This window comes from Solenopsis invicta, chromosome 6 (genome assembly GCF_016802725.1).
Source record: "Solenopsis invicta isolate M01_SB chromosome 6, UNIL_Sinv_3.0, whole genome shotgun sequence".
NCBI lineage: Eukaryota > Metazoa > Arthropoda > Insecta > Hymenoptera > Formicidae > Solenopsis > Solenopsis invicta.
Window position 1 is genome coordinate 4,146,078 of NC_052669.1, and position 532,071 is coordinate 4,678,148.

Genomic DNA, 532,071 nt, shown 5'->3' on the forward strand with positions numbered 1-532,071 from the left:
TGCGGATATCCTATTTGCAATAATCAAAATGTATAAAAATGTATATGTACACATATTATTGCATAAATAAAAAAAGTTTGTAAGTGTACAATAACAATCTGATAATCTAATTTTCTTTTTCTAATCTCTTTAGACATAAAATATACTTTAAATATAAAATTGCTTTTTTTCAGAAATTTAATGAAAACAACAATGGTTGTATATCAATAATTAGTAAATAAACATGAGAAAAAATTCTTTCTAATATAGTAAAACGAAAGAAGTTGTATATACATATATATTTAAATTTAAATTAAAAAATTCCCGGTTTTCCAAAAAATAGGCACTCAATTTTTTTTATAATCAATTATTCATATGTTCCGTATTATTTTAAAGCTAAATATTATTTATAATTAAATTAAAAATAATGGTAATAATAAGACATGTGCAATACGAATAAACAAATAAATTGATATATACATAATATATAATATTTAAATATTGTGGAAACAGTAAGAAATCAGAGTAAAAAATTTATGTAAAAATATTATACTCTCTTTACACATCGCAGATTTGTCAAAATGCAAAACTTTATGAAGAATGGTTCTCCGGAGTATAATGGCCGGCGAAATCTTGATTAAGCATGAAGCGGAGTATATTTCACATAGTATAGAGGCAACCAACCGAGAGGAGCCATCGCTGTACATTTGCATGTCTCTGCAGAGAAGCCACGGCTAAATATGCACCGCTCGTTACTTAACCAACCAACGTCGGTGAAGCTCTGCTTCTGCTATAGATCCACCGCGAAATTCTACCATTCTTACACGCTCTATGTCATTTCGCGCGATTTCGTGTGGAAGCGACTTAATTTAGAATAGTTTGATTAATTACTGCTTGACATTTATCATGCGCATAAAACACGCGACATTCTTATTGGATTTTATTTTATTTTATCTTTTGTTTTATTAAATTGCAAGAAAACTGATGTATATACAAAGATTCAACAATTTTGTGAAATTAACGTGAAAATCGTTAATGCAAAATCAATATTATATATATATACACACATACACATATGACAGTCTCATAATCTTGGCGTTGATGTTGCATTGTGTAACTAAAATTCTATCTAAAAAAATCTCTATATGCTTTTTCCGGTTAAATCTACAATGCAAATCGAATGGCGGATAAAAATGCTCGCGAACTGAGCTTGAAGAGACGACATATGCTATATACGTACATTTTTTTACCCCAGAGATCTCCAACTAAAATACATGAAATATAAGAGGAACGGCAAATTTCCATATAAATCTCAGCATTGTTCTTTTGCACCGGAAGAACTGACAGACTGTGGAATAAGCGTTAGCAATGATATATCGCCCTAAAACAGATTAAACTAGTTGGTCTGATACCGGTTATGATGCCATCTAAAGGATATGCGACGTGAGATTTTTCTTCATTAAAGTTGCAATGTCAGATTAAACAAACGTTTAAACAAAATTTATTCTGCCAAAACAAAAAGCTTCTTTCGTCAATGTATTAAAACGTTCCTTCTCAAAGTTGTTTCCCACATAAGATTTACAAAAATTTGCAGACTTTGCTTTATAGAAATATAGTCGTTTGTAGTAAGTTTATATTTAAAAAATTACGATATATAATTTTTATGCAATAAATTCTAAGAATAATAATAAATTTTTTAACGACAAACACTTAATGTCACTTATAGCTTTCATATTTTTATAACAACTTATACGATACAGAGACACATAAAATATCATTTTTACGTTAGCCATTTTTGTTTATTTCAAATAGTTTTAAATGTATCAATCACATGTGTTATAAATTAATATTTTTAAGATTCTAAAATATTTTATATAAAAGTTAAAATTTCGTGAATAATAGTTAATAAAAATGACGTATCATTGCAAGAGATATATTAAATTTTTGCATGAAAGACTAGTAATCTTAATCAATCAAGCATTGAATGAGATTACCAATGTAATTAAATTATGTTTATGATCTGTAATGAACGTACAGTACAAACCAGACAGCCTCTGTCTCATTGGTTGACTGATTACGGAATAATTGGGTTGGCAGACAGTAGCAATTCTGATCAATGCCAACGCGGTGTCATTGTACTAGTATATACCGATGAGTTCCATAGGTGCATGGCATTAATGCTGAAAAATGAAATCGTTAAAATTTTTACAAAATTAAGTAAAGTTTTTGTCAAGTCTGCTGAATGAATCACATCTCATCGATACTCCGTGTCGATGATCTAATACAACAAAGTAACGCATGAATACAAGTAATTCTTACAAAAGTACTCTCAGGGGGAAAAGAGCAGGCTGGGGAGAGATGTAAATTGCGTGGCTGGAAAGTATCTTGCACGCAGTTCCGCAAATATGCCGCGCTAGGTGGATCTAATTGCATGCCGCATTTCATCCCCGGCTGGAAAAATCTCCAGAGACACGCGACAAAGATATGTACACTAGCGATATACGCAAGTATTCACCGCGGCATTTCATAGCAAGACGGCTTGAGAAATGATGTAAGAGATTATCAACTTTGAATTAATGGCCGCGAAGGACGCACTAGTGCATGAGAAAATCTCTTGTTTATGAAAAAGTGAATCATTAATTCACAGCGTGCTGGAAACCATAAGAAACTGTATAAACAGGAAAAAAAGGGAACAACACATTGAATCACGTAAGAATAGTAATTCGTTCTCTTCGCCACATGGTACTTATAATACTACCCGAAATAATTTAATTATTTATCAAAGAGAAAAGAGTCGTCATATTTAAGTGCTTAGATAATATCGTTTGAAAATGCAGCATTATTCAATAAATATCGTAAAATATATAATAATATAATAATAAATTGTGCACTCTAAAATTATCAAAATTGAAATTTATAATATATTGCAATAAATAAAATTTTTGTTTTAATCTTATCTAATTTAATTAAATACTCTTTTTATATCCAATTCAGCCGTCATCAGTTTGTGCTTTCGAATTTCTATTGACAATAGAACGGCCGACTGCACTGGACTAAGCAGAATAGAGTCGTACGAACCTAGGTCAGCGATTTCGAATGCGCCAGATTGCTTAAATTCTTGAGAAAACAAACTATCGACCCTATTCCCATCCTTCACGTTCTGAATCTGAGAAATGAGAAATTTTCAATCATTCTGATTACACATCAATGCTCACTTGTACATTGCAATTTAATAAACAAATAACTTTTATCATTCATCGCTTCTATCAAGTACAGAATACAAATGGGTAAATCAAATAAGATAAATAATAAGAAACTATTTGCTGAAATGTGACAAAATGTATACACGTATCTTCAAAAACTTCTGCTTTAAAATATATGTTATATATAATATTATACAGCTACGCACGATACGAATTTACGATAAATATTAGTGTACAAAATTGCTTCTATAAAAATGTAATCGGTCACGTGGAAAATGGAAAAGATATTAAAACGTAGTGCATAAAAATGCTATTAAAGGTCTTTCACACGTTTTAGATACGCGTGAAACTCGTTTCATTATACAATGTAAAATCACCATGCAATTATTATATCATCAAACGGATAATTAAAAAATACTTCATATTAAAGATACGAGCATATTAACACCTTCATCGAAATAAATTGTTAAAGCTCGTATTAAAAATAATGAAGATGTGAGGCTGTATAATTAACAACACGTAACTCTTCATGAAATTTTGGATAATGGCATGCAGAGAATGCATACACTGCATACATTATCTTGTTTATTATTAGAATAAATGTTTATATTACATAATTATGTAATGATTTAATAACTGATGTTGGGGCTACGCAATGTCTCTCTATATAGATCTTACAAGGAACGTTTGATAACCCGCATATTCAAAAAATTCTAAAACTTTGACAAGTACAAAGTAGAAGTTTTTTAGTAACACAAAAATATTTTTTGTTTGTGTCCATTTTCAGTTTTAAGAGGTAAAACACCCTTTTGAAAAAAATTAGTCTTTTTCTTTCCAAACGAATATCGTTGAAACTATAAGAGATTGAAACAAATGTTTTGAATGAAAATTAAATAGCTCGAAAAATATAACAGTAATTAAAAAATTTTTTTTTTAATTAATAATATTTAATAATAATTAATAATTTAAAAATTTTTTTTAATTAATAATTATTATTAATTATTACTACACAAACAAAAAATATTTTTATGTTACAAAAAGACTTCTATTTGTATAATATTTCAGAATTTTTTGAATATGCAGATTGCCAAAAACGTTCCTTGTTAGTATACGAATTAAAATTTGTTTTAAAAGAGTATATAAAATGTATCTTCTTTATATCTTAATAACATTAAATCTTAATAACATTTAATTAATTTAATAAATATTTATTTATTTATTTAATATATTATTCATAAAAGTTATGTACAATGTACAATCGTCTCCTTCACTTTCCACATGTATCATAATTTTTTAACGTAATTTTTAATAAGAAACAAATTTTTGTGATTTATACAAAATACATGAGTCAACTCCATTCTCTACAGTTTCTTATATCTATATTCCATTTTATTTTTCGTACGTGAATTCAACATCGTGTTTCTCATTCTATTTTTCTTTTTCTCTCTCTTTCTCTCTTATTCTTTATCTTTTTATTGAATTATTCACCGAATTCCGACCTATGTTGACACACCTTCGTTATAATATCTTGTTGTGTCTCTGGTGGCGCTTGATTTCCTCAGGGCCGAAAATTTAGGAATTTCTCAAGAATCCTGTTATACGTCTTCGATTCACATATCATAGTTTGAATTCGCTTAACAAACATCAGTAAAATGATTTAATAACGTTGTATTTGTACACATAATGGCAAATGGATTTATTTGAATATTAAAATGTAATTCAATGTAGCCTCCGAGATAGAAGCACAGCTAGAAATACAAAAGACATTTGTCAATAAATATAAAATCATTCAATTCAAACTAACATGTTTCAGAATCGAGAGCGGAACTTTTTTATATTTGCTTTAGTATAGAGCTTCAAATTTTATGTTTAATAATCGAACAATCTATCAGTTTCATACGACATGCGCTCACGTTTTGAGGCTTACACGTAGGCAACGCCATAGTAAATATCCCGATCGTCTATCGCCGCGCGCTATTCAATATTGACATACCGTAGTAAAACAATGGAAATATGTTGGCCGGCCACAGTGTCGAGGAGAAGCGTAAATATCGAGTAAATTAGCATTAATCTGTTGGCGTTCGCATCGGCGCTATTCGACGGCCGGCTGTTAACGGTTTGAAAATCACAGCGCAGCCGAGTGTCGCGTGTAGCCACGTGTTTGTCGTCCGCTCGAAAGCCCTTTAACAGGCACGCGAGTCATTTTTGAAGCTGGCTTCTGAACCTGAAACAGCCGATCTGATCGCATGCCACTTTTATCCGCTTGCATGGGTGAGACGGGATGGTATCTCTCTGCTCGGCGAACCGGTAACGCGAATGTTTCAAAAAATACACGAATTTGGTAAAAGAAACTCGGAGAAATACGGTTAGGCCAATACTTATCTGACATTACTCTGTCAGATAAGGCATTTGATGATTGGTGTCTAACGGTGGCTGTAATCCTCACTGACTGTTCTGCCACGCTAAATTTTTTTCTTAATATTTTATTGAAATATCAAATATTTCTTAACACATATAGACACTTTACTATTTTATACAAAATAAAACAAAATATCAAATCTCTTAATCATTAAAAATATACAATAGTAGCAGGCAAATTCTTGTGCGTTTAATTTTGACAATCTTAACTTAAATACGAAAGATAAATATAAATGTTTGAATTTATTTTCAAACCATCTTCAATGTACTAATTTGTAATGCAATACGCAGGAAAAAATCGAAATTGTTCCGTACTCCTACTAGAAATCTGACTGCAAGTAGTAGTTTAGTTATTATTTAGCTGTCATAACGGAAACTAAATTTTATAATTTTATAAATCTGTAATTCTAATATATTTGCATGTTATTGCAACGAATTTATACATATTATCTAATTAAGATTGTCAAAATGAAACCGTTGCGCTTCAATAACTGCGCTCAACTGTCATTTATTTGTTTCGATCTATTGTGCACTTTATTGCATTTGGCTACTATAACGATTAAAGGAATATCATTGAAATAAATAAAAATAAATTTCTTAAATTAGAAATAACAATAAACGTTATTTTCAATTGAACAAGTCATCTTTCAGTCACAAATGGTAAAGATACCTCAATTGTTACAGGATATAACACTTCGATTATAAGACACTGATTTGTCAATAACTTCGCCGAACTAAGTTTCAATAATATGAATAAATTACACAATATTAGCTATCGCTTTAAATAAATAAAGTACTTTTAATACTAAAATATACAAAATAGATTGTACAATGTTTCATTTACTGAACTTCTTAAAGTGCGGAGCCAGTAACGAAAGCACAAGACATAAAAACATTTATCGGCAACAAAAAGCTCATAAAATAAAGTAAAGTCTCAACAATTTCGTTCGACCTAAATAGCAGTAATAGAGTCGTCTTAGGTTAGGAACCTCATAATTCGCCGAATTGCCGTGATTTTGCGATGGCGGATACAACCATAAAACGTCCAAAAATTCAAATTCTGGTAACGAAACCTGCGAGCTGAAACATGATTGACGTCTTACCCAAGTTGAAAAGGTAGATCGCGCATAGACGAGGCGCAACGCGAATGACATAAACTGTCAAACGTGACGGCAGGGGAGAACAGATTGGCATCGGCGCGTGGTACGTGATCAGCGTGGATAGCGTCTTTTGATTTCTCCGTGACCGCGGAACGCGAAAGAGACATTCTGGAAAGGAGAATAACGTTTAATGCGCCGGGCGGGCGAGGATAGAACGCGAAGAGAAAGATGGAAAGATCGCGAGAGATCGGACGTGACGCCATTTCCATTTCCCGAAATTTACGAGCCAAGTTTTGCTCGCACGTGGTCCCGCTAATTACGCGAGAAACGCGGCAGGCAGGTTCGGGAATAACGATCGCCCAACGACCGCTGAAATAGGAAGACGTGGAAAGGATGCAGTAAGCGTGTTCCAATGCACGTTCAAATAGGATCGTTTATTAACGAAGTTCGGATACTGATAGATTTTGTATCGTGGCTTAAGGAACAAATAATGACGCAGATTTATTTCAGTATACGGCAAAATAAAGGAGATTAACACGATTCTGATTAGCGAGTAAATGATCGATAATCTACATTTCGAAAAATATCCACCTTCTTTCTCTTATTTTTCCTTCTTTTTGTTTCTATTTAATACAATATTTTATGTATAAATTTAATTAAATTGATCAATGCTCAAAACATATTTACGCAAAAACGTATTTTTGTAATTAATTTTCATTTAGTACAAAATAAAAATTAATTAAGGATAAAATAATTCGGAATAAATTAAAAAGATTGATGATAAAACAATCATTTTTTAATTTAATTATTTTAGCTATAATTTGATGGAACTAAAAATCAACTGTCACGAGAAATTTTATTGTTAAAAATTATTTTTCTAACAAAAATGATTAATTCTGCTTTTACTCATTAGAAACTGTTACATATTCTAAGAGGTCCTGTGTTAGCGGTGTACACTTTTGTCCATTTCATTGTATATTCCAGATTGAACTGGGCTCGCTGCACCGATTTCTAATAGCCTCACTCGGGCGTACCATCGAGAGTTTTTATTTGTTCGCAAAAACTTTAGCCGAGTTTCTGTTAATTACAGTCTTGTTAATTAAGCGAGATCAAGAAGCAAGTTCGTTACATTCGCATAGAGAAAAATAAAATAAGTGTGCAGTAAATATTCCTATGCATTTTGCTCCCTCAATTTTACCCACTGTCCAAAGTGCACAACAAAAAGACACAGTTCAATTAAAATCTTATGCCGTAGTATCGGAGTTTTGGATTTTGTGCACGTTCCGTAATGCAGTTTCTCCAATCTCGAATAATCTACCGTTCTCTTGTGCACAATGCGTCACCTAACACCTGCGATCCGCGAGCAATCTGCGCAAAATTCGTAGCCGTAAGTTAATCACACGTAATTTCATTAAAGGATCTCTTGAATACCTCGCAATTAACGCCGCTTTAGCAGCAGCGCCCACCGGTGTCACAATTAATTAATCGCTAAATTAAAATGTTTTCATTTTCGATCCTGCGTGAATTTAATTTTGTGCCCCTCTATAAAAATATTTATCTTTTAACAATAAAATGCGCGGAAGGCCTCCCCTTTACAGTTCAAAATAAACAATATTTAATTATGCTGTTTCTTCTGTTTGTAAAACAATCATCTCATGTAATATGTATATTGAGAATAAAGTAGCATGTTATTTTCACATTACTTATTATTTATATGTTTGTTATTCGCACGATTATTATTTAGGATTAAACTTGTGATAAATTTTGAATGAATCCGAGTCAATAAGTTTCAATCATTACAATTCAGCAGAAAAAAAGTTATTACGTCTCAACCGATCGATTTGTACCAATCAATTCTTATTTCGGTCACTGTAAAAATTTCGATGTTCAAACAATATTTTTTTGCGACACTATCAATTACTGATGGTACATTCTTAAGATCTTCCAAAGTGCCACTGTACAAACGGGAATTTGCATGCATATATATTCTTCTAGAAACACAGAGCCGGTCCGGAATTTCGAGTGCTACCTCGTGTTATTCTGACGCTCGTCGTTTGAGAAGCAATCACGATTATAACTGCCGGCGGGAATTGCAGAACTTTATCATACGGTCTAAACAATGCCGGATTTCGCCGTGATGCCAGTACATATGATGTCACGTACAGAGCCAGTTTATCAATGGCAACTAATGCAATGGATGGTCATTCTAACATATCCCCGTTATCACGTTGAGCTATGCCATCGTCATCCTCGCCTGTACCGATTTCGCGTAAAATGAAACAGAAAAACACGCGTTTCAAAGTTTTCGCAAAACATGAAACTTCTCCTATTTGTAGTACCGTTATATAACTCGATGCACCAAGTCATTAATACAATAGCGAAATAATGTGATCCAATAATAATCTACAATTATTCGGCTCAATATTATAAGGGTTTTGTTAAACAAATAAAATGTACGGTAGCTTAAAATATCTTATAATCTACTTTCAAGTAAAACAAAAAAATTAATTAAGAATTAAACGCATTAATTTCCATTTATAGCAATGAGAAATAGGTATGATAATTTGGAGCTTTATAACTTCTCGTTTATTGAAAATAATCAGATCACGGAACATTAGCACAAAAATATGCATTGCTTAATACTTGAGCGATATCCGTAATCTATCTCGATCAATCATCTACGTTTTTATCTGTCACCGACATTCATAAACTAATTGTCAACGCCGGACAGTTTTAACGTGATGGTCCACGTCCAACGAAGCTGTACCCGCGCACAAAATCGAATTTCAGAAGATTCGTGGAGGAGTCGCCGATGCGAATGGTCCTTATCTATCGATCAATCTGATTGACAATCGTTTTGGCCGAAGGGTACACGAACATTTTCGATTACCGCGACTCAATACCAACCAGCCGAATTCCCTGCATGTCTGATTGACGCATCTGCGTGCCAGTGGAGCGTAAACGCAGTACCCCGCCGCGTACCATCTTGTAATGGAATCTCGCGGAGCGCTCGGGGAAATTCATAGGTACCTCCTAGATCGGTGCCTCCTTTGAGATCTCGTTTAACGAGCTGATATTGAAACGGGCGTTTGCACGATAAAGAGAGGGCCGTACGTCGGGTTGCGTACGGAGATTACTGCCATTTTGTTTATTCGCGCACACGTTAACATATTCCCAGAACGTACGAGCGGAAAGAGACGAGGTAGATGGAAGCTGCAAAAGGAATGAAAACGGAAAGTGAAAAGAATAAGGAGGGTGTAGCGAGATGGGAAAATGGGCTCGCCGTCGAGGGACAATATCTCTTCCCGTCTCAATTTGTATAAGTATCACGACAGTTATCCCAGAATCCTGGTACCGAACACGTGCCACCCGTACACGTGAGTGGTCTGGCGCAACTATTATACGATGGTACGATACAACTCATACAACGGTGTTTCGTTGCTTCCCGACGGGAGGCAGTATCTGCTGTATGACTTGTACGTACTTGGCGCGCACATCTCGCCTCCACACCACGATTGTACGCTAATAAGTTTCTGTGGGAATACCGCGGCAGTGCGACGGATACTTTATTCCGTTTCACGTCGACCGCACAGGGTTACAGCCGAGACTGTAAAGGCGAAGCAGAAATAATTCCCCGGGAGGTCGTGCAACGCGATCGAGCGAGAGGATAGGTCCCGATTGTCCTCCGGGTAACTGGCAAGTTGGTGAATATTTGATGCTGCCGTGTTTACCAGCGTGTACATATAGGCGTACAAAAAAAAACAAAAACTACACATGCGCATTCAACGAAGACATAAGACATTTCATATCTTTCGTTGAGGAGCACGACTTTTTTATTGCACAAAATAATAAAGATGCATAAAAAAAGGCATAAAAGTTATCAAATATACGCTATAAATCTTATCCATCTTCTTCGTTGCTACTGATTCGTTAATGATCAAGAATTATTCTACAAATAATGTAGAAGATAAATAACATTTGTAGCATACATCAAACATTATACGTATATGATTATTGAATGTCAAGTCTTGAATCTTTTTATCGAGAGGGTACTTATTTCTATTTTAATATTTTAAATAACCCACCTGCGTTTTTATAACTTTCGTTTTATTATATATAAATTGTAAAAGAAGTGAGGTTTAATGGAGTAATGCTAGAAGAATGTTTTTTTTTTCCGGATAAGGTATGTACATATGATCGGAAGAGCTCATGGAGTAGCGGTGGAAAAACATGATTGAAACTTTCGCTCGTGCGGTCACGATCAAAATTCTCCAAACTCGTAATACTGCCGCGAGTTTGCCGGATCATTGACGACCTTATAGCGACGGACATTCTTGGTTTTTCAAGCGAACGAACGGGGCCATCTAGACGCGGAGCCATCCTCACTCACTACGCTAACAGCTTGCAGTCTGAATAGGAAACTTTTACCGTAGGAAATCCCACGATCGACTTTCGGCGAGCGCCTATTTTTTTGAAACGACACGGTGACGGTGGGTAGATGGAATTGACGTGCTTCATAAAGTTTTTATGGACTATCCGAGGGAAGTTGCTTCCTCGCATGCTGTTTACGTGTACGTGGCTTTTTACGAAAATTGTTTTGGCAAGAGACCTTCGTGTTTGAAATGTAAACGTTGTAAATTTATTTTCTAGCGTTTTCTCGTTTGTCGATCATACAACAGTTCAAGGCTACTTTTTAACAAGGTATTATAAAATTGCGTTATTAATCAAAAATTTTCAAAAAAATTATGTATTAAAAAGAAAACACTATTAATTTTATCATTTGTTACCAAAATAAAGTTTTAATTAAAAAAGGGGTACTCTCACTGAATCAATGTATTAACGAAGAAAGACAGTGCACGTATCATTGATTGATGTAGTTATAAGTATAACACAGAAAGTATAACACATATTCATTTTCAACGATGATTATTACACTGATTCTGATTTAGAGAGCAGGTAGTCTTATTATAAGCAAAAACAGAATAGTCTACAAAGGATTAAAATATAACTAATTATTACTACTACAAATAACATTTAATAAAAACTTATTTAACAGAAATTCCTTTCTTGAAGAAAATTAAACACGTATTCATGGCGTTTATAAAAGAAAAATGCACTCAATTTTAATTATGTATGTACATTATTATTACATTATTTATTTGCTATTTATAATTAAATTGTAAAGTCACTACCTAAATTTCTGTAAAAATAGTACTATAATTTTAATAAACTTTACATGATTATTACATACATGTAATGAGAAATTTCTTTTTCATTTATGAGTTACACTGAAAAAAGTTATTTTATGACAAATTACAATATAATTAAATTTTCCTCTGTGTAATAAATTCTGTAATAATATTAATTTAATTAAAGGTATTACAATTAAAAGATAAAAACTGAATAACGTGACTTTATAAATTAATGTAAACGTAATAAGTATTTATTATTATTATTAGTATTTTTAGACTATTTTCTCTACAGTTGTAATATGATTTAAGAGTAATGATTGGTACATGTTTGTCTAATTATTGGACCAAAATGCCACCGCATTTATTATTATTAAATCAATCGCGCGAAATGTTATTGTCACGCGCATTGAAATAAATGTGCGAAATATTTCATTGTTCGTAATTTGTTCAACAATTCATCTGAAATTTCATTAATACAAATATAATCATAAATACAATTCTGTGAAAAGTGGATGTGACAAGTATTTTTAAAACAAATGATTGAAATCGTAAAATGATAACAGATACGTCAATGGTAACAATTTTAACTAATGCATTCATTTTAGTAGTAATAATAAGAGCAAACTCGAATTATAACATTTCTAAGAGATAACAAAATAGGTTTGTAAATACGGAGTCGATATATAACATGTTTACGTTTCTCGTGTTCACTATACGAGTACATATGTAGATTGGCTGATATATTTAACGTATATATTTACATAAATTTTTATTATTTCTTTTACAAATCTCTTAGAAATCTTTCTTTTATTATATATTCAAATTCCAAAATTTTAACAACAATTATGTTGTTAACTGAAAATTATATTTTAACGATTTTACTCGATTTTATTCAATTTTATTCAGCGTCAAAAAACTTTTTATTCACACATTTCTATTTGTTATCTAATATTTTCAGAAAGGTCAAAGTTGACAACGATAGGATTATTATATATATTAAGAGCTCTCGTAACCCAATGCTGTGCTCGTCTCATTCAATGTAATCCAGCAAGATGAAACACTTCGCATCATTGTGCATACTTCTCGTTTTAATTAATTTTAGTACACAAGTTCCAAAATATGGTACGTATTAATTACATTATATATTCCCCATATTTATCTTCATTACTTAAAAGGATGCTATAGTAACCGAAGAACTTCCTCGACGTCGATACTGCAGATTATTTGTCGAACGAAACTGCAGACTATCGCTCTTTGTCCAACGCATAAATCTGTCTTTGTTTTTCAATTATTTCGCCATCTGCAAAAAGACCTATCAACTATTGTTGGGCATGGTCACTGCTTTGCTTGCCATTGTTTACGTGCGCTAAGCGAAATTTATACACGTTCAGCTGTTTAAGTATTAAACTTTTTTGTTAGATTTTTGACTGGAATGACACATAGTCAGTCTTGTTTGTTAAAGTTTTTTGAAGTCTGAGCTGGTCTTATTTTATATATACGAGCTACAGAACATCAGTAAATAACAAAAGTTAACCTCGGTTGATAGATCCACGACCCAAAAATAAATAAATTTTTAACATTTTGTTCGATTTTCTCGGAAAATTTACCAGCCAGGACTTTGTTTTGGTACGTACTTTTATTCTGTAAAAGGATTTTGTGATCTGTAGAGCCAATTCGAAAATTAATAAACACTAATGTGTCGGTAATTCACGTCAGTATACCATCCTCTTAAGATATAATGACAACTGAATAAAACGAAGTAATTTAAAAAATAAATTGTTTAATTTTAATATAAAATTATTCATTATAACATGATCTATAATCCAATTAACTAGTCGAAAATTTATATGTTTACCTTTGTAAGACCGCATATTTCTGACAATTAAATATATTACATATGTATTACGGTATAAAAAAAAATTTATGAAAAAGAACAAAGTATTTTATATTCAGTTGTTTTCAATTTAAAGAAAATAATATCGCGATATTTTTTTAGTTGACGTAATTATCACATTTTACATTATAAGTAATTTAATATAATTGTGTTTTTTATAACTATATAGTACTTTGTCCCGAAAAGATGAAGATTTATAATACTTGTGACTGTTGCGAAATAACATGTGTGTCAGCAACAGAAATGATGGGGAGAGCGTGAGTAAAGCAATTTATCAAATTCAATGTTTTAGAGAATTTAGATACAGGATTCAAAAATGTTAATTTTCTGTAAATTTTAGATGTCCCGTTGTCTCACTACCAACCTGTCCTAGCTGGGCACGGCCAAATTTGTTTCAAGATAGGGCAAAAGAATATCCAGACTGTTGCACACGTCCTTATTGCGGATTTAATATATTTATAAAACAATGAATAAAAATGCCTGTATAAAGACATTCTTGCAAATAAAAAAAATTACGTCTTACATAAATGTACAATAAAAACTAATAATCTGATTTTTTTTTAATCTCTTAGACTAAAATTATACTTAATGGTTAATATTAAAATGTTTCAGATTAGAAGTTTAATAAAAATAATAATGGTTACATATCAATAATTTAATGATTAATAAATATAAAATAATTCTTTTTAATATAATGTAGTAATTTTAATATAGTAATTTCTTCAACAATTCATCTAAATTTTATTAATTCAGATATAATCAAAAATACAGTTCTGTAAATTGTAGATATAATAAGTGTTTCTAAAACAAATGATGAAAATCATAAAATGATAATGTATAGATACATCAATGGTTGCAAATTTAAGAAATGCATTCATTCTAGTGATAATAATAAGAGCAAATTCGAATCATAACAAGCACATTTTGTCATTTCCAAGAAAAATGTAAATTAGCTGTTTTTACCACTAAATACGTGAATATTTAAAATAACTTTATATTAATCTATATTATTTTTTTTATTTAAAAATCATTCTTTTACTATATAGTAAAATTTCATCTAATAATAACTATATTGTTAACGAAAAAATTTATATTGCAATAATTTTCAATTCGATTTAGCGCCAAAAAAACTTTTTATTTACACATTTCTATTCGTTTCCAGTTTTTTCAGGAGGACCAAAGTTGAAAACGATAGGAATACACAAATATTGAGAGCGCTCATAATTTTATGATATGCTCGTCTCATTTAACGTGTTCCAGCAAGATGAAACACTCTGCATACTTCTCATTTTGATTCATTTTAGTACACAAATTCCAAAATATGGTACGTATTAATTACATTATATATTCTATATTTATTTCCATCACTTAAGATAGTGACAACTAAATAAAAAAAATATTATTTACTAATAATAAATTAACTAATCAACAATTTATGTGTTTACCTCTGTAAGATCAAATATTTCTAACAGTTTATTAAATGTGTTACATTAGTATAATTAAAAAAAATTTTATAAGGAACAAAATATTTTATTCTCTGTGAATGTCTTTCGATTTAAAAAAAAAAAAAAAACAAAATCGTGATATTTTTTAGTTGACGCAACTAATACGTTCTACATTTAATTTAATGTATTATACTTATGTCTTTATAATTACACAGTGAATTGTCCCAAAAATATGAAGATTCGTCACACTTGTGAATGTTGCGAAATAACATGTTTGTCAGCAACAGAAATAACAAGAAAAGGTGAGTTAAGCAATTTGTGAAATTCGGTTTAGAAAGTCTAAATATTAAATGTTAATTTTAGATGACCCATTGCTGCAACTCCATTCTGTGTTTCAGGATATCAGATAAAATATTTTGAAGATAAAACAAAAGAGTATCCAGACTGTTGCCCATACAAGGATTGCGTATAATATGAATAGGGGAGACCGGGGATAAAAATTCCGATTTTAAGAAAATATCAAAAATGACTAGTAAAATAATTTGTTGTTCCTTTAATTATTGACTGATTTATCATCAAATTTATTGTATTTTAGGATTATAAGGTTAATTGTAGTATATTATCATTGATTTTTGTACAAAGTTATTTATAATTGTCAGAGTCAGAGAGGAACATTTTACCCCTTCATGGGGTTAGTTGTTACTGCATTGGGGTAATTTGTTACCAAAAGATATAAAGTCATTTAAAGAAAAAAAAAAACATTTTTTAATAAATCAAAATACGTGAATTATATTTATAATTAATATTTAATAAGGTAACGAGACAATCAAGCACATTAAAGCTAAACAATTGATATTTATATTTAATTACAATTATGTTAACAATCATAGAGTTTATAATAATTATAAACCACATTTAAAACTATATTTTATCTCATTTTTTTGTGACAAACATTTGTATTTATGAGATCAGTACTTTAAAATGATCTTTACGATCTTTCTAAATAATAAATTTAAAAATTTAATCTAAATAACAATAAAATAAAAAAAATGATCAGCTTTTTAGGAAAACAATATTAAGATAATCTTTGTGATCTTTTTACGTCCCTAATTTAAATAATAATAAAATAAACAAGTAATCAACCTTTTAGAAAAACAAAAAAGTTAAATATTAAAAACTTAAAAAAAAAGCAGAAAGAACATTTTATTAAAATAAAAAATTTTTTAACTATGAAAACATTGCCCTACTGGATAAGAAAAGCAAGGAAAAGAATTGACAGAACGAATGCAATAAATGTAACACTTGTAAAATATGCATTATAAAAACAATTAGAAGTTACAGATTAAGTTTCTTTAACATTTAAGTGACATTGTAAGTTATTATAATTTTCTAAGTTACTATTATACTTTACAACATTTGATTATTAAATAGATATTTAAATATCTAACAGCGTCAAGTTTTTGTAGTTTAAAAATTTTGTATTTTAATAAAATTTTCTCATTTCTGCTTCCACTTTAATTCTTTAAGATTAAATGTTGTATATTCCATTAAAACTTTTTCTGTCTTTTATTATATGTCCGCATCCTATAACAAAATCAAAATCGATATAGATAACTGCACATATGCGACAGGGCAAATTTTTCCAGGGTAACAACGTACCCCAAATTACGGTAACAACTAACCCCATTCGACACATGTAACATCTTGATACAATTTTTTGCCTACATATTAAAATGGACGAATAAACACTAGTATATCATATTTCTGAATGTATATCCATCTACATAAACACAATAAATAATAGGAACTACCTTAAATAAGCGAAATAGATCAAAAAATTACGATGGACAAATATTTACTTACTTGATTTACGAGCATGTCTTTACACAGACCGCGGCGTAAATTAAGTTAAACGCTATTTGCGATATTAAGATAGTTGCCGCACTTGGGTGATCGGTTGTTGTTTCGTGACGTTCTTAGAACATATCGCTATCTTTTTTTTATTTTGAAATTATAACCACCGTAACAACGTACCCCAGGAACATTTTACCCCGGCCTCCTCTATAAGATAAAGACTAAAAATCCATATATGTCAATATTATTGCAATAAAAAAATTTATATATCTCATAAATGTATAATAAAAAGTAATAATCTGATTCTTTAATCTTTTAGACTAAAATTATACTTAATAATAATTAATATGTAATAATATTAATATATATAGTTTACAAATTTGATACAATAATGGTTACATATCAATAATTTAATGATAAATAAATATAAAAAACTCTTTTTAATATAATAATTTTAATAGAGTAATTTCTTCAACAATTTATTTAAAATTTTAATAATACAGATATAATCATAAGTATATTCTGCGAATTGTGGATGTAACAAATTTTTAAAAGAAATGATTGAAATCATAAAATGATAATGAGATACGTCAATGGCAGCAAATTTAACAAATGTATTCATTTCAATAATAATAATAAGACCAAGTACGAATCATAACATTTCCAAGAGATAGCCAAATGCGTTTGTAGATATTGAATCGATATACACCGTGTCTATGTTACTACTACATATATATTAGCTGTTAAATACGTACATATTAAAAACGGTTTTATATTATCTACATTATTTTTTTTATTAAGAAATTTTTCTTTTATTATATATTAAAATATTATAAATTCGAAAATTCTAACAATAACTATGTTGTTAACTGAAAGTTATATTTTAACGATTTTATTCGATTCGACTCAGAATCAAAAAACTGTTGACTCACACATTGCTATTCGTTATTTAGTCCTATTCAGAAAGGTCAAAGGTGATAACGATAGGAATACATATATTGAGAGCTCTCGTAACCCAATGCTGTGCTGGTCTCATTCAACGTAATACAGCAAGATGAAACACTTCGCATCATTGTGCATACTTCTCGTTTTGATTCATTTCAGTACACAAGTTTCGAAGTATGGTACGTATTAATTACATTTTACATTCTCCATATTTGTCTCCATTATTTAAAATAATATATTGTAACTAAATAAAAAAAAATATTTTGAAAAAAATTGTTTGATATCAATATAAAATTATATATTATAAGGTGATCTATAATCCAACTAACTAGCCGTTGAATTTATATGTTTACCTCTGTAGAGAGTGCATAATTTTAACAATTAATTAAATATGTTACATGTTTGTTATAATTAAAAAAGAAATTTTTTATAAGAAAAAACAAAAATATTTTATATTCTGTAGATGTTTTTTTTTTAATTTAAAGAAAACAATATCGCGATATTTTTTAGTTGACGTAACTAGCGCATTCTACATTATATGTAATTTAATATATTTATGTTCTTTATAATTAAACAGTGAATTGTCCCGAAAATATGACTGACAGTTGTGCGTGTTGTGAAGTAACATGTTTATCATCATCAGAAAGAATAGCAAAAGCGTGAGTTAAGCAATTTGTGAAATTTAGTGTTTTAGAGAGTTTAGATATTAAATGTTAATATTTTATAAATTTTAGATGTGCCCTTTCTCTATGTGCCCCAGGAACACAGATAGGATATCATGAAGCAGACATGACAAAAGAGTACCCTGACTGTTGCGGACATCCTATTTGCAATGAATAAAAATGCACATATATAGATATTATTGCAAATCAAAAAGTTTATGTATCGCATAAGTGTACAAAAGTAATAAAGTAATAATCTGATATTTTTTTCTTAAATCTCTTAGACTTAAATTATATTTAGTAGTTAATATTAAAATGCCTTTGTCAAGAAATTTGATAAAAATAATATTATCAATAATCTATTGATAAATAAATATAAAAAATTCCTTTTAATATAATGATTTAATATTTTAATTTTTTTAACAATTCATTTCCAATTTCATTAACACAAATAATCTTAAATATAATTCTGTGAAAAGTAGATGTGACAAGTATTTTTAAAACAAATGATTGAAATCGTAAAATAATAATAAATACGTCAATGGAGCCATTTTAACTAATGCATTCATTTCTGTAGTTATAATAAAAGCAACCTCGAATTATAACATTTCTAAGAGATAACAAAATAGGTTTGTAGATGCTGAGTCGATAATATGTTTACGTTCCACTTGTTCACTATACATGTATAGATTGGTTGAGATATTTAACATATATATTTAAAATAACTTTATATAAATTTTTATTATTTTTTTTTAATTAGAAATCTTTCTTTTATTATATATTAAAATTCCAAAATTCTAACAATAATTATGTTGTTAATTAAAAGTTATATTTTAACGATTTTATTCAATTTTATTCGATTTGATTCGATTTGATTCAGCATCAAAAAATTTTTTATTTACGCATTTCTATTTGTTATCTAGTATTTTCAGAAAGGTCAAAGTTGAAAACAATAGGAATACATATATTGAGAGCTCTCGTAACCTATGCTGCGCTCGTTTCATTCAATGTAATTCAGCAAGATGAAACACTTCGCATCATTGTGCATACTTCTCCTTTTGATTCATTTCAGTACACAAGTTCCAACATATGGTAAGTATTAATTACATTATGTATCCCATATTTATCTCTATTACTTAAGATATAATGACAACTGAATAAAAAGAGCTTATTTAGAAAATAAATTGTTTGATTTTAATATAAAATTGTACATTGTAACATGATCTATAATCCAATTAACTAGTCAAAAATTTATATGTTTACCTTCGTAAAATCGCATATTTCTGACAATTAAATATATTACATATGTATTACAATATAAAAAAAAAAATTTATAAAAAAGAACAAGTATTTTATATTCTGTAAATGGTTTTAATTTAAAAAAAAACAATATCGCGATATTCTTTTAGTTAACGTCATTACCACATTTTACATTATAAGTAATTTAATATAATTATGTTTTTTATAATTATATAGTGAATTGTCCTGAAAATATGAAGGCTCATAATACTTGTAACTGTTGCGAAATAACATGTTTGTCAGAGACAGAAATGACAGGAAAAGCGTGAGTAAAGCAATTTGTGAAATTCAATGTTTTAGAGAATTTAGATGAAGAATTCAGAAATGTTAATTTTTTGTAAATTTTAGGTGTCCCATTGTCTCACTTCCAATCTGTCCTCGTTGGGGACAGCCAGATTATTTTCAAGATAAGACAAAAGAATATCCAGATTGTTGCGCACGTCCTTTTTGCGGATTTAATATAACTATATAAAAATGAATAAAAATGCATATATGGAAACGTTATTGCAAATAAAAAAAATTACGTCTCACATAAATGTACAATGACAACTAATAATCAGATTTTAATCTCTTAAACTTACATTATACTTAATTGTTAATATTAAAATGTCTTAGTTTAGAAATTTAACAAAAATAATAATAGGTACATATCAATAATTTAATGATAATTAAATATAAAATAATGTTTTTTAATACAATATAGTAATTTTAATATAATACTTTCTTCAACAATTCATCTAAATTTTATTTTAATTCAAATATAATCATAATTAGATTTCTGTAAATTGTAGATATAATAAGTGTTTTTAAAACAAATAACGAAAATCATAAAATGGTAATGTATACATCAATGGTTGCAAATTTAACAAATGCATTCATTCCAGTAATAATAATAAGAGAAAAGTCGAATCATAACAAGCCCATTTTGTCATTTCCAAGAAATATGTAAATTAGCTGCTTTTGCCACTAAATACGTGGATATTTAAAATGACTTTATATTAATCTATATTATTTTTCTTATTTAGAAATCTTTCTTTTATTATATATTAAAATTTTATCTAATAATAACTATATTGTTAACTAAAATTTATATTTTAACGATTTTCGATTCAATTCAGCGCTAAAAAAACTTTTTATTTACACATTTCTATTTGTTTCTAATCTTTTCATAAAGGTCAAAGTTGAAAACGATAAGAATACATATATATTGAGAACTCTTGTAATTTTATGATGTGCTCGTCTCATTTAACGTAATCCAGCAAGATGAAACACTTTGGATCACTGTGCATACTTCTCACTTTGATTCATTTCAGTACACAAATTCCAAAATATGGTACGTATTAATTACATTATATATTCTATATTTATTTCTCCATCACTTAAGATAGTGACAACTAAATAAAAAAAGATTATTTACTAGTACCAAATTAACTAGTCAAAAATTTATATGTGTACGTTTGTATCATCGCATATTTCTAACAATTAATTAAATATGTTAAATTTCTATGATTGAAAAAAAATTTATAAAAACCAAAATATTTTATTCTCTGTGGATGTCTTTTAATTGAAAGAAAAAAAAAACAAAATTGTGATACTTTTTAGTTAACGTAACTAGTACATTATACATTATACATAATTTAATATAATTATGTCTTTTATAATTACACAGTGAATTGTCCCGAAAATATGAAGATTCGTCACACTTGTGAATGTTGTGAAATAACATGTTTGTCAGCAACAGAAATGACAGGGAAAGCGTGAGTTAAACAATTTGTAAAATTCAGTGTTCTAGAAAGATTAGATATTAAATGTTAATTTTCTGTAAATTTTAGATGTCCTGTTGCCCCAGCTCCATTCTGTGCTCCAGGATACCAGATAAAATATTTTGAAGATAAAACAAAAGTGTATCCAGACTGTTGCCCATACGAGGATTGCGTATAATGTGAATATAAAATAAAGAATAAAAATCCATATATATCGATATTATTGCAAATAAAAAAGTTTATGTATCACATAAATGTACAATAAAAAGTAATAATCTGATTTTTGTTTAGATTTAAATTATACTTAATAACGATTAATATGTAATAATTTTAAAATATACAGAAATTTAATACAAAAATGGTTACATATCAAAAACTTAATAATAAATAAATATAAAAAATTTTTTTTAATATAATAATTTTAATAGAGTAATTTCTTAAACAATTTATCTGAAATTTTATTAATACCGATATAATCATAAGTACTTTCTGTGAATTGTGGATGTGACAAGTTTTTAAAATAAATGAAATCATAGCATGATAATGATTTACGTCAATGGTAGAAAATTTAACAAACGTATTCATTTTACTAATAATAATAAGAGCAAATACGAATCATAACATTTCCAAGAGATAGCCAAATGCGTTTGTAGATATTGAATCGATATACGGCATATCTATGTTATCACTGCATATATATTAGCTAGTAAATACGTATATAATAAAAACAATTTTATATTCTATATTATTTTTCATTATTTAGAATTCTTTTTTTTTATTATCTATTACAATTCCAAAATTCTAATTATGTTGTTAATAAAAAGTTATATTTTTAATGATTTTATTCAACTTTATTCGATTCGACTCAGCATAAAAAAACTGTTAACTCATAAATTTCTTTTCGATATCTAGTTTTTTAAGGAAGATCAAAGTTGAAAACGATAAGAATACATATATTAAGAGCTCTCGTAAGCCAATGCTGTGCTCGTCTCATTCAATGTAATCCAGCAAGATGAAACACTTCGCATCATTGTGCATACTTCTCGTTTTAATTAATTTTAGTACACAAGTTCCAAAACGTGGTATGTATTAATTACATTGTATATTCTCCATATTTATCTCTATTACTTAAGATAATATATGGTACTTAAATAAAAAAAAATATTTTTAAAAAAATTTGATTTTAATATAAAATTATACATTATAACATGATCTATAATCCAATTAACTAGCCATTGACTTTATATGTTTACCTCTGTAAGATCGCATATTTTTAATAATTAATTAAATATATTTTATTTGTTATAATGTTAAATAAACTTTTTATAAAAAGAAACAAGATATGTTTTACTCTGTAAACGTTTCTTTCATTTTAAAGTAAACAATATCGCAATATTTTTTAGTTAACGTAACTAGCATATTCTATATTATATATAATTTAATATAATTATGTTCCTTATCATTACACAGTGAATTGTCCCGAAAATATGGAGGCTCCTTGTGAATGTTGTCAAGTAATATGTTTGTCAGAAACAGAAATGACAATGACAGCGTAAGTTAAGCAATTTGTAAAATTCAGTGTTTTAGAAAATTAGGATATTAAATGTTAATTTTCTGTAAATTTTAGATGTCCCCTTGTCTCACCTCCACTCTGTACTGAAGGGTCACAGTTAACATATCTTAGAGAAAACACAAAAATGTATCCAGACTGTTGTCCATATATTACTTGCAGTAAATAAAAAATAAAAATGAATATACATATATGTATAAATATTATTGCAAATAAAAGAGTTTATGTATCGCATAAGTGTACAATAAAAAGTAATAATCTAATATTTTCCTTTATCTCTTAGACTTAAATTATATTTAGTAGTTAATATTAAAATGTCTTCGTTAAAAAATTTGATAAAAATGATATTATCAATAATTTATTGATAAATAAATATAAAAAATTTCTTTTAATATAATGATTTTAATATAGTAATCTCTTTAACAATTCATTTGAAATTTTATTAATACAGAATCATAAATACATTCTGTGATCTGTAAATGTGACAAGTTTTTAAAACAAATAATTGAAATTATAAAATGATAATGAACAGATACGACAATGGTAGCAAATTTAATAAATGCGTTTATTTCAGTAATAATAATAAGAGCAAATTCGAATCATAACATTTCCAAGAGATAGCCAAATGTGTTTGTAGATGCTGAATTGATATACAGCACTATGTTATCACTGCATATATTAGCTGTTAAATACGTACATGTTAAAAACAACTTTATATTATCTATATTATTTTTCTTTTTAAGAAATCTTTTTTTTATTATTTATTAAAATGCCAAAATTCTAACAATAATTATATTGTTAATTAAAAGTTATATTTTTAACGATATTATTCGATTCAATTCAGCATCAAAAAACTGTGGACTCATAAATTTTTATTCGTTATCTAGTCTCTTTTCAGGAAGGTCAAAGTTGAAAACGATAGGAATACATATATTGAGAGCTCTCGTAAGCCAATGCTGTGCTTGTCTCATTTAACGTAATCCAGCAAAATGAAACACTTCGCATCATTGTGCATATTTTTCGTTCTGATTCATTTCAGTACACAAGTTCCAAAACATGGTACGTATTAATTACATTGTATATTCTCCATATTTATCTCTATTACTTAAAATAATTATGGTAACTAAATAAAAAATAAATATTTTGAAAGAAATTGTTTGATTTCGATATAAAATTATATATTATAAGATAATCTATAATCCAATTAACTAGCCACTGAATTTATATGTTTACCTCTGTAAGGTCGCATATTTTTAACAATTAATTAAATATATTAGTTTGTTATAATTTAAAAAAAATTTTTTATAAGAAGAAACAAAATATGTTATACTCTGTAGACGTTTTTTTCAATTTAATGTAAACAATATCGCGATATTTTTTAGTTAACGTAACTAGCATATTCTACATTATATATAATTTAATATAATAATGTTCTTTATCATTACATAGTAAATTGTCCCGAAAATATGGAGGCTCCTTGTGAATGTTGTGAACTAACATGTTTGTCAGGAACAGAAATGACAGTGAAAGCGTGAGTTAAGCAATTTGTGAAATTTACTGTTTTAAAAAGTTTAAATATTAAATGTTAATTTATTGTCAATTTTAGATGTCCCCTTGCCGCAACTCCACTCTGTGCTGCAGGGTCACAGTTAAAGTATATTGAAGAACAAACAAAAATGTATCCAAACTGTTGTCCATATTCTACTTGCGTATAATATGAATATAAAATAAAAAATAAAAATGCATATACATATATAAATATTATTGCAAATAAAAAAGTTTATGTATTGCATAAGTGTACAATAAAAAGTTATAATCTATTTTTCCTTAAACTTCTTAAACTTAAATTATATTTAGTAGTTAACATTAAAATGCTTTCGTTAAGAAATTTGATAAAAATAATATTATCAATAATATATTAATAAATAAATATAAAAAATTTCTTTTAATGTAATGATTTTTATATAGTAATTTCTTCAACAATTCATTTAAAATTTGATTAATACAGATATAATCATAAATACATTTTGTGATCTGTAAATGTGACAAGTTTTTAAAATAAATGATTAAAATCATAAAATGGTAATGAATAGATGTTAACAAATTTAATGAATGCATTCATTTCAGTGATAATAATAAGAGCAAATTCGAATTATAACATTTTCAAGATATAACCAAATGCGTTTGTAGATGCAAAGTCCATATACAGTATGCATCTACATTCCTCATTGTCTGTATATATATTGGCTGCAGACTTCTTTACAGAAAGGAGGACAGGAACCAGGCCAATAGGGTTGCCACAGAGTCGCCTTATCAGCGGTTTATGTGGTACGACGTGGCATAGACTACCTCGAGGCGATTTCTATGTGAACAGTCCTTGTATGAGCATATACGTGGTATCTACTATCGTATCGTATCGTATACATAGATAGGTATGTAATCTCCAACCATTTAATTCCCAATATACCCAATATAAGTACTGATATCGTCGAATAAATCAATGGTTCGATAAAGTGTAAATAGACCAACATACTTTTTCAAGTTCAACGGTGAAATACAATGCTGCATTATAAATTTGAAATGCACATTTAACTTCTGTATCTGTTATATACGTCAAAGTGGATAATTTTAATTGACACAACTATTATCATTCTATAATCTGCTTTTAAGAAAAACATCCTATTTGTATATAGAGTTTACTTTTTCCACTTTCAAGTTTTATTTGAATTAAATAAAATATACGTAAAAATTGTAAAAGCTATAATATTCCCTTTAAATCTTAAACAAAAAGAATTAGTTAATAAATTTGAATTAAGAAATTTTTTGCCATATATTTCTAAACAACTTTATATAATTGTATAATTAAAGAACATATATATATTTGTATATATGTATATGCATAAAATATTTTGGGTAGTACTTTCTTCGAATTTTATTTAAACTTATCTTACATATTATTTTTATTTTACCAGGGAGTAAACAATTTAATATTTGTACAAATTGCTTGAAATGGTGTAAATTGTTTCAAATTTCATTTAAACATATTTTGTATCTAGCTCAAATCTGATTGTGAGTTAAAATAAACGTGAGAGAGCTTCTAATACTTTCCGCAACGCGTCAGTTATTTTTACTTTATCTTTTTATAAATAATTTAAATTCAGTATGATATTAAAACGTCTATATTTACTACTTTAATTAAATGCAATCAATTATTTAAGTAAATAAGTAGTAATATTTTATTAAGTACATATGCTTATATATAAATACACAATTATATAATAATAATTTTTTCCTTTTATAAACATTAAACATAAATAATAATATAATAATTATGTTATTAATAAATAATATGTTTATTTATATTATTCTTGATGTAATACAGCATATTTATTTTTTTCCAAAAATAATCACATCATAAAAAACGTATTTTGCACTGTTAGTTGTTAATATCACTTATAATCGCTAACTGAACATTAACGATTACTGGATCTTTGATTTTTCAATGACAAATTACGCTTAGAGATAATTTATCAATGAACAGTTTACCTTCTTGTCCATCGGATCGACGATACAAACGGATCTCCGTAATTTCCGAGGCATCACGGTGTCACAACGTCACCACAACTGTGCGTTCAATTTGTCTACCGATGGTGAAACGTATGTGGGATACAATATCGCCGTTTCTCTGTGCTACCGATTTCATCGTACGTCCATTTCATAGTATTACCATTTCCAATGTTCCGTGCTGCTGCTCTGGCGAGCGTTATTATCTTTGCTTAACCGGGTGCCAACGTTATTTCAGACCCTTCCAATACCAACGACTTGTCGATCGAATTGAGTCGCGTGTCCCTCCTACCTCCGCATTTGCGCACAAAAGGCTAAACGTCAATGAATACGTTTTCGCTCGTCGTTGGATTATTAGGAATCACCGATCGAGACCGATATGCCTCGCTGATGCACCGGACGGGCAGTATATTATTATACGGTTCGAATGGTTCCGCAACGATGATCTCGGCGAGGATTGGCGTTCGGATGAGAAAGCAATCGAATAGCTGGCAGTGTCCACCGGCGTCGCGATACTCTGCTACGTCAGGGGAAGTAGGCCGTAAATTTCGCGACCTTATTCAGGACGAAAAGGTGGAACGCGACCGGTAGGACGTGGAATGGTAGGACGATGCGCGATTCTTTCACGAGACACTGACTTCCTTAGCTCCTCCGTACCGTGAGACATCGGCAACCGCTGATGTGAAAGGAAACACGGGGATGGTGGGCCGATCGGTTCCCGGAATAACGATTTATTTTCAACGCTATTGCAACGCGATACGTTGAAGACCGAGCTTCTTAATACAACGTAAAGATTACTATTCTTTTCCTTATTAAGATTTAATGTAAAAAAAGCGATATATTAATATTGTATTATATCGTGTGTATCATGTACAGATCAATAATACCATGATTAAAAAGAGATAAAAAAAGTCAACACATATTTTTTCTTATTTATTACAATTATTTTAGTGCGCCAAAAAAACATATATATATCGGATTTTTCTTTATGAAATCATATATAATGTAACAATAATTTATACTGCTGTTGAATATCGTCGAACATTTTGATGTTTCAAAACTACAGAATCTAGTTTAACCTCCATGGAATACCACTGCTTCGCGTAAAACGGCTCAAACGAGTAGTTGCACAGTCGCGATTCAATCTAATCGAAATTATTTTCAACGACACGCGTTACCGGAATCGAAGTGTGGAGTAGAATTTAATCGCACGAGTATCTTAATCGGCGCAGTCGGCAAGCAGACAAATAGTGGCCACAGGCTATTGGCCGGCGGGCTTGCGGCAAAGCTCCGATATAACTCAGGCCACCTGATAGTTTCATTACTACAGTAAATTTGCCAGACGTGGTGAACCCCTTGTACGTTCTGCATCGTGTATGTGTGAGTATGTGTTAAACGGTCAGAAGGCGAAAGACGCAGAGAGGGGGGGGGGAAAGAGAGAGGGATAGGAACAGGTGGAAAGAAAAGTGGTAAGGGATAGTTTGCGCCGTTCGACGAGTCACGGTGGTGGTGGGCTGAGATGTATCAGGATCGACTACGATCAGTAGAAAGTTTGCTCGGGAGAACCGTTCCATTTGTTCTGGTGGAAAAGAACGCGCGAGCATTCCGCGACCAATGGCGCGTTTCGAAAGATGCTCACATTAGATGAAAATCTTATAACTTGTAAACTTGTGACATTTGACGTTATGGAGAATACTCATGGATGTTTGCAAAGTTCCTTTTTATAACACAAACTCAAATGTCAAGTTATTTTCTGGTCGTATATACAAGTAAATTATCTGATGATTTCTTAGAAACCACGGGATAAAAAGTATTGTCAAACATTTATTAATTTTAGTTCACAATAAAAGACATTATTTTCTAAAGTTGAGAAAAGAAATACGCCCTAGAATAGTAGAATAAAAATCTTAACTTTATCTCATATTCCGCGCTTGCGAGCATTTTTGAAAGGTAGTAAAAACGCACGACCGCGTCGCAAATTATGGCAATGAACCTCTCAAAAACATAGAGTCATAAGTGTTAATTCACAGAAGAGCCGGCGCACGTTTGACGTGCCCTTTTGAAAGGCTTTTGGCGTAAGGCCACTCATTCTCCAATTTATACCCCGAGATCTCCGATGCGCGCCTCTCTCACGCACTTCTCGTCCTGTGATATAACCGCGATATATAGATATAATGCTCATTAGACAGTTCGTTTGATGTGGCTCGGCCCGCAGCCAGTTTCTCCGCCGACACTCCGCGTCGCTGAAAAATGCTGAAAAACTTTACCCCCTCGAGATAGCGTCCGTTAGGGACGGACACGCGAGAAAACGCAGACGCTTTTAGCGCGCCTATCCGTCCAGACGTGGATAGGTCGTGTGCGGAAAGTTTATGAAAATACGAATGCCCCGGGTTTATTTTTATTAGGGAGTCCCCTCTTTTATGCGGGAACCGCGCGTACGGGTTCCCCCTTGCAGATCTCTTTTGCGAGCGGGGGCGGACGCGCTTTTCCATCAGGAAATATTCCACCTTTTGATGTTCGAAGCCACTTCACCCTAGCGAATGACATTATAGAAATGGGAGAGTAATACGCCGCATACCAACCGGCATTTCAACATCCTCGTTCACCACCTTCGAGTTCATGCACCGAAGTAGGATACGCGGTACTCTTCGTGCGGCTGGTACATCCTCTCCTTGAAAACTTGCTCGAATGATTCTCAACACTCGTAAGCGAACGCGTCACAACACTTTCAATTTTACGTTTTCCCACCGACCTATATAGCCGATTAAGTAACGATATTTTTTACAACGAGTTTTCACGAGTATATCCCAAATATTAGACCGAAATAGTTACTTTTATATCTCGTGCTACAAAATACTATATGACACTTTCTTCTCTCACAAACTATCAAAATTTATTTTGTCCTTACAATCTAAAGTGTTTAACCTTCCTCGAATTAGATGGAAAAAATCAACACGGCGAACCACGTGGGATATTTCGTATTTACTCCATACTGCTCATATATACTTCACCATAAATATATTAATTAAATTAATTTTGCACAATTATGACAGTAATACTACTGTCATAATTGTCAATTCTTCTCCTTATAAAAATAAAACAAAAGAATAAAAAGAGAATAAACTTAGTAATCTATTAAATCAAGTATATATTGCAAATATTACTTACCCAGTTACAGCAAGGTTGTCTCGCAGGCTTCTTCTTTTCTTCTCAGATCACCAAAATGCACTCACTTACTCGCAAAAATACTGTTACGATCGCGCAATGATGCTTTGCATGGCACTCCCGGACCGATCGGGTACTCGGTTTCTCCTTCAAAAAATTGTTCGAGTCCACTGAAGAAAAGATTTTGTAAAAACTACCAAATGTTTAGTGAAATAATGCCAAATAAATATTTGATTAATATTACCAAAATAATTTTACTTTTTTGAACATTTAACAAGTATTATCCAATTTAGTAATGTTAAAATGTTTAAAAAAATAAAATTATTTTTTATTATATTAATCAAATATATGATTATTTAAATTTATTTCACCCAACATTTGGTAGCTGTTACCAAACTCTTTCTTTCAGTGTCCTTTCCTTTAATCCTGCAAACGATACATGTGCAAATATCATAAGAAACTAACTCACCGACCCGATGCGCAACAAGCGGAGTTACTCAGCCATGAAGCTGCGGTGATACTGTAACACACAAACACAAAATTAAAAAATTAAAATAACGCTCAAAATAATCAACACTTCAAAAGTCAATTCTGATAAGCATATTCAACTTTTAGAATTTAACTTTTAATTAGATATATATATACAGTAATTTAATCATATCGGAAAAATGCCTTCAAAAAATTCAATTTTTATACAATTGTATATAATTCTTCTTTCTTTAAGTATTATTTAATTATTTTATTGAGACAAAATCAAATAAAAAAGACTATTAATTTTATATAAATAAAAAATATTTATCCCAAAGTTGCTTTGTTGAGGCTCGATGCTTTTTATAGGCCGGTGTAAAGTTAGCATCTAACTTTATAAAAAAAACAAATGCTTAATACGTATCGATTGTATTTTGTTTGTACCACTTTTCTATTCGTTCGTACCACAAGGGGTAAAGAAATATTAGGAGATGAAAAAATAGCCAGCGCCTAACTTTACTCTATAACATAAAAATAAAAAAAAAATTATAGCAGCGTTCAAAATAATTACTATTTTTAAAAATAGTTATTTGGCTCATAGAATTTCATTCGTACATTAAATAGATGTTAAAAAAGTAAAATTTAATTTTTAAAAATCTCTATTAAGCATAAATTCATATAATTTTACAAGCAAAAATCTCTTTAATCTAATGTTCGTTTAAATGGAAAAGGATGATTAAAATAAAGAATAAAAATGCAATTAGTGCCAAATGTATATATTTATAATTTTAACAATGGAGATCTACAAAATTAGATCAAAGGTTGAGTATTATGTTATTATTATAATGAGAAATTAGTTTCACTTTTGTAGAAAAATTATAAAAAACAAAATTTTTTTATATTCGTAATTTTTAATTATTACATTTCTTTTATTGAAAATATCGTTTTTTCAATAACTTTATAAACGGTACAAGCAACATGTGTTCTTGGATTTATTGATTGCTTCATGAGAGGAGTTGGTCGTACTGCGTAATGCTCTCCATTAAAATCGTGCTGCTGTATTTCATAAAGATTTTAATGAAAGCATGTAATAAACGCCTATGAAATGTTTCAGCAACGCGCGGCACCAGCAAGATTTATTTTATGGCCCTACTTTTCGACAACGACGCTAAATTCATTATCACGAACACATTTGATACCAGCGCACGGCCACGCGATCAATCGCCAAGATTATTAGCAAAATTTTGCATAATGCGCGAGATCGATTTTACAATTAATTGATCCGCCATGCGCGCACATGATTGACGTATTGTTCATAGAAATATTTTTAGGTATTGTCGTATTAATGTGTGACATTAATCTATTAATATTGCTTTACTTGATATGTGTAATATGGTTTAAAATAAGGCAATATTGCGGATTGAATATTACCTTATTTGATTGAATGATTGATTATTCATTGCGTTATCATACATTATTAAAATGCAATTCGACAATCTTACAACATTCTTAACATCACTTTAATAACTAACGATTCAAAATCTCGTGTAAGTAAATGTGGACAAGCTGTAATGTAAATTTGGCCTATCGAGAATCTTGATACTAATCGAAACTAACTATGTAGCTTAATCAAAGTTCAGATAAACTTATATGGCAACTGCGATGTTGTGCGTAGGTAATCCTGTCCAAAGTTACACAACCTCGACACGAGATGTACAAGTTAGAATCATCTTTGCGGACGTGTAAGACAAGATAGAATGAAGTAGGATGCAAGACGATCACAGAACACAAATTCAAAAGAAAGGATAAAAATTGCAATGTATTTAAAGATACTCACGGTTCGTTAATTCTTCTAAGCGTATAATTACGAAATAGTGTATATAACAATTTAATATTAAATAATTAAATTTTACACACACCCATGAAGTTATATAAAGCGTCATGCGTTTTTGTATTGGTTCTCTATAATTGTATCAAAAAAACAATAAAGTATCAAAACACATTCGCTATCACGATAAATCTTTTATATTGCTATTATATCGATTAACTGTGCTCACGGAATTTGCAATTTTTTTCCCAATCATCTTTGTTGGAAAATTAACGAATAAATTTTGAAGCCTCGATATACCGCGTGAAAAGAGCAATTGGCAAAAGAACTTCTAATATATTGCATCACTCATGCTTTACTAGTTCGCAAACTTTTTACTTAGACTTTCACGAAGACGACGTAAAAGCGAGTCGTAAAAAGTCGTGCAATCATGTTTATACGATGTGAATACAAATTTAAGTTTGTCTAAAAAAATATTTTACGCAAGTATGTGACAAAATGGTAAAATTCAGACCTTAACTTAGAACAATTCCGATAATTTGAATAAACACAACATGAAAAATTATAATATGGTAAATGTTATTATTTGTATTTTTTTCGTAATTTACAAGTAGATAAATTAAAGTAAATACTAAAAGTAAAGGACAATAAATTTAATAATAATCGTATGACTATATATTTACATATCGCGCTTAAGAGAAAATTCACACATTACGTATTTTAAATATCAAAAAGAAATAATTTATTTCTAGAATTGTTATGTTTCAATTAAAATATTGTAATAATCACATAAATCTTTTGAAAAAGATAAAAATAATACACTATAGATAGCATAATGTAAAAAAATTTACAATTAAAATATTATCAATTATCACATAATTATAAAAAGTTCCTTAATTTTATATATTTCAGCTATTTTCTTCTCAAGATTTCTTTACGTTTTGAAAAATTAATTGCGGAGAACAAATGACTAACCATACTTCGCATCTATTTCACTATTTTTCGAATCGACATTGTCTCACAAGTGTGCGGTGAGACTGACTGATGGCAACAAGCTAATTAGTTTTTATAGACGCTGAAGCTATTCCACAGCTGTGATACAAAATAGTCGAAATGAAAGGAATCCGTATCGTCTACGAGAAAACATTCAGTCCTTCCTAATGACGTCCGCGCAAAGGATACTCTTTTAGTCGAGCAATGTACACTGTGTAACGTCAAAGGAAATTTTACAACTTTGCGATATATTCGTCTTTCATCATAAATATACATGAAATCCTGTAGTGTTTGCCATCGCACGCTGATCCACTGCAAAACAAAAACGTTTTTACGTTTTTTTTTTCTTTCTTTTTTACAATAAAATCCACGTTATTTATTCTCCGAACCGAATTTCGATGAAACGCCAACCTTCGAGAAGTGATAAAGCACCGCCGATTCGATGATAAGGCTTGTTAATGAACTAAGCAATTTTGATTTAAGCAAATATTGTTTCAAATTATGCCACATTTGTCGCGACTGTTATCGAATAACATACCACTTCCACGAACTCCATAGAGGTAACTGTTAAAATATTCATATATACGAGAACATTGCGCATATATTATTTATAATATCATGTTCTGTTTCTGTTTCTATTAGACGTGTGTCATATTGTGTAATATGTAGAACGTCATTTTACACATGACATACATATAAAATATAACAGTCACTACTAAACATTATATATACAACTAACATGTTATTACACTGAAACGAGAAGAGCAACGTAAGAATACTTTACTTGCAAATTAATAGCGTGTAATAAAATTAAATATTCATATATTAAATTATTCATAAAAAAACAGAAAGTAACATTTACTACTACACGGGCTGAAAAGTCCCGGGATTTTTCAGTAGGTGGCGCCACTAGGAAACAAACATAATTTATTAGAGTTTCATCTGTCACTAGTTTATGTGTGAAATTTCATGACATTTTGTTCATTCATTTACAAGATACAGTCGTTTAAGTCGTTTAAGTGTCACTACCTTCGCCTTCGTAAAAAAATGAAAAAAACAGGAATATCGCATATTAATCAAATATTGTTTTTTGATGGGAAAAACTCCTGAACAATCAATGAAATGGTTGAAGAAATGTTATTCCACATCTACTCCTTCGAGAGCAACAGTTTATTAATGGTTTAATGAATTTAAAATGGGTCGTACAAGCACCAAAGATGCACCTCGCTCTGGAAGACCAAAAGAGGCTACGAATCCGGAAATCGTAAAGAAAATGGATCAAATCGTTTTGAGTGATCGTAAAGTGAAGTTGCGCGAGTTAGCTGAGGCCGTTGGTATCTCAAAAGAACAGGTGGGATACATTTTGCACGATGTTTTGAATATGAAAAAGCTATCTGCGCAATAGGTGCCGCGTTTGCTGACTGTCGACCAAAAACAGCAGCGCGTAGATGATTCAATGACCGGTTTGTCGTTGTTACAGCCTAATGGAGCGGACTTTTTTCGACGTTTTGTGACAATGGATGAAACGTAGATCCATTACCATACGCCTGAGTCCAACGGCAGTCTGCAGAGTGGCTGAAAAGCCAACCAAAGATGCGCATGGCATAATCTTCATCGATTACCTGCAGAAGGGAAGAACAGTTACGAGAGAGTATTATACAGCGTTATTGGACAAACTGAACGACGGAATAAAGAAAAAACGGCCCCATATGGCAAAGAAAAAAGTTCTGTACCATCACAATAACGCACCGTCACACACGTCCTTGAAAGCGATGCCCAAATTGGACTAATTACGATTCGAATTGGTTGCTCACCCACCGTATTCTCCAGACTTGGCCCCCAGCGACTATTATCTGTTCTCAAACCTCAAGCGGTGGCTCCAGGCAAAGAGATTCACATCGAATGAGGAAGTCATTGCGGAAACCGAGGCGTATTTCGAAGGCTTGGACGTTTTGTACTACAGAAAGAGCATTGAAATGTTGGAAAATCGCTATACCATAAAATGGATGAAACGTCACATATAAAGACTGTTGTCCTCTTCTGATTTACAAGTAACTTAATTAAGATTAAATCATGTCTTTGTACAATTCAAATCGATTTTTGCCTTGCGGTCTCATAATATTTTGATTGCATTCCACTAGACATTATAATTTATACACTGACGTGTTTGTACCATGGATCCGACAACTAAATAAATTATAATTTTTTAATCACATTCACACACATCAAATTTTCTTATTTTTTTTTAATACTACTATTGCAGGGAATTAAAGAACTGATAGATCCTAACAGATAAAAGTTACTCTTTGACAAAACTTGAACTCAAAAATTAGACATAACACATTACATTATTGTGTTATTTTTACATTGCAACAAAAGGTGCTCAGGGAAAATGTTTTTATTGCAAACTTCGCTGCTTGATCGAGGAATTCGGACTTTGCAAAGGTGCAAGGATCTTTTCCTGTCGCCGTGACCTTGCATACACAACAATGGGGCCTTTTCCACACCGCTTCGCATCCTTCGTCCCTTACACGCGGCACTACGCCTCCTTACCTACATACAAGTTTACTCACGTACTTCGGTAGTCCTATTACCCCGATTTCTTTGTTTTCTGACGCGATACATCATCGAAGTGGCTTTTCACCCCGTCCACCCCATCCAACGTATCTTGGCACGTAGGTACTTCTTCTATGCCGCCACTCATTTCATCCTTAGCCATTATGAGCGTTCCACCTTTATTCTCTTTCTTCAGATGCAACCTCACTTTTGACCACACACAAATGTACAACGTGCATATGCAACATGAACATATTTTTAAATTTTTATTTAATATCAATCGCAAAATTAATATCTATATAGTTGAAGATATATAAAATGATATTGCATAACAATAATAAATTTTCCATTAAGAAATATGTAAAATACATCATTGTTATTGTCAATCTCATTTATTTATCATATAACATTTCATCATTTAAATTTATTTTATGATTGAAAGCCCATAAACATAATTACTACATAACGGACGTAAAATTATTATACTTGCGTATGTAGAGTTTGCTGAGAATATGTCCACATAAACTTTGTAACTTTTATTATTAAAACAATTTGTACTAATTGTACGTCTGACATAATTTATGTTCCATTTATAATACCTTCATTATACCCTCTCATTTGTTCACGTACGTACACGCAGAATGCGTGTATCCTGCTAATATGTTGAGCAAAATATGACGACAATGATAGACAATACATTTTTTTCTGTACAAGATGTTTCTTAGTCGCTATATTTTAATTCTACATTAAATTTTCATCACATAGTACCTTGTAATAAATTCCCCAGAGATCGTGATTCAGTTCACAGATGGAGCAGGGAATTGTGGCTATCTCTCCCCGCGGAGTTGAACTACCATTACAGGAGCATCGTAGTTCAACGTTATTAGTATGCATATTGAGTTTTTCTATCGGTCCGCCAATGGTCTCGTGACTTTTTGATGCAACGGATTACAACCGCACCCCTTGATGCAGGCACTGCATCGTTAATTTAATAACGTTCAACCTTTATAGTTTCAAAGCAAAACCGATTATAGATCCATCGCGTCAAAACTTCTAAATTGCTATACCTGTCTATAGTGTAAGATTGCCCAGAATTTCGGTAATATGGAATAGATGCACTGTATATGTGTATGTGCGTATAACACATGCACGAATAAATATTACTAAACTTTTATTGAAAATATAAATAGAAAAAATGTTATCAAAAACGATTTCTTTTGCATATTTATTTACAGCAAATCAATTAACCTATTTTTTACACGTGAAATATTGATGGACAATAAATAAAATAATAATTAGTTTACTCATGTTTTATGCAATATATTATATACAATATATTGGTCTCCGTGTAACAATATATTGGTTTTTCCGTGTTTTGTACTCATATGTTCAGCACATAGTAATATTTAGTAAAAGTAATAATAATAATATAAAATATCACATTGAATAATAATATAATTTATAAATAATAATTATTTTTTAAGCAATACAAAATTGTAATTCGTCTAATACAAAATTATTAATTACTTGTAATGCACAAATTCTAACAGAAGAAAATCCGATGCAGTGTCTATACCAGGCAATGGATAAAACGTCCATTAAATTTAAACACGTTGTGTAATGAAATCCGTTACCACATGAAGTTATCATTGCCAATTATCTCTGAAGATTACAGTCGATCGAATATTAACAACATAAGCTGCGACGAAAACCAAAATTAACGATTATCCTGATGGCTGGAAAATTGGCTCGTCTAACGAAAAGTTACCGCGTGGCACATGAAAGGCTGGGAATGTTCGGCAGTAACCTTTGATCCGTGAACTATGCGGCTATGTCATACCGCTTCAGCGGTTACGCGGAAAGTAATTTAGTTAAACCATCCCATATGCGCAATAAAACGACTCTCTTGTGTATGTACAGTATGCGTCATATCACAGGGGTGTAAGGTCTAAAATTCTATAAGCATGCAACGATGCGTAGACAACAATTTCTACTGAACTACATAAACTCGCATAGAATTTTATCATATTTTAGCCTATTTACATATTATTCAAAACAATCTAAATATAATAACCTAAATTATATAATACGTACAGCAATGTAGAATATATATATATTTAAATAAAAAAAAAATAAGATAAACCTCAACACGAAAAGAATATTTTATTGTACATACAAATTTAGCTAGATACAGAGCAGAAAAAGATTTTATGTTGGATTATCAAAATAATTATATGAGATGTTCAAGCATGATAATACTGTTGCAGAAAGTTTTGACATTCTGACATTCAATCAGCTTAAACGTCTATTATAAATTTTTTACTGATTTAACATAATTATTTTGGAATCTATATTTCAACAAAATTGTCCTTTTGCTGCAACTTTGCGAAAGTACATTTTGCAAATCAAGGCAAAAATATTATTAAATGCAAAATATTGAAATTAATTAGTGTTAATTTAATTTCATGAAAATGGCATTTGCATTTAAATGATTTATTGTCAATGTAATAAATTTTTATTTAAAAAAATAAATAATTATTAGAATATCATTAAAGTTCAATTTACATTAAACCTCATATGATTAATTATATATTAATTTAAAGAAAAATTTGGTTGCTAATTTGCCAAAGCATCCCACCATGTGTGTACAATACTTTTAATAAAACTAATTATATACTGAACTACACAGAATTGCGTTAAATCTGAAGAAAAAATTAAACATGACACTATCCTTCGATGCATTTGACATGCTGTGAATGTTAAAGTTTCGTAAGTGCATAATTCATTGTATATAACATTGACAGGTCTCAAGTTTCCGATACACACAAAATTTATGCGCGCATTTGTTGGACACTTTGAAAACACGCGTCGGAATCGAAGGATATACTAAAGCGAAGGGTGCTGTTATATGACACGCTGCGGTAAAATTGGTCGTAGTCTCTTCCGCGCCCTTTCTTCCCCCGGTATAAAAGTTTCTTTATGCAAATATCGCAGGTCGCCTCAAGATTGACGACAACTTATACCGCTTCAACGAAACTTTGCGCTGTTCTTGTCGAAGGGACAAAGGCCCACGATATCATGAAGGCAGGCATTTCACCGCTACGTGGAACTTGAGCTATTTAAGTTATTTATCCTAAAGATTGCAAAGTATGTATAAGTACGCAACGCATCACGCTAATCAATAGTACAAAATAAAATTTAAAAGATAGCATGATGACAAACTTTTTTATTAGAAAGAAATAATATTGGTCATATTGCATAATTTTTTTTACACACGCTTAGTGAATTCAATTATTAATTATAATTATTTGCAATTCGTTTTTCTTAAGAATTTTCAGACAAAAATATAAAACTAATTTTTCTGGTATAGAATTTTTAATTAAGAATTCATTAAGAATAAATTTCCAATTCATTAAAATTATTGAAATTAAATAAATGCTAATATTCAATGAGACAAAACACAGATTATATTTTAATTATTAAAGTCTATAAAATAAAAGAAAGAGAAAAAAAGAACGAAAAAAAGAGAGAAAATAAGTTTATTATATTTAAAAATATAATAAAATGTAATAAAATTAATATAATAGTTAGCTTTCAAATTATTTATATATACACATATATAATATAATTCTTTTTATCATTCTCCCGTAATAAATTATTTTTATAAAATAAAGCAACTGTACTTATTTAAAAAATGTATAATCTCTAAAAACATATTTGAATTACAATATATAAATTCAAAAAGAAATGATTTGATATCACATTATATAATTGTATCTCAACTTTATACTTGCTTCGAATATTCGTTCCTTGTAGCAGAGAATTTCAATATAGCATGAAATATTGTTGTCGTTTTACGAGCTCGCCCGTGTATTTTCTCAAATTTTCTTCCGGCTGGACTGATATTACACATAAGCGAAATGCGACTATCGCCCGCACTTAAGTGCGCAATTGTAGTTTTTCGATTTCATTTATGAAGAAATGTCTTAGTGGATAAGGCGGACGATGGCAACAGTAGGTATGGCAATTTTAACCCCTCCACTTCCGCCCTGTGCGAACGTAAAGAAGTGTTAGCCCCACAACCAATGTTGTTCACGGTCCAATACATCTTATCGACTTTACTTCGTATCCTATCTACGTGGGAAAACTCTCATTCTTTCCCTTTGCCGTACCTTCCTTCTTTCGTCCGTCTTTCTGCCCACAGTTCTCTCACCTCACCCTGAGCCTCCATGCCGCCACTTTGCCGTCCGCTTTCCTTCTTCCTCCTTCTCGAGATTATTTTTGTCTACGGCTTTAAATCTTCTCTCCCGGTACTTTCAAATAAAGTTTACGGTAGCGCCGGAGTTGATTTATATCGAGAAAAAGGAAGAAACGCGCGGGAGAGAAGTAGCTGTGTCCGTGCAGCGTTTACGCAGCTATGTGTGGTCGCGAGTGCAATAGTCGCGGCATTCCGCGCCTCTGAATTGCAGCTGCACTCCGTAACCTAACTCCCCGATGTCCGCGTGTTCTACAGATACCGCTTTACGATATTAGCCCGCTACGACACCATGCACATTTACACTCGTTTCCCGGTTGCGAATCTTCGTAAAGCCGCATTACCACCGGTAAGCACGACGCTCACTGCTCTCTTCGCTAGAGCCGCGCATTTATTCCACTTAGATCGCGAGCACGTCGGAAAAACGATCGACAATTCACATTTGTCCCGCATTTCGTCGTTTTTTCTTTCTTTCTTTTTTTTTATTATACGACGTGCGATAAGATATATAGACGTTTAGCGATCAAAACGTAAACTAGATTTTCCTAAATTTTATTCTGCGTTTGAGAAATATACAACAGAAGATAAATGTTGTGTTTACACAAGTGTATTATGTGTAACATACGGTCTTTTCCTAAGAAAGCATTAGAATATCAGTGCATACCACGCGTGCAAAAATTATGTAAGAATTCAATTTTTTATTATAAATAATTTTTTTTGACACATTCAATAACCCATTTCGTTCAATCTATAATTTACAATTTTTTTTACAAAATGGCAATTAAAAAAAATTTGCACAATTGTAATTCTGTACATTAAATCGAAAGAGAAAAGCTGGAAAAAATATTTTGCTCTTTCTAAATGATTCGTCTTAAGATAAACTGCGCACCGATGCACCTGGCTGCTCTCACCAGTTAAATTGGCTTACGTTAGGGATGCGCATCTCCTGGCCAGCAATTCTAAAGTAAATCGTGAATCTGGCTTTGCGCGTTGCAGAGACCTGGCTACAAAGTAAGTCTTATCGTAAGCTATACACTTCATGGAGCAAGAGGGAAATACAACAACTAGTCTATCTACAAACTATTATGCGGCAACTGTACACTCATTACTGCCTCTGCGGTTACAGGTAGAGGAAGAACTTGATTTATCGATAATTCGTTTAATATCCGTTTCTTTCTCATTGCGCGCAAGATTAATTTTGTTTTATGCGTAAAAAAAATGAATAGCTCATGATGCTTACGCGTAGGAAATAAAATTTTATAGTCAATTGCGTTTAAAAAATAGTAATAGTGCTTAAAAAAATTAGTATTAAACCAATAATTCATTGTATAAGCAAAAATATAAAATCTTCTTGGAAAAATTTATTATCTTAAACAGACATAATTTGCTTACATGAAGAGAACAATTTTTTTTATGTAAGCAAATTATGTCTGTTTAAGATAATAAATTCTTCCAAGAAGATTTTATATTTTCGCTTATATAAAACAATGAATTGTTAATTTGATACTAATTTCTGTGTGCACGGGCACTATAGCTACAGTACTCGTATTATTATAATCAACGTATCAATTGCTATTTACGAGCACGATTAAAAATTATAAATTGATAAAGCTTCAAACAATGCTATGATTTTTTAATGAAAAATTATTAAATATTATCAAGATGTGAAAAATAAATTCATAAATTTATGTGTGAAATTGTAACTTTAATTACTACGATATGTTTAAACAGAAATAAATGTAACAAGTCAATAATGTATTCATGAATGCAATATTGCACTCGAATTGATATCATAAATTGTTACCGTAACATTAGTAACAATGTTTTATTTAAAGCTTCTGTTTTTTGGGTGTAAGCATTATCTTTTATGATTTATTCGCTGCGGTTAAAAATATATCAGCACGATTGATGTCGCGGCTCAAACAGCCGCGAGTTTGACAACATTATTGGATAACCACAATGTTACACTAGTCATATATACGTCTCACTAATACCACTAAATCTCTGTAATGTGGGATTTTACAGCCTGTATCCAGGTGTGAAGCAACGAGGTGCACATCTGGCGGCAAACCACGTGTTCACCTACACACGCTTAATGCCCAAATGGCGTGTCTGCCAAATTGGAAGAAAACAGCGAAATCTGACACGAGTAAGAACGTAGATGTCAGTTACACCATACATGGATCATACATGATTTCGATGAGCACCATGCAGGGCCGCAATTTACGTAATTGGAAGGGGGGCGGGCGCCTCAGTCTTCCCCAAGAGACAAGAGAATTAATCTTCCTGTATGACATGCGTGCAACACAAATCTAATTTAGAACGTACTTATGCCGTATATGCTTAAATCTATTCGGAGTATAAACCGCACTGTCTATTACGAACGGTAAAAGAGAAGGAATCAGATTTGGTCGAGATTTAAAACTCGTCCAGTTCCTGGGAATCTATGGAGATTTATAGATTAAGATATTATCTTTCTAACGTGTTTCACAAGATTTCCGCAAATGAGTATCATGAGACTGCTATTGGGTACGCATTGGACGTGCGAAATCATACGAAAAAATGTAAAAAAGATATTCCGTGATTATCAGCGCGCGCGCGAACAAAATCCGTTGGCGGAATGCTAAGAGGTCCCGCCCTTTACAGAAACTGTGTAACGCGACTGGATTCCGAAATCTTCAACGTGAAGGATCGTTTCGTATTCCGAGTTGCGAAGATGTAAATTTCCTCGCGGCGCTGTGCCTTCGCGCGTCGAGACCGGCGCGGCGGAAAGACAAGCGATGTCTGCCCGTAACGTTCCTTATTCCCTTGCCCCTTTCGCAACTTCCTTAAGGTATTTCACTCGTGTTTTCAATACGTAGGCACTGCAGTATTTTCGTAGGTTACGGACAAACTTTTCACTTAAGTTCCTTCATTTAGTCGGCCGCAGCAGTATATTGGTTCGGCAAGTTGTACAAGTCGAACTTCCGGGCTTCGTCGCGCCTGTGTCCGTGCGCGCAGAGCAGTTTGTATTTACTTACGCGCGAGCGGAGAATGTTTTACCTCCCGGTGGCATGAACACTTAGAAAATTTACGTCTCTTGCGTTTCTTGCCGCGTTGCGTGCAATCGAAGAAATTATCCCATGGCTCAAACTGCACGCGGATTCACCTGAAGCTCCGCGGCACTTCAAGCTGTGCAATTCTTTGCGCCATCGCAGCAGTTATCCCAGGAGCGTGCTCCTTTCAAATTAATTGCAAAACTTTCATAATTATAAGTTATAATTTATATTATCTGTGCAAAGGGTTTCGACTTGAAACACGCGGTTACATGATTGCATTATACGTACATCTCATTTTAGAAATCGTAAGAAACTTCCGTCTCTTCACGGAAAGGACAATTTTAAAGAAATACAGATCTGAAAATAATTATGTTGTGCCATTAAAAAATTTGCATTAGACGCTTAAACTGATTGCCATACTTTTTGCATCGGTATCATCATGCTTGAACCTCTCACATAATTATTTTAATAGATGTAGTTAAATATTTAGATATTACAGTAAAATTGTTCTTTCCGTATTGTAATATACGAATATAAAATCTTTCAATCGTCAATAATCTACTTATTCTATTTTGATTATACCCATTAACAATCTTAAATTTCTTAAATAATTGTTAATATACGTTATTTATATCACGGAGAAAGAATTACTGATGTTTTTAAAGCGATACAATTATATTTCCTGAACCATCCCTTTGTAACAAAATTTAATGTATCCATTGTAGTCATTAACAAGAAGAAGCTCACAGGTGTCCTCTAATTTTAATGAAATTTAGTGGGTTTGTAGAGGGAATAAAAATGTTTAATACATTCTCTCTTATCGTCAACAATGTTTAAAAAATGAAATCAGTCTTCGAAAATCGACTAAATTTTCATCATTCGGCCGTAACTTCTAAATAAAATGTAATTTCGTAAATATACAAAATGTACAGAATTTTAAAAGCTATTCTCTAGTATAAAAATTAATTTTTTATAGTTAAAAAACAAAAATTTAGTTGATTTTCCAGAGCTAATTTTTTACTTATTAAACTTGCAAAATTTGATTGGCGATAAAAAATACAATAAAAAAAAATCGAATATTTTAATCCCCTTTACAAACCCACTAAAGATTTTATTAAAACTAGAGATGGACAGAATGAGAACCTTTCTTTGTAAGAATAATATAAAATTTATAGAAAAATAATGATAAATGAAACGTGAAAATCTCTTACAAATTAATTACGCGTATACCACAAACAAAAAAAAGGTCTTTAATACAAATTTCAAATAGTTTGCGTGTATCTGACGGCGAGGCATTTTTCCACGCACTCTTTGACTTAGCCATGTAATATACGCTTCTCGTAATGCGCGCGCATTGGCATTTACATGAATATGACCTGCATATGAATATGCAGGTATTCCAATGTATTTTAGTCTATGTTACCCATCCATGATACCCGACATCAACAAGCCAGACGCGGGCGTTGCTGCACCCGCCACATATGCTCGAACATAGAATCAAGAAACGTTTATAACAGATATTACCACGAATAGTGATGTACAGATGTTAGGACTATTTTTCTTTCGCTACGTTAGAAACAGCGACAACATTTCTTATATTATGCGTACTTTAACATTTGTCGAAGGCACATTCCCACAATCGTACTCGTTTGGAGAGCAAAAGAAGACAATATTTACGCTTGCACAATTCTATATTAAACCACCGTAAATTCCATTTTGTTCATTTTCCATAAGTTAAGCTGTACCGCGGTTGGTTAACTGAAGGTAACATTACATTTCGCAAACATCTCATACAACATTTACTCGCTTTTGTAGCCGGCCAATTCTCCTTTACAGATTTTTAACGTTTCCATAGTGAGTATAAATAGCCCAAAATGGTCTTACAGAGAACAATAAGATAACTTGTAGAAATATGAAACAAGCTATAAAATCCATTATAAAAGCTACTTATATAAAAAGATAATAGAAAAACAAAGTTAATGAACATTTCACCGCGTGTCTCTGTTTTCTTCACTGCCCAAATTATCGTCAATTTTTCTCCAATCCGCTTCTGGATGTGCCAAGTTGCATCCCACGTACGAGCGCGAGAGACACCCAGCGGAAACAACCACCATTGATGTACCAGCAACATCGCGGAATCACGACGAGGGGCGAATAAAAGTAAATATCGCGGCGCGATTCACGAAAACGATTCACCGCGCCGCGCGGTCGAACAAGCACGGCGCGTGCACCCGCTGGTGCATGAAGGCCCGCGTTATTCCGCACAAGCATGCGCCCGTAAACGGCGCAACTTTCGTTATTTATGGCCGGGCGAGCAGCATAACTTAGCTACAGCTACTTTTCGCCGATGTATTTATTTGTTATTCCCGCAACGCGGCTAAAACTGGGACAGTCGCGCATGTACATATACGCCGCGGCTCCGAAGACCGTTATTTACCGTGGCCCACGGGCCACGACACGGGCCCGGTGGCGGCTGTTTCGCAAGCTGGCAATAAATACGCTTAATGATATGAAACGGGACGTTTCCCTACTGGTCATGCGAGGAAAGAGCACAGTGTCTTAACCCCCTGCCCGGCAGTGTCGCAGCGTAACGATGCGCGACGCTCTTTTTTTCTTCTTTGCGTCGACATTACGTGCAACCGCCATTGTGGTTGCGACATGAATGCAGAATGCAAAATTCGAATCTACCTTGGTCTTAATACGCAGCACGAGTTCATCGAGCGGTAAGAAAAAGGAAGATTCGGAGCTCAACAACGTTAACTATAAAGAAAACGAACAAAGGCATCGTAATGCTATCCCGCTTTATGCGGTTAAATTTGATATGGAAAAAATAAAGAATTTTTTAGATTTTGCAGACATATAATTAGAGATATGTGTACTATAAAGATATTTTGAAAAATTTCTTTTTCAAAAGTACTGTATACAAAAAAAAGCGTATTAAATTAATTAATCAGTGAAGGAGAGAACGGCTATGCGTTTTCCCTATTTATGAGGAACATTCAATATTTTAGTGATTCAAGTTGTATCTCTGTTAAGAAGTAACCTTAATGATTTTTGCTGGCCTTAATTGTGCCGTAAATTTGCGATATGGGACATAAACGCAGGTAATGGAGTCTCGTCCGCCATTAAATAAGCATTTGAGAATATTGCATGCGATATTCCGTTTTATAGCAGAAAAAAGATTGCCCGCTACAGTATCGATACATTAGGACTAAAATTACATTTGAAATAAATATTTTTAGAACAGAAATTTAAACCACACGAATCTATTACAAGTTTGTTAGGACATTAGTACAATATGCAAAGTAAATAGCGTGGTAACTAATTTACCAAAACTTATAATATTTATACAAACGCAATCATAATGTATCATTTTCACAAATCAGTTACATTATCAAATATTTACCTATTCAAATTAATTATGAGATTGCAATCAAATTGGTTATGATTGATTATAATTATCTTTCTGCCTTTCTGTAAACACGCAGAATCGTTTAAAACAGAAAAATTCCAAATAGATGAAATAAAGAAGAATAACAATTAGTTTATCCTAAGTAATAAAAAATTTCTATTCCTTAAAAAATACATGCTTAATAAATAGATGCAATAGGAAAACACGCTATATTCATTGTTTAAAGTTTTTTAAAAAAATTTTTCAGAAATCACTGATACTCACTCGATTTAAGGGGTATTTTAATATCATAGGACAATCCATTTTCTTAAAATATTTTTATATCCTATCTCTTTCTGTTTCAAGACATTTAAAATGCAAATTTTGTGCTTCTTTTTAATACATGTATTATTTGCATATCAAATGTTAATTAACAATGTCTGATATTGATATAAATCATTATTCAATTGTTATCTTTCATACAAAGGTTGTTTGCGGAGAGAAAGAATAGGTTCTATAAATTTTCATAGAGAATTTTCTTAAGAAAGCAATGAATATTCTATTATCTCCCTACGGAAATCTTGGAGTATAATCCCGCGCTTCCGCGTAGATACTTGATTCCAATTTGATGAATTATTCGTATGAGCGACTAAGACTCACCGTGGAAATCCTATTCGATGAATAATATCGGTAATACGGATGGTCGGCGCGGAAAGTGGATCGTCGGGCGCGTAAGCGGCGCCGCTTATCGCCATTAAACTTCGCGGCGCGAATTCTTGAGTACGAGAAAGGCGAGAAGTTAAGGGTGTAATCGCTGTTTAGTCAGCTCACTGTGGAAGATTATCCGCTCGTTATCGCGTTATCCGCAACGCCGTCACAGCGTCACGTTTCTATGGCGATTTTCGCGGACGAGATCAACCGAAAGGAAAACCGGCGCTTACCGCGACGAACCTCTTCACCAGATAACATTGTGCTTGTTTCATGCTACAACGGACAAGAAAAAAGCCACTCTTGTCATTTATTATCCTAGCCATGCCGAAAATGTTCTCATTATATCGATATAATAATCTGGGCTGTTACATTTTTCTTAATTCTTGTTTAACTTGTTTATTAAAGTTGAGCACATATTCTTTCAGTATCTTAAATAATCACAAACTAAGAAAAGAAAAAGAATATAAATATTCTGTAAAATGCGTTAGTTTAAACAAAGATATTCTGTGCTAAAAAATTATATTACAACTTTGCTTTAATTAAATAAACGTTAATTAAATGTTACTTGATAGTATCAAACAGATAGGAATTTGATAAACTTTCTTATGCAAAAGTAGATACGTATTTTTATAAGAAAAGATACTTTTCTCAAACAAGGAATAAGATGTTATTTCATTTCATTTGAACACATTTGCATTAAAGCAACAAATTGAAATATTAAAAGTGCGATATATATGCATCTTGTAAATATAAAATTATCTTGTGTCTGAGATGAAGAAAATTGTACAAAAATGAACAATTGTGTTCTGAAAAAAATGCATCGCAACAAAATAAAAAAAAAGAAAGAGAGAGAGAGACAAGTTATTGCAGGTGTGTTTTAATAAAAAGTATCGATCGATTCGTCGGTGGTCTCAGATCAACCATGGCAACCATGGCAGTCACATTAGCATATAACAGCTTCACGGTAGCGGGACTGAAACGACATACAGACGGTGGTTGACGCCGTCAATATATTTGCGCGAGTATGTAAACACATAGTCTCTCGCGCTTCTCCGAGCGCGCGGCATATCCGCTCTTCCAATAATAACATGTTTATCGAATGATGATGCGACTATTAAGCTAAATGTAGGGTTTGGGTAATTATGCGGCGGCCTATCAGGATGGAAACATGGCTCAGTTAACGTCATTGATATCGATGAAGCGTGCCTCGTCTATGTATATTCCCTATCCCTTGCACTTGCTCCCTTCCTCTTCCTGACTGTAGTATAACGCGGATCTGGGCCACCCAATTACACGCTCATCTATGATCCGGGATCTAGGAGACGTACAAATTGATCTGTCTAGGAAGTATCGTGGTACCCTAGTCAACAGAGAAGGTATGGTTATGGGCATCGACGGATTGGACGAAGCCGTCTACTCCTGTGCGGCGCACCGACCTCCTGAAGGCGGAAATTACGGATACTGCGGACATCCCGCAATTTAACAGCCATCGTATAATGCGATATGTCTTCCCAGCGGTTACCGAGATATACTGCGAAACAGCAGGTAATCGATCGTTGCTTTCAGACCTCTCCTGAAGCTTCGATCGTGACGCGCTCCTATTTTCTCCACTAATCAAGAACGAGAAAACGATATCGTTCAATTCGGAAAAGCATATTTTCTACACCACACAATCACTTTGCATAAAAAATATTTTATACAAATAAATCGGCTTGTATAATTGTATAATTTGATTATAAAAATATGTAAGCATAAAAAGTTAAGCATTAAACTTCTTTCAACAACAAAATTGTTGTTTTCTGAAAGTTTACTATTTTCTTTCTTTTTATCATCGTATCTCTTTCTCTTTCACTCCCTTTCCATAATTCCTCGTTCTCCCTTTAGCTTCGATTACACGGTGTTTGTTTGACGTTCGTCATGACACGTCCTCAGACATGAACGAGTTAAGACAATCGCGATTTCGACGCTTATTTACGATCACGATCGACGCATGCTCGTCGTTCGATACTAATGGAAATTGTCATTTGTTTATGGCCGCAGTATCGACATCGTGCAAATCATGGCTAACTATGGTACCGCATGTGCTTAGTACTTTGGCAGAGACGTATTGCTTGCCATGTTTGTACAGTGATTGACTTGTATAGTTTTATGTTCCGTTTGTGATTTTGAATCACCATTAACAACATCGACTTCTACTCTCATCAGATTCAGAAAGATTAGTCAGAAATAACTTTTCTCTTGTGACTTTACATTTCCGATTCTTTCATTTTATATTTTAGATTGTGCGAGACATCGTACGATTTCTTCGCAGTTGCTAATTTATTTACACTCAGCCAAGAGATTTTTTTCTTCATTATAAATATCTTGTACGTATTTTGTAAACAACAAAAAAGTTTTTCGTACCGAAAACTTCTGTTATGCTCATCATCGTTTTTAATTCGCTTTTTAAAAATTAGCAAACCGTAAATAAAGTTAAATTAATAAGAATTACAAATAGATCTAATTGTTTACATTTATTTAGCAATTAAAATAATTTAAAAAATGTATTAGAAAAGTAGTAAATATTAAAGTTGTAATTTCCTCTGATTAACGCGTAAAATAGAACTCGAGTGAAACTCGGAGGACCTTCTCGAAATAGCGCCTGATTTGCATATCAAGCAAGCCGATAATGAAATTATTTTTAAGTGCTTAATGGAAGTTTGAAATGCGACATTATCGAATTGAAAAGAGGGCTTGCCAACATTTTGCATATCAAAGGAACACTTTGCTCGCGGTATAAAAATTCTATTGTATTTGTTATTAAAAAAAAACTTGTGAGAAATTTTATCAATTTTCCGTATCATATAAGAAATTATACATATTATACATATACGAAAAGAATCAATCAATTAATTAGTAAACAGCAAATTTTTATATGCCCGTAAAAACTGTAATGTAAAGATAAATTTCTCTCTATTGCCCTTTAAAATATATCTGATGTAAATATAATAATGCAAAATCATTTGAATAATTTAATAATAATTTTTAATAATAAAATTATGAAAATCAAATATTTGTATTTTGCTAGAGGAGAAGAAAGAGATAGCATTATGACTTATTTACTCCTTTTATCTCCGTTATTAGATTCTAACGATTGTTTATGGAATCATTTGTTTAATAGCCGTCATCACGTTGTGACGCTTTATATGCCAATACACAATATCCGACAATTATTATAACGTATTTTTACTTTTCAAAACTTTTTTTATATATTTTAACATTTAATGACAGATACTTCCTCATCAGGTTTTTAAATTTATTCATATTATCATACAAATGTATTTAATTGTTAATTGTTTTTTTTCTGCTTTCTCTTTTCGGCTACACATTTTGAGTTATGCAAAATTATTCAAGAGCTATAACAGTTTATTATTATGGCTACTTAAGAGAGCTACTTTATATCAAAATTTCTTTGATAAATCGATTGTCACTCTAGATGGCTACGTTCAAAACATTAGAGATATCATTTTAATCTCGTTATTTAATATTAAACAGTTTAATATTAAACACAACAAAATGATATCTCTAATGTTTCTGAACGCAGACAAATTCTAAATTAGAAAAATTCTACACAATAAAAATTTAAAAATATATAATTTTGTAAATACTGTGTAAAATACTGTGTGTATTTCAAATAAAACCAATTCTTTAAATTTATTTTCCAGGTAGTTATATTATTCCATTTCCTTTTTTACCCATTATGCAGTGTGTCACATTTTTACAAATCGCGTCTTACTATTTCATAACTTGAAATCTAGAATTTATTAAACCATACTTTAACGAAAATCGTTCAAGTTTCAATAAAAAATATTATTTAATTATTAACAGTTACTAAAGTTATTGAATAAATGTAAATAAGTGCCATATTACCTTTCTTCTAATATAACTAATAATCCCTAAATAATTAAAGATAATTGTATCTAATAATTTTAATTATTACACTAAAGTTTAATTCATAAAAAAAATTAATAAAAATTTACATAAGTTATAAAATACAATTTTCTCTAGAGAAAAGAAGAGAGAGACAGAGAGATTTGTGTATTTCATTTTTTCTAGATCAAAGATAATTATAAAAGATATTTATTTGTGATATTTATATTGTTAAATCAACATCAGTTGTACAAGTTTGCAGTTGAATTCTATCGACAAAGTTTCAGCACCAACCAGCAAATTCTGTATTTTGACACTGTCAAGAAAATATTTAAAACAAAGTATTTAAAAAATATAGTATTGCTCGCACGCTTCCTTAACTCAGTATTAATAAGAAAAGAGGAACTAATGAATTAATAAAGTCTCAAGTTTGCCGGAAGCGAAGTCAAGTCTCTTTCCCGTACCTACTGTGCGACGCACACGTACGCTCCGAACAGCTTAGTGTATCCAGCATATACATATACCTCCGGAAACACGACCGCAGTATGACATGCAGCTCCGTGCTTGCGCGAGGAGTCTGGTGCAAGGTGGAAAGCGCACCTACCGCGTGCGAAACGACGAGAGACTTGGCTGCTGCTGCTGCTGTAGCAGAGGAAGTTTCCCATTATAGTCTCCCTTAACTGGTACTAGCTCTCCTCTCTCTCTCTCCACCGACATCCCACCTCTCCTCGTTCTCCTCTCCACAGCTCCACGCTTGGCGCCTCGTCTCCTCATCTTCCCAACCTCTTGCCTAAAGTACCGCACACCTTCGGTGGTAAGCTATGGGCTCGAACTATTCCATCGTTACCGCTATAGTTTAGTTAAACGTGCCCTTTCGCCCAGGTCCCTGGCTTGCTTCTTGCTCCCCTCTCCAACCCTCATCGCAATCTTCCTTCTCACTCTCACTCTATTTATCTATCTTACTCTCTTTCTCTTGTTCTCTGTCTCTTTACACGTCTCTCGGACCTAAGTCCACAACATGCAAATTTGACTCCCGCCAAATTTGCTCGAACCAGCCAATCTTCGTTGTTCGGCAAACTGCGGCAACGGGCCGAGCGACACGAAGAGACTCTGCTGTCTTCGTTGCAGCCAGCTTCGTCAGAATCGACTTGGAATTTCGAGGACGCGCTGCCGAATTAGGCGAATTCGATTAAATCGGATTCGTGTAAACAGCCACACCGCACAGTGGAAAGTTTGGCGCGGGTTTGCTGTAGCTGCACGCGACGCGCGTAGAGCTATCGGGGATAGTTTCTCACGAGGAAGTTCGAGGGTACATGTGACTTCAGCGACGTTTCCGGTTAGACCTCGTCTTAACGTGAGCTTAATTAAGGTTTTGACGCCCAAGTAAATATTGTCCAAATGTAACTGTCAATTAACAATCTTTGTGTACTCTTTGCGATAGATAGTTAGTCTAATTAGAGTTTATTAAAACAAAAAAAAATTATTAAATCATTAAAACTTTTTTACAAATAATTTGCAAAATAGAGATTGACAGTTTAATTTACATCCACATTGTGGAAACAATTTATTTCGTAGTTTTTAATGCTATAATAATTTTACACTATGTTAAAAATAATAAAAGAAATAAAACTTTTTGTACGTTAACTTGATAAAAGATATTGTCAAATTTTTATTATTTATAATATACTGTAAAATTATTACTGTATCGAAAGCGATAAAAATTTTTTCTACAATGTGGATGTAAATTAAATTATCAAACTCTATTTTGCAGATTATTTGTGAGAAAGTTTTAATGATTTAATAATTTAATTGGATTTAATGATAAATGAAGCTTGTCTCGAGAAAGAATTATTAGATCAAGATGTTATATTAAGACGGAAATTAATACCTCAATTTCTCGAAAAAAGAATCAAGTAATTTATGCTCAACTATATAACTACCTAAGAACTGTGTGAAGATGAGATAACAGTAGACTAAAAAATAGATTTGAAATAGGTAGATAAGACAGGATTAAATATTACTCCGTGCAGCCTTCTGAAAAAATGGCACGGTGTAACGAATGCACACAGCCGTTTCGAAGAAAGACGTAATTCATCAGCACGATGTGTAATGGGGAGCGCGAGATACAATCTTCCCGTTATCTTCTTAATTAGTTTCATTTGGTAATCTCCGCGAACTCCTACAACGTTTGACAAATGACATAAGGGGTTCTTACTGGAGGGATCTTACATCTTACCTATCCGATCATAATAGATAACATTTTTAATTAAGCAACATTTCTCGACGAACATGGTTAGCAGAAGAATATTTATCTTAGCATATGATAGAAGGTAAGAGAAAAAAGTTTATTAACGATAAGATTTTACCGAAAATCTTTTGTTAGGTGGAACAAGTAAACTAATTCTTTTTAAGCGCGATAAAAATCTTATAGGAACTAATAAAAACAAATATTTTTACATAGTTAAATTGACAAAGTCTTAAAATGTTAAAACAAAAACGTGTGTAAATAAAAATTATTTATCAAGATTTGTAATATTTGTGTAATATAAAATAGTCATAACTAGTTTTAATTAATTAATAAAATATTTAACATTAATAAAGCATATCATAATTACATTAAATGCATTACTATAAATCACTAAATTATTAAATATTATATTATGACACAAGAGAGAGAGAGAAAGAAAGAGAGAGAGAGAGAGAGAGATAAAATAAAACTATAAAATATTTTTAAAACATTGTACATTGTACAATAATTTAAGAATTTTTTGTCATTGTAATTTTGATTTCTTTTGCCTTCTCTTTAAGTTTTATCCGATATTCTTCATATACAAATTTAATAGTTTGCGGTAAATTTTCAAACTGTTAGAAGTTTAAGAAAGTCTTAAATTAGAAGTATTCTGGCACAATGTTGACAATGACTGATGTATAAAACACATTACATGAAAATATATTAAAATTTAGAATTTGGAACATTTCGAATAAAAAGTTCCCAAAATCTTGCTCTAATTCGAACAAGTCATGTCGTTATACATATCATAGCTGCATTCTTTAAGACATACATCAACTGAAACTTTATCGAGATAAATGCACACACTTAAAGTATATAAATTAACGTGTAGACTGTGCGTCTTGTGCGTCCACAAAATTTATACTTGTCATGTCACAGACCCATTAAAAATCTTGGGCAGACTGACGAAACGGGCAAGTCAAACAGCAGTAAATATATCGGGAGAGTTCTGTCCGCTTGCGAGTAACACGCTCTGCCAAGCGCCGAGTAACGCCGCAGGTTCTCAAATATACATGGATAGACTTCGTATCGGATTTCCCTAGCGGGCAGGAAAAGCGGCTCCGTCGACGGTACTTCTCCTCGCCCGAATAAGAAGTTCCTTTGGCGATGCGTCCCGTACACATCCCGTTTGTCCCCGAAGCTGCGACGTGAGCTTGGCAAAAGGCAGACACCAAGGCTTCGCGCTATCCAATACGAGTCTCCGGCGAATCCGCGCGCGGATATAGAAATCTTCTGAATTGTAAATTATACAGAAATCGCCGTGAGAAAAGCGCAACTCTCATATGAGAGATACTTTTACGTGAAAGTGGCGAGTATCGCGATTGAATGATTTAATCCTTTAGATTGATTCAATTCTGCATACAGAAAATACGAGTAATCTGGATCATGAGGCACTGGCCTCTCCAAAGTCGTATTTTTATCTTCCTGCAGAAAAATCCGATAAATAAATCGTTGGAAGAATTTTTTGCGTTTAATAAAATTTCATAACTTTCCTTATTATCAACTGTTAAGCGAAGAAAATTACTAAAATATTTTAAATTTATTTATAGAAAAGTCACCAATACTAGCATAGGTTTCTTAAAGCAACATCTCATTATTTCTCGGAAACTAATTTTTGCACTTCATCAATACTGATAAACATGATTTGCATGATTAATTAAAAAAAGTAAAAATATAATTCATACCAAAGTTTTATTTTCAGCTTTTGTTTTAGAAATCCAATCCAAAAACAAAATTATATATCAGTATTGATGACCTTTCTCTAGATATTTTTAAAAAATGTGTGTCAAAAGTATGATCATAAAAAGAAAATATACATTAATATTTTAGGCACCATGTTAATAAAAAATTTAATTTTATAAAGCAGATTTTAACCTTATAATGTAAATTAGTACTGTATACATATAATTATCATCAAATTAATATTATGTTAATATTAAGTACAATATTAAACAATATAAAATAAAATTTTAAAAATTATTTAATTAGGAACAATAATACTTTCGGCTTGGAAAATTCAAAATCAAGTTACAAGATAATACGAGCATAAAAAGCCACGCTAAATTACACTGCTATTTGTTTTATATAATTCGAAAATACGATTGCAAACGTTTTGATCTTCCACGAAGTCATTCTCAGTGCGTAGAACAATGTACGAAATTGAGAAAGGGAAGAAACGACTGTAAGCACGGAACATTCAATTTTGTACATTGTTTTACGCACTGTATGACTTTCATGAAATTCGAAATGTCTGCAGTAGTATTTTCAAATTATATAAAAAAATCGCACTGTAATCTAGCGTGGCATGTTATGCTGATATTATCTTGTAACACAATAATTTATTTGTTTTATAAATATCGCGTGAAGTAGTAATAAGATAGTCTACTTTTCTTTACTAATTATATTAATAAATTAATAAAAATTAGTGTAATTTGGTCTCATTATATTAGTAATTATTTTTTACTAACGTCAAAAAATTGTCTTCAATATAAATAATATAGAGAAATGCTATTACATATTTAATGAAACAAATATAAAATTTAAGACTAATGATCAGCAATAATAAAGAATTGCATTTGATTACTTACAATATAACTAAATTTTTATTTAATAAAACGTTATTTCATCAAAATAATGTTATAATATACAAGCATTTACATTCAACTATTTCTAACAATTTCTTATGCAGATAATGTAAAAGTTCATATATTATCTCTGTCTTCACGTAAATGCGCTTCTCATCACAGATATTTTTCAACTGCTGAAAAACTCATCGTTTATGTAGTTATCGCTTCTTTCTAATCCCAGAAAAATGAATTCTGTCAACACCGGAGACAGTCTTAAATCATTAACTTTACAGGGATAAAGCGGGGCATTTAGCGGTCATCGATAATACCATCGTATATCCCTTAACACTATAGAAGCGGTTTGCCATCTCGTAGCCAGTCTTTTCCCTGCCCAACCCCGTGACGCTATTCCTCCTTCCTGATTTCTTTCCCTTCCTTGCCTTCGTCCCGTCTCTGTCTGGTTGCCAAGTTCCTATGGGACGCCGGAAATTTTGCCGTTCGCAAATCCCTTTCCTTGCCCCCGACGGAGCAAGAAATGCAACTCTCCTTGGGGAATTAATTGCACCGTAAAACGTAGATTCAAATCCGCGCTTCAAAAGAGAGAAGAGGCGAGGTACGAGAGAGAAAGATAGCCATTTTCCTTCTCTTCCGGCGTCCGAAAGATTTTCCCAAGATGGTTCTCTCATCTCGGCTGCAATCAGTGTCGTAAATTGCTTGCAATCGGTCCTGCAATTAATTCCGGCTCATCCTCGAAGATTTATTATTCTCAATAAAATCATAATATTCCTAGATGACCAGACAGTCTACCGCTTTCGCAGCCGCGTTTCTTTTTTTTATTCTAAAGTCTCATTGTTTTCCATACAATTATACGAATAGCGTATCATGCGTTTTTTATTTCATAGAGGTTAAAAATAAAAACTCAAGTTCAACTGTACATTGTGTATCAATTAATCTTAAGGCGAGATTAAATTTATGTATATTTATATATCTATACTTTACTACTATGTGATATATCATAGTTAAGCGCGCAAATTTCGGACAATTTAACTCGCCAACTTCAGTAACTCTTCTCATTTAAAAATTATTACAGTCTCTATCATTTAATATCGGAATTTTTATCTCACAATAATGGTAGGATTTTTACACGTTATTATGGTCATTAAGGGACATTCTATACATAAAAAGTCCATTATTAGTATATTGCTAAAATTAATTTGTCTTTTCTCTCATCTAAAAAATAATGTTCTTATTGTTTATGATACAATTTAAAGATCAATTTAAAAACGTTCTAATAATTCTAAAAAAACAAGAGTTCTATCTAATAACTTCAAAACACTTATCGCTATCATTGATTTCTTTCATTATTAATAGTCAATATCAAATGTATTTTGTAACAAGATCTTGCATAAATCTAAAGTTTAATAACGTATCGTTTGCATGAATACATTATATATTGTGTAAAAAAAAACATAACGATTAGTTTTATTAATTTCTTTTCTATTCCTGTTATGCATTTTATTAGCATTTTTATTGGCATCGTTTAAGTGATCTAAAATAATTTTTTATAATTGCACTCTATTACAAATAGTAACAAATTTTCGTTATTGAATCTTATCTGATTTTACTGTTATATAATATTTATGTAATAAACAGGATGTTACAAATAAGAAACAATTATTTTGTTTATATTAATTAAAATATAACTAATTATTTATATTAATTAAAATATAACTAAAATGTAAAAAATAATATCTGAACTCAATTTAATTTATTACTTTTAAGCACATAGTACAAATTTGTAGCTTCTTTCTATAAAAATAACAATTTATAAAAAATTATAACTACATGAATTTAGCTATGTTTTTTTAATTAGATGGTAAATATTTAATAAATTTTATTTTTTTATAAGCATTACAAAGAATATGAAACAAATCAAGACAACAAAGTTAATAAAACAAGAAATAATTATGTACAATGAAAAATTACTAAATTGCTTGTTTACAATAACAAAGTAATTACAGCATTATTACAGTATAATTAAAGTGTTATATTATAATAACTCAAAACATATTAATGTGTTATTGTATGAAATTCTTGATATCATGTTAAATAATTCCAAACAAGTTGCATTTAAAATTTTTTTTATTTAATTAATAAATATATACACGTAGTGGTTGTTAAGTACTCAACAAAATTTTAAGGAGTGATTCCTCACATCAATTTAAAACGAAAACTCCATATATTCGAAATGGCTTACAAGTTTCAATTATACAAGATATCAAACAAGAAAAACTTTTTAAAAAAATTTCGTTTTTTCTTCTAAAAAAATTTCACAAGCCACTCAAATTATTTTCATGTTCTTCAAACATATATAAAGTTTTATCAAAATAACATGAGTAATTTTCAAAATTTCTGGAAAAAACGAAATTTATCTTTTAACTTTGATACCCTATATTTTGGAAATTAAGCCGTTTTGGATGGTCATATAAAGTTTTTGTCTTATATTAGTGTAAGGAATAACCTTTTAAAATCTTTTAGAATACTTAACAACTACCTTGTATAAAATAATATATACATTGTAATAATATGTACATTGTAATCATTTTATAAAGAAATATAAAAATAAAATGAGATTAATGACGTCATTATAACAATGAGTAACTATCTACTGAGATAATGACTTTTTTGCATTTTACGTATCAGCATAACTCAACAATTTTTCTTTGATGTATCATTCTCATTAGTGGAAATTATATAAGACTGGTGTTTACAATCTCTTGAAGTACTTGTTAGACTGCTACATTAAGACTGCTACAAGATGATATACGTCCTCTTAGTGTCGCGAAATGTACACTGATATGTAAAACGGAAAAATATATGATTCAAGAATCAGTTTGTGTCTAAATGATTTATATACCTTAACAATATTGTGTTCTGTGTAACAAATCTCATATCTTGATAGTTTTATCCTTATAAAAAGTGCATAAAAATTAAATTAAATAAAACTTGTAAGGTAAAATGATTAAATAATAGGCGAAATAAAATACCATGATATTTAGAACGTGCGGGTAACGCAATCAATTTCTTTGAAATATGTCAAAATGATTTAATAGCTATTATTTGTCAGTATTATACAAAAAATTTCCTAATAAAATGATTACTTTGTGTTTTCCTAAATGAGTTCATACTCACGTGAGCTAATAAATATTGTGCGTAAACTGCGAGTATTGCAATTATGACATACATATAACAATATTTAAACATCAAATAAAAAAAGGCGATTTATCATTTACAGATAATCTTGCTGTAATATTTATAAATATTATAAATATTAGCCGCCAATATCAAGTAATGTTGCCACCCAATTAAAATGTAGCCAATTAACTGATTTGTATAATGGATTGTTATCGAAAGTTTTATTTTTATAAATGTGTGTTCGCTTAAAATGCATATATTTATTATCAAATTAGGAAAGAAGATAAAGGAAAATTGCTAATACTAGCCTCCTCTTTCTAAAGCGGCACTACCTTATTTTTCAAATATTAAACATTACACTGTATTAATATTAGTAAAAACATAATTTGATGAGATAATTTAAAAAATAATTCAAAAATCTATAGTTCGTATATTCATGGCTTTTTTCTACATAAAAACTGCTAAACGCAAATTTTTGAATAACAAAAATAAAAGTACAATTTTCTCACAACTTTCTCTAAAAAAATTTTATCTGTATTAATCTTCAAATACATATTTGTTCTTATAAATTGTCGGTCAAAGATTATTACACGTGTAGCAAGAATGTAATAAAGTTAATCGTCAATCATAATTAAATTTGCATATAATTGATAAATAATACGTTTTCCTATTACGCATCAGTTAAACTTAAATAAATAATTAGGTTTTTACATTAAAGAGTAGTACAGGATTAGATTCTTTATACTATTTTTTAGTTTCTCTATTCATTATTAAATCTTAATATTTCAATTTTACCAAGTTATAAAATTTTAAACATAAATAGTTTTAAATTTTAGTAGCTAAAAAATTTCTGCTATTAACTTTTATTTTAATTATTTGAGTAAAATAATCGCAAAAAGCAAAAGTTTTGACATCATAAACTATTAAAAAATTATTTTTTTTATTTTATTATTAATATAATATTAATTAATAATTTTATATAAATCCTAACAAGAAAACTATATAAATTTAACAAATTTAATTACATTTACATGTTGCTACGTGGCTTTTGAAACTTGTTTTCTTTATAAAATAATAATATTGTAATTTGCAAACAATTTTGTAAAGAATTATATACTTAATTGCAATATTTTTTTCAAAACTCTTAGTTTAGCAATTATTTAAAACAGCACTTATCTAGCGATACATTGTATATTATTTAATTATGGAAATAATAAAATTATTTTAATTCTTTGACTTTAACTTGTTTATTATTCATTCCAGTGCATGTTAACATCGTTTGAGTTCGTCACACGGCCTTGAGAGTTAATATTATATAAAGATTCCGCACGCACATATTGCTCCATAATCAATCTAGCTACTCACTGGAAAACTATTCTAAGAACATGTTACTCTACACTTCTATCATAGTCATCGTTGCAACATTTGGATTATTTTCAGATGGAAAAACTATAAATCGTAAGTGTCTTTAAGAATTTTTGTTAATGACTCCCTTTGTTATACATATCTATGTCAACTTATCAATTGTTTTAATTATATAAATTATATGAAATAATATAATTATTTACTACACAAAATGAATATAAATATAAGAATGTAAATGTAATAAAGATGATATAAAATATAATATATAAGATAATACACGACATCTTTCCAATCCCATTATATACACAACATAATCTTTTCCTTTTCCGAATAAAGCTCAGATTTTGGAGCGGTCAATTGTCAATTTCTAAATGCTTTTCTCAAGACCGCTTGCGTACTGCACAGTACAACCCCGTTTTCATCGTTTATCACGAATCGTTTCAAAATGGATGGTCTCCGTTGCGTTTAACGAATCACAGACGGAAATCACGATTAAAATTTTTGTCAAACAAATCATAAGGCACAGTATCAAAATGACTCACATCCAATTTATACAAATAACGGTTGTATTCGATAAATATATCTCGGCAATATATTCTGCGTTTTGCTCCACTAATTATTAAAGTCTTGATTTAATCGTCATCGACAAGCGCTTCTCATCTTCAAGTATCATATCACTGGCGTGAAATTTTGTAAACAATCTTTGACACATGCGTTCAGTTATGACAACCCGTTTATACACGCCACATATTTTTTTATTTGTCAGTGTCGCATTTTTTTTCTTTCGGAAATAAAATAACATCAACAGTAAAAATACAATTGTTTTATTTCATTTTATTCTCGATCTTAAATGAATACAGACATTTCTGCGTTTAATTTCTAAACACTCAATGATACTTGGAAGTTATACCTGTTACAAAAACAAGTATTTACGCCACATATTTGAATTAAAATTTCTTTTAAATAGAAAACATAATAGAAGACATAAAGTCATAGTGAGAAAATACAATTACTTTTCTTTTAACTCAATAATTGTTTTCTGTACTTGTTAATTAGTTTATTTAAAAAAATTATCTTATATAAATTTTTCTAAACGTTTTTCTAAGAAAGTAATATTATTATTTCTACTCGCGAGTAATAGACTTTATTTTTGCAAATTGCAAGCACTGCAAATAAATTATGTATAACATTATTTAGAAAAAAAAGTAAACTCTTTTAATATTTACCACATAAATATAAAACACACACACATACGAGGCAAAAAAGTAATTATCTTCTAAATAATATGTTAAATAATATTTATAGTTTTATTAAAACAATTACTGAATTCTTACATTTTTGCTATTATTCCATTTTAATTTGTTTCTATTTCTATTCAGCTTTCCCAACATGCAAACGGAATTCACCTGATATTTCCGATTGTTTATTAAAAGCTATACAGGAATCATGGCCTTCAATTTGTAAAGGTATACTTTTTAAAAGTTTATAAATCACTATTATTTCAAAAAAGTTATAATTTCTTTAATCAATTATTTTACAAGAATATTAATACGTAAACTTATTTGTAGGAATTCCAGAATTAGACTTTCCACCTATGGATCCAATATTCATCAGAAATGGTTCAGCTAAACTTAATCTAGCTGATCTACATGGAAGACTAAATTTTAAAAATATGACAGTCGTCGGTTTGTCAAAGATGCGTTTTTATAACGTGACAACGCATTTAGATGGGGACAACCCTCGTTTGCTGATATACGGAATAGTGCCATCGATTTACGTAGAAAGTATCGTGAAAGTAAATGGTGCTGTAAATGTATTCAGAATTTTTGGTGAAGGTACGAAATTTATGGATTCTAAAATAAGGCTCATTTAATTGCTCAGCACTGGATTAAAACCGAATCAAAAGTTCCCAGACGAGTAAATTAAAAAGTGTTAGATAAACAAAAATAAATAACTTTAATTCAATTAAATTGAATCAGCTTCTACTCACTAAGTTTTTTTTTCAACCAGTAGTAAACATAAATCACGTAAATTATTCCATTACCGAAACACAATTTAACATGAAGAAGACTCAGTGGGTCGAAACTGTTCCAATTTAATTGAATTAAAGTTATTTATTATTCGCTAACACATTTTCATTTATATATGATAATAAATTTTACATAACTCGCGCAGAAAAAAAATAAAATGCTATTTATTTTATCCGTTATAATCTCATTTAATCAAAGATCATATTTGTATATCAATATATGTAAATTACCTCTATTTAATACCTGATTTGTTACAATTCTTATTATCAATCGATTGAGAGAATATTTCTGTAAAAGTATTAAAGTTCTATAAAAGTTACCAGTACACTTGTGTAAACACGCATGTATGTGTATGTGTGCGTGTGTTTGTAAGCGCGCTCGAATTACATAACAGATATAACTTTAAAACAAATTATTAATTAGTATTTTATAACTTATTCGTTTTTTTAATAGTAATAATTTTTCTAAATTGTAATTATTTTATTAAAAAATATTCTATCAACCTTTGATTTATCAAACTCATTATTAGTAAATATATTTAACTGTAAGTATAATTTATGTAACAGGTTATTTTAATGAAACCTTGACTAATGTCAAAGGACCATGGGATTTATCAGGACCTGTGATAAACGATACATGGGTTATAAAACATTTCAGTGTCATTCCATCAATTGAGAAACTCGATATATATTTCAACAATTTAGTAGAAACGCAAGGAAAAGAGTTTAGTAAGTATTAAATTAATTCAAATATAACTTAGTCTGTAACTATTTTTCTAACCCACAACAAATTTACTAAAAGAAGAAGTAGTAAAACTAATTTACAATTTAAATATATGAAAAACACATCATTTTTAATAAAAGTGTGTTCAGAACATTAAATTAAAAAATAATAATTTGTACATAATTAAGGATTCATGAACTATCGGAAACAATTGTATAACTGTAATCACATATAAATTGTATATGTGTAATTAATAAGTTAAAATGTTTAAATCTCGCACTTTGAAAGAAATTTCTAGATGCCTTTGATATATTACATTATGGTTAATAATTAAATAAATACATTGATTTCAAAAAAAGGATTGTTAATTATATAACAAATTAAAATCATATTACTATTATTTTTTATAGTAATATTTTTATTGATTTCGACTATTTTTGCAAATATAGAACACACAATAAAAGTAATGATCTGTGTAACTATTGTAAAATTACATTTATGATGCTTTCCTATACTTATTAATTTGTTTTTTCTTTTTAGACCATATTCTTATATGTCAATTTTTCTTTTCAGATGATTTTGCTGTAAATCTTGTAAACCAATTTTGGCCAGCTTTTTATCGATCGTTATTACCATTTCTAGCTAGCATATATGAACCTTGGCTGATTGAGTTTCCTAATAAAATAATTTCGAAAATTCCATTCTCAGAATTATTTCCATAAATTTTACACATGTATTACACGCTTTTTAATGAAATATAAAGTATTTTATAAAAATATAAACATAATCATTTTTGTAAAGATATATGAAACTTTTAACTAGAGAAAAATATGTTACTATAAGTAGCTACTAATATTATCTCCATTATAAATAACAAATTCTGATAATTACTTATAGAATCATTTGTTTAGTAATTTATCGTTATATAGTGGCGCTAATATAAAATATCTAATTTTTAATGATTGCAATATTATTAAAATTAGATTAACAGAATTTAAATAATTTCTACTGCTCATATTTATAAATTAAATGAATAAAGTTTTACAGAACGTTTTAGTCTCCTATGTCGCGCCATATATTATTTCCTGAATAGTATCTTTACTTTGATCGTGATTACATATACAATAAAATCAAATATAATAATTATACAAAGCATACACTGTAACAATATTGCCGTAATGTACCAATATTATTGCAATATTATTGAAAAGTTATCGAAATAATGATACTGACGGAAATTAAATTTAGTTTACGATATTTATCTTCAATATAAATAAACTTATGTTTATCTTACGCGTGTGTTTACTCAAAAAGAAAGAATCTAGCAGAAAAAGTGTCGCTTTGCTCCAGAAAGAATAATACCTGTAGTACGAATTAGGAGACCAGTTTCCTAAATCACACTATTTCAAGGTTTATTAAAAATCGTCATTTAAAAATTTATGACAATACATAAAATTCTGAAAAAAAAAATGAAAAGAGAAATATTGTACTTTATTATGATGTAAGAAAATTAAAAATATTTCTTATGATTTCTTAATTATAACCCTTTACGTCAAAAGTAGTGCGATTTCGATAACTTTACTTTATATCTGTTTACTATTTAATAATAGTCACACAAATAATTCAACGCTTTAATCCCTCTTATCAAAAGGCGTTCACCCTGGCATGCGTGATCGCAGATCAATGAACACGATTGATGGTCGAACACATCATCCTGACCAGAACAACGAACGCGTGCGTTTGCGTTTTATAGTTAGGCTCACGCAACTATTAAATTTGATTGTTCGAATAACGTGCGTGTAATATGTTTTTTCCTTTGTATAAACAAAAGAAATTGAATTGCAGTTTTTTGCCATTCCACTGTAATTTCTGAAAACACGCGTGTTAGACTACGGATACAAAAAAAGCAGATTTTGGGCCTTTCGGTAACCAATGCTAATTAGCGCTTTAAAAAAAAAACAATAAACGCGTGTTAAAGCGGGAAATCTATCACTTTCTGAGTTTACGCCTTGCAATAAAAGAGTCTAGATCATCTAATATTTTTTACTGCATCAAAAATAAAAAGAATTTCTTACACAACATCTACTTTTACTTCTTTATTTATTTTTTTCCAATGTTTTTCTACTACGTCTCTATTAAAATAGTTTTTATTTCTTTTGTTCCAAATTGAAGATCTTGTAAAAATTAAGAACATTAACTGATTATGATTTTTACATTTTAACGTTTCAGGATACAATCAATAGTGTATCAAAGAAAAAAAAATAAAAATTTGTTCCGGTAAATTTATCCGATGACATGCGTAGACACTCACAAATCTGCTTTTATTATAAATGATCTCATTGGATAACATAGATATGTGTATTATGCATGATCGGCGCCGATTGTCGCTGACTAGAGGAAAATTGACTTTTTTGTGCTGATATCTTTATACGTGTAAAATTATTGCGATGTGAGTTGTAAGAAACGGCGATTTTTGCTTTGTCACGAGTGAATTTTTATGTTTAATTATTAATAAATTATTCAATTTTTATTACTCTTTATTGGACATTTATTTTATTGCTGAAAAATCCTTGAGAACAGAAATAATATAAGAATCAGCACATATACTTGATAGAACTTTATGCTAAGAATCACTAAACAAAAAACATGTTATTCTACACGCTTACAATTAGTGCATTCAGCTTTGTAGCATTTGGACTATCTGCAAATGGAGAATTTACACTTCGTAAGTATTTTTTAAGAATTTCTTGTTATAATTTTCTACTTACAAATATTTGCACCGCATCTCGATGTACTGCTCGTTGAATACAGTCATTTTTGCATTCGATTTCTAAACAATCATTGATACTTAGAGAATACATCTGTTACGAAAGCATAAATATACGCTATACATTTGAATTAAAATTTTTTTTAAATAAAAACCATAATAAGAAAATACGATCACTTTCCTTTCAACGCAATAATTGTTTCTCTGTAATTGTTACTTATTTTGTTAAAAAAATTACATCATCTTATTAAAAGTTTATTCCGTTTTTTTCAACGTTTTTCTAAGGAAGTAATATTTTTATACTCAGCTTTCCCAACATGCAAACGGAATTCACCTGATATTTCCAATTGTTTAGTGCAAGCTATACAGGAAGCATGGCCTTTAATTTGTAAAGGTATACTTTTTAAATGTTTATAAATTATTATTATTTTAATTTATATATTTTTTTTAATAAACTCTATATTTACTATACAAAATTACAGTCATGTTAAAAATAATCATATAATTATTCAATCTTAACAATAAACAATAAATTTATTAATTGTTATAATTTTTTATTAAATCAAACAAAATGTTATAATTTCTTTAATCAATTATTTTACAAGGATATTAATACGTAAACTTATTTGTAGGAATTCCAGAATTAGACTTTCCACCTATGGATCCAATATTCATCAAAAATGGTTCAGCTAAACTTAATTTAGCTGATCTACATGGAAAACTAATTTTTAAAAATATGACAATTATCGGTTTGTCAAAAATGCGTTTTTATAACGTAACAGCGCATTTAAATGGAGACGACCCTCGTTTACAGATTTACGGAATGGTGCCGTCGGTTTACATAGAAACTATCGCAAAAGTAAATGGTGGCATAAATGTATTCAGAATTTTTGGTGAAGGTACGAAAATTATGAATTCTAAAATAAGGCTCATTTAATTGCTCAGCACTGGATTAAAACCGAATCCAAAGTTCCCAGAGGAGCAAATTAAAAGGTGTTAGATAAACAAAAATAATTAACTTTAATTCAGTTAAATTAAATCAGCTTCTGCTCACTAAGTTTTTTTTCAATCAGTAGTAAGCATAAATCACGTAAATTATTCCATTACCGAAACACGATTTAACATGAAGAAGACTCAATGGATCGAAACTATTCCAATCTAATTGAATTAAAGTTATTTATTATACACTAACATATTTTAATTTGCTTGTCTGATCTTTTTCATTTATATATGATAATAAATTTTACATAACTCGCGCAGAAAAAAAAATGCTATTTATATTATCCGTTATATCCTCATTTTATTAAAGATCATATTTGTGTATCAATATATGTGAATTATCTCTATTAAAATCTGTTTTGTTACAATTCTTATTATCAGTCAATTAAGATAATTAGAATATTTCCGTAAATTTAACAGTACTTTGGTGGACGTGCGCGCAAATCACATAATAGATCTAATTTTAAGGAAAAATTAATAATTAGTATTTGATAATTTATTTGTTATTTAAAAAATGATTAAAACTTTTTCCAGTTGCAGCTACTTTATCAAAAAACATTCCTTCAATCTTTGATTTTCTCAGTGAATATACATAATTATGAGTATAATTTATATAACAGATTATTTTAATGAAACCTTGACTGATGTCAGAGGTCCATGGGATTTATCAGGACCTGTAATAAACGATACATGGATTATAAAACATTTCCGTGTCCTCCCGTCAATTGGAAATCTCAATGTATATTTCGACACTTTAATAAAAACTCAAGGAAAAGAGTTTAGTAAGTATTAAATTAATTCAAATATAATTGATTGTGAATCTGTTAATATTTTTCCAAACCATATCGAATTTATTGAAAGAAGATGTAATAACAAAACTAATTTACAATTTAAATATATGAAAAATCCATCATTTTTAATAAAAATGTGTTAAGAATATTTAACTAATATTTAAAAAATATTTAAAAAATAATAATTAAAGAAAGAATTCATGAACAATCAGAAACAATTGTGTAAGCGTAATACAAATGTTAATTATATATGTTTAATTGATAAGTTAAAATGTTGAAATCTCGCACTTTGAAAGAAATTTCTAGATGTCTTGATATATTTATTATGGTTAATTATTGCTAATTATATAACAAAATAAAATCATATATTATCATTTTTATAGTAATATTATTACTGGTTTTGGCTATTTTTGCAAATATAAAATTACAAAATAAAAATAATGATGTATGTAACTAAAATTACATTTATGATACTTTCCTACACTTATTAACTTGTTTTTTCTTTGTAGACTGTATTCTTATGTGTCAATTTTTCTTTTCAGATGATTTTATTGTAAATTTAGTAAACCAATTTTGGCCCACTTTTTATCGGCATTATCAATCAATATTACCAATAGTAGCTGACTTATATGAACATTGGCTGATTGAATTTCCTAATAAGATATTTTCCAAAATTCCATTTTCAGAGATATTTCCATAAATTTTTTACGTTGTTACACGTTTTTTAATGTGTCAAACTTTTTATAAAAATAAAAACACAATCATCTTTATAAAAATATACGAAATATGATTCTGAGATTAGATTTAGTTTAAATTTTACTTCTAAGAAAATTTTACTTTTAAAGAAATTTTACCTCTAGAAAAAAATATGATATTATGGATCGTACCGGTATTGTAAGTAGCCATTAATATTATCCCCGTTATTAAGTGACAATTTTTAATAATTACTTATAGAATCATTTATTTAGTAGTTTGCTGTTACGTGGTGGTGCTAATATAAAATAGTTGACCTTTGTTACAAAGCATTATTATTTTTGAGTATTTCAAAACTTTTTCAAGGTACATTTTAAAAATTAATTGCGCATGTCACCTCTTTCTTTTTAAACATAATGAATTTATGAATATATACCTACTTTTGAGTGCTTTTTCATTATTTAACTTCTTTCTTTAGCTGTGCATATTTCATATTATACAAAATTAAACATGGAATTTTGCTAATGTGGGCATTTGTTCATACAAATATCTCAACAACCCAAATACGGTCTATTTTGCATATAAAATTACATAGTTATTCGATAAGTTGATTGTAGTTTTAAATTATATTTTACATTACCTCTTACAATCTTATTTTACATTAACTATTACAGAATTGTTAGTACTGTAGTTTATATGCAAAAGAAGTTCATATGTACTTACATACATTTGCACATATTCTGCAATTTTTGACTTTTATATATGTACATATTTTGAATAAATATATAATATATAAATAATACATAATTTTATAACAAAACACGGTCTATCTTTTAATTGAATCCAAATTTTTTTATTTATTCTTATGGTAGGTCATATTAACACCTCTGTTTCTCTTCCACACATTATGCAGTGATACTAAATTATTATAAATAATATTTTATATAATAAATATGTCAACTTTGAGTCTAGAATCTATTAAAGAAAAGATAAATATAATCGTTAAATTCTCAACTAAAAATAATTAATTATTCATAAATTGATTATTCATAAATGTGTTATATAAAATGTAAATAGGTGACCATAGTGTCACCTTCTTCACTATCTCATTCTTAAAATTAATATATAAAAAAATACAAAAAAATAATTTTACCTTGAAATTAACACTTTATCCTTCCTATCTGAAAATGTGCATGTTAAATCGATAATCATATCTCTCGAAAATCTAGAAGATATTGTTGACGCTTTTCCATAATGCTGATTGGGTCTCCCACTGTGCTCACTTCGTGAGCTACTGTCTTTGCGGAGATCATGTTTTGACGGTTATATGTATCACAGATTAATAATGTAATGTTAAATTTATGTAATTTGTAGGAAATTATGTAATATCAAAAGTTTTGTAGCGCGGCCTGTTTTGTCTAATATTAATATACAATAATTAATATATTATAATTTAACATATAGTATGTATTAATTTCAAGACAAAATTATATCTTTCCTGTTTTTTTTATATATTCTTCTAGACACTGTCCACATTTCATGACAAGAATAATTAATATTTTATCTTCATAAAATTTTTTATACATATAATTAGAAGAAAAAAAAACATTAGAAAAATTTCAATCATGCTTTACTTCTCATAAATCATTAAGCAACAATTACTGCACGTGCAATAAGAATATAATTAATGATTATATTGCACTTCACATATTTACGTCATATATGAATAATAAATGAATGGTTTTATTATAAAAGTTAGATGAAAATAAAAGAAGAATTTATAACTATTCACTATTTAATAATAGTCACACATACAATTTAATGATTTAATCTGTTTCTTTGTTTCTCTTATATATTATTGATTTTTAATGATGTTTTAATTTTAATTTTTATAAAATTGACAATTTATGCCAATAATGATTTTTATTATTAATTATTTTAATTTATTGTCCAATATATCTTGATAAAAAGAGATAAATTAATAAAAAAAATCGTAAATTATAAAAAAATTACTTCAACATTGATTGCAAATTTGAATTAAAACCTAACTAAGAAATTAGTTCCAAACTATGCAATTTGATTACATTTACGTGTTATTTCTCAGTTTTCAAGATTTATGGCTTTCCTACAGAAAAGTAATAATAATTTTTACAAATAATTATACTCTAAAGAATATTCTATATATAGAAAATTATTTTTTTTATATTAACATAAATTAATTAAGACAATTTAAATAAATATGTATTTACAAAGGGGCGGTTTTACGATGAACAATCACACGACGACAATTAGCAAAGAGAGAGGATAACAGTTGTAACCAACAATGAGGCTAGAAAAATCTCTTCATCAATTGTCACTAAAATTGTGACAACTAACAAGATTTTAATGTTGCCCCAAAGACAATTAATAACTAAACGTTTTTCTTGCAAAAAGACGTTCACCTTGGCGTGCGTGATCACTGATCAATAAGTACGATTGATGGTCGGGCACATCATTCCGAATAGCTATCGCATACATTCGCTGCTTATCATTAGTCTTAGGCAGCTAATAGATTAGATTCCTTCGAATAACGCGTGTTTCATGGGTTTTTCCTATTGTATAAACAGAAGAAATTGGAACGTTGTAGTTTATCGCAAATCCGCCATAATTTTTGAAAACACCCTGCGCCCATTAGAATACAGTTATAAAAAAGCAGATTTTCCGTAACCAATGCCGATTAGCGCTTTAAAAAAAAAACAGTAAACGCATATTAAAGCAGAAAATCTATCAGTTTTTGAGTTTATGCCTTGCAATAAAAGTGTCTAATTTATCTGATAAGAATATTTTTTATTGTATCAAAAATAAAAAGAATTTCTTACGTGCTATCCGCTTTTACTTCTTTATTTTTTTCCAATGTTTTTCTACTACGTCTCTATTAAAATAATTTTTATTTTTTTTGCTCTATGAGAGATCTTGTCAAAATTGTAAACATTAAGTTATCGATGACCATAATTTTTACAATGTAACGTTTTAGAATACAATCAATGTTGTATCGATGAGAACTAATAATTCGTTCTAGCAAATTCGTCCTTACCGTTGACATGCGCGGACATGCATAAATCTACTTTTATTATACGTGATCTCATTGGATAATATGTATATGAGTATTATACATGACACCGATCGGCACCGATTGACGCTGACTATCAGAAAATTTGCTTTTTTGTGCTCGTCCTTACACGCATAAAATGATTGCAATGCGAATTGCGACAAACGGTGATGTTTGCTTTTTCAAATGACAAAAAATTAACTTTTATGTCTTACTGTCAACACATTATTCAATTTTTATTACTTTTCACTGGATATTTATTTCATTGCTCAAAAATCCTTGAAAACAGAAATTATATAAGAATCAGTACTTATAGTCAACCGAAGTTTAAGCAGGAACACTAAACAAAGAACGTGTTATTCTACGCGCTTAGTGCATTCATTGTCAGTGTTGCAGCATTTGGATTACCTACAAATGGAAAATCTATACTTCGTAAATATTTTTTAAGAATTCCGTGTTATAATTTTTTCAATAATATTACAAATATCTACACTTCATCTCGATGAAATAATCGTTTTATCCATATAAGATATTTATTGTCAATGTAGTGTTAACATAAAAATGATTCCAAGAAATTTATTTTCAAAATAAAAAGTGTATAAACGTAGAAATACTTTAATACAAAATCAAATAAATGTCGTGATCAGTTTCAAAGTAAAGAAATATCTATGTATATTTTTATAAAATAATTATTCTCCTGTAATCAATAATCGTTCGTTTTAGAAAGCTTTCTTTTATTAAACGCTTATTTTGTGCTCCTAAACAAATTTTGTTCTCTCTTACACTTACGAGTAATGAATTTTACGTGCACATAAGTTAAAAAGACCGCAAATTACAGAAACAATATTATTTAATGTGTTAAAAAAAAGAGTGAAGAATTTTCTTCTTGTACACAGAAAAAAAATTAGTATAAAATCAAGTATCTCTGTTTCATACATAAGCAAGAATATAAAATCTTCTTGGGAAAATTTATAGCTTTAAACTGACATAATTTGCTTATATAAGGGAAATATTTTTCTCTTAATGTAAGCAAATTATACCTATTTAAGATAATAAATTCTTCCAAGAAGATTTTATATTCTTGCTTAGACAGTCATTCAAGTTACCTCATGTCCAACAATTATTTTAAAAAAAAGATATTTACTTCCAATTGCTTTACATAAATCACAAGATCTTGATTCATACTTTGATGCTTTTATTTCAATAGCTCATAAAATACCCTTCATCGATTATTGCCTGGCACCTCCGAGGCATACTTTGGACGAGATTTTCGGCGTATTCTTTCGTCAGAGATCTCCAGATTACACAAATTTGTCGCAAAAATTGCTTCAAATTACGAATCTTTGTCCTACAAAGCTTCATCTTGATAAAGGCATCAGATGATGCCAATCCTATTGAAATCTAAAAAACAATTAAACTATTTTTTTCTAACTTTAAGAATTTATCCCCTAAGAAATTGCGTTATACGTGCCAAAATTTTACAAATTTTGAAAAACAGCTGAATATTATAATAAAGCATCAACGACAACAGTGCCATTTACAATCCCTGAAAAAAGTAAGAAGCAATTCTTTCCCCAATCAGTAAATATCGCAGATACCAGGTAACTCGAACGACTGTATATGAAACAAAGATTGTTGATTAAAAGTATTGGACATGAGCACCAATCTACTCAAAATCATTCATATGCATACTTGCGTAACTCATCACGTTCTTTCGTAATAAACTACGTACTTGAGAATGCAAGAAACGGACATGAAGGTGTTAGAACGGGCTAAAAACGGTCCATGTAAGTTGTAAAAGTGTAAACTGTTTTTGTAAAGGCTTGGAATATTATTATAAGATTCCTTTCAAAACAAAATAAGTTTTATCAAAATAATAATTTTTTTACACAGAGAAATACTATGAATGAATTAATACTTTTGAGTATTAATCCATACTTCACCCAAACTAAAAATGAATAAGTTGTTTAAGTGTACTTTCTTTATACAAAGATAAGCAGATAAAATAGCAATCATACTCATCAGGTAATTGAATATAATTGATTGACTCCAAAGATAAAAACTCCAATCACATTTAAAACTCGGCGAGCAAGCTAGTTCAACGGCATTCTAGACTAAACTTTCTGTCTACAAAGTAAAGCTGAAATCTTTTATAACCAATATCTTGTCGAAGAAGAAAATGAAGTAGAGAGTCAAAACTATCTTACTCTGTTTAAACTACTAACTTCCAGAATCGCTTCGTATATAGAATGTTTGACCTACATATATATATATCATTAATTTACCTACTTAATCTACTTGAATTTGTTTAATTTAATCCAGTTTTAATCCACTGCGTTTTAAAATGGACTTTAGATTTTTGAAAAATCTAAAACAGTAACACTAGACATTTTTGAAAAGTTTTTAAGATACTCAACGCTCTATTCTCGATGTTTTTAATATGACAAAATAATATGCCCAAAATGTACATTTTAAATCTGTTTTTAAAACTGTTTTTAACTCTCTCTCTCTCTCTCTCTCTCTCTCTCTCTCTCTCTCTCTCTGTTCGCGCTTGAAAGGATTTTATCCCAGAGCATTCAATAGCAATTTTTTTCTCTCTTTTTTTTCTCAATATTATGCATACCATTATTTCCATTAATTACTGTTTATCACGCAACTGCAATCCAGTTAAATTTCATAACCAAGCTATACATAGAATAACAACTATGCGTCAGCTACTTAAATAATTAACTTTTATTTCTTAATATCTCCATCTGTCAGCATCATTCAATTTAATTTGCATATTGCATAAATTGCCTTGAGAATAAAAATTATAAAAGGTTCAGCTATAAGATTCCACTAACCAATCGAACTTCAAGCAGGGATATTAAACATGTTATTGTACGCGCTTAGTGTATTCAGCGTTGCAACGTTTGGATTATCCGTAACTGGAGAATCTACACTTCGTAAGGCTTTAAAGAAATCTTTGTTGTTGTATTTTCAATTTTTTACTATCTACGTTCCATCTCAATATCGATCACTATCATTTTAGTCGCATAAAAAATTTAAGTTACTAAATCAATATGATGTTGACAACTTTATTTAAAAACAATTTTAAGAGATATGTAATGTATTCTTAAGATAACAAGATAAAATAATTAATCATTTGTATTCATTAATCACTCCATTGTAAAAAAATTAAATATTTCATTTTGTTAGACATTTATTTCACGCTTTTCCTAAGCACTATTCTGACTTACACCTGTGAGTAATAATTTTTACATTGCACATGAATTAAAAGCATATAAATATGTTATCGTGAATTAGAGAAGCAACATTATTTAATGTATTAATAATATAATATTATTTAATATATTAAAAGAAAATAAAGAAAAATTTTCTTTCATACTCGCAATATGTGATCTAATAAGGTACAATTAACAAAAAAATAATTATCTTCTAAACTTATACCTATATTTTAAATTATATAAAATTGCTAAAAAAATTGTTGTATTTTTATATTGTTAAAATTATTCTATTTTATTTTATTTTTAATTCTATTTAGCTGTAACAACATGCAAACGTGATTCAGCTGATTATTCCGCCTGTTTAAAAAGTGCTGTAGAAGAAGCATTGCCACGGTTTATTCCAGGTATTTCATTTTATTAAAAATTAAAAATTTTAATTTTTTAAATTTACATATTATATAAGTTATATGTTAATTACAATATTATAACTATATTGCATTCTCAAACATGTTTTTAAAATTAATCTATATTAAGTATGATTTTGATGTCTTCAATATTAAGAATAAAACTTGCATGAATTTATAAAACTTGAAGTTTAAATTTTACTTTATGCAAATAGGAAGAATATAAATTTCTTTAATATAAATATTAATATAATTTATTTATCTATAAGTCCGGAAAGACGCATTTAAATCAAGAAATGCTTATGCTGGTCCAAGCCAAATCTTAGTGCTCAAATAATAATTTTTTAGATGATCTTATATATTTAAAATCAATGTAAAGTACCAATAATGTGCCAAACATTAGATATTTACGTATGCAAAAATATATTCTTCATAGAAATATTACATAAATATTTCACTCATCCGCTTTCAAGCATATTCAGTAAGATATAGAATTTGCAAATATGTCGTATTATATGTAATCAGACTACTGTCAAGTACTATTACGTCATTAAGTATCGAGTTGATTGTGAAGTTGCATCTAATTTATCAAAATTCATTAGTTAGATAAATTAAATGCAACTTCACAATCAATTCGACACTTAACGACGTAATAGCACGTGACAATTTCTATAAAGAATGCATTTTTGTATACGTAAACATCCAATGGTTTATTATTAGCAGCTTGCATTAATTTTGCTTCATTGCAATTAACTGTATTTTAGAATTTAGAATTTATATATTCATATTCGAGTTCAAATCCTGGTTGAGGTAATATTTTTCGCAACAAATTCTTTATAGTTTTCGAGATGGGGGCATCGTATAGCTGCTTGTTAGTATCAAAGTTATTAAATTAATCATTTAAAATCGTAATATTATATATCTGGTTCTACCTAAGAATTGTGTTACGATTAACGAATACACGACGCCGTAGTTCAGAGATTTAGAAAATATATATAAAACCATATAATATATTTCCACCTAGAAAATTATTATTTAAAAGTACTAGAATGCACTTTAATCAGCATAGGCATTTCTTGATTTACATAAATATTAGCTTATTTAATTAATAATATTAGTTTATTTACTTTAATAGGACTACCAGAATTTGACTTACCACCCTTAGATCCATTATTTTATAAGTCTGGTAAAGCTACATTTACATCAGGCGACTTACGTGGAAAACTAATTATGTCAAATGTTACTGCTACTGGTATAGCAAACGCTCAGATTCTTGATGTAAGAGCGAATCTTGTTGATGACGTTTTCCGTTTGGAAATTGACACGCTACTACCAAAATTATTTTTTGATGGTGATATAAAACTAGATGGTAGTGTAAGTGTATTCAAAGTTAATGGTAAAGGTATGATATTAAGTTCCATGTAGTCTGCAGAGAAATGTTATTTAATTTCTTAAATGTATCTCCATTTATACACACACACACACACACTATGTCGGATTAATAATATATAAACAGTTGACTAATAACAGCATGATCGGCATACTTGTTTAGAAAATGTTAGACGAAAAGCTCTGGTGACAGCACAAATAGCAAGATTCACCCTAAAACAAGTTGTAAATAAAAGATCATTTATTGCCTCACTTTTATAAGAAAAAAAAACACATTTAAGTGCCGCGCATGCAAAACGATTCAATAAAAGTATTTTTTTGCACTTTCAAAAGAACCACGAAATAAATTCTATTGAAAACGATGACGCAAAAAAACTAAGCTTTTTGAAAATAAAATGTGGAAATTGAAGCAGTTCGTCTGAAAACTTTGTTTTAATTATATAGAGATCTTTATCTTAACAAGATATTTCACTTTTAATTTTATCTCAATATACACATACTATTAATTTAGTGGAAAATATGTCTAGATGCCAGGCAATGGTGGAAAAGTGGACGACTAATTAATTAAAAAATATAGTTGTAGCATATATACATTTCCATTGTAAATCTGATTCGATGGTTATTCGAAAAGTAAGGTCCTAAAACAAATATGGAAACTATATAAAAAAATAGAGAAACATGTAAGAAATTAAATAAAAAAAGTTTTTTGAAAAAATCTGTGACGGTTTACGCTTTATAAGAAATCAGACCTTACTTTCCAAATAACCATCGTATATGTATATTTTTCTTATATTTTTTGTTAAAAATAAATGAATTTTTGATGCTGATCACTCTCTTAAACATACTATGTATATCAGCTATATCTTTCCATAAACAAAATTTTGTTACAACCTTGTTATTAAGTTTTTATGATAGGTGTAATATTTCGTAAAAAGAAAATATGTATGTGTATTCACATTCACACCCATGTGTAAGCATATACACAAACATAAAACTTGATCTATAATATAAAATTTATAATTACTGTTTCATAACAAAATCATTATAATAAAATAAACAATTTATAAAAAATTAAAATTTTTATAAATTATAATTATATAACTGTAAATTTTATCAAAAAATACTCCACACTTTTACATTATAATAATTTATGTAACAGGTTATATGAATGTAACTGGGGGTGATGTTAAAACAACGTGGGATATCGAAGGACCTGTAGTAAATGATATATGGATTATAAAACATTTTCGTGCCCTTCCGTTATTTGGAACGTTTAAAGTACATAGTGATTTCTTAACAGAACAAAGCAAAGAATTCAGTAAGTATTAAATTTATTTATTTATAACTCCATTCTTTTGTTATTTTTTCAAATATGTACCAAATTATTTGAATAAAGATATATTTTTCTAACTTACATTTTAAATATATCCAAATTCCAATTATTCAAATAAAAATTGGTTTAAAATAATCAAGTAAATATTAATAAACCGTATTTTACATATAAATTATTTAAAATAATATCAAAAATTATCGTAATATATAATAAATTGTAAAATATTTGCATAATTGAAAAATTGAATGTTAAAATTTTATTTTTTTTTTTGCAAATATTGCTCTAAAAGTTTTCTAAATGTAGAATATAAATTTAAACAACTTTTTGCATTGCCTTTATAAATTTATATTACGTTACAAATCATAATGACTAAATAAAATCAATTAAAAAAGTAAAGTAATAAATTCCCAATTTTTCAACAAATGAGATAAGCAAAGAGATTAATAAGAAGTAGCACAATACTCATAATCCAGTATTTTTTCTTAATAATTTCCATTCAATTACCATTGCAAATTTTTAACCATCTTCAGTATGGTATGGAGGACAATGCAGCGATCAATAGATGGTTATTTAACGTTTATACTGAACACTCTCCTCCGTTATTTGATCAACATCTAAACAAAAACTTCTTTTATTTAATAAATTAGCAATTTATTCAAACCGTGATTAAACATTCGATAACATAAACAAGAAAACCAAATTTGTTTTTTAAAAAAATCTCACCCATAAAACGCAACAAGCACACCGTAAATAATTTTCTGTATAATTATCATTGTTCTGGTCAAACCATAAATCAGTTGTTTTCTAATAAACATATAAATAATTGTCAAATTTAAAACAGAAAACGATGGTCCGTACTTCGAAACATCAAGAATTATTTAACGATATGCTGTCCCCTCGGACCGTTGCTCCGTTATTTGATCACTATGTTAAACAGGAACTCATTATTTAATAACTTAGCAATTTATTCAAACGTTAATTATACATTCGATAACATAAGAGAAAACCAAATTTATTTTTTAAAAGAATTTCCTCTTTATTTCAATAATTTTAGAGTTGTCACTTTATATGAAAGTTTTGTGATGCCATTTGAATCATTGATTGATCGCCGTACCGTACCTCGTACTGCACTGAAGAGAATCGAAAAGAAAATTTGATAAAAAAGAAGACCATATTCCGTCTCGCGATGGAACTTAAACTAATCTTTAAAACTCCTTCCTTAAGTCTAAGAAATACAGAAATTATCATTATTTATCCAAGAAATGGTGAAAAAGCCTAATAGCTTACTGCGCTATTTTCACAACTTTCTCACCATTTTTCGGATAAATGACGATTATTTTCATATTTTTTAAGACCAAAAAGATTTTTAAAAATTAATATAGGTTCCAATGCAAAGCAGAATTTAACTTCTTTTACCGGATCTTCTTTGTAGCCGAAACATCTAAATTATACGATTGCAACAGTATCTAGAAATTATAAGAAGCACTACGGTTCAAATATCGCCTAACTCTCTAATAACTCTTTTGCTTATCTCATTTGTTTAAATCAGTTAATAATTTAAAAAAATAATTATAACGTTTCGTAATAATGAGACGAGATCTACCACGGACTTAAAAAAAAGTTAGAAACATTTTATTTTATAAATCAAAATCGTATTTCATTATATTTCACAATAATCTTATTTATTGCCTATCTTCTGTCTCATTACACTCTTCTATTTTTATAAATATAGCATTTCACTCGTGTATTTAAATAAATATAAGTACATTTATATAATATGAGTAATCTTATTTTTTCCAAGAACAATTTGCTAAATATCAATTTTTATTTTCAGATGACATTATCATGTCATTCATAAACGAATTCTGGCCGGCGATACATCGAGCAGTGCTACCAATAGCATCCGCAAGATGGGATCCATGGTTGACTAACTTAACCAATAAGTTGTTCTCAAAAGTTTCTTTTTCAAAAACATTTCCATAAAACTAATGTACTTATTATATGTCAGAGGAATGCAAACTTCTCATAAAATTTAAAACATATTCAAATTTGTAAACGCAAATGGTATGGGCAGATCTCTTCTGAGATTCTATAACTTCATTTTTATTTCTTAATTACTATTTATAAGCAAAAGTAATAAATCATCTATACTTCACTGCAAAATTACTTTTTTTTATTGTTTATGTTTTTAAACACTGTAAGCAACCGTTAAGAACAATTAATTGTGTCATCAAAATGCACATTCTTCAAAAATTAGCAAAAAGACTACTTAAAAAATTTTTATTATTTTACTTTTTATAAGTCATTAATTAAGGCTTACTGTATGTATAGTAAACATTGAATAAAGCCAATGATCATGTTCTTTTTGTATAAACTTTATATTTTTACGTTATAAATAAATAACATTGTTCTCCGATTATGCAAAAATTAGATATGAATAAAGATTTAAACTCTATAAAAAGTTAAGTATTATAGAATAAAGAATTATAGTTTTTATTATTTAACAACAAGCACATAGAGAGTTAGATTTTTTAATGTATCTATTGTTTCTCTCACAAATTATTAATTTTTACTGGTTTCGCAATTTTTAACAGATATTTATAATTTGCAGCCACTAGAAAATTTCTGTTGTTAATATTTATTTTAACTTTTAAAGACAATAGTAAAAATATAAAAGAATAATGTCATGAACTACAAGAAGATTATTTTTAATTCACTAAAAATTTAAACTAAACTTAAACTAAAAAATTATATGTAAACTTGTGAACTGATTACATTTATTAGATGTATAAATTAATTCAATGCCTTTTTTCATAAAAATCAAAGTTTATTAAAAAAAAATCAAAACAAAGTTTAGTATTTAAAATAATTTCCATTATTTTCTATAACACTGTCCTATTTATAGAACAGCTAACAAATGCTCGTGTAAAAAACTTGACAATTGTGAATTGTTTTCAAGACTTTTTAGAACCTCTTCCACTATCTTAAAAAATATATCAGCTAGGTGATATTGAAACAACCAGAACAGGTGGAAATTCGATGGAGTTAAGTCTGGAAAAAATCCGTATAAATAAGATTTTTTCAAAATTTAACAACTTTCATCTTCTCCGCAGCATGTGGTCCAATGTTGTCGTGCTACTAAATAAAATCTCTACTTTTAGTACCACCGAAGCCGGTGATACCACTTTTTGCATGTTTTATGAGTCATCAGCATCTTTATTTAGAGTAAAACAAATCATTTCTGTGATTTCAACAGCATTACTTTTTCATGAAATGCGAGAAAAGTGCCTCAAATCCTTTTCGGACGATATCATGTTCGCTACATTTTTTTCTTTTTTGTAATGTCAGCAGAGCCGCTAACTATTACAGTGGTTTTTAAAGTTGGCACTTTCAAATCACAACAAAGCAGGAAATTATTTTAATTTGGATCAGAGTTACAAAATGTCAAAAGTAAAGCATTAATTTATACTCCTAATGTATGTTATGTTACTTCCTTCATAAAGATAATATTAATTTATAGATACGCAATTGCATAAAGAATTAATGGAAAATTTATTCTACCTGTTCCAATTAACGTTTTTGCAGTCTGTTACGCAAAAGCTTCGGCTAGACTACTTTAAAAAAAACTACTAGATGGCCTTACTATAGTAGTATTTGTTGAAGAATAGAAGAAACTATTATGCTCTGCGCTAGAGACGTCAGTATTACTTTCAAGTCAGACAAGAATACGTGACTTTATAACATCATTACCAATAATTTCTTTTTATTACACTTCGATAACACATCACTACTGACTCATTATTCAATTACATTGCATATCCGAGGTGTACGTACAATAACAACTGAGTGTGAACTACTTAAAGAATTAAGTAGTTTTTTATTTCTTACAAGTAAAGCTTTCCATTGGACATGGGAATAAATTTTTGAGATTTTTTGGTATGTAGACCTTATTTTCCCCATATTTTAGGTCGTAGCTCATGAATGGATCGATTTTCAATTGGAGATAAGCATTTGAAAGCTAAAAATTATACAAAAACCGTTTACTCTCAGGCAGAAATTTTTCTAGGTTGTTGGTTTCCTTCAAAATAAATTCGGAAAAACCGCGATTGAAATCTGAGGAGGTCCAATAGAAAGCTTTACTCGTTAGTATCTCCGCCTGTCAACACCATATGATTTAATAATATTGCAGAAGAAGCCTTGAGAATAAAAATAAAGATTCAGCTAACAAATCAAACTTTAAGCAGGAATACTAAATATGTTATTGTACGCACTTGTTAGTGCATTCAGTGTTGCAGCATTTGGATTATCCGTAACTGGAGAATCTATACTTCGTAAGGCTTTAAAGAAATGTTTATTGTAATATTTTCAAAGACTATTTTGCACATTTACGCTTTATCTCAATGTCGTTTTATTTGCATAAAAAATTAATATTACAAAATTAATACAGAATTAACAACGTGATTTAAAATTAATTTTAAGAGATACATGACGTATTTTCAAGATAACAAGTGCACAAATAAAGGGAGATTTTAATACAAAATCCTAAGATTATTATAATCACTTTCACTAAAATACTTGAATACTCCTAAAATATTTACTGTTCTGTATTCGTTAATTACTCCGTTATAAAAAAATTATTTCCTTTAATTAAACATTTATTTCACACTTTTCCTAAGCACTGTTTTGAATTATACTTGTGAGTAATAGTTTTTACGTGCACATAAATTAAAAGTGCATAAATATCGTACCAAATTATAGAAACAACATTATTTATTGTATTAAATATAACTATTTAATAAATTAGAAAAAAATAAAAAAACATTTTATATTTCAAATATGTGATATAGTAAGGTACACTCAATAAAAAAGTTATTATTTTCTAAACAATATCTTAAATCATATAGCACTGTTAAAACTAGTATTGTATTTTTACATTGTTCCCATATTGTGCAATATTATTCTAATTTATTTTATTTTTAATTCCATTTAGCTGTAACAACATGTAAACGTGATTCAGCCGATTATTCCGCCTGTTTAAAAAGTGCTATAGAAGAAGCATTACCACGATTTATTCCAGGTATTTCATGTTAACTTTTATAATTTATATATTTTATAAATTACATGTTAATTACAGTATTATAACGATATTACTGCTATATTATAAGGGTAAATAAAGGTCAGCGCGGTTATAACTCCGCAAATCCAAATTAACAAAAATATTCTTCTACTAGAAATTCATTCTTCAAGTATATACGAATGTTTCGACTCTTTTTGGAATCATCCTCAGAGTTACAGTCTTATTACATAGAGCATTCCTAGTCCAAGTAAGGCAAATCACTATTCAGTTGCCAGATCTGTAAAGCTTTCAACTGACAAGATCACGGATGCAACAAACATCAACAAAGAATATCGTTATTGACATTAAAATGTTTCAATAAATTCAATTATTTTAGAACGTAACATGCTTATTGTCTAAAGATTTTCGAGCGTATATTACTGTGTTGTTGAAAATGTGTCTAAAATTAATTGATATTAAGAATTCTTGTTTATTTTCAGTATTGAGAATAAAGCTTACATGAATTTATAAAATTTAAAGCTCAAATTTTACTTTATGCAAGTAGAAAGAATAAGAATTTCTTTAAAATATAAATATTAATATAATTCATATATCTGTATGAAAAAAAAAGATAACATATTTAAATCAAGAAATGCTTGTGACGGTCTAAGCAAATCTTAGTGCTCAAATAATAATTTCTTAGATAATTATATCCATACACAAATTCAAATCGTGGTGTGTGTGAAGCTGGCGTATCATTTCGTGGAAACTCACGAATTGTTGAGAGTTCTGGCTTTATTTACAATAGTTCTATAGTTCCTGATAGATAAAGCAAATAGTTCTGGCCTTTAAAGCGAAAAAAACGTATAGGACAAAGTGAGCGCCAGGTTCACGCAGCGTCTCAGTTTGTCCTGCGTCATTTTCCAGACCCAATTCTTGGATTTTAAAAGATCTATAGTCCTAGATGAGTTCTAGAAAGAGTTCTAGCGTTTCACACAGTTTATTTAATAAAAAAAAAAAATTATTTATTTTATAATATTACATAATAGAGTTGTGTACAAAAAAATATTTTTCCAATAGTTCTTAACGTAACAAAGCGCCTTCCAAAGAGTTTCGGTCGATTGCATAATTTATTAGTTAATAATAAATTGTTAACTCCCGCCAAACACGTATTTTGTCATATATGAGTGAGACGCTGGTCTTTATTCGAGAGTTCTGTGTATCAAAAAATATTTTTCTGTACACGGAACTCTCGAATAAAGACCAGCGTCTCACCCATATATGACAAAATACATGTTTGGCGGGAGTTAACAATTTATTATTAACTAATAAATTATGCAATCGACCGAAACTCTTTGGAAGGCGCTTTGTTACGTTAAGAACGATTGGAAAAATATTTTTTGGTACACAGAACTCTCGAATAAAGACCAGCGTCTCACCCATATATGACAAAATACGTGTTTCGCGGGAGTTAACAATTTATTATTAACTAATAAATTATGCAATCGACCAGAACTCTTCGGAAGGCGTTTATATACATTCAGAACTAGAGAAAAAATAGTTTTCTGTACACGGAACTCTGAATACTTTTGCAACAAATTTTTTATAGTTTTCGGGATAAGGGCATTGTATAGATGTTTGTTAACATCAAAATTATTAAATTGATTAACAATTTAATATCGTAATATTATTTTCATGATTCTACCTAAGAATTACGTTAGAAAATCGACAAATATGCGAGTCCGCATAATTCAAGGATTTAAAAAATGTATGTAAAATTATGTACATATTTCCATTAGAAAATTAAATAATAATTATTTGAGTACTTGAATCCGCTTTAACCAACATAAGCATTTTTTTGATTTACATAAATATCATCTAATTTAATTAATAATATTAGTTTATTTACTTTGATAGGACTTCCAGAATTTAACTTCCCTTCTTTAGATCCATTATTTTATGAATACGGTAAAGCTGTATTTAAGTCAGGCGATATACGTGGAGAAATAATTGTGTCAAATGTCACTACTATCGGTTTAGAAAACACTCAGATTCTTGATGTAAGAGCAAATCTTATCGATGACATTTTTCGTTTAGAAATCGACACACAAATACCAAGATTATTTTTGAAAGGTCATATAAGTCTTGATGGTAGTATAAGTGTATTCAGAGTTAATAGTAAAGGTAAGATCTCAACACACATTCATGCATATGTGTATACATATATGAGTACATATACTAAACACAAAGCTTAATCTAAAATATAAAATTGTTGTTTTATAATAAAGCCATTCTAATAAAATAATCAATTCATAAAAAAGTATCATTTTTTTTAGAAATTATCGAAAAATTCTTTATACTTTTACATTATAATAATTTATAAAATAGGTTATTTCAATATAACTGGAAATGATGTTAGGACAACGTGGGATATAACAGGACATGTGGTAAATGATACATGGATTATAAAACATTTTCGTGCCTTTCCATCATTTAGAACGTTTAAAGTACATAGTGATTTCTTAGCAGAACAAAGCAAAGAGATCAGTAAGTATCAAATTAATTAATTTATAACTCAATTTTTTTATTATTTTTTCAAACATGTATCAAATTATTTGAATAAAGATATGTCTCTCGAATTTACATCTTAAATATATCTAAATCTCAATATTTTAATAATAGTTTATGTAAAATTATTAATTAAAAACAAATTAAAATAACGATTTTTCCATAAGTTTTGGCTTTGCTCATAGAGTTAATAAACCTAACTGTTCCGTTTCATAAGTAAGAACTAATCGCTCGATGATTAGACTGCATTGCAAAACTCATCGAAAAAATGTGTTGCAACTTTTTTGCCCACTGTACTTATATAAATATTAGTACATTATATTTATATTATAATCTTGTTTTTTCAAGTGAATATTACTAAATATCGATTTTTATTTTCAGGTGACATTGTCGTGTCATTTGTAAACGAATTCTGGCCAGCGCTACAACGAGCAATGGTACCACTAGCGTCCAAGGAATGGGACTCATGGTTGACTAACTTAACCAATAAGTTATTCTCAAAAGTTTCTTTTTCAAAAATATTTCCATAAAACTAATATACTTGTTATATGTCAAAGAAGTGTAAATTTCTTATAAAATTAAAAACGTATTTGGCTTTGTAAACGCAAATGGTATGGGTAGATCTCTTCTGACATTCTATAACTTAATTTTTACTTCTTATTTACCGTTTGTAAGCAAAAGTAATAAATAATCTAAACTTTACTGCAAAATTATTTTTCTCTTATATTTTCTCCTATATTTTCTTCTATATTTTTTATATGCTTAGACAATATAAGTAACCTTAAAAATAGTTAATTGTATCTTCAAAATATACATTCTGAAAAAATTAGAAAAAAAACTAAAAAATTTTCACCGTCATTTATTATTACTTTTTATAAGCCAATCATTTGCGAAATCATTAATTAAGGCTTATTTCACGTATAGCAAAAATTGAATAAAGTCAAGTAAATTGTAACAGCAATGCTCATATTGTTCTCTCATTATGCAAAAGTTATACATGAATAAAATGAAAAATAAACTAATGAATAAGGAAAACTGAATCAAAAAATCCTGTATCATTTTGCAATTTTCGCAATGTGATAGTAATTGATAAAGCATGCATTCGTATACTTCGAATGAAGAGCTCAGCTGTGTACACGTTTACAGTTACTGTACAGAAAGTTGCGGCAAAATAATACAAAACTTCGATCTTTTCAATAGTATCATCTTTTCATACATATCTATTCACATCAATTTAATCATCTTATTCATATAAGGAATTTATTGTATTCAATTGATATGAAATTGACATATAAATGATTTTAAAAGACATAATAAACATATATACTGTTAAGATAACAAATACATAAATAAAGAGAAATATTTTAATATGTAATACTGACCGTCGCGGTTAGTTTTATTAAAATACCTGAAGACTCCAAAAATTTTTATTCTTCTGTAACCATTTAAACCGTTAAAGTTATTTCCTTTTATTAAAAATTTAGTTTTTTCTAACAAATATTGCAAGTACATTTCTCATTTATATTTGTAAACAACAAATTTGTGTGCAAATCGATTAAAAATATCGTGAATTACAAAAGAAAAAAAATTAAAGAAGAATTCGCTACTCGCAATATAAATATCTGATAACGTGTATGCGCACTTAATAAAAAAACAATTATGTTGTAAATTATATTTTAAATTATAATTTTAATGTTAAAACAATTGCTGTATTTTTATATTTTTAATTTTATTCCATTATTTTATTTTTAATTTTATTTTCAGCTGTAACTACATGCAATCGTAATTCAGTTGATTACTCAGCCTGCTTGAAGCATGCTATAGAGGAAGCATGGCTACGATTTGTTGCGGGTATGTACATTCTTATTAAGTTAGAAATCTTTATCTTTTCAATTTATATGATTTGTAAATAAAATATATGTGTTAAAACATACAATTACATTGCAATGTTAAAAAAATTTAACTAATGATCAATAACATTAAATTAATTTACATTAATTTATAAAATGTTTAAAGTTTTTTAAAGAAAATAAAGAGATTAAAAATTTGTCTAACCAAATTGTTTTAAAATATTAATATAAAGTTATTTCTTTTGACAAGCCTTCCAGAAATTAATTTTCCACCTTTGGATCCACTATCTTATAATTATGGTAAAACTGTATTTAATTCCGGCGAAATACGTGCAGTATTAATGCATCAAATGTCACTAATGTCGGGTTTTCAAAGTTTCATTTACTTGATATAAGAACATATTTTTATGATAAAGTTTTCCGTTTAGAAATTAATACACAAATATCAAAAATGTTTATACATGATAACGTGCAATTTAATGGCACTATAAATATATTCAAACTTCAGTCTAAAGGTACAATAACTTCTACATTTCTTTATGTCTTCTCTATTTCTTTGCATAAGCAAAATAACATTATTTGTTTTGTTAAGTGTATTTTTATTCATATAACAATCATCAAAGATTAATTATATAAAATTGTGTTTCTCTCCACAAAATCAACAAAGTTTTTCAATCTCATTACTACTCATCCTACTTATTATAATTTTGAAACGTTCATAGATTTAATAAAACACAAAGTAATCCAGATCACTTGTACATTACTTTATAGTGAAAAGGACAAGATAGTTTTTGTTACAGAGTCGGACCATACGTAGAAAAATAAAAAACTTTTATTTCAAACGTCTTTTGTAAAAATAATTCCCATTAATTTTTATTTAAGTTCATTTTTTCATCACATTTACTTTTAGGATTATTTTAAGATAAATTAATGTATTTTTACAAAAAATATACGCAACAAGAATTTTTTATTTTTTTGCGTGTAATTCAAATTTAGAAGAAAACACGTTATTATAATTCAATTTCGATAGTTTATTTCTGATTAAAACCAAAAATTGAAAACATCACTAATTCAATAGCTTGTACCCAATTTACATACCAAAATTTTGAGATTTTTTTATAAAAATCACTACTTTAAAATAAGTGTATAAGTGGTCTAGATCATCCTGTATACAAACGTGTATTTACTACACATTTTAATGTCTCTTTAATATAAAATTAAAAATTATTATTTTACATAATAATATACATATGTCGTTTTTTGAAGAAATAATCATAAATTTTTTAAAATTTTTGTTTTATTGAAAAGTACATTATAATATTTTTGTAACAGGTCACTTCAATTTAACTGTAGGTGACGTCAAAGGAATGTGGAATTTAACTGGACATGTAATAAACGATACATGGGTTGTAGAACATTTCTATTACTCTCCGTCGTTTGGATCGTTTTTAATGTCCTACGAGAGTGAGATAGGAGAAGATAAAGCATTACGTAAGTGTTAAATTAATTTATTTATCACTACTTTTTCCATATTCCATCGAATTATAATTCCTACACTTCAGTGATGACTTACAATTAATTTACCGTTTAAAAATTTAAATGTATGCAAATCACAACATTTTAATAAAAGTTTGTACAGAATGTAGAATTACAAACCATTTTACTTAATTTCCCCAGAACCTTTTTGTTGTAGTATTTTAATTCGCATTTCGAAACATTCTGTATCATTAAAAAGTATCATAAATTACTGTAATATCTCATAAATTAAAATATCTGTGTAATTTTAGAATGTTAATATCTTAACTCTTTTCAACAGAATTTCTTTATAAGTCTTTTAACACCAAAAATATATTTAAAAAATTTTTTACGTGCGTTTATATTATTTTATAAATCAAAATAATAGGACAACAACACAGATAAAAAGATTGGAAGTTTATTTTACAAAACTTACCTTACGACTACTTTGCATACTAAAGTAAAAACACATATTTTATTTTATCTTTTATTTCATTATTTTACTATTTATTGTGCTTATTTTTATAAATATAAGTCGCAAAACAAGAATAATTATTTTTGCAGCTATAATTACGCTTATAATCATTCATTGGTGTGTCTTTTACATATTGTATTAAATATGTAAAATTTTTATTTTTAGTTGATCTTGTCATGACTTTCCTAAATGAATTCTGGCCGTCAATATATCGAATAGCAGCACCATACATGATCAACACGTGGGATTCATGGTTGACTAATTTTGCCAATAAATTTTTCTCAAAATTTCTTTTCTCAACAATATTTCCATAAAATTTATACAAATAGTGTTAATAATTCTTGTAATAACATTCATGCGCAAATAAAATAATATAAACTGCATCGAAAAAAGTTCTCTAGGTTAAAGTTGCCTGTTAGGTTCCTAATATAAAGTAGCGACGTTTCTGTTACATTAAGAAGCACATGTATTGTAGTTGGTACCATCATAAACTTATTAGTCTTGGAATAAAATCGACTTATTATTAGTAGAAAATTTATTATTAGATGATGCGTGCAGTTGTTAAAAAAAAACATTTTTTTGCATGTTGTCAAGTTTTATTCAGGTGAAACTTTAAACCTTGTTTGTTATATAATAAACAAGTTAATAATAAATTCTTTATGTAATGATAGAGTAAACTTGTATTAACAGAAAAATACGGAATGTGATGATTTGTTTAATTATAAAGATTAGATTTGTTAATTGCAAAACCGCAAGACGTGAAGCTCATAATATAAGACACTCAAAAATCACCATTTGTTATATTTGTTATCTATTCTGACTGTGAGAACTTTTCAAAACTCTAGAATAAAATTTTTCATTGAGGACTTTTCGACTACAAGAATTAAAAATTACGACCTTCAGCATTAACAGACTTGAAACTTTAAAATAATCTCAAAGAAAATAGGTTTTTTGATAAAAATATTACGTACAAAAATTTTTGAGTATTGAAAGAGATATTTGATTGATCAACTAGATTTTGAGCCTAGAGCCTAATTTGAAACTAATAATATCCAAGTCGATATAAAACCCATCTCATAAAAAAACTGTTGTGTCTCATATTAGAAACTCTTTTTTTTTAAATTAGCTAAATCGACAATTTTGATAAAAAATTCATATACAATAAAGTTTAACTACTATCAATTACTAACTTTTGAAAATTCAAGCATGCGGCGTGATACAATTGTTAAGTGGAAAGTATTATATTTACAAATGTGTTGTATGTTAATAATTATAATTATGCAACACTCCTGCGTATCAAACTTAAACATTATACTGCGTATAAACCATTCCTCGTAAGAACTAAATTTTAAAAAATATATAAATATATATTTTTTTTTTAATTTTAGAGCTCAAACTATACTTTTTAACTTTTGTCTATGAACAAAATAAATAAATAAAGTTAAAGAATTAACACAATTAAATGTGATTAAAATTCTTAACAGTTATAGCTAGACCTTAATGCTGATATTCCTTATGTAATTTTATACATTTTTTAATTCACCAAACTGCGCACTAACAACTATTTTGGTCATTATATATAAGAATTACATGAAATTTTTTATTCTTTTATATAAAAAAAAACATTCACATTCTTCTCAACAATGGTTATCCTTTGGACATTATTTTTTCAATTTTCAAAAAAAGTATGTATTTTATGTTTGAACAATTGTTCAATAACACTTGTAGCAATAACACAAATGGAACGGAATAAGAGGCCTGGACTGAGAAAAAAGAAAACGATATTTTTTTGTACCATCCCTTATGTCTCGACATTATCAAATTTAAAAACCTTATTAAAATGAGTTCCACGTTATGTATGGCTTATACAGAATTTAACAAAATATGAAAATATATTTAAGTTAATAACACTTTTCCGTCTCTCCTTCATTCGAATGTAGTGTAAGTACAAGATTAATTCTAAAAATTGTGATGCACCTTGGGTTGACCAGACAAAAAAGATTATTAAAAACAAAAATTAATGAGCATAAAAATCACATAAAGTAGAGCACTGATCAACATTCAGTTATAACTGAACACTAAATTGAATTTGCATATAAATTTGTTTGGAGCAACATAAAAATTTCAAACAAAGAAAAATTATTAAGAAAAAGACTAATATCACAAATAATTTGTAAATAACAAGACATAAATCATAAATGACAATGAACTACTTGACCCGGTATACTTGGAATTGTTCAGAAAAACTTGATACTTCCCCCCTCCTTTTTAGAGTATGAACTGTTCAACATGTAATTACTTCTCGCGCATTCACAAGGCCGACACATTGCGTTAAGGATACATGACAATATTGACACATCTAACTGTAAGTTTTAAAACTTTCAATTTTATCTTTTTAGTCGCACTGTATTTCTTTTATTTGTTTTATTTAGTTATTTGATGCCCAATTTTACATAATGTTTTATCAATTAACAAAACAATTTTTATTTATCACAGTGTATTTTTTCAATCTTTGTAATACGTAGTTTAACTCTTCGACACTGAAGACAACTCAAAAACTAGAATTGAAACATTTGTCTTTCTAGATTTGTTAAATTTATATATACATCCGACCATTTTGTGTTGGCACTTATTAGCATTTTTTTACTTTGTATAAATATATTGTTTCAATATCCTAAATTATTTTTCTCAAACAGCGATATTATCTCGAAAACATCTACATAAAATAATATATAATTTTACTTTGTATCTAAATAAATAAAAAATTATTATAAATCATTTTTATCGTACTAAGATACAATTATATATAAATTATTTTTACTTACATAACTAATAAGTTATCTGAGCACAACACTGCCAATTTGTATAAAAAATGTGTAGTGTTATTTATTATAAGTCAACTATACAAAGTCAATTGTAAATTATTCTGTTATATCGTTCCAAAGTCTTTAAAAAACATTATATAAGACAAAGAGTATAATTCATTATTTGTAAAATTGCAGAATCATTAACCAAAGAGACCATGTTATTTTACGCACTTAGTGCATTTAGCGTTGCAGCATTTGGATTATTTGTAACTGGAGAATACATACTTCGTAAGATTTTTTAAATTCTTTATTTTTTCATTCTTTATTTAATCATTTTATTCACATAAAAAAATCGTTGTATTAAATTGATTTAGAGTTGACATAAAATTGACTTTAAAAAATATATGATACATTGTCAAAATAACAAGAGATATATAAAAATAAAAACAAATTTCTAATATAAAATACTGACTGTCGCAATTCACTAAAATATCTAAAGATTCCTAAAATTCTTATCCTTTGTTTAAACATTTTGTTAAATAAATAGTTACTTTCTTTTATTAGACGTTTAATTTGAGCTTTTCCTAAATAAATACTCTTCTCAATAATATTTCTGAATAATAGATATTTTTATGCAAAGATTAAGAATATCGTGAATTACACAAATAACATTATTAATTAAGTTAAAAAAAAATGATTAAAGAAGTATTTTCGGCTCACAATATAAATATCTAATAATATGCGTACATGCACTTAACATAAAAATATTTATGATCTAAATTGTATTTTAAGTTATAATTTTAATGTTAAAATAATTGCTGCATTTTTATATTTTTAATATTATTCCATTTTATTTCGTTTTTAATTATATTCTCAGCTGTAACTACATGCAATCATGATTCAGTTGATTATTCCGCCTGTTTAAAACATGCTATGGAAGAAGCATGGCCGCGTTTTACTGCAGGTACAATATTTTTAAGTTATAAATCTTTACCTTTTTAATTTATATATTTTGTAAATAAAATACGTGTTAAAACATACAATTATATTGCTGCAATGTTAAAAAAGTTTGGCAATAACACTTAAATTAATTTACATTAATTTATAAAATGTTTAAAATTTTTTAAAGCAGGTTTTTTAAAGAGATTAAAAATTTATCTAATCAAATTGCTTTAAAATATTAATATTAACTTATTTCTCTTGACAGGCCTTCCAGAAATTGGATTTCCACCTATGGATCCAATGACTTATAAATATGGTGAAACTACATTTACTACCGGTGAATTACATGGAGTATTAATTGTATCAAATGTCACTGTTATCGGAATGTCACAATTACATGTATCTGATGTAAGAACGTATTTTCATGATGAAGTTTTTCATTTAGAAATTGATACATTAATACCACATATCTTTCTACATGGTGACGTGATGTTTAATGGTTTGCTAAATGTATTCAAACTTTATTCTAAAGGTATATAATAAAAGTATGATAATAAATTCTATAAATTTTATAAATTTTATCTTTTTTCTAAATTTCTTTACATAAACAAAAAAAGTTATTTGTTTTATTGGGTGGATTTCCATTCATGACGATCCAAGATGAATCATATGTATACAAAATATGTTTTTTCTCATATGAAATCAACAAGTTTTGTTACAATCTTATTATATCAGTTACTTGGTATAATTTGAAATATGTTGGTAGATTTAACGGTACACAGAGTCATTCAGATCACTTGTGTATTCCTTTATAATAGAAGAAAACAAAATACTTTTTATTATAGAGTTGAATCACACGTAAAAAAATCAGAAATTTTTGTTTCAAAGATTTTTTGTAAAAATAATTTTCGTTAAGTTTTATTTAAGTTAATTTTTTTATCACATTTATTTTTAAAATTATTTTATAGTTAATAAAGGCATTTCTAGAAAAAAAATATTTCAAACAAGACTTTTTTACTTTTTTGCATGTAATTCGAATCTGCTATAAATATTATATGTCATATTAAAAAAATTTAACATTCAATCTGAATAGATCATTTTTTATCAGAATCACAAGGTAAAAATATCACCATTCAATAAACGTACTTGATTTAATTATCAAAATTTTTAAGATTTTCAATAAAAATCACTTCTCTGCACTTTAAAAAAAGTGTACAAGTAGTCTGGGACCCCTGTATATAAATGTATCAAGTGTATAATTATATTCTTACTGCTGACTTATGATGATAGTGACTGTAGTGTATAGAAACTTTTAAGGATACTTATTGTTTTGTTAGTAAAGTGTGCTAACATATATATCAACAACAATGTGACAATTAACTATAATTTCAGTTAATGAACGTCGAAAAGATGCATATTTGTCATTATATGCTTCACTGTTTTCATCGCGGCAAAATTTTTGCTGAAGCAACTATAATTATTTGTAAAACGTATGACGACAATATTGTGGTAGAAAAATCGTGCAGATATTAGTTTGCAAAATTTAAAAGTGACTTCGACGTGAACGATCGACTGCGCTTTAGACGTATTGTCAAATAAACGCTATGGTCTCAACTGGGAAATCCTCCCTCACCACCTAGCATATTCTCTAGACATTGCACCATCCAATTATCACTTTTCCGGTCAATGCAGCACAGCATCTGTAATTTACAATTTCAAAATAAAGCATATGCTAGAAAATAAACTAATGATTTTATCATATCAAAAGACGAGACATTCTTTCGCCGCGGCATTAAAATGTCTGAAAGATGGCAAAAAGTGGAAGACGCAAACGACAAATATTTTGATTAAAACGGTTATATCAAGATTGTAGCAAGAACTTAGTTATACATCTAATATAGTTACTGAACATTTTAATGTCTCTTTAATATAAAATTTAGAATTATTATTTTATATCTATAAGTGGTCGTCCTCTAAAGAAATAATCATGAATTTTTAAACATAATGGTAATTTTATAAAAAAATACATTATAATATTTTATAATATTTATGTTAGGTCACTTCAATCTAACTATAGGTAATATCAAAGGAGTGTGGAATTTAACAGGACATGTAATTAACGATACATGGACTGCAGAACATTTCCTTTTTACGCCATCGTTTGCACAATTTAAAGCGGGTTACAAGAGTGTAATAGGAGAAAACCAAGAATTAAGTAAGTATTAAATTATTTCATTTATAATTATTTTTTCAATCTGCATCAAATTATATATCTATCTGAACTTCATGGATGACTTACAATTATTTTACTGTTTAAACGTACGTAAATCACAAAATTTTGATAAAAGTTTATACTATAAAAGAATAGTAATTATATATAGTAAATATTAATAATCTACAATTTATATATGCATATAGCGTGTCTCGAAATTTGCGAATCAAAAATATAGCAAAAAATTCTGTAAAAGTTAAGTTATACATAAATTTTTATTTCGAGTAAAATGTTTTTTTTATAAGAACTTAAGGTTAAAGCTGTTTAATCAAAGATTACGTTTACACAATCACCTGTCATACAACCACCAAAATTATATGCGTAACTCATGGACTGTCTAAACATAGTTTAAAATAGGCCAGATTTAAATAAATCCTAAAAATTACTCTTTGAAAGAAAAATTCACAAAAGTTACAAAACTTATTTAACTTATTTAATAAATTATTTCTTAAGAATTTCTTTACTATAACATTTTGATTCGCGAATTTCAGGACTCTGTACAACTAAAAATAATATTATAAATTATTGTACAATAGTATCTCGTGAAATATCTATGTAATTTTCGAATGTTAAAATCTTAATTCTTTTCAAGAAAAAGAATTCTTTATAAATTTTCTAATACCAAAAATGTATTTTAAAAAATTTTTTGCGTGCATTTATATTATGTTACAATGCAATAAAAAGACAAGAACAATCACTGATTTAAAAAAAAGAAGAAAAAAATGGAAACTTACTTTCATACAAAAATTATATTTTATTAACTTTTATCTCATTATTTTACTATTCATAGTGCTTATTTTTATAACTATAAGTCACAAAACAAGAATAATTATTTTTGTAGCTGTAATTATGCTTATAATCATTCATTGATGCGTTTTTTACACATTGTATTATATATGTAAATTTTTACTTTTAGTGAATCTTGTCATAACTTTCCTAAATGAATTCTGGCCGTCAATATATCGACTAGCAGCACCATACCTGATCAACACGTGGGATTCATGGTTGGCTAATAATTTTGCCAATAAATTTTTCTCAAAATTTCCCTTCTCAGAAATATTTCCATAAAATTCAAATATAGTGTTAATAACTGTCGTAATAGCATTCATGTGCAGAAAAACGAACTAAACTAAATCGAAATGTGCTGTATGTTAATGACACAATTATAGTTACGCCCTACTCCTATGTATCCAATACCCTTGTAAACAACTCGTGAAAACTGTAATACTTTTTAACTTTTGTTTATGAGCAAAATAAATAAATAAACTTAAAGAATTAACACAAATTAAAAATTCTTAATAATCATATCTAGATCTTAGTACTTATATTGTATAATTTTATATACATTTTTAAGTTTACCAAACTGCACACCAATAATTTTTTTTGGGTCGTTATATATGTAAACGTATAATATTTAAATAAAGACTTTTTGTTCATTTGTGTAAATACAATGGATCATAATAGACATAAATTTAGTAATAAAGTTACGTTATACAATACTTATCATACAACGTAGACATAAGCAAATTAATCGTTAACAAATTCAGTTAATATTATTTATACAAATAATATATAAATTGCGTAAATAGTATAGAAATATATGTAACATTCTTATGAGAAACATAAGATTAGCTAGCTTATGTCAGTCACAGCGGTTCGTAGTGATGAATAATAATTTTTCATTTTTTTACAACCTCTAGCCTATTTGCACTGTGTTATTCGTTGTACTTTAAACACAGTCATAAAGTTGGAATACATAATATTAATGCTTCAGAAGCATTTATAAGATCAAAACAACAAGCAATTGAGAATAAGGCTACTGAGAGTCAGCGCGGATATAGACGCGCAAATAAAATTAATAATGTTCTTATAATGATTTATTCATCTTAAGAAGTAACAAAATCAAACAAACGTTTTGAGTCATTCGCTTTGGAGTCATCTTCAGCGTATCAATATAAAGAATCAAAAATTCTAGCCGTCATCAGTCAGCAAAAACGGGAAGCAGTCGAGTCACCAACGGTTTGCCAAATCCGTAATGACATCTTTACCCGTGGCAATGTCGCAGAAAATGATATTTCTCCATTTGAACTGATGAAGACTAATAAAACCTTGGATAAATTTTTTGTCCATAGGAAATGAATTTCTCTTGTCAAAACTGAAACGTTTATCGTTCCGCAACAACGCGTGTTCACTGTCTCAAGTAAGAATGTATACTATGATTTATAAAATCCTCCCCCTCCCCCCGGAAAAATCTATAAATAATTTTATTGCAAAAAAATAACATCTCAATCAGAATTCTTAAACCTGAGTATTATAAGAATTCTTATAAGACTCTCCATAATAACACCATTTCCATAATAACAAATTTGACTTTTGATGTCTCTTCAGTTAATGATACGTTTATTTGAATTTATTTTCTTTCGCCCCTTTCTCTCCACCTTTTCCCCCTCACTCTCTAAAAAGATACTTGTACACATAAATACATGTATTGTATATAGAAATAATATACTCTCTTTAAAAGATAAAATGTTTAATCATTCTTTCTTCATAAAAACATCAATCAGAAACATAACAATTATAATTTTAAATGTGACGTTAACTATTTTACATCTACGCAATCTAATTATCATTCAATTGCAATCACTTGAAAAACTCCTTGAAATCTAGTTATATAAGGCTTACGCTTATAATTCCGTTAAAGTATTTGTGAAAATACTAAACGATCAACATGTTATTCTACTTCGTTTCACTTAATGTACTGAGTGTCGCAATACTTGGATCCTTAGCCAGTGAACTTAAACTCCGTAAGACTTCTTTAATAGTTATTTATTTTCCTTTTAATAACATTATCGCATATTTGCATTTAATCACGATATATCGATCGTTTTATACGCAGAAACAGTTATAAAATTGATGTGAAGTTAAAGATGTTATCATATAAGACACATAGAAGAGAGTTAATAAATGCGTAATCATATCTCCACCAGTTGTTTAAATCATATCTCATCAATATTTTATATTTTTACTTAATACAGCAACATTTAGTGCCAAAAAAATAAAATATAAGAAATAATAATATACACAAAAAATTAACAGGTTACTTATTATTTTGTGCTAACAAAGCTAAAAAAATCAGATACAACTAATGTTAATTTTTTATCAATTTATATAGCTGTTAATAATGTAATTATAATTAAATAAATAAACATGTTAAATTGCAAACTAAATTTAAGCCAGTTTTAAACTAAAATATCAAAAAGCAAATATGCAAAATAAGATTGTTGCATCAATTTATTCTGATTATTTTTCTCGATAAACATTGCAGATACATATTATTTTTTAGTCAGTTATAACGTAATTTAAATTTTAAGTAGTAAGAAATTTAGCCATTTCCACGTAGTCACTGTCACTTATTATTGTCAACAAAAAATGTGAAAAAGACTTTTTTTCCTGTTCACAAAATAAACAATTTATATAAATTTATATTTGTAATAAAAAAATTATTGTTTCTTAATTATACTTTGAATTATATTTTTTTATCAAAATTATTTATTTTTTTTATTTTTAGCACTAATTCAGTTTATTTTATTTTTACTTATACTCAGCTATAACCACCTGCAAACAAGATTCAACAAATTATTCCGCTTGTTTAAAATATTCTTTGGAAGAAGCATGGCCACAATTTGTTGCAGGTATCCTTAGTTTACAAACACACACACACACACACACACACATAAACTTATAATTTTTTATTATTTATACTGGGTATCTGACAATTGTTGATCTAACCGTTGTGGATCTAAGCAAGGATGAGAAGTTACAAGTTACAATAAGTAATACATTACAATTACATTATTACATGATCAGAAATATTAATCAACGTTAATAGTAAATTAATTTGCATAAATGTATAAATTATTTGAATTTGATTTAATGCACAAGAAAAGATTAAAGTTTCTTTAACCAAAACCGCTTAAAAATGTCAATATTAATATTGTCTTATCTATCTTCGTAGGGATCCCAGAATTTGACTTTCCATCTTTGGAGCCATTATTTTACAAATATGGTAAAACTGTATTTAATGCAGGCGAGATACATGCACAAGTTATTTTTTCAAATATCAGCGTTTTCGGTATGTCGATGGCTCGTTTCTTTGATATCAAAACACATTTTCTTGATGACGTTTTCCGTTTGGAAATTGAAGTATTATTACCGAAAGTGTTGGTAGAAGGTGTCATAAAAATGAATGGTACTCTAAATGTATTTAGAATTGCTGGTGAAGGTATGACAATATATTTTACATAGATTATGCATGAACAAAAGTACTATTTATTTTGTTAAATATATCCTGTATATTAAAAAATTAATCATATATGTATTTCAAGCTATAAGTTCGTCCTACAAAGAATTATTCGGTTCTAATTTCATAAATTGAATGATATACATATGCATACAAAATAAGTAAAAAGTATTGGACTGATAAACTATCTCAATAACGAAACATATGCGAAAAAGATGTTTCATACAAAAGTTGTAGGGTTTGGATGGAGACAAATAGTAGTAAAATTAATTTTCAAAAAAACTCAATTTTTTAAGATTATAAGTTTATGAAGTTTATTACTATTTTTCTTTAATAGATAATCTTTTTACATAATATGTTTTCTCTAATTATTCTGCATATAAAAAGATTAAAGTTGTGCTCCGATCAAAAAATTATTCATCAAAAAATCAATAATTTAAAAAATATTTTATTCTAATATATTTGATATAAAGTATAAAATATTTCGTAAACGTTATTTATTTTTTGATAACTCTGCTTTAAGCCTTATCTACAATGTGCTCTTTGCGTTTTGTCTTATCCTTTTTGCTTTTTGTTTTGTGCTTTCTGCATTTTGTTTCCTTGCTTTGTGTATTTTTGTCACACGAAGCCGAGAGACATCGTCATGCACAAAAGGCAAGGATCTTTCTGCACAAAATTGGCAAACAATTCGCCAAAAGCTTCGTTTACTTGTATCTCAGCTTTATTTTCTTTATCAGACATATTTTTTATCAGACTATGTTCGATTCACCACGATACCGTGGTCGTATTTAACCTAACCAACATGTTTCTTTGTCTTTGTTGTCCGAGATAAAATTTGACGAACTTCAGAAAAGACAAGAAACACGTGACAAAAAACACGATTGTCGGTAAAACAGTGCGCGAAGAGACAAGAAAGCAAGAGGCAAAAAGCAAGAAATAGGAAGCAAAAAGCATATTGTAGATCAGGCTTTAATGTGAGAAGAGTAAAACAAAACATTCTAATTAAGCTTTTGTATATATTGTTTTTTGAACTCGAAACAATTTTGCTGAAGATGGCTCAAAATTGAACCAATATTCTTATAACCGATATTTTTATAAATTCATAAAATATAATTGCACACCGTCGCAGCATCGTTCACGCTAGAGTCTTATTTGTGGTGTTTTATTTCTTTTACATATCTTTTCTTTTTCATTCCAATTTTTTTGTTTTTAAGATATTTTATCAATCCAATACTTTTCGTTTACTTTATATGAAAATGTTTGTATATTACATATATAAACTCTCTCCGCATAATCAAAAATTTATATCTATAAATTTAGTAGTTATTGTTCTATAATTTGGTCGTAAAAAAAATAAATTATTAAAACTATCATTATTTTATTGAGAAAAATATTTTATATTTATGTCATTATATAACAGGTCCTTTTAATATAACTAGTGATGATGTCAGATCAACGTGGAATGCAACAGGACACGTAGTAAATGATACATGGATTGTAGAAAATTTCCGTTTATATCCATCAGTTAAAAAACTTGAAGTGTATTTTGATCTTCTTCATGACAATAAACAACTTAGTAAGTATTAAAGTAATTTATATATAAATTCATTCTTTTACTGTTTTACCTAACAAATGTCAAATTATTAAAAAAAATTCGCATAATTAATCATATAAATGTATGTTTATCCATAAATGTCTGGTATTTTGAAAAAACTTAAACTTTTTTTTTATTTATTTTTTTTCTTACTTAATTATTTTAATTCAACTTTTTTTAAAATGCCAGACATTTATAAACATTTTGATATTCTGTCAAAAGATAGTAAAATATATAATTTTAATTTATAAAATAATATACTTTTACTTCACTTACAGAAGTAAGTAAAATTATATATTTTATTATCCTTTGACAGAATATCACAAAACAAAAATACTTATTTATACATATAAATATAATTAAATTTATACTGTAATTTTATATTAATTTATTTTTTTAAATCACATTATATGCTATTTTCAGATGATCTTGCAATATTGTTTACAAACGAATTCTGGCCATCGTTATATCGAGTAATGTTGCCAGTAGCAGCCGATTTATGGGATCCATGGATGACTAATTATAGTAATATTTTTTTTTCAAAAGTTTCTTTCTCAAAAGTATTTCCATAAAATTAATACATTGATTATTTAAAATAATCAATTTAAAAAAATATCAACCAACATAGTTAACAAATCTTTTTTTAAATCTTTATGTCCCAAATTTTATGAAGGTAGAGGAAAAAGTGAAATAAAAATAGAAAAATATTCCAATAATTAACATTATTGCCTAGTTAATCTTTCGGTTTTTTTTTATTTTAATTACATAAATTTCTTTCACTGGTAATAAGTCCTTTTTTTAATTTCGCAAAATACTTCTTAAAAATAATTTTTCCGGAAAATAAAAATTAAAAATATTAAATTTAACAGTTTAGAATATTGAATTTCATTTTTTACAAAGAGTTTCTACAAAGAATGCTGCATTTAATGTCGTGATAATTACATCTATAGTCGCGTTATTTCTTTCTTTTAGATTAATCGATTATATATAGAAATCGCACAAAAACTTGATCGTTTAATTTACGTTCAGACTCAAACATAAATAAGGACACAAAGAATCGTACAATTTTCAACTATGTCAGAGAATCAAGATCTTTGTTGGATATAGATCTTCATTTCATATATGTTAGTATTTATGTCACTGTATCTCCAGAGAAAATTCACAATACTAAAACATATATATGTATGTGAGAATAGTACAATACGACAAATCTCAAGGAAAGATAGAGAGGCACGAAATTTGTTGCGAACGAAAGTCAGGAAGAGAAAGTTAAAACACGCGCGAGAAGTTGTCAAACTTTCGCCTCAGAAAATTCTTTCGTGGCCTCCCGGAATAACTGTAATAAAGTTATAAACTTTTAGGAAGGGTCCATGCCACACCTTCGTTGTATAACTGCTTACTCTGAGTTTCTCGTAGTGCACAACGATCGAACTAAATTTCGCTTTTCTCGAGCATCAATAACTAAATCCATAATCCAATGAAAAAGTTTCGGTAATTCTTTTCACGAGTTAGACTAGTCAATTTAATCATGTAATGAATTTATCAATACTATGAAAAATAATCAATTTGCGAAATATTTTATGCATGCGAGATTGGAAAGAAATGATTTAACATCACCATTTAATAAAAACAATAATTTTAAACTATTATTAACCTGATTTCAATAATACTCATCAATAATATTCATTAATTCAATATAAAGTAATTGAATTCTATCTATTAGACTGAACTAACTGCACTGGTTACAAACGATATTCGTAATTTTGTAATGTTTTCTAAAATTTTATTATAAATTTTCTCAACAGTTTTTATTTAATTTTATATTTTATTTAAAATTATTTCACATCAAATTATTAAAATCTTGATTTTTATTTATTTAACATTTATAATAGATAAATGTTAAAAGAAGATACTATAAGATATTTTATACTGTGTAGATGCAAAGCAGTTATGTGATACAAACGTATTTAGTGTAAAAGAATTCTAATAATATATGTACGAACACACACGCGCATAATATTACATTACGTACAATTTCCCATTTGTAAAAAATGATTGCCGTATTAAAGCGCTGATCGATTCTGTCATAAATACTGAGATTTTTCATTTAATGAAGACATTTAGTGGATAGTTAAAATAAACGTCCGATTGCGTGCGGATAGCAATCTTCTTTTTGAGCGCGATTTAAGCGTATGATAATTATTCAATTTTACAGTACTTGTACTCAAAATGACTTCATTACGCTCTCGAAAATGTACTTTGCGATTTTATCCTTCGTATTTTATGAAATTGTTACATCAATATGATTGTGTGTATGTGATGTTTATATATTTATACTTGATATTATGTTATAACTTGGAACTTTAATTTAAATGTTAAAATTATACAGCAACTTTTAGAAACATTTAAAACGATAATAACTAAATTAAATTTGCTTATTATAAAATTCTTATATTAACAATTAGTATGACATGGATGTAAAGATAGAAATGCTAATTGTATGTAGCAGTCTTTTCACGTCTGATATAATAACATAATATTATAATGTACTCAATACTCATTTTCGTAATATTTAAATCACATTCAAGATAATTATAATGATCAGATAAAAGAATTTGTTCAATAATGAATCGATTATTACTACAGTATTCAAAACAATTTACAATTAACGCATGTTGCAAATTAAAACTTACATTAATTAAGACTTTAATTTCTACATGGAATAATAATATTATAAAATCTAATATGTGTGTGAGTAACATATAAAAATAAATATTTGTAAAGAAACTTAACGTAGATAAATGTACAGATATAAAACTAAAAGTTATCAAGTTTTTTTAGAACCTTACGCATGCACACACGCATGTTCGTCAAACGTTATAAATTTTTGGTTGAAAGTTTGCGCGTTACCATAAATTTTTACATGCAATCTCGCGACTTCGAACTTTATAGATTTGAAATGCTTGAAGAAACCGCCGGCTTTAGTAGAAATCATATAACGTTCTCCGGTTCGAGTACAGAAACCGGTATATACACGCACAAAGTTACAAATTTCTGTGTGAATGGCAACTCGCGGCCATCAATCTTCTCGAGCAACGTCTGAGCAACTTCAAATTTTAAGGTTCTCAAAGCGACTTACCGTCAACAAAAACTCGTGCAATTCGATTCGTCGGCCCGGAAGCATAGCTCTGCGAAATTACGAATCCCGCGCTACAGATGCTACCGCAGTGCTACTAACAAATTATCGTCATACATCGCGACATTTTTAAGCTTTTCTCGTTTAAAACTAATTTAATAAAACTACAGATCTAGCCTATAAATTCATCTAATTCCTATTAAAAGAAGTATATAAATGAAGCGCATTTGTATCAAAATAGTCATATTATTTATTTTTAAGAAGATAGAATAAAAATTAAAAAAAATCAAGTACTTGTATAAATGTTGTGCAAACATCATTATGCACATTCGACGGCACGACAACTTTGGCTCGTATTACATCACTTTCGACAAGCGGAGCTCAGATTGACAAAACCGATATTCCGCCGTGATGGAAACCGTCAAGTTCCGCCACGCAACTGAATAAATCACAAATACACAGCTACCTGTGGAGACCCACGTTAATGCTCGCTACGCGTGACGAGGTGCAATTAATCCGCAATAAGTGCAATTAATTTAGAGTGATTTTCTCCGCACGGTAACCGTACCGAATTAAATCTGGCGTGATTCATCACGCTGACAGGAGAAAAATAAGAAAGATAAAAATATGAAGAGGTCGAGCGAAAGACGGGAGAGGAGACCGTACTTCCCTTCATCAGGCTAGGTAAACCAGAATGCAGAGGTGCGCACGTGGACGGAAACATCGATCGTGTGTCGGCCGGCGAAGTCGGTAGACGCGTGAATCTCAATTTGCCGGCTGGTCCCCGTGGACACGTGCCTCCACGTGTATTCGCCGAACATTTACATAAGGTAGGCGGTAACACGCCAATACGCTCCCCCCCCCCCCTTGTAAAGAGAGAAACGCAGTATCCTATCCACTTTTCGAGAGATTACCTCTATAGTTCGAAACGAGAAGTGATTTATGCCTAGATTTATGCTTAACGCCCGATCTTCACTAGCGGTAGAATTTTAACAATAATAAATTCTAATTAAACACATTTGAGACAAAAAATATCTATTACTATTATTTTATAAAATGTGAGAAGAAAATATATAATTTATATAAATACATTACATGTCTCTTTCTTTCTCAATTCACTAAATAAATTGATGCATATCCTTCTAGGATATGCAACTCAACTGAGCACATTCTTTCGACGGAGTGTCGTCTTTAATAACCCAGGCTCTTTTTTTCCTTCGTTTTTGTTTACGCAAAATAGTAGTTAAAGAATTATGGGAAGAGATGCCGACAGTGCAGCAACATTCGATTGGGCGGGGTAACGTCACGAAAGCTTCGTCGGCACGGCATGGCTAATTAATCAAGCTTTTATGGTCGTCGTTCAGTCGAGCCTTCGACTGCCGTCCAGTTTACAGGTAATCTCTCATCTCCCCCTCTCTCTCTTTCTCTCTTTCTCTTTTCCTTCATCTCTCTCTGGTTTTTTTGTTCATTTTGCTCCCGGATTCATGCTTGACCTTTCACGGACCATCGACGAAACAGAGAGAGCAAGAGAGAGAGAAAGAGAGAACACGCAATTTGCCTTTGTACCATTTGCCGAGTTGCTCGTGCGATCTTGCAACCGCATAAATTATTCATGTCGCGATTAATGCGGTTAAATATTTAGGTAGTCCGTTATTCTTTCACTTTAGCACGTCGCGCCTTCGTGGGTGCGAAGCACTGGGATTACCACGGACTGCCGCGCCTCGCGCAAACAAATTTGCGCGAGAAGTCGTCCCGACTCGCAGCCGGCGACGTCCTTAATTGGTGCTAATTAGACGGTTATACGTTAAATGCACGGGCATCGCGAGCGTGCTTTCTCCCGCGCAGAGTACGCCGATGGCATTGCTACATTTTCAATGAATACTGTATAAAAATTTCTTTTAATTCTTCAAACGCATTATTTATTCCTTCAAATAATTACTTTCTTCACAAAAAACAACAAATGGCATTTTTCCTTCGCGCGTAATTTTAATTGCGACATAAATTCTTTCGATAACCGGATACGTACGTAACTTTAAATATAATATGCAACATTGTTATATGACTTACGTTCTATTACAGTTGCTCGTTTCCTGAAATTGAGTACCATCTATCTGAGCACGTTCCTGTTAGTTAATAAAGAATGGCCTGTTTCACATCGCGCGTACACATATCAATCCTTCGCTATTACAAATCATCGTATAGCCTCGATGTTTCGCAGGTATCTTGGAAGACGTGGATGATATACATAAGCGCAAACAGCTACGTGAACACGGGATAGATGGGCTGCACGTTGTGGCAGGGATATTCTCAGGAAATTCACCATTTTTAAGCTTATCCATGGTACTTATTTCTCGGGAGATACGGGAGGCCCAGAGCTTCACTCTGGCAGCGGGCGGAAGGATACAAAACGAGCGCAAGCTCGCCGGGCGTAAAGGATGAACGTGTTTTCCAGCCGTAGGAACGAGATACGTTCTCGGAAAATCGGTGATCACTCTAGTACGGGGCAAACACGATTATCGACATTATCCTTTCGCTTTGCTGTAATAGCTTTATGTAACTTGGTAATTAGATGCCACTATTTAATGTCTTTTATACATATATTTGCCTTATATGTGTCATTGATTAAAAGATATCACTTATAGTAGTCTTTTTCATTCGTAGCTCAAACAACGTCCCAGATATTTACATAGAAGATATGCAAAATTAAAAAAATGCATGTGATAAACGCAAACTTTCATCTTTAGATTCTTTCTGATATAAGAATTTATGAAAATGATTATCGTATCGAATAGATAATATGCATATAGTAACAGGAAGGTACCTCATATAACTCTCTTTTGTGTTTTACTACAATCCGTCCATAAATTAGTCAAGGGTGAAGGAGTGCCACTTAACCAGCGACAATAATTCTTCGCGGCGAGAGCTCGATTGAACAAACGATATACTCCCCCGTAAAGGATGACAACGCAATTTTCTGACAAAAAAGATTTTGATGATTTGTTCCAAGATAATCTTCCTTGGACACTTTAACAAAATCTAAACATACATATATGCATATGTGTATAACGACAAAAATATATATATTAAATTACTTAATTTTATTTACACACGTAATTAATATTTGTATATTAGTACGATTTTACCGCGAAATATCTTAAATATGTGTACAAAACTTGCTGGTAGATTTACTTGAGAGTAAAAGAAAAAAGAAAATAACATTATAAAATTAAAATTAAAATTATTTTTATAATTCCTGTAAATTAGAATTAAATGATATTTATTTGTTTCATCTGCAGTTTATCTTATTGTCAGTATGCAATAATATTTAATATAGCACATAAATCAACTTGACCTCAACTTGAACCATTTTTATCTGGTCTCAACCTTTCATAATAGCCACACTCACGTATATATATTTCCCCAAAAAAATAAAACTTTGTTCAGCAGTTTGTCTTTGCTTTTTTTATTCTCATTCTTCACACCCTGACCTCCCTGTGCGGATAACCTTTACGGTACTTTTCCAACTTGCAGTGCACGTGTTCGATACTGTGGTACTCTGACAAACTTATATGGAGCCAATTCATTTTCACGTATAAATTCGCTATGTCGTACCATTTTCCATCTCCACTTTCCTACAAGAAGGCTGTAACGACATTATCCGTCTATAGTAAACAAAAAATTTTGAAATGATTGAGAATGTTTTCAATTTTTTGATTAAATAAAACGCAATTTTAATCTAGAATTGTGAGTTACTTATTTCCGAGACTTCACGTGAATATTATGTGTGTTGAAGCAATTCAATGCTTATGCTGATCGACTTGAACTGTGCGAAATACCATCGAAATTCGTGTATGTGAAAAACTGCGATCTTGGGTAACCCGTAGGTCGTAAAAATCTGACGTAAAAATTAGGATTGCCCTGGGGCGTAATGCGAAGGGGTTGGTAAGTTTATATGAGTTTCGGAATCCCAAGGTTGTAAAAGACTCACGATTTCAAAAGTAGATGTTAAATCCTTTGGGAATGGAACATGTTTGATATAACTTGAACGGCAAGGATTCGCGACGAGACTCCCTCCCAATTATTAATTTACCAAAATTCAAAGTTACTGCTATTGTCTGGCAAATGATTGTAACAATTAATTTGCAAGTATTAATTTGCAAAGTACAAGAAAAAAATTATGTAATTAATTATGTAATTAATATACACCATTCGCAAAACAAAGCTGTAAGTACACGCTATGTTATTAAAATTGTAAAGAAGAATATACGAGGACAACAACGGCAATTAGTATAATGAATAAGAAATTCCAAGAAAAAACGATATCTTTCACGTTTGATATGTTTGTTTACGGGCGACGCCTAGATTAAATTTCTCGCGCATCGACGTTGTAACAAAGCGAGTGTACCGTTGTACAACATATAGTATTACTGGCGAGAGTCGCAAAGAACATCTCGCATGAGACATCTGAATATTCACATATCATTCTCTCCCTGCTATTCTAGCTTTTATTTGCACACTCTACATTTTCTTTTATCCCGTTACGAGCAGTTCCGGGAAGAACACAGCACTAAATCATAGAACAGCGAAACTGATGAAACGCATTTCGAAATGTGGCCCTGGGGAAAAGCGAGACGACATTACTCCAGAGTCCCGAATCGATATCCCTAATATAATACAGCTCTCGCTCGATATTTATATTAAAAAAATCTTCTGTTTGCAGACATTATTACAATGTTAATTTCTTTCCTATGCTTATTATACTTATCAAATTGTACTATTGTAATATAAGTAGCTATTCGTGAAAGATACATTGTATATAATAAATCTTTACTTTACCCTCACGATAATGGTATCACGATAATGGTTGCTCTATTTAATTATATCTATAATTATATTTAACGACTGAATTTTAAGCGTACTCAATGCGAACAGAAAAAAAACATAAACGGATCGTATTGTTTTATTAATTTAATAAAATATTATTGAGATAAAGAAAGAGATAAAATGTTATTGAGATTGAGATCATGTACCAAATTGCAGTACAATAAATTTATTCAATGATTAAATATAATTAAAGTGAATATTTAGCGAAAATCCATAACTGAATAAATAAAATTTTATTAAAAAAGGAGATATGAAAATAAGATTAAAAGAACAAAGAAGCTACAAGATAGTTCGTAAGAAAAACTACTTTTTAATAACCAGTTAGTAATGTAAGCTTAAGCAAATGCAAATAAGATAAAAAACGAGTTTTTAATTCAGACTCCAATTAATCACTCGATCTCATTAATCCATCATTACTGTTTGCCTTGAAAGAAGAAACTTCAAGTTATGTCGTAGGAATCGCGGATAAAATAGGAATAAAATTAGATGGGACAATGCTTCCATAAGCGTCACACAGGTGAGCAAGGTGTCTTTTTCGAATTATCTCCAGTGCAATTAGAACTATGTCAGTAACATCAACCGCTAATCAATTAAGCCTCTAATCTCATTTAACTCGCCCCTAAATGATTTGATCTTCACAGGCTATAAGTGCGCAGACGAAGCTCGGTTGAGACAACCGTACCACGCAGAATGAAGAATTTTGCAAGTACCACCATCATCGCGAATGTAATAAGGGTTCCAAACATCCGCGCGTCCTGCAACCGTCGGTTTTACGTTCTCTATCGATTCGCCGGAACAAACGCATTAACCGCGAACCGCGAACCGCCTAGTCTCAAAGGAGCAATGCGGCTACCGCACTCTACTAATGCAAAGCCCTCCACTGTCCCGACCTCTCCCCGTCCATCCCACGTACGCGTACTTCCCATTCCCCCTTTCCGGGCCCTTTCTCCTCGCCACACGGTCCCTTGCACTTCATCGAGGGCTCGCGGCTCCTAAATTTCCTACCCTTTAGTAATAATATATCTGTCCCTTGGGCGTCGCTGAGGAGTCCACCTCATCCTACCCAAGACCCCACGTGCGACTATTATCTTATATATATATAACCAAGCTCGAACCCCAGAGTTTCCTACCGAACAATCCACGAGGTCCGTGGCGTATCTTTGAACACTGCGAATCTTTAAGATTGTACATTGCCGGAAACGAGCTCGTGCTGGCGCGCTTTTATACCCGCCGTGCGACTACAATGGTTCCCTTTGAAGGATTAACCGAACCATGCGTAAAAAGAGACGAGACACGTCGCAAGAATAAAGAAACGGTAAAAAAAGAGATAGACAATTAATGAAAAGTACAAGGAATGAGTCAACGATGAAGAAGCGACAAGTTTTTAAATTGATCGATTGTCTTTTACGGTAGAACGTTAAGATTGCTCAGCATTTGATCTTACGCAGAGTATTCTAGCTTACTGATATATATCTTATCATTTATTAAACAGAGTATGAATAGTTTTCAAGCTATTAATTCTGTTAAATCTTATAATAATCTAAAAGGCTGTAAATAATCAGAAATTCCTAATATAATTATAGTTTTTTTAATTATTACCACAAAACATCTGTAAGAATATTCGATCTTTCTCTCTTTAAATCAATTTTACTGTAATAAAACAGACATTAAAGAGATTTTTATTTCTAGATTTTGATAAATATTTCCTTATACTCGGGAAATATTATTCCATTATGAAAATAGCATTGTTGTACCAATTTAATATTCTATTCGCAAATGTACGAAAGAAATTGTTACGCGCGTGTTTAAAAATAGCGCATTTCTATTTTCTCTGAAATTACCGCAGGGCATTTGCATGTTAAATATGTTGACAAAAGAAATAACTATGACAATTCATACACTGAGTAAGAACATTCGCGAGACTCTTGTGTTTTGTTATATTTAGTGTAAAAATCTCCTGGGAACCAGAGTTAAAAGATATTTTGAAATTCATCTCTAACATATCAAGTAAAAAATATAAAAGTTAAGTGAGAAATGTAACAAATTTACGATCGAATAAAATTCTTTTGCAGTTTCTAGAAATGTGTCAAAATATAATAAAATCTTGATATATGATCTCTCTCTCTCTCTCTTTCTCTCTCTTGTCAAATCGTCCCTTCTAAAAATTTTTGCCGTTAATATTACAACGTTAGATAGTAAATTTACTAAAAATTCCTCAAAAATTGAAGGAATAAGAAATGAATTCATGAAATAGGCAATCTTATTTTGGCAATTTAATAATTTATTAATTTAAATAAATATTAATTTAAAGAATATTAAAGTTTAAAAAAGAGCAGAAAACATTTTTCATTGACTACACGCAATTACATAATTTCAAAGCAAGATCCATTATATTCATTGCTTTTTGTTCCAATAACTTTTAATTACACAAAAAATTTCACCTCCAACTAATTTTCTTTAAACGAAAGAACTTACTAACATACATTTCTAGAAAAAGCTAAGCACCTTCGCCGAGCTTCAAGTATTTTCAGACTTTTTCTCAATAAAGTATATTCATACTTTTCTTTGAAAGACAAACCTTCGTAGTAATATTAGCAGCAAAGACTTTGTTTAACGCATTCGCGGTTTTATCTCCCACTAATTAAATTAAAATAATGTCCGAGTTGGTATCTCTTTTTTTTTAGAAGACCGAAATTTTCCATAAACATTTCTGCTTGTAATCACAAAATTAAATAACTCTCTGTACCACTGTTACGATAAAACATAAAACCAAGAAAGTGCCTCTACGCGTTTTTATCACAGAAAAAACTCAGTGAATACCACATAAATAGTCGCCGGTTGCTTTAGAATAAATTTTTCCAAATTATTTTTGTATGTTGAGTGCAACATTTACAAATATTGTGTGTGTGTGTGTGTGCACTGAATTAAATATTAATTAAAACAAATAAAATTATTATCCGGATTAATAATTATATATGGATATGAATTAATAATTATATCCACGGATGCAAATAAGTGATAACAATTTTAATATAAAATAAAACTCAATCGTAAATCAATAATTTTTTAAGCTTACTAAACTATCTAAAAAACAAATACATCATTTGTGCGGATCAATGTTGAAACAAAAATATGTATACTTAAATCGTGTCTGTCAAAATTCACATTAACAAAAGTGGCGAATAAATCGATTAGTGATATTTGTAATATCAAATTTCAATACGCGTAATTTCTCTGACGTCTAGTGCAACAAGCATGATTATCCATTGTATTACATGCGATAATAAATATAATCCGATAAACAGTGAGTGCTCTTCCGCACAATTGCGTAATTTTGATAATATGTACGTAATTTTAATAATATGTCGAACAATTGACAGAGTGTATGTAATCTAATATCTATTTAATTCTCCTGTACATACTATTTTATAGAATATTGAATCCTGGAAAAATATTTGGGAAACGAAAAAAACAGAAAATAAAATATTCCTAATTATTTCAACAACTTTCTTTCCACTCGAGAAAATCGAGTCAAGAGAGAAAAGAATTATTTATTTTTATTTTACGTAACACATAAATTTAAATATTTTATTTTAATTTTCATTGATCAAGAAAAGAATAGATGTCAATAAAAATTTTGTATTTTAAAATTATTCATGTTCTATTTGTTCTATTTTCATTTTTTCTTGCTTTTCAATATTTACATATATAATAAAACTAAGCAAACTCAAAGATTTAATTAATTTAATTAAATTGATGTATTAAAGATATTATTAGTACAGCTCGTAATGTAAAGTTAATGTTATTATTCAATATGTAATTTATTGTAAAAAATTTTTATTTTTAAATTATTAATTTTTTTATTCTTTATGCTATTATTTATATTACTTTTTACTGAAGCATCAATGTAACAAGTAACAAGTTGTCCTATTTGTTTCCTAAATATTTTTCTTAGATTAAATATTCCATAAAATATGTACAAGAAAATTAAACAAATATTAGATTGCATTTTACAAATTCTGTACACTTCCTTATACGATAAATCCATAAATAATGATGCTTTAGCATTAAATATTAAGATTGTCTGTTTATAACCTGCAATAATATCAAATCTATAAGATTAATCTAATTTTATCAATTTTATTGCGATTTAATATATACGTGTACGTATCATAAATCTGTTATCTCAATAAAAAAATTTATTTATTACTCACCGACTGATGCGCAACAGCGGAGTTATCTGCTACGTTGACTACGTAGATCTGTAACAACATAATTAGTTTCTGAAAATATTTTCATATATTCTTGAAATAAACTTTCACAAAATTTTAGAAATCTTTTCTTTATGATTATTGTCACATCATCGAAATAAATCCGAATAAATGAATAAGGATCGATGTTACGCAATAAGATTTAGTAAATAAGAAATTATAATTACCGCAAGGTTGCTCCGCTGGCGCCTGATGTCTTTCCTAGACCTCCTCCTCCTCTCAGGATGATTGTCAAAGCATCTTGTCCTCCTTAGGCACTTACACGACACTCGCAAAAAAAAAACACTCACGAACTAATGATTAACACACAATAAGCGCGTAATACGTTGTACGGTATTTTTTTCTGTATAATACGCGTCCCATTATATTGCGATAGAAAGACTGAAGTTAGGTTAGATATCTACTCCACTTGCAACGTCTCGTAAAGTGCAATTTCTCGTAAAGAGTAACGAATCACCTGCGAACAGAGAATATTAATAAACTACTGATATCGAATTTATATAGATTTACAAGCATTAAAGTATAAATTTTATTATGATTAGACTTACGCGAAACGCGTAAGCAGTGTCAACTTCACACCGGCTGGCGGTGCGTACTTAAATACAAAGCTTGGTCAACAGTTTAATCGTAAAACGTAATTGATCGCACTAACGAATTACTTGCTAGGAATCGTGTTTGATGCCCGCCAATATTTGTCGCAATTGCGTCTCGTAGAGCTAATCGCGCAATGATACACAGAGCCGTTCGCAAAATCACCTACACGCGTGAGCGCGCGCCACCTCACCGCTCTCACCGCCCTCACCGCTCGCGGTCGCCGCGCGAATGATAACAAACACACTTGTAAACAACACCGCTGTACATTTCGAAAAATGTTACGCGGTACGTTGTCGCCGCGAACTATTTAAGATACCGTTAAATAAAGATATGCGGGATGTTCTATTTCTTGAAAATCAAATTAATAATTATTGATGAACGTGTTTAAGTAAACATTCAGGAATTCTCCGTTATTCAATCTGTCGTTTTACGTATTATTCCACACTCTAAAATGCAAAACTGAACCACTACGTATACATCGACGATAGATTTAAAACACGATATCAGAGATTAAAATTCCGTGCATCGCACGGTTCTGTAGCGGAAAAAATTATTTTTCAAAATTTTACCTTTTAAGTTAATGCCGGTATCAAATTAACGTTGTAGAATCTATCAATATGTCAATATTAAATAATTTTTTTTTCTTTGATTTTATTTTTGTAATATTTTCAACGATAAAAGTCTAAAGGTTCGTTTGAATAAAAATGTTGTTGTTGCATTTAAACACGTATTGTTTTACAAAAATAAGACTATTATTGATTCATTGTTTTAACCATTTCGAGTAAATTTATTACATCCAAAGAAACCGTTTTCCCTGTGTATATCCTGAAACCATTGTACATCATGAAAGAATTATCGTAAATATAATATATATTGCAATGTAATAGAGAAATAATTTATAATTCAGTCCGGGAATTAAGTCTACGCTTCATTCAAAATTGAGATGATCGATCACGTGAAATACGAGTATCTGCTTCGATGAATAACCCCATCGCCTGAATATCAAATTCATTTGCTGCTTATGTGTTATTAAACACAGAAATTAATTATTATCGAGATCTGAGAAATTTTTAATTGTTTGTAAAGAAACGCATTTGGTATCTCACGGTACTAATTACATCTCGAGATCGCAATACACAGAATGACTACGTGTTCGATTGTTCGAACACGAATGATACTGCCGCGACCCTGTGTATACCACGTTGTAACAGCGTGCCATAAAAACACCGGAAAAAAACAAGAAACGAAATAACGCGCCAGTCGAGTTGCTGTCGCGCCGAAACATTTTCAATTTAATTTTATAAGATACATTGACACTCTCGCCAAATCTTCGACGCGCCAAATATATTGTACGTTGCGCAAAAAAAAATCCGAACGCCGAGCTCCATCGTGCGCCATCCAATTCGTCAACTACGACATATTTATTATATTGCAAAATCGATACCAAACACACTGCTTCTTGCATTTCAAATTAATCTCAGCGAATAAATATTTTCTTACACTAAAAGTCAACATTTAATTATATAAAGGATAAAATTCGTCGTAATTTGATCGAAAAAATATCAAAGCTATTGTAATCTTTCTATGGAAATTTCTATTTCTGGTTATAAAACATATATTTAAAATACGTTACAAATATACAGTAAACGATTGTCGTAGAATTTATCTACGCTTATAATTTTTATTTGATTAATGACGCATGAAAAGTTAATTGGACGTGCCAATTATCCTGTCACATCCAGATTGTTGAACATTAATATGCATGCTTGAATTTTATTATTATATATATTATTATACATGAGGCATATATCAATAATTATATAGGACAAAGATGATTTATCTAATCCTATTAATTATACGTTCGAGACTGGTTTCTATAAAAGGTTCTATTATTATGTGACCAAATATGCGGTGTAATGCGGTCGGTCCTGCTGTAGAGTACGAAACTATGTGGCTGTTGGTAGATACTGAAATTGTGGAGAGTACTTTCACAAATTATGTGGAATTCGTAAACTTCCGTATTTCAGAGGTCGATCACACATAGATATCTTGTACTTTCGACCACTTGCTGTTTCAAAACGAGTATTGAGCTTCTCTATCTTTTTATTTCTCTTTTAATATTGTCGCACTAGAACATTCTGATACGAGACAAAAATTGATAAATATCTTTCAATCATTAAGAATATCTTGTTTGACGATACTTTTGAAAAAGAGTCTACTTGTTTTTCAAGTCTCATAAAATTAATCGAACTTTTAGTAGCACAAGAGATTGATAATTAACAAGCGATATTCTTTTTTAAATTGCATTTTCTTGTCCACACAAAATTTCAGTATCCATGAATTAGCATTTATTAATCTAATGTGTGCACTCACGCAATGTTGCCTGTATCTTCACTGCGACACGAAGTAAAAGTTGTTTCGATTTACCAAGACCCATTACTATGGATCATTTAGTATTCCGGTAGAATATTTATTGGCCCCTCATCTTTCGTGCATGAGCCTACTAGGAAAGCTCGCAAAAGAAAATTAATAAATTAGCTACAAGACCTAATATAAAACGCTCGTTCGTAACAATCTCAATCTTCCCAATGAATATAGACATCGTGCTGTGTCTTGTATTTAATTAAAACTTTTTAATAAAATTTGCATAATTACAATATCTTGTGTGTTGCCATCGTATTTAAATAAATGCGAATATTTGAAATTCGTATTTTGTACTGTAAACAGGTGCTTGATAAATGTTGAAACGTGCTTCCGGCGTATTAATGATTGAGAGTTAGCTCTGAGCACCTTAACGATCGACAAATGGTGGAAGCAATTCTCGTGATTTAGTTGTTATAGTGCGAACGGCATTATTCTCGACAGTTAATGCAAGAGTAAATTCATGCACGTAGTAAGGCAAACCAGTCTGTTCCTGCCTGGTAATTGTACGCCATAGAACGCGTAATAGATCGATGAGAAAAGGAAGCGAGGCAGAATGGAATCATCTGGAGTGTTAAATGGAATTCAAGTTAGTGTTGTCTGTGCGAGACTCCGCGGAAGCACGGTATATAACATTCCATGTAATCTTATGTATTTCGTCTCTTGATGCTTCGTTCAAAGAGAAAAAGAGGGAAAGAGAAAGGGAGATCAACGCTGTTGGAAACAAAACATTTGAATCGTTTAATTGTAATTTTCGTTAGGTGCTATGAATGTACATACCAGAGTGATGCGCGCACGCGCGATTACAATTTTCAATTAAGTCTGTACCCATAAATTTAATTGTTTGAGAGGAACTTACTTTTTTTTTTAGAAAATCTACGTCTTTTGCACGAATTGAAAGCTTATAAAAAAATCAGGACTGAGCAAGAGTTTGTGCATTTTCATTGACTAATTGCAAAAACACGCGCTGCTACGAGATCGCGCGAGAATACTTACGAGCTATTTGACACCACTAGACGGTAGAGGAAAAAAAGAGACGTCGACGAAAAGTTTGGCAAGATCCCAATTTTCTTTTGACCGAGCGGTATAACGTTCCTAAGGGCATCGCGCGGCAATTAGCGGGAAACGTAATTACAGGCATTTAATTAAAACGAGTCGTCGTCGCGTGACGCACTTCCTCTATTTCTTCAGACTCCATCGCAAACCCGTGGAGTCAACCGCCTAAATTTCTATATTTTTTTCCTCTCTTTATTGCAGTTTTTCATTTTATGGTAAGAGATATTTTCAAGTCTTACGTCGAATCTTTAATTACGTTTTTGCAGAAAAGGTTTTTAAAAACATTTTTTAGCTCTTATTTAAACAACTTAGGGTGAAGGATTACACTAAAAAGTAAAAAGCATCGTGCCAACGTCATCACAATTTGAATTTATTTTGCGTACTATGCGTATACGAGAAATGCATTATTTTAGTTTCATCAAAATTAATTCTGTTCAATTTGAAGAAAAACGAGAAATAAAAAGTGAGCTTGTTTGTTCTTTGTAGTACTTTAACATAATCGATAAAATTTTTTATCTGAAAGCAATTAATACATGTTAAAAATTATATTCCTTCTTATTAAATATTTTATATCCATTTATATTTGATAATTATAGCTCACCTCTCTCGGTCAATTTAATATAAAATAAATTAATAATTAAATTTTCGAGATATTTTTTGGATATTTTTATTTAAAATTATATTAAGTGATTTAAAATATATATAACATTTTTAATTTGTCTTTTATATAAGATGAAGATTACGTTACTACATATTTAAAATATGAAATTTTACCTAATTTTTTTTAAATATACGATTTTAACTTTTTCTTCTTATACATAAAATAATTACATACTACTTATAAGTTCTTTTAACAATATAATTAAAACATATTTCTATGTAATAGCTTTTATTGAATAATGAATTATTATTTAATAAGTAACATCGTAAACAGTTACAAATACAAATGCTTTTAAATGAGAAAATAGTACAAGAATCATTTTGAATAATAAATCTTATTTATTATACTGAATGTTGAGAGTTCTCTTTGTTCTAAAAATAACAGAGATAAGATTAATCGTTTGGGCTATTGTAAACTTTTAATGAATTATTTATTAATAAATACGTTAATATTCATAATAATTACAATAATAATTAAAATAAGTTCAGAATATGTAACAAATTATATTTTGCAATAAACTGAAAAGCAAGTAACTGTTTACCCATTTGATAAATTCGATAATCAAGTGGCATTATTAATGTATTTATTGTTAGCACCAGTCTCTTAACATCAACAATATTAAGACAACATTCACTGAATGCATTGTATTGCAAACATTATGTCATCGTCATTTAAGATTGCGACTCTCGGTACGTACGTGTTCTAGAGTTGAGTGGCGAAAGGTAGAAGTTAAACGTTTATACAATTAATTCCTCCCACCTATCTCTCCCAAATTCAGTAGATAGTAACACCTCGTCGAATTTGTGACAAGTTCGGAGACGGGCGCTTGCTCGTAACAACGAGAGAGAAGCGAGAAACGGCTGAGGGAAAACGGAGTGTGTAACATTCCAATTAAGCTGAGGCATCAGTCCACGATGTCTAGGGTGCAGGGCTTGACAATGAAGCTCTCATGATGCTGGATACCGTAACGAGTTGTAACGGTATAATGCCGGAGAGAGCGAATGCGGGCTTGCCAAAAGTTTCTCGAATTTTCCCACGAGCTTCTCCTTGCTCATCGTAGCAAAGAGCAAGTTAACATATATTAATGCAAAATGTACACATAACCAATTATAAAATAGTAATAAAGATGTCGTGACGATCTTGCAATGTATCATTTATAAGCATAAGTTAATATTTTGTCCTTCTTAACACTAGTTCGCTACTTATGAGTACGACGTACGACGTACCCTGTGTGACCCTGTACCCTTTTTACGTTGCCATAATTTTATGATATCATTTGAAGACTCGGATTGAGATTTAAAAAATTTTTTTTACTATTCGTAAATACGATAAACCTGCAGGAGCATTTTTTTGCATTATTTTAAACGTGAAAATGCATGAAAATTTAAAAAAAGTACCTGGATTCTATGGCTGACTCATAAATTTTGATCGTCCTAAACACCTATTTATTTTTTATTAAATATATGTTTGCTGGGTTCCGAAAAGTATAAAAATAAATGCATAAAATTATAGCATTACGAATAATTATTTTACTATAATACATACGCATTATTACGTGCCGTGTAATTTTTTTCGCCTTTTGCATACTAATGTGCGCAAACATTGTAAAACTTCTGGGACTCTGTTCCATGTTCCTTAATTACATATATTGTACAATAATAATATTTATTCATTACAACCCTTTATCCACTATATATTTATATTGTTCCAATAATAAAATTTTACTCATTACTAAAATCATGCTTTGTTTATTTTTTCAAAATATTGCTTTTCGATACTTTATATAATTAAACTTTTTGGAACAATACATAATATATTTTTTTTGTTAGTCCAAACCAATTAAATATTTTACCAATTTTTCGTTTTATATTAAAATTTAAAATTTTAATACGTTTTATTCAAAGAATGTATTTTTTGCAAATTTTTGCAATATATTTGTTTTCTATAAATAATTATAATTACTTGAAAATAAAATATTCTTAATTCGAATCTTGTTTATTGTCTTTATCTGGCTAATAAAATCAAAAGTAAGGGTGACAAGCTAGAGTTAAAATTAACAAAACCACATCTTCAAATGTGCCCTTTGTATAATATATTTATATTAAATTTAATCGAGCAAATTGAACGTATTGGGGATCAATTCTTTTATCTTATTAAACGCACGTATATTGCTAAAAGCGATATTACAGATATATTATTTCAGAAGAAATGCTTCCCTTCGGCCCGAGTTTAGACGATTAAGGAATCAATATCCGTCTTTATGATCTTCTTTTTATCGGATCTCGACGAGTCTCGTTTGTAAAAGAATATGAGGGCTCTGTGCTACGTAAAATAAACTGTTTTTTAGCGATTCGTTTCGAGGATTAACGCTCCGTTAGTCACGACGGATAAAACGATGGGCGGCTCCACCACGACGAAATTTCTGAAAGAAGTCCTCAGGGCGGACTCAAAGCGACTCTGTCGCTCCTCGTCCAGGCTCTCTCCTCCATTATTTTCTCCCCTCTATCTTCCCTGCCATTCCTCTTTTACCGCCTGTGAGTCTCTCACCCCCAACCTCTTTACGCGTTACCTCGCTCGCGAAAGTTTCGATCTTGGGTGCTTCACCCCTTTTAATACGATTACCAGCCGATGCGAATTCGCGTCGCGCTCTACATCGCGTTGTTGCAAAGCCTGCAGCATCCTCCCCAATGGCAACGGCGCCCTAGAATTCATTTTGGTTATGGGGCAATTCCACGAGTCGTTGGTAATTTACGAAAACTTCCTACGACAGAGCTGATCTGCGATGTAGACCTGATAAAAAACGAAACGAAAACATTTCCGAGCACTTCCTACAAATTGCTCGCCGTATTTATATGTGCACTGATGTACATACATGTATCCTCGCCTAAGGTAATTCTTGTAGATTTTAAATTGCTCTGAGATAATCGTTCAGATCAATACCCTCGAACTCTTAATCTGCCTACTGAAAGAAAGCACATTTTATATATTTAGTGCTAATGCAGGAAAAAAAATATTATAATTTTAAACCTATGTAAATTTTAATCTAAATCTTAAAATAATCAATAGCAAAAAAAATTTCAAACTTAATTTTAAATTTAAATATTACTCCCAAATAAATTTGTAATAATTAAGAAAGAAAATAAAATATAGTAATAACAGATAATAAAGCAAAAAAAGAAATGCAAACATAAATATAAATTAACGTCGTATTCACAATATAAAGATCAATAATTTTTGTTTACACTTTCACGAAACATTATTTTATTATAATTCAACAGTATGGTTTGAACACATTTTCATATTACGACTTGCAATTGTCACAACCACAGAAGACCGCGATCAATTCGAGAATTAAATTTGTACACTGATATTTTGGAAACAAGTAATCGTGATACAATCATTTTTGGATGATTTTGTTGATCTAAAAGCGAGTTTTCTCTTCTTCGTCTTTAAAAATTTGTCGCAAAAATCGTTTCTCCGAGATCGATCGAATCCTCAATATGAAAACAGGAGGACGTCGAAATAGTACAAGAATACGAATCTCTTGTCGTTCACGGTATCTCGTAGCGATAGTAAGTTTGATTGTCGACGGTTGCAATTTGTGCGGAATGTCGAGATCGCGAGGACCGCCGCGCGAAAATACGCTCGATATTTGCGAGCGACGTTGAAAGCTGGGTGAGAGAAGTTTTTATTTCGGCGTTTGCGAAATCGAGTTCTTACCGTCGACTTTCTCTCCTCATGCTCTCGCGCCATCAATCCAACGACGTAACGTCGCTCTGCGTCCCGTAGTCTTCGCTATTCTGAATGCCGTAAAACAATGTCGACGTATATGAATTCGCGAAAAAGGTTTACGAGCTTCTGAGTGTGCACGAAAGCGCACTGTTCATCACGAATAAAAACGTGTCGAGGCACGCCCAGATTATGTAACATTTTGCCGCCCCCCTGATTTATTGGACGCATCATTCAGAGTTTACAAGTATCTTGATTTATCGGCGGATCAAATCAATCACACGTTTTAGGTGATTAAATTTCTACAAGTCAGTATTAATTATTATTGCCTTGAAATCTCAATATTTCATTGTCGCTATTTATAATTTGGACGCTGTACAATAATCGAAAGTGGAGAGAGTATTTTCGTGATTCATTACAATTTAAAGAAAATTAAATATTATTTCCAAAAATTCTTTTCCATAATTTATTATGTATTATACTAAATTCTAAATATTACCCAAATTGATATAAAACGTTATATAACTCATCTTACTTCTCTATATATAAGCATATTTTATGACATGTATTTAAAGATGAAGGTAACAGATAGTTTTACAAGCGAAATCGCGCTAAGTTACGACTGCATCAAATTTCACGAATGACAACTCAACGCAATTTGTTCACCGTTTTAATTAGCGAGATCTATTAATTATTCATATATTACGGTAAAGTCGGCCTTATTTGGGAGAAAAGAAGAGTTCGCAGATGCATATTTTCGATTTCCTCGGGGACTGGTTTAGTGAAAGTAGACAAATACGAAAGTTCGCCATGTGTTCGTCGAATTTCAGTCTAAATAGGAAGGATCCAATTTAACGTTCAATGACCAGAAAATAGAGCACACAAATTAAATTTATTTTCAGTTGAAGTAAATTGCAATTTAAATGACACACACAGTTTTATCACATGTTTACACCTCTAATTTGCATAAAAGATTCTTTTAATTTCAAGTACTTAATAACTACAATTATGCTTCGGACAATTTTGGCATAGAAAGAGTTGTCTGAATATTCTGTAAAAACAAGTTCGCGCAGTGCGCATGAAAAAGGACAAAATTTTTTCCACGTTGCACCGTTGCCAGTGCATATACTAACTTCCAGATAGTAACGGTAAATGCAAAAGGGAACTTGTTCACGATGGAAACAAGGACCGCAGAACCGCAAAATTTTCCATAAAGCTGTCGGCACGCATTCCTTCCGCGGTCGCTTCCAAAGCTCACATTCGTGGGAAAAAGAGAAGGCAACAAAGATGCAGTATTTATAAAGAATCTTAACGACTCCGTAATTAGTGTAATTACGGAGCCGTGTCTTGCGCGGTCTTAATGCTCGCGTCACTCGAAACGCGTTCTCTCCGTAATTCCTTCTAATGTATCTGCCGGCGAAAAAGGGCGGCCGGGACCCGGCCCCTGCCGGGGAGGAAGGAGAGAACCACCGACGCGCTGCGACAGTGCGACTGCAGTATCTAGATCGAAGCTGCGCTCCGGTTGCGAACGAGGAGGATCCTCCTCGACGATTGCCAGCCGAGAACGGATTACCTCTAATCTCTGACATTAGCTCCCGCTCTGCATCGACCGTGCTTCGCGCGCTTCTACAGGAATATGTCTCCATTTACTTTCTGTTCTTTTTCTCGGCACCTCGCTCGTGAATACCCGAATAAAAAGGATGACGAGGATAAATCTTGGCGGCGCCTGCTAGCGGACTCTCAGTGGAAATCCTTTGGAAACTGCTAATTATGAGAAGGCGCCTGGCCAGCAGCTAAATACGCGCTTTATCCATCCAAACGCGACAGCCCGTTTGAATCGTGTAGCTTTAAGGGAAAACTAGTTTCTCTGTATTTATGCTGAGCATCATTAACATTTGTAGTAATGACATCACTATTCTTCAAGTATACCATCAACGCATTTCGATAATCTTGCTTTTACGAATGCAATTGAATCAATCTCTCTAATTTAATTTTCTTATTAATTCAATTGGTTGGTCATGCATATTTATTTAAACCACCCTTTATTACTCATTACGTATTTAAAGTACGTACTTACTTTCTGTCACATTTAATTAATTCAATTGGAAGATATTAATAGAAATTACCCCATTATCTATTTAAAATTATATTATAAGCTTGAATATTAAGATTTTTTTTTTCTATGACACAATTGTAAATATTTCAAAGAATTAAATATTTTAACAATTTTAGTAAACTTATTTGTATTACTAATTAAATTACTGTTGCCAGTTTTATTATGAACGGTATATGGAAATGGATTATGAAACGAGCAATGCATCATCAAAGTTACAATTATACTCATTTAAGCTCGAATCACGCATCATGCTTCGCAAGAATATTGGATCATTGTGCGGTGAGTTTAATTAATTCTCAAGTAAGGAAATTAGGACTACGACTGTGAAACGGCGCGCGGTTCTCACAACGCGCTCAACGAGACGTTGCTAATTGTCGCCGTATGGTTACCGATTTATTGCCTCAGACTAGCGCACTGCTCCGACGTCGTCTAAACTGTAAGTAAGAGGGCAATTAACGGTTGACCGCGACAAATAAAGCAACTAGAGAAAGGTATTAAGGCACGCAAGTGTCTATTATAGTATTAGGTAACGCGTCTTCTGTGCCCGTCACTAGCAGGTTTATTCATCGTTAAAGAAGTTTGCAACTTCTTTGTTACTTTCTTTTTGTGAAATAATAAGACACGATTGAAAACATTACTTTTTAACATTTAGTAAAGAACGTTATGTCTTATATAACAATATACGCACCGTTCTTTAATGACATTGCAACATGCGTTTAATAATTCAAGACCAATGTATAAATATAAATAGAATATAAATTTGGCCCTATTAATATTCTATTATTTATCTAAAAATATGTGTACATTTTGTTAATTTCTAAATAAAACTTTAAATGAAAACTATCCTAAACTATTTGTATTAGTTCTTTTCTACTAAAATTATAGCAGATAAGATTGCATAATCTGGGGCATGAGTAAAGCATATTTACGTTCTACAGAGATGCGCATAGACTGTTATATGTCGGATGTTAAAAACAATTGCGTGACATGGAAATGACATTTCCAGATACTAGAAAAAGTATCGTTGATGAAAGCGATTCTACAAGTGCAGTTCAATTAAAAATAAAAAAAAAAAACTTCGACGATTCACAATGGAAACAATAAATCTTTTCACTTGCATCATGTTAACAATCGTACAGACAAGAGCGTTTTAACTTTAACTTATGCATAAAATTTTGATTTTATTTTTTAAATTTTGTTTTTCATTTCTATACGTATTATAGAAAAGTATATCATATTTTATTCAATAGTTTTTTTTATAAATACATTAAAAATTCCAAAAACAGTGTATTAATTAAATAACTAGATTGTATAAGATTATGAGTGAATAACACATATGTGTCAAGGATTTAATTCATGAATACATATTCTTCTCGTCGACTCTCATCTTCTCTCAACATCTTCTCCGTATAATCAATTACATCACTGCGGAAGTTTGGGAGTTTTAGAACGTGATGGGACCAGATCAGAGGGCGTGTTGCAGAGGATATCTAGTGAAAGTAGTTGTGTCGTCCGGCGTCGCCGTATAAAAACCCACGATTTGATGATATGAAGCACATTCAGACTCATCTTCTCTTAGCATGTTCACCATGAAGGCTTTTCTAGTAAGTAGCAAAGTTTTTTGCCAAATTTATTCTTTACGGATATCTCAATAGTCGCAAGTAAACCGTAAAAAAATAAAGTTCTTACTATTTGTCATAAATATATTAAATAAATAGGTGCAGTTTTATAACTAGCTTTTTTATTATTAACAAATATAAATTTTTTTATGTTGTAACATAATTGTCTATTTTTATTAATAAATTAAAAACAATAATATTTTATATTGTTTAATATTGCATATTACGTCTTGTTTATACATATATACATATTTTTTATTAATCAATATATATATATATATATATATATTATTAATCAACATATATGTTCAAATAATCTCTACTTTTTATAGTGCCATTTGTATTAATAAAATGGAAAAAAACGTAGATTTCAGTAATAATATAGATACTGCGTTAACAAAAAAAATTCCTTTTCTTGATAATAGACGTCAATAACAAACTGCTTACAGATTGCATTGTTATTCGTCGCTGCCTTCGCCAGTGATGCGCCGGAGAAGAAACATGAAAAACGTGCTTATTTACACGGAGGACCATCACATGGACATCATGACGTTATTCACCATGACGTTGTGCTACATGGGAACGGGCATGAATATGGACATGGATATGGACATGGATATGGACATGGATATGGACATGGATATAAACACGGATATAGATACGGACACGGATACGGACATGGGCCTGCATACGGACATGGGCCTGCATACGGACATGGGCCTGCATACGGACATGGGCCTGCATACGGACATGGGCCTGCATACGGACATGGGCCTGGATACGGATATGGGCCTGGAATTATCCATGGTAATAATGGAATCGAAATCCTAGAAGTGCCAAACGGTCACGGAATACACGGACCAGGTTTTGGAAACGGACATGTTCACGGAATATACGCACCAGGTCTTGGAAACGGATACGGATACGGATACGGACCCGTACACCACGTTCACAAAACCGTCGTGAATCGCGTGGTCCCAGTTGCAGTGCCCGTACCTCAACCTGTTCCCGTCACTCGTAAAGTCCCCGTACCGGTGCCGCATCCCGTACCTGTTGAAGTAAAGCGTCCCGTTCCCGTTCCAGTGCCTCAACCAGTTCCATTTGTCATCACCAAACATTACCCCGTTAACGTACCCCGCCCAGTTCCAGTGCCAGTACCTCATGCCGTGCACGTACCGCATCCGGTGCCACACCCAGTCCCAGTTCCACATCCGGTTCCGGTACCAGTTGCCCCAGCTCCAATTCCACAACCCTTACCCGATCCATATCCTTTTCCGTTGCCCGCGCAACCAATCGCGCCTTTCCCATCTTTTCAACCTACTGATCCTCAATCAGTCAGTATCACCTCTCCCATCGGAATTGGGCCGGCGGGTACAGGAGCCGGCGCAATATTGGAAAATGAACACGGTTCTGGACTCACCATTACCAGTAGCATCATAAACGGTGGCGGTACTTTCGGAGCCACAGCCTCGGGACTTCAAGTGAATGTGGATCCAGACAGCGAGGGATACTCTTATCCGGTACCGACCAAGAAATTCTTTTAAGCGAAGCATTTGAAAGAATTTGTTGCAGACGACATCTCCGATTTGCACGCCAACGCGATACATCTGCCGTTTTCGAGACCTCGGATATACGGCACGCGGTTGGCCCGAGTCACGCCACACCCATTTATTCCGCGTTTCACTTGATATTTATGGATTCGCATACTGCGGAAAGTCCGCGCGCGAGAGGTCGCAACCTCGATTAAAATTCCGCCTAAAACCGCAAAACGAAAAGGATCGACGTACATAAATATATTGGCATTTACTTTCGTGTTTTCGATAGTGACAAGGGAAAGAGAGTGTTGCATTTTGAAGACGTGAAAGTAACATGATGCAAAATCCGAGGAGATGAATAATCACGCAAGCGCGCGATGGAAATAAGAAATATGACGATCTATTCGATACTTTCTGTTACGGTAATCCTACGTAGGCAGGAAAAGATTGCTAACAATTCTTTCAAGATGTATCGTTCGCACGTTTACAGTAAGATCGTATTCTAAGCATGATACAATAATTTGTAACTATTTATTTGTCTCTCTTGTATCTATGAGAATATACAAAAAGTATATTTCCGTTATTTATCATAGAATGCATTTAAACAATTATTAAAAATGAATTCGAATTATAGATACGAATGCAAACTGTTTTGTACAAAGAATAAAGTTTGAATTACTCGACTTGTTAATTTAACCAGCTTTGATTGTTTTCTCTGATCACCCTTCATGCAATACCCTTATACTGGAATCCTCTCGTAAAGCAGTAACTACACACGATATGATCCTGCGGGTTCAAGATACGCGAGTAGATTTACTCCGATTCGAAAGTGATTAAAGTTGCTACCTCCTTACCCGCATCGCATCCCAAATTGCCGAAACTTTGACCTTGTGCTTTAGCAGACTCGACAACCACATAACCATTTCGTACAGAGCCTCCGGCTGTGACCTCGGCTCTGTAGATACTAGAGTGCTCTATTCGTCATTTCTAACTTTGCATTACGCGTATGCGAGTGTTAAATACAAAAAGTTAGTATAAAATACCGATAATAATTAAGTGATGTTAATAAGTTAGAGAGAATTTGCTTTTGCTGTTGAATCTTGTTCTTTCTCTTTATAAGCATAAAATATTAAATAAATTAAAACTTTTAACTTGGACTATTGTAAATTCTAATTTGCATACATGCCGGAGATGTATTAATATAGATAAAATCTTCGTATTTAGCTAACCTCTCCTCCGTCTCGCATCGAAAAACTAGGATGTCTTGTACGCTTTTTCAGTTACCGTCATTTTCGTAATGGTATCTGTAGTCGTAGAAGACGTACGTGCCTCGCTCACAGCAGACTTCTACCCTCCAAATTCAAGGTAAGCTACTAGTCCTTACATATATAGGGCGTCTCAAAATTAGCATATTTTAACAAGGCTTTAAAAAAAATATATATATACATATCTGTCTACGTACAAATATAATATATGGCAATAATTTTGATATAAGAGTAGAAATATAATATATAATTTTTGAGTTTACTAAAAATTATAAGATATTTTGATGAATTAATATTTTTAAAAATAGAAATTAAGAAATTTTGTTTTTTCGACAGAAATATATTTCAACAAAATTCTAATATAAAATTTAATTTATTAAGATATTTAATAATATAAAATTAGAAATTCAGGAAAAAATCATGATCTATTATATTTTAAATAAATTTTTGGAATAAATCAAAAAAAGATTATTTGATCAAACTATATGGTTCTCTCTTTGAAGTATCCTGTAGATATACAGAATATACGCAGGTTCCCTTAGAAAGCTGCACCTGCTCCGCAAACACATCCACTCGCAGTTATATACGTATGTGTTTCCTCCTCTTTCCCCGCTGGAAAACCAGCAGTCACGCACTATTTTACGACTTTCGCCAGGCCTCTGAATTAACCCGAGCTTTTCCGGGTACAAGGATGGTCCTTTATGCATCCTGTCCAGAAATGAAGAGCATTCCTTCTATCTACATCGAGGTTACGGTGTCGTTAAACCGCCGTTGCTGATATCACTCTAAAATCTCTCTGTTACAATTTTCTAGTAAAGTAACTCAGCACAGAGAGATTTTATATAATACTATTGCAAACTTATATGCAAAAACACGAAATCTACATACTGATGTTAAAACCTGATATGTTAATAGTCGCTTTAAATTTTTATGTTTAAAAAATTTGAATGTACGACACGTAGAAAGTTGAGTTTTATATAAGTAAAGAAATAACGGTCGTATTTGCAAAACAGTATAAAAAAAGAATCAAGCCAATTCACGAGCAAGAAGAAAATGTGAATTCAAAATAAATTAATTTTTACAAATTAAAAGTAATGGAACGCATCAATTTATTTAATCCTCACCGCCAGCTGTCACGTATATTAAACAATAATAATGCACTACAAATAAGAATTTGTTAAAAAGCTAAAATTTTAGTTCGATATGATCAACTAAACGTTCGATTGATTCAATAGTTATTTAATTGCAAAAAAACGATTCATTCAACTGTGCAAATTTTTTAATCAAGACTCAATTAAAAATTAAACGAACTCAATATTTAGTTCCATGCATCAAACTAAATATTTTGGTTTTTCAACAAATTTTTTTTTTCAGTTTGATATATAGATTGGTTTAAACCAGTAACATCGCCAATGATCTCAGATCTATTAATTTGTTCATTATAACTGTTAATGAAGATTAAATAAATCGAAACGTTTCTCCTCTTTAATATTTGTAAAAATAAATTTAATAAAATATTAAGTAAAATTCGATCAATAAAAATGTCAAACATAAAGATGAGAGAGCTATTTTCAATTTTTGCAATTTAATAATCATTTTTGCGTAAATTTAAAAAATTTTTCCAGTTTATGCAAACTGCGCGCTGAGTATTTATAATACATATTTGTTTTAAAATACAGACCTAAACTGAAGCCGAGATACGTAATATCACGAATTAAACTGACAAGCAATTTAATAATACTGATGCTAATATGCATCGTAAACTATATGAATCTATTGCAAAAAATAGCACCATAACTAGAATGCAATATCCATCACATAATGTACGGAGGTCCAGAATTAAATTCTGGTTAGTATTATTATATCTTTTGCAATAAATTTTTTACAGTGTTTTAAGATGCGCATTAGTATCAATATTAAAGTGCTTGTCAATTTAATTTGTAATATTATGTATTCCCCGGCTTCAGATTAGGATTGTGTCTAATGAATATTCGTCGCACATAAATTTGCATGAGCTAAAAATTATAAAAAATTTCACACAAAACATTATTAGATATTAAGAACCGTTGTGAATAAATTTATTTTAAACCTACATCTTATTCTTACTCATTAATTAGCCCCGATTCTTTTTCGTAAGAAGGTTTTATGTCTAATAATAATATAATAAATGTTCTTGTTAATGTTATCATTTTTTCATGTTTTTTTCTATAAAAATTATTTTGTCCGAACAATAAACAAAAACTGTGTTAGAAGAATGATCTAATTTATATGGAACTTGTCAGCTAGTTAATTACCACGGATTCATCATTAGCACACGTGCATATTTGATTATTTAAGTAATAATTAACAGATATGAGTAAATCATAGACAATAAACGAATACCTGCTAGCGCGCAATTATAACAGCTGCAACATTATTTAATTACCAAAAACGGCACAGCCTTCGCGAATCCGAAATGCGCGCAGGGCGCAGCAGGAGCGGAGCTAATTGTGAGCATTTATCTAATGTGAAGGATTTACAGACGATGTAAATTTATTCGCGAGACCCTCGCTTAATTACGCAGATTCCAAGGCATCTCTCGCAACACTCCCTCGCGCTACGTAAGGCGTGCACCGGGAAAAACAGAAATTAGTCTCGTATTACGGGCCGCCGAGATATTTGCAGCAAGTAATGTTCTCGCAGAAATGGTCCCGCTATCATTATCATTTACGGCTCGCCCTTTACGATCTATCATTAAATGTATCCCAGAGCGCGGAAATTCTTTTCATGGACCGCGCTTCATAGTACGCTTCTTAGATACGTGCACACTCTTGGAGACACACTCGATAGAAAGAATGCCGCGTCGCGTCGCTGTTTACGAGCGCAGCCTTGAACGATAAACGTCACGAAATTATTCGTGGAAAAGCGACGAGAGAGACCGCCGGACTCGTTGGCGTCGCAGACGTATCCTTTATTTTTGGATAAAATATCGGCGGAACGATAAATCGCACACCGTTCAGGCTTTGGAGCGCGAGTCGCGTAATGTAGCAGAACGAAGACGAAAAATTGTTGTCGCGATGTCGCAACCGCGCGCCGTTAATGTGTTAATGACACAGGTTGAAAATGACTCGTCTAGCGGCGATAAATCAGCTTGAAATATGAGGAGCTTCGTTTATTTAATTACAATACCGTAATCTACCCGGACGATCGCCGACCAACGTCGTCGTGCGAAAAAGGGAGAAAAGTTTGTGTCAAAATCTCTTTCCTCGAATTTTATATCGGGGTAGTTAACGCGACTGATATATGCGCATAACGCTTATAAAGCTATGTGCGTTCTGCTGTGTTTTCTTTTTTTTCTAGAAACGGTTGTCTGCCTTAAGCTCGCCCGGGCTTGTCCGGGGATTTTATGTCGGGGCGCGAACTCGCTATTTACGATCGCCATTTCGCAGCATCGGACGCAGCGTTTTTCTCCTCCACAGGATTCACAGTCAAACGAATCGGTAGTTAACGTCGATATTTTTGAGCATCTCGGCCCCCAGGTGACTTTTTATCGCGACGTCGACCTTAGACACACCGACGATAGCCGCGCGCGGATGCAACGATGGCGCGAAGCCGCAGTTCTGGTTGCAGCGTCGTAGGCTACGCTCGGCCGTCGATACGGCGCGCGGCGTGGCGACGAAGCGAACGTAAAGTGCCGTTTTATTGGTTGTTTTGAAACGGTAAAGCACACCGTAAACATGCCATCGCTGGACTCGTAAACAATGAAACGGCGTATATGTATAAAAGTTACAGGATTAAACGCCAGCCAGATTATCGATTAGAATTTATACGTTACAGGACCGCTGAAAATCGTGCCGCCGACAAGGTGATTCACTGCTTCTCCTTTCGTAAAAAGGACGAATAAGCCAGAATTAATTTTGAGGGCACTCTATGCGGATCTTTTCCTTTGTGGTTTGAGCAACAAATTGACGTTAGTATTCGAATCTTTTATTAGTCGCCATTTCCAAACTCGAGAATTTATTTAATATTCTCGATCCTTTATCGATCTACGTACACCAGCAAATTGCAAATTCTTGCTGGCGTCATGTCGACACACCGATTAAAGATAAGCCGAGTATCTAACTCGAATCCGGCAGGACCCTACGTTTATCCTGTTCTGTATGCGGTAACCATCCTGGGAGGACATGCTTTATCATATTCAGCAGACAATCGTCGGAATGCTAATCTTCCATACCCCTTTATTCGTAAAATTAATGATCTGTTAATGACTATTAATATAATGATTTGATTTATATGTTACTTGGATATTTATTCATACAAATCATAAAAGCGACATTTAGTAAGTACGTTAATAAAATGTTATTGTAATCTTTCTCTCTCTCTCTCTCTCTCTCTTTCTCTCTCTCTCTGATTCTCTCTTTCTTTCTCTGATACACGGTACGCGTTGTCACAATGTTTTAATTTTCTTCAAAAATATTCTCGTGCGATCATACCATCTGGCAAGTTATTAAAATATCTGTGAATTATGATAATTCATCCGAGCTTCCACACGCGCATATGCATACATCGTAGTCGCGCGAAATTTCGTTGATGCAGAATATTTTAATGGAGTCCATCGTGCCATTTGACATCAATAACGAACTCAAAGAGACCTTGATAATATCATTTATCCCGTATAAACAGGAATATCTGGATACCGTTGGAATTTGTTGTACGTTTTATAAATATTTGGCACATCTGAAACAGTCCGTGAACGATGGAAGCTTTATTTCGCCGTTTCATAATAATCCGCAGTATTGCGGAAACGAGTTAATATATTGACAGGTGACCCGTCTTCTGATCTCATCCCTCTGCTCCGAAAGCAAATTACTCGACCAAAGCGAGGAAATAGCGAGGGTTGCATTGAAAGGGTCCTTCCTGTCCACGACACGCGATGTCATATCACGTTATTGAGAGCTACTTGTCACTCCCTGCTTTGCCGTCATACCAGGATGGGTACGTCCATGCCGATCATTCAATTAATTCGGACCTCACGCATATATCGGCGATCATCGTCCGCAAGCTCCGCACGACTAGCATTGTCATTTAATAGAGATTTCCCAAGAGTAGTGCTTCGATTTCGTGTTCGCATTTCTCAAAAAGCGAACGAGGCAGGTGTTTTACGCGGAAAACAATTAAAAATACGCTGTATATTTTCAGTGAAACAAATATACGTGATTAAGGATACTGTTGTTTGTTTGATTAAATACCACATGCAACAAAAAGGTGAGGATGTATTTTATAAGTTATATTTTCTATAAAATAACAAATAATATTAAAATGATTTTACAAAATAGTTTTAATAATAATCGTAATAATTTATTCAATGCGTAAATAACACCGATAATCAAAACATTAATTATTAATAATAAAGATTATTAATAATTATTTTTTATTCTCCATTAATCTTACAGGGGGCATTTTTTTACTATTCGGATTTTTATTAAAATTTGTATTCATGTGTTTCTTTTTTTATTCGTTGATTATAAATTTTAAGTTAAACTTTAGAAATTTAAAATAACGAATCCAATCTAGCAGGCAAATCTTTTACATTTATAATCATTTTTACTTATATTTTCTGAAGCATTTCTTATCTTATAAATCTAAGGTCGAGCTTGATTGAGCTCTTTATATGTATTTTGATGTTTTGTTTTTTATGTACAAATATATATATATATATATATCTCATGGCGAATTCGATTGGACTGCACTAATGCACTGGTGCACATTAAAGCTGCTGTACACTTATCTAACCAAAGTGTAAAAGTAACTTACGTCATGTATCTTTACATATCGATTTGTATTTAATGTGCGATCAATCAAATTCGCTATTAAAGAAAAAGTTTTAAAATCATTTAGAATAAAATGTTGGAAAACGATTGTTTTTATCTGCGTTGCATAAGAAAACATTGCATGTTGAACAAAAGATTAATATTTTGAATTTTTAAAATTTTATTGTACTATATGTGTGTGCAACTGATGATACAAAAAAGATTTTAGGAACTTAATTTAAACTAAATAAATCTCTAACTGCATCGAATACGTCATCTTTAATTTTTAAAATTAATTTGATATAAAATTAGGATAAGATCTAAAAAGATTGGAACTTGCAGAAAAATATTCAATGTTGTATAACTATAGAAAAGATATTTTAAAATATTTTATCCGTCAAACTGAACTTTTTATTCACTTTTTTTATTTCGAATCAAATTACTACTGTTAGAATTGTTATTATTACCGTAAAAGTAGTTTTTTAAAAAATGTGTTATTATTCATACGCAATAAATTTTTTCTAAAAAACACTTTCAATATTTTTACATATTTAAGACTTTTTTTAAACAAGTACGTAAAAAATTCTCAACAAATATTTTATACATTACAAATTAAAGCGTGCTTAATATTTAAATAAAGCTTAATATTTAAATAAAGCTTAATATTTAAATAAAGCTTAATATTTAAACAACCTTTTAACTTTATTAGTTCACGTACCCCAGTAAATTAAAAAAAATCACTTTTTTTGTTTTAATTTGTTTATAAATAAAAGCATTCATTTATTAAAATATAATTAAAAAAATAATAATTTAGATTTTATTAGTATAAATTAATTCAATATGTTAATAGTTAATCAACGAAACGTTAAAGAGATTATGGAGGAAAAAGTAGAACGTATATGTAAAAGTAGTACTGCTCCTATAATAATTAATCCAAATATTTCTTTAGAACATTCTATCAAATAAAATTTTATTGTATCTATTACAAAAAAAAAAGATTATACTAAAATTTTACTCGGATGAAATATATTGAAATTTTATTTGAATTTAACAAAATTCGTGTAAAGGTTTTAACTTGTACTTCTACTTTTAATTGCGCGAGCTTTCAATTAATGAATAATATCATTTTACGCACTTTTACTTTCCAATATTTGATTGTACTTTAGGGTCATCTTACGTATCATTATTTTCGAGGGAAACCGCCCTTTGACGGACGCTCTACTCGACTCTTGCTTGGAAAAAGGGAAGAAGTGGCTATCCATGTGACCCTCGAACTATTGCCGTTTCTATCGCATTCACTGCGCGGCGCAGTCCAGTTTCATTCGAGCGTGATATAATAGCACATAGAGAGCTGAACGTGCCGGTTGTTTGACTGGCAGCAGTGCAGATTATTGGCCTCATGGGTCACAGGCCTTGTACCATTGCCGTTATCCGTTCATTTATAAATGTCGTTCTGACAAAGAAATTGATTACGATTGTCGCAGATAATCATCGATACTAACTCTTATTCAATGACCACGGTGTTTTCTGAACGATCACGCAATGGACGTTATGAAGACAGGCGAGAGTAAACTTTTTCCGTTTCTCTTTTCCATGTCTTTTTCGCGCGAATTCAAGAAACCGTTGTCAGTTTAATACGAAAACCAATAGCGATAAGCGGATTTCGTCGCTGTCTGTATTAAAATTTATTCTTTAATTTGATCTTCCTCGCGCGAAAGTTGAAGTCGAAATCTAATAAAATACAATACTCGGAATTTTAATCAAATTTTGAAGCAATGTTCTCTTTTAATTATGTTCTCATTTAATTAACTCTCCGCAGACCAACCTGCTTTTCACTGCTTAGTCAGAAGTGGGTCACTGATAAACGATTCTATTTTTCAAAGGGTTTTGGACTATAAAAAGTTTAAAAAAATTCTGGTATACTGTATCCCATTTAGGAATACGATTGTATATTTATATGACCTAAAACGTGTATTACTTCTTTTGTACATATTGATATTTGAGGTAGAATTGGTAACATGGGAAAATTATGTGGATCTCAAATAAAATTGGTCCGTGGAAAGTTAATATGCTCCAAAATAGAAAATTTTATATTATAAAATATTCTCATTCAGATAATAGTATTAGAAGATATTTTCTTCCGTTAAAGTATGCATCTTTCTCAAATATTAACGAGAACTGCAGTATTGTTAAATGTAAAGTTTAAATTATATATAATTCATGGTAAAAAATTGAATATCGAATGTTGTTAATAATTGACCATAATTATGTCAGAAACATTCAACTCACATAAAATTTATTTGGAGAAAAAATGTAAATTAATGTAATTTAAAAATAAAAATAAAAACCGTTTTTTATTAATTTTAAACTCTAAATTAGGCTTATATTTTTTTGTTTAATGTAGGAAAATGTGAAATGCGGACTACCCACTGATTACAATAATTAAAAAATTATATTTTTGTTGGACGTTTCTTGCATAATTATTGTTAATTTTATATGTCGCGTAACATACATAGAAAGTATTAAAAATTTCAGAATATACACATAATTGAGTTATATATTTGAATACGTATATTCAAATAAATTGAATTTAAAATAATAAATAGAATTTTGTCTTGAAATATCTGACGCGGATTCATAAATCGTCTAAAGTGAGGTTAGAAGCGAATCCTGGCGGAGTAAGATAGAATCTTTACAAGCGCGGAGTCTTCTCATTCAGGGTTTAAGGGGAGAGCTCGAAGTTTCAACGAAATTCACAAATTCTCAAATTTTCGCTCGAAGATTCTCGGAGCGAACAGCCGAATTTTCCTCACCTGGGATCTCGCATCCACGCTGTCGCAAACGAGACCGATCCACCCCGGCGGCTGTTGCATCCTGACGTAGTCGCCGGCGTTCACGCCGGCTGAAATTGCACGTTGCATTTGCGGAACGAGTGGGGGATCAAGAAGTCCTGCAGGTGGGGAGAGAACGAGACTCGACGACGACGACGACGGCGACGGCGACGGCGACGGCGGCAGCGGCGGCAGCGGCGGCGGTGGTAGTGGTGGCGGAGTGGGAGAAGGCAGTTCGCGAAGAGTAGACGAGTGGGGCTCCCTCTGGTGGGTGTCTCGTGTCAGTCGAGCCGTGTGCCGCGTCGCGGTAGTGTCGTGCAGTAGTGTGTCGTTTCGCGCGTTCCGTCGAGCCACGACGATGACGTCTTCCTCGTTCTGACTATGAGCGACGCGCGCTCATCGCGAAGATCACCGGGCACGTTCACCCCGTTGTCGTTATCATCGCTGTCATCGTCGTCATCGTCGCCGCCGCCGCCGCCGCCGCTGTTGTCGTCGTCATTTATTCGATTTCGCACGCGGACCGGGCCGAGCCGGTCGAGCAAGTCGCGCGTCAGGGATACCAACGGACCCTCGTCGTTCGTTGCCGCATTTTTCGGCCCCTCGAAATCCTTCGATCGCGTTCGGCCGGACGATCGTTCGCCCAAGTTCGCGTTTCGATCCGTTCGTGTGTCTGTGTGCGTAAAGGGGGAAACTTCAACGCGTGGAATAGCCGACCGTGACCGTCGCGAGTGACTGCACGAGGTGTTCCACCGCTAAGGGGGAAAGAAGCCGCAATTTCCGAAGAGATTTGCCGACGGGCGAGCGCGTTCCGACCTTGATTTTTGTGCGCGTGACCCTCGTCGGAGACGAGTGAAGCCGTAGAGGAGACAACAACTCGTTCGTTTATCGCGCGGACGAAACCCCAAGTGACCGACGGCGCAAGTTTCAAAGTCGTCGCAACGGAAAGCGTAGCGGAGGGTTCGCTCACTACCGGCGTTGCCAACTTTCTCGCGCTTTCGACGGAAGGACCCGGCCGGCGACTACGCCGTCCGTCTTCGATATATCGACGTCCGAGATCTCAATCGATTCTCACGATCGTCTTCCATCGAACGAGAGCATCGGATTCTACAACGGACGGATCTTACCCGGGACTTTCGCGAGTGGTCTCTCTTGGATTTGTCTCCGTCGGAACGGCGCACGAGATCGCCTCCGGTTTGCCTCACTTTGTCCACGATAAGTGCGACGTGGATATAAACGCGTTCCGCGATCAGTTTCAACGTTCCTGTCCTAATTCCAAGGTCAGCTCGCACGCGCGCGCGCGCGCGCGCGCACGTAAACAGCCGCTCGCTCGCTCGGGGAAAAAACAGAGTCCTCGTCGTCGTCGTCGTCGTCGTCGTCGCCGTCGTCGACGACCGTAGCGGCGTGCCGGATTAGATTTCGTCGAAGAGCGCGGCGCGCAAAAAGGAGCAAGAAGTGACGGAATTTATCGAGATATACACACGGAGCTGCTGCCGTATGTGCACTGTGAACTGACTCTCGCGTGTGTGAGTGCGTGATCTCCCTCTAAATCTTTTCCCGTTTGTGCTTCTCGCGAGGTAGAACGAGATCCGACGGGGTCGACACTTCGCCCCCTTCGGCTTTTTTTTGCCTCGCAACGCTGCTCCAAGCCTGTGGAGCGTCTTTCCGCGAGAATCGGAGACTGACGAGAGGCGCGCGGAGTCTGTGTATTTCGCGATGAGCCGAAGAGCGGTACATGTCAAGCGGCGAACGTGACCGCCGCAAACTCCTCCTTTCCCCGTTTCGACGCTCCGCGTGTTTCGGCGAGACGAATCTCGTTAATACCGCCGCCGATCGTCAAGAGAGGAGAATGTCGCGCTAGAACGAGACGGGCTCGACGATTTTCTTGCCGGCGAATCGAGCGAATCTCTACCCTGGACTGATCGACTCGCGCGCGCGCCTCGATGGACGTTACATCGTCGTCGTTTGGAGGGCGGCCTCGCGGGATGGTAGTAGCCGGCGCCGAGTGCACGGAGCGCAGCGGATAATAAAGCGGGATCGAAGCGAAGCGCAGCGGAATCGTCGTCGTCGTCGGTGGAGCGACCGACGAGGAGGAAGGACGCGGTTTTGAGGGGAGGCGGCGTACGAACGTCGGGGCCGTAGTCGATCGTCGGGTTGGTGGCACGTGACAGCGTACCACCACCGCCGCCGCCGCCGCCGCCGCCGTCGCCGTCGCCGTCGCCAAGATGACCATGGCGAGCAATATCGTGGTCGAGTGGCTGCGGTCGCTCCATCTCGGCCAGTACTCCGAGTCGTTCATCGACAACGGCTACGACGACCTTGAGATCTGTAAACAGATCGGTGATCCGGATCTCGACGCGATCGGCGTCTTCAATCAGAAGCACCGCGCGCGCCTGCTGCAATCGGTCAAGACCCTGCGCGAGGAGGGTGCCGCGAGCGTGTACTTCACGCTGGAGGAGACCGTCGACAACAGCTGCGACAACGTCAGCTCCAAGTCCTCGAGGACGTCGTCCGACAGGCCGCCCAGCGACAAGGAGACGCAGCGAGCGTCGCCCACGGCCAGCTCCTCCAGCGGCGGTCAGGAACTGACCAAGTTCGCGGACGAGTACGAGGAGGGCAAGGCCGAGCTGGTGAGAATTCCCAGGATGCAATTGAGGATGCTGCTGCAGGAAAAGCTGAGACACGACGGCATCAGGCTGGCCTGCCAACCCTACACCACACCGGTAAGTCAATTTACTTTGCTGGGAAACTCGCTTACACAGTTTGCCGCGAGAGAATATACACATCGAGGAATATCGTATGAGTTGAAATTGTAGTTCGAAAAACGTTCAACGATCCTGACGTTGTGAGTAGACAGCGATCTCAAGTCGAAAAAGTCGAGCTAACAAAAATGAAAGAAACTTGCAAAAAAAACCTTGCCTGATACAATATTGATAAAATGAAAAATATTACTAAATTAATCAACTATAATTTCCGGCTACAATTCACGTTTCGTTTGAAACGACAAAACCAGTTCGATTTTTCTTTTGCCGAAATAACAAATTCGCGAACTTTCACCATTTAACTTCGAAAACGGGAGTAATTTGATCATAGTAATAAGTAATAATGATCGTAATAAGTAAAATCAGTAAAAGGCTCTGGAATAGTTCATTTTATACAAACACGTGATACGTGTGCACGAATGTTATTATTATGTACGAGTATCAAGTTTATAATACAAGTCTAAAGCATACAACATGAATTATTATGTAAATTAAATTGCATATTATGGCACGGGAATAATACAGCTGTTTACTGTACGTGGTGAAACGAATGTCGTTCGAATGATACATATTTAAAAAATTAAAATATGCACATAGAAATGTACACAACGTTTTTTGGTATTCTGGTCTGGGGGGGAAAGGGGGCTTATATTCTTCGTATCCCTTAACAACGACGGCACAAATAGATAACGTTACGCGTTGTAAATTAAATTGCTAATTAATTCCGAGTTGAACGACAGTGCTATCTGCTGTTCGTGATACGTCGTCAGCGATGTGTCGCGAGCATAATTTCCTTCCACTTTCCCCACGTTACCCACGTCGACGAGCGCGCGTCGTCTTTAATACATTACGATACGCATCGCGATTAGCCTCGACAATGATACTCGAATTATCGAGTGAATTATCAGACGGGCACTCAGGTGTGCCAGACACAGAGGTGGGGAGGGTATCTGAGACGATGATAATGCTGAAAACTCGCAGCCCTCACGTGGCACGCCCTACGAGCGTAGATAATCCTCTGATTCATTATTTCGTTGCATTAGCCACCAGCCCGAGATAAGAACAAACGTGCCATGTTTTATCCTCTTCCCTCCGTGCACGTTCTTATTCACCCCCGATCCACGGACAAGATGTTCGATCGTATGTTACATTTTCACTTTTAAGTAACGAGAATGGTTATACCAGAGAAGGGGAGACCTTAGTACTCAATAATAATTTTCAACATGAATTTACAAACGTTTACAATATCACTCCAAACATTTCTAGGTTCTCCTCGAAAGCTGCGTTTTGAGTCTGGCAAGTATGCGGCAGTTTGGAGATCTTGTAAATATTTGTTAATTCATATTATTGAAAATTATTATTGAGCACTAATATCTGCTTTCGACCGATATAGCCATTCCCATTATTCAAATGTGTTGACCTTTCTTGTCGATCATATTAGAATATCGATATTTTCGCTTTTCTTACGTGTTCAATTTCTTAAAACATTTCTTTCAACAAGAACTTTAATATGCATTTAATGTAATTTTGATGAGGTGCGAACAATTTTAATTTTCACCATCTCGTTACAATTTATTTTTTTTTAACTTAAGTACATATAGGTATGGCGTTACATATTTGCTTCGTTCTTTACTACGTGTCAGCAACACGACGTAAAGTTGCAAATGCATCTTTGCATCTCGGCCTTGTTACATCTATAATGTTGTGTAAAACACATTTTCCATGCAGTCGGTCTAATTAAGATGATAAGGATATGTAGCGATATGCTCGCTAAGGGACTTCCTGTCAGTCAAAATACATTTTCTCCGGAAAACTTTCACGCATGTTACCGCGAAGTAGAAAATACAGTGAAAACTCTACATTCGCGGGGTTCTATAAAATTGCAGCGAATATATGGAAATTGCGCGAAAGAGGAAGTATATAGAAAGATTTAAGGTTTTAGAAAAAGGAATGGGCAACAACAAGGAAAAAGCATTTAAAAATGAGAAATGGATTTTTATTTTTTTGTCTTATCCAGAGACTGAAAAAAAGAAGCTTGAAGTAAAAAAAAACGGTTTTTTTATTCTGATCCTAAAAAAATTTTTTTACTTGAATATACATATGTATTTTTCGACATTTAACGCTGCACTATTGTTCTAAAATTTAGATTTTACGTTTATTCAAAAGATTTCTGTATAAAAATAAGTGTAAACAATTGAAATGTAGTACAAAGACTAAATGATGATGGAAAAAATCAATGCCAATAACAGGAAATAAATACAAAGTTTATGTTGGTTGGAACAAAACGTCTATTTTATGTTTATTTATTTGTTAGGGATACAAAAATATTAAATAATATAAAAATAACGTATGTATATTATATGTTTTAACAATAAATATCATGAAAAATCTTATTTTGTTTTTTTTTAGTATTTTGGTAAAAATACAGTTTTTACCATAAAAAACTAGTTTTTATTAATTCAGTTTCTTCGAACTCAAAAAATCCATTTTTTCACCATTAATCTTATCCAACGTTGTTGCAATTTAGTGCAGTAAAGAAATAGAAGTAGAGAATATAGATATAATATTGCATTAATTTATTTTATGTATGGTGTAAAAAACGAATTTGTGATATTGTATCTTAAAAAGGCGTTGATATTGTCTCTTAAAAAAAAAGGAAAGAATTTTAAGGAATTCTTTAGTTTAGATAGGAAAAACGATTTTAAATGGACACATTAAGTTTCGTCTCAGATAACACGCACGTCCAAAGTCAGGACACAAGACATCATTAAGACATCTTTCAAACACATTATCTAAAGATGTCACTAAAACGTTTAAAAACACAGACATTTTTAAAATGTCTTATGTTCCGATTTTGGACATCGCGTTGGGCTTGTTCATTATTTACTCTTGCACGAAAACGAGTAAATTTTATATTCATAGGAAAAATTTCACGATCTTAAAAAATATTTCGATTATACAGTGGAGGTCATGAAAATAAAAGAGTCATCTATATAAAAATTCATACATTTATATTAGTTAATTATTTCATTTATTTTAATATAAGCAATAATATGAAAATTTATTTCTTAATCTCTTATGGAGAAGGAATAAATTGGAATAAATAATTATCTCTCTCTTTGGAATAAATAATATGATAAAATACAAATTTAAATTTTAGTATTTTTATTGATAATTGTTGTTTTCTCTTTCTTAGTCTAACTCTACTTTCATAACCACCACTGTGTACATGTACAAAATACGTGAATAAAGAACGTACTTAAACATGCAGTTTCCGTTGCACTTGCCTCTACGTACTTAACAAGTAAGTCGCTCTTAATATAGTTAAGACGCCCCGCTGAGATTTCGATCCCCATAATTTCGTTGGCGGAGTTGAATATACCGTAAGGATACTAGTCCTGCATATATATATGTATACTCGAAACATGTAGTTCTCCAAACCGCGATGGTAATGCGAGCAACTGCGAGCGGAACGAAATGATCGATCGGCCGAATCGCAAGATGCATTGAGGGCAATATCCCCATTGTCTGATATATGTAAAATTAGCGGTGGATTTAATTAGGATTGCATTTTGAGTTTGAGGAAAGCACCGAGCTCGTGAATAATGGTTCAGTTATATGTAACATCTCCCTCCTCTACCGTTTTATGATGCAAGAATCACATCGCGAGATGGAAAATTTAACAAAAAGATTTTAATTTCTTGCATATATAATTTTTTTTATACTGATTCGTGTAGTTTAAAGTTACTTTACCTTTTGTCACTCTATGTGACGAACAATGTGAAAAGCATGAAGTCATATACGCAAAGGCTCTGTTTAAATTCTTGGAATTTAAAAAAAAAATTGGAATTTTTTGTGAAGATTATAATACGACATTCAGGAAAATTGGAACGTTCGTAAAGAATTTTTGATCAGTATTATTTTGTTTAATGAAAAAATCGAATAACTTATATGATCATAAATGTTCTGCGTTTCTAATAACTAAAAAAATATTAATAGTTCAATAAATATAGAACTTCCGTTTATAAAACGTACGTATTTCTACTTTCAAAATTCATTCAATCTGCGCTGAAAAATTTTTATTTCCGATGTGTACTTCATAATTCGACACGGCGACAAATGCGGGCGCGATTAATTGGACATTGAGAATAAAAGTGAACGCGTGGAGTGACAATTTTGAGTATTAGTCATACGCTCGTTAAGAGAATTATAAAGCCGCGGAGCTTTATCGTTTTGGAAACAAGTTTAAAGCTCCGCTTTGTTGCTAATGAGTCAGAGAACATGCGCGGTAATGCCCTCCACGTTTGTTAATTAACCGCATGGTGCGATGGCGAGACGAAAAGACAGTTGCTTGATATTCGGAAGGACGTGTGGTTTTCATCGCGTAAATAAGTTCAACATTCGTGACGTTACAAACTGATGTTTATAACATCTATTGCCTTCCTAAAGCTAATTCTTGTTTTCTAAGTTTATTTCTCTAGCGATGCTTAGCCGTATTGCTGAAACGGAACACAATGACAATATAACAAGATAATCGAGGGGAAATTCACAGCCGGCATTGGTGTACAAAATTTCGGCAGTGGACTGCCGAAAAAAGTAAGCAGTGACCTATAATATTGACGGCATTGTCGTCAGTGGTTGGGGAGTGGTGAGCTCACTTCAGAGTCGATCATGGGGTTGAGCACAAAAATTTTTGAATACTTCGGGAAAGCTTTAGAATTCTTGTGCAGGCATTGGCGTATGATAATGGGCACGCGGTAGTGTTCATAATTGCATGGCATTGCCTTAATTTTAATATAGGATTGACGGCATTGTAGGCATTGACTAACAATAAGCATTGTCGGCAGTGTACAAAAATGTCGGCAGTGTTTTACAGCAATGCCAAAAATCGGCATTGGTGTACAAAATTTTGGGTTGTGAATTCCCCCTCGAAGATAATGTAAAAGAGAATTTAGTTACTGGAGAGAAACATAGAATATAGATAGTACATAAAAAAATATATAAACGAATTATTAGTATATTATAGAATTTACTCAAGGATAATCTAAACGCATCATTTTAATAGTAAAATTAAATTAATAAAATAGGAAAAATGATGAATATATACGCGTGTGTGTGTGTGTGTGTGTGTGTGTGTGTGTTCACAATGCATCAAAAAAATTATTTTTTTAATATCATCAAAATATAGAATTACAATTTTTCTGTTTTTCTTCCACAAGTGGCGGAGGTATAACGCAATGACAAGTATTTTGTTGAAACATTTTACACAATAATTTTGTTTACTGAAATTTTTCATAGTGACTGCAAATCGCTACGTAACTGAAGCCCGCAATTGGAATGCATCGCGAATTTACGAGTACGCGCGGCGGTTTTTATTTTTACACATCGTCGATGTCCATTTAAATTAGTTCGCAAACTTTAATTTATTCCTCTCGCGAAACGCATGATTTCGCAGAAACACTGCTCTGTAAACGAACCACATATATTTGACAATACGGATTATAATAGGGCGTTTCGTTTGACAATGATGCGCAGGGCTATTGCTGAGTATCAGAGTAGATTCGCCTATCCGAATTTTTATTAGTTTATTGCCAAAGCATGCAAGAATCATTGCATTACTTTCTACACATTAAATTGAGAATGATAATGATTTATTTAAGGCATAACATTAATTGTGGAATTTTAATCTAGGTTATAAAGTTTAACCTGAATAGATAATTCTTATTTTTCTGTAAAATTTCAAGTGAATTTTTGAAATTAATTCATTAAAACTGACAGTTTAATTATTACAATTTTGCGCTTGTTGTTACAGAGAACAATCGTAGCACTTTTGGTTTCGACGCTTTAAAAATAAAAGATACATAACGATGCAGGAAAATGTATTGAAAAATATTCCAGTGTAGAGAGATTTAATTTTATAGAAATTTAATATTGAAGCTTAATCATGGAAAAAAATATGGAATATTGTACATTATCGGAAAGAAATTGTAATGAACATTCGAGCGGATAAAAAAATTTTCGTTAAGAATTAAATTTATTCGGATTTTATCATATAATTTGTAACAAAAAATGCAATAATTCTGCTCCATCTTTATAATGTTCAACGCTATAAATATGTGCGATTATGTATAAATTGCATTGATGCAATTTTTTTAATCAATACGTATCGCGTATGAAGAAAAACTACTTTATACGTTGTAATACAAGCATTATTCCTAAACAGACACTGAAAATACATTCTTTGCGTGATAGCGTGACCGATCGGTCGAACAGTTATGAAAATTACAAATTGAGGTGCAGGAAAGTTTCTGCGAGTTGCATGGAGGGTCATCGAGCGCGCGATTACTCATGCGCGCCGATTCATTTATGAACTTTCGGGTGGACCAAATGATGCTCGCTTTCATTTACGTTCCCATGTACCAATAAGCGCGAGTGCACTTTCCATGTGTACTGTTTATGAAATTTTAATGTGACTCTGGTTCAACGGTACAGAGCAAATGACAAATTTCCCCACTCCGACTTCGCTTTTCAATACATAACTCGCACCTGATGCAATTCTTTTACAAGTGTCAAACAAAGCTTGGTTGATTTTTTTTTTTTTTTTTTTTGAAGGATACGAAATTTTTTAATAAATATAGATATTTCTTTTTTATATAAATATTGAAAAATTGATGAATTAAATAACAAAAAATATTTTGTTTTCGATCTAGAAATGGCAGTTTTAGTAATCCTAAAAATTGTTGGCATATTGACCTAACCAAATCCATAACACATGTGTCTCCATCATGTCAAGTTTGCAAGACATTCTAAAAATACTCGAAACAGTTCGTTTTGGAACTTTAGATCAGAATATTCCTAACATGATGGAGCAATTTGACTACGGATTGATTTTAATATGCCAATCTTCGGGATTACGTATTGCCGTTTCTGGTTCAAAATTTATGTTGGCCTGTGTAATTTAAGAAAATATAGAGAATTTGAAAATCGTTATTTTACTGTAACTACGTAATATCTTCCTATCTCAATGCAAGAAATAATAATAAAAGCCGTCATAAGTCCAACTTTTTCGATTTTGAAATTTAAATATTCTCATCCCCTGAAAAATCTCTTGAATTGCATCATGCAAATTATCAGCGTGTCATTGTAACTTCATTTGACAGAAAACAGCGGCAGCTGAACTGGATCACGACCAAGTTTTTACATATTTCATCTCACGTTTCGTAAATTCCCTAATTTTCGGCCACGTGTGACTCGCAAATGTTGAAAAGCGATTTATTTCGTAACCAGGAACGAATAAAAATTCCACAAAGCTCACATATATCGTTGTAAATCAAAACCACGTTCGCGTTACGCTTTCGTGTTACGTGAATACTCTATCGTCTCTATCGGTTTGTGATTCGGAATCGAGTACAATTGTGTGTCGTCACTGTCGTCTCTCAGCTTTGGTGATCAACATATGAATAACACGATTATACGGCTGGCCGTCTCCGCGGCGGGCTCACTCCGTATTTTATACGCCCATATGTTACCTCTTTTTCGGAGGGAGCACGCATACACGTGAGCAAATGACCGCAAATGCAAAGGGAATAAAAAAATCTTGTTTCTCTCAGAGCACGGTGGTCCGGTCGTCACCTGCGTCTTTCGCCTCTCGGCGCGCTGCGAACGAGACCTCGCTTCTCTCCCGCTTTCGCATGCATGCGTGCACGTGCGGCTACCAACTGACCTGTCTATTGTCAAAGTTGTACTTTCCATCTCGAAATCGTGCGTATGCGTGCACGTCGAAATACAATCGTGCACATGCCGAAGATCTACCCAACTGGCACGCATACGAGTATCTCGCTAATCGACATTCCAACCGTTAGGGACTACGTGCAATTACGGCGTTCGCGATACAATCGCTGTCAATACGTGTCTATTTATCTGTAAGACCATTGGAGCGTGTAGCCCACGACGGTGCGACTAACACTTCGTTAAAATTGCACCGGGACCAGCCGCGCCGTGCCCGTTCACCGTGTTGAGGAAAGCACGCCGTTCGAAAATTTCACGATATACGTTCTCGCGATCGGGAATTTATCGTAATTCTTTCTCTCTCATTTTTTGTTTAGCCTACCGCTCATTACTCGCCACACCTCTTCGTAATTGTTGCTCGGAACAGCTGGTTGCCTGCCATAGCTCCAAGTTTTAAAGATGCTATCTACGTTAAGCGAGAGTTCTTATGAAAAGCGACCTTGCTACGATCCTATTAAATTAATCAGATAAGCACGACAGACGCGATTAAGAGAAACGTTTAACATGATATTTATGTAAACGTAATTCAGTTTCTCTGTGATAATCTAAATTGAAACTTCTAATTTTGTTACTCTAGTTAAAAGAAAAGAAAACTAATTGCCATCAGTTTATTTCTTTATAAGTATTATAGCATTTTCTCTGTGTATACATTTTCAATGGTCTGTATGTTGTGCGTTTTTTTCCATTCTTTAATATGTAATGAAGATGTAGAAATATGTGTAATGAATTAATGCACATGCTAAAAGTGTTTTTATGAACTTTACATGCTCCCTTTCAGTAATCAATATAAAATCGTGCAGAACAAATATATACGTCTCTTAATAGATATGAAGCGTCGTGCTTAAAGAAATCCACATAGATATATTTTTCATTGCTCGCCGCGCGATATAGACGGCTGCGCGAGACCCTTTGACCTAGCGTTCAGTAACGAGTTGTTCAATTTTTCTCTCTGGAACTGTGCAAAGCGAAGGTGGGAGAGGAAAAGGGGGCTTGATACACATTCGAAGCAAACAAGTTAGGAAAAAAAAATAGTCAAAAATCGTTTGCGTGCCTAGGATGAGAAAAACGTTGGAAATGTGTGAATTATATGGTCAAATAGCATACGATAGAAATTCTATGCCAAGATAACGTGTCCACGAGAGAGTGCGAGACGGGATTAAATATCCGACGATTATGTGGCGTGCCGCTCACACGTTTCCGCCTCGACCTTGCAACAGGAGATAGGAAGAGTTCCGTGAGCGCCATAAAGCGATCGAACAAGCACCTCTTCATCCTCGAGGCGTCTCTAACTCGTCTGGCGAATTTCCGTTATTCACGCCCACGGGAGTGGTCGTTACTCTCCCGGCAGCGGCGGCGTGCTACTCTTTTACGCCGATGAGAGTTGAATTGCGCCAACTTCGATCGTAACCCGCTTCCATCCGCGTCGCGTTCTCTCTGTTTCTCGTAATAGCAGTGGGAATCACTATGTACAAGTACGCGTTAGCAAACGACCGCGATTTTGAGATACTTCTCACTTTATAAACATTTATTTTGTGTAAATGAGTTACACAGACAGCGTCTTAAATAGCTTTAAATATTTATTAACGCAGCACTCCTTTCGGATTTATTAGCTGCAATCCAATTCTTGTTTGATCTTTTTATAAAGCATAATATATAATATTTTATAACAATCTCATATGTATGCTCGTTATTTCTAAACAATAAAATAACACAGAAAGCTTGGTCAGTAAACAAGCAATTAAAAGGATATGACGAATGCATTATAATTTCATGATACAGTATTTAAATATAATTAATGGAACGTTTTTTTTTTATTTGATTTTGTCATCTTTGGTCTAATGACAATAATTTACATAATATAATATTGAATTTTTTTTCATATTATGTAAATTATTATTAGGCTAAAAATGATTAAGTCAGAACGTTCCATTTATTATATTTAAATATAATGTGTTATGAAATATGTTCGTTATATCCTTTTAATTGCTCGTTTACTGATCTATCTTTCTATACATTAATATTTCATACTTTTGTATAATTGAAACGATAGCAGTGATATTTGTTGGCAATTAGCAATAATGAGGAAAACAAAAATTTAACTTTAAATTGATTAAATTTGTTAAAAAATACGTAAATTTTGATTAACTAATAGAATCAATGAGTGATCTTTAACGAAGAACGGTTTCTGCCCAATAAGATTCATCACTTTAACGCGGGCGTATATATTCGTACATATGTATCGTATTTCCCATATCTGTTCGAGTGTTTTTTTTATTAGACATAACGTGTGAATATAGGTTGGATCTAAGCCGATAGTGTTCGATATTTTGAGACAGATACTGTACGACAACCGATCGACCTTCCCTATAGTGTAACTATAGCGCATCGGTGGTAATAGCTATTAAATATTTGAACGAATGTTCAATCGATATACCTATCCCTTGGCCGAGCGCGTCGCGACTCTTTCCTAGTCTTCCGTTCCCTATTCTCCATTCCGTTCTAACCCATTCCTTCTTTCCACCGAGTAGTCGGCCTTCCGAGCACGTTTTCATGAAATATCGAACACATGGAATGAGATTCTCTTATTCCGTAAGGGGAATGACGACCGTGGAGAAAGAGCTGCGGGCCAGGTAGAGTCGGTGGGTCCGGGAGGAGTGTAGGAGAGCGTATGGATCGAAATGGCAGATATTACGCGTCGCTCGCGACGACGCGGCCGTATGATTGATGCAAGACAGTTACGCCGGTCGTGTGTGGCGCGTGTTAGCTACGCTGTCTCTGTATGCGCGTGTGGCGCGCGTGATTATTATTCAAATTTTCACGATAGCGAGCGCCCGACGGGCTTCCAGCGAGCCGTGCCGATTGCCCACCGAGATTGCCCCTGGTGAATATTTATTAAGCGCGCCTCTATTTGTTAATCGTTGTCTCGCGCCGCCGCCGCCACCACCCGCGCATCGCGCGACCGGATACACGCCACTTCGGCGGCTTATCATCGAGCATTTTTCTCGTTTCTGCTGTTCGCGCTGCGCCGAGTTCTATCTCATCGTTCCTCGTAAACGGCACGTCAGGTCTGAGGATGTAATCAAGGAGAGTCTGGAAACGTCATGGCGACGCATCGAGTGTATGAACACGGAATTTATGGTTCTCGCGGCAACCACCATTAATAACCCCACCTTTGTCTCTCTGTCTTCAGCTTCCTTTTCCTATCCGTCTTATGCGATCCTTCCGTCCCACCTCCTCCCTCCCCCTCTCTCTCTTTCTCTCTTTCTATTTCTCTCTCGCTCTTTCTCTTACCGCACCTTGACGAAACGCCAAGATTCCGTCTTTCAACATTAGCGTGTTCGTACGTCTTCTAGCTTTCTCCGACCGTTTCGTTTCGGAATTCTACGAGAACGATACGCCGCGCTATCATACCCGTAGAGAAGTGAGCTTGGAGTGGTATTAATGAAGAGACATCGTCGCGAGTCGTTGTGATAAAGCGAGGAGCCGTTACCGTCGCTTTTAATTAAGCTCCCGCTTTTAACGCGCCAATTATGAGAGCGAAGAATTTATACGCGTTTAACCTGAAAGTACCAAGTAGCTGTGACATCGATTACGGTACGGTGCATCTATGCAAAACAGTCTTCTTCCGGATAAAGTTCTAGTGCCCTTCGCCCGTGCTTGCAGCGTGGGAAAATTGCGCTTTCCTAGCGTTAAACTACGCGCGCATATTTTGATCGTTCGTTTCCGAGTCACTCGTCTTTATGCTGCAAATTGTGTTGGACGAGAATCTCCAATTAATCATCGTATACTGAGGCGTCACTGCGATGAGTGAGATTTGCGGTTATACAGGAAAAAAAAGAGCGATAGGTTTATGACAAATGTGGTGACACGGCTGCGCGTATACATATTTATCAAGCGTGCTATCGCGATTTAACAGCGAAATATCTAACCACGGGTATTCATTTATCGAATATGATCTCCGTGCATTGTCGTTACTTATCCGTCTCTATTTCTTGATCTCGATTTCGCTTTGTTGTGCATCGTGCTAGTCGGCCTGTCGATTGACTTCGGTGTTTGTCTCGTTTTGATTCAATTTGTACTTACGCCTCCTCTACTCTACCCACACGCTATTGCGAGTACGTCGATCGGATTAAGCGGGCAAATTGATTCAATATCCTGCAGACACTACAGAATAGTTTAAAATTTGCGCTCACGGTTCTACAGCCGAGATCAATGGAGCAAGGTGTCTATTATCGTCTTTGTTTAACGTGTAGCAACAGATATTGTCAATTTATTTAACAACATTCCTGAGAAATAATTTTTATATCTGCCATGTTAATATTTTTAATATGGATTATACATTTGTAAAAATATCTCTACACACACGTATCTCATATTTGTCTTGGAATTTTATGAAACGTGTTTTTCTTAGAGTTAATTTATTATTATTAATAAATTATCATACCGGCATAATAATGTATTGTGCAATAAAAATGGGGATGTAATTTACATATTTCCAAGTTTCAGTAATAACATTGACAGGATTCTATGAAGATCAAACTTTAAGATTAGCCAATGCACGTTCTCCTACGCCGCACAAGTGAATAAATCATACTTTCGATCACGCCAAAAAAAATGCGCTCCGAAAATCACTTTTTGTAGACTGTCATTACGTGCGCGCATTAGCGGTTCTCTCAATTTTCCAGGCGACTGGTTCCATCGATAATAGTCGCTATTAATTAGTTTACTGCACTCTCACGTGGCGTAATTTGCAGCAATCGAGCGCTACGCACTTTGTATCTTGGCGCACATATCCCGCTGACATTAATAATGGTGCGGTTCATTCGAGAAGGCCATTAGTCGTTGTCTTAGAGTACTAAGCCAAAGGGGAGATGGGTGGAGGGGATAGCTGGCTGTAGAGTCTGTCCCAAAGTCGCGAGAGCCCGCTTCGTTACGAACGGATACACGCGGATAGGATTTTCCTTTCTCAAGGATTTCACAGGCTCCTCCTTCTCCACCTTCTCCCTCTCGCTATCTTGTTCACCTCGTTTCCCTCCTACGCTTCCTTCCCTCCTTGTGTACTCCCCTCGACTTTGTACAAGCCGCATCGAGCTACTGCTTCCGAACTTTTCGAAGACGAGGGTTCGAGTCTCGATTAAGGGTGACTGTAGGTATAGACGTTAGGCTCGGCGTCTCTGAGCAGTAAGTAAACCCCACCCTCCTGCCTCGGAGAATAGAGGAAATGCCCCATAACGCTCTGGATTGACCTTTTACGCTTTCTGCGGGAATGCCATTCCCAACGCGAAAGAATCACGATGTAATTTAGCTCCAAAAAAAATTATAGATGATAGTAAGCAAACTACACAACTTTGAACATTAACTGCTAACTTTAGCAAAATTTCATCATCTTATGGTACACGATGATGGCAAAAACTATAAAGATAATAATGTTGTGAAATACAAAAGAAACTTAAATCAAATGATTTAATTTAAAAAAAAAGTCAATGTTATAATAATAAAATATTTTATAAAATAGTTTTACTCAATAATTTAATGTCAATGTTTATTAACAGTAATATTAATAATTTAATATTTAATGTTAATTCTATACACAAAATGCATCTTTACTTTCATAAGTGTAGCGTCTTTAGAGATTATTTTTAATTAATTCCCATTATTATTTAACGTTATTAAATCGATATACCGGAGTCTACTAGTTCTTTGAAAGTTTTTCTCTTTTCTCGCTACGAAAAATGAGTGCAAACAATTCACACACTTTGTAAATTAGGCGAATGTAGCTTGTAAAATTGTAGCTTGTTGTACACAGGACTGAGATTTGAGAACTTTACTTTACTTTTCGCAAGAACAGTGAGTCAAGAAAGTAAGAGGTGAAGAACAAAAAAACAGAATCGAGTTAGGTAAGAAGTTGCCATTGACGAAGTGTTTATTTACCGGTATTTTGCCAGTATTTAAGATGCGTTATGTTACGTTTTTCATTGAACCAAAGAGAAGAGCCTCAAGATGACTGACAAAGTGCAAGTCCGTTCGACCGTGTACGTATAATTTTGAGTTTCTTCGTTTTTTTTTTAACTTCTTTTTACATACTCTGCACCCCGAGCATACTGCAGTTGTACAGGGTATGATCAGCGTAAACATACGTACGTACACGCACGTAAGTATTTACGTACGCGCGGGCGGACCCGACAGTTAAGTAGACGCATTAGACCGCGCGCGCAGTATCCCCCTCGTACTAGGCCTCCAGCCGTGGCTGGCACGCAATGCATGCCGCGCGCTATCCAGCCGGCATTAAGGACTCGCCGGGCTGTATTACTCGGTTGCCGGGTAATAAACATGTTTAATTGCAACGCTAATGTCAGGGCGGATTGGGGGTGCTGGGCTCGCGAGAGCAACCCTTTCTGTGCGGAAACACCAGTCGGGTTTAGAAGCCATTTGCTGCGCTCTTGTGCTTTCGTGCCGCACAAAGCCGCCGTTATCGTGACGCGAGACGTGATACGAATTGATGCGAGGCTGGCCCGGTTGGAAAAGGAGCCCGGTAATCGATTATATCGATGATTGGCCGGGATGGAAAATACGAATCGATCGATTTACGCGCCTAAGAGCTGCGGCCGTTCTGCATTCCGCCCGGCTTCTGTTATCGACGTTTATTACTCACCGGAGGCGCTTGCTGATACGGTATTGCGGACAAGCTGGTCGGCTGGCAGCATTTTGCGTACTCGCGATAAATCGTGCATTTTCCCTCTCGTCTTTCTCTAACGGAACTTGACTAAATTGATTACGCGCTTGTCTATCCGTGAACACAATCACGACTCGTCGATCGATTAGCGCGGACGGTACTTCGGATATCCTTCTTGTACCTCTTCTCTGGACGAAACCAGATAGTTTCTTCGCCAAATATTGTAACAAACGACGGTCAAATTTTCCGATAACTTTTGTTCTGACTTTGTTATTAGCTTAATATATAACCTTCTTATAATAATAAATAATATTCGTGGATTGGCTCTTAGAGTTTATATAAACTAAATTTTTAATTTTAATATTAGTCAAAATTTAAAAGTCTCTAGAATTTGTTTCCATTTTGTTGGAAAAATATGCACACGTTTTCTCTTCTTACATGATATTGATTGTGGTGGAATAATTTGAGCAAAAACAGAAAATTCGATTAACCCGCTGTCACGTGACATTGATATATGGTACAAAGTGAGCGCGATAATTTTTGCCACGAATATCACAGCATCTACTCGCGCCCTCAACGCATTATGCAACGCATTTTGATTAGCGGCTATAACCATGTCTCAAGCCATGCTACAGCAAACTCGTCTTTCTTTCAAAGGTCGAAAGAAATGCGACTTCAAGTGATTCCGCGTCATAACGCTATCACGTCCGGTATATCGGTGGCGCACCCTAAGATGATAAAATCGTCGGCAGGTCCGTCAGTTTTATCAGCCAACCGATCGATCGTTCGAGGGTGGCGTGTGGGTCACTGCTACTAGTGTTGGAGTATGGTATGAAACAAAGGCACAGTCTCTTGTTACTGGGGATTAAGCAACGTCAACGGAGGCAAAAAGCTTCGAGGGCTAATGCTGGTCACTCGGAATTCTTCGGGGTAGCGAGACATTGCGAGTTGGGGTACGAGTTAAACCTGTCGAGAACTTTTTGGCCCATGAGTATTCGGTTTGCGAAGTAGTATGCACGCACGAAAGTAAATTTTTTTTTTTTTCATTGTTAAAATACAATGCATTTCATAATTTTGTCGTTTATAATTGTTACATCGGAAAACGTCAAGTAGCTTACATGTGATCAATACGATTTTTGGTAACATATATTTAGAACAGTGAGAGCCTTGCCAACAGTTTGCTACCCTCTTTAATCGCACATAGCACTCAAAGGCCTTTCGAAATGGATCCTCAAATGGATTTTCGAATATCGGAGTGGCCAATTAATCGAGTAGTGTCGACCGAAAATCTGGATATCGCATATTCAACCCTGGCGGTAATCCAGCAGTTGGCCCGTATATTCGGACTAGTAGTGTTCACATCGAGAATTCGCATATTCCATCTCTGTGTGGGTCTGACAAAATTAGACAATGCGTATGTCAAGCGTAGATCTGAAACGTAATAGTCTGAAATGACGTGGTTTAGTCGCGCGTGTTAATGTTTGAGCTAATTTTGAATCGTAGTCTGCAAATTACAGCTAATGAGCAACTACAATTTTCGACTATTCTATTATTTGATAATACTTGTCGAATCGATATTTTAACCTACTAATCTATTTTGTTTTATAATAGAAGAATTTAAATGCAAACTTTTGTATTTTACGAAAACCTATTTTATATAAAAAATATTTTGCACGTAAAGTGGATTTTAAAAATTACGTCTTACTTCAATAATATTAATTACGAAGTTGACAAATGCTCTTTAAATCTGAATCGGTAGATAATCACTGATTATTTTAACCTAAAAATCAATGAAATGTTACTGTTCATCGTTGAAAATAAGCTTTCTTATTGATTTGTATATTAATAAATGTACAATAAATTCATTGATTTTTTAATTCAGATAATCACTGATTAGCAGTGATTATCTGAATTGGCATACTTGCGATTGATGATCAGAATTATTCACTGATAATCAGTGATTATCCCCTGATTCAGATTTAGAGAGCATACTTAATCGTATTACTATTATGAGAAAACGCAAAGTAATGAGGCCGTTGAGAACACGTTTGCCAATTTGCAAAATCGATTGGTATCTGGTGTTACAAATGTATGATCAAGCTAATAACAGAATCGTCGGTATCAACATGTAACGTAATCTTGATGTATATTTTGCGCGATTCGAACGAAGCACAAGCACAGTTAGGTAGACACGAGACGTATCACGGCTCGGGCAGCACAGTACGAGCGGTCGTGAAATTTCGAATGGCGCGTAATGCCGCATCGCGAAAGACATAACGTATTATAGGCGGTCCGGGTTGGCAGGTGGCAGCGTATAAGGACCGTCGTAAGTCAGGAATCTTTAATGCTGTCCCGTTAGCCGCATGACCGGCATGACTTATTACCGTTTCCGGGTAGCCGGGCGCGGGGCGCGTGATATATCAACCGTCTTTAACTGCGCTTTGTCACGGCGCGAGGGAAAGAGTCTCCGAAAAAGTCGCCCGTTCTCACACACCGACGCGACGCGACGGCACCAATCCCCAACCAGTCCTCGGGGACGGGTCACCGTCACAACCTGCCTGCCTGCGCCTGGGTGTAGGACCAGGCTCTGTGCCCCCTAGGATGCAGGACGCGCGGGATCCCATCCGATTTGCGAACGAGGCAGATTTACCTTCGCCCGCCGGCTGGAAAAATGGTGCGGCTTTGCCGCGGAGATCGTCGTCGGCATCCGTGCCTCCGCCGCCACCTTTATCGCCCGCGACAACGAACCCGGAGAGACGAAGCGGAGCTATTACTCGACTTCCGGCGCGCGAGAGTCTGAAGGTGTCTGATTACTTCCGCGAGTCCCTCGTTCTCCGTTAAATCTCGCTGTCGCGCCAGCTCTCTCGCGCGGCGTTTATCCGTTGCACCTCTTTCTTTTCCCTTTTTTCTCTCTCTTTCCTATTACTGAAACGAGGTGAATATGTCGACGGGAGCGTTAGGAAACGCGGCATTACTTCGTAATGGCAGTAGCGAACGGCGTACCGCGTACTTCGTAATAATACCGGCAGTGCCCATAAGATCTCGTTTCGATCGATTCCGTAACGTACGGAACGCTGCGGGTTCCCTTTTCTGCAAAGGCAACCGGTGGCTCGATTATATTCAGCGCTCCGCTATCGCGCGCTACTCTCCACGCTCTTTTTACTCTCGTGAGCGAACGACAAAAAACGGTCGATCCGTTTTGCAGGCGTGCCACGTTGGCGAACACTACGTATTTCGCGAGAGAAATAACGCACCGTAAACATAGCATACCTATTGTGTGACAGAAAAAAGGCTTTTATGAAATAAAATCCTGTCACGTTGTATTAATTATTTATCGACAGAGAAATTTAATAACTGTATTCCCATGATAACAATTACGGTATCTCTAACAGTTTTAAGGCAATTCGAGGGAATTTATAACACTCTCTTTTATATTTAAAAGGTTGTCATCCTTTATAATCGTTTAATTATTTAACAACATAAAAAGATACTCTGCAGTACGCTGCGGACCAACTTTTTATGCTGTTGAGAAATAATTAAAGGATAAACACTCTTTAGACAGAAAAACGGTGTTAAAAATTCAAATTCTATTTGTGTATAATTTGTGTAACACGTGTATTTCGATGCACGAACTGTTGTATGTCATTTTTATGAGTAACTCCTGTATGAATACATTTTTAATTTATTAATTTCGTTTAATTATAATTAAGCGTGCACAACTTGCAAACTCACTGCATGAACTTTGCGACTAAACATAACGTATAAATTAATACAAAATTTGTGAAGTTATTCTTAAATTCTTGGTTAAAAGAGTTTTCTCGGTACAATATGAAAGTTTAATGACGTGACGGATGGTATAATGGCTAAGTTGAACATTAAATTTCTTCAGCGTCCAGTCGAGACCATATATTTCTTTGAAGCAACATCGGTACTGCAGAATCATATAATGCAGCATGCTGAGCAGAACGACTGGAGCTCGTAACATGTCGTTATATTACAGAACTCAGTTGATGTTTATTGTGCATGTAAAGAAGACGCATAATTCATTCGAAACTAGGAAGTTTGAACGTAATACAAAAAAGTTAAATACCTTAATTTTTGAAGATTTAAATAATTATATCTAATGTAATTATAATTATAGCTATAGAGAGTGCATATATGATAGTTTTTTCTTACATGAATAACGATACATTAACATTTAAAATTTAAATGATTTTTATCTGTAATAGTACTTTTATAATAATGGCACTAGTTCAATTTTATCCATTTTTTTCTTATGTTTTTTAATGTTAATAATGAGTTTTTATTTTAAAATTTAACATATGTTAAAGTTTCTATCTAATTTATTTTAATTTACAAATTCCTAGTGTGCTTATGTAGTTACTTTTTTTAATAAGATGCAATGCAATGTAAAAAATTCAGATATACGATACAAAGTATCGGCGAATCGTTGAAATGAGTTTTCGATTCTATCTTTCTCGCAAAGTATTATTCACAGGTTTTTCTAACAGCATCTGTCGATCCCTCCATAGTGATTCCGAAAATCCTAACCCGGATTTACGTCGGGAAGTTTCCCAGGCCACAAAGCTGTCGGGGGCGGACGGTTATTTTACTCGCCCTATTCTTTGCCATACGAATACGCGCGCTGGTATACCCAAAGGCACAATTATTTTTTCTGGGATGCTTTCACATTTTGTGGAACGAAATGGCGCTCTTAGCACAAGCAATATGACGTAACAAGAATAACCAATTAATGATGGGAGTCGACAGGTCATTCTGTGAAAACGAGGGAAGAATGTTGACTAAACGTTTGCTTTAGAATCAAATGGAATACCATTTTCTGCTTTCAAACATGATATATAGTGAGTCCTAAGTGCATATTAATTACAAATATCTTGACCTATTCATAATTAATTAACTTATAGCACTTATTGCACACTTTAGAAAATTTTGTTAATCTAAAAATGTACTTTTTAATATCTAAAATGAAATAATAGCACAATGTCAAATCGAGTTTTACGTTGCTTCATATTAAATAATTGAGTAATTTGGCTATATATGGGAAAAACAAGAGGTATTAAAAGTAAGATATGAATATACAAATATAAAAATAAGATTATGACACGTTACATGATAAAAAGTTATTTTATTGCTTATTTATTTGACTGACTTCATTTAATTTCATTGAATGTAATGGTGACACATTATATATATGTATATGTCACTTTTTTCTGGATTATTTGTACTTTTTCTTTTTTGTTATTTGATATTTGATATTCTTATTTTTATATTTATGTATTTATATTTTACTCATCCGACATCTTTAACTTGCCTTCTCATACGAGTATATTAAACAGGTTAACATATACAATATTAGACACATTTCAGATTTTTAACAATTTTTTAACAGTCACTTTTTCTCTGTAAATTTTTACGGTTTAAATTAGCATGGGGATGTATATTGAACTGGTTTATTAGTAGTACTGGGTTTTAGTATCCAACATGTTCTTAGTCAATTTGGGTGAATCATACTTAGATGATTTCGATAATCGACATTTATTCGTCAAGTTAACAGTTTATTACTTACATTTACAGAAGGAGTATTTCACGTCCTCTGACATTAATTAATACATCATATTTGAAAGATGTCACTTTGGATTTGATAACTCGCTAGTGATTTAATCGTTATTGGACTGAGGACGAATGAATGATTACATGAAACTCTGAAATGTTATTACGCTGAGGATGATTCTAAAGTGAATCAAAATAGTCGTGTTTCAATTAATTATTTATAAACGTAAGTTTAATAAATTTTGAAAGAGTCTATGATATAATTGGAATTGTGTGCATCAATAACCGCACTTTTCTCTCATTAGCCCTACTTAAGTTCTGTATTTTTTTAAAATCTATTGTTTTATTACATTTTTGCTCTATGAATTATTATCATCTAAAATTTAAAAAAATGACATAAAAAAGAGAATCAAATTTTATCACATTTTAATTGGCCTATGATTTTCATTCTTGAATCGGTAAATCAGAATCTATTAATGCCTCTTCGTCGATCAAACAAACTTAGCGTACGTACTTCTTAGTCTGATTTACTATCTGTAATTGAAAGAAAGTGCGGGTGATTCTCAAGGCATTCTCTATACGCATACAGGTGGAGCGCGTCCGTTTCACGGCAGGTGTTGATTGCGCTTACGGCAACAGAAGGGAGAAACTCGGGGGCCGGTTTCGCGCGAGTATTGTGCCCGCGAGAAGGCGGTAATGGCTCTTTAACCTGTAACCCCAAGTAATTACGGAGTTAACCGATGCAAATTACAATAATTTGCGCCAAGGAAGTGGCCGCCCTTACCGCCCTCATCGCCTTAACCCCATCCTCGGGTTTTGCCTTCCAACCCCACGTCGGTCATTCGTTTTGGCGCTAAGCGAATCGCTTCCAACGCGTCTGAACCGTTATCTGCATTTTTTTTTATGCCTCTCAAAGTCTCGTTCGTCGTTCGCTCGCGGATGAAAGCGCACGCCCCGAATACTCTTCTCATATTTTTAGCGCATATCACAGCCGTAGAGACTCACGCGTCATCGGGGTTGACGTTTCTATGTCGGCGCGCAAGTGATGAGAAAAACATTTATTGACTGTTGACACTTTTTCGTCAAACTATATCCATTCGCACTATGTATAAGAGATGAGACATCTTATTTAAGGATGCGGTGGATTTATTTTTAAAGCGTTTATTATAGAATTTTTAATGGCCAGTTTGAAAAGCTGTCAATCAGTCGAGTTTCGTGACAGTGAGACAGTTTACTAGATTTACTTTTATCTGCTACTGAATAGAGTTATAAAGTGGACAGTTTAACAATATTTTAATATACCATATTCCCGTGCATGTAACATGTCAATATCATAATTATATGCATGTGAACCGAGTCGACAGATCCCGATTTATCGTAGCAAGAATAGCTGAAATAACACGGGCGTTAAGCGTAAAATAGTATGGTTATTATCATACACTAAGACCTCGAGAAAGCATACGTGAAAATAATCTATTGCACGATAAAGATGTATTTAATAGCCAATATCACGGCATGTGGGTCAAACGTATCTACCACATTTCTGTGTATCTTATAGAAATTTAATATCGCGTACGTTTCGTGTTTACTGTATTCGACTGCAATTGATATCGTTTCTATATATTTTATGCTCATTTATACTTCCATCTCTGACAGTCGGCCGTACCATTGCGTTACGCACGCTCGATAACCCGTGTAGAGGGAGGGGATGTTGTCTCGATAAAACGCGTCTTTAAAGGCGATAATTTGCGAGCCTGTCTTTCGCAAATAGCGCATTTGCGTGGATGCGATACGTGTCTCGGAAACAATAGCCTAATACATCTGTCTCGTTTGTATTAATACTTTCCCACATTCTTTGATACTTGGCATACACGATACCACCGTTCGCTTATACGTATCATAATAAATCGTGTTTTATAGCCGACACGTATTCAGCGCGATAGCTTCCAGCGACGCGCCGATATGCGAAAAATGTTTGCTAAATAGTTTGTTAGATCGATCGTAATGCTGGTGGGCGCGAAACAGCCAAGCTACACGAGTGTGGGGAAAATTTATATATTTCTATTCGGATCCCGTTATATCTCTTGACGTTGTTATATGGCACTGATAATTCCACAATAGTCGCGATCATCGAAACCGTCTTTTTCCATTCCCTCGTTTCCTCTTCAGAGCTGAATGGCAGCATGAAAAATTGAATAATCTTTGTAACACACATGCACAGAGAGAGAGAGAGAGAGAGAGAGAGAGAGAGAGAGAGAGAGAGAGAGAGAGTCTGAAACACAAGCTCGATGACAATTCAAAAACATTGCAGTTTTTCGATATGATTCTAAAATGGTATCGAACCAGACACAACCATTTAAAGATACAAGATAGTTTATTGGATTTTCTATATTTAAAAAATTTTAGAAATATAAAAAATTTGTAAATGTAAAATGTTTGAAATATGTTTAAACAAATAAAATAATTTTTGTATTCGTGAATAAAATATTAAAAACCATTTATTCAAATATAAATATACTAAATAATAAAATAAAATAAAAACTTTATAGCTATTTGTCGAAGGATATCTTTCATACAGTAGCATTTTATGAAAAAATGATATTCCTTTATGTAGTAAAAGATAAATAGCTTTCAATGAAATTACATTGCGTACGTGCTATCTTCTGGAATTAAAAGTGTGGAATTATTTGATTGTCCGCAATCCTACCGACGATTGATTCTCGAGGGTGCGAAGTCGCGTCAAAGCCGCAATTTGAGTGAGACCGTCGATCGCTTTCGTCCTTCTGAAACGTACATCAATTCCTTTTGTACGCATTTCGACCTCTGCGAGGAACGCGATGGGAATGACATCACGTTTGATATGCGGCACGTAGCGCGTGGCGACGCGACACGGCGCGACGCAACGCGCGTCTGCTGGAAGCAAAGTTTTCTGATGGCATGTGTCGAGAGGCAGGTCCCGATGGTTATGCAAAGGGATCGTCGTGGGCGAAGGGAAGGATCCTGGGCGCGCTGTGACAAATGACAAACCCGTCAAGAATAGGGCGGAAACCGGGAGGACGGCGACGACAACGACGACGAGGGGCGAAACTGCGGCGTTTGGTGCGGAAGGGCGGTGACAGAGCCGGTTCTCTCGCAGAATGCGCCGAACGTATCTGATGTTGTTTAAACTTTGCGGTTTGCCTGCCCGCTGAACTTTACACTTGCCGGTGCAAGTGTTATAGTTTGCCAGATCGCTGGGAGCTACCGCGCACCGGCAACGCGGCGCGGCGGTAGACCAGGGGAAGAGAGGGAAACGCGCCGGGTCAACGGAGGTAATTAGCGTACACGCTGGAATATAAATCATGCCGGAAGGGGCCGCGAGAGGCACCGCAGACCGTTTATTAATTTATAATTGTGAGCCCTCGATGTATAGCTTTCCGAAAATTGCAGCTCTCGCCGCGACTCATTGCTACCACGGAGATTTAGCGTTAACTAGATACTTTCTTCCGGTCATCTGCGCCGCGGTTGATTTCGTACTTGCGTCCGTGTATATGCGATATCGAGAGGCAAACATCGGTCTGCTATGTTAGTGCTTTCGCACAGTTTCGCGAGGACCTTTGTGGTTTGCCCGTCGATCTCGTTCCCATGTCGTGAGCGCGCCGCGCTACATCATCGACGAGCGTTTAACCGAGCCGTTCAGACGTGACGACTTTCATGCTTCCTGATTGTTGCATTCGACATGCTGGTACGCGATACGATGGGACGAAGAAAAAGATTGTTAGTTGAGATCAATAGGTTGTTCAACCTGTTTTCGTTAATCGCGTTGTTCAAAAACAGCACGATTAACAATCAAAGGCATATTGTTAATAAATATATTTTTGGATTGATAGTAACATCTGCGATCAGCGCCATAAGCGTACAGTACATCTGCGTCTCTTTAACTTGAATCAGTTGCTAATATAATTAATTACGTCGACATATATGCTGTATCTAAATAGATTTCGTAGCGACGGTGACAGCGAAGAGACTCGGAAGGGATATTAATTGTCATATGAGGATTGAACAGTAGAAAGCCTCGCGAAAGCGCAGGTCTTATCGTCCCCTCTTATCGTGCTCGGCCATTCGAGCAAACGAGGGTCCGCGATGAGTTTTGGAAACGAGGTCGTGCCAGGAGAACGCTATTAGCCCATCTGTCTTTCTTGCTAATGATTGCGCGGCCACGTGACGCTGCGCAGTTTCGACACCGGGCAACCTTGCATCGACCTACTCATCGTTTATTTCCGGAATCGGCGTCGAGCTCTCTTTGGGATGTCGATCCATCTGATAGAATTAATAGACATCGAAATCGGGCAAACTTTGCCACTTACTGGCTTGATCGGTTCCCCGTGTTTCTTCCGCGGCTTCTTCACCCGTTATATAATCTATCAGCTTTCCACACGACGGCTCTGACCTGCCTTAAGTCTCCTATGAGGAAGCTTCACCTCCTCGGCAGACCGACCTACCATAATTTATCGGTCCATGTGATGGAGCCTAGACGGGGAGGATTCCATCTATCATTATCGTGAACCGAAGCCATCTCTTTCGCGTCTTCAATCTCCTTTCTCGTCTTGCCTCCTTCATCGACGTGCAAGAAAACACTCTTGTCAGTGTCTCAGCATCGATCTTGCTCCGCTTTCGATGCTCTCGCGCAAGAAGCTGTTGTCGACTGTATGTGGAATTATTCTTTGAAAGAGTACTTCTTGTTTGTTCGCGGTTACTGTTTCAGTAGAGCGTGTAAAGCAAAAACTTTTGCAAGCGAAATAGTTTCTGTTTGCCTTCCACGACGAGCACTATGATGGAGGTTTGATGACACAAATAAACAAGCGATGTAAAAGTAAACATACATTTACAAATGGAAATTGAAATTTCCTTCATTCTGCTCACACAAAGAAGCTCATGCTTGAAATTAGCACAGATTGAGATTAGATGAAAGAGATTGGGGATTGTTAATTAATTTTTAAATATAACGCACACGACGAGGGATATAATGAGATATAAAATGCAAATGTCAAGCAATTTGAAAATTTAAATTTCGTATTTCAATTTTTTAAGCGTTAAAACAAATTTACGATTTAATCTTTACTTCTGACTTTTAAAGAAAATATAAAACTGATATCAAATTTTTGTACATACTACTATTTTCGCAATATTTTATTGTATATATTTTATTTTAGAATAAACAATATTGCATTACAAATGTAATATAAATATAAACATAATATAAGGAAATGTGTAATATTAAGCATATTGCACAAATAAATTGTCAACTCTGTAAATTATTTGAAAACAGATTTTTATTTTTATGTAATTGTACATTTACGTGTGACGCGGCAATACTTGATTGTTATCTAGCTAACCAACAGCACATTTCATTGTTAATAGTATGTCGATAAAGGCGCACGAATATCTCCGTGACATTATTACCGTGATAGAATACATCTCTATCAATTCTCTATTGAGAAATTCAGATACACGCGGGTCAGTGGATGACCGAAATCAGTTAGGCGTAGCATATAGGAGCGGTGTGTATGTACACGTGTGTGAAAGACCCTTCCATGCGCGTCTGTACACCGTAATTATCGAGGGTTCACGCTAAGGTGGTAAGCGATGTCGATTGCCATGGGCCCTGACCAACGTTTATGTCGATAACGACAGTTTGAGCGCCGTTTCGTCGCCCGCTGAGACCGTGCCGCGCCGCGTCGCGTCGTACGATAACGCAATGGGATCGAGAAATTTAATTAAGGACCGGTGCGGCGTAATTTCTCGCCGACTCTTACCGTTAACGACCTTCTAGCGGCGCTCGTTTTATTATTTGTCGGCGTATCAGCGCGAACGACTCGACGAAAATGTCGCCAACAGCGGCGCTATGTATAGCCCAGTATAGCCCAGTATAGCCGGCATCTTCCACTTCTTGCCCGGATTTGAACGCTGCATCTAAATCGCCGCTTTAAACCGCCCGCACCCTTAATTTCGTTACTAGCGCTCTCGTCACGTTATGCTGCGATAACCGCGGGTCACCCGGTTTAACGACTCGCTGTGAGAAGATGCCGGCTATCGTTAAAGCGTCGTCGTTTCATGATATCCGGTCGCCGCTTCTTCTCACCGCGCCTCTCATCGTGAGTGGCTACGGATAGGATAATCTTGCTGAGGCAACCGATATCATTTCTGCTGGTCGTTGTTCCCGGTAACGATACGAGCGGGAACTGTCATCGATCTCGCGTCTGACTCACTGGATACACTCTTTAACGGCGATACTTTATTTATCTCTCCACGTGGAAGTGCAAGGTATGCAAGGTTGAGATACATAAGAAACGATTATAGCCTCGCTGCATGTCCTATAAAAGCACGTACCGGAGATATCAGTCGCTTGTGAAATAGTAACGAAGGAGATCTTTTGCGTAGACAATGCCGGAATTTGTTCCAATGTGGCGCAGACGTTTTAAGACATGTTACTACATTGTTATCTCTACGACAACTGGCTGGAAAATGTTCCGTTTATTCAGATATGTATCGTTCATCTCAATCCCCAGCTTATCATATGTTAAGTAGCTGCTTCCATCGCTGAAGGCACTTTGCATCCAAATGCACTTCTCATTTCTTCGTTTAGTATCACTTAGCTTTCACGCTTTGCGTATGACTCATCGTCAAGCCTTTAACGTATGTACTATTCGAACCATCTTTCTTCACTACCTTTTTGTACTCCTCTTCAAATCTTTACCAATTTTTACTTTTATATTTGATGTACTTTTTTAAATCTTTATTGCCATCATATGTCGTGATGTATACGTTTGTGATAAGTGCTTATGTAATTCAGATAGCACTGTAAAATTGCTCTATTGGTACAGGCACAGACCTCAATATAATGTGCAGTGAAACGGCATCTACACATGACATATATACATCAACTTCCATTGCAATTTCTCGCTAATGTACCTGGCTCGTAATCGCTGACGCATTGATATTTCGCGTTATCATAGCACTCGTACGGATTTGCCGGCACGAAGCACTCAGATCACTCGACTGAGATAACTCTATCGATTAGATGCCCAACTATTTTACCGCACTTTGCTTCAACGTCTGCGAAATGACGTGGCTGATAGATAGCGTTTGTTTTAGCATTAGGGTAAATTATGAAATCGATTGCTGTTTTACAACGTGACGAGATTACATCGTGCTATTTTGTTGATATAATTTTTTAGTAATTACAAGACACGAAGTAAAAGAAACTTACATCTTGGGGTTTAAGTAAATTAAAAAAACAAATTTAATCTATACCGAACCATTTCTATTTTGTTAATTGAAATCGTTTTAGATTATCTTTTAAATGATCTCATATTTTTCTTTTATAATGGAAAAATTAAAAAGTTTGCTTTTAAAAACACGATTTAACTTGTAAATTATTAAACTTAGAAGTTGTATCTTCCCTTGCGTTTAATATTAGTAGCTTTAACAATCGAGCGATGTTGAGGGACTTTACGTTTCTGATAGCTCATCAAAATTAATGCCAGCTTTCCATTATGCTCCTCGAGATTAGGCTCTCCAATTCAATTTGCCCGTGACGTAAGCACGGGCAGTGAATTACGAAAGGTTATTCGCGGTTAAGCCTTGCTTATCAACGGAGACGCGGGATGCGCAGGCGTTGATTTACGATCACGCGTGCGACCTTTCAGGCGTGACTTGGACAAGAAAAAAAGTTGCATTCTCTATCAAGCGCCTAGGGGTCGTACAGTAACGCAGGTGCAGGGTAACAGCTTGCTTGCTTGCTTCTTAGGTATACTGAACAGATGCTACAGGTATGCAGCCGGCTGCCTCATCAAAGACCACCACTCGCATTATGACTACATCATAGCCGGGAATTACTTCCCGAAACTTGCGGCAGTTGTTCACCTTTTGTCTACCGACAACAGACTTTATGGACACTGTGACATCGTCACATATTTCACAGTTCACGACAAACTCTCGAAAATTGAAACATATCACATCGAAACGCATTTTTTTTTTTTTAATAGTAGCATTAAATTTTGTTTTTCAACACTTGCAAAAATTTACAAATTTTTCAATGTTCAGATTTGTTATTAAAGAGAAATACTTGACATATTATTCTGGTCAATACGAATGATCTGCTTTTTTTGTGATTACGTACGTAAGCTTGTGATATTTGACTCGTTCGTTCCGTATAGCATGGCGATCGATAGGTTTTTCTTTGAGTCCTGTGCGTGTCGAGACCTCGTTTTCAAAGTGCGTCTCTCTTTCATGGAGTCGTTCAAGGTCGCGTGAAAAGAGAGTTCCGAGACGAGACCGTTTTGCCCACCAAGGCTGCGCCAAGATAGTACAAATGGTCGTCCTTTCAATATCCGAGTCACTTAATCGGAACAGATCGACAAAGTGCAATCAACCGTTTGACGCTCGTGACCAATGATGTTCTTTCTTACCACAAACTGCGGAGTTTTCATACAGAAGAAAAAAAAACATCAGACGCTTGTTTGTAAATGTAGTGCCGCATCTATGTTGACACGAGTCATTTATCATTGTCATTATTTTGCATGTATAACTTTGCACTATCATAAATCCATGAATACGTAGATAAATCATAAGCATACAAAATTATTAAGAAAAAGTGAATGTTCATTGTTAACATCCTAAATCTTTTTAAACTTTTATAGCAAATTTAGTAAAAAATCGTAAACAGTAAAGAAATAATTTAATTTTTAAAAAATTTAAAATTTAAAATTTAATTTTTAATTTTCGACTGACCAGATACGACTTTATAAATATCAAAAATTTTTTTAAACAAGATATTCTATCTGTCCAATAATTTTCTAAGTTCGTAAATTTTTAACAGTTTTATTTGTTCGATAATAGAGTAAGAGAATTTTATTTTTTATATAATGTCTATCGAATTAATTAAAAATTTTATTTGTAAATTATCAAAGTACGCACAAATTTCTTTTAAAATTAATGGAACACATAAACTCGATTGAATAAGATTTTTATTCAACTTATATGGACCATATGAAAAGCAATTCTATTCTTCTTCAAATTGTGCCTAATGGCGCATGTTCCATCTCTAGGGAATAGTAATCTTTCCAGAAGACAATTTTGTCGTCCTGAGAAATATTCATAGCGCCAAATGTTATGTCATTCAATTTTATTACATGTGCCGTTCTATACTGCAATTTTCATAATCAAACTAGCTGTTGCACGAAAGGCATAAAAATTCGCTTATCTATCTTTTATTCTATTTTTTTTCAATAAAACACGTCGGCAAAAACTAAAACTAAAAACTTTATATCATTGATAAAAAAAAACCATAAACATATTTTTACAATATGTATCACGCAAATATTGATTTCTGTTATCTATTCTAGCTATCTGTTATATCTAAGTTGTCTTTTTCAAATGACTTTTAGATATAATATCCGCGATTGTTATATCAAAAGTTCTTTAAAGCGTATTGAGCAATTCAAATAATTAATTCAATATAAATTTAATCTCTCTCGTATAATTAAATTTAATAAAATGTTGCACGCGAATGCCGAACGTTACGCTTAATGTGCCACATTGTCTTTGTTATAATCCCACTAATAGTCGTCACAGGTGTCGAACGAGAAAAAGTTGTAAAAGTGTGTTACGTCGGGCAGGTGAGAAGGAAATACCGGAAGATCCTTCCGAACGACCGCACATGCGTAAGTACTCGGGATGAACGGCGTCTCATTGCTGCGGTTCTCGAAAACACCTGAGTCGTGAAACCGTCAGTTAAGTGCATTAGTCATGTCTAAAAGGAATGCCGCAAGCATGGCCGTGTAATCTCAAATCTGCCTTTGTCCTGACATGGTCTTTGTTCGTGGCAAACTGATGTAGTCGTTGCCAGTCAACGATAACAATGTTAATCTTCTCACACGCGATCCATAGTCTCCGTAAAGCGAAGATATAACAATGACATGGTTTTATGCAGAATCCATCGATACTGATAAATAACGCAAATATTTATTTCCATTTGTTTCATACGTAAAATTGTACTACGAAAAGGGGTAGACTGTTAAGTCTTATACCTTATTATTTTTACAATATTGAAGATTGATTAAATTGCGCGATTCAATATTTTGAAACTGGTAAAATAACAGTAATAAGCCATTTCCTTTTCTCTTAATTACTATTGCTTGAATTTTGCGCCAGAAAACTCTAAGCGCATGCATACTTGGTCGCGATGTTAAAAAATTCACTTGGAATATATTCCACTCGCACATTTTGCGAGCTTATTCGTGGAAAGAACAGTTGCGAGAAATGCACGAGAGCGCATTAGTTTATAACGTGGCATAACGATTTGCAACCTTTCACGAACAAAATTCTTTCCCTCGAAGGCGGCAAACGACTGTGCAGCGTTGTAAAGCTCGGGGAGCAATTGTAAACGTCGGAAAGAATTGTCCGGGGCGAGGAAATTTCAGTTGCAAAATATCGCTTCTAACGACGTATTTGCAAATCGAGCCCTCACTCCTTCCCCATGTACAGACTGACCCGTTTCCCTTCGGCTGAAAACTTGGCTGCCGGAGGGCGATGCAAAGTTCCGTCTTAAAATAGCACGTTGCTCGCCGGCATTTGAATAAAGACCAGAATTAAAGGCCGACCTTAATTTTGAACTGCAGCAGGACGACGAAGTCGCGCGCGGACTGAGGCCGCCGCGCCGCGCGCATGTTATTCGCCACAAAAGAGGAGCCCCAACGTGCGCGCGAGCGAGCGATTTGCTGCGCTTCAAGGCCCGTCGTACGGGCTCGCACGAGCCGTGTGCGCGTAATGTATAATTAAAATTTGCGGATCATACTTATTAAAATTAATGTCGGCGCATTACAATAAAGTATACAATCTCGTTTGCGCTCGCTGTGTTACTTGACGTTACTTGACGACTCGCGCGTACCGTATAATTTTTTCGTTCCGTTTCTTTTTACTCGTGATCATGGTCGATGCAAAGGAGGATTGCGTGCCGCGAGGATAGTTAGAGGGTTACAGGGGCTTTACTCGCCGGAGGAAGCGAATGAGGGTGCAAGAGCGGAGCAAAGACACGTGTATGTAAGGAGTATGTTGCGAGTGTAGGAGAGGTTCTTGTTGCGAGAGCCTCAGGGACCAGACCGGATCACACTAATTAAATCATACTCAGAGCCACCGTACTGCTAAGCTACCTCGTAGCATGTGCTCTCCCGCACCGCTCTTTGATACATTCCAATCCGTCCCGTATTTTATCGACATACGAATTTGTAAACATGTCTTGTCGCGAGATAGAGGTAAGTTACGTTCCGTTGAAAATTGTTCGGCTATCATTACAGCCGCAGTAAGCCAAGCAAGTTTATTGAACAGCCTTCGAAAACCTGAAATTACCATCGTCATCGACGTGAGAGAAGCGTGTGTACCGCGGTCGGAAGGAGGGAGGAGTATACTTTATTCGCTGCGTCCACGCGCGTTCGTCGTTCTGACTTTTTTAATTAAAACGTCGCTGCAGGTAGGCGGTTGAACGACCCGTGCATCCGCTTTCATCCGTATCCCTCAGTCCGGCTTTTTTCCCGGGCGTTGCAGTTGACTAAAATCGAGTAACCTAAATTAATTAGTTTTAATAATTCATGAATCACGTTTGACTCGCAAGCGCGAGGCAGTTTGCTTCGTTTCTACGAGTAAATAACGCGCGGACGGTGGTACCGGAACATTTTTCTCTTGATTAAGCATTCATATCGCAAAGCGAGTGATGCTCACCTTTCGCTGTCTTTTATTTTCTCTCTCTCTCTAGCTCTCCCTTTCTCTTTGTTCTTTCCTTTTCTGTATCTATTTCATGCTCCTGTTTCGCGCCATCTCGCTCACTCTAGAAATGCGTTTAGCATTGGTACTCTTCTGGCGTCGTGTTTTAATGGGATCGCAGTCGCGGATGACTTCGACGAGCAAGGTAACATGGGAAAAACTAATCTCTTGAAAATCCTGCTGTGTAGTGCGAGAATTACGCGGTCGACGAAGCGTGCCGAACGCACTCCACCCGTATTTCCATTCAACGACAGTGCACCAGTTCCAATTACGGACGCAATTGCACGCGCCAATTCGTGCTAAAGCGACTCTCTTGTTTCTCGCCAAATCGACGATGTAATCAAGATGTAGCCATTCCTGGACACTTCTCCTCGAGATTTCTCAAGACACGTATCGATCCACATATCGTTTTATAGTATCGAGAACTGTCCTATTCCCTCAGCAAAAAAGAAAAAAGAATTTTCTCTTTTTAAACATGACAATTTTTTTTTATAGCGTTTGAACATATGAAAGGTAATCTCCCAATTATGTAATTATTGACATGTATCGCAATTAACGCTCAAGTATTATTTATTTGTCATTATTATAAAGATGAATAATGACTCGTATTAAATGCTTTTAAACTCTCGTCACTTTGACTCACGTTTTATGACTGATTCAATGAATCAAAACACTTCTCAAGTGCATTCATTTATTACCTGATACATATTTTTATTAGAAGTAAAATCACAAAATTTAATGTAAGAAATATATGAAGTTACAGAGAATAAGATTTCATTAGAATTATTTTTATTTATTTGACTGAAAGTTGTTTCATTAAAACATGATATGCTTATACAAAATATTATTTATTTGAATAAAAATGTTATCCACTCAAACAACATTAATCATATTTATTGATTTAAACACTGATATTTGTTCGGACCATTCCAAATATAATAAGTTTTTTTTAAATACAACAAAAATTAATTAATTTAAGTAAAAAAATTGTTTTATTGTTTAAATTTGCATATTAATATTCTTATATTAACTTACTGCTACATATCACGGTTAGAGCGAGTACAAAATTTTTGTTTGATAGATTTATATATTTAATGAAAAATTTCCATCAATTTATGATGTATATTAATTATATTAATGATTACTTGTAAGATATATATTTATATATATAGAATATCAAGATGTAGATAAGCAGATATTGAATTTGAAATGTTATTTGATTTCGGGGAGATCTAATTTTCGAATGGAAAAATCTCGTAATATCTCCCTCTCTCGATATATATTTGGACATATAGACCAGGTAATATTTTTCGTGAATACATACGCGATATAAAAAGCTGCGAATTTAGCCTCTCCCCTCCCTTATTCAGAAATATCAACATTGAAAGACGAAATTTGAGCACATTTATTGATATTAAAGCTCGAGACAGTCTCAATATATCGTTTAACACGCATCGCGTGGTCTGTGGACGTATCTATACGACGTTTGTACGTGCACATCTAAGAATATCAAGGCATGACGGTATGCGCAAGCATCGGAGGATTCGGTGACCTGGCGAAATGTCTATCGCCAGCGACGTGCACGAGAAACGCGCAAGAAAACGTGCGGTGAAGTGCGAGTGCAGAAAGCTGAAGATATAGAAGACGACACGGAGAGACTGTAATACGATAAAGGAGAACTGATAGAGAGCAAGGAATAAACGAACTGACTGAAGGGAGAAGGTGGTATGAATTTGAGACGGGGAAAGAAATAGTGATGCAGGAGTCGTACACAGGACACCACGCGCCAAGGTTACCGAGGAATTTTTTAATCACGGATTCCTGATGTAATTCGAAGTTAAGTTGAATATTTCATGCACGGCGCGCGCTTTCTATATACTCACAATAATTCATCCGTATATTAACTTTTGTACGTTTCATCTATACGCGAAAACGGAACTATGTGATTAATTTTTCATCTTTCGCATTGTAAACTGATTGCAATGAAGGCATACTTTCACGCAACGTTGTCCATAAAGACGATCGATTCTACCGCAGAGAGGCTCTCGTCTCGGTGCTCCCCAAGCTCGCCTCGCTGGAATGCCCCGTGCGGGAACGTCTAAGGCGCAATATTGTTTCTTTCGACGTTTTAATTGCCTTCCAGATACCCGCAGCCAATCTGCGGTGGAATCCACAACCCGTCCACCGTCGTGCCATCGGCGGTAACATCCCGCCACGGTATCTGAGCGCGCCGAATTCCACCTGCAAACTCATCTCTCCTCCTGACTGTCGATACACGTGGCCCGGCCGGCCGAGTCGCGTTTGCTTCGTGTTATCCCCTAAGCGGCTCTTTAATTGGTCCAGGGACTCCTTTGTAATCCGGCGCGTGGAACTCGCTGGCCGTTTCGATGCGGACGTTCTTCTCGCTCCTTCTCTGTTCCCTTCTCTGTTCCCTCATCACTGCTCCCTTCCGATACCGCGCGACTCTTCTCCGATCCGCACGAAATACAGAACGGGAGAGACCGCGCGTGAGAAAGAGCGGATCCCGTGATGCATCCTGGCACAAACTTTGAGTACAGTATCGTGTACCATGGCCCCTATTACGGCTGATGTGGCATTCCGTTATATTTCTTAACCCATTCGCCTCGAGGAAGGAGGAAAAGTTTGGGAAGCTATTCGACGTTGGCACTGGCACTGGCACTGGCACCGGTGATTGTATCCGTTAAAAACCAGTTAGGAAAGATAATTAACGTAAATTGTGCAAATTTTTTCCGTAAAGAAGTTTCAGCCAACGGATTTTTTACCGTTTTTGCAACAACTTGGCTTGAAATCCAATCGAAATTGCGTAATTTTATTGAAATCTTTTGAGAACGTAATTTAATATATTTTATATTTAATAAAATTTGATTTATATATATTTTAATAAAATGTAGCAGCTTATTTTAAACAAAATGTAGGTTAATACAGTTAACAGATAATACGATAATTAGTGAATATGTCATATGTAATATTTGTCATTTTTTTTAAGTTTTTATTGCATTACATTTTGATAGTATCTTATTATTAACACTGGTTTTATATTAAAGAATCTTAAATACATTTTGTCGATATTTGATAAATTTAAAGCTACATTTATTGATATAAGATAAGTAAGTAAATACACAGATCGTGTAATATTAATCGAAAGGAACGCGATCAGACTGTTGTACAGTTTTCTTATCTTATTCAACATCACAGGTAACTTATTTGCTTGTTTATTTCCTTGACACTGATTTCTTTAGAAATCGATGTCGACATGCAATACCTCGTATATTTCAGAAAAACGGTTACTCATTATCATATTGCCAGGTATCACAATAATTTTACTACGCGTGTTCTTGACTCTCGATACTCTTCTCCTCTTAAGGATCGTTTTCGTCATCACCGTCGTCGTTGCCGTCGCCACCGCGATTCCTTCTCACGTTCGTTCAGATTCGGTCTCGTCGGGAACACGATGCGCCGAAGCTTCGGTCCCCCTGGTCGTTGCACACGGCGCTCGATTTCGTTTCAAATAAATCACGAGGCCTAAGGAATCTCGCTTACGATCTCGCCTTAATGCAAACCGTCTCTCTGGCCCTCCCGCTTTCTTCTACTTCTCTCTCGCACCATCGTCTGCCACCCGTCTTCTCCTCTCGCCAGATCCTCCGTCTTCCTTTCTCTGCTTTCTCGCCTCTCGCGACGCCCGGACGCACCGTCTATATTTCACCAGTCGGCTGGGAAAGAAAGATAAGGTGCTAATGTCAGATACTATTTCAATATAACTGCGTATTCGCAATCGTGGAAGGGACGAGGAGTCGTCGAGTGGAGAGAGCGGTACGGAAAAAACGAGACATCCGCAGAAAGCTCTATATCGCGGTCCAAGTTACCACCGCGGACGCGCGCGTTTCTTCGCGTACCGTAAATGGGGACGTCGTCGCGCCGCGCCGCGCCGCGGTCGTGCCGAGGTGGGCGAAGTAGACGACGACGATGACGACGATGATATCAGGTTTTGCCCGCGTATACGCGCGTATACGCATTGCCATCGTCCACCTCCCTCCGTCTTTCTCTCTTGTCCCCGTCTTCCACCTCTTCTTCTTCTTCTTCTTTTTCCTCGTTCGCTGCCCCCTCGAGAGTATTCTCCTCGACTCGTTTCTCACGCTCGCCATGGGTAGGTCGATCGCAACATCGGTCGATTCAGCCCTCTTTCGTTCGTATACCTACTCGTATTCCCGATCTACTTCGCTTGCAAAAGTGAGCGAAGAGGGAAGGAAAGGGGGAGAGGGGGAGTAGGACTTAAGCCCGTTAAATGGAATTAATAAGCTTTACTATGCATGCACCAGCCCGTGAAATACGATACCGGCTGGCGGGCTCGTTAGGACAACGGGGGAAGGCTTTGTGCCTTCAAGGCTAAACCCTCTCTCTCTCTCTCTCTCTCTCTCTCTCCTATCCCCAATCGGTCGCTCCCTTCTCGTCTCTTCTATCCTTACGCATGCCTACCTTCTCAATGCGGATGACCGTAATTTCACCTGCATCGTCTATTAGCGTTGATGATTACTTTTCTTGTCCACGTTATTAAAATATTTTTTTTTCCTTGTATAGTATGCTCGAATGATCATGAAGGGATAAAACTTTATGGCTGACAAGTAACATGAAATGTTTCGCGACAAACGATAACACTTAATCAGCACTCGAATACGAAATAATTCGTAAGGTGGCTAACGAGTTAAATTGTTCGGGGAAAAAGCTTTGTGTTTAAAGTTCTCTACTCGTTAGATTCCTTTTCTCCCTCGCTTCCACGTATATTATTCTCTTTCAATGCACACGCTTAATTATAATTTCACCTGTGTTGTATTAAAGATAATTACTACTTTCCTTAATTTCTTTCGTTCATCGAATTCGAATGGCCGTAAGAGATGAAATTTATGTTGACTTAACTTTATTGTAGCGTGGTAAATGAAATATTTCGCAACAGACGATAATAATCACCCAACACGCGAAAGTGAAATAATTCGTTGCGTACGCAACTTAGATTGTTTGTGGAAACGCTTTGTGCCTCCAAGAGGCTAAACCTTCCTTACCCTTGTCGGTGTAACCCTCTTCTTCTCTTCCATCTTCGCTTGTACCCTTCCTTTCTCAGTGCGTACAGATGGCCATAATTTCACCTACATAGCCTATTAACGTTGATAACTACTCTCTTACCTACATTAATTACTTTTCTTATTCTCGTGCAGTCATGGGGAATGAAATTTACGTTGACTACTTTTATGTGGCGTAGAAAATGGAATATTTTACAGCACGACGATAACAATCAATCATCGCTTGAACATCAAGTAATCCGTGAAATATTTGGAAAGTATATAACAGTATTGAAACCTCGTAAAAAAACAAAAAAAAATAGAATGTGTGTATGTGATTTTAGAGTTTCGTCATTTTTCGAAGCCCATCTTTTTTTACAATAGCGTATATTTCAATCCCTTTGCAACGGCACTCGATAATTTTTTTGGCAACTTTGATTGGTTGCCGGTCGTGTCACGATCTCGTGATGAAAAAAGTTGATGAAAAGTCAACACAATAGCGGACTGCGTTTTCGTAACGTAGAACTCAATTTATTTATTGCGAAACGTTGTCGAACAATCAGGACGATTCCTGTCCCGTTAAGCCTAAAATACCCTTAACAAAATCATATTGATTTCGGGGAGGACAGGATTCCGAGAGTCAAGTAGCGCGAGGCATGCCGGCGATTCGCATTACCGCAAGATTACCGTCCGAGCAAATGTCTTTTGAGTCTAAACCAGCTTAGAAAGTTTTCTCATTCCATAGCGCGGCGTACCGCGGCCGAACTTCCTCGGGCTTCCCGACCCGTCCGAGTTTCATTCGCTATGCAGTCGGCGTATTTCAGTTATCCGCGTGACTTCGTCGGTACCACCCGTCAGGCCCGCCGTCGATTGGTGGTGAGAGACCACGCGGATTTTCGTGCTACCCTTGGAAAAGCCCGGGAGCCGACGGAACTTCACCCGAATTTACGCAATCCCGCCGCACCGGAGCGCCGGACGGCCTCGGAAGTTCGCTCGCGCCTGCGACTCGAAGTCACGTCGCGATCCCATCTCGTCGAGAGACGAATCGTTTTCTGAGCTTTTTGCGCGGCGGCCTCGCCTTAGCCTCCCATCCCCGTCGTACCCCTCACTTTTTATCGTTCCCCTGCGCATTTCTGCGCTCTCTGCTGTTCTCTCGATTGCCCTTCTCCCCCTCCCCTTCCTCCCCCCCTGTAACCTCACCGTCCCCGGGCCAGCCCGTAGACTCCACAAAGTTTTTCTCTGCGGTCCACCCGTTTGCTCGCGTTGCGATTCGTGCCGCGATCTGGCGCGCTGCGCAAAGAAATAAAAAAGAAATAGCCGTATGAAAATATAGCGGGCGAAAATAAGACGATTTCTTGGCGAATGCCAAGTGAGTCGTCGTCGTTGGGGAAAAGGGCAGGTCGATAAACTTGAAGTATTAGCGTTTTCACGAACCGCATACGCGCTACCACGTGCGTGTGCGACTTTCCGGTTTTTCTTTCTCTTTTTTTTTGGTGGTGGTCGAAATCGTCACAGTTGCGAAAAATGTACGCGCGACGGATTCGACGTAGCGCTGCGGTACATGTTAGAGTCCCCTCGACATGTTTTTGTTGTTTCGGACCACGAGGGAGCGTGCGTCGTTTTTGGAACAAGCACTTGCTTGCTGTTGTTTGTTCCGATTCAATAGACGACGTTTTACCTTTTCCATCGATGCGCGTGTCTTTGGCTTTGCAGCGCGAATGAGAACGCGCATTATACGGCAATAATTCCGTTTTTCCAAACATCAAATATCGCGATATTGCTCTCCAAATGTTCAAACAGAACAAAGACAAAAGTTTCGTTCGCTAGTTTCTCTATTACATTTTTTTAAAATATTATTCCATAGATCAACGATGCTAAACGCTGCTCTGATGACAAGATAAAATCTGACAAAATATAAAAAAGTTGTAACTTATAGCAGTGTGAAATTGCAGATTTTACATAATTTTAAATATCTTACTAAACCGTTTATTTAGTTATTTATAAATCGGTCAACAATTTTTTTACCGTAACCGTGATTTAAATGAAAAGCATCTGAATTTGTTTTCTCTGAAATTTAATTTTCGAACGGATTCGTATACACGAATTTGAACATTTATGCACTGCGCACGTATAAATAAGAACTTTATTCATTTTCAACACGAAAGATATTTAAACCATTTGATTAGGAATATCTTTCGTATAAAAATACGAAATGTAGAACAAGCAAGTGATAAAGATAGAGGAAAGATGCATAGCTAAAATACTGCTGCACTGATTCTTGCCACTGCCTTGCTTGACATTATCTGCTTTACTCTCGTGCGATTGTATCATTTGCATTTCTAGTACCAAGCTGTGCCTTGCATAAAATTATTTTCAGCTGAATATATCAGTTAAATAATATTATTACTGAGGGACTTAAATAATATTATTACTGAAGTTTTATTGAAAATTACTTTTTAAATATCTAAAGACGAGTCGCGATAAAAATCAGTGACTACAAAATAAAAAACGGCTAATTATGATATATTTTTTATTTTTATGATTATGTAATATATATATTTTTAAATCAATTTGGCAATTAAATTATTTAGTTAATTTTAATTGTATCTTATAATTTTTTAATTAAAAGTTATTTATAAAAAAAATCAAGATGACATTCTCTATTAGCGAGCATATGATCAAGATGACATTAGGAATAATTATATTGAGAATTAAAATTCGTTTGCTGTAACAACGTTACATATTAATCACTTTGATTTAATTCCAACTTGCAAGAGATACGGCTTTGCACGTAATCAGATCTCTCGTGCATCTTGTGTTTCCATCACAAGGAGAGAGGTATATCGTGACGATGGACCGTTTGCCGAATCCGATAACCCTTTCAGCGAATCGAAAGTCTTAATCAGTTGTCCGATGCAGGTGCGGACGAGATACGGATGCTTTCCTTTCTGATGTACCGACTTAAAACTCGTAGCCTTTTAATGCAAGACAATGCAATGTGCGCGGGCCGAGTCGCGTGATCGAAGTAAGCCGAGGAGAAGAGAAACGCGCCGCCACATGTCCACCAATAACAATAACTCGGATTCCGGTTATTTTGCATACTCGAATAATCGGATGCCATTCTCCCTCCCTCTGTCTCTCTCTCCCTCCCCCTTTCAGATTTCCCGTCAGGGTGCTAAGCTTGAAGCCGTTCTGCCCTGAAGCCGACGCATCTCGCTTCGCTTGGCAAGTTACCAGAAATTTATTTGCTTGCCAACGAACTCGTCTAAGTCCATTGATTCCACCTCCGAAGCTTCTTCGAGCCTCGAAGAGATTTACCTACCCGCCGTTTACTTGGAGTTGCTTTTGATGTTGTACCACTATCGACCGGCCTCGCAGCCTTGATGACCTTCCAAAGCGAATAGCGCAAGCGATAGTAATCCTACCTTTATCGCGGATATCAATAGCTTCAATAGCTTGATACTAAACATCTAATGTTCGGGAATTGCTTGTCTGGAGATAGTAAGGAGGGAGGAAAGTTAGCTACACAAAGCCTTCTTGGTCTTTCCTTTCGAACAAAGATTAGAATATCTTCTTAGAACAAATTTTAATTATATAAATAACTTTAGCATTTTTTTTATAGGAATCTTCTTAGTGTTTGATAACTCAATTAGCAAACGGCTGAAGGTGAAAGTTTTAAATTCTTTTGACACTTAATAAGGCGTTTGAACTTGAAGAAAGTTTAATGACATTTACGCAAGTGAAATAACCCTTTATCTCTCATAATTTGAGAATTCTTTTCAAGCGTGACAGTCTTAAATTCTTGTGGTATCGATCGATGTCACGAGTCCGAGATGATGAACCATTTTTTTGCAAGTGTCGTGAGTAACGAGACGGATTGTAATCGGGCGAAGGTACAATAACGATGTCGTAAAGTTATCAGCTGTCGCGAGACGACCGGAGATCTTTGCGCGAACTTTGAAATGAACGAATTTCAATTCCGCAGTACTTCCTATTCTCCGACATCCTTAAATATTATTTTAAATACGAAAGCACTTGTATTCTACAAGACTCGTCTACTTTTAATTATACATTAATTCTTTCCCACCATGATTGACAAATGAGGATTAATTGCAGCGCTTGTGAAATTTTATACAAGATTTTTGCTGTTGATTTACCTTAAACGTCGAATAATGATGAATTACTCCTAAATAAATATCCCACGTCACGCTCGGCGTCAAATAAAATAAAAGTGTTCGGCCACCTCGCATCCTCACGTGTAAACGCGTGCTGACGAGCGCGAGCATGTCGCGCCGCGTGTCGCGCCGCTCTGCACGACACTCTCGTTTCCCACGCGATCGCTCGTGCGCGCGACTGAACGCCCGCCGCTAATTACTCTGACAACACTCACACGAATCGTAATTAAAATTTCGTTTTGAAGCGAGGCGACGCGTAATAGCCGCGGATCCGGTATCGCGGCGTTTTTTAACCCGGCGAATCGCCGCGCGCGCTACCGCGGCAGCTGCCGACGCGAACTAATTAAGCTCTCGTTTAGCCGCAAACACGACCGGGCGTTTTAAGCGATTACTCGTCGGTCTGACATTTCGTATCGCGGAATTTCTCGTATTATCGTGCTTGGAATCCTCCGGTTTTCTCCTCGCACGACAAGTTTCGTCGCGCCCCGCGTTTCTGCGACGGCGAGGCAGATTCCTGGTAGAGTTACGCTTGCCGCTGGTATTTCGATAATACTGAATGACTATTGAGTTTATGGTTTGTCGTAATGTGTTTATAATATGCGCGCCTCGGGAGAGTCGCTCGATCGAGCGATATTTAACCGCCGTTACATTGCGGAACGGGATAAATGGGGATGCGCGGTGGTCGCGTTAATGATCTATTACGATAAACCGCTTATTACGGCTCTCCGAAATGGGAATCGATATCCTTCTTTGTCGAGCTTGCAAACTCTCCCGATCCTAAATGTGCTGCTTCGTGTTTCCCGTAGAAATTGCTGAGGCGGAAGGAAGAGATCTTTCTCAGAGTAGATACGTTTACGGCGTTCGGTGGCATCGATATATCGTGATACGATCGCGAACGTAAGCTATGTTGCCAACGTTACCTTGCGATAAAGAAGTATATTATACGACAAACAAAGGAGAATTTGTTCTTTTAACTTTCCTGATATCATGGATAGACATACTGACTGCACGATCTGTCAAATAGAATTATACGAAAGAGTAATCTCTGTTTTCAGAGAGAGAGAGAGAGAGAGATTGTGATACGTCGTTGTATCATTTGAAGTACACGATATTTGAAAAGGTGCTATCGCGCAATGTGCAAATAAATGTCACACTCCGCCTCTCTTAGCGCGAACGTGCTCATACAGAGCTACTCGTGCCTCGAGCCCTCGCGAAAGGGGAGGGGGGAAGGTTTATATCGTCGGGGACTGATTATAACGCCGTACCATTCTTAAAGTGTCAAAACACAAACTGTAGAGTCCCAATAGAGCGACGAGTCGTAATGAGATTAACGTTTCCGCACACGACGAGGAATGGCTCCGAGTTTCCGGGGCAGGGAAAGAAGGTCTCTGCGGGTTGGGATACGGGATTCGCGCGGGTCCCCGGGCTTTTTGACAACGATAAATAATCGGATCAGGAGCGCGATCGGGGACTTTGTGAGTCATTCCCGTTGGCTGCGTCGGGGACAATCAGGCGCCGGGCCATTGTGTACCGAGTCGTTCCTCCTTCGCTGCATTCTCGCCCCGTTTGATCCTGCCTCTCCTGCGCGCGGGGAAATAATGAAGCCACACGTGTCCCGATCTATCTGTGACTTCGATCGGTGAATGACGGCACGTTGTTGAAGGGTGCGTTTTCGATTGAAATGACAGACGGCGCGCGGCGGTTAGTCTAATTGCACGCCGTCTATTTATCGCGAGCCAATTTAGCGGTCTCTCTCGTTGCCGGAGTTATTTTCTTTTTTTCTTAAATCCGCAAACGTTAAAAAAAATAGAAGTGATTATATCTTTCAAATAACGTTTATTTTATTTTTTTATCTATTTTTAAACATTAATAACCATGAAAAAATTTAACGGCGGAAAGAAATAAAAATACAAAAATTATTAGCTGGCAATGTAATAGTTGGCATTCGGTAGCAAAAAATGCTCTAAGATTTGCAGAATGATTTACAATACGTTATTAGGAATGAAAAAAAATTTCTTGTATTTTTACATTTTTCAAATTATCTTTTAAATTGTCTCTCATCTGTATCAAGGGAACACTGTTGAATACAACGCGAATGTTCGCAAGGAAATATTAATGGAACAAAGTGAATTAAGTAGAGTAGACGCTGCGCTATTAATTACTACGATCTGATTGTGCGTAATTAATTGCTGCGAGATATTATCTACGAAGGCGGGCATACATGCATACATGTATGTATGATTTTACACATGCAGCGTGTCTCGGAACTGTTGCTGCATTATAAAGGGCAAAAATTTTCTCAAGGAAGCACAGACGAGGGAGGTGTAAGATTTTCATTAAAGATGCATAACTGCTCCCTTTTTCTCTCTTCCTCCTATTATTGTATAAATATTTGTCAAAAACAGAGCAATTAAAAATAAAAGATATAACAATTTATGCATTAAACAATGCTATATATAAGATGTTTCACTAGAAGTGTCACAAGAATAATATTTTTGAAATTGAATGAGATAAAATTCTTATTTTTTAGTTAGTGAAACGCCTTGTACAAATAGATACCTCTTTTTTTATTTGTTCCGTTGTTCCATTAAAAATTTTCTAATTTTAATGATTATTTAATTTACCGTTTTATATAACACTTAAAATTAGTTATGATATTTAAAATTAAATATATTAGAAAATCAGATATTAACAAAATTTTGTTTACTAAGGAAAATTGACAACTACATTAAAAAGGCAGTAATCATAGAGCGATTATTAAAAAGTCGATAATTATGCGTGCGATATCATCTCGTATAATTGCAGGTAAATAAATCCCACATTCTGAATAAAGATCTTATCTCTAGAAATAAATCACACATTAAAATTGAATAAACATTTACATTAATGCTTTTGTTATTTCGTTTACAAACACCGCGATCAGTCTTAATTAAACGATGTAATAGCTTATCGATTTTATTAGATATACACTTCGGCGAAGTGCGCTTTATGCTCGCGCCGGATTGTTGCGTCTCGTAGACAATAGGCATAGATCGAGTACGAATTATCTATTTGGGTCGCTTCCGGTACGATGACGTTTGTATGATAGCCGATGTGCTTTCAGCGGATATCGGTGGTGCTGCGTAGATTTCATTAAACAGACACCACTTTGTTTCAATCGGCAAACTGATATACGCATCGTGAGGCGTTTGTATGAAACGTTTGAGTTTATAATTAATATGAATAAAAAACCATTTTACTGCTCGAAAAACTCGTTCATTGAATGGAGTTTGCCTCAACTGGAATTGATAACTGATACAATTTTTTTACACAAATCTTTCTCTGACATGCGCTGCTGTGCGTCAGAACTAAAAAGCATTTTTTGAAATTAAAAACAGGATAATTTTATTTTAGATTATTTAGATGTATGTTACATCAGATCGTATTATGTCAATTAAAAATTCTATTGCTTCAGACTTTTTCAAATTATGCGAAATTTTTTATTCCTCCGAGTTTATTATTAAAACTTGATCACAATAATAAACGTATCAAGGAAGATTATAATCATCTGAAACAAAATGATTTTATACATACATTTTATATAAATTCTAAAATGTATGCAATGTGATTTAACTCGTTCAAAACATGGCATAATAGTTAAATGTATCCGAATATACAGTACATGCAGCAAACGGCAAGTTTAATGCCATTACGTTTTCCATACAATTTAAGTTTCATAAAACAAGTTTAAAGTAATTAAAATAACCATATAATGAAGAGATCACAGTGAAGCAAAAACTTTGCCCGGATCGCATTAATTGTATTTCTGTAAATATATTTTTGCAAGTATTATACATAGATCTTTTTATTAATTTATATACATAATTTCCATACTATAAAACATTGATGGACCATTGCGTTTTAATGCAACCCGGATCAAGTTTTTGCTTGTGATCCGGTTGGTCATTTTATAGTTAATTTAAACTTTCACAATACAGCATAAAATTAGCTATACTATCTATAGACTCAAGTACTATATGTATAAAATTGTAATCTCGATCAGTCGAATGCTGTATAAACGAAGGAGGATTTCTATAATCTTCTTTTCCTTTTTATTTCTCTATCTACTTTCGCGTCTTTATATCTTTCTTTGCTCTATTTTTTTTTTGTCTGTTCTTTTTGTCCTTCGTTGTTTCTTCTTCTTTTTAGTTTTTTTTCTTTTTTTGATGTCTTAAGGATCTTTGCGAACTTTGTAGAGCGATTGGTTAGGTCCACTACCAATGATTTTTATACCAAGTTTTATTCTTCAATAAAGATATCAAAGTTCCAAATAATATACAGTACTACAAAGAAAAAAGAATTTAAATTACTTATCGATCAACTCACACGAAGGAGAGTAATTCTAACGAACTCGGCAGCAGCGAAGAGATTGTGCTGCTGCATCGTTCGCTGTCGTCATCGTTCCGTCATCTTTATTAAGTCGCAGCCATCGACAGAACGATTTATCTTCACCTACCGTCGCTACTCACGCACGGCGTGTGTCACGTGCTACATAAATGTCATCGATGCGATGTAACGGCATCGTCGTCGAATCTCTACCGATATCTCGTGAAATGTGCCACGCGGCTTTCCGTGTTTCAAAAAAAAGCTGTACATACGTATTGTGCGGAATAGCCGCGGCTTGCGGGATCCTCTATCGCGATCACGTGCTTGACGCGGTCGTGGTGCAGCGATGCGACGCCGCGACGGGAGAATCCACGGGAGGCAGTGGTAGGAAACCGGTTGTGCCAAGGGGGCGACGCGGTGGTGGTGGGAAGGGAGGGCGCGGTTATATGGGGTGTCGTCGAATCGTCGCGTCAGTGCTGCGTGTTTTAATTTGACGTCACTCAGCGCGTCAGTTCCATCTGGTGTTGCGAGGACTCTCCTCGTCTCGTCCAGGACACGCCAGTCACCAGGATTTAATATCAAACCACCCCGGTCGTTCTCGCTAGTATGAGCGCTCTTTCTATTCCCTCTCCCCCTGCTCCACGCGCGGGGTATATCCTCTTCGAAGACCCCGACGATGGATTTTCCACTCGTGCGAACTGATGACGCGTTAGTCGCACTATCGCCTGGTAAATCGAAGCGCATAATCGCCTATCCGTAATGGAGCGATATCTCTCGTGATAAGACACGATAACGCCCTTCCGCGTTATATTTCCCTGCTCTCTTAGTATCATCGCCAACTCTATTTATGAGCATGACGACGACGCAAAACGACGTACTCGTATACTCCTAAATATTAGAGGAAGAGAAGTTTAATTAGAAGATACTGTCCATTAATTAAGATTGTATCAAGTAATTTTAGTGGAGATTATACAAAAAACCTTATCAACGGAATTATAATCATCGTACTCTTATAATTAGTTTGTCATGTTAAAATTCAATACTTGTTCTCGTTAAGAAATTTTTTTAACAAATGACACCGCCAATATGATCTTTTTCATAAAAATGTTGTCGATCTTCGTAATATAACATTTTTATGCAATGAGATATAGAAAAATTTTTGATTAATTTTGCAAGTTTAACGGTACTATTCTCTGTCACAAGTTTATTCGCAATTGTGCCAATCAAACAATTTCGAGATAGAACGTTTGTTAAATTGTTGTCTGCGAAAATAAACTCCTCTGTAAAGCTATTATAAAAAAACAACCTTAGAGTCTTCTCTCGACGATAGAAGGATGAAGTATTGATAAACCGGTTCCGTGAGGCAAACGATCGTTCGAATTTTGAAAAAGGAAGCTGACGCCGGACACGCGGGTGGCGTGTCAGTTGCACGTTTCGATCCAATCACAATCTCTCGTACGTGCTGTACGATCCCTTCACGTTCACGTCTACGGTCGAATTGGCCTAAATGCTCGCATCTCGCTCCTCTCGCGTGAAAGGACGCGCGCGAATCGAACGCGGCGCCGTGATACGCAGTGTGTCGTGACCGAGTTGACGCGCCATCGTTTGCCATCATGCTTTTTTTATTTACCGGAGTGTTCTATTTTCGACTACGTGGCATTTTTCGCTCTGCCATCACCGGACGTCCAGAAATGTCTCGTGTGGCAGTAACCCGTCGGCTGTTCCGTTTTATCCCGGGAAACGTGGAATGCGAAAGAGAACGATACGATACGAACGGAAGAGAACGAGAGAGACAGGCAGAGAGCGAGAGAGAGAGAGAGAGAGAGAGAGGTGGGATTATTATTTATAACGTTGTTAAGCCGAATTCACCGGTCTTTAAACTCTCGCCTCGAGGCAACACCAGTCCCATGATGTCCAAGTCGTCGCAACACATCCTCGTCTTTCCTTCCACTTTCCGCGCACCGTCGTCCTCTTACCTCTACTAGGAGGAGATGCGTAACGCGAGGGGCTTCCGAGAAAGTAAAGTCGGTAGTCGAGAATGGCTTTTGCTCCTCTCTAAAGGTATAAAGATGCGCTGCGGTGTATCTGTAAGCGGCTGTGCAGTCTTGAGTGTCTTTTCGTAAGATGTGCACGCGTGTACGTCACCGTACAGTAACCCTGAAGTAATGCGCTCTCGTCGTCTTGCCAGCCTGCTAAGTTGCTCTTTAAAACTATGAAGCGCTGCATGTATTCACTAAATATACCGTCTCCGACGATGTAATCTCGGCTGCGTTATTATGCACGCGATAATATGGAAAGCATCTTTCTGGTGTTCCGCAATTACTCTTAAACGTGAAATTCTATAAATTGAATGTGTAATCCTGTCTCTTTACTTCCTCGAAGGATTTACATTGAGGTTGGATTAATTTTTAGAACACGCACGATTGAAAAATTTAATAATTATTTTATATCAAGGGAGATATATGCCCTGAATGAATAAATGACTGCAACATCTCATTTTAAATTAGGTTGAATTCCCGTTACCTTCAAAAGCGCAATTGAATGTCGCACATAGATGGGTTTAATTCGCGTGGAAACGAGTCACCTCATTTATCGCCGTAATTACTGTGCACGAAATAACGCTACCGTTCCATTCGCCGTGACTACGGGCGCGACGTTTTCGGCAGTGGTCGGGGTCGTATAGCGAGCACGCGCGTAAAATCGATCCGTATAAAAATCTCCGGAGTCGGAGATGCTTGAATCGCGCTCACCTCGACGAGTGCGTTCCCGGCGCGTTATGTATGTACACGTGAACCGATATATCGAGCCCACGCCGCGTGTTCTCTCTCTCTCTCTCTCTCTCTCTCTCCAAGTCGAACCCGCAACGGATGCAACGGGACACCGCGGGGATGCGCCCTTACGTGATGGTGCGGGCGGATCCATAAAATGTGGGTGGTAAACGAGCAACGGACAGAAGGGGAAGGGCCGAGGGACCGGACGGCCGTAACGAATGAAGTGTGCCGCTGTAAAAATGCGGTTTTATAGAAGCAGCCTCACATAACGTTCAAGTAACCGAGACGATGAACCATCCGAGAGAAGCGGAAGAACGCGAGTGCGGCGGCCGGCGCGGCGGGCGAGCGTGTGAGGCACGCTCGCTAAGGAGATTCCGATGGGCGCACGGGCAGAGGATTGGGTTGTCGTGAGGGATGGGAGACACACTCGCGAGTGGGTGCGCCCGTAAAAAGGAACATCATGCATGCGCCTACACGTCGTAATATCTGGCTCTCGTGCGTCCATACACTCGGCCGAGCTCTTTTTATTCCGTCAACCTTATCCTCGCCGCGTCTTACGTCGGCCTCCTTCGTCTTCTTCGCTCTTCTATCCCCGTTTGCTTAACCTTCTTCCTCTCCGTCTCTTTTGCCACGCGGCCTTTTTACCGCGTCTTCGTCTCTGTAAACCCTCCATAAAACCCCGACGACAGGTCGGAATCCCCGGTGTCGCGATTTCGCCGGGCGACATCGATCACGATACTTGGAGAACGAAGTAAGTGCCCGCCGATCGCCACGTCGCGATATACTACCGGTGATACTGCTATTTTTGCCGTTCTATTCCGACACGTTACCACGTGACGAAAACTCCGGAACGGTAATCCTCTTGAATGGGATAACGTCCGGAGCCGACGCGTTTATGACGCTGTGCTTAGCGCATGCGAAAACAAATTCATTCATCGTCGAGCTGGATTGGAAACAGTCAAAGGTTCGGAGTAACGAGGTCGTCTACCTTCGTGCGCGACAATTGCTTTTGCGCGAACAATCAAAGGGAGGTAGGCGATCGTTGCTGAGAAAACATCAACTGTTATCATTGCACCGCCGGCTATTATTATTCCCCTGATATCGGGTGGAATTTATCTTGCGCGAATGAAGAGGCGCGTACAATGAGAAGCGAGCCTTCCTATTGCTCATCGAAACGATGAATATAAAGTGATTATGCAGCAGAATCTTGATTTAGAAGCTATATTAATCATTAACTATTGTAATGTTTAATATTTAATTTAGCTTTTATTGTAATGCCTAGCGTTTACTCTATTACAATTTTACGATTTAAGAAATATCGATTTTATAGTTTAATATTTGCGACAATATTGTAGAGACGTTTTTATTGTAAATTAAAAATATTATTACAAACTCGGCTTACAGCCATAATTAACAACTCAAATACTTCCTGTGGAACAGTTTGTTAAAAATTAACACACTTGATATAATCTGCGGAAGAATGCGAGATATACATCATGTTTAGCGTCAGCTTTATAAAAACAACTAATTAGAAGTTTTATCAGATAAGCTGCTTAGAAGTAAATATTATTATAGAATGGTTTAAAACGTGGAATAAAGTTAACATTTTATTTATGTTTTTTTATGAAAAAATGTTTCTTGCTTAATTTTCACTTATATCTACCACCGAGTTTAAACATATTGTTTCAAAATGAAATAGAAAGCTGTAATGAGTTAATAGAAAACTATAATAAAAATTGCAATATATTATAAAAAATGTGTAAAAAAATATATGGATGCTTTTTTTATTTTTATATACATTATCCAAATAACAATCGTGGTTATTGCAATATACTCAAAAAAAGAAGCGTTTAATTTGAAGCTATTAAAATGTTTTATTTCTGTATCCATTTTTTAAAAACTTGAAAATGTTTTAGTTTCAAACGGTATTTAGATTTAAAACACTAAATATTTAAAGCTTGTTAAATATTTCAATTTTATATGTTTTAATGTTTTAAATCTGTACTTTGTTTAAAACAAAAACATTTGTAAGTGTTTAAAAAAGCAAATAAAACATTTTAATATCTTTACAATAAACACTTCTTTTTTAAGTAAAAGTTGCAAAGTAGTATAGTTGGAAGTAAAAAATTGGAAAAGGTACAAAAATTATATTCAATCTGCACCATATTTATTTTTCTTTTATTCACACGAAGCTCAATATATTTTCAACATTTCCCGTATACCTCTTTTCGAACAGTTGCACTGCTCCAGTCGTGTCTTGTTCAGCAATTGACACCGTCAGGACGACGTTATCGACATGCGAGCTCGCGTTGTTGCTTCGCGAGGCTAGACAAACCCTGTGAATAATTCAACCAGCCCCGTGAAGGGATTTCGTCGCGGTTTCGGATTTCGTCCATAGATCCTCGTGCACGAATCTTGAAGCGAGCCATTCTAGAATTGCATCAGCTGTTGTTCGACTGCGTTGTCTACATTTTCACTGTGCGAATAATTACGTGATTGGCAATACCGCGATTATTCGGATGTGACGCACATATGTGTAGGCTTTAATATAGCAATATATAATAATAATGTCTAATTATTATTCAGCAAAACAATAATTTATAAAATAAATTTTTAAATTATTTAAAATTTATAATATTTTTCAATCTCTAAATATATGGAATATAAATTTAATTATGTAATAGTAAATTCTATAACAATTTTTTACATTAGTAAAAATTCGTAAATTTATTTTATGACATATGTGTACACACATATACATATGTGTATAGATAAATATTTGGAAAATATAAGTAAGCATTAGTAAAAATATTAGTAAAAAGCATGCATTCTAATGAAATCAGAACAGGGAATATGCTGTACCATATTTTGCTTAATTATACAAACGTCAACATGACTAATTTTCCTCAATATAGCTAGGTGTCATCAAACATGGCGTACAATTTCTATTACCATGAGTAATTTTGGTGTGAATTTCGTGGCAAAGCTCATATGCTGTGTGATTTAATGTATGCTTCCTCACATATCGCTAATAATACAGAATTTATCTGTATTTCAATGTTGCATGGTTCCTGAAATGGGCGACTTGTTGCTATGATTAACGTTAGTTGGAGTTGATATACGAATGTATATCTGTATTAGTAGCTATATTTGAATACAGTTAAATTTAAATAATTATATATGTATGTATATATACATATATAATATTTATGATTGTAGTATTACGAAAGATTTGACCATTTTATTCTTAAAAACTTAAAATTTAATATTTAAAACATTTTAAATAATATTAGTTATAATTCCGACTAAATGTGAGAATAATGTATGATATGCAAATATATGATCTAATAATTAAAATAATTAAAATAACATTTAATTAAAAATTTCTAAGTCTATAAAACGTTAAAAATCATTTCTTCCATATATGTGTATATATACATATACACTTTAATATACGTATATTAATATATGAGATGATGATCGTCGCGTAAGAGTTGGGTCTTTGTGCATCTGTTATCTGGCAAAGATCCAGGTTTTAATTCATCTATAACAAATAGGAATTTTGACTGATCATCACCTCTCGGAAGACAATGACAAACCATCAAGAATACCTTTGTCAAGACAGTCATCGTGGAACATGCATGAGCGTGCATCAAATCAGATCTTCAATCATTGATGCGTATATGACAATGCAATGCGAACGGGCTCGCTGCATGTTCCAAACAATGCTAGCTTTTATATCAGACAAGGGATAACGACCGCAGCTAATCTGCAGCCTTATCGCGCGACGAGAATAGCGAGCAACCAATCCGCAATATCATTATGCTAATGTCAATGGGATCGGTTCCTCACTAAAATAGCTCTTATATAAACACTAGCTTCAAAGCGCTGAGTAGAAAAAAAACCGAAAACGTTTGAAATGTTAACAAGAGATCTTTATAAAAGTTGTACGTGTTGCTTGGACGAAGTCGAGGCTTTCTTTACGTTTATAAACTGATTGCAAAATTATCAATAATTATTCGAAGATAATATGGGGCGTGAACTTCTATGTGTATATTTAACAGTCATGAAGGATCAACTTGAGAGAGAAAAAAATATATCATTTGTTATTCTTGCTACTTTTGTTATACATATTTATAAATTAATAAAAAATGCATTTTATTATAAACGCAAAAAATGCAGCGTAATATTCTCATTCGATAATAATCAAATTAGAGAAATTCAATTTACTCTACGATTATTTCAAAAACCGTATTAAATTTTAGTTTATTAAATTTTATTTTTATAATATCTAGTATATATTTTATTACGTGCAAATTGCTACAAATTACAATTGCTATCGATTTATAGTTGTTAGAGGTTTATTTGTACTTACGCATTCGGTAAGAAGATTGTTCATATATCTGTGGTATTTATCAACGAATCAGTACAACTTCCGGGCGTTTCCTCTGACCTGCAATATCGAATGTTTGCTTGTATTGACATAATCGCAAATCGATTGCAACTGGTCGCACAAGTAACTGAGAGGAACGGACGAGCACTTTACGTGCTACGTGAGACACGTTTGTTACAACACGTGTTACTTGCAGCTCGTAGACATTGGTTGTATGTTAGTGACTGTTTGTGCAAACGTGTGTATAATTACGCGTTCAGGGGAAATTTGAATAACCTGCTCTCGCTCGACCACACACACACACACACGAATCTCCACGTAATGAGACGTGTGGTGCACAGACAGTGCGCACCCACAGAGTAGATGAAATAGCGTCATGCAATTAATTGTAATACCTATTAACGCAGATTTGCTGTATGTTATCGATGCACTCATTTATGGATATTAGGGTATTTTTGTCGGCTTATACTATATTATATTACCGGTGATATTTTACATATCTTTGCAGAGAATAACGTTATATGAATTTTGAATTGATATTGAGATTTTTTACTTGAATATCAAGAAGAAAAAATAATTGCGTAGGCAGTATTATGGAAGACAATTATCGGTGTTTTATTTTTAAAAATTTAAATTTGATTTAAATTAGATATAATTGCGACTATTAAATGTGAGAATAATGATGTAAATATCTAGAAACTTTGAGGATTAGTATGTTAGTCGTCAGGCTGTTATGGCGCTTAGATGGCACTAGTTTTCAAGTAACATTGTCATCAAGAAAACAAATTGCCGAAGTTAGAAGTTGTTTGGTAAATAAATTATCAACTTTGGCAAATGTAGGAAAGTTAGCGTGTTTGTGGCATATGCTAGATATTATATATACTCTTGGTACAATGAACTCAGAAGTTCTCAATGTAACTGTATCTACTTTCATTGGTAATATAATTCATATTTAATTCGTAGCAGGAAGGAGTCTTGTTACACATTGCACACGTCTATGGATTTTTATTGTTTTCCAATTTTTAATATATCTATTTTTTTTACTTTGTATATATGACTTTATTATTTTTGGTATTGATAAATTTTATAAATTGTGTCTTTATTACAAATACTTGAGTTTTTTTTATTTTCATAATGACAGCAAGATATACTATGTCACAATTTTTTTCAGATAGTTTTGCCCAAGTTTAGTGATACAAACAGACCAATCAATTCTATGTAAAATATAGATGTCACGAACGAGATTATTGGAAGTCCGTGATTTTATCGGCGTGAAACAGGTTTCAATCATCTATCGTTGTTTCGAAAGCTTGAATATGTCGATATGTCGTTTCGTGAAAAGATTTTATAAACGTTCCATAGATAATGAATAATGATAGCTATGTATTGGTCAATTATAGCAGGCTTAGCTCCATGTACGCGGAAGAAAGTTGATTTAGTGCGAATTATTTATTACAGCCATTAAATATGCACATACGTTACAGCAACTGATATTTAAATTTATCTAACGCCATAGTGCATGTGAGAGCTTATCAAGAGAATTGATTCAGCATTTGTTTTTTTTTTCAATGAAAGAAATATCTTATCATTTGAATAAAATTTATGGATGTTTAAAAATATTTTGTATCTTAATCGTGAAAGTTGTTGAGATATTTTGTTTATATTAATAGCATTGATATATGAAGTGTATGTGATTAAATAAATTGTTGAAATATAATGTCTATTAATGAGATAATTTCTATATTTATATATATATATATTTTTTTTTGTTTCAGGTAAGTTCTTCCATTCAAGTGGTCGTTTCGTTTTTATATTGCATATTGGTGAGTGACATAAAAAAAATTTATTTCAAGCGTTTTAGAAACATTTTCTCTTTTAAATTTTAAACTTAATTTTTAGTGCAGAGTGAAAAAAATATGAATAGAATTCATTGGAAAGAGAAATAGATTTTTCTATTGCCAACATACAATTTGCATGTTTTATACAGCGGTTGTAATCAAAAGTTAATGTATAAATTTTGCATTATTGAGTTTCCACATTACGAATATTTGAAATAAAAAGTATACACCATACGTATAAAATTCGAAAAGATCTTATGTTTCCGTAATGTCGGGGAAAGTGCAGGAAAGTGGCCGTTTGCATGAAGTCAATCGAGCGAAATCTATTATACGACGTCATTCGATACGCTCGATTTCGATAGAAGGATAGCAGGCTATATGTAACTCGTATGGTATAACGATTGCTGCGGGCAAGAGGCGGGGTGTATTTATGGGAGTATATTTTTGAATTGCTTTTTTTTAAAAACTCTGTTTAAGAATTGCTATTACTAGTTTCAGAAGCAGGAAATCGTGCATGATCTTTTACAGGCGTATCATTTATAAGTCTCTTTTCTATCAAAGAACTCGGCTGAAATTAATTTGAGATTTTAAGATATGACACGATTTAATAAACAGATTTTAATTTGATATTTCTTATGTTATATTCGCAATTACAATTTAATTGAGAAAATGATTTTTATCTTACGATATAATCCGAGTTTTATTTTTCTGGCTTCGATAATTGATTCTTAAGAGAAACTTCTATATGTATGTTAATAGCTTTTGAATTTTATAACGTTTTTCTAACAACTTGAGACGATTACTTAAAAATCTTGAATTCCGATTTTAAAGTTATAAAATAGTTTTCTTCAGTAAAACAAAGATAATTTTTGTATAATATTATTATTCAATCTTTATGAATGAAGTAATTAAATAACTATTAAAATTCATTACAAGAAAGAATTAAATCATTGGTATGTAACGGTTGAAATTTACTAATAATAATATACGTATTTCTCAATTAGAATACGAATAACAATATTTCCATTTTGAAATACTCTCTCAATTGAACGTCATTAATAATTATTTTAGACAATGCTAATTAGTTTATAAAACCAAGTGCGTGTATTATAACAAAACAAAGCGCATTATGTACGGTAACAGCTCATTTATTGAAGCGCAGGAAACGTATTTCGCGTTATTGTATATTTTACAAAACATTTAATATTTTGGAATGATAACAATTTTACTAGCGACCTTGATATCAAAGCGATGTAAAGTACGTTGTGTTCGCGCAAGGTCATTGCGCAACAATTTACTCGGTGAGGCTGGAGCCAGCAGGTTGTGGCGCGAGCCGCTCCGTGTGTGTCATCGTGTATTGTTCCTTGAAACACGGTCGTGACAGGTATTAGAAGATACTAAATGTCGTCACACTTTACGATTAAGTTGAGTGATTGTTAGCACCCTAGACACAATGTACGGAATATTAGGAAGGAAACAGGGAATATTAGGGATAGTTTAATATGTATATTAAATGAGGAACGTGACATACGTTTTTCTTATTCAATAGATTGAACCGTTTCTTATTCTCTGTCTCTCATGTTGTTTATTGTATCAATCTGTGTAATTAATTGTAAACAAGATGACAATTGTCGCGAAGCAGATATTTCGTTTGGCACAGGAATTTGGAACAACGTAAAATTATAAATTATTATTTATACTAATAGGCGATAATTAATTACGTACCTCAATGTACTTTGCGAGGTTTTTGGATTCGAATGTATCAAATACATTTACGCTTGGAACTTTTGGTTTATATATAATTTGCCTATAATTTTGCGATTGATAACTCGGAATGATGAATCAGTGGATCATTTAAGTAACGAGAAACCGGGTATGATCAATCATATATTAATGACTAGTTTAAAATGGATGAAACAGAATATTCGGCGTATAATTATTTCAATACGTTAAATATTTTGTGCGGGTGAGATTTGCTTGTTTACGATTTGGTATTTGCTTGGTACACAAGTCTGCGTTGTGTTATTCGCGCAACGAAACTCGAGTAGCCAGCGCTTTTATGTGTTCGCATTTACCCGTCAAAACATCGATTGCGTCAAATGCTAGAAGATAGCAAACGTGATTATTTTCTATGAATAATTATCCTGCCAGCACACACAATCAATGAATTCTCGCGATTAACGATTTGTCTCGTGATTGTAACGAAATTGTAAACGCATTGACTGTTTGTCCAAGCAAATATTTCACACGATTTGTTTGTTTTGCGAAATCGAAGGAATGTCAATTAAAAAATTATTTTATCGTGATATTTGTACATTTAATAATAATTTCTTCATCGATTCAATTCGAGTGTATCTCACAATGTACTTAGAACCTTTTGCTGATCGAAACGTAATTTGCTTAGTACTTTTGAATTAAAAGCGCGGAATAATGTACAAAATCGAGTAATAATAGAAAATGATATATTGACTGTTTATTAGTAATATGAATATATCTCATTGAATTTGCATGAAATATATTGCAACTTTATTAGTTGCACTGTATCTGCGGTGTCGAGATGACATCGGCATACGTTTAATTAATAAGTATTATCGTAATTAGGTCAATATTATAATATTTGTTAACCGCGCACGACATGAATTCGTTTATACATCGTGATTTGCTATTCATCTACTATTTTCATTTTATTAATCCCTGAAACTTTTATATTGAATTAGTTGGTATTATTAATACTTATGGTACTTATTATTACTAAAAAATTACTTGGTATTATTATTACTTACTACTCTACATATTATCATCATCATAATCTGCGGATATTACAGATAATCTGTAAATACGAATTTATCACTAATACCGCGCGAGGATACAGACTGCGAAGTGAATTTTTAAATTTAACTCGATATTCGCGCAGTTGAAAAATTAACTGAGCAATCCACGCTACGAAATAATATAAATTTCCCGCTCAACTGAGGCGTTAAACCAGTTTTCACGCCTGAAACGAGCTTTAATTAAAGAGCGTCCGCCGTAAATGCAGTTACATCATATTTTTTTTAATGCGCCTTCGGGTACCACGTATTACGTAACTTGCAATCCAGTTTATTTCGTTCGCGAGAACTGCCGGTCGGCAGGTACACTTCTCTATTTGCGCGAGAAAATGAGAGTGTGGTGGTGGTGGTGGTGGTGGTGGTGGTGGCTCGTCGAGAGGGCTTATCGCGCGAGAGGGCGAATCTAGCCGCCGCCGTCCGTGGCTCTTAGGGTTCTCGAAAAACGATGAGCTGTCGAAAAAGCGTGACCGGTTCGTTACGCGGATTATTGCGCCGCTGCATCATCTTTTCCACTCGAACGCGTCGAGCGTTCCTCAGTCCCGCTTTATTGTCGGCAATAGCCTTTTCACTCGTTGCCCCTTGGCGAGGCGCACGTTGCGCGGTCTCTCCGTCGTCGCTCGTTGTCTTCTTTTAATTTTTACGTCATGCATCAACGTCGGACACTCGGCCATCCGCCTGAGCTGCCGCTTGATTCTGCCGTTGTTGCTTCTTCTGCCGCGCCGCTGCTCGGGCCCGTTCGCCTACTCGTGCGCCTCTTCACGCCGCCGGATGGACCGGCCAGTCTGCCCGCATGCCATCCTAATAACGGGACTCGCCAAGGGCTAACGACACACGATTCTGGATTCATTGCCGGCGTATTGCGAACTGATCCGTAGCGGCGATCACTCAACAACTGTAACTTTTCACATTATCAATTAACGTACTCGCTACACTCGCATGAAACATTGTTATCTGAATGTGCATTCCAATACTTACGGATGCATGGGAAAAAAATTCTTTATGCATATTCGATATCATTTAAATATTACGCTTTTCTATCTTGTTTATCTTTTTCATTTTATGCTCTATTTATTTTAAAAATAATCCGAGTTATTTTAAAGAGACTCCGTTTGAAATATTTGTTTAACGGAAAGGAACTTTGAATCGCGTTGCCAACGAGATATAAAATAGATAAGTCGCGGAAAATTAATTACATTATTAGACACGAATGCTCAAGGGCATGAAACGCATGTAGAAATTATTCAATCAGTGTATGGTGCATTATAAACCACTGCCAGCTATAATTAGTACTGCTTCTAATCGGGACAGTCTATGCCAATTCGCGTTATTATACATCAGTATAGTGTGAACGGGTTGTTGTTACGACCGCATAATTAGTGAATTGTAGCAATCAGTCAAAGTTTATACGGTTGATGAAAGGGTCGTGAGACTATAAAGGAGAGTCGTTCTACTACAGAAATGGCATAATATATGAGAATACGTGTGAATTGTAAGCGTCAGAAAGTAAAGTGCATGAAGTAAAAACATTCATCTTCTCATTAGAAATTCCATTATATGAAAAAAATATCGCCTTTGTTTAAAAAGATTTTAACAAACGCAATATAATTTTTCAAGTTTGCAATCTTTTTCATTTTGTAAAGAGAGTTGAACAATCTCCTTCTACTTTGCTACAGAGAAATTATTTGATAACATTTAAAAAAAAAACTAGAAAAAATTCCGTATGCTGTCACATAAGGCATTATGTTAATGGAATGACTGATGAAAGATTAGTGACAGCAGGATGAATATATTTACTACTTCAGTACGGTTACATACTATTTGCTAAGCTAATCCTTGACGTCGTTTAACGGGTAAATTATCGTTCGGTCGAGAGAGGCGGACAGAGAAAAGAGCTGGCGAAGGAAATTTCAAGCAATTTCTACCGAGGAACGAGGTAATCGCGTTATTGGCCGTTGAAAGGGACGTCGGCAGCGACAACGAAAACGATGGTGTCGACGAAGATGACGGCGCGGCTCGACGGACCGCTGAGAAACTCATTAGACGCATCATGCTTCGTGGACGCCGGGAATAATGCGGTGGCACCGCGACTGGTTTTTGTTAACCTGCCTTGGCACTTAAATAATGGGAAATAAAACGACAATGTGGCTTGAGAGAACCCATAAAATACGCCGTACTCTCCTCTCAGTTTGAAGAGAGCCCTCCATCCCGTCCTCTCTCATTCATCTCTCCGTCTCCTCTTCTACCTGTTTCCGTCTCACTCCTCTCTGCCACAGTCGCTCTGTCCACATCTTTATTCACTTCCTCTCACACTTGGCTTTCCGAAGAAGCCTACTCTACCCGCTGACCGGCCACGCGGGTGGCACTGCGGTCTCCCAACCGCTCTCGACCGCAAACCGATACGGAATCGACGGCCACTTTCGTTTTCGCAAGATTATATCAACATCGAAGAGCGCTGCACGAAATGCATCAAAATGATATAGAAACTTCGGCCAGTATCTCGGCTAGTTGGGTGAGAACGCAACGCCGGTGACAGCTCATTCCATTATTTATCAATTTTAACTTTTTATCAGCTGAAAGATTAGATATATCATTCCGACGAAATGGATTGTGTTCTATTCTTTCTATGCCATTTTATCCATACGTATTTTGTTATTTTAATTTTCACAAACATTTGCAATTTCTGAGAAATAGGCGAATACATCCAATGACAAAATGTGCCTAATTTTGTCGAACGATCTCACATATTATATTTGTCTCTTCTCTTATTATTATCTTTCAATAATATTTTGTTCAGTTCACCGAATTCGGACGCGAGCAAAATTGGATACGTCGTCGCATATTGCATCAGGTTCTTGCCGGTGTGAAATTTAGCTTCGACGACACAATAGTCCATGATCTTTAGTACCTTCTATTTTTATACGGTATAGAATACCTGTTTTCTCTCTCTCTTTCTCTCTTTCGTTCTCTCTGTTGCCTTTCTTTTTTTCCACAATAGTAGCCCATCTACGGATTCGCCGTTGCGTGAAATGCGAACGTAAACGACCGTTATGTGAGCCTGTGCGTTTTGTCGTTTCCTGAATTTTCCCGAATGTCCACCGATCCTCTTTTCTCCCGCCATCCATCTTTCCAGTCTCATCAGGACTCGATTGGTTCGTTTTTTTACTGGGCTTAAAGCTTTTCTCTTCTATACCTGCCTTTTCCTATATTAACACGATTTTATTAGCGCATTTTCATGTGCTATTGCTCCATATTTCGTTTAACTTTTTAAATATTTCGCAAATTCTATTCTTATATTAACGTAAATGCTTATACAATGTAAATATTAATAATTTTATTATTTTATTGTGTAAAGTACAAATTTAAAAAAAGAAGTGATTTCTCTTTTTCTTTGTAAAAGTAAATTTCACACGGGACGAAAAAATCGTAAAATAAATGATAAAGTGACATTTTCGGGAACAGAACGAAGATAATTGGATGGCTGGATGAACCATATGCTATGTTGTTAGAGATGGCCTTGTCACATAAAACGTGCGACACAAATTGATTCTGTGTTGAATGGTGACAGAAAATCGAATTCTCGAAAAAGTGGAAATATGGCCTTTTTGACATAACTGAATTAATTCTTTTACTATGTTAGAGCCAAATTTGAAACTAGTGGAAATATAAAATTCGTATAAAAAAAGAGATCGTGTATTGGTCATGAAATAGTGAAATATGTGCCGATAACATTGTTTTACAAATTTATTACACGAAATGCAATACCTTTTAAATTAAAGTGTTTCACATGTAATTATTTACATTTAACTTGATAGTCAATAATAAATGAAAAGGTTTGTTTCTAGAATTACTTGATATTGTAATATAACGCGTAATTAATAATACGAGGAAGATATTCGATTTGTAACTTTCTTTATGTTAGTTTTTACTTCTATTTAGAATGGATTGCAAAAAATGTGATTCTATTAGCTTGCAGCTTTTATCATAAATTTCAGTAATATAAAAATTAGGTAAAAACTAAGTGTGCACATTTGAATTCTAGAAATGTTATCTTGATGAATAACGTACGCGTTTCTTAAACCCTTCGAGATCTTGCTGAACCTCTAATTCCGAGAGTATACACATATATGACTCTCTGGAGACTAAGTGTTTTATTAGGTCAAAAAATTTATGACATAACTCCCGATTTTATCTTTTATGTCAGTTAATCTCAGTCTTTTTTTATTTTTAATTTATTACTTAATAACTTCATTGTCATCTTTTATCTTGTTTTTTTTTAATCTTCATTTATTATATTCTGTAAATTACATATTTAATGGATATTTGATTTTTATAATTATGAATTAAAGAATAAAAATATTACTTTTATAAATATTGATATTAATAAGAGTATTAATTTTTTAATTTTAAATGTTTTTTTTGCAAAAATGTAATATAACAATTTATTATTAATCGATTAATGTAATAATTATATGTATTAATTTCATTGTTTATTTTATTTATTATTTAATACAACAGCAGTTAACACAATCATAAAAGCGAATTTAATACAGTCACAGTAATCTGAGTAAGCATAATTTTTAGCAAATTTAATATAAAAAATATATAAATTTTAGCAAGTTATTCAGTATTTTTTTCGTTACCTTATGTGAGAAGTTAAAAAGATTATATTAAAATTTCACAACTTTAACAAGCAAACTGAGTTAATATCATCGTGATAAAACGAAAAATTTAATGCTCTTTAACAGCGCAGATAAGTTTTGTATTAATTATTAACGTTATTGATTTCTCTCTTTCTCTATTGATAGGATATTCAGTAAATATATTGGAACAAAAATTTAAATACATCTTCGCGAATAAATTGGTCCATAATATTTTTAGAAAAACATTAAACAGATGGAACGGTATTAAATATTTTTCTACCAATGTCCGGATTACCGTTTGCGGAAGCAATCCAGCTAGTTAATCGCGCAGCAATGTTTGCGCTTGCGGATCAAACATGGGATTTTGCGTACATCTAAAAATATATATGTGCGGCTTTCACACCGCCGCTTTGTAATATTTGCATGAACCACATGCAGTATTCGGACGCGATATATCTATCGCGTTGTACCTATGCAGTCGCGTGTATGTATGTACGTAGCGCGGTTACTACGAGCTGCAATGAGCTACGGTGCGACGGTATTTAATTCGTGCATAGTCATTCTCTCTCTCTCTCTCTCTCTCTCTCTCTCTCTCTCTCTCCCTCTCTCCCTCCCCCCTTCCGTATCTTTCGCGCATCTTGTTTCATTCAATTTTTTTCTCTTGTATGCGTAATAGCCTTTACACTCCTATATAATTGCGCTAGCAAGCCGATAGAGTCGGGGTACCCATAATCACAATGGCGCTGTCGCACAGAGCCAAAGACCAGACGAAGAACCTTTCATTAAGCAGGTCTTCTCTTTGACCTGGCCGTACCGGCCACGCAAGAAGAGTCCCGCGGCTCTATTCTCTTCTTTTTCCACAAAAGAAATTAAGGAGTTTATCCTCAGAACGGCTGTGCAGAAGCGAGGTCAGTCGCGTTGCGACAATACACTTAGGACTGAAAACCAGGAGCGTGACCGGCAACGGAAAGAACAACCGTGATCATTATATTTGATTGACAAAAAAAAAGAATAATTCCAATTTTCCAGTAAATGCTTCTCTTGTTGAGGATGCAACAAGCGAAGAATCGAAAATACAATTTGTATCATAAGGATTATAATGCGGATCAAATTAGGATGGATGAACAAAATGATTTTATTATTATATCTAATGATTATTTCTGGTTTTTAATCATTTTTTTTGCATTATTTAATATTTGACAAAGTAAAGAAATAACATATTTCTTATGGGGAATTTTGAAATATTTTATATGCCGTCGGTGTCTTTAAATCCTGTACACTTATATGTTTACAGTTCTCGTGCATATACCTATTACCCTAAATGCGCTTTGATATTCCATTCTTAAAGCTAGTGACGTATCCTAGATGACTTTTACGAACTCATGGGATATTGGTTCCTCGAGAAATAGCTACGTCACGAATATTCCCTTGGGACCTTCAGGTACATCTTTAAAATACGCATAGTCTCCACTGCGACGTTCCCGTTTCGAAACGCGAGTATTGCCTCGAGAATAAGGTACGACATATTTCACGTGCTTTCAAAAATAGAGTAACGTATATCTGAAGGAATGGAATCGTACACTTTCTTGGTTGATGGCGTAAAGAATTGAATAGCACAGTTTAACATTGAGTTAGTAATTTTTAAAAATATTATCAAGTTTTTCTTTGTACTATACAAAAGAGCTAAAAAAACTGCCGTTATTTTAAAGCGTATAAAGCGTTTAAATAAACGATAATTTGTAGTCGCACAAGTTTTTTTAAACTAAAAGCATAATTCTGCGCGCATCTAAATTAAATTAGGAAAGTATTACAGAACATTTGGATACAGATATCTGTATAAAAGATATGTCTACGGTTAATTTGTATCAATCAGTCCAGATTTTATTATTTTTCAAATTGTTCAATTATTTTTCAGAGATTGTGTACAATATATCTATTTAATTATTTTAATTTAAAGACGAGTTAAACTGTCAAATAGTGAGCAATAATGTTTATGTAAATTATAATTTGATTTCAAAATTATACAAATACGAACATGTTTTGCCGTAGTTTTCATTAGCTTTTGGAATCAATTAATAAATCACATTGTATGAATATTTAATAATAGGCGCGAAGATATAAATAATTTATATCAAAATCAATCTATAAAATTAAAATAAAAAAAGAACATGTTGAAATATTTCGTTAATGAGTAAATATAAATATTTAACATCAGGTGCGAAAATATAAATGACTTATATATTAAACGAAACCATAAAGATGTCTTGTCAAGTTGTTTTTGTTAATTAAATTATAAACTTTGTTCTTCATCCCGAGAGTTTATGTTTTGTTATTATGAGAGTGTTGTCTGATGGAGTTATTTTGTAGATCTTTGTGCATAAAAAGGTTCGGTGAAATCCGAGGGGGAATTCACAACCCAAAATTTTGTACACCAATGCCGATTTTTGGCATTGCTGTAAAACACTGCCGACATTTTTGTACACTGCCGACAATGCTTATTGTTAGTCAATGCCTACAATGCCGTCAATCCTATATTAAAATTAAGGCAATGCCATGCAATTATGAACACTACCGCGTGCCCATTATCATACGCCAATGCCTGCACAAGAATTCTAAAGCTTTCCCGAAGTATTCAAAAATTTTTGTGCTCAACCCCATGATCGAAAAACCGACTCTGAAGTGAGCTCACCACTCCCCAACCACTGACGACAATGCCGTCAATGTTATAGGTCACTGCTTACTTTTTTCGGCAGTCCACTGCCGAAATTTTGTACACCAATGCCGGCTGTGAATTTCCCCTCGGTGAAATCAATTCCATGGCCATGATATAAAGACTATTCTTTAATTAAAATGAAAATTAAAATTAAAGAGAATCATAATGAATGTTTGCGAGACGATTTCATTTTAATTAAATTAAATTGGATTACTACAGTCAAATGATTATTTTTTTCTTAAATATTGAGCAACGCTGTCACGTATCATTCTGTAAATCTACAGAAAATTTAACTAATGCCTCTATATTTTTAATTTAGCTCGATAAACTTGTTTCATAACTACATGAAATATAAAAGCATTCGCTCTCGCTCTGCTGCAAAATGTGGCTTGATGGCTCGCGATTCTGTCGAAAAAAAAAAAATAAATAAAAGAAAAGAAGAATAAAACTTTAAAAGGTTCTCTCTCTTTCGCTCTTTCTCTCACGTGCAGACCCTCTTCACGAATTGAAATATCACAAATGGATTAAAATATGTAGAATTAGCCAAGCGATATTGATTGATGCGAATTCTGCGGGAAACTCAAGTTTATATCTGTAAACTTTCGCATGAGCCGAGTTTTTATTTAAAGCGGAATTTTACGAGCAATCCATAATGGCGAGTTCCGCTCGTTTATCTAAATCCTCTCACGATGGATAGATGGTTCCCGGCCTTCACGGGCGACCGCCACGAATGACCACCACAAATGACCGCTGTGACTGGGTCGTGTGGATCAAGTTGGGGATAGATGGCCATGGGTGGTGAGGATCTACCAAGTTCACCATTTCCCTTAAAGGTACGAGATCTTCCTAAATGGCTCTCTGTATACAGGGGCACACCGACTATATCCCTTCCAGTATATATGATTGCCTATGTAATGCTTTCGTTCGTATATAACTGCCACAAGCGTGCATGTGCGTGTTATATATCCATGTAGTGACGCATCGGCACATCGGTGTGAGGACAACCGATTTCGCGAATCTGCGTTAATCCCCTCGCACAGTAACATTGTTATATAAAGGGATTCGGGCATTAGCCTTTTAGTAAACGTGCGTCATTTCTCAACAGATAGACGTTTCATTACACGCATACATGTACGCGATGTCTATTCGTTTGTACGCGAATCGCCAACGAGTCTGTTTTACCCTCTGCCCACGGAGGGGCGCGGGCGCGTCGCTGTAAAGTCAGCAGCGTACGCGAGTAAATTTATAAGCGAGCACACGTATGCACGTGACGTGCACATGCATGTGTGTATATGAATATAAGTATATACATATATATATTTGTACAAGCTGCGGTTTGTACGCGTTGCTTTCTCCATCTCACACACGCCAGGGGGTCACCTGCCTCTAGAGGCCAAGAGTCGCTTCGGGAGGGCCTGACTCTCTATTATGTATAATAGGGATACTTGAGTTCTCGGTGAGACCGTTGTTTGCCGTCTGCCTGTCTGGCGTTTCGGCCCGCGGAATGCCGCCGTTTATGTCCACCCGGGTGCGGTATGTTGCGTTTGGGTTGCCGTGCACGGATACGCCAACCGACCGTTTTATTGTGCACGCCGTTTGCTCTCTTCGTCATTCATGCTGTCACTGTCAGTGGACCAAGATGGTTGCACGTCACCTATCTACCGCGACGTGATCGAGGAGAGAACTTACCTCTTCGCCTTTTAACGCGAAAGCCTTTCGTTTCTCCCGAAAGGCGAAACTCGACTTGCCTGCAAGGCGATCCGATTCATTTTTTAGCGGAACAACCTGTAAAGACGCCGGAGCTTTTAGTACGCTTTTCTTTCTCGTCTTTCGTCAGACATTACCCTATTAGTTTTTAAGACTCTCACGAAACTTTTGGCTTACTCTTTGCACGTAGTGTAAACCGGGTTGAAGGGGGCGCGAAGATGTTTGTGTGCTTTCTACTTAATTGACAAGTATAGAAGCGCAATTTAAGCTAAGAGGATTATATAATTCTTGAAAGTAGCACACGTGTGTGCGTGTATGGATTTCCAATTTTACCGTCTTCCTTTTTAAGTTAAAAAGATAACATTAGCCACTGTGCTGATGTATCGAGAAATTTGCAGGAAATTTTTTCCTTTCTTGTTAAAATTTAGTAAAATATTCTTCTAATACTTAAAATTTAGTATCATCCGCTAAGTGGAATTTTTCGTCAAATCTTTTAAAATAATATAGCTCTCTTGCTAGTTAATTATTATTACTAAAGTTTAACCGTGCAAATGTTTTATTACAATTGTTTAGTCGAATGATTAGGTTTTTATCACATTTTTAAAATAGTATGTGCCTTAGAGAATGACACTTTTAGGTTATCAAATATCAATGATAATAACAATGAGCTTTTATGTACTAATAATACATATATATTCATCATTAACTACAATAAAATTGCATTTTTTTAATTTATCATTAGAATCACCTTTGGTCTAGCCATTATCGGAGATATTCACTGCAGCCAGCCTCGTACCGGGAATGTTAATAGCCCAATGTTCCATTTATTAGAGGAGCAATTTTCCGGTCGATCAACTTTTCCCGTCGCCACTGTCGATGCATTCGCCGCTTCGATAAAAGACGCATCGCCGCTTTTTCACGCGTATCGCAATTGACGACACGGTTATCAAATCAATTAGAGCGGAGCGCGTAACTCCTTTGTCCGAAACAGCTGATTCGTTTAGAACGAATTATTTCCTCTGGAATTTCAATCGTGCCCGCGCGAGCGTTTTATCCGAGCTTCAATGATTCACGATGGTGGTAGTTTCTTTCCCCCAATTGCAATGACGCGTCTCTCCCTCGAAATAGAATGATTCGCACCAGTGGCGAAGGCCCGTCGGACGTTTCGCAGAAATCAATAGTTCCGTAAAGGACGACAAACGCGAGAGGAATCGGTCCTTTTGCCTTCACATCTCTCCAGGTACTGGCAAAAGTTAGCTGAACAATTGCGGCGTGTGAATAGCGCTAAAATGTGGGAGACATTTGGTTTCCCAACGGATGGAGGGATATCGAGCGAGAGCGGTATCGGGCGGTACGTTGACAAATTTACAATCGTACGTGGAATCTCGAATTCCGGCATCCCATCGACTTTCGCTCGCCCACGTACGTACATCTGTTTCATAAAAGGAAATACTCACGTGTGCGTGTGTGTGTGTATGCGTGGAAAAAGCTTTGTGGTCGCGCTGGAATGCGAGACGCCGCGCGTCATACAACATAAAAGTGAAAGCTCTGAAACTCGATAATTAAAAGCGATGGCCTCCTCGTTCGGTCGTTTACGAACTCTAATAAAAAATGAACGCGTTTGCGCAATATATTAAATTCCCCCAGTATCAAGTTCCTCGTAGTGATTATACTTTACTCGTTTTAAGAGTGATTTTAAATACGTTGTTGCGTGTGTTATTATGAATATGTTATGCTTCTTTTTTCCGTACAAAGTTTGAGCAAACACGCAACATTTCATTCTATTATTGAAATTTCTCTCTAATTGTAAGTACACAACATCGTAATGTTCTATGAAAACTACGTTGTTGTTCAGAAATTTGTAATAAAACTGGTAGGGATTATATGTGGAACAATTTACAGTGCAAAATTCTTATGCCGTAGTAATGTTCTTCATTAGGTTTGTTTTTGCAATTTCAATAGTTTCAACAGTTTCAATAGTTTCTCAGCAAAACTTTGCATTTACTTCATTAAGAGATTAGTTTAGTTTCCCGTCTTCACTTTTTGAACCCTTTCAGTAAGATACAGTTAATGATGTTTAAACTTTTCTAATTGCCATCCGAACTTTATATTGAAGAAAAACTGGGAGAGTCTTTAATTAAACTTTCTAAAAGAAGACGAAATACCTTGAGTTAAGATTAGCGCATGAAAATTCGGTCAAGTAATTAACCATTCAGAAAAATCTGTGTCAGTGAATTAGTATTCCTAATTTGAATGCTACATCTTTCATCCATTATGAATTATCAATTGAAATCACACAGAGACCTTATCTGCATATTTAAATCCTATATTTTTCGATGTAGCTTTAGAGATGAATATGACTGATCGATCCTTACATTTAAAATCTATATTGTTTTACGTTTAATAATAATTAATAATTATTATATTCAAGTTAATATTGAAAATATGCAGCGAGAATAGTTTTTTCTTATATTTATAAAACGTTGCGCTTTTTAATAAATTTTTCTAAGAGCCTAGTGTTCACTAATGAAAGCATCAGCCGACCGAATTCATGCACTCGTTCGTATGTCGCACGGTAGTATAGCGTCCTGTCGGGCAGCTTTCAGAAAGCGACATCACAATGGCGACGACGTAGGCACGGACGTGTTCGCGTATCGTCGCTACAGGACCACCCCGCCTGCCCTATTCTCATTTCTTTCTGAACCCGACAGAAGGAGCCCATGGATACGGAACATGTGTTTCTCTCGGGTCGCCGGACATCTGAATACAATGTCGACGGGACATAAATTTTTTAACATAAATTAAAAGGCGGGCAAGGGATCGCGCCCACCTCTCTCTCACCATCCTCCTCGCCGTGCTCCAACGTGTACTCAAGAAATAATTGTCATCCGAGAAGACCCACCTATCTTTCTTTCTCTGTCCACGTCAGCACGTACCCTTCCTGTCTTCCTCGTTGCCTTCTTTTTAACGTGAATGAACGGTGTATTGTAAAGAGTGTTTTTTTTTATCTTCATCCAGTCTTCTCTTCTCTTATGACCCTTCGATTTTTTGCTTTTTTTTTTTATGTAACGGTCAAGTGTTCTTTGGTCATCGTCTTCAAGATGTGACTTTGCTTTAATTTATATTACGCCACTAATTAATGCTACCTGTTTCTAGCTCCTTGAGCAGGTAGATACGTTCGCTCGAGAGTGTCGTGCAGACATTTTCAGGTCACTGTTTTCGAGTGTGTTACACTTTGCTTCTTAAAATGACTTGCAGTTCGTAATGTTTATACAATCTGTGAATGTTATTAAAATTAAATAATTTATTAAAATTTATTACAAACTACTACTATTTTACAAATTAAATTTGAAAGATGCAAATAAATATATATATATAAAATAAAAAATAAATGTGTATTATTTATTACACACTCGAAAACAGTAACCCGAAAATGTCTGCACGACACTCTCGAGCGAACATATCTACCTGCTCGAGGAGCTAGAAGCATGTAGCATTAATTATTACAAAATTACATATATGTAGTCTAGAATTATATAAAATATATATATATTATATATAATTCTAGAATACATATATTATGTAATTTTAAATCGAGGACAAAATCAGGGGAGCTATATCGCGTGTTTTCATTGCGAACATCTGGCATTTGCACCTGTTGCCGTAATGCGATTCAAAACTAATCACACCATTAAACGCGATCGTTACATTAAAGTTGAAACACTGAACTGTTCTAATCATGCCACTGTTTTTTATCGTATATCAGCATTTTTTGAAAGTATGAATCTCTCGCTATACGTACGGACGTTTACTAAAAACTCGGCGAGATTGTAATCACAGAATGAATCGGTAAATACTGGCGAGTGTTCAAACAAATATACCTATCAAAAAATACAGACTACAACGGCGTATAAGCGATTTGATGCGCTTCGCACATCTATGGAATAAAATTCTTCGATGCAGTCTGCATTCGATGCATTTCGCGGATCGAGACATAAACGCACCAAGCGTGAAGTGCACGAACCCACTATTTCCCACGTTTTTCGACACATCGCGGAAATTCTCGTCGAAAAAATCGGATTTTTTTTCTCAGCACTTTTCGCTTCTGTTATTTGATTCACACCGCGCGATGTGGTCGTTTTCGGCTGTAGAAAAGGCGACGGGGGCCAAATCCGAGCGCGCGCGCGCGTGTGCACCATGCTTTATTACAATAACTTCCTCTGAAATGGGTATATATGGAGACTGGCAGGCGAGCTAAATCCACGAGGAAAAATTCTACGCCCCGTCATTTTGCCCCTCTCTTGGGAAATGTGTATTCGCGGCGCCAGTGTTATGCGAATCGAGTCGAGATAGCAAAACAGAATTTTTCTCCGTCCGCGGCGGAAGATTTTATGATATGTCTTAAGGCAAATAATTCGGCGTACAATCTTGCGTGCGTAAATGTAATGAGGATGAAAGTTGAGAGTATTGTCAACTTCTGTTATTGTTGTGTTTTCTACATTTACATAATAATAATTCTTAAAGTTTTCTTGAAATTAGAATAAAACACGAAAAAGCGTCTGCTTTTGGTGTACTGCCTTAATGAACGGTTGTTGGAAAATTTTGCATGTAAAAGCGTGTATATAAGAGACTTTCGTATTACGTACTAATAAAATCATTTTTTTGTATTAATTCTTAAATTTTAAAAATTAGTAGAAAGCTTGCTTTTTTTAATTATTTTGTCAAGATTTCTATTATTTTATAATTAGTCTTCAATTTTAATTTTGCTAACAAATAAAATTATTATTACAAACATTAAGAATAAAATAAACAACTCAATTTATATTATGCGATGTGGTTTGTCGCAAAAATTTTGAATTAAGTAATCAAGTATCGACTGCACGAAATATAAAAGTACACGATTGGAAAGTACAAATTCACATGGCGCGCTAGCTCGTCCGTTTATTCGGAAATCAAGCAAATAACCATTCCACGCGAATGGTTTCCGGTTCGTACCGGAGCATCGTTGAATCTCCGGTAAAATCTTTTAGCTGCTCATCGGGCATTTTGTGTTATTCCACACAAGAAAAACAACGAGAGCACGGATCTTGGCTGATCGCGAGGGGCGGCCGTTTTCCGCGATAGCAAGTCGCGCGTACGAACATGTTTTGTGAATGCAGGGTCCGTCGTCCGTGGGATTTCAATAACCGTTCCATAAATAGCTCGCGGGATTTCGCGGTCCCTCCGCTCGAAAACTCCACGTTCACCACGTTCCGCCTTCGTCTTCCTCGCCGGGTCCCTTCTCGCCGGGTGTTCCTCCCTCCTCGACGTCCCATTCTGGCAGGACGCCCATGTAAATGAAAACAAATACTTTCCCTGTGCGCGCCGCTTTTATTGCCTCCTTGATGCATGCCTTTATAAGCGGAACGAATGGTTATTACTCGGCCAACTAGGTCTATACATACACAGTGCGCATTTATACGGCGAATTCGCATGCCGCACGGCTTCATCATGATGCGCGATTTCGATGCCATGTCAAAGTGAATTGCGAGTTGGGAATATTTCATCACGATGAAATATGATTTTCACTACCTTTTAAAGATGCACTAATAACTCGAATGATTTGAATAAGAAATTTTATTATAAAAATGTTACATTTTTAATAATAGTTTTGCGATATTTCAAGACACATGAGAGAAGTCGATCAATTCGATGAAAAATAAAAAGTAGAACGAGAACAATGATAAAGTTGCAAACTAATCGCGTGTGTTCTAATAGTACAATTGGAACATCTTCAAAGAATGACATTGATCAATACAGCTTTTGAGAGACTCGTATAAAGGTGTGTGTGCTTAATACTTACGTCGCTATCCGATATTGATGTAATAGCAACGTAATCTTTTGGAACTGACACCAGGAAGAGGTAGGTCAAATTAATACTGAAGCACCGAATAAAATTTTATTGGAAAGTGCGCGGAGCAGCATGAGATATGGGTTATGGGTCTATGGATGCCCTCCGCAGGCTTTCCCCCAATTTTCCTGTAGTTTTATGTACTTCCCGGTACATTAGACTTAATAGCTTTCCTCAATCGAAATTTTCGAATTATAAGTAGGATTCCAGGGGTAGCCGGTGCGATATGAAGTTGCGAAATGCCTCTCTTTCTGCAATTATTTCCGTAGGCAACTGATTATACCGCTTTATGTTTTTGTTTTTGTTAAATTGCGATTATTATTAGTGCTCCGACATACTTGTTACGAAAATTTTTCTATTTATTCAAGAATACGTGTGTTTAGAAAACGTACAGCAAAGCTACTATATCACAGCTTTTTACTTCACGTAGGCAAATAATAATTTTAAGAGAACGAGCAAATAGTTCTTCAAGTATATTTCTTCTTCTCCGTAACGGATCTAGGCTAACGCCGGTCGTTTTGAATCGTTCGAGCTGAACTGTATCCGCGAGTACTCGCATAAACAGAGGATGCCCGAAAGAACTAAAGCACAGAAGAAACACGTCCGACATTTGTATGCCGCGGCTGGCGAACATATTTAGTGCATTGTCCTATTTCGCAAAGCCTCCTCTCTCGTAAAGTAATGTAATACGGACGCTTGTCGAGAGGCATGCTGCCCAGGTTGAATAAGGTTGGGAAGGGGGTGAGTTACGGCAGTGTACATTATATCCCCGGCGGTTGTGCGAGCAGGTTTGAAGACACCTTGGGGCATCTTAGACCGTAAAATTATGCGCTTTCGCTAGTCTCATTGCTGCATCATAGTCGCGGTTAAGAAATAAGGCTAAGCTGCCGTCAAGTTTGCCATTTAATTGCGTCACATATGAGTATCATGAATTTATGGAACGCGTATTAACATATTTCTAGTATTAATGTGAAACATATTATCTAATATATTTCAGATAAATGACTTATAGAAATGATAAAATGAGATATTTCAGTCCAAATGACTCTTCATATTTTAATTGTCATATTACGTGCACAACTTTGAAGCTATTAAATGATTAATTATTAATTTATTACTCAAATTATTAAATTATTGAAACGCTCATTTTGCATTTACCGGATTTAATTGCATAAAAAAGAGAGAAGAAGATAAACGAGAACACTTACGGAACATGTAAAAACCAATTATGATCATGAAATTGCACGTAGTATGTATGTTTATTATCTGATTAGTAAACATGTATATAAAAATATAGGAATACATAAATTTATGAAAAATAATAGAGCATCCTATTATTTTTTTAAAATAATGGACGTCTTATTATTTTTTATAAATATTCCATGATGGTAATTTAATATGCACATAAGAAAGAAAACCACAATTTGGAATTTTTCAGTAAATTTCTGCCAGGCGTTCCTCTTTTGTTTCACACGTTCATAGTCACAGGCTTTTGTTTTATGGATCAACCGCAGATGTTTTTACTCTAAAAAATCAAATAAAAAAATAGTGACGTTTAATGCTTTTGTCTTTGATAAATTTTTATTTGACAAAGTGCAGATATCTGCACCAAGAGTGTCGGATTATTTTTCTCTATGTATCAGCTAGAAAATTCTCTTTCTATGATTTATGTTTTTATTTTGATGCGACATTTAATTAACAATAATAAAAAAATACTTTTTAATTAAATTGGTACGTGGCCTATACTTTCTTTCAATTTTTATTAGTTATGTTGATCAGTAATTTAATTTATAAACATTTATATTAAATTATTATAAAAATTGATAAAAATTTATACAATAGCACTTATCATCACGAAAGAATAGATTGAATAATTCAGTGAAGCTATAGTTTGTTGCATAAATGGAACGTTTATAACTAAAGAAATTTGACAGTTTAACGAAGAAATTGTGTCTGAAAACAGTGAATTATTAGAGCAATTAATTCTTTGCTGTAATAAAAATTGCTAACATAGTAAGTGTTCTTTATTATAATACAACAGCAAAAATATTCGCCACTTAGTATGTTTTATTAAAAATTTTAATTTATCGTGTATCTTTGTTAAATTACACGTAAATTCTAAGCGTGTAAAAAGTACAAAAATTATACGCATAAAAATGTGTAAAAAGTGACCACATTTTTTATACATTTAAGCATGTAAAAATTACACACACAAACGAGTAAAAATTACACATTTAAGCGTGTAAAAAATACACATTTGAATTTTGAGTGTAATCACTGTTTGCACATTTATATGCGTATAATTTTTGTATTTTTTATACGCTTACATGTGTAATTTAATGTTGATACATTAAGCGTATAAAAAGTAAAAAAATTACATGTATAAACTTAATACGCAAAAAATGCAAATGCCTATAAAAATGACATGGTTTACACACTTGAATTTGCAGTGTACATATAAACAATTCTTATATACCTATTTATAATATTCCTGAAAATGTGATACATAATGAAGACTATATTCTACTTTATAAAGATTTAAAAAATTCCTTACGTATCATAAATTCAATTAATATCGTTGCAAAATATATTTTGATATATATTTTTTTGCTTCAAAGAAATTTAACGAACTTTTTTTAGATTCCTTATGCCGGAATATTTAGTAGAGTCCGTTGCTTCAAAGTGTGCTATTAAGTATAAATATTTTCTTTTATTGCTGTATCTTTCCGTTTAGATTTTTTTTTTCTTGGATATGCGACAGAAACTCTTTGATCCGCGATGTGCGCTTGCATATAAAAATTGATGTAAGTCAATTGATGTAAGCCAACTTCAAAACGATAATGAAGTTTTCGATGTAAGTGCATTTCACACAAAAATGTTAAATGCTAAATCGAAGTACCTACAAGTATCTCGTTAAAACATCATCGCTTAAAACATTAATATCGCGCACAAAATGGAACAGAGCAATTTCATAATTTTTGGAAATAAATTTTTGATATATTTTTATCATAAAAAACATAATCGTTATAATATACAATAATGTTTCTGCACAATAAAAGTATATTTGTTTTATATTTGAGAGGCAAAACATTTGCGAGATCTTTGCGCAATATGCTTGTATAGAGCATATCACGCGGACTGTTATAAAATTCAAGAATTTCGTAAACATATATGAAGGTAATTCCCTTTGCGAAATACTGCGCGGAAGTCTAGCAAGCTTCCGCAGAAACTAAGCGTTCTACGGGATATAGTTTGAAAGACGTTAAAATTATCATCCGACGTAACAGAGAGTATGCAACACATTTAAATATATGTATTAAAAATTTACTTTTTGTCACATGATATCAAAATATTATTGAATCATGAATGTTCTATCGTCAATAACTATTCAAATTTATCATTTTTAATTATCAATACGTAAAATATAATATATTAATGATCCAATATGTATTTAGATTTAATATGGAATAACGTAGAAATAAATTTTTTTGTTTTTTTAAATTAAAGTTGACACTTAAGGTTGCTAACTAAAAAGTGAGATATTAAAATATGTATAAATTTATTTTTAAAAGATAGAAAGTCGAAAGATTACATACATTTGCCGTACATTTAATTATCAATAGCACTCAAATGTAATTTATAAATTCATTTATATACAATTGCATATTATTACATTTAAAAATATTTATTTTTGTCAGTAGAATATGTTTATCAGTACTTATTAACTTTGCTCTTCGGTATTAAAGTTATAATGCTATTATAATATTATTCTTTTTTTTTATTATGAAGGTATTCATTTTCGTTTATTAAGAGCTAATTATTTGGCAATACACGATAATGTGTTTTGTTACGATCTCGCTGCTACTTACGTGAGATGCATAATTTACGCAGGATGATAATCCGCGGAGTTATCTGTTTGACGTCCTCGTTGTAAACCTTCGTCTGGCTACAGACTACCTCCAATCAAATATACGTTAAGTGCAATGTCCTTTGCGAGTGAGTCATGAATATTAATTATGCCTTGCGAGATTGATGTGTGACCGATAAGGCTTCGGCCATTAGAGAGGCAGAATGACGACAGATTCACGCGCATATATACTGACGAGTCATAAAATATGAAATTGTCTGTCGGGACTGACTTTTATTTCACGTTTACGGTTATTTTCCTGAAAAACGACAGCTATAAAATCTCTCTTCTTCTTTGACGAGTGAGAAGGCGACAATTAGACAAAAACTCGATAAACCAGACACGAATTTCTCATGAGCCTCATGGATATCGAATTTTGCTCTTGTTTTAATTCGTCTTCATCATTTATTTGTATAGATGTTAATTTATAAGAACAATTATTTTGTATATTAAATTTATCTACGATATTCTTTATGTTAAATCTTATTATATAGTAAGTTATACGTTAACATTACTATTTGCTTTAATATCAGTGTGATACATTTACTCTCTGAGCTCTTGAAGACTGAAATTTAATATTACGGAGCCGTATACTTTATGTTTACTTCTTGTTAGTAAATGACTGGAACAGGAATATCCGTTAATCTCGGAGACTTTTATCGCTGTATATAACTCGCTACTTCGTTAATTCTATATTTTTCTAAAAGTAGAGTTATTAAAAGATGCAAATAAAAAATAAAACAGTTATACGTGCTTACGTAAATATTTAAGAAATGTACATTCGACTGTTTTTATTGAAATTTGCTTCAAAATTTTTCGTGTAAAGACAGAATATAAAAAAAAAGTTTTACCATTACACGAATCGGTGTTCCACTGATATTTTTCTATTGTTACTTTAAAACCTTTGTCGCTATACATGTCGTTCTGCATGAGAACGTACGAATTAGTTGATTAAATAAACCATAGAAAATAGAGAAAAATTCAATTTGACTTACGTACTGTCGGTGCCCTGACGCGTTTGCCCTTCCCGCATCTTGTTCTCTATCCTCTTTTTTTTTTGCTATTTTTCTCGAACCCGTTTTTAATATTGCTCCACCCTTCGTTTATACATATGTATGAAGAGATTTTAATGTTCTTCCGACGTGCGGGCTGCCGACGCGGCACACCAACATTATTGCACCTAACACTCTTCGGTCTGATGCACGTGGTGCACGGTTGTCCTCCCCCCCTCCCCTCTCTTTCTCTCAGGTTCCACAAGTACTATATATCCTCCCATACTTGACTACCGGTCCCCTCGATCTTATTATACTGTAGTAGCATAGATTGAAAACTGATCTCCTGACGGAACCGACGACGAAACTGCTACTTTCTGAATAATTAATGAAAAATTATTTATTTGGTATTCAAAGAAGCACTGGAACGTACAACGTACGTAAAGGGATAGGAAAGGCAATTAGAAGCAATAATATTCTAACAAATATGAATATATTTTTTTATAATAATTAACCGAAGTAAATTTTTATATCATGTTATATATAATACGCACTACGTTATATAATATTGCATTTAATAATGCAGTTTCGTGAATTTGTTATAACTTTGTAAATTTACGTACGCACAGAGAGCAAATTTTTTATTTTTTTATTTTATGCGTGCCGAATATTTGACAATAGAAACTTCCGGGTGAAACAATTATTGATTTGATTAATATAAAAATTTCTGATAAATTAAATTTATTGCTCTTTTGTTTTTAATAATTTCTTCTGCACTACTTCCGTTAATTTTTCATAACGGTAACAACGAATAATAGAAACTAACAAAATGAAAATGATATATTTACTGCGTTGTTAGCCTTAATGCAATGGCAACTACAGCTGGATCGTAACTTAATCTATCCCTACATGCATTGGCTCGTTAAAGTGTAATCTATTGCGAAGGTACGTGAGAGAGAAGTAGGAAAATGCATTCCCCAGATGAAGTTTCGACTGTGGCAGTGCGGTATATGCGCATAAGCTGACGGTAACGGTGGCGAATAGGCGCGCGGTAAAGGTACTGCGGATTTATAGGACGGTTAAGCGATGTCACGCGGCGCGTGATTTATGCAGCGGCGTAAGTCGTCGGGTATTATGTAATTAGCGGTAAATCTGGTAATGCGCGGCGCGGCAGCAGCCGAGTGCCGCGGTCGCTCCAATTCCTGAGCCACGAACCAATCGCGTTAATGCCGTATGCGGTACTGCCGTGCGCTGCATCCGCGCTGCACTTTCGTACCACGGTTCGCCCACTGAAGATATTTAAGTGGTTAACCAGCTAACTGGTCCGATCCCAAGCCACTCGCGTGCACGCCGCCAATTTCGACCAACCGACGAATCGACGGTCTCGAGCCATCGTCGAATAAATTATTTATCCCATTTAGCTTCTAATCGACGATGAAGAATCACAAATTCATACTATGATATTCTCTACAGACATGGCTCACCATCTTCTCGCGTATGCTCCTCGAATCCTTTACTTTCTTGAGCTTATTCGCCAGTGTTGTACACACGTACACTCTTCTCTCTCTCTCTCTCTCTCTCTCTCTCTCTCTCTCTCTCGCTTTTACGACCATGCGTCGGCATTCTCTTGTACGTTTCATTCAGTTTTCTCGCGCGTCGACGATTTATTGGATTCTCATTGGCCGAGCATGCCTCCGCAAGAGCGCCGTCTAAATTCGAATCGTTTCTGACGAACGAGTGGGCGCCAGGATTAATTGCTTTCATGAACAGGTGGATGTGGTTGCCGTCGAAGCTACCTCAAATTCGACCGTTCCCCCCCCTCCCCTTCTCTCTCTTTCTCTCTCAACGCGAGTGTTGCGCGTCGCATCGCCTTCTCAGCTCGTTTCGATGGGATTGTCGACACGTTTATTGGTCAAGTCGCGACAGCCGGGATTGTATCGTGGGAAAAAACCAATCACCGTGATGCGCCGGAAAAACGCATCTGCAGCAAAACTGCGTGCTATACAATTGAAAAACGACAGGTGATTTGTTGCGCTCGATAGCCCGGTGGATAACTTTTTTCTGTTATGATGTAACAGACGGATAATCTTCTTTTATAGTAATACAATATCGCCAACATCCGCTATGCAACTTTTTTAGCTATTTATATAAATATTAAATAAAGTTTTTATATTTCTCATGCATGTTCTTTTGTTATTCGGCAAATTAAATGGAAGAAGGACCGCACGGTCATAGCAAGATCTTGCTGAAATAATATTCCATATTTTTACATTACATACAGTTTCCAATTGATTCAAGCTGCGGTCTTTTTTGTTATTGTTTTTAACATACGTTTAGTCTCTCGATGATATCTAGATTTTTCATTTGTATGTGTATCTCCGTGAGAGAAAAATATTCTACATTTTAAATTGGACTTAAATATTTATTAATATTTATTTGTGAACGAGATATTTCGGCAATTTCCTCGACATTATACAAATTATGTGTGTTACAGTTTATCTTACATTAGTCGCTATTTAAATTCTATCAAACGTTTAGCGCTACACTTAGCGAATCCCTCTCTATTATTCTCTTGCCCTCAGTAAGTAACTTAGTTTATTGCAGTCCCCATTACATCATTTCCGTATGTGTTAACGCGATGTGCCGCACAATGGATGCTCTTCTCAAGCGCCGCTACAACGTTTCATGCACAAAGGATCCTTCGACTCTTTTCCTCTCTCAAGTAGTAGCTCACTGTGTTCTTATGCAGCACCAGAAATTACAAAGGATAGCTGATGAACTTGGATACAGTCTACCGTCCTCCTTCAGAGACGAAGACGCTTTCTCCTTGCGCAGCAGAACGCACAGACGTGCGTCATCCCTTATCTCTCCTCTTAATGACATAGAACTTAATTGGTGCAGCACTCAACACTCTCGAATTTATAGAGATCCCCGTTGGTGTCGTCATTAATATGATGCATTACCCGCTCCGTCCCGCCTCAGACTTCTCCACTTCAACTCGGCGCAACTCCACTTCATTCTACTTCATGTCGCTCCGTATATATGGGGTGTCCTACTAGGATTACCATCTTTAATTCTCGAATTATTTTATTGAGATAAAATCTTTTTTTTTTAACAAAATTTTATGTTTAACAAAAATCTTGTAACTTTTACAAAGTTAACTGTCCAAAATAATGTTTTAATTACATTTTTGGGATAACCAAACTCTTTATCAAATTTATTTCAAATTTAATCTTCAAGTTTAATTTGATTTAAATTTTTGATAATAAAACTAAAAAAATATTAAGATTTATAATTTTAAAGTTATACAAAAATTAATATAATATAATCAATTTTTTATTTAGAACGGATTCTAAATTTGTTCAAGCAATCAGTAAAATCTGTAAATTGTCATAAAATGTGATAATTTTGGAACACCAAGTGTATTCGTTAGTCCCTCTTGACCCTCGTTTGCAATGAGAACACGATCTCTCCGGAAGGTTGTCTCACTACCAATCGTGTCACCCTGTTCGTTCCCTGTCAAAAGGCTTATTTCTTGAGATTGGCAAACACAATTGAATATGACAATTCAAATCACGCTTGATTATTCAATAAAATACAGCTAATATTACTAATTACCATATTTATCATATTATGCTGTACTGATAAGAATATTTTCAAAATTATCTATGGTTCTGGATAGCGTAAAAAAATATATATACAACAGAAGTACTCGACGTAAAATTACACATTATGTCTTAATAGCAAAATCTCATTTACAGTTTATCTATAAAATAAAGAAAAACGAAAAGTCAGTTGAGATAAGTCGCAAGGAAATGAGATCGGTGTGTGAATTAAGTTTTTCGACTCTCTTGTCGTAATTCCTAAACTTTTAAATCTACGCCTCGATAAATTCTAGGAACTTTAGTAAGGATGTACTGTCGCGAGAACGGTGCTGGAAAAAGTCGAAACTTTCGTACGCTTGGGAATTATGAGGAATTAAGAATTTGGACTTAAGAATTTAGGTGCTAACCTACTTACGCTCAATTGAAGATTTCAAGAAAAGAACCTTTAAAATGCGATAAGCACACTAACTTAAGAGTTTTTGCTTTATACTGCGATAATTGTGTTTGATGGATAAGATAATTGTGTTATACAAGTAATATACAGAGTGGTCGTTAACTTTAAAAGATTTTAAGGGATGATTCCTCTCACTATAATCCAAAACTTCATACGACCACATGTCCGAAATGGCTTATTAGTTTTAAAGATACAAGGTGTCGAAGTTGAAGAAAAAAATTTGTTTTTTTATAAAAAGTTAAATAACCACTTAGGTTATTTCAACTTGCTGAAACTTTGTATACTTGTGTTTGAGGAACATGAAAATAACTCGAATTTTTGAAATTTTTAGAAAAAACGAAATTTTTTGTTCAACTTTGACACCCTGTATCTTTGAAACTAAACTATTTCAGACATACGATCATATGAAGTTTTCATTTTGAATTAGTGTATGAGAAATTACCTCTTAAAATCTTTTAGAGTATGTAAGAGTCATGTACAGCATATCATCTTTATTTGAAGATGTGAGAAAGATATTTTACGCGAACTTACTTTTAGATGTTAATCTACTTACGTGCAATTTAGAATTTAAAAAAAGTACATTTAAATTGTAAACCTAGAACATTTGCGTTTTACGATAATCGTATTTGCCGAATAACTGCGTTTTATAAGCAATATATATATATATATAACATATACATACTATAACACTCCAAGTGTCTAAAAACAAAAAAAAAAAGATTTTGTGCCAACTTACTTAATTTTCTCTAAATTACGTTATCAATTTATATTATTCAATTTATATTTCTCATGCCAGAGCGAAATGTTTGATGAACATTTCGTATCTTCGAAACTCGTGTTTAGGCTAAATAGGTCGTTTAATAGCAATTCGCTTTTGTCAGTAATACACATTAATATCGACCGTTATTTGAGCTCATTCACACTCGTAATTGCATCATCGTTTAAATCCGTTCTCTATCGATTTGGTAAAAGCCGTCCAGATATGAACCGTAGCCAGATTTGCGGTTTACCACGAAGACCGCAGTTCCATCACGATTTTTACGGTGACAATGACAACACTTCGCGGTGTTTAATTATCCTTTAAAGCAAACCGCCGCAATTTGCGAATGTACGGCCGTTATTTGACATGTTACATATATTCCTTGTATCCCATTTTACTATAAATAACAACGGATTCTGGTATATGTTACTATTAATTTTTTTAAGCTTATCTACAATTTCGAATTTTGACGAAAATTATTATCGATAATCGATTTCTAAGATTTTGCGTCACATTCCGTCTTAGAATCTACCCTCTTAACGTCAGTGAACCCTATTCCTGTCAGGACGAACTCACTGTTAGTATGTGAGATGAATTTATACGATGAGTGTCTATTCGACTTCCTTGTCCTTTCCTATATATATTCTCTGACTCTCTCTTTCTCTCTCCTTTCCCTTTCCTCCTTCTGCTTCTGCTCCTTGGTAACTTGAAGGATCGACCTGTCTTCCGGAATTTCTCCTTCGCCCCGACAGCAATGCTTGTTTGTCTGCTTGTCACGAGAAATGGACAGACCATGTCGGTAGCTACTCGACGCGACTATGGAATTCGTACTGATGCTTAATTTTAGACGATGGAGCGGCTTTACACAGTGGACTCTCTCTCTCTCTCTCTCTCTCTCTCTCTCTCTCTCTCTCTCTCTCTCCTCAGTACATTTGGTCGCCCGAAAGCGGCCGCAAGCTTTACAAAATGTAGATGCGTGCGAGTCACGTGCGACGGATGTTGCTTTATGACATACATTATTCTGCGAGGAGTGAATTAAACAGTGTGTACTACAAGACACTTTCTACTCCCCAAACGAGTCGCTCGGCAAATTGTCTCGACTTTCTAAATGCACTGCATATCCTGTAAATTGTTGTAACACGTTACGACAGGAGAGGATCCAAAATTTAATTCGGTTATATTTTAGCTTCGTACAGTATATATGTGCAATGAGAGATATACATATAACTCTTACAAGAAAAGGGGAAATTCTATTGTCCTTGTAAGAATATTAATTTATTAATCACTGTATGAATCACATTGTTTCTGTGAACGTTGATAGAATATAACAACGTAAAAATATGCATTAGAACGAATATTGGAACGAAACATGTTACTCCAATAAATGTTACATAGTCACTGGTATATAAAAAAAAAACATAATCTTTTCTAAAAACATATGGAAACCGCGAGAAACGGTCTGCCAGCGTGATATAGGAACTGTTTCGCAGATAGAATCCGGAAGAAAGTTTCCAAACGCGTTTAAATGAGTCTCGAATGTGAACGGCACCCTTTTCGGCAGAAAGTTACGCGTGCTCTAGAGCCAGCGTGTGCACGCTCGGTTGGATATCAGATCGAAAGTTCGTGTCTCTCCTATTTTCCGCGAGAATTTTCGGCGTAGCGCCCGCCCGCGAAATCCTAGGAGATTTCGAAGGCGGGGTTACGGAGCTTGAGCTACCTCGAGCGGAAAATTCGACACGGTTGCTCGATCAAGCGAGTCGGCCGTAGACGATTAGGGGAAGCTCCCAGAGGCGAACTCTAAGGGCAATCAAGCTCTCCGCGATATGCCCTCTATTATGCGTTCCAATCCGCGTTGCGGCCCGTTTAAACAGGATTTTCCTGAAAATGATCCTTGGAAATGCTCGGCATTAACGCCGGATTTATAGGTCAATGAGCGTTGAATGCGGAAGTGATATTCTAACGCGAAGACGCTATTAGATCGCTGTACAATTTAGTTATGATGAATTACCATTTGACTAGACTGCAGTCACAAGTCGACAAGTTTGTCTTTACACATAAATTGGTGAAGATGACGGTTTTGCTACAATTAATCAATATTTTTTTAAATATTTCGTATTGTAAATATTTTGTCATCTAGTGAGTCTTAACAGAAGCATATCGTTAACGTTTTTGTTTTCTGTCATTTTTTTTAAGTTTCCTCTTTCTTACGAGTTTTGGTGTAAGTGCGCGAAGGCATTTGGTTTTGTTATGTCGGAACATAAATTAAGTTTGCACATGACGTAATCTTCTTTCAGCATAAAACTTTGCAAAAGATCTGCACTTTGCTTGCCTTCCGTTTCCAATCTTTCTCGAGACATTTCTATTTTTATTAAGAAAAACCGCGTTTCTCGCTCGTCCAACGATAACAACACACAGATTAACATTCTTTTTAGTTTCTCGTGACTTGATGACACAGTTGAAGAAAGTACGGACGTAACTTCGCGCGAAAGTTTTCTCGCGACGATCGCGCTGTCTCCGATGCAGCGCAAAGAGAACAAATTATCCCGCGGACGCACGTTGACAGGTCTGCAGCCAGGAACTCTCCGGGAGATAACGGAGCGAGAATCAACGAAGTAAGAAATGACCGTGCCAAGTCGCTCGACTCGACATTGCGGTCGAGAGAATTAGGCGAGTTTATTACTAGGAACTTGCCGCGAGATAGTGAGAGCGGGTTTCGTTATCGCGGATTTGTGCAACGAGGTGACACACGTTTCGCCCAGTTTCATTCGTTTCTTCTCATTCACTGTTTCATTTTCATCCGGTTTGCCATAGAATATTGCCAATTTTAGAAAACATAATCTTTCGTGACAATATATAATGTACAATAAATATATAATAGATTGTGATAATGTAATACCTGTCTTTGCACTAGATTTTTACACAATTGCCTCTTTATTAATGTGTACAACTTTTATATAAATTCATATTGTTAATAAGTTAAGAAACTATAACTTAACTAAAACGAACGTTCTATTATTATGTCACAATATGGCTCGCGATGTTGGATCACTTTCCCTCAATGTCTCTTTAACACAGAAAGAAGGAAAATGATCACAGCGATGCGAAGAATGCGAAGAAAAAGGGCGAACAACGGAATAAAAGAGGTAGATAGATAGAGAGTAACAGCCACGTATAACATTACGAGCAGGAGTCGTAAAACTATTCAAGACTCATTGTCATCGCGGCGACGCGACATCTCCGAACTCCGAAGCTACTCTTGTTCACGACCGACGGAAACAGTTACACGCGCAATTCGCGGGTTCTTCATTGAGGACGATGGTGACTCGCGGAAATCGGTCGAGCACAGTCATGAAACGGACTTTCGCATCACAATGGGCGAATCCGGATGAAAGAAAAAGCAATGCGCACGTATCGGAAACTTTTGCATCATCCTGTCAAGTTGTATCTTTATACATTAAAACACGGAAACCTGGTTTTATTTTTTTTTATTTTTTTTAATTAAATTTATAGATTATTATTTTGCGAAATACTTGTTCTGACTGCTCCAATATTCAAGTGATATCCAAATTGTTCTCTTCGAAACTTTAGAATTCCAATTCTTGCGAATTAAAGCGATATCAAATGTGCTGTAATCAAATTTGTTTTTCATGTACCTACATTATGTATAATTACTTTTTAATATATGATAATAAGCAATTATTAATTCTACTTATAATTTCATAGAGAGTTTTAATATTTCTGAGATTTTAATAGACCACAAAATTAAATAATAGAATTCACGCGATTCAAGAAAATTAAATCTTCATGGCTAACGAATGGAACGATTATATGTATACGTTTCAAAATGAAATATTGATAATTACTTTTTATATTTTCTGCGATGATAATACGAATTGAATATAACGTATAAAAAACGTTATGTGTGAAAAGTAAATTTTTTAAGTCTCGTTATTAATATTGACAATTTATATCACATTGATTAATGATTTGTATAATTTTGTGTTTTAGGTAAGTAAAGATGTCTTCAATTCACGTGGAAATACCCCTAGCGCTGAGTAAATCGAGAGATTGTCGGAGACTTTAATCATCGCTCACGAGCATACGGGCAGAAAGCGAAGCCTCGGGGGGCCAAACTACGCACTCTCAAGCTGGAAATTTGACGACTGCTTAAAGCAATAAGGAGGTAACGATCGTTACATCAAAAGTTTGAGTGGAACGGTTGCAACGATACGCACCACGGTAGAAGCGCGCAATTTCGTTTAATTCGTCGCAGTTGAACTCACGCGTGTCTGCTTAATATTCTTAGGGAACAATTCTTTTTTATATTCATAATGGATTCTCCCGGAGTTTCACTCCCACGACACTTTCATTAGTAACGAAATTGTGCCAAGTACAAATATCTTTCAGCTCTCCCGAGAGCGGAGCGTCGCGTGTTAATTGGCAAGGTCCGACATCGGGGATGAATGTGCGCCACCCTCGCGTACCTCCTCGAGGCTGGGGTCAGTGCCGAGGGGTTCGGTGGATGATGATCGAGAGATAGACAAACTGTACTGGACAGCGCACATTCGTGTGACCCTCGATGTATTCGCACGCGTATGCGTCGGACACATATTTCCCATGTGGCTCGAGCACATTCCCTTAGTTATGTTTGCTGTCGACATGTCGCAGAATTTTTCGTGCGCGAAATTTTAAGGCGGGCTTCGAATCGCAAAGCCGGATGACATGGTTACCACTGCATGCGTTAGATTAACGTGACGATGTATAGTAGAAATGTGTGATATAGATGCAACGTGTATCTTTTTTGTAATTAAAATAGTACAGAAAGGCAGAGAAATCTGTGGATAATTTTTTTGAATTTTTTAATTTGTTAATTTTTAATAGTAAAATATAAATTTGCACGTTAAAAGAAATATTATATGAATTATTATTGAATGTTTTTACAAGAAAAAAACAAATTTGTATCGCACTTTGAAGATATGTTTTGCATCGCGATTAAGCCATTGACAATCGTGTTTTCGACTGCAACCAAATACACTGTCGGCAAACGCAAACGATAAGAATACCGCATTTTAAACGCAGCGCTTCGGAGCTCAATATGATCCGTACAGAACTCTAAACTTGCCAGAGCCGTCATCCCCGACTGACGATCGCGCAAACATTTGCGCCCGAAACTTTCGTTCCTGGCATTAACCTGGAAAATTCTGAAGCGATAGCACCCAAGTCTCGGGCGCGGGCTGATGATAATTACGACGGAGATTAGCTCTCGCGGTAATGAATATTCCAGCAGATTGGCACCGCGAGACTGGAGAGACCGCCGTGCTCCCGCAGGCGGCGTAATTCGTGATCGATAATAATTATGCCAGGCCGTCGCCTCGCGTCACTTCGCGCAACGCCTATCTGCACATGGCAATGCTTCTCTCTCGCTCGCTCTCCCCCCTTTCTCTCTTTCTCTTTCTCTCTCTCTCTCTCTCTCTTCCTCTCTAGTTCCGACCGTTATTTCGAAGCCGGGTATACATACCTGTCGGCGTGTAACGATTCGAGGGGAAGGGGGTCGGCCGGAAAAGCGAATTTCCACTGCGCGTCCCCGTTTTGCCCTCCCTCTCTCCCCGGTATAAAGTGGGTTAACTTTGCGCGCACGGCCCAATCTCGTCATCGGGGGTTGCACGAGTAAAAGTAATTGGAACATCGGAAACGCGCTGCCGTTTCGTTTTCACGATTTCTGTCCGTTCCCTTCTGCCTCTTCTACTAGTTCTCTACGTGCACGCTGGCTAATTTTCCCTCACCGTTCCTTTTTGTATCTTCTTTTTCTTTCTCTCTCTCTCTCTCTCTCTCTCTCTTTCTTTCTCTCTTTCTCCCTGTTTCTCTCGAGCTGTTTTTTGTGCTTGGATCAACGCAATTCGTTAAACATGCCGTAATTAAATTAGAGTTGGAAAATATGTCGAAGCATCGAAACAATATAAAGACGTATTTGATTAAAAATGTAACCGCTTAATAGGTTTTTTCATTGATATCGGCACAATTATGTTTATCTTTTTAATTCAAAACTTTTTATATTTTACAAGACTTCACTAACAGTTTTACTCTTTACGTATAAATTCATCTCTTGAATTAATGAACTAGAAAACAGTTTTAACAATTTGAGACATAAATTTGATATAGCACTACAATAGAATTGTATTACCTAATTCTCGGGCTCATTTAATTTTTTAGTATAGACTGTTAAACTGTTATCAGTTATTTTGTAAGCACTAAAAATGAATTTTATGTAATTTATAAAGACAATTATTGCTTCCAAATTATGATACATACTTCATCTTATAGCTACTTAAAAGCATATAATTTTAATAATTATCTATGTATATCGATAAGATGACTCTTTTACATCTTGCTGATATATTGGAAATTGATACATATATGATAGATGTAAACTTAATTGTTTAACACATGGCACAATATTATTTCTATTGTAGTATCAAGAAAAATGTGATAAGCGAACTGTATATAAATATTTTAGATAAAACGTTTTATTTCACGTACAAATAATTAATGCATAACTAAAACTGGGTAAAATTCCCAAACGTGTTAGTGAAAATAAACGGAAATACGATTTAAAATTTCACTAGCTACTCAAAGTTTGATGAAGAATATTGACCGCGTAGTTTTAATATTCAATTTTTTAGCGATATTTGTGTACCACCAAAATTTGAAGTTTTTGCCGACAAAGATGATTTTATCTTCCAAAATTTTCATTTATATCTTGCCTTTTAGTTGTACCCCCAATCATTTTCCTCATTATCGATGTTGCAACCGCAAGCCTTTAGTGCTTTATAACCCCATTACAACCGTATTTTAGGATGCGAAGTAGAATAATGTTGATTTAACTTTTCATTCAACAAAATATTAATATATAATAATGATGAAATGAAAATGGAAATAAAACGTTTTAATAATATAGATCTGAGAAGCATGATTTTTGATAAAAATATTGAAATATTTACGAAGAAGTGTATTTTCTGCTATCACTGTTCAGTCTTGTTAGACGTGAGATATACGAGGTGTAATTATTTATAAATCACGTGCACGAAGATAATATGTTAGCAGACATCTAATTAAGAAGAAAAATAATACGGTTACGTTATTACATCTTATGTCACGTCAATATAGATCCGCTCGAGTTAATCGTATCGTACACTGCAAAGAGTAAAAATAGCCTAATTGAAACAAATGTAGTGTGTCCGAGTTTTGAAGCACTTTATCCACCGTATTTGCGTGTAAATACCGGCGCGCATTAATCTCGACGGGGCTCGGGAGTTCCACGCTCGCTCGCATAAAGTCAATATCAAACCGTGTTTTCGGCGCAGTGGAATAAGAGTCGAGCACGGGAATATAATCTCGTTGGCCGATTCCCATCCGGCGCAGCGCTGACAAATGACTCCTCGGCTTGATTACTGTTGGGATTTTAACGCGAGCTTAATTAGACGGTGTAGCTCCCCATGACTGATCGACCGAGCAACGAAATGATCCTCCTCTCTCCCTTTACGCTGGTGTCGATGTATCAACATTAGTTCGTAACGAGCGAGCACCTCTTGGAAGGATCACCCAAGGAGCGGTTCCTCTTTGCCGATTTAAATCACCGGCTATCGCAAGCGCGTGCTAATTAGAGGTATGCCGTTACTCTTCGCCAGCGGATCTCATCCTTTAACTTTACCTTCCGTACGCCGGTGCTAATATTTTTGTACGTGGTTGAAAGTAAATTTACCGAGCAGTCAGCTGTATGAACCTTTTAAAATTTTACAATACACTTATATATTTACAATTATATTTGTAACTTTAAATATACATTCTATAAATATAATAATTCACATAATCAGACATTGTGATAAAACACAATTAAATTTTTGAAGAGAGAATTTTAATTTCCTGCAGTGATTTTCGTTGATAATCGTTCCGATCACGATCGCTGTTTGCAGCGTGTATCGCGTTATTTACGTAATAAATAAAAATTCTGTGCGAAACGCATCTGCAAGCGTACTAAATTCTCGTTCATTTGAACACCGATTATCCGAAACGATGATCATACGAGGCGGCAATTAATATATGCGCGAATTAATCGCGGTATTTAGCAAGGTACACACGCGGTATCTCTGCAGTTATAAATAAATAACACGAAAATTGTATTCCCGCATTAAATGGATAACCGAGGAAATTACAACCTTTCCAAAAGTGCGCCGCGATGAAAATTAGGCGATGAAATCGGGACGATTGAAGCTCATCGTTAATTAACAATTAACGGCGCGCAGCCTCTAATAATCTTACAGTCACTTCGGAAGTAAATTCCTATTAATTATCATGAAGTAATTTAAAGTTTAATTAGACGTTTAAAGAACTTTTAAAATTATTATCGACGCGTTCTTTGGCTGGTTAAGAACGGTTCCAAAGTTTCGTTTGGAAATTAGCAGTTACTATTATCGAATTTCCATAAGGCTTCTTCGACTCGCCGTGCCGATTTTCATTACGTCACATGAAAATCTGCGAACGCTCGCTCGCGATGTATATGTGTATATGTGTAACAGGTGTTCCGACACGTATTATATATTTAGATTTAATTCGACAAATTGTACATTCAGATTTGAGGAGGCCTTGCACGAGCTCGATAGTCCCTGCCTCTTTCTCACTCGACGCGCACCCGCGAGTTAATTACGATCCTTGAAATTAATCAAGGGAGCCGCGTTATAAAAGAGATACTTCACCCCCGACTGTAATACGACCTTTCCTCTACGGCCGGTTATTTGTTCTTGTCTCGCAAGAGCGCTCTCCGGATAGATACGTTCGGCCAAACAAGAATCTTCATTATTCTCTCGAAAGTTTTTAAACAAGTTTCATTTACCCGTAAGAAAGTTAATTTGCGCTGCGCCAGTGGCACGAATGATTTAATTACTTAATAAACTGTGTCGCTTTACGAGCCCGGACTACCGCGGAGAGTACCGCGGAGTATCGCGGAGTATCGCGGAGAGGAGACGAGAAAGAAAGCGACAGGCGAGAAGTTTTTCCTTTTGTCGCAATTTTACGCGCGGATTTGAATTGTAGCGTGGTAACAGACTGAAGGTGGATCGAAAATTCTGGATACAAAAGCGCGGCGCGTTTTCTCCGCGTGTTACTCCGTTACGAAACTGCTCTTCCATCTTAATCGGAATTGTTGCGGGGACGGGTCTGATGAAACGTTAATCGCGAAAGCGTCGCGAGCCCGGGCAGGAAGCGATTCAGTTTGAAGCGGCTCGTGGACTTCTTAAGCGCATGCAAAAGGGAAGAGTGAAAAGACTAAAAAGGGCGAAAAGAGCGAATTGCCTTTTTTTTTCAGGCCGTCGCATCGATCGCGCGGGGACGCATCAGCTGGAAAGTTAACCGAAAGTTCTCGTCTCGCGTGGAACGGGACTCTCCGGAGTGGGAAGAACGAGTCGTTAATTTCGTCATTCGTTCCGTCCCGCGGGCTCCCCGTCGTTGTTCCTCAAGGTTTACAGGCCCTAACTTTTCGTCCTTAACTCGTTAATTAAGGACGAAAGCGTGACGGCGGCGGGGCAGCGCGGCGTAGCGCGGTACCGAGGTCGAAGAAGCGAAGTTTTAATAACATTACCGTAATAATACCGTCGGTCCCGCTCCTACTTGCGTAGCGTGGCCTAAATTATCAAAGGATCCTTCCACCTCTTTCTCTCTCTTTCTCTCTCTCTCTCTCTCTCTCTCTCTCTCTCTCTCTCGTTTCCCCGCCTTGCCACTTCCATTCGCTCGCTTTTCTTCATTGCGACGAACTTCCCGATGCTTTACAATCCGCACGGAATGGAGTTTAATATATCTTGGATTTCACGAAACACTAGCTCCGATGACGGCCGGCCGACTCGGCGTCGTCGCCTTTGGCACACGAAAATCGAAAATGTAAGGAAGGAATGACAATCGAGAGGGGTAGAAGGATGAGGCAGAGAGAAAGTGTCATTTTATCTACCTACGTACTGAAATTGAGTTTTTTGAATATTAAGAAATTTAAAGATAACGCAGATTTTTTAGTAACATGTGCTTCAACGAAAATTGGAAAATAAGTAGAAAAACTAAAGATGAAATATAAGTCGGTTTCTGCATATTATGGCGCTTACAAAAGAAACTCATTACGAGACGAGAATAATATACACAATGTAGCGGATTTGTGTGTATGTACCGTACCATTCCATTTCCATTTATATAAGAATTTCTTGAACAGTCTAAAGTCTGTTTTTCCAAAGCGAATATTTTATATAGGAAACGCCAATTTTTTTTTCACACACAATTTATTATTATCCAATATTAATAGTCTTGTACTTCTATGTTTAAAACTTAAATTAAAACTCTGTAAAACAAAGTCCTCTTGATATTCAATGAAGAACAAATTTACAAAGTTAATAAGTTACTCCTCCTAAATTAATTCTTTGATAATACACATTTTTTATATCACAATATTGAAGCAATTACTTTTCTCAAAGGTAGCATCCGATACGTCTTGCATGCAAAGAATGTAGAGAATAAAAAATAAATATAAAATAAACATAAAAGTAATGTTGTAAAAATGGAGACTTAAGAAACGTGCCGATAAACCATTTTATCATTTTCGTTATATATACATAGCGAGTATATAAGCGATTGTATAGCGTATAGTGCATGAAAGGGAAGGAAGAACGAAATAGGGTGGAGGGTGTCGCTTCGTTTTGCGCGTTCGGAGAGAAATTACTCGATCGAAAGGGATGGCACCCCGACATTATCTCGCAATTGTGCGAATTCCGTCGAACGCGAAGTTTCCGCCGAACATCATCGAGTTTCTGCTAGGAACCCCTCGAGATTCGAATCTACGAAAAGACCGATAAAGAAAGGAGGATACTGGGCGTTTTTGCTGAGTGGCGGCAGGGACGACGCGCGAGATTTACGTGGAACCACTCGCGGGGGCGGAGGGTGCGAAGAGAAACGGATCGACCAAGAGGACAGGAAGGGATAAAGGACGCTTTTTACGTCGCGGAGAATCCTACAGAGATGTCGTTCTCCGGTGGAGCGTCGTAATAATCGTAAACGCCATTCCGAGATTGCCGTTCCGCAGCTGTAACGTGCGCGCGCGCGCTTGAACTTCTCATAGCTGCAGCTGCAGCCTGCATCCGGCAATCCAGGTGATACCGTCCCAGAGCCGCGCTCTCGTAATTTCAGTCTTATTGTCCCCACTTTCGCAATTAGTAGCGGCTACGGGACCGTCGTTCTCGCTATCAACAGGTTACGCGTCGTCAGTCTTCCTCGGCGGGTCCTTAATAAAAACGTTCTCGTACACTCTCTTCCCGTCTCTATCTTTTCCTGTTCGCATCCCTTCCCCCCACCTTTCCATCCGGTCTGCGTCTCTCTTGCTTTATCTCGTTCCACCGTCGCTTCATCTCTTTAACTGTGTCCCATCCGATGCGACACGTGACGTGATGCCTTATCTGCTGTTATCTCTTCCCCCCTCTCTCTCTCTCTCTCTCTCTCTCTCTCTCTCTTTCTCGATTCGATAGCGCGTTGCTAATTACATCGTTCACGGGAACAACCGGCCTTTTGCTTTGCAATACGAAGCTTCCACGTGACTTGGTATTGATACGCTCTGTTCTAATTAAAATAGTAGGTTTACGAAATTCGAGACATACATTTTTTTTATGAGCGAGTCGAGCGTTTCATCTTTTTCATTGGTATAGCGTACAACGAATTTTATTGTATATTGCATTTTAACAACTGAGTACAATAAAATTTGTAAATCTTGTGAGAGTAAACAAGCTGTAATAAGCGTGATACGATTCGGCACAAGTAGTTTTGACAACGAAAGAGACCGGATGTCATTGACCTTACGATTATTGCTAACGCTTTTTAAATTTTACGCTCTCTTTCAGTTATTACATTTAGACATTTTTCTTTTAGTTCAAATTCAATCTTTAAAATGAGAATCGAATTCATCGAATATGCGAAGATCCGTGAAGATCGTAGATTTTTACCAACATTCTACTTTACAAAATCTATTCGAATGAATCTTTTAGCTTGAATCGATATGATAATCGCCTTCTGGAAAACGCGTAATTACATTCGCGTTTATATATCGGCTTTATTTTTTCTTTCGAGTAGAGCGTCCGCGTTTAATTCTAAATTTTTATGTTTATATTAGAAAAATATATCATTAATTTGAATTAAAAAGTCTTTTATGTATAATAATGTATAGCATTATTTCGATACTATTTTTTTTCATCGAGGCAGTGGTTCGGTAAAACGTAATATTCTGATATTAAATTTTATTTTCAATATTTTCGCGAACGTCTCGTGTCGCAATATTCCTGTAGATACATATGTTAAAACAGAAATTCATTCACATCGGCGAAGAGTAACATACGTTGCTTCCGTTTCGCTCCTTCTTCAACGTCGCTATCGTTCCGAAGGTTACGCGATATAATTGGGTGTACGTCGGCGGAAAGTACTTTCGGGAGAAGCGAAACTGAAACCGTTCGCAGTACACGATCCATGTACCGGCGTGACTTTGCACAATCTGAAATTCATTGTACCTTTCTTTCCGCAGCGAGCAGTTCTCGCGTTGCGGAAACGGTATTAATTACTGCGCGCGTTTCTGAACTCTCCGCGTTCGCGGTTTCCCCACCTCGCCTGCTTTTGCTATCGATACCGTTTGCATTTGATATTTTATGCGCCATTCGAGCGGATGGCTGAGATTCGTATGGCCGTAACGTTTTGCGTGTATCTCGAGAGGAGATACGCACGCGCGCTTGGCGTTTTGATCAGCGAAAAGCAGTTATGCCCTTTCGCGTGGATAAATGGCAATCGCCGACGCAGCCGTCACGGACAGATTTCGCTTGTAGCCGTTGTAGCTTAATCCGCGGAAGTAACGTGCGGCATTGCGTACTGTGATCCCTTTGAGCGACGCAACCGGTATCCGCTGGTACCCTTTGCGCGTGTCTCTTGTACAAGCACTTTACGATCAAGCTCGAATTGAAAGGTTGGTTATTATTTAATTGCTTTTGACATTCGGCGAGAAACCTTGTCGAGGGAAAATGTCACGTTTGTCTGCTGATAAATTTATTGTATCGGAGGTATCCACAGTTTTATCATTTTAGGATGTTCGAACAATTGAAATATGTGAATTCGGCATGACCGTTCTTTCACAAAGATGGCGCAATTTTTTTCACTGTTTGGATGCCAGTGATTTTTGGATATTTTGTGATTTATTTCTATTTCACAGGTTAAAATGTAAAATGCGAAAATTGTGTCGCTATCGAAAAACAGACAGTTTTTTTTGTTTTTTATTTTTCTTTTGTTTTGCCGAGAATGGAATAAAAACAATGTGTGTGTGTGCAAAGTTGGCGTATCATTTCGTAGAAACTCAGAAATATTGAAAGTTCTGGCTCCATTTACGATAGTTCTATAGTTTCTGATAGATAAATCAAATAGTTCTGGCCTTTAAAGCGAGAGAAACGCCTAGGACAAAGTGAAACGTCAGGTTCATACAGCGTCTCAGGTTGTCCTACGTCATTTTCCGAATGTGAAAATTTCGTTCTTTGAATAAAGTATTCAAATATTTAAAGTGCCACAACTTCTTTGTTTTCGACTTTAGCGCTTCAATTATTAAGGATAATCGATAAAACTCTTCGGGGAACTGCCAGAACTTGTGGCAGAACTCCAGATTCTCAAAAAATGTTTTGTCTGGTGAGGAATTGATAATTTTCGAAAAATTTTTCGCCAACTTTACACACACTAAATAAAAACATTTGATTTTTTCTGTTAAGAGCGGTATTTATAAAACTCAACGTATGACTAGCAATCTTGCGTGTTCAGATGAGACGTCTTTAAAGATTTAATAGAGCCGATATTATAGATTCATGATAGCACATTTCTTTTTTTTCATAATTCTAATAATTAATTATATAGAAATCGCTTTTCTATATTATTCTTCAATCCCTAGAAAAATTTCTTGAATTTGTATGTCATTTCCGAGACATGTAGACATGCTCATCTCGAGATCGAAACCTGGAAGCGCTCGTTTTAACAAGATCGAAATTGAATTCAGATTCGCGAGTCTCGACTCGTGTTTACAGTATAAACATTACGTCACGGTGTAATAGACGCACCGCGTCGAATCGCATCCACGTGCGCGTATGTCCCCCTTTGACTTTCGTCTCGCAATCCTCTTGACAACCATCATCGAAGTTAAGAGCAGCATGCATCTTTTTCCGAGTACGTTGAAGACGTGCCTATCAGACGTCTAAGTAATAGGGACAAACAAGCTCGCGCTAGTGTTTCGCGAGCACCGGATGAGTGAGGTAAGGCTGGTGAAGAAGTTGACAAACATTTTAATGAGATGGGATCTCTCGCGCGTCGGGATCAACGGGGAAAGCCTGCTGATGAGAGAGGTGATCGTAAACGATGGAAAACTGCACGAGGCCAAAATATAAAACGACAAACTAGAAAGTAAGCGAGAACGAGTATCATGAGAGCAAGTATAGGTACAGAGATAGGAGAGGGGGGAGGGACAGATGATGAGAGAGACCCCTGGGAACATCACGACCGTTTTATCGTCTTGCTCCAATCGGGGATATCTTCGCTCGATATCTCGCCGCTTTACCGGACGCTTCACCGTTACACCCTTTCGATCGCGCGTTCAGTCTCGAAGAGCTCTATATCGGACCGACTAGTTATCCGCTCGACCAACGTCTAATTGCCGAATTATTAGCCGGGATTTATCTCGCCGCCGGATACGTTGTCTTTCATCGTTGTTCGCGCGGCTGGTCGAGCAATTCGTGTTCAAGGACCGTTAAAAAGTAGGTTACGTTACTATATAGACATTCCTCGCACCAACGACGAGATCACTGAACCGAAGCATGATTTTATTTATCGGTAAATTTGCCCGCATTGAGTAAACTGCATTTATACCGCGCGTAAATATTTATAGAAATACGTAGAGGTGACAAATTCTTGATTGCATATGCGGAATCACATGCAACAAAAGATTTTATATATATATATATATATATATATTCTGTTACGTCCAACAAATGTAGAAAATACAGAATATTTAAAAATATATAAATTCTGCATTAATTCCTCATTTTTTAAGCTTACTTTCCATGATTTGTCAAAGTATGAAAACTAATTATTAACCCTCCATTTACAATTCAGCTTTTTTGGCACAAGCAAAATTTCACTTGCAAATTTTACTCCAAGTTTTACTTTGTATTAATTAAAGATTTTAACATTTCAGTTAAAAAATTATTTATCGGGATAATATAATAGAGGTGTTGAAAAATGTAACTCTGAAATTTTCCAGATTTTTATATCTAGAACAGTAAAATAAACTTAGCTGGAAAACAAAAAGAGTCCAAAATGTAAACAAAAGGAGGAAGTAAAAATTAATTACAAACGGATGGTTAATTAGATATTTGGATTATTAATTAGAGACTAACTACAGAGAAGACAAAAGAATTCATCGTTGAACGTGAAACGGAATAATCTGGATGGTTAAATGATTTAATATTTTATAATGTAACTTTATATGTATTATTCCGTTTTAAATTCAGTAATAAATCTTTATTTTTATTGTAATTAGTTTTTAATTACTAATATGAATATTTAATTAATAATTAATTTTCAATTTTTAATGAATCATTGAAAATTGGTACGCTCAGATTAAGGAAAATTAATATAGAATTTTTAAATGTACATATTTCATGAAAACATAATTATTGCATATTAACATTAAAAAATTCAAATAAGTAAAGAAAAATTTGAATGTTCTCAAATTGTAATTTTTATTACAGCAATCCGTAACTATTATATTTTATGCATACTTATTGATAATAACTTATCTCACAATTAGAGATATGCAACAACATAATGTATTTTTTAAACCTGAAAAGTGGAACAGCATATAGAAGAAATAGATAATTCTGAAATATCGTTGTGTCAGATATCATATCTTGAAATAACAGAAATACATGCCTAAAATCAGAACATATCAGAAACTGAATTGAATCTGACATCGTCCCAATTTTTATACACTTAACAAAAGGTCACCATTTAAAATTGATGTATAGTTATTGTGTGTATATTAATATGTACATGGTTAATATATTATTGATTAAACTTTTTTACATTATTGTATTTTGTATTTTCTTATTTTTATTTTTTGTTATTTATCTTTTAGTAGATTGTTTTATAGAGTTGTTACATTTTTTCTTGGATTTAAAAATGATTATTTTGATTATTATGAAAAAAGATTTCTATATCTAGAAAAGATTTGTTTAAAATATAAATCTAATATTTTTTTTAAACAAAACGTTAAATACAATATTTTTGAACAAATGTTGTTGCTTATAACACTTTCGTAGCTTAAAACAATCGATTCTTGTATTATAACTAACACTTGGAAATATTTTTAGTTTAAGTATTTTGGGTACGTGTTGCACCCCATTTCTAATTATGATTTTTCCGGAGGCTGCGTGTCCGCTATAAGTATCGAATTCATGTCTATTCTTGGCGATGATCACGACGCGAGCTGGCTTTTGACGTGATTTATCACGAAAAGCAATGGTGTGGAGTGCGCGGACGGAAGGAAGCGTCAGTTTGGTTTATCTTTGCTGATAAAATTGATTAACGCCGACGCAACGTTAAATTTAACTCGATACACGGTTTGCCATTATTAGTGATAAATTACCCGGCAGGTCCCGTTTACGAGGGGGGCGTCGATTTCCTAAGTGGCGACGGTGTTGGCGCGAAGAGGTGCGGAGGACCTAAACACAACTGCTCGCTTCTGCCGCGGTGTCCATTTGCATTTCTCGCTTTTCTCGGCAAGAGCAATGCGCATCGTGTCCTTTTTTCGCCATTGGTCCTCGAAGGAAGAATATACGAGACGGCGCTCGCGACACGACAAGCCGCATGCCGCTTTGAAGTTATAAAACACTTTGCCGTACGTTAACATCTAACCCTTACGCCATTAATCGTCTTCTCAGCGGTATTTGCCCATGTAAGAGCTTTTCGCTCTGTCTTCCTTACGACATATAATAACAAAACATATATATATATTTTTTTTTTTTTCCTATTATATATCATATATAACTATCGTTAGCGATCATTCAAGCATAATTAAGTATAATCTGTTAAGAATTATTTCGAATATATATGTACGCATATAAATTAAATAAAGAATATAATTATTTATAGATTTGTATTTCAAAAAGTTGTTTTTGAGATTACGTTTAGTCAATCACCTATCATGCGGTCACTAATACTATCGCACGAGCGGTAATGATTCATGAACATATAACTGTCTAAATGTAGTTTGTAATTGGCCGGCTTTAAACCTTTCCATCTCAAAAATTACTTGAAATAAAAATTTATAAACAACTATTTTTTTCTAATCTTTCAAGAATTTTCTTGCTGTAAAATTTGATTTACAAATTTTGGAACACCTGTATGTATATTTGAAATAATTTCTAACGGAAGATTATATTTAATTTTGTTTGGCCGATCGACGTTTCTGGCTATGCATACACATGATATACAATTTGTTATCATTTTTTTGCAATGCCTGCCCTTTCTATGTGTATACGAAGTTAAAACAATATATTATGTACAATTTTTTTGTTTTTGTTTATATAAAAGTATAATATTTTATACGTTTCATAAATCAAATGAATCCACCTTTTGAGGACATTGTGGCATTTATTAAAAAAATATTTTTAATGCAAAATGAATAAAGAATCATTTGAAATTTGGGTTATATTAATCTTACAAAGTGTCGCATTGTTATGAAATAGTTAGGACATAGGTCAATTTTTTATTACGCAACGAAAGCTTATAGAATTTCTCGAAAACTTCGAACAAGATCATGCATAAATATAAAATAATATTAAATATAAAATATTATTAAAATTCATGCAAAGAGAACTAGGCGCTTGAGGCTAAATTGGAAATGAACCATCTGGTGAATGTGACTTCCAGATATACACAAATGAAAGTTATTTTTAAAAGAATATTTCTACAAGATTTATTAATAATATAGAAAGTATTCTCTGATTGAATTTATGAAATATTTTATCAATGAAAAAAGTTTGAACCGACTTTTGTTATATTATATATGTATAGAAATTTGGAAATGTAGAAATTTTATACATGTATGTAGAAGAGAAACCAAGTTTTCATTTTATGTTCACACAGATATAAAGCTTGATATAATATGTCTATCATATTTCTTGAGAGATTTATTATAGAATATTTCCTTTCTTGAAAATATGCACATTTTTATTTATACAGGTATAGTATTATTATATAAAACATTTTATATCAAACTTTATATATCAGTATTCCAATGCACGACGTTGACCATTTGCATTTTCTCTTTTGAAGCGATTTTTTGCGCTGTCGGTGTCGCACGATGTCACGTTTTTCCGATATTTATCGTATTCGAACATATGCGTGCGAAGACGAGCGGAAAAGAGTGATCGAAACAAATCCGAGACGGTCCACGTGAAACGAGCGATAAACGATTTCTATCACGGCGTGATGCATTTGAGCTAGTACTCGATTGAAAATTTACGAGGCCACCTTCAGCAATGCTCTGAGAAAAGATCTCGTAGCGCCGATGACCGTGCCGGCAGAAATGGTGTCTTTTATGGGAATTATCATATTCTAATTTTATGAGCTTTTTCCTTTACAGCGAATTCGCCTTCCGCACATTTATGCCAAAAGTGAGCTTTTATTTTCCATAAACCTTAGGCTCACGCGCAAAGTAGATGCCGGATCGTAAAACAGTAGCGGATATATTGAAGCATTAAACGTCTTCTCTTCGTGCATGTGCCGATAAGATCCTATCTATAAGTTTGAAGTAAGTTTTGCATGAGGCGTTTCACCTCGTGGGGACATTTTCACATATAGTTTGATACATGCAGAAAATAATGGACTTTGATGTTTTTTTATGTCTTTTCTTTTAAAATTTCTTTTTTTATCCGTGAGAATAATTCTACATGGAGAGAATTTTTTGTTATATCTAACCGCAAAATTCTCTACTTTCACTTTGTATGGTGATAAGCTTGGGACAACTTATCAAATATTATGAGTAAAGATAAAAATTTTTGAAATATACAAAAAATATTTTATAAACTGTGTAATAAAAATTACAATGTATTGTAAAATGTTTTAAAGCAAAATTTTTGTAATTTAAGACAAAATTTTCTTATATAATGATATATTATAGACATGTACAAAATTTATTTTTATATACATATGTATTTAATGTATATATTTTGTCTTTTGAAAAACATGCTTATCCTGATAGTAATCAAATCCAGGATTTTCTTATCTCACTACGCCATTTCTTCCATTGATCCGTATACTATTTATGCTATAAACCAGCGTCGAACAATTTACCAACTATGTTGCATAGTAAAATTATCATGAACGAATAAATCAGATTGAAAATATCATGTATTGTAAAATTTATATAAGATATTGTACATGTTTATCGTAACTTCACATTTATTTTACTCTGAGAAAAAATTATACTTGACTAAATTTTTCAATTTTATTAAATTTTTGTTCGAGTTTAATATATTTAAAGACATAAATATTATATTTGAACTGAAGAGATTTAATCAAATTGAAAAATCAATAGCCAAGTTAACAACTTTTTAATTGATTGAACAATAACGTATTATAAATTGTTTAATATATTTTAAAATCATTGAAATTTTGTTATACAGTTTAGTAAAAATAAGCATACATATTTTACATTTTACTGTGTTATAATATAAAATGTGTAGTAGATTTTAAAGCATAGAAAATTACTTGAAATTCTATCCGTGCATGAATATGACGTATTTTTTAACAAACGAAAATTAGTTGGATAAAAACATGAAAAATTTCCCTAAAATTAGATGTGTATACATACACACATGTATCTTGTTTAAAAAATATTGTATTTAAAAATTCTTTAATAATTACATATATTTGATATTTTTATTAAAATGCCGGAAAAAGTTCACAATTGCTATTTTTCTGGTATAGTTCAATAAAAACTGCTAAAGACTATGATTGTAAATTATATAGCTATTTTCAATTCAGTATTGTTAAAACTTTTGCATTTGTTCTCGATTGCGTTATTTACAAAACAAATTATCATTCAAAGTATCAATTGAAGTTGTGAGACAAATTTAACTCTATGTGTAAACGGAGCAAGAGCTCCTGGAACAGCGCTATTTCATTTTCCTTTTAATATAAAATTCTATTGGCATGAAGTGAATTATATTATATATTTCGAAAGATGAAAATCTCAGCATTATTGTATTTATATTTTTAAACAATTAAAGCTTATTAACGAACAAACAATCCTGCCACGGAAATAGTTGCCTTGATTTTACATCTTTGTATCGAGAATAAAACAAACATCTTCAATTTCAGGATAAATCATAAGTAATGGAAAAATAAAATTATGTATTTCTATAAATAAATACATTTTATAAATTTAAATATATTTTAATATATTTAATATCTATGCAGTAACGTAATTGTATATGCGTGCGTATAGTATTTAGTAATGATTTACTGAAAAAATAATCGGGGATCTCAAGATGCGTTTGTTCGCAGACTTTCGTCGCGCATGAAAGAGAATGGGATACGAATGCGCATGCAGGGCGGATTACTGGCCGGCAGAGTGGAGGAAGAGTGAGGCTCGCCTCGCAATACGGCCGATTATGCGCATAAATTAGTGACCGCTCTTACGATAGGATGGCGCGAACGGGACGGGTTATCGGGCGGAGACGTGCGGTGGTAATCCGGCATCGGAAACGCATTAACAAATGTCAAGTCGCACGGCGAGAACGGGGGTGGGTCGCTCGCCACGTAATCCACGTGGTAGCCGGATGCTACAAATCAAGTTTCGGGCCTCCTATCGCGTGAAACTTCAGCCTGATTTCTTCGTTCTGCGATTTTTCGTTTCTTCCATCCCGTCTTTGGTCTCGCTGTCGCGAGTATAGTTACGGTAGCCGTCTGTTTCCGCAGCATTCGACGCACTTTACAAAAAGCACGCGCACGGTTGCATTAAGAATCACTTCGAGAGATGCATTCAATTTGCATTTTACTTTTTTTTTTTAGAGGCGCGATACAGTGTATATATCTGTGATGACTGTCGACGGCCAGCGGTTCTCAGTTTCGCTTGCGAACAATTTCGTTTGCGCAGCAATCTCCGTCACTGGGAAAACACCATCTTCCTGTCTTATTCAATAATTATGTGCTGCTGCAAGAGCACGATTCTTTCTCATGATGAAATATTTTATAGCATTATTTCACTCACGTGAAGTATAATCAAACATTAATTACAAAGACAAAACAAATTAGATATATTTTTACTTTTTATTATATCTTTTTTTTTTGCTAAGAAATCAATAGATTTAAACAACTTTTGTACACTATAAATTACTTGTTCATATTGAGGAAAACGACGTTTACATTAATTACTTTCTGTATGATAACTGCTCTTACGTACAGTCGAAGTGCGTAACAAGTATATTTATTTGTAAATGGTGAACGCTTATAACTTAAAAAAGAAAGGATCATTTTTTTTGGGGCGAGTTTTTTATATACATAATACAAATAATACGTAAACCTGAATAAAGCAGAAGCTCTTGCTATTCAAAACGAAAGTTTTTCCGAGAGTAAAACAAGACAACTTTAATTAATAGTTGTATACTATAGGTACTATTTGCATTATATTTTTTAGGAGCTTATATTCCATAAAAAAAGCATAACAATCCTGAAGTTTAATGCTAAACTTAAGAAATTATAGATACTTTTAAACTAATATACAAAGTACATAATATCGTATATTATGACGCTAATAGATGAGATATTCGACACGAACTGTAAGCCGTTTCAATTATCTCACATTTCTATCTCGTGGATTACACTGATTATTACGTTTAATCCAACCGCGTCTCGATGTCTGGATCAAACTGAATTATATGTCGATTGCACATTTTCCTGCGCTGATTACGTGTTTTACGCTCATGCATTTCTCGCCCGGTTTTGCGTGGAAACATTGATCGCGTCTACGACAGCAATTTCATTTCAAATTTAATAGTGTAAGCTTAACTTGTAGCCTGTAACAGACTGTAACGACGTATCGCTGCTGTAATATTCATGGGATACGCGTACGTGAAGACTCACGAACGATTGTTGCCACGGCTTCACCGGGAGTATCTGTGAAAGTCGCATTAATAATGCAACGATTAATTATCCGCTCACGCGAAAGTATATGCCGCACTCGTGCGACACGCGCGTAAACCTGATCGATTTCGTTTAGCCTGCGGTAAGTTATGTCGGCGTTCGACGTTCGTGGTCAATAATTTTGCATCGATGAACTGGTTGCACTACACAACGCGGATCACAATACTGAGATTGATAGGCAACTGTGAGATTGCATCGTTTCTAAGTAAAATATACACGTTAATGTTTAAATTAAATAAAAATAATACTATTTCTCAGAATTATAATTCCAATAATTAAAATGAAGATAATGCTATTTCTCAAAATTACAATTCAAATAATTATTTAAATATTTATCGCTAAGTATTAAAGAATTGCAACAATGACTTGATTTGATTTTTTGTAGACGAAAATCTGTTTCAAATTTGTTGCAGAATTTATTAACTAAAATTAAGAGCATTTACTATGCATATAAATATGCACAAATATATAGTATGTACGAGTACAAATATGTACACTGAAAGAAAAAAAATCTTAAAACAGTAAAATTTTACTCATTACAAAAAATTTTACTCATTTACTCCTGATGGGTTCTAATAACTTATTTACTTGTCGAGTTAAAAATTTCTTAATTGAAATATTTATGTAAATAAAATGAAGAAATATTTTTAATCAAGTAATTTTTTTCTTGCAGTTCTCAAAAACATTTACTGTAAGACTTTTGTTTTATTCAAGATAATTAGATTTTTTAATCTAAGAAAATAATTTAATCAAGTTTAATAATATTATTAGCTTATGTGTAAAATTATTATTTAAATGTAAAAAATGTAAAAATACAAAATTATATATTTAAGGTAATATAATATGTCTATATTTATTTAGTAAATATTATTACTTGAACAGAATAAATACTTGAATCAAAGTATATAGTTTTAGGAAAATTTTTTTTCAGTGTATAATTCTAAATAAAAGTACATAGATATATTAAACTAACATTAAGCTCTTTCGTATCTTCAACGCGTATGAAGATGTCAAGTGCAAATACGTAATGCAGTGTTTATGGACAATATTTTCGAAAAATGTTGTTTTTCGGTTACTTAGCGTAAGCGGAATTGCATGAGCTGTCAAAGAAACAAGTGTGTTGACAGTGGCTACATTGATGTTGACAGAGCCGAGTAGTTTATAAACCATGATCCATCCATTGTCAGCCGCGTCCAACGCATGCAACGCGTGCCGCATGAAGAGGACGCTACGTTCTTCTCGTATACTATAAATCCACGCACGTTGAACGGGGTCACAATGTACCCTTTCACTCCGTGGATCACGTTAATAATTGGTAATTATCGCGAAATCTCGGGCACGTTCACCGCCCATTCGCCTCCCCCGAGTTTATTCTTGCTGTCTTCTGTTCGCTTCCTTTGATCTCGAAAGCTGCGAAATTGCGGAATATGAGATTGCATTATAAGGCAAACGCTACTTGTTTCGAGACAATCCTTTCTTCTCCTCACGCTTGCGGTGAAATGCTGACGGTCTTGTACCGTTATTTGCTCGAGCGTCCACTTAAATCAATCGCGTCCGAATACGAGTGCATTTTGCCGTTTTGTATACGTGAGTATTTTGTACGCCCGCGTATTTATATGCGCGCTAGCGGTGTGGTCCGCAAGTTCCCATTAACTCGTGACACTTTGAGCTTGCCGGTGCACGTGGTTCACCGTGTTTCGCGAGAGATTATAGTCAGTTGTGATTATTCGAGAAACGGATGTACCATTAAACTCTAACGTCAAGATTTGACGTTAAAATTTAATGGTATGTCCGTTTTACATGCCGTTTTGGTTTGTTAAATAAACATCGGCAATAAAGCACAAATGTGCAAAATACTTTTTTCTTGTATTGATCTATCGTTAGCAGCTATTCGCTTGTTTAGAAATGTTTCAACATTTAGCCAGATATGCTATTGCGCCTGAAACGATTCGATATTTTTTAAAATCTACGTTTAGTTGATCTGTATTTTGCTTTTTAAAAACCGAATAATAAAATTTAAACCGGTATAATTAAGAATTCCATAGCGCTATCGAAATAACGTCTACAACATTGCATGTTTTATAATGTTACTTAATATTACAATGTCCAATAGCCCAGTCAACTAGTCACATAAAATTTTCAACCTCATAAGAGTGAGCGACAGGAAGAAAATTAATCAATGTATCATTTAACCCTGTATAAACGTGAATTAAAGCAAATTATATTTACAAGCGCGCGACGCATATGGAAGTTGCGTAAGAACAATTCTGTACACATATGATATATCATAGAAAATATACGTTCTTCTGGCAATTCCATTTATTTTGAAACGTTATCGAACATTCGAACAGATGTATTGTACCGTTGAAGCTCGCTTCAATTCTTCTGTGTGATCGTGCATACGGCAAATACACCGCAATGCTAATCCGAGTATTTGCAATAAAAATCATACGGTAGGCGAAGTCGAAATCCGGCTAAGCTCTTCCTCCCCCCGACTCCAACCCCTCGCTCGTCCCGCGGTATTTCTCACGAGGCTCTCCGTGCACTCGATACCTCATACATACATACATACATACATACATACATGCATGCATGCATGCAGTGCCCCGATCTGCTCGTCCCCCTCGTTCTTCTCGCTTACCGCCTCAATCTGTCGGATGAGATCAAGGTCGCCTTACGTATTTCCCGATCAATTCGAGAGTCTCATGCGCAGCTCGCACCGTATCGAGCGAAGAGCGAAGAAAGAAGCGCACAAGTGCGAATCCGATAGAGCGAAGACAAGGCGACAGCAAACTCCTCTTTGTCTCGCGTCTCCACGACGAGAATTCGTGCGCGCGCGCGGACATAATGGAAACAAATCGTCTCCGGGTCGAGAGAGGACGATGGTTTCTGCCTCCTCGCTCCCACCGCCGCCGTCGTCGTTCCTTCACGTCGTATTTGATCTCGGTTGAATTGACGATACAAGGGATGCGGGCGGTCGCGGCGGCACCATCAGCAGCAGGCGAGGCGAAACGAGCGGTCTTAACGAGCGAAGAGCGAGAACGTGATAGAGAGAAAGACGGAGAAGAGCAAGAGGAAGTGGATACGACGTACTACGCGAAAGCGGGGGTAAGAAAGGGGAAGCTTGCGAAAGCCCCAAAGGGATCCATCGTCGCTTCGCGATGTCGAAGTTCACAAGGGAGGAGGGAAAAGGGGTGGCTGTCGCCTACCGAAGGATGGACTTTTCAACGCCGAATGGAAGATTGCCGACGCGCTGATCTTCGCGAGCATTTTCTTCGAGCGTATATATACGTGCGTCTTATACGAACTTTCATTTTTAAACCGACTCTGGTACATGAGTTTCACGTTCAGACGCATCCTCGGAATGAAACGTCCTATTACCAAGTTTCACGTACACTTTGTGCTTGAGAATTTGACTTTTTTTTCACTTTGTGAATCTGATATTATCCGGATTGCTACTCATGGTAATGAGCTCGGATTTAACTTTGAGTACTCCGCCGTTATTTGTGTATATATATATATATATATATATATACCAGAAGACCAAGTTTAGATCCAACTAAGATCGATATAATCTTTATGCGAGACGACGCTTTGGAGCTATTTGCGTGAATCTCTCTTAAGAAATAATTACTTGGATTTAGCCTGATTTTTATTTTATAAGCAAGCGCTCACGAGGATTAGCTAGTGAAGTTTATCATTAAAAGTCTGATCAATGTAAATTAGGAATTATTTTACCGTCACGAAACGAAATATAAAGTTTGTAATACCACTATACATGCACTACTCTAAAGACTCCTATTACCGTAAAAAGAGTTGCAAAAGTGTAGGTTTATACGTTTTATAAATTTTTTTTGTATGGAAAAATTTGATGATAACACTTCTAGAGAAAATAGAACGTAAGCTTATCATAAATGATATTTTTTAATTATATCTTGGAAAACTAACAAATCTTACAAATATTTCTTTATTTGATTTATTGAGTTTATGCAAAGAATCGTAACCAATCTGCGAATAAAAATGAACATATTAAAAAAAAACTCGTCTTTTGAGTGGAAAGATTTTTATTTTTTTCGCACATTGCGATTTTTTACGACTTACGCTAATGCAATCCCCCTTTTTTTTACGCCATCGATTTTCGCATTCGCTCGCACGAATTTCAAATCACGCGATTCATGGGAGCGTCGTAGGAGAAAAGAAATATAGTAATATTCCGCAAAAGGGACGGAACAATGTCTAGGTAGAAAAAAGCTCTCTAGAATCCCGAAGGATTTTATTACTGTTATATGACGTCCGACGAACTTCAGAACGCCAAAAGTCCGCAGGAAATGCCGCAGTGAATTTTCGACTTGTCATCAAGAGGTGCTGAAATTCGTCGACCGGGTGATTCAAAGGTGGCTATCGCCCTGCGACGCTTCGTCTTCGTCATCTCGTAACGAAGTACAGTCGGGTCAGAATGCTCCATAAATAGCGATGAGCTATAAACGTCAATGCTCTAATAAAGTGAAGTGACACTGTCTGTCCTTATCATAGTTGATATGTTATAAGGCAGTTTATCCTTTTAGGGGATGCTCGATGTCTTTTTCATACTGCCGTAAGTTGATCTTACAGCATAAGCGATTTCAAAAGTATCAAATAAAAAGTGAAGTTTAATATAATAACTATTTTACATAAATAGCAGAATGTACCAAAAATATTTAAAAATAATGCAAAATATAAGATATATGTTTATTAGTATATATCTATCCTTTCCACATATCTACGCACCAAGAACGAAGAAATTCTTTCAAGAAAATTATTAACGTAGCATAATGAAAATGTAAAATGTCTCGAAATAATTTATGAAGTTATATTTCGCAAACGCGATTAATATTAGATTACAAATATTTTCCGTGTACACAGGTGGAACTACATATTGATTGCGTTTTGTAGAAAACACGTTGATGAAATCGCACGACAGAAACGGCAAAGAACTCACCGAATGTATAGGCGAAACAACCTTAACAGTTATTCAGGTATACGTGTCGCGCGATGCAGTTTCCAATTACCGTTAAAACCGTACTGCAGAATTTGCACGTTGGTGTGCCGCGCGATTGCTGCAGGCGTACAATGCGCATTGTGTTAGCGCCTCGAATGCGCAATACACGTGCAATCGGGCCCTGAATGTACGAAGAGAAATGTACGCGCGTTCCTGACGCATGTCGGGGAGGATCCCCCCGGGGTCCGCGTTGCACAGGCAAGGACGGAAACGTCAATCCCAGGATTTCGCTGGGGCATTCTGGCCGGCTATTTATGGAAACTTAACCCGCCCGTGTACCGCTCTCCGGGGAAACCCCCGGCCTTTTCGACATCCACGGCATTCCGTCGAGTATCCAACAGCCTACCTTGATGATCGCCGTTTATCAAGTGTCCTTTTTCCGAGCCGTTAGGCGGAGCTCTCTTCTCACTATTTTGCAACCCAACGCGGTTTTTCCGCCTCGTTTTTCCGATCTCATCCTCAGCCCCGTCAGACCTCTTTCTTACAAATTCCGTCTTAACGAATCCCCGAGGAGATTTCATCGATTTCCGCCTATAATCCGCGTTCGATGCATTCTGTTGCGGACATCTCGAGTGGAGCGAAAAATTTATCGGCTATTTCCGACGATTCGTGCCCATTATACACTGGCTGGACAGGAAATGTTTCATTAATTTAGCACCGTCGAGGCACCATCGGTCTTGACAAAGTAACAAAGTTAATTTGTACCACAAGGTAGATCGTATTATATAGTACCATATCGTATTATATACGTATATACCGGTCCTGTTCTTTATTAAGACGACGAAGTCTTTCAATTTGCACTCCGCACCTGAAGCTATCTAGTAAAGTCTCGTCGATAAGAGACACTAGAAGTTCTCGATAACGTTCGCCGGCTTACGACGACCAAAGTTCGCCGACTTCGACCGAGTTTTACTGCGGGCGGAGTTTGGGAAAATGTTTGTCGAAAGGAACTCGTCTCTCCATTGTACGAAAAACAATTATTTATTTCATTCTATACCTAAATGTAGACGCAAGTTCAAAAGTAAAATTAATAATATTAATCGCTGCGATAAAATAAATCGTTTATCATTGTTATAATTCTGATTGTACGCAGTGTAACGTTAAATTAAGATTTGAACAATATGTACTTGTGCAGTTTAACACACGTGACATGTATGTAACAAGATAATAGTTATTCATATTTTTATTTATCAAGATTTTTATCGTAATTGCATGCCTTCGAAGAATGTCTCCTTTGAACTAAATGTACCCACTTCCGTTTGTCGAATAACCACTATTATCTGTAGAAACAATGGGTACCGTAATCGCTTGTTTCCATCGCTAAGTCAGAATGGTCAAGGAAGTTTGCGCTATTCGCCCAAGAAAGGGGTTCGATAATGCGAATTCGCACAGTTTGCACGCAACCGGAAGTGGATACGTGCTCGGCGTTGGTGCGTACCTGACGAAGAGAAATGACCAACTAGACCAAACCATAAATCCAAGTGCGGCGAATTAATCGCGGCGGTGTCGGCGGCGGCATTGCCGAGCGAAACTCGTTGCGAACTAAACTAAACTAATCTAAACTCGTCCAGAACTGCCGCCAAGACCGTCGAGAAGCCTAAGATGGTGCGTATTTCGACGCTGTACGGACGCAACACATTTCCGTCACGCAATGATCTGTCAAGCTCATCTCTTTTGTTTAATAGCGAAAATACGAGAAACAAACGTGTATATAGGCAACGTTGACGCTTTTAATTGTTTGCAACGTTGTCTTCTGAGCCAAAGAATTTAAAGTTTGCATCCGAAATTAATGGATTAAAAATAAATAAGAGAAAAATTTTGAATTATTTTGATGTTAATTGTGACTGTACATCGCATTCTATAGAGTTGGAACATCCAACGTATGACCCACGTGGCCGGTGAATGGACTGGTATTACTCACACGTAACACTCTTGTTCGAGGAAAACTTAATAAATTTATTGCGCACGTTTTACACCGTCTTACAGTAAATTAAAATATACCGTGGCACTGGTCGCCATGATAACAAGAGTATTCGAAACATATTTTCCGGTAAAGTTGCCAAGTTTATAACGGCGAAAAAAGACGAGGGAAAAGGAGTGAAAGAGAAAAAGAAACGGAAACGAGGGTAGTAGGTATTTTTAAACTCAAGACAGCGCAGGACGTGTAAAGGCAGAACAGTTTGAAACGAACGTAGGTACGAAGGTACAATAACTCAATAGCGCGGAAGAATCATCTTCAGACCATTGTAATATGGGGAAGTACGCGTCCCGCCGCGTTCTCCCGTGGGACTTTATTACGCCTCTTATGCGAGGAATACATTTCCCATGATAATGTGACGGTGCAGGTTTATCATGCGGCGATGGCGCGCGCTTACCTCGTGCGTGGGACACGTGATGAATTTGATGAACAATCGCATCTCGGCAACAGCAAAATCAATTGAGCTGGCAGTTTATAGCCGGCCTACGCATACCGGATATGGCTGAAACTCCGTATAGTTTTTGCAGCTGAAATTGAAATTCGTACTACGATCGTTTTTCTATAAACGCTGGTTCGAAACGAACGGGGGTGGTTCGTTTTTCATGAACGGTTTTTAACTAAATTGAATTAAAATGGTAATTTTTTCCATTTACTCTTCTACTTTCGTTACTGTTATTTACGACACATGTCCGAAATGAAACCAACTTACACGTATGCCGCTCTCTCCGGGCCGAGGCAGTGCTACGTAAACGATCATTCAACTTTTATGTAACTTTTTATTCCTTTTGCGGCATGTGATATATCCGCTTTTCTTTTGAAGCAGCTAAATGGATACCGCGAATATACCAATCGTTTATCAGGGAATACTCTGCACGCTGCTTCGCGAAAAGCTTTTAGCCATTACAAGCCAGGCGTGCATCGACGAAAGGGGCGAGAGGAACATTTAGCCGCGGGCTCTAGAGGATCAGGCACAACAATTAGCACAAAAATACATTCATATTATTTAAGTAAAAATGACGTTATTTCCGGGTTCGCGCAAGAGTTTGATACAATACTAATAAGTCAGCAACGAAGTATCTCTGTGATTGTTTTACATATTTTATGATAAATATTATTTTGATTATGGCAATCACGCTTCTATCCTATATTATATCGCATGAGACGCGAACAATGAATATTTCAATTCGCAGAAAATATTTTGAATTTTTATTGCGCGTGATCATGTGTAATAAAGAGCATATTGTTGCATACCATATAATAATTCTTTCCTTATATTTATTGTTACCGGAAGACAATATTTCCTTTTTTTCTATTGATTCATTCGGTGATTCAATAGATAAAACCTTTTTGCAGATGTTAGCACGAAGGTATGCGCCAACTTTGAACGTGGCAAGCAAAGTTTCGAGTGTTTTGCTCAAAAGGATTTAGCCGGATCAAGCAGCCACCCCTTTTAATTTAGCGGGCTTCGACGCTCCTGAAAGCCGAGGGATAGAAAGCTCGTTTCACGCTCGTTTTGCAAACGTCTCGACTCTATTTATTTCTCCGCCGGCGATTCCTCTGTGGAAGCTTAGATGTGATCCGTTCGTATCTTTGTCACGAATAACTTTTTGACGAAAAAATGAAAAGGGTCATTTCTTGATATTTAATGAGAGAATTTTAATGAATTGAATATAATATACACGCACACGTTTGTATGTATGTGTGTATATATATACATGTGTCACATATGCATGTATGTACGTATGCTAAACAGTTGTAATTAAAAATTTATTTAAAGAGAGTTACAAAAATATCTTGTAAAAAATATCGGGTATACTTGACAAGTTACGATCAAAATAATTTTGTAATTCCTTAATATTATTTTTGTACATACGAGTTTTATAAACCACAAAAAAGCATTTCTTTTTATACGTGTAATAATTAATTATTTAAAACATTCTAAAGATGCTATAGATGTTATAGAGGTTCTTCTCACAAAGTTGTTTACGTGCGAGAGTAATTGCTTCTCACATAATTAATGTTTTATTCGCTGATTTATGAATTTTTTGCGGAGGTTAACTGGTGGTGTAGCTTCTTGAAAAGATTTAGCAAGTTCATAATCACGCTTTTCAAAAGTCACCTTTTTGTCCAAGTTTCTTGCAGTGTCGTCCAACGGTTACGGCTATCCACGCCATCGTCGTTGGAGATGGTAAGATCGAATAGCCAGTGAAAATAGCTCGGTCGAGCTTCCGTGCGGGGTAAACGGGAACCTAGCCGCTAACTTTATTCCCAACACGTGAGATTAACTCGACTCCGGGGCCGATGCCTTGCACTTACGCTTCTCTACGCCCCATCCGCCTCTTAACCTTATTAAGCTCCCGAATCGGGTGAGTATCCTTTCGAGACCGTTCGAGAAATTGGGACGGCGGTGAGTACGTTTCTGGAGGTTCGTTAAGCCGAAACCACCTACGAGGTATAATCCTACCTTTCAGTCTCTCCTTCGTCGCTATCTTGTCCGCTTATGTCGATACATGCATATCGTTTGCCTTCAACATATCTCATGCTATTACGATGTGCAGCGCACATGTTGATACGGATATCTGGAATATAAACAAATACTTTCTGTACTAACGGAAGTGTGTGGCAAGACGGCCAGGATTATCGGGGAGCCCGATAGGTTGTGCATGTGCGTGTATGCAGCTCCTGTTCTATGCACTTCCGTGTAATGCATATGAAGGTCGTTGCAAAACACGAAATGTTTTATGTTGACTTTTATGTTACTTTTTACGTCAAGCTCGACTTTTGAAATATGCGAAAAGCGGAAAGGTAAGAAGGAAACTCAAAGATAAAAGGAGGGGAAAGATTTTCTTGATATGAACGTATGACATAAAATTATCCGTATGTGATCAGTGCGTGAATGCTTAATAACGATTCATGTTACGGCATAAGAAATCCAATATCTGACCTAGATTCTAAGTAAAAATAGTACTTGAAAATAAGAAGATAAGTTATAGCACGATGTGTTATATAATGTTACACGTATTCGAGTGTAATAAAAAGAAATATACATATATATAAAGTAGAAAGTTGGAAGAAAAATGTTTAAAGTTTTCTTCTACACAACCTTCAAAAGGGAAAGGCGAAGCGTTATGAAAGAAACATGACCGCATGGCGATGGTTATACCTCAAAGTTTGATTTGCGGACGGACTGCCAATTTGCTGGTGCGGTCGATGCAGCCGATATCCAATGTCCGATCGTTACGATTAAAGATTCGCGATAACGCAATTAAGTGCCTGGCCAAAGACGCCTTTCTACCCTCGTACTTGGGATTTAAATAAAATCAATTTGCGCGAGCGTAGGCAAATGTTGACTCAAGGCATTTCAATGTGGCTGACTGCACGAGAGAGGGCGAGTGCTTTCCTGCCGCAAAACGGAGGGAAATTGTAGGTAGGAACGGTTCTGCCTGGCGTTTCGAGCCATTTGCAAACCAAATTGCCATTATTGATGGTAATAACCATACAGTCGAGACCACCTCTCCCCGTATCTCCGCCTCGTCCCCCATCCCCGATTTTGTCCCTTTCTTCCCTAGCCTGATCCTAGGCAATCCGCGACGTACTTGATTCATCGGCGATGTATCGACGGCTTGAAATGTTAACTATATTCTTTTATGTCAATACAATCTCCGTCGAGCGCGGCTTTAACCCTTCTTCTATTTTTTTTTTTTTTTGTTCGTCAGTTTTTATTCCCGTTTTTGTTGGACCGGTCTCTATCCGTCTCTTCGTTTGTACAGCAGATTTTCGATTTTCTACTTTCGCACGAACGAACTGCATGCTGGCTCGCTCGAAAATCCGTGATTGCATTAATCATCGCACTAATCGTCACGACGTGGCAACGCGACCAATATTCTACGTTATCACACGTTTCCATAAAACATTTATCGCTCGGAAAGCTCGACGGACGTGGATTGTTAATGATTAATGTATTATTAACGGCCGATTCACTTCCCGCCTCTGTATTAAGTCTCATTATTCATAATTAATCGAACTGTAAACGCGATGGCAACAATATGTACGTCGTATTTATGTATGCACTCGTTGCGCGACATAATTAAAGAATAACACAAGAGATCGGGAGAGAATGTTATCACAGCCATCTGACGAATAAAACCACGTGGAGCAATATATGCATCCTTACCGCGGTGTTGGCAAATCCTTAATTCATCGGTGATGCGTGATGCTTTGACAAGGGGTTCCATAGGGAGCCACTTTACACTAGTCTTGCGCGTTACACGAGCGTGCTGCGATAAATCACGGCGCGGTGTCTTGATAACGAGAGAAAGAAGAGTCGAAAGTGAGAGAAGAAGAGGCAAAGAAAAAAAAAGAGAGATAATCTTTTTGTCTGCAAAGTTTCTTTTAAAGCGAATAGTATGGAGTGCATGTGGATTGAGTAAATATTTGAAATCGATTTCATCAGACATCAAGATTAAATTGCGAAGTGAAAATGTAGATTGTTGGCGCAATAAATTTATTGGATTAATTTATCGTTAATAATTACATTTTCTCGCTTTTCGGTATGTTGAAAATAAGCGAACATAAGCGCGTTTGAAAAATTTACTTAATGAGTTAATTAGAAAAAATGAATGAAAGAAAGAGAGAGAGAGAGAGAGAGGAAGAGAAAGGAAAAGGATAAGAAGAGAGAAAGATAGGTACATATTTGATTTATTCAAAAAAACAACAGCGGGTTTTCTTCTCGTGAGAATTGTTCTTGTTTTTCACCTTCGCTTCTCAGAATCGGATTCGACGAGCAAACGAGCGAAAGGAGTATCAGTCGAGCAAATTGGACGATTATTTATATCCCTACCTCTACCTGTGCCTTATTCGAAGACGAAGTCCGTCCGTTGATCCGCACTCGTTCCGGCTCGTGTTCTCTCCCTCAACCCTCTCCTCTCTCTCTCTTATCGCGATTCCTGACAAATCGATAGGGGTCTTCTAATGGCAACGATTTCACGAAATGGCATAATAAAACGTATTTCATTGTATCCGTCGAGCTCGTTTCGTACTCGACTGTCGCACCGGACTGAAAAAGTCATCCGATTATTTCGGATCGCTGCGTATCACGGGATAAAGATATAATTCCCGATACTCATCGACCAGAATTTTTGCGGGCTTGATGCAAGATGTAAAATTTGCGAACGATAATAGAGAAGATCTGGGACAATTCGTGCTTTAAATCACAATGGCAGCTCGTTTATTGATTGCGTCTCGATACTTGCAGTTTTTATTTCGCCAGAGACACAATGTACCGATAATATGTCTGCTTTCTTATATTATTTTATTCACGTATGCTCAGAGCGTTACGATCACATATTAAATTAGATTCCCGGTTAATCGATTAAGCGCGCGATAAAAGTCGGTGAAAGGAGGTGACAATGTATTTTTCGTTGGTTGTGTCGCAACAAATTTCTATCTCTCGGTCGTATGTCGAGTGCAGCGTATCGAGAAGCAATTAACGTGCGTGGAGTTGTATACGGATGCACTCTAGCTTCCGAAACGAATAAAAAGCCCCGACGATTGACGCGATCAATAAGCGCGCCTTTAACGCGGCACGTTCCCTCTTTTTCAATCTTCTTTTGGTATCAGTGAATACATGGCTTTTTAAAATTATGTTTTATGAAATTTCCGAGGAAAATTATAATGTAATTCTTTACGAGAAGTACTTCGTACGGAAAAAAATAATTTGTGTTTGAAATATCGCGAAATCTTGTTACTTTTCAAAACAACGTTGTATCGTTATCCATTTTGTAAGTGTAAAAAGCTTTTAGTGAAACAAATAAAATGTTGAATAACATACACGTAAAATAACATACACGTGACATACGCGTTATCACTCGTTTGTTTTTTAAGTATTTCGCATTCTAAAGATTTTTTCATTTGTAGTAAGTGATATGACGATTGATGATATCACACACACTCACTGAGACATGTTGACAATTTGCTTAACACAAATATTACAATGGTTTTCGAGCATTATGTAATATATGATTAAATAAATATTAGATGCATGACGAATTATCGCGAGCACACTGAAAAGCAGTATCAAACATTAGTTAAATTAAATCTAATATTTTCTATTTAATAATCATTTTTCAGAAATTATATTGTATGAAACAATAATATCTTGCTTATATGTAATTTGATCTTTAAGCAATTTGATCATCTTTAATTTTATTAAGATATTATATATTCATTTTTCAATTCTATAATAGTCATCTGAAAAGCGTAATATGATCATTTTGAATAATGGTATTAAAAAATTCTAATTCTTCGTTCTGAAGATTTCATTATTTTCTATCCGATATTTTTTTTCTTTTTAGCACATAAAAATTATTATCGAATAAGAATATATTTTTAATGTGATGAAACTATATAATTTTTTTTATGTAAGAAAATTATGTATGTGTGTGTGTGAGTTTAATGTTATATATAATCCCATTTCAATTTCTACCATTTCAAAAGCAAAAATTATCTAAACAAGAACGTTCTTTTTTTCTGTGCAGGTAAGCTAATAGACTGAATTTAAAACTCTCTTTATTCGCCGCTGATTCGCTGCTAATCCTGATTCGAAATGCTAAATTGGTAGCTGCCGATACCCCACCTTGTGAACATTGGAAATAGCGGTAAGGAGGAAGAAAAGTAGGTGGTAGGTATATTGCACGCGCCCTGAATGCAATCTAAATCTGGCTCTCATTCGAGAACCGTCGTTACATTTACGGTAATCAAAGGCCTACTGTCAGCGAGTAAAACTTGTAATAAAAAATTGACATGGATTTTTGTTATCGATTGTCATCTCAGATATCATTTTCTTAGCGACATAGGCAATGAAGGAAGAGTGACAGATTCGTGAATTAATTTCTCTAAACGAATTCTTTTAATTTCACTTAAAATTTTCGGAAAAATAACTTGTCACGTAAACTATGTCAAAGGCAAATGTTAACTTTAATAGTGTTTATACTTATATTTTTCTGTGATTTCTGTGACATCCTTGCAATATTAGTAGTTCTAAACGTGTTTGATAAAAGTTTTTCTTCGCAAATAATAAAAAAAGAAATCGCCTGATTTTAATTGAAACGATTTTGATATTAACTTATCACTCTGATACCGCAACGTAAGTCTGCTACGCGTGAATAATTTTTGCTTCGTAAGCGAGAGAGATCTCAAGTTACTCCTCGATTCATCTCGAGCTTCCGTTTGAATTGCAAGGGTATCAGCGGAATGACATTGAAGAACTGTTTCATTCTCAAGTGTTTCCCCCGCTTGCCGCAGCTCGACGATAGTCTGGAAAATTACCTACAGGCTTTCTTCGTTTTCCGCTCCCCGATTCTCGCTCGCGTTCTTTTTACGTAAACCCCAAAAGAAGTCACTGCGCTGACTATAGGGAGAATTCGCCCGCGTAACGTAATCGTGGAATCAAGAACAAGCGCTGATGCGATCGCTCGGGGGGTGTAAGTTATAGGGTGTATCTTGCAGTCCCCAAACGGCACGAATGGCGACCGCTCCGTCCGCTTCCTATAAAGCCAGAGCATACGCTGGCCATACGGGCGATTCGGGTCTCTGATTGCAAAATCCGATCGATTCCCTTCGATTGGCCCATTCGTTGTAACGTCCGATGGAAATCGCTTCTGCCGCGCCAGAATCGCAGCTTGCCAATCTTCATCGTTCCGCGGGCGATGCTGGGAGAACGAGATATAGAGATTCGATACGCTCACGCTGACGAATGGGCTCCAGCCTTTGGGAAATGAGTGGTGACTCGGTTGCATGATCGCAATTATGCTCACAAGCTTATCTGCGATGCTTGGGTTTAATATCATCCTTTTGGGACGCAAATTATTTTTGCCGTTTTCATATCGGTCGATTTACATTTGGCTCGATGAAATTTCCGGATTGTGAAACGATTTGATTTTATCTATTCCGTTGTTATCTTTCAATTATCACACGAATGTAATAATATATTTTTATCGCTCTTCTTATGAACAGCAATGCGAAATTTTGAAAAATTTTGTCCCTTTGACTCGAAACGTGAAATTTATAAAAATAATTAACGTGCGAAAGGATAATCTGTAGCATATTTTTGTTTTTTATATTTTATTACGCATTTCATATCTTGTTATTTATTTAAAGAACCATACTTTTCTATTCGCAAAGATGCACGTAACTTTGGTAATTTACCTTTTCTTAATCGTACTAGCCAGATGTGACATCGGCTTATCTCATTTTACATGAACAATAAATGTGATTCCTTAGCTTATGTGAAGACGGGATTTGGCAAAGCACTGAGAGAGAAAATACGAATGAAAAATTCCGTCCTCGAGTTCTAGAAATATGCCGGTTTACGTTTAGAGAAACGTTATATCAGGAACAGTAGGGCAAACTGGATCGACCTCGATCTGCTTCGCCACCTGCTACTCACGTGCCCCGTTTTAGTATCTACGATTCTTCGTCGAGTCGTGCAAATCGTGCGACACATTTTGTTATTTCTCGTCGTTCGATACGGCGGAATAATAGAACGCTCCTGGATTCAACAGGATTTCTGCTACATATATTCGTAAGAATAACGAGGCGCGTGCACCGATTGTGCCAGCTTAGAGACGTGTGCCTGTAAAATTTAAAATGTAATTTATATAAACTTTGATTTGTTCACGCACACACGCATATCATTGCAATTTTTGTGTTGGAAAAGTAAACTGATATCTTGGGTCGTGTCATTTATTATTTGTCGCATAATACAGAAATTATATCGAATAGATAATTGCACTGTCGTAAAATTTCTTTGTTTATATTTTTGTTAAATGATTAGTGAGGTGTATTTCAAGCTTATTAAAAAGTATTAAATTTCCAACAGATTTTATGGTGGTTTTAAGAAATGCTATCTTGATCTACAACAATTTTAATTATTTGACAATTTAAATTGTTGTAGATATCAAAAGAGAAGAATTGGCTGCATTTTCATTTCATTTTTTTTCGATTTTTAATTATCCATAATTATCCATTACTAATTAAATTCAAGATTTAACAGATGTATGGCCGATAATACTTTACATTAAATTAATTTACGCTTATATTGAATTGATTTGTGCTCGTGTTATATTAAATAATATTACTTTGCATTGCTAGGAAGTGAACGTATTGTAATAAAGTCCCTGTTTCAAGCGTAGAGGTACGGCTCAGGTGCGATCAGCCAGCTATTAAATTGCAATCTAAGTAGTCGACTATCGCGCTATACCAACCGCGATAGTCAATGCGCTATCGACCCAACGTAATGCGACCATTGACGAAATAACAGCAAAACTTGGTGACAATCGGATACTCGCGAGAGAGAACTCGCCCAATCTACCCGCTTACGCTCGCTGCCGCTTGTTCCGTACGCCATTATCGTATATTCCGCACGGTATCGAACTTTCCCCGCAACCGACCGCGCACGACAGTCACCGATATCTACGGTGGATGATACTAACGAAGCAGTATCGCACTCATAAAATGTTCCCCTCATGGCGGTTCTTTTAACTGCGGAAATACGTGCGTTGTCGTATCAGTCCGATACCAACGAACCAAAAAAAAAGGCAGAAAACGATCCCGTTGCCGAATAGCCGAACGTCGTGCACACAGAGTTACCTATTACTCCTGATTTTTCGTTGCGAGTGGAACGACATAAATGAGATAAATACGAATCGAATTTCATTTATGCGCGCACGCACACGTCGTACCGCGATATTCCTGCGTTGAAACTGCGGGAGCCTTTCTGCTTGTGATAAATGGAACGCAAAATTTGCAGTGATGTAATAAATGTTAAGCGTCCGTGACGTTTGCACTTGTCTGGTATGTGTACGAGACATGATTTATATTCTATTTATTCTCTTGGACTTTTACAATAAATTGCCACAACGGCGCGCTAATGCACGAAACTGCTTGAGCTGTGGCGAAATTTTAGTTTTAATTATCCATTAATATTTATGCGTTTCTTATTTGGAAACGGGGAATATGAGGAAAGCGCAATCGCGTAAGAAATAAATCTACGTGCTTTTCGACAGTAAACCAAATATATAGCTTTAACGCCCGTGCATTTCTTGTGTGTTCTTGAACATATTATCTACTGCAAAACTCACGAGATAAATTCTTTGATGTTATTGTAAGACTTGTGTGATAAGTCGGAATAATTCTTTCACGTATAATTTATCACTGACGGAATCTCGCTACCCATTTTTATGGCCGGCTTCAGGTGGTTAGCGGAAATATCGAAGGAGGTCGGAAAACCCAGGAAACTTTTCATTCCGATTTCTACTGGAACACGGTACGCGTACCGCTTTCCGGCCTCATAAATCCTGCCAACTTTTGCTTCGCAACATCGCCAGTGTTACACAGTGGTAAAATACCTACCTCAAACCATAGAAATCGTTGACGTATGTACATGCCCGTGCGACCCCATTTACTTGGGTGCCTTGATTCCAGTGCTTCTCGAATTAACACCTTTTTTCCGTTAATATATCGTTCAGCTTATATACTCAACCTTTTCTATGTGTGTAACATTGCTTGCATTGAATTTTGGAATATTCTCGTTAAATTTTCATGAACTGCATGTGTGTGTGTGTGTGTGTGTGTGTATAAACGAGACGAAAATGAAGAGCTCTATTAGCACTTAGAATCTGCAATATCTCTCTTTATTCGCACCAATTTTTTCAACAGCTCCTTGTAATTTTATAAATATACTTTCATTCGTACTTGTCTTACTATTCGTGAATGCTGTCACTAAGGAATTCTTATTTTTATTCGATTGCGGAGCCATGTCTTTAGACGCGCTGCACTTGGGTGTAACATTCCTTGGCGCGGTCATCTGTTCAGTGTAAATCTTTATTCAGTGGAGCTTCCCGAATCCGTAGCTACTGCAACGTAGCATCGTAGCAGTCTCTTCACCGGACGGTGTGCACCATTGTGTACCATTCCAACACGTATTCTCATCCGTACGAGTGCGCTTTTGAGACGCGTTACAGGAAGAAAGACTACAGAGAAGATGTATCTCTGGCGATGTCGATACTGATCCTCTGACGCGGGCTCTTAAACGGTCGGCGAATAGAATCTGACGGAGCGGAGAGAAAACGACGTGTGTTGAAACAGAAGTCTATACGTTCGACGTCGCAGGATCAGTCGTATGTAAGTACACGTTTGTGCGTCCACGTAACACCCGGCGTATCTTACCTACGGTCTGGTGTTATCGTGGTTGCGCAGCTTGCTCTATTCCACGGTTACGAATACCTAGTATCTGGTATGCAAATTTATCGCGGAAACCGCATAAGTTTAGCATACATTTCTTGTTTTCGGGTGAGCTATAGAGAGTCACGAATATAGAAGGGGAGAAAGAGAAGGTAAAAAAAGAGAGAACAAGAGAGGGAATGAACGTAGAGAGAAAGCAGAAAGAAAAGAGAGCAGATACAAGCGATGGGACCGTGGAATAGTAAAGAGCAAACGATGGGGACAGAACTACGTTACTTGAAGTGGTATACGGACTTTTGTGCTCCTCTTTTTTTTCGCTTCCAGCCTCCGCTTTACAACAACTCGTACGCGAACTAGCGACTGGTAGCAGGATACATGACAGGAGGAAGAGACCGAGGTCGTGTATATCGTTCCTAGTTTTGTTTATAATCTCTGTGCGAGGGTGGCTCGTAGCGGCCAACGATGCGTTGAAACGGTTGGCCCGGACCATGCCAGACTTTGCAAATGGGGATGCAAACTGGCTTCCCTCTCCTTGTTCATGGATCTTTGTGCGTGGATAACCCTGCCACAGGTCAGCGGTCATTTAAAGGGGGCGATTATTTCAGGGTACCATTGTTGTTGCCTTTACCGTCGTGTCTTTCGACATGCCCCCTCTCTCATAAGTCACATTAATACAAATTCGTATAAGCGAAAGGACGAACTAGTCGCATTAATTTGATTGTTTTGGGAATCCATTGTTCCGGATATAATTTAATTAATCAGTTTTATATTGTTGTATGAAGAATTGATCAAAGAGTTACGATAGAATTGTGTTAAACGGAAAATGAGGTGCAGGATATATCTTACGGTATGCATATGTATATGAAAGCATTATATATCTCGGAATATTTTTCCAACCGCTGGGAATTGCACTATTCAGACGAGGAAGATTGAGAAATCACGGGCTATGGGACCCAATTCGTTATTAGATAATCCTCTCGAATCTGACTTGCTTCTTTTTCTTCGGAAGATTAAGAAAACGGCACCGTTCGCTGTAGTCTTCATTGAAAAATGAAGCGCCGCGGGATATACTCGCACGAGACACGCGCGCCTGTTCGATCTCCTCGCATGATCGCGGGTCGTAAATCAGGCTAGTGATTAAGGCACGCTTGTACATACACACTTACTAACAATCCAGCGATCGAGTGTGCATGGATGAAATTTTCGCCGGGATGAAGAAAGAGCCGATGCCGCCGCCGCGCCGTCGCGGCTGGAGATAGTTTACTTCCGCGATACTGCTTTCGGCGTTCGATATTTTATCTTTCGTGTTAGTTACTTGTCGATACTCGGGGGTAAACTGTCGAGAGTAGAGAATATGGATATAACACGGAGCTTTAGCCTTAGACACTTCCGAATGGAATAAGTAATGTCTCCCCAACAGACCGTACAACTGTCAATTACTTCTATTTATTCTTATTTTTCTTCTTAAGAAAGAAAAATATTAAAATCTTTAAAAAAATCGTAATAAATTCGATAGAAGGTAAAAAGTTTAAAGAAGTAACATAAATCTTTATCAGTGTAATATAAGTATCCTCAAAATTTCTTTATGCTACTACTCTACGTTAATTTTTTCTTCCACTTCAATGTTACATGTACGTACAAGAAAACGCTTATTAATAGAAATATTGATTTTTTGAGGAGTCCCGTTCAAAATTAACACAAGTTCTAGTTTAAATTTGTATTATTTCTTTAATTATCGTCTTATTCAGACATGCAAAAGAGCTCGGTCGATATTTTAGTAGACAGCAACGTCTCACATACATGCTCGTTGTCGGGTTATGAAAAGAACATGAAAGAAAGTTGCGCGTTATTCAAGGAGAAAAGGAGAAGCCGATTTATAAAGAAACTTACTTACACCCCTTGCTTTCATCGTATTTATTATAAATATGTACACGGGATTTCATTACCCTACTTTTCTCACACGACACTCGTGTCTCGCATCTGGTCCCTTGGCTAAACAAGAACTTTGTTCTCTTCTTTTCGTCTAGGATTTTGCATCGTGCGTATCCCCGTTCTTATATTCCTTTCCTCTTCACATTATCTTCACTTGAACAAATCGGTATTTCCGTACTTACGTGCTTGCGTGCACGTATCCACGCGCGCGATTTTAATGAGAAGCGTAGCTCGCTATATTTTTCAAGAAACGAGAAGCGAAGATGATGAAAAGTCCCGACGTAGCTTGATGAGTGCATTTGCTTCTCTGTACTCTCGGTTACACCGTGACCCTTATTAACTCTGCATTGTTACACTTGCATACTTTCGAAGTAATTTGGTTGGCGGATGCAATATTTAATTTGCACGATTAAGAAAAGTTGAATTTAATTGAAGTTGAAAATTAAAATTTGCAATGTACGATATTAGATATATAGAATATTTATTACATTTTAAGACCATGAACTGAGCGGATAAAATTGGAGCGTCAATGTTTTGTCATAAAAACATTTCAACATTGCGACAATTACTAAAAGCATAATGAATCAACCCAAAAAAATTTATAGCGTATATATTGGAAACCGACGGTTATATTTATTACCATTCATTGCAAAACCAGTAAATTACGTTTAATATTCATATGAAATATATCATACAAGAGCCGCGTCATGTTTGTTTCTGAGGACTATTCAGAGTTTTACGTTTGCCGTTTTTATCACTAGATAAAAACGTAATTTTGCAGTGACGGGCTAAAAAATGTTTCAGCGTTAATCGAAGAGCGAGAATGTTTTGGAAAAAAGATTTCATGTATATTTGAATTTATGAATGGAAATATCGAGAAATATAGCTCAATAATGAATTGCAATATACTGAATTTTGAAATTAAGAATAATCGAATTTTAGGCATATCAGGCAACGTGATAAAATTTGAATTGAATAAATAATTATAATTAATAATTATTATTTATTATTAACGTGTTTTTATATTCATAAATATTAATTTTTATATATTTGATAAATTTAAAAAAAGTGTACCTTGATAATATTTATACTCATTAACAATCGCATTATGTTAAAATATTAATTTCACGGGACATGGATTTTTTTTCTAAATATATGACAATTATGAAGTTTAATTTTATTGAAAATTTTGAAGCTAAAAATTTAAGAGTATTATTAAATATCAAAATCTTATTCCTTGAATTTATTGTAGAAACTTGATTTGAAATTTAATTATACATTAACTATAATTATCCCTAAATCTGAGAACTCTCTTCAACTTTGAAAAGCCATAACTTTGGTTTTAATCAATATTTTTCAACAATTTTGTTTTATACGAAAGTCTTAGAAACGTGATTGTATAATCGGTACTGCCAAAAAATAATTTAATGTGAAGTTATTAAGGAAAAACCATTAAGCGGAAATATTTTTCAAAAATTTACTTTTAAAAAGAAATCATATCTTGGCAATAACCAATAAGAAAAATTTTTAAGGACTTTATAAGACGGCGTTTTAAAACTAAAGAGATACGATGGAAATTTCATGGTGGGTCTCTCAAACTCTATAACGTGTTCTAGAGTTATATATTCAACTACAATACATAAAAAGAAAGATTTTGCTAAAATATCTAAAGATTTGACTGAATACCGATCTGAAAATAATTTTCTTAAACCATTAAAATAATTACGTAGGACGCTCAAACCAATGTTATTAAAATATCAGACTTTTTGAAACATTGTTTATTGTGCTTGACAATTTTTCATATTTATTTAGGTGGTCCAATAAATTTACTTTCAGATTTGTACAATGTCTAGCTAAATTTTTACATACTTCCAACTGTAAAAACAGTAAAACTATTCTTTCTGCGTACTTAATACTAAAAAATAACAATTTATATTAAAATTTTCATTAAAATAAATGAACACGTAATTCATAACTGATATCTTTATTTTACGGTATATTGTGTATACAATAGTATTCGATGCCATTTGAGAATTGGAAGCAACGTGAAAACAATTATATCAGCTGAAAACCGTCTCGGCGTTACGTCTGTCAGTTCTCGCATCGCGGGCGTCTACACGAGATGTATGTATCTCTCTGGATATGGTCCGTGAGCGAGAGCGCGGCGAGAGATTGCGAGATTTTAATTTGCGTACCTACAAGCAGGCGCCGGCAAACGTGTGCGTCAAACAAACGTCGGCGCTGCCGTGCAAAGCGACGGCGAAAGGAACGGAGTAACGATGCTGCGTTACGCGCGCGACGGATTGCAGTCGGATACGCAGAGAAACGCGGCGCGTAACGAGGTGTGTAGGCGCGGAATTTGTTATCCGTATGTATGCACGTACGTACATACTCCCGGCCGATATTTCACTCGATAAGCGCGCAGGATAGCGACGTGGTTGACGGTGGCAAAGAGGGTAGTCGGAACACCACCGACCAAGGGGGAAGCTGGAAAGCAGATCGGATTCGCCCGTTATTGCTCCTTTGAATCGGAATACCGTGGTGATTCGTTCTCATCCCTCTTTTCGTTTTCCGCTCTCTCTCTCTCTCTCTCTCTCTCTCTCTTTCTCTTTTTCCTCCTCTTCCTTTCTCTCTCTCTCTCTCTTTCTCTCTCCAGTTGTTCCTTCCGTTCTTTATCAGAGAGCGAGAGGAGTACCTTTTTCTCTCCACCTTCCTCTCTCTTTCTCCTACGCTGCCTGGAAGGTACGCCGTCTGTAAATCTAGACGCGAATGCGTCTCTGTCCGGATTACAAATCGAAAGCAGTTTAGCTACTTGCCTTTCATAAAGAGGAACGAACACGTACGCATAGACATACGTCCAATCTCGGTCTACCTTGGCACCCCTGCGCTCTCCCGCTCACCTCCGCGGAACGCTTCCTCCACCAGCGGGCCCCGCGTTCGTCTTTTACATGCGCGTAGCAGCCAGGACTCGATTACACGGGAGAAATAAATCGAGTTCTACGTGAACTGACTTGACAATTCTGGAAAAACTCCGCCGGTAACCGCGGCTCGTAAAACAGACTTGTGGAATGTTAAGAAGACGCGTGCGCTCTCGAGAGAAGAAGTGCTCATTATGTACATATTCAGAAAAGCCCTGCAAGTAGGTTTTCCGCGTACTATCGTGACGCGTGTTACCGTTTGCGCATCGTTAAGATTGCTAATAACTGCCGAGTCATATAGCAAATTGTAACGCAATTAGTTATTATGTCTTAAGACCTTGGAGACCACCCGCGTGTCCATTAATGTTTTATTCATGCTGATCGACAGGCAATCTACATTTCTTCGTGCGTAAAGAAAGGAGCAATTAAAATTCGTGCGTTATTATTTCATATGATAACGTCGAAGTTGTATGTACATGCGTAGCTAATACAAATTACAAAAACATATTTTTTTTATTACACTTCTTAACGATGCTTTAATGTACGATGTTTAATATTTACATTACTTTATCAAAGGTATTTGTTAAACATTTTAAAAAGAGTTGCGGATCCTTCGTTTTTATTTTACGACTTTACACTGCGTTTATTCTGAGCTATTGTGAATTTTAGTAGCGGCACGTTAATTTGACGATTCACCGACCTACATCTTTTTCCCTGGCGAATCTGCATTTCACCGGCAAATACACCAGTCACGTTTCCGAGGTACGAGAAGCGAACCGCATCTCTGGCGCTGATTCGCTGTAATATAAACGAGCCGAGAGTCTAACTCGCGACGGATACCGCAGAGTCATTCGCGGTGCGAATAAAGTCAAACTGCGTACGAGATATGAGAGAAGGAAAGCGAGAACGTGGAGAGGATAAAAAGGGAACGAGGCGAAAAGAATTATCGAAAGAATAAGGAGAGAATATCTCTAGGCGGCAAAAGGAAGATGCGGATCAACCAGATAAACCCTTGAGGGCGCAATCCAACGAAGAAGCCGTGAAACAAAGCTTCCGCGCGATTCCGGAAGCAGCTGGTAACGTGACTCGAGTGATTCAGCGAAACCATAACACTACCGCTAACTCCCCGTCTTCACATTTCGCGTCTGTGGTAGGGTACGCGCGCGTACGGTAATCTGCGCATATCGCGTGCCGTGTATACGATGAGATGTGAGAATATTAAAAGTATATGATAGCGCACCGATCTGATATCGGAAGTGCTCTCGAAGCGATACATTGAGTCTTGATAATGCTTACAGAGATTCATAGATAAAATTTCTTCTTTGATTGCATTTCTGTTTTTCCTATTTGCCTTTCCCCCCCCCCCTCTTTCTTTTTATTTTTGACATTTTTTTTCTAACCGCGTGAGGGGTCACTCGTATTTCTAAAAAGAAAATCGCGAGCATCACGCGGAACGCGTCGAGGCGTGCGACGAAGTCGAAACGAAATATCCACGGAAGTGGAATATATCCTTGCGAAGGAGTTGGAATCGGATCTCAGATAAATCCTTGAGGGTGCAATCTGGCCGAGTGGTGGAACAAAACGCAGCGCACCTGCGGACTAGAAAACACCTTGGGTAACGTGAATCGGGTGCCTTGCGATGAAACCATAATATTATCCGACGCTCTTCATCTCGTTCATCCTTGCGCCATCACGTGAGGACGGAAGTGGAAAGAGACACTTCCGAATAGCTGGCGAAATCGGATCGCGGAAAGGGAAAGCGTTTCGGCAATCGCCATACAGGAAGTGGAAGGTCTGGCGCCGCGGCATTTTAGGGGAGATCTCCGCTTCGCGGACGAAGCGGATTACCGGTAAATCCTCAACTGGCGCACTCCGATCATTTATCGCTGATAAATCGCCAGGCGCGCCGTTTAATTCCGTTAAAAATATATGTATGTATGTATACATCTCGTACCCGCCATACGTCACGTCGTTTTGGGCGAATCATGAATATGCGCGATGAAATCGAGAGGGCAAATAGCAAAATCGTCGTCCGTTCATATTTCACCTGGATGCTTTGCGCTTCATACGCGAAGGTATAATTTTGCTTCGTACATGTGATATTCAAATTCCCACACTGAAAAAAAAAAGTTGTTAACTTGGCTAAATTTTTCAAATTTTTGATTGAATTTTTTCAGTTCGAACGTTTACGTGTTTGGATTAAATTTATATGTAGTCAAGTGAAATATATAAATTGAAGTTCAAGTATTTTATATACTTGAATCAAATACATAAATTGAAAAAATTTTAGTCGAGTTGAATAATTTAGCCTAGTTATTTAATAACTTTTTTCTCAGTGCAATATTATAAAGAGGAAACGCTTGAGATTAAATTACGTTTTTTCATTCGATAAGATTTATTATTGCCAATAAATTGTTATATTAAGCGTATTACTGTGGAAACATCGGTGTGATTCAATTAAATAATCCTCCAATCAATTTGCTCGACTAAATCTATTACTAGAAAATGACTATTCGCGGCTTCATTACTTGTATTTCAAAATAATATGTGCGAAATTATTATGTTCATTTGGAATAATGATGAAAGTGATGTTAAGTCACGTGGGAATTTTACACGAGTGTACCATAAGCTACTTAAATTTTATTATATAACTTTTAATTTATTTCTCTATACGCTATACACAGATAATACGAATTTTTGATTCGGCGATCGTACCTATATACAGACGTTTAATTGTAAGTGGGAGATCTGTCACAATCATCCGCGATTTTATCCTATATGATTTAAAATGTGTCGCCTCAAATCTTAATTTACCATATTGGTAAACTACGCTAAACCATCAGCTGTGCTTGTCGGGCTTCGCAGTTATCTGGTTTTCCTTTATATCGTCAGCGATTTTGTGCCAATGCTATACGATCGCGAATAAATCCTTCGGGATGCAATCTGGTCAACCTGTGACAGTGGCTCGTATCCCGAACACACATTTATCAAAGATGCAACATCTAGCCCCATTTAATCTGTACAGTTGAAACGTCACATCTTTGATAAATGCGAACTCTAGATACACGGATTTGGATACACGGCGCACTTCTGCGATCTTGAAAGCACAACGGTGCTATAATTATGCGCCGATGAAAGCCAGCTGTCATTGCCTCCAACTTCAACATTTTCCTTGCTGGAGTACCGGCTATCGATTGTTACTTGCACAAATCTCTTTCTCAAATACTGTTTTCAGGTATTTATTATTTATCATTAAAATCACGTGCTTTGATTTTCATAGACGTTTTACATATTGTGTGTGCATAAACGATAGCGTTTACATCGCATACTTTGGAACAACGGAAGCGAACGTCATTGTCGTGCAACATCTTGCGGAACGTTACCTTAGCGTACAGGTCTCAAGTGGCGAATAAATCTGAAATAAAGATTCTCAAGAGTGCAAACTAGACAAATTGGCGGAGTAGAACAAAAAGAGAGAGAGGGGATGAGAGAGAGAGAGAGAGAAAAAAACATGCGCACAGGCGGTAACGCGACTCAGGTGCACCAATGAAACCATAATATTATCCCACGCTCTTCATCCCCGTCCCCTCGAGGCAGCTCTGCCTCATCCAGACTGGACAGAGAGCGAGAGAGCGTACGTTGCACGGATGCACGTTGCCGCATCGCGGCATGCGCATGCCATGGATAAAGAGATATAGTGGCCGCACGGAGAGGCGCGTTAAACGCTACTGCGCGTCCGAGGAAACGGAAAGTTTAGCCCTCAACTCTGTTCTTCTATCCTGTCTCGTCGGATTTAAAGCGCGGCAGGACCCCGGAAGGCGGCGATGCGCGCGGCCTGCCCTTGCAATATCGCATCTAACTTAAGCCTCGGAAAATTGGCTCATTCATCTCACTCGCGGAGACAGTCGCCGATGTGATATCACGCTTGAAACAACACTTTGAGAAAGCGGTAGTGGCAACTTCCTCGCGATTCTTCGCTCATTGAGCGCCTTCTTCTCTCGGTGAATGAATGTAAAATGCCTTAGGAAAGCGAATCACTTGTCAGATAACGCGTTTTCAATTTTTATAATCAAAGAACGTTTTATAATCAAAGTTTTATAATCAAAGTTTTGTAATCACCGTTTTATAATCAAAGAGCGCGGTTTGAAAAGTTCGTCAGTTTACTATATTATAGGAATTAATATTCCTCCGTGGCAAAATAGAACGTAAAGCCTTTAAACGACATTTAATAGTATTGCTGAAATGGGCTCTCTGTCTCTAAATTTATATAAAAGTACTTTATTATTCTGAAATCGAATTTATATCCACAGACATGCCCCGACTATTTGTCGCTAGCTATAGAACAAACTGTTTTTGAAAAGTTTCATAAACGAGCTAAACGAGCTTTGGGAGTTGACTTTGCAATATGTGTTTTTGCTCTCGCGTTATTGTTACAAAATAAAAAAAAATGTTACAAATTGATTTTAAGCGCAACGTGTATCGCTGCGTTTTGATACTAATGCGAGATAATTAATATATTTATTAATTACACGTGTCTCGTGTCGTGTCATCCACATACATGGTACGATCGTAATATCAATATTCATACGTCACGCGAGGGCATTAAACTAGCAGCGAATTAGCGCACGTCATTATTTCCGTTGGCCCGCCGCGCCTGCTATATCTCCTCGCGAACGAGCACGTTTATCCACGTCCGGAAATCCACGTCCGTCCCTCGCCGGGACTAGTCCGCGAGAGGAGAACTTCCGTCGAAAATACAACCAACGAAATAATTCCCAGCTTTTCGCACTGGCAGCGGCGCCGGTTACGGCGGCGGCGCGGCGGTGGGTTTTTCCTGCCCCGAGGACTCGCAAAGTAGATAATCGCATGAACGGAGAGAAAAAGGAAAAATGTGTTTCTCGCGAGACTGCGAGGAAGAAGAAGGCCGTCAGTCAAGTGCGTAACGCAACGAAATATCTGATTCCAAGAGTTCGCGGACTCATTCTCGGAGTTCGAGGGCGAGCGATGGCGTTCGATCAGGCGTAAAGGATGGTTAAGGACAGGCGGACGAAAAGCAAGGTGAAGCTGGATGAGTTCTATCTCGGCGGGAGCTTTCAGCCGCCGCGTAATTTTCGCTTCGCGTTGTGAAAGTTTCTACAAGGTTTGCATCTTGAGCTCCACTCTTTTTCTTCGGATATCAAATGGATTTTCGCGTTTTCACCGAAAGTCAATGCGATTTGGAGAGCATACGAGTCTGTTGCACCGTTACCGAATGTTTAAAGTATTTTTAAGTATTGATGCCATAACATAAACTCTAAAATTAATTATGCATATTTGTCTCAATGACCGAGTATCGTTATTGTTGCTTTTGATTAGTGTTAGGCCAGATACATTTATAATATCGTTAAGTAATCTCCAAGACTTCTATTGTACAACCGTTTCACCTATAAACCGGAAGAGGCGTCTAATCCAGCAGATATATCCTCTATTCTCATTCGATTCGCCCCTACTCGGCCAATCTCTACAGCCAAACGGTCTATTTTAATTGAATTTTCAGGAAAAAGGGATGGGTCTGAATTGACGTCTACGAGGGAATTTGATAGGGGGGAGGGGGCAGGTTAGCTCTCGCGTTCGTATGTTCGTTCGTTCGTTCGTTCTCGATTGTAGCTCGCGGCTGGAACCACCAATAAAGTAATTTCGGTTAAAGGCAATCGCGCCAAAGGTACTTCACTTACTCGTCCTCTCGAATGCCATTAAATACCGAGGGTATCGGCCGTGAGAGCAGCCGAATGTATTCGCGAAAAACGATATTCACACTTTTCAGTGACGTTAAAAATGAGTGAGTGTTGAAGTGAAGTTACTGTAAAATGTACGTCTGTTGTAATTAAAAACTTTAAACTCAGTTTCATCCTTCGAGGCGCCCGACACTCGTGAATTTAATGGGAGAAATTGCTACACGTTATTTTATCAGGTTTGTTATTTAGATACGAAAGCTTTACGTGTCAACAAGCTAATTATATCTTGAAAAATAATTCTCGATGTGACTTATCTCGCGAGAGATACGAAAGGCATTCTACAACAAATTACGATTTTTAATTTCTTTCTTTTTTTTACAGTTAATCTGAACGACGCGAATATGTTCCAAAACACGATCGCTCGCATTACAACGTTATCGCGACAGGCAGTCGGATGCGTTAACAGTATAATACGTAACTGTTGACACTTTTGCGATTGGCTGTCACGTCCGTGTTTGCGACCTGTGCCCCGCGTTCTGCCTATAATCTCGAAAACGATGCTCGAGCCTCGCACGTGTTTCGGCGACGTCGCGGCTAATTTCTTCTCAGAAGCTTTCCCATTGTTTTCAAATCTTCGGTGAATTTTTAATCCTGCCGCGGAGACACTGATGGATTTATGATCAGTTCTTCAAAGTCGCATTCGGGATACCGCTTTAATTTCAAGTGTCCATTGCGTTGCTCGAAAGTGAAGTTTTTTTTTCGTCGTCGTAAAGATTCAGATTTCGCAAGCGATGCTAGAGTAGGGTTGCCAAATTCAAAAATCTAAATCTAAATTATCGAACTTTTCTTTAGTATCGAACCAACCGAACAGAAATAGTCACTAATCAATTATAAAATTAAATTAAATACGAAATTTAATAAGAAATTACTTATAAATGTTGTTTTCCGAACAGTTTTAAAAACGATAAATAACGTTTCACAATTTTGGTTAAAAATAAATTGACTTTTAGGAATACTGCGATTTTACAATTGGTATCACAAAGTTCTATTTTTCCAAGACTTTAGTTTCAATAATAACATTCCACGAGACTCTTCTGAAAATTGTTATCCAGTGATGCATTTACGTGTACCTTTGTAATTTTATAATAATGTTGAATCTGAATTTTGTTTACTGTAAAATTACACGTAATCGATTTTGATCATTGCTCTTTCGGTTTAATTTGTATGAGTAAATTCACATTGATGTTCGAGCTACAACGCCCTCTCAATAGTTATCTGATCGTAAAAAATTTGTATTGGAATTGTGTAACAGAATAGCCGTTTAACGAATCTCCAATATCAATATTTCGGCTTCCATCGATTTCACAATAAATGTCACTAATAGTGATAATTATCTGCAATTTCGGAAGTTTAAGCGATTTTCTTTCTTCAGATACAATTGAATTTTTATATTTAAATTCATTATGTGAACATTGTTACACTATTTGCTAGTGTACGTTGTAATATTTGCATGTACATATGATACAATATATCGAAATTTGTGCACATAGATCCATGCATGGTGATTCGTTCAAATAAGAGCCTATCAAAGGTATCGCTCGCTCAAATACTGGTGACTATTCCCAAATCAATTTTAGCTACAATATAGGATGTCGGAAAATGAGCGAGATCGGAGTGAGAAATCTCGCGTTTCCCGACCTTGCCGGGTACATCGATATCTCACTCTACCATTCGCGGAATCCCCTATAGAAATCATCAAAGTGCGAAGATGGAGAACTCTTCCTCTCGAGAAAATTGCTCGACGCGCTATGACGATTTAAGTAACGAATCTATTAACCATGGCATTGAAGCCAGGTATAATAATATGGTTCGTCTCAGGAAGCGGCAACATGTCAGAGTTCCGAATGTGTAGTTTTCTACTAATTAAACGGGAGGGAGAGGGAAGTAACCCGAAAAACTATTACAAATTGTATTCTGCTTTTTTCTACTGAGAAGCAAATTTATTGTTGTTTACAACTGCAAACATTGATCGTCGAATTGCATTTGTGTATATAAATCTGTTTAAAAGGTTCTTTAAATCTACGATTTCAATTCTAGCAACGAATGTGGAGAATTGCGAGGCTATTTAAGCGACTTTATCCCATCGTTGATCTTAAATACGTTTTCAATCTTTGACGGCAAAGTTGAAAACAAGCGCTCAGCAGTACATGACGATGCCAGGATTGTGAGCAAAATCCTAATTAATTTTAAAAACTCATTAATCGTTTCATTCACTAGCAAATTTTCCTTTAAAAATTTTACATCTTTCATAGTAGTCATTTTGATTTTTCTTTGTTTTGTTTTTCTTGCAACAAGGTACTTATAAGTTAAACAAAAATGATGATCTCTTGACATCTTAAAGACACCTTTTAGGTAACTTTTTTTTTTATCGGTACCGAATTTTTTGCGCACTAGTTCGGCTATTGAAAAACTTTTCATAAATAATTTTGGAAAAATTGATCAAATTTCGAGTGTGGAAATTTTACACTCAGATTAATTCGAATATGAATCTTTCCGCATAGTCTATTATTTAATTTGCCACTCCTGGTCCAGTATAATTCGATATTAAACGTACGAAAGAGTGAATATTAATATGGTTGCAAAATAGGGTACAACCGATTTATCAGTGCAGAGGCTGGTGCAAAATTTAACGGAGCTGATTGATAAATATATGATGCTGAATATATTCTCCGATAGACACGCAGTCGTATCGACGATTGGTTGCGTTACGTATGCTGTTTCGTAATTCATAAATGGAGCACGCAGCTTCGCGCATAAGCTCACTAAGTTTATGCATAATACGCGGAAAATTGCAAGCATTTCAACAATACGTGCACGAAATCGTTGTTGTGGTTAAATATGAAATAGAAATGAATAATTGTAACGTGCATTTCATTTCAATAATACGTGCACGAAATCATTGTTGTGATTAAATATGAAACACAAACGAATAATTGTAACGTGAATTTCATTGTCGCGCGGAAACAATTTTTGCACGTTTGTCGTTATTGTTTATAATTTATGCATAATTCAACTTATAGTTAATAATGCAATTGTATTTTTATAGCAACTCATTTATTTTAAACAAATTTGAATGATTAATTCGATAATAGTCTGAAAGGAAAATTCATACTCCACTTAAATTCTATTTTTATCTATTTATTGAATGTGTTTAAATATAGTCTTGAATTTTATTTTAGAAAGCAATTTTGACTTTTTTCTTTCATTGATTTCTTAATCTTTTAACTTTCTCCTTCATTTTTTGTGTTTTGAAATTTTAATTTTCCGTAGCTCTCGTAGAGGAAAAACAAAAAAATAACTGTCAATACATCACTAACAAAAAACAATAGAAAATAAACAAGAATAGGTGTTTATTTTCTCTCCTTCTTCTATGGAAAGAAAATCATCATGCTGAAACAATGATGCATATTAAAAGCAGTCTTAAAAAATAACGTCTTTTACATATAACTTTGTACGTGACAAAAGAGTAGTCATTTACCGTACAGTTGCTACAAATCGCAAACGATTACGTGTATGGATCGCGTTGTGATATAGAGGGTCGGTGGATCTACGTTGCCCAGTTGAAATAGGTTACAATCGTAGGAGAGCACCGATGTTCTGTCCGACACTGAATTGTGCCGTTTGATATCGCAATGCTGAGTTCCGGGCACGTTCTTCGTACAAAACGTTATTTCGTACGTGGGAAGTACCGACTATAAAACTGCCACGATATCTCAGAATAGGAAACAGGTCTCTTCCTGTTGGACAGGAAGCTGTTGAACCCCAATTTGCTCCGGGCGAATAGTACCATATGTATCAGCCTGCAATTGTTAGATAATTTTAGGAACAGTAATCGTATTTTTTTATATCTAACTTTGCCATTTAAAATATCATAAAATATGCGAATTATTAATTACGATAGTATAAATCAATGAAATATATGAAATACGAATAACTTTTGTTAGCATAGTGTATGTGAAACTTAAATAATAATAAATTACAATAAAAATGATATTTTAAAATAACATGTCATAACTAATAGGTACTTCATATATTTCTCATAAGTAGTGCGAAAATATGGAAGAGGAAATAGCGCAATTACAAGTATTCATTGATGAAACGTAATTTTATAATAATGGATTTAATCTTCTGACAATTTATACAAGTATGTTTTGATTATAATAAACCTTCATCAGCTCGACGTTTAACAATTTTTGAAAAAAACGTATATCAAATAACAATTTTGCTGTATTTTTACTGTAACTTTCTCGTTTTACTATAACTTTTTCCTCTACGTAAGATATAATATTTGTTTCTTCCCTCTTACGTTATTTATCGATTTCACCTTACGAGGCTCTTACTTAAAGCAGTGTATTGTCGAGTAAATTTGTGAAATCTGGTTTGCCGAAGGATAGTAGCCTAAAGCACAGGATACCAAGTGCCTTGTTCTGTTATTAAGAGGACAAGCGACCGTCTCGCATGTCGATCGACCATCGGCCGAATCGCTGCCACGGCTGTCTTCGTCGCGACGATACGGCCAGTTCTCGTGATATCGTATTCCTTCCTCGACACGAATTGCGCAACAAAATTACCACTCGAAATTGGAATTATCCTAGAATTACCATCGCCCCTGGGGTGATCGCGGGATTGTCTGTGTATCGATGTGTACGGAAGCGAAAGCAGTGCCTCCACTAACGACCTCGCAGCACGCACAGGTTTTCGCAGACTTCCTCATTCGTCGACGACCCGAGTAAGCGCCAAACGTTTTGTATTCAACACGCCGAAACGGCCGTGTTCGCGTTTAGCCGCAGAAACAAGCGAACAAGAAAACATGTCGCGTATACCGCAATGTAATTTTGGGCAACGAGCGAAACAAGAGGCCGCCAGAAGAAATGCGCGATCCAGGCGTCGATCAAGATCCTGGTTGGCCCAAGTCAATTTAATCGAGGCGCCATGTGCAGATACTAACGGCTTATCTTCTGAGTAAATCCTTGCGCAATATAGATACGCTTGTTTTCTATTTTCTATGCCAATTGAAATTGAAAATTGCGTTATCGCGAGGCCATCGTTTCGCCGATGACTCTTTCATGAAGATTTTGTTATGTGTTTGATGTCAGATATTGTTTTGATATCAGATATTTTTTTACTATTCGTTACGTTTTGTGGCTATTCAATATGTTAAATTTTAAATTGTGATACAAAGTTGCCCTAGTGTCAAAACTATTTTTGTTTTATTTCATAACATTAAATATCTTCCCTTTCTTAATTATGTGTATATCTCTTCGACATATGTTAATCTGTTAACTTTATTTTTTACAAAACCTACTCTTATTGAATTAAAAATTTTGATACTTTTTTTTTAAGTACGTATTCCGAAATTATTTTTATTCATGTGTTCTCTTATTTCATATGTGCATAATATGATAACATATATACATTTGAGTATCAACTAAAGCTTTGGTATTTTTGAAAATGCTTATGTAAGTTATGATCGAAAAAAATAGATCAATTGGGCGTTAATCGTGCAGAAATGCTTTTTAGCGGAAAGGTTTAGGTCGAATTTAAACGATTCATGATTGTCATTTGTTACCTTCGATCTTTTTACGTCATCCCACAGAGGAAAAGCTCGCGATGAAGAAAGATCGCTCTGGACTTTGGCAACTCCTTCGAAGACTTTCTTAATTACGAGCGGGACGCGATAAGATTGGGACGGGGAAAAGAGGTTGGACGCAAGACTTTCATCTAAACGAGGAAAGTATCGATTCCTACTTCCACGAAAGGGAATCTGAAAACTTTTATCTTAATTGTCATAGCTCCGCTAAAGTCTATTGTTCTATCGTTTCCGTCTCTACTCTCTCGTTTAACTCACCATTGCTCGATTAATCCATGATTCTTTTCTAAGGTTTTTGAAATAGAATGATGCAGCCTGTTAAAATGTCATCTTTTCGGACGACAATTTTTTTTTTCGCGCAGAGTAATTCGAAAATAAAATCTCCCCATTAGTTGCCAATTCAAAGTTGTAATAATATCTATAATATTTTTTTTATGTAAATATTAATATAATTTAATATTTAAGAAACTTTAAATAGCCTTGTCATAGTATAAATTTAATTAAATTGAAAATTATGATATTTAAAGTTTAGGATAACTAAATAAATTATTTTAGAGATTGCAAGTAAATTGTCTTTTAATAATTAATTTCCTGTTAACTTTAAAAACATCAAATTTAGTTGAATAAACAATCGAAGATAGTTATCGAAGAAAATATTTGTTATTAGTAGTTATTACACAAATAATAAATATATATAAATAAACTGTAGCTAAAAAGAATTCTAAAAGATTTTATTAATACATATATATAAAATAAATGTTATTATGGGTTAGACGCTTTGCATATCATCCTATGGTACGAACATATTCGTATATTAAATTCCACTTAGAAATTTGCATCTCCGAATCAGTTTGATAACTCTGCGCGGCTAATATGTTTACGTCTATTAGCTTATTTGGTTAACAAGCAGTCGCTGCGGTGACGGAAACTCGCGGCGTGCGCGTCAAACAACCGGCACACTTGCTGAACACGAGTTAGATTCAGCGGCATGCAACCGCTTTAAACGCGGAAACCTTGAAACCATGCGTTTACGCCCGTCGGGCGGAAGTACTCGGCGGCAATTTCGCCGCGGTGCCAAATCCGGTGAATCTGCTCGCCGCTCATCACGCTAATGCATTATAATCCCGGACGTAGACGGAAGCCGAGGAATCGCGCGCGGCGGGTGTTAACTGAGCAACCGTGCACAGGGATGTAAGCCCCGAGAGCGTCGTTCCTTACCCTGTCTTTCGTCGCCGCGGAGCGATCCGTAGAACAACGCGTGGGATATCTCTCATCTACCAAAGTGAGTCGCAACTTGTGACGGCGTTCGTCGACCAGCGCGAGTCGTTAACTACAGTAACGATGTCGCGTGTAAAAATATTTGCCGTTGTAGCAAAGTTTTTTTCATTCATCTTTTTCAGCGAAATTTGGTAGGATTTATTGGTCAAACGCAAAGTTAAAGCCTTAAGTTATCGTTGCGGATAAGAGATCTGAGAATAATTTTAGCTACGACAAATATCAAAGAACTTTCGATTATTGTTTGTTTTTTTATTAAAAAAAGATACTGCCATACGCGTTATTAGGTATTATTTCATACAATATATTTGATGCTAACTATTTATATATTATATATTTTATCACGCTTCAGTGTCTCACGTCACAATAAACGTGCAGCGCAAAACCACCCGTGTCTCTTCACGCGAACCGACAACTTGTGAGCATCTGTGATTATCTCAGATACGCTTAACTGCATCGAGGTAACGATCGCTTTGAATTCTTGTAAAAGATATCAGTCGGAACCTAACTTGATTTTTTATTTTTCTATTACAATTATTTACTCAACAATATATTTTCGAAAATATTCTTTAAAACATTTTAATAAATTTAATATTTAATAATATTGATAGTTATATTTTTACATTATTAAAACTATTGTTATATGTACGAACCGGCGCGGCGATTTGATAAAATCATTTTTCACAATTTCATATTTGACAATATCATAATAAATGTTGCGTATTTACAGTTGTATCATTGAATATTTATTTCTATAAATTCAGTATAGATATCTGTATATGATAGAGATCTCTATTTCTCATCGAAATTAAATATAATATTTTACATATTGATCTATGTATAAAATTAATTGTGTTTACAATCATGTTAAGTTGAAATCACATCTTTTATCGTAAAAAATATACATATTACAAAATGCTACAAAATGCATAATATAAAATTATCTCCTTGTCAGTATAAAATTAGCTTTTCAAACAATGGTAAAAAGAAGGTGTTAAGTGTATGTGCACGTCTTTAAAAAAAAACCGTTGTAATCAGAAAATTTAAGTAGTTTTACATTAAAACCTAAAAAAGTTTTAATGTAAAAAAACTTGGCGCTACCAGACCTTCGAGTATAATAAAGTAATAACGTTCGCACATACACACATTAAATTCATTATTACTTGTAAATTGTTTACTTTATTCAGTTTAGCAGCGGCAAGTTTGTTTTACATAGTATTTTACATTAAGTTATATTACACAATTTTGATATTTTTTTTTTTTAAGGAGAATTAAAAATATTACTACTTACAACGGTTTTTTTCTTAGACACACACACACACATATATATGGCGTCTTTTTTACCACTTTTAAAAAAGTAATTTTGTACTATTTATCTTTACTAATAGAAACATTATTTTCGTGAAACATAGAGGCGAGGCTTGTATCACAAACAGTGTCGGTTGCGATATGTTGCTTGTCCGTTGTAGATAATCGCAGCTCATTAAGCTGGGCATTGGCTCATTAAGCAATAAACCTAGCCGGCTAATTGACGACAGCTCATCCACTCTCTCCTCCTCCTCCTTTCCGTCTTCCAGTTAAACCTAAGCAAAGATTCGTGCTGTGGGGGCCAATCTCCGAACCGTATCACCCACCGCAAAATGGGTCGCTCATTAACTTCTTCTTTGCCTCTCATCGGTTTTTTTTCTCTTCTCCTTTACATTTCTTTATTCTTTTTTTTACGACCTTTCTCTGCGCCACGCATATGGCGAAGGATGTCGGCGTCGAGCGGAGCGCATATGACTTCTTCGAAGCATATCCAGATGCAAATTAGGCCGCCGGACTGAACACGGGCGCTTATCTAGGCCGCCATTGGTAATCCTTCGTTCACGTGGTTGCTTACAAGAGATTTGGTTTCATCCGATATCCCTCCCGGTGGTACATGCTGTGATCACCGCAAAACGATGTCGACGCGTTGCTTAAATTCGCCTTTAATCGAGCCGCGGCGCATCTTTTTTCGTGATCTGATACGCCGGCTCTAGACTATCGTTGTTCCTACAATGGTTTAAGTTCTCGTCCAGGTCAGCAAGTTGGAAGAAGGTATCTCCTTCCTTCCAGTTCCCTTATTCTCAGGGATGCTTATTGCGTTGTACTCTTTTTCAGGAAGTTTGCGAACATTGCGGCAGCAAATGACGCGTGTGCCTACAAAATTGCTAGTCGGAATTTTTGGTGAACTGGCAACATTCAAAAAATCAACAAAATTGAGAACAGAAATGGGAACTCATGGTCCATTCCATTGTAACCAAGCTCACACATAGCAAAGGACTTTGCGTTACCTGGGAAGGAGGCCAATAAGAAAGAAATATAACATTACCGGTGCAGGCGGCGAGTGCACGTGACGTCGCGCTGAAAGTTAAAGCTAAAGGGATAAATTTCCATTTCCGTTCCGCAACGCACGTAGGGCGGATCTATTTTACGAAGAATTTCTATTTGCCGTAGTTTGTGTGCCATTGTGTTTATCTCCACTTTTCGCTTACTGACTACGGAAAGAGCCGACTCGAGTGGAAAATGGAAAGTCAAACAGGCAAGCTCGGAGTACACGATTCCCGTACACGTCTAAGGATAGGCAAACTTCCGACCCCTTTCGTTTTCGGGCGCGTTAAACGTACTCGCGAACGCGAGCGCGCAATCTGCCATATAATTTAAATTATTTAGAATGCCGTTATTTGCGTCACGAGTCTGCGCGCCGTCGCCGGAAAAGGAATGACAATGCGGAGAAAGATTGATTCTTGCGCAGGTGCGTGTGCGTTTTCAGGTGTCAGTTAAACGCGTCTTTTTTTTTGTTTGTTTTTTGTCAAGTATCAAAGGACACGATAAAAAGCATTTTCGATTAAATATTACACATTGCCGTCGGCGACAACGGTATGCACGGCAATTACTTAAGAAGGTAGCGCGATGGGCGACTTTCGTTGCCCATCGAGAATGTGCGCTCGCCCACGAAAAACTTGCGTGCACCTAGTTCGGTTGCAGGTGCACGCCGCACTGCAGCTGCCTCTCTGGTGCGCGTTACACTGTATTTTATTTATATCTTTCGCGATACACATCTCCGTCCTCCTTTCTTCTTTTTTCCGAAAGTTGCTCCCGCAGTGAAGATATATTGTTTTTGTCGCGATTGCAATAAAGCATCTACGACATTCAGATGTATGTACACGCGTATGGACTGTATAAAAAGAAAACGTTGAAAAAATATAAATTAATCCCTTTCAATACTCACAGTTAAGAAAGAAGTACAATAAAAATGGGAATAAATATAAGCTAAGCAACATTTGTGAAGGAGAAATAAAATATTTTTCAACTATTTCTGTAGCAGCCGCTATATCGAAATAACATAACGATTTGTTAAAATAAAAGTACAACGGACATGTTATTGTCAATTACGGAATTTAAATGTGCTTCCCTTACTCGTCTCGCGAACATGTGAAACAACTTCGTGGACAATACTTTATCGGAAATGATTATATGGTAACGTCTCTGTATTACGAGAAGATATTCGCACATGGGAAACTTGAGAGAACAAAAGTCGAGGAACGCATTAATCTCAATCGTTTGCTACCATTCAATTCGCGCGCAAGTAAGCTGAAGATGCGCGATAAGGCACGCTGTTGCGCAAATCGCTTTGTCATCGAAAACGAGCGTGCCGTCGGTTGCGAAATTCGCGAAATTCGCGAAATTCGGTTCGCGTCAATTATGGGGAAAACGCAAGATGCGTGCGCGCGTACGTGCCAGAGGGAAAACTTGCGTCGCGAATTCTCTCGCGCAGCCGCTACTCTCTCGCTGAGCTACGAAACGCCGTTAAAACACGTGGAGTGCGACCGGATGTAAAAAGTGGATTAACTAGCGCGGCAAGCCGCCACCTTGTTTCTTCCTTCGCTTACCGAGCGGGACCCTCGTCTCCGTTCCTTGTCGGCTCTTCTTACTCTTCCGTTCGCAAGGCCCAATGGTTTTTTTTTTGTCTACCTGCGAGTTCCGCTCTCACGAATCATCAAGGACGGTTTCATACTTTCGAGAAAAAGAGGACGTTTACGTTGCACGTAAAGTTAGTCTTTAACCCTTAACTGTGTTCGCATAAAACAAGCTCAAGTGCTCATTTCAGTGCTCACCTCACTTGGAACCATACTTCCGCAAATGAGTTTTAAAAACAAGATTGCTAATGTTAAAATCGTCAGTGATAGTTTACTGGAGAAATACTATACAGTTTAGATTGGAAATAATGGCTAATGTGTGTACCAATATCTGTTGGGTAAAAATTTTTCCAGTAATTTTCTAATATTGCATCTAATCCGGAAAAAAATGTTTGACACTACATTTCTTTACGTTTAATACCTTGTACTTATTGTATCATTATTATTTCGTTTTTTATGTGATGTTACAGTAATATAATGCAAATTTGGTTTTGAAGATATTTTTTTTAATTGATCCTGACGCGAACGTCAATCCTTACTTTGCATTGTAAAACTATTACCATTTTAAACGGTAGCGGGATGCCCCATTAAACCTTGCTTTTAATCAAACGCACGATTTAGCGTACAAACGAAAACTCGATACGCCCGGAATGCGCTGCAGTCATAACACGTAGCTTCACTGGGAAATGTTAAACAATTTGCTTATACCCCAACTTGAGACAGCGTAATTTGCTTCGAGCAATGTGCTTCGATGCACCGTAAATCTCAAATCAAGGAGACGCCTCATAAAACTAGTTTAATTTCACAAGATCAATTGTCGTAAGTTTCTGACTGAAACATCTCTCGGAAGATGGGAGGTAGCTCATCTTCCACGCAAAAAGTCCATTTCTCCTTAGAAATTTCGATTCGATTCCCTTTTGAAACTCTGCGTACCTCGTCAGAGAAACAAAATGCACTTTACTTAATCCCAGCGGCACGATGGAAACCGGGAGGTTTGTCGACTCTCTTCTTTCAATTGCATATGCATGCCACGGCTTAGCGAGGTATAAAAATACTTTCGCGCGGACGACGACGACGTCTCGTTGATGACGCCGGGAGAATCTTTACGAAGTCAAGACCGTGACGATATTTTTCTTCTCTCGTTACGATTATTACTACCGCCGGGAGCGCCGCTGCTCGTCGCGTGAAAGAGCGACAAATGTATACATATTTACGCGAGCGTCTGAAAGTTTTATCGCTCGTACTCGCGCGGCGTTCGGCATCAACGATCGAGCGAGGAGGGATTCAGGAGAGGGACCGTGGGCACCGCGTCGCGAGAGTGCACGAGTGAATATTATATCTCTCGTTCGCTGTCTCGGGAGAAGTAGACGTGTGCTCTCTTTTCGTTCGGGAAACAGACCTTTGTCATTTGCCGCGACATGAAATACAAGCGGGTCGATTTCTGCAGAGACGACGCGACGACGGGACGACGAGCTTTGATCTTTTAGCGGAAAATGAAATATGCACAAGCTCTGGTGTACGCGGCCCGGTTTAGCATTTCGGAGATTGGTTAACTGACCTAGGGGAAGATATTTAATTGCGCTGGTTACGAGTCAGAGGTTGAGAGTGCACGCGGAAACGCCGGACTCGTTACTTCTTGTGAATGAGAAATTATGGATGAGGAGGAAAGATGGATTTATCTATCCAACGGTGCACCGTGTCACGTATGATCCCCGTGAATACGAAAATTAGAGGCACTATTCAGCTCTAGGCGTAATCCGTGATAGATATTGAATTTCGTATGATACAATTGAAATTCAATGATTAGATTATATAAATATACGTACACGTGTAAATCTTCTCTGAAATATATATAATTTCTGTGAGAAGTCCGAAATATACATCTATCATATCAAAATGTGTTAAATTTTACATTGACATAAATTTTCCATGTTATTTATTACATGAAAAGGACAATTTTACTTTATACTAAATTTTAATAAATATTTGTTTGAATAGCTGCAATGAATTTATTAAATGTAAATAAATATTTATTTAATACGAGAACCACTAATTTAATTTAACTGTCATTTTTTTTATTCAGTAAATATTTATGTAGCCTAAGTAAATATTTCAACTATTCAAACAAATATTTATTAAAATTTAATAATTTTTCCTCTCAACATAGTATTTAAAAATTTTGCTAGATACAGATCAAAAAAAGATTTTATGTTGGACTATTAAAATAATTATGTAAGACGTTCAAGCATGATAATACTGCTGCAAAAATTTTGATCTTCTAGCAACCAGTTTAAACTTCAATATAAATTTTTTTTACTGGTTCAACATAATTTTTTTCAGATCTGTGTTTCAGCAAAATTATCCTTTTCATATACATGAACATTACGAATCAAACTCTCGCGATGAATTTTAATATTTTATTATAGATGACTTTCAAAAAGAGATTTAAAAATATTTTCAACTGAATAACACATCGTTTTATTTAATGTTTTTTTTTAATAAATTATCGTTTAGCATATAAACATGGTACGTTACCATAAAGTTTTAATTAGTCCAATTTCCAAAACACAAATATTACTTTTGTGTACATATTGATCAATTGCGAGTGTGTATGCATATGCGGCGAGTTAGGAAAGTGAAACTTTCGAACAGACCTGCGAAACCAATTACGTTTATAACTATCATGGCTCATAGTCCCTTCTGTTCTATTCTATCCGTTAACCGTACAACATTGACGACCCTGCACCCGAAATGGTCCCTTCAGCCAACGATTACTTTGGCTAGGAGCTCGAATTGAAACCGCTAATTAAGCGCATTCTCTGTCACGATCAGACGCGACGGTGTGTTATGAATCAAACATCCGTGGCAACGACGGTGTCCACGTTCTGGAATTCATTCGACGATGCGCGCTCGCTTGCTCCCTTCGTTTAACGACTAACCACCGCCACCGGTAATGGCCAACGAGCGCGCGCAGAATTAAATTTTACTACGCAAAAAGAGGGTGGAAGAACCGACGACGGGCAGCGGGGGCACCGGTTCGATACCGCGTTGCGCGTATACACAGGATTGTGAGCGAATCCTTCGAACAAAACCCTCAAATAACGTTTTCACTGTTTAATTAAGAGTTTTTGGCTGATAATTCGTGGAAAGCGACGGTGCACGTACGATGAAAATAAACCGCATTTACAGGGGCACGTTCGTCACCGCGCACAGGGAGGGACGTGATGATTATTGTATCGATTATTTATGAATGTAAAGAGCTGTAATTTGTCGACTCCCCAGCCGAATACGAGTATTTTTATCGGTATTGATCGCTAATTACTATGTGCCTCATTAAGTCATTACTTAAACTCGTTTAACGAGATAAATTTTAATTCGCGGAGGATGCTAATTCATTTTAATGTTCCTTGCAATTTATTTGTATAGAAGTTATTTTTTCATCACAATTTTTTTCGTGTAAAATGTAATAAAAGATATGTATGTTTTTGATCGGATTTGAAAAAAAAAAGTGCGTAAATATGACTCGCGCAACATCGATTAGCAAGAAACGTCTACAAAGCTGATTGCAAAAATCATTTTTTTTACACATGGATTTGAGGGGATAACGGGTGAAAGGAAACACTGCGGCACGGGATTTTCGTTTATATCGTTATGCATATAGTATGGAGGGATTAACAAGAGTTTTAATGGGAATAGCGTGTAACTATTTCTCAGTATTATATATTTCCATGTGTCATCCGGAATTCTATGCATTTAGTGCGCTTTAGCTACGAGATCCAATTTATCAAATTTGGTGGCCTCATTCCTGCCACGTGTATTATTCTTAGTCTAGACATTTACGCTAGATCGCAAATATCCAGTTTTTATTAATCATCTGTAATATTCTAATATTGCGATCTTTGACAAATATATCTTATCTGGGGAAAAAAATTTAATTATAAGCCATCAAACAACGTTTAACGGATTCAATGGCCGTATCGCGACTTTATTGGCATGCATTTGCACAGAATCGATCAAATTTAATTGATAAGATTCCAATACCGCAGCATCGATCTTTTACGTCCAATTTAGATTCGTGATTGGCAGGGAATATCTTCTCTCAATTAAACTTGTAAAAAGCGGAAGGAAAAGAACAGAGGCGAAACAGAAAGAATAATTATTGCGACTGAATGTGGTAGATTGATCAAAGGAAGGACGCAATGAAGGGGGTGCGCATAAAGAACACCGTAATTCGGTCAGAACGGAATATCCTGAAATCCGTCAGCGTACGGATGAATAATTTACGTGTTAATATTTTTTAGCGAGACCCCGTGACGGCTCAATCGGTCTTATCGGCTTAGAAAAAAAGAGACGCGTACCGCCAGCTCAATATATAACATATATATATACGCGCACCAACCCAATCGCGGTTTATTCCTCGGCCGGGTGATTTGCAAGTGCGCCGGTGACCACTTGCCGACGTCCCCTTGTTTTTCATTTTCGGTCGCCGCGGCATGTGTACGCGTATGCAACTCCCGCGCCCGTGGACCGCGCGTGAAATTCCATCAATTTTTAGCCTATCGCAATTTTCCGCCCCGGCAGGCGGTTTACATAAATCCTCTTGCAGCCGATGCATTCGGTGCATCGGGCGACGTGGCGCGGGGTGAATCGAGGAAGCGACGGCCGGCGCGGCGCACCGGGACGGCGGCGGCGGCGGTGGCGACTGCAGAGGGAGGTTGCGTATTACGGCGAGGTAGGAAAAAAGTGTCTCGCCCGATACCTCCGCAATTTTCTCGTAACGTCATGAATATTCCCCGCGATTTAACAGGGCGTTAAACAAACCTCGACGCGCGTGCTCGTAAATTAATAACAAACTGTGTGCGCCCATCGCGCGACGTTGGACACCCCGAGCGTCGCACCCTCGACTGTGTACGACCGTTCGTCGCGTCCGGCTGCGGCCGCTGTCAACCATTCTCGTTACGTGCAAACTCGGAATCGAATAGCTAGCGAAAGCTCCTATATGTCGCTATCTATCTAATCAGCATCTAATCGTACATTTTTCGATTATCGAAAATCTCAATTTCGCTCATTTTCTCGAGTGGAGCGTATTCTTTTCAATTCACTTCTCAATTTCGCGAAATGAGATCCAATTTTTGTTCAGCGGCGCATATCAAGAATGGATATCAAAGGAGCTTGTAGCCCATGTTTTCCTACAACACTGGCGTAGCGTAATGCATTGGTGAAGTTACACAAACAAGTCAGTCCAATAACGTGACATTTATCTTTCACCATATGTTCCTGCAGTTCACCTCTTTCCTCAGAATTTCCTTTAAACATGAAGCATGGACAACAATGCGCGTCGCATTTTAGATACTTCAAAGCGATACGGCTGACAAAGGGGGCATCACGAAATGGAACTGAGTAGTACTGGAAATAAAGCGAGCGCGCGGACAAGTTAAACAGGAATTTCGAGCTCTTGAATTTCGAGCTCTTTCTTTGTGCGACAAACGCCCCGAGTGCAAACACTACTGATTTATAGGTCAATCGAACGCAAAGAGGAACACAGCCAAAGAAAGTCAGTACAAGCGTCGAAAGTAAAGTCAGGAAGAGAGCGAACTGATTAATCGCCATGACCGACGTGAGAGATGCACGAGTACTCTCTTAATCGTTGCTGCTCCTCTTCCCCGTTTGCTTTCTCACGCCATTATCCGCAGATTCCTCGATTTCAATTCACTCGTATACATATATTTATAAACATTGTGAATATATTTCGTAACAAATAAGGATCACCGACTAAATGAAACTTGTACTGCCCTAAGAAAGATAAATTATTATCCATTTTTTGCTGTTAATTTTTATGAAGAAAAATCAATTTTTTTTATTCTTCTTATAAGGATTTTAATTTAAAAAATTTTGCTCTATGTCAACAATGTTATATTATTATATCTTATTATACAATTAACATTTTAATTAAATCGTTTATCTGTATATATTCTCCAAAATATCTTAATTTAATAAATATCTTAATCGACTAGCCCGTATGAATATAGAATGAATCGATAATTTAATTTTTAATTTTGAAAATAATTTTGTATTTATAAAGATCTGTTTTTCTTTCATACAATGGTAGCATTTTCATAAATTACGATTCTCCATTTCGTCGCTTAAATATTGTTTTTCCAATATAAAAGCGCACTATAAATTTTCCTTGAATACTTCGCAAGTAATGGCAGTTAATTCATGCGTCGACATGAATACATGCCATTGTATTAAATTATTTACGTAAATAACTTATCTTTCACGAGAAATATGCAAAATGAGTAGAGACGAGTTATCGCTTTGTTATATTCATAATCGATTCTTGCCGTAGACACTCTGTACTCCAGAATTTACTTCTAGAATAGAAAACTCAAGCAGGCAATATAAAAACTTCTAAGAATGTTAAATAGCGTAATGTTCATTCAACGGCGTCATATTTAAGACGCGCGTGCACGTTACTTGGAATAACGATCAGTCGTCCCGGCATAATATCGGAGCTTCATTACCTTTGATTACCGCGGTGCCGCGAAACAGGTGACCCGGTAACGTGATAATTACACGAGAGACGAGAAATAGGAAGTCTAGCCGATAGCATAGGAAGTCTAGCCGGGCGCGCGGACCGGCTTTATAGTGGGACTCGAGCGGACTCCAGACACGAGAAAAGCGGCCAAAGCGGGCATCTCGCATGCATCAAGCCTCCAAAGTTGTTGGCGCTATCGCGTGAGGCTCATTTGCATTGCACCTCGGCCCGTATCTATCATCTGAAATTAACACTGTCAGCCACGCTTTCCCAGATCGGGCCGCTTTCGTGCACACATGTGGAGCCACGATTAAGTCGCCACCGCCGCTGATGTACACATCTGCCCGCCTTAAGTATGTACAAAGTACCGTAAGCACGCTCGCGTGAAAAGAGGAGGCAGCCAGGGCAAGCGTGCTTCTTTATTGCCGTTGTAATTAAGATTAACAAAGTAGTTCGGGTATTAGGTCGATAATATCGCCTTGCCGCTTGATCTCGTATTACGCCGCGTATCTGATCTTGGAGGACCTCATTGTGCGGAGATTGCTTAACCGAGCTACCAGCTAACGGCACGAGTGCACCGGGTCGCGTCGCGCTGCGAACGAGTCTTTTCGAAACTATAAATATTAATGCGGGTCAGCTTTCTCTCTCTTGGTCTCCGGATAATTACTTCCATATGTAGGTGCCCGCAGAAATGTAACCTTAACCGTGGATCATAAAGGAGTGCCTCGTAAAAGATTTTGCGATCTTTGAATCATTTATCGTAAACTGCTCTCGCTTCGCTTGATGGCACACTACAAATCCAAGTGCATATAACGTGTAGTTACTTGTTACGTATTTGTAATTTTTATGCATCAAATTAAATTTATTATTTACGTGTAATTTTTTTACTTCTTACACGCGTAAATGTGTAAAAAGCGGCTACATAATTTTACACACTTGGATTTGCAATGTAACGCCGTCCCTGAGACCGAGTCGCGCGCTAAGGGAAAATAGTTATGATGCATAGAAAACGGCAGTAACCTATCCTATCTTTTACTTATTGTTAAATATTTACTCGCGCGATTCTAATCGCTCGCGACGCACTCGCGTTGCGTGTCTCGTCGATCGTTTTACATTACTGCTGTCCAAGATTTCTGATTTTCAGTCTGCAATTGAAATGTATGAAGTTCATGCCTTCTGCCGTTTCCTATACATCGTAACCATTGACTCGTAGCGCGTGACTCGGTCTCGGGAACGACACTACATTGCAAATTCACGTGTGTGTATTTTTGTGTATAAAATGTAGTCACTTCTTACGCATTTATGGGCGTGTAATTTTTTTATATGCATAGACGTGTAATTTAATATTGATACACGTTTAAGCGTTTAATAAGTGCAAAAATTACACGCATAAATTTAATTTAATGCAAAAAAAATGCAAATGTGTAAACAGTAAGTACAAGATTTTACACACTTGGATTGCAGTACAGATAACGTTATATTATATATGCGAATAGTATTTTGAATACTCTTGGAATTATATTTGAATTTATTTTAGTAATTAAAGTAATGTATGTAATTATATATGAATTTTTAACAAATCATTATTAAATAAGAATAATAAGTTGGGTATTAGATCGATATACGAATAAACAAGAAAGAAGAAGAAAAATATGCCATTTATAGTCAAAGCGGATCTTGATGCTCAATAAAATTTTTATAGTAATTATTAAATTATATTTCTCAGTTTTCTCTCTGTATAAGCATTTTCAAATCTGATCAAATAAATTTGAAACACAATTTCTTCAATTTAAAGATTGCATTTTAAGTTCGTAATTTATGGAACTGAAAAATATAATTAATAATTGATATAGAAATATTAAACACCGCTTCGACTGTAAACGGCTTTTTTTTCTTTTATTTCTTGATTATTAAATGATTGACATCTTAACAATAAATTGAGCTCTTTTTCTTTCTTTCTGTGTTAAAATTAATATTTTTAATTTAATTTCTTTACAAAATATAAAAGTTCTATATTATTTTATATATTATAACAGTAAAATATTCTTTTTTCATTATTATAATATAGATAGAAAAAAATCAATACATTATTTTCAATATTAACATGTGATAATACAGTATTGAATGAAATAAAAACGAATAGAAGACATTAATTGTATATGATTTATTCACTTGCACATCATGTCGTACTAATAAATACAATATTTATTCGAGGAATTCGGAGCATACATAATTCAACATATCTCTGAATTATTCTGGTTCACTTCTGAAGGGTGACTTGATAACAAAATAAATATTTTTATTATTAAATCTTCTTATATACTCTGCGTGTAACACATAAATCAAGTATCGATTTTTCGCAGAATGGAATGGCGCGGCTGGAATCTCCCGTGAGAACCACGGAATGCTTAAAACTAAATAATCGTTGACGCGTACATGCGACGCGTCGTGGAAAATAAGATTTTCTCGCATTTTCTCGCGCAATCGTAAACTCACGAGCTATTCGGTCTCGAACTCTGGTGTGTGTGTGTGTGTGTGTGTGTGTGTGTGTGTGTGTGTGTGTGTGTATTCACTCACTCACTCTCACTCTATCTGTTGCTGCCTCTTCCTTGCTGGCTTGCCTTCGCGTCTCGACTTTCCAACCCTTCACGAAATGAACCCGTAACGAGTTACGCTGTCACTGCTTCACCGCCCGGTATTAACATGGGGCACGTACCTCGCGGGGATTTGATTCCGCGAAGGTAATAACCTCGGCAAAGCACGTTTGCCCCGCGAAAGCTCACGACTTACATCTCGCGCCTTCATATAAGACCTGAGATACGTCCATGTGGCACAGTACACGTGGCCACGTACGTATCCACCTACGCTCCGTTAACTCCGAGACGATGTTGCCACGGCGATCGTAAACCAAGTTAACGTCACTAGGCCGGCGTTCTAAGTGAATGAAGGGGTTTAGCGTCTCAAAAGACAAACTGACACCGTCGTAAACTCTTTGCATTCCTTTTTGTATTAATCTGCGAAATATGGTTGGCCATTGACGCTCCGCAACTACTCGCAATTAATAATTCGTTGCAACGACATTTTACGTTACGTGTGTGAACGTTTTCTATTAAGATTGCATTTAAAACTTTTCTTTTCCGCTTATCTCTCGAAAGATAATGAGTACGTTAAAAATAATGAATATTTTTGTACGCAGTAATTAAATTACGTCGTGAAAAATTTCACTATTTATATTTGCGTAAGCGTAAATTTTTCGCATTATTCTTATTGGCGCCCGTACTGTTCAAAAATCGATATACTTTTCCAGCGCCGTAATCGCGTCAGACAATTCCCACTGCGAGATATTTGTTCAGAAAATTGGTGCCAGCTTTTTTTGCCACTTTCCGTAGTCGCCATTAAAGGTCCTACCACGTCCACGAAAATTGGTCCAAGTAGTTTCACGGTAGTCTCTGGAAAATCCCGAGCGGATGTTTATACCAATGGAAGGACCGTCAACGCCATTTCCATTTAGAATCGGATGCGAGAAAGCGGTTTACCTTAATCACCACGAACTCATTTTAATCATTTCGTTAATACTCTTTTAGTCTTTGTATTTTCACGTGTTCAAGATGATATAATAGGGCTTTCTATTCAAGTTTTGTCAGGCTATTAAAATAAAAAGCAACTAAATAAATTTTTATATATTAATATAATTCATAATTTTAATGATCGAAATATCACGCAGAAAATTATAAGACCGTTCTTAAGATACAAATTGTATTGTGTATAAGAAATAACTTGAAACGAGTGTTGCGTGTAATGTTCGTTTTGTTTGATGTGTGAGTAAACGGCTTGTTAATTAAATGCATCGGCATATGAATGGGACGAAATGCGAATTCAGGAAATTAAGAACAACACGGCATTAACGCCGGATAAGTAAATATCGCTGAACAGATAACGCTTCATACGTTATAACTAAAGTTTCAGCAGCGGGTATTCCCATCCAATTATGGCGCCGTGGAATCTCAGTAATTGTATTTGCTTTAACGAACGAAATTCCGTGTAATGCGGCGCTGCAAATTGTTCAACTGCGACATTAAATTACGCCATAAAGCCTATAATCCGGCGCAGTAAAACGCGCTGCAGCTGTGTTTCATACGAATGACTTTCGACAATAACTCATTTTGGTTTTCCGAAAATTCCCGCGCGTTTTAATCGCCAAAATGATCTTCGACGAATGCACGAATTTAACGACAGGCGAGATGTCCGTCCGTTGAACCATCCGTGCTGCAAACAACATAATATTGCCTCGCTGAAGTTCACGTTAACTTTTCATGCGATTAACGTATTACGGATACGATCGGCGCTCCATTCCGATCATCGAATATAATGAGAGGAATTGGGACGCATGATTGTTATTCTGTTATCTCGCGCACTCACCACCAAATATAAACGTGTTGCGTGGCGCTATATTGTAGAAAAAATTTTAATTAATTCTTTATAATTAGAACACAAATATTCCTGAAAGGTAGAATGTTCTTGTCAATGGAAGTAAATGTGTGTGCAAAAATGTACACACACCGAGGGAAAAAGTGAATAAATTTTAGTAAATATTTGTTTGATATACTTGCAATAAAATATTTACTAAATGTAGATAAATATTTATATAATACAAGAACTATTAATTTAATTTAACCATCATTTTTTTGTTGAGTAAATATTTTTGTACCGTAAGTAAATATTTCATTCCAAGTATTCGACAAATGTTTATTAAAATTTAGTAATTTTTTTCTCAGTGTACAAGTATTCACGCATCATAAAAGAGAGATATATTGAAAGAGTTTCTTTTTTATAAAATATGTGCATAAAATTCATTCTTAATATATCTTATTCTTAAAAACAATAGATTAACATAAAATACGTTAATGTATTTTTATGAAAGAAATTATATTAATGCACATTTCGTCAAAACATAAATTGCGTTCTATTTACAACCTTTATTGTTTCATACATCGCTTTTTTTTAATTTCCACGGTTCCATCAATGAATACAAGGAGAAAAAGTTTTTGTAAATACCGAAGGTAGGAAAATCTGCCTGTCCTCCCCTCCGGATCTTTAAGAAGCTTTCGGGACTCTCGAGGGATTCTACCGCGCGATCGTTTTATCGGATATCGAGACTCGAGATTTCAGCCAAAGTACACAGCCCGTTAGGAAACTCGTGTACTCAACGCAAACCGATCTTCCCGATCGCAGTTCGATACTCGTAAACTTCATGTCTGAAACGCGCGCCGTTTATCTAGCCGACATGACGAAGATAAAGTTTGGCTTCTGAGGCTCGCTCGCGGCACCGTGCATTTAATGGAGTATCGTGTCGAATCGGTCCGTCGAGATCCTTTTATCCCGATTTGTCCCAGTCGAGTATTCCGCTTTAGCGAATGTGAGTACTATATATAAGACATAGAACGTACCTAATACCGTACGCTGATCGAAGTATCTTGAAGATCTATAGGTACATCGCGATCGAAGAAACTCAGTTTCGTGGCAGAAGACGCTGTGTGCCCGTAGATTGGAACCTAAGCTCGTAATCGTATCAATTTTACGGATATTTGCTCGTATCCGACTCCGAAATCGCGAAGCGGAAACGACAGGTATTTATGGTTTCAAATACTTCGGCTTTCAACAGAACTGGACGAAGGTCAAAACGATGACGGATCGAAATGTATACTTCAATTTATGAGACTTTGAAAGAGAAAATTGCATCGTGAGCAAAGATAATTTAAAAAAAAAAACATCTGTGTGCAAGATTGTACGAAAAAGGTGAATGTAAGGAAAGCGTTTGCAAGATAAAATAGTTCAATAAGTTGAACACAGTTTGCCAAAGTTGGCAAAATGCCACACATACGCGAATATCAGTGTCCAATTTCTACGAAGCATTAATCTAATTAATCTATCTTTGTAGCGTATTAATAGAAATCCATATTTTTTATTGTTAGAAAGTTTAATTGCAACGATTCCATAGATACTCTCGTAAGTCTAACGTCTTGCCGGCATGGAGATAATGGTTAAGCCTAGACCGGGCAATCGATCTCTGTCAGTCTGTCTACTGTACCGTCAAGAGCCTACCTTAAACCGTTTTGCCAAATATATAAAAGCACTGCGGGCTTCTCTCTTTCGAGATTGATGAAAGCAAAACGTTCCTGAACGTAGGCAGTTTTCCATTTGCGAACTCCTATCAACATTACCAAGAGCCGACCTTAATGTATCAAAGAATTTACGAATATTAACCCTCGCCGAACCAAGATATGGGGTTGATTTAATCCCAAAATGTAAACCTTGAAAATGTAAAAAATTGAATCAAATTGATCCCATCTTGGGTCGGCGAAGATTAACACGTTTTAGTATAAAAAATATTAAATGTTTCTGTTTAACATGATTATAAAAAAACTAATTTTTGTTGTAACTCTACAAAAACTCTAGATTTTAGTAAGTCTTCATTTCAGTCTTGCGTCATTTGAGGATCATAAATATGGTCTAAAATATAAAGGTCTGACATGACGTCTCTTTATCTAGTTCTTCCAATCTTCTCTCAGTTGAATTTTCACTTTACACTAGCTTGGTATATCAATTCTCTAAATTCCTTTTATGTATTCTACTATCTTAGTCTTCTGAATTTAATTTCCTGCACAATATCCGTGTCATTGTAGGTCTCTGTCAGTTCAATGATTTTTCTTTGTCTGTATTCTGTGATAATGTTTTATATTCTGAAATATTTTTTATATTTTATTTTATTTTTTTATTATTTAACAATATTTTCCTTTTGAAACAGAAAGTTTAGAATTTTTAGTTTTCTCTCATTTTGCTTTATCAATTTTTGCATTTAAACAGTAGTATTGACTTCCCAATCATTTTATAAACCTTGATTTTCGTTACTTTTGAGAATTTATCCAACTCATCTCAAATCCGTTCTAGAGTATATAAACACCTGTTTGCATTCTGTATACATTCTTCTGAGTTTTTCTGTTATGTCGTCAGAAGTTATCATTACTCCTCGATATTTGAATCTATCCACTCTTTCATTGGATTGAATTCTTCCATTGTCATATTTTGTCCAATTCTGTCTCTGTTGTATTTTTTCGCACATATACTTTGTTCGTTATCCTCATTTATTGAGAAGAACAAAATTATCAAGCAGTTATGTTTGAAATGTATGTATGCATCGTAGAGACTTATGATTATTCTAAAATGTTCACACGAATATTTTTACTGTGACATATTCACGCGTTTATAAATGTTCTTGGGTAAATGCCAATTACATGACCGTATACACGTAAACAAGCACAACCCGGGATATTTAATACATTCGAGACTTGGAGGATTGCGCATCCTATTGTTATTAATCTCCAACGCAAAACGAGGAAGCTTACCGTCGTTGAGACCTCGTCTCCCCTTTCCTTGATGAATCGCACCGGCCGATTTACACGACTCTGCACTTTGACTGTAACTTCGCTCGTTGGCGGAAACCGGCCAACACGCTGCACGGTCATACTTACGAAAGCGCGAAGAAGCGTGCGTGACTCTTGAATCCGCTCTCGTTGCGCTGCACTTTATCGGTAGTCCGCCATTATCATCCATCGTAATCAGTGCCACGTTTCTTCTCGAAGCTTTCTACGTATCTTAAGAAGCCCTGTCGAGAAGAAGGACGATAAAACATAATTTTCTCCCCCATACGTGAGCCCCGAGATGGATCTTCAACGGCATGAGACTCGGACCGTGGTTCCAATATTTGCCAGGGTGCTATCTACGAAGGAACAATTTTACAATTTGTTCCTCACACTCCATAACATGTCATATTGTATATTTTAATTAAAGTTTAAATATTTTCTGTTTCAGGTAAGTCCACTTTGGCAATGAACTCTGTTGATGCCTCTATCATCTCTCATCAATACAAGTAAGCGATGATGACAATATTTCTTTATGATATCTATTATTTTGTAAAAAAAAACATCAAAAGTATTCTTTAATTTTGTTTTTTGATATGTTTATTTTACGATAGTATAATATCGCTTCGTATCGCGATTGTTAGGGATGAGCGAATCACTAGCCAAAGTATAGTTCGGGCACGTCAAACGTCTTATTCTTCTGCCAATATTGCGGTATTATAATAAAAAGGAACAACGTCGAGTGCCTTTGCCAGGATTTATCGATATAGTTCCTTCTTCGTCAGACGAAAGTACGGATTTGCTTTCGCGCGCCAAGACGAGGGGGGGAAAAGGAGAATAAAGTTAGACTCCAAGCCAAAACCTTCCGTGCTCCTTGATGCAGTGGATACACACTCGTACGATATTAAGACGCGCACAAAGACGCGCGAGCGTTCGCTGCTGCCGGTTACAGAGAAGAAACTATTAATCCGTTCGCGTCGTCGGGGTATCAGCGCGGCGCCGGCTGTTTCTAAGCGGAAATAATCCTGAGGGTATTACCGTCGATGACATCATCGCCGTCGTCGTTGCCGCCGCCGTCATCGTCGTTGTCGAGCCTGTTAACGTTGCTTTTTCGCGGGGGGCTGTTTATTTTAGTAATACTCACATTAAACGACTGCTCAATACGGAAATTGGAGGGACACGTCATATAAATAGAATATATCGTAACTTTGGGAAATAAGACGTTGTGTATAAAATATTTAATCGAGATGTCAAAACGAATCGAAGTATGTTGAACAGAATGATCCGTGACAAGAAGATATTTGCGTTTGAATGAGGATTGTAACAACATCAGAAATATTACGGACATTTATTTCGGTAACGATAGCTCGAACTTGTCATAACTATCTGACAGATTGACAGGCAACTTCTTTTCATATCAATGTTATCAATATTATATAAAATTGAATACATTATTAAATAAGTCATAATTTCAAGTGGCTAGTGAAACCAATATTGATTAGGTTAACGTTAAAAATGTATTTAAAAAAAAATTATATAGTAAATAAGTTGATGTGTGTAAATTTATTATATATTGTTTGATAAATAAATAATAGATTTTGTTATGATTTAGTTTAGAAAAAGAATAAGCATCAGAGTTCAAGAGACAGCTTTATTAAATCTTATCGCATAAAGTACTAGGAGTGGTTCGACAGGTGGCGATATCGATCGCTTATCGATTGCCCTGTCGCTCATGTCGGTGACACGCCAATACGCGGGGAAAACAAAATAAAATTTATTTTGCACATTCTTTAGGATTTTTCCAGCAGAGATTTCAATATATTGAATGAAAAATATAAAATATCAATCTAAAATTTTGCAAAAAGATTAAAATTAGTATCGCAAAATGAATTTTAGCAACATTTTAACATTTAAAGCTATTTATCGACAATGCATTATTGATGATCTCGTGGATAAATCAGTGCAGACAATAATGATTAGAGAATGTAGAGAAATTAATTATCGACATATGTGAAAATCGTATACATGTGCGATTTCATATCGAGTAATCGTCACACGTAATTTTCTTGGATTTAATAACATATTTAGCACATCAGGATTATATACTCGTACACGACTACGATAAAATAATATCATTATCATCATTGTAACGATAATAACCTATTTATCGCATTAATTATGGAATGCAAATGATGTTATAGCACGAAAATCTCCATTCGACGAATTTTCGATTACTTTTTACGCGAATTTACATACGAATGGTATTCATATAAAAATAATATTTAATTTTATTTAAAACTTAATACGAAGTGGTTCTTTTTTCGATAATAACACTGAAATAATCATTTTGCCATTTGAGATTCAAAAAAATCCATAGTTAAAATCAAACGTGAAAATTATGAATCTTATGAATCTATAAACTAAATTTCATGTGCATTTTTATCTATAGATTTTTTTATTAAATTTTTCAATCCAGTTTTTTATCACTTAAAAGGATTAGGAAATAGTAACTGATTTGAGGAAATACGAGGGTAGATTTTGCACTACGAGCATTGAAATTCGGAGGTGGAATTCACCGCTGATCTTCTAAATTATTAAGTGCAGGTGGAGGCCCCCAATATGCATGTATATACATCAGTCTGGGCTATCTGTCTCAAGCAGCCACTCCGCCTCTTTCTCTTTTCTCGAAAGCGGCAGCAACACAGCAGCGAGACGGTGTCGGCGGCATCTCTCGAGGAAGAGCATTGTTTTATTCCGACCGCGTAGCAGACGCTCCTCATCCACCCTTCCCGCCGCGCCTGCCCTTCCCTACTGCCACTCTCGACAATTTAGCTCCATCTCGGCCCCTTGCCGTCCCTCGCACACCGGTTTTCCTCTCGCCCCCTCCTGCACCTTCTGATAACGCCGCGGCTTAATGACTCGTGGCTGCCTCAAAATTGCATTGTCCGAACGTATTCCCAAAACGTATCGCCGAAACGGCGGCGTTTCCGATAGCGATTCTTGTCCGTCTCGCTCAGATATCGTCCGGTGCCCTTTCAATGCGCGTCGGCCGAATATTTTGGCGAGCCTCGGGTTCAATATGTGGAAAGGCTCACGCGCGTACAGGCGGCTTATTGCCAGTTATTTTCGGCCCACGGGAAAAACCAGAAAATTGACCGCACGATATATCGCGGAAATGAGAGAGAGAGAGAGAGAGAGACTGTGACAGGGGGATGAGGCTGGTGAGCGAGCAAGCGAGAAAGCGGAGAACAACTGACCGTGTTGACACTATTAATCGTGGCCACAGATGGGATACATCATTGCGGTGGCGACGAAAGTTTCTTCCTGGTTTTCCTAAAAAAAAAAAGAAAAACTGTCGAGCCCATCAACGCCCATCCCGTCGATCTGATCCGCATCCGTTCGAGTCTGCTCAACCGCCCTCCCCCGCCTTCCGCTTTACATCACCATCAGCGCCACATGCTCACCTGGGAATAACCGTTTTACCAGGCGTATCCGTGCGGAACTCGCGTTGTACACGCGTCGTGGCTAGCTGCTATTGAAAAAAGGGGCGAAAAAAAAAGAAAATAGCGATAAACCGCTTTCGGCGCTTGCGGATTGAAATGTCGATGTATATTCCGGTTGCCTCGCCGGCTGCCGACAGGCAGCACCGCCAGCAGAATCGACGCTAACGCGAATTAGCGCACCGAGTAAGTCTCCCGCGATTTTTTTTTTTTTTTTTTTTTGTTACGGAGACGCCTGTCGAAAGACGGGAATTTATCGTGCGCACGAAATGAACGGTCGTCGTTGCGTGCGGAATTGGAAGCGGTTCGACAAATGGTTAAAGTGGTTGCGCAACGATCGGATACAAATCTGCAAACAATGTGCGCTTTGACGGCAATTTGACTGTCGACTGTGGAAAATCCCAGTGATTACTGACGGATGGTACACCCGCAATCATTTTCTGACTTCTCCCGCCATTCGTATTAACGCGTTGCGTTCTGTTCTTGTATTTATTAATTTTTCAAAGAGACAATCGCTAATTAATAGAAAATGTGATTAGAATAACTCAATTATTTCTCGATAAAGCGTTGGGAAAATCGTTACGCGTATGGCTCAAAATATCTTTCGTAAATTTTTTTTTATAGTAAAAATGGGATTTAAATGCGCGACACACGTCGAAAATAGTCCGGCGAAATAATTTGTCGATAGTCCATTATTTTTTCTCGCTACGAGGAAGCGTGCAAAGCTCGCCATGACACCCCAAAAATGGGGAGTAAAGCTGACGTTTTGCAACGAGGGAATGAAAACGTCGACGGGCATTTGTTTTGCCCGAGCTATGCACACGCCGTAAATCCTACCCCCTGCGAAGACTCGCGGCACTTCCACGCGCGGAACGAATAACAGGTACGATTGCATCAAGCGAGCCAACCTTCTTGCAAATTAAGCACGACCGGGAAACGAGACGCTAGGAAAGCTGGTCGTGTACCCGTTAGCAAAAACATACAGAGCGAGCAAGTTGTATTTATTACCTTGATATATTTTGTATACTTTGACCGTCTCAAAACTATGAATAACAAAAATCATCCAAATTTGAAGATGCGTTTTATAATTATCCGTCATTATTTTTTTTCTTTAATGAATCTTATCTGCATAGTATTGAAAATTTAGGCGTCCAATTTCATTTGTGCTCTTATTTTTATTTATGTAGAAATATAAATTTATTTTTAATTCACTTTACATTTGCTTTAGAAATGTAACATGCTTCACTGGAAACGTGTGTGAGAGTTTCTAGTTTCTCATAGGATTTTATATTATTAAATCGATACTTGTCGTTGAAAAGTTAGGCTCCGCTATGGATTCGTTGCAACGGTCGTATGTATGTATGTATGTATGTATGTATGTATGTATGTATGTATGCTCGTATTTTATTTGTAGAAATATAAATGCGATCCAACGACGACTGGTGCGAGTATTCAAAGTGCCGTACGTGCGAATGCAGTTAGGGAAAGCAAAACGTGATCGAGTGGGCTGTCTGGGCGAATGACGATGACGTCGCTTTCGTGTCGACGATTCTCCACGATCCCTCGAATAACTACTACCGGTCTGTACACGCAGTAAGTTCCGATAATGTCGCTGGGATCTCTCTCTCTCTCTCTCTCTCTCTCTCTCGGTGAGTGTTGAGAGTCTCAATAAGTCCCGAGCATAACCGTCCGGAAATTGGCTCGGAATAATAAATATCGCTCGGCGTGCGCTCGTTGACGTTCCTTGCGACAATAACGCGTTCTCGAACGCGCTATTGTCGAGGAGAATGTAATTAGCAGAGCTCTTCGTTTCGTTCCAATAACGGGGAACTTGTTTTTCCGTAATACGTACGACCGAGCGGAATCAAGCGGGAAACGAGGGTAGCCGAGGAAGAGAGAACAAATGGAACAATTGGGCTTAGGACATTGGTATTAAACATCCTTGTCTAACGTTTCTGTTATAATTAATCTTCTAATTAGAGAGGAGTAGCCGCGGAAATTGGCAACGGCGACGGAATCAAGAAAGCTTGGCAGTGGCCCGAGGATTCGCCCGATAAACCTTTCCTTTCACGGCCATGTATAGAGGGGTTCGCCTTGTGCGAGCCTCATTAATTATTATTGCCGGAAATTATGCTTGCAGATTCGCACCGCTTGAGCAAACTTTATGCAATCATAATGTTCGAACTTGTAATATTTTCATGAGCCGCAGTGACCGCTCGGTTGGCCGTTTCGTCTGTAATCCGCGAAGATTCACGCAACGTCACGCGTAACATACTGTGATTGCTGTTTGAATCTATTGCCCTGGATTGCTTACAAGGAGCAGATATATTTGATTAAAACGAGGGTATTAGAGAAGGCCTATCCATTATCAGATATTTATAGGAAGGAAATCACCCATCGATTTTAAGTATATCTTAGGTTGCAGACACCTCTTGAGACATTCTCGCGCAATAAGTAAAAGTATAAGGAACTATGAATAGCCAAGAAACAATTCATATTAAAATGCTGTATTTCTTGATTTTCATGTTAATTGCGTCAGTACTTATGGCGTATTTACAAACACGTTGTGCATGCACACACTTCAATTTCATGACAAGATACTGCAGCGTTGCTACATTAGCTGAGGCCATGCATACATCCGTTCGGCATTAATGTAGTAACGCGAGCTATTCAAATTGCCTTCTAATTATGACTATTTCTCTAAACCGCAATCTACGTGCCAACCTCAACTACGTGTGTACTATCCGCGGTGTATCGGTATTATTTTTTTCCGTTTGACACAAGTAATCGTCCTGTCCTGTTATTGATCGCTATCTCTTGTCGAGGAGAATGTTTTTACTTCCCTTACTCTTTCATTATCGAGAGAACCCTAGTTAGGTAAGAAGATGCGCGAGCTCGACTTTCCGTAATTCTATATCTTTTTGCGCTTTTACGTTGAAAAAAAAAACTTTGTTGAAAACAACTAAAATATTTAATCCGATACGTTCAACTAAATATTAAATCGATTTAGTTGATTCTTTATTTAAAAAATTTGAATGGTTGACATCAATAAACAAGAACTTTTTTTTGTGCAACTAAATAATTGTTAAATCAGCCAATCAGTTCAGTTGATTGTATCGGATTAAATATTTTAGTTTTTTAACAAATTTTTTTTTTCTTTTATATGTGTAGAATAACACGAGAATATTTTGCTATATATTTCATTTTACACATATTTATCATTTTCTTGCTCTAACTCTTTTTGTATTTTGTCTATAGTTATTCGAAATTTTATTTTGACAATGTTTTTTACAATTTATTATAAGACTAATTAAAATTGATAAAGTTAATTGAGGTTGCGTGAACTTTTACATAATATAATTAACGTTCGATTTTTTAACATTCGAACAACATTTCAAGATAAAAATTGGATACATTTTGAGAAAAAAAGAATTAATATCCGATAACCGTGCAAAAATCTTTAATAGGCTTTACTTTCAAAAGTCCGTCGTACAGAAAGTACAGAAAACAGCAAAATTTCAAGCCATATCGATTGATAAAGATGATATTCCGTAATGACTGATACATTTGTGACAATGCCTCACACACATACACAGCCACAGCCATTGTTTGCTTCAAAAAATGGCGCTTTCAGCTTTCTCGTGTTCCCGCGATACGTCGATGTGATAACGGTAGTGCTGAGACTGCCCGTCTCAGCTCCACCCAGAATGGTGTGTACACTCGGTTCAGGTGATAGACTGAAATGAGGCTCATTCGAAAGCTCGGCGAACAGTTAAGAGAGTACACAGTATGCCGGTGGTCGTTGCTTTCCAAGGTTTCTCCATCCCTCCGTCGCGTCTACGACTTTTCCTAGGTATCCTGGTTTAGCCGACTCGTGTCTATACATCGTCGCCACCCCTTCTCCCCGACGTCGTCGTCGTCGACGTTACCTCACAATCACCGGCAACGGGCACTGTTACTCTCCGCGTCGTTGCCTCTAGTGGTGACGTTTAGTCGACCGCAGCGAGAAAGAGTCACGCGTTGAAGAACGAAGAGTGGAGAAGCTGACGCGCGCGGAGTCCACGGAAACCACGGTAGAAAAAGTGGAGACCACGTACGGTGTACCACCGCTGTATTCTTTATTCGCTGCGACGGGGTATCCGGGGCGCAGCTGCCACGACCGGCGCCGAGCCATAGCGCAAAGTTAGCTTGGCTTTCGCTATTTTTCCATGCCATTAACGACCGACTCGAACGACCTCTATCAATGGCTTTATGGCGGTTAGCTTTTATTCCCTCTTTCACAACGGTATCCTCTTACTCCTCGCCGCGCGAAACCCCGCGTCTTTCTATTACAGCCACGACCTGCCGACGTCGCGGCGTAGGTTCAATGGCAGCTCCTCTCGCTCTTCTTCCCTTCCCGTGTTCTTCGCCTCGTTCTTCTGTCTAGATTGCACGTTTGTCTCCTATTGTTCGCCGCACTACGCACAATACGCGTAACAATACTCGCAAGTCGGATCGGCGGATGAAAACGTTGATTTGATGAGATTCTACGTTAGATTTGAGAATGCGGCTAATGAAAATGTACTCGTGACAAAAGGAGAAGAGTAAGACAGGAAATTGTCGAAGAAAGTTAGGAAAATTTATAACGACAAAGACTGTATTCGGACCATCTAATCAACAATTTGATATAACGAAACGAGTAGGAAAATAGAAATGTCTATTCTTTGTTTTTTTTTTTTTCTTAAATCGATACTTTTATATTTTGTCTTACTCTTGTATTTAGCAAATTGTTCCTCTTTTTCATAATTGTTTGATTGTAATTTTGTTGATTGCGTTATAGAATCTGTAAACACTCGCGTCAAACAACTGGCCCAGATGCAAACTGTTTTACTAATTAAATATATTACGTAAGAAAATATTTAAAAAGTATTAATTTTTTTAAATTCTAATATTTGAAGGTTACTATTTTATTTTTAAAACACGTCTTGGTTTCTTATTATTTCTAAAGAAAAATACAAATATTTATTAAATATTCGTTAAAGTTCAAGTAATATATATATATATATATATATATATATATATATATATATATATATATATTTTACAAATGAATCAGCCAGTTTGTAAAATAGTCCGCAAAATTACAAATATACAGGTCATTCATATCTGCATGATCTGTCGAATATGTTCGTGATGACTGCGCATTTATCGGGAATAGAGAAAACTAACAATCTTTGATTTATGGCGATTTGCAAATCGTATCAAATAATAACTATAATTAATAACGATATCGATAATTCGCATCTGTGTTTCACGTAATAAACCGATGAATATACATAGATATCTCGAAAACAAATTAGAATAAACTGTAGAAACTCGTTAAATTTATTACTTCAATTTCACTTCCATTCACTATAACTTTCTCCGTTAACTTTCCTAGTTTTCAGAATACAATTTCTATGACGCCACGTGTAACACATATGTATGTATGTAAACGAGACGTTTTTGAAGAACGTCGTTTTCGACACGGAGATCGGTGCGATATGTGCCAGACGTAATGGACGACTTAAGATTGCAGAAATGTTAAATTTGTTCGAAATGTCTCGCGGCAGTGGTGCTCGATGCGATAGATCTAATTTATGCTTATAACATTTGCACGTCATTGACTAGGAATGAAAGCGGCGTATTCTGCATACCGCTTGCCTGCAACTGTGCAAAAACGAGCGTCACGGAGGGTGAATAACGGGGAGGCGTGCGACGTGCAGCCTTTTAAGTACCACCCTTCTTCGGATTTACGGTCACGCGTGTTTCAGCGATGACAGCCCCGTATTATCCGCGTGCGGCGGCTCTTGTACGCAATGGGGCAAATTGTAAAACTCATCGCGCGCCGCACGAATTGCGGAAATCATTTTCGCAATAGCCCGCGAGAATAAAAACGTTAATCCTATGTCATTAAGACTAACGTCTAACGTCGTAAATAATATCGGAACAATCTTCTCTTGGCGCGAATTAAAGGTGGAAGGAGATCGGAAGGAACGAAAATTGCCGCGAAACTCGTTATAAAATACATTGTCGGAAAGTCGACCGTTACCGGCAGAAAAGGACGATGGTATTTTAATGTAACTACCTACTTGGTAGCTTTCGCATGGATTTAGAAAACGGTTGTAAGACTCAGCATCGGGAGAGAGAGAGAGAGAGAGAAGAGACAGAGGAAGAGAGAATAATTGGTCTTCTTTAAACGCATTAAAAAACTTGCGCCATTTAACGGTGCAGGAGAATAACTCGGAGAGACATGTTCGAATAGATTCATTCATTTGGAACTTGAGTGGCGTTAAACTTACCCATCGTGTCCTTTATCAAGGAAACGATCAATCTTGATTCGCTTTGCCGACCCATCGCCTAGCTTTACGTAATAATCGCTGCTCATACGCGGAGATCCAGCTGTAATATCGGCTTCATTAACGGCTCGAACATATTGGACCGGCGGTATTGTATCCATTACACGTTGCCGAGGACTATTGCACACACCTCTCGGCGATATTCGCAAGATACCTATTGAATTCCCCCAACTGTAATCCGAAGCAGCCCTCGTCGTCTTACGAGCTATAAAGCCGTGCAATTGCCGTGGCCCCTATATTTGCACGTCGTTGCGCGAAGAAAGGAATGTACCGCGCGCATTTTACTTTCGCGGCAAAGGACGTCGACGCGCGCGGCGTGGCGGCGTAGCGCGTAGAGCCGGGCGTGAGGAAACGAGTTACCGAACAGCCATTTAACTACAGTTCTTCCACCCGATTTACGAGCGTACGTGTTTCAGTCACGACACCTGCGTACGCCGCCGCGAGCAGGACGAATCGAAAGAGAGAGAGAGAGAGAGAGAGAGAGGCGGGAGAGAAACGGAATGAGAGTGAGTGAAATGAAAGGGGGAGCGACATGGCCGACAGGGAATGAGGAAAAACCGCGAGGTATAGCTCGCGGCACGAGTCATAACGATTATTCCCGCGGTGAAGTTTTTCAGGCCGCGGAACGATCGTGTCGTGCCGCCGGCATGATCGCGTTGCGGCCGGCCGACCAACCGACCGCAGCTGCCGTGTGTGTGCGCGCACGTATCGAAAGCCGCACCGCCGCGTTGCTCGAGAGAGGTGATTCCGTACTTTTACTCTTCTTCCCCCCCTCTCTCTCTCTCTCTCTCTCTTTATCTAACGAAATACGAGTATGAAACAACGAGCGGACGCGGTAGCGAGAAATTGCACGCACGTCCCACTCGCTGTGTTACACCGCTCGAAGCAGCGCGCGATAAAATGCATATAATTTGTGGTCGAGCGCGGCGGTGCTGAATTACCGGAAACCATTCGGGCGGCCGTATCGGTATCGATGACCGCGGGGAAAGCCGCGGATCGGGCCTCGTTAATGCCGGGGCGCGAGTCGAGCACTGATTATGGGTTAACCGTGCAAAGTTCACTTTGATTCTCGAGTTTCGCGCTGCGAGCCTCTCCACGGAATCGGTGAATGATCCAATTGAATGTGCGACAAAGGGCTGAGGCACTCGCCGTAAGGTGATAGCGACCGTCGACCGCGGCAATGGGGAGTGTCGCCATAAAAGTACGTGAAATGAACTAGAGACGTTGAATAAATCGACATTAACGTCGAAAATAACTTTGTGTTGTGACGCTAGGACAAAGTACTTTTCTTTCTTTATGCAGCATTTTCATTTACGTTTAAATTGATTACGATTGTTAGATTGGTTACAACTTACATTTGATAAATATTTGATCACGTATAGTTATACTTATTTAATAGAGATCTAGAAAAATACAACTACACAGCAGTTAAAAGAGACGCGTTAAATATTAATAACACAAATTGTATTATATCTATGTAAAAAATGTATCATTTTTAAAATTCTCATAGCGTGTGGCGAGCAATTATATTTTGCATGTCAATTATAAGTATTATTATAATACATAGTGCGAGAGGGACTTTATTAAGGGGTCGGTTTTATATCAGTTGTACTGGTTATGGCAGTTTTATTAAATAGCTCGACTGTGGAATCGCCTGGTGGTGTAACGGAAATTCCATTCTACACATTTCAATGTTACAGTTTCTACTTATGCAATTGTGATCGTAAATCTACAATGAGACAGCTCGCGGTCCGGAATGGCTCGCAAAAACGCAAAGTATCTCACTAACATTAATTCGTAAAGACCCTCTGACATAATTATGGCAACAGTGCTGCTGCGTTGAATTTTGCGAACGCCACACTCCCTTCTTGTATTAATTCAAACACCGTGCGTAATCCCGAAGAGGAAGATTAATTAAAATGGAATTACCGCGTAGAAGATTAATTACATTGCTATGCCTGCCGCAACGGGATAGTTCTAACACCTATTTTTAAAGTAACACGTTTCCGAGGTGTACACTATCGTTTATCAACGGCAACGTGATTTATTTGCATCTTACACGTTTGAAGCGGTTAAAGTGTTTGCGAATGAACAGTGTCGAACTAATCCGTCAAGCAGGCCGGTCAACAGTATCGATAGATGAGCAGGTAAGCCGCAGATGGCCGCTCGATGATTTTGTGTCAACATGAGAGAAACAGTCCGATAGCTTGGTTAACCGTAGGGACACCTACGTCACGGCCGACGAAATTCTATGGGTTTGCACCTGCGTTCTCTTGAGCTGCGACCACCGACGCAAACCTGATCGGGAATACCTGTGTGTGAAAGCGGCGCTAACCACTATATCCTTGCAAACGAATCGTGGTTTACATAAATTATTCTGCTTCCAGTGAAAGCGGCAACGCGTATCGGAAAAGGCCGCGCCGGCATTTCACTCTCGCACAACGCGTGAAAATACAAAGTCCTTGAAATTTTCCAGCGGAACTTTGTTTTGTAAAAACTGTACTTAAAAAATTTAATAATTCTTTTTATTTGCGTTACATTTACAAATACGGTGATCAATGCCACTTTGTGTTTTGGTGCTAGCCAGCAATATGACCAATATGTATCCGCTGCTTTAGCTGCTACAAACTGTACAATAGAGCAGTGATTGATCCAGCTCCAAGTTACGAAACAACAATGGTTTAACTAACTTTGTACTATTGGCTTGACAATAGTTCTATATTGGATAGTCAGAACGTGAATACATATCGCGCAAAAGCTGAAATACAGAACAAATGATTATCGCGTAGTCTAAATGTTTTTAAAATTTGTACCGTGTATACGACGCTTCGCATGATCACGAACGTTTCTCAATAACGCGTTTTCTCATTTAATTGTCTATCTCATGATCGTCACCTTTCGAAAAGGTCGAAGTTTCTAATCCCAGCAGGACCAGGTGAAACTGTATGCGTAATGTCGGCGCGCGAGTGCGGTAAAACTCGTTGGTCCCGATCGTACATTCCCTTTACAATTCCCTCCGCGGTGAGATCCCCCTCTCAGCTTTTCCTCCTACAAGACGGGTCGTCGAGTTCCTCTTCGTTCTCTCTCTCTCTCTCTCTCTCTCTCTCTCTCTCTCTCTCTCTCTCTGTCCCGTATTCTCGCGAATTCCAACGAGCGCTAGCTCGACGAGCCGTTCCTGGATCCTAATCCCACCTGGTCGTCGAATCACACGACCGTCGGCTTACGACTTCATCCGCGGCGGGTAACTGGCTCTCCTATTCACCGTCTGATCACGAACACGGCGCGTCAGGATGGAGGTTTGGGAGCTTATGGCACGGCGCGCAATAATGTGATGGCTAAAGGTGTAAACGCGAGGCAAAATATTGATAAAACGGATCAACCGGATCACTCTCGGAACGAACACTGTAAGACGATATAGCCGAGTGTAAATCAACATGTTCACTTTGCGTATATTAGTCCAGTCCTTGTCCTCGCGAACACCTAATTTGAAAGTTTGAGATAAAGACTCTAAGCTAAAGGTTAACGAAGTAGTGAACGCACATATCTTTACGTAATACGTGTGAATAGATAAAATATGATTTTTAAGAGAAGAAACGAATGAATATGTCCCGCATATTTCTCTTTCACAAAATGAGAAAAATATGCGAAGGTTCATAGAAAAAGTTCATTGACTATGAAAAAAAACAAGAAAAAAAAATAATTCTACATGTTCGTAGAATAAAAGAAGTATTTCGATTGAGTTTTTAATTTTGTGCAATAGCGCAATTTAATTTTTGTATCTCTGTTTTTAAATACTTCAATTTTTAATTTATTACAGATTCTCAACGGTAACAAACAAACTCGTAAAATTCGTCCAGCGAAGATTTATTTTCTATGATAAAGACGGGAAATCTCGAGATCTTTTAATGTGATCGGTAGTTTGATTTGCGTGCTTCCTGGCGACGACTATAATCGTCTCTCTCTCGAGGAAAATATGACAGTAACTTTCAAATGGAAGATGGAAAGGATCGATGTATTGCAGAACCGAAAGCACGCTTTTACGATGCCCAATTGAGCGTGCAATAATAGCTTTATGGCAACGGCACAACCATTTTTATCTCTAATTTAAGAGCGTATAGAATATCCAAGCATCCATTTTTTTATTATTGACTTTAGGAAGGAATACGTGACGTTTAGCGGACCAATAATTTGCGAGGCACGTCGACGAATCGTTTTCTTTTTTGCTCTGCATTTCCTCGTTTCCAATCGCGCGCAATCCCGGATCGTCGTCCTGCAAATCCAGCCATCGAGAAGAATGTCGGGAACAGCTGTTAAATCATACAGATCTCTCCGTGCGATCGATACCGAACGTATCGAGATAGTCTCTCACTACTACTCGAGCAGTGGAGAACCCAGGATTACATTCTTGGTGGTCCATAAATCATATTATCGCCGTTTTATATCACGCAATATCGCCGATGATTATCTTTGCACGAGGGGAGGGGTAGTCGGCGGCGCGGCGTGAAATCCCGTCGCTCGGTCTAATAGCTCCTCGCGCGTCGTCGTCGCGCTGACGAACCAATTTCTCCCTTCCTCCCATCCCGGCGCTGCGCCGCGCCGCACCGTTCTCCGACGATCGAGAGGCATGTTCGCCTCGATGATCACGGGGATATCTCTCGGGAGCATGCATATATGCGGCGCGCGGCGCGGTGCGGCGCGACGCATCGCGAACGCGGTAACAGATGTAGTAATTCAAGCGGCCTGTACGCGTTTATCGCTGCCGTCGGTCGCCGCCGTCGCATGCCACGACTCGTTAAAGGGGAACTCGCGTAAATGAGCGCGCCGCCCGTCGCGACTCGCTTTCATCGGTTTTCCAGCTCCCTGTGTGCGTTTGCCCTTTCTGCCGTCGCTGCTCGTCCCTGGTTTCGGCTAGGCCAAACCGCGATCTTGCATTATCCAGAGATGTAATACGGTTTGATTTATACGAGCTTTTTTTGCGCCCAGAGTGTCAGACGGAGACATTTTTAGACGGCTTCCCCATCGGGGTGAGTCGCGCACACATCTTTTCCTTCGCCCTTCTCCGCTTTCGCCTTCTCTCGCGTCCGTCGCGTCGTCTCGTTCTTTCCTTCTGTCTCTTTTTTTTCATCCCAGCCCGTCGCCCGTATGCCCGGCAATATTTCACAATTACGCGGCTTTATGGGCCACCATAAAGATACGCGGTGCGTGTCGGTCGCATGATGGCCGACCCGCGTGAATTTTTATTACGGTCGCGAGCGGCTGATTCGAGCGCGTACGACGCGAGACTTATCCCTTGTCGAGGGCCGCGTTCTCCTCAGGGTGACGACCGACGCGTACGCGACGAGAAGAAACGGAGCGCCGTCGTCGTCGTCGTCGCTCGCGCCGCGCAGCGTCGCCAGGTTACACGGTCTCTCCGACATGAGAAATTTAGATTACCAGGCCGGCCCACTCCATTACCTTCATTCAGAGGCGGCCGCAAGCTTAACGAACTGCCACTACACTCGTAGATCTACCGGCTACCAGAAGGGACTCTCCCTTTTGCCGTCAAAGGATCACGCACCACCGCGCGCGTCCTGCCACGTTTCCATCGAAAAATTCGGGGTGTGCTGCCGAGACTGAATTTACGTTGTACGCGTAACGCTGGCCTCGCGTTATAATTTAACACCGTGGACGCAGTGGCACGGAAATTAAATACGCGGATGCCCTTTTCACTCTAATTAAATCCACTTTTAGAGTGTTGATTATTACAGCTTAATATAGTTTTATTAGGCTGTTTTATATAATTATCGATTTTTAAAGTTTTACACAAAGTTTTCCTATTCCTTTCACATAAGTAATTTGTATGATTGATGTCATTTATTTGATGGTTAAAAATTTGCATACAAATTTCTCCATTATACTTTTTGCTAACATATTACCGTGCAATTACTTGGATCGATTTATTCTCGCCGGCAACAGCAGGTGAACATAATCGTGCAGCATTACGTGACTGTCTTATCAATCAACGTAGTTGACGTACGCAATGCTGCAGTCGATCTTACTCCCTGATTATAATGGGAATCCGATATATTACGTCCATGGTCGTTAACATTGATCCTTTAGCAGATGATATTAGCAAGCAATCGACGGCAGACAATAGTTTCACACGCGATCTATCGTCGCTCGTAGGTAGAACGTCGTGCATACTAACCACCCAAGGCCAAACATGCATCGTTAGTTAAGCAGCAACTAGGCTCATACTATAACTCAAGAGAAAATTTTTATTGTAATACTTGAGAGATTTGTGACGAATAGAAATAAAAAGTAACATCTATTTTATCCCTTCACGTTTTAGGAATCACACACGATCTCATTTGTTACTAAACATTATTTTTTACATTAGAGTATTACACAAATGTAAAAATCCCGTTAAATGTTACCGTAGCTTGCAATAAAATTTTGTCACAGTTATAATAATTGTAATAAATTGATATGACTGGTTTACACACGATACTTTGTATGATACTTTAGAGGTAAATTGAAGATATCGAATGGCGAAGGAAATGAAGTATAATAAGTGATGTAAGCTATGTGCACTAAAACCCCATTATCATTTTCGTATAAAATATGATACGTGCGATATGAATTTTCTACGAAGCCGATCTAAGTACAGCCAACAAAGTATCCGGTTTGTTCGTATCAGCGCGTATTTCTATATCAAAGCGTCCGGGCGCCAGTTATCCAGATAAAGGTTAAACAACGACGTACTTAAAAGACGATCCCCTTATTGAGATAATAAGCGATCTAGACAGCGCGTAGCTTACACGGGAAACTCGAAACAGGTGCGTGTTTCGACGATACCACGGCATCGTATTTCCTGATCATTATTGCACGCCGTCGCCTCGCCTCTCCCGCGTTTATCGCTTAAATATTACTCTCGCGATAGCGGTCGCCGTGCCGTAGAAAACGCGGCAGCGGTATTCGCGCCTTGAATTGCAGCACACTCGCAGTTTTGTATTTATAAAGCCATACCCGTTAAAAATGCACCGGCATGTAAAGAGAGCCGGCAGTAGCTGCGCGGCGGAACTCCTAATAAAATATGAGAAACGCTTCCAACTCTGTTTGGTTACTGTCGATTCTGCTTGCTGCGAGTCGGGTATTTTAATGTTTAAATCACTCGAAAAAGATATTGCGTCTTTGTTTCTTTCTTATCTGCTGCCGCGCGAGTTTCATTAAATCTTTATCACGAGATACGTTTCAAGGGGTGTTTCCATTTTTACTGCACTTTTACAACGACCGTCGCGTTTATAACGGAAAATATAGCTTGACGTTTCAAATCGAGCAGTAAACAATGTCATAATTTGCTTCACGTGTCTGTTTACTCATCCTTCCGTGTGATAATTTATTTAAATTGTGTGCTAATATAAATGCTGTAGAAAAAAACAATTGGCGAGTATATTCATCAATCATTCGATTGGGTTGAACTATTGTCGAAGAAAACGCTATGCATATTCGATCACATATTTCCGTGGTTAAAATAGAAGACAAAGAGTCGATATTATCCGCGTAGTCCCACGTCATTATCGGTTTTAAGGTGTGATTTTTAATTCGTCGCGCTAACTACAACTAATTCAGAAACACGACTTCTTTTTAGTAATGCCTGCACTAATGCACGCGAGCCCGACGTCGTCGCTTTCAGGATTAATTGAGTTTACGGTTAATTTTCAACGAACCTTCCACTTTAATCCAAACGCGTTCCCTTTGCAGCGCGCCAGCTATGCACATGGCTGTATACCCATATACCTGCTAAGCTCGCACTCGGTGCTGCGCTGCACCCCTTTTATCGTACCTCTTCCCCGTCTTTCGCCTGTCAGGACACCCACCCGTGGCATTTGCGTAATGTGATACGCGCGTTGCTGCATTATGCTTTAATTGCGTCATTATAAAACGAAAATTTCCTGACACCCTCACTGAGCTGGCGTCATTGTACGCAAATATACGCAGGCAATTTAATTCGCGAGCGCGAGCGTGTTACTTTGATGGAATTATCTCTGCCGGAATATTTGTCTGGTGTCCACACATTTCTCAGAACGTATAATACAACATCCTGTGACCTTTAAAATAGTGAAGGTAAAATAGTGTGGCACTTGAAGGCCAACGGACAATTTTTAAACGTAAAAAATAGCGATGTTTTATTATTTTAAAAAATATTTTTATCGCACGGTGCTTTATACTCTAATGAATATATTGCGTGTTCTTAAATATAATATTAATGTACGCTCTCTCTATTAGTCTTCACTTATCTATTCGATCTACATACGTTAATATAAACTATTGCAGTGTATATCGACTAAAGTTTGTAATCAATGCAGTAGTAAAGTCAATTCGTATTAAACAGCGCTTTAGATCAGAAAATAGCCGCAAATCCTACGCTATAATATGCTCTGTGCTCTCATAATACGCGGGATTATACGAAGTCGAAGCAACCCGTTTGCCAATGGTATTTCCCACGCACGAAACTCATTGTCGTAATATCAATAATGTACAACAATGCATTATCAGGATTATTTGTATTCACGGCTTAATTTATTACACTAGTGCACAAGGATAAGGATACTGACCACTAACAAACAACGGTCCAGACCTCATTAATAATTGATCCACGCGTAGCGGGGGCTTCATCAACTTTATAATAGAGAATTGAAATAAAAACGTTATTTCTCTTTCTGTACTCGAATACTAATGAGAGAACGTGTTTAATTATAAGCTTATTTATATTAAAATTGGGACTCTCCCTCCCCCCCCCTCCAAAAAGAAAAAGTTTATTTATGTAAAAAAATGTTTGCAATTAAAATGGTTTGAAATCTGCCAGAGAGATTCTTTCTGTAGGGAAACGTCACTTTTTGAGATTATTGAAATTGTTTAAAAAGTGCGGAGCCGCTACTCTACACCACGTTCTTGAAATAGTTTCAGCAATACCGAAAAGTATGATTTCGCTCTCCTGCCAGGGCGTACTTGCCCTAGGTTATACCGTCTGCATTGCGCCCGCTTCCGTCTTTATCAGAAATTCCATTTAGAAATTTTCCCGAATTCCTCCACTTATCGTCGAGCTTATCGTCAGGCCGGTATTTCCTTGTTCCTCCCGCTTTGTCGTCCCATGAAATCAACTAACGAGACAATGGAACGGGAAGGTAGGCGGGGGGCAAAAAGAGGGGAAGGAAGACCGTGTAATTGAATTTTCACAATCTCCAAATGATACAAGCGGGCGCCGCGTATGTTCGTCGCTCGACTTTTAAGTAAACGCGAGAGCACCACCAAGGCGCGAAAAGTGCCGCGATACGAAATCAATTCGGGTCATCTGCCCCGTGGCACCGCGCCGTCGCGCCGTCGCTCTGCTGGCCGGCTCTATTTCTCCAAACTCCCGCGTCTATCTCGCGCGCGAGATCGCCGGTAGCAGACCTGCGGAAGAGAATATTTATTGCGCTGTCTTATCGTCGCAAAGGGAAAAGCGAGCAGCGGGAGAGAATTCTTCACTGCGCCGGACATTCTCTCCCCAATGGAATTCCTCTCTTTTTCGACTTCCTTGAGCGTACCCCCGTCACTCTCTTTTCTCTTTTCGTTCCACTCTTCCTACTTACTGTGTATTTCCCGCGACCCGGCTTGCACTCTTCTGCCACCCTGCGGAACGACCCTGACGGCGCGCGGATACTCGTTACTCGGTTCGGTAGAAGAACACGCCAACGCCGGAGGACCGTATGCATCCGAGAACGCGCGGTCTGTTAGATTCTCGTTCTTTGATCGGAAAAGGTCTGATGTGACTGATCTCTTCGTCAGAGATCGCGCGAGGAGATTAGAAGGAAGATCGTTGGTAGAGAAACAGACGAGGTTTTAAGCTAATAGCGCAATAAAAAGTCTCTGCGAAGCAATCTCACATTTGGCCGGCTGAATTACACACTCCGCAAGATTGCACGAGCTCATTCTTCCCAGTGTATAAACTCTGCCCGTTGCAGCGGCGATTCATCCCCGTTCCCCTCCTCACCGATACCCGCTCGCGTGTTCGTGTCGCGCGGCAAACGGAAGTCGTATTCCGACGCGGACGTCCGTCCCCGCCGTCGACCGTGGCTCGAAACGGCGTGAATTATAACCGCGAGCTAACCTCGTGGCTTTCAGAAAATTCACGGGAACGTAGGAGCGAGTGGATGGATAGACGGTGGATAAACCCCGCTGGGGGTTGAAATCGTTGATCCATGACACCGTCCACTGTCGCGTTCATGCTCCCCTTTCCTCCCTTCCCCTCTCTCTTTCTCTCTCTCTCTCTCTCTCTCTCTCTCTCTCTCTCTCTCTCTCTCTCTCCTTTTGGTCATGAAAAATTCTCTTCGCAGACTTATTCGAGGAAATCATGATGTGCGGAGGGTCAACGGATTACAGGGAATATTTATGAGAGGCGATATAAACTTCAATGGGATGGTCTGAATTTGCTCGGATTAAAAAGAAATTTTTAATCTCGCGGTTGCCCTCACCGTGCCGTGCTGCGCTTTCAAACTTCTTATTCCATAGTAGTGGAAACATTACCATTTTCGATGAAAGCTATAGATATTGTAATCATGTAAATGTATTGGCGCATTGTTCGTCTAATTATATAGCTTACATCTAGCTTTTAAGAACGCTCTCTAAATCTCGTAGAGTGAAAAATCGCACAGGCTCAATTTTCACTCTTTCAGAGTGACGTTTCACTCTACGAAATTTAGAGAGCATCGATTTATTTAGATGTGAATTATGTGAAACGATGGGGCCTTCATCAGCATCTTATTCAATATTCAAAGCCGCGCGGAGTCCCTCCCGGGCTGCGATCAAACTCGCGATCGCTCATTCAATTGGCCGGCCGATGGACGGCGAACGCGTATGAAAGTTGCATATTGCATGAATCATGTTTACCTCGCGCGCTAATATACGCGAGGTGTTACTGCCGATTGCGGAATGAAATGGTGTGCGCGCGATTGCGCGAAAAAAGCATGGCGCGCAGAAAATGCAATTTCGGCCTCTCCACTTGTTACAATGCGGCGCATCTGGGAGGTGTTTGTCAGCGGCGGCGGCGGGTAATATCGTGTCGTCGCGATACAGCACGCTTTATTCCCACCGTATCGGGTAATCTCGCAGAGACTTCTAAAAACCCACCGGCGTAACCCGCGCGCTAGGCCCCGCCGCCGCGGCTGCGACGAAATCGCACGAGTTCGCGAGTCTGACGTATCGGCAAATCCACGGAGGAATCGTAAAATCGCGCGGGGCGTTTCGCGTGTAGCGCACACGATAAGGAAAAGGAGTGACGGCGCGGGAGAGAGGAGGGATGCTTTTCGAAGCACCGCCGGGAGCTTTACGTCTCCGGAGCTTCGAATCGACGTCAATGGAGGAAAGTAAGGCAAGAGAGAAATCTCTCAATGGCTTATCCGGTTGGCCAACCGCTGGATTCCGTATTTCTCTCTCTCTCTCTCTCCCTCCCTCTCTCTCTCTCTCTCTCTCTCTCTCTCTCTACGTTCTCCCTTCTATATCTCGCTTCTCTCCGCGTACTTTCTTCGTGTTTGTTTCCTCCCCTATCCTCTGCTCTTCTCTCCTCTTTCCTCTTTTCGCTGTATAGAACCTTTCCCTCTGTCGACGCGCACGTCGTTGTCTCTCTTACGTCATCCGTCTCTCGATGGACGCTTGTGAGGCCAGCCACTCGTGAACCTAATAATCTCGGCCACTCTTGACAAACGACGCCGTCAAAATGTAATTCCGGCGCGTTCTCACTCGCCCTTTGCTCGTCTCGAATTCCAAGTGGTGCCGGTGGTTGACGCGATCTCGCACATCCCGCCACATCATTGCCGCCCTCTTTCTTTCTCCTGTCTCTCCTTCAATCTTATTCTGATTTTCCTCCCGTTCGCAGTTTTCGTTTACATCCGCCGACCTTCCGCAGACACCCTTCAATCGGGGCCGCCGCCGCTTACGCGGTAAGATTTGACGAGCAAACGTGACTCGTCGGGTAACCCTCGGATACATCCGACGCCGTGTGCGTTCGCGACAAAATCAATGGCAATTTTCTCGTCCGTCACGCTCGCCTCGCGAAGGGACATTGCGATCTTTATCCTCGGACGACAGCAAACTTTGGCTATCAGATTGGCGGATGGACGGATATTCGTGAAAATATTGTGGCGATGGCGGGATTTTGCGTCAATTCGGAATTCGAAATTCGACGTGCGATGCGCACGTGTGTCTGAATTGGTAAGTGTATCCGCTGCTTGAATAAAGTTGAATCCCCGGACGATACCTGTCCGTTCGTCATATATTCGCTGAATTGAAAAAAAAAACATACCGCGCATTTTACTGCATTGTCACGCAATTATGGAGCTTAAAATTGATGAAAGCTTTTCCGATAGTTGACCGTACCTTGACATCCAATCCAAACAATATCACTGTAAAAGGTACGAATTGTAAATTGCAACGATTTTCAGTAATGGCGCGTTGTATACACAGCAAATTTTTTTTATCGTTTATTCAAAACGAATTACGAACAAACAGTTAAATTAAAATTAGAGAAAACATTAGTTCATTTAAAGTCTCCTCTTATCGCGCGCTGTTATTTTTGTTTAGCTCCAATCAAACCGTTCAAAATTATTTGGGTTATTACCTAAACGCCGATATGTACAGATCTGGAATTACAGTATTGCCATGTGTACGTACTGCAGCTCATATACATGTACGATAATAAATTACATCAGTCTGGCTAATATTTGTAAACAAGACAAATGAGTTGTACATATATGAATGGACGCATGCCGGAGGAAGTACGAGGTAGCGGAGTCTGACAGGAAGCACGTAAATGTTTAATAGTCATTAATTATTGCGACTTAATTTTTTGAGTTACAATAATCATTGTAACAGCGCACGCCGAGAAATACAATTTTGCACGGCTATGGCACGAGCGAATAAATATAATTCGTACTCCGGCTACGATCATAAGGCCTCGGAATACGGGTAATTTGTAACTGTTGGCGCAAAGCCGCGCTTAAAGCGATATTTGCATTTGAATCCGCACCATCTACAAACGTGTTAAACGCCCCGTTATTTGTGCACAAATTTATACGTCTCGTCCGTGCACGTCGCGCTACTGCACCAGCGCGCTTTCTCGTTGCGTTGGAGGCTTGAGCAATCCATGACATCCAAGACGACCGATATCAACGCGCCGCGGATCGATCGAGGCCGAAAGTCATACCGTCCGTCGTAACGGCGAAAGGGATGCGAGAAATACATTACGTTAAAGGAACATATCGAATATCTTCGAAATTATAATGATCTTCTCCCCCTTTATTCACTCCTCCAGCAGCCCCGAGTCACCCCTGAATAATGCAGAGTCGCGCTCTTTATGAATTTTTATGCGTACCACGGAATTGAATACATTTGAGTTTGTTTCAATCCATGTAGATCCGACGGATACTCCGACAATCGTCCTTGCGATGGCTTTATCTACTTTCATACTATACTTTCTCACGCCCGGCCATAAATCGGAAATATCCAATCGACGGATATTAACGTCGATAAACATACTTAACAAGTTAACTGTAACTTGCTTACAGTATGAAGTTTATTTTTCATAAATTTTTCCATAATTTTTTTAAAGACTATACTAAATCGTAAGAAAAAAAATACTAAATTTTGTTATGTATACGTTATAACTATCTCATTATATTTTAATGCAAAACTCACGAATTTTACTTTTAAAAGTAAAAGTAGAAAATTATATTGGAATTTATGAGAAAAAACCGGTTTTTAATTAACGCGATCGTTAGGCAAGTTTATTTTCAATGAATGGTTGATTATGTTAATTAAACATTTATTTCGTTATTTATCTCAAAGAGCAAGTACGGATACATAAAACACGTTGCGCAATAGCGCATGCATTCTCCTCGTTAATTACATTTCTCAAAGCTCGCACGATTAATGTCACGGCTTAAAGACCGTGAGCTTTAATCCTTCGTGTAATTATCTTTTTGTGGTGTTAGTTGTTATGAAAAAAGCATGATACAGCCTGCGGTAAAACGTGACATTTCTGTTAATAAACTCGAAATGGATTGTTTTCTGACATGTCTGTAACTTTCTTAACTCCGTTATTTTTTCGTTTTGTGTGTGTGTGTGAAAGCACATTTACAGTAAACAGCATTCTATGCCGTTTGGGCTACAAAAAACTAAATGTTTTGTATAAAAATAGTGAATGATATAAGACCGCGATTTGTATAACACTATTCAAATCGAGAAACGGCCAGGTCACAGTAAGATTTTAATGCTAAAAATGCTCCTTGTGTGATTTTTTAAATACATTTTCTAATTCTTTGAACCGTGCGCCGTTGCGTTCAATTTTCACAAACATAGCTCTTAAATTGAATCGAAAAAGTAATGTCGCAGAATTAAATTGACAATTAATTTAATAATACTGATGCTAACGAGCATCTATAGAATCACCTCCCATTTCCGGAAAATAAATTTTTGTATAAATTCGAGCACTTTTTTTTTTAATGTACCAGTACATGGTGGAGGACAGATTTAATGTTCTCTCAGCCCTTTCAATTTGAAACCGGTCGGCGGAGCTTTCGGCGCGGAAGATGTGCGAATAATGTTAATTGAAATGGTCACTCGTCTGGCCAAACTGCAAATAGTTGCTCTCCCAACACCCGGTAATCCCATCGAACGCCAAAGGTCGCCGGCATTGCCGCAGAATTGCACTCGCGCGAAATTGCATTCGCGGAAAAGTGTCCGCCTTTTATTTGTAGAAAATATACTCGTTCGATGAAATGTGCGAGGAAAACGTTATTGGCTATTATCGCGGTATACACTTTATTTAATCGCAGGTAGCCAATTAGTTTGTTCGCCATTTGCGTGTTGCGCACCGCGCGAACGTGTTCGGTGGAATCTGATTTTAGTAGCAAACTAACATTTTATTGCTCACGAACGTACATATCGGAAATTCGTGTACGAAAATATCATCCACGGTTAATTACGCTTTATACGCAGACATTTTAACTAACATTAATGTATCGCGTATATTACGTAATTTTCTATAAAATCGCATGTTATGCTTACGCATTTCTTTACGCAAGCTAAAATGCGCGATGACGCATCGCCGCATCGCTGATTTGCTTGTACAAAATCATAATCCATACTTTTAATATTTGTATATTTTTGTGTTACGATCATTTATTTTATTACGATCAATGTAAGCATTATTTTAAAAGTAAATGATTAAAACTTTAGCATAAAATTTTTTTTCTAGTAATTTTTATTTTAAATCGAGTTTAAAAATGCAAATAAATAATCCGGTATACATGTTTCTCATTTAACCTCAAATAAATGTTATCCAGTGTGTTTTACTCTTCTTTTTTCTAGCAGAAAATTGAATATAAAAAATCGTATGTATAACTGACCAAAACAAATTTTCCCCAGGGAAAAGTCAATTTTAAATTGGTCACGAAAACTCGGGATAAAAAACATGATGCGAGATCCTGCGCGCCGCGTATATACTAACAATACACCGCGTTGCAATTCACATTTTCTCATTCGATATCACACGCCCCGCGCGTTTGCGACCGCATACGGGTGAGCCCCCACTTTATATGAATTTCAAGATCCAAACGTGACTGTTAGGCGAGCCCGTTAGATCGCGGGCGTTCGTTCCAAGATCTTGCCGCGACACGTTTCGCCTGTCGTGCCACTTCTTACGGCGCGAATCTTTTCGCAGAATCGTGGCCCCCGCTTGTCCCGCTGTACTATTGCCATAGCCAATAAAGTTTAACTGCACCCTTTACACGGAGTTTGCGATAGCGCCGCCGTAGTTCTCGTGGTAGGCGGACGACTTGGAAAAGCTCGACAGCGAGTTCTTATCGGCCTTCCCTGCTCCCTATCACCTGCCTTCTCCTCCGCAGCCGTCGCACCTTTTCTTTTCTTTCTCTCTCCCCATCTCGTTCCTTCTGCTCTCGTTTTGCAGCTATTGTGATAACCATTTACATAAGGAATCCCGGAACTACGGGCGGCAGTTACCGCAGACGGTACACCCGGATCCCACTTTCCAGGGGTCGAGACGAGCGGGGGTCAGTAAGAGGACTACGCCTGAACCCGGAGCTATTTATGCGCTATTGCAGGCTCATATTAGAGTAAGCACTGGGATCTGTGATACGGCAATCATCCGCAGAAAGTACCGTAGACAATGAAAATAGATGTACGTGGATATGAACGTAACTTCCATATATCCTCCGGATTTCTAGAGCGCCGCAATTATTAGATTTCTCCGTGTAAAGATTCTTTTAATGTATTTAATAGAAGGATCATTGCGAGGCATAGCAAAAAGATGGCAGTATGATGCGCAATAAATGCAGTTTACTACCCCAGAAAGAGATCTGTTAACTCTTTCAGTTATCTATTCAATAATTATTAATGTTTATCGTAAGAAACGTGAGAGGAGATTAATACATGTTTTCAAATTGAAATTTATTTTTCTTTTGTCTTGTCACTGAAGTTAGTGACAAATTTCAAGTTCTCCAAATTATACTTGCTTTTGTAAGATTCCCAGGTAGCGCTGATTATCTCGGAAAATGTATCGTGCGCGCCAAGCTGAGCTTATTGTACGTGAAGCTCACTGTAGTCAATGATTCAGTAAGACGCTACTGCATTATCTATCTTTGGTCCTCCGTTCCTTCCACCTTTTCTCCTTGGGAAGCAGTTGGGAAACGGAACGGTTGGCGGACGTGCTGTCTTCGTAGAGCTCAATGCCAACGATTTTACAGCGCTTGAATCTTACTGCGGCAGACAGGTCACTAGCGATCGTCCTCACCGCTACCTGGCGCTTTCGTGCCAACCTACTTCATGGCGAAATCCTCTTAGCCCGGTCTTTAATGAGGCCACTCGTGGTCGCTACCGGGATTTTAAGCTAATTGAATAATTTCAGTTTTGAGCCGGTCGGGGCGGGCGTGTTTTGTGTCCCAAATAAGTTCGGTGATACCACCCCCGCAACCGACGATGCGGATGCAAATGTAACGACTGTCGGAACGATAAGAGTTTCGTGCACACTGAAACGACGACTTACCTAGAGAGTCACCCGAAGCTCCACCGTAAGAATTAATCCGGAGAAATTTAAGAAATCCGCGACTGGGAGAGAGGCGAGAACGCCGAGCTCTCATTCCGTTCTCGTTTTAATAACATAGCCGTTGCGTTTCCGGTGGCGGCGGCGGTGGTGGCCGACCTTCAATGCGGAACGGCCTGTAATTGTATTTAAACGACCGCGTCATGCCGATCGGCAATGTGCAACAGCGTAACCGTACACTCGCAAACCTCTCGCGAACGACTAAACCGAATGTGTTCATTACGCGGAGCATTGATTACATTTGCGATCGGATTCATTTGGCTAATCGTGACGATATACTCTGAGCTTAAACGCGTTCGACGTAATTGTATAGTTGCTACGAAACCTTCGTTAAAATTCGGCGCAAGCCGTTTACTTTCAAAGACATCAGACTTTCCAATTTTTACAGGGTGCTCATAAAAGTTTATGAGCTTGAAAATGCCATCCAAGAAAATATGGAATGTGCAGTTTCTTTAATTAACTCTTTATGATTTCTTCTGCCCATTTTCAAATGTAAAAAGATCTTCATATTATGAAAAATTTGATTTTATTTTTTTTATGTTTATTATTAAATGCGAGCAACTTATGTCGATTATTTATTTTAATTCAAATCACAGATTTATTAGATAATAAAAAAACTTTTATAAATATTTACATACGTAATAGAAAGTATACTTTGATTTTTTATTAAATTGTATTGTAAATATAAAGGTAATTAAAAAATTGCATTAAAAAATATAAACGGAAATTTTCTAAATATTACACGATTAAGAATAATAAAAGTTATTTCTGCTTTCACATAGAAAAAAAATTTTGCTGCAAAATCTAAAAATGTAACCGGATATAGGTCTGAAAATAATTTAATTGCCATTGATCGGCTAAATAATTATGAAGGATATTTAAGCACGATGAGAAATGCTGCAAAAAGTTTAGGTATTTTGCCAACTAGTTTGAGCGTTTTACTTAATTATTTTTATCCTTTATAGCATCTTACATTATTTTTGTTTAACAAAATTATTTTCAGATTTGTATTCAGCTAAATTTTTGGATACTTCAGCAAAATTATTCTTTCCGCGTATACTTTTTATTAATGACTCAACGGAAAGTCAATATACCGATAGTCTTGTTATAAATTTATTATTCTAATATTCATCATATAAACCGTTTAAATTGTGAAGGAGGAACGATCGGATAGTGATTTTCTAGGATGGGAAACGTATATTTGTATTGTGATCTGTTGGTAGTATAGACCGCAGTCCTGATTGGGCACCGGAATAAACTTTCTTTCTTCAGACCGAATCTCGCTGCTGTGATTGCGCTCGCTCCACCTCTCCACACTTCTTCGCCTCCTTCTCCGAACCTGTCAGCTCAGTCAATGTTTATTTAGCCTCCCCTGTTTGCGGGTCGAGGGGTACAAATTAGAAGCAACGCCGCTGATGATTCAGAAGGGTCCCCGTTACGTTCGATTATCCTCGACGGGCCGCATTCGCTATTTGCCGTCTTCCTCTCGTCCTGTTCTTTCCCTTCCACTTTCCGTACGCGAGTTTCGCTACTTCGATACGTGTCATTGCTTTGCGTTGCCGATCGTATAGCAAACTCGGGGAAAACTTACACTACCTGATCTCTTTGGCGTATTGGACAATTTTTGTTGGTTAAAGTCGTTTAGTTTAACAAACTATTTTTATTTCCTACAAATATTAAGAACGAACGCTGCATAAATATATGATACTATTTCTTATTGTCAATTTTTTGGTACAGCCGTTACTTAACAGTGAAGCGTTTATTGTACGTATAATGCAGAAATCGCTAGTATTCTGTGTTGGCTAAACGTACACTTGGTGACAGCTAATGCTGTTTCGCAAAAATGCGAAAATATAACAATAGCATAAAAAAGAAGTTTTTGCTAATAATACTATTTAAAGAAGTTAATTTTTTTTAGAACGATTCTTGTAGTTAATATTTTGAGACTAAAAATTAATTCCATTTAATAATTTATATGTAACAAATTAATAACATTTTATCTCTTTTTTACATGTACTTTTATTAAATGGCCTTTTGGTTTATTATTGTTTTATTTTTATCACAGAGGTGCGCGTCTGTTAAAGAAGTAAAATTATCTATCACATTAAATATAATAAAAAGAGATTAACAGATATTCTTAAGAAGAAATCTTAATAATAAATAGAGATTAAATTTAAGGTTGTCTTCTCGAAGTAAAGAAACAATACGCATACTAAATTAATCTTACGTTCTCACGTTGGGTCGATTATTTTTAATTGGTCGATGACACGTTCAACGATGAGATTGTCTACATGACCATAATTTCGATAGCATGAATGGTGTCGAGTTTCGTATGACTGATGACACACCACGTTGCGTCCATAATTCGTGCGACGGAGCATCGTATCCGTTTGCTTCAGCTGCGTTCGGTGATGTTAGCACGCACGACGGTGGTCTTAGTAACGTGTGTGGGTGGTCCACGGGTACGATGAAGTTTCCGCTTTCTGTATAAACAGGCTGCGGTACGTCCTGGCACCGTGATGGCTTCGGGCTCTGAGACACGGACACAGCGCAGGCGTTAAAGCGGTATCAGTAATTACCACCGTGTCGGCAAACAAGGAGTCTGGCCAGTACCAGGGTTCAAGTGCTACCAAGCTCTTCTCCTGCCGCTTCTAGAACGCGTGACACGAGATATTCAATAGACAGCGTCGCGAGCGACGCTGTTCGTCGCTGCCAGTCGAGATTCGACGCGAGATAATATTTCAATTTTATTCCATTACCCAAATAGAGTAATCTCGAATAGAAATTTGTACATTCGTTACTTCGGCCGCTGCTTTTACTTAGATAAGGCGAAAGTGGCCGCGCTTATATTATTTCAACGAGATACGATCGCGTAATCTCGCCGCGGGAAAACGCGGCAACTGCGACGGAAAGTAAGAGCGCTACTTTAGAAATTAACCCGTTAATCGACTCGTAATCTCGGCGGCTTATCCCTCGCGGGAACCACCGAGATACCACGGCGCTATGATTTAAAGATACGTCGATCATATGGAACGGAAGCAACGGCTTCCCTCGGAGTGAAAAACGAGAAGCCCGTTATCGCGCTTTCGACGGCGGGCGGCGGGGTCGTCAGGGCGATTCACGTCAAACGCATCTATCACGTACTCGTAAGCGAAGGATTTCATGGTGGAAGGACGTCCGTTTCTCCGTTCGACGGAAACACATGACACTCAAGTGCGACCGAGCGCCGTCAACGAATTTAACGGTGCTGCACACCTAGAATTCTTTTTTTTTATCACTCTCTCGTATTGCTGGTAACGGAGAGGGAAGCATCTTTGAAACGGCTTCAAAGGCTGCTTTCAGTGACGATACCGATGCCGTTGCAAAGAGCTCTTCGTTGAACCTTTCTGGAACGGAGAATTACCAATGTTGACGATAAGTGTGCTATTTCTCTCGAGTTAGATGCTTTTTTTTTCTTCCTCTCACGTTGAAAGCGCTCCCGTTCCTTTACAATGTCCAATTTATCGAGAGTGTTACGAGATTTTATTGTTCGCAGTAGATATTTATTAACCTTTTGTTAATCAATCGATCGAGCAGTCTTTCTGAATTAATTAATATTTCATTAACTGTATTAATTTATTTTTAATAATGGAAGTTATTAACGCGGCGCGCTTATCACTATAATAAATATCAACGCTGAGAAAAAAAAGTTATTAGTTTGACTAAAATTTTCAACTGGATTAAATTTCTTCAAGTATTTACATTTAATTAAAAATTAAATATATAAATGCTTAAATTAAAACTTATGTATTTGAATTAAATACCTAAATACTTGAACTAAAAAAATGTTATCCAGTTAAAAAATTTTGCCAATTTGACAACTCTTTTTAGTCAGTGTACTTTCGTCATTCTTAACGGATCAAGATATTGGTAAGTCGGTAAGTTTATAATCGTTGAAATAATATTTGGATCGCAAATATGTATATGTTAAGCAGTAAAGCATAGCATCACTAACAATATTCTCGGTGTATTTTCGGTCGTCATAAATCGAATAGAAATCGAGGGACTATTTGACGCAAAATCGTTTCACTCTGTTATTCATTTGGGAACGTTCTGGCAAGAGAAAGAGAAACCGCGGAAAGATTACGCGGCATTAAAAATTGTCTCGTATTGGACTTTCATCGGCATCGGTCTATACACGTAGTATCCGTAACGAATGGGCGAATATGTACGACGATAAAAGGAACGCGATATAAAAAAGTGACGATTTCGCCGATCGAGTTCGCATTTCGATCGTGTCGAGTTCATTGGCTCGAAATCGAATCCGTTTATCCATTAATACGCGGACAAAGTCGTCAACGCGACGAGCGACGAAGACGACGGATAGGAAGAACGAAGAGGGACAAGTGGAAACGGTAGGCACGCTGCCAGCCAGCCCACCAGCCGTCCAGCAAACCCAATCTTTTTTAAACGGCCCGCTCATTCATCGTGGCCAGACAGTCTCACGATTATAAAGCGCAAATCCTTTTATTTCACCGTTACATCCCGCCTCCGCTCTTATTTTTTGCCACCCATTTCTATCTCTTCTCTTTTTTTTCCTCTTCTCTCCTCCCTATCTTTCTTCCTTGCGCTTTTGCATTTCCACGCGTGTCTTCTCGCTTTTTCTCACTTTTACGTTGTCTATCCATCTGTCATCACACTTTGATATTGTTCCTGATTATTTTATTATCCAGTTACTCTCATTTGCTTTGCAAAAGGCATCGTTGTCGACGAAGAAGATCGGGACAAAGAATGGAATAATTACTCAATTAGCAGTCCACTTGTACGAAGTCTGCCTTCGTCGTTCTTCGACTTTCGTCGTGAGCGAGACGGCAAGGCAGAGATAAATGCGAAAAGAAACAACAAGCTTAAATGAAACACCGGTTGAAGAAAACGCGTAAAGAAAACAGCGCGACACCGCGCTTACGTCGCGTCGCCGCGGCTTTTCCGCATCCACGCGAAGTCAGTCGCCGTCGCTAATCCGCAGTGTCGAGCTACGAGAATCGCCCTTTTAATACATTTCTTCCGGCCCGCATACGCGCATTACATTGCACATAAGCGCATTTACGTAAGCACAAAGAAATGCGCTGAAAGAGATGGAGAGACAGCTGGGATTAACTTATTAGAATACTTTTAGACACTCACGTTCGAATCATACGACAACGCTGTAATTAAACTAATTACCTAATGCGTTGATGTATTATCGTTGCGAAAAAAAATGTTAATTATTTATAACGTCTAATGGAGAAGAAAACAGAGAATGCGCTATACACATTTTTTATTTTTCGAAATTTTAATGTAATCACGCTCAACATTAAAAAATCATATAAAACAGCTGTATGTGTGTGCTGAGAAAAGTTAATATATTCTTATGTAAAGTCTCTCTCATTAAAAATGTGTTTATATATGCTTTTTATTTTCATACTCTTAATATGAATTTTATGTATTATATGCTAAAGTTATTATACGCATACATTGAGAATAAAAGTTGTTAACTGAATTTCTCAACTTGATAAGACTTCTTCATATTCAAGTGTTTATGCATTTAACGCCTCCATTATTCCTTAATTTTATTTTGTGTTTAAGTTAAACGTATAAATATAAATGCTTGAATGCTTGAACTGCAGAAATTTAATCCAATTGAAACACTTAGTCATATCTACAATTTTTTTTCATCATAACGGTTTTTTTAATATAATAAATATATTGAATTCTTATATATTAAATTATTGTATGTCTACACTGACAATGAGAAAAAAAGAATAGTGAACGTGATTAAATTTTTTTAGCTCAAGTATTTATATATTTGACTTCAAATTTGAAGAAATTCAGTCAAATTGAAAAAAATTTCATCAAGTTAAAAACTTTTCTTCTCAATATACATAATGCAAGGCACACGTACGGATTCAGCAATTGTGTTCTAATCATCATTCTTTTCGTACGCATGTAAACTGTAGGTATACAATCAGTCTTGGAGAGTGCTTAAGCATATGAAGGCGAGGGGGGGGGGGGGGGGTGGAGAGAAATACATATTAAACGGAGCACGGAGAGAAGCTTCGACCACAGCCGCGCGTAAAGCACGCGAACTGCCAAGTCCCTGATAATATTTACATATAACGAAATGCATTTGGGTTCTCTAATTATACATTATTAAAGTAAGTAGCCCACCGCTCATAATTCTCACGCTACGCCCGTAGCCCGGGAATATCTATCGCGCGAATGCCGCGTATGCGCCGCCCCCTGCGATAATTTAGTTTCCTCTTACGAGTTCCCGCACATATTATATTCACCACGGATATATATGTATAGATGCGCGCTCGTTTTGACGTCACGAAGCTCGGTGGATGAGATTTCACACCCGACGTTTACTTTTTACGACCGGAGGGTTGAAAGGAGTAGCTTACCACGGCAACATGTTGTTCTTTATCTTTTATTTCCCCCTACCACCCTCACGCGCGAGTAGAGCAGGCGGAAGGATCCAGGCGGAAAGCACGTTCTATATATATATATATATATATATATATATATATATATATATATATATATATATATATATATATATACATATACGCGGAGGTTCAGCATATTTCGTCTATCCATTATTCATTGTGGGCAGCCTTCTCTTGTTCTTTTGTTATGTGCTTCCTGCGCCGAGGCTGCTCGCGCGACGCCTCGACTCTGCCTTCCCTACTTGCCTTTTTCGTTCCTTCCTTTTTTCTTCCCCTTTTGCCCCGTCGTCGAGGCCTACGTAATACGTGTACATACATACATACATACATATATATATACTCGTCGCGGAAGCCGGAGTGCCTATCGTTTATCCAGTTTATCGAATTATGATCGTATATAGGCAATCGCGCGCGATCACCGGAAATTCATCGAACAATTTTACGGCCGTGACACTGCGGCGCTATGGAAACGCTTCCACCTCGCCTTACCATCACCGTCGTCGTCGTCGTCGTCGTCGTCGTCGTCGTCGTCATCGTCGTCATGATGGTCCGCGAAAGCACGGCACGGGAGGGAAGGATAAAGCGAACGATTGACCGTCCTTTTTCCCGATTGTCACATGGCTATCTAGGAAGTGCGTTTGAATTATTCATGCCCGGCGAGCTTTCTCTCGACGGAGCGATATTTTTACCTCCACGCGCGTATCTCCGCCGAGTCGCGAACCTTGTAAAGGCGCCGATGATGGAGACGAAATTGTTATGCTGATCTCTGCTTACTAAGACAGCAGATAAGGTCACGTTATTTGTCTGAAATCCTTTAGCAGAAGCTACGCTCTCGTGCGTTGTACATTGTTAACTTTTACGAACACCGCGTAACTTTTTATTGCCTCTCGAGATACGAGAGAAGTTTTGTCATCTCATGCTTATAACGTATGGACATTTTAAATTGACAATTTTTTTTCTGACATTTTGTCTGTGCTTCTAAATAAAAATAACACGCTCTCTTTCCTTCAATTGAGGTGAAAGATACGTCCAATAACTAATTTTACGATTTTTGCCGGCATTTTATTTCATATTAAATTGAAATATGTCGATATTCCCTCCCTCCCCCCACCTCTTCCATGGGATTCCTTTCGTCATTCGAAAGGATTTTTTAAGTTGAGCTTTGATTGTGGCCATATGTATGCCGACGGCATAGGAATTACGGAAATCCGATATGATCGCATATAGACACATCCGTGCATAAACCGATAGCACATGCTGTAATAGTCTCGAGAGCGAATTGCTGAATGTGTTCTATTAAGTTATACACGTATACGCGAATGTAATAACACGTGGAGAGTGGAGTGCAATCCGTATGAATCGTCATACGAGCTCGTCCGTCCGGCACATACGTAAAGAGGAATTGTTTAAAAGGAAATACGCGCGCGCAGGCGGAAAGCGATGCCTCTCCGCGGACGAGTTCAGCGACGCGAATTTCCGTCGCTCGAAGGATTTCTCTCAGATTTCTTGTTTCAGTATCGCATTCTCGTTGCCGTCGTCGTGTATTAGATGCAAAACTGCGCGGCGCGTCCTATAGTTCTTGAAATATATAGGAGCCGGCTCTCGTGCGCGCGCCGACGCGACGACCTCCCTTCCGCGGCAACGCTTCGCAGATTGCATCGAAAATTTAAAGTCGGGCACTCAAAGGGGATTCGAGGACTATTTTCCTCTACCATTGAAATTGGCTTGAATCAGATTCGGCTCGGAATCGGCCCGAAGCATAGAGATACGTGGCAGTGCGCACCGCCGGCGCCGCGCCGCGTCGCGCGTCGCCCGCGATGCCGAGCGAGGGAATAAAACGGGTTTCCAACACGCGAGAAGATTTTCACCCGCCCTGCTCGGTTCGCTACGTTCTCGGAGCTCTCTTACGGGTCACCATAGTTTACATCGATCAAACTTTAACGAGAACCGTTTGCCGTAGCTATTCTGAATATAAGAATATCAGTTGGCTTGGAAATAAGCTCCATTTGAACATTTCATATATATATTTGTATTTTATTTATATATCTAAGAATCGTTCACCGAATAGAGGATTGTGATTAGAATGTACAGAAGAATTTATTTTATTAATAATATGTGAAAATACCGGATTGCGTTTCAGAGTGAAATCATTTAACAGCGTGTTGCTCGTTTTTTATCTAGCATATCCCATGTAGAAATTTATTAAGGATGATCTTATGTAACATGAGGCCTCAATATTTACTAGGGAAGTCAGCAGAAGAAAAGTTTCCTTATTTTTATCTAACGAGACCCTTATCAGAATTTAATAAAAGTTTTAATCTTATAAATACTTATTGATTAGGATTAATTTATAAGAGGACCAGAAAAACATTTATGAATAACATCATGTGTAAGAAAATGAGTACTCAATAAGTCTTTATTATTCCTGCTTTGTAAGACATAAGGACTTTATAATTTTTATTTTATTTTGTAACGAGATGTATATATTTGATTATTCACAGTAGAAAGCAATGGAAAGCTGATTCTTTTAATTTCCTTTTGTCTTTATATAAGAACTTTGTGAATAATTTGTTACCATACGCCATACGAGGTCTCGATTTATATTTAGATCGACTACGATAACAAGATGTAACAGGGTTGGTAAAAGTCATGTTTTAAACATGTTTTAAACACATAACGTATTAAGTATTTAAAACATGTTTGATACATGATTTTTATCAATCATAATGTTGATTGTATCATAAGTGTGATAAATTAGCTAATGATAGTACACTTTTACGCATCTGTATGTATTACCGACAATGTCGATGTTAAATATAAATATATTACATCTCTAAAGCAGCAACTGTTTGAAACAATTATCACAAAAAAATGTTTATTACAAACAGAATATCAGAATATTAAAAAAAATATAAATGTCTACAAAAATATGGTATATTAAGAAAGATTAATCGAAGAATTTGCTGCTACACAGTTCGATCATCTGATATTTTATTTATCTCATATCAGCATTATCATTTATGATTTATTGTCATTTTAATATGTCTGTAACGACGATTTTGCGAGCGTTAATTATAGAAAATCAAGAATTCCGAATCATTTAAATTTTGGAAATTTAAAGGAGAAATCCCGTTTGCGCACTCGTGTGCAAAATCATTGATTCATGCTTGCTGTTGCGCGTATTGTTGTGGCAAAGCACCAAGGTTTCCTCTTCTCGGCCGAGTTGAATTCGCCGTTCCTGTGCGAAGCCCAAGTTCCGCCGTGCAAGAGCGCGTTCTTCCGTCGCGGATCAAATGGCGCCGCACCAATGCGGCTCGCTCAACAGCATTATCGCGCTTCCAGCCGCGACCGCCACCCTGCCACCCCCGTTGCCCATGGATCATGGTTACGCGGTGGACGTGGCCCATTTGTTATTTACCACGAGTGCGGATTCGCACGATACGCAACGGCGGCCGGCGCCGTAGAACTGCATCGGCCCGAACGAACAATGGGATTCGCCCCGAGATTGCGGGGAGAAACAATCGCCCGAATGCACGCCCGTATAATCGCAATCGCGTTTCTCTCAATCGTGCGTGAGGGAGATGAAGGCGTACAGCTCGGATTGGCCTAGGGAGGTCGCATTTAGAATCTACAAATCATTTTTACCTGCTCATTCAACGCTACATTACTCTACAATTATTGTTGCTATTACCTCGCGACTCGACCACGGCGATCCTTGGAAAACGATTCTTATTTCGTTGAGCGTGGGAAATAATAGGGACGGGAAAAAATAACGGTAGATTAGTTTTGCAGCGAAATTGGCTTTCTTTTCTGCGGAATAATGTAACAATTACGCGGCTAACCGTTGCGGCCGAGACGCACATACGGATTCAAATAAGGATGCATAACAAGCGCAATGCGAATGGGAAAGAAGTATAAAAGAATTCTAGTGCAACAACGATAAAGTTATGTTTCCAACGATGTTTGCTCATTTTGCAATAGTATCGCATTTGTCGGGGAAATTGTATGAAAAAAAATAAGTTCCTTTTGGTCGATGTATTAAGCATGTATTCTTGAAACGTTAAAAAATTAAAAATTTACAAATTGTTTTATATTGCATCTGAAAGTACTAGAACAAGTTTGGCGGTGATTTTGTATCTGGAAAAGTTATTTCAATAAAAAGTAGACATGTGCTATAATAAAAATGTAATTAATAATGAAACAATGAAATAAGAAATAATGAAAAAAATCTGAATTTTTTAATTTAAGTGCATTAAATATTTATGATGATTTATATAAAGTTTCATTGCGATGCAGAGATTAGTTCTGTAAAGTAAACGTAATTTATTTTATTTATTTACAAAACAACTAAAAACAGATAATCGATCACAATAAAACTTTGTATAAATCTCGAATTCTTAAATTATTTACACAAAAAAATTGAGATTTTTCTCAATGTTGTAAAAAATAATTTAATTTCTAATAACAAATAGCGTAAATAAACTATAAAAATATATTATAAAAATTAAATAAAAATATAATTTTATTTACCCTACTTTCACATAGTTTATTTGAAGTGTTAATGTTAACACATTTCCAAAATTTATTTATTGTGCAGAGACCATATGTCCGATACATCCTCAATTTTTCCTACTAGTATCTCTAATTCTGTGAGGCGTACCCTGTACCAAACTTTCATTCCGGTGAAGCTATCGCGTGTTACCGGCGGGCTACTGAACTAATACGAACCCGCAAAAGCAATCGCAGGACGCGACCATAAATCCAGAGGGCCAATATAACCGGGAGAAACCCATGCTCGCGCGGGACGCAGCAGGCTTGGTGCAAAGGGCGCTAAGATTACCACTCGACTCATCGAGTATTAATTACATCGGGTCAACGCGCAATCCCGCCACGCAACCCTCCGTCGCGGTCTGATCTCGAAAATCGCGCTACAGTCGAACGTGTGCTATTTGTGCGCGGCCCTTTCTTCGACGAAAAGGGCGAGGGATGTAAGAAGGTCGGGAAAAGGAGGTGGAACGAGAGATGGTGAAGTCTCAGCGCCTGCGGTGCTTGCGGCGTTAATGACTGCCTGGCTCAAAGAGAATTTGCGAATAAATTTCGACAGGCGTAATGAGAGAGTCTCGCGAACGACGACGACGACGACGACGACGACGACGACGACGACGACGACGACAGCGCGTCGTTATGTATATTAATGTATCCGCCTCAGTAAGTTCTTTTCATGCCACCACGCAGTTTGCACACGATTTTGACTTCTTCCGCTTCCTTCGTTTTTGATTTAGACGTTTTTCAAGTTTCACATCCTTTTAGCGTGGGGAATCCGCGGGGAGCTGAATTGGTTACACACACACACACACACACATACGCGCGCGCGCGCGTAACGTTACGGCGGCGGACTTTCGGCTCTTCTCCGAACCGACGAATTACGGTAACGAACCTGTATCGAGGTGCACGGAAATCGGAAGCCGCCACTTCGCTACTCGGAGATCGTAACGACCCGAAGATAACTACTTCGAGCAGATAATGACAGAAAACGAGCGGCTCGTTTTGTCGGAAGCTGCCGATCGGAAGTGTTGGTCTAAGAGGAAATGCTCGTTGAGTATCTTCTTTGCTCAGAGCACGGGAGAATGGGGAGATGCTTTTGTTCGGCGTTCTTTCAGAATTAAAGGCATGGCATTGTCTATGAGCTCGCTGTATTTTTACGTCGTAAATTGTGAAAATATTATCTCGTATTTGTCGATCGTTTCTTCGCACATAAAGACGTTTATATTGGAAATATTACGTCTTTACAATTTGAAAATAATACATAAATTATTAAAATAAAATATCTCTATTGTTATTAAGATTATACGAATCTCGCGACCACTATATTCACTTTAATAATGTATAGAATATTTAAATTGTCTTCCAAGTCTGTGGCGAAAAGTGTAAACCAGTAGCTGTGTCGTGCGTTTTATTATCTACTTAAATTAGTAGTATAAAAAAATGACAGACACCGGTAGAAACACCATCGCGGTAGTTTAGCTGTGTGCGGAATGTACGCTTACATTTTCCGCGCCACCGCATCTTTCGCTGGCTCGATGGTTTACGGCGGTAATGCAGGCAATAAAAATGTGGTTGATAAAAACGTCGGCGGGCGTGGTACCTACGCCGCGACAGGAACACCGCGCCGAAACGGCCCAAAGATGGCGAGGAAAATAAAAAAAAAAGCCCGTTAATTGTCGCGGCAACGATGATATACCTTTTGGCGATGATATACCTTTTGGCGCGAGCGTGACGAAAGCACGATAAGTGCTAAAACGTATACTCGTAATAAAACGCGCTACGTACCGGCGAGGAGATCGTTAACACGCTCGAACATTTTATTAGTACTTTGTGTCGAATATTCGCATCAAACCCATTGATGGGCGGTCATCGATTCGGCGCGTCCCGGACCGGCGATCAACCGGAACCGATCGACAAGTCGAGTGTTAAACTGCAACCGATTGAGCGAGCACGAAATAATTATTTCGCGCCGAACGACGACGTCGTGGAAATTCGACTACGGAAAGAGGTACGCTCCGAATTTTACGATCTCCATTCCGTGCATTCGTCAAAGTTTAAAGTTCGAGATGCGATTTCCTGTACACGATGATATCCTCAGGTTTGCAAATAAGTGAAAAGAAGCTGAAGTGCTCTCGAAACGTAAATTCAAACGGGTCGCGTGCAGATTCATGTGAAAAAATATCACGTCCAAAATAAACATGTCGATCGATAATGTCGATTACCGTAACTTCTTTTTATGTATAATATGGCAAATTATATTGGATGCTCTGTTGACTGACGCTTATAAACGGGCTATAAATACTGTGTGATGATTCGTGCTCAGTGAGCTTCATGCACAATTGGGTGATAAATTCACGTTGGCTGAGAAAATAAAACCGCCAAATTGCTATATTTGACGAAAGAGTCAGTGCTTTAAAACGACCTCTTTACGCTTTTTTAAGCTTATTTCATTTCCCTTTATTAACATTCTAATATTACGTACGCTTTAGTAATCCTATATTCTTTGATACTAATTAAATGCAGTGATGATAAATTAGTGATAAATTGAACGCCAAAAATAACTATGATTTGATTATTCGTTGATTGCGCTCATTAACTTCCGTATTTTCTCTTACAAACCTGTTGGACAAATTTAATTTCTTTGAATTCCTCGTTTTGCGAGGAATAGAAATAGAAGTCAGAACTGCATGATTTTTATTCTTATAGCAATTTGGAAATCAATAATTGTTATTCATACCTAGATGCGCAACGATCTATTATGGTTTTATCAGTATGAGCGTCTTCTGTTATTAAAGCGGAAAATGGTATGAAAAATGTCTTGTTTCCAGAAAAGATAGCCCCCTGAATGATGCACCTCCGTCCTGTCTGAAAACTTGTGCTTTGGTTATATAAGTTTTCCATATCGTAACCGTCGGAATACGGATGATTAATCTTTACTGCACGGCACGAGTTTCTAAAACGTCATCTAGTTAGACAAGATTAATCGTATACGGCTGGGGTAACAACTTGTAAATTTATTATTAAGCCGTAAAAACCATTATGTGCTATTCGCGAGATGCTCCGCGACACGAAGATGGATGCGCAGTGTGAGAGGGGAAAGACCATAGAATTTAACGAACTTCATTCACTTTTCAGTCAGCGAGATTTTAAGACATATCGCAGTTACAAAATTAGTTTGACGTGATTAATAACTATTAAATTAAGTTAATGTAATTAATAGAAAGATTGGATGAATGCAATATCTTTACTGTGTTAGCCGCTATGCACTAATCATGCATAGAAGATACGTCTAAAAACAGCCGGTCGTATTCATACATGCGAATGACGAGCTTGATCGTCCTTTCGTTTACATAATTTACGTGCAAACGACGAGCGTGGATGAAATGGAAAGTGAAAGTCTTCATTCACTTAAAAGTTTTGCGCTGTCCATTGAAATTCAGACGTCACATCTGCGTACCAAGGACACGAGAGTCGATATGTTGATAAGTTTTAATGAATGAGAGCTCTCAATTAACTCGATTTGATTCGCCTACAGATCCGTAACTATCCGAAATTAGTCAAATGTAACGCGCGCAAATTACCATCGCGCGCTCACGTCACGAGAGATTAGGGAGCAAGGAGGTGACGAGGGTGTAGCACACAAGCGAGTATCAATTTAATTTACAGCACATTCGGAGCGAACTTGGTGTCGCGACGCAGCCCTCCACTACCGAGGGCTTTGAACATAACATTAACAAGTGACCGCCATTCGGTGCCCTCGTCGTCGTTCATCGTTGCTTAAACCCCTGGATCTCTCTCTCTCTCTCTCTCTCTCTCTCTCTCTCTCTCTCTCTCTCTCTCTCTTTCTCTTTCTCTCCCTTTTGCCACCCATCGTTCTCCGTGCTTTGGCCATCCCAGCAGCCATCGTGCACCAGCAGCCGCACCCCTCGCATTAAACTGTCTCGGAGTTGCAGGAACCAGCCTGGTCGGCCGTGTAATGGGTCCTGCGAGTTCCCTGGCGTGGCGGCATTTTCGGTCTGGCGACCGTAAGTAACTCGGGTTATTTACGAGCGTGCGTAAGCACAATACGCCTGATGATTCCTAACGCTTTATCAGCGCGCGACAGTCCGCCCCGGAGACACGTCCTTCCCCGAAATTTGGGGCATCCACCCTCACCGGCGCCGCCGCCGCTCTTTCTGCGAAAGATTTAATGTTGCCGCGCGCGGCGACGGTCGTGCCATTCTAAATGGAGCCGACGAGACGAGGTTGTCTTCGCTCAATTAGAGCGCCAAGCTCACATTAAGCAGTCATTTTGCAGACCAGAATACGCTACACGTGGACTCATACGTGTTTAATTAAGAGACCGACGAAATGCATCAAATTTTAACAAATTATATTTTGCCGCGTAATGATCATAACCGGTAAATTATTATCGCAGATTATCTGATTAGCAGCCGAATCGTACTATTTCTTTATTTATCTGTTTACATTCTACGATTTGAAATAGTAATAATGAGGAGTGTTAAATCTGAATGAGATTGCCAAATCTACGCAGGAGTACTGTACTGAAATCGCGTGAATAAAGATAACCCGCGGGCTAAGTTCATGCGAGGGTACCTAAGCCCGCGGTCCACCATTCTACATTAAGATAATCAAATGAATTAAGAGACGCGGGTCGCACCGTCGACTCTCTCGGCTGCTATTCATACAGCTACGCTATACCAATTCCGGCATGAACATAACAACCATTATATTGTATAAAGCAATGATCGACTCGAAAATTTAATCATAAATTTTTATTTTGGTCTTTATTTAAGGACATTTTTGGCTCTACAATACTGGAAGTTATCGAAATTTAAAAACTGTTGACTTCTTAGGCATACTTAATTATTTTCTTTTTCCTGATGAATGACAAAAAATGTTGGTTGTAAATACCTGAATTTTGGCTCTGAAACTAGTTGCAAAGAGGAAAACAATAAAAAATTTGGTTTATAATAGTTTATACAACAAACTTTGCTGCAGTTAAATAACTAACTTTTAAATAATAATAAATGGATTCAAATACGTAAAAAATTTGATTTAATTGGTAATGCTACATTTCATCAAAATTTGCAAATAAGTACTACAAAGTACGATTTTATTTAAAAATTAAAAAGAACTTTTAAATCATAGAAAATTATGTTTGACTTTATACTTTACACAGAAATTCAAATGTAATAATAAAACAATCTATGGTTTTTATTTAATTTTTAGTAATACTTTGAGATATGACACATGTATCTTTAATTGATTTTCTTAATAATCATGGAATCTCGACATCTTATTGTTTTTGTCGTTAAACGACTTTAAATGACTTTAAATTATAATTCTACAGTTCAAAATATCATGTATGTAAACATATAAAAAAATAGATGAAATATTGTATCTTTTTATTTTCGCACGTGATGCTTAATTTGCATTTAAATATTTTGTAATTATTTTATAAGTTAAAAAAAAATTAATGTTAAAAGTTTATCAGGAAATCTACAAATGAGAGACGATGGCACCATTACGTCTGATACACCCTATTTTTACATTCACAGCCAAACGCAGAAAATCAATATCTCCCTGCACTTTTCTTGATAAGTACTGCAAACAACTTTTTTATCTCGAAAATGACGAAAGGCTTTTGTAACAATGTGTTTTTTCGCTTCCCCATACCTCACTCGTGTAGCCGCGACACTGCGAGGGTAACAAAAACCACCGATCTATCCTCGCGCTACACGTGCGTCATGCGTGATTATGCACCCCTTTAGAAGTGCGCACACTACGTTACATCGGTGTATTTACCCCTTTGTGTCCAGCATATCGTTCTCGATACAAATCAGTTTCGGGCAATTAGTGTTATCATTTCACAGTATACACAGTTTGCCTTATTTTATTATAAAATTTGCATGTTATAAAATTTTTGCAAAACTGTTTAATTGTACAGTATGATGTTGATTTTTTTATTTAAGATTTAAAAAAAGAATTAATTTCCGTTATTCTTTTAGCTTTAACATGACTTTATTTCAATGAAAGTTAAATTTATGAATACGTCGAAATATTTAACGTGAAAGTAACAAGTAGCAATAAAACAAAAAGACACTTCTTTAAAAAAAAAAAATTAATTAATGAAAAAATACGTAAAGTTTTTTCCAAGTATTTTATGTTATGGGAAAAAGTTAATTTACGATGTTTAGGTCACCTTTTAAAAATTTTGTTTACAACGAAACAAAGCGACTAGGAAGTTAACGTGACACGCGTGCCACAAATAAATGCAATACGGTACGGTGGCTCGTTTCGGAAGGCGACGTGCTACTCCAAGAGCGCGCGTTCGACGTACGTGAAATGAATAATAAAAATTACGTCAGGAAAAAACTTTGCGCGTTCCCTGGCGATCTGAAGCTGCGAAATTGCAACGACTAGGCAGTCGGAGAATAATTGAAGATAAACTTCGCTGCATTATTAAAATTGCAGCAATTTGCACCGGCGGATTTGCTAATGGCCTAGCAATTATTTCGGTGAATCATTTAAAGAATAATGCGGCTTTGAAAGCTCGCTTTTGGGAGATCGATTCGATATCTCGTCGATCAGCCGCGAATTCGCGCGAGAAAGCGCCCCGATGATCATTGATTCGTCACATTTCCCGTGACGGCTGCGTGCGAAGGTGCCGTTCATCATTCGAGATTAATCGGCTTGACGTACTGCGCGCAGTTTGCTCTGCAAACAAGAGCCCCCGCGCGTAGCGGGGACCGGTGTAAACGGGATACCGAACGAACATTATTCATTGTTCATTGAGCGCGTCGTTACCTGCCCGCTTCTGACCGTAAATGCGCCGCGAACTTCCTTGCGAGACGGCGGAAGTTTTGCACCTGCCTGCATTAGACGCGATAGACGCTATTTAAAGTAAGGCCGGCCGTCCACTGATGACGTGTTACAACGTAATTACCCCGCGCTCCATTATATTGAACGCGCTGAATATAAGAGAAAAATTTCCCAAATTATTAGCGAATGTCTCTTTCAGCACATTGTCCTAACTCACTCTAATGCGATAGTCGTTAATTTCGCGTAAAAGAGATAAAAGTGCGTTTCGCTTTCGTCGAGGAATAAAATAAAATTTTGCAATGGAAATTCTACCAAGTTCTCGCGATAAAAAGATGATAATAATAATAATAAATAATAGTAATACTGCAAAAGAGTAAAGAGCATTTCACGCTCGCTTATTCAAGTTAACGAGCTGAGTTAAAAGAGTTCTCACAATCCACTAGAGAAACGCACACAATCCGTTGCTCGGAACTAGTTTATTTATACGGCAATCAGAACGTACGAATAGAGTCGGATAGTTGCAGCTTGATGCCCCGAAATGCGTGGTTCATGGGCTCGAGTGATATACGATTATTCGACAGGAAACACAACCGGTTGGTTCGTATATCTAATGGAGATATCATGGTATCTAAACCTCCCTCCCCTGGACCGCCTCGTGCGATCGAGTACGGAAAATTTCTGCAGGCTCGCGGCCGCTGTCGAGAGCGGGACCGCGGAATTTAATGTTACCCCAGGCGCAACGATGGAACGTGAAAACGTAGAAACCGTTAACCCAGATTCCATCCTGCATGCCCGGTTACGTTGTGCACCGTCGCTCGGTGTCATGATTCCGCCATTAACGCCGGTCCAAGAACCGCCACAGCCAAACCGCCGCTTCCATTCCTCTTTTCTTCTGACCGGCGCCAGAATGCGCCGCGACTGTATGTGCTGCGATTTCAATTGGCCGCCACCGTCGCTTACTTATCTCTCGCAGATTCCTCTATCCCCTATTCTTTATTCGTCTCAAACGGCCTTGCCAAATTGATAAAACGTAAATATTAGCTTTAAGATTGATTAAAATTGATGTTACCTAGAAAACGAAGAAATAATATTGTGTTGATAGATATGAACACCACTTTAGAAAATTTTACTTAAACATATGTTCTTATATATAGTTTGTAGATCTTGTAGATTTTTTATTATAAAACGCATTTATAGTTTAGATTACATAAATATGTTAGAAAATTAGAGTTTCACATTATTTTCGAATTAATTGATTTGATTGCAAAATTTGTAACAACAATATACTAAAAATGGTGTGAAAAATAATATCAGATATAAAAAAAAGTATAGAAGATTACCTATCACTTAAAATACATTCACATTCGCGATTCACAATCCCTTCCGAATTATTACGTATATTTTGCAATTACCTATCACCCGCGTATAAGTAACAAGCTTTTTCAGACACTAGGAATAACATCGCTGCTTGTGTGCGATTCTAGTCGAAGCAATAAATTTCCGCTGTTTTCGACAAGTTCAGAGTAACTTCTGGGAAGACTCGAAGGAAAAACTTGTCACGAAATGATCTGTAGTACAAACACGGTCTTCCTTTCTCCCCCCCCCCTCTCTCTTTCTCTCTCTCTCTCTCTCCTACGCTGGTAAAAATCCAGAAACTTTTTCGGGATAATGTAAATAGCACATCGCGGACAAAGTTACAAATGCCCGTTGGTTTACAACTTTCCGTTCGAGTTAGTCGTAAAGCGCAGTTATCCACTTTTCACGTATAATTTCGTTGCAGAAATTCGTCGAGTCGAAGATACATAACGTATCCTCGATGCGAGCTTTAATACGTCCACCCTACTTCCACGGGATCTAAAAATTTTACTCGCCTGTAATAATCGTAAAATACCATATTGATATCCTCCGTACCGATTTCTAGACCAGTTTAATGGCGTATTAGGAACTTAATGACGCTTTTTAAATCATTGAGAACAGTGCGTTATAGCTCGTTATCTTTTTAACGCTGATACGCTTTCCGTCGCACGTCGAAAGGGTATGTTAAAACACGGAGAGTGTTATCCGCTCAGGAAGGCCTTAACGCGGTTATATCATTCGGCGGCGGCCATGCGGAAGAGAAATTCACCCTGGACCGGGCGAGTAGGGCCGTTGCCGAATTACTAGAGTTATTTTTACCGAGGTGACGAGGCGATTTGCATTTAAACAAGCCGGGCGTATCCCCAGGGAGTGACGGCGGTGATGGTCCGTCTGTCGTCACCTCGAAACGAAAGACAGGATCAATTTGCCAGGTATCGAGCTTACTGCGGTTTTATTATCCTGTTTACCGTCCCCATCCTCTCCGCTTCCACCTCCTTCCCGTCGTCTTCTTTTCTATTTCCCTTTTCCGACTGACTATTTTATACTCGCCAACTTGCCGACCTCTTAATCTATATACGCGCATTCTCGCAGACGGCAAGAACGAGACCGGCTCCTTATGCATTTTTATTGAGCTATTATTCTCCGTAATCTGAATCCATCGATGGAGCCGCGGCGCGGCGCTAGACACTACGACGGATATATAGTGGATAAAGCAGACGTCGTTTCCACGCGAAAACATGAAATAAAAGGCACATCGGTGAGCAAGAAACGACGCGGAGCGGCGGCGGGGCGGTTGTGTAATGTAACGCCGAGGAAGAAAATCGATTTGCAATGATCGAGAGGCCGCGTGTAGTGCAAATTTAATATTAATACACTCCGTTCCTTTGCCTTTCCTTTTAAAGCGAGAAACGAGAAACTTCGGAAACATCGCGACATCGCGGCGCGCGCCGAATATTAGGTTACGCGAAAAGGGAAGACGTGACGGCGCGGCGCGGCGTAATTTGATTATAGCAAGCGTATCCTGAAATTGCGCATTACCGCGAGCACGGGGGAAGAGGGGGGGGGGGAGAAAAAAAGTTAATCACGGTGCGTAATTAAACGTCGTGGGAAGCGTGCGAGAGACCAGTCGTGAAGTCGGAAACATCGCGTCGCAACGTGTCGCGACGCTACTTGGGTGGATATTACTAACGTGTGTAGGTGTAGGTATTATCCGCAAAAATGCAGCTGTAGAATAACGTGTCGCAGACGGCTTTTATTCTCGGTTTTACACGCGCCCTCGGTTATTTCTTTATTCACCACCCGTAACAAATAGCGAGCGTTGCTTGAAGCGCAAGTCGTTACTTGAAATGACATCGCGCGCGCATCTATTAAAGCGCTGCAGTAGGACTGTAAAATGTTCTTTTTTTTTTTAGTGAGAATTTTAGACAATATATTATCGTGATAAAGGTAGAGGGCACAATGTGCGAACTTTTTTTTTGTTTTGTAAAACGAGTTTATGTCGAGTGATTTAACAATAAGCAGAAGCTTTGAATACTTGGGTCGAGTATTTTTTTTTTTTTTCCAAGACATACAATGTGCAACACCAGACAGAGGAATAAAACGTGACGAATCATTTCTTAATTCAACATAGAAACTCGTAAATACACGTCGCGCCTAACTAGACAAAACATTTTGATATTCGCCGCGTTTCGCGCAATTATACATTCTGGACCGAAACACCGTTGTATGATTAACGGTAATCCGTAATGCCGGAAACGAATGCGGCGGACGGTGCCGGTACTCAAAATACCCATTTTGCAAATTAATAGACAGCCAGGGGGAATTAGTATTGGTCGCGACCGCCTCTACCGCTTTAATGCATGCATCTGTAATTTCTGAGGTGGTTATGCAAATCCGGATGGAGAAGTTTCCGGGCATAAAGCTGGGAGTCGCCTCAGAGCGCGAGCGGCAAGCAGCACATCTCTCTTGCTCTCCAGTTAATTATTATAACGACACGTCGTATACAATTTGTGTCCGCAATACGTTGCCGGAATAAACTGACGGACCCGTTAAACGTCGCCCTAGCGGCGCGTCCGTGATCCATGCGGATCTCTCTTTCCGCGCTTTCCGCCCTCGTTATTAATTTACTTTTTTAGTAATGGAATTATTAAGCGGTTCAAGGTCTTATACAAAACATGCGCAAGAAAGTAATTAAGAGGGATTAAGTCCGGAATATCAGATTATTTGCAAAAACTAGAAATATGAGTTAATGTCGTTATTCTCGCCGTAGACACGTTCATGTCAACGATGACAACGGCAATTAAACTGAAATTGTGCACTGAGAAGTAAAAGTCGAAATATTAGCGGGAGAACGTTACTTTTGACGTTTCCCTCGATATTTATTGATTATAAAAGAATTAATTGTGATGACGAAATATAACACTTTTATGAAATGTACAATTTTCTCACTTTTCTCATTAATTGGTTTAATTATTAGGATTAACATTTTACTTCGCCGTATTTAAATAAAGATTTATTTCAGTGAAATAAATAAATTTTCAACAAACTTTTCTCATTGTGCCCTCATATATCATTTGTTATAACGTAATACTTTAGTGGAGTGACATATTTCTTTAAATGAAATGTTTAATGCAGAAGCATATGTAGGAGAATATTTTGTAGATTCATTATGTGTAAAAAAAACACTATCTGGTTCGGCGAGACGATGAAGAATAAGAAGCATTTTATTAAACATTCAGACTACTTGAAGACAACGATTGAAATATACTTCGCATAAATCTCAATTATATCAACGCGATTGTGAGAGATAACTCATTTGGATACGACAGTGGAGGCGAACAAAGTGGTAACGCGCAAGGCGCGACAATTCTCGGCGACTGTATAAATATTTTATTTACTTGCGCGCACACACACACACACACACACACACACACACACACACACATCCGGCAGAGCGAAGAAGAAGAGACGCCCGCGTAAATTCTTGGCTATTCTTCCCGCGCGAATTAGTAATTAAGAGCTTTATTACCGACCGCTTGCCCATTAAACTCTGGCCACCGCTGGCTGAATATATAAAGGACGCTTTAATGAATAATCTAACGACTCGACGTGGTGTGCGCGTAGCTCCGAGACCAGAAGAGAGAGACTATCCTGTCCCGGCCACCGGACGAGTGGTCGCCTAGATAATCTGTTTTGCATATTTCGTCCCGCGCGCGTACGGCGCGATGTAAATGCGTCGTGCGGTGCCCCGCCAAACGTTACACAGGCCCACCCGAAATTTGCTGTGGCCCGGCCGCTAATTAAGTCGAAATATTCCTCCGTCCTGTTGCAACTGCGCTGCCGGCCGACACAGCCAACTTAACGACGGCCGGCGTCCCGCGTAAATGCATCTCCGTTGCACGCCGTGGACGCCGCGATATCGTCGCGAAACACGAGTACACAAATTACCTTTGATAAAGTGACCGAGTAAGTTAGCGGGCTACCATCCATCGTCTGTTTGGCGCACCCGATATGCGGACAATATAATTTACGACTTGGACTGTTTACGGTTTAGCGAATCGCTGCGTAAATGCGCTTAGAAAGTTACGAGACGCGAACTGTATACACTCGGCAAGACCAATGCGAAAACGTGAAGCGCAACGCTATAAATTTTCGCGCACTTGGACTTATGATCGATTGCAAAATAATAATGCAAAAATTTCTCTTTGTTAGGATCAATTAGAGATAGAGATATATCATCGATGCAAACTGTTTATTAGGTTCCTTTAAACAATGTCGGATTAAATTGTTTGATGAATTTGAAAGTAGATTAATTTTGTGACTTGTTTTTATTCAGACACAGTTGTGACTTTACGTATAATAGATACAACGTCCCTTCATACGTAATATTTTGTCTTCTGATGCCGGTAAGATACACCGAGATAACGCGTCTACCGTTGTAGGAACTATCTCAGGCTTCTTTACATGCTAATAGAATAATTGAAGGGGTCAGGGCATACGGTAGCACGCCAAGCTACACATCCTGAATTTTACAAGTGAGAAACGGAGAGGTTTATAAATCATTGACGTGATTCGGGGTATTCTCTTGTGTTCTACAATTTTTTTATCGCAATTTTATGATTAAATAAACGTTAAAATGCTAGCGCTTTCGCGAGCGTACGTTATCTATGAGACAAATATAAACGCGTCATTGGAGATGGAAAGTCCTTTCGGGGAATGCTCGTGTCGAGATCGATCGTCGGTCAGATGAGGATAACGGAATATGGTGAGACGAGTCGAGCAGCGCTTTTAGCCGCGACCGCGAGCCCCGTGTACTCGGCGCCGTTACTGTCGTCGCCCGCGGCCTTCGTGGCTTTCATCCCTGCCGGATATATACGAAAGTCAAGATCCGCGAACTACTTAGTAAGTAGCAGCCACCTCAAAGGACGGGATAAATTGCCCCGTCCGACAAGAGAATTTGCATCTTGATAGTGAATTAAAAAGTTTCGGCTCACCACGCGCGAGCGCGTCTATTTAATGTTCATCCGCCCGAGGTGAAGGGTGCGGCCATCCCGGAAGAAAATCTCCCTCGTCCCTACCCGACGTCGCATTCATCAACGGGGCCCAACTGGAGCGGAAGGGCCGTTGAGGCAGAAGATGCATGCGACACCGTTGATTTTTTCTGAAAAACTTCGAGTTAATTGTCGCGCATTATGCTTCCTATCAGGATCTGTTAAATGAACAAACGGGAAACTTCCTAACTTGATCATATTGCGTTTAGTTTCAAGTTATTAAGTGGAACTTTTCTTCTAAATGATAAAAAAAGAAGTTTATTTATTTTTACAACTAGACAAACTCTGCTAAACAGAAAAACTATATTATACTTGTCTATATTCTACCCATTTCCTTGGCTTTCTTTCGTTTATTTTTATAAAACTTTCCTTTTTTTAGAATTCTAGAGTAATATAAATTAATGTTTTTTATAGAGATACACAAAATGCAAAGTTTAGAAAAATAAATTTCAAGAAAATTTTTTCTTTATAATTTTTAATAAAATCATAAAATGTAGAATAACAGAAATGTTTTATTTATAATAAAAGTGTGTGAGTGTATATATAATTTCAAAAATAAATACAATGTTTATTTATCCAAATACTGCACAAATTGAAATAACGTGGCCCGGTGAAGATAACAGATTTTTTTGTTTGGATCACACGATCCTGCCAATCCAGCTTCACTAGGGCGTACTATTGAATCTCATAATAAGAACGCGAAAACTAACGCGACCGTCCATAAACCGTTAGAACCTCCATTATAGCCCCATTACGTTGGGTGATATCGTCGTCGCACGTTATCGCGCGAAAAACTTCCAGACGTGGAAAGTATCGCAAAGAAACATTTCAGCACGATGAAAGATACAGCTATTATTCCACACAGCCGATCTCCCTTTGATCGTAATTTCCCCTCGTAGTATCGCGCACCTTTCGGCTGAATATCGGATTTCCCTTTTTACGCCGCCGGAAAAAGAAGTTTCGCTCTTGTACTACCATCGATGAAACGGCTGTTTCCACTTCTTTTGGGTGGATTTCGTTGAAAAGTATCGATGACGAGGTTACCGTTCCTTTGTAAGCATGTCTTTTCTCAGCGGGAAAGGTGATGGTGAGCTGGGTACAGGGGTGAGAAGAGTGCCGCGAATTTTTACAAGAGCGGATCGGTGCGGGGTGCGCGTATCGCTCAGATTCACGTGTCACGCAAATGTGGAACGCCACGTGCTGTTTCAACAAATAATTGGATATTGTTGAATGTCCGAATATACGTGTGCGAAACAGCTAGCCGGGTGTAACGAAAAATCAATGTCGCGTTCCCCGGAGGCCCTCCCAGGGTTAACTGCAACAAACACGAAAACTTCTTGATACATCCGATCCCTTTCACATGAAACATACGTTTTACTTCTTAGTAGGATAGGAAGCGTTCGCTCGATTTCGCTTTCTTAGCCGCAAGCGGATTTCGCGTAGAGAAATTATTGGGTGTCTCGGGAGGCTCGTGCGTTCAGGTTTCTTCCTGGCACGGCTTCGATCGCCCTCAAAGTGAACGCTTTTTCTATGTTTAGTCGATCGGATATAGTTACTTTATCCTTTACCGCGACGTTCGTCCTTCATATAAGTATAGCTATTATTATATATTATTTTTCGTAATTAAAACTTTCTGTAATAAAAACGTTTATCGTTATTCGTATCTCGAATCTTAAATTAATTAAAATTGAGAAAAATCTGTCATCGGTTCTTTTTTTTCTCGATTTTAATTGTACACATCGCGGTCTTATCCCAATTATTATATTAATTAATTTAATGACAAAATCAAACTGTTACACATCAATCCGAACACGTGCATTTTCGTCTTATCGATTAGTCGAAACTCGATTTACGATCTTCGAATTTCTCATAACGCAAGAGGCGCCTTCTTCCACTGCTGTCAGACACGGAAGCAGATTTTATTTCAACCGAATCACTGGGACTGACACTTCGGCAACGTCCCGAGGGAGAATCGGCATAGTTACATACAACTACGTCCGCGCAATTCACCGGGGAAATTCAGGCGTCTATTCGAGCAGTGTCGGGCGCGTAAACTTTCGCGAAGGATCCCCATTCGCCGATCCGAGGGAGCAAAAGAGGATGGCAGCAGGGTGGGTGACTCTCGGGGGCGCCGTGGGGTTGAACGGGATACATACCGATGGCCGATAGGGGTTGAAAAACCAGCCCGAGAGCTGGATTTGCAGCCGACAAATATATTTCGAGCGCGTCTGCTCGTGTGAATTTACTGTGCGAACAATAGACGGCTGCAGACTTTTATCGAGCCATCGATCTGCTACTGTTCCCCTTGTGACAAAACGACATTCATCCGTGATAATTTGATAGGAATTAACGTGGACAAAGAATTGACAGAACCTCGTCAAGGTAATGCTTCATTAATTGTAATACGAGTTTTATCTCCTTTAATCCCGTCATTTTCGCTAAGCCACACATACGGGAAATTAAATATCACCGACTAAATAAAGGATATTTATTGATTTCTTGCGTGTATTTGCATGGTACGAACTAGAATGTTAAATTTACTCCGTAAGTTACTTATGTATATTATATGTGCTTGAATTATTTGAATAATTTATACATTGAATTAGAATAATAATCAAAGCTTACTCTTGTAATTATTACATACTTATGTAAAGTCGATTTGCTGAACGAAGTAGTCGCAAAGTAGTCGAGTATTGCAAAGTGAGTTCTTCGTAACACGGCTCTTTTTCACTCTCTTATTCCAAATAGTCAGCCTTTTTTTCTTCCGCCTACATTCGTTGACTGTATTACATTTCTCGCGTACAGTCCCGCTTATGCCGAAACTGCTTTTCGCAGTCTACAGCGCTGCATAGCATTAGCATACGCTTTTGCCTATCTGTACTTTTCGCCAGTTGATGTCTTTTTTTTTATGAGAGGACGTTTTGCGCGTCACAAGGTTCCCTTAAATAGTGCGCTATTAATTTTAATACGATGTGTAAAACTGATTTTTGCTGGAAAAAAATATTTCTCAAACAGTCCTTGTCAAAGTTTGCTTGACAATTATTTGTATGCATTATATGCTTATCTAAATGATTTGTGGATTAAATTTTGTATTACGAGAAGGATGACTACAATAAACGCACGTACGAGGATAATGTTACATATTGTTCGAAGAATCGGAAATTCAAGATATTCTATTCAATTTCGGGTATTGTATTTAAACGTAATAATGTAATACGCGCGCGTAATTGAGAAAATATACTGTGTATTCGAGGCGTGATATAACGTTTATATTTTTCAATAATTAGTGTTAACATCGAACCTGAAAAACATCGTAAAAATAAGTGTAATTAATCATAAACTTAATATTACAGTTATGGATCTGTTTTACTACATCTATTTTAATACAATTATAACGTATTTGATGATGTCATTTATATTTAAGAATAAGAAATAAAAGGAGAATGAGTCGAATCATAGTTAAAAATGTGCTTTCAAATTGATCCCGTGAATACAATGTGCCTGTGCTTTAGAACATTCCATACGCTTCTCTCGAAGCTTACAATTGATTGCTATAAGCTAGGTTGAGATTTATCGCACTTTCGGGCAACATATATATATATATATATATATATATATGTGATATATGCAACGGTGCATGTCGTAGCTATCTAGACAGCGCGTTATACGTCGATGTACCGTGGAGAAGGACCGTATCTGGATTGATGGCTCTGATACCGTGACGACGACGTGTTATGAAACTGATCCCGTGCGCGAACCGCAAAGATGTCGAGTCTCGTACAGATACCACGACGCTTGCAAGTGATTTCGGATATGATACGTACGTGTCCTCACGGACTATATTTACCCGAGCGAACTCCCCGTGTGGCGCTCGACGCGACCATTCCACCAGAATTCCTGCCATGAAGTGTGTACACCGTATCCACACGAAATCCACTTTCCTTCCTCCGCGAGAGTGACTTGTCTTTATCTATCGAGGGAAGTCTTCATACCTCTCCGCTTCGATGACGAAACCCTTATGAAATACTCCCCCTTGGCTTGCGCGACGACGACGCGAATCAGACGTCGTTCATCAATACAGCGCGAAAGTTAACTTCCTTTCGTGTCTCCCTTCGCGATTTCGGATTCCGCAGCCTCCATCCTAATCTCGTTAATTTCATGAATGATACCGTGGAAGCACATTCATGAATTCTGCAAGTTTGTTATATAAAAGCAAGAGATTACGAAAGAGAGGAGTAAAGAGACAGAGAGAAAATAATTGTTTATATTACTTTGTGTAACTTTGTTTCACAAAGTGATATAATCCTTTTTACACAGTTATAAATCTAAAAGGCCAACAACGATCTTATATAGCAGGATCTTAGTGCTGAAATATTTCTTATGCGATTTTATATAAATTTTCTTGCTTTTCGAATTAACGCGCCGTTACTTTCGACGCTTTTAAATTGAACCAAATAATATTACAATATATTAAATTGAAAATCAATTTAATAATATTTATGTTTGTACACAAGCATACGTAAGATCTCTCCTCCCCGAAATACTATGAAAAATTTGTTGTAAAAGATATTAATTAGGATTTAAATCTGGATCTCCTTACATTTCGTGCGGACGTCTTATTGTTAGTCTAATTATTGTCATGAGAATGTCAAGATTTGAAAATAAGACGATTCGCTTTGCTAATACACATTGCAACCGATCGTATTATGACATGGTTTTACATTTATAAATTAAAATTTTTTTGTTTCATCGAAACCTTATTTCTTCGTCATTCAGTGTCTTCCTGAAAACCAAATTCAAATTTTGATAATCAAGCCAGTCTATTCTCTTTCATTTATCTCACGTTGCTTTTATCTACACATTTCTCATAGTAAAATTCTCATCGCTCACTCACCTGACACGCAAAACACGCACAGGCGCGTCATTCAGGTTATATGTATGCGCCCATGCATTCTATGCACAATTTTAACAATATGTATTCCGAGCTATGAACATGATATATAGTGTTGAACTAGAAAATCTTTTTACGTGAATTTGCCCGTGGAAAGATTTTGTTAATGTTGCAGCATATATTTTTATTACACACCACGATAATAACTTTGTACATTTTTTTTATTGTCGTATGTCATGTTTTATTTTATTAAATCATTTATTAATTTGGAACAATTAGCGTAACTCTAATATTCTAAATAAAATAAATTTTATACACAAATCGTAGAAAAAAAGGAGCTTTATAATTTACAATTTTATTTGCACTCTAAACTTTAATACTGATAAAACTATTCACTTGATAAAATATTGACATTTCTCATTTTTACAGTCACAAAAATAACTTTCTTATTAATCACAATATGGCTGGTTGATTGATTAAGAGTCGCTGGAAAACCAAAAATGTTTTATTAAAAAATAGCAACATAAAAAAAAACAACGGTAGCGCACGTCTTCGATTCTTGTTTGCTGCTTTTGTTGCATGTCTTTCATAGAGAAATTCCCATCGCTCACCAACCTAATACGTGCAACAACGACGTGATGTACATACACACGCACATGTTGATGCTCTACGCTCTATATGCGTGGATATCGATTCGACGAGCCTCGCCCCGAAGCGCGGTCGGGATATCGTGCATTTTCAAGGTCTGAAACACTTTCCCCGGAGAGATGCGCGGGCAACGAGTGGCGATGAGCAAGACGAAGAAGATTTGGCGGAAGGTGCGAGTGCATTTTTTACAAGGCCGCCAGTCGTTTCGAGGTGCGTCGACCGACCGTTTTCATGTCTGAGACACAGAGGAGACGAAGGAGATGGAGGAGAGCAGTGTCCGAGAGGGACGAGAGGGCAACGAGAGAATACTGATACTGAGGCAAAGTCTACAGAGAGAGAGAGAGAGAGAGAGAGAGAGAGGGAGACATGCGAGAAACCCTCCCGATCCTTCCATTCGCTTCTTCGCCCTTCTGTGGAAGGGGTTGAAAGGCCGGATGGAGGACGAGAGGGCGAGGGCGGTCGTAGGCGGGAGCGATGATACGTGCGTAGAATAGCCTCGGCATTTTGAGCTCCTCGGAGATTTGGCTTGCCGAGTAAGAGCTCGATGCCGCCGCGCCGCTTCCGTCTCACCTTTTTTTCCACCCCCGACCGGCGTCATCCGTTTCTCTCTCGCCGTCTTCTATCTCGCGCCGGCCGGGCCCCGCGTTTCCCGCTCCCTATCGCGACGACGGCGGCGGCGGTATCTACCGTTTCGTGCCTCGGTTTCTTTCATCGGTCCTCCGACTCTCTCGCGGAGCCCGGGGCGGTTGAGCCATTGGAGGCAACAATCTTAAAATATCACCCCGCGGGTACAGACCGGCATGAGTTATCGTGGTATTTAATCATCCCCAATAAGCTCGCGTTCCTCGCACCCTCTAGACTTTCTCTTTTTGTTGCTTTAGTCTTCATCTAGACAGGGTGACCTGACGTCCGTTTTCGAGAATATATCTTTGTTTTTAGGTGTGTCCTTAAAAAAAAAACAATCTTATAACTCTTTTAAAAATTATCTAGATTGCGTATACTTCCGCCAAGATTTTAAATTGTTTCAATTGGTTTATTATCTTATATTAAAATCACGACATATAAACCAAATTGTGTTACGTGTTATCCGTGTAATTCAAATTCGAGTTAATTTAAAGTTAAGATATCTTGTAAAAATTTAATTTGTTATAAACATTTGTTTTCTGTTTATTTTACTATCGTTTACAACATAAATTATATATATGTGTGTGTGTGTGTACACACACATATACGTTCTACTTTCCTTTTTATTTCATAGATTACAAAGTTTTAATTTTTTTTCTCCTATTATAGTTACCTGCAGTTCTGGTATCAATTCTTTCTCTTTGCTTCTTTTTGTTTTCGTTATCTACTTTCTACTTTTTCTATCGCGGTGTATTTTCGGATGGTTTTCATCCAATGGGAATCTACCAGGGTTCAATGGAATACGCCTAACGACGCCCGAGTACGTTTTTCTTTCGAAGTAATTAAGAACGATTAACGGAAGTCCGTCCGACGATACTCGACGCTAGGATTGCGAAGAAGTTTTGATGACTTTAAAGCGCTTCGAAGACCGTTCGGATCGATTAATAGCTCTCGAACGGAGCCGTTTTCTTGGCGACAAAGAAGTTTCCTCGTTTTTCCTTTCGTAATCCTGACTCGAGCTAACAAGAATCCGCAATAACGGAAGGCGCTGCATTTATATATAGCAATCGACCTTCTTTATCGATATTTATCGTTCCGGCACCGGTGTTACTAACGATCGAATAGTCGTGTGATTTTTTTAGGTGCGCGCTTTAGTAGACCGCATAGCTTCCGTATAACACGCAAAAAAGGTATTCCACGCTATCGCATTAATTGTAATTTGTGTTATATTTTACGGGATTTTTCTACGAAGACGGAGGAGACGAAGGAGAGCGAGTTTTTGCATCGTATATTTTTAATATTTTCTTCTACTAAGAATTTTTTAACGATGACAAATTCTTAAAAACGTTTAACTACATTAATTTTTTATAATGGATTAAAAAACATAAAATTTAGATTAATTTTGAGTCTAAGGAATTGAATTATATTAATTACTCCATGCAGCTTTATTTTGAAAAAAAAACTTTATAAATGTAAAATTATGTGATAAAACGATTGGTTACATTAAGTGAATTGCCTTTTTTCATGAATACGAAATAGAATAGTGGAGATTGCAAACGTATTGAGTGCTTTAAAATTCTTACCAATCTCTCAGGAATAATATTACAGTTTGATTGTGAAATATATGGTTTTTTATTAAAATGTTTAGCATATATTATCAGAATTATGACTCGTTGAAATTAATGCATGCGAAATATATGCTACATGTTTGAAAGAAGCAGAAGAATTCATGCTGGTTTGATACTCGACGTTTTTATCGACTTTCAGACGAATAGGATTACTTTGGGCAAATTGTGATTTGGTTTACGATACATGCCGCTCTTTTTTACGACAGCTACGTGGCTCATTCGCTCCAGTGAATATCAGACTTTAAAGCCTCGATAGCCGTAACTGCGTCTGGGTTGATACTTAAATTCACAAAATATAAACATTTTTTCTATTAATAGCACAAATAATTATTTGTCTAAATAATCTGAGAAATATTTTTGCTATAAATTTTTTGCTTGAATCAACAGCTAAAAAAGTGAAATCTCTAGCTTTTATTCAACGTACCTTTAAATATGAAATAGAAAAGGATTATTCATATCTAACATTTGCGATACTTGAGATTCATTTTAATTCATATTAATTAATCTTGGATTTCTCTCGATCGAGAAATTTCGATTGGTAGTAAGAGGAAAACGTTTTAATGGCCGCCATTAATTTTCGCCATTAATCAGATTCGTATATCTATATAAAGCTGTTGGAAATGCATTATCTCTCGTTCTTCAATAGACTCGCGTTGATTCCATCGTCGTAAATAAAGACAAATGGCGTAGTCAGGACGAGGACGTCGTGGCAAAACATTATTCGAGGACGACACCTCAACTGGGTTAATTTGTAATTATCCCATCTCGTCGGTATATCGTGTAGATAAGTTCTTATGCGGCGGTGAAGCAAAGAGCAGTGCAATTAAGGAGATAATTGTATAAGTGGAATAGATCTTACCTTGAGAATACGAGGAGAAAAACGCGGCGCTGTTAATTCGGCCGGCTGCACTTCCCTTCGACTCCATTTGGTCTCAGGACTGTGAATTTAAAGGCGTTCTTTGTCGAGTTCCTTGGAAGTGCCTTTTTCATCCTCGCTCCCCGAGACGCCCAACTCTAGATTACAGAAGACGTTTGATTAATTCGAGCGAGGACGGCGCTTGCTTCCTTTAATCGAGTAAAACGCGTATAAACTCAATTACTCTATTTTTTTCCTGTTTATACGACATTGACCAACCATTGTTTTTCTTCGTCTTAGATTTAACTTGAGTCAATTCGATACGCTTCTTTTTCCCAACGTATAATATTGAATGTGTTAATTAAAGGAATATAATAAAGAATGTTAATTAATTATGATTATTTTGTAATATATCTAACAAAATTGCTCTATCTTATATGATTGAAGGCTTGATGACCGGGTTTAAGAGTATCAATTTCGAACCTAGTTTCTTGAAATAAAACGATAAACTGTGCTATTGACTATTAAATAAGCGTGTGCTATTATTTTTTGTTTTTCATGCCTGAATTATTGTATCGAGAAAATAAAGTGCCAAGAAAATCTCTAATGTGCAAAAAACGCCAAGAGTGCAAAATAAAAAGAAAACTGGGTCGAGCAATGGCTAATTGCAGGAACTTTCGACAATCTTTGTATTTCGCGGCGAAGAGGCGTCCTCGCCCGCAGAAACTACGGAAATAGCCGTGAAAGTTCGCGGTCCGAGCAAGGGTGGGATCTGCGACAGAACGGGGATGGTTTCAGGACGACTCCGCGGACAAGTTGGGGCGGAAGTTGAAACGGCCGCGGCGCCTTGTATGCGGGCGAACAAAGTTGGGTAAAAATTAGCGTCGCGTGATTAACTCCGCGGAATAAATTCGCGGTAAAGCGGCTGGTACCGAGCGAGCGAGACGGTGGGTGGCGTCGTGGCGCGGCGCCGCGGGCTACTTTGCGATGCTCGTTGGATAGATGAATAAGCGAGCAAAAATTGTACGACCGTAAAAATGAACTAATTCAAAAGTGTCCCACCGTATAACGAATGTACCTTCAGGTACACTCGTCCTCCATCACCTCCCTCCTCCCCCTTCCCCCGAGAAAATAGTGCGAGGCACTTCTCTTTTCCGCACCGCACGCATTTCCGCTGCCACCGCCGCACCTACGCTTCATTTCCCGCATTTCCTCCCGTTCGATGGCGAATCATGGCTGGTGAGCGAAGTGCGTTTCGCAAAACGAAATTACTGAACAGCTTCCACGCTGAATGGGCGCGCTATGTTCATTCGCGCACTGTTGCGTATATCTGCATTCGCCGACACCGGTGAAATATCACGCGGTGTTGTCATACACTCGTATTGCTCAGCTGGGAAATTCCCCTCGAACGAATAAAGAGAGAATGGCAGAATTAATGCTCCAGTAATTCGTACCGCTAATGCCATCTCTGCCTCGCATCAAATGCGTACGTATAGTAGAATCGTGACGAGAGTCTAGAATGGTGTTAGAGAAACACAAATGTACGCAACATAATCGATTTTATTTAAGGAAAACAAATGTATTATATTTTATTTTATACGCGCAGGAGCGAATTGCTCATTCATATTGGCAAAAACTAATAACCGCTAAGTAATATATATTACAAAATGATTAAACGTCATCCTTTTTCTTCCTAAAATTAATTAAGATCGATAGCTTGCCGCGATATACGATATGGACAGCCGTAGATGGCCGTAACTCGAGGGTCTCGAGACGCGCCTTGATCGATCTCGCACCCGCACACGTGCTCTCGTAGTAACAGCGCGTATGCGTGGCACGTGACTAGTCCATTCAGTTATTCCACGTCGTTTTCTCCCCCCTCTCTTTCCCGTCCGGCTTCCCTCTTTCTTGCCCGCGCGTTCACTTGGCTCGTCAAACAAGCGTTGAATTGCGTTTGCCATGCCGGCATCCTGCAACGTTCCGAGCAAGTGTGGAGCTAATTCGCATGCCTGTGTCTTCCCAGCCACGCGCCACATAAGTTCGTCACGTACCGCTATCGTGCCACTCGTTTAGTACCGCAGACAAATCTTACTGGAGAAGGTGTCGTAAAGATAAGATAACTTTATGGCTGGCATCGAGTAAATATTGCATCGTATAAAAAAAGGGGGGGGGGGGGAATCGTGAAACAGCTTCCCAACTTACAATGGAACTTAATCACAGTTATTTATTAATTATCTGTTAGTTTATTTATTGTATCATTATGAAAAATAAATAAGTAGCTAATCGCTTTTTGTATCATTGGTCTATGATAATCTGTAATCGAGGCTTAGTTAAAAAAAGTGACAGTTTGGAAAAACTTTTTATGACATTTCTTTGTAATTATCTAAAAAAAATCTTGCTTTGTTATATTCTAAAAATCATTTTTTAAAATCACTTTTGAATTCGTACAGAAAGGTACACATTGATTATTCTCTCAGAGAATATTTCTGAGCATTATTCAGTTCTAATTAATTCTGATAACATTCATGGATACATATACATGTACAGACATCTAATAATATGTTATATTTTATATTTCGAATTATATAATCTATTTGTGTTTGTGATGAGGAGGAATTAAAGCATAATAATCCGTAATACCACGCCAGGGTGCATAATTGGTTGTAATCGAATCATTGAATGGAAATGACATTTATTGCTTGGCGCAATAAATCGCGTCAAGCGCACACTGTGAAAATCTTATCGATCACGTTTCACGTAACACGTGTCGTACATCACGTAAGAAGATAATTCTCCAAGAGTATAAGAACCTTAACAGGTGATATACCATGTTGATCACGATTAACTACCGTTTCCTCGTCGCTAACAGCAAGGGTGGAACATTTGCCGTCGTTTTCATCGTCATTGTCGTCGTCGTTCTCGTCGTCGTCGTCGTCGTCGTCAAACTGCATCCCACCCTCTTGAACAAGACGCAAATCCACACGTGAGTGTAAACACAACCGCCGTTTCTCGAATCGTCGCTGCAAGACTGACGAGGAAGAGAATTCTACCTATCCAAGGGTGGCGGCCATAGTAATAGCATTAAGGTGGACAATCAACGGGACCGACCTGCAAATTGAATAACAGTGCGCTGCCGGTTGATATGTATCGCATCCTCAGGTTGAACCCGATCGCGTCCTCGTCTACGGTTGCACACAGCTCCCGCGTCCGTCTCTCTTTCTCTTACATGGCGTACCTGCGTATATACGTGTACACATCTATATATAATACATATATTCGCACGCACACCCTTTTTTCTATCCCTGTCGGTTCACACCAACTCAAGATACTCTCTTTTAAGATCCAACCGTCCGCGCTTTATTCTCCTTGTACGGGAACGTGGTACGGAATACCTACGTGACACCGAAACTGATTCGCTACAACTTTACTGGCCGCCTCCGCTCCTCCATCTACTCCTTCCTCTTTCATCGCCGGGCTGTCGGACTGCCGGTTGGGTTCTCCGTCTTACCGCTGCCCCGACTGCCAACCAGTCAGCGGCGCTACCCGCTCCCGTAATCGGATTTCCAAGATTTTCCCAACTTTTCCTTAAATCGCGCGCTACCCTCTTTTTCCCAGTTCTTGCTCCTCTTTCTTTCGATCCCATCGTGCGCGCGCGCGTTGCCTCGAGGATAGCAGACTCCGCTCGAGGAACAATCGGCCGGTGAATGAAGGACGACTCCGCCGTTGATTCTCTCTCCTCAGACGCTCCGATCGCGTTATTTCGTTGCGAAGGATCGCTTGAGAGACTTAAGAAGCTCAATTGCGCTTTTATCGTAGACTATCTAGGATCGTGCTTGAACGTGAGTCGGAAACAGCCGGCCCGGCTTTTAGAGTACTCAGTTACATCGACTACCATACACTTATAAGATCTCTTCGAGTAATGCGATATAATTGAGCAAAGTAAGTTTCAAAGGGGCACTTTATTCAATGAAAGTACCATCAAATTTGTAAATCACGCTATTCTATGCACGTGACGAAAGTCTGTGCAACATTCCAGATATTTCCATTTTCTTTACTTTTACAGCGCCATTTTCTCTATACTTTCTTTTTCTTCTTTGCATTTCTGTCTACTTCGCTACTTAAATGTCTGGGAACTTATAATATACATTATGTGTTATTTACTCCTGCTATTCATTAGCATTTGCATTATATATTATCTTTAATTTATCGCTGGCCATAGATGCTAATTAACACATGTTGCGCGAACAAATAATTTTCCATAATATGCAAAATGTTTTTGTTACGTATATATTCATTATGGGTGCTTTTATTGATGTAAATAATAACAATAGCAATAATTGTTATAAACTTGATTCTGCTGATAATTGTACGCGATAAAATAACTTTAATCGTGTAATAACTAAATTAGTATTATATTTGGACAAATTGTGCTATTAATTAAGCCGTTGACAAAATGGCTGGTGCTCGACGATTATGACAGCTTTTCCTTTCACCACTTTAGGACTAAATTTGCTTCATTTTACGCCGTGAATGGCACGTTTATGCGGCCGGGAACAACCAGCTTTTCTCACTTTGCATAAACATTGTTATTATTTCGTGAACAATACTAACAATAATAACTATTGGCGTACTCACTATTGTGGCGTAATTTTGCATGTAAATAAAGTTCATGCAACAATTATTTTTTTATACAGACATTTAATTAAAACATTCAGGTATATTTTTTTACATTATTTACAGTCTTAATTTATTCATGTAAAATATGTTTTTCTTTATTATTTATAATTAGTTAACTTGTAGAATGAAAATTTTAATCTACACTTGTATTTAATGAATATTGAAGGAGACATACAAATGTAAGATAAACCGTTTTGTAATTTAAAAAGTTCATCAAATAATTTGTTTTAACGTGCACAGAGTTAAAAGATTTTGAATCACGAATGTTCAAAGGCTGAAAATAATCGTTTCAAGAGATAGAAATACATTTATAAGTAGCTCGAAAATTTTCGCGAGCATAAAGTCGTAAAGTGCTATCAAAGCTTTGGCAAAAAAAAGGGGGACGATTGAGAGCGAGCCTGCGATCTTGCGGTCGCATTAATTGAAACGTTCGAGGCTTTTGAACGGCCGACTCTCGGCGAGCGAGGGCGCGAAAGAAAAAGGGGCAAGAAAGAGAAAACGCCGACGTAAAAAGGAGAGATGACCAGTTATATGTGGTACGTGCGGAATTGGATTGGTTTTTTACTAATTAAAATTTCAAACTTGACACCCTGAATGTGCAGCCTTTAATGAGATGGCGGCGTCTAGGGTGGGCGCGAGTTTTCCCTCATTATCCTCACGAGTGTCGGAGTCACAAAGCAAGATATATACGAGTAGACGAAAAGAGGGAAAGGGATCAGGGTGGGAAAAAGAAGAAAGTGAATCGACTATGGGGGTGAATGCGTGAAAAGGACACACGTGACGAGAAGAGCTAACTGTAACTGCGTTTCGTTCCCTTTCGCAACGTAAAATTTTATTACGGCGAGATATTTGAGGAAATAAAAAGGTCAATGAGTTATGTCGACCTTTGTGGTTACCAGGGTTGGTCATTCCGGCGGTGCACACGTATCGTCGCGAGTTCATCGAGCGCGGAGGACATACTATATATACGTTACACGTGTGCCGTTGCACGTTCCATAGCCGAACGTAATGCGCATACGCCTCGCTGTTGCCCTCCTTTTGCTCACGTTGTGTATGTTAATTAATGTTTGCATTACGCGGTGTCTACAGGTAATTAACTACTCGGCGCTCGTCGTTAGGTTTTCCGTCTTATTAGCTCGATACCGAACGGCACTGACTCGTCTCTGCCTCCTACTCGTCTCTCATCTTTCGCATCTCACTCGCGACTGTCCTAATGACTCCCTGTCTCTTTTACGACGTAGTTAAGCTCGCGTAGCTCGAGCGCGAGCGCATCGTTACGCGATGCCGCGGAACAGCCACCGAACAGCCGGTGTGTGCGCTAATGGTTATTGAACTTTTCCTCCGTCGCGATACGGAGAGAGAGAGAGACAAGAACGGGGGCCACGGAGATCGTAACGCGGTTTTACCGTGTGCGATATAATCGACGTTCTCCGCGCGCTCTTAATGAACCGCGCGGAAATTTGCGGTGTAAACTTAAACGTGATTTTTCACGAAGCAACACAGGCGAAAGATTTATCGACGTTGTATCCAATCTCCTCTTTTTTTTTTCTTCGTTCTGAATATGACGTGGTATCTTTTCCGAACTGGATTAGAAAAGTGTTATAATAAAACATTATTGTGACGCAAATATTTTTTTTTTTTAAATCGACGTTTTCATGATGCGAATAACAATATTTTGCGTCGCATGAAAAATGACGTTTCGCTAATACGAATAATCTGTCGTAAAAAGAATTTACCATTTGACAGAGGTTTTGCCATTTTGCGTCTTTCTCGCACCCTTTCTTTCTCATAGTCCTCTTTATCCTTTTGTCAAAGCGTTTGTTTTATTTTATTTTATTTTTTTTTTTAAATTAATACGTCAGCTTGAATAGAACGAGTTAAATGATCGACATATTGGCATGACTGAATTACAGCTCAGCGCTTAACTGAATGAACAGTATGCAACAAATGCACAATAGGGGAGCACGCGTGTCGTCCATTGCCGGTCGACATCGCTCTTTGTCGTAGTTTGATAATGACGGTGTCACTGATCATCGTGAATTGCCTTTGTCGAAGCGATACCTATCCCTACTCACCCCGTGCCATTAATTCCCGCTTTACAATAGAAATGACCGTTTTAAAATATTTCATCTCCTCCGTTTCCAATACGCTGCAATGTACGAATCAATGCCTGCCTGTAAAAAGCGTACGAGAAAATACGGGCGATAGCACGTGAAACGTGAAACGTTATTTACATGTAGTTAAAGATAAATTTAATGTTAAAACGATTAAATGTTGAATTCGGTATTAAAATGGAGTCGTACGTGCGTTATCGTACTCCACTTTTTCAAGATACGAAGCACTGATAGATCAGCAAGATGACTCGGTATCTTGAATTATGCGCGTTTCCTTCCCTTCGTATAAAAATTTGTAGGAAGATCGCGGTTTATCGGCCAGAAAAGCTATTTTAGCAATTCAAATCTTGTCCCTTTGCTCTTTGCGCCGCTTCTGTGCCGCTCGTAATTCAACCATATACCGACAGTCGAGTGAAAACCAACCGTAGCGGATGAGACGATTCAGTAGCCGCAAGCCACAGAGATTGCTCAAAGGGTCGGCCTTTGAAAATAAATGAAATATACCCACTTTCAGATGTGACGAGGGTCTAGCGTTACTTCAGTGATTACGGCCGGAAATGAGCGGACTTATACGTCTAATACTCAGTATGCCTCGAGGCTTATTTCCGCAACAACTCGCACCGCAACAACGAAAAGGTTCCACGCTCGCCACTCAATCAGGTTTCTGAAGAGATCCCGAATTAAAATTAAAATTGTCTTTCATTTTTTTCATCTGCTTCCCTCAAGGCCCACGAAATTACATAGATTTAGATACTATATCTGATACTTGTCTCAGTCTGCGCGAACACTGAGATACATCGTAACGGTAATGGAATATCAAGAAGGGATATATTTAAGAAATCCTCTTAGCGATTTCCTTTAACAGCAGAAGTACAAAAAGAAGAAGAAACGAAAAATTGAGAACATTAGAAAAGTATAAAAATAGGAAAAAAAAATTAAAGACATAAATTAAATTACATTTGATTATTCTTTTCAAATTATATTTACGCACAAAATAGTAGGTTTTATAAAAATTTTGAAAAGGGAAAAAATGTATGATAAAAATATAAAAAATATAAAACATACGTCTGCTTATTTGCAAAAATTAATTTTTCAGATTGCAATAGATAAAAAATTATAATGCAAGCAAAAAGTATGAATGTATAAATTGGAATTTGAAAAAATTATGTTTAGGTTAGGAAATTAATTTGAAATTAATGGCAATATTGAAAACAGGAAATTAACTTTTGCAGCGTTTTTTAAAGTATTTACTAGCATATCAAACAATATCATGCCACCGCACAGTTCGTATTTTTTTCGTTAAACGACAATCAATTTTATATTTCGTAAAAGAATTGAAATAAATAATAGAATAGAAAAATGGAAACAGAAACGATGTGAATGTGACATACATTTTCAAGCATTGCGTTTGTTGTGCAAACTATATATCGACAACAATAAAAAAATTATCGCGAGTATTCATTGACAAAGTCGATATTAACAATCATGTATTAAGCAACATATATATGTATGGATGGACATTCATGAAAGCGAAAAATTGAAAGTTTTGAAAAGCGAATGTAACTTTGAATAGAAACAAAAATCATTTTATTTTTACTGTGTCAAGAATATAATGTATCACTATATAGTATTTTATAAACTTGTGTGACACGAAATAAAAAAAAACGTATTTTTCATTTTTCAAAAAAAATGGGAAGGTATATTAGCGACATGAAGACGCATCATGATCTTGTATTCGACATGGCTTTTATTTCGCATTAATAATATGTCGCACGACGTCGGAAACGTCATCGTCGATAATGAGGTTTTAATGTTGGAAGTTTCGCATGTTGACAAAACGGGTATTGGATGGTAGGGAAAACGGGTCCGGGGTACCTCGCGAAAACCGTAAAAAAAGATAACGGAACTTTTCAAAGGCCCCTTAGTGCAAACGGCGAGCAACGACGTCGTGCGTTAAACTGACAATAGCGCTTTTTTCCAAAGCCGCGTTCGTGCTATTTAACAATTCATTTGTGCACGCATACAGGGTTTTTCATCCTCGCCATTTCTCGCCACCGTCGCCGTCGCCGCCGTGTTCTCCTGTCCACCATCACCCCTTCTATCTGTTGGCGTTTCTTTTTTCGCTTTCACTCGTCTCCGTTCCTCTCGATCCTTTCCACTTCAACGTCGGGTCACCCTTTTGCATCCTTTCGCTTTTACCTCACCCCTCTCGCTCCAGCATAACCAACAACAAACGTCGTCTACCCTCCCGTCGCGCGTTCTCGGAACCACCGACAGTCGGCACAATGCGCAATGCATTTTTGTGATTAAAATTTAGTAGACGCCGACTCTGTTTCGAAGTGTGTGTACGTGTATATGTATTTGGTCGTGGGCGGAGAATTCTCGCAGGATCAGAGCATTGAGACCTTCGACGAAGCCCGTCTGAATAAACTCGTCTGTCGCTTGTGAGAGATTGCGAGGATAATTTTTACAAGTAAAATCGCGATTTCTTATAAGAAATTGTAGTTTAATTTTTTTCTTAGAAAATCAGTTCACAATTATTGATAATCATTTACATTTTTATTTAACAGCATATAGTGTTACGCTTTGCAGATTGTTGTACAATTTTATGAAGCATTGCAGACGTGAATAAATATTATATGTAAAATATTTGAGTCATCTTAATAAAAATTTTCGAGGAATATACGATTGTAAACACACAGCCGATGCTAAAGAAAGCATCCCTTTGCAATCCAAGCTTGCGAAGCGACGCACACGCGCCACTTCTCACAATCTCCAGTTAGAAGAATCCTCGCCGCCTCCGATGGCATCACAGCCTTTGCTCTTAGCCACCGTTAACTTCTAGGTTCCGTAAACATTCCACTATGGTCCTGCTACAATCAAAATAAAAGTTGAGAGAAAAGGAAGCAACGGAGCTTTGCCGCGAGACGTGCTTGGCGGAAGGCGGCCGTTGCGATGTTGACGGCAGCCACCGGCAAGGAGGATGAGAGTCCGAAAAGGAGTAAGACGCGGGGAAAAGACGACGGTGAGATTGTGGAGTATAGAAGGCTGGTTGAGCAAGCGGAGATTAAGGCGGCAGCTCTTAAGCCTGACGCCGAAATCCTGACGTCGAGGCTTTCGTCGAGTCTGAAAAGGGACGAAATACCAGCCATCCACTATGCCACGCCACTCGTGGACCAGTCTGCTGAGCATTACTCGCCGACCTTTGCCTCTTAGCGCTCTAGCCTCGTCGTCATTCCGTTTTCCTCCGTCATTCCGTTTGCCCTCGCCTCGCTGCGGTACCATAACTACGTAGAATGCTTTCCCTATCGGATCCGCAGCCTCATTTCGTAAAACTCCACATATTTGTATTAAGAATTATTTGTGTTATCTTATTTCTTATTTGCATACAGATCATCTTGAAATGAAAAAACTTTGTTTTTATAATTTCTCTTTACAATATCGATCCTTCTGCTTTTATATGCTTTTCACGTACATTTACAATTGCAATTATGAGCAGTATAGGGGCATTGGGTAGTGAAGTGTATTGTAATGTTCAATTTTATTAGTATTAACAAATTTTTTTCTAAATAATTGCACAGTAATTACATTCACATTTAATCGGAGGGATCGATTTATTTGCCAATTAAATTAAATGTTTGCTCTTCGCGTATCATATCATTGGCACATTTATAAAAATTTCCACAATATTTATTGACATGAGAGCTATATATCTACATTTGTAAGTTTTATAAAAAAATAAATAAAAATACATCTATCGTCAGAAATACACCAAAGAATGAAAAGAAAAATTATATGAGAGGAACGTGCATTAACAGTGTACGAGGTAATAGTCTCTCAGGACCGACAAGCAACGCGTTTTTAACGAGCGAATCTATTCTTCGATGCGCCGCGCCGCTTTTAGCCGTATCCGATCGATCGAGAACAATAAGAACGTGATTTCGCTCTTTGCTATATCAATCGAGGCCCTCGATCGAGCGTGAATCCGGGAAGCGTCTGGCGCGAGAAGGTCGTGATTGCCCGGCTTTTCGCGGATTACATTTCGTCGATGGTGGGCCAGTTGGTAGGACGGCGCAAAAACGAATAAATGAAGTATATGTAAATAATGAGGTTGAGGAAATGAATACGCCGGGGTGCTGCCCGGCCCGGCCCTCTGCTAATGGCGGGTGCAACGCCCGTTGGAGAGACCACCCGAAAATAATTCCGTCCTCCATCGCGCGCCCGGGGAAGTAGTGGAGTGCCGCGCGGGCCACTCAATTATCGTAAAACCGCCGTCTACTTCGCGCCTCGGATTTCAAGCGGGCGAGAAATGCGTCGTTCGTATGCAAAATCGATATGCGTCTCTACGAGGAGATGGTTCATTCCCGGCGAATGCTCACGGATGCCATTTAGCCACGAACACGGCGCGGCCGCGCGATCGAATGGCCACCGCGCGTGCACGATGGGGACCGCGAACATTTTATTTATCGTGTTCGAAGATCTTTGTATCTCTGCATTTAATTTGATGGACGCTGAAAGTGGTACATTTCCAGGAGGATTTTCATCGAGAGAAATACATTGCGAGCGTTATTATACGTTTCGTTGTGCAATCACATCGGTAAGCATCCGTCGATGAATTTTCTCGACTCGACGAATGGGCAGTGTGCGCGCGCGTGACGACACGGTCGTATAAAATGAGATGTAAAGGAGCAAAGAGACAGAGTACCGCGCGAAAGAAAAAGAGGAAGTCGAGTCATCGAGAAATGGAGAGGAGTAGAAAGAGAAAGAAAACTGAAGGTATAGGTGGATAAATAGACCGATATAAAAAGAAGAAGAAGTAAAGAGAGTAAAACTCGTCTTGCAATACGCGGTTAAACTCGAGCACGTCGGTGGGGTGAGGGGAAGCTTCTTGACTTTTCAATTTTCTTCCGCTCTTCTATCTCAGCTCGACCGCTTCTCCCTCCTTCTACTTCCTCCTCCTCTTCCTCCTCCGGCCGTCTCTTCAGCCCCTCGTCGCTCCTTCTCATCCCGCAACCTCGTCGAAGCGATCGCGGGCGAGTCAATAGGGATTGCCTTCGCTCGGAGTAAAATAATTTTCCGGAAAGTTGTGCCACGCTCGGCAATGTTAACACTCTGAAAGTGGGTTTGCCTACTTCAAAGGAAATATGAGAACCGACGGACGCGCTTGATTTTTCGATCCGCTCCCTCACTTCTTAACGACCAACGGCTACGTGAGCTTTATCTTCTTGAACGAGGCGGATCACGCGCGCATCGCTGACCACTTTGAATTCCGACAGTGCGGGCGAGGCAAGAAGGAAGAAGCGCATCATGATACGAAAGTTAGCCGGCAGAATCGCCAACTCTGCCACGAGCGGAAGTGAACGATAGATAAATAGGGCAAAAGTATATTTTATTCTCCCGCGAGTTTGCTTCTCCAATCCTCTCTGTGCGCGCGCTCGATTTTCCGTGATCTCTGAAAAACGAGTCTCGAAAAGTGCAACGAAGAATTCAGAACCATTATTATCGACCGTCAACTCAGAGCAGCTTACTTGTCAATTCAGCGTAATCCTTTCTTGCAGATGAGATAATATTTCACGCGCGGAAAAGTCCGTTTCTGTGCGTCGATCGTGCTACAAAAGCCCAGTCATTTTTCGATTCGTTCATTTCCCACCGTGATGCGGAACCGCGCGAACGATATTCCGCGAAAGATTTTAGCACGAAAATATGCGATAGCAAGCATTCGCACTGCATTACGGAATGCGTTGCGTAAATGCTCGTTCGGGACGCATTAGCGTTCATTCATTTTTTCCCCTTTTTCTCCACGTGATTTTTTTCATTCCATTTTACACGGCGATTAATGAAGATTTATTTGAACAAAACCTGATGGATGATAAGGTATTAAGTGTATAAATGAGTAATACAAATTTTTTTAAGCAGGTAATACGTTAGTTTTAAATTTATTAATTGGCTCTTGAGCTCACTATTCTCTAATTTAATTTATTTATAAGAGCCTTAACCTTCGTTTTGTTTTGTTTTGTTTGTTAATTAATACTTTTTTGAAGCGATGTAATATTGATATATTAAAAATAATAGCACTTAATTTGACGAAAGGCCCAACATAATTTTAAAAATAATTTTGAGGAATACGTTATAATGCACACGCGAATATTTTGCGTTTGACTCTTTATTAATACTATGTACTATATATTTGATTTATTTCAATTGAATCTATTGGATTACAATATATTTTTTTAATTCTAAAAAGTTTTCAATTTACTAGCATCACAAATAACAAGAGATAAAAAGTGCATTCTTTATGAATTCCAACGAGAAAAAAATGCTCGTGAAAAGCGTGTGAATCGATTTATTCTTTCCTCGGTGAAAATATTGTATCGTGCGATATACAAAATAGTACGTACTATCTGTATGCATTTGAGGCGATTTCAATCTGACCGATAAATAACATCCTCGGAAGGCTTGATCCAGAGCTTGATTTATTATGAGCTGTTGGAACCGAATGAAACAGAGTTACTGCGGACTTGTATCAACGTCAATTAAATCGCTCGAGTCAGAAATTATAATGAAAACGCCTATATACTGGCAAAGGAGAACTGGGAAATTGCTGCATGACAACACCAGACGTCGCTTCTAAGACAAAAGACGTCATAATGTATCTTGGCCGGGACGTCTTGCAACACCCGGCGTATTCACCAAATATAGCTCCTTCGAATTATCACTTGTTCCGATCGATACAACACACCTTGCCCGATAAGCGATGAATAAAATCTGAAAATGACTTGACGACTTCATTATGACACAACATAGACACAGCATTTCTTCGAGATAAAATTCATAAGCTTTGCCCAGCATATTGTTTAAAATGATAGAAAGTGACGAATACTTTGAAAAATTTGTATTACTTTTGAAATGAATCTTGAATTTAAGTGAAAAACTAGGATTGTTTTGTATTACTAATAAGTATGTATGTCATAATAATGTATGTCGTTTATCATATCGAACATGTCTCCATTAACCACATTTTCTCAATCAAAGGAACGGTATTTATCAAATAGCAATGCCGTGTAATCTTCCAGAAAATCTATTGGTGGGGAGGAGAAACATAATTACAGCGCGCGCCTTGTTATCAAGCTGCTGAGGGGGTGGTCGTTGTGTCGTTCGTCGGATGTCCGTCTAAAGTGTCGACGCGAACCAGGCAGCTAATGTTGTATACCGCTCTCTCGTTAGAGTGAAACGGTTCTCCCAGATAGAATGGTAGCACGGAGAATTAACTTTTACCTCGATACAGGTACTTAGCTCGCGCGCGAAAGAACCTGTGCGCCAACTGTTTTTGCCGTTTGGAAGAAATCTTATTGTCCCCTGTAAAACCCGGTTAATCGCTGAAGCCCGGCGCTCGTTAAAAATGGCGCGGACCACCGGTGTAATTATGTTGTCCGCGGTAATTCTCTGTTATCCAATTATATGGCACGACACCGGGCATACATCTTTTCCAAAGAATTAAAAAATTAGAACACGTTGAAAGATCTGAGTATTCAGAAGAAAGGTTTTCGTTACATGTTTATATTTTAATAAATTGCGCGACGCAAAGTCTGTAATGATACAATTAAAATCAAGCTAACAATCGTTTAAACGAATCTTGGTGTTCTAATAATATTCCATATTTTATGTTTTCTATATAGCTCTTCGAACTGCACGCCGTTACTTTCGTTCTTAAAACACAGTTTTTGAAGTAAATCAGTAATATCACAATATTAAATTGATAATCAGTTTAATATCTTTCCCTAAAATATTGTACAGAATTTGCTGCGAAAAATATTTCCAGTCAGTTAACTTAAGCTGATTTTTCTATTAGAAGTGACCGATCGCATTTGTCGTTAAATAAAATTGACCAGAAATAGCCAATCACGATTGACACTTAATTGTTCGATTAAGTTAATCGCGGGTTGTAAAACTAGTCCGTAGGCAATTCAGCAAGACATACGAACTAAAAACAATGTATATTAAGATCCGCTTGATTGATCTTGTTTTGTTTTGTGTTATACACTTCACACTCTTATATAAAATACATAAATTATTCTACAATGATATATTATGTAATGATAAATACCGTTTGTTAATCGTTTGTAACACAAAAGATTTGTCGCAATAAGAAACGTACTTTAGTCTGCAACCGTTGGAAATCGTTTTTCGAGCAAAAACACAACGATTACGAAGGATATCTTAATGAGACTTCCAAACGAAGTGAGATAGGAGGCATGCTGACCGCGAGGACATTGCGCCAAGCAGCTTCGTAAAACGAACGCTTTAATCACTTCTCAATTATCCGTTCATGGATGAAATTTTAATTTACGACGCGATAAAGTTCCAAAGAGTCGTGCCCGCGCGCGCAAAATTCGTTCGCTTTATGCGCTCTCAATTTGAAAGTTTCAGTTTGACCGTTAAGCCCCTCGGAGGGAAATGACGGGGAGGGAGGGGGGAGCAAAAGGGAGAAACCCGGGGTGGAAAAGAAGAAAGAGGAGGCGGCGAAGGTGGAAGGAAGAGGCCTGAAATTGCGGAGGAAAATGTTGAGGGCGGTGGCGGGGGAACATCGTATTAAATCGGAAGATTGGAATTCTAATTAATACTCGCGGATTATCGATAAAGGGGCGAGGGAAACGGGTACGTGAAGGGGCGGAATGGCGGAACGATGACTCGTTCCGTTCGTTTCATCCTTCGCGCGTCTTCGACACTCGCCTTAATGTCTTCTCTAACTCGCCGAGAAGTGGGACCTCCCGTCGGAATAGATTATATCGTAATGAAAATCTTGACGTTTGACGTTCTGCAATTGATGACTCTATTCTCCCATCGATTCATTGAATACCTCGCGCACCGATGCGTATTACGTGTCACGCGTCAGACTTCAGAAGAAAATTCTGCTCACGATTTTGCCAAGGGAAAAGCATTTGAAAAATCAGAATACACATTGTACGAAATATATATTAGAACGCGCATGAATCCAAATACATGGCATGTAAAATTACAAATATAATTCTATTCTGAAATCTGATGTCAGACAACTGACAATTTAATTAAATCATTAAAACGTGAGGACGCCCGTTGTATAAATTTTAATTCACGTTTTAGTGATTTAATTAAATTGTTCGTTGTCATAACAAAAATGTTCATGTTTTTATTTACACTTACATATTTGTATATGAATTGTATCGTATTTCAGTCACTTATACATTCACCTAATACATACAAGGTATCCCAAAATTTACCAGTCAAAATACTGTAGCAGAAAAGTACTTGAAAAATTAAAATAGTTGTTTGTAAATTTTTATTTTCAACAGCAGTTTTCACGATTCAAGGCTGATCAATCACGAACTACGTTTCGTTAGATATATGTCTGTGAGTTGCACGTGCGGATTTAATTTAGTGATCGCACGGTAGATCGTCCAAACGTAATCTGTGATTGACTAGCTTTAAGCCATTTTATCAACCAAAACAACTGTTGGAAATAAAATTTGCAAATAGTTATTTTACTTAATTTTTCGAGTACTTTCCTGCTATGGCACTTTAATTCGCGAATTTTGCGACGCTCTATAATTTTCGTACGAATTGTTCTATATCTTTTTTTTTGCGAAGTTTACTCTGTGTCACCACCTAATACTAAAAAATGCGACATGAAGCGTGTCGTGAATTCTTTCAGCGTGACTCTGGCGACAGCTGTGATAATTTTGCGAAACAGCTACCAAATTGTTAGAATATGTGCCGTACGTCGCGTACCCCAGAGGATTAGTCACGCGCTCGCGTTCGCATTTTCCATTTTTGCATTGTATTTTATTTCACCGTGAATATGGAACAAAGGTCGTGCACCGAAAACACAAATTATTACGACGAACTGTATAAAATAAATCCGGTTAAGAGTACTAACTGATAGCTCGACGCACCGATTTTATTGAGGTACAATCGTAAAAGAAATCTGCTTAACGTAACTGCTTTGCCATTCGCTTGATTATTATTGCTAATAAAAAAGCAGCTTTACAACGTGTACAACACATCTTACATCCCTCCCATTACACGTCGCACGCAATAGAGACATCCTCTTTATTTCGTCATTTCACCGTCGAGGAATTAAACGCATCGCACACTTCGTCGCGAAGTCTGCGTGAAGCTGTAGACGCCTTTTGCGAAATTAGAGCGGGCGGGAGGGAGGCACGCTCGTGCGCGGAAGATGAACCGCTTCTTCGCGTCGGCCATAATTCCCACGTAATTCACTCACAGCCGCGAAGGGAATATTTACAAATGGGATTTAAATCCGGGAGAGACGACCGCGGTGGTAGCCGCGGAATATCGTTTGCCGGCACCTAACGGAGAGACGACAGCGGTAGCGGCAGGCGACGAAAGCGGAGGATGGATGGAGGCCGCTTAAAGTGTAAATAGGAGGCGATTCGCGCCAGACAAAGCGTTCCCGTTTCACGATCCACCCTGCACCCACCGCTCACCCCTCGCTCCCATCTCTATTCTGCCTCCTTGCTTCCTCCTCGCGACCATAAAAAGGAAGGACACAGCTCTTCTACGGTTACTACGAGCCGAGAGTCGAATCGGGAGTCGACGGAAGTGGAATCCTGAAATATTAATGTGACACCAACCTTCGTCGTACGCCGATCCTTATCCTCGGCTTTCTCCTACTTCCCGTTGTCCGCTCTTCTCTTCCTTTTCTCCTGGGCCGTACGTCCTTCCCGTACGACGCCTGACTTTCCCATCCCCTCGCATCCGCCCGCGCGCGCTTACCTTGCTGAATCATACAACCACTGTACCGGGTTGACTCGAATCGGGAAAACAGGGCGTATGTGTACGTACACACATTTTTTATGCGCGAAGACGTCTTCTCGAGAGAATATTAGCTCGCTTAATAAGAAATGCTACGGTCTTTGATGTAATATTGCCGAAATTGACGTCGTATAAGGCCGACGTTTTTATATGTCGTATGTCGGCAAGGCTTTCCAAGCTGGTTGATTGGCTATAAGACAGACAGTGCCGAGAATTTTCATTGTCCTACAGCCAATCAACAGACTTGAAAATTTTTATACGACACACGAAATATCGACCTAAGAAATACTTACATATTTTTCAGGGCTTCTTATATTTCTTTACGTTTTGGGTATTTTTAAAGTTTTCATCATTTTAAATCGCGCATGTAAGTTTGTTGCGCAAAATGTGCAAGTCGTATCTGTCAAGAACGAGCGGATCTAATACATTTAACATGTTGCGGCAGTGTGGACTAAAAAATTAGTATCCGCGTAACAAGAGTAAAGCCTGTTCTCATTTGAACATATTACGATTGTGATAATGTATGATCCGATTATTTCAAAAAGCTATACAATGTAGTTATCCCATTTATTCAGATAACACGTCTGTCATTCGTTATTATTTGCGATATGTGGGAAAATCCCGTGCCTTTGTCAGCCTTCATTAATAAATAGCTGAATAATTAATCTAAATGGGTTCCATATTTTCAACGTGAATTGATCTTATGACGGTTGCGCGCGTTCAAAAATTTATGAAATCGTTTATTAATTTATCAACTGATGAAAAAATTGCAATGTATTTCATACAAATCTACTTAATCACACGCAAGTGATTTTTGATATTGCGATATGACAAAAATACATTTATTGTTCAGCTATTCCCGATAAAGCGATCTCGTTTAAAAAAGTTTAAAGCCGATTATCTTTGCAATTACCAAAATTGCGGAAACCTTTCACGGATGTACTTAACATGAAATCGTGTCTTATATAGATGACTTAAAATCATTATTACACGCGTATACTGTTCGTTCATTTTACAAACGATTATTTCAATTTGTTGTAGGAGGGCGAGAGGGGGTATTTAGAAGGACTCGCTTCAAGATATGCAGATCTCTTCAGGACACATTACGGGGATGTCCTCGAGCCGCTCGAGGAGCTTCGCCGACGAGAAACAAACGCTTCCACCCGAATGCCCAACACTCAGCTCACCACCAGTCATTCACAGCCCATTTACGTGCCCGGAAAATACTCGGTGAGTAAATCCCTCATATTCGGCTTTTATTTGCCTTTTCCCGGCCGTCGCGTCAATTCTCTCCTTTTATTGCTTCCGCGGGCGGCATAATGTGGTTATAGGGTGACATATAGTAGCTTGTCTATCGCCGCGATTTCTTCTTATTACTCTACTCCCCTGACACTTCGCCAAATTGCTTTCGAAGGGACGGAACTCGCAAGAAGAACACGTCCAGTTGATTCGATACGAGTATTTGTCTCTTTCCGACGGGCGGGGACAATTTCGTCACGAACAAAATTGTCAGACTCAGACAATGTATCGTACAATCGATGAAATATAAACTTATTCATAAGTTTGAAATTGCGTTTTAACAATTGTCAAACAATTTGTGACAAAATATATAAGTATGTATCCCAGAGTATTTAATAATTAATAATAAATAATTAAGCATAATCCTCATATTAAGATAGAAGACTATTATACGAATCATAATTGCGTTAGTTCACAAAATATTTTTTAAATATGTTTTGATTAGCATCTCTATAATTAGTACCTTTATCTTTTATACGCATTTCAACGATATGTTTAGCAAAAGAGATTTGACGGGAAATCCTTCATGGAAGTTCAAACACTTCGCGTTTGTGGATTCGCAGCTCCTCCATGAGTAACTTCCTAAAGTGCTTTAAGGCGATTAACCATGTAGACCCTATCGATCCCAGCTTAAATCGGTTATTGTTCGTTACTCCGTCTTTCTCCTATTAATCGAATTTTCAAGTGTGAGCAATCAATTGACTATTAAGGTCAGGCTATTTCGAAAATCAATGATGTGTCAAATTGGAAAATTAATATAAAGTCACTCTTATCTGAATTAAACGATTTGATTCTTTTGCTTAATTCAATGAATTAAATTTTGTTTAATTTTGTTTCTCAAATTTTATGCTTTACGTTATTAAAATCTCGTGTTTTTCTAATTAATATAACAATCTCATGAATATTTAAAATATAAAAAATTAACCTTTTTTTTGCAAAAATAAATACATTATCATTCTATAAGGAAGAAGAGGGAAATATTTTCAGAGAATTTGTAATAATAATATAATAATAATATAAAATTTTATGTTTAATCTGTTTTATCAAAAATTTGATCAAATTATTTTTATCTTCATTTTTTTTATATCATAAGTATTTTAGTAGCCAAGCTTTAAATTAAAATTTTTTATGTAAATTTTTAATAAAATTAAATTTAAAAAATTAATAAATATATATATATTTATTCATTATTTGCTTGGAATTTTCATCAGAATTGTATAATGTACAATAATGATTACGATTTATCATTTGAAATTTGATATAAATTTATATAGGGAACAGTGTATGTAATCAGATCTTTGGATTTTTATGTTTTTTAATAAGAGAAAAACTATTTAATGTTTTTAACAACGTAATTAGATTGATCTTCACGTCTGATCTACACCGTCTCTTTTCTCACAAAGATCCATGATATTACACTGCGTCTATGTAACCGGAAACTTTTTAATCAGTATCACAAAATAACATTAACCAATTTTGATTGGTACAGCCATTTTTCAACAAAGTAATGAATAACGGTGCATACATCATCCCAGGCATGTTTAATATAATCTAGAGACACATGTACGTCTAAAAAGTTGTCAGAAAGTTGCTGAAAAATGGCGGTTTGGACCTAACCTTGACACTGTTTTGTGATTCTGATTTGGGGGAGGGAGGGGGGCTCTGTATGTAACGAGCTTTTAATAACCGTCCCTGTCTGCTTCCATTTACAACGTAAGTGGTAGCCAGTACTGCTTCGCAAGCAAAACCCACCGCCCCGTATAGATAAAGGAAAAGAGCGAACGATCTCCATTTTTGCACAGCCCTCGAGCTGCCTCAGCGACAAGGAGGAGGACGAAATCTATGGCTTCGGATACGGGGTCTTCAGCAGGCAGATGCTCCAACATCGACAGCAGAAGCTCGCACTTGCTACACAAAACACAACCACTGCCGTGACACCGAGTGGACCTCAAACAACTTATCAAAGGTAAGAAGTTCATTAGTATTCGGATGTTTTATTGATTTGAAACAAAATTTCGTATTGTTTTCTTTTTTTTTAAGAATTTGAGTGTCTCCGAAAGCTTTGCAATGCTTATACGAGATAGAAGAAATATCTCTGCGACCCGTGTCGTTTTCAATTAGCGTCACGATTTGATCATTATCAACGACTGAAGGTTTATCGCAACAATCTTGGTCTTCCACTTCTAAATCGAGCGAATTACTTACGAACAGACTATTCAGCTACTCTATAAACAGCACATATCTTTTTTACTGTTTTTATAGCGTTTTCTTATTTCCAGAAATAAAAAAGGTTCAAATAACAAAAATACTTTTATTTTTACTTATAACGTAAACACACTTAAAATTCAGAAATCCACACACAAATCGCAGAGAAAGACGCGTTGAAATGTCACCTTTCAGAATATGTACATGTCATATGTTCCAACCACGCGTGAAACGCATTCACGTGTTCAAACTGTCACCTATTGAAAAACGCTGCGAATTTTTGTTTCAAAAAAACCTAGTACATATGTCAACATCTTGTAAATATGATATATCTGGCTCAATGGGCGATAATACGCATTTATATTAAAATTGAAAACCTGTTCATTAATATGTTGAGCGTTTAGTAAAAATAAACGAACAATTGCAGACAAAATAATGCAATGATTCAAAAGCATTATATTTTAAATTCAAAAAAATATAAAAATTGTAATATAATTTTCCATTTAAGAATTTTATATATTCCAGCATTGTATAATTATTATATTAATTATATAATAATTTTAAATATATAATTCAGTTTTTCTCTGAATATTTCAGACATTCTAATTAAATTGCAAATGAGTGATAAATGTGTGACTATTGCAGAACTGCAATTATTGTTACTTGAACGCTCGACTTGTTACGGTATAAGAGAAAGCCAGCGCGGCGCAATCGATCACTCGCGCAAATCGCGATCAGTAACGTTCGACATCGAACACGTTCGTCGATTACAGCAAATCCGAGAAAGCTCGAAACTGGACGATTTTCACATTTAACTGAATTCAATCGGGATACTCAGATAACGTGCGCGCGCGTATAGTACGCAGGAATAATGAAATATTAATGCTAATGGTTTATCCAGCTGGTTCGATATTTTGGGCGTGCCGATTAATTAATCTACCTTGAAACAAATGCAAAATGATCATTGCGAATGTATCGTCGATGCCAAATCTCCATGTTCATGGAGCGTGGGTATTTTTGTGGCGCGCTCAATATTCGTTTTGTACGGAAAAATATGACGTACGGATGTATCAGATTCAAAACACGAAAATTGAGCTGTCAACGTGGAAAAAAACTTTGCTTTCAAGTTGCCGTTCTGATTCGTTCTTAATTTTAAATCTAACTTAATGTTAACGGTTTTAGCCTTAAACTCTTTTAACAGATGATCTTAAATCTCGTGCCAGGGATTTTTAAAGAGAAAATATCAATTCCATTGTATATACTTCATGGTATTTCGGATTTTTATGCATCTCTGCATCGCACAAACGCCACTCGGTTTTCCGGACCATTCGTACAACACGCCACGCGCGCCGTACGCTGCCGCAGTCGCGCAGTCTGTTTATTATCCGTAATTGCCCATTGCTAACTGCTCTAACTGATCCGAAATACCATCTGCGTGCAGTCTCGTACCGGCTGCTTGATATTTAATGGCTAATTAACCGGCGAACCGAGCCACTGAGCGCGCTTTGGCCCGACATGCCCGTGTACTTGCTCAACGGTGCCGCGCCGCATCGTTGCGAGGAGGAGAAACTGAAAGACGATGAGGGCGAAAAGGAGAGAATGGCACCCAGTCAGAAGAGCAAATGAGGGAGAATAGGAAAAGGGAGGCGCACATATCGCATTATTAAATTCCATTATCGCGCCCTGGCCATCGACTGTTTTCGTGCACGCGCGAATAATCACGGCACCAAACTCATGAAATTGCTCTCTCCTCTCATTGCCGCGATAAGCACGCTCGTTTTTGCGAATGAGTACACCTCCACGGGCCATAGCCGCGTACTCGGTATTGTGACTTCATAATGACAGAGCAAACTAATTCCATCGGACTCTCATGAGTAAACCACAAGTTGCCGCAAATCTAGCGAAGCTCATTGATAATGATATTTACGGTATTACCAAAAATGATACTCGAAACTATGTAGAAAAAAGAACAGACAACGTTGTTATGAATTGCAGACTTTTTATTCATCTTTTAAATAATTTAAATACCATTTAAGAAACGTTAGCGCTCTTTCACGTGAAATTTTAAACATTTTCTAAAGTTCAAATTTGGATCACTATATCACCATAGCTATTGCTAATTAATTATTGTTTAATCTAGGAGTAGTAGGAATAGTATTAATTTGCAGCGACCATAAAGTTAATTGCTCGAAAATAATGTTCGACTGTACGAAGCTTTTTGGGGATTTAATTGGAGAGTTCTGTCGCTGTAAATAACGTGAATCGAGAGAAAACAGCATTCTTCAAGTAACGCTCGTTTATTATTCTGTTAAATAAGTAAGAAGGATTGAGAGATGCAGATAATAGTTATTGTAAAACAATAAAGAGAATAATGTAACGGAAACAATCTCAACTATAGAAATAAATTAATCGGCCAAATAATTAAATTTTAAATTAATAAATATTGAGGACATTCAAGAAGTGCTCAATATTATTATGTTTACATTGGCATACGAGTAATCAAATTAGCTTTTATACAGTCAGTCAATTGGACATTTTATAACATAATTGTTAAGGCAATCAATGGGATAGAAATAACAATAATTGAACAATGATGAAGTTTCTTTCAGCGAAAGAATAAACATCAGCGCAGTATTATATCTTTATTGCGTATCATTGAGAGCTTTATCTGATCACAAAAATTTCCACGAAGGACATTAGGCGGGAATTTTTAATGGGCTCATAAATTTCATCGAAACATTCAGCAAGTTGGTGCAATGAGCCGGGCGCGCTCTCCGTTGCTCACATACGTAAAAATAATTACCGACTTCATGATAATTTATCGCGGTGCTATAAAGCATGTGCTACGTGGTAACAAGACAGGCTACGAAAGCATTGAAAAACAGCCGACGAGATACATGCCGCCTTTCACGCTCAATGTTTCAACCGAAGACTTTCACGTGATAGACGTAACAATTTCTAATAAATTCACCACGAAGCCACGGTAATGATATTCTTGTCGAAGTGACTAATTGCACGATCAGTGAGTTGTCCAGCTGCGAGAGGACCTTATTGCATCTGAGATGCGTTAATAAAATAAAGAAATTTTTTCCTCGGTAATACATTTCTGCAAATATTAAACATATTTGCATATATAATAATATTTAAAATAGATACAATAAAAAAATGGACACTGAGATAGAATGTAATTTAAAAAAAATTCCGAGGCAAGCGAGTACTCGGCAACCGATTCTGCACGCAACCGCTTTTATCCGGCTCTCGAGCGAAAGGGTCCGCCGTGCCTGCTGTCGGAACGCGCGTCGAAGCGGCTAGACGATGATCGCGGAATTCATTAGCAACGCGTAGATGGATATCGCGTCCGATTGACGAATGGATCGCTTGCATTAATTATACGCGGTTGCGCACACGGCTGACGAACCGCCGGCCGTTTGTCACACGGCCGATGATGCGTTTAACGATCACTCGCCGATGATGCAACCGACCGGCCAGGCACGTCTTTCCATCGAGGGATATTTACTCGCGCGAATGCAACGTCATTAACATAATGCAGTAGACCAGTCCGGTTTTTTTGTCGGGCGCGCGCGTCTTATTGCGTTTCCCGTGGGATTCATCTGCCGCGACTCGCGTGCGCACGTCGTATTAGATATATTAAATCCTTCTTACGCAGATCTTCCGTACGCATATTTATTCAAATCTCTTTCACGAGGCTGCTGTATTTCTATATATATGTTTGACGTGGGGAACATCGCGCGTCTCTTGATTTTTTTTCTTTAACGCTTGATGCCGTTTCAGTTTTCATTATCTTAATTAAGGCTGAACCGTCAGTATATCCCTTTAATGATAAGACTCTCGATATAATTTATAGTAGTATTAATCGGCCGCTTGACGATAGGCCGAACGGCTTAACTGCGTGTGCAAAAGGACGTCGGAACATTCGCGTTACAAACAATCGCATGGACCGTGGTCATAAATTAATAAACGGACAATAACGCGGCGAAGTAAAGCCTGACTGACGTGCTGACAGCCACGGCCGATGGTCGGTTTTGTCGTGTCGACGGCCAGGTAATCCTATCGACTCGTCGGCGCGCACGTCGCGTCGCGTCGCGTTGCATCGCGCTGCAGCGCGTCGCGTAGCCAGAATGCGCGCGCTCGATTATCCGCGCCGCGAAACTCTCGACCTCGCGCCCGTTATCTCGCGTGTAATCGCAGTTTTAGTCCTTTGCCATATTTCGGCGCGCTCGCATCCGGCCGTCTGCGATTGTGCCGGGCCGCGTTCGGCCGATCAATCCCCCCTCCTTCCCCCCCGCAGGACAAAACAGATTTTTCGATCCCCTCGCGCGCCTCCGCCCTCCTCAATCCATCGAATGAGACTGCCGAGAATTGTCGTCGTTGTTTTTCGCATGACGCTCTCGTATAGAGGTGTATTTATACACGACGCCTCACCGCACAACAATTCTGAATGCAGCAAATTTGAATTGCATGCTTAGCCTAATTATTCGAACGATGCTTCATTATCTTCGTTGCGTAGCTATTTGATAACAGATAATGATTCGAATGCACGGCCGAAAATTATTTCTATCATTATTCGCTATTATGGTTATTATCGCTAACAATTATGTGGCTCATTTAAGAAACATGTCCTTTATACAAATATATTATTATTATTAATGTAATCAAATATCCATTTTTTTAAAATCAATTTTACATAATTACAATTGACTAATATATTATATCGGACAACAGAATTAATAATTCTTAAAAAGCTCGTTCTAAATTTTATATTATTTTGCTGATACCATTATTATTACTTGTTGACATATTGTCTATAAATAAATTATAATAACAAAATTACATAAATTTTATTTATTGTAGTAAAACAATAGGATCGTTGTTTAACACGTTAATTCCTTTAATTATAACATTCATATTTTAATAACATATTGGGTCGAAACAAAAGTTTGTAGTGGCACATACGTATGTAATCGAATAAATGTATGTACAAATATCTAAACATTTATCTTTAAGTTTCCCTTAAAAACGTTACGAACTTTCGTTCCAACTCAATATTTTATAATGTCATAATTATTTTTATCATTATTTCACATTGCTGCCATTCACTTCTGAGTCTTGTTTTTGTTAAAATTGTGAAGTGTCTAAGTTAACACTGTGACCAGATTTCGTTGAATTCAGACACTTTTTGCTTTTTGTGCGCGAAAGAAATTGCGATTGTTAAAAACGCAATCCAATATCGTAATGCTAAATGTGGGTTTTGCGGTAACATGCATTTTATATGAAACGCGAGATTATTTTTGTCAGACAAAAACAACGTACTCTGTTGAAATTTCAACGAGAAACGTGCGCTTATGAATAACGACGGAAACTGCTATTCTCTCGTAAATTCATTCATTATTACAAATGTATCGCGCGTGATTATACTGGAATCACGTTAATGCAGCAAACCGGATACGTGCCGTTTCTATGCCCTTCTCGCCAACTCACGCTTCGTATTCGGCGTCAACCGCAGGCAAGTCTTCACCCATAAAAAATACCGAATCTAGTTTGCAATTTAGCTAGTTGCTATATTCCGTGTCACGTAAAATAAAGTTTCTCATACATACATATTTTTTTTTCAAGCATAAAAGCGTGCAACGTGCGCGCTTTCGCTACGAATGCGAAAGATACGACATTTTCATCTCTTCTTTATGTTAGTCTTAAATAATTCAGGGAAAGAAATATGAGAATAATTACAAGTCAATAATGATATAAAGTGTCTCCTAACTGTATTGAAATATTAGTTTATTATATTATTGATCTTCCGAACATTATTCTTGTAAACCGAAAAAGATTACGAGAATATCGAAAAGAAATGTAAGATGCATAATAAATTTGATAATACTTGAGAAACATTTCGAGAAAAATATTATATTTATGTGAATATAAAATCAATCTCCTGGAGAAGCCGCGTGCGAGAAACGAGAAACAAGACGAAAAACGCAACAGAATACTTGTGCTGGATCCATCGGAAGAATTTGCATATCCGAGTGTTCTCAAGCTCGACACCGGACAGGTCAGAAGCGAGTGGAGCTTCCTACAGTTTTTCAATCGCACACGAAACATCCACGATAGGCCGCCTCTTGCATATTTTATATCAGCTTCCGCTCTCACTCTCGCGGCTTCATCAGGATTCTCTGCGCGGACGGCGGAAACGTTTTACCATCTATTTGTGTCGTACGACTCGGAAGTACGGCGATCCCTCCGACGCCCACTCTCGCCGTAATCATGACTCTTAACAGTCCTAAATCGATTGCTACTCCGCATCGACACGTTTGCCGTTACCTAAGAAAGAAGCAATCGCTCCTTCTAAGTCTGGGGAACGAAGTCCAATACAGTTGTACGTTCGAATCGGCGTGACAAATCGGCGACGATCGATTTTGCGACGCTTAGGACCCTCAAGTAAATTGCGCTTTCAAGTTTCGGTAAAGTGTAACCTAATAGATTCTCGAAAATTTAATCACGTCAAAAGCGAAAATTCTCTACGTTTTGCCTTTCTAAATATATTATTATTTTAAATATGTAATATTATTCTAAATGTATATTATATTTTTAATATAAGTTTATTAAACTAGCAACAAAAATTGCTCGACTCCTCGCGAAATCAACGTTACGAATAACAGCTAGCTGTATAATCTGTCGCGGATTTCGAGCGTGGTGTCGATTTTCGAAAGCGACGGATGTTCTTCGTTTGTACTGTGTTCCCGGCGGATCTATTACGAATCCATTGAGGAGAAGAGGCCACTCCAGGCAATCGATTCCGGATGGTGGACCGTAGATAGAGACAGAGGAAGAGGCCAGGCTGCTGCGTCGCGCCGCGCCGCGTCGTACCGCGCCGGCCCGAGCGGAATTGCAGCGTGGTTTACCCGCTGAGAGATGTTAGCTTTTCGTCAAAGGGTCCTATTAGTATGCGGTTAGTATTACGGCGCGTTGTATCAGGATACATTGAGGCAAGATACGATGTGCTATTACCGATTCTCTGGCACGCGAACTACCGACCTCTTCGCCGTGTTCTCTCTCTCTCTCTCTCTCTCTCTCTCTCTCTCTCTTTCTATCCCGCAGGGGTTATTCTGCCGTCCTCCCCGCGCGTACACGCGGAGTACGTGTGTTTGTACCCTCCGCGACATTTCTCGACTTCCTACGGTGGACATCGCTTTGTGCGGGACATTCGATAGAAACCGGAACGTTGGATCGGCCAATAAGACGATTAGTGCACGCTCGACCCTTAACATTGAAACGCCGGAAATCGCCGCGCGCGCACATTCCGACGTGATCTACCGTAAGAGATCGACTGCGTCTGCTGGCTCGGGGAGATACTTGGGATACTTCGGCGAATACCGCCATTTACGGCGACACGATGCTTCACGTGTCCCGAGACATGTGAAGCATCGGAATTCACGCATACTCTTCCGTACGGTTAAATAGAAAAGGATCGCCTCTGTCATTACATCGGTAATATTTCAATTACTCATTTGTACGCGCATTTAGAACTCAGGAAAATGAATGGTATAATGAATGAAAGAATTAATTCTGAATTCTTTCGTATAATCGTTATCCCTTTTCTATTATTTAGAATTGTCTCTTTCCATTCGCAACAAAATGTAACTCTTGGTCGTTCAATCTTGCAAGTCAATTAATATCATTAACCCGTAAATTGGGTAAACATGTCTTAACGTAAATGTCTCAATTATTATATTACTATTGTCCCAATTACTGCCGCTTTTGTCAATTGTATTACAAGTAGGTATTAGAAATGAAAAGTATGAGAGCGTTTTGTATTAAAAATATTTTAATATTAAAAACTGTCATATAAACATAAATGAATGACAGTATTGATACAAGCAGTAAATAATAAAGGCAATATTTAATCGGAGAGGTACAATATTCAGGACTGGCAGTAATAGGTTCATATCCCTTTTTATTTTTTTCGTTATATTTAATAATCCATCAGTTTTCTTTCTTTCTCGAGCCTGTTGTTTTTATGTATATGAAAAATGATGAAAAGAATTAATTATATATTTAACGAATTACAAAATAAGCAATCGTTATCAACTGCCGTCATTTGCTTAAAGCGACAGTAATTAGGGCAGTTATTTTCTTGTCCTTTTTTATTTCCCATTACTTGTTTCTTTGTATTTTCTAACGTAAACGTATACACATTTGCATTTTGGAGCAAAAAGAAAGAAACTTCTTTCGCATACATGCGAATGAACTGTCTAATTATTGCTTAATTATTATTAAATTAAATAACTTCGCAGGAAGCAAATCACTTTGATATCTTGTTTTGTTCATGATAAAGGCACACAACGAAAAAATAATCCGAGATTATTCGGACAATGCCTGGTCCAATGTAAACCGCGTGTATCGCCACATGGAGACCTACATTAATGACATAACAATTCCACAATTTCGCTATATAGAATTGCACGTTTATTAAACCGCACGTACAATGTTACCTTTGACCATCAATATCTAATTTGATGCTCATAGAGAGATCACTCGTGACTGCGTGGAACAGAACAATTTTTCGTTATCACGATGAAATGTTATTTAAGAATCTTTCTGTTACTTTAAATTTGGATTTGTAAACTTCAGTATATTTCGTATTATTAACCAAGGTAAAAGTTTTGGATTACAGATACATTGACGTAAAGCATTTTATGCAAAAATTGCGATAACATAATTATCTTTATTTTTCTATCGTTTGTCTCCTTTTTGCGTTTCGCAAAATGATAGTCCTCGTAAATCTAGGAAGATATTCCACGAGCGCGCAATTTGCGCTACGCTATTTCGCGCATTACGCAAATGACTGCGTTAAACTCGAGCGAGAAGCCAAATCGTGCCGCTATAATACGTATTAAATTGAAATAATACGTACTAACTAAATTGAAATTAACTCCGTAAATACTAGTAAATTCATCATCGGCGTGTAATAGTATCGAAATGCGCGCTGACCGATTCATTTCGCGTATCAAAGGAAGTATTAAATCCCGACGACCAATCACTCTATTACGCTTAACATCGATACCCGTCACTTCGATGCGATCGTGTATTGACCGTGTTTGTTCGGTAACCGGTACCATCACGGCGAAATATCGCTGCGGGTGAAAACGAATGGGAAACGGAGCGGAAAAGCGCGTAGACGCCCGGGCGGTTTGCCAAGCGGCGCCGTTCCTTTAATTGTTAGCATATTTTAACCGTAATTTTCCTCTGTTCCAGTTGTCTGAGCCCGAGATCTGCGTTCTTCTACGAGTTCCCTCCTAACGGTAAGTCGCGCCTAGACTTCATTTGTCTCTGCTTAAGATTTAAGAGGCGCAAAGGAGAAAACTCGAGCCTCCGCCGCCGACGCCATCGCCGCGCGCCTCCTCCTCGTCGCTTCGTCCTTTCATTTGCGAAGCGAAACTAGAACGCGTATACGCGTTTACAAGTATTATATTATTCCCGCGAGTGCGATATACAACCACCTGAACACTAATGCACAGTTATTAAGGTGACGTTGTATTTTTATTTGGCGATTAATTTCGATATCAAGTGACATAAATTCGCTTTATATCGTCATTAACACGAATAGGTCGTTTGAAATAGATAACTATCTATACTCTATCGATCGTGAATTACCCTACTAACCGTAATTTGCCTATGCGCTTTAATTACTGAATAGTAAAGCGTTGCAATTAAGAACGTATTAGCGTACATATTTCAAGTACCATTACTGCTGTTGTCATTAGGGACGAAAAAATATTGTCTTCTTGCATCTTTGCTAGCCTATTTTTATAACGTTACAATAAGAGTACACTTTGCACACAAATATCACGTTATCTTCATGCCCGCTTTAATCAGAACGGCATTAATGTTGCGTTTACAATATAAGAAAAGCTCAATTATCCCGTCTATTATTTCCGTGGTTCCGACTTTTCATGACAGCGCAACATAAATCACGGCTAATAGAGGACCATTTTGAACACGGAGTCCTCAATTACGTTCTTTCTCTTGATTTATTCGGCATACTCGCGGTGCAGAAATCATTTTACGAGAACGCAGTAACTCCGTAATGGATTGAGAAAACTATACTGAGGTACGAGGGACCCTTGCGAATGGAGCCGGGCTACATCAGATTTGAATGCGGGAGCTTATTTAATGCATTGATTGCATGCTTCGCACGATTCCCGTGGCGAGCGCATGCATATACGAGGCACGGACGCGGTTTCGAAAGGGGCAAGGCATCGTTCCTTCGTGCACGTCTCTACCAATGAAACCTTATCTAAATAGTCTAACAATTGCGAACGGACATTGCCTGCGTTCCTCAATGTTGCGATATTCAACGATTGCTGTGGCGTTATGTAGGAATGTACTAGATAGAATCTCGTGACGCACACGCGCCTTCGCTTGGCAATCGATAGCCGATCACCGCCGTTTTTGTTTTCTTTTCACGCTGGTGTCACGTTCTGCGCGTCGGATAACACTGTTGTCTCGCGTCTCATTTGTTATATAAAACGCGAATAATATCGATCGGCAAACACGTACCTGTAATCCCACATTCAAACCGAGAGAAGTCCGTCTATGGCTTAACTTGCTGGTTGCTCGTAGCTCGTTAAGCTTCTTAACGCCGTCAAGAATGATAATGTTATTACACGCGAATCTACTTATAGAAACGAAAACTCCCTTAAGTGAGATTACTCTCGTGCAAATTTGATATTTGCACAAAGTAATAGGAATATCGTATTGATTTTGAATGCAACGTAAGACAAGAACAAGAATAATATAGAAGACTCTCAGGTAATATCTGATACATTTTTATAAGATCCGTATTTATAGTCACTTTCCGCTGAAGAATTCAAGTAACAAGTTTTGAGACATTTGTCTCGAGATTATTTTTTGTTTAAAGTTTCTCTTGGGACACAACCTGATTTTTATTTTCTCGCAGTTCGATGATTGATTTTCAAAGAGAAAATTATATATTTGAATATTGTAATTTTTTTTTTTTTTGTTTTAGAATTGAAAGGAGAACCTGAAAATAATTATATGAAAAACTTGATTTGAAGCTCAATGCATTTTTTCATATCAAAGCAAGTGTAATAAAGTATTGTTTTTTATTACACTTTTATACTTTAGGAAATTAACGAAGTAATGCTGAATTTTTTCTTGCGTATTGATTTAATGAGCTGGCGATGTATTCGTGTTTTAAATTAATTTTTCCTAAATTAGATGTCAACGGATTACATCGGTGTTGACACTTGAACGAGCGGGCAACGACACGAACCGGTCCATATATATCCTTGCATTTCCTCTCGAAACGCGATAGTGACAAGTATTCAAGCGTTATCATACCTCACGATAATTACTGCAAATGGTTACTAAAGTTGGTTAGATTATATAAGGATATGCAAACCCATCGAAGTGACGACTGTTTGTCGCGAAGCAGATAATTTGCGCGATTTATCCCACTTTGGAGTGAGAAAAATCAGATACGACAATAAATGGGAATTATAAATTATTACTTTCCGATATGTACTCTTACGAGCGATAATTAATTACGTGTCGCGACGTACTTAATTAAACGAGACTTGGATTCAAATATATCTCGTGCATTGCACTTTAAACCTTTTGATTTAAATATAATCTGCCTATTGTTTAGTGATTTATAACGCAAAAATAATACACGAATCGCTGAATCAAGTTATACGGATAACAAGAACCATATGTAATTATTATGTTGATCGTATATTAATAATTAGTTTGATATGGAAGAAACAGAATATTCGGCGTGTACAGAGCTATTTCATAATTGTACGTTAGATATTGCGTGTTGACGACGAGACTCGAGTCGGCGCGTATTACTCCGCATTATCCATCAAAACGCAATCGTGTCGAACGCCAAAAGATGCCTTACGCGATTATTTCCTACCAACAATTAGTTACCAACGCACGTGATCGATTAACTTCCACGATTAACGATTATAAAATGCACTAACTGTTGATCAGAGCAAGTATCTCGCGCGATTACAAATTATTGTTTTATCCTGTTAATTTTTTTGAAGCTTAGATTATAATGTATTTTGCGTTCTGAATTTTTTGTTAATTTAAACTTAATTCGCTCAATACTTCCGGATTGAGAGTGCGAATCGCTGGATTAAATAATTAATGTAATGGAAAACCATGATGATATCAATTATTTATTAATAATATATATGGATTTAAAATTTATTGGGTCTGCAATATTAGATTTTAATTTTACATTTTTGGATGATCATTCATTAATTTCTTTTAATTAATCGCACTGTATCGCATTAAATTGCCAGTGTTATTGCTGAACTTCCCAATAAACAGTTTTAAGTTGAGTAGCGTCATAATTTAATTAATCTCTACAGTCGTATTTTAATATTTGTTAACTGTGGAGTATAATAAATTCAGCATTTTCGAATCATAGAGTTTCGTGCTTTTTTCATATTAGCTTACGTAAAACATAATAGTAATGCGTGTCGCGTGTAATTAACACTCGGGTCGGAAGTACCGTGCAAAGTGCCGTGTGATTATCCTATAGTGATTAGCACGCGCGATCGTAATTAACTGCATTTTTGCGAGTGCTGTGTTGTGAGTACAACGAACGAATTTGAAAGAAAGAGGAGGCTTCGAAGGTATCGAATAATATCATAACAATTATAAATATAACTGAGATGTAAATGGAAATGAGATTAAATATTTAATATTTCACAAGTGTTTTACAGAGATCTATTATACTATAATATATTGGAATTAGTAGGCTAGGACAAATTAGTGTGAATATTTAATCTTGCAATTTATGTCAATTTATTGAATATTTCATACGTAAATTGCCTAGAATAAGTGAAATTTTTAGGAAAATTGCAATTAAGAATATCATGAAGATATAATATTTAGTAATGTCAATGCATAAGTATATTAATAATTAATTGTGCTAGAAATTTATTTTATTAAATAGATATATTACAATAAATTCCATTTTCGAATTTATTATTCAAATAATCAAGGAAAAAAGAAATAAACCTGTAACGAATAGAATACTGGAATTTTTTAAATCTAACATTTTTATTTGAAAATTTATGTTTATGTATTTATATAAAATAATCATTGAGCTATCTGAAAATCAAACTGGGATCTTTATTCTGAAAATAAGTATTTTACCTGATGTTTTTTTTTATACGAAATTTATGTAAAAATTATGAATACAAACTTTAAAGTATACACACAATAAAACATTTTTGCACCTTGCATCTTCAATTGCATCTGCTGTACAGTAAGGCATTTTTGAATGAATATTTATTGCTATCTGATATCATTCATATATCGTATCGCGTGTATGAGAAATATTCCAAGTTACGATTGTATTTCCCTTGAAGGCGAGGCGTTCAGGTCCACCACCGATTTTCGTCGGTGAGATACACGCTTGAGAAGGTAGTTATATTACTAGCGCACATGCAATCGGCCTTGCGCGCCCGGGAGAGAAGAAATAAAACCAAGACGAGGAATGCGCGCCGTGGCGCAGTGGAATTTTTCGAGATATCGAAAAACACTTTAGATCTCGTATTGGAAAGGCGGCTGGGAGAGGACGGTAGGACCGGCGGGGGACCTAGCGTTGATATTTCATTTCTATTGACTTCCACCGCCACCCTCGTGCGCGTTATACCTTCTCCAGCTATGAATACATAATTGAGATGGAATTTTCTCTCTCTCTCTCTCTCTTCCTTTTCCCCCTCGCATACTTTCTGATAATATGCTTATCTTTAACTCTAACTCGATTTTAACTTTTGTCTTCTTCCCATAGAAAACATTCGAGTTTTTGATTATTCATTTTGTTGGAACATAATACATTTACCGAACAGATTCCGCTTTAATTTAATGTTTGATTTTATTTCTATTGTAAATTAAAATGTATTTTTAATTTAAATATATATTTTTTTTAATGGAATAGTAATCTTAATTTTTCAAAAATGCGTCATTTTAGTTCTATTTTTCGTATTTATTCAATAAGCGTAGATATTGCTAATTTAATTTTTACTAATGTATTTGGAAAAACTTTTGGTATTTGGTATTTGGTAATAGAGAAATTTTTCTGTATGTTTTACAAACACAAAGGACGTTTCTCATGGATATAATATATTTATCAAAAAAATTGTAAAAATACCATCAAATAGGTACAAAATATTTAAATCATAAAAATGCTCTGCACTCGTACGGAATCAAGTACGAAGGGAGGAATCTACATCGTATCGAAATAAGTGCTACCATGATTTCCATAACTCTCGCTTAAATTCCAAAATTCCTCGAGTCAACGTGCCCGACGTTGAACGGCGAGTCGTTGACACCACCTCGTCTTCCGGCGTTCCTGACCAGTTTCTCAGGCACCCTCATGAAATTCTCGATCATGCCCTTCATGACGCCGAACGGTACGGCAGAGATACTCCGTTGAATCGTGGGGACTAATCAGTTTAGGGCGGAAGCGCGCGAAGCGGCGCGCGCTTAACAGTAATTCCGTGTAAGAGACGTCGATGCCAGGATTGCTGCAGCACTTAGCAGTTGTCGCGTAGTACACAACGGCGGGAGACCGACCGAGCCGAAGCCGAGAGCCCAGAACTGAGCTCGAACCCCCGAGAGCGGGGGTTGCCGGGATACGCAAATACTCTCGCGCGGGTTGTGCTTGCTTGGCGAAACGTGCGGACTGTGAGAGAGCAAGCCTGTTTGTCTGGACTGGAATTCAAGTAAGAGGTGGGCGGCCAAGCAGAGGCGCGGTGATGAGAGACAGAGAGAGAGAGAGAGAGAGAGAGAGAGAGAGAGAGAGAGAGAGAGAGAGAGAGAGAGAGAGAGAGAGAGAAGTTCGGGAAGTGCGCTTATCCTTGCATAGCATGTGTAACTGTATCCCGCCCCTCTCGGATAGTAATGCGCACGCTATTCCAATGCACGGTATCCGTGCCAAGATAAATGATAATGAATCATACGTTTGCACGTCATCCAATTCGTCAAGGTATCGCGTATGTATCTTCACTTTTCAAATAGAAATATCTTGAACGAACCGAAAAACTTCTGTCATTGTGCATACGTATAATTGGAGTTTGATGCGTTGAAAGATAGCTAATTGCTGGCTAATTGATATCTTATTATAAATTAAGTTGTTATGCTTCAGGAAATTTTTTTCACTAACGATCGTACAAAATAATTAATGATCGCTTCATGGTAATGAAGTTTCTCGCGGTTGTAATTAACTTTTTCCGCGTCGAGAAAAGAGAAAAGAAATCATCGCTCGCATTGCCACACACATCGGTCTGAATGTTTGCGGATTATTGTAGCAAGAACATTGAATATTCTTCGGTGATGAAACGCATCACTCGTACGGAGTGAATCCAGCCGGAATGACGCGTTTATCCTTCGTGCAAGTGCATTTCGCCAACGTCACGTTCCGCTTACTGTGACGGAGCCGATGATAGCGTGTCGTTGTCCTTCTCGCGTCTCGAAGCGTTGTGAAATTCCGTATGCGACGAGCGAGCACCGGCTGTTCAAATAGAAAATAACGATGCGCGCATCTTTGCGAAACACTTTTTTTTGCAAATATGTAACTGGTACTAAAATTTTAGTACCAGAATTTTAGTACTATTGTAAAAATTTCTCCCGAAATGGCATTTAAATGGCAGGAAATTTATTATACGTACTATTAATCCTCCGCAGGCATCGTGGATCTTTCAAAACTCAGACAATTTTTCGATCTTGAATTATTTGGCCTCAAAAACAGTAAGAAACGTTTAGGATCAAATAACCGTAAAATTCTTATTGAAATTCTTATTGAAATAGTATATTAAAATTATTTTCGGATTTTTGAACCTTTGAAAAACATAATATTCGTTCAGCCCACGGTGTTTGGCGAAGCAGTGAGATTCGGTGGGATCTGCGGAAGATTAATATCATTTTATCGCGTCATGCACATGTTGATGCTGTTGTACGCACCAAAGTAAATTGCAACTGAAAAGTAGTTAGAAGGACATGTGATACATTATACGGTGCGTGAGTTGATAGTCGTTGCAAATCCAATTGCCGGAATGCTTACTCGGTGGATTGATTCCTTGGCCACTGATTGCTAAATACGCGGGAAAGCAGATCAGATCCGTCTGGATCGGAACCCTGATAGGGAAAGCCGCATTTGTGTGTACCTCGCCGCGCATTGAATTGCGCCAACATGCCGAGCTTTCATCTGAAATCCAAACGGCGGCGATTCCGTTTGCACTCTATGACAGGCAGGTTAGATTTGTCGTGTCGTGTTAAATTACATATATATATACGATGCAATGAAAAACATATAATGGTACAGATAGATAAATATAGATCAGATCTGTGAGATTCACTGGAATTTAGGTTTTTTTTTACGTCGATCTCTTGAAAGTGACGCGAGCAGAAATACATTTCCTCGCTAGTGCGATCGGACTCCTTTTCGATTATTTTCCACTCTCTTTTTGCCGTTCACGACGAAAGATGTGCCTCGGGCCTTCTGGATAACGATGCGGCGAATTGCAACTCCATTGGCCGTTTTCGCAGCTAAAGCCAGATCGAAAATACATTCGGTGAAAACAAAGGGGAAAAAAGGAGGTAACGGAACACGTTTTCTCGAACGACAAACCCGTCGGCAAGGCTTTTTAACACGATTGCTCTCTGACGGCGCGCGTCCTGGCTGTGTTTCCGTACGAGCAATTGAATCACTGCCGGCAATCAACAGGAACTTTCGCGCAAAGAGGAAAAAGCGAGTCGCATGGACGTTCTGCAATGATTGCCGTAACACGATTTGTTCGTCGCGATTCGCGGCCCAGTTATTGTGCTTTTAGCGACGTTGCTTCGGCCGATTGGTTTTCCATCTCGGATGATACGGCACAGAGGAGAGATGGGGGATATAATAATCTGAAAATGTAGGGGAAAATAAAGTATCGTTTTTGAGAGTCCCGTTTCATTCTCGTTCGCGCGTATCGTTCAGAGCATAAAGTGATTATACTGCTTGTCGCTACACGACTCGACGAAAGTGACCAGAAAGATCTTATATCACATTTTTATTATTTCTCCGCAATGTCGACTCTTCAATCGGCGATACTTTATGGCTATTACGCAACGTCGCGAAAGAAGCCATTCTTCTTAAAGATGCTTTCACGGCGAGAGGAATTAAGCTCCGTATATTAAAGCCGAGTCGAGTCCCTTAGTGGTGTAGATGATAAAGCAGCATAAGCTTAACTTTCTTAGTGGCACATCAATTGAATGATGAAGGTAATAAAAAGATACGAGTATATGCTTTTAACGCCATCATACTACTTTACGACTTATAGCGCTCCACCTTTACACAGAGCTCGTAAAACAAAGCACCGCAAATAAGGAAACTTGGGTAAATAGAACATTTCGCGCGCGATTCTTCAGCATATCTCATCTTTCCGTATACTATATTCTATGGATGTACGTTAATTTCTCAGGGTTATCAGATTGGGAGAATTTTTAAATTTGGAAGGATCTAGGAGAGAAAGTTTGCGCACACATATAGGGGAAAAACGTTGACGGGGTTTGATGAAACGTTGGAAAAAATTTAGGTGTGAATGATTGATAAGCGAAAATATTGCAAAAATATAAAAATATTAAATTTTTATGTATTTCGTTGTTATTGTTATCAAAGTTGCATGACAAATATATGGAATATGTGCGTTCTGATGCAATGTAACAAATTTACTGTTTTTACGTACATGATGTTTTAGAAACAGGTGGATAAGCTTTAAGAAGATACATGTTCTTCTACTCACTGCAAGAATAAAGAAAGATCGTATAATAAATACGGTTTGGAAAGTTATAAATACTTTTTGTTTATGGAAAGTCTTTTGATAACAATTATATCGATCGGTGGAATTATAAATGAGAACCGATTGCGTAGGCAGTATACGTTCTCTAGTTTAATCCCCTTGGAAATTTTTTATTTATGAAAACATCTTAAGACTCACTTATGATACTCCTGTTGCTGCTGTAGAAGTACTACTCCGAAAGCGTATTATTGCTTTGTGTGACAAAATACGAAGTAGTTTGGGGATTTTTTGAACGTTTTCGACAAGGCATGCATCGATGCGAAAGAAAAGTATTTCTAGCAGTTTTTTTTAAATAAAATTTTCTTACCAATGTCCGTTGCAAATTAAAAGTGTTTATAATAAAGGAACTCACGTTTGTATGATTTTTTTTATCTTTACAGCGAGTAGTTTATTCTCTCAAAGTTCATCCACATCTGTGTCGGAAACATTACGTGTATATGTAGATATAATTTTCATGAATTTTGAAAAGTTTGCTGAAGTTAGGATTTCTACGTGTTTAAATAAAACGTAACAAAGATATTAATCTTTAGTAAACGTGGCATCATAGTCGGAAATACCGATGTCGGCAGCGTTTATTGTATTAAACGCGAAGTTACTCGTCATATCGCATTTATTCGTTGGGAAACGTCTGGGCTGTTCGATCAATCGCGCGATGACCAAGCGAGTTTGCGTCCCGGCGGTGCTTCACGAACGTTAGCTGGAAACATTCTATTCAAGCTCGCGCAACTTTCCCCGCGCGTCCTTCGCAAAGTCACGGAGCGAAGGGATGCGCTCGTTACGAAACGGACAGCTACGTGACGGGAGAGAGGAGGAGGACGGTGCAACGACGCGACGCAGCGCGCGCGGCGGAAATTAATAACTTCGATACGTTCGTAATAGCCGCGTTTCCGCCAACAGCTACTCGAGACCGACCGATGCGGCGCTTTTCACGACCGCGCCGTGTCGCGCAGCGGAGATTCCCCCGTTCTTCCTCGCGCGAACGGACGTTTGCCATTGAAACATCTCCATTTCAAATGCCGCGAGGGGAAATATAACATCATAAATCATCGCCACGAACGGGCATGCGCACGCTAGCAGGGAATGCGTTAATCTAAGAAAGATTGACGTCCGGCTTTCCTACAAGCAGGATATAAAGCACGACGGACGCCTCGTTTCGCGTCGCTCGCGATCGTTCCTGCGTTGTGCGCCTCGCGCACGTTAATCTTTTCGCGGATCCGCGATTACGATACTCCTCTTCCACGAATGATTAATAAGTGAACATATCTCTCTTTCCCGCGCCGCGCTTTATCTTATAGTAAAAGCAAAATAAATCGCGGCGAGGGACCACCATCGCGGAAGAACAGGCTTTGACCGGCGCCGAAGAAATAGGAGAGACAATAGTAAACGGTTAAAATACTGTGCATTAATGTCTCACGGAGAGCAGCAGGGCTTTATAACCGCAATTGCGCCGCTATTTCTCGCCGTAAGTATTTATACGTTGCACGACTACCATTTGCGGCTAATTGACACTCGTCGCACTGCCGATAACTGCCTTGCCGTCGAACATTGACCGTCGTCCAGTGCACGCGGGCAACGGAATGCAATCGAATTATCGTGAGCTCATCACCGGCATTTCTCTCGCTCGCTCCCTCCCTCTCTTTCTCTCTCTCGGCCGGCGAGCGGCGGCGGCGCGTCCCGTCCCTTGTCTCTCGCCTACGCGGTCGTTCTCTCCCATTAAACAATACCTTTATGCAAATCATCCCGGCTTAATTGCGACTGCTTTGCATGCGTGGGTTATCCGCGTGACAATCATGGTATCACGATCGCCAATAGTATCGTTCGCGGCCGCGGGGACCTACCCACGTTGTCGTTTCCCGTGTGCTACCGTACGTGGAATACAATGGCGTTTTACACGAGGAAGGAAGAATCCCCGACGACTGTACCGAGCGCGGCGTTGCTACAAAACATTCTCATTATCCCCTTATCCGCATTCCCGACTCCTTCAGAAACGCGCGCCCGCCGCGCCGCCGGTATTATTGTCATTATGCGTCTTCAGGAATTAGGCACGCGTATTGTTCGGCGCGCAACGATTTAATTTCGCGTGAGAAGAGGGTCGGGCAGGTGGAACTTATTCTTTGCGGCATTTACCGGAACGCGGAGCAATTTAGAATGAAAAAGAGTAATAACTTCCTCTGTAAAGCGTATACAATTAAGATACGCGATCGGGGATCGTAATCTCCCTGACAGAGTCACGCATGGACAATACTTGCATGGGAAGCACTCGGAAATAATGGGATTCCATAGCAAAATTGGCCAGATAGGAACAAGGCGATGCATAATATATCCATGGTAATACGAATGGTCGAATGGAGTGCACGGTTATTATTTGTAGATTAGCTCTTGCTCTAATAAGATAAAAATGTCGGCTGTAAGGTTTATCTTGTTAAATGTCCCATCAAGCCGTCTTATCTTTTAATACTTGTAAAATACTCGAAACACAGTATTTGCAATATTTTCTCGAAATTCCCAGACGCATTATTCTATTCTACCGTCCTGTTGAGATGAAAAGCATTTCGCTCCCAATTAAAAGGGCAGGTACAGAGAGGCGTGAATTGCAGAAAGAAGTGCGGTAATGAAGAGTAATCGTTTTGGCGGCGCGGCGCGACGTCTCGCACATATCGCCGTGGACCCTTTGCGAAGGGCGCGCAAGTGCCATGCTGCTCATACCTGGAACCTTGCGTCACCCCGTGTTCAGCGTACACGTCGTCGCAAGAAAAAAAAAAAAGAAACGAACGAGGTCTGATACTTTTGTGTACGCACCACCTTTCCCGACACGATGGTAGTCATGGCGACGACACAGACAGAGCTGCGATCGACGCGACAAGAGTTTGACGAAATAGGGAAGAATAGACAATGACGACGCCACCGAACTCGGAGACAGATGGGGAGGAAAGAAGGGAAAAGCCTCTCGTCGTGATTCTCGACGTGACGCCGCGAGAACCGCAAGCCCGTGCACGCGACGCCACTTGCCCGCATGCCTTGGAGCACATCCAGTTTTCGCACCCTCCGCCTCTCCCTTTTCCCCATCTGTTTTCGTATCTCATCCGGGTTCCGCCTGTCCGTGCAGGGGACTCGAGGTGTTCGTCGAACTTCTGGTATACTCCTTGGACGCTGCGTCGCTTATCTCACTCTTGTCCGTTCTGCTGTCCCTCCCGGGCCGGTATAAATACATTGCAAAGAGGCGACGAGGTAATTGATATGTAAAGATACATATTCAGTATTACATCGTTTAATTCAAAAGTGATAATATACATGAGGTGAATACTGAATGAGATTTTCAGTTAATTGCTTGCTGGGGTATTTGCATATAATTTTTACTACGACAAAGAATACTTATGTACATGCATATACAATGACATATTTATTGAAAAATAAAATTACAGAAAAGAACAGGTTTTAATAATTGATTTATAATCTTATTTTGCTCGCGTACGAAAATCTCATATGTGATAGCTCTATATAGATGAATCATATCTTCTCTGAAATGCATTTCAATGCTCTGCAAGGATCCAAAATTCGTAAATTGTTAGATTCACGACTCGCAAATAAATTATTTTCAAAAAATTAGGTGAAATGTTATATATACATCAATTAAATACTCTTGTGATTATTTAATAAGTGATTAAAGATATTTTAGAAATTTTATTTTATTTTTTTTATAAATTGACTTCTTAATTTGTCTTCAGAGAATTAATAATTAAAATTGCACCTGCGTGTTTATGTGACCGAATGAATAAGTCTCGGTGGAGTATTTATTCCTCCGTCAGCTTGAGCGCGAGAAGGTTTGTATTGTGACACCATTTGCTTGCATGCCTTGGAGCGCATCCAGCTTCCGTAACCTTCACGTTTCTTCCCCCCACGTCATACCACTTTATACCATTCGCATTTCGTTCGCGTCGTATGCCCCCGTAATCTCATTTAGCATTGATTTCTCTAACATCAGCTAATAACAATTTAAATTTTCCTTTGCATCTTTTGCTTTTGCTTATTAAAACTTAAATACGATTCTCGTGAAGAAAACATATTCAAACGGTATTAATCGAAAGTACACGAAAGGAAAGGAAAAATAATAGCTTTTTTCTCGCTAAAATATAACATTGTGTTACTCGAATCGTTAAAAGAAATAATAGAGGATACAAACCTTCTAGATATACAGTTGTTAATTGGACATCCATGCAATTACTGCTTATTCCCGGCACATCAAGCTTTATACGATCGCATAATTGCTCGTTAGAATACAGTGAATTTGCCTTTAACACGGGGCGCACGTTATTTTATTGCGTACATCGGACGCGCGCAATATTGCCAGCGAAGAATTCTAGATTTAAATCGGGCTTCGTTCAGCTTAACGATCAAATATTTTTACTAATTACAATTGTATAATTAATTATTCACTTCGCGGGGGCCGACCGCCACGTTCCGATGCGAACAATATCGTTCGAGTGAAAAATGGATCGCCCGATAATATCGGCATACTCCCGTCATTTATCTCGGCCGGTCCATTTATTTGGCGCCGTAAAAAAATAGCGAACTTTAAACCGATATTGACCCAACTCCGCCGACAGAGGCCGTGGAGAAGCTGTGCCGCGAAAAGGACACGCCGTAAACCGCGAAGATTACTCCTTCAATATTCATGTACTTCCGTCATTACCATAGAACTACCTCTAAAACCGGTACACCCGCCTCCCCCGGGATAGAGGGGTAGGCTCCGAATAATTCATTTCTGTATCGGTACCCGCGCAAATAAATCGCTTACTGACAAGAGTATGGAGTCGATGATATTCGTCGTCCAATGCATATCTTATGAAAATCAATATAACTCAAACTTTAGGCATTATACCATCAAGTAAATAGCTACAAGACAATTATCGATAATATTTATTCAGTTTTCAATATTGCACGTATACTTGATGTGCGTAGAGGATATATTTATTATTTTGTCTTTTCATTATAATTTTTTATCATTTTTGAAGACTTTTATGATATAATCAGTATTGATCTCAGGAAAATTACTATTCGTTCCGGGCTGTTTCCGATGTCCAAGTAATTCCAAGTACGATCAGTGATAATCGACCAATTACTTCGCTCGGCTATCATAGATCTCGTGCGCCAAAAGATTTCGCGTTTATCGGGTAACCGATGCGGTGGAGACAGGAAGAACAGCCGCGGGCTTAGATAGAGAAGCGCTTCGAAACGAAGTAAATTGTTGAGGAGGAAGAAGAGAAAGGAGAAGAGGAATGCCATTACTCCGCCCGCGAAGCCGAACTCGGCGCCTACGTGGGGCAGAAACGAGGAGGCGTTGGATGGGACAGGTGCAGGAGGGAGAGCGGGGAAGAAGAAAGTGGATTTTAATACCGCTTATTTTATTCATGCTTATAACCCGGCTTTCGCCCGCTAAGGATTTTCATAATAACCGACTTGTCCTCCCTCTAGGGTCCGCAGGCGAGAAGGTAGTCGATGTCGAGCTGACGAAAATTCTCCCGAAAGCAGAATCACCCTTGTGGCTCTCACAAATGCAATATTTCCACATATTTTCTTTCCTAAGATGTGCGGAGGTTTGATAATGTGAGAAGCGTAGTGTACGCGATGTTAAAAATCGATTTTTAAGAAATATATAAAAGCGCCCGATAATCTACTATATCTCGTGACAAATAACTGTAGAATTTATTATCGTATTGTATACGTATTGCACACGCGAGTTTACGTGTGAGGAAAGTGTCAAACGGCAGATAATGAGCGAGCACTGCGATTATAAATTCTCACCGTTAAACGTTATCGGTGTTTGGCGAAATTTACGTTTCATCGTCAAAATCACCGCGGAAGGACCATTTGCAAGATGTCTGGCAGCATCACGTACGTCTTATAGAATCCCGCTACTCCAAAGTAGTTCGTGTTTGCGAGGTTTTACGACTGTCCCCCCGAGGGCCCGGGAACATTGTCTTTCCACTATGTAAGTATGCTCTAGCCGGATTGCCGACTCCGTCTCTCTCTGAAAATCAAATTTGGCACGCTGGTGGCACTTCTTCCTCGACATTTCACTTCCGGGTACCAACAAACGTTTCCCCAAGTTGCATCTCCGCGACTTTATTATGCGCGTCACACGCGAGGCACTCGGCAGCCACTTTCTGGCCGCGAACTTCCGATTTTTCTGGCCATAACTCGGGCGTGTAAACCTGAGCTTGCAGAATACGTAAGACGCTTCTTGACCCCGACATCTCCTTTTTACGCGGTCGGGCCAGAGGGAAGAATGTTAACTTCTCCCCTTCTTCGCGAAAAGTTTTTCCGACCCCGCCCCCTGTGTTGTCCTTCTCTCCTTCGTTCCCCTCTTCACTCACTCGCATCGGCTTCCTCTCCTTTGCGTTACTCTAAAACAATTCAACGAAGGAGCAGCGAGGAAGTTTCGCCCGGACGCATACCAGACAGCGAGAGCGAGAAAGGGCAAGGAGCGAGAGACAGAGAGAGAGAGTATGAGGGAAGATGGGGTAGAAAATCGCAGACTTTAATAACGCGTTTCCGCCGGCACGTGAAATTCTTCTCGCGTTGAGGTACAATGCGGAAAATCGAGAACACCCCGCCGCGGAAAAGGGCGTACGAAACTCTCGTAATTTACGGGGAAACGTGCCGGGAGTCGAAAACCGGGCAAATATCATTGCTCGCTTCTTTTTCCCCAGTGGTCCAGTTATAATCAAGGGGTACCCTCACGAGGAACCAATTGAATTTGTCGGCAGCCGTCCGCACTATTCCCACCACCTCTCGCGAAGAACTAATTATTAGACCGCGGAGTTTCAGTTACACGTGCGCCCTATCTGAACTTTTATTATCGAGCAACGAAAAGCTAATTGAAACGGGTCAAAAACAACTAGGCTACTTTCTGTTTATTATATGTTTTATTTTCCGCGTAACAAAATTATGATGGCTTTCAAAGTACTTGCAAATTTCGTAAACGTAGAAGTGACAGAGATATCCGCACTTATTCCGGCATTCGAATACGTAGTATTTCAAGACTATTTCAAAATAATGTAATATCAACGTAAGAAACCGTTATGATACATCTAGTTCCTGTGTGTGCGTGCATTGAAACAATATTAATCCTAGAGACGAATTATTCGAATATAAATCGAATCAGATAAAATTGGATTTGATTCGATTTAGATTTGAATCTAAATTACTAGAACATTTTGAAGCTAAAGGTTTGAATACAAATTATATATATTAACAATATTGTAAAATTATATTTAAAATAAGTTTATATCATATAATTAATATTATTTTTTAAATATAGAAATTTTTGTTATTATACTATATTAATATTCAATCTAATAATAATTATGTTATAAATTAGAAGTTACTATTCAATTATTCGAATCGATTTAATTTGGTTCGATGCAGATATAATTTTCTCGCTTCTATTTGATTTGAATCGGCGCTAAAAACTGATTCTTACATCTTTAATTAATACATAAATATAAATTTTTATTGAAAAATATATTGTGCCTGTCTTAGTAAGCTTGTACAATCTCATTGTGTTATTAAAATGAACAAAGAGACTAAATTACATTTAAAAAATGGAACAAAGGAATTATCCACGTTGACATTTAAAGCTATGCTTGAGGGGAAGTTACCGGCGCGTTACCGGCGCGCGCGAAGCCAAGACGAAAGGCGTTTCCAGAACAGAATCTCGGGGATTGGATAATTTTTCGTGTCCACCTTCGGGTAAGCTCGAGGGGTACGTACTTACAATCTAGAGTACGTGTCGGGAGGACAGAGATGGAGGACTGGCGGCCTCTATAAAACGGAAGAGGAATAAGAGAGCGAGATCCAGGGCAAGCGTACAGAGTGTCGCGCGCGGATGCAGCCGGCTGTAACGTAACCGAGTCTGGCGCCGTATTTGTCTTTTGGTGCAGCTATTCTCCTCGTGTCTCACTTTGCTCTCACTTCTGCATCTACCGCCTTTCTCGTTTCTCCGTAACCCTAGGTATCGCCGCCAGAACGGCGTACGGAGGTGTTTATGTCCTATTCGCAAAGGTATTCCCGGCACTACAAAGTAATTCCCGGGATGTTGTCACAATCACGGTTAATCATTGCTGGAATATCTCAGTATGTGAAAATAACTAAATAATTGCGAGCCTTGATTTAAGATATTAAATATTTTTTTTATATTCTAGATTTTTTGAAGTTAATAAAAATAAGTTAAGTTAGAGTTCGCTGATATTCATATGAATTATTATAATTATTAGATTATATTATTCTGAATTCTAAGAAGTATACATTATTATTGATAAGACGTTTTCCTGAAAAATTTATTTTTTTAAAATTAATTGAATTAGTCGTTTAATAATTGCTGAGTATCAAGTTTAATTTAGAACGAAATTGCTTGTACATCTTCTGATTTTATTTTTGTTAAACATTTTATGAAATATATATAATTACATTCGCGACACTAGTAAAGAAAAATATAAAAAGCACATTTTAAAAAGTATTATTTTACATGTTACTATAATTTTAGAGTTTTTAGTAAATTTATAATTAATTTTTAAGGAATTTTTTTGTAAAAGTTCTATTATAAAGATAAACGAAAGTTCGTAGAACACTTATTATGTATATTTTTTTAATATCTGTTCTTCCCTGATATAAACTTGGGTGATTACAGATTTCTCTGTAGGACGGCAAGAAATTTAATTACGAAACATACCGCGGTAATTGAAGATACCCTTTAAGAGTGACGACAACAAAAATTTCGTCAAGCAGTGAGAACTTTGTATTCTCTTCCCTTTCTGGGATCTCCTTCCCGTTTCCTTCTCGTCTCAATTTCCCGCACAGCCCGTCAGCTGTTACCCTCGACATCGGACTTCCTTGGCGGTGAGAATGCTCGTATCGACGCCAGCAAGATGGATGCGCGCAAACATTGATCGACATTGATCGCTTAAGCAGAAAACATTACGAACGATTATCGCGACATTCTGCAAAATTTTGTGAGAACGCAAGCGAGAGAAAAATATCTTTGTCGATCCGTAGCATTGAATTCAAGAGCGTTTGGATTTTATCACGGAATAAGGCAGGTAATATGGAATATTTAAATTAGCATCACTCCTATATAAATATTACCTACTCATCTTGATTTGACAAACAAAATCTCGTATCAATAAAGAAATTAAGATTATAATTAAACGGCATAACAATTATTTATATTATACAACGTTATTGTTTATTAAATATACACATTAAAGAATTTTTTTAACTCATGAGAACACGACTAAAACAACACACAGGAAAACATGGAGAGAAAAATTTTCTTCATGCAAGCAAATTATGTCTGTTTAAGAATATAAATTCTTCCAAGAAGATTTTATATATGAAACAATGAATTGTTGATTTGATACTAATTTTTTTTCTGTGAATACTGTGATATCTCCAAGAGCAGAAAAATAAATATTTGCATAAAAAAAGTCGTTACGTGAGGTTGTTTATTATAGCTTGTTTTGCATCACCTTACAGCGATTGCCGTCTGAATGCAGTGTTTTCTTTAAAAAATAAGCCCCTATTTCATTTTAGTTGCCTACCCCATGTTATCTGCGTTTACCCTATATTAGTCGTAATAGTTACCCTATATTGGACACTTTTTGCACACATCCTGTCCTTCACTCGCGCACGCTAAGTACCAAACGCTCGAACGTTTCGTTTCGACTTGGCGACAACGACGACGATGAAGAGGGTGAACTCGGCTCGGCCGTTTTATCGCGGCTCGCCGCTGAGCAAGCAGGGACTCCATCTCTCACGCAACTTCAGGATTTGATGCATGTGCCGCCGGAACATTTGTTCGATCCCCCGTCTCGTTCCCTCCTCTTGGCCCTCCTGGGCCACCGCCTACCCTCTGGAAAGCGGCGGGTCTTCTCTCTCTCTCCTCGGTGTCTTCCTCTTCCTCGAATTTCTTCCTCCACCGCGTCCGCCCCGTTCATCCGCGCGTAACCCGCGCCACTGCCACCGCCGAAGAGGGTATTGGACTTTCGCCGTCTCCACGGTGTAGGCAGGTTTATTTTTATTCCATACGATTCATTCGATTGAACATGACTTGTGGTTACAGCCCGGGCGATATATTTCCGATATTACGGGACGACATTCCAACTCCTGTGGTCCCGCGAGTCTCTTGTATTCTTTGCCCATATCGCTCCTCGCGCGCCACCGCCGCCGCCGCTGCCGCCGCCGCCCTCCAACCAGCGGGTAAAATACGTACGATCCTCTCTAGAATAATAGTGGCTTCCGGGGAATTCATGGATGTACCCGCCCGCTTTCTCGCGGCTCGGGTGAAGAAACGGGTGCGCGATCGTTGCAGCTGGTTCGATTTCGGAAATTAGCCCCTGCTATTTTCCTCTCGTGGACCCTTTGCCAGGTAACGATAATCCGTTCACCCACATACGGAAATACACTGGAGTACAACGGAAGAACCTTGTAACGTCTCTTAAATTGCGTAAATAAACGAATTATTTCGTGACAGCGATAGTAGATTGGTTTCTCAATTCGTTGGAAGTGACGCGATTTATGTAAAAATTAGTTTTAATCTTTAGTGGCCAGTATCGCAACGTTCACTTTCCAGGTGTAAATATAAAAATGTATCAGTAAAGTCGGGATCTAAGCAGTTCAGTTATTAAAAATTGAAAAGTTAATGTAATATTAATTACTGAAATATATCCAAAGTTGAAAAAAAATATATATCAATAAAATCTTACGAGAAATTTTTGAGTAAAATCAGTCAAAAAAAATTTTTAATGCCGCGATAATAAGATGATGCAACTTCCACAGGATTTTTGTTAGTTTCCGCGCACCAATTTGAATATATTAGTATAGCAAAAGTTATCACATAAATCTATTGCAATCAAGTGTTAGGGTTAATATCGTGGAAGCGTGAATGCAATAAATACAGTACGCGACCACTCGAAAATGTCAGACTTAACAAGTCCAGCGGCAGCTGCGAAGGCCAATTTAAAGAGGTTAAAGTCTCGTCTAATGTTTGTCACCGCACACAGCTTCCGCAGCCGGCATAGCGCATCCGCGACGTGGCGACGCGATGCCATTATTGCGGAAACAGCGGACGCGCGCTCGCTGCAAAATGCGGGCCGTAATAATTGCGCGGCAACGTTAATTCGTTTTCCTCCTCGCGCGAATAATTTTCTACGTAAATACGTGCATGCATAATAGCGGATCTCCTGCCCCCGCCACGACCTCCTAATTAACACGTTACACTGTCCTAACGCGTCGCTTCGCCCGAAATCGATACAGCGCGGCATTAATTATTGCTTTACGATGGTCCTTGATTAAATCACGATATCGCTGGTTATGTCGACTCGGATGTCGTAACCAATAGTAACCATCCGGTAAACACTTTGTCGCCTGGCCGGGGAAAATTCAGTTTACCGCCCGCGTATTAAGTCCATTTTGTAATACTATCGCTATCGGGACGTTGTACGGCTAACGATACTGTTGTAATTACGCGTGCCACGACATAACTAGGTGCTCTGTAACGATCTCAACGACATTAATGCCTTTTATTGGTTTCCCTGTGAAATGTTTTTGCAAATACGGTACACGCGTACCGTTTACCTTTAATTTAACTGTTCGAATAGCACAGGCACGAAATTTATTAAATGTTTTTCTTTGGTGGACAAAGAATTGAGAAAAAAAAAGAGGAAACGTGCGATGCGAAGTCGGAAGACTTTTACGTAACAATGAAAGTAATGATTTGAGGCAATTCAGGTTTGGAACAAAGTACAATATTTATAATCAATAATAAAAATAAAATGGATCATTTCATCAGAATTTATTTCTATAATATATTGAGAAAATAGTTCGGTAACAGCTACCAAATATTGAGCGAAATAATGCCAATAAAGTATTCGGTTAATATAACTAAAAATAATTTTACTTTTCTAAATATTTTGTAAGTATTATTAAACGGTCAATTATATTATCAAATTTTGTAATATATTTAGAAAAGTAAAATTATATTTTAGTTATAATAACCTACTTAATTGACATTATGTCACTCAATATTTAGTAACTATTACCAAATCTTTTTTGCAATGTATGTATATATATATATATATATATATATATATATATATATATATATATATACACATATATATATATATATATATATATAAAAGCAAAAAACCGTTTTTTCTCTGTATATTGAAAATATCTAGGAAAATAGTACCAGTTAATGTCTATTCTGTTCATAATGCGTACGTAATAGTTAATTTTCGAAAGCCTAGGTAGCTTTGATGATGATCGTTCCATTCAAAGCTTGATAATTCGTTTCAGCTACCTCCCACGTCGTAAAGGTTGTTAATTAAGCAGCGCTATGACAGTGCTAATAAACGGATGCGTTGACATTAATACAATATATCGACATTGTGAGGGGACGATCGGATAACTAACGGCACATCTGAATTATCCGTTAATGAATAGCGATGTTGCGGGCAACCCAGATTTATTCGATTATTTGCGAGATTGGTAGTAGTTCGTGGCGTGTCTACTCAAATTGGGAATTTTGGAGGAAGATCTTCACACATCGGTCATTAAATGGTAACTAAAGCTCGCTTTAGTCCAATTTAATTCGCTAATACCGGTGATCGTGGCTAGCTAAATTGCGATAATCGTGAAAAGTTCAACGCGAGCGTATATTTATAGAAGTTTGTCCATATTGATTTAGTAGAGCGTCTTATCATTTATCAATAAACGAATGGCACGAGTTTATTTAGAGAACGGGAATAAGTTAAACAAAATATAATTTATAAATGAACGTATCGTGTTTGATTTAGAAAATGTAATCGGAGCGTTTCGTATTTCGAACTCGTTTCTAATTTCGAAAAATTTATATTAGCACAGACTTCTCCAAACGATCGGAAATCAAAATTACGAAATTGACAGATTTCTCAATCTATTACAGGCAATAACGAAATTAACGTTATAACCCCATAAATGATTACTTCCCTAAAATAATTTCGTTACTCCGAATTGGGGAAAGAAACTTCTAATTTATTTCGAGTTTCTGATTTCATACATCTTTTGTAATCCGTGCAGAGTAATTCATAAAATAAAAATATTCGCAAACATCGAAAGTAATTTAAAACTTTAGTCTGATAAATATAAGTGTCTGATGTTCCGATATTGTAATATCCAACTAAATCTTTTTATCTTTACTACCGCACCAAATGTAATATCGTCGATTCCGTTTGTTCAAGTATTGAAATGAAAATAATCGAAATATAAATTTTCATTTGCTTGTACGATTGTTCATTCTTGATCAGTCACATTCTAAAATTTTGATCGAATGAACAATATGGTTTTAAAACGAATTGGTAAAATCGGCCGATTTAAATTGCAAAAGCATAATTCTTCGTTTTAATATACGCCAAATCAAACGAGAGGTTGAAAATAAATAAATAAATAAACAGAAATCGATGAATAATTATTGTACGTGATAATCGAGAAAATATTTGCCTCTGTCAGCAGATATCCTATTAAGCATTAAATCCATATAATATTCCGTTATTACCTTAAATATCTACTCTTTAATAATTTATATCATTCCGCGTTGTTGCAGAGCAAGGACAAAATACGAGCAAGAAGAAAACAACGTTTTCGAGATTGCTACGAGGACTGAAGACACATAGGAAAGAGAAACAAGGCCAGCAGGCGCAATCATCTCCCAGGCATGGTCGCGCAAGAATGGGCGTGCCGCAAAGAGTAAGTGCTCACATAATATTAAAAATTGTGTTTGAAAAGACAACGATGATATCTCGTCGGACCGATCGATCCGTGCTAAATTGAATTTTATTGAAATCTGAAATTATAAAATACCGCGCTCAGACGAGAATGATACACGGAATACACATTACTTTCGAAATTTTTAATTCCAGCGCTCTCAATTCATTTTATTAGCTTTCGTCGCCAGATGTACCACAAACGAGATGAAATAACTCGGCTTTGCGTTTGATCATTGTGCGCTTATCTCAAAGGATCAAGTTTCGTCGCGTGAGAATAACTTTTACAGAAGCCAACTCGCGCGCGGCACCCCCTCTCTAATCCCGCTTCGCCGATCCGCAGTCGTAAACGCGTTCGCGTAAATCAATGTCACGTAATTGCGTGACCGTACGACGTTATCGTGTGCGTGAGAGATTCCGACGACTAAATATTAAACCTCGCGCGTGCTTCTTGACAAGACTACACGCAAGGTAATTTCCATCGCTGTTGCTGCCGCTCGCGCTTTCATTAAGCACGTCCAGCCAACGGCCAACTGCCGACACACGAATGACGGAGCTTGGAGAAGTTCTAATCCATTTGCACGGCTATTTTTTGGTACGCTGCATCTCTCGTCATTTCAAAAAGTCATTGTCTGACGCGGTATCACTCGTCTTTTACGCGAATTGCGCCGTTCGATGGCCAAATGCGAGCTCAATTTGAATGTACGCCTCAATGGCAATTCGTTTTTTCGCTGTCCTATGAAATATTACGTAGTGCCAAATGAAATAATTTTTATTTGTCGGGACCATCTCTACTCTGTTTAACATAATACTTAGAATCGAGAATTACTGAATTAAAAATTACTCCCCAGTTTTTGATGACATTTTTTAATGTGCCGAGGAATTAAAAAAATTACTTCCGAGTCTTGAATGCTTACCGAGAGAAAGAAAAATTGCAAGATTAAAATGTACTTGGGCTGCTTCCGGGGTTTTGCTATAGTTTCTTCAACTAAGAAACACCGCAAAATAGCAAGAATTATGAAAAAAAATTAATCTGTAGATTTGTTGTTAGTTTAATTAATCATTTCTATTTTATACCGATGTTTTACACAAAACAACTGATTACATTTAAAAATTTATTGTAATATATTAAATCATTAATCTTAAATCACGCACATATTTTAAATCTTAAATTATTGGCATAAAATTCCTAAACGATATGTAATTGTATTCTCGTTGAAATATAAATTGATATCAGATACATAATATATTAGGAAATTAAAAATGAATTACATTTAAAACGCGCGATTCTGCTATTGATTGAAACACGTTCATAAGAATTTTACAACTTTTCATAATTTTTCATTCATGAATTTTTAGTGAGCATTACATTTTATTTTTATTTGCAAGAAATATTGATTCTCCGCATTAATCTGAGTAATGAAGATTGCGACAGCTGTAATCGCAGCCCGTTTATTTTCGCGGTATTCTCGTGTTTCACTCAACGAAATGTTTTCCATCAAATTCATACAGTAAAAATGTATCCAATGTACCCAATTAAAAAAAAAGCTACTATTAATCGTTTTGCGGCGCATGATGCATACGCGGCACGCGTGATGCTACATGATGTAACAATTATTGATTTACCGCGTTCACGATAATAGCTACTCTTCTTCTGCTTTCTCTTTCCCTGTTGATCCATTCGATCCCAGCAACAACACGATGCTATAAATTGCAATTAAAAAGTATTAATGAAACTCAATCGTTAACATGATTTTTTTGAACAGTCATTCAACCAGAGAAGAATGACCTTTCACGTTTTCTTATAGAATGCTTTTTTTCGTAAATCTCTTACAAGGATTTTCTTGCTTAGAAAGTTGTTATAATAAATCACGATTGATATCGCAAGGGGTCTAGTTTACAGATTGTCGTGAATAATTCAAATAATTAGTGGCGAATAACTCCAATTACTACATATGTTAGTGCAATCATTAGCTTCAATAGTCTGCCTCGCAACATGTAGGTTACCAAAATAATTATGTGCCCACACACTACGTATAAATCCTTCATTCCTACAGTACATCAAGATATTATTTAACAGCAATTACATGCGCATATTGCTGGTGCGCGAGCTCTTAAATTTTGAATTGATTACGAGCCTAGAGAATGAAAATAACGCGCCGCAGCACGTGGGAAATTCTATAAAATTCTGACGCGAAAAGAAAGAAGAGTTCCATGCATCCGTAAGTGCTGCTGAAGAAGTAAAGACACCTAAGATTTCCCATGTGTCGCCAATTTGTTAACCTACGTCGACGACTTCGCGTCCCACGTGGCCCGCCGTCGCGGGTGCATCTAATTTTATCCGTAGATTAGTTGCTCGATATGTGTGTGTGTGTGTGTGTCACACACACACACACACACACATACACATACACACAAAATTATATATACACATATATAATCCGAAATATATATTCCGAGCTATCGCGAAATAAGCTCGGGGACTGCGTTTCGTATCGTTCCTAATGAAATTTCAGTCCGATCATTTACGCCGGCTTAGGTCTTACTTTTAGTATAGCTTGCTACATTGCGACACGATTAGTGTAATTAAATTATAGCCGCCATTATATCGATCCGGGAGCTCACGTGTAAGAGACAGTACTCGATAGCAGAAACATATATAAAACAACGGAAATGAATATTTTACGTTTCAATTCGCGCGTGAATGCAATTTCGATTTAAATGCAGCCGCGGACAAAATGTCACGAAGCTGTTATTTCCGTATTAATTTCGGCTTTTATAGAAAAGTTATTATTATTAATATTATCTGCTTTCCGTATGGGTCGAAATTGGAAATTTGAGAAAAAAATAATCACAGCTGAATATTTTATATTGGCAGTAGCAAATAGCCAAAATTACAGCTTTGAGATACATCGATAAATCACAATCGCTGCGCGTTTGTTTTTTTATATCGTTTTTTTTTTTCAAAATTTTGATAAATTTCGGTGTAATATCTCGTATCATCACACGCGTATACGAACGCGTTTCCTGGGACGCGTGATTTCTGTAAATAAATCTCGAAGGTAAACAAAGCTTAAAATTATAAACCAGCGGCGAGTATCGGATGAAAAGTTTCCTGTAAATGAACATTTCCCGGAGGCACGCATACTGACACACGGTAGCGTAGCTTTCGTGTATTAACGGCAAACAAGCCGAGGTTGAGTTGCTCTTGATCTCTGTATGCGTATTCTGTCCGCGTGCACGGGCCGCATCAATGTGTGTGCACGCGCTTGCACCCGTGCATAATGCGGGCAGCCGGCGAGCCTGCAAGTGCCAGCAATGAGATTCCCACGCTTGGTTTAAAATATATACATGCGTACGTATGTGTGTGTGTATGTGTGTGTGTGTGTGTGTGTCCACTACTGTGGCAGTATCCGAATTTAGAGCGTAAATGCATCTTCGAACAGAGAACGTTAACTCGTTGACCCGCGCAGGTAAATTTATGCGTATGCAATTCGGAAAAATGTGTTTGCGTTACGCTCGGCGATAAAGTGAACGGCGTATTTTTCAGCGACGCTACGAACCCATATGGATACATGAACCAGGGAGGAAATGGATTTTACCTTCTTCGCCCGAGCGCGAGCGAAGAGAAACGTGGCGAAAAATTTGTGAAGTTTTCACAATATCGTATGAAAACGCTTCTGTTTATTATGCAAACACGAAAGTTGCCGAAACAAATAATAACGAAATTTAATTATATTGCCCAGTCTTTTATCCCGAATGTTTCTTCGCCATTCTTTCAATTAAACGGTTGAATCCATAAACGATTTTAAAATTAAATCTTAAGAAGCCGCATGGCGGAATCAGTCTTCTGTCGCAACTTTTTACAACGTCGCATTTCTAGGAAGATTTTTGCGACTTGGCATTTCTTTTAGCCATAAATACAAATAAACATTTAACATGTAAAGCTTCCTATTTCTTTAATTAAGCGTAAATTATTTAAAAAAATATATAACACATCAATCTACATATTAAATTAAATGCGGTTAGCTCTAATAATATATCTTATTCATAAGCACATTAAACAAATGAATATAGAATTGCGTACGTGAAATAAAAATAAATATAAATCTGGAAAAATTTCAGCATTTTAAATTCTCGCTAAAGTTTTTTCAGATTTGTGTGGTTGTTTGTATATATATTTAAATACGCTTAATGGTTCGCTCATAGGTGACATTAAAAAATTTTACACGTTTGTTGGTTTATCATTAAATTTCTCAACAAAACAAAGTACCATCCTTTACTTATTTTTGTAATTAAAACGTTTTTACTATCTTACTCTGTCAAACAATTATCTTTGTCTGCCCCCTGATATTTCTGGCGCAGGATCGACGACGGTAAAACGTGCGCCAATCGCGCAACCAAGTTTAGGTGTGACTTTGTAAAGGCGAGGCGATTTTATCAATGAAAATTGAATTTATATAGGTCGATACGTCTTTATTCTGGTTATAAAGTTCAAGAGTACCGATTTTACCATCGCGTCGCTCTCTTTTATCCGCGACAGAGTAGAACAGGTACGTCGCAGAGATGAATGTATGCAACATGCGCGCCGAGCAGTACACTCGCCTCTGAAAAAGCCGGAACGTCGATAGTACTTGGAATGAAATTTTCTCTCGAGAGTCCTCGGTATAGCCCGGCCGCCGAGCCGCTCGCTCTCAAGGAGCAACGATCTCTTCGGAGTCACGTCGTTTCTCGTCGCGGCCGGGCTAGGCCGCAGGACTAGACCGCGCCGCGCGAGTCGATGCACTCGAAGACGAAAGAACGACCAACAGCGGCGAGACGAACCGGCGGCATCCACCGTGACGAAAATTGAATTATGCCGGCGGGCACGAAGCGAAGCCGATACATGTCGTACACGGGGATCGTCGCAGCCGCAGCGAGACTGCGGTTTCCACGCTGCCGCAGCGATTTCAGAGGTGACGGAGGTGGCAAAAGAGAAAGACGGAACGAGAGAAAGGGGAAATGAGAGACTAAGTGAGATTCGCCAGGAAGGAGGTTACTCAGCGGTAGCGGGGGATCATCTGAGTTGGTCAGCCATCGCTGGAACGGAAAGGTCGGACTCTCCATTTGACATGCGGACGGGCTTTGATCATCTCTCTTGCCGCGGCTCTCTCTTCTTCGGCTTCTATCCTCTCTCTCGCTCTCGCTCTCGCTCGCCTCTTCCTCTTGACGTGGACCACCGCCGTGTCTGGTGGTTCTACTGGCCGCAACGGCTGATACGATGAGAGCGACAGAGATGGGGAGAGAGAAGAGAGAGAAGAGAGAGAGAGAGAGCGAGAGCGAGAGAGGCAGAATCCATCGCTCTCGGCCGAGTATCGCTACCAACAACGATCGTTGCCCGCGACTATGATGGGTCAGCCAGCCACGTCCGACGAGTTCTCCGAGGATGCGATTCCGCCAGATGGAATATCGCGGCCTGTCAGCGGCCGTATGAACCGCTTCTCCCGTGCGCCGACCCGCGTATCCTACGTGCCTCCGTCCCGTCGCGATTGCAACGTCGACGCGACGCGACCGACCGACCGCACCGCGTCATTCGTCTTGTTTGGGCCTGACTGCTGTCAGTAGTAGTAGTGCGCGCCCAGATGGGAATCTAATGGCACACTCACCGCGAACGCGCGCGCCCGCTTGCTCGCCGAGCGATTCGCGTGACCGCAACTGCAACGCCGAGAGCTCGCGCCGCGCCGTTGCAGTTGTCGGGGTTGATAGGTCGTTCCGGCGACCGATGACGTTCGGATACTTTGAATGCTCATTGTGCGATATTCCTTCAAAGCAGCGGAACATTTTTTTTTTATCTCATTTTTAATCTGCTTTCAATCAAGGCCGCTCAAAATTCGTATGATTCTACTCTAGTTAGGAGAGAAACGATTCTTCAAAAAAAGAAACTTTCTTTTAAATATTTTATATTTCAGCATTGTTTATTTTATTATAAAATGTTATTATATAATATCGAAAGAACTGTCTCTCATTCGGAAACCTGAGGGAGGAATGTCCCCTCTCAAGATTAGAGATCCAATAAATTTTATCGCGTTTAATATTGGGATTGTGTCATAAAATTTTTAATAGAACGTCGTAAATACAACACAATTGAGGCGCAGCCTTGATTCCACTTTTGACGGCAACATTTATTATGAAAGTATTAGAAATAACACTTTGACAGTGTAAAAAAAAGTCTTCGCGAGACTACGTCAAGACTTTCCGAAACCGTTATTAAAGACTCAGCCGTGATGCTTGTCGGAGGGAAATCCAATGTTGGATCTGGCAAGAATTAATATGCGTTTCGTGATTGACGTGAACATAAATCTAACCTGGTAGTCTGGTCACGTTTCAGGAGATTACGCTTCAAGCTTAACACGTAAGTTACTACATTCTACTCAAGTCGGATAATATTCTAAAAAGGAACAAAGTGTATATGAGGGCGAGAAGAGTACAAACGCAAATAACAACGTGTATTTTCTGTATGTTCTTTAATCGTTGTGCTTCCAATGCCGCGATAAGCACATAAACGTATAAATAACGTTTACAAAAGCAAAAAGAATTATCCAAGCGAAACTACATTTATTTCTCTCTCGATGCGTTGTTCTCTTATTCTGTAACGAGCACTTGCGATGTGCACGAGAGGGTACAAGAGACGCGATCTTTGCTAGCTATTGAAGCGCGACTGTGCTTTTCTTTTTCTCAACACTTGAAGAATTCACGTCGAGTACCACTAGGATTTATCCTACCCACGCGGCGATATCTTGCCCGTGCGGAACCACCACCGGGTGCGCATTGCGAGTACGCGTGTGTATTATCGCAGTCACCGATTTGCGCATTTCCGCGCTCCCGTTGTTAATCTAGTTACGATGTCACCGTGTCCGCAGCGCCGTCGAAATGCGCTGCGGGCCATTGCTACAGGCGAACGGGCGCATTAACGAAAATACGCGCGAGATACATCACGAGTCTGTAAAATGGCACTCGAAGTGGCCCGTACGCCTCTTCCTTGAACGCTTTCGTGGATGTCGAATATTATCGTGAGATTTGCCGCGCGTTCTTCGCCAAAAGGAAAAAGACAAGAGCGAGCGATGCGCTTTTTATTATAATGGATAGCGTGCTCTCGATGAGTAAGCACGCGATGTACAACGCCCGCCGGCAAAGATATGTAAATTTAAAGTGGTTTAGAGCGAATCAAGAGGCTCATAGCTATTTCACAACCTACTTTCGAGAAGAGAATAGCGCGTTTCCTTTGTTTTTTAAAATCTCATATGCAGAGTAATTGGGTTGAAAAACATTGAAGTACATATATGTAATTATATACAACTACTCGAGTAGAGCCGAGCTGATTCTGAATCTAATGGCCAGTATTGATTAAATTAATTTTTCTAATTTATCAGTCGCTGTCAAGCCACTAGCAGTTTTCAATGATCAGATTCAGATTGAGTTTATCTTATTTCATACAAAAATCTGTTTAGTAACTAAAGATTTATAGGTTTTCAGCACTAATAGTGTATATCAGAATATAATACACTCTCTGTATACTGAATAAATAACAAGGTACAAGAAAAAGATGATACAGATTAAATAGTTATGACGAGAAGTGAGTTACATTATTAGATAATAGTTATGTGAGACACAACTTTTCTATTTCATGACCAGACGGGCATGTAGTTTAATTTCTACTAGGATACATATACATATAATAAAAATCTGTTTTATATTCTAGTCTTTAAAAATTTGCTACTATCAAATGAGAAACAAAAGTGAAAGTATTTAAAAGTATTTTTTAATTATCCCTTGCGTATATACACCTGTTTTCTCTAAAATTACTATGCTGAATACAATACTAAATAGACCTACGTTTAGCATACGCGAGTACTTCAGAAGCTCTTTAAGAATAACAGTGGCGATCAAAGAAAGTAGATCCTTAAACGGGATAATTATTCGTGGTGGGGCCTGTAAACATTCGATGGAAGAAGGCTCCCAAACGTAAATAAGACGAATCACCTCGCTTTATATGCTAATACCAAAGGTCGGTAGGGGCGTGAAATACAGTCAGCTGTTAACCTCGTGACCCTAGCTATTACATCAAGAAGGTATTTCGACAATGGCCTCGTTCAAATAAAAATAGGATTAAACTAGATCTCAAAGAAAAACCACTTCAATGTTCTCTTTATTAATAAAATATATTAAAGATGCAATATGTATTAGTATATTTATACAAATAATATAAATAACGCTATTATGTTATAATAAATAATATATTATTTATATATTAATATTTAGAGAAAAAGAGGAACAGTAAAAATAATATCGATAATCAAATGAAACACCCATAATACAAAAATGTTTAACAAAAATAATATATTAATTTTAAAACACTAATGTTATATAATTTTACGCTTATTTTTCTTAATTTTAAAAACATACGAGTGATATATGAGCAACTCTCTTATCGACTTACATTATCGATATTATTAATATCTCCATAATAATATCTCTCACAATAACATACATTTAACATCTACATTAATATTAACTTTGTTTACATCAATATTATTCACATAATAGACTGATATTAATATTGTACGGGTCACTTTATATGCTTCGTCTCTACATAATAAAATACTTACATGTTTCCCGTAAAATCACGAGAAACGTTCATCTTTATTCAACGACACACATATTTATTTTCTTGTAATGAAGAGCACCGCAACCGAGGTAATCGAAGTATATCAGACGTAACACGATGCATGTCGATAAACTTAGCAGACTCCGCCACGCACGAGAAATATATTCCTATGCTCGCCTCCAGTGAACCAATCCACTCTCACCGGTTCGCACGACGGCGGCGGCGGCGGCGGCGGCGGCAGCCAGACATCCTAATTTAATTTCGGGCGTGCATCATCGCTCACGGCGATGGCTCGAAAAGTCGCGTCACGTGGCGCAACACGCTTGCGGCTTCGTTCCCGCGGTGAATCCCTCGATGAATCCTGTTAAAAGTGGATCGTTGTGAGGCTCGCGATAATTCTCTTATTTTTTCTTGATTTTATGAACTTTATTCTTCCGCGCAAGTGACGAGAAAAGTTTTAGAGCCTCGCTTGTTACTATCGTAATCGCGAGAGTGAGAGGAGTTGCATTCGCGTTGGCGAGCGGCGAAGCACGTCATTACATCTTAAGCTTGGAACCGTGTAGCATTATTAAGATAAAAAATATTCCCTTCTCCCTTGAGCTTTCCTAACGTTTTAACAATAATTCAGTCCCTTTCGACCTGGTCCCTTTTTCCTGTCCGTCCTCCGTCGTTGTCTCCTCGGTATAAGGGCTACTTTACCTGGGATAGCGCGTATTACTTACTAACGGTATCGTCAACCGTGTCTCTCTTGGCTGAGTGCATTACGGCGTCATTTACATCGTCAGCGCGGTGCCGGGACAACGCGCCTGCCGGCACTTGCTACGCCGCTGGTTATACAGCACCCAAACGGCTACGCTACCACGAGAATTATATCAGCCGGTCGGAATCTCGTTAAGGCTGATTTTCCGCGAATATAAAGTGTCCGGCGAAAGAGAAAATGCGAAGTGAGGATCAAATCGTTTTTGTTGAAACGAAAAGTTAGCTATCTCCATCTCCCTCTTTCTTTTTCTCTCTTTTCTCTTTCGAATCCTCTTAATTACGTAGGTACGGAAATGCGACGGACAAGCGCGCGTAATTAAGCCGATTTTCTCGCAGCGTTTTTTGCGCGTACGATACTTAAAGCGATATAGCCGACCGTTTTTGCTTCTAGAACGATCCGATAGCTGCGTACGTAGGAAGTTCGTATCGACCGAAAGTCGAACCGCTTTACACTGCGGGCACATTGCAATGCCGCGGCCGGGGGCAACGAGGTAGTTCGAAAAACTTACGGGCGCAGTTAAGTAGATCTACGACAGCCCAGGGTTAACCGGTAATGCATCTCGAGGCACCACCCCCGTTTGAATTAGCCTCGGGATAAAAGAGGGTCGAAAAGAGCGAACGGAGGCACGATCGACCTGCGGCCTACGCGTTTCCATAAGCAAATCCTCGGGAAATTTGAAAGTCCGAGGCAGCGACGGATAGTTTGAATTGCTCAACGTACGACTGAGAATGGTAACAACTCGGAAGGTTTACCTAAAGAAGAATTAAACGGTGAATCAAATTTTGTATTCTATCTCTCAAATGATTTTATTCCGGCAGATAGATGTTTCGTTTCATTTTCTTGCCTACGTATATGACTCTTCTGATCAAAAGTTATGGAAAAGCATAAATAGGATAATAAAACATTTATTGAATTTGAAATGGAATTTTTTCCAACAAAATAATAATTTAATCAAAGATTATTCGTTGTGATTTAATTCTCTACGTTAAAAAAAATTCAGTGGTCTTATTAATTTATTAAAAAATTATAAATATTTTGACATTTTATATTAACTTTTTTATCGTTACATTATAATACTTTGTTATGTCAATTGTCTGGATGCAAATCAGTACAAATTTGTACCGACGAAAATATAACGATTCACAGCTTGTTGCATAACGTGCCTGATTGCAAAGCTATAGTCCCTTCTCTGGAGAAGATATTTTATATAATTGCTATGTCGTTAAAATTTCCCATTTCCATGTTCTCTTGGACAGATTAGTGCTATCGACAAGTTTCACGATCCACAATCGCCCGATTTATTTCGTCTGCCAGCACGCGCGCGACACGTCTGGCTAGGGGCACGTTCCTCGTTTCAGGAATCGATCGCTCTTCCCCCCAAGGCGACGTTTTTCGATCGTAAAGCGAAATTGTTTAACCGGCAGGTACGTGCCGTTGTAGTCGGCAGTCGCTCACCATGCGCCCATCATGGACCAACGCTTCGCTCCAACATCCAACCGCCCAGGGGAGCGCGTCGCCATCGCGGACGATAGAGCTTTACGCGGATACGCCAGCGAGATGCGCGACTTTATGGTCGTAATGCAATCTTGCGTTATCGGTGGCCCGCAACCGGCCAATAAAGCCGACAAACGCGCGAACGCCGCGTCGATCTTATCGCCGGGGCATGGGAGCGCCAGACTCACACATACACACATACACACGCGTTCCCATTTCGAGGGCGATCGTATTCCTGGGATAGGTGCCGCGAGCGCCTATCCCATACGGCCCAACGGTGCTCGTCGACGGCCTGCAGGCAATGCATTTCAATGCACCTCTACTGCTTCTCTCCCTCTCTCTCTCTCTCTCTCTCTCTCTTTCTGTTTCCTTCTCTCTCTCTAGTCTGGCACTCTGCGCGCATCTAAGTGATTCCGGATTGGCGCGCTAATGACTGTTTCATATTCATTGGCCGCGGTAGTGTGCGACCCGGGGCACCTCGGTTACATCGTCTAATTCACTTCCCCGTGCCGCCACGTTATGGTTTCTTCATCTCCTCACGCCGATCACCTCGCTTTCTGCCTGACACGGGCGACCAGTTGAACGGTTCGCTATTTACAGATGGTTAAATATCGATCAGTTGGACAGTCAGATAATAGCTACGTCGCGTCTCTTTTTTACAATTCACTCGAATCGGTTCACATTTCAATATTAATCTGACATTAATTTTCCACATTTGAATTCTGTTTAAGAATAGTCCGTCACGAATCACCGATTCTAAAATTAAAATTTTTTTTTTTTTATTATTTCTATCCTTTTATTTATCTTAATAAAAAACTTTGAATTTATTATACTTTTATTTCTATGTAACTATAATCGCTTCCAGAACAGTGCCGCATATTTTTTTTATGAATTTCTTATATAATTATTATTTAACGTCGCACATCGTGGTATGTAGCATACGATGTACATTGTAATTACCGTGAAAGCTGTAATACTAGTCCGAGAAAAGAACCCATTACGAAGGACCCTTTCAAGCAGGATCAACAAGAAACTGACTTCACGAGAAATTAATTAAACTTGATGGGGCTTTTTAGCCGGCGTTAAAGTTGCCGTGTAACTTATTCATTCAGTAATTCCCGAGACAATTGGATGTCGTCGGGTTCTGGTGTAAAGACGCATGTGGGAGCGTCAGCGCGGAATACGCGCTTACGCAAACGCGTGTCGCACATGTGAAGGGCGCACGTGTGCTGTGCGGTCTAAGGATACGAAGGGTGTTAAAAGAGGATCCAGGTACCTGCAACGCGACAAGGGACGAGTGATGACGAGCGAAAGAGGCAGACAGGCCCGAAGGGTTACGTGGAAAAGAAAAGGGAGATGAGCAGACCGCGCAAAGTGGATGTTTCAGGTGTACGATCGATGTAGCGCGACACCCTCGCCATCCTTGAACTTTTGCTCGTTTACTACTCTTTCGAATATCACCCTTGCGCGCAGAAAAACCCACTCTTCAACCCACTGCTTTCCCTGCCGTAGTGTTTCGCGTCGACTGAAAACTTCAATGTCACAGCTTTTGCAATTCTCTCGTCTGAGCGCATCGACGCACGCAAAAACAGTCCTCCGGTCGTTTCAATTAATGGTTGTATCCATGTAGCTCGCGAAATAATAATACTTAATGGAAACTGTGTAAGGATATATCTGCCTGTCTCTAAATTACAATCTCGTAACACTTTCAAAAGCTCGTCAAATTTCTCTGCTGGTATGAATTATACAGATGAAAGCTACAGATACGTTGAAGTCGCATACAATACACATTCACGCGATTTCATTCATGCGATGTCATATGTGCAATGGGATTTGTTCTAAAGTGCGATACTTCAATTTGCTTGAACCTGTCTAGACGGTTTATATGTGTTTACGTCAGCTTTTTAGCGCTAACTAATCTCAAAATTGCCATCCTCGACGATTATTAATTTATCACGATGATATTTTAAACAATGCAAATATATCCCTTTATATAACTATATAAATCATGAGAATGAGACGTGTTATAGGTAACCATACGTTTTATTTATTTTTTTGTTATAAAGGATATCTTCTTACTTTAGATATTTATTTTTTTCAAAACTTAATTCTGTGTACTTTATTTTAACAATATTGTGGAAAATTCTCTTCTAATTAGCGCTCCAATATCTAATGTCAGAATAATGAGCGAACTTTTATGGAAACAACCGACAAATTAGTTTCGTGCAATATAATTTTTGTCTTTTTGTTAATTATATTTTTTTAAGCTTTTAATGTAATTTATTTAAAAAGAAGAAACAAATTTAACCGTCACTTAAATGTGTCACTTTTTTGATTTAAGAACATCTTAAAATCAACATATTTTTCCTATATTTTGAATTTATTTTTCTTTTGTGAAATTAATAAAAATACGCCGTTCCATTTTTTAGTATTAATGATTTCTAAATCTCATAAAATAATAAGCATGAATAAAAACCTGTCATAATATTTGCCTCTTCGAAACAACTTTTCTTTTCGGTATTTTTTGATATTATTAAAAACAACAGAGATATTCTAAATGAAAGATGTACAAAAAACACTTTGTATAATATGAATTAAACTCGAATATATGCAATTTAAAGTATTAAATATATGTACGATTAAAATATTTGTATCCGGTGTCGTACTATCATTTCTAACATGTTAGCACCGTCGATTACTAACGTTGAAATAACATAAAATAAATAACGTCAAAGGTAGCAAGTTATACATTTCTGCCATCGTACCACATTTCAGACCGAGATCGACGTTTTCTTTCGCCCTTCTCCGTGAAACACCCGTGGATTCGAACCGCTTCGAGTCGTTAGTGTCCGCGCCTTTCGTTAAATGCGCGCGGATTCTGGCGCCCTGCAGTGCCATTGCCGCAGCAGCCACGGCAACAGCATGCAGCCAGCGGCGGCACGTAATTAGGACGGAACACGTCGCCCCGCTTCTCCACGACGATGCTTTTTTCGTGCTTTATTTCAGGTCCTTCTCGTTTCGTTCGTACGTACCCACACAAGTACGTGTCCGTGCCTTCTTTTCGATCTATCTCTCTTTCTTCCTCTCGCACGCGATCTCCGAGTTAACATGGTATACGTAAAATCAGTATATATACACACGTACAACGTAGGATCTACGGTGTTTGTTAGTGCAAAGTCGAAGGACCACGAAGCAGGAATGAGGAGTAAGAGAAAGAACAAGAGAAGAAAGGAGGGGAAGAGCGAGGCGAGTGAATCTTCTCTCCACTTTCCGGTGGCGAGTAACAGCCGCAGCAGGCTTTGAAGCCTCACAATGGGTCAGCTTCTTACCACGACAAGACGCCGCGCGCGCTTTGGAGTTCGCTTAATTAAACAAGATATCAGTGCACGCGCACCCCAGGGTCCCTGACCGGGTCCTTTTCAGTCCTTTCCCACACCGTCCTCCATCGGTTGCTCCGTCGCGCTATTTTCGCCGGACTCTTCAACGATCCCGGACACTTAGATACGGACTTTTCATGTACATGCTTCCCTAACGTCTTTTTCTTGCTTTTTGTTTCCCTTTTCTTTCTATTTCTCTCTTCCAATTTGTTCAACTCTTTGTCCCTTTCTATCTTGTTATTTTGTTTTTTCCTATTATACGTATCGTGGCGCGGAAATCTTTGTTTTTTTTTTATTTTTTTTAGTGTCGACGTTCTTTAATAACGCCAGCTTAGAATTGACGTTATCTTAACTTAGCGATCCTTTTAGTTTTAAGTTTCTTCCTCTCACAAGGAAAGAGAATTCTATACTTGACCGTCCGTGTTAGAGAATGCCCTGGAGGTATCTCGATATCGCCCGATACATTCGGGCGATAAGTATTGCGTGCTTTGTGATTATGATATCTCCGGAGTTAACTTTGTTCAGAAGTTACTTCAGTGTTACGTCGTACATGCACTTTCGTAGCGCGGGATGTATATAAAAGTTTCCTCGTTAAAAATGGGTGGATTGTGCGATCAAGCATAATATCTTGTTGATATCTGAGCATATATATATGGAGTGTTTGAAACAAAAAATAACGATAAAGTTTTGATGCACGGTTGATAACAGAACGACTCATCTTTTGATTTTTAAATAAAATTTACTGTACGAAAAATCTGACACGTTAATTGCTAGAATATTGAGACTTGGACAATATAATTCTTTTCTTTTATTCCTTTTACTTCTTTTCTAAAAAAAATATCGAATTTGAATTCTCTAAAAAAAAAGTTTATCAGTTCTGTCGCTTCTGTAATAAATAGTGTAAAAATATATAAAGAGTCAGAATCATCATGTACCTACTTTGGTACATTGATTTTATCAATGTACCATTTCATTCTGAGGAATGATGAAAAATTAAACGGATATGGAATATCTCGTGTGAAGAAATAATGTATTTATTTAAAAAATAAAATTTTAATATTTTACTACTTGGATTTTTTTTAGAATTGTTTAATTTTCCGTTAGAAATTATTTAAAAAAATTGTGTATCTATATATGATACATTTTATTAAAAAACACTTTTTTTATTCACATTTAACATAATTTAGTATGAATTTTAATAAATTAGTGTAAACTTTTTTGTATTATATAAAGAGTTATATCTTCACAAAATCATATGTACTGTAGAACGATATTAACGATATTATGCAACACGTCTTTATTATCTTTTCGATAAGTTCAAAGTTCGAACTTGTTTAATTAACACTCGTCTTTCTTGAACTACAGTATAGCACAATACCGACAGTTAAATAACGACAAGCGCGCACTATGCTGCAAATATTGCCGCCATGCATTGGTTTTATCGTTGCACAGGGCTTTATCTCGCAGGTTGCATTATATCGCGCAAACTTTCTCAAACTTGTACCATCTTGCAGCACTAATTGAAGGCAAGAAACATCGACGTTTGGCTTCCGAGATGGCGGAGAAGATTCTCGAGACAAAGTTTTGTCTCCGCATTATGTGTCATCTCGAACTTGAATCTTTAGCGCTTTCTGATTTATGTGCGATATTCGTCGCGCTCTCTATTACTAGATTAACTGGTTTTCTCTTCTATCCATATATCGTAATAATGAATTAATTTTATGCGCACGAAGAATCTCAAATGCTGTTCTTGTGCGCATTGATGCCTAAGAAGCTGTCGTACACGAATCAACGTAAGGACATGTGATATGTCACTTTTACACTTTTTCATTTAGGCCAAATTAGTGTACGGCGACTTTGTGTGTATCAGTGTCCACTAGTGCAATCCAATCGAATTCGCTGTAAGTCAAATATTAAAACACGTATTATGAAAGATTGTAATTAATATTCTAATATTAAAAAGTTAATGTATTTATAATATATTTCATATAAATCAAAGTATGGTAACTTAATAAATCGTATAAAATCAGTATGAAAATCGTGACTGTATATCTATCAAATATTTATAAATATCCAATTTATCAAAGAAAAATGTGGCCAAGAGAGAGAATAGTTATATTATATTTTCATTGAAAGCATTTTTATAATGAATTTTTCTTGGAATATATTATGCATACTGGAAGTGTGAAATTCGATCTAATGCGCCGTTTACTTTAAGCTACACTTTAATGCGAAGCACCTGCCGCTCTTTTGTACGCAGTAGAAATTTTAATTTTTCGGAAGTTACAGAGCGGAAGAGCTATAAACGGTACGGTTGAAAAGAGTTTCGGCCCCGCGACCACTTCTCTTTTTATGCGATATCATTTCAAAACGGATATTTACGTCGCAAGAGATGATTACCGGTGATAGCTTTTCAGACTTGTCAAGTCGTAAAAAGCAGCCCGCGAATTCATCGTCGGCCGCGTATCCCGCGCATCAATTGTACGCCGTCATTCGACTGCATAGACACGACTTTTATGGACTTTCGCATGGGGCATTATTCCGAAACAACGACCCAATTCAGACAGGACGTAAACGTTCCTTTTTATTGCCACTAACGAAATTTCATATTACGCTTCCTGCCCGCACGATCTGCCCGGCGACGCGGCACGAACATTTTCGCCACACGCGAGGATTAAACCTAATCGCATATACGATCCGCATAAGTAGTGGCACGATGTCCGGTCGACTTTAGAAATTGCGGCGAAATCATGTGAGAGCCGCGTATCGGTCGGCCCCTCTGCATCTGCGATGATAGGCCACCGCCGCGCCGCTCTTTTTCGAGTCATCCGAATTATTGCCGGTGGAGGATCGGAGATCGCCACGTGGGAATTATTTCAACGGCGCCGAATGCGATGATAATTTATTATCGAATTGCGTGCAGTCGGTACGCCTCCGTGTCGATCGCGTGCACGCATAGACCGGATACGATGATATCGATTTGCCGGACGACCGCGACCAGCCGCGCCGTCGTCCGTCGGTTACGTGCGTACGCAAACGAGGGTGGCGTTGCAAAAAGATATTTCGAGAAAGCCGCTTATCGAAGGTCCTTGCTCGGATTAAAGCTGTTTGCCCGCAATTCATAAACATAGCTGAGCTCGAAGAACGACTTAGCGCGCGCAACCATCATCGGTTATCTCTTAAACTCGCATTGGATTTGCATTTTTTTCCGAAATAAGCTTGAAAACTCTCGTTTATGCGGTAAAAAATATTACACCGATACCGCGCTCCCTGGATATTACTGATATACATTTGTTTTAAATCTGGCACGGACTGCAATTTATTTAATCTTTGCTTCTTTTTCTTTTCGTGTAATTGCCACAGCGAAAAAAATGCGTTTTTATTATATGACTAAAATCGCTTCCCATATCGATTAGAGACTGTTGATGCGACTAATCATTACAAATTCATGCAGAATTATGGTACGATTCATTTATTTTTATGTGACCAATTATTTTTACTTGTAGTAATCAAACTTATTTTCGAACAGAGGGTTTGTATCCGTAAAATAGAAAAAAGTCAGGCGTTTATCTATTGCTTTTTCTAAAAAAACCCAAATCACATCAAATAAGAATTGTTTTGTAATTTTGTTGCACGAAAAGTATGACTCCCGAAGTTATTTTCATATTTGTTGATGCAAAAAATTCGGCAAAAAATATAAAAGATAATATACACTTATTCTGAATATCGTGTTTAACGGAATAAAAGTTTGTGAAACAAAAGCGTGGGTTAAACGGTCGAAATTTAATTAAACTAATGCGTATCATTATCCACGCGAGTGAACCCGCGACGTCGGAGAGATTTTATGGCGCGGCATAAGTACCCTGATGCCGATGAAATGGAAAAAGTCAGGACAACGGACGTTGGCACGCTACAGAAGAAAGAATGGCCACATTTCGCACGCAGTGAAATCGGAATAAACCACGGGCGGCTCTCTTTCTCATTATCATTAAATTAGATCGCGGCCGGCGAAGAGGGATGGGCGGGCAAAGACCGACGGAGCGAACACAACCGTGGAAATTGCGTTTTCTTTTACGTGGCGAGAAAATTTCTGCGTTTCATGCGTCGGCGGCAGAAAAAAATCACCCTCATAATTAGCCGGGCGAGTTTCTCGAAGCTTTTGCACTTGCAGAAAAGTCCCCCCGTGCGCGAGCAAATGACGAACAATAATGGATGGTGTACCTCGACTATTCCTCGAAGCTACTTGCTGGAGAGAGCGCATGGGTGGAAAATTTGCATGAAATATGATCGGCATGCGGCACATATCTATGACGTACATCTTCTGCGCCGCGTAAAACATTTTGACGAGGGCCATGGCTCTTTTCACGACCTCACCGTTTCATTTGCATCGAACGATGCCCTCCTTCCTCCCTCTATTCTTTCCTGTACGTCCTTTACCCTTGTCTTAAGGAAGAAACATTTCCTTTTATGCCATCAACATGTCGCGAAAGGTGTAAAGTAAGATAATTTGGACGACTGCGGAAGTCGATATACAACATGAACAGAGTATCGCCAATATCCGTACAAGTTTGAAATATGCGGTTACTATTTATAAAATAAAGATGATTTGTTTATAAAATGAGCTAACAAAACTAACAATTTAGTTCAATAAATTTATATCTTCTACAATTTTATTGTCATGTCAGATTACTGTTTATAGATTGTTCTCGGCAATAATTCTTTGTAATACATTTCCGTACAATAGACTTTTATAATTGTAAATTTTCGTACAGTATGATTTAGAAAACAATTTAATATTATAGTCTAAAATTTATAATGCTCTTATATATTTAGAACACTTGATGAATGATATTGTAATACCGCTTTCTGTTTACTTTCGCTTCTATCACATTTCGCAGAAGGATACGAGATAGAAACATAACTTTCCGCAATATAGATTTAACTAAACCTTTAACTACCTACAAAGTATTTAAAGGCTTATAAAAGGATAATAATACAACCAAATCACGTGAGGATTATCAGCTTATGTTTATTCAAGTTTCATATGAAATAATTAGTTTATGCACGATGAATGATCTTCTTATCTGCTAAAGAACGCAGCGTGTTCTGTATAACAAGCGACAAGAAGTTTGTCTCGCAGAATGCATTCCACTCGTATCCAGAGGCAGTGCAGTTTATAGGAGCGAGTAAGAACACGGATTCACATTCATAAGTACTGCTATTAAAATTCAAATGTCCTACGCAGACGGGCTCGGATGACCTTCGAAGATCTCGCTATAGCAGCAGTGCTCAAAATGCGGCTGATGAGAAATACGTTCTCGGAGATATTTCTAATTGTTTTTGATCATAGATTTGATTGCAGACCATTTGAACAATTATTATTCAACATTATTATACGAGCCGCGATATTAGTGCAAACAAAAAGTTGCGCGTCTGAGTGTGTACTCAATTATTCGGTATCTGGGATTAAAGCAGAGATCGGGCAACCACTGGCCCAAGAGACATACGATGATTAGCGTACGCGTATCTTGCACTTGCACTGCTGGCGTCCGTTTACTTTCGTTCATATATACTTGTCTTCAACTTCCACCGCAGGTGCCGTCATTTCGACACACCCCATAGCGCCCGAGACATAACCGGGACTCGTTTTCCCCATCGTTAGATACCAGCGACGTAACGTCCCATCTCGTTAGCTAAATTTTAGACGAGGCGCAGTCGGCTTGATACGCAAGTCGTCTCCTCCCGCTTCACCAGCGTTATCTTCTTCACGGTTAATGACAGTCAGCCGGCGACATTCCACGAGCAAGTGCACTGCTTTCGGAAAATCCACGTCGCGAGCCCGTCCTCTCTCTCTTTCTCTCTCTCTCTTTCTTCTCATTTTACACCTTATTTCCGTCTATGCCTCATTCTAGTGTTTAAATTGAAGACCACGGTACAATATCTAATAGAAAGTGCAAACTTCCCAAGAAAAGGGAAAACTTGAGAAAACTTCTCGAGAAATTTGGTAAGAAAAATATTTAAGTCTCACATTTTCTATTCAATCCTTATAATTCAACAAGTACATTCGTACTTGCACTTTACTTTGTTAAAACGTGAAGTAATGTTTTATAAATTTGCGACAGAGATATTTTTACTATCTATGTACTTTTCATAATTCTGTCCCTTTTACATGCAGTTGTCATGGATACATTTTTTCCCCTTGTACATGCAGCGCCATAATGTGTTTCGTGCTGCGCGTGTATATGCAACTGTTCTATCCAAATAATTTATTTCAACATTTGTGCCATTGACAATTCAACTCCATCATTATTATTTATAAAACAGCCTACGTTCACGAATGTAGTACTTTACATCGTTATTATGTATGTATATGCAGCCAGGTTTGCCGGCGCGCCTTCTACCATGTTCCCTTACAGCTGCCGCGAATACTTTGTCAGGGCAAATGATCGCGCATTCTCTCGCAAATTTCAGCATTAAGATTCAAATGACCAAATAATCGGGCGAATCTCGCAGGACCCGTTTCTGCGCTTAAGTATGCACATGTGTAGAGGCGCGCGACGGCTTCGACGAATCGCTTCTCTGTACCGTGTCTGCCATAGATATGGCTTTATTACATGGCTTGCAATCCAAAACCGTGCCAGCCATGCTCGTTGCATCTGCTGCAAGATGCCTTTACGATGCTACCCCTATTTATGTTCTTCAAGTGATTTCGTTAAATTCTGTTTTAAATTAGGGATCGTATGAAGCTGCTTTACGAATCAAAGGAGCTCTTAGTAGGAGAAATTACTAAATGTCGTTTGAAATTAAGTATATAACTGTGTATTTGTTGAATTGCATTGATTTTATATGAATTTTCAAACAAATAATTTTTTAATATTACTTTTTAATAAAACTTGAGATACATTTTTTTAGTTTTATAGAATATACAATAATTTCTATAAATAATTTTTTAAATCTGTTGAGGATATACATTTTTATATCTACTTCTCGATTGATTTTGTATTTTTATTGTAAATTATATTTTAACCGTTAGATATTTCTTTAATTTTCTATCTACTTTTTCTTTATGTGCTCGTTTCGTTCTTCGTAAAATTCAGTGAGAAACCTTACATTGGAAATTCAATTTTTGTTTGGCTAATTAATTACTATTTATGATAATTACATTTAATTCGGCGATTCAAGATTAACTAACAGTTTTTTTCGGACAATTTTTATTAAAGACAATTTTAATAGAACGCTAGTGATTCATAAAAATTTGCGCGTTTAAAAAATTACGTGTATACAGGTCTCGAAACTAGGAACTTCCATTTCCGAGCAAAATGGATGGCGCATGTCCAAGTATATGATGTTAATCTTTTCAGTTCCGAGACACAGATATGTCTCACGTGTTACAAGGCCTAGTTTGGGAAAGTTTCCCCGCATGAAACTAATATTGTAAAGTGCTCGTAAAAGATATCGCCCTTCCAAATGATAACCGAGTCTGTGTCATCGCGTTAAGTTTGCGTTGGAGAATAATAGTGCAGGTGTCGAGAATATTTCGAATGAAGAATGCCCACGATGAAACATCGTTTCAATTTCATCGTTCGCCCGGTGTCAGTCTCGCGAAGAAAAAGAGAGATCTTCCCTCATCGATCCACATTGTTAACGTTATCAAAAATCTTTCCACCTGCATCATCATAACCATTCATATTGCGAGTTTGCCGAGTTTCACACTGCACAACCGAAGTTTCTACGCTGACTAGCTCATAAATAGCAACTTCCGCGGCACTCTCGAGCCATGTAGTTACTTGCAAGCTCCGCTTACCTCCTTTCCTATGTGCACAATGATATTATTGCAGCCGACGCTACTTTTCGAGATAACCGCAGCTTTCCATCCTTCTAACATAGTTTTCGCTAAGTATCATGATTACGCTTCTGAGCGAAACTACTCGCTCAAAGTAATTCTATATCGTGTAATATAAGGTAACATGCTGCTTTCGTCTACATACAAAGGATCGATTTTATCAGTGAATTTTTATAAAATAAATGTTTTATACATATTTTTACACATATATATTTCATATATATTTATTTAATATTTGTACACACACACATATGTATGCACGTACCATATATGCTCGCTGCTGTCAGCGCGATATATTCGGCACGGAATGTGCCTCGGGATTGAATTTTATCGAATAGTTCCAAATTTATATAATGCACCGTAGATTTTGCGATGCACCAGATAATCTCGTGCTGCTGCTCCGTTTGTAAACCTTGCCCAAGATTCACTGCCGTGCAGTTCCCGCAAGCTCCATTTATCTTCTGGCACGTGATATGTGCGATATTGTACGCAGTTTCCAATACTTGTCGGAGCAGCCAATCCCGTTCTGGGATATCTCATCCGAAACAAATAACCGACAACATACATATGTATAGTTGACGAACGTTTGTAAGTTGATTAACACGAATCGACTCTATAATGATGACAGCATATTATAATCTTGATAAAAAAGGGTACGCTTAAAAACAAAATTTATTTTAAGTGATAATTTATTGTCATGATTACTTGATTAATTATACGTATGTTTGAAATTGAAGCGTATGAGTACGAGCGGTAAAAGAAGAACCATAACTTGCTTGGAAAATAGTGTTAAGATGCTCTTTTCATATATTGGGCCACGTGAGACTACTTCCTTGCTGAGAAGCATGGAAAAGATAAACACGTACTTCTCTTACTTTTTCTCAGTTACCCTCGCACACCGACAACCTTTCCAGTTGCCAATTTTCGCAGCGGACAGAAGGCAATCTCATTTCGTTTAACTGGCACCATCATTTCCGTGACTTGAATGTACCATTTGATTGTCAACGGATTCGACTATATGAGGTCAGAGAGGAGTTCCACGTTGCCATCCGGTATTTATTCGAAAATTCGCGACTCCGCAGTTGATATGACAAGATTAATGGTCAAGACATTCGATCAGTATCAAATCGACGTGTGTGCGGTCACTCGCGAGAAAAACGCCTGCGGCTGCGGCACGTTTTACGTTTCAATTACCCCGATAATAGCCGCCGTCTATGCGGTGATGCACGCCGCGGTTTCGACGTGTCCGAAGTCACTTTGTCTCGTCGATAAACAGCGAACCATCGGTGGCTACCGCAACGAACCCGCAACGGAGGTTCCTCGGCTCCTCGCTTGCGTATGTATGTATGTGCACATTGATACCGCGCTAGGTAGATCGTTACGTCTCCCTCTTTCTGTCTTCGCGGCCACCGCGGTGACTTTACCTCAGTGTTCGCTTTTACCTAAGTGTCGTGATTACGCCCGTGACCGGAATTGAGAACTGAGTCCATCGTCACGTCGTATTGCAGTACGGAGCACAGTGAGTTGGGGTTATCGCTACTTGGGCGGAATTCTAAACAGAATCGAATCTCTTTTGCGAAGCATGTCTGTTTATCGAGGCGGCCATTAGGACCAATGCAGTCTGAAAATTATCATAGATATCGAGATGTGGAGAATAAAAAGCGTTAAAATTGTCGAAGAGTCGCTATTGATGAGGTTTTTCACATCACATGAATAAATTATAAACCTTTGCAAATGGGGTCGATATAAATCTATAGCATCGATTGGCGAATGTTTTTTGAAAAAAAGAAGATAACGATTTATAGCAGGGAAGAGATGCCAAATGCGTGCAATTTAAATTATTTATTATATTTTGTATTTATATATTGATATATTGATTTGTATGTATAAACGTTGAAAATTATATCTTGATGTTTTAAATACCTATTACATCAAAGTTTAATCAATAACAAATTATTATAAACCTTTTTGCATCGTGTTACAAAAAGTGATGATTTAGGCAAAACCAGTCGCCTAAATTGTACCAGTGACTTTCCTAAATCATATCATCTTAGAAAGTATGGAATTTTTTAATTAAAACAATTAAAAATATAAGGAATTATTCAACTAATTTTATTCAAGATTGGAAAAATAAAATGTTTTTTTTTTTTACTAAATCAAGTCAAAATTAATGACTTATAAAATTAATTTAGTTGCGTTAAAAGTTATAGGAACAAAAAAATTAACTAGTTAAAAGTTGCGTTAAGAGTAAATTAACTTGAGATAAATTAAAAGTTGATTTTGAAAAGCATTTTCAAATTAAATTAGAAATTCGTTTTTTAAAGTCAGATTACTTAAAACAATTATAATATAGATCATCAAACAAGTTTAATATTTTATTTGCAAATTATGTTTATATAAAATAACAAAAAAATGTTTTTTTATGTATAAATGTATTTTTTCTTTTATAATTTTTTTACATAAATAAATTTTTAACTTAGGAAAAAAATTAATAAATCAAAGTTTATATGTTTAAAAAATAATTAGTTAAAATTAAAAAATTAAATCAAATAAGTTAAAAATTAACTTTGTAACCTTATTATTTAACTTTTAACTTTTTAACTAGTTACTATCCAACCCTGATTTTATTAATTTTTTAAAGAAAAAGAATTAAACATTCAATAATTATTAAATAATATAATGGAAAGATAATGATGTCAAACTGGCTGAATTTATTTTTGCAATCGACATATTTATTTATATTGACCCATATTCCAAACACGTTAAAGATGTACTATAGTACATTTTTTGTCATTCTATCTTTATCGTTCATTACATATAAAACAAGGATAAAATGATAAAAAGCGCGCATCTCTTAAGTGCATCTTTATAAGCGCGTTCGGAATATAGGTTATCAATTATTAGTTTTACTATCATTTATTAGTTTTACATTAGTATCACTTGTTATAATAAAATTTATGGTGGTACGATTTAGGAAATTTAATTTTATAAAAATATCAATTTTATCTTTATAATGATTATACACACACGTACGCATGCATACAGTGAGTGTAAAATAATCTGCAATAAGCTATTCATGAATATGTATAAAAATTTAATATAAAATTGTATTGATTCGGTATAAAATTGATTACATTATTATCAGCTACATAAATTGATCAGGTATCAATATAAGTTCACTTGATTGCTTAAAACATATAAATAAAGCTAGTATACATAAAACAGAAAATATAACCCGTTAAATTTATCTGTAATACTCATATCTTATTTACTTAATATTTTTATCACTAAGTGTTGCTTACATTAGATACAAATATAAAATATTGAAGAGGTATGATTTAGGAGACCAGTATACATTCAACAACTCTCCTACTACAAATAAATAAATTTAAAAATTGTTTGTTACAAAAGTGTCAATTTTTCTGAAATTGTACACGTGTGTTAAATAAAGCCTCAGATTTTACAGAAAAAAATAAATAAAGGATCGTCGTCAATTTTCATAATGTTCGATTTCGCGCCGAATAAATTTTATACAATAAATCTCTTATCAGAATTGGATTGATATTAATATGTAATACCGGAGAGAGCAATGGATTAATATTAATTCATTAGATTATCTCTAAAAGCTGGACGATACTGCATATTAATACACTTTCATAATCAAGTTACTTCAATGATCTATAGTTATTTTAATCGGGCGCACATGCATGTTCATTACACGTAACTTCGAAAACGATATTCTACACGCAGCTCCGTAGTTCAATCCGGTAGTAACCTTATTCGCGGATTCCTGTCCTCCGGCGATCCGAGAGGATCCCGCAAGCAGACGGATGAGCAAATTGCATATTACCCTATCCACGAAATCGCAAACAAGTATAATCGCGTTTCGCATGTTATAACTTATAATTACTGTATTAATAGATCTCTGGCGTGCATGTTGACTACGAACTTTCAGGGAGAAACTCAATTTTTTTTTTTTTTTCGACAAAGTTCTTTTCTAACGAAGTTACAGAAGTCCTCGCAAAAGTTTTATTAAACTGCATTATACACAAAAGTTAAGTAATGGCGCATTTTTCGAGGGGGTAAATTCAATTCGCACACCTGTCTCACAGTACGTATACTTTCTTGTAATTTGAGAAGAATCGATAATTTACGTCCACGTAAACCGCTATATGTACCCGGCGCGGCTGTCCGTTTCTCTAACACCTGAATCGCGATTATCGTGTTTCACGCGGAACGCGGCGTTATTACCGGGAAACAAATCGCAGCAGTTTAACGTCGCCAGTGCCGTTACTCGACCGACCGTGTTCGTAAATCGGTTCGGATCCCGATAAGGGTCGCACGGGGAGGCAATCCGGACGAGTCCAGCCAGCTCCGGCGGGAACGACCACTGTCGTTGCGCCAAGAGAACGAAGGTCTCGAAGGTGCATTCCGTGCAACAGCCGGCGGCCTGTTACGGCGATCCCGTGCCGCGGGGCGTTCCCCGGTAGGAGTCTACGGAGTTGGCTAGATGACCAGATTACAGGTTTCTCTCGGTGCAGGAAGTCGTGAGATGCTTAATTGCGTTTGTCACGATGTTACGTGGCGGCGTATCTGTCTCGGTTCGGTGAGGTGCGGCGGCGTGGCTCTCCTTCCTCTCTTTTTCTCTCTCTCTTTCTCTTTCTCTCTCTCGGGGGCCGCGCTGGGGCAATAACAATGCTGGGATAAATTAACCGGTAGGCGGCACGGCGGCGCGGCTGACTGAGAGCGGCTATAAACCGATCCTGTAAGGAGAGTCCGCCCCAGGTGGCCAGTTAACTGCTTAGCCTTAAAAATATACACGCTCTCCTGACCCTTCTCCACCCCCGCGCGTCACCTTTCCCTCGCTTTATTTCTCTCCTGCCTCCTAACTGCCCGTCGCTCCATTCGCGTTCGATCCGCGCGCGCGGTCCATCCCCTCGGACACCATCCTCCGCTCGAGCGAGCCAGCGAATCTCCCCCCGCACGCACGCCCATACGTTCCACCATTTATCCTGGACCGCGCGGACTGCGACGGGTTTATTGTGATTTACGTAACAGCGAAGGAGAACGATCGCTTAATCTTTCGCGCCCTACGCCAGTCGTCCCGGAAGGGATCGGAAGGACCGGTAGAGTCGCGCAAGTCGGACGCTAACTGATGGAAATCAGTTGCGTACCAAGACGCACGTTCGCGTACTCGCTATCGCAACATTTATTTTCAAGCGAGATGTATTACCATGTCGATCTTACTACGGTAGATGAATGGGCAAAATTGTTTCTCGGAGCGACTGCTATTTGTATCTGTAGTCCGCTGCGCGTTCCTTACCTCGCGACGACTCAAGGATGTAGGTGCAATAGGATTTCCTCGTTATTATAAAGTATTCATTGCGCGTGATTAGCGTGGGAATTTGTTAGGCTAATTAATGTCCATTCTATCAAAAACTCGCGCAAATCTTTGCGATGTTAAACCCTTTGACTATATAGTCTTTAACTATATAGTTGTATAGTCAAAGGTTAAATCTCATTTTAAAATAAATGTCCCAGTCCACATATCCCTATACTCGGACGCTTGCAAATTTATTAATCAGAAATGTGTTTTTTATAAAAATAAAATTTAAATTTAACTATAATTTTCAAATACTTTAAGATATTTATAAAATCATTTTTTAAATGTTATAAAAATTAACGTTGCAAAAAATAATTTGCTACACAATAAAGATCTTATTTTTTGATGATGTTCTTAAAATTTTTTAAGAAACTCACGTATCTGTATCAAGATAATATTTTTTGTACATTTATAAATAGTACAATTAATAATAAATATTTAGGACAAGCATTTAGAACATTAAAGAAAGACGAGCGTGTTAGATTTTCTGGCTATTAGTTCATTCAGATGCTTTTTATTATTTTTAAATAATTTAAAAATGTTTCGTGTATTTTTGTATCATAATAATAATGTTTATATTTCATCACAAATATTTTAATTAAAATCATATAATTAGATCAATTTATGCTGTAAAACCTTACAAAAATTCAACAATCTTGGCTGTATCGTTATTAGAACATTTAACTTAAACCATTCTAAAATATTTATCTTTTAGATTACGTGAATAAAGGTATTTATTTTATTATAGTCGAATGATCAGAAAGCAAGTAATAACATAGAAATAATACTAAAGAGATATTGTAAGTAGTAGGGCAAATAATTTTTTAATAGATTATTCGAAGCGCAATGACATCAGATTACAGTACAATTCTGAGGTAACTATGATACAAAGAGACATCGCAATGTGTATTCTTCTTTCATAGCGTACCATAAGGGACAATAATCCGCGATAACGTTGTCGTCGTATCAGAAGATTACATAGACTACCGTGAGAGATTCGCGAATAAAGGATGCGTTTAAAACGCATCTCCAGGGTTTTGGGATTTCTTTGGTTATTCCGCTTCGCCGTTCGCTGCAGAAGAAAAAGTCAACATCGCGCCGGTAAACAGGGGAGCAACGTAAATTCTCAGCCTTGTCTCTAGGTATTATTCAGGCTTAGTGGATGCTACGGTCGCGACTGTAGGAGGAAGCTCAGTCTGCGAGAGCAAACAAACGGTTCTAATCCGTTTAACATAAATACCACGTGGTTTAATTAAATCGCGTACCGCAAGGTAATCGTCCTGGCGTTGTGTCTGCAGAACATGGCTTTTTCTTCCTTAGGCATCGAGATTACTGCGCGATGGGTCGATATTTGTTCGCAACGGGACGTCTCATTCGATGAGGGATATAAACTTGTAAGGAGAAAGAAAGTTTAGAGGGAAGAAAATGGATAATTTCTTGTTGACTTCTTACATTGAAAAAAAATGTCACAACAGAATATATACAATTAAAGTTATTTGAAATACCTATTTAAAATAGTTGTATAATCGAGTAACCGCTCTTTAAATAATGGTTATGAAATAGATAGAAAATCTAGTAGAATTATTGTATTAACTCAATTTTGCTGCGAATAAAGCTAGGTCTATATCTTTCTCTCGGCGCTTCATTATATGTATTATTCACGATATTCTAATCACGACTTTATTAACTACCTATCAAAATCGATAACTCGTTAATTTCTAACGAGATACGTGAAGCGCGCGTACTAGTTTATACGCGTTCGTCTCTATTAGCATATTAATACCTTTTTACGCGACTTATTCACAAATTTGAAATTTTAAGGCTTTGTCAAATTGATGAATTTTATGAGAATATAGTTCTATGTATAAATTATTTAAGAAGAATTAAGGAACATGTATGAAAAGAGAAGTAAAAGAACTTGAGCTTTGTTAAAAGCAATGTTATCCATACACGATAAAAAAATAAAATGTCCGAGAAAGTTCACTCTAAATTTTAAGTCAAAACAACTCAAAAGTTAAGTTAAAATAACTCTTATTTTAAGTTATTTTAACTTAAAATTTAGAGTGGACTTTCTGGGACATACAAAAATGTTAAAATTACATTTTATTTTTTACTGTGTAAGTAAATTAAAAATTCTGATATAAAAGACGATAGAAATTATTATTATTATTTTTATTTTATTTTATTTTATTTTTTTTAAGAAAAGATTTCAGTATCAAAATTTTATATGATAATACGTGCAACTATACGTTCAGCAGTCAAATATTTAATTCTTTACATTATGTCGTGCCGCTTCGAAATTTCAACTTTGAGAGAAAACAGCACATTTCTTTACGAGAAATTCACTATTCGTATACAACACAGCGATACAATCGATATTACAAATAAATCTTCTCAGTTATCTCTGTACTACTTCTTAAAGGCATTGTGTGAAATAATTTCTGTAGGCCGCGCATTTACAGAGTGTCAACGCGATAATTTTCGTAGCAAACCATTTCTCTCTACAGTGATGGCTCGTTGTAAGACGACGCTACAGCAATAACGACGACGACGACGACGACGACAACGACGACGGTGAAGACGCGCTTAAAATAGTAAGGAAAGGGAGATGAATTTCTCTACTCAGGCTAATCTCGTAGAAGAGGTGGTCCTTTGTAAATACTTCGAAGGCTTTGTCTTCAAGTTACCGCGGGAATGAAACTCTCGGGCTTCTACTTAATCATTCGACTAACGCTGCGCTCGTAACGCCGCCCGTTTCGCCCGCACGATTAGAATCTCGCGTTACGTTTTTCCAAAATACACGACTACGTCGTGTATTTCCTCTCTTCTCCCTCTCACTCTTTCTTTCACTCTCTTCCCGCGGGACTGAAGAACGAGAAATTGACGATCTCCATGGCGACCCTCGCCGCGTCCTGAATATCTTATGCACGAGCCCCATTAGTGGCAGGAACGTCGCGAGAATAAATGGCAGCCGCTTTTAAGGAGCTCGACATTCTATAGAATAGGAGATGCTCTATGAAAGGGAATGCTACGCTTCCGTACAAAAATATATCTGCGCGGATTTGCACGACGATCTCAATAAACTATTGCGAGAATTTCTACAAACGACCATTTGTAATCAATGTCCCGACTACGAGTACAGCGATTCTTATTATTTTACCAGGTTCGCATAAATTGAATTCCCCGCATGAAAGTAATTTGCGTAATATTACATTGTAAGAGAAAAGCTAGGTAGACGGAAAAAGGGATAAATATTAAAAATATCCAATCAGAGAAATGAAAAGAAAAACGTTAGAATAGGCATGGTTTTAACTTTTTTCATATCAATATAAAAATTTTTAATATAAATATAACGCTTTTATGTCATTTCTTATTTATATTATATACATTTACATACATTTTGTCTTTTTTAAAATTTATTAAATTAAAGAACATAACTACTGCATTTTATATTTCTGTCTTTTCTCGCTTATAAGAGAGAAACAGAAAAAAATTGCTTCATCTAATGAAAATGTGCTCTTTGACATTATTTAATTAATTAATAATAATTAGTTATAATTATGTTTGCCTTAATCTCAACGGTGGTTTATTCTTTTTACAGGTAGACACACCTGACAGTGTTCTTCAAAGTGGTTTGGGTCTTGGACCTGACATGGGACACACGATTCTTCGATCGATGGTGGATCCTCGAGATTACGATCGACTGAGATACCTACAAATGAACGGCGGCCAACCAAATAGCTTCGAAGAAACCATTCACAGGGTAAGTCGTATTTCACTTATATTTTGTAAAGTCATGCTTAAAATCATTGAAATCGCTACGTAGTTCAAGTTTAAATGTTAATATGCTATATGCATTTTTTTGCTCGTTATTTCTTTTTTTTTTATACTAGGCAATTCTTAAAATAATTTTTATTTTAGGAGTAAAGATGGATAATATTTTTTATAATTAATAAGATATCATTAGTAACGTTAAAATACTTGAAAACTACGCTCTCTTTTATACAATCGTGATTTTTGAATTCACTTGGAATGCTCTAAGTCACTCTCACGAGAAAGTCGCTTTACCGCCGATAAAACCTTTTTAAACGAAACTTAAGAAGACTTCCATCCACTTGCATTTTTCAGCTGAAAGTTCAAGAGGCGCTGCGAAAGAAAGAGCGATTTCACAAAGAGCACGAGGAGGTAAGTGTGTGCATTTTGAGTCTATCACTATTTCCCGATTCCATAATGAAATTTTTGTCTCCGGTTTGTCGCTAATGAACTTGCTTGTAAAAAAAAATTGCGGGAAGGGTGGAGGAGAAGAAAAGACTAATGCCAACAATCGTCGATAATCCGGCGGCGTTTCTCATCGCCACCCGTAACCACGCTCGCGATTAAATTCGTTCAATCTCTTCATGAGCAAATGGAGTTTTGTCCCCCGTTTCCGTTCCCTTTGAATTGCCAAATAATGCTTCCGTTAAGGATATATCTCACCGCACTTCGCACGAGCACTCACGTCCTGCGTTTCGCGCGCGAGCGACAATTTCCGTTATCGCGCGTAACCGATCGCGATAAGAGCGGCGCGATGCCTTATCGCGATTAAACCCAACCCGCGCTCCACGACCCGTTTATTTTCTTCCCGCTACTCCCCTCCTGTACGTTTGTCTGGATCATCCTGGCAACCCTCTTGTCGTTGCTCGACTGATATTGGCCCTGGGAGCCGGTGGCCTTATCCGATACAATCCTACCTCCCGCATCGGAATTCTCGCAGGACGAAATTTGCATATATGCGCTATCACCAAGGCCTCCCTTCACCTCGAATTCCCCTCCGTTTCACCTTCGCGCGAACTCGTTCCCCGCTCGTCATACTCCTCCCTACTAACCCCCTTCTTTGGACTGTCTTTCGCCAACTCGATACCTCTTATTATGCAAAGTAGCCAGATCAGCGTGATATCATCATAATCGTCAATGCGTACCGCGACGTTGCGTCGTGAATTCCTTATGCGCGATCTTTCGCGATATGCGCACACAGGTTTTTCGTGTTTTTCTTATTTTCCACGATGTGATTTCGCGTCGTATGACCGTCCAACACGAGGATTTCTACTCCTCTTCTTCCTACGATCACAGATTACAAGCCAGGGACACGTCACGTATTTTATCGTGTATATAATGTAGTTTAAGTTGATTTTTTTTTATCGCAGATAATATTTAATCTATATATGCTTATAATTAAATAAAGGAAAGTCTCTAATACCGACATATTACTTTCTTTTTGGATTATATTAAAGAAAAAGTGAAAATATAACTTTAGAGACATAAATACAAATTAGAAAGTTTTGTCTATCAAATGATACAACATTTTTTATAATATCGTTTCAAATTTTGCAATAATCAAGTTTTTCGTAAGTAAACATAAACGTCTGAAAAAATAAACCCCAGAATCGAAATGGATAGAACAATAATGTTACGTTTTTCTTTGACATAAATTATCTGTACAAAATATACTATTTTCAAGTTAATGCCTATGAGGATTCCCAGAAACTGTTCGCCCAAAATCTTTTGTCAATTTATATAAATACCTTGCTGTTCTGTAAAACGCATGTATCGCTACAATATATAAAGATTAGGTTATTGACCTAATAGAAAGATACTGTGTCTTTATTCTCTATATCTTACACAGTTTTTATTATTTTATAATCTGTCTTATTAATGTGCTAGTTGCAATCCGATTTTAGATTTAAAACTGCATTATGAGAAATATATGAATGAGTTTTTATTAGTAAGAAAATACAATTTAGTGTTTAATGTTCAAGAAATAAGAGGATAGGGGACTTATCGGTATTGGTAAATTTTCTGTAGTTCATTTAATTAAGAGATATTTAATTAGTGTATGGCATTAAACAATAAAATTTGTTGAAACAATAAAATTGTTTGAACACTGCACTTGAAAATTTCAATAAGAAAACGTAGAAAGCTGCTGGAATTATTAGGACAGAATAACGTCGCGATAAGATCGATCGGTCAACTCTCAACGAAGGGTTTGAAAATTTTAATAAACAGCCCTTTTCATTATTCCGTTCAGCCAATCTGACAACTTCCAAGATTAACTTTGATAAATAATACCCTTTCTTTGTCGATTTTTAATGATCTTCGTAAAAAATTTATCGCCATTAATTTATCTGCTCTATAGAGGAATATACGGGTATATAAATGAGACCATAGGACAGACTAAATTAACTACTTGAAAGAGATACTCAGGGTAATGTCGCGCGCGTGGCTTTATTAAAAAATTAACTCCGTTAAAAAGTTATCAGCACGTGTCGCATAAAAATTGAAGTCTTCTCTTCTCAGTTTCTCTTCTCATTTACGATGCTATTATTTGTTGGCCGTGTTCTGTACTATAATTTTGCAATTTCTGACATTAAAGAGAATTTAGAATTGAATTTTTCAAAATTATGCAGACATAAAACATTTTTATTGCGATTTATAAAATGTATATACGAGTATGTATAAATTCAAAGTTTTATATTGAATATATAAAACTTTTCTAAAATTAAGTTTCACATTGGTAGATAATAAAGTTTCTTTTTTTTTCAATTTAAATTAAAATCTATTTAGCTAGCGTTTTAATTTCTCATACGTGACATTTGATCAAATTTGCCCAACCAAATTTTCAGTGAAATAAAATAGATTTGAAATGGACCGAAAAAAATTTTTCTCTACGTACGTAGAGAAAATAATGCGGTGGACACGGAGCATCCTGCAAATTCCAAAGATACTCAGTAATGAGGGAAAAGTGGCGGTTTCAACGTAAAACGGGACTGTTTCGATGCAATCATGTGCGTGTACCGCGCGGCTCATGCATAAGCGTATTCTCATATAACGCGTTGCTTCACGCGAGAGAACACTCGAGCGACACATTACACACGCTTCGCACGTAACAACATTGATAGTAACGCCGCAGCGTGGCAGCGCAGCTTACAGCTCGTTACGTGTATCGCGTATCTCCCCATATGAGAGGAGAGATTGTTTCGCTTCTACCATCGCTGCTTGCCAAAAACTGCCCATTTGAGGGAAAAATCGCGCACGTAAAAGTAGGCGGCGAGGGATGGCGCAAACGTCGTAACTGGGGCGCACGAGCCGAGCGTTTTAATTACGCGGACGTAAGCTTCGCGCAATTCTGGCAAAGTTTTAAGGGGAGGGGCATGAGAAAAGGCCGCTCTGAAATTACCGAAATCCGGCGGCAGGCATCACGGACCGCGAGAGTCCGCGGCACGGGGGTGCGGCGGCGGATCGGGGCGAGAATGAGAAAAGGGCGGAGATACCGAAGGAAGTCCGTTAGAAGAAATAAAGCGCGGCCATGTTCCTTTGAGGCTGCGAGCAATATGGAAATAAAGGTCGCTATCCGTGTAAAAGTTTTAGTGTCACCTCTACCTCCGCGGGTTTATTGCTCCCTGGAGAGCCTCCTCTTTCTTTCTCTTCTTGGTCCTGCCCGCTGCATCCTTCCTGTTCTCCTCCCTTCGCTCCTTCTCTCTGACTCTCTGACTTCTACTTCGGTTCGGTAAGGACCGACACAGCCGCGGGCGACCATCTCCTCCTCTTCCTCGTCTTCTTCCGCCCTGACTGCTATTCCGGTCTTTTTTCTCACCCAGGAAACAACCTCCGACCGGGTTGTCCTTCATCAGGACATTACGTCTGCAGCATCCTGACCGATAATCGCTTTTCGTTTTATTCCACCGATTATCGAGGACTTGCGGTCACTGACCGCAGAAAAACCGCGCGATACACATACACAGTCCTCTTCTCTTTATTCTTTCTTCCATCTCTTCGTCTCGCCGTATGGTTGCGAAGAGATCTCAAAAACATCGATGGTGGTCCAACACTGGCCGGATAACGGCGATTATCCGTCGTGAAAGAACCCGCGCATGTAAGTTCCCGGTAATACCGTTTAGATTACACGTGATTACGCTACTGGTGGCAGGGCATCTCCCAGCATGAAATTCAGTCCTTAGGCGCGCCATTACTTCAATTAGCTACTTACGTAGAAACACAATTTGCGTAGAAGCGATACTTGGCTGCACTATAGAGTTACAGAAGATCCTGTCGGACCTATTTAAATAACATTTTATAGATTTAATAGTTACATGGGCGCGTGGGGGACTTCTTCGAGGATTAAACCTGATTATTGCACTTAAATTTTGTAAACTTGATCTAACAAGAAGACGGGAAAAATCAACCTGCAAGTATTCCTGCGTAATGAGAGATTCCAGATAATGAGTTCTCTTCTGTATCGATTATATCGGACCATCATTTTCATTTAATCATGCGAATCATCATATACCTTCGTACAATATAATTTTCCAGAATACGTAGAAACGCGTCTTTAACGGGCGGCCCGAGAATCGATATCTTTCTTTCATTTTTCATTAGGCAAATAATAAGAGGGAAAAATTTTCCATAATATAAAATCAATTTGTCCTAGTACGATTTTCAAATCGGCGATTTAGTGTTCCGCGGAGAGTATTCCGCGATCAATTTTTCAAGAGCTCGTCACCGATACTCGCGAGACGATAAATCGGTGAAATCGACGAAAGCAATCCCACGGCATGCAAACACCAGAGCGAACGCGGCTAATAGCCGCAGTTTTAATCACAATGACGAATAAACGTTTACTCACGACATCGACATTGTGCTGTTTCAGATACTGAGGGATATCCGGCAGGGTTTAATGCAGCTAGGACGAGACGGACGGGGTCAGCTCCCTGGAGGTAAGTACATCAAGGACTAACCTCCAGCTAGTTGTCGCCTCGTCTCTCCACGACCTATAACCCGCCCTCTCTTACACCCTCTTCGTGTACGTATGAGCGCGTATGTGTGCGCGCGCGGAGCGCGACGATGCGACCGTGTGCGTGCGCGTTGAACAAAACTTGCACGTGCCAGCCGGTATGAGAATCGACTCCCAAATGCCTGACACCTCGTATGTGTAGCTGCTCACTCTCGCGAGACTCATTTTGAGCATTCGTTTCCTGATGGCTCCCCTCGTAGTCTTTTTCCACGAAATCTCGCTCCCCGTAGCCTCAGCAGCTTTTTACGATAAAGTGAAGGCGCACCGGAATGCTATCTACGCCTCAAAAAGGCGCTTCGCATGGAAAAAGAGGAAAGAAGAAGCTTTTGATACATGGTTTGTCCAATTAACATTGAATGTTAAAAAGAAGATGGAATAAATTATGAGCAACAATACAAATTGAAATGTATTAAGAAATGCTCTCTGAAAGGATCAATTGTAAGAAGATTATATGATTTATATTGTGACTAAAGAAAATTGTTGAAATATAAGTTAAAAAATTATTTGATTACATTTGAAGATTATGGTTATTAAATGTATAGAGTATAAATATTATTCATTTTTTATTTATTTTCTATTTATTATCTATTATTATTTTCAAACGATAAAGCTTGTTAATCATGTATTTATGTTACATTACAGTTTTTATATTACTTTTAACTTTATTATTATTATTGTATTGTTCAAAGCAAAAGAAAATAAATGTAATTTTAGTGTAAGCTCGTCGTTTTGTATAATTTAATATTTATTTATATTTTATTAAAAATATCCAGGAAATTTTCAAAACAAATTTGAAGTTAAATAATGAAACAAAGAAGTACTTGTAAAACTAATAACGTATGAATTTATATAATGAGAATAATTAAGAATATATTATAATTACAATGTGCGCAGAGCTAATGGTATTTCGTATATTTCAGCATGAATAGAATATGATTTATGCTCTTTATTGTCAATTTATCATCACTGCGATGGTTTTATTTCCTATTCACAAAGCTGCTATGGCACGGTTGCGTCGGGAAACCTTTCGCGTACGCGAACTAATCTCGTTATTGTTAGTACCCGCCATCTTCATTTACCAAACCCTCTCTTTGCGCGCGCGCGCTCTCTCTCTCTCTCTCTCTCTCTCTCTCTCTCTCTCTCTCTCTCTGCACATAATCATATGCACTCTTGTCATTTCCAAGTTTCTACACTAAAAGAGGATCTAAATTCTTAAGTCCATCATCATTAAATGTAATTTAACTCATTCTTGATTAATATTTGATATCTGATTCTATAATTATTAGCATATTTCCGAGGTTGTGGTATACTGTTAAAATGTGATACTCAAACATTCAATTATCCATTAAGAGTTTTTAAAATTTTGCAATGTTAATTGTTTAATGACTTTTTATAATATTTTTGAATAAAGAATATTTTTCTCTTGTTAATGTTATCTTCCAATAATTTTCAATTTAAAATAATCGAAATTATTCTTCTGTTGCCTGAACTTTTGCAAAATTTAAATGCTATATATACAAAAAGTATATAAAAAAAAAATAATGTTTTACATCATTTTAATTGAAATTACAAGTCCCAATGTTCCCAATAAATCAGAAAACAAAACATAAAAAAATCATTCGCAGATGATACGTACATGTACGACGAAGACGCGCGATGCGGAGGTGCAGGTGGTTTAGGTCCCGGACCAGGCGGTCATTGGTACGACGAACCACCTTACGAGTCGGATCCCGAGGATTTTCTTATGGGAGCTAGCGGCGGCCCGGTACCTACCGCGACTATTCAGAACGGAAGGTAACGTTTTTGCAATTAAAAATATAAATCTGAATCCTCTGCATTATTATCGCAGACACAAATTTAATTCTGATACGATCATCTGACAGTGTATTGTCAGATCTAAGCATAGTAGTTGTGAATCATGAAAAAAAAACTTGGATCTTTCCATTACAATTAAATAATACAATCGAATATCAGGGTATGTTTCACGCTGAATATGAAGCCGGAGAATCGAGGCGAGGGTGTGATCTCTCTTCGAACAGCCGGCGATATCAGTTTGCCGCGCGATCGCTCGAGAAAAGGTGCGACGTCGACGATGCGAGGTCTCATCGTTCCTCAGGGTCACAATAATCCGCCGACGATCATACCTTTAACACATTCGAGAGCTTCTCGTGAGAGCGGAGATTACGCGAGTAGCGACGTGCAGGTAAGTCCATCGTCGTCGAGCGACAATTCGAGCAACTATCACGCGCGTCACTTTGTACACGTTGCAATACAAACATTATCGTGCTCTAGCAGAATTTCCTTTGCTGTTAGTACTATCAAATTATACCTTACACGCTCTAAGATTATAGTATAGGCGGCGGAATATTTTTTTATCTGTTAAGTAATCAGCCAGCCAGTGTTTTAAACCATAAAGCTCGTTGATATATTTTTATGGTGCGTTTTTGCAATTTCTTATTCACGCTCAGGGGTAGCGTGGTTAACTAGCCTTGACAAAATGAACAAAACGACACATGCTGCCCCGCCCCATAATTCCGCCGCTCGAAATTACCGAATCACCGTGCCCCAAGTAAGTCACGAACCTCGTTAAGACGCGGATAATGTTATTGTGACGAGGCGAAGGACCGAAGGACCGAATCCAGTCTGGATAAATCCCGTTAGATTTATCCGTCACTCCATAGAGAAATTACATTAGGTTACTGCGTTGCGATAAGCGCACCATGTAGAGGACACGGGTACTGTCGGGTTCCCTTAGCCCTCGCGCCCAAGTTCGATCTCCCCCGTGAGAAGCGCGCAGATACAATCCGCTCGGATACGATCCCATGGGCGTACAACGGGGGTTGGAGGGGAAAGGTCGACGCCTATCTTCTCGCGGGCGTACGTCACGGCGTGATTTATTTAATTTTGGGGCTGCAGAGTGTGAGCTCGAGACTGTCGACTGTGTCGGTGGACACGAGTAGGAGCGACCAGCCTCCGGTGGGCGGTCGCCATCCCGATCGGCCGGAGCATCACCACGAGCACCGTCACAACCATCGCCATCATCACGAACATCACCACTCGGTCTCACCCCGACCTAATCAGCGTCACCCCGCCGCCACTAGCACGACCGTTACCAACACCGTCACCGACGCAACGTCACCACAAAGCAACGCGCAACGCCGCCCGGTTCCCAGATATGTTCGTATCTGTCGAATCTATGGATGACGTAGCTCTCACACCCTATCACCTCTCCCGCAGGCATACACCCAGGCCCAGTTTCCATACTACTAACCCACCTGTGTACGCTTGTCTGGCGCGCGATTTACGCACCCGACATTCCGTTACATTATGTATACCGGGGATCTTTGGAACTGGAAGACGAGAGAGCATCTAATCCCGGCTGATTAGACGCAGCAGATGTGAGGATACTCGCATTCGTGAATATAGATTTTTCGTTCAGCTTATCTCGCGCGTGTCGGATCGCGGGATTCTCTCACGGAGGAAACCGCATCGTGGCGATCGTTGCACGTAACGGCTGCTACGGTTTGAGAAAGATGCTGCCGTTCTCCGGTCAGTTTCCGGCGTTTTGCCTCGGTGATCTAAACGCCGAGAGCCACTCGATCCATCTGTCGGACGGGCGAACAAAGAGAAATCCGCGAGATTTACGGATTGTTTGCAAGGAATCGAGCGCGACGGTGCGGTGGTTGCGTTGAAATCACGTCGAATCTACCAGTTTCCTCGTCCGCCGAGCAAACGTTATTCTTCGTCGACTTCGCAAACTTGATAACGATCGGATACCACTTCCTCGATAGAGCCTCAGCATTTATCAGCGTCTTGTTTGAATTGTCAGGAAATGTTTGCTTTCTTAATAATTCTTTTCCCTTCCTTTTCGTCGATCAATGTTTATATGTAATCATAAATATTGTAGCTTATTGCAACTAATTTGCATCTAAAAGTACTGATCAATTAAAAATATTTAAAAAAATTAAAAATATTTAATTTTTTCAAATTTATAATGAAGAGATTGATTATTTCAGATTTCTAATTTTTTTATAATTTAACATTGATTTTTAATAATATAATGAAAAATAATTGAAACGATAATATAATTGAAAGATAAAAAAATGGAAAATGACACCTTTAAAAATTTTGACGAAGCATGACCCCTTTTGCGCTTTACATACACGTCCATATATTTCATTTATATCCTTACTGTAGTTGAATCGTGATAGTTGGGCGTGCAACATTATAATAATCGTGCTTGACGTTTAAACAAAAACTGGAAAACCTCATAATCTGATCAGAGCACCAGAATAAGGGTGCCTCATTTCCTGCTCTGACGCCTACACAGCACTGACAGCCTCTATGTGTATAAATAATACTCACACACTGACACGCCAATATTAAGTATATCACTAACCCATCTAAACCGGCGTAGCCTGCATACGCTATTTATTTTCTCATGTAACACGCAATCTCCTCTCCCCCTCTTAATATACCGAGTGTATAACGTGGTTAACACGTCGTGTGTAACACTTATATACTTAACCCCTGACTCATGTATATTTGCTGCTACTATTTAGTTTATCGCGAAAGTTACCTCGAAAGGAAGATTAAACGCATTTATATTTAATATTTAACGAACATTTATATTAATTATATTCGCAATTATATTCCAAACATTCAATGAATTATGCAATTCCAAAATATTTTAAAGGCAATTTAATATTAACGAATATAAACAGAAAGATTGGTCCTGTCTATGCATAACATATAAATTATTTTACCTTGCAGTTATTTGCGAAATTGTGATATAATTGAGAGAAATAAATAATGGAATCTTAAGAGGCATGAACAATAATATATATACAGCTTTAGCCGAAAGTATTAAGCACTCTCAATTAACGAAGTGCATTCAAATGCAAGTTTTTCTTGAGAATGGAAGCAAATAAAAACATTCGATGTGTCTTAAGAATTGTAGGCATTCGTTAAAAACAAGTAAAAAAAAAAGATTAACAAACTTCACAAAGCTTGTCCCTCGTGAGAGTACCTCATACTTTTAGCTCAAAGGCTGTCTCTTATTCTAGGAAAATTATTCTTGAACTATAAAAAATTGTACATATTTTGTCTAATTATTTCTATATATAAACTAAATGATTGCACATTGTAAAAATATTTTCGAAGTGACTCTCGCGTTTGCACGTACGGTATAATATTTTTGATATTGGATACTGTATCTTCATGCCTCTGTGCCTCTTACACCTGCTCTACCACCGGTGGCGGTCTCGTGTCCAATATTACCTAGCGATATGCCCGTAATCATCGCGCCCTGTCTAACAGCATCCGCGCGCTATTAGATCCATCATAGTGTGCCCGCTTCCTCCTTTCATATTTCGCCATTAGAACTGTCTTTGCGAGGTGTCAACGTTTTAGAGTCGGAGTAGCGGCGAGGAGGGACTGTCGCCGAGCCAGAGTAGCGACTATGAGGATCAAGAAGAACTCGAGAGTCAACACTCGGCCGCCGTGCATACAGTACGTAATGTATGAGAGTAGTCCTTCGAGGAAACGTCCAGATTCTATTTCTATTTTTTCCGTTCGCACTTTTACTTCTTTGCCATTTCTGCGCGTATACTCAGATGCATGGCGTACTATCAGTCACTATTATACGAATAGATACAGGCAACGTGTCCAAATAGCACAATAACTAAGAAAAATATGTCTGTACACACAACTGTCACTGATGGACGATTAGTAGAATCACGAAGTATTGTGCTTTCCTTCATTCTTGTTCATAGAAAAGTGACTCTCCGTGTTTCTTCGCATTAAATAAACTAAAAGTATTATGAAATGTTTTTTTTTATCTCGAGAGATAAGAAAATGGTAGATCTTGAAGGAAAAGCGTGTATGGCCTTTAAAACACAGATACAATAAATTTCTCTGCCGTTATTAATAATCGAGTAATTTAACGATATGATTTTCACATGGAAGATGAAAAAAAGGATTGAGAAATCGATTGGATGTGAAAGTACTTATATTCCATAAATATTTATTGCAAAATCTTATCGTAATATTTGATTGAATCGTGACTAAGTACTACAATGTTTAATATCGATAATGCAAAACCGAGTTTATCGATCTTATCCGACAACTGATTCGTATTTGCATTAAAGCAGTTACGTCGTTGATTGTCTACCATAAGTACGGGCTTTGGTCATAATGAGCATGTCTATCACTTGATAAACGTGTCGCTTATAACAACGACGTGTAATATACAATCTCCCGTTGATAACGGGATAACGGCATAACATTACTGTGACGTCGTTTTATTGCGATTATGTAAGCCAGTGGGAAATACGGTCGTATATATGTATAGAGGATCACGTCGTTTTCACAGATAGGATTGCATGGCAATTTACGCAAACGAAATTGGCGCACTCCGTCTTCATTCTTATTTCGAACGCACATTGATTTCCTCTGAGGGTTTCACGCTCGCACCATTTACCTATTCCGCTTCATTAATACAGCATGCTTTCGAATAGTGTCTCAATATTGTGAAAAATACCCAGCACCGCACCATTAACGAATTATACAACTGCAACACGTTGATTTATTCCACTGATAGATTGACGTCAGCGTATTGAATTGGGAATGAGAATAATTCGCTTCTATCAAGATATCTCACGATCGTTTTCAATGCAAATGCATGCGTTGAACACAACAAAAATTTTATGCAAGTTATCAGTCTCATTTCTGAAAACTCGAGGAGTTATGCGATGAATACATTTTGTGAAGAGGACAATTAACAGAGATAAATATGTATCCAACGGTTCGGTAATTAGCAAACCACGATAACTGCAATTATCTCGTGATGATGTGTTACGTTTGTCTAATTAGTGCTATTGTTTAATGTAAATAAATCGATTCTCCAAGATCCGATCAAGATGATATACTTTTCACGTCAGGCATCGCTCTGCGCGCAACTCTCTATCGTGTCACATTCCAGGACGCCATAAATGCATTATTGAAAACGGCTCGGCCAATGGAGATCCCTATTTCACATAGCTCCTCGATTTAATTAACGCGCCATCGGCGCGATGCCGCGCCTTTCCCAGTGCATTCGATAGAGCACGTATTCCGGGCACGGTACGACCCCGATGTTCTCCAAAACTCAATTAAAATTTCCAGTCGGAGGCCAGCGCCCTGCTCGAGGGCGACGCCAGGGTGGGTATCGCAGGCCGCGCTAGGAATTTAAGGCACGACGTGCAACGAAAGATCTCGAGGCTGCGCCAAGATCGCGCGTCCTCGGAGGCGTTTCCGTGCAGTGCGAGCAGCGTCGAGAGCCTGCCGAGCGGTAGCGGTTCGAGCACGCAGGCTTTGGTACGCGCGGGAAGCAATCACAGCTCGATATCCTGTGAGGATAGGGATGCCGTCAGCCCGACGTCCATCGGCCCCGTCCTATGTCGAGCGAGGGCAATGGTGGATTACACGCCCAGTCCTTACGACAAGGACGCATTAAAGTTCAAGGTTCGTCTTTGTGATAATCTGCGATCGAAATTTCATGCAAAATTCCGTAAACGTTAACAAATTCGCAATTATTCGCAAGTACAACTTGTATAATTGGTAATGTACCTATGACATGCTTTCTACTATTCATTATTTTTAATTAATTTGACTAGAAATATTTTCAATGAAATCCGTGTGTCATCCTCTTTCGCGTATTTTGTTGGCTACTGTTTTTTAAACCATCTAAAAGGAAACTTAATAACGCGCGATTTGGTCGAACGTATCATGACGAAAGGGTTTCTCTTACGAATACTCGCGTGGCAACGTTGTTTCAGAAGGGGGACGTAATCGATGTGGTACAAATGAACAAGAGCGGATTGTGGAAGGGCGTCGTGCACAACAGGATAGGCCACTTCAAGTTCATAAACGTCGAGATACTGAACGACAGGGTGCCCAGGCGGGGGGAACCGGAGCGGGGCAAATGGGGTCAAAGATACAGGCAGAAGCCGGGTTCCGTTCAAGAGCTCTTGCAGAGAATGAATCTTCAGGTAGAGAGAGCAAGAGAGCGAGAGCGATATCTCGCCGCGGCTCGAACAAACTGATTCGCATTTGCATGGCGTCGAATGTAAAGTAGAGAACTTGCTTTTATATATTTCTTTATTCGATGTCCCTATCACACTAATATTCCCGTTCCCCGTTATCCCTTCTCTCGCGTGCTCCCTCACTATCGCATCAGCTTTCTAGCTTATATCTTATACAACTTGCAGGTCCCACAGACCGTGACGAGTCTTTTTTGTTCGATTTCCTCTTTTCTATTCGTCTCTTTCTCTCTCTCTCTCTCTCTCTCTCCGTTTTTCGCTCTTTGTCTCCTTGCTTATTTTTATCTTCACCTGTTATACGTCCTGGTATTTCCTTTTGGTTACCTCCTTTTGGTCGTTCATTTTTTTTCTGATTTACATCCAATATTCACTGTGTACGGAATATGTTCCAAAAGAGCATCGTATGTCTTTCCAATTGCAAATATTATATAATATTAAAAATTAAATTACCAAAATTGGCAATTGTTTTTATACCAAAGCTATAGGATTAATAAAAGTGGCGCGTAGCTCCGTGTGAAAACGGTTGATTTATAATCAACGGGTCCCGACCTACATGTATTTTCTGAGACTGCATCAAAGCCTAGAAACCTAGAGCTGTGCCAGTCTTAAAGGACTAGAACTGTATTAAGGCTTAAGGAACTAGAACTGTATAAGCTTAAGGATCTAAGGCTGTATCAAGCCTAATAGTAATCTAAGGGCGTACTAAACTCAGAGCTCTTATTACAACTGCATTACACTTAAGGAAAAAAGAAGTTGAGCAATGGACTCGTACGTAAAGTTAGTCCCAGTTTGGTACATAGCACTAGGCTGGAACTGACAACTTAGCGAACGTCACAGAGGAACTCTTTAGATCTAAGTGACGTCTAGAGATGATATGATATATCCACTTTCATTACTACTATTGCTATTACTATGGGATTAATAAATTTCAAGAATCTAAATGGAAAACAAGATATTAGTTTTAACTTTATTTTTTTTTAACAGCAATTTTATTCAAGTCTTAATTCTATATTATAAATCTTAAATTATTATTTATTTAAGATTTAACAATATTAATTATAATAACATTTCGCGTATTGCATGTTAGAAATGTTTATAATCAATTGTGCTTGCAATTCTTTTTAGATTAAAGAATTGACTCTAAATTTATCATAAATTGCACAAGTAAAAGCACACCCAGTAATCCCCTTGAATATTATGTATAGTCTCGCAATTCGGCGACAGATTAGACTTGATCGTGATTCACTGTCAAGAGGCGTGTCTCGCAGAGCCTCCAGAGTCGAAGGTACGGAAGCGACAGGAAGGGATGGGACGAAATGATAGGGCGAGGAGTCGCTGTACCGGAAACGTCGTTTCCGATTCAGGAAGCCGTGCCACTTAATTAAGCCGCTATAATCGATCGTTTAATGAGCGTCTCAGATTCGTGTGCGTCTTTTCAGCGTCCCGGTATACACTTAATTGAAGCCCGAATAGCCCTCTGTGAGAATTATATCAGCGGATGAAGATCCAAAGTATCCTCTTTCCGGCTGATTGCTCGAGACCGTCGTTAAATCTCGCATAACTGTACAGTTCGTCTGAAATGTTTGATTATTGAACATCTAAGAGATCGCGAGATGCTTTGGATTCTTTGAAGCGAACTTTGTCATAATTATCGTGCTTTTCGTACTAAATTGAGCTCACTGAGAGAAAGAGAACTTTCGTCCTATCCCTTAAAGATAATCTCGTCATATCGAGACATGCATTTTGCAAAGAACAAATTTTTTTACATACGAATTACAAAAGTCGATTAAATAGAAAAAAAGAATTCATTAACGGAAAGAATTAACGGAATATAAAAAAAAAACTTTTAATTCGCTCTGTCTGAAATTTACTTTTCATTATTTAAGATTATATTAATTTCACTGCATTATTCAAATCACGAAGATGTAACGTTTAGTTCGACGTTTTCCAATCACAGTATGAGAAATGTTGCTGAGACGGGAATTCCGTAAGCTTCTTAAGAATAATTTGATAAGAATTCCGTAAGCTTCTTCGGAGTGTATTAAACTGCGAGCGCGTTTCATTGTACAAGTGAACTTAAAGCTCCGTTAAGATGAAAGTATCGTCTCAAAGATGAATGTTACGCTCGCGCAGGAACATATTCCAGTTTTTGTGCTGAACGGATACGAGGATCTGGAGCTCTTCAGGGAGTTAGAGGCGGCGGATCTGGACTATTTGCGTATACATCAACCCGAGCATCGTGCCAAGATACTCACCGCCGTGCAACTCCTACACGAGTGTCTTCAGTGTGAGTATACTGAACGCAGCGGCTACATATGTATTATTCACGTCTCCCCAAAGCCCTTTTCATCATCGTTGCTATTTGTCTTACTGCATATATCATGTTACAATTAATACAAGTTATACATCTTTAAAATCGCGTTGTAATTTCATATAAATGGGATAGCTCTTTCATTACTTAAATACAAAGGAGATTAAGAGTATAACTTTAAATTACTAAAATTTTTAAAAATTGCAGAATATGAAAATAAGTTTTGTAATTTTAATTTTATTTTTTTATTTTTTTTATTTTATTGAACTTTTATTTTTAACTTTTTCATCTGTTTTTACTTGCTTTGTTTTAATAAAAATATTTGGAGAAGGAGCGTTGTAAATATAATTACCGTACGAATGTAATAATATATATTGATATATATATATTTACGTATATTTTTTGGATTTATATTCAAGTCAGAATAATTAATAACTACTAATAAACTCACTGAATCGACCACGAAATCTCACGCATGCGTGCATCCTCACCTGTTACAGCGGGTAGCGAGGGTGACTTGGCCTCGAGTTCAGAGGGCGACGAGGTCAGTCGTTTGGTCTTAACCTCCGGCCAGACGTCCGGCCACTGTTCCCCGTTTAACCGACGCCAATTCCCACGAGATTCCGGCTGTTACGACGCGCACAAGAATACAACCAGTCGACGGACCATCAGTCCGGAATCGACCACGACGTCGTCGAAGTTGTCGAGGGAGAACAATCTGGATAACGCAACGGCGGTCGCGAAGAACACCAACAGCAGTACTGGCGCTACGGACGGTGGTCTGACCGATACGAAGGACGATTTTCATCCCAATATACCGATCTCCAGCTCGGTAGCCGGCCAGAAAGAAAACCAGTTCGAGAAGTCGCCGCTACTGCGGGGTGGCAACGTGCGATACATCGCGAAGAGGGGCAATTTCGGCGAGACGGTGGTGATCGAGGACGCCTGCGAGGGCGCTCAGAAACTGAGCGGCATGGTCAAGTACATGGTTGGTGGTAGTAACGACCTCGGCCTTGAGGGCACCGGCAATGTCACGAGCCTCAGCCAGCGCGGTTGCCTCAGCGAAAAGTCCAGTGACTCCGGTGTCAGCTCGTCCAGCATTAGTTCAGCGCCTCCGCCCAGGGACAAAGTACTTGCTACCGCGAGCGCCGCATCGGACTCGCCGACCAAGAACTTTGGTAGTTTCACCAGAGCGTCGCCGACTTCTCAAAGCGGTAAGAGTCATGGCAACGAAGGTAGCTATCAATGAGGAAAGCAGCAACAAATCGCCGGTAAGCCGGCGAATCACGGCGCGACTTTAGGTCAAAGGTAAGAGTTACGGAAATAAGGGAATCGCACAATTAAGCGGCAATGGAGCGGCCTTAATTCAAAGGATTACACGATCATGATCGTCTTCAGGCTACGGTGCCTACGATTCGCCCACGAGATATTTGAGCATTGTCGGGATTAATGAATATCTCAAACACTTTATATCGAACGGCAAATACAATATTCCCGAATAATTACGATCCTGACGAGCGTACTTGGCAATAAGATGTTTCTTCCATTTTGGATGACGCAGAATTAAAGAAAGAATTTTAAGGAAATCGCTAACGATAGGTAATAAGTTGACAGTTGCCGCTATGTTCGCTCGTTACAATTATCGCGCGCTCAATATCGATTTAAAATATATCGCAAAAGCAATATCTCATTTCCTGTTACTGTTGTTGGTAAAGTACCGAGGGTCTCACTTTGTTTGATAATTCCTGTCACGGGCGCGAATGGAAATTCTAATGTCTCTCGATGTAACATCTTCCCAATATTAACGTCGGGAGGAACATTTCGTTACTCCGTGTCTTTGGATGCGCGATGGGAAGAACTGAGGTAAGAATTCAACGAAATTCTGGCAGTTGTAACAAGGGCTCCCCGGAGCATCGGCGAAGTTTCTTCGCGTTTACGTCCGCGTTCGGTCCGAACAAGATGCATCTCGAATGAGCTCTCGGAATCTCGAAACCGCCAAGTCACATCGCGCCTACGTATAACCGTGTAATTAATAATAATAAGCGAATACTATGTGATATGGTAGCAATATAACGATCGATTAAAGTCGAATAAGTAGAAAAAAAGAAGAGGAAACAACGGCCGGCGATCGTCATTTGCGTCGCGCGATTCGTCGTCGCGATCCATTACGTACAATAACTGTAAAAAAATAGAAGAAAAGAAAGGAAAAAACGGAAACACGAACGAAGATCCAATATAACGTTATGCGTCCGTTAGTTTTGATTTCGCGTTCGATATTATCTATCGGTTTCATCTTTGTGCGGGACGACCTCGCGATTAATCATTTCAACTGCTATATAGTTCGCCCGACGAGCGTTCGTCAAAAAACTGCCACAGCGTTATCGAGTTCTCGTCTCGTTTAACGACGATCTCTTATCTCGTATATATTTTGGACTCGCTTTTTTGTACCGTTCGTTCAATCTCGTCGCTAAAAGGCGAGTGCGTATAAGCGTACGCAAACGAGACAGTTTTTACGAATCGTCCTAAGACACTTGAGACAATTTTTCGCTTATACAATACGGCGCGCGAACTCGTGAGGATCCATCTTAAATAATAGAGAAATGCGGATTATCACAGAATGCCTTACGAGCGTTTTTCACTTACTTAGCTGATTTACGCCACTTTTCAATAAAGCCCGACACTCGAGCGCGTCGACTCTCGCGAGGAAATATCTCCTTCTTACTTTCCACCGTTGTTCGCATGTATAATTTTGTACGAGAGAGTAGCGAGAACCCCGGAAGTTTTCATATAACGGCGCCGATTAACGCCGCATTTGTCACTCGGACTTTGCTTACTGTTTAACGACCGACAATCCCCCATCGTCGATGCGACACGCCAGTTCTTCGACACGATGGTAAACCATGTACATGTGTGTATATTGACCACGCCACGGGAGGAAAACGTTGAAAGTTACAGAGATTTTGTATGTACATAAATAATATTACGCGTAGGACTAAACGATGTTTTGTATTGACCTTGCCCGTTTGCCAAAACTCAAGACTATAGACTATACAATATAGACATATGCGATATGTACACATTATATCGTACCGTTGGATCTTATGTACATCTCTTGTATAGTGTAAAATCATAGATGAATTTATGAGACGCGGGAGCGCAATCAGAGAAATGGGCTGCGAGAACAGATGTACGGGGAGGAGACGGGAAGCCCGATGGATAATAATAAATCGTAAGTAATAATTTTAGCTGTTACGAGACGCAGCGAAGAGCGTATTATTAATTAAAATAGGAGAAAAACAAATTAAACAAAGTACACGAGAGAAACGCGCGCCCGCCGCGAACGAACGATCGAAACAATATCGGCGGACAGCATGCGGAAGCGAACGGTGATATTAGAGAGTTTATCGCGATGTCATATTACGATAAACGCCAAGGTCTCATATTGACAAATTAATCGAAAAAGTATCTGAAAAAGCAATTGACACTCACGGTTTCAACCATTTTAGATGATCGGAAGATAACGATCGGCAAGAGTGTTCGATACATCTTCGTAGGAATACGAGCGAATAAATTTCATGGCATGAATCGACATGCATTGGACGTGAGAGTCAATCATGCGGATACCTTCGTACGAGAGCGATCGATATGGGAGTTTGAAATTATAAGCTAACTTGAGTGTTTATCATATCTAAAGTATGCTATCGCGATAACGGCCTATCGAAAATATTTCGAACGACACACGCGTACACTTTTTACACAAATAATCGCCATCCACGTAACGTAGAGCGTGCTTCTTCTGCAACGTCATCGCGCTACGCGATCGCACCACGAGGAGCGAATTTTTAGGAGGGGATACCCGATCGGCCCGGAAATCGGCTGTGATTAGACCGAACGAGTAGTCGCAAGTTGCTTCCATCGACGTCGAGATTGATTAATGCGATTAACGCTCGATCGCGGCCGCAGCGTGCGATTTTCGTGCCGAGACCGAAGTTTCGCAATATCGAGATTTACGTCGCGTCCCGCCCGCGCGTAAGCTCCATCAGCGGGCACTTTTTTTATCGAGTTTGTGCGATGATCCGACGATTCGAAGGAGAGGCGCCGGGAGGACGTTTCCGATAAACGGTACGTCGATTCCGGTGATGTCTGCTAGTTTATCCGTTCCATCGAGAGTACCAACATGTGCAGAGAATGAGTGAAGTGGCTGTTATTAAAAGGGAGGGTTGAAACAGCGAGGAAGGATGAGAGGGATGATTGAAAATTGAGTGTGCGTGTACATAAGCGCGCGCGCGCGCGCGCGTGTGTGTGTGTGCGTGCGTGCGTGCGTGCGTGCGTGCGTGCTCGCGCGCGCGTGCATATGTGTGCATGTGCGTGTGTGCATGTATGCGAAAGAAGAGGAGAGAGATAGAAAAAAAGTTAAAGGCGAGAGGGGACGACGCGATGTTAAATTTAGTAACGAGTTTATGAGAGTACGAATAGACACGATAGTGATTTTATTTAGCTCGGGAGAAAGAAAATTACGCAGCATTTGATGTAAAGTAAAAATCAATCTAATCGTAGACCCAAGACGCAGTAATCGAAATAGATAATTTAAGCGTACCTTAAGGGAGAGAAGCGAGGTTCGTTGACGAAGGAAGGCCTATGGCGTTGCCTTGCACGATCTCCCCCTCCCCCCCCCCGAAACGGCGAAGCGCGATCGCTTAGATAAATTTAATATTCGTCGATCGAGAACACGCCACGAAGCGCGGCGTTTAGGGCCGAATGAAATTAAGCGTTTACGTAGCGGTCTAGTCCATTCTTCTCGCGTGATTAACGAATATAATGTACATAAAGTAATAAAAGAAAAAAAAAAAAAAAACGATGAAAGGACACAACAGATCTAGAGAGAACGGCGAATCGCGGCCGCGAATTAGCGCGCATCGTCGTACCTTTTTATAAGCTGATTTTGTATTTATTGATTAATTGCGGGGTTTATAGATGGTCACACACATACACACACAATTCTCATCGTCTCTCGGTTCTCATAATGATTTCCAATGATAAGTGTTAATTTATTGACTGTGAATAGAAATAAACGATGGAAGAGATTCAAACGAGAATCGTCTCGTATCTGTGCGTATTTCATTCCATGAAAATCACTTGCCTGGCAAACTTCCGAATCCATAATCCGCCTCATTATCCCGCCAAAAGACGAAGGACACCAGTTTCGCCGGTAAACGGTAAGTGCTTCATTAAGATAACATGTACAGCGTAATCTCAAAATCCTAGCGCACTCGGCTAACAATAAGCAACGCTTAATTAGCTGTTGAGATTTTAAAATCAAAACGAAGAAGAGCATTACCAGTGTAATATATAATATATAAAATATATGACCTATAAGAAGCGAACAAGGACGCTATTTTTCGGTGTAATCCGTAATTTATTAATAAAATTATATTTTCGAGCATTGATTCATAAACAAGCAATTGTTCTCTGCTTCTCTTTATAGCTTCTCATAGCGATTTATCTTATTATCTTAAATTGGTGTAAAAAGTTTCTTTCTTCATCAAGTTTTGTACTAAGTCAGGCTGCTGAAGTTCTTAAAAAATGAGATTAAGAAATTTCTTTTCAGATGAAAAGAAGAATACATTGAATCTGAAGAGCAATCTTTTCCTGCCTAGTTTTTCTTACTAGAAAATTGTTCGATTTTATCGAGAAAATATAACGTATCTCTTAGAATCTAATGGCACAGCTAATGGATGTATAGTAGCTGCGCGTCTCATGTGACAATTTCACACATGTATCGAATTAATTATCGAGGAGCAATCGTGCCATTTGGTTTCGAACAATGCAAAGCGAATCACGAGAGATCCGCGGCGGCGACGCTCCTTCTTGCGGCTGCTGTTTCCGGGAATGTGCCCGCTCAAATGGAATTAGATGATTTCTTGCTCGATTAACGAGCTCCGCTGACGTTAAGCGTCGTGATGTCGTTTCATAAAGTACGCGACACCCAACTCCCGCTTCACGCCACGCGGTGCCATTAGCGGGAAGAAGTTTCGGAGGAGAGGGGGAGGGAGGTGACAGACGACTCCAGCGTCCGTCGCTGGTAACTCCGCGCTCGCAAACTTCGCGCTTTGGTTATCTGCCATTACTTGGAAAGATCCTCTTATTTAACTATCCGCCTGCTCGCTCGCCGTTGCTCGTAATTGTGGAAACTCTGGCGGAAACGCAGCCGTCTCTTGCAGTGCTCGGATAGTCCGGTGCAGCGATCGTTATTCTTCATCGCTTCCCGTGGATTAAATTAAATTATAAATGTACATTTTACGCATCGGTCCGCAAAGAACTTGGCCCGCCGTCTCCACGTGCAATTAAATATCATCGTTGGCCCGCGCCCCGTATTGCTAATTGGAGACAATTAATGATGGAATCTCGCGATCTCATTATCGCGTGCATTAATTGACGTATAAAACCATTTTCGTTTAATTTCATCGACACGTTCCCCGTGATATTGTGCCGGAAATACGTCATCGGCGTTTAAAGTTGTTCGACGGCGTGTGTCATAATGAGACGATCGAAGCGCGAGAAAGACGAACGAACGGATGGACGGACGGACGATTTTTCGAAGAAAGTACGATAAAAAGCACTTAGTAATGTATGTAAATGCACCCTCCGAGGATCATTCCGAACGTTACGACGTGCACGTGTCCATTCGTAAGCTTTATTTCGTACCCCAAGGGAGAGCGGGAACTTTTAGTGCGCTAGATTATGGCGGTAATAACTCGACGAGTTTCTTTACCAGCGACTCGCGGTCCACGTGAGCAAATTCTTCATCCCCCGGGGGTGAGATCTAATTTAACTTTTAGGGTCGCGCGCGTCGCGCAATCACGACGGGTTCCTGGGTAATTCAGCCCGGCCGCCGTGAATTCAGTTTACGTATCTTGTATTACTCGCTTCGTTACATCCCGTTTCACACGGAAGGAAAAAAGAACCTTTTTACAATATTTCACGACGCATCGCTCGACAATTTATCTACGACATTAAGCGACCGCGCCGTTATTATAACGAGCGCATTCGCGACATTAGTTGTTCGCGCGAGGATCAACGTGTTACGCGAAAGCAGCGGAAACGCCGCGAATTCCGAGATCGATTAAGTCGTTTATCTCACCGTTACCTCAATTGTACGGAATTGACACGCGATTCATTGCCGTAATTTTAATAATATAATCCCGCTGTATTTCTTTAGCGAGATTTATCGCGCGAAGGATATGCGCGCCAAAGCCGCGCGTATATTGCGGCGGCGCGCCATAAATCGCGATCGGACGTCCACTCCAACAACCGATCCCGGCGTTATCGGTCGCGCGATCGGGCAAAACGATCGGTTATACTTTGCGCGGGGACTTTTGCGCTTCTTGCACGCCCATAACAACCTTAATTACTGTCCACGCTAATGAATTAAGCACGGAGATATCGCTATCGGCACCGCGCATAGCTGAGAGCCGGATGAAGCTCCGTTGCGAGATTGCTTTACACCCGAGGCGAGATAAAACCAGAGCGGTTCTTTTTTTTTTCTTCTCTCTGCCTTGCACCCCCTTTCCGCAACCTGCGGGGCGTTATGTCAGGAAAGCCGCGATCGGTTCGTCTATTTCTATATTAGAGCCGGCGAGATGGCTCGTAAATCACGTCTCCGCGTAAGCCTGCCGTACGTGCCACCCTAAATAACTACATTCTCTGTGGTATTAATGAAAGCATTCCGATCGCCACAGATTGCCAATGGAGGTAGCTAATATCGAGTAATTGCTGATCGCCTTCTGTAACGGCGATAGCCCTCGGGCATGCAATACGACTTCGCGATGCGTATGCCCGTAAGTTACGAACGATGCGATTAAGTGACAGGAGAGTAACGCTTAAAGCATTGCTCCTGAGACAGCAGCTATTTTTTTTTATGGCTCTTGCAGATATATGCTTTGCCTTTGAATCAATGCGTTTGATATTATTTCTACATTTAAATGATATATAAAGAAGCATCCAAAGCTATACGTTAAAGTTGAACATGAGAATAAATTGCAAGTTAATAATACAATACTAATAATTTATCTCGAAAGATATATTGCGTTACCGTAAAAATTGATCTTTTTTTTCTTTACTATACTGTAGTATTTAGTTTCTTGTTTATTTTAGATATTTGCAAATTGTAATACTAGGCAACCTGAGCAGCCTCTTCGGACGGTACAATACGTATTATATACATGTATTTGCAAATATTTGCTTGTTCCGTATGTCTAATTCGTTATTATCGGACTTGGAGCTATCCACGATAGGTAAGTACCTGAAATTTACATAGCTTGCCGACTAATTGGACCCTCAAAGGCGGAATCCTAGTAAACTTTGATAACTAGCCGCACCTTGTTGAGTAACTATTGTTCTGCTCAGTTTGCGAGCAACAAGTTGGGCACTGATAATTAGACAAGTTAAGACAACTATGACCGTCCACAATCGTTAGCCGATAATAGGATTAAACGTACTTACAGGAAGTGCCAATATAGGCGACAAACTACCCTCCACAACTCGCTCCTATATATTACAAATAATGATTTTAACTTTTCCCTTGTCTACTTTGGAGAAATTTCATTAAATATTACAAGACAGTGTCAAATGCATAATGTAGAAATAAATTAACTAGCATCAAAGCATGCGTCTATAAAATTCATTATAAGTCTTTAAAAAATATTAACTACAGGTATACATATGTATTGATGATAATTAATATACTTCTGAAACCATGAAGCATATAACACATTTAAATCGAGAAATAGCCAATAATGGTCAAAGTGGATCTTGGTTCTCAAATAATAAGTTTCTATATGATTTTACATACATTTTCTAGTTCCCCGAATTGCGCGTCATATTCGTCGGTTTTTGCTTCTAAACTGAACCAGAAAATTAATATCACAATATTAAATTTTTAATCAATTTAATAATATTGATGCTAATAAACATCCATAAGATTACTCCCATCTCGGAAAACTGTCAAAAATTTATTGCGATAAATATTACCTTAGCCAAAGTTTGAATCTGGATCCCTCTACATTCCATGCGAACGTCTTAACCAGTTCGACTAGCGAGGCATGTGGCAATATTTATCGTAATAACAAATGATCTTAAGAGAACATCTCGAAAGGCTGATGTGTATAAACAATAATTAGTATACTTATAAGACCATAAAATATGTACATTATTTTATATTACTTTCCTGGTTCAATTTAAGAACTGCGTTTCAAAACCGACACACGTAATTTGGGGAACTAGAAAATGTAAATAAAATTACTTGCAAAATTATTATTTGAGCATTAAGATCCATTTTGATCGTTATTAGCCATTTCTTGAGTGCAATATATTAATTATCCTAATAGTTCAACAATATTAAAGCAAAATTTTACAAAGATATTAATTTATCTCTCGTAATTTTATATGATTCTTGAAAAAAAATTAGTTTTCTTTTCTAATTTTTGTTTTATTTTGTTGAAATTTGTTAAAACTACAATTATTGATTTCGCGCTCTTTCTAATGTGTCATGTTATGTGCATTGTTCCATGTCACTTTATAGTGAAAATAAAGGATCTACATTGTAATAAGTACAAAGCTCTAAGCATGCAACAGAGAATACACACGTAGCAAACTTGACGCTTAAAATATCAATCATGTATGTTGGGGCTCATCATACATCTGGGATATATCTCCTCGCACATCCGAAACGAAATTCCACATGCGTTGAGTCATGAGCGAGGATTATATTTACTTAGGGCGTTCTGTCTCATAGTTTCTCGTTTCTGACAGAAACAACATCCCATTAATATCGTGATAGAGAAACGTAAAATCGTCGCTATGACGGATAACGGGGAAACTTGGTGCTTCGTATCATCATTGCGATACCGCACGCCGTGGTTACGGATCTAGATTAATAGAACGCCAGATGACGACATTACACGCCGCGATCTCTCAGCGGAAGTAATCGGTATATGCGCGCTCTCGGCACGTAACACTCTAAACTCATATAAGAAGTTAACGCGAGACTTGTATCTTCTTTAGCAGTTTAAAGTTTCAGAAAATACTCTTCGACGATCCGATTCTTAGTACGAGACGCAGCGGTAGTTTATTCTTATTTCTTTTCTCATATCCAACACCGTATACATTTATAGAGTGCATGCCAACTCCTTGCGCCGCTACTTCCTGCAACGAAACCTAGCCGCGGGATATCTATGCGACCGAACACTGCATCTTATTCTATTCTATTCGCCCTATCAGATTTTTCTCGATGTGTATCACGTGACGAGACTACCGCCGAGATGCAACCGAATGTAATGATAGCCGGGTCTCACGGAAGCGGAATATTTGATATCACAGAGAGATTTGCATATATACATGCTTATCAAACCCAGTACCGACGATTTGACATTTCTATCTTCTAGCTTTTTTTTTTAGGGGAGTGGATTATTATTTTGCTTTAAACTTCATCGATGTTTTCACGTGCATGCGTCTGCAACGTCGAGAATGTAAGACAATCAGGAGCACATGAGACGTATATCAAATCAGCGTATGCATAGGGATGCGAGTGATTGATTTCCAACGCGCTATTTTCGCGAGACACTGAACGCCAAGAATGATACTTGGCTTCTCTCAGCATCGGTAATTACAGCCGATCTGCATTAATTAGTACGACGCGGGTTTTAATTCCGCCGGAGTGCCGATATCTACCGTGTCTGGCACACGTGAGTGTTGTTCAAGATTGAGAATTCACGACTCTAATTAGGATGTCTGAGCTGCTATTTTATTCAAGACGACTCGCGCTGTTGTATTTAACGACGATAATTAACAGTAGATATTTCTGACTAGATATATACAATTTTAAATAAATATTATTTTAAAAAATTTTAATGCATATAATTAACTTTATTGTCTAAATTATATACTTAAAAAATAACAAATACAGTTTCAAAAATTCTTAAAAATTTATTTTAAAAAATAGCGTATTTAGGCTGGATTTAAAGAAGGGAATTATCAAACGAGTATCACTTGTTACTTTTTATTATATTTCTCAATTAACACTGATTCAATCACAAATAAAAGTTATATTTTGGTTTCAGGTACTTATTGCTATAATTTTTAATTATTCATCAATAATGATTTAATATTTATAAGTCTTTTTGCAACATGTTGCAAAAAATACAATATAAGTAATCACCTAAATTGTACCCATGAGTCTTCTAAATCAAAAAGCCTTAAAAAGTATCAAATTTGTGAATTAAAGTAATTAAAACTATAAAGTATTATTAATTAATATTTATTTCATTAATAATTTGTTGAAAAAGGATAAAATATTTAATTCCATCTTAAAAAGTGCATTGCATCAATACTCGAAATCTCGAAATTTGTTGTTGTCGCTTTTCCAATGTGCTGATCGGTTCTCATTCAGCAATTACCTCGTAAATGACAGCCGTTCGCGGAGATCCAATATTTTGACTATTTGTATTGAGGGGTTAATAATATAATATTTAATTTGTAATTTGTATGGAATTGTGTAATATAGGTCTTGAAGCGCGCACCACGCGCGCGCCCGTTTTGTCTAGTTGTAGTTTATAAATAATAATGGAAAGATAATAATGTCAAAATAAGACTAGCTTGAATTTAATTTATATTAGTTTCATTTATTCTTTATCAATCTTACTCTAATATCCTACTCTAATATACTGTTATAAAATTTTTAACGGAATTTAAGAAACCTAACAAGTTGTATAAAAATATAAAAATTCCTTATAAAATTACATAATTACGTTATTATCAGCTATATAAATTGATCAAAAATTAACATCAGTTGCACCTGATCTTTTAAACTGTTTGTAGCACACACAAACAAGAGATATAACCTGTTAAATTATTGTTTATACTCATTTCTCATTTATTTTATATATTTGTCACTAAATGTTATTTACAATAAAAAATATAAAATATTAATGAGGTACAATTTAGGTGACCGTGCTTCATTTAGCAATTCTCTCTTAAACAATTTATCGATATTCAACGGTAATAAAACTATAAAATTCAATAAAATGCCAAGTATGCAAAAAAACTCTTTCTCAATAAACTCGAAGGAAAATTATTCACGTCAAAAAAATTGGCGCAAGAGGGTCACGCACTAATCTCGCATCGAAGCTGCCAGCAAGATCAATGGCCGACCAATAGCATTTTCATCTTCCATACGGTCGTGTTATAAAGAGTACGTGCGGGAGCGCGACTGCCGCGCATTAAACACAAACCAGTCATTAATAACGCAGAACGTGGCACCTTTAAGGCTCGCGGCCATAAATTCCGCTGCCGCGACAGGAATGGCAGTTTATCCGTGGCACTCGAAATCTAATTTATTTCACGATGCGAGCACGTAACGCAGTTAATAGTACGCACGTACAAGAGGCAAGAAGGTACGACAACATTTATTGAGCGTGTCCAGGCTTGCATCGAGATGAAATCGCTCCCTCTTTCTCCTCCGCTCCCTTCCCGAATTTCTCTTTCGCAACGTTGGTTGCGTTTAATAAAACAATCGGTGTTTTCCGCGGAGATTTTCAATCCGCTCGCTCGCTCGCTCGCTCCTGAAAGCAGCGCAGATCGCGGTAACTTCCGCTAGGCACGGAGGGCACGATGTTCCATCAACATGAATAATTATCCTCGCGCGCAGATATAATAACGTTCCGCGAAACTTGCTGATGCGGTATATCAACTGCAGTTTCGTTATACGCCGATAGATCCACGTGGCGCGTGCTCGGTTTGCTAATTAATTATTATGTTTTAAGGACGGCACTGACATTTCCGGGATACAGTCAGCTCTCGCATACGTCCGACTAGTCACGCTAACGACATGCACGTGCATCAATCTGTGCATACGTATAATACAATGTGATACCCATCCAATATGCAAAGCTCGTCGAATTCTGCGGTGCGCCATTATAGTGCCATTACATCGACGAGATGTAAACTGACAACGAAATGGAAATCTTTAATGATATGTTCTGTGTGGCGCGTGGGACGGAGAATGGGCACTCGTCCTGTACCCTTTCTGACAATTTTCGTTTATTCCCAAGCCGCGGCGGATACCCGCATGTGCCTGGGGAACATCAAAGGGATCGCCACGATACGAGCAGATGCGGAGGGTGCAACCGCCGGAAAGGACGTCGAAGTATGTTCCTTATGTCATTTCGCGAGATAAAATCGTTCGGGGGGAAAGAAACGATTTAGGAAAAAGAGCACTCTAGGGCATGCTATACATGCGTCTTCCATTTTTCGAATGAAAACTAATTTTTGCTCGTAAACACTCGTCTCCGATAGGATGTAATGATTATTGAGAGGGGAAAATTTGGTAAATGAAGATTGAAGTCGGGAATTATTATAAGACTTCATTCATTTCAAAATCAAATACTTCTGAATTGATCAATGACGAACCTAGAGATAATTTGGAATAATTTAAAATAATTGGACTCTATTACATTTTATCTCAATCAATAAAAATTTCATTATTCTTACAAATTACATATTACTGCGATTATTCGTACAACGTATAATATTTTTCAATCATTTATCTATCGAGAATAATTTTTTATCACTAATTAATTCATTAAAATTGTTTAGTGTCTATCACGTTAAAAATAACAGGGTTACATGGAAATTTAATTTTCTCCGTATAGGAAACTTTTTTCGCAGTAAACTTTGTACGCTATGAAAATTAACGTGCAGGCGTCAAAGCTAGTTTAGTATAATCAGCAAATTAGCCGAATTATCGATCTTGTGATGACGGCTTCTGAATGCGAGCACATATAAGCATTAATTAGTAGAAGCGAGAGTTACCGGAAGTGCGGATGAGCCTGTCAATGAACAAGCAGTCTAATTCGGCCACGCTGGCGCTTTCGGATACATACGTGCGACACACTAGCGAATTTCCCATGTGAGCGTAGACGCAGAGCACAAGTGTACACAGAGCACGTAAATGATACACAGCGTGAAAACGGACGCATTCGCGAAAGGACAAATTTGTAGTACAAACTTCCTGTTTCGCGTATCGTGAAAGGGGAATTGCAATCTCGCGTGGGTGCAAGGATGAAACAGCGAATATACTCAACAAATTGTAATAAAAACGTAGATAATCCAATTCAAAAATTCTATTAATAATAATTGATTCGGTACTGTTGATAGCATAAAATGTTATTTCATGCATAATTAAACATCCAATTTGCAATAATACAGTTTTTGCCTGGAAACTGATCTTTTGTACTGTTAGCAATCTGTATTATAGTTTACAATGTTTGAAATTAGAGTGAATCAAAATGGAATGAAAGTGACGAAAAAATATGACTGATAGGACAGACAAAGATAGTGCATCGCGCGTAAAAGGCAAAGTCAAATCTATTGTTCTCATCACGTAGAAAATAAATGGCTCTATAAAGCTTACGTTAACTCATGTTATAAATAACTTTCATGTGGCTGTCATGGTATATTCATCGACCGAAGGGCGCAAGGAAATATCGATATGCCTCTAAAGCACAGGGCAAGCGATTTATACATCTTAGGATAAGACGGAGACGATTTTTTCATCTAGAAAATCCACTGCTGGCGTCGATAACCACTTATCTCTCAGAGAAACTTGGCTCCGAGGTGATCCGGGATAGTCAGGAACCTCAATACGCGCACCTCTAAAACTACCAATATTGAGACAGGCTAAATCCTCGGGAAATTGGTTCATTTATCGCGTAACATCACACCCATTACATGCTATCATCATTTGGGTAACTCGGCGTTTAAAGTAATGAGATTTATATTATAATTTCGAGCTGAGAGCTATTTTCATCAATTAGTTTCTAACGATAATTAAATTTTTCTAGAATGCTAAAAAAATATATACATTTCGATTTCGATTACTGTAAACTATTTCCAATAGAAATGAAAAAAAGCAAATAGTTTATAATAACCAAAATTGAAAATTTATTGCAAATAATATTACGTATACATTAAATCGTAGTTGATTAAAACATAAATTTTAATAAAAAATACGTATAAAATTTTTCTAAAAAGCGGATTACCTGTATTCTTCAGAAAAAAAATGTATCATATATTGAAGTAAAATAAGTTCTCACGGGAAATCGAGGAAATGATATTCGCTTCTTTGTAAGTAACGTTAGATTACTTTGTTCATTTTCGTTCCTGACAAATATCCCGTATCTTTCCGGCGACTTTTTATTAACTGAATCCAGAGTCTCAGTGGACGAGTACGACAAAGCGATCTCGTAATATCGCCAATTGAATCCTCGTGGATAGAGTGCAGCGATTTGTAACGGGATTTTGAAGCGGCTGTCTTGCTCGGGCCAGATAATGGCGTACGGATTTTTCAGACTGACTGAAATCAGGCAGTACTGAAAAGAGATTTTGAAAAGGGATCGCTGGAAATGTGAACGAAATTGCGGGAATTGTGAAAACGGCGGTAGAAGATGAACTGTAGTATCCTGTAGACGAATGTTTTATTTAAAAAGCCAAACCAGATAGATGTTTCCAATATCTTTTTGATAAGCTTGAATTAGAAGTAATAACATATTTCTTGCTGAAATTCGATAAAAGACTGTAAATCGACAAAAAACTTTAACTTTTAATAATCACAAATAATGATTTGTAAAAAAATATTTTTTATAATATATCTAACAAAATTTCTTTCTGTAAAATATTTTTATATGTCTAGCATAAATAAAAATAAAAAAATTATCAAACTTATATAATACATATATATTTCTAAATAATATTTTAGCTAGCATACAAACTTGGTCGAATCCTCTTCAGATTTTTAATGAAGAAAACTCGATAAATAATAGCATCTTCAAACTGACAAGCTACACCTGAGAATAGCACTCGTAGTGGGTTTGTAACTCAAAATTACAGTCGAAAGAGACTTGGTGAGGACAATCAAGAAGGATTTTAACAACCACGCAAAGCCCTCATCCATAACAATGAGAGCTTTTTAATTAAAGCACAATTCTACTAGTCTCAAATCGTCATGAAATTCGGCTTATGTAATTGATGAGATGAACGGAAAACAAGATATTTTTATGAAAAGTCTATCACAGTCTCCGATGTATTGAGGAAAGCATCCTTATGTACGAGAGTGCTTCAAAGTATGCCTGAGGATCTCGAAACCGCTGTGTCATTCAACCATCTAACTACACTACGTCTTTTCGACATACAATAGAACTTTCCCCTTGGCGTACTTTCTTGTCCAAAGAAGTTTGATCAATGACAAAATCGATATAAACTTTTTTCTAAAGACAAGATTTCTTAGCCAAGGTTTAATTAATTTTTTCGTAATTACAAGCAAAAAAAATTATAAGATACCCAAACCATACGCGTGTTTAAAAAACATGTATTTAAAGATATTTCTAAAATTTTATTAAAACATCTTTGTGACTTTCTGCAAGTTAGAAAATTATTTTTTATACATAGATCTTCTTGAATTTTATATTATCAAGTGTAACATTTATTAATAAGCGTACATAAGCGTCATTTGAAAACGTAATAAAATCTGTATTAATGAAATGTTTGTTTCATAAATAACATATTCCTGCACAACTATTCCTATAATATATATTAAATTCTCATCTACTCCATAAGCACTGATTAAGAAAATTTTAAATTTGCAATTTATTATAGTTTTACGTTTAGATTTAATGCATAAACTTAAATTTATAAAAATCGATTTAGCATTAGGAGGACATAGTCAACAAGAAAATTACTATCTATATTTCTAAGAATTTTCTGAACTTCTTGGAATTTTCCGAGAAGTTTTAAATTTTCAAATATTTTATTCTAAAAATTCAGAATTTTAAATCGCAGAAATCAAGAGTGCCAGCAACAGACAAAGGGTTGGATTAACACAATGTAAAAATAAATCAACCAAAACAATGTAAATTAAAATGTTCAATATAATATAAAAAATACAGGATAATTAAATACATAATTTTACTTAAAGAAGCCATAAATAAACTTATATTGTAATTTGTTTAATTTTTATAAATGGTAAAAGCTAATTAGAAGAGAGCGATGACTCATCCTACAGTGTCAGTGCCATATGCGCATAAATCACCGTGTGCTCACTCGTCCCTATTTTCCAGCAGTTCTCTGTGACGAATAAAAACGTATTTTACGTCAAGAACTGTACTGCTTGTTTGTACGTGACAACTAGTACGATTCCGGTCGTTGCATGATCACGGCGCGTCGCCATGGCGTACATGCGACATTTCGCCAGTTTATACGACGCTCTTGCTCTGGCTCAAAAACGAAAGCTTGTCAGGTCGCGTGACCCGTAGTCACTAGTCTCTCAACTCTCCTTCAATGTTGCCTTTCGAACAATGCTCGTTAATCACGTATAACTTTCTTAAGTAGTTGCAAATTGTTACTGCATTAAGGGTAATTTATACGTTGCATGTAAACTAATCTCATACGTGAAAACTTTATGGGAATTTTACAGTGCGTTTATTTAATATATATTATTAGTATCAGATATAAAAAATCTCAATTCTAAAGTGCTATTTAAAAAATGTAATAATCGTAATTTTTAAGAAATAAAAATTAAAAATTAAAAGATTTATTTGCATATTTAAGTGATTCACGCATTTAAATAAAGTTAAAATACACATGTATTATTCTACAGTGTACGTAACAGACATATTTATGTTATGTCATTTGTAAATTAAAAACGATAAAATACATCTTAAAGTTATAAAAGTGTATAAATAAAACGGTGTACAATCTAATTAAAAAATTAAGATATTATTTCAAGCATCGTGACTTATCACCGATAAAGTTTTTCGTGTAGTACAAATACCCGAATAAAATGCTAATCGGCTCGTTACAAACGCGACATGGCTGTCAGCGGTAATTTTATGCGGAGTTCAAATTATGCAGCTTTTTCCATCACAGAGCTGGCAGCGAATATTAATTATCTCACGGTTTCCGGGCAGTTTTGAAGCTGCTTAAACGTCGTCGCGGCTCTAATGCAAGTTGTTACGAATTTCTCACTGGTACAGCCGCGAAAGAGAAGCTAGGTATTATACGTAAGGAAAATTAGAAAAAAGGAACGAATCAAAGAACGGTCTTGTAAGAAAGCGACTGTGCTTCTTGTTAAAGAAATAATTAATGCAACCTGATGACCCGGTTATTCAAATAGTTTATTCAAGATTTAGTCGGTAGTTCAACTCATTAACAGATTTCCGCACGTAAAACACAGTTGTCAGTTGCGAGAGCCCTGGGCCTAAAAGGCCAATGCTCGAGATCGCGATAGCCTTCAACCTCGCCCTTCTACCTCTGTTCGTATATTTAACTCGAGAATCCCTCGGATAGTCTACCGAAATTCCAAGCGTTGCGGAATTGCGCATGCCGGAATTATCAGATTAATTGCCGGAGGACAATGTCAATGCGAAACCCGTGCGACTAAGAGAAATATTTCTTTTAGTGATTACTCATAGCTTATAATTATGATAGAAAGTAGTAGCGACATTTTGTGATAATAATATGTAACAGTTTTGAAATTAAACAGCTTTGTGTGTGAAAGAAAATGTATTTTGCAAACGTGCGTTACTTTGTACTTGAATGTCGTATCATGAATATAACAACTAAAGTAAGCATAATTTTGATACAGATATGTCAACTTTATAATTATTTGATAAAAATATTTAGATAAAAAGAGAAGTTTTCAAATTATATAACTTTAAAATTTTTTCTTTGTTGTAACACTTTTACATGAAAATACTTTTACATTGTTGCTTTGTTTTAATTTATTAACATTCAACCACGTGTCAATATTTGAAATTGTAATTTCAATCTTCTGGTCGTTGTTCGTAAGAATTTTAATTTATTATTTCGAACGAGTTTAATTAAAAAGTCACTACATCACTGAGTTTGCAGGAAAAATCTATTGGACATGTTAAAATCGGTGCGAGCTATTTCTGGATTAAGAGAAGAATTACTTAGAGAAGTTTGAAAGATCAGCATACGATCTTTCCCACGTAACTTCTACAAACAACTGATCCATGATATTAGAGAAAAGCAGAGATCGATCGCGTGCTGCAACTCTTGCTCTTCGAGGCTTCCTTCTTTTCTCCGTTCTATATTCACTGACCGTAAGCTATGCTGAAGGGAAAGGAGTGCTTTACAGGCAACAACTTGAAGCGGAGAAAGCAAATCGAAGAAAGATAGGAGATAAACTGAGAGAAGGAAGATTGTGATAAGAGGAAAAAGAGCAGAAACTTATTCAAGGAGTCTGTCTCTTTCTCGACACTATTGAAGCTGCGAATTTCTCAGTAATTACCATTGATTTCTTCGATTAATATGAAAAATCTAAATATCTGTAGATTTTGATACTTTTGATTCACGATCAAGAGACCCCTATCAAGTTAGACCTCCTGCCCTTAATTTAAAATATTTTAAAATTAATTTTGCACTAGGGCTAGTTTAACAGAGGCAAATGATACTTATTTTGACGATGCGTTCGTAAAATTTTCAGCTGTGTTTTTCCATTCATTTTTGTTTAACTTTTTTTATCGCTGGCACAGAATAACATAAGCGTCGCAATTTTTCAAACTGTAAAAAAAATCTTATAACTCACCAGACCGATGCGCAGCAGCGGAATTGTAACACAGCTACATCAATCTGTAAAGTGCATATAAATCCAAATTATAATAGCGTCAAAAATAATTTTTTTTTATTTTTATTCACTTAAAGAAAGTCGTAATTTTTTAAAAATAAATTATTTAAAACACTTGTAATATTGTTACATTCGTGACCGTGAAATCTTCGAAGATTTTAGAAATATTTTATTAATATTTTTATTTATGATAAATCTTTATGAGTTGTTCAATCTAAGATCACAAAAATGTTTATGAAATATTTTCGTAAATATATACTCTCTAAATTTTTGGAGTAGAATTTTATCTAAAAGAGTGGAATTCCACTCTAAAGATTTTAGAGAGTATAAAATATTCAAATAATTATCATAAATATTATATTTTGTAAATCTTTTATAGTTTATATTGTATGCTGTCTGGATTACTCTAATCCTGTTACAATGATGTAAAGTTTACATTTACCGTGGTGATAAAGAAAGAGTGAATCAAACTCAGATACGTAGAAAAAAATCAAATAAAATAAGTCATAAATATCTCACCCAAGGGTTGCTCCGCTGTTGCCTGATGCCATCCTGACCGCTTCCTTCTCTCCTCTCCTCTCGTCCCTCCGCCGCACCGTTGCACATCCATGGCAATCACCAAAACACTGATCACTCGCGAGAATAAAGTTTAAGATTAGCACTAGCGCTATTACCGCTACGCGACGATTATCGGGCATTCCGCACGACTCCGATATCACTGGTACGCGACGCGACGAAACAACAGTGCGGAATGTGCGGATTGTGCGTAGCCACGACTCTTTCGGCAGCTGCGAAATTGGTCTGAACGATGCGACGATCGACGAAAGCTTCAGAGCGACGGAAACTTTTCGAAGGTCACGCAATGTATTCACACTCCAGCTATCGCAACGACCCTTACGAGCTAAGACGAGAGGCGTCCCTCCGCCGGACGCGACGTTCTTCTGAAGTTCGCCATAACCTGGCCGACTGCCAGCGCGTGCACACTACTTACCGGAACGCGACGATAATCCGGCATTTCACACGACACCGATATTACTAGCACTCGACGCGACGGAACAATAACGCGGAATGTGTGGATTGTGCGTAGCTATAACTTTTTTGGCATTCGTAATCTCGTAAAGTCTAGAGTGGTGGTCGAGTGCCTCGCCGGAGAGCGGCAAATTCACTCCAAAATCGCGCGACGTTACGCGAATCAACGCCGACGCTGATTAAGACGCAACGATCGATTCAGAAATACGCGATCGAAGCGTGATGTTTTAACCGCGACACAAGTTAAACGCAAAACGTACACATTATTGACAATGAATAACGATCGATGCGTATCGCACTGTTTTGTATCGCACTAATTACGGGAGCAGGTGAGGAGTGAGGGCGGGCGAGTCGCGTCTTTTCCGCGCGAGGGGCTCACTTTCGAGTCCCTGTGGCACACTCGAACCCAGACGCCACGCCCCCCATTCGAGAAACTACGCGGCCGGCGTGCGGCAACGACGAGGACCCTTGGCGAAGATCTGCGAATTGTTCTCACTTCCATTCGAAACGAGGGAAATACTTGCCCGTAATGTATAACGGTCGGTTCGATACGTCGCGTTCACATTGATCAATCGCGGATTAACTTAATTGCGGGTGCGTCGCGTGCGACTTGTATACGCAACACCTCACTCTTGGCGCGCTCGCGAGAGACGGAGAGACGGCGAGACGGCGACGACACACACGCCGAGCGGCACGCACCGGCCGGAGTCGCGTCGCGCGAACGACAACATAACCTTGTGTACGTATACGCGAACGTAGAGGGTGAGTGACGAGCACAGTCTAGAAGCGTCCGCCCATCGGAACGTAATGTTTTTCGGATGTACGTCATAACCTTGCCGACTGCTCGCGCGTAGACTTACAGCAACACGACGATCACCGTGGCACTTCGCACGACGCCGCGATATCACTGGCACGCGAGGCGACGAAACAATAACGAGGAAGGTACGGATTGTGCGTAGCCACGACTCTTTCGGCAGCCGCGAAATGCCGCGAATTCGGCCTGAACGACGCGACGGACGACCAGCTCCAGAGCGATGGAAACTTTTCGAAGTTGCGTAGATAATTACCGCGCCACCTTTTGCGCGGCACCCTACGTGGAAACAACTGCGTACGCTCGCGTCTTAGGACGATCGATAATCGTAATCGATAATCGTAATCGATACTTGACTACCGACGTAGTGTTGTCTCACGACAGATGGCACATGAAATTATCTACGCGATCTTTCAAAAGTTTCCGTTCCTCTGGAGCTCCTCGTCCGTCTCGTCGTTCAGGCTAATTTCGCGGCATTTTGCGGTTGCCAAAAGAGTTGATTATGGCTACGCACATACCGTGTTAGTCTTTCGTCGTGTCGCATGCCAGTGATATCGTCGCGTTGCGGTAATTAGTCTACGCGCGAGCGTCGACAAGGTTATGACGCAACCTCAGAAAAACATCGCGTCCCGACTGGCGAACGCTTCTCGTCTTAGCTCGTAAAAGCGTCGTTGCGATAGCTGGAGTGTAAATACATTGCGTGATCTTCGAAAAGTTTCCGTCGCCCTGAAGCTTTCGTCGTCCGTCGGCAATCGCGTCGTTCAGGCCGATTTCGCAGCTGTCGAAAGAGTTGTAGCTACGCACAATCCGCACATTCCGCGTTGTTGTTTTGTTGCGTCGCGTGCCGGTGATGTCACGGCGTCGTGCGAAGTGCCGGGTGATCGTCGCGTTGCGGTAATTTAGACCACACAGCAAGTTTATGACGCAATCTCAAAAAAGACAATTGCATCCCGGCGAACGGACATCTCTCGACTTTGCGAGATTGCGAGTACCGAAAGAAGTGTGTCTACGCACAATCCGCATATTTCGTATCATTCTTTTGTCGCGTCGGGTGCCAGTGATATCGGTGTCGTGCGTAGTGTCGTTGGATGATCGTCGCGTTGCGGTAATTAGTGTACGCGCGAATGTTAACCTAATTCTCGCGAGTGATCAGTGTTTGGTGAGTGCCACGGATGTGCAACAGCTGAGAGACGAGAGGAGAGGAGAGGAGAGGAGGAAGCGGCCAGGATGGCATCAGGCGACGGCGGAGCAACCCTTGGGTGAGATATTTGACTTGTTTCATTCTCTCGATTTTTCCTACGTAACTGATTTTGTTATTCATTCTTTGTTTATCACCACGGTAAATGTAATAGGATTAAAGTAATCCAGACACCACACAATATAAAATACTTATAAAAGATTTACAAAATATAATATTTATGATTATAATAATTATGTGAATATTTTAGAAATATTTATGAAATTATTTGTTAAACAGTTTTGTGATCTTGAATTGAATTGCTCATAAAGATTTATCATAAATATTGTATAAAAATAATTTATCAAATATGTATAAAATATAAATATTTTATATATCTTTATACTTAGCATAAATGTAAAATATGTAGTTTATATTTTAATAGCATTTTGGGTAAAGATTTTATGATTTCTTTCCTTATACACACACAATATCTGTAAAATATTTTATAATATATGAAATGTAAATAATAATAAATATTTATCAGAAATATTGTGTGCTGTCTGGGAAGAAAAGTTAATTTTTTAAATTTTCTCCTCAGTTAAAAAACCATCTATGCAAAAAAGAAAATAGTTAAAAGAAAAAATACATTTCCATAAAAAATATTTTTTTGTTATAGATTTAATTTACAAATAAAATATTAAATCTATTTGATAATTCATATTATAATTGTTTCGAATAATTTATCTTAAAAAAAATTACGACTTTTTTTAAGTTAATATAAATAAAAAGAATAATAGTCACTATTATAATTTAGATTTGTATGTACTTTACAGATTAATGTAGCTGTGTTACAACTCCGCTGCTGCGCATCGGTCGAGTGAGTTACAAAATTTCTTTACAGTTTAAAACATTGCTACGCTTATCTTATTCCGCGTCAGCGATAAAAAGGCTAGCTTAATAGGGATGGTCAAGGGAAAGAACGATAAGGAAAAGTTTCGTCCGCGATCGAGGGAGTATAACATGTGTTTTCGACAAAAAACTGGTTTACTTCGCCCTCTCGCTTTTCTATCCCCGCCGTTCCTCATCCCGCTTGTCTTACGCGCTGAGCTAAGTGATAAAAAGGCCAATTGAGAATCTCGTCGACCGAGAATGTCGCGGAAACGACGGCGGCGAGACATTTACGAAGCCTGAGAGATTCAGCAGCGTCCATGGAGATATCTGTATCCCATCGATCGCGTTTGAGAAAATGTTTATTGCATCGTCTTCGGTAAAACGTATTTCTTCCCGTCACAGCGAGCAATTTTTTTGTCAACGTGCGCAAAGTCGCGTCCGGCGTTCTTTGTAATTTCGGGAAGTGGGTGAGCTAAATGGATTGCGAGGACGTCTTGCGGACCTGCGGGCCTCTTAAAATGAATGAATCTGTCAGATGGATTTATGTGATCCTTTGAAACTCGTTGCCCCCTAAAGATTTGTGTCGCCGCGCAATAAGAAGCTCTTACCGGCACATAATTTCAGGATCGCCCGGGAGCTCCGTAATCGTTTGGGATTATCCCGAGCGTTCGACGTGTTCGCGCGATTCGGATCGATAATCGAATAACTCGATCACGTTAGACCAAGCACACTGGCCAGTGTAATTGTATAACCGCGGTGAAGAAGCTCTTATCTTGGAACTATTGAAAGTCCAACTGAGGAAATAATCGACAAAGTAGAAATAATCAATGAAACACTCGTGGACATTGAAACCGAAGCTGATAAACTACTTTCCTACTACGTTTAATGGTCTTCAGGTTTTCTTCTCTAAAGTCTTCCTCGGTGCAAAGTTACATCTGCTAACGTGCTTTTATCCGATTTTATGGTACTTGGGGATTGTTCAGTGACAAGGAAAATTCCTAAAATCGTCCGACTTATGTTGAAAGTAGAAAACAATGCCAACAATTACGAATAATTAAACTACTTCTGAATGGTTTCGGGGGCGCATCGCATTTTCACTGAAAAGCTCACTTCGAGTGGATAATTAGCGCAAATTCGTTCTGACATTAGCACGTGCGCCGTTGTAGGATATCTGTAGAAAAATTGAACTTGACATTTTACCACTGTTCCACTCGGTCCTAGTGACGACATAATCCTCACGATAATTCGAGCATCAAAAAAGGGAACTCATCGTTCAATCTACGTCCGGACGGATAATCGTCATTTTAACGGTCGCTGTTAACAAATGGAGCGACGAAGAAAGAAGGCCCACTAAGTTCCCTTTACCGGGCAAACAACTTCCGTTGAATTAGTACGATACGTCTTTCTGGATGATGGAAGAGCTAGAGAACGATTTTCGGTCCTACTTACAACCAATTTACGCCAAAGTTACACGTCTTTTCTAGAGTTCTTTAACGTGCACGTATTTTTTGCGACTTATATATGAGATCCTCGGTAACGAAGATAATCATGTTGTATAATTAATTCTACTTTATCATTGTTTTGAAGCAGATATATAAAAAATTGGTAATCTACGTGATATTTCCTACTGTTTTTTTGAACAAATTTCGCGCATACATTCATCTTGCATCAAGAATTCACATAGTAATTTTCTCAAATTTTAATCAGAAATATAACATTATCATTTACGTAAATGCCTGAAATGCACAAAAATGTTCAAGAATATCGAATTACCGATAATTTATCATTAATGTTAACTGTTTTTTTAATGCACACTTTATCTTTGAAAAAATCTTTACAAACATAAATGTTGAAAGAGGCAAAAATAACAATAATAAATAGAGTAAAAATTATTGCTTGTGTAATATTACATAGAAATGTTATTAGTTACGTGAAGAATATTATAATACTTTGTATATACAATAATTCTTTGTTTCAAATTAAATTATTGCAAAAAATCGTATATATAGTTATCATAAAAAAACATCGAAATATCGATGCAAAATATTCTTGCTAAAATTATCCATTGACTATTGCATATCAATTTTTATTAAATGTACGATGATACGCGCCTTATGATATTGGAATCAAAAAAGAACATATTGATTTTCTATTAAATATAATTGTCCTTACATATATACAATGGATATATATGTTAAGTTGAACCCGATATGAAAGGCGTATATGCGCAGTCCGCGAATTCCACAGGAGAATTAAGAGGAACCCCTTTCTTTCCGGATACAGCCTCCCCTCCCGTCAAGCTGTGTGACCTTAGTCTCGGTAGATGAAAAATTGCCGGCGGTCGCACCACGCGAAATTAGCGACAGCAGAATGGAGGTGGCGAATGTGATTAATGGTACCGTAAATTAGCAGAAGCCATCAGCCGGCTGTTTCTTTTTCCGAGTTCCTGCAACGCGTCCCACAAGGGCCACGAAATGAGGGTGGACTGCCAAAAGCAGCTTGCGGAAATGCGAATCCTCGCGAGATGAGAACGCGTGCAGGTCAATAATCCTAAGCTGTCTCTTCCCTTTCGGGAAACGTTTTCTCCTTTCGCGATACAACGGAAATCTATCGATACACCATGAAGTTTTAAAGTTTCTAAAAGAATACTTCCAACAAAGATGAAACGTTCAATTTGTTTGCAAATATTCACTATTTTTAAATTAATTTTTAAATTAATAATAGGAATATAAATTTAAATATGAACATTAAAGGAGGAGGGATATCATGATAAATATTTAACAAAAAATTAATGATTTTTCTGTTACATTTGATGCTATCATATAATATTATAATCAAATTATCTACAATTATCGATAAAATTTATTATCATTAAACATACTCTTCTATATATTTAAGAAGTGAGATAGGATGTGTGCATTTGTAACATTTTTGGTCAAATGTGTACCTTAGATTTTGTGAAGCGAGTCGCAGTACGGTCGTCATATAAGTCTCCGGATCATGTGTGCGTGCCATGATTGGTGCTCTCCGGTGCATAAAACGACATACAAACAACAAGACGAGCGTAGACGAACGTGTAGCGCCGTTTACGGGGCACGATGCGCTCTGATTGGATTATGTACAATGCAGAAGCGCATGTTCCGATGCACCGAGTCAATTTATTACCGTGTTACTCAGCTCGGCCTCGCCCGGGTTATAGGGTGCTCTATTATGCGCATAATATTTAGATCAGGTCGAAACCGCCCCGCGGGGGGAGGCAAATTCATTTATGTCTGCCGAAACGCTATAAAAATGGTGATGCAGTCCCGCTGCGCATGCAAGACTCCGCGTCGCGTGCAAAATCCAATCGACGTTTTCTTCCTCGTCTCCCTGATGAATCGGTCGATGTATTGTCTACTTGAAGCGAACACACACGCGTAATTCTACCGCGAAATAATGAATAATTTGATCCGACCGATACGGGAAATCTTAAATCGCGAAGAGAAAAAAGAGAAGGGACAACAATATCAGTGGAAAATTCAGATTGGATAAACTTTATGAGCCATTAATAATTCTCGCACGAACGACAGATAAATATTCGGCTGTTCATTAGAAACGTAAACTGATACAGCATCCGATAATTGAATTATTCTGTAATTATATAGAATAATATTATGTCCCAGACAATACCTTCCTATATATAATAATAGGAAATAACGCATTAAAATGAGGAGCAACGCGTTTCAATTGTGTTCGTAATGATGCTTTATTAACCATATTACTTTCATAATTAATCAATAAAATGTGATAAGTTATTCTTTTCAATATGGTTACTCATTTCGAAAATATTATATACCATGAATATATATATTCTTCATAGATATAGCGTATATGTAGAATGAACGGACGCATATTATTAATCATTAATCATATTTCATTGTAAATTAATTAGTATCATACAAATGTATAATAAGCCAATATGTTGTGGACAAATACGTAGTATGAAAATAAAACAAAAAATAATATTTGTATGAAAACAGCAAGAATGCTTTGCGTAAATTGTGATGGATGTATGGATTTTTCGTTAAATAGCATTTTAAGATAGGACTCGTGTAGCAATGAGAGACAATGAGGAACTAATGAAACAATTCGAGATAAATGCTGTGATTATGTATCATTTCTTGTACTATAATCGCGCCTGCCGGTAGCGATGAATTATTCATGCTATGTAACTGTATTTACGCCCAAGTTATAAGGCTGCCTTATTTGTCGTCACGTAATTAACTTCTCAATCGCTGCCGTGCTAGGTGCCGTACACTCGCAAACAAGAACATAATTACTTGTCGAGCTTATGAGAATTAGTAATTTGATGAACTAGAAGATAAAGTGGTGAAAGTGAGGTTGCACCTAAGAAAATTTTGGAAGAAACTGACAATAGTCCAGATTACTTCGTTAAATTTCAAAAAACTTATCAATTTGAACGAAAATAACATTTTATATCAATTATACCAACAAATATTGAAACTTAACTTTCGATTCTTATACTAATTTTCTAAACGTAAATTTCTAAATGGAGCAAACAGCTAGTTTTAAAAAATTTTCTTAATAATATGTTCAAATAAATATTTATAGGAACCTCTTTGGAAATCGAATTTTACATGTATCCATTGTCGTTCATCTAAAATTTATCGGAATTTCTAAGAAAATTGGGAGAATCTGGAATTTCCAATGCGTAATATGTTCACGCATATCCTCGTATCCGTTGTTTTTTTTATTTGATAGAACACCACTTGGTGCGTTACAGAATAATGAAAAGATCCTGAATCAACGCTCGATCCAAGCGAATATCCGGGAGGAAATTAAATATCGGCTGAAAACTAAAACAACGAGTCATCATCCCGTGACGCTCTAAAGCTGAAACGAGATTGATAAAGAGTCCGGCTTTTCACCAGAGAAATTTATATATTGACATATAACGATACAGAATGCAATAATAAATGTATAACAAAATGTTAAACTCTCTTCTGCATTATGCAGTATAATATACAAACATAAATTGTATGTTATATTATTTAATATTTGCATATACGTTTTGCACAACAGTTTATATTATTTTTTCAATTATTCATATAATAGATTTGATTTACAAAAATTTTTGCTCAAAATTCTAACTGAACCAATTTTTAATACTATTTTCCGCATATCTTAATCTATTATTAATCCTCGTAATATCTTTTACATACTCCTATTTTGCATAAAGAGAGCACTGATAAAGTTGGTTGGATCGAAGATATTGAAACATAGGGGAATAAAGAGTATGAAATCCATCAATCTTCAATAATCCTCTCTCATCATGACGTTTAAATGCGGACAAAATCCTGCTAATTAAGCTGCACGTTGATTTTCAAGTTTTTTTTTATCAATCCTTGTTCACTTCCACGCCTCGTGATTATCTATGCATGAATTGTTCTATCCTCCGCAGCCCTTGACGGAAATATTTTCTTTTCTCTTCGCGCATCTGACTGATGTTTTCCCTGGGGCATCGGGAATCGAGAATTTTTCGCGAATACCGAGGAGGAGAACTGCTATAAAATTTGGTATTGAAATATCGCCGAGGAATATTGAAGATAATCAAATTTCTTTAAACGCCAGACAGTAATAATGTACCTTGAATTTTAAACTACATCCGATATGTATATCCAATATCCTTAAGCGATAGGAAAATAAATTGCTCAATTTGTTTAAAATACGGAAAAAAGATAATAATTTTTATATATTGTTGATTATAATAGATAAATTGGAAATGTTGATTTAATATTACATAGATTTAATAATAGTGCAACTATGTCAAAATGAATTGTTCGATAAAATCATATTGTGCATAAACGACAGCCTGTATTTTACATTTCTGTTTGATATTGAAGATAGCGAATATTAATTAAAGTGCTTAATCCGTTATTGCAATCATAGATTTTCATTTCAGAAAGGAGGAATGATTATATAATTAATTTCACGCAGCATAAATAAATTAATTGTTTTGCTTACTTCACAGGTAGGCGGGTTTTAAATAAAATGTGATATTTTTTCCAATGATGCATAGCTATGATTTTTAATCAATTATCATAAAATAACATTTTATTTTTTTTAAAAAAATACCTCTGAATAAAGTTATGATAAATTAAATCAAAAGTTATTGCGCGAGTGTGTATATTATAACTGTTTTTATTTTAAATTTATATTTAGATTCATAGCCTAAAAATTACTAGAATGGAGAGATTTAATTTTCTACATAAACACTTATTCTAAAAAGAAAAAAAAATTAATTTTGTTTTACATTATATGTTTTTACATCATGTGTCGATGATACGGTACGTTTGATCGAACAATAAACATCAATCTAACGATTTAAAGTCAAATATACATCTCGATTATCAAACACACAATATCACAAATGATTCTACAAATTGCCGAGGCGTCGTCGGTACCTCGGTTCAAAGCTCGAACTGGGAGCAGCTAGTGTCTTGCGACAGTTATTCTGGAATGAGACGACGAGAACAAACGGAACGCTGACACAAGCACCCCGACGCTCACGGCAAGAATGGCCCTTCGTCCCGGCGCGTTTTCACGACCCATCCCCGAGTCGTTCACCAATACCAAGTCCAAGTCCGATGTGCTCAGCGGGCTGGCTGGCGCATACCCACCAAGGTGTTCGCGCGAGTTTGCCAAGGCGCCTTCTAGCCAAGGCGCGCGTATACGTGCCTACGTATGCACCGCTGCAGCCTTAGCTCAGCCACTTCTCAGACACCTCGGAATTAACGCGGTGATTTCGAGTACCCAAGGGAATTCTTCGGCTCGGTGCTTTCCACCGCGTCTTCTTTAGCGGTAAAAGCCTCACTAAAGGTTTATCACCCTATTGTTGCTTGCTCTGCTCGCGGATCAAAGCGATTCAGCAGACTCGCTCACATTTGCAAAAAGCAAACTTATTATAATATCTATCGGAAATTATTTAGTATATTCGTGCATATTCGATAGCTGGATTACTTTAGATTCGTCTCCGCATAAAATTTAACTCTAAGAAGAGACGTTTGATATTTTATACATATTTATATGCAATTGTAACATTTATTATCTCCTCGGGAATTATAATTTTATAAATATTTTCTTTTCATATTTTTTTCTCTATTTTGTTCTAAGTATGTCTTGGTATTAACACATCTTAAATGTTTGGATACTTTTTATTATTTTATACGTAAATTTATAAATATTTAAAGAATTTAAAAGTAAATAAAGTATCTAACCCGAATAAGGTCTACTTAATTAATTTTATTTATTTTTTAAAAACTCTTTTTATGTGATTATATATTGAAACAAATTAACAAGTAACTCTATCTTTCTGTCACTCGCTAATTTCATTGAGACTTAGTATATTTGCAGAGCAGTTCAAAATAATAGACACGTATTTTTTTATATCGGCAATAGTGCATTTAACAGTGAAAACTATCCTTTGTATTTCAATTGTTAATGCGTAATTAACTCAACTTGCATTAAACACAGATATTTGAGCTATTTTTGAATTTTAGATATATGACAAGAGGTTTTTATGTTGTTTAAAGCAAATTTAATGTAAAAATTATAAAATTAAAAATGGCAGATCCAATATGGCAACTCGAAAATTATGTACAATAAAAGTAAAAAATTAATTTAATCAAAAGAGAACTGATCAAAAATGAATGAGATATATTCATCAAGTTACACGGTCTCATTCACGCACGACCCATTGGGGTTTTTTTTTTTATGTACTTACCGTAATGACACTTGATTGGCACGCGCTAGTCTGAAACATCGTGAATCGGTTCATGCGAGTTTCAAAACCGCGTGAGTGGGATCTGTTCATGCGAGTTTCAAAACCGCACAAGTGGAATGGGCTCACTCTAAAGTGATCGTGGCGCAGAGAGTCGTGTTTCTGCTCTTTGTGCCGAAGATCCGGATTCAAATCTCACTCATCAGAAACATCTGATTTCATTCGATCGCTCTCGGACCGTAATAGCAAACCACCGAGAATATTTTGCCATGAAAACTCTTCTAAATTAGGATAGGCCATTTGGAACCGACATTTAAACTATATCTGGTCTCGTGTATCTGTGTTAATTTTAAACAGCGCACACCATAGAAATATATTAAGTTACCACGTTTTGACAATAGCTAAGGACTGAAAAGAGAGATGCACATATATGTATATGTATCAACTTTCATGCGAATATATCAAAATATAACTAAATCTTGCATTTTACTTCGTCGTCATGTTGGATCAACTATTTTTTTAAATGGAATTTTGATAGCAGATTCGTCATGTAGTTTTTCATTCTTAAAACTGCACCATTGCCGATATAAAAAATACGTGTCTATTATTTTTTACTATTCTGCAATCAAACTCTATACTGAGTTTTATAAAATCGACGAGTGCCAGAAAAATAAAGTTATTTGTGAGTGAAAATATAATTTTTATTTTAATCACCCTAAAAGTAAAAATATATTTTCCATATAAAATATTTGTAAATAAATAAAAAAATATTTTTTTATAATTTTGATTTTAAATTTTGATTTTAAATTGGACTTTATATTATACTCTTATGAATATAATAAGGCACGAATCAAAAATTGAATGTAACAAATGAATTAAACGTTATTTTATAAATCAATTTTAAAATGATTATTAATTGCAAAAACGAAATACCTTAGGTTTATTCTATCATTAAACGCAATTATTTTTAATTTGATAACAAAATGGGCTAACAATTATTTTTAATTTGATCTCTAATTAATCTTTCAATATTTGGAAATTTTCATCCATCTGAAGACAATAGCCACATAACAATGCTTGTATAAACGAGCTTTATTTAACAAGTACATTGTTTTTAAAGAAGTATACTTATTCCAAAAGATCGATACATACTTTTTATTATTTTCTATAGTTAGACAGTTGAATAATATTATAATGTGTTATAATAATAAACTATAAAATAATGTATGCTTACTAATTATGCAGCAAATTTTTATAAAAACGTCTTATACACTTACTTTATCACAAGTTTTTGGTGCATTGAACAGATGCGTTATCGCCGGTTCTAATTCTTCAGCCATGTACCTTCCTTTTCTACGATACATCTTTTAAGCATATACTCTAGGTATTTTTAAATGATAAATTCAAAAGTAAGCCTTATTTAGTGCTGGACCTTATTCGGCTTAGGTAGCTTATTAAAAGAGATCCAATATATAAGTTTATTGATCCAATTTCTCCCGCATATTTATATTGCATAATCAATGCAAATTTATTGAGTTTTCTCTAGTTAGAGACTAACGCAACGTTGCAGCATATCGCACAGCGTTGTATAATGTTCATGAAATATTATATCGTGATGCCATCAACTTTACCAACACTGTACATAGACCATGTACATACACGTGTATGTCCGAATGTGCACGAGAGTATGAATTGAAAATGGCCAATTACTGAATCCACATGGGACATTAAGCGGAACCACGTATGAGAGTGATTATTTCAGTGTGAGCTACGTGAGGATGTGGAATTTATGAAAGGAGATTTTGTAGCGCGCAAGAAACGTCGAGAAAAATGATGCCAGATTTTCGGTGCCCGTAAAACGCGCTCGCTATGAATAATGTAAAATACTACGGAAATAGCCCGTCCATATAAAATTCGCTTGGACGTTGCGCCGTTACAATTGCCGGCGTGCTAAACAGTTAGATACATCTAGTACACAGATAGCGTTGCCCGTGACATTATAATTAACAATGAAGTTATTAAGTTTTTCAGTGCCGTCCTGTCGTCGCCTCCGACCGTAATGCCGCCATTTATACACATTATCGTACGTCGATCAACAAGTCATATTTCATGAATCCGCATTATTATTGCATAACATTATTACACGATTTATATGCAAATTAGGCGAATGCCGGTGCAATTCATGCTACATGCTAAACTCACAGCGGTAACTGCAAACACGTTAATCCCACGCATCTACACACGTGCATACGTATGAAATATAATTTCCTACATTTACATTGCGCATACCCCGCTTGCGGCTTCCGTATTAAATTCAGGAGACGTATGTAGAGAATTTTCTCTCGCCGTTTTCATGGGTTAACGTAGGCAAAATGTTAATTGGAACTCCATAAAATTACTCGTTACACGCGCGATATTACCCTAACGTGAAATTAACGGTCGCGCGGATTCATTTTTAACTATTTAACTGTCCACACAGCGATATGCGTAATGAAGAATTCAATGTGCAATTTATCCTTTTATCTTTATCCCTAAGTATTGAAAAATTATAATCAGCCGATTTGAGCTCCATTCATCTATCTTTATTAACCTCTCTCGTATTTGGATATAAAATATATCGTGAGGACTATTTTTCATTTTGTAACTTAAGATAAACAAGTGATCGCGTTGAATTGAGTGTGACTTACATCCTTTTCCACCGACGTTTAATTCCTAGCGCTTGCGAGAAGCGCGATGTTAGTTTGTTTTGCGCGAGCATACAAAGGCTTAAATCCCAGGCATATGCAACATGGGAGTAAGAGCGATGTGGTGACGCGACTGTCCGCGCAACGTTAACGCCAACCCGTATGTGTAATATGTACGTAAAGGAACCTAATCTTCAGGATTTTTATACGTCAGCCTGTGGCTTTTTGTACATTCGCGCTCGACGGTACTTTTAACTTGAACGTCCGAAAGCGTCATCGCTTTAAAACTAACTCGGATAAACGTGACGCTCGCCGTCCGCAAAGAGACGCATCACGACGTCTCCGTAGGGTTGAAGCAGAGAGCAAGGAATATTCGCGCGAAGGGGCGAAACGAGGTCGCGGCAGATAGGGGAAACAGGATCTGCGAACATGGTATCGAAGATTACGACGATGAGGATAACGATAATGAATCGGATATTGGATAGACTCCAATAACGTTGCAATCATCCGATGCGTTCTCCAGGATCGCGTAGAGAACGCGGCATCCTTTTTCGCCTTGAACGCAAGCAGCCACGGTGTCCCAATTTGCAGCGCAAGTAACGCGCTAATGCACGGAAGTTACCGGTGTAACGTGGAAAGTGATGGAATTACGTGCGATATATTGGGAATAGTAGTCCGGACGGTGTGATGGGAGTAGATCTAATTTACGCGGTGAGTTGTACACCGTGCGGATCTAGTGAACTAATTTTCTGTAAAATACGTTGTGTATATAATAATGTACCGCGTCAACTTTCTCATTTAGTTGTCAGATTAAAGTGCACGTTTTGATATCAATATCGGGAATTTAAAAAATGAGGTTTAGCGAGGTGGAAATATCGTTTAATTTAAAGCATAAACATGAGAAAAACATTTTTAATTATCTTTAATGTTATTTGAAAAAAACTGTTGTTTTATGTTTCATGACATGACTAATGATTTTTTTTATTCCGCATATAACAGTTACAATGAAAATATTTATCTCCACATTACACGTACGTAATTCAGCCATTCTCTAATAATTTTTACCCCGCTTTCTTTGCAAACGATTTTCTCCAGTTCCTCAACTACTACAACATTCATAAAGAAATTTTAGATTCGCTAGTTATCATAATTTTATCAGACGAAACTAGGAATAAATAGACGCTGGCCGCGTCTTTTATCTCGGATTGACCCACTTTGAAACAGTGCGACCAATTCCCCTGCTTTGCCGTTATCGCTACCACGAAGAGGGATTTGTTTGTCGGCCGGTAACTTTTACAGACGAGACTCCATTTGGACCGCAACTAACTTTCCAATCGGTGTTTACCTTGATACGTGCACCCGTCCCCCTTAGTACCCGACGAGCTCGCCGCACCAGCCAACTTTCGAATTTCCTGCGTCCGCAGGAAGTTCTTCGCAATTTTGAAGTTGTCGCTGACAATTGAGAGAGCGATTTCTATGGTGGATAAGTCGCGGGAACACACCGGTGTCTGACCCAGCGCAAACTACGCCGGATGAATCGGGAATATAAAGTGTGTCCAAGAATGGATAATGGAAACGGCGCTGCATAAGAGAAAGGAAGACGGAACTCTTTGCGCCGCTTTATATGCCGCTTTTATTAAGTAATAGTGCGCGCTACGATACTCAATTTATAACATTAGCATAGAGAATCAAAGTGACTTTTACCTCTAATTTCATCAACGTTACATGATTTTATTTATTCACATTAAGTTAATTTTCAAAGTTCTAAAGCAGTTGGTTCACAAAGAGTTTTTATATGCACGATGTTAAAGTTTTATTCTCGTATTTAAATAAGAAAATATATTGTTGATATATTATAAATTATTTGTATGTACGATACAAAATGTATACAACATTGATCAATGCTCATTAATTAGTGAAAAATATGCTTCAATTATACGTAAAAGGTACGTCGCTCATCGGTTTATTGATGTCCACCGTCTAGAAAGAATGGTTAATTTTGATGAAAAATATTGGAATAATAATCTGTCGAGTCTCTCTTTCTCTTCACTCATCGTTTAAATAGTATCAAAATTGAGCAATATATATGTGCATTTATCATGATTATATGATTTACATAAATTAAAATGTACAACTAATTTGTAAATATTGCTTATATTGGTTAATTATGCGTTAACTCTAGTTACTTTGTAACTTTCTGTCCAAACAACGGGTTGCAGCAAAATTTCCAGTTAATTAAAACTTCGGGCTACATAATGGACTGTCAATTAAAGCGTGACGTTAATCCATTCGTGGTTGCGTGTTATTTTTTTTTTATTTTTATTTTTATTTTTTTAGTTAGTAACCTGCGAGAGTTTTCCTTCGCAAAACAGAAAAGCCTCAGAAACATAAATTACTTTGCGAATGTGTGCTTGTAATTATTACTATGGTCTGTGTGTACCAACCATCAAAGATTAATTACAGTAAACTTATAATTATAAACATGTGGATTTAAGGCAAGATAGACATCCAGCTGAATCGCTAATACAGTCTTCGTTTACTCAAGTTGTTGATGCGTAATCGCTGGATCTGAGTACAAGATAGAAATTGCCAATGCCGCATATACTATAACACGTTGCACGCTTAAACGAGCCCAGCAATTTTTCGAAACGAGACGTCCAGCAGTCGCGCTTTAAATTCGCTCAATCCGCACAGACTCAAACTCATCCACCGCCAACGTAGCAGCGTTAATCCATTCACGGTCTGCCATACGCGAGCGAGAAACGACACGCAGGCTTAATATTGCAAAACGCTGGCGGATAACGCTAGAAGCGATATTGACCGGTCTTTCAGCGGCGATACGTGGCGAAACGACTGTTCGGAAGCGGCCAGAATGAAAATTTCAGAAGCGGATGCGCACGGTGACACAATAGAGACCGTAGAGACCAAGGCACGAAGAAGTAAAAGGAAAAAGGGACGATTCGCCGATGTGTCCACTCGCGCGCCAGCGATACCTACGAAAAAGAGACAATAAAGGTATCGAAAAATAGAAGCAGAATAAGCGAGACAGGCGAAGAGATCGACGAAAAGAGGCAGCTAGCCGTGCAAGATTTGTCGCAAATGTCTGTTTCCCGCATTTTCTGCATCGAATGTTGCCCCGCTGCACGTAAAATAACGCCTCTGATAATTTCAAAATTGTCGTGCAAATAGAAAAATTTATAGAAATTAATAATGAAAATGTATAATCTATAACGAAATTTATCCCGTCTTATTTCCTATAGATATTTACAATCATTTTCAATGCGATTGTGATAAATTTTATTATAGATTATATATTGACATTATTAATTTTTGTGAATTTTTCTATCCGCATGCCAATTTTGAAATTATTAGCGGCATTACTTTACGTGCAGTGGAGCAACATTCGATGCGGAAAAATGCGAGAGATAGACGTTTGCGACGAATCTTGCAAATAGTGCACGGCTAGCTTTTTTTTTCGTAGGTATCGCTGGCGCGCGAGTGTGCACACCGACGAATCGTCCCTCAGAGTTCTGCTACGTGATCATGTGGTCCGCATTTTTTAAATTTGGAGGATATGAATGTCCATGTTTAAATGAATAAAAAAAATTTACGTTTGACATTTTTTTACGTCACGGATTAAAAATCAGCATAATCTTTAAATACTGCAAAATAATAAATATGATAAAATTCTTTCATATCTGATTTTGCGCGAGCTGCGTTAGTCTTCGTTTCTCGCGAACGTAAACAAACTGTTATTCGCGTTGGGAAATTCGCAATGCATCGAATAGAGCGCGAGACGACTTGCTTGACGAAGCTTGCCTGGCTGCAGTTTAAAGTTTAATGAATAATAAGTGAGTGCGAGATACAGGCTGTCGAGAGATCCTATCGGTGCTACTGTCAACATCCAACTAATATCACGTACAACGTGGCGGGTTAATTGGAACGGGCTCCGGGCTCTCAGAAGCATTTTGTGGGACCCAAATCGCAGTTCTCACAGTAGCCAGCGACTTCCGGCGTCGCGTCACCTCGACAGCAGAGACCCGGAGCTTTCGTTTCCCAAGCGCTTTACGAGGCGCATGGGTGACCGAGGTTCCAAAAGAAGTAAGAACGCGCCGCATAACTTGAAGGAATAGAACGATGGCATTTAGATTTTGTTTTCGTCTGATTTATGCTGCTCGCGTGTGCAACTTCTTACGCGCGTCGTCGGTTTCCCTCCTGTTATGCGATGATGCATCATCGCTATGCGTTGAACGTAAGTAGACATTTGGCGGAAAGCGAGATCATGTTTATCCGAGACGGTCATTGTTATTTCAACGTGCAGACATATCGATCGCGCGCATTGCGATGCACGATATCGCATTTGTTATGTTCAAGACAGTCTCGTACGTTCTCGATAAAATATGTAATCTTGAATTGCTGCGCGACAAAGTGCATAAAGCGGCACTGTATCAAACAAATTATCTTCTGCAACATTTAGCATTAAGATAGAAAAATTATTAAAGCCGAGAAAGTAGAGTCTACTATTCGAGAAAGATACGTACGGCCAACAAATATATCTTGCTTGTTATCGACTGAATCGTCCGTGTTTTGGTCATGGCTAGTAAATATTGAGGCTCGGTCTGAGTCTAGTAAATTGGCAGACGGTTCCCAAATTGATAGATTATGATTAATCGCGTATCGATCCGAAACTAACTAGCGACGGATTTTTCAAGGTATTCGTCGCGTCAACGCGCTAGACGCGAGGTAAAGCAAGGAGGAAAGCGTTATTGAAAATGATGAACGATGTTTGCTACGAGAAGGGTGGTTTTGCGGCCACCATAGATCCAAAGCACACGGGGAATCATTATAGCCGGTGCTTGTAGTGGACTATGAAAACGCGGCTGATACAATCATCGTCTTGCTCCACTTGGTTGCCTTTCAGTCACCAAGAATAAATATGGACGAGATATAAACGTATAAATTTCATTATATTGCAAATGTATTTCGAGGATTTCAGAAACGCCATGTTATTAATTGCAATTACGTCCCATTGCATAATATACATGTAAATATATTTTTCATATGTGTTTAGCAACTCTCGACGGAATAATTAAGCATGTAAGCACGTATTCACATTGTCATTTTTCATAAAATTTTAACGCACACCGAGAGATGTGTTGCGAGAGTAAATTAACGAATACATTTTGTCCCTTTTGTCGCGGATACGTATCAGAGCGCGGCAAGAAAGTAGGAATTCGTGTTTTCAGTAGACGCGCGCGTTACAGACACGACCATTCTTCCGAGATTAAGTACTAATAAAAACGGAGATGAGACGGTGAGCTGTGTGGTGTAATAATCAAGCGAGATTAAAACTTTTATACCTCGCGGCTAATAATTATGAAAGATGAAAATGCGTTTTTGTATGCGGAGATTACCGAGCGATAGAAACGTTTATTTGTTTAATCCACTTTAAGATACCTCGGTTTTACCTAAATTCTACTTCCCCCTTTTTTTTAACAAACCGCCAGTGTGTTTGGTACGGAGCAATTGCGTAATGCCGACACATGCTACGAAACGTTAAATTTTCTTCGCGGCTGCTTCACAAACACCGCGAATAAATGCTCACAAGATATATCGTCCGAACTCTTTCGCGGCGCTAATGGCTTTTAACGCAATCTATGTAAATCATAATATAAACTGGTTACGTTTTATTGCGCATCGTAACTTTCCTCATCGTAGATACCTGAATGAAGAAATGTAATTTATTACGCAGAATCGTAAATGTTAATGCGCATTTCTTCCTGGGCTTTTGATATCAGCGACGTTACGGAATAAATGCTACATTGCGTTTTATTAAGCGCGTAATGCAAATTATGTAATAACGTTACGAGTAATGCTGCTAACAGACCGTACTAATTTTTCATTTTACTGATTATTACTTATTAATTCTATAATTTCAAAATTCTTCAACATGGTATACGTATAAAGTGAAAACGGGGAAAGACGTACTTAAATTAATTGAGCAAAATTTCAATTTAACTTTTGCTTCTTGTTCATATCTTTATACATTGTAATTGTGTGACGATATTTAATTTAATTGTAATATAACAATGTTTCGCTTAATACAGCCGCCCAGAAAATTTTAAGTATTAAATATTTATGTTTATTTATAAGAAAATGTTTCTTAAATACAATGGTTTCTTAAATACAATGAAAAATTATATCGCCTTTAATTTTCTGCGCGCGTACAATTTCTAATTTCGTGAAAATATTGGAGAAGAGCCATCGAGTCATTAAGTAAGTACCAATCGTGCACTGCCAAGTGATTGGACGCCTGGCAAAAATAGAAAACGACAAGATTCGCTCTGTTCCCTATCGATCGGCCAGGTACACCGGCTAATGGCGAGAAAGTGGAAATCGTCGAATGCCTTTGCCGCCTCCCCGGGCTCTTCGGACTTAATTTCGTAATGCAGACTGGTGCGCGCGCGGAGCGCACCGGTATATAAGAATCGAGAATAGCATGGAAACAGCGGGAGGATGAAGCAACGCGGTAACGAGACGCCGCGCCGCGAGAATATTTCATCGCATCGTTGTTCCAAGCCGAACGTAACTCCGCTTGCTACGTGCTTAACGACCGTGCGTCAAAGAGTCTCCCATCACGAAGTACATTGCGAAGTATATACAGGAATATATATATACATGTACATATATATTGCGCTTTGCACGAAACTTGGTAGTTCGACAATCAGAGGAAATGTTCGCTCGCGCAATCGGGACGTTGGGCGTAAAATCGAATTTATATGGTTCGCCCTTGATGGATCATCTTAAGACCAATGATTCGTTTAAACCTTTCGCAGAACTATTGCCGTTTTAGTGGATCGAAAAAGAGTAGTTTTGTGAGAATGGGAAATTTATCGTCTCTTTTTTTTTATGTCAAGTGCCATCGGACGCAATTCAGTCAAATCGCGCGAGAGTTTCCCGCTCGGCAATAACAGTTTTGCATCGGCGAAATTGTGAGAGCGTTCTCGAAGGTAGTAGTATCCAATCCTAGCTCGAGACGCTGGTACACGCAATCAACCGCGCTGTCTTAAATAATGTAGCCGGATGCGTATTTCCTCGGGTAATACGATTAAGAAGTTTACGCGCCATTCTTGCGGGGACTTCTGGTCTCGCTGTAACATTACTTTTTAACTTTTCCCTGCGTAATTGCTCTCTCGCGCCGCGGATGAAATTTTAATGCTGGCCGCGCGGATCCCGAGATTGGAAGTGACGGGCGAGAATGCGGCGCGCGTACTTGAGTTTCGCGTCGATAAATAAAGCTGGCGCCCGCGCGATCCGCGTAAATAAAATTACAGTCTGTTATTGCGGCGCGTTGAGTCGTTAGGAGCCGCGATGTTGTAATCGTACCACCGTGTTGCGAACGCGAACTGACCGTGAGAGGAATCGTATCTCTTGAAAAATTATTCTAGGATCATAAAATTTGGTTGCATGAATGAAACGGAGCAAGTTTTTTGCATCTACTTATCGTAGCAAATGTTTCATAGGGATGTGAACGACAATGTTACAGTTATAGTTTCTCAATTAATTTTGGAAATGATATTATTGTAAGCAAATTATTGGATATTTCTTTTCCATATTAAAAGATTTCATATATTTTTAAAAAATGCATATTACTTGGATTGAATTAGATTACAATTATATGATAACATTATTTTTTCTGAGAATTTATACATACCACTTGGGTTCAAAAGGAAGACTTTTCAATAGAAATATAAAGATAGTATCATTTGGTTTTGTAAAATAATTGAAAATGCTATTAATTTGATTATACAAAAAATTTTATAATAAATCCGTTGGTATTATTAAACATAAATTAAATATTTAATATAGCTTTTATAAAAATAAAATAATTTAAAATATGTTAATTAATAAATATTAATGAAATGTTCAACAGAACTGTAAATAGAAGAATTAATTCATAAAAGAATTAATTTTCAAAAACAACATTGTAATGAAATTATAAATTCCCAGGAATGTCCCCAGCATGTCTCATTTTTAATGAAATGTTTGGAAGAAAAATATTTGTCAAAAAACATAATAAAATTCTATGTATAGTGAATATTACAAATTATTTAATTGCGACAATTATAAATAATTATACAACTGTGTCGATAATATTTACTGTTATGTTGTTTAAGAATTAGATATTAACGCGATCAAACCGAATTTTTTTTTCATGAAAAAGCTTTACTTGGACCGTAGTGCAGATCAGAGTAAAATCGATCGAATAAAATCTCGTTCGAGAAAGGTTGAAAGGGATGAAGGTCGAGACACATAACCGAAGCTATATGTGCCTTTGATATTCGCCAAAGTTACCACGGTTTCTCCGTTGTAGTTTGAGTTGGGATGGTTGGGTGGTAAACGACGAAAGCTACGAAAGCCGTCAAGGGGAGCTTTAGTTTCCCCAGGCTTACGGTTGCCTTTCATTCCTTCTCCTAAGTCGTCGGTCTCGTCGCGCCGCGCGATGTCGAGCGGATGCCGGACATAGTCCCGTTGTTCCAGCAGAACGCTTTCGACCGTGTTATTTTTCACATGGTCCCGGGGAAAAAGTTTGATCGTTCCGACCGGCCAAATAAATTGTCTGCGGAAATGCTCGCGCGGCCATCGTCCGAGCTTCTTCCACCAAGCCCACGATAGCTCGGCTACCGTTTTTTCTCCTTCCCCTAAAAGCTCTTCGTCGCGATCATGGGAACAAATTAATACAGGCGTCACTTCTAACAGACCCAAAGGCCCGTTAAAGGTTTCCGATAACGACGATGACGCGATACCACATCCATGGAAACGCTCCCGAATAGGAGAAGCAGCAAGAAAGTTTTCTCTTTCCTCGTCGGTTTCGCCATCGCGACTTTACGCGAGTCGTCGATCGTGAGTTTTTACGTGCGGAAGTTCGCGCCCGACTAAGTGATAGCAGCCCTAATAACGTTTTTAACGTCGCCCCGAAGTTACGAAGTTGAACGTGAAAAGCATCATGCGGTCCCCGTTCAATGCAATACCCCCGGAAACTATTAATCCCATAATGTCGGAATTTTATTTCCTTAGATACGGAGAGCTAAGTTGTAAATCAATTCCTGACTGTTAAGGGAATTAAGGGACGACTTGCTAGGAACGAATAGAGTTCGAAAACTTTCAGACATTTGCCTGGTTTTCTCGGCCGGTAAACCCTTTTTGCACGATTGGGAAGTTAAACGTAATTACAAAGTCTAAGGAGAAGTGGCAAATTCTAAGTAAATAGAGGACAACATTCGAAATAAGATATTGAAATGAAGTGAGCGGTAGCGGCTGTGGAATGATCTTGAAATCGACGGTCGCTACAAAGATTTTTACATTTTTGCGCCTCGCAAACATGTTGCGTCGCGCATTAATCGCGAAATGAAACGGGTGGAAAGCGTCGACGTGACCATAAGCCCAAGTCTATGGAATAAAATGTAAAATTCTGTCGACGCGGCGAATGTCACGGCACAGAGTATCGCCGTCGACGTTGCGCACACGTGGAAACGGGCCACGACGAATATTTGAATAAATAAATATTAAATAGTGAGGGTGTGTAGGGAGGAACAGGACGGGGTGCGTACAGAGGGTTGAGAGACGTCTATCGATCCTCACAATTTGTCGCGGTGAAAGTACGCGTGGAGCGTCGTCAGGACGCAGAAACGAGATATAAATGACGGGAAGTACTTTCGCAGAAGGCTAAAAGTATTTTCGATTCTCGTTGATAATGCGAGAAACGTGAAATTAATTGAATGCTACCAATAGAAAAATTGGATTTTTACGTTGACATCAGTTATGTGTAATCGGGTCGTAATTAACAATAGCAACTGTGCATGTTTATTATAATTGTAGTACAATTATACATGTTTACTATAATTGAAGTACAATTATATAAATTGTACTTCTTGCGCAACAAACAAGCCGACATGCCCAAAGTTTTTAATCTTTGACCTAATCTCACGGCTTACTCTTACGGGGATGTTTTTTTTTTTGCTTATTGTAAACTTTAACGACGTTTGTTTCCTAGCAGATCGCGCTTGTATTCCTCCCGAATTCAAATTAGAACAGCTGCTATTTCACTTTCAGTGCATTAACTGTGCGCTGTTCGGAGACGAGTTGACGGCGAAGCTTTTACGTTGGACATTTTGCATGATTTTACGTGTCGACGGATTCTCCACATAATAACCGCAAGATTGCGCAAATTTTAATTACACATTCACAGCGAGGTAGAACTACATCTCCCTTTCAAAAAATTCACGGAGAAAGGGATGAATTGCGGATAAATAGATTGTTGCCTCTTAACTTGTGATGTTTTTGCATTAAAGAAACATATATCGGAGCGAAAGTTACATATTTACAGACTAATGCACTGATTGTTCGTGTAATTAATTACTTGTCACCGTTTATAGCGCTTGAAATATTGTGCCGCTCTGAATCACTTTCCAGTAATTTGATAGAATCGCGAAATATTGTGATTCGTATTAATTGCTGATAATTAACGCATACGTGCAACAGAAAGGGGAAACATAATTACATCAATTGATAGCGTAAAAGCTATGTAACGTGCGGCGGAAATAGGTAAATTAGATTTTTTTATAAAGCAAAACCAAAATTAGATCTGCCTGTGCAAACAATAAAACGTGCGATATTTATTAGTTGAAAGCTGTAATTGCATCAATCTTCAATTAAATTTATCTCTATTCTAGTTGTAAAACGTTTTTTTTTTTCGTTCTTTTTAGTACGTGCGTGAGTTTCAAGGAAATTTGTTTAACGCTAGTTATTTATGATGCAACATCAATTTTGCAATTTTCATATATTATAGCCTTGTCATTATAATGGTTCCAATAAAATGATTGATAGTATTACAATGCAAAAGCGCAACCCATACTCAGACATATGTAATCTGTGCCGGTTTTCTTCAACGTTATCGAATTCGCATTACTGCGTTTGCGAAAAACGCGTTGGAGATATTACTGGATCTGCAGTAAAAGCACGATAGGGGATATCGATTCTAACTCCGAGTGACTCGGTCGTTGCATCCAGTATTGATCACTCAGGAATAAACATAGTGTGCGCGTCGGCACTGTGGAAAATAGCATATTCATAAGTATGGCACTACACAACCGGCGTCTTTGAACATATGAAGAGATGGAAAAATATGATAGGCATAGAATATAATTGTCGACAATAACTCTCTGTTTCGTGCAATATAATACAAGTTTACAATATGAATTTACATATAAAAATGTGAAAAAAAGATTCTTCGCATTGTACAAAAATATACGTAAATCAATGCTGTAAAAAAAGTAAAAGAACACGTTTTTCTATAATATTAGCGAAATTAAGAAAAATATCTGAGACTGAAAAGAATATATATAATATATATATTTTTTCTTATTTACATACAAGCGTTTAAATTATTATTAACGTGGAAAAATATTAATATATGGAACAATGTGCAAGTAAAATTTCTGAACAAGGCGAGCAAATCAGAGCACCGGAACGTCAGAAGTTGGAATACGCGTAATCATGAAGAAGTACTTTGCGCACGTTTCTACGGACTGTCGATGTCCGTTAAAGATATATAGACATTCTTACTTTCCGGATGCAGCGTCGGCAGAAGCTTGCGGTTCATTAAAAGTTCCGGCGATGCGAAAAATTCTCATCTATTAAAATTTTACTGGTGCTTCCGAGGCGGGCCAAGGCGGCTAAAAGGACAGTTTGTGGAAGCCAGCAATCCCGCCCCAGCGTTGCGCAGCGCGTTCGTTTATCGTCGCCCGGGTTTTTCTTTAAATACGACTATTTACCGCGAGCTTTGCGGTTTCGCGCTGGAACCAATTTCTCTGTTCGGCCGGTTGGATCCTGTCCAAGAACTGTACGGTGCTTTTTTGAGCGATCGTCGGTCGCGCCACGGCGCAAAAAGGAGGCTGTCGGAGTGAGAGCTCGATGAAATAGCCGCGTTACGTGCTTAGGTAAGGTCGACGATCGGATAAAGGACGCCACAGGTTGAAAATTGCAAAAACTTTTTTTATTTCATCGCGCGGCACGTGCGATAAATGATACAGGGGGTGAGCCAGCGCAGTTGCGGCAATGGGGAAAGAATTGCATGGCGAAGAACCGGAGGAATCCTCTGGAAGATTAGCTACTTCACTCTCTTCTTTGTTAGACCAAGCGAAGTGGCTATGATCGCGCAAAGCGAGTGACTTACTTCTTCATCTCTGATATATTAGATACGTTTTAAAAATTGCTCAAAGTGTACCACGTAAAATCTTTCCGAATGACGTATTTCTAAATTGATGCCTTTGACGCAAACAAATATACATGCGCTCCCACCCACGATAAATATCTATCGTACAAAAATCAATTTCAACTCGCTTAAGAAGATCCATCAGCGTACTGTTTATCCGGCATGCACGCGTATCCATATATCGGGGTATAAATAGCTATATAGGTAACGCAACATATAGTATATCTCCCGGTGTACACGCCGTACATAGCGCGCGATACGACCGCCGACTACCGTGGTATACGGCGGAAGAAGGCATCGACCTGCGGCTTTTATGAAGATAACATCTCTGCTTATGAAGCATAGCTTATCTACCGCCCCGCCATAGATCTTTCAGCGGGTACGGAAGCCCTCCTTGCCGCCTGTATAACCAACCACCAGCCGGGCCAGAGACCGCCTTCCATAATCCATTATAGTTTCTAAAACGGCCCGCAGCCACCGGGAACGTGCGTACCACGGCAAGAAGCTGTTTACGAGGTCGCGACGCGACCATCGAAAATTCGCGAACACGTGCGTTCGCAACCCACGCTTATCTTTGTCGGATATATATTCATGATTTACTCATTTACGTGAAAACCGCTACACGTTTTCAACGTGTTTTTCTGTCGATGTCGTTCATTGAACCGTGGACCATGTATGCTCAGTGTCTGCGACGAATAATTGAATTGTTTTGCGCTACTCCGCCTTTACTTTGCAACATCATATATCTTAAGCGCGTCGGGATAAAGAAGAAACGTACGAAGAAATAGAATATTTCTCTCTCTCTCTCTCTCTCTCTCTCTTTTTCTCTCTCTCATTTCTATTTTACAATATAAATCGACGTTTTGAAAGCGTCAAGATCGTCATCACACTACATTAATTTTAATTATTGTACACTGAGAAAAAAAATTGTTGAACTAAAATATTTAGTCTAATACGTGCAACTAAATGTCGAGTTGATTTAAATAAGTCTTGGTTACAAAATTTTAATGCTTGGCATGAATGAACTGTACCTTTCTTTTGTACCACTATAAATAACTGTTAAATCAACTCAATATTTAGTTGATCGTATCGAACTAAATATTTTAGTTTGTTAACAAATTTTTTTCTCAATGAACAAATTGAAATTTAATTATGTTATTAGTTTAAATAAGAAAAAATAGAATATCAAAATTATATTAACATTTATAACTCGATTTATAACCTGTACATCAAGGAATTTTTATTGTATCGTACATACATTGAAAATGCCTTAAGAGTTTTGTAGAATTGTTTGAAGTCTTGCGGGTACCGATCCCTAAGGAGGAATTAAAAAAGAAATTCTTAGCAGTAACACACTTTGAAACTTCTGTAAAGTATCAATGGCGCTAAAGTCTTGACACATCTTGAAAGTCTTCAAACTTTATGAAAGTCTAAGAATTTATAGCTACATGAGCACAGTAGCGCGCATTCAGAAGATCTCACGTGAACAAAAGGGCTTCAAAATCAATAATTTTGAAACTATCGGAAATATTGAAAAGCGCAAGAGCAGTCTAAGACTAAAAGAAAACTTAAAAAGAAGTCTTTACACTTTCTGATCATAAAATCCAGTAAAAATATCCTTTTATTTAGAAACTATTGTTTTTAATAGTACAATAGATTAAAATAAGTATTTTTTATTTGCAAACTTTTGTATTGCGCTTATACACATTTATATGATTCTTTATTAGTTTTATTAATTAAAATTTTATTTATATATTACTATCGAATATTAATATTAAGTAATATTAAAAATAATAATAAAATATTCTTTATTAATTTTTTAACATTTAATAATACTTTATTTGTTAAAAAATATATTCATATTTTAAAAAATACTCAATTAAATTTTATTATTGTTTTATCTTTATCTTTACGTAAGAAACCATATTTGCCTTGAAGATAATGTGAAATAAAACTTAAAAGAGAGGCAATATGTTTCAAGTCCGTCTTTGTAGCCGCGTTTAAATTTTATTTGTATTTAATGTTTAATTAATCGCTTTATTGAAGGAACATCTGGAATTACAAACAAAGCCGATAAAATTTTTGTCAGCATTTAATTTAATTCGGTAATAAATTTAAAGCGATTGGCGACTTTTTGAATATCTGACAAGTTGGTTCAAAAAATTTGAGAGCCCCTGTTTTATGGTTCAAGACCTCATTTCCAATTTCTTGAAGTAACCTTTGCATATATTACAACTCAGTGTAACGCGTACATAAGCATCGCGGCTTCAACATTAAATGGTCATTTCTTTCTCTTTTCTCGGCGCTACACCCATCAAACCGCATTCCTCGAGAAAGTTGCAGCGCACATCGTATGCATCCAAGCAGTAGTACGTCAGGATTATCTGCGAGCACGTTAATGAAAAGACGTCCGTCCGTTCGCAAATGCACAGGCCATGATGAGGCCAGCAGGAAGGATGACGTTTTAAGAGGCATAGAGAAACGTGCGTTGACTTCCGATGATTAATGTGACGTTATATTGTCCGTTACATATGCCTAAACCACAGACACGCCAGTGTACCGCGCGTTTTACACGACGTAATAAAGAATAAATTTAAACGAGTAAGTGACGAGCAACCAGATGCATTTGGCATAAATACCTGTCAGATGTATTTTATACGAATGTTGCCTCTTAGATAAATGCTATCTGTGAGAAGAGAATAGAGAAAGTACTTTTATTTTTACCAAGTTTACATTTGACGAATAAAAACCATGGAATATTTCATTTTGCAAGCAATTATTTGCCGCAAGTAATGAATAATCACTCAGTACAGACAGCTTATTATAATACTTGAGAATTTATTATTATATGAAAGAAAAAGAGGGAGAGACGAGAGACAGAAAAGAACTGAGAAGTATATTAATTTCGATCAAATAAAAGACAGACACATATAATTAAAAAATTCTTCATGGCTCCCACTGCTTTTCTGCCGAGATATGAAGTAATCTTTCATTCAGATGAAAAATGCTCGTGGCGGCTCCGTGCTAATCTCGACTTGATCATATTCTTCCGAGGCAACGGAATTAAACGTGAAACGGCTGCGAAGATACCATAATGAAGACGGCAAAAGCCGCGCCATCGCATTGCCTGCGATTCCACGCGCGCGTATCTTTCTCTTACACTGCGAGTTTGCCGAATGTTTCGCGCGTATACGATGCTATCGCATCGTTTCATCCCGGTTTTCCGCGGATCACGGGGCTGGACGTGATAAATGCGCTCCGACACTGACATCAGAAAAATATACTCCCATTTCTTCGACGCTCGGTGCCCCGGTAGCCCCTTATCTCGCGACTCGAGACCGGCTCTCTGAGAAATGACTTGTTTAAAAAAAAGCGGATTTTTACATCGACTGTTTACGTCTATTTCGCCTTAATCTTAACGTTAACCGTACACGGTGACGTTAAATGTGAACATCAGTACTAATGCGATAAGTGCGAACGGAGGGTAAATGAGTATCTCAATACGCAGTACAGCGCCTTCAATGCACATTTTTATACGCAATTATTTATACAAATGCATTAGTAAGTACAGAGAGTGAAAACAATTGCAGATTCGCATATCGTTAATGTAAGTACAAACATTTACATGCCTTATAAGTCACTTTTATCGCTTCGTTATAAGTAGACTGCGGAAATTTGTGAAGCTTTACGACGAACCATTCTAAAGCGAAGCGTATGATGGAGGTTATTTGTGCGTGTATCATTCATTAAACTAAACAGAATCTCGTTTATTTTTTCACATTATTAGCGCTATTAGCGTTCCCGCAAGATAGAGACAACTGTCTAATTCAAAACAATACACAATTAAAAAAACAAAAACAAATATCTGAACATATGTTGATTCGTATGAGACTCTTCTTTATTTTGGGACTTTACGAATTTTCGCATTCTAATTACTAACTATCTTCCTTCCCATGTAACATATCATATATTTTCTTTGTTATATAATAGTTTCTAACATTATCTCTCTCTCAAGTGTGTAAAATCTTATATTTATAATTTGCTTAATTTATTCACATTTATCTTATCCAAGTATCAGAATGATGTGATATGAAATGAGAATAAATTAGAGTCATTCTTTTCATCACAGTCGTTACAGTTAAAATTTTCATTTTCAACTTGCTTTAACATTTTTAATTATTCATACATTTTATTGCACTAATCTACACGGCAATAACAATTTTGTTGAAAATGATTAGCTATTTAACCATTTAATCGTTGAATTATTTAAAAACTGTATTGGATGTTTAATTTGGTTGCTAGAATGTCAAAACTGTTTGCAGCAACATTATCACGTCCTACATAATTATTTTGATGACCCAATATAAAATTATTTTCTGATCTGTATTTAACTAAATTTTAAGAGGCTACAGTAAAATTATTCTTTCCGTGTAGATAACTACATATAAAACGCTATTTTCTATTCGGCATCAATTTTGCTCAAGAATAACGTTATATTTGGTTAAATAGCTTGTTTGCGTAAAAAAAAAATTTATATACAAATCTAAATAAAAAAAAGAAACGTAATGAAAATATAATAAAAGTAAGCGTTCATGTCATGTGCGAGTACCACGCTTTTCAAGTACATATGCCTGTCACGTAATAACAGGGTATGAAAAACGCAGTTATCTATAAAAACACGGATAAATCTTTTAGAAACATATCGTGCTACATTCTCTAAATAAGAACAACGATAATTGCTTTGGTGATTCATCCTTGCAAATATATAATCTAACAATCTGATCCAACACACGTTACAAACACACATTAACTAGATTAAAAATCTGAATGTGGATAACACATGGTAGTTTAGTATACAAAGAACAGGGTTATTTTCTTTTCATTTTTAGCCTTTTTGCACATTTAACATATAATAAAATAAAAATGATTATAAATATACAGGATGTTGCATAATGTACACAATTGCATCTCTTTCGAAATTGAATATTTTGATGAAATAAAGTTTTAATTTTAATAAAGTTTAAATTAAAATGCTATTTTATTAAATAATTTGTTATAAATTCTATGATTCTTTTATTTACTTGTTTCATGTACCAAAATCTTTCAATTTTTAAATCTTTATAATTCAAAGCTCTTTAATTCAAGTTGAATAATTAGAATTATTTACGTTTTAATTAGATTTTGAAAATTTATGTATATAATATATAACTATACCATACTATTTAACTATAATATTTTTTACGATTAAAAGAAAACTTTTGGAACATCCTGTATTTAAAAAGGGGATTATCTCTATAAAATTAGTTTACATTTGTAGATTTTCTTCTTAAAAATAAATGGATTATCATTGTTAACATACGACAGTTGGAAGATTATTTAAAAGGTCGGAAATGTGCAAATGCGAAAAATCAGAAGAAACGTTGTTATATATCATAGCTGAGAGCAGCTCATAGCTCTTCTTTTTAATTCATTTTGGACCGTGAAATTATTCTACGAATAGTCACACGTTTCACGATGTCCTTATTAAGTAAAATTCGCAGTTTGCAAGTAAAATGTACTCGTGGCGGGAATAATTTTTGTGTAAAAGTGATGAAAATAGTCTGATTTCTTAAGTGCTATTACATACGCGATTAGAACGAACTAGAGCGTGTCTCTAGACGAAAAGAGGTAGTCGCTGAATAATTTAAAAATAAAACTCACTACCGTTTCCAAAAACTTGATTGCCTGAATGACCACAAGGGCATGTAATACCAAAATAAGTATTTCTATTTTATACATGTGCTGCAACCTCTCCATTAACGCGTAGTAAATACGTCTGTATGCTCTAGTACTGAATTCGCTTAGTCTTTCCATGGTATGATGCAGCTTAACGTGTTCACTGCATAACCGCTCTAGAAATATAAATTAATTACATTTATTAGAAAAAAATATTTAATTGAGATAATTTTATTGCATAACTTTCTATATGTTATGTAAAACCAATTTCGATTGGCTTGAGATCGCTCAAGAGCATTTTTTCAGCTATTGTATATTTTATACGTGGAATAACTTTTTTAAAGCTACTTTTCTTATATTCTCTTTTAAATACACAAGTGAAAAATTACTGGATAGCTTATTTTAAACTCTATTATATTAAATACAAACGAAATATATAGTACCTGGATCAGTATGAGTTTCTTCCTCCGGTGGAGGTAGATACTTGTCTAACATAACTTCAGCAAAATCAGTAGTGTTGTCAACAGTCTTCAAAATATTGATACCGGTTTCAGTTGACATGACCCTGTCGGCTTGTTGCCAGCTGTAGATACGTAGGTAATGAACCTTATAATACGTAAGTAAAGTCATAACTCGTACTTTCTGCTTGGTTTCCTGCTTTAGGTCGGTAAAAGTTTTAACTGCAGGACGGAGACGTTCAGATACGATAGATTTGGTGCGATTTAATATCTGCAAAGAAAGGAATGTAATAGATGAATATTTCAATATAAATCTGAACTTACGTACAAATTATTAGAGATCCATATTGTGAATAGAAATATATATATATATATATATATATATATGTATACATTTCTCTCTCACCTGTTTAGGCTCTTCTTTAATTATAGGCAGATTTACTTCGACGAAATCGATGCCCTGGCACAATGTTTTATCCAACGTATAAATTGGTTTCTCCATCAAACGAGCGACCGGCAAGGATTTCTCTATCATTGTATTCACCACACTCTCAACGGTGTCAAAAGCCCAATTCACAAAAGTATTTGTGCCTTTGACGCGTTCATACACCTCGGTAGATTTATCCCACAAGTAATTCACGCTGGGTATTTTACGTGCACGATCGACGGCTTGAATTTTATAAGACTGGTCCGCAAGTTCTGTATCCATGGCTGTGATTAAATCGAGATCTTCCTCTCATGGATAAAACGAATAATCTTTTCCTTCCTGTGACTGCACAATCTGTAACGAAAAGATGTTACAATAATTTCGATAAATACACAATAAGAAAACCATATCTGGCTAACTATAAATTAAATTAAACATCTCTTACGACCTCTTTTCTTTAAAAAGTATATGAGAAATCAAAGACAAACACAGGATAAAAGTATGAATTGTTTGCATCAACTGTTTACGTAGAGTGCAAATGAATAAAAGATAAATAGCAAGAACGTAGAATAGAAAAAAAAATACAGAAGCAATTGTCCTTTACTCTGATACTTCGCACTCATTAAAACATTCCATTGACATTGCATCACAAGTGTCATTATTACATTAGATACACCATGACTCAATAATAAATACCAATTCAAATTCCATTAGCGCATTCCTCTTATACATGAATTGCAATTCAAGCAAGATATGCGCGATGCTCGCGAAGAAGAAGAACAAGTACGTTTTAAACACACTGAACGAAAGCTAATATCACGATTGGAGCACACAAAGCGAGCGCTGTAAGAATGCGCACGGCTTACTACGTCTTATTGCTCGCATTCCCAATCGATGGAAACGTGCGAGCGGGTATAGTTGTAGAAACGTACATACGTACGTGTTTCAAGATCAATGCCAAGGCTGTGAATTGACAGGTGGTCCGATCGACGTGATACGATAAAGCAAAATCGTTCGTTTGACACTTACTCGACGCGATCGTCGTGACTCGTGACTGGACGTCAGCTTCCTTTCAGCTGCTTTCAGCTGCCCTATGGCTTTGTATTCCTCCCTCTCCGTTGCTCACTCTTTCTTTTATTCTCTTCTTCTTCTGTTTCTCTTTTTTCCGTTTGTCCCTCTCTTCAAGCATCGCAGCCGTTGTACCTTGATCCCTGACTCATTTCACTACGAAATTTGTTTACTCAGACGGACGATTGCAAGTTCAATTATTTATATACGTTTACGTATTGCTGAGGTTGCTTTGTTTTCTATCATTTTTCATCATTCGGTACTGAGCGGAAATATAGTTGTCTGACACAAGATACGTCGCTACTGTCAAATTCTCGATAGCGGTTTCATTTCGGAGTCATCGTGCGTCGGTAACGTAAAGATTGAAAAGGTCTATAAATATATTGATCGAAATAAGTTTCTGAATGAAAATTTTCTTTTTTAAATTTTGTTAAAATTTATAAAAGTTTAATTAAATTTGTGAAATTTTTAAAAATTTATTTTTGTTAAAATATATTACAATCTTATTTAAAAAATTTAATAGTTTCCAGTTTTAATTGAAATTTAAAATTATTTTGATTTTTCATTAATTTCATTGTTTAATTTATTGGTATTTAATTGGCATTATTTGAATTTGTTAAATTAATCTCCAAAAATAGAAATATTTAAAAAGTTATTGTTTTAATTTTGATTTATTTTTACATGTTTTTATTAAAGAAAATAAGATACTTCAATTTTATTTTTATAAAATAATATACGAAAAGTAAAGAAATAAGAGAAGTAATCATAGCAAATAAATTTAAGAAATAATTCTTACCTGTTATTACATTGAATGAAATAATCGCATTTTCTTACATTATTTCTTAGATTTTATGTTTTAAAGGTTAAATTCTTAATTTTTAAATTTGATTTTCCAAATCAGGATAAATAATAATTTAATAACAGATATTTTCTCCAAAACTATATTTCAGTATGTATCTATATAATACTTTATAAAATATATATATGTGTATATGTATATATTTGCATATTTATTGCTCACAACAGTTCTTCAATATGATATGCTTTATAATGTTTAAAATAAATTTAAAGATTATGCATAAGGTGGTAAGATTCTAACAATGATGATGCATCGGTGGAGATAAATTTTGTTTCTTTCTAGAAGTTAATAAAATTTTCATATTTTTTATCTAAATAAATTTGTCATATATATAATGAAAATCTTATTAAAATTATTTAACTTGTTATCGGCCACAAAGTATAATTTACATATAAATATAAACATATGTTGTGATTTATAAATATAAAATAATGCTGTTTAGAATTTGTAGTTTTAAACTTAAAATTGAAATGTAAATGCGTTTATTATTGTTCCTACTCCTCATTTCATAGCTGTTTTTTTATAATACACTTGTTTTTAGGAGCAAGACTAATCCGAAAGCATTAAAAAATTGTGACGTGTATCGTTTATAGTATTATCTGATATAATATTATCTGATTTATTAATAGCTTTTTAGATTGAGAGATTATGAATGACATACCAAAAAAATTGTTAACAATCACAGATTGATCTTATCTCTAAGACAGCTTTAAATTTAAAAGCAGCTATGAAATGAAAAATAAGAACGATAAAATTATGGCATGAACATCGATACTTTTTAAAACTACAAATTCTGGATAGCATTGATACAGATATAAATGTGTATAGAAATGCATCTAAAAGATCAACAAATTACAAATTTCTAAACATTTCACAAATTAAAAACTTTTTTTTTTGACCTATTTCACATTTTTAATAGAATGCTTTCGTTAAAAGAAGTATTAAAAAGTCTTTTTCTCAAAAACTCTATATACAACATATTCAATTTTTATATAAGTATAAAAATATTTTTGAGCACTTTGATTTAAATATTTTTCAATTTAAATGTTTTATTTAAGTATTTTATGGTTTTTTAATACTTTTTTTTGTAGTGCGTAACAAATTAATTAAATTATTAGTAGCTATCTAAACGCGCATAAACGTATTGAACGAACGGATAAAGCATTTTTTAACTTTCGATTTATTTTTTCTCCTTGTCCTGTTTCTCTTCGTCTTTCTTCTCCTCTTGCGTCGGGCTGTTGGTTTCCTTGTCATCCTGTTTCTGCCCAAGATTCAAAAATTGCGTAAGATGAAGAATGGATACCGCGCTGGAAATGTATGTCGCCACATCCTCCTTCTTTACTGTCTTCAATTGCGCAGCAATAGAATGGTAAACGCGATTAGCGGTTTTGCTTGACAGTTGGCCAATTGTTTGCACTGCATGAAGTACTTTATTTTCGTCCGCGGAGACTGGATCTGTAATAATAATTCATCATCATTAAAACGATGCCGGTTAATTAACCAATAGAATGCGGAAGTTTATGAAATTCCCAAGTGCATACTTGGCGCATTCTCTTCTCCTTCAACCGGCGGGAAATAATGATCCAATAAGCGATTGACGAGTACACTAGTGTTGTCAACGCCTTGTACTGCCATGCTGCCGTATTGCGTGTTTAGAAGCTCGTTCGCTTTAATTATACTGGTCTCCTTCAGCGTAGATGCCTGTTGCGTAGCTGATTCCTTTGCCGTGTTAAGTTTTTCGATGGTGGGTTGCAGGGAGCTGCTCATCACCGCTTTAGCGGCGTCGTAGATCTATAAATTGCGGAAAGCCATTTATTTCTTCTCATTAATTTTATAATTAATCGGACAAGTGAGGCATGGATTATATTGTTTCACACGAATTATTTATTTTTTATTTATTCATTTATTTTTATTTTATATTATTATTATTTTGTTACTATTTTTAAAAGAAAGAAAAATTAGAAACATAATAGAATGAAATTTTAATCAGAAAAATTTATTTTGATAAATATTAGAAAAAAGAAATTATTTTAGAAACTGATTGTGAGATTTTGAGTAACTACCCCACTGTGTTCGAGGAAGGGGACAAGTTTCCTTTAGCGTTACCTGCTGAGGTGGTTCTTTTACAATAGGAACTTTTTCTTCGACCAAGTTCAATCCTTCGCACAGCTTCTGATCGACGGCATTGATATGTCCTTCGAATTTCTTGGCCAAGGGCGCAGCAAGCGGCACGGCCGTGGCGGTAGCGTAACTCAATCCCGCTTCGGCTTGATTTAACGCCCAATTTAACAAATGGTGAGAGTCTTTAACGTAAGAATATGTAGATCCCGTCTTCTCAATCGCCGAATGGACTACCGGAATATTTTTCACTCGATCTAGCACTTCGAGATGAGGTAGACCCTCTGAACTTGGTAACTTATTCGCTTCTGCCATTTTTTCTGTATTAAATCAAATAAAATTTAAGATTTATTCAATGGCATTCAATACTTGTTTAAAAAAATGGTATATATCAAATTTAAAATCTTTGTCGATAAAATATATTGTTTTAAAATATACTCAAATTTGTATGTTAATAGCTTAAAGACGTGCTTCCTTAATTTATATTTCAATAAATTTGATTTATACCATTTTGTTTGACAAATATGTTGACACTGAGATAAAAATAAAAACTATAAATTATTGCATAATTATGTCAATAGTGAGCGAAGGAATGCGAGAATTTAATTGAGATTTATGATTTTAGAGTTATTTGTGCATTTTTTATTTTACGTGAATGGCTATCCAAGGATAATTGTCTGTCATACTCGAATGCACACTCGTATATTTCAAAGATAAATACGGTGCAGCGAGCAAATATTTCTTGCAGAGATCTTTGTACCTTTGGTAACTGGTGAATCAAACTCGTTATTTATCTCGCTACCTAATTCCGCGTCAAGCGTGTACTTTGATACCGTTATCTATATGCAGCTCAATGATTATATGTCCTCCATTTTTTTCCTAATATACATACTGCATACGTGCGATCGGCGAATTAAAAAAAAAAGAGCAAGACAAAAGAAGATATATGCCGGTGAATAAAATCATGTGATACGATATGATACTGTAAATATTCAGTTTGGTGTCTCATACATTCATGTATATGTGCAAGTGCAAAACAAAAGAACGTAAAATGTAAATTTAAATTTTCGTTACACGAACTAATGTACTCAACTGATCAAGAGAAATTGAGTGTGATACATGGCTCGCTGTAACAGATGAGAAAATACCATATTATAGTTGCTACTACGTTGCTGTTACATCACACTCGGTACATTTGGAAATGTTTTGTTTAGCATCTTTCTTGACTTTTTTAAAATCTATATTTCAAATCTATATTTATTTAATTAATGTCTTCAATAATTTTGTAATAAAATTATCTCTTAATATTATTTTAAATTATTTTTATAATTAATCATTACAACATAATTTAATATAACATATTCTGTCGCGAAAATAAAAATACTAATTTTATTTACGAGGACAATCTATAATGGAAACTTTCGTTCCAGAAGTATATTGATGTTCGTTATGAAATATTCACCTTAGCTATAGGTCAAGTTATAACGCACTACCGTTTATTCGAAACTAAACCATACACAACATTCCGAGTAATATTCCGCGAATAAATCACTACATGGGTATAAATTATTGTAGTAATCATGTATTATTTACTAAACATTTAAAATGTAAAAAAACCTGTTAAAATTAACTTGTTTATTTGGAAGCAATAGTATTTATTAAATTAAATTTATGTAAAATGCTCTATAATAATAGCGGTTAAAAGATGTGTGTATACCACAAACTATTATTAAAATAAAGTATCACGCAATAGTCATATTTTTTTGCAATACATAAATTACTTTATAAATATTTATTTGCACTATTTCAATATATTATTTTACATAATACAAATTTAAAAGTCTAATTTAAATGTAAATATTTTATCAATATTTATCAATATTTTAATGTTAATTATTTCATAATGTTAATTTGTACTTACATTTGTAAACGAGAAGAAATTCTTAACAATGAGCGGTATATGACCGATTTACACGAGACGCCGGGTAAAACTGTCGTTATATCTGTATGAAAACCGGTAAGCATCAAGGGAATGATCAAGTGGGGAACGATCAAGTGGGGAACGATCAAGTGGGGAGACCGGAACAGTAACGTCAGATGTCCTCATTCAAAAGAAAGTAAAAGTAGAAATTATTTTTCACTTGTTTTGTTAGCAAAGAGAAATTTTATTTCAAAAACAAGAAATAAAAATATTGAGAGACAAATTTTTGAATTTTATTAATTTATATTATGTATACATTTGTAATACTTTTTATATTTTTATTCAAACATAAAAACTTTTGTAAAATTATTTAATTTTATTATTTAATTTTTTATGTATGATTCTCATATTATTGTTAGTTGTTTTCTGTTTAAATATTTCATATTTTTAGCAATAAACTAACGAAGGCAATATCTTAATTAGCATTTTAGTTTTAAACAATATTTCTTTAAATAAAAAAAATATGTTTTTGTAAGGTTATTTCTGCCTTTTACATTTTATATACTTACTGCCATTTAAATCTTGTTGCATCATGTAAATTCTATTTCATCATACAATACGTTTGTCTGACTCATCTTTGGGTTCCACGTAACACAAGTACGTCAGTGATCCCATTTATGCTTCTGCGCAGTGAGAAAAGAGGATCCCTCGTAATATTTATGACGTGGCGGTCACACACTCATCTTCTACTATAAATACACGTGAAAAGCGAATGAACAGTTCACGAAGTTGATCCTACAAAGACTAATGATAATTGGAAGTAACGATGATGCATTTTAATGAATCTGACGCAACTTTTCAATATTGTTAAGGGATTTGTATTGTCATGCTTATCCCACTCCTATGGCTTTGTAGTTAATTAGTTTCATTAGCTCAAGAAATTTTATCGAACACGGTAATATATGACCAAGAAATAAATTGCCATAATTTCCTGATAATAAGGAATAATCGCATTATAACGAATATAAGAATACTGACAATTATTTCAATAATTTAATTGTTCTTTTATTGTTCTTGGTAATTTGTAAATTGACTCTTTTTATGTTTTCAATAAATATTACAGAATTAAGAAGCATAAAGAGACATAAAGTTTTTATTAAATGTTACATTTATTATTTCCAAACTTAAATTTTTTCAAGTTTGAATAATAAACATATGTTTTGTTATAAAATAGAATAATTAAATTAGAGTAATCTATAAAATAAAACATTATTGCATTTTACCCACACGTTTATTAAATTAATAAATTATACATGAAATAAATTTTTACTGCAATGATATTTATTATATATTTGTTACATTTATTCAGTATATACAAAATGCATATCAGTATTTGGTTTTAAAATGGAAAAAATATCTTTACGTACTAATAGTAATATATAAAACATTTTCGCAAAAGTAGAAAAAAGTTTACGCAGTTTGAAGGATCTCAGTACAGCACTCCGAATCTTTTTAAATGGAGTACTTACATATATATGATATACCTACAACATACATATATATAAATATAAAATGTATAATAAAAATATAAAATTATATTTATACTGAGATCCGAGAGTTAAAAAACTCATATTTTCGGAGTGTTTCGTTGAAATTTATGCATATATATATACATAAAATTATAATAATTATAATAATTGCGAGCTATTATTTGAAGTTAATTTTATTTTATCGTAGTACTGTTCTGGATTTATAGATTTTGGTTTAAAATTGAAATCTGTCATGCCTGTTGCCGTTATTATTCATCTTTTCATAGCTGTATCTTCGTGATACTTTTCTCAAAGACAAGACTAAGTTTAATATGTATTATCTATTATCTGCAAACGATTGTGGGCATAAACAATGAAACATTTTAACTTTAAGTCAACAACTACAAATCCTGAATAACTCTGTTTTAGCTAATATTCATGATAAAAGATTTATTGCATTTGTAACTTTTATTATATTATTTATCTATTTTCATAGATTATACAAAATACATAAATATAAAACGTATCTGTACACAATTCTCTCAATATCTTATTTTTACAATTATATTTTTTTATGTTATGTATTTAACAACGTAATATGAAGGAATGTTTATGTATTAGCGGTCCGAAGAATATTTTTGAATGTCGATTGTTTTTTCGGCTTCAAAGGCTCAACACATAATCGATAATTTGACTCTTAACGATTAACACGTGTGATCGCATTAATTTAATGCTTAATAATATTCACAGAGTCATTGCAAATAATAATTATATGCGCATAATTATTAAAAATAAATATAAACAATTATTTCCAGATGATAAATACAAATGATATTCATTTCGATGATTTAAATAACCATAAGTGGAGAAATTTTGAGAAAAGTAGGAAGGAAACGGTGCTTTTACTCGCTCTTTTCCTTTTCTTCTTGTGATTCTTGCTTTTTTTCGCCATTAACTTGTGGCTTTTCGTTGACAGTGTGAAGATACTTCGTGAGTCGAAGGAACTCGACTAAACTGTTGACGTAAGCTTTCAATAAACCATCCTTCTTAATTGTATCCAAGTGGTTTATTATGTTTAGATACACGCGTCGAGCAGCTTTATTGGACAGGTGACCGACGGTTTGTAAAGTATGGAGCAGCTTGTCCTCTTCAGGTGTATTTATCGGTTCATCAGCTTTAAATGATTCATCATAATTAAGATAATATGTTTAAAAATAGAAAGTAAAAAGTAAAAATGTTTTACTTTAAAAAATTTAATTAGATAAATGTATCATCTTTGTATATTTAGAAATTAATCTGTACAATTATTTAATCCAAATTTTATTTAATTATTGACATAAATATAAATATATTAGATAAATTATAAATAAAAAATATATGTAGAAATTAATTATTTATTAAACGTGATAAATATTTTATAAAGTTGCAAAACTTTAACAATTCTGACAATTAGGGTCACTGCACAATCAATTATCACCAGTCGCTAGTAAATATTAAATGTTTAATGTTAGTTAAATGGATAAGGGAAACATAATAAGACTTAAAATAATAAGACTTTAAATTAATAAATTGCAAATTAATTAATGTTTTGTTTTAAATGTAATTTTTATACATATTTAATTAAAATGTCATTATATGAAAATGTAATTATATTAAGTTGTTTATTTTTATTTATACTAGTGCAGTGACTCTAATTGCATAATTGGGAAAAATAATCCTGCTTTTATCAAATTTGTATTAAGGCAAAAAACATTTTGGATATTATACAAAAAAATTAGAAAAAAAAGAAACTAGGATTAAATTTCAATAATAATGGAAAAACAGTAACTACCTACTATAATCAAGATGATAAATTTTTATTGTCATGTTAGCTACTTTCACTAACTTTCTCGTTGACTCGTAACACTACCGACTTTCATTTACACTCTAATGTTACTTTTACTTAGAACATCTTAATTTTGCATTAGAATATTCTAATGTTTTAAAAAATAAAGAATTGAATTAATTTATACATATTTTTTTGTTATTTAGTTTAAAATAAATGTTAATAAGACTGTTTTAATAAGATGTCAAGAAATTAAGAATATATGTTTTACCTAACGGCTTTTCTTCTTCTGTTGCGGGGAAATATCTATCAATGAGTTTATCAACAGCAACGGCCGTGCTATCTATACCTCTCACGGCCACACTGCCATAATGTGTATCAAGTATATGATTGGCCGTATTCCAGCTGATGTCTCGCAAATTCGTCGCTTGTATGAGAATCAAATCGTTTACTTGCGAAATTCTCGATACTGCTTTCTCTAAAATCTATAGAAACATATCGAATATATCAATGTATTTAATTTTTAAGTTCAAATTTTTAATTGTTTGCACAAAAGTACGAAAGCAAATATGTTTTTTTTTTTTTTATAATATTAATAATAATATTTATTAATTATAATTACAATAAAAAGAAATATTTTACAAACCTGTGCAGGTTTCTCTTTCACCAGCGGCACTTTTTCTTCAATTTTATCAAGACCAAAGCATAATGTATTATCGACGAAATTTATAGGACTCTCAAGTCTTTTCGCGATAGGCATGGCAATAGGCATTGCTTGTCTCGTCGCGATGCTTACGGACGATTCCGCAGTACTTAAAGCCCAGTGCATTAACTGGTGCGATTCCTTTACCCTCGAATACGTCTCTGCAGATTTAGCGAGTGCCAACTCAACGATGGGTAATTCCAATACGCGGTCGAAGACTTTTAGATGGGGAAGTTGAGCCACCTCCGTCGCCATGCTTCCGGACAAGTTTATCACGCGTACGCCGAAAATATAATATCTGTTTAAATGAAAGCACATTTTTGCAGAGATAATTTATAAACTCATTAAGAATATTTCAAAGGAAATTTAATGTTTTCAAATTATATTCTCTGAATCTCGTACAGTGTAACGTTACTTTAGAAGAATAAAAATTAAGCTTGTGTAATTTTCTCATAGAGATTTACTTCTCTATGAGATTTAGAAAATATTTAAATACGTGTTTAGGGAGATACAATAAATTATTTTAAACGAAACTATTATGATGAAAAGATGAAATACAAATTAAACAATTACTGAAGATAATTTCAGTATTTTATATTCGTATTCTTTTGGTATATTTAATAATAAACAAAATAATAAATGTTTATATAAAATTTGTTAATGAAAATATTTTTCTCATATATTTCTTTAAACTTTACAGAATATTAAGTATATAATTCAAAATTGTAATAACTGGTTTATCAAGGTTTGCGAAAACGTTAGAGGAGAAACATAGGAAGTGATCTTTCATGGCGATAAGTAAATAAAGATAAATCAATATTTTTGAATACTAGTAACACAGCATTTTCGAGTTCGGCAATGTCCTTGAATATGTTGATGGAATTTGAAACATATTTATACGATCACGCTATACGAATTATCGAACTACTTATTTTATTTGACAAAGTGTAAAATCACTTAAACAATGTTAATACACAATTTGTCGCAAATTAGAAGCTCATGAGATACAACCAAATTTTTGCTTAGAAAATTGCAACTCTAATTGAAATAAATAATTATTTGAAAAATTTAATAACTTCGTATAATGTGCAACACAATAAACTTTTTACATATCACACAAGAATTCTTGATATTGCAAATGTAACAAAAGTAAAATGTTGCGAAAGAACTACTTTTTTTAATTTAAAAATGTAATTTTTAATTTAAAACTTTTGTAAATCTAATAATTTATTATAAGATAAATCTAACAGTTTACTCTAAAATCTAACAGTAGGTCATGTATCAACAGTATCAATCATGTAAATTTTTCTCTAGAACGAAAATGTGGAAATCTTTAGGCCGGTCTTGCTAATTCTAATTAACTTGATCGCCCGATTAAATTTAAGAATAACCAACTGTAAAACTTAAAATTGATCGTATTTTTTCTTTGTTTTTTGTTTATTTTCTGTAAATTATAATTTATTTATGTAAATTATTATATTTTAAATTAATAATTAGTTTTTTAAATTAAAAGAATTAAAATATTATGTTAGTAATGATCAGTTTTAATTTTGCAATTGACAGTTTATAAATTTAATTGATCAATTAAATTAATCGAAGGTGTTGAAACCGGCTAATAAAGTTAATATAAAAATTTTTCACTTTTCATGTTTCCGCTTTAAGAAAAAAGTTACTTGATCGGCACTTAGAGCTTTGGTTTCTATCTAGTATCACATATCCGGAAGTAAAATTTCGACAAAAACACAACTATATAAAAAGTTTTGTAATATTTTGTTGTAAAATAGTACTCACGGTCTCGAACGGAGCCGCTACGCTGATCAGCAGATAATTCCTCACTGGCGTGACTTTCGAACGCGTCTGATACCTCGGCACGAATGCTGACTCCGGTCACGCACGTTGAACACTTATAACGTAGAGAACCGCCTGCGCAGTGAACGCAGTTTGAATAAGCCAATACTGTGGGCTGACCGAAGTACGACATCTGTTAACTATGGTTTCTAGATACGAAAACAGATCCCCACGGTCAAATTCCTTGTACCTTGTTCTTAAATACCTGCTCTCATCTCACGAGTGAAATCGTTTGAGTTCTAAAGAATAGGAAATAGTATGGGCGTGTCGCCCACTGGTTTTCGTTCTATTTTTTATTAAAAAAATTTTTTCTTTATTATACAAATTTTAATTTTTATTCCTTTTTTTTATTGAAATGTTATCACATAGAGAAGATATCCTAAATAAATAAGCATTTAATGCATAAACGAATGAATTTCTTCACGGCGATTCTAAATTAATAAAAGTTTATTAATTATATTGGCATTATATGTACAATTATCTTCAATTTCAACTTTCGAGCAAATTTCACGCAATTACAGCGTCCTGTGGTACATTAGTCTTTTCAAAAGAAGCAGAATGCATAACACACGCAAAGGTCAATCCTATAGAATAATGTATGAATCGCTGAAAGCGAAATTGTAAAAATGTATTTTTTGCTTTTCTTCTTCAAATACATCAGTACATATAATACTTTTATTATTATATGTACTAATGATAATTTAAATAAATTAATGTAAAATACCCTTTCTTTTTAATATATATCATTAAAATATTTATTATTTTAATTACAATTTATATGTAAATCACAAACTACTAAAGAATACATTAATATAATTTCTCTGCGAAATAACAGTTTTAAAGAAACGTTATATAACATTTTCTTACTGTTTTCTCATGCTCCTCTACTATTATATATGCAAAGAAGGTATTTCTCATACAATGTATTTCTAACACAGTGTTATGAGATAGAAAGGGGACATAGGTTGTTCACTGGTCCTTTTCCATAATCATCTTCTTAGTTCAAAGTCCATTTCATCTACATCGTCAGTGAGATAATTTAACCTGTGTTATCATCAGTATGATTGTCGTATTGGCAGACAGAGATTACTTAAAAATTATCGGAATAATCCATATACACGCACATCCGGATTCCGTAAAGAATATTTTGATAACAAAATCTTACTTTTTTCGTCTTAAAAACGGTTTTTTAAACCTTGAATCTTTCCAATTAGTTATTTATATTCAGAGAATTATATATAATTTTTTTCTTAACATATTCTTACAATGCTAATAAATTATAGCATATAAGAAATTTTATTATTGTTAATTAATACAATTGTATATTTTTTTAAGTAATATTTCCGTTAAGTAATTATTTGATTAACATTATTAATTGATTTATAATTGCAAATGACTATAAACTGAAAAATCCAAGGACTAAAAGAGACAATTTATATGATATTTTAAAAATAATTATTATAAAAAAAATTTGTTTTAGATTTGCAAATAATAGATATTAATTTGTTATTATGCTCTGATTTTCTTAAATTACAATTTAATATAAGAAAATAATTTGATGAACAGCTTTGATAAATCACGAACAAAATTTATTTGTATGACCAGTTCAAGGTTAAACTAATTAAACTAAAATAATCATAACAATTTCATAAGTAGATTTAACGTTGTTTTTAAATGTACTAGATTAAATTCCAGAGTCCGCAGACATGTACATATATATATGAATATTATTTTAGCTAGACAGTCGATTTGTATATAGATAAGCTTTATCGCGCGGTACATGAAGTATACTGCGTAGACATCAAATAAATGTGATACGTCTCGTTCATTTGACCCCGATCGTTTGAGTCGTTTTTTTCCAGAATTTCGTAATTTCTGCGTTATGATCATAGTTCAATACATTAATACGTAAATATGTCATTTATTTAAAAATTCTAAAAATTATATTATTTACATTACATAAGTTTTTTAAGGTTTTATATTTTATATTCAAAAATCTTAAAACATATCTAAATGTTCATATAAAAATTTGTCTTGGTCTTTGCTTTATAATACATTATATTATAATAAAAAAATATTGTAATATTTAAATACTATTTGCATTATTATTATGTCGTAATATTATATACGTATTAACATACGTGTTAATTTTGCATGTTAACATATGAAGAACATATAATTGTTTATAATACATAGTCATACATTAGCATTTTATTAATATCAGTATTGTCAGTACAAAGTTATTAATTAAAAATTATGAAAGTTTGATAAAAAAATATAATAACAAATATGTATTATATTTTTAGATTAATGTTTATTATTATATTATTTTTAATATTATTATTTAATTGCAAAACGATAAGTCTTTTATCTGCTGTAAATAAAAAGTGTACATTAAGACTTGCTTGAAGAAGAATAGGAAGGTGCATTAAACATCCTGTAACTATCCAAGGATTTCTCCGCACTTTCACTATTGAAAGAAATCTGAAGAGAGCGTAGCGTTGACGGGATGTTTAATGTGTAATGTACGATCTTTTCATATGGATGTCAAAGTCCATGATTTTATACACTACGCAACAAAAAATCGATTTATCCGATTTATAATTCGCGCTCAATATTTTTTTAAATACATAGTGTCTTTTCAACATTTAATACTTTCTTTAATACGTGCTTGTAATATACTTTCCCTGATCTCTCCAATTTGTGATTGCACAAAACTGAGGAATAAAGAACATTTGCAATGGCAAATAAAAATGCAGTAATATGAAATAAATTGTAAAAAAATATTATTGTTTTAGTTCAAAAATCTAAAAGCCAAGACATTAAGTTTTATCTTTTAAATACATGTATAATTTTAAATGCTTTGAAAAATGCATGTAAGGAAAAAAAATAAGTTTAAACTTGCATAACGTCGCAATTAAGATGGCCCTTTATTTTTTCACTTACATTTAATTACTGTAGGAGCAATAGTTTTCATTAATGACTAACGTAAGAAGCACAAAATGAGTATGGCACGGGTACACTGTGCCAATAATAAAATATATATTCTGTTATTGTATTGCGCATTGTATTACGAATACAAAATCATAAAAAGTAATGATGTAAATGCGGTCGATGAAATGTTATTCTAATCAATGAGCGGCGACTCGGCGCGATTTCTATCCTCGTGTCTTCGACCTTGTAATTGAAAACCATACTAAAAGGGGAAAGAAACTCGCACGTAGCAGTTTTCAGGCGAGAAACTCGCTTGTTACTCGATACCGTTTATTGGAGGATTGGAAGTCACGGACATGTGGTTATTGTGGTTCTGCTCGCGGTTTCGCATGCGTGGTACCTTTTGAGGGCTGGGGCGACCAGCCAAGAATGTAGCGAATTTTTCCTGTAAGAACAACCAGCAATTTATTATTGTATACATTGCGACAAACGGATGTTTAAAAAATTATTTTGTTTTAATAATTTAGAAGTATTTTTTAATAATTAATTCACCAACGTAAAATAATAAAAGTAAAACTTGGATTTAAAACTTAATTTCTCTTTAAATAATGCATCGACAATTTTGAATAATTGTATTATAATAAAGCACTTACCAATAATAAATTCGCGGTCGAACTCAACCTTTCAATACCAGAGCGTATGACAGATATTTGTTCTCTTGCTGCAGAACTCTTACCTATAAGTGGTGTCATCTGCAAAATAATATAAAACTATATAAAACTATTAAAAATAAATGTAATGCAAGAATTTTTATTTAGACGCATTAAATAGTATTTTTAAAAAATAAGCAGTGGCTGAAATTACATAAAAATGTTTTATTGAAATATATTTTTATGTAATTTCTGTTCCCTTAATCACTGTGCGAAAATTTTAAATCGAATAGACACAATTCTTTTAAAATTAATTAGTGTATGCAATTGAGAGAAAGTGCCTGTCTATGATTTCCACTATGTGGAAAATATCGCTCTTATTATTGATTGAGTTACATAAATACGTCGATTCAAGGCGAATTAGAAGTTGATGTAACCTGCAATGTGGCGTCCGCGACGGTGAGTAATTGATGAGAAAGTTGGACAAGTAGATGACCAAAACGTCGCGGAGTTCTAGCTGCCAGTGTGGCTGTGCCATTCACCAGATGCACTATGCGCCGTGAGGATTCGCGTATCAAGAGCACTAGAAGCTGTTCGAGCGTTTCCGGGCGCGCTTGATTTTCAGGCTCAGGTAGACTCAGCGTGGCCCACAACTCCTTTGCTTTTTGCATCGCCAATTTTGGGTCCGTGGTTATCTATATATACATTACAAATCGATACCCGTTATAGACATTTATCTCAGACATATATCTCATATCGCGATAAATAGTTCCGCACGATACGTGACATACCTAGTTCACGAGAAGATTAAATGATCGTCGCGTAGTAAATATTTGTGTCGAGATTTCACACTCGAATGTCGTTTCTGTGTTTGTAAATATTTATCATGTGAAAATCATTGAATGTTCTCATGATTTCAAAACTATCTTTGGACTTCCATCAAAGCTTTCTTATCGAATTCGTATTTATAAAAAGTTATTTCCGAATTTTAAGAATTTAAAAAAAATGTAAATGGTAAAGTTTGAATATCTTATCCGTTCGCATTTTGTGATATAAATTTTTATATTTTATATGAACACAACATAGAAAATGATTTTCCTGAAAACTCCAAGAGATTGCTTTATAGGAAAATGCGTTTTCACGATATATATTTAAGCGTTGCTTAATACAACTATTTATAGTTATTAGTTTTTCAAAATATGTATAAAACATCTTATTCAGCGTCTCATGGCTACGACGGTATTATTTCGTGTCAGCGACTATTTTACACAAACATCTTTCTAATCAGTTTTAGCAGATATGTGGCCATTAAAATAACTGCTGAGAAATAAAAATGTGTGATACGGTATAATGCATTGAAAGCTAAATAATTTCGTCATGATATAATATGATACAAGACTTAATAAAAATAAACAATATCTGATATAATCGTACGTGAGCAATCGATGACTGTAAATCGATTAATCATCGAGTCTTACCAATTCGACGACATATAGAAGGACATGGATGCATTCCGTTCCTTGCTCTTTGAGCGCGCGAGCTTCGGCCAAAGTGCGTCGCGTCAATCTTTTTTGTAGTTTTCGCGAGAATCTTGCTCCGTGTTTTATCGTTCGTGTCGTTTTGCTCATGTTTTCAGTGGGGTTAACATCTAAAACACGAATTGCCATGCACTTGACATTTATCGTTTGTTAATTTATCGCATGTAGCATTATACATATGCAATCAACACTGCCATTCTTGCTTACTGTTAAATTGCAGTATAATTTAAAAAAAAAACATAAAATAAACGTAATCTACATTTTATTATATAAATTTCGTAGAACTGTGAAAATCTGAACCTATTATCGTATTTACCTTCTTTATCAGCTGGATCCCCTGGCAAGTAATGGTCCATGTACTTGTCCGCAACAGTCAGTGCACCATCCAGTGTATCAACGGCTACATTGGCAGCTTGACTACCGATTAGCTTAACGCTTCCGGCGCGCATTAAAACCGGCTTGACAATTTTCTTACTTACATAATCTCGCGTGTTCAAATACATCTGGAGTATGAAACATGAAATAAGATTGACTTGCGACGATCCAATCGAAATTAATCTGTTACACGAGACAATTAATTGTTTCAAATGATTTTTGCGAAGTTCTTATTTTCGTCCAAGTACTGTTTATAGTAATAATAGTAAATAAAAGTTATAATCAAGTACATATAGTAATGATGTGTAACATATACGAATATTTAATTAAAGAAAATCTTATAAAAAAAAATTTTGCAAATTATCTTTAAGAAATAATATCTGAATATATACGTTTTCATAAAAATTTTGCATGTTGTTCTGCGGAAAAGATTTGTAGACTTACAAGATGAGGGGGAAGATGCACTGATGGCACTCTCTGCTCAACCATGTCGATACCTTTGCACAGGAGCTGATCGATTGTCGTAATTGGTCCATTGAATGCAAAAATCGCTGGTCTCGCTGTCGCAGTTGCGATCGCTAATGATTGCTCCGCCGTGTCCAAACCCCAATTCATTAAAGAATTTGAACGCTAAAGAAAGAAAAAGTTTGTTGAAAAATTTGCGTTAAAAGAGAAGCGCAAGAGCGTAAAGAAGAAATGATTGCCATTAGTTGCAATTAACTTGAGAATGAGATAATATTTTATATTGTTTGCGTAAAGTTATACTTCTTATCGATGTCACATTTAAAAAGATTTCTGCAGCTATCTCATTTGAATCTTTGAAGTAGAAATTTGCTAGTTTTTTAATGGTATGACAAACGATGCTTTATATTATCTAATATCATTTGTAGCTGCACCTTTATTTTTCTATACACATTGCCAGCGATGTGTATGCCACTTTCCACGATGGGAAGACTCGAGATCCTAGCCACAGATTCAAAATGCGGCAAATCCGAGTGCCGCCTTCTCACATTTGCTCGCGCCATATATATAGGGAATAGTCGCTGCAATTGACAATTATAATTAATGCTGGATTAAAACGGGCAAAGAAAATTATTAATGCAATAATAATTCGAATTTAATTTGTGTGTTTTAATATTGTAAGCAATTTCTATATTTTTATGTATGCCAAATATTTATAAAAATATTTGGTTGATGTGTTAGTTTTCGTAACAAATTCTTTATAGTTTTTAAGGGGAAAAAGAGTTTTTACATTTAGATGCTTGTTAGCCTCAGTTATTATTAAATTGATCTTTAATTTAATATCGTGATATTATTATTTTTTTGTTCAACTCAGAACTGTGTTTTAAAACCGAAAAGTTATTCGGCGCGCAGTATCGTGAACTTAAAAGGATACATAGAATCACAATAAATATCAGCACTAAGATCTAGCTGATGCTCTACAAGGCTTGTCATTTAATATTGTATTTTTACATACCGGTCGAAGTTCTCTATTTAATATAAAAACATTATTTGAAGAAAAATTTGATTTTTTGTATTTTATCTATGAAAAAAATGCTTTAATTAACATTTATAAATCGTATGTATCTTGAAATTTTTCTAATTATTTAGTTAGAAAACATTCCTTGCAGCAACGATTAACATTAGGTCAACACACAGCTTTTTTAGTTGACGCATAGATACATTTCCATTTTATGCAATAAAGTTTTTTATTTCATATTATCATGTGATGCTAAAACGCAAACAATTGCATCATACAATTGATTAATATATTTAATATTAATCGATTTCTCTCTATATAACGATCCACGCATTTGTTTCGATTCGAAGAAATGTATCTCTTTTTTTCTTTCTCCCTTTTAATTCAAAAAAGCAAAATCGTATATCTACAGACAAGTGTCCTCTCTTCCCCCTCTCCAATTGCGACTAATAAAGAATAGATTATCGTTAAGACAGCAGTCCGTGGAAAAAACACGTGTTTTCTTCGCTAAACGTAAACGGCGCCATATGTCACTCAAAAGAAACGACTCGCACAGCATCCGCTCGGTGAACCGATAAGGGAGGTCATACCGGGAGGGGACGGTAAAGATTTTGCTTCGTGGTTAATGTCGAGGCTACACGTCTCTTTTACGAACATCAAGTAATCTTCTTTCAACCGGTTGAAAAATTTCAAATTGACGCGATTTTCGCCGATAGAAAATTCATTAAGCCCGTCGCTACGTTGATTCAGTCGGAACTCTCGGCGGGACTTTCACCTGCGGTTCATCATCACGATGTCGAGAATGACAATCGATCTCAGGAGGAAACTCCCTCCGGATGAAGAAATCTCTCTCTGCGAGCGATTACGCTGACGGACGAATATACTTTCTCGCACAGAGGTCAAACTTTCTTCATGTGCACGTATGCAACATCGCGTCTGTGTTGTCGTTTGCGAGATTCTATTCACAACTTCTTCCTCTTGTATCTCTCTACTACGATACATTATTTAAAATGACACCTGTAGTTAGATATTTATCATCAGACGTTTCTCAATTATTTTATGATATTTAATTCGATATCCGCCACTTATCTCTCTTACGTTAAGTCCCGTTTCCGCGGATTAAAGTTCTCATCTAATCGCGTAACTACATATCGATCGTTAAGCGTCAAAGCGGTGTTTAAACAGGCCCAATGTGAAAAATTCAATCGCAGGTTACTCATATTCTTTATCTTTCGCTCTTCCTTTCTCTCTCTCTCGCACTTTAATTCAATCACATTACTGAACGCTGATTTCGCACACGAATCGCATTACGCCTTCCTTTTTTTTTTATTTCGCAACTGTACAATCAGCTATACAATCACATTCAGATACACACACACACGCACGTACACATATCCGCGCAAACATAAATATGCACGCATGCACAAATACACGCGTGTATATACGAGTCACAAATTCGAAATAGATATGAAGATATCGATGAAGAACGAAGATCGGTAATTACTCATCGAGGAATCTTACCTGAGAGCAAAGGCGGGCTGAAACCGCGGAACGCTGACCCTGTCGATTCTCTGTGAATATCGTGTCAACCGGGCCAATCGCGTCCGAATCCGGCGGCCGGATGAGACGGCAGAAAACTCGGCGTTTCGACCGAAGAACGCGCCGTTGACTGCACGATGGACTGCAAATGGGTATCTCATCGGTTTGACCTGTGACACATCGATTATATATGGACGCGGCGGACTTAATGACGCACAAATAAAAATCTTTTCCTAGCTTTTCTGCCATCTCTCTGTGCACGAGAAACGGAAAGAAACGTGGACACTGATTGTCTGGACTGAGACAATTTTGCGTACGACAATGGATCGCATTCATAGATAGGATGAGTAGGCGGTTGTAGAAATTTGGATGGTACTTGTTAATATTTTTTTAAAGGAGATATTATTCTTGTTTACTTGGAATTCATGCTCTGGATGTCTTTCTTTTTTTCGAAATTACTACCTGGTTGAAAATTGTAAGCATAATAATTGCAAAAAGTTTATTTTATTTGTATCAGATCGGTCATGACTCTTTCATTGATCCTCCGAGTTCTTCCGAGCTATATTTAAATTATTATTGTACACTTTATCAATCAAACGTTGCGGCATACATTACTGACAACGATATTTGAGGTATTAATCAACGATACCTTCAATCCATTTTTTAAGAATTGGCAATTTGATTTTTTTATCATATAATTTAAAAAATATATTTGTGTAAATATATATAAATGCAGTTTAATATTTGCATTTGTCTCACTGTATACAATTATATCACGTCAAACCTCGTACTTTGGATGAACATAATAAGAGATCGCGGATTATTGCTCCAAGACGCTAGACAGCTCGTAAAAATGTATCGAGTAAAAAGAAACTAGGGAAAATTCGAAATTATCGCTGGCAGACGCTCTTAATTACAATGCAAAGTCCACTTCTCAATTCTGTATCTACAAAGTTAAATACGGCCGTGTTATAGATTTATTTTTTGCTAATTTGTGCTTATCTTGCCTGTCTACTGTCCCTGATTCTACTTATCTTAGAAGAAATTGTTCTTGTCTAATCTAACTCATAAATAAAGCTACAAAAAGTAAAACATACATGAAGTACATAAAACATATTTAAAAGCTTACGCATTGTTAAATAAAAAACTACCCGCTCAAAAAATAGAACTGCAATTAATCTAATTAGCCAAGTATATATTATTAAGATAAACATTATTCATAAAAGTAACAGTTTTGAAAATTATGTTTATGTATATAATATATATAAAATATAAATAAATATACATATATATTATACAATTATATAAATA

At 36.3% G+C, this 532,071-nt stretch overlaps 12 protein-coding genes, 3 long non-coding RNA genes and 1 other non-coding gene across 28 annotated transcripts; 10 read left to right on the forward strand and 6 right to left on the reverse strand.

The window, feature by feature from the left end:
• Positions 1-21,163: 21,163 nt before the first annotated feature.
• Positions 21,164-22,034, forward strand: LOC113003010. Its single transcript, XM_026130568.2, has 3 exons — positions 21,164-21,324; positions 21,661-21,748; positions 21,824-22,034. The coding sequence occupies exons 1-3, from the start codon at positions 21,255-21,257 to the stop codon at positions 21,930-21,932; spliced, it is 267 nt and encodes an 88-aa protein (XP_025986353.1). The 5' UTR covers positions 21,164-21,254; the 3' UTR covers positions 21,933-22,034.
• An 8,323-nt stretch (positions 22,035-30,357) lies between these two features.
• On the reverse strand, positions 30,358-114,794 carry LOC120358003. Its single transcript, XR_005574977.1, has 4 exons — positions 114,282-114,794; positions 113,901-114,190; positions 113,677-113,724; positions 30,358-30,573 (listed from the first exon to the last, which is right to left on the reverse strand). It is a non-coding gene; the product is annotated as an uncharacterized LOC120358003 (long non-coding RNA).
• LOC105193908 lies at positions 58,912-64,436 on the forward strand. Of its 2 annotated transcripts, XM_011158596.3 has the most exons (6): positions 58,912-59,072; positions 60,518-60,712; positions 61,999-62,085; positions 62,188-62,454; positions 63,216-63,377; positions 63,946-64,436. In XM_011158596.3, the coding sequence occupies exons 2-6, from the start codon at positions 60,640-60,642 to the stop codon at positions 64,092-64,094; spliced, it is 738 nt and encodes a 245-aa protein (XP_011156898.1). In that variant the 5' UTR covers positions 58,912-59,072; positions 60,518-60,639; the 3' UTR covers positions 64,095-64,436. The 2 variants fall into 2 exon arrangements, with proteins under 2 accessions (XP_011156898.1, XP_039306265.1); XM_039450331.1 differs by lacking the exon at positions 58,912-59,072 and having other exon boundaries at positions 60,503-60,712.
• On the forward strand, positions 65,950-68,657 carry LOC120358002. Its single transcript, XM_039450330.1, has 5 exons — positions 65,950-66,097; positions 66,447-66,533; positions 66,772-67,038; positions 67,759-67,920; positions 68,472-68,657. The coding sequence occupies exons 1-5, from the start codon at positions 66,019-66,021 to the stop codon at positions 68,627-68,629; spliced, it is 753 nt and encodes a 250-aa protein (XP_039306264.1). The 5' UTR covers positions 65,950-66,018; the 3' UTR covers positions 68,630-68,657.
• LOC105197153 lies at positions 74,508-80,437 on the forward strand. Its single transcript, XM_026130569.2, has 5 exons — positions 74,508-74,655; positions 75,255-75,341; positions 76,477-76,743; positions 77,890-78,048; positions 79,898-80,437. Exons 1-5 carry the CDS (start codon positions 74,583-74,585, stop codon positions 80,044-80,046), a joined length of 735 nt encoding a protein of 244 aa, XP_025986354.2. The 5' UTR covers positions 74,508-74,582; the 3' UTR covers positions 80,047-80,437.
• On the forward strand, positions 81,733-86,397 carry LOC105193909. 2 transcript variants are annotated; one of them, XM_011158597.3, is made up of 6 exons: positions 81,733-81,889; positions 82,253-82,394; positions 83,054-83,140; positions 85,037-85,303; positions 85,508-85,666; positions 86,069-86,397. In XM_011158597.3, the coding sequence occupies exons 2-6, from the start codon at positions 82,319-82,321 to the stop codon at positions 86,215-86,217; spliced, it is 738 nt and encodes a 245-aa protein (XP_011156899.2). In that variant the 5' UTR covers positions 81,733-81,889; positions 82,253-82,318; the 3' UTR covers positions 86,218-86,397. The 2 variants fall into 2 exon arrangements, with proteins under 2 accessions (XP_011156899.2, XP_011156900.2); XM_011158598.3 differs by having other exon boundaries at positions 85,067-85,303.
• On the forward strand, positions 91,805-96,827 carry LOC105193910. The gene is made up of 6 exons (XM_011158600.3): positions 91,805-91,892; positions 92,530-92,622; positions 93,212-93,298; positions 93,542-93,808; positions 95,333-95,491; positions 96,465-96,827. The coding sequence occupies exons 2-6, from the start codon at positions 92,550-92,552 to the stop codon at positions 96,614-96,616; spliced, it is 738 nt and encodes a 245-aa protein (XP_011156902.1). The 5' UTR covers positions 91,805-91,892; positions 92,530-92,549; the 3' UTR covers positions 96,617-96,827.
• Positions 98,240-107,051, forward strand: LOC105193911. The gene is made up of 5 exons (XR_005574976.1): positions 98,240-98,352; positions 99,154-99,240; positions 99,564-99,830; positions 101,269-101,424; positions 106,797-107,051. It is a non-coding gene; the product is annotated as an uncharacterized LOC105193911 (transcript).
• A 10,998-nt stretch (positions 114,795-125,792) lies between the features above and the next one.
• LOC105193933 (tetra-peptide repeat homeobox protein 1) lies at positions 125,793-128,309 on the forward strand. The gene is made up of 2 exons (XM_026130661.2): positions 125,793-125,914; positions 126,379-128,309. The coding sequence occupies exons 1-2, from the start codon at positions 125,891-125,893 to the stop codon at positions 127,471-127,473; spliced, it is 1,119 nt and encodes a 372-aa protein (XP_025986446.1). The 5' UTR covers positions 125,793-125,890; the 3' UTR covers positions 127,474-128,309.
• Positions 128,310-137,606: 9,297 nt separating this feature from the next.
• On the forward strand, positions 137,607-462,521 carry LOC105193913 (SAM and SH3 domain-containing protein 1). 4 transcript variants are annotated; one of them, XM_026130583.2, is made up of 16 exons: positions 137,607-140,069; positions 376,541-376,729; positions 378,601-378,764; positions 388,274-388,320; positions 410,546-410,688; positions 441,808-441,969; positions 442,335-442,391; positions 446,890-446,956; positions 448,659-448,827; positions 449,008-449,236; positions 449,950-450,210; positions 452,446-452,544; positions 454,198-454,536; positions 454,851-455,063; positions 457,248-457,401; positions 457,926-462,521. In XM_026130583.2, the coding sequence occupies exons 1-16, from the start codon at positions 139,572-139,574 to the stop codon at positions 458,672-458,674; spliced, it is 3,540 nt and encodes a 1,179-aa protein (XP_025986368.1). In that variant the 5' UTR covers positions 137,607-139,571; the 3' UTR covers positions 458,675-462,521. The 4 variants fall into 4 exon arrangements, with proteins under 4 accessions (XP_025986368.1, XP_025986371.1, XP_025986369.1 ...); XM_026130584.2 differs by lacking the exon at positions 449,950-450,210 and having other exon boundaries at positions 137,608-140,069; XM_026130585.2 differs by lacking the exons at positions 449,950-450,210; positions 452,446-452,544 and having other exon boundaries at positions 137,608-140,069.
• LOC120358136 lies at positions 192,577-478,848 on the reverse strand. 2 transcript variants are annotated; one of them, XR_005575068.1, is made up of 4 exons: positions 477,644-478,848; positions 477,086-477,129; positions 357,900-358,054; positions 192,577-192,775 (listed from the first exon to the last, which is right to left on the reverse strand). It is a non-coding gene; the product is annotated as an uncharacterized LOC120358136 (long non-coding RNA). The 2 variants fall into 2 exon arrangements; XR_005575067.1 differs by lacking the exon at positions 192,577-192,775 and having other exon boundaries at positions 356,044-358,054.
• On the forward strand, positions 204,829-241,042 carry LOC120358137. The gene is made up of 2 exons (XR_005575069.1): positions 204,829-224,661; positions 226,058-241,042. It is a non-coding gene; the product is annotated as an uncharacterized LOC120358137 (long non-coding RNA).
• Positions 478,849-507,281: 28,433 nt separating the features above from the next.
• LOC105193935 (lipid storage droplets surface-binding protein 2) lies at positions 507,282-511,802 on the reverse strand. Of its 5 annotated transcripts, none has more exons than XM_039450283.1 (4): positions 511,310-511,802; positions 510,353-510,727; positions 509,932-510,217; positions 507,282-509,664 (listed from the first exon to the last, which is right to left on the reverse strand). In XM_039450283.1, the coding sequence occupies exons 2-4, from the start codon at positions 510,653-510,655 to the stop codon at positions 509,414-509,416; spliced, it is 840 nt and encodes a 279-aa protein (XP_039306217.1). In that variant the 5' UTR covers positions 510,656-510,727; positions 511,310-511,802; the 3' UTR covers positions 507,282-509,413. The 5 variants fall into 5 exon arrangements, with proteins under 5 accessions (XP_039306217.1, XP_039306218.1, XP_039306215.1 ...); XM_039450284.1 differs by having other exon boundaries at positions 511,306-511,802; XM_039450281.1 differs by having other exon boundaries at positions 511,403-511,800.
• Positions 511,803-512,366: 564 nt separating this feature from the next.
• LOC105193915 (lipid storage droplets surface-binding protein 2) lies at positions 512,367-516,491 on the reverse strand. 2 transcript variants are annotated; one of them, XM_039450285.1, is made up of 5 exons: positions 516,340-516,433; positions 515,512-515,545; positions 514,407-514,738; positions 513,842-514,091; positions 512,367-513,755 (listed from the first exon to the last, which is right to left on the reverse strand). In XM_039450285.1, exons 2-5 carry the CDS (start codon positions 515,537-515,539, stop codon positions 513,481-513,483), a joined length of 885 nt encoding a protein of 294 aa, XP_039306219.1. In that variant the 5' UTR covers positions 515,540-515,545; positions 516,340-516,433; the 3' UTR covers positions 512,367-513,480. The 2 variants fall into 2 exon arrangements, with proteins under 2 accessions (XP_039306219.1, XP_011156909.1); XM_011158607.3 differs by lacking the exon at positions 515,512-515,545 and having other exon boundaries at positions 516,340-516,491.
• Positions 516,492-518,297: 1,806 nt separating this feature from the next.
• Positions 518,298-522,394, reverse strand: LOC105193914 (lipid storage droplets surface-binding protein 2). The gene is made up of 4 exons (XM_011158606.3): positions 522,188-522,394; positions 520,340-520,694; positions 519,965-520,178; positions 518,298-519,042 (listed from the first exon to the last, which is right to left on the reverse strand). The coding sequence occupies exons 2-4, from the start codon at positions 520,649-520,651 to the stop codon at positions 518,771-518,773; spliced, it is 798 nt and encodes a 265-aa protein (XP_011156908.1). The 5' UTR covers positions 520,652-520,694; positions 522,188-522,394; the 3' UTR covers positions 518,298-518,770.
• Positions 522,395-525,150: 2,756 nt separating this feature from the next.
• Positions 525,151-531,024, reverse strand: LOC105193916 (lipid storage droplets surface-binding protein 1). 2 transcript variants are annotated; one of them, XM_011158608.3, is made up of 8 exons: positions 530,743-531,024; positions 528,638-528,784; positions 528,186-528,371; positions 527,683-527,869; positions 527,307-527,476; positions 526,266-526,523; positions 525,832-525,930; positions 525,151-525,623 (listed from the first exon to the last, which is right to left on the reverse strand). In XM_011158608.3, exons 1-8 carry the CDS (start codon positions 531,007-531,009, stop codon positions 525,495-525,497), a joined length of 1,443 nt encoding a protein of 480 aa, XP_011156910.2. In that variant the 5' UTR covers positions 531,010-531,024; the 3' UTR covers positions 525,151-525,494. The 2 variants fall into 2 exon arrangements, with proteins under 2 accessions (XP_011156910.2, XP_039306664.1); XM_039450730.1 differs by lacking the exon at positions 528,638-528,784.
• Between the last annotated feature and the right edge of the window lie 1,047 nt (positions 531,025-532,071).

Excerpts from the sequence above, each read along its gene's own strand:
- LOC113003010 (XM_026130568.2), top strand. The coding sequence starts at position 21,255 with ATGAAACACTTTGGATCACTGTGCATACTTCTCACTTTGATTCATTTC. Across the intron at positions 21,325-21,660 it reads TACACAAATTCCAAAATATG|TGAATTGTCCCGAAAATATG; the intron begins GTACGTATTAAT and ends ATAATTACACAG. Across the intron at positions 21,749-21,823 it reads ACAGAAATGACAGGGAAAGC|ATGTCCTGTTGCCCCAGCTC; the intron begins GTGAGTTAAACA and ends TGTAAATTTTAG.
- LOC105193908 (XM_011158596.3), top strand. The coding sequence starts at position 60,640 with ATGTTACTCTACACTTCTATCATAGTCATCGTTGCAACATTTGGATTA. Across the intron at positions 60,713-61,998 it reads AGATGGAAAAACTATAAATC|CTTTCCCAACATGCAAACGG; the intron begins GTAAGTGTCTTT and ends ATTTCTATTCAG. Across the intron at positions 62,455-63,215 it reads ATTCAGAATTTTTGGTGAAG|GTTATTTTAATGAAACCTTG; the intron begins GTACGAAATTTA and ends TTTATGTAACAG.
- LOC120358002 (XM_039450330.1), top strand. The coding sequence starts at position 66,019 with ATGTTATTCTACACGCTTACAATTAGTGCATTCAGCTTTGTAGCATTT. Across the intron at positions 67,039-67,758 it reads ATTCAGAATTTTTGGTGAAG|ATTATTTTAATGAAACCTTG; the intron begins GTACGAAAATTA and ends TTTATATAACAG. Across the intron at positions 67,921-68,471 it reads AACTCAAGGAAAAGAGTTTA|ATGATTTTATTGTAAATTTA; the intron begins GTAAGTATTAAA and ends TTTTCTTTTCAG.
- LOC105197153 (XM_026130569.2), top strand. The coding sequence starts at position 74,583 with ATGTTATTGTACGCGCTTAGTGTATTCAGCGTTGCAACGTTTGGATTA. Across the intron at positions 76,744-77,889 it reads ATTCAAAGTTAATGGTAAAG|GTTATATGAATGTAACTGGG; the intron begins GTATGATATTAA and ends TTTATGTAACAG. Across the intron at positions 78,049-79,897 it reads AGAACAAAGCAAAGAATTCA|ATGACATTATCATGTCATTC; the intron begins GTAAGTATTAAA and ends TTTTATTTTCAG.
- LOC105193909 (XM_011158597.3), top strand. The coding sequence starts at position 82,319 with ATGTTATTGTACGCACTTGTTAGTGCATTCAGTGTTGCAGCATTTGGA. Across the intron at positions 82,395-83,053 it reads AACTGGAGAATCTATACTTC|CTGTAACAACATGTAAACGT; the intron begins GTAAGGCTTTAA and ends AATTCCATTTAG. Across the intron at positions 85,667-86,068 it reads AGAACAAAGCAAAGAGATCA|GTGACATTGTCGTGTCATTT; the intron begins GTAAGTATCAAA and ends TTTTATTTTCAG.
- LOC105193910 (XM_011158600.3), top strand. The coding sequence starts at position 92,550 with ATGTTATTTTACGCACTTAGTGCATTTAGCGTTGCAGCATTTGGATTA. Across the intron at positions 92,623-93,211 it reads AACTGGAGAATACATACTTC|CTGTAACTACATGCAATCAT; the intron begins GTAAGATTTTTT and ends TTATATTCTCAG. Across the intron at positions 93,299-93,541 it reads ATGGCCGCGTTTTACTGCAG|GCCTTCCAGAAATTGGATTT; the intron begins GTACAATATTTT and ends TTCTCTTGACAG.
- LOC105193933 (XM_026130661.2), top strand. The coding sequence starts at position 125,891 with ATGTTCACCATGAAGGCTTTTCTA. Across the intron at positions 125,915-126,378 it reads TCACCATGAAGGCTTTTCTA|ATTGCATTGTTATTCGTCGC; the intron begins GTAAGTAGCAAA and ends AACTGCTTACAG.
- LOC105193913 (XM_026130583.2), top strand. The coding sequence starts at position 139,572 with ATGACCATGGCGAGCAATATCGTGGTCGAGTGGCTGCGGTCGCTCCAT. Across the intron at positions 378,765-388,273 it reads CCTCAAACAACTTATCAAAG|TTGTCTGAGCCCGAGATCTG; the intron begins GTAAGAAGTTCA and ends CCTCTGTTCCAG. Across the intron at positions 452,545-454,197 it reads ACTCGGCCGCCGTGCATACA|TCGGAGGCCAGCGCCCTGCT; the intron begins GTACGTAATGTA and ends TAAAATTTCCAG.
- LOC105193935 (XM_039450283.1), bottom strand. The coding sequence starts at position 510,655 with ATGGATACAGAACTTGCGGACCAGTCTTATAAAATTCAAGCCGTCGAT. Across the intron at positions 510,218-510,352 it reads TTAAAGAAGAGCCTAAACAG|ATATTAAATCGCACCAAATC; the intron begins GTGAGAGAGAAA and ends CTTTCTTTGCAG. Across the intron at positions 509,665-509,931 it reads AGAAACTCATACTGATCCAG|AGCGGTTATGCAGTGAACAC; the intron begins GTACTATATATT and ends TTATATTTCTAG.
- LOC105193915 (XM_039450285.1), bottom strand. The coding sequence starts at position 515,539 with ATGTATCACACTCAATTTCTCTTGATCA. Across the intron at positions 514,739-515,511 it reads CACTCAATTTCTCTTGATCA|AAAAAATGGCAGAAGCGAAT; the intron begins GTTGAGTACATT and ends GATTTAATACAG. Across the intron at positions 513,756-513,841 it reads AGGAGAAGAGAATGCGCCAA|ATCCAGTCTCCGCGGACGAA; the intron begins GTATGCACTTGG and ends TTATTATTACAG.
- LOC105193914 (XM_011158606.3), bottom strand. The coding sequence starts at position 520,651 with ATGGCGACGGAGGTGGCTCAACTTCCCCATCTAAAAGTCTTCGACCGC. Across the intron at positions 520,179-520,339 it reads TGAAAGAGAAACCTGCACAG|ATTTTAGAGAAAGCAGTATC; the intron begins GTTTGTAAAATA and ends ATGTTTCTATAG. Across the intron at positions 519,043-519,964 it reads AGAAGAAGAAAAGCCGTTAG|CTGATGAACCGATAAATACA; the intron begins GTAAAACATATA and ends AATCATTTAAAG.
- LOC105193916 (XM_011158608.3), bottom strand. The coding sequence starts at position 531,009 with ATGGCAGAAAAGCTAGGAAAAGATTTTTATTTGTGCGTCATTAAGTCC. Across the intron at positions 528,785-530,742 it reads CAGCCCGCCTTTGCTCTCAG|CGACTATTCCCTATATATAT; the intron begins GTAAGATTCCTC and ends TGTCAATTGCAG. Across the intron at positions 525,624-525,831 it reads CGACCGCGAATTTATTATTG|GAAAAATTCGCTACATTCTT; the intron begins GTAAGTGCTTTA and ends TTGTTCTTACAG.